Genomic DNA, 545,697 nt, shown 5'->3' on the forward strand with positions numbered 1-545,697 from the left:
ACTTCGCCGAATGGTAGTTGTTACCCAGCAGGGAAGCTTTACTATTAGTTTATATTCATATTCCAGTAGCACCTGCTGTCAGATGCAGCTGAGGGAGGACAGGTGTTCCCTGTCAAGAGCTGCAGGAGGCTGGTGTGTGTGTGTGGAAGGCTGACAGCTGACAACTGGTAAGCTCAGAAAACCTCCGTCAGAGCTGGCACAGACATGTCTACCTAAGCCGGAAATTCCACCTCCCGCGTAGATGTCCCCGTAGACTAAACTCTTCGGGGTGGGGATTGTGTACAGTACCTGACACAACAGAGGCCTGATCTTGGTACTTCAATAATACAAGAAATTCACAATAATAAACCAGGTTTCCATTTGGCTTTATTTATTCTGGCTATTAATAAACTTGTAATCTAGTGGCTGTTCAGAACTGCCGCAAGAGGGGAAAGTTATCAGAAGAGTGAAGCACGCTGCAAAGTAAAAAGCGAAGGGCTCCCATTTCCCTGAGTGACAGTAATTACCTCTCACTGCATCCTGTAGCGCTGAGCGGCACACGCTGGAATCAGCTACCGAGATGCCGCACACCTCAACCGTTTTGCCAATTTGAATATCTTTTCAGAAATAAGCGCAGACTGTTTGCTTTCCCCCTCCCTGCTTCTCCCTCTTCCCTGACGCCTTGAAAGAGTTTTGTTTTAACTAAACAACATTTTACATTTCATGCGGCGCCATCATGTCGCTCTCATTTGTTTTCCCTTTGCCGTGACAGCCTGTGGCATTATTTTGATGAGAAGATTTCGCAGCGTTTTGAAACAACGTTGCTCTCCCCAGTTTCCCATTTTCTCAGGGAATGCTGAAGTTTTGGCAACTTGCCTGTCAGATCTCCAGGGACAGATCCTGACCTTTGTTATGGCCAAAGTAAATCTTGAGTAACTTCACTGGGTGGAATTCACCATTGGCCTGCTCCTTATGTAGTCATTTACACCAAAGCAAAGTGAAGAGAAGGAAGTGTCTACATAGGGAAATTAACCGGCATGGCTATTTCAGAATAACTATTCTTCTATAGCTATTCTAGACTAATCTTCCATATGGATACTCTTAATCTGGAATCGCAACAGTGCTTTAAATTCACACCCTCTCTTATTCCTTTAGAGAAAAGCCCTAAAACACTGCACCCTTCTGATTCGGTAGCATTTTCTCCAGCAACAAGGGGCAATCACTTCTCTCCAGCAACAAGACTTGCCTCCCAGCACACAACAGAAAACCTGTGAATACCATTATTTATCATGTATCCGAGGGGTAGCCATGTTAGTCTGGATCTGTAAAAGCGGCCAAGAGTCCTGTGGCACCTTATAGACTAACAGACGTACTGGAGCATGAGCTTTCGTGGTCCACCCACAAGGCTCATCCTCCAATATGTCTGTTAGTTGCCACAGGACTCTTGGCCGCTATTATTTATCACAACAGCACCTAGAGGCCCCCAAATGAAATTAGGGCCCCATTGTGTTAGGTGTCGTACAAACACATAGCAAGAGACAATCCCCACCCCAGCGGTCTAAAGAAAAGGTCGACGTTGAAGTAAAGGGAGAGAGGGTATGTCTCTACTGTAGACCAAGGTGTGATTCCAGCTTGGGATGACATACCCATATTAGCATGGCTAAAAATAGCCTTGTAGAGGCAGCAGCATGAGGTGCAAACAATCGCCAGTCATGCTGGGTGTCACGATGCCTGGAGCAGTTCACGACTAAGCTTACATTGAGGGGCTCGTTGGCGTAGCTACACTGGCCAGAGGTGTGGTCTTTTCACACCCCTAACTGACGTAGCAAAGCCGATACGGCTTAGAAGTGTCGACCAAGCCTCACCCACGGGGCTCTGCCAGCAGTGAAGGCTGGGAGCTTCTTTGCAGCAGTGCCCTGTCAGCACGGCTGTGCTCCTGGCTATGGGGCACTCCTTAAATGAAGATGCTGTGACTTGACAGCTCAGTAAGTGGCCACCAGCTTTACTGACCCTGCCGGCACTTCAGGGGCCTGATTCTCCATTGCCCTGCACCATGCACATCACCAGTGCACCGAGGCTGTAAAATGCCGGTAGAGTTTTACACCCGCTTTGCGGTCCCTTTGTAAGAGTGACAATAACTGCCCAAGGTGCCAGGCAATAGCAGAGCAGACTCACAGCACTGCTTGTACTCCGAGGGCTCAATTCTCCTCTCCCTTATCCAAGTGTCAAACTTGTGTCACTCCATTGTCTTTGGGGCAATTACTCCTGAACGATACTAGGATGAAGCCCAGAATCAGACCCCTAAAGTCTGTCCCAGCAGGCGCTTGGATCAATATAAAATAAAACCCAGGGCTGAGTTTCCGCTCAGATGGTTGTTTCAAAGTCCCCCGGCCAATACAGCATCCCTCTGATCAGCTCCTGTCAAGCAAACATCCCCACAACAGGGCTGCGTCAATAGGAACTCAATTCTGAGGGCCTTGATAACGCTAAGGAATTTCAATCTTTCTTCTTTTTTGATGGGGGGAAAGGACAGGGGGTGGGATATGGGGAAGGGGATTGAAAATTAATGACGGTGTTTTCTATTCGAAATAGCAAGCCTTTCAAATCCTTCCAAAGGAGCTTAGAGAAGTCCACAGGTAGGACACGCGTTTTAAATTTCCTGGAGTCTCCTAATCATTAGCTGCATCCTGAGGGAATTAAATAACGTCAATCAACATGAATTATTCTTCATGGGAGCATCAGCAGTGCGGGCAATTTTCATTGTAACTTAAGCAGGAAATTGAAATATCAGCATCAGAGTGTGAAATGCGCCATTGCAATGAACTGTTCTTCATAAAGCAAGGGGAGAAATGTAAAGAAGATTACACACTATTAGTCCCAGTAGAATTTTGCTCCTAATCTGCCTTAAATTGAAAAATCATTTGGACGAGCTAGCAGCTTTCCCTTGCTGTAAAATAGAGGGGGTGGTCGCAGCTAGATGAGAAGCAAGGGGATTTGAAATGTGTTGTGACTGGACGGATATCTGAAAACAGTAAACCTCACAATCTGCATCCTTCAGTACTTACCTGGCCACCTGACTGCAGTACCTGAGTATCCCAGAATCATTACTATATTTAGCCTTGCAATACTCGTGGGAAGGAGGGTATCCCATTTATAGATGGGGACCTGAGGCACAGAGAGGCTAAGTGGCTTGCCCAAGGTCCTACAGGAATTCTGCAGCAGAGCAGGGACTGGAACCCAAGGCCCCAGATCAGTGTCCTAACCACTGAACAATCCTTCCTCTTTCATTATCTTCCCTGTCATCAGCCAGGGCTGCATAGAAATGATAGAAATTTAGGTCTAGAAGGGACTTCAAGAGGTCATCTAGTCCATACCTCCGCACTGAGGCAGGATTACATATACCTAGACTGTCCCTGACAGGTTTGTCGAATCTATGCTTTTAAACTTCCAGTGACGGGGATTCCACAACTTCCCTAGGTAACCTATTCCACTACTTAACTATCTGTGTAGTTAGCAAGTGTTTCCTAATATCTAACCTAAATCTCCCTTGTTGCAGATTAAGCTGATTATTTCTTGGCCTACCTCCAGTGGACATGGAGAACAATTGGTCACCATCCTCTTTAGAACAGCCCTTAACATATTTGAAGACTGTTCTCAGGTCCCCCCTCAGCCTTCTTTGTGCTAGACTAAAATGAGGGAAATATAGTGCCCGCTGTTATCAAATTTCTGTTCCCCACTTATAGACTGTGATCAAGTCACCTCTTAACTTTCTCTTTGACAAGCTAAATAGATTGATCTTTATAGTCTATCCCTATAAAGCAGGTTTTCTAATCCATTAATCATTCTCATGGCTCTTCTTTGAACCCTCTCCAATTTATCAACATGCTCCTTGAACTGTGGATACCAGAACTGGACACAGCATTCCTATAGCCAAACACAAAAACAGTATAATCTCTCTACTCCTATTGATATTCTCCTGTTTATACATTCAAGCATCACTTTAGCTCAGGGAGCTCATTTTCAGGTGATTATCCATCACAATTCCCAAGTCACTGCTTCCCAAGATAGAGTCTCCTGCTCTGTAAGTATGGCCAGCATTCTTTGTCCCTAAATGTATGACTTTACATTTGGCTGTATTGAAATCCATATTGTTTGCTTATGCCTGGTTTACCAAGTGATCCAGATCGCTCTGTATTGGTGACCTCTCCTCTTCATTATTTACCACTCCCCCAATTTTTGTGTCATTTGCAGACTTCATCGGTGATGATTTTATATTTTTTTCCAGATCACTGATTAAAAATGCTAAATAGTGTAGGGCCAAGAACCAATCCCTGCGGGACCCCACCAGAAATATATCCACTCAGTGGTGATTCCATTTACAATTACATTTGAGACCCTATCAGTCAATTTTTAATCAGTTGATTTTGTTTAGTCATGTTTTATGCGCTTCAGTCTCGTAATCAAAATGTCATGCAGTACCAAGTCAAAAGCTTTACAGAAGTCTAAGTATATTACATCAATATTATCTTTGTCAACCAAACTTAAAATTTCATCAAAATAGATATCAAGTCAGTTTGACAAGATCTATCTTTCCATAAACCCAGGTTGATTGCCATTAATTATATTACCCTCCTTTAATTCTTTAGTAATCAAGTCCCGTATCAGCCATTCCATTATTTTGCCCAGGATCAGTGTCATGCTGACAGGTCTATAATTACCTGGGCCATCCCACTTACCCTTTTTAAATATTGGCGCAACGTTATCCTTCTTCCAGGTCTCTAGAACTTCTCCAGGTTTCCACGATATATTGAAAATAACATTAACCATCCAGCGAGTGCCTCGGTCAGCTCTTGTAAAACTCTTGCTTGCAAATGATTTGGACTTGCTTATTTAAAAATGTTTAACTTTACTAGCTGCTATTTAACATTGTCCTGAGTTACTCCTAGATAGATTCATAGATACTAAGGTCAGAAGGGACCATTATGATCGTCTGGTCTGACCTCCAGCACAACGCAGGCCACAGAATCTCACCCACCCACTCCTGCGAAAAACCTCACCTTTGTCTGAGCTATTGAAGTCCTCAAATCATGGTTTAAAGACTTCAAGGAGCAGAGAATCCTCCAGCAAGTGATCTGTGCCCCATGCTACAGAGGAAGGCGAAAAACCTCCAGGGCCTCTTCCAATCTGCCCTGGAGGAAAATTCCTTCCCGACCCCAAATATGGCGATCAGCTAAACCCTGAGCATATGGGCAAGATTCACCAGCCAGACACTACTGAAAATTCTTTCCTGGGTAACTCAGATCCCACCCCATCTAACATCCCATCACAGGCCATTAGGCCTATTTACCATGAATATTTAAAGATCAATTAATTACCAAAATCATGTTATCCCATCATACCATCTCCTCCATAAACTTATCGAGTTTAATCTTAAAGCCAGATAGATCTTTTGCCCCCACTGGTTCCCTTGGAAGGCTATTCCAAAACTTCACTCCTCTGATGGTTAGAAATCTTCATCTAATTTCAAGTCTAAACTTCCTGGTGGCTAGTTTATATCCATTTGTTCTTGTGTCCACATTGGTACTGAGCTTAAATAATTCCTCTCCCTCTCCAGTATTTATCCCTCTGATATATTTATAGAGAGCAATCATATGTCCCCTCAACCTTCTTTTAGTTAGGCTAAACAAGCCAAGCTCCTTGAGTCTCCTTTCATAAGACAAGTTTTCCATTCCTCGGATCATCCTAGTAGCCCTTCTCTGTTACTGTTGGAATGGAAAATATTTCATCATCATAATGTAATATGAATACATCATCTTTCTATTTCCCAAATACAGAATAGGAATATTTATTTAACATTTCTGCCTTTTCTGTATTATCAATGACAATTCTACCTTTTCTATCTAGTGATAGACCAGTACCATTGTTAGTAGTCTTTTTGTTCCTACCGTATTTAAAAAACTCCTTATTGTCCTTAAATGTGTTGGTTATAGATTTTGCTGTCTTTTTGCTTCCCTTATCAATTTTATACAATTCCTTGCTTCTAATTTATATTCATTGCTATCAACTTCCCCTTCTTCTTTTCATTTAAAAAAATATTATCATTATTTATAGCTGCTTTCACTTCCCCTCTAAGCCAGCTTGTTTTTCTAACTTGTGTATCCTTCTTTCGTGAGTTTGTCTTTCTGGGCATCTAGTAAAATGTTCTTAAACAATTCATTCACATTTGTCTGTTGTGTGTCCCTGATGAGGCACCTTAGTGAACCAAGATGAAAGACCAACTTCTACCTGAAATGGCCTATGTTATTAAAAATACCACAGCTCCAAATCATCCTCTGCCACCCAAGTGGAAATCGCCACTACCCCTGAGAAATACTAAGGGAAATTCACAGCATCCAGAGATCAACTGGTACATTCTCAGCTTGCGACAATGGAGAAAGGTCGTGAAGTGCAGATCCAGGCCCCAACTCCCCCAAAGCTTAGGGTTGTTTCGATCCAGGCTTTGGGTTCAGGCCCAGGTCTTAGAAATCTTAACCTAGAATGAACTGATACAACCGTGTGGCAAGGAGGCAACCCCAGAACCAGGGGATTTCAGTGCTGGAGTCATCCTGAAATCATTCCCACAGCAGCTCCTTTTGTGACTCATCCCTGACTGCTCTCATCACTAGCTCATCTTTTGGAGTTCTGGTGTCTGTTCTTCTTCCCATCCAAGTTTATTATGATGCAGTTGGCTTTTTGAGGCATCTGTCTTTAGAAGGGCACTTTCCAGAGGGGACTCTTGGAACAGAGACTGCACCTTGTCTGCACAGGGAAAGCAGCATGTGGAATTTGGACAAGGAGGGGAACACGTTTGAGGGGCCAAATCCTCAGCTGGTATAAATAGTGTAGCTCCATTGACTTATCTCCATCAGACATCTTGAACCGTTAGTCATCATTTCCACCAGCGCAAAGTGGGGGGTAAATGCTGCCAAATCAGAATTATAGCATTTATCAACATTGAATTTCATCTGCTATTTTGTTGCCCAGTCATCCAGTTTTATGAAATCCCTTTGTAACTCTTCGCAGTCTGCTTTGGACTTAATTATTTTGAGTAATTTTGTATTGTCTGCAAATGTTGCCACCTCACTGTTTACCCCTTTTTCAAGATCATTGATGAATATGTTGAACAGCACACGTCCCAGTACAGATTCCTGGGGGACACCACTATTTACCTCTCTCCCTTGTGAAAACGGACCATTTATTCCGACCCTTTTTTTCTGTCTTTTAGCCTGTTACTGATCCATGAGAGGACCTTCCCTCTTATCCCAGGACTGCTCATTTTGCTTAAGAGCCTTTGGTGAGGGACTTTGTCAAAGGCTTTCTGAAAGTCCAAGGACACTATTTCCACTGGATCACCCTTGTTCACACGTTTGTTGACCTCCTCAAAGAATTCTAATAGATTGGTGAAACATGATTTCCCTTTACAAAAGCCGTGTTGACTCTTCCATAACAAATCATGTTCGTCTATGTCTCTGATGATTCTTTTACCCATCGATCTAATCTGTCATCGTATTTTTCTACCTGTCAATCATCTAGGCATCTATTCGATGATAATCATCTAAGTATGCCTTAAGAAAAGGAGTACTTGTGGCACTTTAGAGACTAACCAATTTATTTGAGCATAAGCTTTCATGAGCTACAGCTCACTTCATCGGATCTATCTATCCAGTCTGGTGTCTTCCATTGCACCTATTTCTATAGTATCTGAATGCCTTTCTTTCAATTTATCCCAAGTGCAATATGCTGCCAGGAATAAAGAAATGTGACCTCACTGCTTCTGTAAATGAATTGATTTTTGAGCTTTAATTTCACACCAAAGAGTCCCAGATAAACACACGCACACCCCTTTGCACTCCCAGGCACAATGAAGAATGTCACTGAGCTTGGAACTCATGGGGAAAAGATCTCCTTGCAGGGCAGGAGTTTATGTCATACATATGTCAGGAAGGAAAAGGCGAGAGAAAGAAAAGACTCTGGAGGATGATTTTTATACCCTGCATTGAAAAAAGTGACTGAAACCTTGAAAGCTCCCATCAGTTGATGATCTGTTATTGCTGCACAATTCCCACTACCTTTCTGCTTGCAAGGATATGAATGGTTTCAAAGCAAGTGCCAGCATATATGCTATTTACAAAACTTCTGCATATTAGAGACGTTCATTCTTTTGCTCATAACCTCGGCCTTCTTTTCTCAAGACTAAACATGCCCAGTTGTTTTAACCTTTCCTCAGAGGTCATGTTTTCTAAACCTTTTATCATTTTGGTTGATCTCCTCTGGACTCGCTCCAATTTGTCCAACCCCTGCTCAGAGTGGCGTGCCCAGAACTTGACACATGTGACAGTGTGATACACCCACTTTGTACAGGTGTAAATGGCAACACAGTTGCCATGTTGATGTTGATAAATGCAAAGTCATACACATTGGAAAACGTCATCCCAACTGTATATATAAAATGATGGAGTCTAAATTAGCTGTTACCATACAGATCTTGGAGATCTGTGTGGATAGTTCTCTGAAAACATCCACTCAATGTGCAGCGGCAGTCAGAAAAGTGAACAGAATGTTGGGAATCATTAGGAAAGGGGTAGACAATAAGACAGACAATATCATATTGCCTCTATATAAATCCATGGTACGCCCACAACTTGAATACTGCAGGCAGATGTGGTCTCCCCATCTCAAAAAAGATCTACTGGAGTTGGAAAAGGTTCAGAGAAGGGCAACAAAAATGTGCAGGGATACGGAACAGCTGCTGTATGAGGAGAGATTAACAAGACTGGGACTTTTCAGCTTAGAAAAGAGACTGCTAAGACGGGATATGATGGAGGTCTATAAAATCATGACGGGTGTGGAGAAAGTAAATAAGGAAGTGTAATTTATTCCTTCTCATAACACAAGAACTAGGGGTCACCAAATAGGCAGCAGGTTTAAAACAAACAAAAGGAAGTATTTTTTCACACAACTCACAGTCAACTTTTGGAACTCCTTGCCAGAGGATGTGGTGAAGGCCAAGACTATAACAGGGTTCAAAAAAGAACTAGATAAGTTCATGGAGGATATTGGCTATTAGTCAATGGCTATTAGCCAGGATGGCCAGAGATGGTGGCCCTAGCCTCTGTTTGCCAAAAGCTGGGAATGGGAGACAGGGGATGGATCACTTGATGATTCCCTGTTCTGTTCATTCCCTCTGAAGCACCTGGCAATTGCCACTGTTGGAAGACAGGATACTGGGCTAGAAGTACCTTTGATCTGACCCAATATGGCCATTCTTATGTTCTTAGTGTGGAAGGAATTAGAGAGTCAGAACCAGATTTGTATAGGTATTTAGGTGCCTAGAGATGCAGCTATATGCCTAGTGGGATTGTCAAATGTGCCTTTGTTCCAAACTCCTGTTGAGTCCAATAGCTTTTGACAATCCCACTGGGTGCCTATCTCCAGCTCTAAGCACCTTTAAAAATCTGGCCCTTGATCCTGTTGGGTTTCTAGTTAACCGCTGTTTAATTCCAACATCTAATGCACACTTAGGAGAAGGGAAATCATTGTTAAAAACCGAACAACCCGAACAAGCCCTCCAACAAAACCAAGGAAGATCAGACTTCACATTATTGATATTTCAAAACAGAAAAGGTATTTTGTTTTGTTTGGGGGGGGGAACCTTTTTCATTCTTACTTTGTGGTTTGTAAGGAAGCAAAAGAGGCACAAATCCAATTGCTTTAAAGGTTGCAGGTGCCCTTTAAGGGTAAAAGCTCTGATAGAGGGCAATGATACATTCTTCTGGGTATACATGACAACAATCAGCTGATGGTTTCAGTCTCATTCTTAGTGGACAGATGTCCACTTTCCAAAGTATCAGACCCCCACAAGTTCTGATGGGCATCTGAACGGCTCATCTGGCCTGTCCATTCCAGAAGTAGCTTAATGGGAGAACAGGGAAGCAGCTTGCACTGCTGCAGCCATTGCTATCTCTGTTCTGGAGACAGAAAGCTCGGATTGGGTCCTCACACATATTCACCAGTGCAATGAGGCTTGAAAATCCTGCCATGCTGAGCTGGGGCCACAAAGTGCAGAGCGATGGACAGCTCTTTAGTTCTGGGGGCTGATTCCCCACTGACCAACACGAGGTTCTCTTTTTAAAAAATGACCAAAAGATCTTTGGACCCTAACGTTTCAAATCAGGCATGAAAGGCATTGGCTAGCTTGTGATGAGGGACTGTGATTTCCAGCGCTGTGTGGGGGCCACGGAATAAGCAAAGGTCCAACCCTACTTTTATTTTGTTTCTGTCTTTACTGTTAATAACCACGTTAGTGTCAGGATGTAATAAAATACCCAGGGAAGCTTGAGACTCTCTGGTTTAAACCAGTGGGTTTACTCTACCAAAATGCCCAGCGCTAAGACGGTTAAATCTGATCTCAAGCAGCAGAAGATTAATGGAGTAGTCATGCCTAAAGAAATTTGCCTTTAACATTTCTCTGACACAGCGGAGTTGTGGTCATGGAGTCTCTACTCTTCATTAACCTCTATCCTTGGCTTGGATTTCCCAGCGCAGCACAGAGCCTGGAAATGGGTTTGAAATCTCCAGTCAGTGCCTTGGAGTTCGAGCTCAGGGTCATTCTCTGGCTAGAACTGGCTGAGGAAGAGGAGAGGAGATACTCAGGGAGGCATTTGTAGTTTCACTGAAGTCTGATGCAGCATTTAACTCCTGCTGAGGAGGTTACTTTGAGCAGGGATCCTCATCTGACCTTCGCCCATTCTGGTATCTTCCAGCTGATGATTGGCAGCAGAGGAAAGCTCTGGAAAGTCCCTGAAGTATCACAGCAAAGCAAGTTGCTTAGAACTGGAGCACAAACTCTCATAGCAGAGTTTCAACAAAGCTTCTAGGAGTGGCGTTCAGGCTCAGTGGAGCCCACTCAGCTAGAACTCTGCTGGAGAAATTAGCACCAGTTAAATTTGTGTCTCCCTCCCAACTCTATTCTACTCCCAGTCAGTGACATTGCTCCACATTTACACTGGTGCAACTGACGACCAGAATTTAGCCCTGCATCATCTTCTCTCGCTCTTTCTCTCTCTCATCTCCTGTTCCCGACCACCACACATTTGGGCCCTGATTCATCCATCCTTACACAACAAAGCACTTGTAAGGACATGCTTCACTTTGAGCAAGTCCGGTTGGCGTCACTAGAAATGAAGCATGCACTTCAGGGCTTTGCTGCACTGGGATGGACTTAGCACATGCTAGGTTGGGGGCTTCATTTTTTTTCAACATATACATGTGTAATAATTTTCCAGCCAGGCCCTACTGAAAGCTGCAGTGTGAGCCAAGAATGAGAATGTTTTAGTTCCACACAACTGCCGTAAGGGGGACATAGACAGGCTGCACCTCGGGCTGAGAACAGTGTTGTACCTGCCGTTAACCTAACTACAAAGGAGAGAGAAGACATCCCCCAGCTGGGGAGCTGTTTGGAAATGACCCCCGGACCGATGTGCTGAGATATAGGGCCATGCCCCATTGCTGGTGGCTGGAGCTGTGTCATTGTGGGCACAGGGAAAGGAGGAATCTCATCATTCCTTGTTGTTGAGTCACTGAAAAGGGAAGTGTGGGAGAAATGAGGGTCTAGGAGAGCTTTAAAAAGAGGCAGAACTTGGGCTGGCTAATAACTGTGCCCCCCTCTTCCATAAAAGTGTGCAGCCAACATTGATCCCCCCGAACCTTACTTTTAGGGAGCAAAGAGTTTTGCCACAGTGTGGATGCCAGTGGGCATGCAGAAGAGCTACGAAGCCAGGCCCATGACTGCCCCTTAAACACAGGATCCTTGGACCAAGCCCCGGGAGAGTGCTGGTCTGGAGAGATAGTGGAGAAGGATTCTCTGCTGCAAGGTAGGCACAAAGGATGGGGCGGGGAGGGGGAATGCCTTGATTGACACGTGCATTTGCATACGTTTGCATCAAGTTGCTTGTTTACACCCCCATGGGGGAATATTTTCCTGCATAAAGCAGGGGCCTATTTACACACGCCTGGGCCTTTCATTCCAAAGGCTGCTCTTTTTTCTCGTTTCCTCCTTTAGCCACGATTCCTCGAAAAGTTACAGTGTGGGTTTGCTGCCCGTAGGGATGAAACTCTCCTTTTGACAGGCCTCGGGTCCCCACGCCTGGGCCGCACGCCATTGATCTAGTGTGGCCTCGGGCTCTCTGAAAGGAGGGGGCCGGAGAGACACAGACTGGCACATTCATCCTGTAGTGCAGGGGGCTGAGCGGTAAAACGCCGTAACGCAGTTCCTCTCCAGAACAAGTTACAAGCTGTTCTTGTGTCACTTGTTAACGAAGTTAGTCTGAGGGGGTGTGTGCGCAGCATCGCCCACAAACCCCAAGGAGCCATGCTTTAATGAGCGCTTAGATAAGATCTTGGTCCCCAAACGTTTTCAGTGTGGATCGTGTCATAAAAGAGATTGTCTCTCCTATCTGCAGTCACCTCTCCCCTTCCCTGTCACCTGACCCCTCCGCTCACATGCCCCATCACCCGCTCCTACCTCACCTCCCAGCCACAATCATGGAATATCCCTGGCGCTCCTCCATCCACTCATTTCTAGTGGATGGAGGTTAAAAATAACCATGGGATCCCTCACCCCTGAAGGCAGATGGGGCACGTGAAGAGGGTGCCCGAAGGCAGCCACCTCTTGCAATATAATCCCTGGCTCACCTTTTATTCCCCCTCCCCACGAATGAGTTCCTCTAGATCTGCTCTGTCTCCAGCTGCACTTCTCACTATGTTTAAGCCAGCGCTCTCGTAGGCCGCCTGCTCCTGGCAGATAAACCAAGGACCTCAAAGCACCTGGGCCCAAGCTTCTGAACTCCCTGCCACTGGCCAATAGGCTCTCCCTGCACTGCACTGAATTCCTGTATCTACACGTCTCTGGGCAAAATCCCAAAGTCCTCATCCAGGCAAAACTCCCCCTGATTTACAAATCAATAAGTAAATACATAAACTGGGGAAGGACTCCTGGCTTTGTCCCTTAGTGAAAGTCAGGAGGCAAGATGTGCACTGCCCCTGATAAGAATACTTTGCACACTTAGGAATGGATGTCTCCTCTCTTGATGCCCAGCCTTCTGCTCTCACTACTAGACGCCATGGCCCTTAACTATTGCATAACCAATGACAGTGCAGACTGCCCTCCCATGCCCAAAAGCCAGGTGTCCTGCCAAGGCACATGATCAAATAGCTTCAGGGGGTGAGAAGGGTTATGCGAGTCTCCACAGCCCATTCTGTTGAGGCTACCACTTTCTGTGCCAATGAATGGCAGCTCTGACAGCAGTATCTCTGAGAGAAAGTAGAGTCCCATGGTTAGGGACTGGGCTCAGGCTTGGGAAACCTGGGTTTAAGGCCCTGCTGTGCTACAGACTTCCTGCATGACCTTGGGCATGTCACTTAGCCTCTCCGTGCCTCAGTTCCCAAGCTGGGAAATGGGGCTAATAGGCCTGCCCTGGCTCACAGGGGTGTTGTGAGGATAAATACGTTAAAGACTGTGACATGCTCACATACAACAGAAGTGAGGAGGGCACAGACACACAGATGTACTGTGAGGGTGGTTCTGCAGCATGGACAGCTGCGTCACAAGGAACAGGACTGAGTCCCCACCCAACTCATTGCATGTACAAGAAGTCAGAACTACCTAGCTGCCCATCGCCCAGCCCCGTCACTGCTCCTGCAGCTTCTTGCTTGCCTCGACATCAGGGAAGGATTTCAGCAGGTCGCGGATAACCAGAGATTCCCAAGTCTCTAACACCAGAAATCCTGCCTGGTTATAATTAGCCTGCATGAATTATTCACCAGGGCCGGTGCCTCCGTCAGATCTGACAGTGGTAATCATCCTGCCAGCAACATACAGGGTTTGTCTTATTTGTGAAAATGGTTTTGAGAGAGCATTTTTTTAAATAGAAAAAAATTACACACACACGCACACAATAATCTATGTCCACATACCAAGGGCCAAACCCATCTGTGGTGGTACTCCAATCGAGCCAATAGGATTACAGCAGAGTTGAATAAATAGCTATATCTGTTTTCTTTTTCTCTCTCTCATTCTAAAAATACCTTGTAATACTGTCGGGAGCTATTCCTTTGGCTCTGCTCTCAGATATTCCTTCAGCTGATCATAAGGGTCAAATCTCACCCACGTCTGAGGCCCTGCCAATAGTTTTTATGTAAGGCTCGATCAGTCATCTGCTAGGAACCTACCTGGAGTGACAGGTATTCCTCTCCGCACGACAATCCTTTCTCTGCTTTCATTCTTAAATATGGTATGTGTCCAGCCTTTATTAATTTATTACAATAGCTAATGGTGTTTGGGAAGGAATGGGGCAGTGAAATATCTGACACAGCAATTAATGCAGCTTTCACAGCCAGGCCTGGCTCTAGATCATTGCAGACCTGGGATAATTCATTTCCGTTTAAAAAAAAAAACAAAAAAACCCAGCACAACCTGGGCCAAAATTCTTTACATTTATGCCATTGTAATTCCAGAGTCAATCAAGTAACTTTGGTGGAGTCACTCCAGATTTACACAGGATTTGTAATCTGGTTCCATCAGCACATGCAAGAGGGTAGTATTTTTGGCAGGGTTAATGAATTTTAGGCACCTAACGCTCTTAGACACCTTTGAAAATCCCAGCCTCCACTTATGCTTGTAGGGCCAAATTCAGAACGGGTGTTGAGCCCTCCGCAACGATCTTCGTTCATTGTGGTGTAAACTGGGTCTGAATGCAACTTTGCATGTCAGTTTCACCTGCCGCCTTACAGATGTCACCAGGCCCCAAACAAGAGGACACACAGCATCATGCCCAGTTACGCAAGTGGGGTGAGAAATCACCTTCACCTTTCTCGTCTCTCACTGCTGGGTGTTTCCCTTTGCTCGCTGCTGCCCTGAGCCTTGGTCAATTTGATCCCTAGGTTAATGCATCATTACACTATCCAAAAGCTAGATCTGAACAGATAGGATTGAGTACTCAGGTCAGAGACTGAACTCAATGGCAGACCAGCGTGTCATCTGATAAGCAGTGTGGCCTAATGGGCAGAGCACTAAACTGGGGCTCAGAACACCTGAGTTCTTTTCCGAGTGCTACCATTGGCCTGCTAGGTGACTTTCAGCAAGTCACTTCTACTTTCTGTGCCTCAGTTTCCCCAACTATACAATGGGGATACTGACCTCCTTTGTAAAGGGATTTGTGATCTACTGATGGTAAGAACTAGGTATTATTATTATTAGTTTAAAATGGTATCACTCTATTGAAATCCATGGAGCTCCAGTGATTTCCATCTGCTGAAGATCTGGCCTAATGTTTTCGAAAAGGGCCTCTAAATTTGGGTGCCTTCAGATTTGGGTGCCCAGATTTAGACAAGCCAGTGGGTCACTAAACTTTGAGATCTCCAAAATTAGTGGCCACCTTTGAGCAGGTTGGCCTGAGTGAATAGATTATTATTGGAGATCAATTATTTGTCTGCGTTAGGTACCTCAAAGGCACATCTCACCATGATGTCCATGTGCCATATATTGTGAGGAAAATCTACACAGGGCTTCACATACAAAAAGCTAAATCTTGAGCTCTTGACTCAATCCGCACACGGGTGAAGCTCCCATGGTAGCCAATGGGAGTTTTACCTGAGTAGACACAGAGTCAAAACTGAACGAGGACCTCAGGATCGGGCTCATGACTGAAACATGGGGCCAGAATCTCAGCTGGCATAAATCACTGGAGCTCCATGGACTCTGATGGGCCTACACTGATTTACACTAGTTGACCATCTAAGAGCTAAAGTCAGCTCTCAGTTACATGGGGTTACTCCAGATTTACCCTGCTGTAACTGAGAGCGGAATCAGGGTCTAAGATACACAATACAAACAAATGCATGCTGAGACCCAGGAGAGAAAGGGAAGATTGGGGCTTGGTTACTGGGGAAGAGGAAGCAGGAGGTATGCCTGGCTTGTAGGGGAGAAGGAGCTTAAGAGGTAGTGAGTATAGTAGAAAGCACCATGCAGGAAGTGAAGGGATGGCAACTGGGTGGTGAGCAGAGATCAGAGATGCAGGAGAGGACAAGGTGCCATAGAGCCTTGAAGGGGATGGGGAGCCAGTGGGGGAGTATTTATTACTGCGTGGTGGGAGCTGTCAGATATTTACCACGGGGGTTGTTTTCATCCAAGCTCTCAGTCTCCCGTGGCAGTAGCACCCCCAGATCACACGGCGAGCGCTGCTGCTTTGATCATCACAGTGGTTCCCCCCCGCCCCTTCTCGTGCACTGTGGAAAGATGATTGTGTGATGGGAGGGAGAGAGACTTTGATCAGCTCCTGAGAGCTGGGCTCTGGGTGGTTTTCAGTATTCAGAGAGGAGTCCGGGGGGGGGGATCCTCTGGGGAGGAAAGGGAGGGGTGTCTTTAATTAGTTTTTTCAGGAAAAGATTAGCCCAGGGCAACCTCTGGATTAGCATTTATCTCGCTTTCAGACAGCAGGCTGCTGTATGTGGTGGTGGCATGAAGCACATTCTCTAGTGTGCAGAGCAGGGGACTGGGAATCGGGACTCCTGGGTTTTATTCTTGACTGCCACCAACTCACCAGATGGCCTTGGGAAAATCAGTTTTCACCCCTCTCTGCACCACCCCCAAAACTGGGGTAATATTATTTCCCCCCCATTTCTCTGAGATCCCTGGGTAGAAAGTGCTGTAAGTGCCCACTGCTTCTCTAGGGATAGCAGATAGCAGCGCATCCATAATTGTGCGATAGCACCGGGCACATAAGATCTTCCAGTCTCCTTGCTCGTTGAGGGCATTCACCAATTATTCCTGAGCTGGGGGAGGAGAAGTGATATCCTTGGTATTCCCTGCAGCCTTGTGCTCTCTCGCTCTCTCTCCTTGACGGCGGACGCTTGGCGGTGAGGCCCTGCTATGAAAGCAGCAACATCAAATAAAGCATCACCTCGCTCTTAGCAAGCGGCATGCCCAGGCCAGCTCCAGGTAACTGAGCCCCGGGAAGGCAAAGGAATGCCGGTGCTGCGTGCAGACTGTGTTGCCAGTTACCCTCCCTTGCAAGTGGCATTAACATGATGCATCAAAGGAAGGGACCTACGCAGTATAATGCAATGCACTGACAAACAGCAGCAAGGAAAAGCTGTTCTAAGGAGGACATGTCTGCTTCCAAATCCCGTCTGTTCACTGACCCCTGTTAGATGTCTGATGGCACCTGCTAATATGCAACTCAAGCTGACTGCTGCAAGTGGAAGTGACAGCTTCTGGCATCAAGTCACCAGCCCGGAAATTCAGACTGAGTCCTCTGAAATGCTCGCTGAAAAGTAGATAGGCTGGATTCTGCCTCCCCCCGACTCCAGCCCCTATATACTGCTCTGATTGCAATGAGGTGGCAAAGAGATCTTCCTGTGCAGGGGACAGGTCAGGGTGGATGGGGGCGGGAGAAGGCATGCTTGTTGCTCTCAGCACTATGGGGATTCGGGTCTGCATACCACCTGGGGAGGGCCCTTGTCTGCTCTATCTTACATTCAGCGATGGGAGGGAGGGAAGGTTGGTCTTCATGGGCTGTGGGAGGTTAGTGTGGGATGTGAGGGATCAGTAAGGGGTGATGGGTCTGCGTGGGTGGATCAGTAAGGGGCGAGAGGTTGGTGTGGGATGTGGGGGGTCTGTGGGGGATCAGTAAGGGGTCAGTGTGGGATGTGGGGGGGGTCAGTAAGGGGTGAGGGCTTGGTGTGGGATGTGGGGGGTCTGTGGGGGATCAGTAAGGGGTCAGTGTGGGATGTGGGGGGGTCAGTAAGGGGTGAGGGGTTGTTGTGGGACATGGAAGGGTCTGTGTGGGGTCTGTGTAGGACGTTGAAGGGTCAGTAAGGGGTGATGGATCTGCGTGGGTGGGTCAGTAAGGGGCGAGAGGTTGGTGTGGGATGTGGGGGGTCTGTGGGGAATCAGTGAGGGATCTGTGTGGGGCTGTAGGGGCGGGTGTCAACGCGAGGTGCGTGTGTGGAGTCTGCAACGTGGCTTCTCATGGCCAAGTTATAAAGAATGCACAGCACTGCGGGCCTGAGCCTCTCGGCCTCTCTCAGCCAGCACTTAAATGCCAATGCAATAACAAACAAGATGCATTATTTAAAAGCCGCTGTGCTCGACCCTGCAAGGAGCTCTGCAATCGCTGGAATGTCACCGAGAAGGATGTCACTGTTTCAGTGATTGCTGGCGGGTTAACCTCCCTCTCATTGACAGCAAGACCCAAGCGAGAGACAAAGAGCAGCTGAGAAGCGGAGGGGGAGAAACGAGCCCAGAAACCCAGCCGAAAGCTGCCCCCACTGCAGGCCAGGGGAACCAAAGCAGGGAGGGAGATCCAGACACTGCAGGATAAGGGGGTGGGAGCTGGGGGTGGGGAGAAGCATCTCGTAAAGGCACCGCTTCTTAGCCCACCCGGCTGATCTCCTAGCCCATCAAGCCAGGCTTGTCTGTTGTTATTATTGGTGGAGGACACGGCCTTTCAGACACAAGCCCGGTGGGTGTGTCTCTCCCTCTCGGAGTTTCTCGGGCAGACTCACAAGCTGTGACTGTAAAGCCCCATGGAAGAGGGAGGGGGCTGCTGGATCTGGGCCTAGGGCTGTTTGCAGGTATTTTTTGTTTGGCTGCTGGTTGCTGCCACACTGAGTTGCTCCTCAATGAAGCTTCGACAAGGGAGGTCCCCAAACACCACGCCAGCCTGGTGGGAGCCAGCCAGCTGGACCGTGGCTGGGGAAATGAGGGGATGGGCAGTTCCAGAGGACCATGTGGTGTGTGAAATACGTCACATCCCCAAAGAGAGCTGGAGAAATGCACTTTCAAAGCCTATATATTCACAGCTGTCATCCCCCGACTCTTCTTCCGCAGAGAACCAGCTCAGGGAGGGCCCCACGCCACTCCCTCTGCACCACCATGCCCGTATCTGTGTCCAAAGATCCGCTGACCATGGAGTGGGGGACTTTGGCTAGGGCTGCAGCCCTAGCCACACACCTGGAAGTGATCCAGGACATGGGGTGAACAAAAGCCCTGTTCTTTTGCAACATCCCATAGGATTCTTAATTCCCATATTGGGGTCTTATTCAGAAGACAGCCTCATGCATCCCTGCCAGACTGTGGCATCGGCTCCATTCCCCAACCGTAGGTAGGTGATTCTTGTAGGTCTCTGTAGAGATGCAGAGCACCATGGCTGGGGTGAATGCAAGTCTGATTTTATTTCCTGTGTACACAGACTCTTTGTTCTGGGCCCCCTCCTGGCAGCTCTAAACATGCATAACAAACCCCACAATCTCCAGTCCGAGGACCAGCTTGACCCACCCCTTGCTTTTTTTGGCCAACAGGATCACAGCTAGGGGTGCGATGGCTGCACCTTGTCGTCTGTGCCGAGATGAGAAGGACACAGCAGGTGTCGGGACGTGATGGGCTCCTCGTCCGATTGCACACAGGACTCCCTGGTCCTTGAAGTATCAAGTGTGTGGACAGCTCAGCTAACACAGACGTGGCGTCTGGGGCAGACAGGTTGCAGATGGACTGGAGGATCGCCAACGGTCCCTTGCAGGACTGGCAAATCCCGGCCAGTGCTCAGGGAGACCCTATTCAGTAAGACTAGGAGAAGCAAGCTGGGAGCTGAAGAACCAGAGGCTCTCTCTATCACATTGCAGCTGGGACAGCCTGGGCAGGCAGACACATGCTAGCTCTGCTAGTGCACTAAACAGAGCAGTGTGGATACCACAGCATGGGCAGGCCACAGTGTTAGCCACCCAAGCTTGGACCTGGGGAGCGGGGAGGGTTGGTCGGGCTTGTACTTGGAGGGCTAGCCCTTGCCACAACATCCACACTGCTACGTTTAGCTGACTCGCTCGAGCAGAGCTGGCACATATCTGTCCGCCCAGGCTGGGAGACTCGCTCCCAACTGCGTGTGTAGATATGCCTTCTGTGTCCAGCAGCCTCAATAAAGAATCCCCTTTGTATCTGTTCCAGCCAGATCCTGGCTCTTGCCCCTGTAGAGACACTACGACAGGGACCCCTGTCATGATGCTCACTTCTCCCAACAGGTCTAGCCAAAGGCAGCGCGTATACTTCCTCCAGCACATTCATTCTGCCTGTACTCCGGACCTACATATACCCTGAGCTGCTGCAGCTTTCGAGCTATGAAAATCTGCCATCACCTGGAGCGTAATCATTCCTGGCAAAGAACCAGGGTGGCCCACTCCTCCCTGCATTGCTATCACTATGGAACTCAGCATAAAGACAAGTATGCTCAAAGCTTTTAGAGGGTCCCCATAGTGCAGACAGCTGTGAAAGAGCATTCTGGGTAGTGATATGCAAATGAGCCCACCAGGCATCTCACTCAGCTTCAGAATTCTTTGCATCTTGCATTGCCATTACGGGGAGACTTTCAAACCCGGAGCAAGGATCACTGCAGGCCAGCTATGCAAACATGGCATGTCCTGTTTAGACTCATTGTCAGGGCACAGCATGGTACAGTACCACCACTGAGCCGGATATTAACCAACCCCACCACAGGGTGTTCGTGTATCACATTGCAATTCTGGGGCCAGATTCTCAACTGTCGCAAATTGGTGTGACTCTACTGAAGTCGATGAAGCTTCACTGGTTTGCACCATCTAAAGATCTAATCCACAAGTAGAACATTTATGAAGAGGGTATCCCAAGATTTCAGGCCAAATTCTGCTGTGGATTAGATCCCCCACAACCACGGTGAAATCAAAGGAGCTGTACAAGCACAAGACAGAAGTAGTCCCTTGGTGCTTGAGAACCTGGTTCAGATCCACAGTGGTCAAGCTCCAATACCACGTCATGGCCATTTGGAGGCCTCAGTGAAATGACTTAAGTGGATCTTGGTCCACTAGGAAATGGACTGACCACATCATTCGACATTGGTGAGGCCTCATCTGGATACTGTGTCCAGTTTTGGGCCCCGCACTACAAGAAGGATGTGGATAAATTGGAGAGAGTCCAGCGAAGGGCAACAAAAATGATTAGGGGACTGGAACACATAACTTATGAGGAGAGGCTGAGGGAACTGGGATTGTTTAGTCTGCAGAAGAGAAGAATGAGGGGGGATTTGGTAGCTGCTTTCAACTACCTGAGAGGTGGTTCCAAAGAGGATGGTTCTAGACTATTCTCAGTGGTAGAAGAGGAAAGGACAAGGAGTAATGGTCTCAAGTTGCAGTGAGGGAGGTTTAGGTTGGATATTAGGAAAAACTATTTCACTAGGAGGGTGGTGAAACACTGGAATGGGTTACCTAGGGAGGTGGTGGAATCTCCTTCCTTAGAAGTTTTTAAGGTCAGGCTTGACAAAGCCCTGGCTGGGATGATTTAATTGGGGATTGATCCTGCTTTGAGCAGGGGGTTGGACTAGATGACCTCCTGAGGTCCCTTCCAACCCTGATATTCTATGATTCTATGATCATGGTTACTACCACAAGTGGTACCATCAGAAGAGAGACTGAGGAGAATGGGCCATGGAGACTGAACTAGCTTATCTTTACAGGTGGTCCAACCACGGCAGCACTGAAACACAGTGGCAGGGGAGGAAGGGGATGAGTTTCTGCTGTTGTTGCCTGGCCTGTCACTCAGCAAAGATCCAAACAGTGCAGAAAGATCATTAGCCACTAGACCAGGTCAGGAATTTTTCAGCAAAATGCTTTATGCTTCAAAAAAAATGTCAAAACTAAAACTTTCTGATGGAAAGGGTCAGTTCCGGCAAATTTCTCAACTTGAAAAAGTTTTGGAAAAAAACAAGTTCTGTAATTGTCTAAACATCCCATTTTTGAAACAAAAGGTTCCATTTTTTTAGCTGCAACCTGCTTTTTGTTTAGAAATTTACGTTAAATTAGAATGTTACCTTTTAAAATATTCAAAATTAAAACAAAATGTTTTGAAATGATCAAAGTGAAATGTTTCAATTAACCTGAACCAAATTTCTTTCAGATTTTAGGTTTCAGAGTAGCAGCCGTGTTAGTCTGTATTCGCAAAAAGAAAAGGCGTACTTGGGGCACCTTAGAGACTAACAAATTTATTTGAGCATAAGCTTTCATGAGCTACAGCTCACTTCATCGGATGCAGTGAGCTGTAGCTCACGAAAGCTTATGCTCAAATAAATTTGTTAATCTCTAAGATGCCACAAGTACTCCTTTTCTTTTTTCAGATTTTAGGTTCATGAAAATTTGAGATTTCAACTTTATATCCTGATATGAGATGGGGAAAAGTTTCAAAATCTTGACAATTTTCACTGGATGGGACAACCATCTCCCACCCAGCTCTCTTTGCCATGCATAAACCTGTGTTTTTTAAAGCCACATTACAGTGAGTATTACGACCTAGGCCCTGGTGTCACTCTCCTTGTGGTTATCTCGGTCGCGTTAACAACTGTACTTAGCACTAAGATGTGGCTTCCCAAAGGTGGGCTGATTGAGTTTCTCAATGCTGCTGAGGCCGGTGAGTGTCATCCCCATGTTACAGACACTCAGGGAAAGGAATGAAGAGACTGGCTGTAACTTTCAAAAGTTAGGGGTGTTTTGGGATGACGATTTTGGCGTTCCCAATTTACTACATCTGCAAAGGGCCTGATTTTCAGAGGGTGAGAGCACCGCACTTCCAGATCCTTTTGAGATGCCTCAGAGTAGGCACCTGAACTTGGCCCTACCTTGTAAGAACTTTGGAGTAGGGACCATGGCCCTGACCCACAAAGGTATCTAGGCTCTTAACATCCACTGAGACTTTGGCCCATGTGGTCCTATGTATTTGCGCAGGACACAGCACAATAGAACCAACCGGTCCTGATTGGGAGCCTTTCCGCCTCCCTGCAATGCAAATAACGCTGAGTAATAAGGCCACACAGCACATCAGTAATGGAGCTGGCCTAGAGCCAGAAGATCCTGCTCATGCTTTGTCCAGGGAATCAGGCCACCTACTCCCACTACTCCAGGTAGGTGCACAGGCTTTTCTTGCTTGTTTCCGGAGCTTGGACCATCATTTGCCCGTTGCTCATCAGTTTCAGTTACCAAACGTTTCTGGTCTCAGATTTTCAGTCGAATCCCTTGACAAAGCTGAGGGCAATTATTAGACGGTCATTGTTGGGATATGGACACAGGCTTTCCCAAAGCCAGACACCAAGAGCCCGTGTAAACAAAAACCCTGGCTCTCTTTATAAACAACCCTTGGGAAATGTATCTTGCAAATGTTGTTTTGGAAATGAGAAGCATTCAGCTGGAGCCAGCGGTGGCATTTCATCCATCGTGCCCTCATTATATTTCTATCAGGAGTCACTAGCTCTTTGGTTAATTAACTTATTTATTTTTAAATGACCATTATCTTTCTTTCCCAGCACAAAACAATTACCGGTGCTGGATTGCTCTTTTCGGGGTGAGCTGTATGGCATTAAGTGGAACGACGCTTAGCATTTAGACAGCACTTTTCATCTTCAAAGCCCTTGACAGATGTTTAACGAGTCAAAGCGAGGTCCCGACTGGTTGTGCTTGTTAAAGAGGTTGGGGGCACTTTTCACCGGGAGTAGCTGTTAACTCCTGTGTCCTGGTCACATCCAGCTCAAGTTACCACAGTCTGACACCCAACCAGCCTCCTACCCCCACCCCAATCCCTGTGCAGCGTTAGTTGGATGTAGGACTCACGATCAGCAGATGGCACCACTTCAGTGGGCGTGCACATCCAAAGGGTGGAATTAGCACATCTGAGTGGAGATAGGAGGGCTAGCCCTGCAGTGCACTGAGGACAGAAAGCCATCTGCATAAACAGGAACTAGTTTGCTAAGAAGCCCCCATGTTGTCTGGGAAGTTGCTCCAGAATATGAAGTAAAGCAGAGGGCCAGGCTCATGGGCCATTGGAGATCTCTGGAGGAAGCAATGGAGCAGAGCAGCGGCAGGAGCCTGTAGATTGCAAAGCCCTAGGCCTGATCTCACTTGTTCTGGTACAAACAAGGAGTAACCCCAGTGAAGTCTGTGCAGTTGCAACCCGAGTTGAGATCGGAATCAGGCCCCTGGTGAGCAGGGATTGAGGGAGAGTTGCTCATTTCAGCCCTGCATTGTGGAAGAGAGAGGGGCCATAGAAGAACTCCAAAGCTGGGAGTAAGTTTGACAGTAAATGCAAATTTCCCAGCCTCGATCCCAGACAGAGACCGGGAAGGGCAAAGAACTACTGATTTGGTGGAGGCATGGATCTCTCTCTGGGCACTTAGATTAACTGAACATTGCAGGTTCTGTGCTCTGGCTAATGAGAGTTGAGTTATCCCAGATTCAGTTGTTACATAATTGGAACTGTCTTGATTGCAAGCTGGGTTGGGTTTTTTTATTATTTGCTCCAGGGTGAGTTTCGTTAACATTAAATTAAGTACTCAGCATAGTTAGCAGCCACCAAACAGGTGCGCATGCCAGCAAGGGGAGTTGGATTGGTCTTTTGTAATATTGTTTCCTCCCCAGAGGTCATTTGGAAATGTCTCCCGGGCGGCTGGATTTTTTAAAAAGCTGGTACCCATATTGTGCCTTCCCAAATAGTGCCCACACCCCCTGCATTATTATTTATATATGATGGTAGGATCTAGAGGCCCTAGCTGAGATCAGACAAACACTAATGCTGTGCGATACAGTCTTGACAAATTTCCCATTTCAAAAATTTTTTGGAAAAAAATAGTTTCAAAAAAAGTGTCCAAAAAGTCCCACTTGGCCATTTTCAGTATTAAAAATTCCTGATCATCAGTTCAAAGACGTTTTGTTTTGAAATGTATGTTAATTTGAGGTTAAAAAAAAAAAAAAAAAAAAAAAAAGAGTTAAAATATTTTTAAAGGTCAACATCGGAATGATTTGAAATGAAACATTTCAATCAAACCCAGTATTGAATTTATTTAGGTCTGTGAAAGTTTTCAAGATTCTGACTTTTCATCCCCATTCGAGATGGGGAAAATGTTCAAAAATCTTGGGGGGAAAAATTCTCCTGGGATGGGAAAACCCAGGCCTGTTCAGTTCTACCAAAACCTCCCCAAACTTCTGGTGATGACAACAAACTTGGGTGTCACGGCAGACAGATCATGCCTGGTTTTGGGGTGTGTTGAGAATGTTCATCACAGCTCTAATCCAGCTCCTCCCCACCCTGAATTATCCTCACTGTGACTGATTTGAGTGAGCACCCAAGGTTGGCCTCAGAGAACCACAATCTGACCCTGCCTCCTGCTTGTCTCTTGTAGGGGATAGTGGAAAGAGAACCAAAGAGTAAGGCTAGTTTAGTGATTAGGAGCACTGCCCTGGGATTTAGAGAATCAAATACAATCCCTGGCTGTTCCACAGACCTGTGAGATTTTGCCCAAGTTGCTTAGGGTACATCTACACTTCCAATAACGCCACAGCAGCGAGTCTCAGTGAGCCAATTGAGGCAGGCTCATGATCTGCACCTAAAAGTAGCAGTGTAGATATTCCTGCTGGAGCCTGGGCTCTGAAACACAACAAAGGGTCACAGCAGAGCCTCAGTGAGATCAGCTGTGCTGCTATTTTTAGCCCAAGTCAGCTGACCCAACTTTTGAGACTCACTGGTGCAAGGTGGGGTTTGTTTGTTGTTTTTTTAGGCAGCAGAGATGTACCTTTATTCTCTCTGTGCCTCAGTTCTCCATCTGTGAAATGGGGGTAATAGCACTACCCAACTCACAGGGGCATACTGAAGACAAACACATTAACGTTTATGAGGTGGTTAGACACCATGGTGAGAGGGGCCATCGAAGATGAAGGCAGTATTTTTTCCAGGAAGTAGCTTCAGCTGCAAAGGTTTTTGTTTGTGATGAGAGAACAAAGGGTGTGATTGTTTAAGGGTGAGAAATACTCCAAATCGGTGAACTGTATTAACCTTTTGGGTGTGCAAAACTGGTCGGGAAATCCCATGAAAATAAACTGCCACCTCACTAATAATTTCTTTACATTCAAGCTGAATTTGATCTTATGTCTCCTCTACCCTGTGCCATTTGCAGTCGTCAACCCCCATGCAAGGTGAGTGAAGCACTCCACTCAGTCAGGATAGAGGTTTAACCTACTTGGGCGAGGTATAAACAACACCACAAGGTACAAGGCACTCAGCAGTACCAGAACAGTGTAAACACAACAGTGCTCAGCATATTACCAATGCCTTCAAAGAGGCTAGACTAGCTACTGGTAGAAGCGTCTTGATAGACTATTGAGTAGATGAGATATCAGTGGAATAGATTAGAAATGCTCTAGTGTGGATTCAATACTGGCCTAATATAATAGATGAGGGTAAAATTTACAAAGGCACCTACCTGATTTAGGAGACTGTCTCACTGGAAAGTGGATTTGGCACATAGGATCTTAAGTCTCACTGAAAGATGCTTTTGAAAATTTTACCCAGAATCCAGCACTGGAAGAACAGATTAGCTAGAATATCAAATAGATCTAATGGAATGAACAGGTAGCAAGATTTTTAGTTAAAATAGATTAGAACAGCCCTTCTTCTGTACACTGGCTCCTTGGCTTATGGTCCTGGCCAAAACCAGCCCATACAGAGGTGCTGGAAAATAGAAACATTTCCTCAAAGCTCCCAAATCAGGCTGCTTTTGAATTTTGCCTGGCATTCTTATTCCATCCAAACCTTTTGCCAATTTCAAGAGGCAAAAGGAGAGTGGAAAATGCTAGCAATTAGCAGGGACTATGCCTGAGGCCTTTTCTAATCAAGAGGGCTGGGTGTTCAGTGATCAAATGCATGTAGGATTCTGCTCCCCCCACCCCAGGCTCTCAAGGAAGAGAGGGAGCGAGGGAGCATATTAAATCATGCTGCACCAATTTTTTCCCCCTTCTCAAATTATCTGGCATAGCAGCAGCTTGACCGAGCTGACCTTTTAGGAGCGTTGTTTCCAGAAGCGATAATTCCCACAGAGGAAATTACCGTTAAACTTATAACAATTAACTCATCTGCTTTGGTTTACGGTGCTGGATATTATTGTTAATTGATAATGTAATTAAAATCAGTTTGTTTACATATATGTAAGAAGGATTTATTTAAAAAAAGGAAAATAAGGATGGGGATTGCTCAGTTGAGATGGGCCATAAAATGCTCAACTAACTGGAGGGAACGTAGCTCTTGTAAACTCCACCTGTAAATAGTTTAATCACCTTGTTAACACTATTCAGCAATAACTTTCCTGAGTAGTGCCTGCTCAGAAATATTCATGCACTCATGCATCACTTTAATAAACTTATCAACACAGTCATAAGCCATTAATTAAACATTTATTAGTAATTATGCTTTGGTATCATTTAGAGTTTAACTCCCTGTGTCATAACGGAGCGTCTACCCCCAACTGATTCCACTTCGCAGCCAACTTGACACTGATGGAATGGTGCCATCTGCCCCTTGCTGACACACCGCGCTACCAGCCATGCATTCCTCTCCAAAGTTTGACTCCACTCAACAGGTGTAAAATCAGAGAGTATTAATTGGGAATTAATATTTCATCAGGAGGTCTTTGCTTAGCAATGTGCAAATGAGGTGATTGCCGTGAAACTCAGAATTCTAATGGGTCCCATTCACAGTTAACAAGGCAGCTGTGTGTTGTGGGATGGAAGACACTCCGACAAAACCATGGCAGCTCCTCTTTGCAAATGTTACTGGGGTTTCTAGAGGAGAATTAATGGCTAGTGTAGAAGACAATGTTATTAATATGACTATTATTTCTGTTGCAGTAGCTGCTTGTTGCATCAAGCTGTTGTCTTATTATGGGGATTGTGAGATCTTTGGGGTAGCAACTGTCTTTTCGGGGGTGAGGGTGAAAATTCAGAGCCTCATTGCCATGTTCAGAAGTGACTTTGGACCCTGTGTTTCACTGACAGTCAATTAGATTAAAGGCTTTTCAGGCTCAGATGCTTAAAGGTATTTAGGCACCTAATGTCCATTGATTTCAATGGGAGTTAGGAGCTTAAATAGCTTTGTGCATCTGGGCCTCAGTGCCCAAGTCATGTTTGAAAAGTAGGCCCTAATGAAAATTTTACTGTGTGTGTGTGTGTGTGTGCGCGCGCGCACGCACGCAGCACCTAGCAAAATGCAGGCCCCAATCCTGGACTGTGCCATCTAGGCATTACTGCAGTACAAATTATTGTAGCACCTGAGGAGCTCTTGAAGGGATCAGGGCCCCATTGTGCTAGGAGCAAACTGGAGAGGGAATATGATTCCCACTGAAATCAATTAAGGATCTGGCCTTCCAAAGCAGAGGCTGCCCTGGGTGGTACCAGCTGAGCCCTCCCAAAGGGGTCCGATGCCAGCAGGGCTGAGCAGAGAGTATAGTGACCGGGGTTAGGCTTTGGATGTGGATTCAGGTTCCAGCTTGATAGCAATGAAAACTCCCAAGTTCTTTCATGAGAAATTTGGACCCCCACGTGGCAGAAGTTTCACAAAGGTCAGCATTTTGGGGTGCGATTTCCAGTATTTGGGGCCAAAACTTTGCAAGTTTTTGCCTTCACCCAGACCCAGTTGGGAAACAGGTTCCTTCCAGTTCGAGATCCAACCTGCAGTGTGAATGTGCTGTGGCGGCAGGTGGAGATGCAGGGACTCAACTCCCACTTCCCTCCTTCTCTAATGGGAAGGGTTAGAATCTGTAGGGTTTTAGCTCAGCACCAGGTTCTAGGGAGGATTTAGAAAAGGTTAACCCTCGAGCAATCAGACCGGGGTTCTCAAACTTCACTGCACTGTGACCCCTTTTCTGACACGACCCCAGGAAGGGGGACTGAAGCCTGGGGCTTGGGCCTCGAGCTTCAGCCCTGGGCCCTAGCCAGTCTAATGCCAGCCCTGGAGACCCCATTAAAACAGGGTCATGGCCCACTTTGGGGTCCCAACCCACACTTTGAGAACAGCTGGATTAGACAAATGGCATGTAATGAGCAGTCCAGACTTGCCCATGGTCAAGCAGCAGGACCAGGTGTTACTGTGAACAGGGTGAGATGCACCTTGGACCTTTTGCCCTTAGACCCCCTTTGCTGTCCTCACTTCATGTGAATGAGAGCAGCTCAGCTGAATTCAATGGAATTAGACTGAGTTCTCCTACCTCCTTCTCAGGCAACAGGATTTGCTTCCTTCTCCTCTTTTGAGGGAGGAACTCTGAATGGTTCTTGGATGGGATCTCTGGGTTGCAGTCCCCCTCCCCCCAAACCATATTAACACGACAGTTTCCTGCAAGAAACTCAACCTGCAAGGAGCCTGGGACCAGTGGCTGATTAAAGGGATTCAAAACAACTTCTCCAAAACAAACATTGCTTATTCTCCCACAGGTACATAGCAATCAGAGAAGAGGATTAAAACAACTAAAGGCCTATATGCCTGGGTCCAACAATTTCCCTCAAAGCTTGGGCAAGCCTAGGTGCCATAGATCATGTGTTTCAGTCCATCTGCTCTCCACAGAACAGCTCCTGGCAACTTCCTCCCAAGAGAGAGTTTTTAACTGTTTAGTGTTCTTTTGATCTTGGGCACCCAGCCTTGGTAAACCAGCTGCATAACTCCACCTGGCACCAGGAAATATCCTCCCAATTAATGGCCCAACCATTGTTTGCTTTACTGTCTTGAAGCTGTACATCCAGAGATGTTTCAGAGTAACAGCCATATTAGTCTGTATTCGCAAAAAGAAAAGGAGTACTTGTGGCACCTTAGAGACTAACCAATTTATCTGAGCATAAGCTTTCGTGAGCTACAGCTCACTTCATCGGATGGCTTATGCTCAAATAAATTGGTTAGTCTCTAAGGTGCCACAAGTACTCCTTTTCTTTTATCCAGAGATGTCTTATCTCTGGCTAAACACCTCTCAGGGTTGGTCTAGGTTTACTTGGTCCTGCTACAGAGCAGGGGGCTGGACTTTATGAATTCTAGGTCTTTCCAGCCCTACATGTCTATGATGCTAGGGTCACCATCAGGGATGTAACCTGGGATCTCTCACTTTGCTGGAGCAAATGGACTAGTGCCATTGCTTACACAGTCAGGTACTTAGACATGTACCTAACTTTCGGCACTTACGCAGTTCTGCTGGTTTTTCCTACCCGCCCCTCTTGATTTAACTCCAAGTAGTCAGACGGAATATCAAGCAGATAAACGGAGGTACGTATAATATTAATAAAAAATAAAGCTAACTCCCTCATTCTCCACACCAGGTTTCTAATCCAATGCTCTATCCATTGGGCATCACTACTTCTTTATTGACTAGGCAACACAGACGGGGAGCTAGAGATCCAGAGAGAGTCCAAGCATCTGGCCATATCCAGCAACCTTGAGAAAAAAAATCCCCTTTCTATCCACTACAGCCAAGCTCTGGCATGTCTCCACCAGGAGGGACCCTACAAGGAATCCTAAAGTGGCCATGGCTTTGCTACTTATTCATGGTGCTTCGGATGAATTGGCAGGGAGCAGCTTGATGCTGCACTGGGTCGTGTGCTGTTTTATAAATGTTAATCCTTGCTTTGAATTTTCCAGCAGAATGGGTCTGCTCTACCTCTAGGCTGGAAGAAAGTTATTTTCGTTACCCTGGAAACATGGAGACGAAAGCTCCATCATGCATCGGCAAGAAAGAAACAGGAGAGAAATAGACGACAGGGGAAATAAATAATAATAAACTCCATTTCCATTTCAAAAGAGCCACCTTCACCCTTTGAAGCATAGAGAGGCTGTATCAGACGGCCTGATCCTCTCTCCCAGAGATCAGGAGTTGAGGGTGTTTGGTACCTTCCAGGAGATGCTGCGTTCTTCATATGATCAGGCCCACTAGGGCTACTTTGCTTGAGTTTGACAAGAAAGCCAGAGGTGCCAGATAAATGTGAATAGCTCTTTCCTTCCCCACAGCTGTGACTTGTTATAAATATTTAATATCATACCTTGTTTAAATCCAGGGTGCTTCGCACACAGGGCACATCTGTGGGTCAAAGAGGAAATGTCCAAGCTAAAACCAAATCCAACTGGCTGAAAGGCTGCCTTTTTCCTTCTACAGCGTGGGCCACAATCTGTAGTTCAAGGGAGCCCCCACCTTGCCTTTCATAGGCGCCAATGAGAGCTTCTGCCCTTCATGTAAAAAACCTGCCTGCTGGGTCCATCATCAATAAGGAAAGAACCTGGGATCTCTGGCTTTGCAGCCCAGGTATCAAGCACAGGTGCTAATGGACAAACACCTCCTGAGCTGGCAAGGTATTTAGCATGTGCCTAACTTTAATCACATAAATAACCCCCAATGAAGTCACTAGGACTGGTCACATGCTCTGGCAGGTGTTTAGGTACCATGCTGAATCAGGGCTCTTATTAGCTGCCAACGAAAATGAGTGGTTACTCTTTGAATCACTCACAGAGCATGACTTCAGGAGGAAGCAGGGCCCCACAAGAGAAACACTGGGGTTAACCGGCCAGTTCACTAAACCTGCTTTCCCACAGTGCACAGAATCTCCTACCCCACAGAGCTGAGAGTTTCACCCCTAGCATAACTCTGTTGATTTCAGCTATTTCCACTGATTCCGGTGGAATTACACCCAGGAATAGACTTGGCCCTGCTGGGATATGACTGCAGCTTAGAAATGTGGAAGAAAAGCAGCTGGGAAAGGGAAATGCATGCAACTAGTGTGCAATTGCTTAAAAGTCAAGAGGATGTTACTGACACCCTGAAACCTCTGAGCCCTGCCCTCTCTTACATCTTCCAAACCGCAGAGCAAATTCATAGCTTGCAGCTTGGCTCCCTCCTCTTCTCCAGTGCACTGGTTCATATTAATCCACTCTCCCTTCCTGAGGTGGGAAGGACTGGGATCCTATTTTCCTGCTCATCTGTAAAGTGCCTGGCACTATGCAAATAAATACAGTAAGACCTCAGAGTTACAAACACCAGATTTACGAACCGACCGGTCAACCACACACCTCATTTGGAACTGGAAGTACGCAATCAGGCAAAAGCAAATACAGTACAGCACAGTACTATGTTAAACAAACTACTAAAAAAATAAAGGGAAAGTTAAAAAAAAAAAAAAGATTTGAGAAGGTAAGGAAACTGTTTCTGTGCTTGTTTCATTTCAGTTCAGATGGCTAAAAGCAGCCCTTCTGCATAGGAACGTGTCAAAGCTGTGTGAAGTCAAGGTTCAGCTTTAGCCTTTTGAAAGAACCACCCTAACGTTGTGTTCAGAGTTACGGACAGCCTCCATTCCCACAGTGTGCAAAACGCTGAGGTTCTACTGTACACAGCAATAAGGTCTCCTCCGTTCCACACCCAGGGCCATATAGAGCCTGCAGCCTGGGCACAAAACTTCCACTGACACAGGGCCATGTCCCGCTGCTTTCCCCCCTCTCCCCGCTACTACTCCCGCCTATCCATGGCTCTTTTCTCCCTTCTTTTGCTTGGCCTGTCATTGCTCCAAAGAAAGCCCTCCAATCCTTTGAAGAGTTTCGGCTCCCCTCTGAAGCAAGCCCAGGGAAAACACAAGGTTTCACTTCCAGTGAGAAGATAACCACCCTAAGCCAAACAAAAGTTGTTGGTTGTCAATATTCAAGGCTTTCCTATATGCCAAGGCACGTCCCTCGGTCATGGAAGCCAGAAAGCAGCAGCCGACTGGATTTTAACTTGCCACTGCCATCTATGGGGCTATGATTGCTATTAGCCAAGCAGTGCAGGCTCACGAGCCGATTGATCATGGTTGTCGTTATTGTCCACCCATTCCAAAAGGAAGTTTGCAGTACCCGGGGCTGTTTGAGGCTTTAAAACAAACAGCCATTGCTGTGTCGATGTGGCTACGAAGCAGAGAAATGTAAGCAAGAGGCACTGCTTGATGGGATGTTTTGGGTGCATTTCGGGTAAACTGTGTTGGCTTTTGGCTAGCCCTGCCTTCCACAATCTTGTCCGTGCATCTAAATGTTATTACAGCATTAGCGCCTTTGATAAGCCTTTGCCTCACACTTTGTCTAGCTTTTTATGTTTCTCTTCCCCGCTCCCCCCATCCACTTCCCTTTTCCTCTCCTTCTTCACTTATCCTTTCCTAATGCATCTTCTTTTCCCAGGAGCTCCAGGGAAATCTACAGCCTACCGTGGTATGGCGTGGCAGGGAGGATCCAATTCTGATCACCCTTACACCAGTGTAAACCAGGATTCTTTCCATTGGAGACAATGGACTGTGTTAGCCCCTGCAAACCTTGTAGTTCCATTGAAGTTAATGGAGCTGGGCCAATCTGCACCAGCTGAGGATCAGGTCCAACTGAATTACCTAGGGGTAAAATAGGGGGGGGTGGGAGGGGTTGAATAAAAAGTGAATCACATCCTTAGGAGTAGGTTCTGCTTTCTCTTACGCCCATGTAAATCTGGCGTTAGTCCATTGGCACCAGTGAAGTTACTCCAAATTTACACCAGCGTAACAGAGATCAGGATCTGGCCTGTAGTATCCAGCTAGCTAGCTGCACTGTTGTGGTTGTGACCTGCAGTGTTTCAAATCATTGCTGTAGTATTTTTTCAATAAGGGCTCTGAGGCCAGTCTTCTCCCATCCCGTGTCATGGGAACTGTGGCTCACATCTTTTTTGACTTAACCCCTATGTTTTCCAGACAGGCATCAACCCAGTTAACACCCATAAAAAGTAACTTTTTACCTTTTGTCTGTCTCTCTGCTACAGAAGGCGGGGGAGGTAATATCTTTTATTGGACCAAACTTCTCTTGGTGAGAGAGACAAGCTTTGAGCTTTCACAGAGCTCTTCTTCACAGACATGATCGACACCACATGGCACTAATGTGGTCCTCTCGAGCTTAACACTTGTCATCTGCTTTTTCCAGATACCTTTTTCTGGCAGTAGCCTTGTTTAGTGGTCAAAGCAGGAGACTCAGAATCAGGAGGCCAATTTTCTGACTTCGACTCTGCCGGTGACTTGCTGTATGACTTTGGAGAAACTGGTGCCTCAGTTTCCCCCTTTGAAACAGAGTTAATGACATCTGCCTCATAGGAGTGTTTCAGGGATCTGTTAATTAGCATCTGTGATGGGCTTTGAAATGTGTGCTTGAAAGAAGAGCAGCCCAGGGTCACCATTAAGGGAGGAAGCAAGGTCTTCCAGTTAAGACTACTCAGAAGAGGGAGGTTCAATAAGAACATAACAGCCACACTGGGTCAGACCAAAGATCCATGTAGCCCAGTATCCTGTCTTCTGACAGTGGCCAGTGCCAGGTGCCCCAGAGGAAAGGAAGAGAACATGTAATCACCAAATCATCCATCCCCTGTCGCCTATTCCCAGCTTCTGGCAAACAGAGGCTAGGGACACCATCCCTGCCCATCCTGGCTAATAGCCATTGATGGACCTATCCTCCATGAACTTGTCTAGTTCCCAAACTCTGCCCCAGCTACTTTGTGTGGTCTAAGGCAAGTCACTTAGGCTCAGATTTTTAAAAGGTATTTAGGCATTGCGACACTCAGTGATGCATTGCCTAACTGATTTAGGTTCCTAAATCTCATTTTTAAAAGGGATTTGGGCACTTATGAGTCTAAGTCTCCTTAACAGTTGACAACATGTAGGTTCTTAAGTGCCTAAATCACTTTTGAAAATGAGACTTGAGTTCCTAAATCAGTTAGGTGTTGCAATACTGAGCACAGCAAAGCCTAAATAGCTTTACAAATCTGGGCCTTTATGACTCTGTACTTCAGTTTCCTTATCTGGAGTACGTATGCGTGTGTACACAACACCTAGCACAATAGGGCTCTAATCTTGGTCAGGACCTGCACATACTGCTAGAATACTTGTACTAGGAGTCTTTTTTGGTGATGGGGGTGTTTAATTCCTCCATGGAATTACTGTGCTGTTATTTACATCTTCATTAAAACAATTTACAAAGAAACAAAAAGAGAAGAGACTATAATATCTAAACACTGAGCATGTGGCAGAGGTGAAATGTCTTTGGAAGATCTCTGCATTTATAACACTACATATTCACACAATACAACTGCTTTTCACCCACAGATCTCAAAGCCCCTTTACTAGGGAAGGAAAGTATCAAGACCTCTGTTTTAACAGATGGAGAAACTAAGACAAAGTGACTTCCCCAAGGTCACACATCTCAGGTCTCCTGGGTACCTGTCATGAGGCACAGACTCACCAGCAGCGCCTCCTGCTGGTCATCTCCGGGAATTAGCATTCCAGCCTCCAGAGCGCCCTCTTCAGGCCGGTGTCTCGCCTTGCTGCTGGCTCCCATGTCCCTCCCAGGATCCCAGTGCCCCTTTAACTGGGTGCTGCCCCCTGGCAGTACCCCCACAGTTCTGGGTCTCCTCCTCCCAGGGGAACCCTCCACCCACTATCCTTACCTCGCCTCAGTCGTAGGCTCCTGCCAGTCACCGGCTAGCCCCCACGCCCTAGGGCAGACTGCAGTATGAGCCACTCATCACTGGCAAGGTTGGGTTTGGACCTGCTGCCTCTGTCTAACCTTGGGCTGTCCCCTGCAACCCCAGTACCTGTTGGGCCTAATGGTAGGCCACAGACTGGGGCTTTCCTGGCTGGAGCTCCCCAGGCCCTTCCCCAGCCCTGCTCCAATCTTGGTACTCTGCTTAGGTCCCTGCAGCCAGGTCCCACCCTCTCAGAAGCTAACAAGAGAGTGTGCTCTTCTGCTCCCGGCTTCCCTGGCTTTTATAAGGCCTGCTGGGTCTGTTTGGGGCATGGTTCCCTGCTGCAGCTGCTCTGCCAATCAGCCCAGCTCTTCCCCTGCCCCAGCCCTCTCCCAAGGCTACCTTAAACCCCTCTGGGCCCGAGCAGGTGTCCACCCCACTACAGTTCCATTCTACTGCCCTAATCTCTGGATAACATTGCCTCCCCGTAGAAGTGCAATAAAGGGTATCCTCACATGCCCCCGGCGTCCAAATATGTGCACAGCCAGAAACTACTCCAGCAGCACTGGAGGGGCATGTGAACTTGAAAAAACAAACCAACAGCTAAACGGGGATATTGCTTCGGTCACCACTGACTGTTAAACTTACTGCCATGGATGTAAGAGCAGGGGACTAAAGTCTGCTCAGAGACACACGGCTAACCTCCAGAGCAACTCTACTGAATTCAGTGCAATTACTCCAGATTTTCCGGGGTGCGACAGAGTATGACGCGGTCTAGGATACTGCGAGTTTTCCATGCTGCAATAACTCAGGAGGTGGAATTGTTGCCGCTTCCAGAAGAAAAGAGTTGGGGAAGTGGTTGAAGGTAGCAGCCTGAATCAAACAAGAGGCTGTGAGAAGAATCTGATTTTCCTTGCAACTCCCAGTGACACCAGCTGGGGTTTTGGATGCTCGGTGTGTCTGAAAACCAGTCCTTGTGCTGAGCAGAGCTTTTAATCGGCCTTATCAGGAGCCCTGACCTCTAGCCTGCAAAATTCAAGTGGTCCAAGCACTTGCAGGCTTCCCAAAAGCCTTTCAGCACGTCTGCTAATCTCCTTTCTGAATTAGTTCCATTTTCCAGCAATTCTTAAAGAAACCTGTAACTAGTTTTCTTGAGAGGGTGTCCGGAAAGGCCATCTGCCTCTCATGTTGAGAGGAGAGGATCGAGTGGACAATGACATGTCCAAGGGTATGTCTGCACTGCAATCACCGGGTGCGACTGCAGCTCATGTGGACATACCTGAGCTAGCTTTAATCTGCCTAAAACCCTGCATAATCTCGGTTGTCTAGCTCACACTGAAGCAGCTTCACTTTGACCTAGCTCACTGAGGTACGTCTACACAAGCTGCAATCACACCCTGTGACTGCAGTGCAGACATACCCTTAGTGCCCATGCAAGCACTCGGACGGTGGTGATGAGGGGGTGGGGTAGGATTTGGACCTTTTATTTAAGTGCTCGGCTCCGGAGGGGCAAATGGGCATTACAGTGTTGTGAGCAAATGGGTAACCACCCTGCTTCAAACACAGTGGACATACGCTGGGCCACATCCTCAGTTGGTGCAAACCAGTGTCACTCTATTGACTTCAATGGAGCTACACCAGCTGAGGATCTGGTTCCATGTATCTAGTCTCAGCTTTACCCCTTCTTGGAGTTTGGCCTTATGGATAATTCAAATAAGAGTTAGTAGAGCATAAGTTTCAGCCTAAGGTTTCTCCCAAGGTTGGCTGCTCCTAAGGTTCTCCTGCAGGATCTCTCAGACCCGGACCTTAGTTCCACCTGCCCCTGAAAGAGCCACTCCAACCCTTTGTCTAGCAAGATGCTCCTGCCATTATGACTCAGCATTACATTTACCTGCATCTTTATGAAGGCACTTAGCACCTGACAAGAGGAAAACTCACCTGAACGCTTCTGCAGAATCCTAGAACGTGCCACTCTAATTCCAAGATATCTTGAGTGGCTTGTCACAGTCCTGGCCAGGTTAGCACAGCAGGGTTGTATCCTGTCCCAGTTGCCTTACCAGAAGTCAGTGGAGGGGAAGGGGGATGAATCAACACGACTCTGGCATTGTGTGGTGGTAATCAGCAAACTATCAGCTTTACCTGGCTTGTGCAAGTGTCATTGCAGCACTGTCGGAAAGCACTGAAAGGACGGAGAAGTTGACAAGCAGCGTAGGCAGCGTTGTCAGCACAGTGGGAAGCCCACATCAGCCTTTCAGAGATCAAACCACGGAAGACTGGGTAAAATGGACAGGGAAAAGAGATACAGCAAGTAAATTACCCCAAGAAAAACTCTGCATGAGCTGAAGGAACTTCTCAGCACAGCCATGTCAAAACAAACAGCGGAAGCCAGGAAGCCGATTAGAGCAGGCAGCAAGGCCAGGAATAGCAACCAGCTCTGCGAAGTCTGAAGGAACAGAAGGCTGTGGCCCTGACGGATGGCGCCTAAGCAAGGGCAGCTGGAGAAGAGTGAAGGAAAGGGGCTAGATCACCGAGGATGGATGCTTAAAGGTGCATCCATGCGGGAGGGCGTTCATGCATTGCAATGGGACATGGGATCTGGGATAGCTTCATGCAGTGAGACCTGGCCATCTGGATGGGATGCTGGATTGAAAGCGGGGGGGAGCACGCATCAGTGTCCAGAGTGCTTGCAGACAGCCACAGAAATACAGACACTCAGCCATGCTGGAGAATCATAAGCAAAGTCTGAGGAGCAAAAGCACAAATTCATCCATCCAAGTTAGCCTCGGAGAACAGAGAATCCTTTCCAGATGCGGGACAGTGGGTCTTGCTCACATGCTCAGGGCAGAGGGTTGGGGCCTGGGAGGGGGTCAGGGGTGCAGGCTCCAGGTGGCGCTTATCTCAAGCAGCTCCCAGGAAGGAGCCGGCATGTCCCCCTTCTGGCTCCTACGCGAAGGGGCGAACAGGTGGCTCTGCACTCTGCCCCGTGCACAGACGCTGCCCCCGCAACTCCCATTCGCCACAGTTCCCACCAGCGGGAGCTGCGGGGGCAGTGCTTGGGACGGGGGGGAGGGGGGGAGGCAGTGGGCAGAGCCCCCTGGCTGCTTCTACATGCAGGAGCTGGAGGGGAGACATGCTGGCTGCTTCCCAGGAGCCTCACGGCGCAGAAGTTGGCAAGAAGCCTGCCAGCCCCGCCGAGCGGCACCACCAACTAAGCAGTCAATGGCCCGGTCAGCACTGCTGACCGGCGCCACGAGGATCCCTTTTCGACCGGGTGTTCCAGTCGAAAACCGGACACCTGGTCACTCTACACGCTACAGTGTAGTCTCCCAAGGACGGAAATGCTTTAGTCTAACTAAAGCCGTTACACAGAATATAGGGGTATCTGGGTGAAATAAATGTAATGGCCCGTGACATACAGGAGTCAGACTAGAGGATCGAATGATCCCTTGTGGCCTTAAACTGCATGAAGCTACAAAAACAAATACAGTCTCCTCAAGTCTGTATGCAAAGCTCAGGTAAAATAAGCTTTGCGCAGTGGAGGTATAATTCTCACTGCTCAAGAACCCACCATCCAAGCACCTCAGAACCGGAAAGCGATCTCAGGGAAGTGGTCTATAGAAGCCCTGATTTTACACAAGAGGCTGGCAGGGCTGGGTAAATCCATTTGGGGGCAGAGAAGGAGGGAACTAAGTACCTGTAGCTTCAGGGGAGTTTGTACGCTTTAGTCCAGCACCTGCTGTTCGTTCCCTCTCGAGGAAAACCAGTGACCAGCCAGTTTCCACAGAGCACAGTAGGTATCATAAAATAATAAGCTGGCTACAGATCGAGGGACGTGATCGTTCCCCTCTATTCGACATTGGTGAGGCCTCATCTGGAGTACTGTGTCCAGTTTTGGGCCCCACACTACAAGAAGGACGTGGAAAAATTGGAAAACGTCCAGTGGAGGGCAACAAAAATGATTAGGGGACTGGAACACATGACTTATGAGGAGAGACTGAGGGAACTGGGATTGTTTAGTCTGCGGAAGAGAAGAATGAGGGGGGATTTGATAGCTGCTTTCAACTACCTGAAAGGGGGTTCCAAAGAGGATGGATCTAGACTGTTCTCAGTGGTAGCAGATGACAGAACAAGGAGTAATGGTCTCAAGTTGCAGTGGGGGAGGTTTAGGCTGGATATGAGGAAAAACTTTTTCACTAGGCGGGTGGTGAAACACTGGAATGCGTTACCTAGAGAGGAGGTGGAATCTCCTTCCTTAGATATTTTTAAGGTCAGGCTTGACAAAGCCCTGGCTGGGATGATTTAGTTGGGGATTGGTCCTGCTTTGAGCAGGGGGTTGGACTAGATGACCTCCTGAGGTCCCTTCCAACCCTGATATTCTATGATTCTATGCCAGCCTCACCAGCTGTTCCGCCATCTTCCACTTGGAGACCCTTGCAGGGTTTTCTGCTTACCAGCAAGATCTTGCCTCCTTGGGATCTACTTAGTTCATGCAGACACTTTTTGGGGGGGCTGGGGGGTGGGGTAATAGTTTGGAGGCCAGTCCTCCTGAAACATAAAACCCATCAATGCCCCTCTCTCCAAGGGGGCAAAGCTTCAAAGGCTGGGTATCTGCATAACTGGCACTGGGTGATGTTGCATTAATAATTCCAGATGCTACAGGAAACCGGCCCAGCAAGCCAGAAAACACGAAGATAGACACCACACTTACTGATAGAGAAAGGTCCATTAATATTTTCTGCGCCTATGGTGTCTGGCATGTCCCAGGAGAATAAGTCTTTTGACGTTTCCACGCTTCCAAGCTCTCACATCTGTCATAGGAGCCATTTGCTTCGCTGTCTGATCATTGAGGCAGGGAAGGGGATATATATATATATCCATCATGGCCTAGCAGTTGGGTTATATTTGGCAGAGTTTGCTGTGCTGAGAGTTTAAGGTGAGGCTACAAGCCGGCTGCTTGAAAGATGATTGTTGAATCAAAGCCCCGCGCATCAGAAAAACCCTAGCCCTTTATTAGAATAAGAGCTGCTGATAATTAATAATATCTTCCATTCATGCAGGGCCTTCTGTCCCAAAGGATCACGCAAAGCAGTTAGGAGAATATTTACGCCCAGGCTCCTTCGATAACAGTAGCAGGGCAGCAGCTGCAGAAGCAATAGGTGTTTAAGAATAATGTTGGGTTAATCAGAGTTTCCTCCTAGCAGATGCCAGAAGCTTCTGCAAAGCCATGTGAGGGAATCTGAAAAGCAGTTTTGACAGGCTGGCCATCACGTTCATCTGGATTGAAACAGGCTGTTTCCCAGCAGAACGCTGCTCCTTTGACCAAGAAAACAGCAAAAATGGGATTTAGGCTTAAAACAAGACCATCTTTTAATATGGTCCAGCAGTTAAAGCCCCCAGCTGGGAATTAGGAAGTCTGCTTTCACTGGCACACAGCAGGACCCTGGGCAAGTCACTTCCCCACTGTGTGCCTCAGTTTCCCCACTGGGGACAATAATGCTCACCAGTTTATTGTGCACTTGTTTATTGTGCACTGTGGATGAAAGCGCTACACATCATGACTGTAGGCCCATATCCTGCCCCCTGTGAGTGGATAAGGCCCCGAAGGCAACAGAATCAGTATGGTTCCACAGACCTGAAAGGATCACAGAGATCTCACCAGTATGCATGTGGGGCTGTGTTCTGTGGGAACGGGAGGGCAGAGAATCAGGGGAGCGGCCAATGGAAAGCTAGAATCAACACATTACAAGTCAGGCAGGCTTCACTGGCAACCCAAAAGCTTCAAAGTGCTGGAGTATGCCCAGACATTGTGGTGATGGGGGTCTTATAATTGTAGGCAATAAAATAATTGTCAATGAAATGGCTGGGGAGACCACCCGGAAAGGCCCTGGCAATTCGCTGAGGGTCTGGTGGTCACTAATGAAATTAAATTTTGAGTCGCATTATCTTTAAGCCACAGAAACAGCACCTTTCTAACCTTTACTCCCGAGTCTCCGTGGGGCAGCCTGTGAACGGTAGTTCTACACAGCAATAAAGCCACTGAGATTAAGTGTCCCAGCTCCCCTCACCTTGTTTTTATACACCCCACCCTCCTCTTTGGCTTATACACACTGTTCAAAAATAGAACTTAAAGGCCCACTTTATATCTATTTTAAGCTCGCTTCATCTCTATAGCACTGCTTAGCAATTGCATTCGCCAAAGCATTTACCAGTTAAGTCTCTGTGAAGTACGTAGGTATTATGCTCCACGGGGGGAGTGAAGCGACTTGCCTAAGGTCACATGGCAAGTCAGTGGCAGAGTTAGGCCTAGAACTCAGAAGCACCTACACTTGGGCTTAGGCCATTTGCCAGACCTCACTCTAAAACTGTGGCTCGTGGAGAAAGCTATGCTAACTGTACCAATGTAAGAGCCATCAGTGCAGCCTGCCCCCACTGGCCATCCTGTTTTCATTGGCTGTTTTGCCCCGGGTCCCCAGCTGTGCAGCAACACTGCTCAAACTTCGGGGTATCTGGCCCCCACAATTCCCAGTCTAGCTTCCTGAAGCTGTGGTTTGTGGGAGATTACCAATGGCCTTTCAGCCTCCATCCAGCCAACCCTGCAGATTGTCGATAGTTTAAACTCATTGAGCCAAAGCTTGGTCAACAAGAAGTTGCTGGACAGGTCATCATATTCCGCCCAGGAGACAAAGTGCCATTTCTCGAATAAAGACAGGCTCCTTTTAAACCAGTTTCATGTGGCTTTAGCACTGGTGGAAGATGCAAGATTACCAAGCTTGTAGAGGGCCTGATTCGCTATTGCCCCTACAACTTGGGCCTGACTCTCCGTAGCCCTGCACCTCACATCAGGGCAAAGCAATAACGGATGAGAAGAGAAGCATGAGACAGCCATGTCACACTCACATTGCCTTGGTGTCAGTGACTGCCCAGAGGGGTGGAGCAACGGAGAACCCAGCTCTGAAACAGGTGCAGCACGCCACTCCTCCTCCTCCAGCCACTCCTCTGGCCTAAAAGGACCACCTCTATGGAACAAGAGGAGATTTCAGTCTCCAATAGCTCATCAAGCCCCTCTGTCTCTCTACTGCGACTGCCAGCAAGGTTGCCAACTGCACCAATTGTGATGACCTTTAGGGGGGACACCTGGCCACTGGAACTAAGCTGAGAACTGTCAAATTCCCTTCATGCAGACAACCCATAAGGCTATCGGATCGCAAAAAACACTCGGCCCGATTCTCCTTTGCTCTGCAACATGTGCAGTTATTCATACAATACACGGCAGGTTTAAGGCACTACCATTCTGTTCCCTGTGCACTGGTGAATGTGGCTGGACAAGGGGCTTTGGAGAATGAGGCCCACCGAATCAACTGCGGGACTGTTTCCGAGGCCTCACAGCCATCAGGTAACGCTGCGCACGTATGCGTAAAGATCCCTGAAATCCATCATATGACTCAAATGAAATACGCTAAGCAACTTCTCCTGCCTATAAGCACATGCACCATTGCTTTCCTGTCTTCACAATCCGGTGAAACCCTTCCCCTCCATCAGCCCAGAAGCAAGGTACATTCCAGATGGTTCCCCCAGCCTAAAAAACCACACTGCACAGCCGATTAAATTCTGCTTGTTGTAATTAAGCCCGACACAATTAGCTGTCAAGCAGGGCACTCATCTGTTTTATGTTGCAATCTCTTCACCAGGCCAGGCTGCTAGACAAGATTGTCACTTTTCTAAAAGATTTTCATTACTTATCCTGGGCTCCGTGTCAGACTATGAAATATAAAAGTGTGCTCTGTAGCCAGCTCAGGGAAATTCTCATTTAATGTTCCACACAGCATTATGAAAGTAATGTACTCTGAAAATGAATGCATTTTGGAACATTTCGGAAGAAATGTAATTTGTCTGCTAAGTACGAACGGTAAGTTCACGAATTTACTGATTTTTTTTTCAATATGCCTTTCAGAAAGTTGGGGAGATTTTCCTGACCTAAAATGGGAGGAAGAGAAACTGTTTGCTTCTTCTTTTGTTTCCCTCATCAATACTGTGGCTGCATTCTCTGTGTAACAGCCAGCCACTGTCACATAAAAATCCCAACCTGACAGAAAAGAAATATACAGCCTGAAATGGAAAGGACAGAAAATAACTGAGGTCAGCGAGAAAAGAGAAGCTTCCTTCTTTCCGTGCCTTTAAGAATATAGACCAAGAAACCTTTTGCCACTACTCACAGCTAAACAACCGGCATCTATAGACAGAGAGGCCATTACAATTTCCCTGCTTTGGTGGGACAATGAATTGTGCACATTACAAGTGTCAGAGACTAAGAGGGGTCAGATTTAGACAGTTGCTGAGCTTCTCCCTCTCTGAAATTCAGATTTACAGTTGGGGGAAAGAACAAAGGATTCAAGGTCTAAAAAGCCTCTTCTCCTCCCAAAATACATGACAGATTCTGGGGACCCTCTTTATTCTAACCTAGTAGGGAGTGCATCTTTGTCTCCCTCTAATGCCTGGTCCATATAAGAGGATAAGAGCCTACTACTGCTGCTAGCTAAGGGACTTGCTGCTTCAGCTCAAGGACTGTTGTGTTTTCAGCACTGAAGGTCCCGGGCTTCAAACCTCTCTGATGGCTCAAGCAGGAGACTGCTTTACCTGCACAACCAGACTGTTGGGTGGGAGGGTTGGAAATGCATTCAAAATGCTAGCTGGTCTTTCAAATCAGAAGAGAAATGGCTGCTCATTAGTGGTAGGGTAGTAATTTGACCTGACTGGGCATTTAGCTGGGAGAAGAGAGCAAAGTGAAATACATGCAAATTGGGCTAATGCCAAAGGATTGGAAGGGAAGGGAAGGGAACGAAGAAAACAAATGGAGAATTATGATGAGAACTGGGGCCAGAAAAGTCCCAGAGGCGTTGAGTGGACGAGGAGGGCTCATGCTTTATTCTGAAGGGGTGATTTTGACAGTTTAACTGGAACATTGGGGAGTTCAGGTGTGGACCCAATCTTCACAATCTGGGTGTAGCCCAATACTGGGCTGAAGCTCTAGTCTCCCCTCACTTCTACCCCCAAACACGAAGGTGCTTAGTTCACCTTTGGATCCAAATGTAGTCTCCACTAACCCACCTGCAGCTCCCATGGACTTCAAATGGGGTCAGGATGCTCAGCACCCTAGACAATTCGGCCTTGAGTGTTTGCCCTCAACGTGAACTAATGTAACGCAGAAAAAAAAATTGAGCCTTCCGGACAGCCATCATCACCGGTTTCTATTGGCACTAAACAGGATGTGATCTACAATGCCAAGGTGTTTGGGGCGCTGCACGTATAGTGTAGGTGTGACAGCTAGAGAGGAAACCTGGCCCAGTTGGTCAGGCACTGCACTGGGAATCAGGACTCTTCCTAACATGTTCCACCTCATGCCCGACACTGTATAACCACTTTTTGTGGGGGTTTTATGTGTCCACCTCTGTGCCCAAGCCACAAAGGTTGTGGGTTGGTTACAGGCTCACCCACTGAGCTCAAGCTGTAGAGATTTGTGCTTTCAGCTTTGGAGACCCCCCAGTTCATTCCCCAGCGTCAGCCAAGCCGGAGAGGCTATCACAATCGCTCTCTCTGCTCCGGCATGAAGGCCGGATCACGGTGTTGTTTGAGGCCTGAGGCTGCAGCTTGAGTGGCCTAAGAACCAAAGGCAAGCTCAGGTGCCCATCAAGAGGGCTTCGGAGAGATCCCAGGGCAACTGAAACTAGACCACCTGGCGGACACACAAAATCTATTAGCAGGGAAAGCAGCTTTTGTGTTACTTGCCCCTGCAGCACTCAGCACAATGGGGCCCTGCCCTATGACCAGAGTTCCTAGGTACTACCATTGTAATTCTAATAACCAGCCCAGCATGGCTCCCATAGTTGGGTATCTGCAAAGGTTAGTAAAGCAGGGCTGCCCTGAGTGTGAATAGAATATGCTTTCATTAGCATTCAGCAGCGCTGCCATAGCATGAAGGAAAGAAGAAGAAGAGAAAAAAAAACTCCACAGAAGCATGAGACAGAGAGGAAATAAAAGCAGAGCAGGCGAGCCGGAAAATATGTTGTTTCTTAATTGAGCTGGGGAAGAAGAAGGAGTGGTGGTGATCAGAAGCCTGCAGATCTTTGTTTATGAGAGCAGCCTTCCGGCAATCTGTCTCTATCGGACAGAAGCAGTCAAGCTGCCCCCGGTATAGATTCACACAGGGCGGGGCTGACGTGGAGCAGCTGTACACAAAACATATGTGCAATGTCAGGGCTGCTATCCACCACCGCAAATAGTGCACGGGCCTGATGAGAGAGGGGCTGAGAACTTTCCCTACACAGAAGATCGCCTTTTCTCACCTAGGGATGGAATCACCAAGCGGCAGTGGTTAGAGCAGGAAGGATGGGTCTTGTGGCTAATGCACTGCAGTGGGACTCAGGAGATCTGGAGTCATTTGCAGCTCTGCTACAGACTCCCTCCATAACTGTGGGCAAGTTGTTTAAATCGCTCTGTACCTCAGTTTCCCCAGCTCTAAAATGGGGATAATAGCATTTCACTACCTTCCAGGGGCGTGGTGAAGCTGCATCCATAAATACTTGGGAGTTGCTCATGTACTGCAGTGCTGGAAGCCCTGTGGTCCTAGATAAACTGTTCTAAGCCCAGATCTGCTATTGGCTATTTCCAGCCGCAACAGAAGCGGGAAGTGCCATCAATCTCAAGAGGTTCAGGAAAGGATCTGAGCTTTGAAGGTGTTTCGCCAGACTGACCCCCAAACTCTGAAGGTTCTCCCCTCGCTGCTCTCACCTCCCCCTGAGCAACGTGCCTGGTCCATATAAGAGGATAAGAGCCTACTACTGCTGCTAGCTAAGGGACTTGCTGCTTCAGCTGCGAAGTGAGCGATGGGACAAGAGGTATGCACACAGCGGACACCAGGAAACCAAGAGAGTGTTTGCTAACTAGCTAGCTGGCAGCCGTCTGGCAGGGAATCTTTCCTTGACACACCCTCAGAAATTCACAGGTGAAACTTACCCCTGTGTGGAGGGCTATGACTTAAATCCCACTATGGCTTAAACGGGGCATAAGTCAGAGGCATTGTACAGACCCTGTGTGCAGGGATGAATTTCCCCCAAAATGGAGCACCTCTTGATTGTCATAACCTCCATCCATAATAATAGACTCAATGCTTGATCCCTAGCCCATACTGCCCTTCTCCCTGCATGGCTCAGCATCCCGTTAGATCCCCCATCCATCTCCAGACCTGGGCGGCCGATCATCTGGAATGAGACTGACTGCGGGAAGAATCATCTGCTGAGCCTCTTGCAAGCGAGCTCTTGGGTTTGGACTGCGAACAACTCAATCAGTGGAGGAATGGGCAAAGGGCAGACAGCGAGCCCTCTGTGCAGCTTAATAGCTTATTCTTTGTCTGAGATTGGCCCCCGGAGCCAAGCTGGCGCAGCCGTCAGGCTGGTGGATGGTGCTTGAGGGAAGATGTGCCAGCTGAGCCAGGAGACCCGGTTTGCTGCGGCTTGCTGTTTTATTGCAAATAGCTTTGGACATTTCTGGTTTGAGAACTCTGACAAAAGTGCTCCATGCCTCAGATGGCCATGTGGGCTCCAGGCAGCACAGAGTACAAGGGGTCGCTCAGAGTCTGAAGGAACACAGGCCCAGCTTTTTAGGCAGTTTAACCCTTTCCTCCCTTCTTTTGAGGACTCCATTAACATTTGCTTGACAATGGATGACAGGACAAGGAGTATGAGGATGACAGGACAAGGAGTAATGGTCTCAAGTTGCAGTGAGGGAGATTTGGGTTGGATATTAGGAAAAACTTTTTCACTAGGAGGGTGGTGAAACACTGGAATGCGTTACCTAGGGAGGTGGTAGAATCTCCTTCCTTGGAGGTTTTTAAGGTCAGGCTTGACAAAGCCCTGGCTGGGATGATTTAATTGGAGATCGGTCCTGCTTTGAGCAGGGGGATGGACTAGATGACCTCCTGAGGTCCCTTCCAACCCTGATATTCTATGATTCTATGTAGGGGCTGGGATTTCTGCTCTACCTTTCAGTGAATTTTTTTTGTGCTGGGGAGAAGAGTCAGGGTGAGACTCCACAATGATTAAGGACTCTATCCCCAGAATAAATAGAGCACATTTGCCCACAAAGCTGCTCCCCAGCCTGCCCTGACCTCAGAGGTGACTGCCTATTGATGGCAGAGGAATTCAGTCTGTGTTGGCTGGGGAGGGGCTTTGTGGGCAAGTTTGTGCTATTTATTCTGGGGATAGAGTCCTACTGAGGTCACGATCTGCTCTATTTATTCTGGGGATAGTGGCCTATTGAGGTCACGATTCAGCACAGCACTTAAACATGTGTTTAATTTTGGACACCTGCATAAGTCCTGTGGACTTCAGTGGGACTTTGTGCACATGCTTAAAGTGAAGTACATGCTTAGGGGGACATAATGCTCTTCTGGAAGGTGCTCAGATACTACTGGAAAGAGGGTGGTATAAGAACCTGCATAGGACTGCCCTTCTGAATAGGGATGCTTTCCTGGATCGGGGCCTTGATTCTTAGCATCTCTGCTGAATATTGCATTTAGTGCCTGTAGATTTTTTTGAGGTAGTCACCTGTCCACTAGGAAATGGACAGATACGCCCTAAATTCATTTCACGGAGCCCTCCGAAGAGCCATCAGATGGCAATGACTTTTGATCACCAATACCAATGGCTCGGTGGATTGCAACTGATGCTCCAGAAGCTGTAAGAGTGACGTCCCACCAGCCTCAGCCACCAAGCCTTGTCTTTGCAGTTAAACCTACTCTGGAAAAGGTCTATGAAAGTGAGGTGGGGAGGGGAAATATTGGGCTAAACTTTTCTGCAGAAAAATTTCAACTTTTTGAAAAGTTTTCAGCTGAAAATAAAAAGTTTCAGTTTCAAAAAAGAAAAGAAAAGAAAGAAAGAACTTTCCCTAGACAGCAGACAGCTTCCCCTGAAAATGTTTGCGGAGTCAAAAACCCGATTTTCCATCAAAAAAACAGTTTTGACAGAAAATGTTCAACCTGTCCTACCTGAGATGCCTTTTGGAGACTAGGAGTGTAGCGATTCTTGGTCCTATCTCACACAGCATCTACCGCAGGCCCAGATCTCTCTAGCAGCTCTCTTTGGAGCATATTTGTTATTCAGGAGAGGAACCGGAGGAGAAGGAAGAAAGAAGCAGATGTCTTCGGTGGCAGCGAGCATGATTGCTCTTCTCAGGCAGGTACCCCCTACCCTCACTCTGACGTTCTGCAGGAAATATCCCTTGCGATGGAGTAGGCTCATTGACATGAGCCACAGCCATGATCCCGCTAGCCTGCTTGTCTAACTCTACGTAGGGCTTGTGTAAGTGGACAGTTAGTGACTGGCATGCTAGTAGCACTGTAGATTTACAGCCCAGCTTGCCACGCACTAACTAGACATGTGGACCCTGCTAGTGCGCACTAAAAAGGTCTCTAGTTCATTCCGACCTACTCCTGCAGGTCAATGCACACTTGAGGACTTTTAGTGTGCAAAGCAAGGTCCACAAGGCCAGCTAAGTGCACAGCACACTTGTGCACCCGAGATTTACACTCCAGCTTGCCGCGCAATAACTCTCGTTCTAGACAAGCCCTTAGATCGTAAGCTCATTGGGGGCAGAGATCATGTTTTATTATATGCATGCACATAGAACAATGGGGCTCTGGTCCAGGACTGGGGCCCCTCGGTGCTACCCCAATGCAAGTCATCAGGTAGATCCCTAGATTACATGTCCCCTGTGCTCCATTCCTCAGCTGAAGGCCTCCCTGGAGGTTCAGGTCCTGGCCCTTGATCAGCACTCACTGCCAGAGCTTCCTCCACCCCAGCAGCTTCCCCGAGTCTCTCCTGGCTCCACTCTTAACGGCTCACAGACGGAGTGCAGAATTCTTCCCCTTTCTCCCTGCAGCCCCCTTCTCCTCTGGGCTTCCTCCCTTTCTAGTAGGCACCCAGCTCCTCCCCCAGTGGGGACTCATCAGGTGGTGTCCCTTTAAATACTTTGGGAGCCCTCTAAACGCCCTGCCCTGTCTTCTATTACAGAAGCCACCAGCTCCTAACAGAGAAGCCCTGCACATAAATAGCTAGGCCTTGTAGATTGTTAGTAAACAGGGTCATTTGAAGCCCAACTGTGTCCATTTGGTGTCATCATATTCTCACTGTTATGTAGGGATGAAAGACAATTTCTTACCATGGCAGATTGCTACAGCACAAGGATGCAGCAGCCAGAGGACTGGACTGTTCTGACCTTCACAAACTAATATTCTTTAGGCCTAAACCAGAGGTTTCTAGTTGGTTTGTTTTTTTGCTGCACCCCCACGTTCTCTGTGGGAGTCACATGACAGCCCAGGGCCCCCAACTCCTGCCTGTCCAGGGCAGAAAGTGACTCACTGAGGGGAGCAGGCAGTTTACACTGGGGGCAGTGGCAGGACCCGGGTGGCTCCATCTCTGGAGAAGCCCAGGGCAGCATGACGTGGAGTGGACCAGGGCTCCTCACTGTCCCTTCCCTCTGCCCAGAGCCTCTCACACCTGTGAGCTCCAAAGGGTCTAAAATACGAGGAGCTGCGGCTGGCTGGGTGTCTGGGCCAGGGCAGCAGCAGGGAGAATAATCAGGGAGTTCCCAGCAGCCAGGGCAGGACAAGGGGGGAGAACAGCAGGCTGGGGCAGGACGGGGCGGGGCTGTTTTTTCCCCTACCCCCACTGACTGCTCAGAGGGGTCCCCGCAGGCTCTCCTGCCCCGCAGGCTCTCCTGCTGCTGCCCTGCTCTGACCCAGACTCATGGCTTCACCTCGTGCCTCCTGGTAACTTTGTTGCGACCCCCATACACACACACCCCCAGTTTGAAAACCAATGGCTTACGTGGTCAGTGGCCAGTGATTTTGGATGCCTCAACTGGAATCATCTTTAAAAGGTCCTGATTTTAGAGAATGCAGCAAAGTACCCGCTCATCACTTCTGAAACTGTGGTGAAATCCTGACCCAACTGATGTCAGCTGGGGGGGCGAGGGGTTTGCCAGGGGACCTTTACTGCCTGATTCCCCATCTCCCTGACACTGGTGTGAATCGTGAAGCAAAGCCATTCGTGTTACTAGGTGACATTTTGTGTGTGAAATATTTTTTGGTGAAACCCACAGATTTGGCAACAGCAAAACATTTCCCTATTTTACCAGATTTTTTCCTGTTGGGGAAAAAAAAAGACAGTATTCAGAAAAAAATTAAAGTTTGTTTTATTTTCTAGTCAAAGTGATTTGAATTTTTTCAGTTCAAAATACCTTTGTTTTGGAATCTCCTTCAAATTGATTTTTAAAAATGCAAACGTGTTAAAAAAAAACTTCTAAATCTAAATTTTTTTTAACTTTTCAATTTCCAAAAATTTCAACAAAAAAGTCAACCCAAAATCCTTTTTTTAAAATTGCATGTGAACCAAAAAAATCTATTATTCATACTGCTCGCGTATGCCCTGTTTACACCAGTTTTACATCCGTGTATTTTCAATTATTTCAGCTGATCCATATGCTCTGGGCCATACAAGGTGCACTCAGAAGGCCTGTTCATTTAAGTATGCAAACTTTGTCTGACAATTTCAATTTTTTAAAAATCACAATACGGGGAGGTGGAAATATTCATCATAAAAGATCTATGTTATACCTCTCTTTTCGGGGTGGGGAGGGGGGAGGCAACTCTTGAATGTTTTATTTATGGGAATGCTGCAAATTACCGTAATAAATTCCTTTACTAAGCTGTTTCAGCTACTAAAACAATGTTCTTTGTGGGTGAATAACTTTTAATTTGAATGTTCTAGTATTCAGCAAAGTGAGGCAATGGATTAGCAATTGCCTGAATTGTAAATGTCATCTTGGTATAATTAGGGTGATTATTGTTAACCAGTGGAGTTTAGTATTTATCTGTCACCGGGTGAGAGCGTATAACAAAGCCCCAATTAGTTATAAATGGTGGTGGGTGGTGGGAATAGAACATAGCCGCTGAATTGCTATCTTTGTTTTAAATTCATTTGACTGTTTATTTGATTTTAATCGTTCCCCACTAGTGTGATCTCTTCCCAAGAAAAGGGTGCATGCATCAGGTGAAAACATCAGACGCCGGGTGTGCAAGGCTGTGAATTACAGTGTCGGGAAGGTGGGCGTGAGCTGAGGTAGTGGCGGGTTCCCACTCGCGAAGAGAAAAACAGAGATTTCTCATTCTGATGGAATCTTGTTTCCAGTTATAGTGGTTCTCTCTTCTGTTTCCTTTAAAGTCTCAATGTGAGGATGAGAGAGAGCCTGATCAATCTTCTCTGCTATGCTACCAAGGTGACTCACCATCCCCTCTGCTCATGACACCAGCCTGTGTCACCCCTCTGCCCACTTATCCAATCAGTACCTTCATGCTTTCTCCCTCATGTTGGAATTTACTGGCCAAGGAGATGGAAACAAGGGTGAGAGAGAAAGAAGGGCACTTTAAGTTATACTCTCCTGCTGACTACTCTTCTTGGTACACTGCCCCTGGGAATGTAAATTACACCCCCTTAAGTCTCGCCTACACTGAGAATTTTCAGTACTTCTCCCAGTGCTGATCTAGCAGAGTAGCAAAAATGCATCACAAAACCACTGATAGACCCGAGATACATCAATGATATTTTCATCCTGTGGACCGATGAACTATACTCCCTCAGAGTTCCACCACAACGTCAACCAGCCCCACTCATCCATTAAATTCTCTCTAGAACACCCCCACACCACCGTCAGCTTCCTGGAGACCACAGTCATCTCCAACAGTGGAACCCTATGGACACCTATACACAAGAAACCCATGGATCACCACACCTACCTTCACAGATCCAGGAGCTACTCCAAACATACCAAGAAATCGGTTATCTATAGCAAGGCACTCAGAGACCACAGAATATGCTCCAGGATACACACTTAAAACCACCTTCACCAAATAAGGACACTCCAGAGCCTCAGAGCCCGGGTCAATTGACTCAGGCTCGTGGGGCTTGGGCTGCAGGGCTAAACATTTCCATGTAGACATTCAGGCTCAAACCGGAGTCTGGGCTCGGAGATCAATCCTCCTTGCAGGGTTTCACAGCCTGAGCTCCAGCCTGAACCCAAACATCTGCACTGCAATATTTAGCCCCATAGGCCAAGCCCTGCAAGCCTGAGTCAGATGACCTGGGCCAGGCGCAGCTCAGCCGTAGGTCTTTTATTTTAGTGTATCTGTACCCATACAGTCAAATGATCCAGATTCAGGGGTGATGAGCAAATGGGTAGTGTGAGTCTAAGCAGGATATCTAAGTCCATGTACTATTCATGACAAAGGGCTGGAAGAAGGTACAAGTTACACCAATTTATACTCACCTCTGAATTTAGACCTTTTTTAGATCCATGGAGTGTAAATTATGCCAGTTTGAGGCCTTTGCACCACCCACTTCCTAATGCATAACTTCCATTGGCTTGGCAAGAGGGAGGAAGGGATAGCTCAGTGGTTTGAGCATTGGCCTGCTAAACCCAGGGTTCTGAGTTCAATCCTTGAGGGGACCATTTAGGGATCAGAGCAAAAGTTGGAGATTGATCCTGCTTTGAGTGGGGGGTTGGACTAGATGATCTCCTGAGGTCCCTTCCAACCCTGATATTCTATGATTCAGAATTTAGCCCTAAAGGATCTGATCAGAGGAGCACAAGAATTTCCAGACTGAATCAGATCAATAGTCCTTCTAGGCCACCATCCTGCCGCCAACACTAGATGCTTAAGAAGAAGGTGCAAGAATCGCTATTATGGGACAGCCTGCCCATAGGGGAAATTTCTTCCTAACCCCATGCAGTCATTGGTTGGCTTATGCCCTAAAGCAGGAGGGCTAATATTGCTTATAAAAGCTCATCGAGCCTAGTATAACTCTGGCCATTCTTATTACTCACATACATTTCTAATCCTCTCTTTTAATCCTGATAAACTCTTGGCTTGAATAACATCAGTGGGAGTTTTGCCAGAGCAAAGACTGTGAGATCAGATTCTCAGATGTTACCAAAAGATTAAAAAAAGAAGTAGAGGAAGTAGACAGAAAAATGTCCACATTGGTCCAGTGGCAAAAGCAGTCAGAGTAACACTGTAAGTTCAAGGTGAATATTTCTTCTTGGGGCTTTTAAGGATGTTCATAGCTGGAAACTGCTTTTTCCGAGTATCTAAATGACGGATGAATCAAGTGTCCAGGGAAATGTTTCCACATCCAGACACAAATGACAGCTGCAGCACTAAGCGAGGCTGTCAAGGGGTGAGAAACGACTGGGGGAAAAAAAAGTCACAGAGCGGATAAGAAAATAAAAGACTCAGTTAAGCTGCGTCACTCTGGGCTGACCCAGCTCTCACCCAGGAGGGATTAAAGGGGTTCCAGAGGCAGAGTGGACTACACATTTTATTGAGCTTAATTTAAAGAGTTTATAAAGGGTTAATACCTTTTTAATAAATGTTAACAACAAGGTTAATCTGAAGTCCAACCCGTTGCTGTATTATATAGGAATTGGGTAGGATCCCTTTAAATAGTTTGGGAGCTTTCTACTGGGGCTTACTGCCTTCTGTTCCAGAAGCCACCAGAAGGTAACAGAGCAACCGTGTATACATGTAGTCTATAGCAAGCTTGGAATAGCTATTAAGCGTTTAAAAGCCCTTTATAACGGGGTGGCCAAACTTACTGATCCTCCAAGAGGCACATGATAATCTTCAGAAGTTAAAGAGCCGGGCGTGCCTGCTGGGGCTCGGGACTCCAGCCCCACAGGATACCTGAACGCCACCACCCTGCCATGGGGCAGAAGCCCTGAGTGCCCGCCCCCAGTCTGGTAGGCAGAGAATAGGGGGAAGTATTGGGGGGGGCCTCCACAAGACACACTTTAAATCTAAAAGAGCACGTGGCTCGCACGCTGTGGTTTGGCCACCCCTGCTTTATAAGATACTTATAAACGTACCCTCCACGCAACGTGTGTGTTCGCTCTGGGTAAGGGGCAAGCACATTATAGTGGACTGCCAGGTCCGCTGTAGTTAAGATTAAGACCAGCTTTCTGTTTAAATACCAGAATGCGTTTGCTTTTCAGAGCCAGCCTCAGTCCAGACCTTGGCTGTGAACTGGTGGATTCTCACCAGCTCCAGGGAGTTCAGCAATTGATCACTGAAGCCCCATATCTCAGAGCTCCAAGCATCACTACATCATTACCTGCTGGGCTAGGGTAACCTGACCATCCCAGCAGGGCAGGGGAAGGAAACCAGGGTGAATGTAGCAGTTCTCAAAAGGGGCGTATCTGGTTTCAGTTAATTGGATCTACACCCAAAGCCTTTAGTCCCCAAAATTTCCTAGGAAGGCAGCACCAGCCTGTGCCCAACTCTCCCCAAACTCAGTACCATTTTTTCCCCTCCAAAGTGTTCCCCTTGCTTTCTGGAGCTGTTTTCCCCTTGGATCTCCTTCACCTTGCCCTGGAAAGGGCTAGCTCTGTTTTATATAGACCCCAGCCCCTCCCACTCCCAGCTGCCTGTCAGAGGATTGGTTAATTTGAGTCAGCTGCTTGGGGACTTCCCCCACCCATGAGACCGGTCACACAGTCAGGATGGTTTTAAGCCATGGCTTGAACTATGGGAAGTATCTTGGCACAGCCCCTGGTTCCTAAGCGGGGACCGTAGGCACTTTTGATGCAAATCAAAAGGTCACTTCATCTCTTTGGGCCTCAGTTTGCCATCTGTAAAATAGGGATAATAAGTCTCTCTTACTACCACCCTTTTGTTTGTCTTATCTATTTCGATTGTAAGCTCTTCAGGGCAAGGACTATTATATATGTACTGCACTAATGTATATGTACAGCACCTTGCACAAAGGGACCCCAGTGCTGGTTGAGGCCTATAGGCCCTATTACAAAATAATAATAATAATTAGTGTTGCCAACTCTTGTGATTTTATCCCAAATCTCACAGTATTTGGAGAGGGCTTTTAAAGCATCAACTCCTGGAGTCGTGATTGTATCTCAGCTTTCATTTATAAAACGAAAAAAGTAAATTTCTGGCCTTGGTGACAGAAAAAAGCTGAAAACCATGAACCCAACATTTATTATTTTAACAAAAACTCGTGACTTTAAGTCAGTCTCATGAGTTTTGAACACTGAGGGTTAGCCACACAGATCATAATTAGACTGGAAGGACAAGATTTTTATTGGTAAATGTTGGTAAATGTTGATTTCACTGCATGCACAAAACCGATGGAAATATTACCAAAATTTACTGATAGGCAAGATCAGAAAAATGTTGCTTTAGAACTTATTAGAGGTTGATTTAACACTATTTACTCTGTATATTTTGTCATGTGACATTAACAGTTTGTATTTTAACGGTTGTAAAGCTTTAACTTTTTGAATCTCAATGTCTACCATCATTAAATAATTGTTGTCTGACACACACACCCCATCATCTGATGCTCCCTATAATTTCCCACAACTGTGAAAATCCCAGCTGTGATCACTCTGACATGATTTTAAACTTAATTGTGAACATTTTAAATTGACAAAAATTAAAAAAGCTTAAAAATAAACTTCAACATTACCCAACAAATTATAAAAAAAAAAAAAAATCCTGCCAAGCCTAATAATAATAATAATTAATGGCTTGCTGCAGCCAGGAGCTTCTGGGTGATGAGTGGCTGCAGGTGGGGGGATCTCACTGTGGTCTCCTGAATTCTGGTGTTCTCATGGTGCCTGCGTTTAAGGGTGCAGTCTGCACTGCCCCCGCCACTCGTGCCCATCACATGCACGAGCCCAGCACTTTGTTTGCCCTGCTCCTCTAGGCCCACTTTGGGGAGCCCAGTCTGATTAGATTGATGGAAGCCTTGTACCCTCTGGGTGAAATTCATCCTGTTTGGCCCAGGCACTGGCTGGCTGTCCGGCAAAATGGGTAGAACTGGGCTCAGGAGGCTGGAAACCAGAACCAAGGCTTGGCGCTGAAGTCAGAAACCAGGAACCAGAGCCAAGGGTCAGAGACAGAGTCAAGAGCAAGGCAGGATTCATTTGGAACAGGGCTGGAGCAGGATCAAAACAAGGCACGGGCAAGACCATAACGAGGCGGGAGCTGATGCAGGGTAGGAGCAGAAGCAAGTGGGCCAAAGCACTGAGCAGCCAGCGGCCTGCTGCTGAGCTTAAAAGCAGGCCGGCTGGCTCCCCGCAGCCAATCAGGCGGTCCGGCCAATCAGGCAGTCCTTCCACAACCCAGCTGAGCTCTTTAATCTGCCTGGGCTGGCTAGACCTCAGGTGAAGGTGCCCAATCCTGCCAACCCCTGTGCAGGGAGCCAGCACTAGGCCCATGACCATGTCAATCCCACTTAGCCCCGATTTACAGCACAGACTCTTTGGGTATGTCTACACTGGGGCTGGGAGGTGTGTTTCCCAGCTCAGGTAGGCACGTATGTCCTCGCTGCACTCAAGCCAATGCCTCAAAAGAACAGTGTGTCTGGGGTGGCACAGCCAGCCACTCAGGCTAGCAGCCCCGAGCGCAAGCCTGCCAGTTCCCCTGGGTACACATTCAGGCATCTGGCCTGAGCAGCCGCCCCTGCCGCCATGGGCACCCTGCTATTTGTAGGCGCTCGCGGGCCCGTCTACTCCAGCTGGGAATCATCCCTCCCAGCTCAAATGCAGAGGCACCCTTCGTCTGCATCCTCTCTGCGTAAGGACCTACGTTACACCAGGACCCAGTGCAGGGATACCCCGGGAGCAAAGCGCTACGTATCCTCTCCCCAGCGTGCAGAGCCCATCGCAATCTCATCCAAAGAGGGGACTGGAAAGGTGGGTCCTTTTAAGGTCACTGTACATTAAAACGCCCAGCACCGTCGGCAAGATCAGCGAGCAGCACGTGGTCTGTTGCAGTGTATGGTGTTGGCAACTGGAGCTTTGCCAATAAAAATGGGGTTAGACCTGCTCCTGGAGGGGGTGGATACACCTCCAACAAGTCGGCACAGGCACTGCTTCCATTGTAAACTTCATAACGCTTGTAAATGCTGCACAAGCTGCACGTGGATCCCAGTTCTAGCTCAAACAAGCCCATAAATCCAGCGCATTTTTGCAAACACAGCCAAAGCTTTGCATTATTTACATGCATTTGGGGCTTACAAATTTGTAAAGATTTGCCAGTGGAAACACTTATTTTTTCCCCTCCCCCTGTAAATACTCTTCTGCTAACCCTTCCAAGGAAGAAAGCTCTGGACGGGGTAAGAAAAAAAAATCTATAAACATTTTATGGAAATTGTCAAATAGAAACATTTTTATAGAGAAACAGGAAGGCTTTTTTTTTTTTCTCTTCGACATCTATGGAAAGGTCAAGACCGTTTCTAGAAAACTTTCAGTGGTGGAGTTTTTGAAATGTATCCCAATGAACTCAGATCCTTTCACTTTCCATAGAAAACTTTCTAAGGCATTTCTGAATGGAGTGGGGGATGCACGAGGCGCCTTTTCAAAGTTAGAGTCCAGTTGTACTCCTGTTCATGCTGGTGTAAATCCAGTGTTGGCATCTCTTGTGATTTTATCCCACATCTCTTGATGTTTGGTGTTTTTTCTGAATGCTCCATGTGGTTATGTGAGACGTTCACAGTTCTGTAAGTCCAGAGTGTCTTCAGTGGAGTTACTCACCGGAGTAAACTTAGAGCAGCTCGATGAACTTCATTGGAGTTGCTCTAGATTTATACACATGTAAATGGGAACTGAATGCAGTTCTTAAAATATAAAAGTCTGCTCCTGCTCCCATTGAGAGTTGTGCCATTGACTTCAACAGGATCAGGCCCAAAATGAGATACAAGCCAGAGCTTGGAACAGTTCCTGCTCAGTGATACAGGCACAGGCATGTCAGACACCACCTACTAGACCCTGCCTCTCTCCTGGCTGCAGCCAACCCCTGAGAGAAAACAGAAGTTACACTGATGAGCTGAGCAAGAGGGTTGACTCAGCAGCGCTTTTTTAATGCATGATAATCCCTGATCCCAATTTGCTTCAGTTTATTACACATCCCTGTAAATTGGGCTGATAGAAACATCACGGCACCGCGAAAAGCCGGGCCTGCTTCTGATCACACTTACAGCACTGTCATCCCATTGAGGGCCTTACCTTCCAGATTTACAGCTGCGCAAACCAGGCCCAGTGAATTTGAAACTGACCGACGTCACACTGAGCAGCTCCTCTTCCTAGTACCCTGTTCGAGCGAGGAGAAGCTCCTCTCTGCCCTACGCTATGTGTTTCTGTCACCTGCAGTCTCACCTGGCCCCCGTTGTTGTAATAACTAAGCAGCTAACATATATTAATGAATATCACTTCACCACACCCCGGTGACAAAGATAAGGATCAGATCGTCATCCCCTTTTCACATATGGGAAACTGAGGCACAAGACAAACGAAGGCTGATTTACAAAGACACGTTTAGATGCACAATTCCATTAAAACTAATAGGAATCAGGCGGCCTGTGAGGTCACGCAGAGCTGGGAACTGAGCCCCGAGTGCTACTTCAGCATCCTTTCTTCCTCTGCTGGGTCTAATGGCCATGGTGAGGACAAGGCGCATGGGGTAAGTTAACCTGCAGGCAACAAACCCTGGCCCTTTCGGCCATGCCCTTCCGTTATTTCCTTCACAGCTGATCTGAGGAACAGTATCTCTGCAATATTTCAAAGGGGTCACATAACGGGGGGCTTGCCCCTGGTCTGGAGATCCTGGGCTAAGCCAGCCCTGGATGCAAAAGGAGTCACCCAAGAGGAATCAGAGGATGCCGATATAGACGGTGGCAGGAAGCTGCGGGGTTTGGGGGTGGGGGGGGCAGACAGAGGAAGGAAGCCTGAGCCAGAATGCTAGGTGCCTGCTGAGCAGAATAAGGCCTCTGTGGAGGGCAGGAGCTTAGGAAATGGGTATGAACAATGGGGCTACTATGATGGACCTTGCATGTGGGACACTGAGGACCACTTTGAATTAGTTTGGGCTACTGACCCTGTTGCAGGGGAGGGCTGGTGATAACCCTGAGAGAGACTACACCACTCCCAAGGGCCCTTGAAAAGAGGGAGCCGAGGGAGGGCCATGCAGAAAAACCACGGGGCACATGGCGAGCGGCCACCCTGCTACAGGCCAGAATTGGGGCCGCCAGAGACCATCCTGCATTCCCCCTGATGCCTATGGGACTGCTGGTATATGCCTGCTTGCACCGCTGGCCAGAATTTGGCCCCAAAAGAGGAGGTGATACAAATTTTAATGGTGCTCAAATAAATAATAATAATTAATGAGCCAGCATGCTCAGGACCACTGCTTTACATAGCATCTCCCGCAACACAGCGCCGCCAAGGACCATGCTGGTGCATTGGTACAGCATTGATTGGGGGAGTGGTAGGAGGCAGGGGAAGTGAGCCCCCTTGTGAATCCCTCATACTGCCTCCCAGTTGATGGGAAAATGCTGCCTGGATTACAGAAAAGATTGCCTGCCTGTGCATTATTGAAATATGCTTTTCTGAAGCCCAGAGCGCACTACGCCGCTTGCATCTTGAGAAGCCAGACGAAACATTTTTTTTCCTTGTGCTTTGCCACTGCCACTTTGCTTTGATAATTTATTTTTAATAGTCCGGTTACAAATGAGATTGAAAAGGAAGCGCATTGCCCGAATGCTGAGAACATGCATTTCTGAGTCACGTCTCTAGCTTTCCCCTCATGCCTCCTAGGCCTCTAATAAACTACAAAGTAACATTAAGAAAACACTAAAAACTCTTTATCTGTTGAGATTCAGGAATCAGTAGAGTGAGCAGTCAATAATTAATTCTGCATATTTGCCATACATCACTGCAGGCAGGAGACAGGCAAGGGAGGCTGGGAGTTCAAGTGCTCAGAATAAGGATTTCCAGATTCAGGTTGTTAATAAAGGAGGCCAAATAGACACATCTAGTGATACATGTTGGGAGCATTGCTACATTCAAGGTAGGACATAGGGGCAGCCAGAATTAATTCCACATCACTCCCAAACTTCTTTACTCTTTGCTGTCAGTTTCATGCCCCTCAGCTATTCACTGGGGGAGGACATCTAGCCATCTTTCCCAATCCCTATGCTTCAACTATCACATGTTAAAAAAATGCTTTAATGGCCCCTGATTCACTCCATGCTATGCCATCTTACCTCCAGCTATTTCAGTGATGAACGAGCTCCTCGAACTTGGCCGTGTAACAGGCTCAGTGCCTTTGACTCCCAATGATAGTAGTAGAGGATAAAGATGTTCAGAACGGTGTAAGAAGAGCTCAGGATCTACTGAGGGGAGAGATCAGGGTCTGACTCAAAGCCCGTTGCACTTAATGGAATGACTTTCATGGACTGTGGTGGGCTTTGCCCACAGAGCCTTGAAGAAGGCAGTTTTGCCTAGTGGGTAGAGTAATGGACAGGGCCTTGGGAGACCTGGATTCTACTCTCAGCTCTGCTATTGGCCTGCTGGGTGGCCTTAGGCAAGTCACATCCTCTCTCTGTGCCTCAGTTTCCCCATCTGTAAAGTGACCTCCTTTGTAAAGTGCCGTGACAGCTACTGATGAAAAGCACTAGAAAAGAGCTTGATATTATTGAGAGCAAAATGTCGCCACCCCAGAGGTGATGCAGGAAAGGGAGACATACTTCTCCCCTCACAGATGTATAGTCTGGAATTTAGACATGGCATAAGTGAGTGTGAGGTCAGGTGAGAGAGGGGAGTGGAGCAGCTCTTCTGTAATATGTAGGAACATTGAGAACCATTGATCCAAATCCAGGGGCAAATGAGAAAAACCAGTTGTAAACTGGATCCCAATTTGTAGCTGTGGTCTGAATTGATGCAGAAGAACGGCAGGAGGGAGGTTGGGTTTGCAGTTAAGGCAATGACTTGTGACTCAGTAGACAGAGGTTTAGCTCTGCCCTAGATTCCCTGTGTGACAAGTCACTTCAGGGCCAGATTTTGAAGGTGCAGACAGGTGCCTAATGGGATTTTCAAAAGCTCCTGTGCACCTAACTCTCATTGACACCAGTGGGAAATGGGCAACCAAATACCTTGGAGAACTGAGCCCTAACTCCCACAGAAAAGCAATGGGAATTAGGTAGCTGACTGTTATTTATGCCTTTCAAAATCTCCCCCATGGATCCTAAGGCCAGAAGGGACCCATTATGGTCATCCAGTGTGACCTCCTGCACAGCACAAGCTACAGACCATCATCCCACCAAAGAATCTATTATGCACAATCAGCCTGGGGCCCTTTGTCGCACCCCCACCAGCCCGCAATCCTCCCCTCCCCTGCAAGCCAGGTGCGGATCAGAGACCAATCTGACCTAGCAAATCATCAAGCCCACTTCCCCCAAAAGGGGGAGAAATGAATACAAAAATCATGCCGAGGTTAGAAACACCTACCTAGGGCTAACGACAGAGATGGCGCTGGGCTCTGGGATGCTGAGAGGCTCTTGATGAAGGGATGGCACCATCCAGGTAAATGGTGTGGTAAGCCTCAATGGTTTGGGCTATGGATTTATGTATTAGCTTCCTTGTGTAGGTCAGATGTCTTCCCAAGGGGGTTTCTGCTAATCTCCCTCTTAGGATCTCAATTACACACTCAACACAGATTAACAACAACGGCAAAAAAAAACAAAAAAAGATAATAGAACAGTCAGAGCAAAAGGAAACCTCTGAGGAAAACACAGTGCACTTAGACCAGAACAAATAGCAACGGATTCACTGGGAAAGAAAATCAATGCAGCTGATATTTATTACAGTCTTTATGGAGGGAGATGGGACTCCAAACAGAGCCTTTTTAGAGTTCTGGTCCACTTGGGTTTAGTCATAAAAATAATGAGTGTGTGTTCAGCCTTTCATTATGGCTTCATGGCCACTACATTTTAATTAGAGTGAGGGAAAAAAAACCCCACCAGCTAATTCATAATTTAGTATCTGTTCTGCTGCAGGCATCCATTCAATCTTCCAAAAGCAACGGTCCCTTTCATTCAGTTTGGGTAGTCGCTGTTCAAACGGCCTTTTGATGCCACACATGAAGTGAAAACAAACAACCCAGCGAAAGGGGGGTGGGGGTGGAGGAAGACAAACAATGCAATATGTAGAGAATCTAGCACAACATAACATCACGCAACAGGAGGCAAAGCCCAACATTAGTGGCTGTAATTCAACACACGTTGGAGCAGACATCACAAAGGAAGAGCATAGCAACACAGTGTTCGGCGCATTTGGTTCATCAGATCCATCCTGCTTCCATGAGTTGCCAATTCCTGAGTCTTCAAAGGAAAATGAATGCCCTGGCCACACTCACACATACCTACACCTACAAACACACGTAACATGCATATAAATGCACATGCACAGAGATATGCCTCACGTGCATTCAAATACATACATCTGCACACACTTGCATGCATATAAATGCCTATGGCGAGATATACATGCATATGAACACACATATACATGCACGCAGTTCCTTGCACACACATACATGGACATGCATGAAGGCATGCATATGCGCATGCACTAAAGCACCAATGAGCAGCTTCTACCCTGAAGCAGGAGATTTGATGGCCCTTATCTTAGTATGTATCACTGCAAAAGCTATTATGGGTCATAAAATTATCCATTAGCCTGAATCTCCTGGATGCGCTTGTGTCAGGATCTTTGTCCCTGGGGAGATCATCTAGTACAATGCAACTTTATTGTGTAGCGCATCCTCCACGCAACTCAGGTCAGGAGCAGCCATAAGGGGTGGGCAAGAATGAAGGAAAGAAGGAAGATCAAGGAGGCTGAGGGGACAGGGTGGCAATAGGGCATGCTGAATGTCATGGAGCAGAGGCGGCACCTCAGGTCCTCTACTTGGTTAGGTGGGCAAGACAGCATGAAGCCAGGTGATCAGCAAGACAGAATCCAAGTTTTAGGTGGTAAAGGACAGTAGGGTGAAAGAGGAAGAAACAAAGACTTTGCTGGCTTTGTATCATGTTCTGCATGGTTCTGAGAGATGAAGGGTGAATGTGGGATAGATAGATAGATAGATAGATTAGATAGGAAGACGGTGAGTACTGGCAGAGGAGATGCAATTTTGTAAGTGCTCTATATAGGTGAAGGGGCTGTTCCACCAGACATGCGGTACCAGTGTCCCCACTGGCCTCTTCCTCCAATCTGTGTGATTGTGGTTGCTATGATACCCATCTCCCAGTGTGGGTCCATGGCCTTTCCTCATTTATTGCAAGGCTATGCTGAGACATTCCCCAGACTCCTGCTTGATCTGCTGCTAACCAATGTTTCAGTAACCCAACTGAGACACCCAGGAGCGGATTGGGGTGCAATGCCACAAGCACAGACCACAGCAGAGATGCCTCCTTCTGAAAGAGTAGATACCATGGGTTAGGCCCCATAGTGGGTGCAGATTCCTCACTGGTCTCTTCAGCCAGTTGGCAAACTGCTTTTAATGCTGTCCGGCTGGACCCATTTTAAAGATAAGGTAACTGAGGCACAGAGAAATGCAGCCTGAGACCACACAACAAGTCAGCGGTGGAGCAGGAACAGAACCCAGGAAGCCTGCTGCCACAGCCCTCCCTGCTCTATTCACCCTCTTACTTTGCAGCCCCTTTGCAGACATTTCGGAGATCAGTAGCACTGAGGTCTGACTCACGCTGGAGAATTTGAAGTTTGATTTTGGGGTGTTTCCTATTCCAAGTATAGCTCAAAATCAAATTATTTTAGTTAGGGCAGGGAGGGGAAGAAAAACAGAGCATGTAAAGTCAATAGCTCCTGTCTGGCAAAGATAAGCCAGGCAGGGCAAGATATTAATTCTGATTCCATTAGCACACCAAACAAAGAGAGCCATAATTCCACCCTTGTTGAAATCAGAGGAAATTATTCTCACCAACGGTGCATAATTTGGGAGAGACAATTCATTACAACCAGAGAGAAAAAGTAACACCCAGTTATTCAATACAATTTGTAATGAGCCCTGTCTGAAAGAGAGCCTCTGAGCTGGTCACTTGCATCCCCTTTTCAAGTGGAGACACAGAAAGGCTATTTCTAAATTAACGTTAAGCCTAGAAAATATGCTGGGTTTTGCAGAGCCTAATAAAAAATGCAGTGGGCCAATACCTGCCCTTCTCTGGCTCTCTCCTATCGCCACACTGGTGACTGGAAACTGGATAGGCTGCTCCAGTGTAGCTGCATGGTATCGTTGGTCTAAGCTAGCTCATCATCAACGAAGGAGCACAGGAGGGTTAAGTGACTTGCCCAAGGTCACACAGCAAATCTGTGGCAGAGCTGGGAATGGAACTGGGGAGTCCTGGAGAGCAGTTCTCTCTTCTATCTCCCCACAACGTTCTGCAGGGTACAGAGAGGCACAAAACTCTCTAAACATTTGCAAGAGTTTTGCTGATTAAGGTAAATATTTTCCCCCTTTCTAAAGGAGTAGCAGCCACTATGGGACTTTGCTGGCACAGCAATAGCTTCAGCCTCCTCTCCTCAAATTCACAGCCATGCCTGCTCTGTTCTCAGAATGTTTTTTTTGTGACAAGTGGCAGTATGGTCTAGAACAGGGGTCTCAAACATGCGGCCTGCCGCCCACATGCAGCCCGTGGAGTTATTTGCTGCGGCCCACCAAGCTCCCCATGTGCCCCCACCCCGAGTTATTTCCTATGGCTGCCAAGCTCCCCGTGCCCCTCTGCCCCCTCCAAGTTATTTCCTGTGGCCACCAAGTCCCCCTCTCCCACCCTCCTTTTCCCCCCCAGTGTGCCACGTCCTCACTCCTATGCCTACCTCCAAGCGCTTAGCGCTTTCCAGGAGGGAGGGGGAGGAGCAGGAGCCACACGCTCAGGGGAGGAGGCGGGGCAGGGGCGGAGATTTGGGGAAGGGATTGGAATAGGGGCAGGGAGGGGGCGGAGTTGGGGTGGGGACTTTGGGGAAAGGGTGGTTAGAGGCGGGGCAGGGGCGGGGCCAGCGTCAGCGCGGGGTGTGTGTGTCAGTGATGCGGCCCTCGGGCCAACGTATTAGTCCTCATGTGGCCCTCGTGGTGATTTGAGTTTGCGATCCCTGGTCTAGAACCTAGAGCAAGGGTGTGAAAGTCAAATAACCTAGGTTCTGGTCCCAGTTCTGCCAATGAGTTGCTGTGTGGGTCTTTGGGCAAGTCACTACAACTCAGCTACTTCCCCCTTGGTAAGTAACAATACCTACAGGGCTGCTAATTAACCAATTAATCTCAGTTAGATCTGTGCAACTTCACTGGAGTCACAAGAATTGCCACATGGGTCAGAACAACAGTCCACCTAGTCTGACACATACTCTCTGACAGTGGCTGGCACCAGTCAATTGTTGGGGTTAACTGAAAGCAAGCAGGTGAAACAAAGAGAACAAACTGTTATTACGAAATTCTATTTGCTACAAAAATCGGTACATTTCCAAGGGGCCACAGCAACTTTATGGAATCTGTTCCAGTCTCCCGTTTCCCCCTGCCAACCCAATCGCTTTGGGTTACTGGAGGAGACAGAAAGCAGTCACAATGCCAGGCACAAAACAAAGAAGGAGAAACCTCCCAGCTTCAGGGAAGAAAGGGAAACGGGTATCTCAAGCTGTTTCTCCATATGAAATGGAGAAAGCTGCAGCTTTCTGCAACCACCTGGTGCTTAATTGCCACTTAAAATAATTATCTTCAACCTTATCCCTAGGAGGAACAGCTTTTCACACAGAACAGACAGACAGACAGGGAAGGAGGCTGGCAATTGCCTTCTAAACTTCCCGCTGCTGTGAAAAGAAGGGGAAAAGATAAAATCAATCCATGCAACAGGTCAGTTACACATGCTGGGAAGGGACACAAATCTCCATACATGAGGCTAATTTATCAGTGCTTTTGAAGTCTCCATGTCATCGTGATGAATATTTTTAATTTGGTGATTCATAGATTCCAAGGCCAGAAGGGACCACTGTGATCATCTAATCTGCCATAGGCCAGACAACTCCCCCAAAATAATTCCTAGAGCAGATCTTTTAGAAAAACATCCAGTCTGGATAATCAGTTATCTTGAGCTGAGGATCTACCCAGAAGAACATTTCTTATCCCTGCCTAGAAAAATAGGGAAAACATCCTGGCTTTAAGACAGACAAGGGAATGACTCCTGGCCGAGACAAGTGAATGTAGTGTTGGTGAGAAAGGTGCATCCTGTCTACAGCTGCCTCAGAGGAAGGCACAAGAACCCCAGCAGTTTAATGAATTTAGGAGAAGCTTCTCCCTAACCCCAGCGAGTTGTCAGCTTCTACCCTGAAGCATGAGAGTTTAAACTCCTTCTGTACTTCTTATTTCCTATTTCATGATGCTGTGGATCTTACCACCCAGCTCACCTTTCTTTTGAACCTTACCAAGCTCTTGGCCTCAAGGATATATCGATGGCAGCGAATTCCACAGACTTCCTAAAGCTGCCCTTCTTCCAATGTGCTTCACTCCAGTAGTACAGAAGGACCTCACAAAAGTGGTTTCAGGTTTCGGAGCTATCACCCACACTTGCCTACCTATTCTTTCTTATTGCCATATCTATCTAATCTAATCTAGCTATCACCACGTTCTCATCATCACGATACTCAAAACACCTCTTTTCACCAGCACTCAATTCACTTAAATGTAATAATACAGAATATCTTCCATGCTGGTGTGTTCTAGGATTCACAATCAAGAGCTTTTATATAAAAACTGGGCTTTATATTAAAAAATGTAAATTATGATGATTTTCTCAATGAAATACTTTAATTCACGTTACCTGCACATGCTTAGGAAGCCAGAGAAGATAATAAGAAAGCCCTCAATCACAGCATCACTTTAAAAGAGATTCTTTCAAGGGCAGCACTGGGTCACCAAGCCATGGACTCCAGATATTAATATCCCAAATGGACAGGATTGTCAGTTTAGAAGAATCAATTTTTTAGCAAATAACCTGTCACCCAGAGGAACCACTTTCCTGGTCAGATGGTCTCATATCTAATAAGACCGCGATCCATTTTTTGTTTGTTTTTCTCTTCTTCTTCTTGGCCCAGATCCTCAGTGGTGTAAATCAGCATTGCACCACTGAAATCAATAGAGCTACATCTATTTAAACAGCTAAGCATCCAGCCCAGCACTCAGCCTTCGTTACAAACCAGGTTTAAAGCTATTTTTGGCAAAAAGAAGCAAACAAAAGTCTTCTTACTCATTTAAATATCTCACGGCCAACACAGCATTGTGGGAATTATTCAAATAAGCTTTTAGAAGAGTAGAAACAATAGAATTAATACAACAGTTAAACATTTTTTAATGCATCGAGATTGTAAGAACACTGCTGGTTTATAGTTAGGTTAACTGGTTCAGAGCTCATAATCACTGAGCCTGATTCTGACTTCACTTAGGGCCCAATTCTACTAACACTTTGAGCCAGATACCGATCCCCTTATTGACATGAATGGGATTATTTGTTCCTACCTGATTTAAGAGGCATGATGTGGCCTCTAACCATCAAGGTCCAAGGGACTTACTCATGTGAAGTTACTCTATTTGGTGAGGTTTATTTGTCTGAAAGAGCTAATCAGGGTAAATCAGGAGTAAATCCACTGAGGTCAATAAAGTTATTGGAATGTGAGATCAAATAAGGCCTACCAGGTTAGGTTCTGGCACCCTTACTCATATTGAATAGTACCTTAGCCTGGGAATAGCGTCATCAAAACCAAGGGGATCACTCAGGCAGTACTGCTCATGATTCTAGCCAACATAGTTGAAGTCTACCGTTATTGGCTATGCATCTGATTCTGCTTTACATTACTGACAGAATCCCTTGCCCTCTCATTCTCTTGAAAGAAGGGAGCTCAGACTGAAGATTTATCCAACTTCCAATGAACGTTTTTACCCTTCAAACATTCTCCATAACTGCTTTTAATGAGTTTGCTAATTACCAACACTATTTGTGTTTGGCCAGTTTTGACCACCCAGAATCCCCTCCTCTTAGGGTTTAATTTTGTCTTTTTTTTTTAATAATAATAAAAATATATTTTACCAATTATCAGAAGAGCAATGCTAACCCAGATAAAAACCAAATTATAGACCAAGCTGGGTAACCCACATTCATCTTCCAGTGGAAGAGACTAGCACAGTTATGATCTTAATCAGACCTTGTCCTCCAATTACTTTCATCTGTGGATCCCAGTGTGCGATGCAGATGCTAATTAAGCCTCACAGCCTCCCCCTTGAAGTATTCAGATCCCTGTTTGCAGATGGAAGAACTGGGCCACAGAGGGGTGAAGTAACTGACCGCAGGGAATAGGGCAATGGTGTGATAACAGCCCCATTTATGGCTTCCTCCTGAACATCTCTGTCCAGTGGCACAATGATAATATTAATAATAATAATATTAACAATCTATGGCAGGGTTTCTTGCACTTTTCTCTGAAGCAGCTGGTACAGGCCCCTTCTGGTGGCAGGACACTGCACTAGATGAATCCCTGATTTGAAACAGCCTGGCAGTTCCCGTGTTCCTATGGGCTGATCTGTGGTGTGTACAGAGATATGCAGGGCAGAAACTTAAATCTTGGGGAGGCTTGGATCTGAAACCAAGCTGAGCACTTCAGGCTCATCTCTAAAATTCTGAAAACACTAGAGGTAACAGGGCTTATTTGTAGCTGTTTGTTTGGTGAGGTTTATTTGTCTTAAAGGGCTGATCAGCTGTCAGGATGCAGAGGCGCTTGCTTAAATGAAAGAAAGTAAGAAATTGTTCAAATCTATTCAGATTAGGCAGCGTGATTGTGTTTCAGTGGCAGTATACATTCAGCTAACAAATTCTGACCCAGATCCAAGCATACATTTGGAGTAACTCCACTAAAGTGAATGGGCTTGTTCCAGGTTTACTCCACTATAACGAGGAGCAGACTATGGCCATTTACGTTTGGTGTGGAGGATGCATTTATCTCCTATTTTCCATAATTCAGTCAGTCTTCACTGCGTGCTGAAACAGTCTAGGCCAGATTCTGATCTCATTTGCATTAGGTTAACTCCGCTGGATTTACAAAGAATAAAAGAGAACAGAAATTGATCCACTCTAATTGAACATTTTTTCTGGAGGACATTAAGTACCTGGGGTGAAATCCTGACCCCACGAAAGTCAATGGGAGTTTTGCCGTCAACTTCAATAGAGCCAGAATTTCACCCAGATTGCCAAACTGGTCCTTAAACTGAGCACTGAGTTTCCATCCATCAGTAGACTGCGGATAAATAGCAGGGGTACTCTGGGGATGAAGTATTAGTAGTTGCAAAGCTCCTTCAAAACGCTGCTAGGTGCAGTGCTAAAGAAATGCAAAATATTGTTTATAAATCTTTCTTCAGATAACAGATTACTATTACGTCACAGTAGCACCTAGAGAACCCAACAGCGATTGAGGTTCTATTGTGCTGGACGCTGTCTATACAGAGAGTGAGATACCTGCCCTGGCTGGAAAAAGCTTACAACCTTAAAAGGGGGAGAGAGGAAATAGAAGCAGAGAGTGGAAGTCACTTTCCAAAGGTCACACCACAGGTCAGCGACAGAGCCAGGAACAAAATCCAGGTTTTCTGATGCCTAATACAGGACTCTAACCACTAGATCACATTGTCTTCTCATCTCTATATACTGAAATATGGAGAGGCGGGGAAACTACACCGTTGAGGGCAGGGAAACCAAACATTACAGGCCTTAATCCCCTTCCCACCGCGCTGGCTGTGTAAAAAGGTCTTGCAGCCACTTTGCACTACTGGGTGTGTGAGTAAAGTGGCCAGAGTGTAAATGAGAATAAGGCTCTTCCTGCTTATACTCAATTCTTTTAAAAAGTCATTATAATGTCAGAGGGGCCTGGACTTTTAGCTCATGGCGCATGCACAGTTTATAACCCAGATTACCCATGCTCCCTTTCACCTCTTACAAATCATTCTCCCTTGATGCCTTTTCCCCTCTCCTGGGCCCTTGTTCAGTTGTAACTGGAAATGTTAGGAGTGATACACTGATTCTTTGGTGGACAAGGCTGGGTCTGTCTGGGTGGAGAGATTGGGTTATTACTTATAACTAGGTTATCCCCAGCAATGTTTCCAATCAAATGGATTTACTCCTCTCCATTGAAGCTGCTTATTTCTCTGCTGGCGAGGGAAATAAGGCTATTTAGAAGCATTTATGGTAGCTGCAAAAGCCTTTCCAAGCAGTAGTATGAGCTACGTAGCTGTAGCTTCTAGCAGGTCATTGAACCCATCTCATTCATCTTGTTTCACAACCTCTTGCTCCTGTTCTCTGCACTTCTTTACAAGCCACCATTTCAATGGGATGCATACTGGGATTGCTTTCTACCTGAGGCTGACAAGAACTGTACAAGTCCAGCTAACCCTTAAAACACTTGCCTCTGGCTGTCAGCTATAACATATGCATCAAGAAACACAGGTCGGCCAATTTGGGCCCCAAAGGTGGGTTTTGCTGTGAAAACAAGCTGCCTGATTCTCCACAAGCCTCGCCTCATGCACTCATTTACACCAATGCAAAGTGAGTGCAAAATGCTCCTAAATCAGAACCTTGTCACATCACACCCCCACTTGGCTCTGATTTTGAACAGCTGTAAAGGAAGACACAGGGCAATGGGGAAGAGCTGAAGAAATACTTCTTCCACGTCCATTTGGGTTTTTGTTTAATTCCCACGAAGCGGGGTTTGTTGTTTTTTTAAATATCCATTTGCTTATTTATTTAAATATTCCTCTGAATTTCAATATCTGAATTTAAACGTTAGCACCACACATGGGAACACAGCAATGGAAATATGATAATAAAATAAGAAACAATGTTGCAAGAGTACTTTCAAGGCTATCAGGATGGGGGGGTTATTGTGTACAAGAGAACTGTAGATAGATTCATTGAAAACATATCTGTCCATCACCATATCATCCGAGCATCACTCAGGCATTGATGCTGTATGGGGATACTGGCAATTATCCCGTGGCATAGGCCTGCGACTTACAGGACGGAGCCATGAAAAACCGCAGCTATCATCAAATTTTTAGGAAGGTCGCAATCTTGGCCCGTCTATTAAGTTTAGGCACATACACATTATTGAGGCCCATGAGTGCCTAAAGGTGGTCTTAAACAAGACAAGTCATTCTTATGAAATAGAAAGACACATGGGGTTTGGTTCTGTTTAACACTTCATAATGAGCAGCAGTTGAGTGGTGCCCACAGCACAGTGGCAAAGGATGGAATAAATACTTTTTTTTGACTGTGCGTCCCAGAGTTTTTATTCCACCATGCAACTGCATTCCTGCTGGGCCCTACTTCTCCATTTTAGCAGGTAAAAGCAATCTGATACAGATTATACTATTCAGGATATACTGTGAGCCTCACAAAGGAGAGCTGTCACCCAGAAGGACACCTTCCTGGTTTCGGCGTGTCTCGGCCTTGGGTGACTGAATGAACAAGCAGTGCTGCTCAGGATGAACATCGACAGCACATAACGAAGATGAAGGTGGAAATTTGGTCAGCCAACAGAAAAGGGTACCACAGCCTTCCTGAGACAGCCACTCTGAGGTAACATGGCACAGCTGCCCTGAGTGAGACGGCATCTGTGAGGTAACATAACACAGCCCTGTGCGGTAACGTGGCACAGCCACCCTGAGCGAGAGGGCTCCTGTGAGATAACGTGGCACGGCCGTGTGAGGTAACGTGGCACAGCCACCCTGAGCGAGAGAGCTCCTGTGAGGTAATGTGGCACAGCCGTGTGAGATAATGTGGCACAGCCATGTGAGGTAATGTGGCACAGCCACCCTGAGCGAGAGAGCCCCTGTGAGGTAACGTGGCACAGCCGTGTGAGGTAACATGGCACAGCCACCCTGAGCGAGAGAGCCCCTGTGAGGTAACATGGCACAGCCGTGTGAGGTAATGTGGCACAGCCATGTGAGGTAACGTGGCACAGCCCCTGTGAGATAACGTGGCACAGCCACCCTGAGTGAGAGAACTCCTGTGAGGTAATGTGGCACAGTCCTGTGAGGTAACATGGCACAGCCACCCTGAGCGAGAGAGCCCCTGTGAGGTAATGTGGCACAGCCATGTGAGGTAACGTGGCACAGCCGTGTGAGGTAACGTGGCACAGCCACCCTGAGCGACAGAGCCCCTGTGAGGTAACGTGGCACAGCCATGTGAGGTAACGTGGCACAGCCGTGTGAGGTAAAGTGGCACAGCCACCCTGACTGAGAGAGCCCCTGTGAGGTAACGTGGCACAGCCATGTGAGGTAACGTGGCACAGCCGTGTGAGGTAAAGTGGCACAGCCACCCTGACTGAGAGAGCCCCTGTGAGGTAACGTGGCACAGCCATGTGAGGTAACGTGGCAAAGCCACCCTGAGCGAGAGAGCCCCTGTGAGGTAACGTGGCACAGCCCCTGTGAGATAACATGGCACAGCCCCTGTGAGATAATGTGGCACAGCCCCTGTGAGATAACGTGGCACAGCCCTGTGAGGTAACATGGCACAGCCACCCTGAGCGAGAGAGCCCCTGTGAGGTAACGTGGCACAGCCATGTGAGGTAACATGGCACAGCCATGTGAGGTAAAGTGGCACAGCCACCCTGACTGAGAGAGCCCCTGTGAGGTAATGTGGCACAGCCGTGTGAGGTAACGTGGCAAAGCCACCCTGAGCGAGAGAGCCCCTGTGAGGTAACGTGGCACAGCCGTGTGAGGTAAAGTGGCACAGCCATCCTGACTGAGAGAGCGCCTGTGAGGTAACGTGGCACAGCCACCCTGAGTGAGATCCTGTGAACCAGCTAAGATGGCACAGCCACCGTGTTGTACTAAACTGCGCCTGTACGAGAAGCTGGAGTATTCCCAGGGCCATCAATGCAATGTCACTGATTAGAAGGCAGGGTAGAAAATTAAACGAAGCAGATGAATTAAAGCCAGACTCCACAGGCTGCATCTGTTCCTCCATTCCCTTCGGGCACAACATTGATATAGCTTTAAAAAATAAATTTAGTGCTGAGGAAAGCTGCCAAGCTGATGGCCCTGGAGGCTGAAGCCCTGAATGGTTCCCTAACTCGGGTAAAGCAGAGGCACGCAGCGACGATTCCAGCTTCCTATCAGCATGCCTCAGTCTGGACTGCGTCTTCTGGAACAGGCAGCTAGGTGGGACTGTCCTGCCTGGGCTTGTTTTCTCCCATAGAGAGGTTAGGTTGGGGGTTACTGTAGTTCAGAGCTGGAGAGAGTTGAACACAGAAGCAGTGTTCCTGATAATCCAATCTGAAATGTCGCAGCAACAGTCGGACCCCGGAGACAAACAAATCCAACACAAACATCCATGGTGTACAGAGCAGACCGGCAAACACCTACGCCCCATGATGATACCGGCATGGAACGCGGACTGGAGTGTGCACACCCTGCAACTTCCTTGCCCACACCTGTAATTTACAGAGAAAAAGGGGAAGATCCATTTAGGAGTCATTTGAATGATAGGCATCTTCATGATATTAAGACATATAATAATTGCTAGACAAGCTAGTCTGAAGATCCTGGACTATTTCATAGTGGATACAGAGGTACCATGCCATACATGAGACCCATCTTGCCACCTAGGTATGTAGGGGGAACCTAAACATACTTCTATATATCAAAGAATTATCTTATTATCTACCCCTGTATTCATAAACCCTTGATGCCTAAAACAGACAGATTATAAATAGCTGGCTTGGCCAATTCTGTGAGCCGCTTAATGGTTTGATCCCAAGATTTAGCAAGAATCACCAACAGAGCGACTGAAAATGAAATGGTAAGGCAGTGGGGGGAGAATAGTAGCTAGAAGATGCAAGGGGGGATGAATTAGTAGCAGCAGTATTACTCCTACCAGCTTTCCAGCCACCCAACCACTAGAGGGCAATGCAGTCTCAGTCCCCTAACTTTAAAAATCTCGTAACGAGAAATGACAACACAACAAAAATCCAAGAAAGACGCAGATCCGGTACCTTAGCCAGCTATTTCCAAACACAGGTTACTTTGTATTGCACCATGGGATGGGGGAGAAAAGTAGGGGTGTACCTCTAAGAAACTTGACTGGTTTTGTCCCCTTTCCATACTGTACCTTTCAGTGTTTCTGGGTGGGTTTCCACCCCTCCAAGCAATGCGATCCATCATTTGAAGGATGGCACCATGCTGGTTCCTGCTGCTCTGAAGAAAGGCAACAACTGCATTTAGAATAAAAGATTGTCAAGCAGATCACAGATGTCATTCAAAGCCTAACTCAGAGAAAAACAATAATACAGGCAGCTCCCTGCATCACCATAGTTAATTCACTCCTTGTAGATATCCCCCTGAGCTGCAAAAAGGCTCCCTGAGTCTGGCAATGCTGCCAGCTATAGGCGCTAGGTATCTGAGCAGATGCATAGCTAATTCAAGGCAGGTCAGTTTGGCTCCTACAGAGCAAAAGACTGCGATTTAAAAGGCAGGGGAAACAAAAATGTGTCTTCTGGATTTCATCATGTGAATTCCAAATTTCAAAACAACAGTAACTTGAAAGTGGGAGTCTATTTCTGAGTCAAGAAGGTCTCCACATTATTTGCCTTTGGTGGCTCAGACCACAGGCTGCGCTGATGAAGAAATGTTATGTGTTGCTCTCTTTGAGTTAATTATTCCTGGACACTCTGCTGGAACGTTCTGAGCTGATTACAGAAGTGTCTGTGGAGCCTGCGCGTGACGAGGAACTCACCAAGAGCCAGTAATCAGGGCCAAGCGCTCTTCCAGCAGCTTCCCTTCCGCCTTCGTTACTTGCCCCATCTCTTGTTGCCTGGGCTCCGCTGCATGGCGTTATCTAAATAAGAAACAGCGTGTTCCCAGCATGGTGCAGACCCTTGGGGCTCAATCAACAGCACCTTTCACCAACATCGGGGTGGTGGAGCCAGCCCGGCTAGCGTGGGGAGAACTCAGAGGTAATCCTCACTCACAACACACACGCCTCTCTCCACCCAGCCTTCTGTCAACTGCCTAATCCTCCGTGACAAGACCTCAAAGGGGCATGACCCCACTTCTAGCTTCTCAGACCTGCTCCCCATTGCCACCCCGCCCCCAGCAACTAAATGCCCCCACACTAGATGCTTCTCTCTCATCACAAGAGATTTGAAACCTCCTCCCCGCCCTCCAGCTTTTCAGCCATCCTGCAGGTTTCCCTCTGGAAGCCGCCATAACCCACCTCCCTCCCACTCCTCCCCTTCCCTTCCAGTATGTGCACCTGGACAACCCACCTCCCGCACCTGAGAGGAGGAAAGCAGCTTGCCTATGCCAGGGATTGGGCAGGGATAGGCAGCATGAATCCTTCTTAGCAAGACGCCCATTGCACCTCACTCTCACCAGCCACCCCGCTGCTGAATGGTTCCTACTCTCTTGATTATCTGAACTCTCTATTATCTCAATAAAATCCATGTGGTCCCCTGCCCCCTCAGGCTATTTGGATAATCGTGAGTACACTATATACATAAAGACTGCCTTCAACCAAAGGGATGGGGAAGGCAAGCCCCATCCAGGCTATTGACTGGGTAATGGATTTCTGTGGGGCTATTTTTTAAGCATGTGTTATTTATCCAGTAGATGGCACCAGGCTTATTATTAAGGATACCCCGGGTCCGCACACGTGTTAAAGATCCTACTTGGCTTTGTCTGAGCAGAGAGACCCACTGAGTGCTATTGAAGGCTTGGGACTGGGGCTTGCTGGGCAAGGGGGTGGTTCATGGCAGTCAGGAAGGAGGCAGAACCTGCACGGCCTGGCTGACGAGTGACATCTGAGGATGAAATTCACCCCTGGGCAGAGAGCAGCACAAGGTCTAGGCATCAGAGAAGTCATATTCCAGCCCTATGTTGAGGACTGCAGTGGTGCAGGGACCTAGGACTAGCCTTCCGCACAGGAATTTCACCCATCGGCTGTTACCGCAACCTCAAGGCTGTCGTGGTGGTGGAGTATGGGGGCGGGCTATGTGCGTACGTGTGTGCGTGAGTGGTGGAGGAGGGGTGGGTAGGTTGGGTGATGAATCTGTATAACTGTGGACCCACACTCCCTGCCCAGTGTACTACACCCTAAAATCCCCCTCCAGGCTGGCATGCAGAGAGCCCTCCACTTTGGCCCAGAGAGGATACAGCACTATTGAGCTGGCACCATGGGGCAAATCTTGTGCAGTCCTCCTATGTTCAGGTCCCTCCACCCCCCACAGGCCCAATCTTGCCGCTGATTCATGCAAAAAAACCACCAGATGAATTCTCTGAGCGCTCTGTGCACGTGGCCACTGCAGGGTCGGTACCCCCTTGAGTTCAGCTCTGTCGGTTGCATGTGCTGTAGTGTGCCGAATCCCCATTGACGGCTGGGAAAGCTGCATGGGCATATTGAGTGCACAAGATCCAACAGAGTTCTGGACCAAAAGCTGTTGCCACCTGGTGGCTTTTTGGAAATGGTGTGATAGATAGATAGAAGGGGTATATGGGGATAGATAGATTAGATGAGATTAGATAGATCGACGGGGTGGATGGGGATAGATAGATTAGATAGAACAAAGAACTCTAAAAGCAGATCTGTAGTTTGGTTCACATATTAACTATTATTATGATTGCTGCTGTTATTGTACTATGCAGTATAGAAATTCAAAGCATTCCTGCTCTTCAGAGACTGCTGTGGTGCACAGAGGGCACTTCACAGAACGGAGGATTTTGCCTTATTGTATGGTGAAAGCCTTCATATCTGCCCAGTTATCCCAGTGCAGCCTCACGGAAGTCAGGAGGGTGTCACTGAAAAGAGAATGTGGCCTGTTGCAGAGCCAGGAGGGGGGGAAGAGAGGGAGGAGAATGATGAAAAGCTTGATCATCTAGATACTTTATTTTACCAGATTCCACGAGATTCCAGGACTAAGTGGTTTGGGAGGAAATTCCTCCCTTTACAGAGAGACACCACAAGAACTATGCCCCCACTTGAACCTCACTAAACTCCTATTCTGTGAACAGAGAAGCAATGCTGTCCAGTAGTAGGGACACTGACCTGGGAGTCCAGAAACTTGGATTCTCTTCTTGGTTCTGCCACTGAGCTACCGTGAGACTTCGGGCAAATCATTTCCCTTCGCTGGGCTTGTTTCACCTTCCCCCTCCCACTTCCACCCTTGTCTGTGTAGCTGTTTAGGAACAAGGACTGTCTTTTGCCATTTTTCTACCCCTCCTAGCACAAGGAAGCCCTGATCTCAGTTGGTGCTACTATAATCCAATTAGTGAGCATGCTGGCCCTCCATTCAGGAAGATGAATTTTATTTACCCAGCTCTGACCCTTCTGTATGTTTTGCAGGGGAGAGAGGTCATGTTGATTGAACTCCAGAATGGCTTGTTCAAACTTTTGAACACTATGGTCCAAATAAATGCTCAGTATTAGCGGCTGGGCTGAGCCTTTTCTGCCAAGCTGCAGCCTTAAGTGAATGTTTATGGCTACGTTATAAACCCCAGAAAACAGAGGCAGGTAGTGGAAGTGCTGACTCGGCCTTCACTAAATGCCAATGATGTACAAAAGCATTAAAAGGGGGGAGGATGAAAAATAGAGTCATTTTCACGTTTTCACTGTCCCACGAGCCCCTGGTGAAGGACACGCTGCACGCAGTGTCACTATTAATATTTATGGGCATGACACTGACCCACAAACCTTGGCAATCAGAGCAGCTCCACTTTGGGAATTAATATAGCTCTGCTTGGCTGGGGTCTTGGTACAGAGGAGCAGGCAGAGGATGCTGGGATGTGCAGGGAAATCTTAACAAATTAGGGACTGACCTTTGGAGGGCAGGAATCACGCCAACCAGCTCCTCAAATCCTTGGGCCTGCTGACTAGAATTGCTTTCTCTATTACCCTGGCACACCCAGAAACACTAGCCAGACCCCAGCACCGCATTTCCTCTTACCCGATGTTCCTAGGCAGACCCAGCAGCATGTTCTCTACTACCTGATGCTCTCGGGGACCCAAGCCAAAACCAGCGCTGCAGCCTGCGTCACAGGGAAGTTCCCCGGTCCAGCTGCCTAGCGCTATCCTTGTATTCTCGGCTGGTTGGTTTGAGTAATACAGGGCTCTCTCAAGAATGGTTTGCAGACAAGCACCCCAGTAAAACCAGTCCCTGATTGTACACAAAACTTGGCCAAGCACTGAGTCATGAAGGCCACAACCTGACAGATACTGAATAAGAGCCAAGCCCCACACCTAGGACAATAATTACTGTTTATCCACTTGTGTGAACATCACCCACAAATATCCCAGTGGGGAGTATCCCACAAATACATAGAATCATAGACTATTAGGGTTGGAAGAGACCTCAGGAGGTCATCTACTCTAACCCCCTGCTCAAAGCAGGACCAATCCCCAACTAAATCATCCCAGCCAGGGCTTTGTCAAGCCGGGCCTTAAAAACCTCTAAGGATGGAGATTCCACCACCTCCCTAGGGAACCCATTCCAGTGCTTCACCACCCTCCTAGTGAAATAGTATTTTCTAATATCCAACTTAGACCTCCCCAACTGCAACTTGAGACCATTGCTCCTTGTTCTGTCATTTGCGACCACAGAGAACAGCCAAGCTCCATCCTCTTTGGAACCCCGCGTCAAGTGGTTGAAGGCTGCTATCAAATCCCCCCTCACTCTTCTCTTCTGCAGACTAAATAACCCCAGTTCCCTCAGCCTCTCCTCGTAAGTCATGTGCCCCATTCCCCTGATCATTTTCGTTGCCCTCGGCTGGACTCTCTCCAATTTGTCCACATCCCTTCTGTAGTGAGGGGACCAAAACTGGATGCAGTACTCCAGGTGTGGCCTCACCAGTGCCAAATAGAGGGGAATAATCGCTTCCCTCGATCTGCTGGCAATGCTCCTACTAATACAGCCCAATATGCTGTTGGCCTTCTTGGCAACAAGGGCACACTGCTGACTCATATCCAGCTTCTCAGAGTGACCCATGCACCCCTTCTGAAACATACACCCCAAATACCTGGCCATTTACCATTTGTGCCAGGTTGAATCTTATTTGTGGAGGGCATTGGCAGAACCCAATGATCCTTCATGATTGCTAGGAGCTCATGCTTAGGCACCAGGGGCTACAGAGCAGGACTAGAGGACTACCAATTCCTGATGCCCCCAGGAATGTGGGTTTGTAGCAGGTGGGGTAAATAGACACTGATGACCCCCGCACGGTGCTTGCTTTGAAGCTGATCTCCAGGAGCTGGCAAATTTTGATAAAATTCAAGGGAAATAATATTATAAATCCCCCTTTTTAAAAAAACTTCTACAAATTTGAGCCATAATGTGCCTAAAATAAGCACTAAGGCCTACATTTTCAGAAGTGGCCAGTGGTTTTGGATGCCCAGTTAGAGACACCACCTTAAAGGGTGAGATCCTGGCTCCATTGAAGCACTGAATGGCAAAACCTTCACTGACGTCTCTGGTGCCAGGATTTCACCCCTGATTTTCAGAAGGTAGATGGTCAGCCCTTTCTGAAAATCAGGCCTTTTTAAAGATGTCTCAGGCTGGGCACTCCAGTCACTGAGTTATGCAAAATCATTGGACACTTTTGAAAGTTTAGGCTTAAAATTCCAAGAAAAAATAAACATCAGAAATCAAAAAGTTCCCACCACTAGAGAAGAGGCGAGGCAGAGGAATAAGGATACTGATCCAGATTAACCTGAGTGGTCTGGGTGTGAAGCTGAATCAACTCTTGGAGGCAGGTTGGACAATGCTGAAATCTCATGAGTTTGCCTTGGCTCGGGCAGGAAATGGCTGAAATCTTGTGAGATCAGTGTTCTCATGAGATTTCAGGGGCCTCTGAAGTAGCAAACAGGCCCATTCCGGATTGATCTCCAACCAGGTACCAAAACCTTAAGGGCAGGTGTGGCTCTGTGAATTTGAATCTCACCTACTCACACACAGTTCAGTGGGGTTTGGATTCAAGGATCTGAGCTGGAGACAATGTGATTCAGCTCCATTTTGTACAGCACCTTCTCTATTGTGTGCCAAAATGCTTCACAGAATTTAGCAGAGCTGATGGTGATGGGCCAGATTCCAAAAAGATGGTGTAGTGGGGTGGTGTAAATTACACCTCCGTGTGTTCACCAGACGCCCTGAGCGATCCTGGTGGAGGAAAGGTCTCTTTTCCACTGTGGTTCTCTGCTTTAACTCCTACTAGAACATAAGAGCTGCCCTAGTGAGAGCACTGCATCTAAAGCACCCAGCATGGTTGTGTCTAATCTCATTGTGCTTCCTGGCCGGTCCCGCTTACATCTCAGTGCTGGCCCTTCATGGTCTATGTCTAGCCCCATAACACACTGGGAAGGTGTGTGGGGCTGCATCAACCATGCGTCATTGCAGGCTTGGCACCCTGCTGACTGCTGAGCACCTGAGACAGACGGTGGCAGCCCAAACCTGGCCCGCAGAGATAGCTAGTAAATAGGGAAGGAAGGAGCAAGTTACTACAAGGTAGAATCAAAGAACATAAGAACAGCGCTACTGGGTCAGACCAAGGGTCCATCTAGCCCAGTGTCCTGTCTGCCTACAGTGGCCAGTGCCAGGTGCCCCAGAGGGAATGAACAGAACAAGGAATCATCACGTGATCCATCCCCTGTCACTTATTCCCAGCTTCTGGCAAACAGAGGCTAGGGCAGGGGTGGGCAAACATCTGGGTGGGGAAATTGCATGCAGGGCCATGAATGTCGGGCTGGGGCAGTGGGTTGGTGTGCGGGAGGGAGTGCGGGAGGTCGGGGCCAGTGTGCAGGAAGGGGCTCAGGGCAAGGGGTTGGGGTGCAGGAGGGGTGCGGGGTGTACGAGGGGGCTCAGGGCAGGGGCTTGGAGTGCGGGAGGGATGCGGCAGGGGGCTCAAGGCAGTGAGTTGGGGTGTGGGAGAGGGTGTGGGAGGGGGCACAGTGTGCAGGAGGGGGCTCAGGGCAGGGGGTTGGGATGTGGGGTGCAGGAGGGGTTCTGGGTGCAGGCTCCAGCCCGGTCCAGCAGTGTGCGGTGGGCTCAGGCAGGCTCCCTGGCTGCCCTGGCCATGTGCCATGCCATGCCGCTCCCGGAAGCAGCCGGCACCACGTCCCTGCAGCCCCTGGGGGAGGGGGGGAGCAGAGGGCTCCGCGTGCTGCGCTCGCCTGCGGGTACCTCCCCTGAAGCTCCCATTGGCTGCGGTTCCCCGTTCCCAGCCAATGGGAGCTACAGGGGGCCGTGCCTGCAGGCGAGGTTAGCGCGGAGCCCTCTGCTCCGCCCCTCCCCAGGGGCCACAGGGACGTGGTGCTGGCTGCTTCCGGGAGCGGCACGGGGCCCGCAGCAATCCTGCGGCAATCCCGCAGGCCAGATCCAGCCCGGAGGCCGTAGTTTGCCCACCCGGGGCTAGGGACCCCATTCCTGTCCATCCTGGCTAATAGCCATTGATGGACCTATCCTCCATGAATTTATCTAGTCCTTTTTTGAACCCTGTTATGGTCTTGGCCTTCACAACATCCTCTGGCAAGGAGTTCCACAGGTTGACTGTGCGTTGTGTGAAGAAATACTTCCTTTTGTTTGTTTTAAACTTGCTACCTATTAATTTCATTTGGTTCTTGTGTTATGAGAAGTAGTAAACAACACTTCCTTATCTACTTTCTCCACACCAGTCATGATTTTATAGACCTCAATCATATCTCCCCTGAGCCGTCTCTTTTCCAAGCTGAAAAGTCCCCGTCTTATTAATCTCTCCTCAAACGGAAGCCGTTCTATACCCCTAATCATTTTTGTTGCTTTTTTCTGAACCTTTTCCAATTCCAATATATCTGTTTTGAGATAGGGCGCAGTATTCAAGATGTGGGCGCACCATGGATTTATATAGAGGCAACATGATATTTTCTGTCCTATTATCTATCCCTTTCTTAATGATTCCCAGCATTCTGTTCACTTTTGTGATGGCCGCTGCCCATTGAGTGGATGTTTTCCACTCAAGCTGGAAGGAGATGCAGCATTTCCTTGCTCTGCAAAACTCCCTTAGCCCAGCACATTTTAATAGGATTCAAGAGGGTCTGTCTTTGCTCTCCTCTATTTAGAAGTTGACCCAGTGGTCAGGAATGGCAGAACCTGCTGGGGACAGGGATTGGTTGGATCAAGAACAATTTTTTTCCTTCCTTCCCTCCCCCCATCCCCTGCTTTAAGCACAGAGCATGGGATTTTCAAAGAAGACTAAGGGAATTAGGCACCGATACGCCCACTGAAAGTCAGTGGAAGCTGAGTACCTGTAGGCCCTTTGCAAATCCCAGAGTTCCAACCACGAATCAGTTGAACATCCCCTTTCTCCCCCATCCCCCAATTCATCTCCCTGGAACAGTGATGATCTCCCCCCATACCTCTTGTGGCTGACGAGAAGCAGGACGGAGCCATTCTGGATTTTGGCCTCCTTGACAGTCTCCTCCTCCCCAAGCTGCCTGGCGTTGTAGTAAAAAGTCTTCTTCCAGGATGTGATGCCCTCTCGCACCAGGTGAGCCCGCAGGTCCATCACCTTGTCTGTGGGCTTGACAGTGAGGGGCATCAGCAGGTCCTCATCGGCCAGGTGCACCTTGATGTGGTACCTCTTCCAGCGGGAAAGGCTCCTTCGCAGGGTCTCCATCCTCTTGGGCCTGGCAGGCTGGCCAGCGCGGCACTGAGGGGCATCCAGGTGTGTTGGTGAAGGCAGAGACGTGGCGCCGAATGAGCTTCCTGCAGTGAACACCCTACACCTCTTGCCAAACCTGTTCCTCCCAGCTGCTACACTGTGTGCTTCACATTCCAGGGAAGAGCTCATCTCAGGGACTGGCTTCCACAGACACATCCCCTTGCTGGCTGGGGAATACGTGTAGGAGTCATTTCCCGCCCTGCAAATGCCATAAGAATTATAATTATATTTGCAAAGCGCAAAGGCTCCCAAAGCACTCCAAAGACTGATATTTAGAGACCATGGATGGGTGGGTGCATTAAAGAGCTGGAGAGCTTCAATAAGATCCCTTCCACTAGTACTAAAATGCAGCTGCCTCTGAGGTGGAACCCAGCAACTGGTTAACAGTCACATTGCACCACACCATGGCAGTTTAAATCAGGAAAAGAGAAACACTCCCTCCAATGGAGACTAGATAGGCAGAGTGTGTAATTAGACATGCGGAAATTTGGGCAGGACTTCAAAGCTAATCAATACCTCCTCCCGGGTGAAAAGTGCAACGGAATCTATAACAACCGCAATGTTCTTTGTTTTACATCTCAGCTGAGACACTGTACATTGAATAAACGACATTCACCAGGTGCACAGGCTGTGTGTCATCCCCTGCTCCTAAGGCCACCGTGTAGACTCACCAGGCTAGTTAATCAGCACTACTTCCTCTTCCTGGAGGATGTTCCATCTGAGTAATGATCTCCCTAAGTCCTCTTAGCACGGGAGGAACGACAGCATCACAAGGCTGCAGAAAAAAATGCGCACGAGCACTGCAACCAGCCTAGAGACCTAAACCAGAGAAGGGGGGAAATTTGCTGCCAAAACTTTTTTTTTTCCTTGGGCAGAAAAATGCACATTTGGTGACATCAAAACATTTGGCAAATTCGTGTGAGCTTCACCAGATGCTCAAATACATTTGTTAGTCTCTAAGGTGCCACAAATTCCTGTTCTCTTCACCAGATTGTTTCCAGTTAAAAAAAAAAAATACTGAAAAAAAAATCCAAACAAATGGAAACATTTCGATATTTTCAGTTCAAAATGACTTACCGAATTACTGGCAAATTGAAAAATCCATTATTCATACAGCTCTAATCTAAATACCAGTGGTAACAAACTGTCCCCTTCTAAATCTAAATATACCACTGTGACAGAAGACGTCATCAGCTATAGGAGTCATTTATAATTGACTGATCATCAGGGCAGTTGGTGGCAGATGTGGAAGAGAATACTTTAGAGCAAAGATCAGCTAGATGAGGAAGTCGTGTTTTTTCAAAAAGATCACGTCAAGATCTTATCTTGTACACAATTTCCTGCAGCCATATTACGTGAATTAATTCCCCGTGGCCATTCTTTTGTACCCGGAATAGTGTCTTTTGACCAAAGTACTGCAAGCCATTTGTCTTCAAAGACTTTGCTTTATTATACACCGCCAAATTCTGAAAGGAGTTTGGCTCCCGGTTATACTTCTAAATGAACTGGCCAGATTTTCAGATATGGTGAGCATCCAGCAGCTCCCATTGAGAACAATGGAGAATCCCAACCCGCTCCCCGCCCCCCCCCCAGCCCGTTAAGAACAATGGAGAATCACCGCCACCATCCCCACTGAAGACAATGGAAGTTGCTGGGTGCTGAGCACTTTTGCAAATCTGGCCAATATAATTCAGGGATTATGGTTTGATGGGAGCCAGGACGCCTGGGTCCTATTGACAGCTGTGCTACTGACTCACTGTGTATGTGTGGGTGAGTCACAGCAAGCTCTGTGCCTCAGCTTCCCCTTTTGTAAAAATGGGGTAACGAAAACCTACCTGGGAGGTGGGTGGCTATTATGAGCCCCTCAGATCAAATACTAACGCACTTTTCACTGCAGTAGCATCTTCCACTGGAGGGTTTCAAAGTGTTTACAAACATCATAAGCTCGGCAACTGCTCCAAAGGCAGGTCCTCAGGTAAAGTCAGCATAAGAGCACCATGTTACAAAAGGGGAAACTGAGGCACAGAGTGGTGAAAGCCAGCTTTTCTAATTTGGGTGCCTAAAGCTAGGCCGCTAACATCTCATCTTGGCACCAGAACTAGGGGTCCAGAAGTCAATAGGAGCTGCTGGTGCTCAGCCGCTCTGAAAATAAAACCCCTGACTTAACAGCCAAAATATGGATCTAGGGGGTAAAATTCCCCCCCCCCCCGAGCAGAGGGCCTGGTGCATCGCCTCTGTAATGGGTGAATTCCACTCCCAGGGCCAAGTTCATCCTTGGTGTAAAGCCATACACTTAGCTTGAGTCAGGACTGATCCGTTTCCCACTGATGTCAAAGGACAGCCTCTCATTGACACGGATCAGAGCTGAATCACTCCCTATACACCACCAAGTCTGTACATGCGGCCAGCACTACTTGCCCAGGGGGTGCCAGGGGAAGCACAAAGCACTCTCATTTCAAAGGAGCCCGTCTGCTGTCAGCCCCTTCAGCTGATTCATTCTTCTAGCCTACGTGGCAGCCTGACAACTGACAAATACCTTTCAGACAGCTCCTGTTTATTTTTAGAGCTGCTCTTTCCGATCGGTCCTCGTATGTGTATCATTAAATAGAGAGGGAAAGATCGCAGCAGAAGGAAAACACTCAGATCTAGCTGCTGGGGTTTATTTATTTTCACCTGCAAGAAGTTTGCAAACTTCTTCAGCCTCTTCCACCAGCCCCTGCTATAGAGGGTTTAATTTGGGGGAAAGGGCCAACATCCCAGCCTGTGGAAGCAGAGTGTGTGGCAGAGAAGGTGGGTGATGAAATATTTAAGCTCGGCAGCCCACACTGGGCCATGTGAATGTCTAATGCCAGTTCCAATTAATTTTGAATTTTTCATTAAGCCATTATTAAAAGCAGAAGGACAGCAGAAATAAGGGGAATTGACTTGGGCAGTATATTAAGTACCTTAGTTTTGCCTGAGGATGTTTTATTATCTGTCTAAGGTAATTATTTCACAAGCTCCTGGTGGTTTGTGGGCTAAACAGAGGCACAGGATAAAGTTCTATGCTCTTCCCTCAAAGTTATTTTAATCTTCCTCCTCCGCTCATCCTGCTCGGGTCATGTGTCCAGCCTGTCATATCTGTCTGGAGGACAAGGCAGGGAGTCAGAGTTCTGTGCCTGTGTGATAATACATAACCCCAGCGTTATTTACAAATCAAATCAAACCTTATTGACCTAAACTTTTTCCCATATCAAAGGCAAATAGAAGACGCACAAAATTCCAGAGGAACACACATTAGGAAAACAAGAAAAGCAATTTAAAAGCAGGTGGGCTATGAAATGCAATATATTTTTTAAATGAAACAAAACATCAATATTTTTAAAAGTCAGGCAAGTCTCCTTGCTCCTGAAAGGGACTCATGCTCCTCTGTCATCATTTACAAAATGCCTAAAAAGAAAAATTCCCCTGTGATTTGCAACTTCAATCACTGTAAAGAGTTCGGCCCAGTTCTTCTATAAAGGAATGGACAAAGTACGCTCAGCAATTAAATGTATTTCGGGCCATATCCATAGAATGGGGAAGCCAGCAGCAAAACACTTGAATATCAGTAAAACTGGAGCATATGACTGGTTAAAAAGCAAATGGCCATATTCTCTGCTTTGTTATGGTGGTGTAAATCCAGAGTAACTCCATCAGCTTCAGTGGAATTATGCCAGATTTACACCCGTGTAACATAAAAGCAGCATTTAGCCACACCAAGTCACTTACCTTGTCATCATTTAGAGTGAAATTCACCCCTATGCAGAGGGCAAGCGCAAGGACCATTAATATCCCACTCAGACCCGTAGGGCTCGCTACGGTTTAAGTGGGTCTTAAAGGGTGGCTAAACCTGGTGCTGGATCCTTACATCAGTGTGAAATTCACCCTCAGAAATTATACAAGAACCTAGGAGTCATTGTCCAGCAAGGCAAGGATAACTCTGTCATCAGTGCCCAGAAAAACAAGAAGCTGCAAGATATCCCAGTGATGCAACACTCTGCATAGAAGCAGTGATGGAGGAGGGAGAGGAATCCCTACCTGACCCATGAAGAGATCAGCCCTGAAGCATGAGATCGTAAGCATACCTATGATGAGATATACAGGAATACCATGTATATAAATATCACACTGGATGACAAGACCTTGGGACAAATGCAACCTCAGGCAGCTTAAATGAAAGCAGGGCCTGGCCCCTCTGATAGCAGAATTGGTCCCATTGTACAAAATAATGCAATAATGAATGCATGTAACTGAAAGCAAAAATTATGTCCGTATCACATAAATCAGTGGCATAAACACTCATATACAAGTAACAAAAGGGTATAGGTAACTCTATAGTAAAAGGTTTCAGAGTGGTAGTTAGTCTGTATCAGCAAAAAGATCGAGGATTCCTTTTGGCACCTTAGAGACTAACAAATTTATTTGGGCATAAGCTTTCGTGGGCTAAAACCCACTTCATCAGATGCATGCAGTGGAAAATACAGTAGGAAGATATATATACACAGAGAACATGAAAAAATGGGTGTTACCATACCAACTCTAACGAGACTGATCAATTAAGGTGGGCTATCATCAGCGAGAGAAAAAAAACTTTTGTATTGATAATCAGGATGGCCCATTTCCAACAGTTGACAAGAAGGTGTGAGTAACAGTAGGGGAAAAATTAGCAGGGGGAAATAATTTTTACTTTGTGTAATGACCCATCCACTCCCAGTCTTTATTCAAGCCTAATTTAATGGTGTCCAGTTTGCAAATTAATTCCAATTCAGCAGTCTCTCGTTGGAGTCTGTTTCTGAAGTGTTTTTGTTGGAGTATTGAGACTTTTAGGTCTGTAATTGAGTGACGAGGGAGGTTGAAGTGTTCTCCGACTGGTTTTTTAATGTTATAATTCTTGATGTCTGATTTGTGTCCATTTATTCTTTTACGTAGAGACTGTCCAGTTTGACCAATGTACATGGCAGAGTGGCATTGCTGGCACATGATGGCATATATCACATTGATGGATGTGCAGGTGAACGAGCCTCTGATAGTGTGGCTGATGTGATTAGGTCCTATGATGGTATCCCCTGAATAGATGTGTGGACACGGTTGGCAACAGGCTTTGTTGCAAGGATAGGTTCCTGGGTTAGTGTTTTTGTTGTGTGGCGTGTGGTTGCTGGTGAGTATTTGCTTCAGGTTGGGGGGCTGTCTGTAAGCAAGGACTGGCCTGTCTCCCAAGATCTGTGAGAGTGAGGGATCGTCCTTCAGGATAGGTTGTAGATTCTTGATGATGCGCTGGAGAGGTTTTAGTTGGGGGCTGAAGGTGATGGCTAGTGGCGTTCTGTTACTTTCTTTGTTGGGCCTGTGCTGTAGTAGGTGACTTCTGGGTATTCTTCAGGCTCTATCAATCTGTTTCTTCACTTCAGCAGGTGGGTATTGTAGTTGTAAGAACGCTTGATAGAGATCTTGTAGGTGTTTGTCTCCAAGGGATTGGAGCAAATGCAGTTGTATCTTAGAGCTTGGCTGTAGACAATGGATCGTGTGGTGTGGTCTGGATGGAAGCTGGAGGCATGTAGGTAGGAATAGCGGTCAGGTTTCTGGTATAGGGTGGCGTTTATGTGACCATCGCTTATTAGCACCATAGTGTCCAGGAAGTGGATCTCTTGTGTGGACTGGTCCAGGCTGAGGTTGATGGTGGGATGGAAATTGTTGAAATCATGGTGGAATTCCTCAAGGGCTTCTTTTCCATGGGTCCAGACAATGAAGTTGTCATCAATGTAGCGCAAGTAGAGTAGGGACCTTAGGGGATGAGAGCTGCGGAAGCATTGTTCTAAGTCAGCCATAAAAATGTTGGCATACTGTGGGGCCCTGCGGGTTCCCATAGCAGTGCCGCTGATGTGAAGAACGTTGTACTTCTACAGAGCTTTTACATATGAACATATAAACGTGCTTAACAAAGGCAGCCGAGAGAAATGCTGTAGCCTGTGTGCATGACAGGCCAGGCTGACCCATCATTGTGGTCTCTTCTGGTCTTAGAATCTGTAAAATTATTAATCCCACTCTTCAACCCCATCCTTCAGGGGTCATGGGGAGGATAGGGTTGCCTGCATTGCCCTCAGTGGGCTCATCACACTTGGAGCTCTGCATTAAGACAATATGTATAATGAAATGTCATGCTTCAGGGCTTCAGCCAGTCACCCGTAGGGGTCAGGAAGGAATATTTTTCCACCCCAAAGCATCAGAGATTGGCCACATCTGGAAATGGGACATAGGACGGGCTGGACACATGCTCTGGAGGTGGTACAAAGAATCCCCTTTCTTAGATGCTTGGGCTGGTGGGTCTTGCTCACATGCTCAGGGTCTAAGTGATCACCAGATTTGCGGTCAGGAGAGAATTTCCCACCAGGTTAGATTGGCAGGGGCCATGGGAGGATTTCACCTTCATCTACAGCATGGGGAGTGGACCGCCTGCTGGGATCATTTAGGTATATCCAACCTAACCAATTCTCAGCCATTGCAAGGGCCTCAGGCCATGGTGGCACCGTGGTCTCTCCTGATCTTTGCCTGTGGTACACTACAGGGTAATCTCCTGAAGACCAAAATATTTCAGTCTAACTAAAGTAATTGAGCTCAATATAGGGGATGTGTGTGAAATGTAATGGCCTGTGGTATACAGAAGGTCAGACTAGCTGACTTAATGCTCCCTTCTGTCCTTAAACTCTGTGAAATGGGTCATAGGTCCTATCTGGCGAACAGCTAACAGAGATTTTACTTTAGCTCAATGGGTGGGGACTGTGCTTTGGGGCAGGAAGTTCTGAATGGAGCATAATGACAAATAGGAAATCAGGGGATTTATTGACTTTAACAGGGTTCAAAAAAGAACTAGATATGTTCATGGAGGATAGGGCCATCGATGGCTATTAGCCAGGATGGGCAGGGATGGCGTCCCTAGCCTCTGTTTGCCAGGAGCTGGGAATGGGTGACAGGGGATGGATCACTTGGTGATTACCTGTTCTGTTCATTCTCTTTGGGGCACCTGGCATTGGCCCCTGTCAGTAGACAGGACACTGGGCTAGAAGGACCATTGGTCTGACTCAGTATGGCCGTTCTCATGTTTTTATAAGTATGAGCCACATTTTACATAGGGGAAACTGAGGCACGGATCAGTGAAAGTAACTGGCCTGAAGTCACTGGCAGAGTGAGGCATAGGGTCCAAGTAGCCTATTTGCTTCTCTTGCCAGAGCAGTAGATTCAGTTCCGTAACATGTACAATGACAATGTTCAATTGTTAGCCTAAAAGAGAATAAGCATTGTCCTTATAACCACTGCATTTTTACTGCACACCTCCAAGCCAGGGTTAATGCTGCAGCTTATTAATTATTATCACTTTGTACATTTATATCGTCATCTACTCTTTGATTCCCTGCCATCAGCTCAGCAGTGACGGCATAACAGGGCAGGGAAAGAAGAGGAGCAGGGGAACAAATATAATAGCAATAATAATCCCTAGCCTTTATCCAGTGCTTTTTTCCTCAGTAGATCTCAAAGCATTTTACAAAGGAGGTCAGGATCATTATCCCCATAATAGATGGGCACAATTCTTAGCTTTTCAGAAGCTGTGATCACAATTCGCCACCTGCCAGGCTGTTTTCCAGCTGCCGTTTTCTTATTCTAGTACGACGTAAGAGCCAAGATGTTGCTGCGGAGGGCAATGAGCTTTCTTGCTTTTTGGACAGAGACCCACATCTGGGAAAGTCCAGCAAAATCATACAACTTTTCCAACAGAGCCACTTTGTCCATCATTGGGGAGGCTTGTCTGATTCCCAGAGCTTTGTAATCTCATGTCTTGCAGTCAATAAAGCTGAACGGTACGGATTTTACCCAGTGTTTGCTGCATGTGAGTTCATGGCTGGGAGCAGGCAGACAGCAGGGGATGAAGATTCCCTTATTTGCGATTCGATTGCCCTTATCTTGCTCTGCATAACTACAAATGTTATTATCGACCCCAAAATTCTCCAGCCCTTCTTTAAATCAGGTCCCAGCATTTGATTTGCTGACCTGCGCCTCCAGTCAATGCCATAGCCAACAGCACTCCATGGGAAGATGCTCTTCCCTTTATTTCATCTAAAATGTAACCTGCCAGCTAGTTCATCAAATGCCCCAATCTCCTGTGCTATGGGACAGCATAAATAATCATTATGTGTGTTACAGTAGCAACCAGAGACCCCCCAGCTAGGATCAGAGCCAGATTGTGCCAGGGGGTTTACACACAAACAGGAAGGTGCCTGCCCCAAACAGTTTACAAACTCAGTGACAGACCTTGTTTTGTACAGTGTAATACTCTCCTGGGACAGGGATCTGTTCATTTATTAAATAAGCAGTCCCACTGTGTATTAGGGTTCCATTTATAAATATAAAGGACTAATAAATTATGAATATTTTAATTAATGGTTAATCAACTGGATAGATTGTTAGAGCCCAACGGAGTTAATAAACTGCTGATAAGCATGGCTTATAGCCATCTATAATGTCTTCTACACATGTGCTTAAACCATGAAAAATGTCAAGCTTTCAGAATTTTGCTCCATCCCAAATCAGGGTGAAAAGCCAAAATCTTGAAATTTTTCATGAACCAAAAATCCAGAAAATTTTTTTTACGTCAATTGAAATGTTTCATTTCAATAAATTTGAAACATTTTGTTCAGATCTAAAATATTCTTATTAAAAAACACTAATGGAAAATAACACACATTTCTAAATGAAATTGTGAGCTGAAAAATAGAAACATTTCATTCCAAAAATGTCAAAACAGGACAGTTTCAATTTTTTTTTTTTTAAAAACAAAAAACATTCATCAGAACCAACATGCTCCCATGCAAAGTTTTGATCTGGCAAATTGGCATTTTCTGATGAAAAATGTTTTGTTGAAAAATTCCCAACCTACTCTATTTCTAACCAACTAGAACATACACCGCTCATGTATGTAACATGCTTATAATTGCTATTAATCACTTCTTAAAACTTTATAAATCATTAATAAATGGAACCTGAATATAAAGTGGAACCGAATAATCTCCTGTGGGAATAGGTGGATTTCCCATTGCTTAGACATTTCAGACCCAGAAAGGTAAGAATACGAGGAAATATACCACACAGATCGACACGATGTGCTCATTGTAACTTCTATGAGAGAAGCAGATAACTATGGAAGGATAAAGGCTAAAAGTCCCTAGTTATGCTATAACACTGCCAAGCTAGTATGGATTTGTAGAATGCTTGTGCCCTAGGGCCACATCACCTTACTCTACTTTACTAATCCACAGTGCGCCATCCTTGACCAGTGCATATGGAAAGCTCCCCTTTGCCCTGCTCCAAACAGGCAAGCGATCAAGAGCTCTCCATCCCCATCAAAAAAATATAGCACTCACAAAAAAGGGGCCTGATGGCTGATCTCATTCACCCTGGTGCTGATCAGAACTAGTTTTGCAGAAGCTAGTGGAGTTACAACCAAGGTGAACCCCAGTATGAGATCAGAATCAGGCTCTGAAAGTCCTCACAACTTCCTTGGCCCGCTGCCTGGCATCAATATTGCATTGACGGGAGTTTGGGGAAATTGCATGGTGTGGGATTGAATTTAAAACTAACCGCAGCAAAGGCATGCACACACACACACACTCTCTCTCTCAGCTCCAGCTTTGAAAGAGCAAACCATCCTGGTTTCTGTGCGCAGAGGACACCTGCAGGTTTACAGAGCAAGAGTTAGAGGTTACTTGGTGGAATTTTCTGGTGTAGGGGGGAAAAAAGAAACAACAACCCGCATGTTAAATGATCTAGTCAAGTGCAGACAGCAGGAAAGCTGAAAAATGGATCGGGGGAAAGTATTTTCCTGTGGTTATTTGTTGCCGCGGTTCTTTATAACTCCCCGGATGGGAGATTCATGAGCCTGAGACAGAACCCTCACGCTCTCTGGCTCAGCCGGTGGCAGCGACATGACTCACAGGCTGCCAAGCGTGGGGGCAGCTGGAAAACAAGCGAAATTGCAAAACGTCTTGCAGAAACGCCAGAAATAGAGATAAACGGCTCATCGCTGGAGAGTCTTGAAAATAACCTCCATGCCTGGAAGTAACCCCAGGCGGGGAAGAAAGCGGCTCCCTCACCCCAGGGCCAGGAGAGTTTCTAGCATCCTGGGGTAGAAGGTTAAGGCAGTGCATTTCATCCGCAGGCAAAGCAGATTCACAGATGCGTTGGTCTTAAAAGGTGAAGTGGGTAGAAATAAAGCATTTGAGGCTCTTCCAGCTATTCCAATAGCCGCAAAATGGTAACCCAACAATCCTGCGGCACAGGGAGGCGGCGGATTTGTTGATCTGTGCTGCCATCCGGTGGCCGGAAAGGAGCCAAGCAGACGTGCAGCCAATCCCAGAAATTAAGAGCTGCAGCAGGTTCATGTATTCTAACCAGGGAAAGCTCGCTCCCTATAGTACTTCTCCTGGTGTTTTAAGACCTGATCCAAAGCCCATTGGAGTTAATGGAAACAGTCCTGTTGCCAGAAAGGAAGGATTTGAGCATTTGACTGGGAATTGGGAGAATTGGGTTCAATCCCCATACACCGTGCCTCCCCGCCCCCTTTTCCTGCATGATGCATCCTTTCGGACCCTACATACTTTTGAGGGCCTGGGCCTTCGTCTCTCTGTGTGTCTGTCCCCTACCTGTAGAGTGCCCGAGTAGCTCTTCCCTAAGAGTGTGAAGTAGTCAGAGGGTGGGTCCCTACGCTGCAATGAAAGACCCACAGCTGGCCCTGGGTCAGCCAACTCTGGCTCGCAGGGCTTAAGCTGTGGGGCTATAAAATTGCAGTGTAGACATTCAGGCTTGGGCTGGAGACTGGGGTCTGAGACCTCCCCCCTTCTGTTCCCCCCGCCCCAGAACCCAGGTTCCAGTTTGAGCCCAAACATCTACGCTGCAAATTTATAGCCCTGCAGCCCAAACCCTCCGAACGGGAATAGGCTGATCTGAGCCAGCCCCAGTGGTGCTGCAGTATACAACTGCGCTTTTATCACAGGGCAGACCTACACACAGAGTATGGGAATAGAGGCCCTGTAAGTACCATAGATTGATAGGAACAGAGACAGCTAGCTGGTCTAAAGCCCCAGGGAACTTCCCTTGGGAGGTTTTACCCCGCAGACTAGATGAGCTGGCTGTCGAGAGGTTTCCTCTGATATTCAACCTAATTTCATCCCATTCCTCCTTGGCGGATTTCCCCTCCCCATGTCGCAGCCCCAAGAAACCGTATCCCTTCTTGCTGTAAGCACAATAGGCAGCAGTCTGGTCATATCATTTGGAGCCACTGAGAATCTCATTATTTATATTGCAAGTAGTGCCCAGCGACCTCAACCAAGATCACATCCCAGTTGTACAGGGGATGTACAGACACCTAGGAGGAGATTACCCTTGGTGCCAAAGATTTCACAGTCTGAAGGTATAAGACAGCAAATGGAAGGATTGTTACAGAAGGTGATGTTGAAGCACAGAGATTAAATGACCCACCCAAGATCAGACAGGGAGTCTGTGGCAGAGCCAGGAATTGAACCCTGACTCCTGAGACCCAGTCCCTCAACCCCAAACTAATCTTTCCTCTCTGAGCCAAAGCAATGGGCTAAATTCTCTGCACTTTACACCACCTCCTGCTAAATTAAATCATTCCAGGGACTCCAGCAGCGGAAAGCCCAGTGGGGAGGGGGGGGGGAAAGAGACTGCAATAGTAACAGGGCTGCCACAACCTCCTATAGGCAGGGCTGACTACTAGAGGTTGCCTGACCAGGGTATCACATTCCTTAGAGGCCTCATTTAGCAGGAGTCCAGTAAAGTCCCCAATGGAAACCCCAGTTAAATCTCAAGGGAGGATGGTGGTGGAAACACCACATGCCCTTGCCATAAAGGTATGTGTCCCCGTCTTACTTATGATGTAAGCAGCATCACTGATGCAGAGGATGGAACCAGCCCAGTGAGGATAAGGACAGCCAAAGTCCTAGATAAATAAGCTGATTGAGTCACTCCTGGCAAGCCTTTCCTCTCTACATACAGCAATGCCTGCACTATTAGCCAGGAGCATCGGTATGTGTGTGGGATGGGATTCGCTTCGCTCTGAAGCATCAGATGTTGGCACTCGGAGACTAGTTGCCTGACCAGATGGTCCTCTCAGAAGATAAGACCGTGGGATTGACCACGTCATGCCCTTTGAAACATCAGCACGGTGGCCCAAAGGGTCAGGATCTCAGGGCCCTATTCAGAGGTGCTGAGATATTTCTGCTGGCTCACCAGGCGAATCCCATTAGCTCCAGCGCAGGAGTATATATAATAAATGGCTTGAACCAGGCACAGCAAGAGAGGAGGTCTAGCAGGGAGAAACTAGGGACAAGCCAAGCCTGGATTTTAGAGGATGAAGGTTTTATGCTTTTGTTGTTTTTAACGGAACCCGACGGAAGCTCAGGACTAGGAGAGTTTGATGCTGGGATGTGTGAGCATACATGAGAAAGAGAGAGAGTCTTTGAGATCTACTGATGAGCTGCACCATATACAACTAGCTGTTCTCATACTCGGGGAATTCTTGTCTTTGTCTCCCTCTAATGGCTAGTACAGATAAAATATTTTTGATTGCTGCTGCCTCATTATTAGACTGTCTTTTAGCTGGCGCAACAGAAGCTCATTCAGCTCTGAAGGTCTTGGGTTCAAATCTGTTTACTCCACTGGGGTCAGTTACACGGATTCATGCTATTTTGGGAGCAGGTTTGAGTGCTCAGCTACTCGTGGGCTGATTTTCAAGTGTGTTGAACACCATGGCCCGAGTTTCCAACCAGTTCAGCACCTTTGAAAACCAGGCCTTTGCAGCGTTCGCACTGTGAAACGGTTCTCAGGAGACTGAAGACTGGGATTTGTTAGGTCAGGAAGAGACAACACACCAGACCATGAATGAAAGAGTCATACAATTAAAATTCTCCAATTCCACTGATTGCAAGCCAGAGAACATATATATTTGTGAACAAACGCTACATATAGTGAGTTCAGGAAATAGCAGGACACACCCATCCATCCAAAACCTTAGAAGCATGGAAATAAGGGGAAAGCATGGGCGGCATTTGAGCCGGCTAGCCACACAGCCCTGCCCCTTCAGACCGAGGCCCTGCGCCTACCGCCCCCCGTCGTCTACCAGAGTTCTGAGGCCCCCATCCCATAGCCAGAGGAATCCCGGCCGAACCATCCCAGGCCGCTGGCACCAGGTCACCCGCGAACCCCAGTGCTGGCCCCAGCACCAGGTCACTGGCGGGCCCCAGCTGCTTGCTGGCTTCTGACTGGAGCTGGGCCCCCACTGGCTTCAGGGGAGAGAAAGGAGCATGAGGCGGTGCCAGGACCTGGCCTATTATACTGCCGCCCATAGGGGAAAAGGTTTATGCATTCCTTTCCACCTTCATATTTCTTACAATACTGTGGAGAACAAACTCCAGTGCTTCATTTCCATCTTCAACAGGTACCCAAAAGCAATACTTACCCCAGTGTCATCCCACTCACACTCTGATGCCCAGCGTTGGGACCTGCTATGCTTTTTATCACCGATATCCACAGATCAGCACATCTGACTGTCACACATTCCATGCGCTGGGGCAGTTACTCTGCCTTAATACTGCTAAGGTTTTGTGTTAGAGGGCAAGCGATGAAGCTGGTCATGGAATGTGCGTATCGTTTTTGTGTATCTGTTGCCATTATAGCGAAAAAGTTACCAAACAAACACTCCTGATGCCAAAGTGATGCTTTAGGACTGAGTGTATGAGAAGCAGCAATATGATCAAAGGAGAGCATCCCAGAGTGCGTTAGATTTCTTGTGACTACAATGGCGGCTGTGCTTGTGTGCAGTCAGCAAGGGAACAAACGCCTTCGGGTAGAGAGCATTGTGCACCATCTTCCAGATGAAATGAAACAGATGCCCTGCCTGCTCGTGGTTAAAGGCATTAGGGTATTTCTGTAAGCGCAGGAGTTATTCTTTACTTCACCTAAAGAAGCTGTAGTGTACTGTACCAATACATCGCACTCTCACAATACTATACACAATGCAAACAATTCCTTGTGCTTTCAGAGGAATGGTTACTTTGCAGTGGAGATTTAAGTAAATGACTTAACAGGGTTCAAAAAAGAACTAGATAAGTTCATGGAGGATAGGTCCATCAGAGGCAGGATGGGCAGGGATTGTGTCTGTTTGCCAGAAGCTGGGAATGGGCGACAGAGGATGGATCACTTGATTGCCTGTTCTGTTCATTCCCTCTGGGGCACCTGGCGTTGGCCACTGTCCAAAGACAGGATACTGGGCTAGCTGGACCTTTGGGCTGACCCAGTATGGCTGCTCTTATGTTCTTAAAATTCACATTTTTTTATACTTCTCTTGTGATACAGAATGGCCAAAGACCATGAAAACAAAGAAGAGCGTTAGCTGTAAACTAATTTTATTATTATGAAAAATGGAATGTTTCATTAACAGAAACTTAAGTGGTGTTTGAACAAGAACACATTTATTACAAAAAACAAACAAATGAGTTCACATAGTTTTCTATTACAATATGGCAGCAGATTTTTAATTACATAAATTCAAGGTGACCCTGGGTAATAGAATTCACCACTGTAGCCATCTTACATTCAGAGAAAGTTAAAAATTTCAGTAGCGGTGCGTGAAGCGGGGATCACTGGGTCTATTTGCTCTGTCCTGGTTTGCAAATGCTCCTGGCACTCCACTAGCCTGCACTATCTGGCTCTGGGTTCCACTTTGCATGAAGCCTCCACGCCTAGGAACAAAGTCAAGCTTTTTAAAATGTGTGTTTTAATCTTCATTGCAAATTTGTAACATTGCTGTGATTTTGTAGTATTTACATTTTTTTAATGATTTTTATTCTTGAAATAAAATGCACCAGATAAAATCACGGAAACATTACTCAACTGATTCAGTTACAACATGCAGAGGGAAAGGAAGTAAAGGAAAAGGACCAAAAATCTTTGACTAAGCTTCTTACCCAGATACTGCTCCTCGATTCATCACATGGGCTGGTGTGGACTGAGCAGGGATGACTCTATCAGCACCTACAATAAAGTGGAAAGCGTTTAAATAAAAATAAAGCATTTTTAAAAAGCAACACCTTATTCCCAGAATTTTGCTTGCTTGGTAATGCTTTTAAAGCTCAGTATGAGTTTTAACTACCACTACAAGGTCAACAGCAGTAATGCCTAGAAAAACCACAATCACACTGTTAAGCAGCAAGTATACCTTGCCATCTCTCATGATCCCGTCCCATCACTCCATCTGCACTGCCCTGCCATGAACGATCTTGATGCCCCTCTAACTTTCGACCATGATCTCCCCAGTCACGTCCATCTCTTAAAAAACAAAACAAAACAAAAAAAAATGAAAGAAAATCTTCTAGGTGTGTCCATTATCACTTTGATAGCTAATGGTGAAGCCAAACACAATACCCCATACGTAAACTTATTAAAATCATTTACCAAGCTATATCTATGCAAATCCTACATTTACCGTGGATACAATCAAATTAGGAAGATTGTTCAACAAGTTTCTAACATAGAAAACAATTTTCTTAATTGATCTACAGACAATCAGTTAATATCACAACATACTGCAACACTCAATACTTAACATGGAGCTACTAATGGAGTAATATCACTTCAGGCAAGTGTAGGCGTATATTTAATATACAGAACAATAATGCAAAGTCTGGATGGTTTTTTTTTTAAAAAAAAACATCCGGGATTTCAGATTAGTCCCATCTCAGGTTTTCCACCAAGATTCTAGCTTGCTTTCTATTAATACATACAATCTCAAATCCATACCACCAGCCCTAAATTAGCCCCTTTTCAGAGAATTTCTGGAGCGTGAATGAAAGAACTGGATCTTATCCCGAGAAGAGGAAGCCCTTACAAGAGAACCATGATTCCACTGGCAGAGCAGCTTGCACAGCAGCTCTTTACTCACTAGAGAGCTCCATTCTCTTGATGCACAAGGGAGCTACATATAAAATTCACTGCACACCCAGGAGAGAACAGACCCTCAATGAAACTATCTGGAGAGAGGATTTACACTTGTAAAACTGATTCCCACTATGACCCTTCAGAGAGTTCATTTGACGTTTCGAAGAGCATGAGCATTGGTGAATGACTGTCCTCATTTACACATACTAACCGGGACTGTGGAGGTATCGTTCTCCCTTCGCTCATTCTTCTGTCAGACCCATAGCCAGCCCAACTGTCCCGTGAGTCCCGCGAGTGACGTTCTGGTCCTCCATGGCGCTCATCTGGATAATGCTGAAAGACGAAAGACACATAGGAATGCTGTAATCTAACTCTCAAATTGGTAAACGCTGGTCAACAGAATTTAACCAGTGCCACAACCTATCAAGTCACTAGGGCATTTTTGACAGCAAGATTCCATACAGCCCCTCTATGACCATCTACTTGTGTGAGCTCTTGGAGCAATATTTTCTCCTTTAAATAACTTTCAAAACTCTTCACTGGTTCCCTTACTACTCTAAGGCTCATTCTGTGTACTAATTAATATTTTGGTGGAATGCAATTTTACTCCAATCCCTTTAACCATTTGTCTTTGCTTCAGTTCTTTCTCCCAGGTTCAAATAACTTTACATGAACTATTCTCAGTTCAACTCTTCCACTTTGGTAAAGTGTCAACAGAATTCTTAGTTTTCCAAAGTACCAATCCAGCCCCTACCTCAATGTTTTTAAAGAGGTAATATTTGTTGCATGGTTACATTTGCCCCTCTGTATTATGGCACCTTTGCATTTTCTATAGACCATTTTGCTATATTGAAGACAATGGGTTCTTTGCTGTTCATGGATAGAGTGCCAGAATAACTACCTTACACATGTTACATTTACTGATAATGCATCTGACACCAATAACCAGAACACACTTTCTTTTCACCACCTAGCCCCAAAAAGAGAATCCATATGGTAACTTCAAATCATTTAGATGTGTTTTTTTCCTAATCTATGACAACTACTGTAGTTAGCAACTGATTTATGCATTGCATATTCAGTGTGGGAAATCAGTTGTTTAATAAACAGCTGTTGCGTTTCATGCCAGTGGCGGCTGCATTTAAGAGCCCTGTGCACCCAGGGATCCTTCCAAATGAAAGGCACTATCTAAATGCACATGTTTATGACGCAAGTGTTTCCACTTAACCCACCTGCCCATCTCGATCTGCCACTGCCCTTGAAACTTCTCTCCTGGGGTGAAAAAAAGAGCAATTCAGTAACAATGGATAGATCTTCCAGTTAAATTATACTGGGGTTTTGAAGAAGTAATCTACATTGAATGCTGGTATTTGTTACACTGTAAAGTGTGGAAATAGGAATACTTATTTTATTAGAAATATAGTTTTAGGATTAGAGAAACTGGTTTACCAAAAGCAAACACATACCAGGGCACTAAAATTATGTGTGCCAGTGCAACACAAGTGGCAGTATCACTGAAATGTGACAAAGCACCTGAGGCAATAGCTCTGTATCAGATCTGACAGGAAGGAAGGGTTGGGACCACGAAATTGGGTACACAATAAACATCACATAAACACAAAGAGCTGGAGAAATAACGAAAGTGGCACAGAACTAACATACACAAGCTTGCAAATAGCAGATACACATATAGCCATAAGAACACACAAGTTCTAATCCCTACTTTTTTTGCACTATTTTACAAGCAAATAGTAAACCTGATACAATACTAGGTATTTTCTTAATTTCAGCGAATACAGGAGGAAAAAAAAAAAAACACATCACTAACCTATCCACAGAATGATCTTGGTATCGGCCACGATCCCTGTGATCAAAATCATGGAAGCGATCTTGGCGGGTAAAATCAGAATGGTATCTATCATCCATCGCCATGCGCTTTGCCTCTGGCCAGTAGGAGTCATCTCGCCTATAAGAAAGTGCACGTTTAATACAATGTGAAGCAATAATTTTTCCATCTTGGTCTTTCTAAACCAAAGTCTCACTTAACGCAACCTGTGGTAAGCTGAACATTCAATAGTTATATTTTTGATATGATAATTAAAATCCCTGACGTGCCAAACTGACTTCTCATTTCAATTTCAGAAAAGAAGTTAATTGCATCAATACTGCACACACCCTAATCTCAGCATATGTTGAAATGAGAGTAGAAAGACTATTTAATCCTTCTGACATTTGTGTTTTATGATTCAAGTCCACAATTTCTACAACCCCTTGTGTATCTTCCCTGGAAAGAGTAGTTTCTGTAGGAGTCATAATTGAGTGCTGTCATGTAGTATTACGTACATCGCAGCACAGCTTCCAATTGGCTATTTTTTATTTCTGCAGTAAAACTGGTGACTGTAGGTGACCAAGTAAGGCAAAAAGGGTAGGTGACTGAGGGCAAAATTCACCCTGGTGTAACCCCCCAGGAGCACTTCACCAGAATTAAACCAGGGTTGAATTTGTCCCCAAATGACAACATTTCAGGTATATCATCAAAAAAATAGGTATGAATCAGCTTTCAGAACATGTTAAATTCAGGCAACTCACTGATATTCCTCTATCAGCCTGCAGCCCTCCCAGACAGACAGACACTGCAAAGGTGAACTGATATCTAGCAGACAAGACACATTTGAGAGCACTATCATCATTTGTAAAACTGTGTGCAGCTGGATTGTCAAATATCAATATTGTTCAGGATACCTGGTTAAGAATTAATTTGGAATTATCGTACACTATTGCATTGACTCATGCTCTAAAATCTTAAGAGTTCAAAAGTCACGAGCAATATAATTTAAACTCACTGGGCACTCAGCTAGCTATGTGAACTGAAGTTTATTGTGAATATTTGCCTCAGAAACAGACAGAGTCAAGGTGAAAAGCTGGCAAGGCACAAGTGATTAAAATGCTTCTTGCCTTATATGTAAATCAAGATTTCAAGGACCTCACAGAAATCATCAAATTAGCCCAATACCATGATTTTTCTTACAGGTGAGAAGCAATAGCGGGGACTCAGCTGCTCGTGTGTGGTGGGGGCAGGGAGGGTCTGGCAGCAAGAAGGGCCAGCACTGACAACGCACAACAATTAGGAGCCCCAGCTCAGCCTGCCACATTGCTCCCCCAGCGGGTCCCGGGAGATACCACAGCACGGGCTGGCAAGGAGCTCAGAATGGGATCATCCACTTGGAGCATGGGTGGGAGGGGATCCTGCCCTGGCAGAGGGGAGTGGAATGTGGGATGGATCCTGGTCTCACCCTGATCCAGGGCTCCTCACACACTTTCAGCTCCTTGCCAGCTGGAGCTGCAGTATCTCCCCCAGGCCTGTGGGGGGCCACTATGGGATGGGGCTCCTGATTGCCCCTCTCTCCCCACCCGCCAGGACGCAGCAGCAGACAGCCTGGGCCAGAGGTGGGCATGAAGAAAGCCAGGCCCCAAACCTTATTAGGCCAGGCTGCATAGAGCCATCGGCTGAGACACACCTACCCCAACCACCACCCACCCTACTCCCCAGGATCCAACTGACCTATTATCTCCGAACCCAGGATTGGAATCAGCCTGTTAACCCCCTGGAGTAGCTGCAGCCTTAGCAGGGAAGTGGAAACAGGGATGCCTGCTTCTGCCTCCCTGCTGCTGGAAAAATTGCAGCACTTTAGGGGGGATTTGGCAGCCATGCGTATCCACTGAAATTCAAATACTTACCCGTGAGACTACTATGAATTTATTTGTTAAAAAACACAATTTCTTTAGGTCCTTACCTAGAAAGGAGCATCTTTAATGCCAATGAGGAAGATACTCCCACCATTCTACAGGTCGAGGTAGATAAAAGGCTGCTTCAAAGAGCAGGGAGAGAAAAGAGTTCCTTCTCCTCAAGAATCATAGATGTAACCTTAATTCATGTAGCTGCACTTAACACCCCATGATAATGGATTCCTCATTTGCTGTGGCTGTTTGACTGCGTTGTTTTGTAATCTACTTTGGATGTGCATTTACTGCTTTTTGAGTTTATTAATACACATCTGTGTGTTTTGCTGATTGTGCTTATTTAAAAACATCAAATTAACTAGAAAAAAACAAACAGAGCTAGAAACAGGGGTGGAGCTCAGAAGTTTAGCATCTGTTCTAAGAAGAGTTCTTACTAATTGCATAAAAAAAATCTCAGATTACAGCCTTAAACTTCCTGCTATAAACACATTCTAAAATTTGGAATTTCACTGCAGTCACTTACCTTGCATCAGTGTCGTAAGGTCTTCTAATTGCCGATCGCCGTTCTTGCTCATAGCGCAGTTGTTCTTGCTGACGACGCAGCTCTTCTCTTTCTCGCTGTATGCGATCTTGTTCCTTCCTCCTTTCTTGCTCGATGTGCATCCTCTCTCTCTCCAGCCTCTCCCTCTCCAAACGCTCTCTGTCAAGCCGTTGCCTTTGAAATTCAAGTCGGTCGCGCTCTCTCTGAAGCCTCTGTCTTTCATCCCGTTCATGAATGGCTTGAATACGCTGCTCTCGCTCTCGTCGTTCTCGTTCTCTGAAAAGGGGAAGTAGAGATTTGTTGGTTTTAAAGGGTACACTACACCTTTAAGTGACGTATTTTTTGAAGGCTTCCTAGATCTTTTCCCACATTTCTCCCACAGCTGACTTTGTTATTTTCTACTAAACAAACATCACAGTCACTTGAAATAGTTTTTAAAAAAGCAACAATATACACACACAATGAGAATACAGGCAAGAATTTAGTAGTGATAACACCCCTTCCTTAGGGAGCAGTTTTGAAAATGCTTTCCTGTAAGGTGAAGAGTTCTATGTCCCTCTTTACATTCTTCTGGAAGAAAAGGTAGCAGGCATGCAACTCCCCGACAGAAGGGAGAGAATAATTTTACTCTCCCTTCAGGGTGAAAGTTCAATACAAGCAAAGTTAAAACCAAGGTATTTTAGCAAAGCTAAATGCAAAATTTGAAAATACCTAAGTGTTACTGAATAACAAGAAAAGATTCTGCTTCTGTTCAAAAGATTTACTGCAGGTTCCATTAAAGCTCATGGAATAAATAGCACTAGAAAAATATAAACCCAGACCAATGGACAAAGATACAGGAGACTAAACTTTGAAGTTGAATACAACAGTGCATGAGGTGACAGCTCCAACACTAAATTGTCATTTTCATAACAGACTGTGTCAACAGAACAGTATCATCACAGGATAATGATCTCTTGCTACTACATAAATGCAGAGATTTTCAAAGCAGGGTAAATGATCCTGTAACATGTTCTATGACAATTCGTCCCTTGCATAGCAGTAAGGATAAAAAGTCATATAAAAACATTCCAGTTTTGCCCCGTTAGCAAGGAAGGAATACACTTAATTTCTATTACACCAAATGATTCATGTTGGTGCACTAGGGACAGTTCACTGCATTCTAAATATTGAATACACAATATAGTACCCACTACGCCTAAGTAAATTTGTTAAACTGTACACTAAACCACTATGAATCACAAACCCATAAAAAGTCATCATTTCTGCAGACAATCTGCAATCAGAACAAGGAGCCAAATCTGAATGGTTTGAATTAATAGTTCAATCAGGTTGAATCATCATATTTTACTCCTGGGGGAAGCCTGTGCCACTGCACATGTGCAGAAACATGCTCCCTGCAGATTCTCTTTGCTTCCCACAGAAAAATGGTTTCTGTGGGGAAGCAAAGAGAAGCTGCACCAGTGCTCACTCACCCTTCCCTGGCAGCGCAGGCGCATCTGTTCAGGCAGATCAACCCCCAGAAACCTCCCCTGGCCGCAGGAAGCTCTGCACAGGGATGGGGGATGGGTGTCTGGATGCAGGAGGAGGTGAGGCTCGGTGGGGTGGGGGTTCCGGGTGGGGGGGTTGGATATATTGGGGATGGGTTGACAGGGAGAGAAGCTCTCCATGCAATGACCCCTTCCCCCACGTCCTGGCCCAAATGCTGCTCAGCCACAGGGGGAGGGATCACTGTATGGGGAGCTTAGTGGGGGGTCCAGGTACTGTGAGGATCTGGATGCAAAGGAGTTCGCTGGGTGGTTCTGGGTGCAGGGGGAATGGGACTCTGCAGGGGAGTCCAGGTGAAGGTGGTTATAGGTCAGCATGGGGGTGGTCGGGGGGGGCTCAGTGGAGGATCTGGGTGCTGGGGGAGTCGGGCTTGGTGGGGTGGGAGGTCAGGGTGCAGCTGGCTGGAGCTCAGTGGGGTGGGAGTCTGGGCGTGGGGGCTCCCGATGCTCAGTTTAGCGATGACACTAAGCTCACCGGCGTCTCTCCGTTTCTCTGATTTCTCGTTCTCTCTGCCTCTGTCGCTCACGCTCTCGCTGTTCTTTGATTTTATCAAATGATAAAATATCTTGTTTCTCCTTGCTCTCTGACTTGCGATCCTGGCTCTTAGTATTCTGCATTTAATCAAAGTAATACATGAACCAGAATAAAAGTGTTTGGATTACATTTCAAGAGACCAGATAAGATAAATGCCCACAAACACGACCACTATTATCCCCCCTTCCTTACCAGAGGGACAAATAATTATAGGCACTCCGCAGGTGAACTAGAAGGAAGAGAGTTGTAGGCAGCACCAATAATTTGGCTACAATTTTTGGGGAGTGAGTCTGCTACCTAGTTTTGTCTCTGGGGCAACAAAAACCATACCATTTTAAAGGTGTAGTGACACCCACTGCTCCTGACTCTACACATCTGGGGCAGCGTGATGTCTTAATGGCCTTGTTCCATTAAATATGTGCAATTCTGCCTATAATAGCAGTGAAGAAAGCTGTAGCATAGACAGGGCATAATCATTTACCAATATAGTGTCATATGACTTGCCAAATCCCCTTATTTACAAAGAACCACCACAGTTTTCAAAATGCAAGTCAAATACTCTGCAGAGGTACAGGGAAAGTTGGTTGAAATCTATTTTCAGAGATAAGTTTTCTACTGAAATTGTACTTACTCTCTCTTTTGATGTGGTAGAGGTTTTCACACTAATAACTGGTTCTCCTTTGGATTTATCCATTATTACTGTTCTTTCAATTCCCCGACTTCCTAAATGAACCAAAAAAACCAAAGATTGTGTAATGAATATAACAAACTGTGGCAAGTGCAATCTTTTATATCTTAGATTTTTTTTTAATAAATATTACAACCACAGAACTATGTTCATCTTTTTTTTTTTTTTTTTTTTTTTTTTTTTGAAGTGAGAGGCTGGAGGTTAAATTTTTTTAACCTGAATATGAGATTTACATAAAAAGAAAATGGAGTATTAGTAAAATTAGGGCTTCAGAATGCTTGCCTTCGTTAACTTTGGGAAACAAGAAAAATAATGGGAGATTACAGAAAGACGACTGCTGTTATCTGAAGGGGACAAAAAAATTCAAAATAGTGAATTTAAGTCCACTTTTGCACCTTAAAATGCATTTTTTTTCACACAATGTAGGACACAAAACTAAGTTTCCCATTCAAAAGACAGACCATGAACTGCACCAGATTCTATACATATCAGCAAAACTTTAGACTAAATTTACTTCCTCCTTATAACCAGAGGCAAGAGTTTCACAGAGAATAAAAAAAGATACAAAAATCATACATTTTTATTCTTTCCACAAATTTTGCAGTTTTATAAATCTAAACCCATTATGCCCTAAATCAAATAGCTGCTGCTCTGTTGAGAGTCTGACAGAGAAACAGCATAATGCTGTATGAATTAGCTTCAACCATTCTTCTTAATGGAGTGTTAAACTTGCTGAAATACCATCTGTTGCTGAATATAATAAATATTCTAAATTGCAATAATTTAAGTAGAATAATAAAGACTTCTTTAAATTAGCTGTGTCTTCATAATTAAAATGTATTTTATACTGCATGTGAGGTTTTTTACAATATAAAAACACACTTTGTTCAGAATAGAAAAATCCTTTGGGGGGAGGAAAAAAAACAGCTAAAAGCATTTATCTACAATGTAATAAAATTTCAAGTATTTTGAAGGACACTAAATTGCCACAAATATTTAGATTATAGGTCTAAATTCCAAAGAGTCAACAGTTCTCAAACAGTTCCCTATTTGTACTCTTTTTTAAAACACAGAGTATTGAATATTATGAAAACTTCTCCAGCACAGAGGAAGAATTCTCCATGTTTTATCACTTTCCCCACAGATTTCACTGGATACGGCATGACAATCTAATCTAATCTATCTATCTATATATATGTCTGGAAAGTCTATCTTTTGTCACTTAGTTGTCCATACAAACCATGTCTGTAATATAGTTCTCTATTTAGAAAGCAGTTTACATTACCTGATTTGCTAGTCCTAGAGCGATTGGAGGATGTAGTTTTCTGTTCATCTTTCTCTTTTCCTTCTTTTTCATCTCTCTCTGTTTTCTTAGTATCATCTTTTTTATCTGTCTTCTCGTCCTTTTTAATACTGACAGACCTACAAATAAACTGAGCTTTAATAGAACAGTACATAGGAACACAGTTATCTACACAATTCCACTTCTTTTGGATTTCTACATGAGCCACAAGACATCCAAAAACTGAAATTTCGTAAGCTCTTCCAATTTGCCAAATCCTGAATGCAACATATACTTGCACACATTTTCCTTAATTTAGCTGACTGAATATGAAAGCTAGAAAGATCCAAAGAAATTAGAAAGAACAGTAGGTGATCCTTTTGAATATTAACAGTCTTCCAAATTGTTAATTCCATCCATAATGAATCTTCACATATAGCTCACTCTTTGCCATTTAAAAACAAACATCCATACAGAGTGAACTAGAGTAGGATAAAAGCTTTTGCAAATATGTTCTGCCGTAAAAAACTGCTCAAGTAATACTCAAATAAGTAATCAGGACTTTGGCAAGTAAATTAAATATAGAGGGTAGCATCTAAGGGCATGTCTTCACTAGCAACATTGGTGGTAAAAAAAAAAACCAAAACCACCTCCACGAGGGGAATAGCTCCCAGCGCTAGTGTACTGTCTACACTGGCACTTTACAGTGCTGAAACTTGCAGCGCTCAGGGGTTTTTTTTTTTCCACACTCCTGAGCGAGAAAGCTGCAGCGCTGTAAACTGCCAGTGTAGACAAACCCTAAGAATACTGTGAAATGGAATGCCACTCAAATAAGCGGTTCAGGCTATCATGCCCCAGGGAAAATAAATATTAGCAGACATCTCATGACCCATTCTAGCAGCCCTTTTAGAAATTGGGATTAGTCTTTCAAGGAAGCTACCTAAGTAACAGGAAGATTTGAAAATTTAGGATGCTGACTCCATTCCATTAACATTACAGGAAGACCCTTTAATACCTCATTTATGAGGACAACATATATGAAACAATTATGATGATCACGGTGTCTATGCTGGTTTACATAAAAATGAACTGGATCAGGAGATACCACTATAAGGCCCAAAGCAATATGACCAGATCCCAAGCTACAAATAACTGGACTAAGCTAATATGGAAGGAAAAGCCACACTATGCAGTGCTTTACTGCATTGAGGATTCTTGGTCACCTTATTTGTCTCACACATTCAGTGTACTAGCATCCCAGAAGACACTACTTATCTCTTTCTAGTATCCTTGAAAGGCATGAATAATTCCGAAAGGAAACAATCGTGATATTGAACGTATCAGCTCCAGATGTTAGTTACTGCAAATAATACTGAACTGTCACATCCCAGAAGTACAGGATTTATCAAGGCTAGTCAGGCCTAAGAAAGGGAACGATCATTACATGGATCAGGAGTCTGACATGACGCCCCCTGAAGACCTAAGGTACTGAAGTAAAGTTTGCAGCACTTTAAAATAGAAAGCAGATCTAGGATTTGGAAACAGAAGTATGAATTGCAATTTAAGTAAGGCCAAGTGTATGCTAGAAACTTCTGCTAATATAGTGTCAATTAGTGGTGTGATTTTTATGATATTTTTATACTGGCAAAAGCCCTAGTGCAGACATAGTCGTACCAGCAAGAGAGCCTTTGCAAGTATAGCTTCTTTCATTTGAGGAACTGGTATAAGCTATACTGGCAAAAGCATATTTCTGATAAAAGCTGCATCTACACTAGGAGGATATAACACTCTAGTTACACCAGCAAACCTTTTCCAATGTAGATTAGACATGAGAGACCTTTTCTGACTCTAAAGAGGTATCAGCCTTGGATCTTACAAGACTAACTTGATGCACACAAATTAAAAGTTAACTGTATCTATCGCTAAGAGCGAATTGTATAACTAAGTCAGAAATGAGTGCACCAGGGCAACAAGACAGCTTTGAGGCCGTAAAAGCAAATGGAGAGTACTGAACTGAATCAGGTACACAAGTTTGCATAAAGGGGAATCTATGAACTTTCAAAGAAAGAAAGAAAGAAACTACAGGTTATATAACCTCTTGGTATTTCCACTTCATGGACTCTCAATGTCACAAATACAGGATCCATGAACCAAGATGTGCAGTGCAATAAAAATGCTTATTCTTCCTTGATATCAATCAATCCTTCAGGTGCAGCATGAACCAACAAAACATGTTTGGGTACTTTATAAACAGTTATATCAATAAAACTAAATTCTGTTCAACTATTATTTGTCTTTCACGGTTACATTTCACAGTTTTGTTTTGTTTTTTAAACCAACTTTACTTTTCAGACTTGGAATCTGTAGAATGGTGCCTGTCTCTCTCCTTCCTCGCTTCACTTTCTTTTTTGTCTGAAGGTTTTTTCCCGGCTGGTTCATTTTTTGCCTGGAATAGTATTTGCCAAAAATATAATCAATTACAAGTCTGAGATCATTAATGCATGCATTCTTATATTTCCATTATGGTATCCATCTTGGAAAATTACCACTTACTTTTTCTACAGAGATCATTTTCCCATGTAACTCTGTTCTGTGGAGGTGACCAATACATTTGGTGGCTTCCTCAGATGTTGACATTGTAACAAAACCGTAACAGCGAGCCCCAGGACTGCGAGCATTAGTCACCACTTTTGCACCAACCACCTTTAAGAAATGTTATTTTTTATTATTGTTTTTGCAACATCTTCAACCATAGTCTCAGACCAAGACTCATAGACTTTAAGGTCAGAAGGGACCATCATGGTCATCCAGTCTGACCTCCTGCACATTGCAGGCCACAGAACCTCACCCACCCACTCCAGTGATAGACCCCAAACCTCTGGCTGAGTTACTGAAGTCCTCAAAATCATGATTTAAAGATTTCAAGTTACAGAGAATCCACCATTTACTGCTTCTTTGATACAATGTACTTGGTATACAGAATAAAATACCAGCTATGCCACGTGTAACAGGAACGTTGGTTTTGCACCATTCCATTGGAACGCCATTTTCATTATTTATTATTTGTATTATCGTAACGTCTAGAAGCCACACGCATGGGCCAGGATCCCAAATGTGCCAGATGCTGTACAAACAGAACAAAAAGACAGCCCCTGCCCCGAAGAGCTTACAGCACTTCAAAGAAACCACCTGACTTCAGTTGTCCAGATTTTGATACTGGCATCAAGGTTACATTTTGGAACCGAGGTGTACCCAATCTGGCCACGAGTATTCTAAATATATTGTGCTGAGAAGCACCTATCGAAGTGAAGTATAAATACTAATAGTATTTCCCTACATGCAATGGCAGTGCCAACATTACTGAAAAGACCAGAGTTTAAAATTCTAGAGCAGATTCTAGTACTGCTGAAATAAGCAATCTTATACTGGAGCTTCCATCCTGACAGTATCAAAATTAATACCAAAAACTTAGACAGTGCTACTATAGTAGTATGCACAAAACCACTAATTCAGTTTATGTAGTGTGACGTGATAACTGCAAAATTACATCCTCTCTGCGGCACTGAGCAATACCAGTGCACTGCCTTATTAACATCACCATCAGTATGACATGGTTAATATACTTCACTTAAATGATATAAAAAAATGAGAGGAATAAATCTCCACATGAGCATAACCAATTTCTTTATTTAATCCCGTAACACAATGCAGCATTTACATATTTCTCAAAATACATTTGCAGTAGTACGATTTTCGCTGGAACATTTATAAGCATGTTCAACAACACAAAGATGACCTTTTCTGAAGAGATAAATGACACAAGGAATTACTGAGTCAGAAAAACCTCACTGACTTCACACTGGGTCTAAACTGAAGTTAGGTCAACCAACTATGTCACTCAGGGGTGTAAAAAATTCGTACCTCTGAGTGATATACTTAAGGAAATCTAAGTCCCAGCGTAGATCCATGGAAGAATTCTTCCATTGAGCTAGCTACTGCATCTCAGGAAAGTGGATTAACTACAGCAACTGGAGAATCCCTCCTGTTGGTGTAGTAAGTGTCTACACTGGTGCACTACAGCAGTGCAGCTGCAGTGTTTAAGTGTAGACATAGCCTCAGACTGCCTCTCACGTAGCAGTGGATCCAAGAAGTCCACCAGCTGACCTTTCAGAGCATCCCAGTTAATTTTTTTTTCTATAAATGGGAAAAGCCATTTGAGGAGTGGAGGCAGAAGTGGCTACCAACTGTTCCAGATTCCACTTCCTTGCTGACACTAAAAAGCACCAGGAGGAACCATACTGTCACTGACCTGGTTTCTCATAGTAGCAACTATGGAAGGGTCACCGCTAAGCCAGTACTGTGTGATAGAGAGCATTAGATTCCAGTGGGATAACCAGGCGGCAAAGAAGTGACTATGATGGGGAAGGTGCCAGATCCTGGCTCTGCCACTCCTGTATTCGAACAGGCATGCCACCTCTCATGGACACCCTCTGCAGAGGGGTCAATCTGGGTAACCATTGCATTACTTTACCGGATATTTCTGAGAACTTCTTGATAGCGGACTGTACTCTCGGGGGGATTTTCAAAGGCATAAAAGGCAGCCAAGAGCCCAGCTCCCTTTGCCTCTGACTTTGGAAATCTGACCCTCAATAATTGACAATTCTATGTTCTATTAGCTTAGCCTGTTCAGCCATACAGCCAGTTCACTCCCATTTTCCTCTTAAGGTTTTACACAAGTAGGCAGAAGACAAAATTTATTTCAACATGATGCTCATTATTACATAAACAATAGCAAGATTTTAAGTCACCACTTAATTTTTATAAGTTGTTTAAATAAAAAAATTGCATTTAATTTAAAAGCACTATATAAAAAACACATACCTTTCCATATTTGCTGAAAAGGTTCTTCAAGTCTGTTGCTCTGGTAGAGGAGGAAAGTCCACTAACCCACAAATTTCTACCAGAACTGCTACTTGTACGACCTAATTAAAAAATAAATCACTACTGTATCAGAAAAATGTCGCAGTGAAAAGCAACTGTCCTAGAAACTCCATTTCCTTCAGACCATTTTGAGCTTAAAAATGTTGAGCACTTTTAAATACATGAAGTTTAACTTTGGCAGTTTCAAAACACACTATTTTTTGACATAACTATTAGTATGACATGGTAATGTCAAGGCCCCTAGCCTTTGTTTGCCAGAAGCTGGGAATGGGTGACAGAGGATGAATCACTTGATTGCCTGTTCTGTTCATTCCCTCTGGGGCACCTGGCATTGACCACTGTCGGAAGACAAGAGACTGGGCTAGACGGACCTTTGGTCTGATCCAGTATGACTGTTCTTATGACATGCAGAATAATGAAAGTGTAAGAAATTTTCATCTACTGAAAGCCTGATTCTACCGGACAATGGAGAATACTACTGGAGACTTGAATGCTTTTGAAGAGTGCCACAAAAGTTATAAGTCTAATCATGAAGTATTAGATAAAATTTCTGCAAACCTTGCCTTTGTTTTAACCAATAAGCAAGAAGTTTTTATATAGAATGACATTAAATCAAAATGGATAGTACCACGAAACATACCACCTTATGCTAGTAACTTTAAATGGAATCAATGTTCACCACGCACTAAAAGCTCACCTCAGTGACTACAGAGCGTAAGGACTCACTGCAATGACAATCTTGATTAGAAATGATCAGAACCTACATTAGAAGTAGGAAGCAACTTTTTACAGCCAAGATTATATTTTTGAAGATGCACCCCAGTCCTATCAACACACCTGCACTTAACTTTACTACTGCGAGTAGTCCCATTGACTTCAATAGGACTGCACTGTAGTGAAATTAAGCATATGGCTAAGTGTTTGCAGAATCAAGCTAAAAAATGCAATTGGAATGTGTCCTTCAATTACTCCCTTGGATCTTTGATGGATGTGGAAGAATAAGATTTAGTATTTTAACATTTTTCCAAATCAGTCTCAATTTTACAACGTACCTTTCTCATCTTTTGAGACCGGCTTTGTCTCTGCATCCTCAACAAAGCTAAAGACAAAAAACAGTGTTATTCAACCAGGAAAAAGTGAAAATAACTCTTAATTATGTGTGCTAGAATTCAATACCTACCAGAAAATTAGTTGTGAAATAAAAGACACCTTTGCAAACTTTTTCAAATCTGATATGTGGGAAGTCAGATGTTTAAACAGACAATTAATTCTGTTTGCCAGAAGATAAAAATTAGGAAGAATTTAAGAAAACAACCTTTGAAGGTTGAGGAAAGGAAGGAAATCAAACCATCAGTTAAAAATTGCACAAGAAGAAATAAAAGATTCTTTAGGAATAGACTACAATTTCATCAGTCTTGCTGGCCAATTGAAGGAAACAGCTTATTTGCATCACTTAATGACCAATGAAAAAGATAGCATCTGGTCTAAAACTGAGAAAAAACAAACCTCTTTTTCTGATCACCGCCCTCATTGGTAGAGGACTCTTTAGTAGCAGATGATTCTTCAGAAATAGCTTTGTCTTCTGTTTTCTTGGCATCTTCTTTACTATCTTTGGTTTCAAGACCTGCATCTTTATCCGCTGTTTCCCCACTAGAGGCTTCCAGACCTTCTGATGGTTTGCTACTCTGATCACTTATTACTAAAGATTCAGAGTCCATTTTCTCTTCATCTATTGTCTGTTCACTTGTCTCCCCTTTTGCTACAACTAAATGCTTTGCTTCCTTCCTTGAAAGATCTTGTGCTGACTTGCTGTCCAAATCTAAAGCATCTTCCTCCGACTGACTGGCAGCAAGAGCGTCCTCTTCCTCTGCTAGCTTTTTGCCTGCCACGGCGTTACTTGCTTCTTGTGCATATGGCTGCTCCGCTTCGGAAATTTCTTCTTTAAGTGGTTCAGATTTACAAGTTTCCCCCAAAATCTCGAGTATTTTCTCATTTTCTACGGATTTAACAGGAATAGAATGGCACAAGATTTAATCACCAGGGAAATAAAGCAATCACAAATGTGGAACTGGCATGGCTGCCACACTAACACCAAGAGAAGTTCTAAGCTACACAGAGATTGGAAAACCCTAATGTACACAATATTAAAGTTCTAAACTGTCTGCAGTCTAACAAACTATTATATTAAAGCCTGAAAGCTACATGGAAGAAAAATGCCCAATAAACTTAAACACAAAACCTTCTGTCTCATCCTTGACAGTCTTCTTCAAGTTGAGTTCTAGTTCTTCCTAAGTTAGCTTCCAAAGTCCAAGATGCTTAACTGACTGCATCAATTCTTTGACAGTTCAATTCCCAAATTCCTGTGAAATTCTTTTAGAAGAACAGTCCAATATGAAAACCGGAACATCTTCTGATGGTGCATGAGTACGTTTGCAGTCCAGAAAAGTGAACAGTATCTGTATGAAATTTCCATGAAGAAACTCTGTCTTCCTTCTTCTGAAATCCAGGCACTTTTTAATTTTAGTTCCCTACTATAGTATTACACTACCTGTACTTCTCCACTCAAAATTACAGAGTTAATGTACCGTGTGATATCACAAGATCTGTTTTACGTGCAGAACCTTTTTAAGGCTTAGGTTAATTACCATGCTTACTTAAAGAGGTTTTAAAGCAACCATTTCACCACACTGAATGTATTTCTCAAACAACAGAGATGACACTGTCACAGATCTGGTGATATGACTGGGTTTCCAATCTCTATGATCCTTGAATGATCTGGGCTGTGCACCATTAGAATAATGCACACTATAGTAATGCAGTTAAATAAAACAAATAAGTGTACAAGAGGAATCGGTGCAAGAGCAAAACCATTTCAAAGCCTAGCTTTTTATTTTCTTTCCCCCCAAAACAGTACCTGGCTCCAAAGGTAGTTCTTCAATTTCCTGTAGGAAAAAAAAATATATAGTTTACAAAACACTATCCTATGTAAAGATGCTGAGCTTGTCTAAAATTATTTACAAAAGAGAATACGGGGAAAAATTACTGTAAGTTTTATTAACTCTTATAAACCTTGAAAAGGTTAGATTTTAAAACAACTTCCTTACAACAATCATTTTTAGAGTAAGATTTTTAAGGTAAATACCTTATAATTTCTACTGATGAAATATAAAAAAATCTAAGACTCACCACAGTAAGTTGATCTAAGTACGTCGACTTCAGCTATGTTATTCACATAGCTGAAATTGCGTAACTTAGATCGATCCCCCCCCCCCCCCCCCCCCCCCCCCATGTAGACCAGGGCTAAGTGTTTTTGTGGGTATTCAAAGCATATTACAGTACTAAGGCCATGTCCCATCATATAAAGGATGGAAAAAAATCACAACAGTGCTATTAAATCAGCTGAAGTATATACTGTACTGTTCACTCTAGTGCCTTTAAAATACAGGCAAACAAATCAGCAGATAACAGTTTTATAAATACATGTGCCTATGTGAGAGAGACCATTTTCCCAACGCTATGTAACTACTACAAATTTGATTTGCCGAAGTACAAGTCACCTACAACTCCTGTTGAAGTCAACGGGAGCTGTGGATCCTCCAGACATCTGAAAACCAGGCCCTATGTTTCAGTTAATTTATATCACACCCAATCATGGTAACAATGAACATTATAAACATGAGTGTATACAAAAGTCTAATGGTATATGAAATATAGCCAAGTATATGACAGTTATATTTTGACAGTAAATTATTTTGGAACAAAGCATAAAAAAGGCCCAATCACCAGATCTTCCAATCACCAGACAAATTCAACATAGGGAAAGGTATATAATTTTGTTACTATGCATAATATAACTTAGAATTTGTTTTTGTGATTCACTGTTTTCTGAAGACAAGAATTAGGTATTTGTATTTTCCCCCCAGAAACTAAGGGTTTTTTTTAGCTCTTTATACAGCATGTGTCATTACTGACATTAAATTTAAGATTAAAAAAGTATTTACCTTCACTACAGTTAAATCAGAAGAAGAAACATCTAAACTGTTTCCAATGTCCTCACTTTCTGCCTAAAAGAATAAATAGGAAAAATATGTCACTGTATACAGAAGATTCATCACATCTTTATTGATAATGAAACCTGAATGAAAAATTGTGAGGTTGGCAAAATATTTTATCTGATTTTTTTCAGATAACTGCTATTAAGCAATTATTTGCTAGCATTCAACAGAGCAACAAAGAAAGTGAAAAATGGTTACGGATGACTGCATTTAAAAAAAAAAAAAGACAGACAGACAGACAGGCAATGAGCTCTCTCTTTGTCTCCAGGCTCTGCTTGCCTACTTTAAAAGTCTGAGCTTTTTTTAAAAAATAAAAACTTTCAATCTTAACAGAAAATCCTATATGGCATTTTTATTTGCCTTTCAATCACAGCTACAAAACAAAGCAAGAAAATCAACTTCTAAACAACAAGTTGATCTATTTAAATAGTGCTTAGAAAATCTCAGACTTCATTAGTTTTACCTTAATAATATAATCAAATCTGAATTATTTACTACTTCCTTAGTTATTCCTGCTGTTTCTAAAGTGAACCAAAAGCAGCAATCTGGATCCCCATAACCCAAGTTGGAGACAATGCATGTCAGAGGTAACATCTGTACTCCCTATCTGAGGCTGGACAATAATAATTATCTTTCATTGCCCCACTGTACGTTTCAAGTGAGTTTTAACTTGTAAATTCATGAGAAAGATTATCATCAACCATTAATGGACAAAGCTGAAGTGGCAGTCTATTACCAGACGATAAGCACAGAAAGCCAGCATGAAAACATTCCAAAAGTCAGAATGGAAGCCCCTAAGCTAACAAGAAATTTGAAATACACTGAATTATTCCAGAAGCAACATACTGTACAATTATGAAGTCCCTCAACTAAAGCATTTGGATCCCTCACTGCCCTCCAGAACAAAGGAAAACATGAGAAAATGGGAATGTAAACTGAAGGCAAAATAGAGAATTCAAAGATTCAATAAAAATGATGCTTTCTAGACTACTACTACTGTGGGTAGCAATATGATGCATGCAAACAAAACCTAAATATGTTTTAAAATCAAAAATGCTATTTCCACAAAACAGAAAAAAATCAATGGCCATAAAAATTTAGATCCCCAAATTATTTCTGCTATTGTTTAGATAATGATGCACTAATTAATTTGAAAAAAAAAAAATTCTGATTCCACACATGTAAGAGATCCATACCATCACTACTGGTATTTCTCTTGATTCTTCTTTAATTTCTGAAAACTGTGGAGATGCCTCCAAGTTACCTACAGCATATTCTGTAGGCTGATCTGGAAGTTCTTTCATTTCTGCATCAGCATTTTCTTTACTATCAGACAGTGAGTCAAGAATATTATCAGCACTGTAATCCTCTCCGCAATCTACAGCACTGCCATTATCTATTTCAGCTTCATCTAACACACTAATATCCATCATGTCAATATCCTGCAAGTTATCCAAACTTGCTTCAATATCCTCCTGTAAAAAGAAAAAAAGTATATATAATAGTCATTGTGACTTGAATGCAGCACTATTATTCTTCACCTCAAATGTGGTTCACGTACCTGCCCATCTCCAGAATCCTCCTCCAGTCCATTATCTTCAACTCCCTCTTCTTCTAGTCTACGCCCTAGTAACATTATGATTATTAGAATGATGAATTCACACACTGCTAATTTTCAGATGTTTCTTCCTAGAATAGGTATTAAATCCACTTTCTTACAGAAAAGTAACATACTTTGCCTTATTTTCAACAGTCCTATAACTCTGAACATCACATTTCTTTCTGTAAGTTACAATAGAAGTTCTGAATGTTCAACAACAGGTAAGTTGTAAAAGACTAAGCTAAAGGTATCTTTAGGCCGACTATGCATGACTGTAGTTCTTAAGTATCTCAAAGACCATTAATTTTCTCTTTTCAAAAGCTTATTATAATGATCTGTCTAAAAGTCTTACTACATCAGGAATTCATTCAGCAGCTTGATCCATAACATCCATAAATAACACTCATTACTGAAACAACACACTTCAATTCTAGCACAGATCAACAGGGAACACATGAAAACAGACAATTTCTCACACATTTACAAGTGTATTTTCCTCAAAGAATACAAGCACAGTAGAACAAGAAAGGGAGAGAGGTTTTAGAAACAGCCCTTCTACAATGAGAAACACAGCTTGAACATTTTCATTCTATTAACATGCTAACATGTTGCAATCATGTTTTAGGTATTTTCTGGGAAGGGAAAAATTACCCAAAATAATTTACAAGTGAATTTAATCCACCCAATGTTAAGAGTGACTATCAACACTGGTCTGAGCCAGGCATAGTATTGTTAGGTGAGCATTTGTGCATCACCAACAACTCCACATCTAACACACTTCAAAGCTTTTAACTATTTTATATTAGGCATTTAAATGGAAGTTTTTTAAAACCCCTGTTGTATACAATTCTAGTACTAAAACAGATTCTTTCTTTAGTTTGTTAGTTATGCAGCAGTAACACACCACCACCCCCCATTTCAGAAGTAGAGAAATTTCTTTCATACACAGCATAAAATGACTCCAGACCATTAGAAATCTAATGATTTGTTTTTGTTCAAGTGAAACCTGGTATTCTGTAATTATAAATACTATCTGAAGGAAGCTTTCTAGGTAAATAGGAAATTAAAGGTAACCCTAACAGCCCTTTAACTACAGCAATGCAAATGCATCAGTTATAAACTCTAGAGGTTTTAAAACTATAAGAAACTCTCAACCTGGGATATGAAACTTTAACCTGAAGTACTAAATTCATGTCTTCACATGTAGCACAACTATTAAATGACTTTCCCTTCTGCCTTGCAGCCCAGTATATACTGAATTAAGTTTCATCTGGAATCAATTTATTTATATTTAAAAGGGTGTTTGAGTCTTCAATGTGCTATTTGTTGAAAAAGCTTTAGAAACTCCCTTTGTGATTTCACCTTCCATCACACAAACAGCTATTCTATATTTGTCATGTAGCTAGTTACCATCTCCATATATCAACAGGAATGTGAAAAATACTTGAAAAGCATATATTAACTTCCTGTTGCAGACTAACTTAGGGGAGCTCATGTATATTGATTAAATTTATCACAGCAAATGAGTAACGCATTTTAATTTTAACATTTTGGTTACAAGCTGAAATAAATTAACACCCTAACCTTTCACCTCTGGAGGCTGGGTCTCAAATTCTGAGTTTGGTCATAAGTGTAAATTAATTTGGTTGTTTCACCCTGTTCCTCATTTGTCCACAACCTGACAGGGCTAGCAACCACACCTCAAAATGGTTCAATGCCAAACTAGCCTCCTGCAAAGACGACGCATGATAAATATTCACTACGTTGGCAGTAGAAGTCAATCCTTTCTAAGCTGGTCTTTCAGGAAATTCTGATTAGCAATCCAACAAACTTTGTTTGGGAGTATTCCCAGTTATGCACGGCCCTGTGATTAATATTTAACAAAATGTGCAATTCACTAATGAGGGACTTGGTATCATACTGAAACTCACATAAGTAGGGAAAAAGAAAAGGAGTATTTGTGGCACCTTAGAGAATAACAAAGAGTGTCAGTAACACAAGAGGTTGATGGTAAGATTGAGCTGCACTGCCTAAACCATACATTTTATATTACAGTGCTCCTGTTTGTGCTATATCTGACTCAACCAAATATTATTAATCACAAATTCTGAAGCTCTATAAATTCACTCTCACTGCCAAAATTAAGACACTTTTCAGAGTGAAAGCAGGGAAAGAAAAGAAAAAAAAGGGAAGCTAGATTCTACTTTGTAGGTGCAAGATCCAAAAAAAATCCTCTCTCAACTCCCTTGTACCTTTGCTGCTTCTCTTTGGTGTTTTCTTGATGATTATCTCTGACACCATTGGAATTTCATCAGGATTGCCCCCTTCATCCTCAATAGCCTATTGGAAAAAAGATATAAAGCCACTCTTTATTTACAGAGCACTCTTGGTCACGAAACACACCACAGAAAAAAATGCTGTCAATAGCATGTTTAATGTTTAATAAACATTACAAGTAGGACCAAATGAAAGTGAAATATCAAAAATTCCCAGGGCACTGGTGAAGAGCAACATGTGTGGGGTGCTTTCTATAATGCACCCCAGCCCCTTTCCCTTGCGGCCCCCCGCACCGGTGATCAGATGAATTACAGTGTCTCCGTTTCAAGGAAGTGGAGAATGGCAGCCATGGACGGCTATGGTCAGTGGTAGCATGACCAGACAGCAAGCGTGAAAAACAGGGGCAGAGGATGTGCGGGTAACAGATCCCTATATAAGAAAAAGCCCCAAATACCAGGACATCTGGTCACCCTTGTCAGTGGCGCCACAACACTCCCACTACGGCACAGCCACCTGCGGCGCACCCTGCTCCCGCCGTCCAGCCTCGAGCTGTTTAAGGTCTGCACTACGCACTGCACTCACATCCTCTGACTGGAACAGGGGACCCGCGGCCCAAGCCTGCAGGTGCCATGCGCACGAAAGTGTGTGTGTGTGTGTGTGCGGGGGGGGTTCCTGCGTATGGTTACTAGAGGGGCCGGTGCGGGGCTCCCCCACTGTCCAGGGACGGGGCTCGAGACCACACCGGCCTGGGCGAAGGAGGGGGGAGCACGTGACCTGCACCGAACGCTCCACGGCTCGCGCCGGGCCCGGCGGAGTCACGTGACGCCGCTCGCTCCCCACTTGGCGCCATTTTCTCAGCAGCGTCCCCCCGCCCCCCAAGCCCGGGAAAGCCTCAGCGCCCCTCCCCCCGCGGTCCCCCGCCTCACCTTCCGGAGCCGCTCCATCAGGACGCTCTTGTTGCCGCCGCTGTCCAGGTTGCGGCGCTTGAGCTCGGCCCTCAGGTCGATGACCCGCAGCTCGCTCAGCCGCCGGGTCTCGGGCTCCGAGCCGGGGGGAGCCGCCCCGCCCAGGAGCGCGGACTCCCCCAGCCCGGCCGCTGACTGACTCTCCGCCATGACACCGCTGCTCCGGCTCTCACGTGCGCGGGACTCGGCAGGGCAAAGCAGCAAAAGCCCGCGATCCTAGCACAAAATGGTGGCAACGAAGGCGAGAGAGAGAGACACGCACAGGGGCTGCGGCGCAGGCGCACTGAGGCGAGACTATAGGGCACGAGGGCTGCGCGCAAGCGCCGTAGCCTTGATGCGTGAAACGGGTCTGAACCTGGCGCATGCGCCCGAGCCGCTTCAGGGCCGCAGTCACCCGCATGCGCAGTCAGCAGGCACGGTGACGGCCTGTCCGTGCTACAACGGAGAGCAGCCCTTCTTTCTGGAAGCTCGTGCGCCTGCGCATACCCCTTCCCCCCTCCTTACTGCGCCTGCGCGCCGCACCCTCTCCTCCCCCCCCCCGCCGGGGCGTTTCGGCCTCGCCACCATTTTGTGCTGGCGATCGCGGCTCTTGCTGCTTTGCCCCGCCGAGTCCCGCGCGCGCGAGAGCCGGAGCAGCGGCGTCATGGCGGAGAGTCAGTCAGCGGCCGGGCTGGGGGAGTCCGCGCCCCTGGGCGGGGCGGCTCCCTCCGGCTCGGAGCCCGAGACCCGGCGGCTGAGCGAGCTGCGGGTCATCGACCTGAGGGCCGAGCTCAAGCGCCGCAACCTGGACAGCGGCGGCAACAAGAGCGTCCTGATGGAGCGGCTCCGCAAGGTGCGGGGCGAGGCTGGGGTGGGGGAGGGGCGAACGGGGGACGCTCCGCCTGGCTCCTTTGTCCCCGGGCTGAGGCGCCTTGGACGCATGCGCGTCCCGGGCGCGGCGGAGCCCTGTGCCCGGGCGGGAAAATGGCGCTACCCGGAGCCCGGTGCGAGCTCTCAGCTCCTCCCCAGGTCCCTCGCGCCGCTCCTAGGACCACTGACTGCCCCAGCACAGCCCCCTGGTGCGAATACCTTTCTCTGGGGCCTCTAGCGCCCCCCCCCCCCCCACAATGCTCCTACCCCCTTCTCTGGGGCCTCTAGCGCCCCCCCCCCACAATGCTCCTACCCCCTTCTCTGGGGCCTCTAGCGCCCCCCCCCCACACAATCCTCCTATCCCATTCTCTGGGGCCTCTAGCGCCCCCCCCCACACAATCCTCCTATCCCATTCTCTGGGGCCTCTAGCGCCCCCCCCCCCACAATCCTCCTACCCCCTTTTCTGGGGCCTCTAGCGCCCCCCCCCCACAATCCTCCTACCCCCTTCTCTGGGGCCTCTAGCGCCCCCCCCCCCCCACAATCCTCCTACCCCCTTCTCTGGGGCCTCTAGCGCCCCCCCCCCCACAATCCTCCTACCCCCTTCTCTGGGGCCTCTAGCGCCCCCCCCCCCCCACAATGCTCCTACCCCATTATCTGGGGCCTCTAGCGCCCCCCCCCCCACAATGCTCCTACCCCCTTCTCTGGGGCCTCTAGCACCCCCCCCCCAATCCTCCTGCCCCCTTCTCTGGGGCCTCTAGCGCCCGCCCCCCCCCCCAATCCTCCTGCCCCCTTCTCTGGGGCCTCTAGCGCCCGCCCTCCCCCCCCCAATCCTCCTGCCCCCTTCTCTGGGGCCTCTAGCGCCCGCCCCCCCCCCCCAATCCTCCTACCCCCTTCTCTGGGGCCTCTAGCGCCCGCCCCCCCCCCCCCAATCCTCCTACCCCCTTCTCTGGGGCCTCTGGCGCCCCCCCTCCCCCCCCAATGCTCCTACTCCGTTCTCTGGGGCCTCTAGCGCCCCCCCTCCCCCCCCAATGCTCCTACTCCGTTCTCTGGGGCCTCTAGCGCCCCCCCTCCCCCCCCCCAATGCTCCTACTCCGTTCTCTGGGGCCTCTAGCGCCCCCCACCACCACCTCCTAGCCCCTTCTCTGGGGCTTCTAGCTCTCCCTCCTTTCCTCCTCCCCCCCCCCCCCCAGCACATGCCCTTCATTGAACCCCTTGGGACCATTGTGCTGCTGCTGTCCCTCTACCCCTTCACTGAGCTCCCACGAGGCTGTGGGTGAGGAAACGTTGTTACGAATTTGTATTCCAATGGTACCTGCTTTAGGTTCTGTCCAAACCCATAAAGAGCTGGTCCCTGCCCCCAAAAAATTTACACTAAGTAACCTGCCAAGCCTTTAGATATGATGCTGTTATGTACAGAAAGGATGTCCTGATGCTGATTGTATTCTGATTTTTCTGGGAAATTGTGAGCAATGCACCTTGATATAGCTCCTTCTCACTCCGAGCTGTTTACTGATGGCCGATATCTGACTCCCCTACATGTGAGATGGTATTGTGGAAATGGGCTCTTGAAAACTCACCAAAACAAAAATTACTTTCTCTGTTTCCAATAGGCCATTGAGGAAGAAGGGGGAGACCCTGATGAAATGCCAGTGGCTTCAGAAGTTAGCAATAAAAGAACACCAAAGAGAACGAGCAAAGGTACAAAACAGTTGACACTCCTGGTTCACAGTGTTGCTTATCTTTCTTTTGTTAGTTTTCTCTAAGATTACTTGTCTTGTAATTTTCTATTTTTCATTCCAGTTTCTGTTAATGTGCCCCTGAAATCATGCTATCAACAACTTATTACATGTTTAAGCTTAGAACTGTTTCCTTGACCAGGGAAGACTATTTAAAATTGTATTATGAAGTTCAAATATACCTTATGTTAGTATACCTTCAACCATAAAGTGGACGTGGTCTTAAATTGCAAGTGTATTTTTGGTACTCATGGCAGTGAATACAGGATTGTGCCAGGCATAGGAGAGACAGCTGCTCTGAAAGCCCCCTTAGCAGAGTTTGTGTGTTAGAAAGAAATCCCTCCTTTTCTGAAAGGAGTTAGTTTATTTATGAGTAAACTATGTGGTTGCAAAACCTCAAAAATTGGCTTGGGGCATGCATTTTCTGAAATTGCTTGTAGCTCATTTTTATAATTTGACTAGATTTCAAGTTGTTGTTTTTGAGTTTTATATTGGGCTACTTGCCTGTATATCCATTATGGTAGCACCTGAGAACCAGAAAGTGAAATTGACTATTTAACATTTATATCATCATAAGTTTGTCTAGTCACAGACACATGATCCATGTCCTGAATACCTTAAAATCAAAGGTTTCAGAGTAGCAGCCGTGTTAGTCTGTATTCACAAAAAGAACAGGAGGACTTGTTGCACCTTAGAGATTAACAAATTTATTTGAGCATAAGCTTTCGTGAGCTACAGCTCACTTCATGGATGCATTCAGTGGAAAATATAATGGGGAGATTTATATACATAGAGAACATGAAACAATGGGTGTTACTATACACACTGTAAGGAGAGCGATCACTTAAGGGGAGCAATTACCCGCAGGGGGTGGGGGGGGGGGCATTTTGTAGTGATAATGAAGGTGGGCCATTTCCAGCAGTTGACAAGAACATGTAAGGAATGGGGGGGCGGGGGGGGAATAAACATGGGGAGATAGTTTTACTTTGTGTAATGAGCCATCCACTACCAGTCTCTATTCAAGCCTAAGTTAATTGTATCCAGTTTGCAAATTAATTCCAATTCAGCACTCTCTCGCTGGAGTCTGTTTTTGAAGTTTTTTTGTTGAAGAATTACAACTTTTAGGTCTGTAATCAAGTGACCAAAGAGATTGAAGTGTTCTCCAACTTGTTTTTGAATGTTATAATTCTTGACATCTGATTTGTGTCCATTTATTCTTTTACATAGAGACTGTCCAGTTTGACCAATGTACATGGCAGAGGGGCATTGCTGGCACATGATGGCATATATCACCTTGGTAGATGTGCAGGTTAACGAGCCTCTGATAGTGTGGCTGATGTGATTAGGCCCTATGATGGTGTCCCCTGAATAGATGTGTGGACACAGTTGGCAACGGGCTTTGTTGCAAGGATAGGTTCCTGGGTTAGTGGTTCTGTTGTGTGGTTGCTGGTGAGTATTTGCTTCAGGTTGGAGGGCTGTCTGTAAGCAAGGACTGGCCTGTCTCCCAAGATCTATGAGAGTGATGGGTCGTCCTTCAGGATAGGTTGTAGATCCTTGATGATGCATTGCAGAGGTTTTAGTTGGGGGCTGAAGGTGACGGCTAGTGGCGTTCTGTTATTATCTTTGTTGGGCCTGTCCTGTAGTAGGTGACTTCTGGGTACTCTTCTGGCTCTGTCAATCTGTTTCTTCACTTCAGCAGGTGGGTATTGTAGTTATAAGAATGCTTGATAGAGATCTTGTAGGCGTTTGTCTCTGTCTGAGGGGTTGGAGCAAATGCGGTTGTATCGTAGAGCTTTGCTGTAGACAGTGGATCGTGTGGTGTGGTCTGGATGAAAGCTGGAGGCATGTAGGTAGGAATAGCAGTCAGTAGGTTTCCGGTATAGGGTGTTTATGTGACCATCGCTTATTAGCACCGTAGTGTCCAGGAAGTGGATCTCTTGTGTGGACTGGTCCAGGCTGAGGTTGATGGTGGGATGGAAATTGTAGAAATCATGGTGAAATTCCTCAAGTGCTTCTTTTCCATGGGTCCAGACGATGATGTCATCAATGTAGCGCAAGTAGAGATGGGGCATTAGGGGAAGAGAGCTGAGGAAGCGTTGTTCTAAGTCAGCCATAAAAATGTTGGCATACTGTGGGGCCCTGCGGGTACCCATAGCAGTGCCACTGATTTGAAGGTATACATTGTCCCCAAATGTGAAATAGTTATGGGTGAGGACAAAGTCACAAAGTTCAGTCACCAGGTTAGCCGTGACATTATCGGGGATAGTGTTCCTGACGGCTTGTAGTCCATCTTTGTGTGGAACGTTGGTGTAGAGGGCTTCTACATCCATAGTGGCCAGGATGGTGTTTTCAGGAAGATCACCGATGGATTGTAGTTTCCTCAGGAAGTCAGTGGTGTCTCGAAGATAGCTGGGAGTGCTGGTAGCGTAGGGCCTGAGGAGGGAGTCTACATAGCCAGACAATCCTGCTGTCAGGGGGCCAATGCCTGAGATGATGGGGCGCCCAGGATTTCCAGGTTTATGGATCTTGGGTAGCGGATAGAATACCCCAGGTCGGGGTTCCAGGGGTGTGTCTGTGCAGATTTGTTCTTGTGCTGTTTCGGGGAGTTTCTTGAGCAAATGGTATAGTTTCTTTTGGTAATGCTCAGTGGGATCAGAGGGTAATGGCTTGTAGAAAGTGGTGTTGGAGAGCTACCCAGCAGCCTCTTGTTCATATTCCGACCTAGTCATGACAACAGCACCTCCTTTGTCAGCCTTTTTGATTATGATGTCAGAGTTGTTTCTGAGGCTGTGGATGGCATTGTGTTCTGCACGGCTGAGGTTATGGGGCAAGTGATGCTGCTTTTCCACAATTTCAGCCCGTGCACATCGGCGGAAGCACTCTGTGTAGAAGTCTAGTCTGTTGTTTCGACCTTCAGGAGGAGTCCACCCAGAATCCTTCTTTTTGTAGTCTTGGTAGGAAGGTCTCGGTGGGTTAGTATGTTGTTCAGAGGTGTGTTGGAAATATTCCTTGAGTCGGAGACGTCGAAAATAGGATTCTAGGTCACCACAGAACTGTATCATGTTCGTGGGGGTGGAGGGGGGAAGGAGAGGCCCCGAAATAGGCCAGGTTGTTCTGCTGGGCTAAGAGTATAGTTGGATAGATTAACAATATTGCTGGGTGGGTTAAGGGAACCACTGTTGTGGCCCCTTGTGGCATGTAGTAGTTTAGATTAGTGTCCTTTTTCTTTTGTAGAGAAGCAAAGTGTGTGTTGTAAATGGCTTGTCTAGTTTTAGTAAAGTCCAGCCACGAGGAAGTTTGTGTGGAAGGTTGTTTTTTTATGAGAGTATCCAGTTTTTGAGAGCTCATTCTTAATCTTTCTTCAACAAAAAAAAAACTTCAAAAACAGACTCCAATGAGAGACTGCTGAATTGGAATTAATTGACAAACTGGATACAATTAACTTAGGCTTGAATAGAGACTGGGAGTGGATGGGTCATTATACAAAGTAAAACTATTTCCCCATATTTATTCCCCACCCCCACCCCCCACTGTTCCTCAGACGTTCTTGTCAACTGCTGGAAATGGCCCACCTTGATTCTCACTACAAAAGGTCCCTCCGTGTGTTGTTCCCCCCCTCCCCCCCTCCCCGCCTCTCCTGCTGGTAATAGCTCACCTTAAGTGATCAATCTCGTTACAGTGTGTATGGTAACACCCATTGTTTCATGTTCTCTATGTATATAAATCTCCCCACTGTATTTTTCACTGAATGCATCTGACTAAATGAGCTGTAGCTCACGAAAGCTTATGCTCAAATAAATTTGTTAGTCTCTAAGGTGCCACAAGTCCTCCTTTTCTTTTTTTCTTAAAATCAAAGTCCTTGATCCTGCAAAGTGATGATATGGACCTGCTTGCAATATTGGGAGCTAAATTATAAACTAATAATTGACTAATCTATTTTTGAGATGAGCAGAACATAAATGGAGAAAGCGAAATATTATGATTCTGTTTATTGTAATTTCTAAGATGGCTTTTTTAAAATTTTATTTTTATAGTGTCCTTTTATTGAGGTGTATAGGGGTAAGAGAATGATGTAGGGAAATCTAAATAGTCACCTGGGGTATGACTACACTGGAGCCGCTAAAGCGGCATTGCTGTGGTGCTGCAGCAGCAGCACATAGTGTAGATACTTCCTACGTCAGTGGAAGGGGTTTTTTCTGTTGATGACAATCCACCTCTCCGAGAGATGGTTGCTAGGTTAACCTGGCCACGTCTACACTGGGGGTTAGGTCAACCTAACTACAGAGTTCAGGGTGTGAAATCTTTCACATCCCCAAGTGACATAGATAGGTCAACCTAAATTTTAGGTGTAGAACAGGCACTAGAAACACTACACTTGTTCAAGTTGATGCCATTTAATGATATTGTCGTGGTAAATACAGCCCAGATTATCTGCAGCTCCAGAATCGGGGTCTTCATGATTAATTTTTGGAACAAACTCAAGGTTGAATAGCTAATTTAGCAAAGAGTGTGTATTCTGAAACAGATATTGCTCTTAATCCTTTGAATAATGCTGTTTTCAGGGCGAAAACCAGAAGAAGGCATTGAAGACAATGGACTGGAGGAAAACTCTAGAGATGAACAGGTATGTGAAACCATGATGAAGATTAAATAGTGTTGCTTTCAAGTCACAATGAAGATACAGCTATTCTTTTCTTTTTACAGGAGGATATTGAAGCAAGTTTGGATAATTTGCAGGATATTGACATGATGGATATTAGCGTATTAGATGAAGCTGAAATAGATAATGGCAGTGCTGTAGACTGTGGAGATGATTACAATGCCGATAATATTCTTGACTCATTGTCTGATAGTAAAGACAATATTGATGCAGAAATGAAAGAACTTCCAGATCAACTTACAGAAAACGAGGTAGGTAACTGGAGATACAATTTTTCATATATTTAATTTCTGAAAATTGTAGATGATATGCATCACTTAAATGTCAGGAATCAATATTTATTTATTGCCTGTTAGTGTTCCACTTAATGGAAATAATTTGGAGGTTGAACTTTTTTCATTTCGTCCACACCATCTATGTAAATAATGTCCTTGTTAAAAATATTTAGGTTTTAAGTCTTTGTGTATTCTATTTTGCCCTAATTCTACATTTGCATTCTTTTAAATTATACCTTCGTATGTCTGAGAGCCTTGTGAGAGACCCACATATGCATTATTGTACAATATATTTTCACTGGGCTGACACAAAATTTTAACTAATTTGCTCACTTCAGGGCTCCCCCAATGTTACTTTCCTCTATTTTGGGAATGCCAATTTTGTACTAACTTTATTACTCTTACATTTTAAGTTCTTCCATTGCAGCACTGGCCCCTTAATCTGGAAGGCAAAACTTGGTATTCTGCAAGTTAAAACTGCTCTAAATCATATAGCAGCGCTTTGAGGGATGCGTCTTATTGTTCATTTCTCAGCAGGGTCCAAGTATGTTAGTTGTAGGACATGCTTTGTCTCCAAAAACCCAGAGTATGAGTCTTGTGTTAACCAATTCAGATTACTTTTTTCCCTTTAGAAACAGGAGAAGCAAGGCAATGAGACATACTAATGTTAAAAGCTATCAAACAAGTTAACGAATTTTCTCTTCAGATCAGGAGCTTTAAATGTGCAAGACCATTGTAAACTGATGTTTTATTGCTGATGAATAATTTCATTAAATTATTAGAATAATTTTCCTGACATTTTTCAGCATTCTTGGGTAGCATTTTGAGGTTTGGGAGCAAAAGTTCCTCTGATTATTGGTAAATATTTATACAAATGCTATCTCCCTGGGAAAGTCAGATAAAGTAGTGTTGTTTCTCCTGCCTTCCAATATTTTATTTAGGTTTTTATCTGTAAAGCTGTAGTTAATTTTTTGTAAGGAGTGAAATATTTTCCATTCAATCTTTCAGGAAGACTGTGAGGAAATTGGAAACAACTTAGATGCTGCCTCATCTGATTTAAATATCATGAAGGTAAATTGAAATTTTAGCTCTACTGCGGGTTATTTTCAGTACTACATAGAAAATTGACAATCTCTCAACATAATAAAACTGAACTCACCTCTTTTACTCTAATTGGAGTTCATATTATGATTTAGTATAGATGTTGTAATACTTAATAAAGTCATAATGACAGGGCAGTGCCTGCTTATTTTGGAGTCTGGACACTATCTTTACTCATATCTATAAACTGATTGAGCACATCTGCCGGTTTTGGCTGCCCACTTTGAGAAATCATCATCATCCTCTACTATTTGAGTTGTAAATAAAAGTGGTTTTAGTTTGGAAAGCTTAACTTCCTTTTGTGTGGGCACCAATAAAACTTAAATACCCCCTGCTTATACATATTTTGATGAACTTTCTTTTAGAGAGGAAACAAAAATACCGCATTAATGCTAACATTACATAATCTGATTTTCAGTTCACTTCATTTCCTTTTTCATCATTGTGAATTACAGTGGTTAGTACAAGTGTGCAATATGTTTTCTCCATATTTATTATTTTCGGCATAGTAGACATAAATGTTCTTTCTAACGCCTTTAGTATTCTGAGGCTTTTACCCACAAAAGTGTTAGTGTAGACAAATTTTTGTCGGTTGGGGTGTGAAAACAAAACAAAACACACCTTTCTGACCAACAAAAGTTTCACTGACAAAAGCGCTGGTGTGGACAGCACTGTGGACAGCGGGAGATGTTCTCCTGCCAAAATGACTGCCACTGCTCGTTAGGAATGGTTTAATTATGCCAGCAGGAGAGCTCTCTCTCGCTGGCATAGAGCAGCTACAGGGGAGACCTTACAACAGCACACCTGTGCCACTGTCAACAGGTCCGTAGTGTAGACATAGCCTGAGTTAGCTAGAAAGACACATAACAAATGTAGGTGAACTCAGGTAGTCTTGATTTATTTTGTGGTTTTGTTTAAGTAAATTTTCATTATTTATATAAACATTCGTTTGAAATGGTTCTAGATGAGCCAGTTTTAAATACAGTAGCTTCAAATAGTCTAAATTCTATTTTCGTAATTTAGACTCAGTTTATTAGGTTTATAAAAGTGTTTGCAAATGTTTTATTTTTATTTATTTATTTATTTATTTTACAGAAAATCGAGGAATCACCCTTGGAGCCAGGTACTATTAAAGAACAATGTAATCCCATCTTTTCAACTAACCCTTTTTAAAACACTAGTTGTTTTAACAAAAAATGCAATGTTATAGTTTGCATTATTCCTATGGTGGACAATCCAGATCATGCAAGGGTCATAGAGATTGGAAACCCAATCATATCCCCAGATCTGTGAACTAATGTCTGTCATTTAAATATTTTCACTGACATAAAGTGGTTATTTAAAAGCCTCCTAAACTACATAAATGGATCTAGAAAAGTTAATTTCAGTTTAAAAGCTAAAGATTCTACATGTAAAACAGATCTTGTGATATCACAGAGTATCTTAATTCTTTAACTAGTAGAGCAGAAAAGGCAGTATAAAGCCATTGTAGGGACCTAAAATTTAAAAATTAGTAACTGGATACAGAAGAAAGAAGACAGTTTCTTCATGGAAATTCCATACAGATTCTATTCACTTTCTGGACTGAAAATATACTCATGCACCATCAGAAGATGTCCCAGTTTTCATGTTGGAGTGTCTGCTAAAAGAATTTCACAGAAATTAGAAAATTGAACTTTCAGTGCATTGATACATTCAGTTAAGCATCTTGGATTGTGGAAGTTAAATTGAGAAGAACCAGAACTGAACAATTTCATGAAGAATGTCAAGGATCAGCCAGAAGGTTTTTGTTAAATCTGTGGGGGCATTTTCTTCCCTATAACGTTTGGGCTTAATATAATTTGTTAGGCTGCAAATAGTTTAGAACTTTAATATTGTGTACATTAGGGTTTTCCAATCTCTGTGTAGCTTAGAACTTCTCTTGGTGTTAGTGTGGCAGCCATGCCAGTTCCACATTTGTGATTGCTTTATTTCCCTGGTGATTAAATCTTGTGCCATTCTATTCCTGTTAAATCCGTAGAAAATGAGAAAATACTCGAGATTTTGGGGGAAACTTGTAAATCTGAACCACTTAAAGAAGAAATTTCCGAAGCGGAGCAGCCATATGCACAAGAAGCAAGTAACGCCGTGGCAGGCAAAAAGCTAGCAGAGGAAGAGGACGCTCTTGCTGCCAGTCAGTCGGAGGAAGATGCTTTAGATTTGGACAGCAAGTCAGCACAAGATCTTTCAAGGAAGGAAGCAAAGCATTTAGTTGTAGCAAAAGGGGAGACAAGTGAACAGACAATAGATGAAGAGAAAATGGACTCTGAATCTTTAGTAGTAGAAAACATAAGTGATCAGAGTAGCAAACCATCAGAAGGTCTGGAAGCCTCTAGTGGGGAAACAGCGGATAAAGATGCAGGTCCTGAAACCAAAGATAGTAAAGAAGATGCCAAGAAAACAGAAGACAAAGCTATTTCTGAAGAATCATCTGCTACTAAAGAGTCCTCTACCAATGAGGGCGGTGATCAGAAAAAGAGGTTTGTTTTTTCTCAGTTTTAGACCAGATGCTATCTTTTTTTATTGGTCATTAAGTGATGCAAATAAGCTGTTTCCTTCAATTGGCCAGCAAGACTGATGAAATTGTAGTCTATTCCTAAAGAATCTTTTTATTTCTTCTTGTGCAATTTTTAACTGATGGTTTGATTTCCTTCCTTTCCTCAACCTTCAAAGGTTGTTTTATTAAATTCTTATTTTTATCTTCTGCCAGACATAAGTTTAAGAATCTGACTTTCCTTATTTCATGTCAGATTTCTTAATACAAGTTTGCAAAGGTGTCTTTTGTTTCTCAACTAGTTTCTGGTAGGTATTTTAATACCATAATTTAGAGTTAATTTTCCTTTTTGCTTCCTCATTGATTAATGTTAATTTTTGTCTTTAGCCCTGAGGAGGACAGAGCTACAAAGACAGTCTCAAAAGATGAGAAAGGTATGTTGTAAAGGAAAATAATCTGCATCCTAGGACTCATTTGGTAAAACTTGTGTAATTTCTTTTGCTTTTTTGCAGAGTAGGTTATTGTAAATGATTTGAAAAGAATTGAAATCAGTGGCAATGATTGCAAGATTTAATTAAGGCTTTCTATCTGCATTATGTAACCATTGTTTCAAAAATACTTAGTGTGTACCATGGAAAGCTTATTGTTCTAATCATTTTCTATGGATATTAGGTGACTATATCCTACAAATTGTAACAGTGACTTCAAAGAAAACCTTTAATACATGGCAGATACGTCCTTCAGACCAATGAAGGTGCTTATGGACATCTCATTGAGTGAAGAGCCTTTCATAATTCTACTCAGTTTAAATATATGAAACAAATTTATCATATATAATCTTCTGTTTTGCTAAAATAAGGATTCTAATAATTGCCTATAAATCTAAATTAAAATAGCTGTACACTTCTGTGACAATCTTCAAAGGCAGTTTCCCTTAGTCACATTATTTTGTTTCTTCATGGAATCTGTCTTTGTGTATCCCACTTATGGGACATGTACATACCATATGCAAGTGAGATCATAATCTTTCACCCAGGAGTGTCAGCTGGGCCCCATTGCCTGTGCATGTCCTTATATCTGTCTCTTCTCCCCATTCAAGGGTATGTAGGGCAGTGCAGATCCAATTGCCTCCCCGTTCGCTCTGACCACTCCAGCAGTAGAACAGAACTTGGCAGCGTCTGCCTGCTGACACCCTTTCATCAAATCAATTTTGTGTGTATATTAGTAATTGCTATAAGTATTTTAAGGACACTTTTCTGCCCTTTTGGCCGTGTCTTATTCGTTTTCTTTGCATTTTCTTCTTCCTGACTTCTACTTGGCACCTCTTCACCTAGTGGCTGAGCCTAAACACTGACATCGAGCCAAATGGACTTATTTCATTAACAGATAGATGCTCTTAATTCATTAATCTGTTTTTATGAAGGCCACATTCTGGACCATATGCTGATCTTTTTCCACCAGAACTCATCACTCTAGATATTTCTACCTTCTTGAACAATTCATATAGGGAGTGTTGGGTTTGGAAAGATGTTCCTCTGACTCCAAAAAGGAACTTTGACTCCCAGAGATTCCACCTCTTCAGTGCCTTAGGTCCCTCACCAAAAAAGTAAAGTAAGCTGTCATGGGATAAGAGGGCACAGTCCTCTCATGGATTGGTAACTGATTAAAAGATAGGAAACAAAGGATAGGAATAAATGGTCAGTTTTCAGAATGGGGAAGGGTAAATAGTGGTGTCCCCCAGGGCTCTGTACTGGGACCAGTCCTATTCAACATATTCATAAATGATCAGGGAAAAGGGGGTAAACAGTAAGGTGACAAAATTTTCAGATGATGCAAAACTACTCAAGATAGTCCCAAGCAGACTGCGAAGAGCTACAGAAAGATCTCACAAAACTGGATGAATGGGCAACAAAATGACAGATGAAATTCAATGTTAAGAAATGCAAAGTAATGCATATTGGAAAAACGTAATCCCAACTATACATATAAAATCATGGGGTCTAAATTAGCTGTTACTACTAAGGAAAGAAATCTCGGAGTCATTCTGGATAGTTCTCTGAAAACATCCACTCAGTGTGCAGCAGCAGTCAAAAAAGTGAACAGAATGTTGGGAATCATTAGGAAGAGGATAGGTAATAAGACAGAAAATATCATATTGCCTCAGTGTAAATCCATGGTACGCCCACATGTTGAATACTGCGTGCAAATGTGGTCACCCCATTTCAAAAAAGATGTATTGGAATTGGAAAAGGTTCAGAAATGGGCAACAAAAACTATTAAGGGTATGAAACGGCTTCCATGTGAGGAGAGATTAATAAGACACGGACTTTTCAGCTTGGAAAAGAGGCAACTAAGGGGGGATTTGATAGATGTCTATAAAATCATGACTGGTATGGAGAAAGTAAATAAGGAAGTGTTATTTACTCCTCATAACAAAGGAACTAGGGGTCACCAAATGGAATTAATAGGCAGCAGGTTTAAAACAAACAAAAGGAAGTATTTTTTCACACAACACACAGTCAGCCTGTGGAACTCCTTGCCAGAGGATGTGTGAAGACCAAGTCTATGACTGGATTCAAAAAAGAACTAGATAAGTTCATGGAGGATATGTCCATCAATCACTATTAGCCAGGATGGGCAGGGATGATGTCCCTAACCTCTGTTTGCCAGAAGCTGGGAATGGGCGACAGGATGGATCACTTGATTACCTGTTCTGTTCATTGCCTCTGGGGGATCTGGCATTGGCCACTGTCGGAAGACAGGATGCTGGGCTAGATGGACCTTTGGTCTGACCCAGTATGGCCGTTCTTATGCCTTTGTAAGTAGGGACTGTGCACTAAGTCTCCTTACCAGTATTGAGACAGGGTCAGCAAACCCTTTGTTCAGCCTCTGGCTCCTCCAAATTGAGGTTGGCCAACCCAGTCCATAGCATTTTTATAGGGGCTTTTCTAGATTCCAATACAGCAAAGGAATATCTTCCTCAAGACAGGTTTGAGGCTATCGTGTTCCTCATCTTCATCCTCAGGGAAACCCTGCAAGAACAGCAAGAATCAAACTGTTAAGTTACATGGCCTTGTGCACTCATGTGACACTTCTTGCAAGTCTTCACCTTCAAGGCTGGCTGAAGTCTTCTTTACCAACCCACCAAATACAAACATTTGCCTTGTGTTTCCAAATCCTATAGTATTTCCCTGGACTGATGGACCTATCCCTAGTTGAGCTGCAAAGAAGAGATACCATTCTACACCTCTCTTCCCACAGCAACAAAGATTACAAGTGTCTCCATAGCAGGTTTCTGGTCCATTTAAACCACCTGCAAATGCAAGGCATGTTGTTCTGGAAAGAGTCCTTACTCCATATCAATTTGCTGCTCTTGAAAAGAACCACAGTAAAGCAACACCTTGGTAAAGTAATATTTTATATCAATAGGCAGGAGGGTGCCAACTCATCCTTTCTTTATCAGGAGACAATCAAGCTGTGGCGTTAGCGCCATCTTTACAGGATAACTAACGGGAACAAACAATTGGCATAATTGCCTCAACATTCAGTACTCAGCCAACCACTAGTAGTTGCTGAAGAACTCCATCCTCAAGCCTCTATTCTGCAAATAGAGCCCTTCCGTAATAAACCTGTTTGCCAACAAGAACATCAAATACTTTTCCTTTTTCTTCAGAGCAATTACCATCCCAGGATCCTTCCAGGATTCTTGCCTCTGAAACTTTGAGACCCAAGGTCTGGTGGAAGGACCCAGGACATCCAGAAACGTGTCATTAATAGACATGCTCAGTAGCTGCTTCTGAAGCTGCGGGAGTAGCATTCATTTAGGGCGAGCAGTTGTTCAGGTCCCACACGTTCACCAGTTGAGAGCTGTGCCAATCACAGTTTAGGTGAGGGAGGAGGTGGAGGTTAAAAAGGGGTTTTGTCCAAAAGAGAACAGAGCAGAGGTAAAGGTTTGTAAATTCTTACCTGACTTAGCTGGGTTTGTTGGAGAAAATATGGTACCCTACATAGTGAGTGCTTCATAGAAATGTTGATTCCAGTGCCTCTACCACTTTGGTTATAGACTTCAGATTTCTGTTTCACCAACAACTGAGACCAGGAACTATTAATCCAGGGGCTGGAATCCTCCTAGCTGTAAGGATCCCCAGATTTTTGTTTGTTGACAAAGCTCTGATGAGTTTGGCAAAATCTCTATTCTTTTCCATTCTTCTCAAGCTCTGAAGAATCCAGGTGATGCTATACATATTAGGGCCACACTATAAAGGCTGAAAAATCCTCTGAAATCGGATCAGTGCGGTTTTGTTTATACGTGCGTGCTAAAGTATAGAAGTGCAAATGTTACGTTGAAACCTTAACATTAAATATATATAACAGCAACAAAATGGGACAGTCTGTAAATCTACCGATATTTCTATTACATTCTAAAAGATGTTTAAAAATATTCATAAGTATTCCAAATACTATTTACAATATTTTTGTGTCTTAAATCTTTGTTTATTTAGAAATTGTATAGTACTCTCTTTGAAGCTGACTAGGAACAGTTAACAGCTACATTCAGAGTTTTACATACAGTAGCCATGAGGTTTAACTGCATAATGCATAAAGAGAGAACTCTGGTTTGTACCTCAGAAAAGTGTTAAACTGAGATGTAGGAAACGGGGGAGTGTAATAGTTATATGTAATATTTCTTCATCTACCCCCCTTCCTGTTACACAAATAGTGCCCAAAATTGGACTTGAGGTTTACACAGTTTTAACTGATTTCTCTTTCTGAGACTATCAGTATCATTCAGTCAAAGAGAATAGAGTGGTAGTATATGTGTGTGCATGTACTGTATTGATTCTGTTGACTAGAATCATGGATACTTGCAGACATTTGGGCCGAATTCCTACAGACCCATTTTCATCAGTGATGTGTCTCATACTGACAGTACAGAAGCAATAAGGTGGGCTGATAGGTGGGCATATGGTCAGGTAACTGATATACAGAGCTTTGAAGGAGAGTGGTTTTAAATGTTTTGTGAATTTCCAGATCTTGCCTCCCTTAATACACAGGGGGGGAGAGTGTGTGAAATGCACAGATTAGTGAAGAAATGGGTTGAGATATCTGTTCACCATAGGATTATGCTATTTATATCCACTAGAACTGCTCACAGATTCCCAGCGCAATGAGCATGGGGATCCTGAACATTCTGATGGAGGATCTGATACTGACAGACAGTTTACACATGTGACTGACAGACAAGAGGGTTAACAGGTAGTCATTCCGTGGAAGCATCTGTTGCTGCTGTAAATCTTTGTCTTGTTTACAAGAGCAGGTTTTGAAATCTACCAGTGAGACAAGGAACGACAGATGTAAAGTTTAAACTGAAATGTTTTTTCGGGCAGTTCACCCAGACTCAGTGGATAGGTTGATTATCCTGCCTGGCAAGCTCAAACCAGAGACTTTATGGAAGGTGATGAAATCTCTAACAAGATAAAGAGAGGTAATATCACTGCAAATGCATTGACCCCAGGAGTGAGGATAATCATACTAGCTGGTATCAAGACAAGTGTTGGAGACGGTTTTTAAGAGTCTAGAAAAGGCATATGGAACTATAGAGAGAGCATCAGAGCTTAAGCCTCAGTTTCTGAAACTGATCAACATACTGGAGAACAGCTGTGTACCTGAGCAGATTACATGCATTAGTCCAAAAAATTCTTGAGGTGGAGTGAAATATGCAGAATTAGACTCTTGTAAACAAGACCAGTTTTAGAAGGTTGTTGGCACAAATCATTGCTAACCACACTGAGGATCACAAGGGTATGAGTCCAGATGGTCGACAGAGAAACATTTCCAGTGCACAGTTCTTGCTGAAAGTGAGAACCTATGGAGAAGGAATGCTGTGATTCGGAAAAAGAGAACATTGTCAAGAGAAGAGAAGGGCTTTAGTAAAGCTAGCCTGCATTTGGTGAAGGAACTGGAAGGAATATCAGAGCAGTTCTAAGAGACTGAAAGAGAAATATCTCCAAACTGAGCAACTGTTGGTTCAATTGCAGATAGCTAGATCAAGATCTGCTCCACCCAGTTAAGGAGAACATTTGACCACTCAGAAGCCTAAGGAAATTGGTAAGCGAGGATTGATAAAAAGAAAAGGAGTACTTGTGGCACCTGAGAGACTAAGAAATTTATTTGAGCATAAGCTTTCGTGAGCTACAGCTCACTGATGCAGTGAGCTGTAGCTCACGAAAGCTTATGCTCAAATAAATTTGTTAGTCTATCAGGTGCCACAAGTACTCCTTTTCTTTTTGCGGATACAGACTAACACGGCTGCTACTCTGAAACCTGTCATAAAAAGACTTGTTTCAATTATGGACAGCAAGGACATTTCATAGGTGGCTGAAAACTCTCCCAATCCCAATTTAATGCATTGACAGCTCATTAGCAGATAATCAGAGCAGAGTAGACCCACACCTGTATAGGGGAGAACAAGGGATTTTGCAAGGCAGAGTTGCCAGCTGGAGGATGTGTGTGCAGAGTACAGCTCAACTGGAACCCAGTAAAGCATTTCAACAGCTAGTAGAACCTGCTTTTCAGGGCTATGCTTATGTGGATGGATCCAAGTGGATCACTCAGTGCATTACAATTTGTTACCAACTAGTAGGTAAGCCCCCTCCGTTGGGCATCAGGGCCCACACAACTAAAGCGAGACAGCCTTTTCAGGGTGCCTAAGAAGTTTTCCTATATCAGATCTGCAAGGCTGCCACTTGGAGCTCAAGCCATACCTTTAACAGCCATTATATGCTGGATTAGGTGATTGAAAATTTTACTTTAGAAATACCGAAAATCTATTTTTTTTCAAGTCACTTAGGTTCCTAGAACACGTAGGCCCATATTTTTAAAGGTATTTAGGTTTTGCGGCACTCGGCAGCACAACTAACTAATTTATGAGCCTAAATCTCATTTTCAAAAGGGATTTAGGCAATTAGGAGTCTAGATTGAATGGTCAAAAATTTCAATCTCTCACGCATGAGGAATATTTGTGCCATAAGTGGGATCCACATGGACAAAACACCTCTAAGAACCACAGTTACCTAAGGTGAGTAACCATTCTATTTAGTGAAGTCTGAGTCTTTGTAAAGTAATGCACTATATTTTTATCATGCATGTCAAAACTTGTAGTTTGTTACAACTGCAAATACGTCGAACTTAAAGGTACTAATCACTTTGAAGAATGTCAATCAGTGAAGGTAAATTTTACACTTTATATTTCAGTTGACCTGTGACTAAAGAATGTGAACTGGAATTGCTTTTTTTAATTATGGTGAAATGAGTTTTCTTTTTGAATTAGGTCGCACTAGTAGCAGTTCTGGTAGAAACTTTTGGGTGAGTGGACTTGCCTCCACGACTAGAGCTACAGACTTGAAGAATCTTTTTAGCAAATATGGGAAGGTACGGTTTTTGATCCTTTTACCCCAAACTAGCTAACAATATTTCTTCTCTTGGTGTTTGCTATTTAAAGTATTTTAATGGAATACCAGTACCACAGATGAAGTACAGGTAATTGGAAGTGTAAATTATCAAAAATATTCTTGTTGCACACAAAAGCAAATAAGATGTACTAATCTAAGCTATTTAAGCTTTTGTATTTTCCCTCACCCGTACAAAAAATATCCTTTCCTCTCCAGATCCTGGTTTGAATTAATTTAGGCTAATGTCTTTGTTATATATATATTTCTACATTTCCTATACTGTAGTGTCACCCTCATGGTCACTCAGCGTAAATTTAATAATATGAAGGGGCTATATTTGAAACTGAATGAAATAATATTGGAATTTAGAGCCTTCTTTCTGGTGTAGTATGTAAGAATGGTGTCTCCAAATGTTCGTAAGTCCAAAGATTTGTTTGGTCTAAAATTGACACTGATACTAAAATTAACACTTGAAAAAAGGTTTTGTATGCTGCTGTTAATGGTGTGCTGAATTAAATCCCATATCCCCTGTTAAGAGGAAAATTGGAAGGGCTGATTTAATAGATGATGGATGCCAAAATTAATAACTTCCCTCGTATTTGAAGGAATATTTAAGTATTTTTCTCAGAGGTTCAGTAGCATACTTTAAAATGACGTTGTCAGATGCTGAGAATGCTTAAATACTGTTCCCACTGCAAGCGGTGGCAATGGCTTTCCGCAAATTTAACTTGAGAAAAAACAAAACTTAACATATTGTGATCTTACATTAAATCAAATGAATTAACTTCAGCACATCTGGGTATTTGTTTGAATTGCATGTGGTTATTGCATTTGATGCCAAGAAAATTAACTGTTTCAAACTACATTATTAAAATGAGGTGTACTCATTTTCTTAGTTTAATCCAAAATTTCATCCAATGATCTGGGAGGAGATGATTCTAGAGAAATGGCACAAATGTGAATCCAAAATACCGGTGACAGCTGTCTTTGTATTTGCCTGAATAATCTGACAGCAGTCACTGTAATTCAAACAAAAGAATCCATATTCTTCTTTGGAATAATAATTATGGACAAAGTTAAATTTACAAGAGGCAAAAGTACACCTGCGGTAAAGTACACGTTAAAAGCATGTTCCACCTTCAGCTGCACTTTAAAATGGGAAGCCTGTATGAATTTCTGATTTATTTCCCCAGTATTAAGTGTGCTGTATAGACTTTATCTGCATAAACAAAGAGCTTTTATGGAAATACTTATCTATACATGCTGTTTCAACGTTTTCTTCCCTGTCTTCTGTAGCATACTTGAAAATTGCATATAAGTAGGCTTTTTAAAATCATATTTTTGGTGAGTGCTTCCCACCTCTCAAACTGAATTTTATTTGAAAAAATTTTTAATTAGTTAATATTTTGTGCGTACAACTACCAGTGACTGAAAAGTTACATTTTTGTTGGGACTCATCGTAGCAGATTGTTGAACTCCATATCAACATGAGTGGAAATTATACTTGCTCTCGACTGTTGTTCCTTTTATTACCTTTCATCAAAATGATGCTGGTGATGCACATTTTACAGGATTTCTTATAAATAGACTTCACATTGTCTGCTTTTCACCAGTTGAACTTTTGCAACATTGCACTTATAATGCTTGGTTCCAAAATGTTGTTTTCGTAGTTGTTTGTCGCTTAAAAACAGATATTCCAGGTATGATAGGCTGCATTAGAGAAGGTAAAAAACATGGTGAATGTGTCCAATGAAGTGAGCTGTAGCTCACAAAAGCTTATGCTCAAATAAATTTGTTAGTTTCTAAGGTGCCACAAGTACTCCTTTTCTTTTTCCGAATACAGACTAACACGGCTGCTACTCTGAAACCTAATATTTTAAGGTTATAAGTGGGCTGTGTATGTGTGTGTTGTGTACTTATATTAGAGTGACACTATAATTGTCCTCCTTAAGGTGGTTGGTGCAAAAGTGGTGACCAATGCTCGCAGTCCTGGTTCTCGCTGCTATGGGTTTGTTACAATGTCTACGGCTGAGGAGGCAACAAAATGTATTACACACCTTCATAAAACAGAGTTACATGGGAAAATAATTTCTGTAGAAAAAGTAAGTGATCATTCTCAAGAAAAGATAGAATAACCTGTCTAAGAATTCCTATATTACTGAAATGTTTCACCTGGTGTTTGTCAAATATAATTTCAGGCAAAAAATGAACCTGCTGGGAAAAAACCTACAGAGAAAAAAGAGAGTGAAGTGAAGAAGGAGACAGTTGTCAGTGAGAGGTATCATTCTATAGATCCCATATCTGAAAAATAGTTTGATAGTTTGGGGGTATTTTCTGCTTTGTTTGGAAAAACAAAGCTGTGTTAAGAAGTGAGCAAGTTGACTATATAAAGAGGACTGGAGTGATGCATGCAAAAATAGGAATATGAATGGAAGCAATATTTGTGTTTCATTGTCACATTTTTGGTCAAGTGTATGCAGTCACAAATCAAATCTGTATCTGATTATCTAGGAACTAATAAGGCTTAAGTAGCAAAAAAGAAACCACTGAAAGCACAACTCCCTGATGGAATTTCATTAAAAGGTCTCCACCCTGACTCCCCTGTGTAGACTTCGAAGTATCCTGATTATTGTTGTGGGTGGAGAAATCTCAGAAATTGGTTATTTTCCTTGAATGCTAACTTTCCCTTGTATGTGCTTGGAACCTTACTCCCTATCTCAGTTGTAATTCTCAGTTCCATTTTCCAGTTTAGTTTTTTTTTTTTTTTTTTTTTTTTTGGCTCTCTGATGTTTTATCATAATGACTGTTCTTTCTGATCTTTATTACCAAATATACTATTATAAAAGTTAACAGTGAGTGAAGTGCAGATATTTCAACTGCATGCCTTGTTAGGTGTATATATAAGACCCATGTTTTCTCGGTCATAGGCTTTTTGGTATGTCTAGATCTTCTTATGCCAGGCTGCAATAAAGCCTGCTACACATCAATATCGTAAACCTATAAAGAGCACCACTCTAGAGTTCTGATCCATTCATTAGTCTGTTCCCGTACTAGAGCTTTTTACACACAAGAGATTCTCTCATGGAACAGGGCTACCTAGGGCTACTGTTGGAGATCAGATGTTCAAGATTCTGTTCCCACCATTTGTTCTCATCAGCGCCACACTGCTTTTTCTTTTTGGAATACTTAGAGTAGCCAGAAGGGTTAAGATAACTCCTCTGCTTTAAATGTTTTCTTGAAGTATAACTCTCTTGTCAAATGCTGTTTGATAACTAGTTTTTGGCTTTGTTTAATTTAGCTCTCATCTCTGGAAACTTTTAATTTTATGAGAGGCTCTGCCCACCTACTGTATGGTGTCGATTTTGTTGTGTTCAACAGCCATGGTACAAAAACTCTACTAGGTTTGACGTTGGTTGCCATGTTTTCTCTCAGGAATCTTCTCTGGCATTAGGCACACCATAGTGTGTGTTTTCCTATTGTGTATAGTTCAGTTATCTTGATCTTATGGTAGGCCAAAACTTCTTTGAAGTTGTACAGTAGGTTCTGATCTTTGTCACTTCATGCCAACAGAGGAATTAGCATTTTCAGTATCAGTGCCATTGGACATACTGTGCATTTCTTCCAGAGACTTAAGCCAAAGCCTTATATGTAAAAGGACATTTATTTCAATCTGCTTTTAGCTCAGACTTTCTGCACATTTATATCATTCTTTGTCAATGTGTTGAGTTTTTTCCTTCAGTTTTAAATCAGTTTATTTTCTATAGGTCTGGCAGTGTTAAAAACGATGAGAAGACTGACCAACAAGATGATGCTAAGAAAGCAGAAGGAAAAGATGAAAAAGAAGAGAAGGATAAAGATGAGCTGAAGTCTGGGTCCTCAGATCAACTGAAGACTACAAAATCAGGTAATTTAACTGCTGTTTTGTTATAGAGTATTAGGCATGATTCATGTGGATGCTTACAATTATGTCTTCCCAAACCAAATGATTAAATGTTTTGTAAGATGGAAGGTAGGATAGTACTTTTTAAAAATTGCTGTAGCTGACTACGTTTTGGTCATCATATTAAACAGAGTTACAGTGCATAATTTTGGGTGATGAAATGCTGCTGGTGTTCTGTCAAGACTTTGTGGCACTGATCATTTAAAAAATTGAGGTATTACATGCACGTATGTGAAATAGTCACAGTTACACAACTACCTATGTTCTTATTAGCCTTGATTTCGATCAGGTCCATTTTTAGGGGGGAAGCTTAGAAACAAGCACTGTTTGCTATATATGTTAGGATACTTCAAGTGAATGTCATTAGAAATAGGATGTGTAGTCAAAAAATGTCACACTGGACGTTTACATCACCCTAGTTATGTAGTAAATGCTGGGTAGAATAATGAGAAAACAGGATTTTGTTTTTCTGTTTTGACTTCTCTTATGTCTCCATGCCTGATATATTTGTGAATACGCAGGGTGGGTAATTTAATCAAATATAACTTAGTAGTAAACTAAACAGTAAGTAAAACTTAACCATAACTAGTCAGTAGAAATCTGATGGAAACTGCCAAAATTACAAAACTTATAGATATCTTGTTTACCGATTTGGTTTCTTTTTGTTATAACAATCATTATTGAATGGTTCAGGTTATGCTGACAAGTGCATTTCATATTTAGTATCTATTGGTTTTAGAAATTGAAACAGTTGTATAAAAATGTATTCACTATGTACCTGATCACTTTGATATCAAGTAGCATCTAAAAGTCTTACAAGGGATCTGCCCCTGGTGTTACTCACTTTAAGTAGAAAAGATAAAATAAAAATGTTACTTTACTTTATGGGTACAAATTGCAGAGTATTCAAAAGTCACTTCCGTGAAACAGCATTTTGAAAAGGGGTTAATGTTAAAAATGTTCACATTGCAAGGACTTCTACCATTGAAAGTCAAAGCTCCCATTATATTATGTAATCTCCTTTTGTTGTGGTTTGTGTAGGAAGTAAGGGAGCAGAAAGGATAGTAGTAATGGACAAATCCAAAGGAGAACCTGTTATTAGCGTGAAAACTTCAACTACATCAAAAGAGAGAGTAAGTTTAATTTTTCTGGGTTCAAAATTCCCATTAGTCAAATAGCTTTTAAATGGCTGACATCACAAAACTCCAGCACTACACTCAAGCTAAGACATATTTCTTTTGTGTGTTTTGTCTACACTTATAAAAGGAATAAATATATTTAAAAAAATTCATTCAGAGACTAAGCTCTGACACACCGTTTGTGAAAGGAAGGGATGTTATGAGTATTGTTTGATTGGTTATCATAATTGTGTTCTTATAAATGCACTCCAGTAAGCCTTTATCAACTTTTATATTAACTATAGAGCCTTAAGAGCCAGGACCGCAAATCAGAGAGCAAAGAGCGACAAGGTATTGTGCCATTCGACAAAATCAAAGCACAGCGAAAAATTAGAGAGGCGGAACAACGCCGGTAAGTTCAATGGCAAAGTTGTGTGGAATTTTTTTTCTTTTTAGAACTTTGGTGACTGTCTTCTCACTAAAGCTATTTAAAGGGGACATAGTCCCTTTATCGTTGGTATTTGAAGTTTAGTTTTTTTATTCAGTTAAGCATTGTGTATGTAGATGCCCGCTGTCAGGTCACACATCGGGAGGCCACAAGCCCCAGAAGAGACTGCAGAGCACTGATTGTTGAGGTTATTCATATACCCTCTTTGGATCTGAACATGCAGTGTGAAGTTATATGTGAAAACATAGCTCAAATTGTCCTCTTCTGCCTTTTCTATTTTGTACATAGGTTTAATTAATGTTAAGTATTCTCTGCTGCTTGGCAAGAGAGAGGAAAATCCCCCAAAACAATTCCATCCCACCCAATTCAGTGCTTTCAGGAAAATGCCTGAGGGGAAGAAGGAAGATTGTCTCAGAATCAGGGACAGATTTCCATCCAGACTCATTCCATCGGGCAGCGTGAATCTTAGCTCCCTTTTAGGTGACTCACCTTGTCAGACCATTCAAAGTTTACAAGTAATTTGAAATTTAAAAAAAAGCTGGTTACACATGTATGCAAAGAGTGGGCTTAAATTGCAGCAAAGGTGGTTTAGGTTGGACATTAGGAAAAACTTCCTAACTGTCCGGGTGGTTATGCACTGGAATAAATTGCCAAGGGAGGTTGTGGAATCTCCAACATTAGAGATTTTTAAGAGCAGGTTAGACAAACACCTGTCAAGAATGGTCTAGATAATACCTAGTCCTGCCATGAGTGCAGGGGACTGTACTACATGACCTCTTGAGGGTCCCTTCCAGTCCTATGATTCTATGTATAGAAATATAAATAATGGTTTACCATCCATGCTTTGAGGGACCCTAGTGCAGATGCTTATTTTTTTCTGATACTCCTTTCATAGTGTTCTATAAAAGGATAAAGGTAGTACTGTGTCCACATTCTAAATTCCTTGGCCTTTACTCATCTTAATCAGTGCATCCATTTCCCATCCTTTGCAAAATTTCACAGCTTATCTAGGGAAAGCTAAATCTGGGTAGGGTTAAGAAAAAAAAAAAAAAAACCCTTTCATAAGACTTCAACATGGTTTTTAGTATTTTTTTGGACAAGTCCAGAGAATCTGTATCTGTTCATAGATCTAAATGGATTAGACCCTGTATTCGGTTTTCAGCCCTCTTAACAGTGGACATTCTGAGGTAATTCTTGATGGGAAGAGAGAGGTTACTCACCCACCTGTAAGTGGAGTTCTTAGCCTTTGCAGATTCACACTAACCCACCCTCCTTTCTTGCTTCTTCATAGTCCTTGGATGATATTTTGAGTAATAAGAATGAATTTAGGGCATTTAGGATCATGGTCCCTTGGCCTTGCACCTAATGTTCAGATCTGTGAGGATGTGCGTGCTTCTGCAGAAGTGATATAATTGAACTCCAGTTACAGGTGAGCAGCCATCCTCAGTGCTGAATACCCCGTAGCCTGGTTAGAGGGAACCCCCAACACAAATCTAGGATTATTGCAGTTTCTATTTTTGCTTTATAGTTCATTGTCAGCATTGAAGGGTTAAATCTTTAAGCCTTTTACCTTGTTATTTATATAGCACCCGTGAGCGTCGGGAGAGACAGCAGCATTTGCAAACCATACGGGAACGAGAAGAAAGAGACAGGCTTGAGATAGCTCGAGAGCGCCTACAAATTGAACGAGAGCGCCTTGAGCGAGAGCGGATGGAAAGAGAGCGCCTGGAGAGAGAGCGAATGCACATAGAACATGAAAGGAGACGAGAACAGGATCGCATACAGCGGGAGAGAGAGGAGCTGCGTCGTCAGCACGAGCAACTTCGCTATGAACAGGAACGGCGATCGGCATTGAGAAGACCATATGACATAGATGGGAGGTAAAAACTACAAATACAGTGAGTTAATGATTTCCCGTTTGATGCAAGTAGAAAAGCTAGCAGGCCTTAGATTCTCTCTGGAAGTCCCAAACCACGGAGAGAACTACGTAGGCGGACAGTCATTGATGGGCTTTTGTGTCAAATGCTCCACTAGATTACATGCAAAAATGTGCTTGTCACTATTAAACAGTTCAATCAGTAATCATTCTTAAACACATTAAACTCTTCATAGAGTTACCCATACCAGTTCTCTCTGAATTGAAAAAACTCAGAATATAGTAAATTTCCCTACAGGTGGATTAGAAGATCCATGTAATTGCAAAAAACCTAGTCTGTCTTTCTCCCTGTGTTGCTGATCAGAATCTCGTTTTGACTGGAGTTAAAGCAGTCTGTTTTATAAGCCCTCAGGGAAAAGTTGACTGAGGGATTGTGTGTGGCACGCTGGGATGTAAAGCTACCTTGTGCTAGCCTGCCATGCACTAACTGTCTCTGTGGACCCTGCTGCTGCCCACGAAAAGTTTCGTGGTGTACTGAAGAGGGATAGATCAAAGCGCAGTAGGGAACTTTTAGTGCACAGCATCAGAGTCTACACAGTTAGTGTGTGGCAGGCTAGCACAAGGTAGATTTACATCCCAGCATGCCTGCACTAATAGTTCATATAGACAGGCCTTGTGACAGATGGACAAATTACTGTAGAAAATCTTAAAACAAATGCAGATAGAAGACAATATTTCTTCTCTTGTTTCAGCACATGCACAATAAGGTAAAGATTGATATAGGTTAACTCAAAGCAGTCTTTTTTTGAAACTCAAAGATACCATTTTGGCAGATCAGATTTTAATAATCAAATCTAAATAATTATTGACTGTTCAGATTAACCCACAGAATAGAAATTGAATAATGTATTTCCTTAATTTAGATTCAAAGAAACATGGACCAAACATGGATGGAACTGATTAACAGTGTAATTCATATAATTTTGGTAATTCTGTGTACACGTACTGTAACTCATAACTTGTACTGCCTTCGTTCTGCTGTATTCCTTTCTCATGTGTCACTTTTTTCCTCTTCTGTAAGAAAATATCTTATCCTATCAATTATGCTTACCTTTAAAAAAAGGTAATAACTAAATGAGACTAGATATGAAGAGAACAAAACAGAAAGATGATTCTGTCTGGACTACAATATTGTATTAAATCTGTACTTCTTTGTAGGCGAGATGACTCCTATTGGCCAGAGGCAAAGCGAATGGCGATGGATGACAGATACCATTCTGATTTTAGCCGCCAAGATCGCTTCCATGATTATGACCACAGGGATCGTGGCCGATACCAAGACCATTCTATGGACAGGTTAGTGATTTGTTTTTCTGCATTGCCTAAAATCAGGTAACAGCAGTAGTATATTTAGTATGACATTTTTCTCTATTTGTTTGATAAATGCTGCTTTTTAAAAAAAAAAAAAAAAAAGGGACCTCAGAGCTTGTCTGTTCTTGTTCCATGCTGAAGTTTGTAATTGTCTGTGGGGTTTACTTTTGAAACCTGTGTAACCAGAAGAAACCTTACAAAACAAGGTGTTTGAATGTACTGTGTCATCAACTAAAAGCTTCCAACAGATTTGTTCAAAATGTGGGAAATAGCATTACAAGCAGAACTGATTGCAATAGGACTCATAAAGTCCTTGAAATAGCATTGTGAGCACCCAGTGCTTTTTTCCCATGACTAATTGGTTTCTTTCGTATTTATATATTCCCAGTGTTGCAAGTCAGAAAGTTGCCAAATGTTTTAAAAGCTCAGACTAACATGTAGACAAGATAAGTCTTTATACAGTGAATATTCTATTTACCTTCTTATGTTGGGACTGACTAGGTTTTTAAACTGGCCAGAATGTTTCACGGTTTCCATATGTGCAAGTGAAATTTGATAGTTTGTAAAGATTGAGACTCTGCAATTCCAGCAGAAACCTGTGCTCAGCACCTGTGAAAATACAGCCCTAAATACTTCGTATAAATTAGTTTTATAATGTCATAGCAAGATTCTGATTCGAATTGCTCCTTTTCAGGAGAGAAGGATCAAGAACAGTGATGGGAGATCGCGATGGGCAGGTGAGTTGTAATGTGGATAAGGGCCTAGAGTAGCTTAATTTTTATAAACTGATTTCCTATACTGAGTGTCAGATTAATATATAACGAACTAGTGTAAGAGATGCAGATAAGGAAAGGAAAACCTATGCATTATCAATCTTAATTTCTTTTTTAAATAGGTAAAAATGAAAACACTTGAGTAATCTGATCACTTGTTCTATTTACTGGTACACAAATACATCAGAGGTAATTCCTCTGGCACTATAAACACAACTAGTGAGTGTCTCAGTATGGTAAAAAGAAAAGGAGGACTTGTGGCACCTTAGAGATAGGTGCTACAAGTCCTCCTTTTCTTTTTGCGGATACAGACTAACATGGCTGCTACTCTGAAAGCAGTATGGTAAAGTGTACCAAAAGTGTGCGTAGAAAATGCAAAGACACAACATAGAGGTAAAAGTGAGTAAGGAAGTCATTGGAAGAATTTAATTCCACACAGTAACTTTCAGATTAAACTAGGCCAAAATGGAATTAGCAAAAACGTTTTGAAGTTGTTCAGAGGAAAATTTTTGCTCCAGTGGTGACACTCCTGGATGGGCTTTCTGAAATCTTGTGATCCTAACGTGCTCTCTACTGATGGATAGGTTATTGAATTGGGTAAATTCTATTGATCAGCTCTTACCAAGTTGAGGATCAGGTTACAGCATTCCAATGTGTACCCTTCACCTTTCAGCATTATGGAGATGAGCGCCATGGAGGACCAGATCGTCATTCACGAGACTCACGGGACAGTTGGGGTGGCTATGGGTCTGACAGAAGAATGAGTGAAGGGAGAGGGATACCTCCACAGTCTCGGTTAGTATGGGGAAACGAGGACAGTCTTTCACCAGCACTTGCAATGGTCATGCTTCTTTGAAACTTCAAATGAACTTTTTGAAGGGTGATAGTAGGGAAGCAGTTTTACCAGAGTAAATCCTCTCTCCAGATAGTTTTACTGAGGGTCTCCTCTCTCCTGGCCGTGCAGTGGATTTACACATGTAGTGCCCCTGTGCATCATGGTGCTCTGTAGTAAAGAGTTGCTGTGCTTTGCCTGTATTCACAGTTCTCTTGTAAGGCTTCCTCTTCTAAGGGTCAAATTTGATTGACCCTGGTGCTCCTGAAATTCTTTGAAGAGGGAGTAACTTGTAGCTAGTGGACTGAATTTGAGACTGTTAAATGGAAGAGAAGCCAGAATCTTAATGGAAAACCCAATATGGGACAAGCTTGGAATCCCAGACTGTTCTTGTTTAAGCATCATGCCAGTCTTAGCATGAATTAAAATTTTCCAACTGTATAGTGGGGAGCACTCACAGGTATTCAGTGAAATTACTTTCCTTTTATCACAGTATTAAGATTTAGGGTTTGTTACTTCTGTGTCTATCCACATTTGTCAGTTCCACAGTGGGGTTTTACCTCTGATTTTCTGTTGAAGTGGCAGGGACCAGCCTGGAATTTAGCACCCTTCAGGAAAACAACCCAGTAAAAACGCTTCCAAAGCTGAACATTTTGTTAACTTTAAAATTAGATACTATTTCCTCTGAATAAGCCACTATGCAGAACATGACAACATACATTGTTCTCAGATTGAATTTTGATTAGTGGGTTGGTCAGAGTGGCCAGCCTGGATACTCGGAGAAGAAGTCATTGGGCATCAAATATACCCAGTTGCAGAAATAGAATTAAGGAACTCCTATTTCCTCATTTGTTACGTTAGGTGGATTGTTCAGCAACTTTATTACTGAGATATGGTTAAACCAGCTGAACACTGTAGATTCAGATTTGGTAAGCTTGTATCTTGGTAAAGGTTACCAATATGTTTATGAATGAGATGTTACATTTGGCTTCACTGCGTGCTATGAAACTGGTAAGAAACATACCTAAAGATTTTTCTTTCTTTCTTTCCAGTGACGGACGTGATTGGGGAGATCATGGTCGAAAGTTTGAGGGACATAAAGATCGTTCGTGGCAGGGCAGTGCAGATGGGGGAATGATGGGACGGGATCATGAGAGATGGCAAGGTAAACATAGAGCATTCTTAGCATAAAGAAAGCAAAACTGGAATAGGGGGAATAATGAAGGGAATGTTTGAACATTCTTTTTAATTCTAGGTGGTGGTAGAGGCAGACCAGGCCATGCAGTGCATCGGGGAGGCCTGTCAGGGTAAGCAGCTTTATCAAGGATAATTGGGGTTTGTACCTTTTATTCCTGTTCCCTTCCCTTTGTAACAGTCATTCCTGTGCATGTTTAAATTATTTAGCGGAATCTTTTGAGAGAGAACAAAAGTAATTTGGAGTTATGCAAAGTAAAATAATTCAAGAATGTGTGTGATTTGTCCTTGATATAATATCCGTGAGTAATGAATATTCCCATGATTATATCTGGTGCATCTTACTGAACGAAAATCATACAAGAAATGCAAATGGCACCAGTTGTATCCATTTGATAATCAAAGTTGCAGTGAAAACTTAAACACTTTGAAGATAAATTAGTGTGTGACTCTCTTTGTAGGCGTGGAGGCTTCATGCAGAGTGGCAACCAAGGCCAGATGATGCATGGCGGAGGGATTCAAGGGGAAGGATTTGCAGGCCAGGAGAGAGCAACCAGACCCAATGACCCCCGTTTCAACCGTCGCTACTGAATGTTTTAATTTTTTAATGTGAGATGGCAACAGAGGTGAATTCTCTATTACCCAGGGTTACCATTAACTGTAACTGATGGGTTACCCTACATGTGTAATTTTTTAAGCTGCTGCCACATTATATCGCTCACTACAATGTGAATTCCTTTGTTTTTGTAATGTGTTGTTCATACCCCACTTAAAATGTTTGTCGATGAAGCATTCCATTTTCCATAAATAAAACCAGTTTACAGTTAACTGTCTTCTGTCCCAATGACACTGCAGACGCCAGAGTTAGAATTTGACCAGGATGTTGAGACTGACCAGGAGGTCGCAAAAGAGACTGCAACTTAAAAGGAGGATTCTCTCACCAGCCATTTTAGGAAGAGAGAAACAGGCTAAATGGAGAAGAAAGAGAGAGGAGGGGCAAGGGACACAGAAAAGACATTGACCAAATCCCATAAGGCTCTTGGAGTGATGAGGAAACAGGCAGAGATTTGTGTCTGGTGTTCGTTTTTCCACTAGGTCTCTCGAAGTTCCCTTGTGAATAGTTATACTGGAATTAACTCACTTTTATTCTGGAATCGTGTGTGTCCATACAGGGAACATTGGGAGTGGTGCCCCCAAGCAAGGCAGAGGACCATTATTCTTATGGGTTGGTCTACACTTAAGTTAGCTACGTAGGTCAAAGGAGTGAACAAAACACACCCTGACTGACATAGCTATGATGACCTCACCCCCAGTGTAGATGCAGCTATGTCGATGGACAAAAGTTTCCTCAATAGAAACACACTTTTGTTTAGGGAGATGTTCCTACATCAACAGTAAAACCCCTTCCATGGGGGGTAGGCTGCATCTATGCTATGAGGTTATGGTCGCACATCAACATCAATACAACTATGCCAACATAGTCTCTGTATTGTAGACATATCCTTAGTTCAAAGGATGCTTCTGTGACAGCAGGCACCCAGAGCAGGTCAGAAATCTGAGGAAATCAACCCAGAGCTTAGCAGCTGCTGCAAATTGGAACATGAGAATAATGAAGGGGATTGCAAGCACTGGATTAAAAGCAAGGGAGAGGAACACCTGGACGGGGAGGGAGTTGAGTTTCATAGGATGACTTGGGAGGATTAAAATTTCTTCTAAATTAATACCAATTACCTTCTGTGCCACTAATAATCCCTGACATAACTTGGACAGATGGAAACTTTACCATCTTCGCTTGTTTTCACCCTTCTCCCTCCTTAGATGGCCAGGTCGGACTGGGCCAGTGGGGTTCCAGTGCATCCTGTGCAGTGGTTGCCATCCTAATCACAGTCTCATCCCAGCACAACCCAGGAATTTGCTTACAAGGTGGGGGATGACCCTGTCCCCTTACCTTGGTAACACATCGTGCCCCTGCAATTGGCTGGTTGGCTGAAAGAGAGAATTGGGTGGGTTTAAACATTGGAGGCTACCATATGTACAGCTCAGTTGTACGCTGAGGATGGGTGACTGCTGGGTCCATGTGTAGCCTGGGAGCCCCCACGCTCCTGGGCCCCGTCACTCTCATCTCTCCAGGTCTCCATGAGAGTAGCTGTCTGCAAGGCCCAGGAGCTGGGCTCTGCATGCCGGGTTCACTCCCTGCCCCTTCTGATCTCTGGGGTCGCTCTCAGGCTGCTTCTGCATCCCTCCTGTACTCCGGCACAGACCCAGCAGTATTTGTCTCTCTTGCATACAAAAGCCTCTTCAGCTTACATTTAGAGGCTTTTTTTGTTTTTACGTTTTTGATGGCCAGAAGAGTAACCCGTCTGCTGCAAACACCTAATCACAGGGCGACTGACCAGGGTCCAGTGCACCTGGGACTTGTCAGCTGCCTCCCAGCTGGTCTTAAGGCATCTGGGCCATATAAAGGAGAGAAACTGAAAGGGGCAGAAGAGAGCGGGAGCCATAAGGCAGGGAAGCTTGGGTGTCCTTGTTCCCCCAACACATGGCACACTCCCAAGGCAGTGAAGGGCATGGGAGCCAGACACCGTGAGGATCCGTCATTGCGTGCACTGTAAGTATGAGCTGTAGGACACAGTGCATGGATGTGAGTCACTGCCCAGAATTGGGAATCAGGCATTTGCCCCGGGGGGGCAACTTGCTGTGTGGTCTTGGGACCCTCCGCTCAGCTGGGACCAACCCCCACCTCACCCCACCCCCATTGCCATTTGCTGGCAGAGCCTGTCCAGCCCAACTGTCTCCCCTGGGTCCCTTGCCTCCCCCCTCCTCTCATGTGACTCCTACTCTCCTGCCTTGTCCTCTGTCCCCTGTTTGTGACCCTCTGCACCATCTCCCAGTGCCTTTTATGGAGCCCCCTCACCCCGGTGTATCTTCAGCAGTACTCCCCGCTCCAACCAGCCTGCTTGCTGACCCTTCCCTGTCTCCCTGTCTGTGATGCTTCCTGGGGGTACCCGGGGTTGTGATGCACGTCTCTGCCACCTGCCCTTAGCTGGGGGGAAGTCTTGTCTGGGCACAACAGGGCTCAGCTCCCCGACTCACCAGCCATGGCAACACATGAGCTCCCCTCTGGACCTATGCAGGCCGGGTGCCCTCTACAGGTTGGCAATAGGCACCCTCCAACCACCAAGCCCTCCAAGCATGTCCCTGAGCATCCAGCCCCTGTGCTGCTGGAAACTCGCTGTACAGTATTCGTGGCTTCACTGCGGCCCTTAGCCATGTCTACCGTTTATGTGATGATATACAGAGATTCAAGTGATGGTAAGTAGAAGCATTGGGGGCAAATGATTACATAGAATAAAATCAACGTGCATTCTAGAGGCTAGACTTGCCGGACAATGGTCACCCACAGTCCTTCCAAAGTTTTACAGCCAGGCTTGGCTGTGATCTTCCATTCATGAGACAAATTGTGCTGTCAGCTTGCCTCCTTGGTGAAAGATCCTGGATGCCTGTTTGCACCCCCAGATAGATCAGAACAATATGTTCTTACACCCCCGTTGTTTTTTCCTGTATACTCCTCTCTTGTAGATTTTGCAATCTATTAATCTGGCTCAGTTTGCAAATAGGCCTACAGGGTGAGGGAGAGACAATGACCAGGCAGTGGGATACGCAGCTTTTACCCCTGGCCTGAAAGGAACCTGTCTGAAAGAAGTCACCTCCTGGTTATCTGCCTTAAGAACATAATTTTCAGTATAGACACACAATTCCTTGAATATTAGCGGTACATACATTTCACAATGATTGATGACCAGTGGGCTACTGGCTCTTGGTAGAGCTCTGGATCAGGGAGGTTGTGGAATCCCCGTCATCGGAGGGTTTTGAGAACAGGCTGGACAAGCTAGCCATACCTCCTTTGTAAACCATGTTGTGATTCACTGCTGAAAAGCACGATCAGGAGCTGGGTTTTATTACTGTGTAGCACTTTGGGTGTTGTGTAAGTCCTACAGCTAGATCCTTCTAAACCTGGTAATCGACACAGTTCAGATTCCCTCAGGCAAGTAAGTGGATTTAGGAGTTTATCCCAAACTGGGGAGCGGATCCTGAGCACAATAAAATCAACTTCCTCTAAATTTCAGAGTGGTAGCTGTGTTAGTCTGAATCGGCAGAAAGATCGAGGAGTTCTTGTGGCACCTTAGTTTGCTAGTCTCTGAGGTGTACTCCTCGTTCTTTTTACTCTAAATTGTTTCTGTTGATTGGTTGATTTTATTATTTACACCGTTCACAGTCATAAGTGTTTGCAATCTCAGGTGCATTCCTAGGTGAATTAGATTGTAGAGCAAACCTCCAAACAGGCACTGCCATTTCTAACCCTGTTGTGGGGTTTGCTGCATCTGAAAACAGGAATTAACTTCAAGATGAAAGCTTAGTGTAGATTTTTCTCCGAGGGGTTTCAGAAGACAAGTCGCATTTCTCCCCAATTCCATTAGGTGGCCGTATTAGACCGTATACACACAAGGTAGGTGAGGAAATATTTCTTTACGGGACCCAATGTCTGTTGCTGAAAGAGACGAACTTTCAAGCTACATGGTCATCTTGATCTCACCCACCTTGGCTCTCTAATATCCTGGAACCAACTGGCTAGAACAACACTGCAAACAATGTGTATAGATACGTACATCCCTTTTCAAAATAGCAGCCGTAGTCCATGTAACACTTCGTACCAAATCAGTGACATTTTAAAGGTGCATTTGATAACCTACAAGCCCTTATTCAGCCCAGCGCCTGTAAATGACTAACTGTTCGACAAAACGCAGCCAACTCAGTTGCATCCTGAGAAATCCAGCCTCGTTAGAACTGGCAGCTGTTTTGAACAACTGCAGCAAACATCCCAACACTTAAATCTCTGTATATCCTTTCCCCTGAATCTATCTTTAGGTTTAGGTTAAATATTAGGAAAACTATTTCACTAGGAGGGTGGTGAAACACTGGAATGGGTTACCTAGGGAGGTGGTGGAATCTCCTTCCTTAGAAGTTTTTAAGGTCAGCCTTGACAAAGCCCTGGCTGGGATGATTTAGTTGGGGATTGGTCCTGCTTTGAGCAGGGGGTTGGACTGGATGACCTCCTGACGTCTCTTCCAACCCTGATATTCTATGATTCTATCTTCTCTATTTAGAGTATTAGTACATCGGGACAGGGACTATCTCAAGGGACAGTGCCCGGTACCATGAGGCCCAGTTCTTAGCTGGTCCTCTAGCACTACTTAACAAACATGCTAAGTACATAATCAAACTGTCTTCTTGCCTTATTCTGTGTTGGCCTACGTTTTTCTAGTGATTTGGGGGGATGTCATTTTTCAGAAGCCAAATGTGCGATACCTTGAAAGGGGGCTGATTCTCAAACAGTGAGCAGCATCCACTCTTGGAAAACGGGGGCCCTTTCAGGTGCCCAAATCAATGAATCACTTCTGGAAATATAGACCAAAGGTATTTTACATGTATTTACTACCCAAAAAAACACAGATGAACTGAATGCTGCAGCCGGGTACCACGTGTACGGCTGAGTTACTCTCTACAAACCCAGCTGCAGCCTCGGCAATAGCAGGACAAGTTTCCCAACGGTCTCTAGCTCTTCCCTCTTCTCACGTGAAACCGGCTGAAGTATGTAAAAGCCCCAATGGGAAAATAAAGCAATTCTAACTCCCGTTAAAGGAGACAGACCTAAACTGCTGAATGAAGGCCCAACGCTGAAGGGTTTTTTGAGAATTCAATGCTAGGTTCACTCTTGCTCCCAGTGAAGTCAATGGGAGCAGAGCGGGGGCGGCCGCCTGCCTGTTTTGGAAAAAAATCTCACCCCTAGAATGCAAACTGTTCAGCGCTTCTAAGCAAGTCTGTGCAGGCAGGGTCATGAGCGATGATGCATTTCCCTGTAAACTACGCCCTGGGGTGAAGAATCCCTTCGCTTGACGCGCCTCAAACGGACCGTACCTCTGCCAACGCCATGATTGCTTCTCGGTGCTTTGCTAGTTTGACGCTGTGCAGCCTGGTCATTGCCCAAAGCGGCGGCTCAGGTAGGCTGATTTTTTTGCTCCTTTTTCCCTTGGTTTGATATCTGAGAAGTGCAGCGAGGAGTGACTGCAAATGCTGTTTCCTCACAGCAGAGAGGCTGCCGTGTTCGCAAAGGAACCAAGCCAGGTCCCATCAGGATTGCTTAGTTAGCTCTCATAATGGCTCCTGTGCAAGCAGGGAAGTAGTCTGCCAAAGTTATGGCGCATGAGTGCAATCCGGCCTTGGTGTAAATGCGGAGTAGCCTCTGCAGCCCATGATGTAAGATTAATGTGAAAGTAGCACAAGAGGAGAATTGAGCTCAACATTCCTAACGGTTCATGAGACTGACTTCTGAGGCCAGTCCTAGAGATTTTCAGTGAACCCTTTGTAGATAATGAAAAAAGCACCTGATCTGAAACATAGTGGGCCTGACCCGGAGCTTGTGAAACCTGGTGTAGCCCTAGTGAAGTCACCAGCTGAGGTCCTGCCTCCTGGCATTCCATGTTAACCACCGAGCTTTCCACTCACTTCTGGTAGCTTGATCCTGGTGTGACTTGGGTGGGAGTTGCTGGTGTTAATGCTTAATTCCCACTGGTTTCAACAGGAGTTAGGGGCCTAAATACCTTTGGGGATCTGAGCCTCAGGATCAGACCTCTCCGGAGGTGAAAGGAAACAGAGCACGTTTGATGTGAGAATCCGTAAGAGCCAATAAAGAGCTGGTTTCCCTACAAGACAATTGTCACAGAGCCCTTTTTCACCAGCTGGGCTGAAGGAGAGAGCAGTAAATATTTCAGGACAAATAGCTCTTAGTAGCAAATGTTATGGAGGGAAAAATAATAATAAGGCGACAACCAAGTTAACTTCTTGTAGGCATGCTGGAAACTTGGACCACTTGGTCCAGACTATTCACCTAAGCTCCTGACCGGATAAGTAGGGGCGGAACCCACAGTCAGGGCCCTGAGTGTTAAGACTGAACTGGGATTCTCCATTGTCTGGCACCCTGTGCTGTCATTCGCACCAGTGCTAAGTGCTTGTAAAATGTTACACGGTGAATGGCTGCATTGGTTTACCGCCAATTGGTTTTTAAACTAGCTCAACCCCCGTGTGGATGCTCTAATTTCAGTTTGCTTTACACCCATACCCAAAATAAGCCCATACAGAGCTTTGCACTGGCTTCGCTAAATCAGTTTCAAATCACACCTCTACTTAAGCCCATGTAACTTGCTCGTGTAGGCAAGGCCAGGACAGTAGTGTTATACACCCATTCTGCGCTGCAGGGGACCAGCCCCTGTGTCCATCTGAAGTCTGCATCCTCCTCCACGTTCCTGGAAAGAAGTGGTTCCTGCTCCCCAGTCTGGGGAGCAGAGCCGCCTCCGGCAGCTCCAAAACAAGCAGCATGGGGGCTGAAGGGGGGAAGGATGGTGCAGTGATTTATGACTCAGGAGACCTGATTCAATTCCCTGCTTCGGCACAAACTCTCTGTGACCTTGGGCAAGTCCAAGGGATTTAGGTGCCTAACTTCGACTGATTTCAATGGGACTTAGATGCCTAAATCCCTTTGAGAAGCTAGGCCTTGGTCTGTCGGTGCCTCAGTTTCCCCATTGGTAACCGGGGACAATAGCATTTCCCTAGCCCACAGGGGAGTTGTGAGGATAAATACATTAAAGACGGTGAGGTGCTCAGCCATGGGGGCCATGTCAGGACCGTAGCTGGCTAGAGACTCTCTCCCACTCCCAGCCTGTCTAGACCCCTGCATGGAGCAGGCAGGGTGGGGCTTCTGCGCCTGAGGGGGTCTGATAACTCCAAACAGCTCTTTTCAACAACGGCAAAAATCAGTCCCATTTTTAACACTAGCTCCGGGTTTCTTTTAATTTTATAAACCGAGGTTTGTCCTGCCACATGGAAAACAGTGGATTTAAATTTTCCTGATCTGGTTTTCTTTAAACCAACTGAAATAAGAACGTTGCCCCCCCTCACACTTTTGCCCCCCCATCTTTACTTATTTAGTAGCTAGAGCTACTGCCAGTTCCTGTGTGTGCTGGGGTACCCATGTCCGTCCACGTACTGGGGTCTTCGAGGAGAGAGAGTAGTGGAGGGAAAGGGGAGAATTGCATTCAGGGACCACGCACCTGAGCTGAACCTTTGTGCGAGGTCACTGCAGCCTTTGTGCAGGCAAAACTGTTTTGCTTCTGCAGGGACTGCAGTCGCGAGCCCTTTGCGGAGAGCCAGCAAGTCAGGTTTATCCAAGACCAGCAGATTTTTGTTGAGGGAGCAGGGCTCGGAGAGGGCTTATTAAGTGGGTTATTTAAGTCTCACCCACCTCTAACACTGTACGCGACGAGGTCACCCTTAAGTCTCACGAGCACTGCTGTTGTTACAAATGGGGAAACCGAGGCAACGAAGTCTCACACGGAAGCTCTGGCAGAGTCAGGAATGGACCACAAGCCTCTTAAGGTTTGTCTACACGGCACAAGGGAGCGTGGCTTGTAGCCCAGGAAGCTGGACACGTGCTAGCTGGCTGAAAATAGCCGTGTGGATGTCATGGCAGAGGCAGCTGCACACAGGCTAGCCAGCCCAGCTCAGACTCAGGGTGTCAGGCAGGCGTCGACTTGGGCAGCTAGCCTGAGCGTCTACCCGTGCTGCCATGTCCACGTGGCTATTTTTAGCATGCTAGTTTGAACGGAGCTAGCACAAGTCAGTCTACCCAGGCTGGGAGGTTTGCTCCCAGCTGCAGTGCAGACACCCCCCGAGTTCCCAGCCTTGTGCTTTAACCACCAGACCATTTCTTCCTCTTCAAGTAATAGAGCAAATGCAAACCTACTCATTTCAAAACCTGCATTCATTTTTTATGTCTTTTCCCGCCCTTGTTAGTCAATAGCGTTGAGTATTTAAGGTCGTTCGTAAAGTACCGGGAGAAAGTGGCTTATGACAGAGCGGCTTTAGAATCGATGCATCAGAGGGCAAAAAGAGCCACCGAAGAGCATGAAAAAATCATTCAGCTAGAATTTCAAGCCTATCAGAGGTACGTGGGTGACGGGTTCCCCCCGGGGTGCCACCTGAAACTGAGCCCCCCTGACCCACCAGCCTGAGCTCCCTCTTACACTGTGCTGCTGTGACAAGCTGCTGGACCCACTCCCGGTCTTACACTTCCACCAGCATTCACACAGGCAGGGACACACCCTGCTGCAGTTACATGCAGGCTCTCTGACCAGCCACGCACCCCTGGCTGGAGTATAAACCCAAAATTTTACTGTCTTGCACTGCCCAGGGAACTGCACAGCATAAGCTCATAGAGGTCTCCCCTCCCTCAATGTGGGGAGGAAATGCAACAGCTCCAGCCCCTTGAGCTAAGATTCCCACGCCCTTCACTCCAAACGAACTGGTTTAGATTAAAACAAAGAATAAGTTTATTAATTACAAAAAGATAGATTTTAAGTGATAGCAAACAGATCAAAGCAGATTGCCTAGTAAATAAACAAAAACGCAAACTAAGCCTAAAATCCTAGAAAGATAGGGTATGAATTAGCAAATTCTCACCCTGGCTGATGATACAAGCAGGCTTGCAGATTCTTAAGGGACAAGCTGCATTTGCTTTGCAGCTTGGGATCTCCACTCACTTTCCAAGTCCACTTCTTTTGGAGCTCCTCTTAGGTGTTTGGTTGTGGGGGAGTAAAGGCCGATGATGTCACTCCCTGCCTTATATAGCTTTAGCATGTGACAGGAACCCTTTGTTCCAAACTTGGTTGCCAGACCAGTTTGTGGAAAAATACTGACATCCTAGAATGGAGTTCAGAGTCATGTGGTCTGGTCACAGGCCCTTGAAGAGTTATAGCTGCCATTACTTACAGGCTGGCCGAAACATTCACAGGAACGTGAAGCTATTCCATAGCCCATTGTCTTTGCTGATGACATTAGCACTGGCTGACTTCTTCACTGTTGTACCTGAAAGGCTGGCTGTGGGTATTTTCCAGAGTTAAGCCCATCTGAAATGCAGATCCATAGTCATAACTTCAGATACAAAAATGATACACGCATACAAGTAGGATAATCATATTCAGCAAATCATAGCTTTTCCAATGACACCCGACGCGACCCATCTTGTACAAAACGCATCACAACTATGCCAGAATCATATCCTATAATATTACTAGGATGAATATGGGATGTAGTGTCACAACGTTATTCTATGTCTTTGTGGACAGTGCATGCATATGGGTAAAATCCTACTTGGCTTAAAGTTACTGCAGTTTGCAGCCCAATAATAATCGGAAATCAGGGTGATCTGTACCGTAGGGACCTTCACTTTTGTTGCAGGAACTGAGCGAATACGTTTGCCTATTCTGCTTTGTTTCCGAGTGTATGCATAGTGTTATTAGTACTGATCATTTGTACTGTAGTAACGCCTGGGAGCTCCAGTCACCGACCAGGACCCCTGAAGTCCTGTGACTCCCTCTTCACCTTTTCGCTTGCCTTCCAGGACGTTCAAGCTGAGGTTAAGCAGGGACACGAGTGCTTTCGCCAGAGACTTTGAGGTGACCGGGAAGGCCACCTCAGAGCCTGCAGATGTGTCTTTCATTTACTCTGGTGTCTTGCAAGGTAAAAATTAGACACAGCCCTGCAGAATGAAATTCTGCGATCGGATAGTCAGAGCACGGCATGCAGCCTGATCCTCTGACCTGGAGGAGAGGGGAGCTCCGTCTCCAGGGTCCCTTCTATTTCAGGTCTTCCCGCTAGCTGGGCTGGTGGTTTTGTGCTGTGGGCACCTACCTGCTGGCACACGGACTGAACCCCCATCAGACTCGTTCCACAGACACTAATGCAGCTCCCATCCTTACTGACTGCGATTTGGGCATCTGGTTTGATTATGCCAGGCACTGCCAATATTCCCAGGAGCCAGCCTGCAAACTAGCAGGATAGCCGGGGGGGGCTGAGTTCAGTCTGGTGCGCCCTGGAACGTTGGGATTAACAGTGGCTGGGAAAGTTGCAGGGAGGCTGGAGGACAGGGAGCCTGTTGATTTGATCCCCTGTGGCCATCGTAGCAGGCAACGAGCGATGCTGGAGCCTGAACGCTGTGGCAAGCTCAGAGTGCTAGAATTGGCAGGGGCAGAGGGTTACATGCCCTCCCTGCTGCAACAGCCGCGGCAATAGGCTCCGGAATAATGTTGCATTTTGCACCACACCTTGGTGATGAGCTATACCCGGAATCCAGGGGTCAGTCCCATCCCAGATATGAGCAGATGATCAGTAGTTATTAACCCCAGGCAGGCCCTTCAGTTACTGGGGAGAACCAGGTCAAGCCTTCCTTCTCGTTGTCTATGTCCGGGTGCCTGAAAAACAGATGAGCCTGGATCTTTCTGCCACGGTGCCATCATCCATGGCCTTTTTGAAGGGTTTATCAGAACCAAGAACGGCACCTACTACGTGGAGGCTCCCGGCGCATCTGTCAGCAATGCGACGTCTCCAGGCCATGCTCTCATCCACCATGAAAGCGACATTGGTGAGTCCTGGACTGGGCTTTGGCATGACTGAGCCTAGTAAAACTATTCTTGGCACTTCAGTCTCCCCTGCCCTCTTGGCCTGTTCCCTTTGCACTTCAATAACAACGCCTTTCCCCTCTTGACCTCGAAGGATTTCGTAAACACTGAATACAGTAATTAAGACTTGTAAATCCCCTTTCAACGGTACATTATGATGTTCCATTTTGCACATGCGAAAACTGAAGCACAGTGAAATGAACTGACACACCTACGGTCATCCAGCTAGTCAGTGGCAGAGCTGGGAATGAACCCAGGAGTCCTTACTACAATCTACCCTTGCGTTAGCCACTGGCCTTCACTGTCCTCCCAGAGCTGGGAATAGGAGTCCTGATGCACAATCCCCCTCCACAAGCAATCTCAATATTGCCCATGGGTGTTTGGAAGTGATGTCGCTCATTTTGCATATCGCCAACTTGTGATATTTCTTTGAGTAACATCTGAATTTCTGCTCTAGATTATTCCATTTTAGAAGATCCAGACTCTGCTTCTTTGACTAGGAGAACGCATCAGGTCTTGCAGAATTTCCAGCAAGAGCTAAAGCTAAAGGTGAAGTGAAATTGAAGAGAAGCATCTTAAGCGGAAATAATTTCAAACAATGATTGTGCTGCAAAAAAAAAAAAAAGACTGCCTAGGGGCATTGATTGCTTTGAATTCAGTGAATACAATGTCTGTGTAGAATGTGACATGATGGAATTCTAAGGCCTTAGCTTTTCAGAGGCATGGGGCTCTCTTTCCTAGCTAACTGGTATGGTCTGTAGGTTCCCAGCGAGAAAGAGACAAGAGGCTAATTACATGGCAAAGAGTGCGGGGTCAAGCTCAGAACTTCCTCTGCATCTGGGAGAAGAGTTGGTTGGTTTTTAAAAAAAAAAAATGAAACATTTCCCCAAGTTTTGGGGTGAATTTTTGAAATTCGCAATTTTGTCCGAAATTTGAAATAAAAAAAATTTTTTCTGCAAGCTGGAGACATAAAGTGTGTGTGTTGCGGGGGGACTGCAAACATGTCCTCACTGGGTTTTCCCTGCTTCTCCTCACCCCAATTCAAAAGTTCATTGAAATTTCAAAACATGAAATAGCTTTATTTGGGACAGTTAGGATGGAGGGGTGGGGTGGGGAGAGGCAGTTGTTCGAGCCCATATTCAGTTTAGTCCAGGCAAACAAAATCCCTGAGTCTTGAGACAAATTATAACTCCAAAACCCTGGGCCAAGCTTCATGATTTTCATTTCATGGTTTCATAGAGTTTTAGCTCCAAAGGGATCATTAGATACATCTAGTCTGGCCTCCTGTATATCACCTGCCATTACATTTCACTCAGATACCCCTATACTGAGCCCAGTAACCTTAGTTAGATCAAAGCACCCCAGTCCTCAGGGGACTAAACTATTGTTTACCACAGGCAAAGAGCAAGAGAGACTGAGGTGCACCGTTGCCTAACGCCCCTGCAATGGCAGGGAATTGTTTAGGTGGGAATATGTCCAGATGATCCCAGCAAGTGACCTATGCCCCATGCTGAAGAGGGAGGCGAAAGCCTAGAAACACACTTCATTGTGGTTTGCCAGTCAGCCGCTCAACAATCTCTGGCTTCCATCGGACCCCAGCCAAAATGTGGGTGGCTTTCAGCTGAACTTGGCTTTGAAGTTTTGGGTTGGTCTGGAAGGCGGGTCTCAGGATGGGAACCCAGATGAAGTGAACTGGAATGCAAAGGTTAACGTGAGTCCTAGGAAGGAATTTCCCCTGTGAGCAAACTATGGCAGGCTAGTCCATAAACATCCACTCGCGTCTGCACTTTCCTCTGGACCAGCTAGTTCTGGCCACTCTCAGAGGCAGGATGCTGAACTAGATGGACCAATGGTCTGATCCACTCAGTCAGTGCCATGGGCTTTGATTTAGCAAAGCATCACTGTTCGGCAGAGCATTAAGCACACACTTGACTTTATACACCCGCATCAATCCCCTTGGCTTTGCTGAATCAGGGCCTATGTTCCTAAATGAAGTTGCTTCTGTTTTGTTCAACTTTAACTGAGGATCTTTCTATGCACTTCTTAACCCTTGCTGAAAAGGGAGAAACCTTGGAGAGGCGGAGAAGGAGTCTGGATTACTCTAGGACGTCCTGCCTGCTGTACCTTCAAGCTGACTACTTGTTCTACCAAAGATTTGGCACCATTGAAGCAGTGATTGCTCAGGTAAGAAATTGGGTGTTTTTAATTAATTAATTAATATTTATTCATTTTCATTGTGTAATCCAGAAAGAAAATTTGACAAATATCATGCTACTAAAATGCTTGTCTTGCTGTATAAAACGTCACCATTGTAATGATGTTACAGTGTTTAAATGGCACCTTCGCCTCCCATCCATTCACCCACCACTGAAATGCAACCGCCTCTGATGGAGGAACTTGGCAGCTGTTTGACAGTACATAGCCAACACTGTGAAAGGGGTTAGGCCATGTCTGCGTTACAGTGGCACAGCTTCCTACATCAACAGAAGGGGTTTTCCCATTGATGTAGGTAATCCACCTCTCCAAGAGATGGAAGAATTCTTCTGTCAACCTAGCCATGTTTACGGCAGAGGTTAGTTCAACCTAACTACAGTGCTCAGAGACTGAATTTTTTCACAGCCCTGAGCCCTCTAGCTAGGTTGATCCAATTTTTAAGTGTGGACCAGGTCTTGGAGATGTGAGCTCTACAATTGAAACTACAAAACAGCATCAACTTATGCTTGAGAGGTTTTTTTTGGATTTGGACTCAGAAGATCTGCGGTCAATTCCTGTCTCTTTTATCACTTCCTGGATGACGTAGGGCAAGTCACTTAATCTCTCCGGGTCCCAGTTCCCCACCTGTAAAATGAGGATAATAATAATTCCTTTGTCTCCCTTGCCCATGTAGATTACAAGCGCTGTGTCCTGCATCTAGCACAATAGGCCCTGATCATGGATGGGGCCTTTAGGGACAACTGCCCTAGAAATAAGAAGATATTTTAGGTATATTATTGTCAGGGGAACTGCCCTGTGGGGCTTGCTGTAGCATTTTCCTAAAGCGATGTCCATTCGATTGTGGATTAACCTTCTGTAAAGCTGAATCCTTTCTTTTCCCATCAGAGCAAGAACAATAAGACCTGCTACCTGCATTTTTCTTTATGCTTTCCATCAGTTCACACGTGAGGAGAATAAAAATAATCCTTCCCTCTCATCGAGTGCCTTTTATCAGCAGATCTGAAAGTGCATCACAAAGGGCGTCAGTATCATGAGCTTCATTTTACAGAGGGGGAAACCGAGGCACAGATCGTTGACGTGACCTGCCTGAGGTCATCCAGCAGGCCCATAGCAGAGTCAGGAATAAAACCCAGATCTTCTGAGTCCCGCTCCAGTCACAAAAAGCGTTGGGGTTTTTTGGTCATATGAACATTTGTCTCCCCTGCAGATTGCTAGCTACATAAAAGCCGTGAATGCAATTTACGAAGGCGCAAATTTTGACGGTATCAGGCACATCGACTTCAAAGTGAAAACCCTGGACGTAAGTCAGCTGGGCGCTTGGGGCTGGGTTTGTCTCAAAACTAAAATGCCAGCGCAGATGGATTTCAGATTGAAATTTCTAGCGGGCAGGGTGGAGGTGAATGAAAACTGGCATGACACAAGGTGATTTGAAGGGGCCTGGATGGGTCAGGGGTCCTTCATGCTCAGGGTGCGCAGTCAAATCTAATTTATGGTGGTAGCAACTGCAGGTTTCATTGGGCGGCCTCTGTGAAATGTGACTCGGAACAATCTCCCCTGCTCTGCGTTGCAGGCAGTAACCGCCTGGCTGGCTTGTGCTGTGTCCATTCTGCAGATAATCCAGGAGAACGATCCTTCTGGTTCTATGGAGTCACCTTTCATCGGCCCAGAAATGCTGCTGATGCTGCACTCCAAGTCCAACTGGAATAGCTATTGTCTCTCCTACCTCCTCACTGACAGGGATTACAGCGGAGTTCTTGGGATTGCTTTTAATGGACAAGCTGGTCAGAAGGAGCTTTTCGGTTATTTGTATAATGTTTTGTCCAATGATAAGTGGGATCATTGTTATTATTGGTGTCACTAGGTGGCACTGTTACACATAGTCTTAAGTGTTCTTTTCCTTAGCCTGTGCTCAGGGTGCAGTGGTTACAGAAATGTGGCGGTGGTTGGTTTGGTGATGTGGATTCACGTGGGGGAGCTGTTCCAAATAGCAAGAGAGTTTCCGCTCTGTGTGTCTCTAACTAGAGTTGATTACTGGGGACGAGTTGCTTGGGGCATTGGAGTTTGGGCAGTGAGTTCTGACAGAGGCATTGCCTGCATGTGGTTTGTGACCACCTCTGTTGAAGGACAGGTGTTATAAACCAGCAGCACTTGGAACGCGCACGCTCTCTGCATCACTGATAGGAAACTGAAACCCGCTACTGCTGTTAATATTCATGTAGTACCTAAAGCCCCCAACCATGAACAGGGCCCTACTGCGCTAGGTCAACAGTCTGAGACTTTGTCTTTTACACCATCCCACAGGCCCAGACCTGTAGCTGGTCCAAGCGCAGAACACCTGCTTGAAATTAGCAGGAGTTCTGCATTCTGAGCAGCTTCCAGACCCAGGTGCCTTGCTCCCTGCTTTCCCGGCTTGCGTCACCAAGACCGTTTAGTTTTCCTTTCTGTTTCAGGTGACTTGGGGGGAATATGTTCCAAGCACAGGAAATTCCGGGACAAGGAGGTGTCTCTGAACACTGGCTTGATCACGGTGCAGAAATATGGCCAATATTTGCCTCCTAGGATTCTCCATATCACTCTGGCCCACGAACTTGGCCACAGCCTGGGAGCTCCGGTGAGTACAGCGGTTGCATTGCAGAGTGGGCGTGACATTGAAAAGCAAACGGAGGTGTTGGCCTGGAAGCCTCCCCTTTTGACAAACCGCCAAACCAGATGCTTGGCGGAGAAAACTGCAATAATACGTTGCGTTTCCCAGGGATCTCAAAGCACTTTACAAACACAGGTCAGCACCATCACCCCCTTTCTACAGGCAGGAAAACTGAGGTACAGGGCAGATGCAAGCTCACACAGGGAATTTGGCATAGAACCCAGGTCTGGAGGGACCCTATGGCAATAGCTTAGCCACTGGCCCACGTTCATTTCCCACAGGGCTGTTCCAAAGCCCAGTAAAGTCACTGGGTATCTTTCCATTGACTTGGGATCAGGCCCTAAACGGGGATACACTTTAGTTGTGGAAATGTGTCTGAAACAAACCCTGGGTTCTGAGCATCCCCGAACCTTGCAGCCTGGGCTTGTTGCCTAGTTTTTTCAAACTCTTGCTTCGAGGAAGCTGGGTGCAACAGCCAAGCTGCCAAATGACCAGCGTTCAAAACCTTTAGCCTGCCTCCAGGAAGGTGCGTGGCTGATACTCCACTCATGAATGGATAGGTTTGTATTGCTAATCTATGGCTGTTGAAGTAGCTTATTGGCTTGTCTGACAAAGTCCAGGGCTCTGTACTAGTTCATTATGATTTGTAATGTGAAAGAACCGTGGAGGTTGCATTGATGGATTTGCCGGGTTACTAGCTTGTGTCTCAGTTTGGCAATGCCACTGTAGTGAGGGGTGAGTTTACCTTCCTGGTCTAAGCTATGCTTGTGTGGACGCACTGAGAGTAACTGATTCCGAGGGGATGGCCTCGGGTTTACAATAACTAGATCCCCTGAACCAGAGGACTCGGATTCCATGAGACCGACACTGTGACTTGGTGTGCTGTGATGAGCTGCTCTTCCAGGTGAGACGCTAAAACCCTAGCTCTTGCCTGCACGGGGTAAGCGTTACAGAACCCATGGCGCTTTTTGCATTAGCTGGGGCTGGAATGCAGGATCTTCCTCAGGCCTTTGTCCTCCCTCAGGACCCTCATTGATCCCTGAGATGCTGGAAAAGTTGACTGAAGAGAGCAAATATCAGCGATGGCAGCAGGTGGATGATGAAACTGGCTGGTGTTGGGCTGCTGTGTTCTGCCCCAGAGATGGCTGCATTTGGTTGCGTGAACCATTCCTGTGCCATCGCTTTATTAGTATTGTTGTTCATTACACACTGTATTATGAATAATATACTGTTAATATGCAAGATAATTATATTAACGACAACGCAGTGTTGCTACAGGGCCCAATTGAGATCAGAGACTGATTGTGTTAGGTGCTGTATATACCCTTAGTAGGAGACAGTCTCTGCTCTGAAGAGCCTACTGTCTAAGAATTTGTGTCTCAGGGTTTTATCCTGCTGTCTAAGCACCTTCCACGTCAAATCAATAAAAATAGCGAAGTCCCTAGCAGACTTTGCAGTGGCACTTCTCCCTTTTTGGGGTCAGAACTCTGCTTGGGAAAGGGGCTTGGGGGGTGTTTTCTTGGATTTTATTAAAAATAGACAAGCCAAAGGGTGGGAGGGGAAACTGAGGCACAGAGCGGGGAAGGGACTTGCCAAAGGTCACCCAGCAGGTGAGGGCAGAGCCAGGACTGGAACCCAGGGCTCTTGAAGCCTAGGACACTAGATGACACTGACTCTCTGTATAAAGTCTGTGAAACAATTTGGGATGAAATATGCTATAGCCATGTATTATTATGATTCTATTACATATTAATACCATGAAAGGATTGTACTGTATATGAACATCTAAGGGCCTCTAAGATTCTAACCACGTTTTTATGTTCAGACAATAGAATCGGCGTGATCTCTCTTCCCGTATTCAAAGAGTCTGATCTTCTGTTTCAGCATGATGAAAGTAAAGAATGCGCCCGTTTCAGCTTCGACACCACGCATGGGAACTACCTGATGTTCAGCTACGCCACAGACGGCTGGCAATACAACAATGACAAATTCTCCCCGTGCAGCCGTGAATACATCGGGAACATCCTAAGAGCCAAGAAGGACAGGTGCTTCGTTGGTAAGACCCGGTAGCTGTGTTTGAATTGTTTAAATTCTGCCCTGCATGCATTGCAAATAATTTACTGGTTCTTTGCTCAGGGCTGAGAGAGCTCTTAATCTGGGAAGGAATTTATAATAAAGGGGTAGGTTTTCCTTCACCAGCGTTGGAGGCAAGTCTCACAGATGGCAAGATATTTGCAAAAACGAGAATTATTTATCCTGGTGAGGCAGCTGGATAACTCAACTATGGGGTAATGATTCATGACTAGAATAGAATAGAATATTACGGTGATTAGACAGATGTGCGTGTATGGGAGGGAGGGAAGAAGAGATAGATGTGTAAAGGGACAGATAGATGGATTCAGAGAGGCCTTGACTGGGGTATTTAAAATTTGGAAGGGTCCAACGAAGACTCTTCAGTTTCTCTTTTTAGCAGTACTGTATTACAGGAATAAGGGGTTATTCAATGAAACTGACAGCTGGTAAACTTGCAAAGACTCCATCAAACACACTGTCAACCGTAGAGGGATCCACTGCAGCCAGACTTTATAAAAGGGCTGAGTAATTTTAGGACCAAGGACAAAACATGCTCAAAATAAAGGTCAAGCAAAGCTCACACATCAGGGCACAAGCAGATGGGACACAGGGGCCAGCTAAGAATTTCTGCTCTTCCCCTGCCCTTCCATAATACACATCATTGTAAAAAACAACTTTAAGGCATCATTGGATATTGTCACCAAGCATCAGGGGTTTGCCACTGCTAGACCTGCTGGTCCAATGATCTGACCTGGTAGGGCTGCATCTCGAGAGAGCCATCATCACCATGGTGTCCCTTCCTCAACTCTTTCCCCGTTTGTCTCCTCCCCTGGCAGAAACTGACCGCCCCATCTGTGGGAATCAAATTGTAGATCCAGGGGAGGAGTGCGACGTGGGCAACGATGACTCTGACCCTTGCTGCTATGCTGCCCAGGAGCCAGAGGGCATCCGGTGTAGGCTGAAGCCAGGAGTGCAGTGCAGGTAGGTGTCTACAGCAGGGGCTCTCCACCTTTCCAGATGTCTGTCCCCCTTTCAGGAATCTGATTTGTCTCGCGTACCCCCAAGTTCCACCTCACTTCAAAACAACTTGCTGACCAAATCAGCCATAAAAATACAAAAGTGTCACAGCACTCTAGTACTGAACAATGGCTGACTTTCTTATTTTTACCACATAATTGTAAAATAAATCAAGTGGACTATGAATATTGTACTTACATTTCAGTGTATAGTACATCGAGCAGTATAAACAAGTCGTTGTCTGTATGAAATTTTAGTTTGTGCTGACTTTGCTAGTGCTTTTTATGTAGCCTGTTGTAAAACTAGGCAAATAGCTAGATGAGCTGATGTACCCCCTGGAACACGTCTGTGTACCTCTAGGGGTATATGTACCCCTGGTTGAGAACCACTGATCTACAGTGTCTGATCAATGGTTCTTTCCCCTTCCATGCAGACTCTGCAGGGGGCACTTGTTTTACAGTCATTCCAAAATCCCGCACATGGCAGTTTGCTGGAGATGCCAAAAGTCACTTAAAAGGTGCATTTTGAGGGCATGTTCTTGCCCTCCCTGGGCACTGCAGGGAGTGAGCTTTGTTAATTACAAAAAGCATCCAAGAGGCCCCCACGTAATAAAGCTCGTGGAACATGGCACCATGAATCTGACCCCATGTTGGGATCTGACCCTGTGATTCCATGGTGTCTAGGCATTTTCAGACTTGATGCTTAAATCACAGAACCATCCTCTCCTGGGAGAGCTCAGGTGGCTTCATGAACATCTAGGAAATGGCAGCTCCTGCCTGAAAGAGCTTCCAGCCTACAAGGCACTGCAGGTGGAGATGAACAAGCCAGACAGGGCAGGGAGGCAGAGTAACAATCATAGGATGTGTTTAATTCCTGCCCAATCAAAGCCCCTTGGGTTTGTTCCAAGAAGGCTGCCCCCTCCCCAGCCCTTTACAGTCTCTGTACCTTCCCTGAGTCAATACTGGGGGAAAGGCTGGCTGGCTGTGGGTACAGTTACACTACCAGTCTTCGCTTCTTCTCCCATTTAATTCTGGAGGCCACTGCCTTCCATTTCTACAGCACCATCATCCAGAGATCTCAGAGCACCTTATAAACATTTGTTATTTAATCCCTGTCCCTCCGTGTATTAGACCCATTTGACAGAGGCAGAGACAACAGCCCAGCTCCTCAAATTTAGGCACCTAACTCCCTTTGAAATCAATTTAGGTTCCTAAATCCCTTGGAAGGTCTGGGTTGAAGTGACTTGATAGCGAGTCAGTTGCAGAATTGGGTAGAGAATCCAAGAGCCCCAACTGCCTCTCCCCTGCTCTAACCACCAGTCTCCACTCGTCTTGCAGAGCTGGGAACAGAACCCAGCAGTCCTGGCTCCCAGGGCCCCAAGCTCAAACCCCCAGACAAATACCACCTCTGCTAACCAAACCCACCTAAAAAGGAATTGGAAGGGTCTCGTGCACTGGCCAGAGCAAGGAGCAGCATGGGAGCTGGCCTAGCGCTGTTATGATTCAGGTCGTAGCTTGCTGCTAAGTAACATTGTTGGGTACTTACATATGTTTACGTGTACTATTTCTTGCTCTTCCAGCTCAAGCCAGGGCCTGTGCTGCAGCCATGAATGTGTCTATAAACTCCAAGGGGAGCTCTGCCACGAGGAGACGGATTGCACCTTTGAGAGCACCTGCTCTGGACGAACAGCTGAATGCACCGCTCCCCCTCCCAAAGCCAATTACACTCCGTGCAGCATGGGGACACGGATCTGCGTAAATGGGGTTAGTCCTCAGAGCTAACCAAAGCACCCACAGGGGCCTGATGCAGTTGGAGAAACTAAGAGCTGGAAAAGACCCAGAACAATAGCTGGGCAATAACCATGGTTTGTGCATGATTGACAAGCCTGGAGGCTGCAGTCCTTTCATCATCCACAGGGCCGGTCCAGCACAGGCAGCAGGAATTTTGGCTTTCCCCGCGTTAGGCACAATTAACCCATGGAACTCAATGCCACTAGAGATCTCTCAGGCTGAGCATAGCAGAAGTCACAAAGGGGACTGAACCTTTACATAGCAGGAATTTCCAGAGCTGCAACAAAAGTGTTGGGGGGGGGATTTAAACCATCCTGCATAAGGGCATAAACGAACCCTTTAATGTGGGTGCGGAACCAACATTCCCTGTGAGCAGGTTCGCCAGAAGTGCTTGCTCCTGGGTTTCTTGCACCTTCCTCTGAAGTAGCTGGTTCTGGCCCCTGCCACAGGGAAGATACTGGGCTAGATGGACCCAGCGTCTGATCCCGGCCGGCCATTCCTATTCTCACCCCTCATGGTTTGCTCTGCGGCTGCTGAGGCCCTGCTTGTTCTGTGGGTGAACGGAGGAATCCAGTCAACCAGGCACCTTCCACTGGAAATTAGATTCAATTGGACAGGACTTGGGGAAACATTTGTTTCCTGCCTCATTAAATGGAACCAGCATTTGTATGAAAAGCTCAGTCCTTCAGTGAATACATGCTGGCACAAATCCTCAAAGGGGTATTTAGGTGCCTAACTCCTGTTGATTTCAATAGTTAGGTGCCTAAGCAGTACTGAAGGTCTGGGTCCCTCTGCTCCGGACAGATCCCTCACCTTGGGTAACCTCCCTCCCCCCCCATAAATCCCATCGCTTATTCCTTTCCTTGTAGCTCTGCCTCGGATCACTCTGCGTCAAGTACGGCCTGGAGCAATGCGACTGCGTTAGCACGTCCAGGCAGGAGAAATGCCACGTATGCTGCCAGCAGCCAGGTATGCAATCTGTCTGGCTGCCCGAAAAAAGCCCCGGCGTGGCTTTTTCCTAGAGTGAGAGGAGAAGGAGTGGCCTGGGGTCAAGGGAGGACAAGAGCTGGGGGCAAAGTTGTCAGCTCTATGCCATCAGTGGACTTTAAGAGCCAGCAGCTCACGGGAATGTATTAGAGCAGGATGCCCTGACACAGTAACCTTTGCTGGCCGTAGCATGGCCCTATTACCGAGAGGTAAAAAAGCAACCCCAAAGCTTCCTTTTATAACAGGATTAAAGCTCTCCAGGGTGCTCAGTGATCTATTTATATGCATCTTAGACAGCTCCGATGCTCCAGTATACGACAAGCCAGCAGAACAGCACGTGTATCTATGCTGAACCCTAAAGTCGTGCTTTTCAAAACCACTGCTCTAGGCCAAGTGGACACATGTGCCAGTACATCCTCTGCTCTGCTGGAGCATTACTTCAACGGCACGCACATCCCGCTGACCCCAGGCACGCCCTGCAGGGACAGGATGGGCTACTGCGATAAGTTTCACGTCTGTCGGCTCGTGGACGAAGATGGACCCATAGCCAGGGTGAAGAATTCCATCTTGGATTTCATTGAGCTGCAGGATATATCAGACTGGATGAAGGTAAGCAGCTGCATGAGATTTTTTTCCCCCCTCATTTCCTCCCTCCCCCAGAGCGACTAGGGCCCAGATTTTCAGTGGGAGTCCAGCCGCTTTGAGGATCTGGGCCTAGGTCTGTAGATCTACAAGTACTGGGGGAGTGAGCAGTTAACAGAGGGGGCTTGAGATCTGGGCTCACCTGTGACCATGGGCAATTCATCTGCCTCTCCTCTGTTCCACACCTGTTAAATGGAGGTAACAACATCCTCCCTCACAGGAGTGAATAATTGCCTGGAAAGCACTGTGGATGAAATTGTATCACTGTGGAAGGGAGCATGGAGGACATACACTCAGGGCTTGGTTTTCAGAGCTCTCGTTGGTTCCCGCTGGGATGGAAGGTGCTCAGATGGCCCTCGTGATAGGGTTCTGGTCTGGTTTTGTCCCTCAGACGCGCTGGTGGGCTGTGCTCTTGATGATCCTGACTTTGGCAGCTGTGATGGCCGGCACAGTCTTCCTCTTCGGAAGGACGCTTGAAAGCGAAAAAGGCGAGTAACTGCTTTAAGCAACTCCAGCTCAGTCCAGTCCGCTCCTTGCTTTCTCAGGCAGGGTAAGCTCATCATCAGCAAGCACTGTCCCGGAAACGGTCAGGGAAAAATACAGCCTAATGTAGCTGATACCTTCTGTTCAAACGACACCACACTGACAACTGTTGCTGGGCTACACACACAACCCAGCACCATCAGAGGAGCCACGTGTCACCTTGATTTTTAAATGTTCCCAATTAATATTGTTAAAGCTAAGGAGGCAGTCAACCAAACTGAGTTTTCAGGTTTGAGCCTCCAGGTCAGTTACAGACAATATAATTTTGTAGAGGACCCTGGATAATACTCTGAATGATAGAATCAAACTTCATTTAAAAGAAGAAGTAGTAGTTAAGCAAATGTGCACAATTACCATTTATGCAGGTACTACAATTATACTTACTTTCAAAGATGGAATGGTGCATCAGTCCACTAACAGAATGAAGCACGGCCTTATAACCCTGTAACCTACTGGTACCCTTTTGGTGTTAACTGGAGCTCTCTCCAATTTACCAAAGCCACTCCTTTTTCTAACCCATTATAAGACTAATTAACATTAAAACCTACCGATTACCATATCTACATTTCCAACACCTCTTTACATTACATGAGTGAAATCAACATCTGCACCAACGTCTTTCCCATACTCTCAGTACAGACAGCATTTTCATAAAACAGCCACAATTCTCAAAAACACTCATTAAAAAACCCTGCTAAAACCAGCTTTAACCACAACATAACCCTGGCTTATGTCCTTGCTAACTTCAATTTTCTCATCTTACTAGCTACAACTTCTCTCTCACTTTTGCTCTCGCCAACTCAATTTCCCATACTCCTCTGTATTAGCCTAATTGAGGCCAAAGTCTAATTTCTACTTATTTCTTAACCTAATACATCCAGTAGGCTACACATGGAAGCTACCACTGTGCTTATATCTGCTAGGGGGTGAAGAGCCCTTAACTTGCACCCAGGTGAAAATTTCAGGGGGGACCATTATGAGATCCAGCTGTTAATGAGCTGAATTCCCATTAGCCCACTCTCTTGCATCCTTCCCCTCATATCAGTGGTGACCTCAGATCTGCATAGTTGCAAGCGGCAACATTTTGCCCCTTGTCAGAACGCAGCCAAGAAACCGACCACACTTGCCCGTTCAGCTACGCCACAGACAGAATGGGAGAGAGCCTCTGCCACTACCAGGAACTGTCACATCCTCTCCAGGCCGGGTGAATGGCTACCTGGCTTTGGGCTCCTATGCCATCATTGGAGCCTGCCAAATCTGACCATGCCTGGGGCATCTGGGACAGCCCCTGGGGCAGATATGATGCTGCGGAAGATGCTGCACATACAGGATGGCTGCTCTTTCATGCTGGGCTCCCCAGAGGTCTTCCCTAGCTGAACATTGCAGACTCCGAGGCCACTGACTGGCTCTTAAGGCCATGCAGCTGCTTTCCCTCCCTCCACCAGACCTTGCCTTGCCCACATACAATAGTCTTCTCTCTCATGTGTGCTCCCTATACACACCCCTTCTGCCCACTGCTCCCATAACACAACTCCTGCCCCCACCCCACTAATGGACCAGCTTCTCCCTGCTCAGCCTCTTACCCATATAGCTATGGTCCAGTGTCACGTGCTCCTAAGGTACTGCACCATAGATCTTTGTACGTTCATCTCCATTGCCTTTGCACTCATGAACTGATAGATCTTAAGGCTAGAAGGGACCATCATGATTGTCTAGTCTGACCTCCTGCCCATCACAGGCCACAGAACCTCACCCATCTATTCCTGTAATAGGCCCATAACCTCCAACTGAGTTACTGAAGTCCTCAAATCTTGATTTAAAGACTTCAAGTTACAGAGAGTCCACTGGTTACTCTAGCTCAAACCCGCAAGTGATACATGAGAGGGCTAAACACCAGGGAAGGAGAGGAGTTATTTAAGTTAAGGGCTAATGTTGGCACAAGAACAAATGGATGTAAATTGGCCATCAAGTTTAGGCGAAGGTTTCTAACCATCAGAGGAATGAAGTTCTGGAACAGCCTTCCAAGGGGAATAGTGGGGACAAAAAAATCTAACTTGTTTCAAGACTGAGCTTAAAGACATTTAGAGAGAGGATAGTATGAGGTCTCCTACAATGGCACGTTGCCCATTTGCAACAGCTGTTAGCAAATATTTCCAACAGCCAGAGACTGGACACTATATGGGGAGGACTCTGAGCTACTACAGAGAATTGTTTCCAAGGTATCTTGCTGGTAGGTCTCATGCACGTGCTCAGGATCTGACTGCCATATTTGGGGTCAGGAAGGAATTTTCCTCAAGTCAGACTGGCAGGCAGAGACCTAGGTGATTCTAACACATTTCACTTTGCCACTCCCTTGAGCACAGAATACTGCAGAGAATCTGTTAAGAGGACACAGATCAAAGCCTCTAGGAGTTCCTCAAATATCAAGTAATCCAGGGCCTTAATGAAAGTTCCATGCTGGTTTTAACCTGTTTATGTAGTTGTTCACAGGTCTGGGATAGCTCAGCTGTCCAGACATTTACAGTTGTTCCTTTGCAAGATTTCTGTGCACAGAGGCTTCATGGTATGGATTCCATTCTCTATGCAACCCTTAATATAAGAATGCAAACATAGGGTCAGACCAATGGTTCATCTAGCCCAGCATCCTGTCTTCTGACAAGGGCCAGAAAAGCCACCACATAAGATGCTCCTCCAAATCAGAAGCAAACTGAGCCTCTGCATCTGGGTAAACCCACAAGTAGAGAGGGGCTCAGACAAGAACTCTAGCTCCAAACATTTTGTCATTGGTAGGGTTCAGAATCCAGATACAAATCCAAATTTTCACCACTGTTTGCTTTTGGTCATAGGCCATGCATCCACAGGGGGAATTAGAGATGCAGCTGTTAGTTCATCCATGGTATTACCACCTGGTTACCTAACAATAGGCAAGCGGCTCTACAAGAATCATTGATGATGGTTGTTGCATTTTTATCTTTTACTTAGAAGAGAAAAGCATGAAGTGCACGGTCAAGAAGAACTCACTCAGCCAGCAACCTGAGAAAAGGCAAACATTAATATACTGGGAACACGAGGAGCTCTACATTGAAACGACGCACCAGGAGTATGAGACCATAATATAGCAGATGCACATCATCCTGATTCAAGTCTGCTCTTGGAGGGCATCACCATCCAGAACACATGAGCAACACATTGGAGCAGCTTTTTCAAAAAAAGCTCAGCTCCCATTTAAGCACCTAAAACAAGTGACCAGATTTTTCGAACAGGCTCAGCATCCAGCAGCCGCTGCTGAAAATCCAGCTACTCCCAGTCAGGACTTCTGGGTTCTACCTCCCGCTACTAGAACAATAGGTGCTTTATGCATAAAGGTATTCCTTGTTCTGCCACTGACTTGCTGAGGTACCTTTGCCAAGTCCCTTCACCTGCCTGTGACTCTTCTTCCTGCCTGCTTCAAAGGTACGGGGAGAGATAATGTCTGTAAAGCACTTAGAGATCAGCTATTAGAAGAAATGGAGGAGAGAAGAGAAAAACTTATCTGCTACTGCTTTTACTGGGCCAAATAAATCATTTTGTGTATCACGTTCTCAAATAAGGAATTTCACGTTAAATATATATTTTTTGAAGTCTGACACTTTTCACGTAGGATATCTAATTTTCCCCCATTGCTAAAGAAGAGTCTGATTTGGCCATCCTATAGGAGTAATACCACTGAATCCCATTGATTTTGAGGCCATAAGAGACCATCTATGATCAATAGATTCAGTGCTGCAAGCTCAAAATTATTCAGTACTGGGGGGACATGGCCTGGGATAATGTGTCAAAAACCCCTCGTCACTCCCACAGTTTAACATTCTTAGGGCAGTAAGGGGTAAAAGCCCCCTTCCTCTCCATTTGATAGAGTTCTACAGTAATTTGCAGAATCTGTTCTTGGGCCAGAGCTTTTCCTACTGTGAGTGGCTGGTTAATTGTCCTAGGATTTTTGTTTGTTTGTTTAGTTACATAGCACTGAAATAGTTGGCACTCACTTTCTAGATGGATGAAGTTTCTTAAGGGTCTATTTAGATTGTAAGCTCTTTACGGAAGGTGTATGTGTGTGTACAGCACCAGCATAGTGGGGCCCTGATCTCCTTTGTGGCCTGTAGGCCGTACTGTAATAAAACCCAACAATGACTGCAAAGCCTGCATGCTAACACCAACCCACGTGCAAAGGGAAATTCCAGAGTCTTTTATTGGAGCCTTTGCATGGCTGCGCTGCCCTCTAGTGGTGCGTACTACATCTCATCCCTGAGACTGTAGCATGGAGGAAACAGCAAAGGCTGGAGAGAGAGAGAGAGTTCATTTGATGAGGTCCTTCATGTACTTCCAGCCATCATGGGTGTATTCACGGACCTTGGTGGGAGCCACAGATAGAGCAGACACAGTGGCCTGAACTCCTGCAAGAAAAGTAGCACAGAGATGTCCTGAGAAGAGCATTAACATAAAGCTGAATTTGCTACTGTTATTCATGATAGATCACACAGATCTCCCCATTTAATAGGTGAGATCTATCCTTATGAAAGGAGGATTCAGACAAACCTAGGTATCATTCTTGTCTCATCTGGCATCACCACGTCAAACCAGGTCTGAAGGATGGTTTTGTGGTTAAAACAGCACCGGGACATGGGGGATCTGGGTTCTTTTCCTGGTCCTCCACAGACTCCCTCTGTGTAACTTTAGGCAAGTCACTTATTCTCAGTGGGCCTTAGAAATTTGCTAAGTGTTTGCAGAGTGCTTTGAAATGCTCAGATAAAAACTGCTAGAGAAGGACAAAATATTATCTTAAGGTGGTACAGGAATAAAGGGAAATGTCTTCCCTTTTCACACTAGCCTAGTAGGGCAAAGGTTGAGTTCAACTGTACTCAGTATCCTTATACAACAAGCCAGTTGGGTTTATAAACTCTTCAATCCTTCAAAAGAGATGGGACTTCTCAGGAGTAAAAGTCATCATAGTGTCTCTTTATATTGCTACCTCCATGATCGTGGTCAGTTTTGCTGTCTTAAATTACCTGCTGCAAAGGTAATAATAATCAAAGTCCCTAGTTCTTACATAGCACTTTCCATCAGTAGATCTCAAAGTGCTTTTTTTACAAAGGAAATCAGCATCATTATCCTCATTTCACAGATGGGGAAACTGAGGCACAGACAGGCAGCAACTTGGCCATGGGCACCCAGTAGGCCAGTGGCAAAGTCAGGAATTAGGACCCAGGTGTTCCAATCCATTGCTTCATTCACTAGGCCACACTGCCTCCCTTCCTTCAATCTAATGGGCCAGCATTCTAGGATAAGTTGTATCACTGATCATAGACCCATTCTATAGCTTAGGCAGTGAAGGGTCAAGTCTTACCTGTGTTCCAGGATTCAGAGACAGAAAAGTCAAATTTTGGAGCGGATGGAAGCTAAAAAATAAAAGAAAGAAACGGGGGGGGGGGGGGGGGGGGGAGGAGGAGGAGGAAATCAGAAGTGTTTGTGGACACTAGCTACATACAAAATGGCTAAACAATGGCTTAGAGGGAATAATGAAAAACAGAAGCTATCACAGACTCCCTGGGTCACCTTGGGCAAATCACTTCAGCTCTGATTCAGTTGACCCAGCTGTTAAATTGGGTCAAAGAGTAACATTTTCAAAAGCAGCTTTGGTGCCTAAGTCACTAAGGTGACTCTGAATTGCTCACAATCTAAGGACACAGATTAGGTGAGGGGAAAAAAACAAAACCCGAACAAAAACAGCAGGCAATTTATACACAACTTGATTAACTATAAGCACCATGGCAGAAATGGGTCTTTAAAAGGGAGGATCGATGCATTAGTGTTTGTAAAGTGTTTAGAGATCCTCAGAGGAAAGATGGCTCAGAAATACCAGCTATATAAAAAAAAAATCTAGATGACATTTTCATTTTCTCATCCTTTGCAAATTATCCCTTTCATGTCCCACCTCAGATAAGTTCTCGCTCTCCCAACAAGTTAAAAATCTATTCTCAATCCATTCCCCTTGAATTAAAAAAATAAGTATGGGGGAGACGTCTGGCTCCATTGAAGTCAATTACAAAACTCCCGTTAACGTCTATGGAGCCAGGATTTTTCCCCAGCACTTTCCCTTCCTCCCTCTCACCAAGCCAATTTGCTAACCAGTCTTATCTGCACAGTTCTTACCTCCCAGCCTGTGTAATCTGTCCATTCCTGTATAGCTGGAGGCAGTGCTGCTCGAGCCTTTTTGAGGGCCTCTGCTCCTTGACTGCCATTTCCCAGAAGCCCCTGATCATATGCCACGTACATGGCACCTCCAGCCAGGCTGCCTTTGACGAAGAACCTGAGAGGGAACGAGAAGCAACAGAAACCCAGTTTGCATGCAGAGCTTTTCAACCAGCAGATCCCGATCCCCAGAGGGGATCACAAAAGGCAATCAGGGGTAGGAGGACATAGTCACAAGGCATTAACATTTTATTACAATCTAAAGCAAAGAAAATCTAGCTCTCCCATCCCCACTACTCTCACTGGTCAAGATCAAGTATTCTTTGTCAACCTCTTAAAGCCACACACAAATACATTATATAGGCTTATTGTTGCTACTTTTCTTAAAAAAAAATTCTCATAATAAATGTAAGGGGAGTCATGAAAATATTTGACTTAAAAAAACACTGCCAACCATTTCAAGAACTAGCTGTGGGTAAGAAATCCATATTTAATGAGGTTTCCTATTGCATCTCACGAATAAGCGCTCAGATTACCTGGTAGAAATGTGTCCCTCTAATGCAGTGAATTACATTGCAATTAGCATCTCACTCCAACCCGTTCTGAATTTGTTGTGTGTTTAAGACTCATACTGAGTGTTGGGTGTGCAAGGAACACAAGTCTGGACAACTACTGGTAATCCTCCAAAGGGGGAATGGAGATATTTGGCTTGGGCCCTATTTGCTTCTTTATGATGGATAAGAGAGGCCTGTGGTATTTATTTTTCCTCAGTCAAAAGAGAGAAAGGAAGGAGTTATGCTTTGTTTTTTACCATTAAACACTCAGGTCCTGTCTAATCTACAAGACTCTATAGTAACTAGAGATCATGTCATATGATGACATCACAAGAGCAGAGGGTGTGAAAACTACAGCAACTGAGAGGGCAAGGGATTTATAGTCAGATTGTTTCAAATGCTGTATTTGTTGGCTGATCTTTAACGGCAATGCTTAGCTAACAAGGTGGAGAAAGGAATTCTCTGTTAAAGATTCAACACACCTGGCACCACCCCCACTTCAGCCAATTCCACCCCTTCCCTGCAAGGTGTGAGCTCAGAACACACCCCATCCCAGGCCCATAGTTGGGCTCCCAGCACAAAGCCGGAGGGGGGCTGGGGGGTGCCCAGCTTGTTTTAGGTTTTTTAAAAAAACATTTCTGGCCCCCGTTACCCATGGTAAGAAAGCAGATGGTTACGGGGAAGGGAACCTGAGGGCGGTGGAGCCGGGAACTTGGGGAGAGGCACAGGGAGGGGAGCGTGTGAAGCGGCACTTGGGGGAGAGGGAGGGGAGGCTGAAGGGGGTCAGGTGGAGCAGGCAGCTGGGGGAGGGGTTTGGGGGAAGGCTGAAGGGGCAGCTGGGGGGGTAGCCTGGGGGGATGCTGAAGGGGGCGGTTGGGGGGGGGGGCCCAGGGGTGGTGAGGGGGCAATTGGGGGAGGTGATAGGGGCAGGTTGGGGGGGAGAGGACCAGGGCGGTGAGGGGCAGTTGGGGGAGGCTGAAGGGTGCGGTTGGGGGTGGGGGCAGGGGCGGTGAGGGGTAGTTGGGGGCGGGGGAGGCTGAAGGGGACATGGGGCGCTGAGGGGCAGTTGGGGGGGAAGCTGAAGGGGGCGGGGGGGAGCTGAAGGGGGCAGTGGGGGCAGTTGGGGGAAGACTGAAGGGGGCGGGGAGGGCAGGGGCAGTTGAGGGGGGGAAGCTGATGGGGGTGAGGGCGAAGGAGGCTGAAGGAGGAGGTGGGGGGCAGGAGCGCTGAGGGGCAGTTGGGGAGGCTGAAGGGGGCTGTGGGGGGGGCAGGGACGGTGAGGGGCAGTTGGGGAGGCTGAAGGGGGCTGTGGGGGGGCAGGGACGGTGAGGGGCAGTTGGGGGAGGCTGAAGGGGGCTGTGGGGGGGCAGGGACGGTGAGGGGCAGTTGGGGGAGGCTGAAGGGGGCTGTGGGGGGGGCAGGGGCGGTGAGGGGCAGTTGGGGGAGGCTGAAGGGGGCTGTGGGGGGGCAGGGGCAGTGGGGGGGGGAACCTGAAGGGGCGGGGGGGGTGAGGGGCAGTTGGGGGAGGCTGAAGGGGGCGGTGAGGGGCAGTTGGGGGGGCGGCTGAAGGGGACCGAGGGGGGCGCCCAAGGAGCCCACATTGGCGGGGGCACTGCGGAGCCCGAGGCGCGGTCCGTCCCGCCCGCCTCACCTGACGACGGGGAAGACCCGCGAGGAAGCCATGACGGGTGCCCAAGGGCAGCAGCGAGCGCCCGCCCGGCCGATCCGCGCCGCAAAGGCTTTCGGGCGTTGTAGTCTCGGCTTCCGGCCGGTCACGTGGCCAGCGCCGGCGGGCGGTGACCATTGTTACCCGCACAGACCACCGCCCCCGCCCCGCCCCCGCCGGCTAACCCACGTGACCCTGGGCGCCCACACACTTCCGCCTCGGTAGCTGTCATGGTGGCCAGGCCAGGTGCAGGCGAGGGCGGAGCCAGACACGTGACCTCCCCCGCCCGGGGGACGTTCCCTGCCTCTTCGGGTCACCCCTCTGCAGCCAGGTAGGTCGGCGGGTGGCGTGGGCCGGGCCGCCCAGCCCAGCCGGGGGTCCTGGGTCTAGCGAGGGGGTGGGAGCGGGGAGGGTGCAGGATGGAGAAAAGCACCTGCCCCGGGCAGCGAGCGAAGCGAATCGGATGCAGGGCGACGCTGCCGCTCTGCTCAGCCACCCCGCACTAATCCCGGTCCTCCCGCTCCCCGCAACGAGCCGCAGCACCTCCCGGGCCCGGCAAACCCAGCCCCTGGTTCCCTCCCGCCGCCTGCCCTCCGCTGTCCTCCCCGCCGCCTGCAAGAAACACCCCTAAGCCATCGCACGTACAGTGAAATAAAGCGGCCCGCGGGCTCTTTAAACATGTACCTCGCCCCTTCGCCACCGTTCCCGCTCCCTGCAATAAGCAGCCTTCTCGCTGCTACCCCCGTCGGCGCTAGGCGCACCCCGCCAGCAGCCCGGTGCCAAATCTTGCGGCGTGCCCTGAACATGCATCTTGCTGTCAGCCCAGTAGACCCCCCGACACATGCAATAAAATTCCATTCGCTGATTTCCACGCGGTGTTGCAACACGTACTAAAATCACGTTTCACCGGGCCGCACCGTGGCTAGACACGCGCATTGCGCCCTTAGCGACTCAGTTCCGCGGCACGCGTTAAAAATGCCTTTGACTGTTGCTGACCTCATCCTGCTACCTGTCAATATAGTGCATCTCTCCATTATCTCACAATAAGGCACCAAGATATAAAATGTATCAATCTCGGTGACATCCCATCACCTCTGCAACCTGCAGTTAAATGCAGCCCTGCAACAAGTAATGAAATCCGTCTAGCCATGACCTATTGCAGGATAATCTGCAATAAAAATCTTTGCAGCTATTATTACTGTATTCGTTTTATTATTTACAAGCATACTGTAGAGTCAGATATGGTGTTTTCTCCTGTTTACTGTTTAGGGCCCCAATCCTGCAATGGGCTTTCTGTGAGCCTGGATCCTTACCCCTGTGGGGTTTCCCACTGGAGTGCTGCAGAAATCAGTGGGGGGAAATAACTTGGGTTCAGCTTGTCACGGAGTACGTGGGGCCTTGTGTATAAGCCCTGATCTTGTTTGCCCTTGAAGTCATTGGCAAAAGTCCCATTAACTTCAATAGGAACATGAACAGATGCTATGGCCCTAATCCTGCAATTAGATCCTTGTGAGCAGACATGTCTCAATGTGCAGCCCCCTTCATTTCAGTTGGGCTTTATGTGAATGAAGGAGTCCATCCCCACAGATCTAATTGCAGGATTGGGTCACAGTTTCTGTGAAAGCAAATTTAGCTGAAGTTAGACTCTCTGACCACCATTCTCCTGGAACCTTGCTGGAAATGGGATATTTATCTCATGGGGCTGCCGGAGCGCAGAACTCTGCCAGTAGGAATTTATTGTTATATTTGGGAAGATTTAAATGTATAGCTACCAAGCCTCAAAATTAAGGTAATACAGACAACTTTAAAACCACCCTTCTATATGTGAATTCTTTATTCTGGTTGTTATCCTGGCCTTATCAAAAATGTATCAAAGGTCCCAGGGGAACAAGAGAGGCACAGAGTATTAGCCGGATTTATCCAGTCTGTAAATGAATTAGACCGTGGAAAGCCAAGCGGCTTGCACTGCGTCCAAGGGGAGACTCAGCCTTGCAGTGTTGGGATCAGGGTCCTACAGGGCAGCTTGAATTTACACCACGGGAATTCGGGTGGAAGCTGCTCCTTCGATCAGCTGGGCCCTACTCCAACCATCAACTGCAGCTATTTTGCTACCAGGCCTCCCCAACCTATTATTAGCTGCCAGGGGGGGATTTCCCTTGCCAGTTCACACACTTGCCATTACGCTGTTCACACAGGCCAGCTTGTTACACACGGGGCAGAGGTTGACGGCGCTTGGGACACTGCACTCACTTTAAATGACTATCGCTGAAAGAGGATACAGGAGACAAAAACATTTTTCACTGCCTTTTTTCCATTGATTGACTTTGTGGCATTTGACAGCACTTTGCATGTAGCCTTTCCCCCCTGTCATTTGTTTGGGTCTTTCACACACCAACGGGAAAGCCAACCAATTTTTAAATATAGGAAAGTGTGGTTGCAAAGCCCTGGAAATTGGCAGCATGTCTTAGAGATAGGTGTAACCTCTGAAACAATTGTTAACTCTTTTAAAAAATGATCTTGTGTTGACTGTCTCTTTAAGTGTTAAGGGGAGTGGCTAGTGATGCAAAAACTATGTAAGTGGAAGAGAGAGGAGAGAGAGATCAGAAGAACTGGAGGAGTGTTTCTGGCAAGTGATGCCCAGTTTGGTAAGTGGATGATACTAGTATTCAGTATATTTCAGTGCTGGGTTAGGTCTTTAGTTTTCCTTTTTCAGATCATATCCTTAAAGGAGGAGTAAAGAAGTAAAATTCCCCCCCACTTCTTGTCCAACACTGAAAGCTTGTATGTCATGTTAAGTGTGCCTAATACACTGAGATCCTTTGGGATGGAAAGCGGCATATAAATTGTCGATATTTTTACTGGGGTTTGGAATCAGTTTTAAATGTTACATTTTAGGGGCAGGGTGAGCTTAATTATGTTTATGATGCTGAAAAAATGTCTAATTTATTTTGCATTTCAGAATTGATATATTTTGAGGTTTGTGGGAGTTTGTAGCACCGCATGTTGCATAACGTATGTGTCGGGCATTTAGAATCTAAGGGAAAGTTAGATTTTCAGTTCATGGCTAAAGCTGGGAGTTGGTGCTGATTCTTAAAAAGAAAAGGAGGACTTGTGGCACCTTAGAGACTAACAAATTTATTTGAGCATAAGCTTTCGTGAGCTACAGCATCCAATGAAGTGAGCTGTAGCTCACGAAAGCTTATGCTCAAATAAATTTGTTAGTCTCTAAGGTGCCACAAGTCCTCCTTTTCTTTTTGCGAATACAGACTAACACGGCTGTTACTCTGAAACCTGTCATGATGAGAGTATAACGCCTTTCCTGTCCATATCACTGACAAATCACAGTGAAAGCAAGTTAACAGCGTCTGATGGCTGTGTGGTGTCCTGCATGTTATGAGTTTGGTAGGTCTGTCCATTTCTCTGTGGATAAGTGTCTACATGACAAAGACCATCAACAATCTCATCAGAGAGGCCAACGACTGAAAGAGCTAAGGAAGCCATAGCCCTTTTCTCTAGAGGAGCACCTCCGAGTTCTGGGTTGAAGTATGATGTATTGGCAAAAGTGGAAGATCAGATACTACTAAAGTGCTTAGGTAGATCAGTGAGCACAATGTAAAGACCAAGAAAGGGAGGGAGGGATGGGCGGATAGATAGCAACCCTTTAAGCTATTTGGGAAGGTGAAGGATGGTTGTGTAGCTAACGCACAGGACTGAAAGTCAGAATTCCTGAGTTCTGTTGCCAGCTCTGACCTTCCTCTCTCCATGCATCAGGGGGCTCCGAGGCCAAATTCATTAATGTTTAGAAGTTGCTATGTAGGGTAGTGTACTACAGGCCTGATTCTGATCTGTCTCCACATTTGCCAGGGTGCAACTCCAGTGACTTTAGAGGAATTCCTTCCTATTTACACTGGATTATGCAAGCTCAGAATCAGGCCCCGTGTAACCCCAAAAACATAACATAATTGCAGTCAGCTATTTTATGTGTCCAGCCACTGCTGGCTGCAAGCCAAATACCACCTACCTAGAAATAAGCTTGAGGATTTCAAAAGGCAAGGATAAAGAGCTGCATGTTCTGTAGTTTGGTTTTTGCTAATCAGAATAGAAGGAACGTTTAGACAGGTTACCTTGGTTTTAAGTGCCCCAACATACACGTTTTATTGTTGTTATCACTCGAAATGCTTTAATGATTAAAAAAAAAAAAAAGTCATTTGCTAAAATTAAAAAGATGAGTAACTCAGTAGGGGTTACTCTAGTAACCCACTAAAAGTTACGTGCTTTGTTTAAGATAGCTATAAAAAATTAATTAAAAGTAAATACCTCAGAGCAGTCCGAGGGAGCCTTTTTTCGGGCAAGAAGCTGACACCCCAAACTCCGCAGCGGGAAGGCAACTGGCCATCGACGACCTGCTGTCACTTCCTCTAAACCATGTCAGACTTTGGAAATTATGTCTTGGAATGCTCTAAATCTGTTGCTATAACATAAATGTGTGTGTGCGAAGTCGTTTTAAGTAAAAGCATTCTGATTTGTATCAATCATGTATCAGACAGAAAAACGGTGTCCCCATTGATTTATTCCTGACCCCGTCTGGAAAAAAACCAGCTAAATAACAACTGCTTTGTGTTCTGAAACCCTGAATAACAGATTGGCAAGCCAGTTGCCAGGAGTTGTGGTGAGGAAGGGCATGATTGATATAAACAGTTTGTTTGTTTATTTGCATACGCAAGGCACTATCATTAGATTGGCCAATTTGTAGAATGCATCTGATTTGTCAAAGATTTCTTTGTCCATAGTCCTCTAATTCCAGTGCAACTGCGTCAAACACCATATTCCAGAGCAGAGTCAGCTCCTTTGAGGAGAACCTTCTAGGAGGGATTGCCATGTAACAGCAGAGCAGATTACAAATTCTGGCCAGTTACGAAAGGTAGCATCTAAACAGGTGAGTCTTAAGGCTTGAATTTCAAATAACTCTGGGATCTAATATGGGGAAGAAGATCCAGGGTCCAGGAGTGGAAGCTAATCAAAAGATCAAGCCCAGTATGGCAAGGCACTCTCAGCAATGCCTCCAAGCCAGAGTGAAGGGGACAGCTGGAATATAGGAGGGCAAAGGAGGTTGGTTTGGGAGGATCTCATATAGACACTGCTTCTGATCTCGCGTCTACATGTATAATTCCATTAACTTCAGTGGAGTTGCTCCTGGTTTACACCAGTGCAACAGAGGAGAATCAGGCCCTGATGAGCAGCCAGTGCCTGTTCAGATAATGCCGTCAGATCTGGAGGTGCAGGAAGGTCTGTGCAAGTGACACCCCCCCGATCCCACTTGGGACAAGCTAAAATGCTACGGGGATGTTCGTTGCTCAAGTTGCCTGGGACTGACTGAGAACTCCAAGGTGGCAATCGCTGGGCACTCCGAACACTTCCCTCTTTCATTTTGGCTTTCACCAGGACACATCACAGACTGCCCCCTTCCCCCATGCCTCCAGCTACTATGATTGGACCACCCCCCTCCAGCTGCCATTGCCCTGGAGTTTGGGGCAGGGAGGAAAGTTGCCCGCTCTGAGCCTTCTGTAAATCAGCTCTGCTCCGTTGATTTTCAGGGCCGATTTACACTAGCTGGGGCTCTGGCACTGATTCTGGAGCCTGGAGTTCGGGGACCCAATCAAATGGTTCTAGTGGGGGAGGCTTGGGCCTGCCTTGGGAGCAGCCATTGCACTACACCTCTGCTTCTTTTCCTGTTAGCTTTTAACCACAACAGGACTTTGCTTCTTGCTTTGTTATTTATTGTCCTGCATCTGGTTACGAGGGGCCTTATCAAAAATGTATCAAAGGTCCCAGGGGAACAAGAGAGGCACAGAGTGTTAGCCGGATTTATCCAGTCTGTAAATGAATTAGACCGTGGAAAGCCAAGCCACTTGCACTGCGTCCAAGGGGAGACTCAGCCTTGCAGTGTTGGGATCAGGGTCCTACAGGGCAGCTTGAATTTACACCACAGGAATTCGGGTGGAAGCTGCTCTTTTGATCAGCTGGGCCCTACCCCAACCATCAACTGCAGCTATTTTGCTACCAGGCCTCCCCAACCTATTATTAGCTGCCAGGGGGGACTTCACTTGCCAGTTCACACACTTGCCATTACGCTGTTCACACAGGCCAGCTTGTTACACACGGGGCAGAGGTTGACAGCGCTTGGGACACTGCACTCACCCTTGAGGCTCTCTTCGTTCATTCCCCCAAGGCTTCGGGGAGGATGATCCCACCTGGGAAAGCGCTTTGTGCTGCTGGGATTATAGCCGGGCTCCTGGCTTTCTTTTGGAGAGACACCTTTAACCCAGGTAGGCGAAGAGAGGAAACAGCCAGAGCTTGGAAAGAGGCTTCCAGCGGTGCTGGAACAAATTGTATAGTGTGTGTGTGTGTGTGTGTGTGTAGGGGGGGTGTGTGGTTTGAGAGCTATTGAACCAAACTGTAACGCTTTTCTGTGATGGAAACCGCTTCCCACAGCACCCCTAATTCCAGCACCTATGGAGGGTGAATGGAGGAGGGGGAGTGTTCCCAAACTGTGGTCTGTGGAATGCTTGCCTGTGGTCTAGAGAGACCACAGGTAGCTGCCTCTCCTTGTTTCCACCTGCAGAGAAGATCTGGGAATGAGCGACCGGGGATGGATTGCTTCATGATTCCCTGTTCTGTTCATTCCCTCTGGGGCACCTGGCGTTGGCCACTGTCCGAAGACAGGATACTGGGCTAGCTGGACCTTTGGGCTGACCCAGTATGGCCATTCTTATGTCTGTGAAAGCAGCTGGGATCAAGAAAGAGCCAACCAGCTGCATTTATTAGGGGCCATTTCTATATGCGAGGTAGAGGACAGGCAGTATAGTCTAGTGGATAGTACACTGAACTGTGACTCAGGAAACCTGGGTTCTGTTCCCTTCTCTGCCACTGACCAGCAGTGTGACCTTGGGTATGTCACTTTCCTTGTCTAGCTCCGTTCCCTCACTCCCATTTTTTGTCTGTTTAGATCATAATCTCTCCCAGTGCCTCATTTCTCCACCTGTAAAATGGGCAAGCCCCTTCGTTTTCAGTGTGAACCCGTTTTTACTGAAAAAATCCCAGGTTTTACAAAAAGTAGTATTCCTTTTTTTCCGATTTTCACCCTACTTTTGTATCATTCAGATATATAAAAATAACTGGTTTTATTAGGGAAATGCAATACATTGCATGAGATCTGTGTATTACGATAATACATTAGTCTGTGTGTATACGCAAAGCTGCCTGTTGAAATAAGGCTCTGTATTAGTCTAGAAGATACACACAATAAACAAACAGGCCCGCACGCAAGCTCTGCAGTGCGTGCGCATCTGAATGTACTGATGAATCTCACACCCGCCACGTACACATTTCAAGCCGTTAGCAGATAACGGTTTAAAGATTTGACACACTACCATGGGAAGAAAATGAAAATCTATAACAGAATACGTTTCAGAACACAAGGAAGTATTCAAAAGTTTAAAAAAAACAAAACCGGGAAAAGGACGAAGTTGAGTGTTTGTGCTGCAAAAGATGTATCCCAATTATTAAATGTAAACGGGGCCGGCTCTAGGGTTTTTCCTGCCCCAGGCAAAGAATTTGCCGCCCCAAGCTCAGAGAGCGCAACTGTCCAAGCGAAAGAAAAGGGTGGCCGGAAAGCCGCCCCTGGAATTGTGCCGCCCTAAGCACATGCTTGCCTTGCTGGTGCCTAGAGCCAGTCCTGAATGTAAATATTTATAGGCTAGCAGTTCTAAGTCTACAACAGTAAACTCATCGTTCTAATGAAAAGTTTGATTTGGGGATTAGCGATCTATTGTTTTTGTAAACTCAGAGATGTGTTTTTAGTTCTGTGTTAGTTCTGCAGCAAACCACGTTGAATTCCATTCATCAAAGCATTAATCTACTGACTGTTTTTCCCCCGTCTTTCCGTCCACCAAAATAAACCCGGATATTCACCCAGAAAAGATTATTACTAGTTTTTTCCACCAGTTTTCACCCGTTTTTGTTGTTGTAGAAATAAACACCAGCCAATTCCCGGGAAAATAAAAACCGAAAACAAAGAGCCCTAAAAATAGGTAATAACAGGGCTTCCTGTTTATTTAGACTGTGAGCTCTTTGGGGCAGGGACTGTCCTCACTACGTGTACGTACAGTGCCTAGCGCAGCAGAGCTGTGATCTCAGTCGCTGTTATACGAATAATAAGGAAAGAGATATTACAGTTGCCAGCAGGAGTGACCCGCTCCCATCAGGGGTAGGGGAACGGAGAGCAGATGTGCAAGACAGCTGCAAATGTTCAGTAAGTGGTCACAGACCAACTGGTGACATCTCTGCACAGAGTGGGGTAAGGTAGCTGGTGGCACAGCCATCTCTATTAAATGCTCCTTAGACCCTATGATGAGGATGTCCAGGTGAATAAAGACCGCTTTAATATAAGTCTTACTGGGGCAGATGGGGCTCTTCAGATGTGTTAGGCAGCTCACCGAAGAGAAGGGAAACTCTGATTTCAAACCCAAGGCATCAGGCATGGACAGCCAGCATGTAAAAGCTTGTCAATAGACATGCTCATGGGAACTGATAGCCACGTTAAGTGTACCCCAGAGAGCTATGGCGTTCCCTGCAAGCAGCACATTACAGCCTTCCTTGCCTGTTGTAACAGGGCAAGGAGCAAGTGAGTAAGCTGAAATCTGCACGTTGGAAAGTAGGAACACTGACTGGGAGAAGTTTGGAGCTATGTGTGGTCTTAAAGGGGAGAAGAATAAATGTGACGTGTACAAGAGACCAACTGGAAGGGTTGTAAAGCCAAGATGCTGGTGGAGGGTTACAAAATCCTCAGGGAGTTCAACATCCTAAAACAGTATTGGAGTAGTTCTGGGTGAAACCATGCAGAAGTATGTGATAGAGGTTACCAGAAAGTCGGACTGACTGATAAGGGTCAGACTGTTCAGGGAAGAGGTAACGAGCCATATAATACGGGGTATTTACTAAAGTTAGGAGTGGATCAAAGAGTAAAAGAGGAATTTTTCGATGAGTTGTTGTTGTCCTTTTTTGGAAACATACCATCCAACGAGAAGATAATTATCAGAGCAGATCTAAATGCACATGTTGGAACTGGAAAGACTGGATATGAAAATCCATGGAGGGCACAGAACTGGAACCAGAAACTCCAAGAGGACACGATCCTACAGACTTGTCTTGCGCTGGGCTTGATTATCGTAAACACATGCTTTCAGAAGAGGGAAAACCACCTTGTAACTTATGCCAGTGAAGGATACAAGTCCCAAATTGATTTCCTTGTAATGAGAAGAAGGAACAGATCATGAATAATCAATTGGAAGGTAATACCCAGCAAGCGCATTGTGAGACAGCACAGACTTCCCCTTATGGACTTCAGAATGCGACAGAATGCGGAAATATCTGAATGCCTGGGCTCCAAAAAGGCCTAAGTGGTGGAAACTTAAAGATGGAGGTGAAAAAACCTTCAAACAAGGAGAAAGGCATAGACTTACTGACTGGTTCAAACTAACATCAGCTCTGCTGGAAACGGCACATGAAGTCCTAGGAGTGACGAAACCAGTGGCAGATAGGATAAGAAGAGAGACTTGGTGGTGCAATCCTCAAGTTCAATAATCCATTGAGGAAAAAAATAAGAGCACCTTCAAAAAAGGGCAGGCCAATAGCTTGAGCAGTGATAAGATGGCATCTTTTGAGGCAAAAAAGGAGGCTAAAAAGTGTTGCGGCAGCTTAAAGTATGGTCTGTGACGAGCTATATAACTGACAAGGAGGACATGAGGGAGGGAAGACCATCTGTAGACTCACCAAGGCAAGAGAGAAGATGATGAGGGATGTGAACAAGTTTGCTTACATTAGAAATGAATGTGGTATATTGCTAATGAGTGGGGAATCAACCAAGAAAGTTTGGAGTGATTATTTTTCAAGAGTGATGAATGAGAAATTAAGGACACGTAAACCGAACTGGGATGTGATAAATTACATAGAATCATAGAGTTGTAGGACTGGAAGGGACCTCGAGAGGTCTTCCAGTCCAGTCCCCTGCACTCAAGGCAGGACTAGAAGGCATAAACGAAGAAGAAGTTGAAGAGGCGCTTAGGAAGATGAAAAAGGAGAAAGCATCTGGCCCAAATGAAGTATCAGTGGATGCGGTGAAGTCCTTGAGAAGGGAAGGCATCAAGTATTTTACAAGTTTGTTCCATGGTATTCTTAAGAAAGAGAAAATGCCAGATGAGTGGCATAAAAGCTTTGTGGTGCCTACTTTTAAACACAAAGGAGCTCTTCCATGGTGTGTTAATGAACTCCCAATTAAGCTGATGTCACAAGCTATGGAAGTAGTGTGGGAAAAGATTATTGAAAAGTGCCTGCGTGGGATGGTCGATATCTGGAATAGTCTCTTGCCATACTTCCTATCTTTCCTACGCAGTGGGATAGTTTCCAATCTTGAGCGCTCCCTGCATCAGTAATTGTAATTCCTTTCATTCTTCTTTCACTAACACTTTTTTCTTGTGCTCTCTCCCTCTCCCCACCCCCCAAGACAGCGTCTCTGGTGCCCGAGTTCTCCTGACAGGAGCCAGCACTGGGATTGGAGAGCAGATGGCATATCACTACTCCAGGTTTGGTGCGGAAATAGTTCTGACTGCCAGGAGGGGAACACTGCTGCAGAAAGTAAGAGCCTCCTCACACAGGAGAAGGCAGAATGGGGGGGAAGATGTGGCCGTTAAAAATATTAGGATGTAGAGCTGGTCAGAAATTTTCCACCAAAACTGTCTTTTGACAGAAAACGGAGGGAGGGGGAGGGTTGACTAAATGATTTTTTACATGAAATGTGTCTGCTTTCTGTAGAAAAATGTTGATTTTCTGTCTTTGCTGAAAAACACTCCCAAACCAAAATCGTTCAGTTCTGAAATGCTGCTGCAGTGCTTTTTGGGAGCTGTAGTTTGGGTGCCTTGTGCTCCCATTCTTGTCTATGGGCCAAAATCTCCAGCCGGACTTCATCTCCCACGATGCAGTGCCACCATATGACTGCCGTGATGCACCACCTCCCCTCACCAAAGCGGGGATGCTGTGGTGCATCATTGGAGATGTAGTCCAAGAGGGAACCCAACCTGTCGAGGAGACATGGGAGCACGTGACTCGGGACTACAACTCCCATGAGGCACTGGAGCAGCATTTCGGAATTGAAATATTTCCATTCTCAAGCAAAATATTTCACTGAAAACTCAAAATTTTCTTTGAGGAGATAAAAAAAAAAAAACATTTTCCAACCAGCTCAAACAAGTTAGAAATACAAACTCATCCATCCCTGGAGTACAGAAATCATGTGAGAACAGGCCCAATGTAAGGTTCTGAGCTGATGGGAAGGGATGGGACTCTGGGAAGGGGAATGTAAGGACATTGCACTAGGACTGGGCTCACCTAAGCCTGTTTCAGTGTCTTGTTTGGGCGTCGTTCACATTTGGGCATATCACACAGCTCTGGCAGTGCAAAGGGGCCTTGTAATATGAGTACTCCAGGCCCCTTTGCAATGTCATAGCCTTTGGCTTGTCTGCATTTGAGAGTTATTTCAGATTAAGGTAGGTCATGAATTTAAAGCACAATTCTGGAATCGTTTTTCATGTGGCCACTGTTATTCTGGGTTAAGGTCGGGTGTTAATTTAAAGTGTTATAATTATTCCTGGGTTAATGTCCTCATGTAGATAAGTCCTTTAAGGTAAATGAGAATCGCTCCCTTTTGGGTTGGATGGAAGTAAATGTGGGTGTAAAGTGTGTGACTTTGTTCATAGTTGGCTCTTCTTGACCATGGCATGAAAACAGTGAGGGGAATGAAGTAGCAGCCCCTTGTCTCTCCCCACCAAAGGAAAGTAGACTTAGATCCGTCTGTTGTTGTTATTCCCCTAGGTGATGGAGAAATGTCTGCAGCTGGGAGCAAAGCAAGTCTTTTACATCCAGGCCGATATGTCTTCCCCTCAAGCCCCGGAAAAGGTGGTGCAGTTTGCTTTGCAAAAATTGGGTGTGTATTGGGCTGTCTGAAGAAAAGCGACTGATGCTGGGGGGGGATCCCAGGTGTCCATGTGAAAGTCAGCCTGAGACTATAACAATTCCAGGTCCCCCAGGGCTGGAGGAGAATATGGTTGCAGCTGTCTCATTTTGAATGGCCTGGTGGGAAAGGTTCCCTAATAATACCGAATTCCTGGGTCTGATTCTCATTCACACCAAGGCTCCTTTGCACCTCTCCGCTCACATAAAGCGCCCTCGAAGTGGGTGTACGTTCATATCCATTGCACCTTGCCAGAGCAGCGTTAAGGGGCCTTGCCTCAAACGAAAGTCAAGCCCTCTGTCTTTCAGGGGCGTTAGCTGATTAACCCTCACGACGCCTCTCTGAGGAAGGGATGGAGGGAGGGCAGTATTGTTCTCATTTGACAGGGAAAACTGAGGCACGGCACAGTTCAGGTCACTGCTTCAAATTCAGACCTAGTTACTATGGTGGCTGGTACTATATAAATACCAGCAAGATTAAATCAGACAGATCTAGCCTAGCTGGAGACTGTTGTTCCCATGTAGGCTGTAATGAGCTCTCAGTCCAGTTCTTAATGGACACGTGTCCACATCGCAGACAGCACCATCCCAGCTGGTCTCAGGTGCTCCTTCTCATTGGTAGCCTCCGCCAGGAGGCCAAGGACTCTGTGGGCTATGGAGGTTGAACCTTTGGGAGTGGGCTCCTCTGGATCGAGGTGGAATCCAATAGGTGGGACAATGCGGGCAGACTTTCCCTGGGCCGGGGGCAAGCCGGGCTGCAGAAGGCAGGAGCAGGCTTCAGCAGAGGTCTTTGTCCTCCAGGGATGCCAAGGCTGGAAAAGAAGGATGGCCCAGTGATTAGGGTTTTAGCCGAGGACTTTGGCTTCAATTCCCTGCTCTGCCGCAGCTTTCCTAGGTCACCTTGGGCAACTCACTTCATCTCTCTGTGGCTCAGTTCCCCATAATACCCTGCCCTGCTTCACAGGGAGTGGTGAGGGTAACTACATTAGAAAGATTTCAGGGTGCTCAGACTCTGCTGTTATGGGGGTCATGTAAGTACCTTAGATAGGCCCTCATGTGATTCTGTCTCTCTCTCTGGATCATGCCTGGCCCAGTTGCTCTCAGGCTGCGTCACACCCAGCACTGGTAACCCAATTAAGGGCAGTCAGAACTGGGAGCCACAGTCCTGGGAAGGTCTCTATTCACCCAGCTCCCTCTGTACATCCTGCCTCGATCCTGGTAACACAGCAGGAAATTCAGAGATGCGTGGGAAAGCCGAGCTGCAAGATTCCTCAGGTCACAAGCTGCCAAACAGGGCTTCCCTTGCTGTGCAACTCCCTTGAAGGGTTTCCTTTCATTTACTACAAGCATGGTGGGTGGCTTTTCCTTTCCTGCGCTGGCTCTGCTATTGATCGGTTTAAGCCGTGTTGCCTTGGTTGGAGCCAGGCGAGTGGGAGTCAGGACTCCTGGGTTCCGCTCCTGGCTCCAAGGGTGACCTGGGTTCATTCTCTTTTGGCCTGACGTGTCTTTATGTAGCCCCCATCGCTGTTGTGGCTGAGTGCCTCAGTGTCCCCACCTCAGCCCCTGATGGATGGATGTGTGAGGAGGGTACCTTGTGTGTCTGTTCCAGCCTGGTAGTGGTTGAAGTCTCAGCAGTGCCTTTGATTGATAGGGGGGTGCAAACTGGGTCGAGCCAACTCCAGCTGCCTAGCGCCCAAGGGGCAGCTGTCTTTGCTGTGTGTGTGTGTCCCAGGGGATACTCAACAATGCCTGCAACTGCCCTCTTCTTTTGAAATGGAGACGCAGCTTGCAGGGACTACACTTCCCACCAGGCAATGCTTCACCTGGAGCCAAGTGGCACTGCCGAGAGACACCCATTGCCATCTCTTTAGGTGCTGCCTGGGGGGTCCCGAGGAGTTGCCTTGACTGGGCACATCCTGGGCTTCCGCTGGTGGACTCTTCCCAGCAGCCCAAAGGAAAGAGCTAGCTGGTTTTCTTCCTCCTTTATGCTGCGTCTCTTGACCCACGGAAGGCCCCGTACCTGACCCCCAGCCTGTTCTGCTGTTTGTAGGGGGACTGGATCACCTGGTGCTGAACCACATCGGCGGGACCCCTTTCCGGATGTGGGACGGAGACGTGGAGCACACCCGCTGGCTCATGCAGGTGGGTTTCTGCAGCAGAGAGAGAGAGACGCCGGGCAAATGCAGACCGGGGGCAACGCCACCGACGTTGGCTCTAAACAAGGGTGAAATGAAAAGGTCCGTAATGCTTTGCTGCTGATGGAGAAGCCCGCCGAGATGTGAGGGAGGTGGATGTAGGTAGCTGATCTAGTTAGGTCATTGCCATTCAGCCTCCTGTTTATCCAGCTCTCTGTCTGTCTGATTTCTAGGGCACCAATCAGTGTAGTAGCTAGTGAGGGTGTGTAACTTGGCAGTGGCTTCTAGGACGCTACTTACAGATGCAGGGTTTTCTGTTGAATCACTCCAGTGAGTAGCCAGCTACTGTTCTATAGATATATGGGCCTATGCCATGGTAACGGACTGATGTATATGCTAATAAGCTTGAATTAAAAGGCCTAGTAGGAGAAGGGCACCCCAACATTAGTAGGGTGAGGAAATACCGATAAGGAAAAGGGGCTCAAACACCTACTGAATGTGCATTAGGCATTAGCGTAACCTCTGATTAAAAGGTGGCACTCAGCCCATGCACTCCAGAGAGATTTCCTGGAACGTGCCAGGCCAAGCACCACTCGTGGGTCATCTTACCTACTACAGGGTTCCCTGCAAAGGATGGTGTGAGTATGCAAGTTCTGGCTGCTTGTATTATCTAGATGTACTTTGCTATGTTGTAGAGTTTGTGATAGTGCTGATGGTGCTAATAAAACTATTGCAAATTCAAAAGGTCTTCCCTAAGTCTGCGTGTCTCTCTCACATACGCCAGGGCCCTCGCTCTGAAATTCATTGTAATACTGTGACGGATCTAGAGGCAAGCAAACACTGCCAAACCATGGAATGTTAAATTGGGAAATCTAAATAATACCTAACCAATAGATCAGGCAACTGATGTCAGGTTTTAGGACCCTCAAATGCTGAGCTGTTTTACTGACTCATCTGAGAGGCCAGATCAGGTGAGTCCTACTAGCTCCATTCCAGGATATGAAAGGGCTTGAGCCTCTTCTCAGAAGAAGAAGTAGGGGCCAGGGGTAGAGAGATCCTGGAGGGAAAAAACCAGTCAAGCTCAGGAGAAAACTTAGTCTGATGTTTATTCTTTGTTAATTAAGTTCACAATAAAGGTAAACCCAGGAAGGCGGTAACTTTGGACCAAAGCCAGGGTGTTAGGATCTGGGTGGGGAATGCCACTGTCTAACAGGCTGAAAACCAGAGAACAGCTGGCTGCTTCTTGGAATTCTTGGGTAAATGTGTAGCAATAGCCTTAACTCTGGCCCCTCCTCGTTAATCTGAAATCTTAAAGTGCCCCAAAATGTAGTGTTCCCATTATCCTATAAGTCCAGACCCCCAGATAGGTGCAACCTTTCCCTGGATGCTTTATGTAGCAAATCAAGCACCTGGCCCCTTTCATTTCATGACCTCTATCCTGGGTGGGTGACCCAATCCCCAGCCCTCCCACTGAACAGATGTTTCGTTTTGGCCTTGGCTGCCATGTTCCCATTCCTTTCACATCTCATCTCCTTTCATTCCAGGTGAATTTCCTGAGTTACGTGGCCTTGGCATCTGCAGCTCTTCCCATCCTGGCTGAGAGTAAAGGATCTCTGATTGTGGTTTCTTCCCTCACAGGTCAGTGCTTGAAACCTGCACAGAGCTATGGCTGATAAAGACGGCAGCCCCCCCCCCCCCCCCCCCCCCCATGCAATGCCTCAGCTTGATCCTGCATGAGTTTCTAAGCCCTGCCTGCCGCAGTCTTCAGAACTGCAGTGTGAATGGGACTCTGGCCCTTGGCAGGGCGTCTCTGGATCACATCATTTCATGTTCCTATAGGGCTTCCCACCTTCAGAGCACTTCCCACGGCATATACCCACTGCGGTGGCCAAGCGTATGGGAGGGCAGCAGCCAAACCACCACACGAGATATTTTGGCCAAGAGTGTGAACTGATTGCTACAGGCAGGGGGCAGCCCGAACAGCAAGGAATCTTTTCCCCCCACGTGCATGACGATTGTCCTGGTGCATTATGGGATTGGATGTTTCCGTCTTCTGATGCATCCACTGCTGGAATGAGGAAACTTGTCTAGCTGGAGCAATGGTCTGATGCAATGTAGCAAATCCTCTGTTCCTATGTGCTCCTTCCAGGGGGTTCTCTCCCAGCTGTGCCCTCACCCTCTGTCTTGTTCTGCCAGCCGTTTCACTTGGTTTCCTCTCCTCATGTTTTCCTTTCTAGGAAAAATCTCAACTCCCTTCACAACCTCTTACTCTGCCACCAAGTTTGCTCTGGATGGATTCTTTAGCTCCCTGCGCCACGAGCTCGCTATGCAGAAGCAAGACGTATGCATCACACTGTGCATCTTGGGGCTGATCGACACTGAAATGGCTTTGGAGAAGACAAGGTGTGTGTGTGTGTGCAGAAGAATGTGTGTGCGAGAGTGTGCGCCTGCATGCAGGCGTTCACATGGGTGCAAGAGAACGTATGGCGCGAGAATGCATCGGTGTGTATTCCTGCGTGTGCGTACATGAGTGTGAGTGTAGCGTGCCCACGTCTGTGTATGCACTAGTGCGTGCAGGGATGAGAGTGGAAGGGTGTGCGTGCATGTGCGTCCGGATACACGCATCTGGGTGCATTTGTGCATGCGTGTGAGTGTGCACGGCCCTGTGGAGCTGGTTTGCATCTTTCACTCCTGAGATGTCAGTTCGCACAGAGCAGGCCAGCGCGGTGACAGGGTGGGGGTTTGTATGACCGGGTGACTGTTCCCTTCCAGGGGCAAGGTGTACATGAGCGCCTATCCAGCCGCTGAAGCCGCGCTGGCCATCATCAAAGGTGGAGCCACCAGGGCACGGGAGGTGTTCTACCCCTGGTGGCTGGAGCTGCTGTGCTGCCTGCGGGATTGGTTCCCCAACCAAAGGGATGTCGTTATACAGAGCTTCTATAACTACACCAGCGCCTGAGTGATGCAGAACCGCCATTCCCTTCGCCCTGCAAGTACAGGCGCAAGGCCCTCGGCTCCTGCTGAGGTCAAGGTCAGCCACTGGCTTCAGTGCGAGCAGCATTTGGACCTGGAACAAGAAATGTCCGGAAATCCTTGGCTAAGGGTCCAGTAGCAACCTTAGTTCTGACCCTTCCTCTGTCCCCATCAACCTTAACTCTGACCCCTCCTCTGTCTCCATCAACTTTGGCTCTGACCCCTCCTTTGTCCCCATGAACCTTAACTCTGACCCCTCCTCCATCCGTATCAATGTCTGACCCTTCCTTCTTCCCCATCAACCTTAACTCTGACCCCTACTCTGTCCCCATCAACCGTAACTCTTTACCTGTTCTGCTCCCTGTCTATATTCCATGCATGCTCCAAAGACCTCGCACTGTCGTCTGATTGACGCTACCTCAGCGTCTCATGCCCCTTGCCGCGTTGACTCCAGCCTCTGCAGCCTCATCCATCCATTCATATGGGCTGGAGTCTCCCCTCTGCCCCAGCCCACGATCTCCCAGGGCTAGGGATAAAGACTTCTCAGATGCAGGATAGAAACCATCCTCCCAGCTGGGAAACCTACCTGTCACCCCCACCTCAATGACACCCCCCCCCCCCCCAGCTGCTATGGAATCCAGTGGATTTTGTGGGTGCTCCGCCCTTCTGAAAATCAGGCTATTTTAAGACCTGTGCAAAGCTAATTTGAATGAACGAGCGAGGCAGCTTGGCCACCGCAAGGTGGCAGTAGTTCGCAGCGATTAGCAGCGCAGAACCCGAGCTGTGGACAAGGTCAGTTCGGTGGCTTTCTCCAGGGCACGGGGCCAAATACCATTCAGTTAAGCTCAGGGAATTCACGTAGTGCTTCTAGTCTGGCAGCGTAACGGTAGCAGTGAACTGGGCCACAGCGGGGTCTCGCACTCAGACTAGTGCTGGGCCTGGTGCTTATAACTCAGGTAACTGACAATGCCCAAGTAACTGTCGTACAAGGTTGTTCCCGTGTGAGCCGAGTTGTGTTAGATTCGTTCGTGCGCTGCCTGGAGGGGGAGGGACGGCGAACAGCTGCGGGGTGGTCTTTGAAAGAGATGGGTGAGACGGAGAAAGTAAAAACAGAGCAGGGACGAAATCCTGCCTCAGTGGAATTTTGCTGGCTGCCAGGGGACCAGGGATTTAAGAAGGAAGGGTCTGTTTGAGTGTGGGTAGCTACTTGGGAGCAGAGACAGTAGTCAAATCAGAGAAATGTAGGGCTGGAAGGGACCTCAAGAGGTCACCTTGTCCAGCCCCCAGTGCTGAGGCAGGATTAAATATACCAGTCCCCAAAAGTTTACAGTCTAAACAGACCAGAGGCAGATTATTATCACCCTGTTGAATTGAGTCCCAGAGAGAGGTGGACTGACTCGCCCAAGGTCCTACAGGGACTCTGGCACAGCTGGGAATCAACCCCCAGGTCCTAGGCCTTTAATCACAAGGCCACCCTGCTGCCCTACCAACAGAGCTGTTCACAATCAAGATGAAGGCAGAGAAAATAAAGCAGAGTTGGGCAAAAAGCCCCCGAGCGTTGTGTTTCCTGCAGGCGTGCCGAGCCCGGCCGTCCGGCTTCCAGATCCGTCAGAAACGTCCAACCTCAGCCCCACGCCAGCTATGCAATAACAGCAGTCGGCCCCTGCTTGGCTTTCCAAAAGCAGCATCGTTTCCGGTCTAGGCTGCGGGCTGTGGATGTCTTAGCGCTCCCGGGTCCAGAGTGGCTCTATTATTCAATTCCGGATGTTGGGGAGCCGTCTTTCCACGCGTGAGCAGTGGGGCTGGTGGAGGCTGAGGGTACGAGCAGGAACTGCAGACGACTCTTAGGGATCCAGCCCAGAGTTCTGCTTCCTCCCTTGTGCAGCTGGACACAGTGTCATTCCAGCAGCACCTCGCAGGCTGGAGAATGCCCTTTAAGGACGTGTGGAGGGGATTTGGAAGTGGCTCCGGGGGCAGGCCAAGCTGTTCGGGATGGAAAGAATGTCTCTGCCCTTAGTCACTAACCTTTTACACTGGAAACAACAGGGAATGTGCACGGTGGCTCGCCGCCACTGGGCAAACCCGCTGCAGTGGGCATTTGTTAAGCAGCCTGTTGTTTGCTTGTGTGTATTTTAGCCCTGTGTGCGGGGAGTCTCTTCAGACACTCTAGGCACCCTGAGCATGACACTGCAATCCTGGGGGGGGGGTGGGATTGCAGCACACGTAGATGTACTCCCAAGCTAATGTTTATCTGGCGAACGTGGGTACCAAGAGCAGGGAAGCCACGGCAGCACAGACTAGCCACCCGCACGCGTACTCAGGGTCCCAGGAGAGCTTGTACAGCCTATGCTGAAGCCAGTGCTGTTGTTATTTGAGCTGGCTGGGTCGGAACTAGCTCACATATGGCTACCTGAGATTCAGTCACACTTCTGACTGCAGTGTAGACATAGCCTAAATTACAGCAGCCTCTGGGCTGCTCTAACTTACAGTGAGGCTGACAGATCCCTGCACCTGCACTGTCATCTGCATGTATAGCTCCTTTTACCAGGGCGCTTCAGAGCCCTTCACAAAGCTGGGTCAGTACCATTATCTCCAGCCTATGGGTGGGGAAGCCGAGGCAGCAGCTGCTTGGCGAGTCAGCCACAGAGTTACAGAAGCAGAAACGGCTCCAGCCCTAAAGGGAGCATGGCCCAGGACGGATGGGTCTGGGGGAGTAGACCCCAAAGGTTTGGCTTGTTGCAATACACACGGTCGGGTCCCCAGCCCTGCAGATTTGGGGGTGGAGGCTCCCAATTCACTAGTCCCAGCCACTTCCCTCCGCTGCCACTCTTATCCCTCGCCACACCAATGAAGTGCATTAAAACTGATTGTTTCTATCGGATGTGCCGGACCCGATTCTGCTCCCAGTCATGTTGGTGTACATCCAGATCCATTCCCTTGGCCTCAGTGGATTTACTCTAGCATAACAGAGATCAGGATCTGTCTCGGGGGTTTTCAGAGATGTCCATTTGCTGGGGAATTGTGTTGCTGACCTGGTTTTGCAGGGGAGCAATGTGACTTTAAACAGCTGCTGTCCTATCCCAGTGCCTAACTTTCTTGCTTGGTTCCCTGGTGATGGGGAGGGGGAAGAGGGCTCATTTCACACCCCTCCCCCAAACCCTAAATTCCTCCATGAAATTCTCTTGGATGGAACCAGTCATTGCCTGCTGATGCCCCCCATCCCACCCCCAGCTCCTGAGTGGAAAGCCAGCTCCCTGCTCTTCCCTGCAACCTGCCTCCAAAGAACAGACTCTAGCATCTTGTGCTCAGAAGGAAAGTTTTCACCGGGCCCTGCAAGGAGGCAGTCTGCCTTGGGAGGGGGGAGTAAAGAGAGAAGCAAATTGACAAAGGCTAAGAAGTGACCCATGAACGCTCTCCCAGCAAGGCCCAACAAACTTTTCAAACAAGGGCTGGTTTTTCCGAAGGCAGGAGAAAAGCCTACAAAGTGCCAATTAACAGTGAATCTCTTCCCCCTCCCCCCTGCCCCACCGCCTCCCCATCACCTCCCTTGCAGGGCCTTGACAGCTCTGGTGTCTGGGTTAATACCAAAGGGCTTTGCAGGGGGAATTAGAATTCTCCTCCCTGTCTCTCTTTGTTTCAGGGGGCGCGTTTCCAGTTCACTGGGCGTTCAAAGGCTAATCGAACGGGACTTTCCCAATGGTGCGGTGGCAGTACAATAAGCGCTGTCGAAATTATACAGTGATCGGGAGCGGGGCTTTTGGGCGGTGGGGGGCTTGGCGAGCCAGAGGGGGAGGGCACTCTGAAACCAACCCCTCCCCCACCCTCCCCGTACCAGTGCCTGCTCCAGATATCAAAAGCGAATTTCTTGCCAAAGAGGGGAAAGGAGAAAGTGTGAACAGGAGGGACAATTCGCAGGGGGTTGGGGGAATGACCCCTTCCCCCCCCCCCAATAGGTTGCATCTGCAACCACTGGGGGGGTTCCTGGCAGCATGGGGCTGGGCAGCGCCAGGATCTCCAAGGTTCCAGGTTTGAGGGGGGTTGTCAGAGAGCTGGGTCTGCTGGCCTCCAAAATATTCCAGGAGTTTGTTTAATTCACCGAGCAGGCATCAGCCTCAGGCCTTCCCCTCTCACACCTCGTCGGCGCAGACTTTAGCTTCCCAGATGGCTACGCTTTGGGAGGAGACACTGGATTCGTTTCCCTACCTCCCCTCCTTCTTTTAAAAGCCACCCTGTAAATGCCCCCTCCGTAAACAAAGCGCCTGCTCCTGCTCCCGTCTAACTCAGTGGGAGTTTTGCCGTTGGCTGCAATGAGAATGGGATCAGGCCCCAAAATGTTAGGGTTCAGTCCCTTGCCCAGTGAAGTCTACAGGTGTCTTCAACGAGCACTGGCTTGGTCCTTTGCGTGGGGTGTTCCCCATGTGGACCACAAACCATTCACAGGTGTCTAGCATTAGATCCCCCTGGTCACTGGGTGTCAGCGAGGTCAGAATCAGGGCTGAAACTCTGGGCCCATTCAGATCGATGATAAAATTCCCATTGACTTAAGTAGGATCTGGATTTTACCTCGGGGCCTGGCTGGCCATGCAGGCCAATGCAGCTGGCTGGCGTGTGGGTCCCAAGGCAGCAGTGGGGGTGGCAATGGACCTTTGATGCATGTGCCATCTTGGGGCAAATTTTCAAATGTGCCGGTTCAGATTTGCCAGCTCGCCCATCTGTACCAGCAACAACCCGCACGTGCTGGGCACAGATGAGGGGTGGGGAAACTTGGTGCTCTCACTAATTTTAACCTTTTTCTAAAAGGCTCACTTAAAAATGTGTCCCTTAAGATTTGTTGTTGTTGTTGTTCTCAATTGTTTCCTGATGTAGAATTTTTTGCTCCTGGCGTAATCCAGGTAGCTGGTTTCCCTGTGGAAGAGGAATGAGATTTTAGGCTCGTGCAATCTCCGGTAACTTTCCTATCTGTGTTTTCTTGTGTTGCTTAAATCAAAAATCAAGGTTATTAGATTTGGGGACCCATCCTGCTAAATCACAGCCATGTTTTCCGGTATGATAATCCAGATAGGCTATTCCTGGCCTGTTGCTGGGCCATGTTGAACAGCTGCTGCATTCCAGAGTTGGGAGAGGTGATGGCTGGGGAGTTTTGCCATTGATTTCAGTGGGTGCAGGATCTGGGCCACAGTTGGTGAAGTGCTTTGGGATCCTTCGAGATGCAAAGCACCAAGTCAGGCGTGGTCGTCTAGAGTGGGAGTTAGCTACCAGTGCAAACCCCTAGGTGCAAGCCCATGGCAATGACATTGAATGGGTCAGGGGGAATAGTTTTATCTGGGGAGTCAGTTGCCAGCTGGAGGCTCTAAATCCGAAGAAGTCACACATTGGATTGGTTTTGTGTCGGTGGCATTTCGGCGTCTTTCAGAGGCCTCTGTTTGGGTGGCGGGGATGTCTGTGTGACAAGGATGATATGGGTGTTGAACGGCGTAATGATGAACTGTCATATGGAGCAGAAACATGGCCATAAAAAACAGCCGGGGAGAGGAAATGAAACAGTTTTCCATGTCAAAAGTTACGGCGTATTCATAGCATCGGTTGGCTTGATTTTGTCACAAAGGAGGAAACACTTAGACAATCCAGGTGCATTGCAGTCTTGCAGCAGTTGGGAACTAGATGACTGCAGCGAGGGGGCGGGGAGGGAGGGTCATGTCCCAACTGCAGAAGAAAGTACGCTTTTACAGAAGGTTTATAGTGCAGAGGTCAAAGAGAGCAGAACATGAGGCCCACCTCGAACAACGTTTGAAGATGTAATGTGGAAGGATTTAAGGAACCTAAATCCTCCCATAATGACTCTTGCTGAAGAATGAAGGCTTGCAAGGGGCTGTTCAAAATGGAACGCCATTGCACGCACCGCTCTGGCGACATCCTAGCCATGTGACTCATCTGCCCCTTGCTGCAAACCCCCCTAGTGTAAACACAATTCACACCCGTGCAGCATGATTTGCACCAGTGCAACTTGGCGGGTGGGGTGTAACCAGCACAGATGCAAATCATGCTCAGTGGGTAGAAATTGTGTCTTTGAGGAGCATGTTGCACCGTGCGTCTAAAATCCCCGTGTGAGTATGTGTCTCTGCACACACAACTGGTCTGAGAGGGAGTGAGGGGCCCAGGGTTTAGAGATTATCTTGCTGGTCCTTAACGTGAAGAGGGACACGCCAAAGATCCCCCACTGTGGCGTTCCAAACCTTTGGACTGATCAGCCGGATTCCTGCAGCCTCCTTTCATAGCCAGGGCTCCTGGTGGCTGCAGACAAAGCACCAGAGGGTGAAACTAGGGGCCCTGCAGCCCAGTTCCTGCCACTCAGCTGACCGGGGTGAGTGAATGACTTATTATTCCTCTCCTGCCATTCACAAGGTGCCTCCCTCTGAAGCTCCCGACGTTTCAATGCACCTGCCACAAAAGGGCGTTTTCTCCACTACAGGGATCAAATGCTGGGGACACAGAGGCATGTGAAATGCCTCGTTTCCCTCCAGAGCGTGGGGTTCCCCCCCCCCCCCGACCATCCTCTCCTTTTACTTAGAAAGAAAGGAAGAAAAAAAAGTTTTGCTGGGATTCTGTGGTGCTCCTGGGATCACTTCAGCATGTGGCCAAAGGGGGTTGCATGGATTAGAAATCACAAGGGGAAAGGGAAGGAAAATGGGGCTTTGGGGGAAAATGATTATCATTGTTGTGTTTATTTCTAGCACCCAGAGGATTGTGCTGGGCGTTGGATACAAATATGTATTACGTTAGAAGGTCTCTGTCCCAAGGAGCTTACATCAAACAGACGAGACCGGGGGAAAGGGAGGTATGCACCCATAGAGTGATCAGTGATGGTTAGTAAGTGTTATGTTAGTTTCACGATTATTGTGGAGGGTATTTCATTTTTTCTTTGCTTTATACATATGCACCAGGCTCACATATGTACAAATGCACCCTCTGTTGCTCCTTTTCCCTCCCTCCCGATACACACACACACAACCATATACATACTTGCACAATCATACATTTACACTCACACATACACACACCAGACACATAAGCACCACTAACAAACTTATGTAACACACACCACATTAGTCACATGGTTACTTGCACATACCACCCGTACAGCACACACACACATAACATAGATGCACCACACCACACATTCTCATATGGTCCCAGACACACGCTGACAGCTACATAATCTCACTCACGAATAACCACGTTAGCAGTTTAAGGGGTGAGGAGGAAAGTGGGAGAGGGGTAGTTAATAGGAAAGACAAGCAAGGAAAGGCAGAGCTGTTTGAAAAATGAAATTTTCCTTTCATGGGAAATCTCAGCATCTCAGATTAATTTCTGTTTCATGTTGGAGCAAAAAATTGAACATGAAAAAACTTTTTGCGAAATGAAAAAAATCCCCCAAAGTTCCCAGTGGGGAACGTCAGACCAGGGAAATTCTGTGTTTTTCCATGGGAATGAAATTATTTTGACACATTGAAACAAAATATTTTCTTTTGAAGCCACATTTGAGAAATGAAAATTTTCCTTTCAAATTGATGTTTCGATCAAAACAAGATTTGTCCATTTCGATTCTCCTGAGCCTAAAATTGAAACATTCCATCACTGTTTCCCCACAGAAAATTTCAGTGAAACCACTGGAGTTTTTCAGCTGAAAAATCTGGACTACCTCTAACTGTGGGGAGGAGGGTTAGGCGGTACAAGGGAGGAAAGTGGAGGTCGGTTAGCTAGGGAAGGAGAAGTTCTGATTTAAGCATCCCCAAGGGGCTGTTTGATCCTTGAAACAACCTCACTTCATATTGTCTCTTTTATCTTAAACTGGGTGGCTGGACGCTAGACACCTAGGCTGGGAGCTCAGAATCATGAGACTGATGGGATAGAAACCAGTGTGATGATCCGATGGTCTCTTCGGGACTTAAAATCTACGGAACGATGCAAAGCACCCAGGTGATTTAGGAGCACACACCATTGGAAATCAGTGGGCCTGTGCTCCTAAATTACTTGGGCACCTTGGAAAATCTCACCCCTAGACATTACGGTGAGGGGCCTGTTAGAAACACAGACAGAGGAAGGTGCAGCGTCACTAAGGCCTGGTTTACACACAGGTTTTGTATCGTAATGCCAATGTGGATTAGTGCTGTGATTTTTTTTTTACTGATCTAGTTCTACCACTACAGCCCCTAGTGTGAACACAATTATACCAGTATAAAGATGCCTGATAGCAGTGTAGTTATTTGCCTTCTGTTAGCAAGATAGCGATACGGGTATAAAGCACTGTTACACCGGGATAACTGCAGCCACGCTAGCTTTAGTCACCTTTCATTCGTCTCCACCTGCTCTCTGGGACTGCACAGCTGAGCTCTCAAAATCACCCCCTACGTCCAGATGCCACTGCAGCCTGGAGAGGCATGTACCGTAGGGGCTGAAGAGATCTGTTCCCTGCCTGTGCTCCATTGGTCCTCGCCTGCTTGGACTGCAGCCCCATGTTGACTCCCGGCTTTTGTTCAGAACTCACACCTCGACAACCAGCACTTGGTGTGTGAAGAAGGTGAAAAGTTCAAGCCAAGATCCCTGTAAAGAGACAAGTTTGGTCCCTCTAATTATCCACGAAGCAGGGGCCTTGGCGCTCCGGACGGGTTCAAGTTTGGTGCACACTTGTTCGGTGACGGAGCCTCGCTTGGCTTCACACTGGCTGATTAAATGTCTCTAATTGTCAGTTCCCATTATCCCAGAGCTCTGCTGTCTGCCGGGCTTAATTGTCTGCCCCTTGGCACCCCTGTCCTGTGGAGCTTGGTTCCTTTTGCGGGCAAATGCTGCCCTAAATTAGGGTTCACACACCCAGACAGACATTCTCCACACACATAGACATTCACTACACCTACAACACACACACACACACACTCCGATTCACTATAAATATTCACACAAACACACAGCACATAAACTAATGCACACACACACACTGCACACTCTAATACCTAACATAATAGCTCACATACATGCATGCACACACTGGCATGTGCAAATACATACACAACACACATTCTCACACTCATATGCACACACACCACCCATATACATATGCACACAGAATACACACACACTCTACAACAGGGGTGGGCAAACTACAGCCCTCCAGCCAGTTTAAACCAGCCCTCAAGCTCCTGCCGGGGAGTGGGATTGGAGGCTGCTTCACGTGTGCTTGCCAAGGCTCCCGGAAGCAGCAGCATGTCCCCCCTTCGGCTCCTACGCTTAGGGGCAGCCAGGGGGCTGTGTGCACTGCCCCGTCCCCAAGTGCCGCCCCCACAGCTCACATTGGCGGGGAACTGCAGCTAATGGGAGCTGCAGGGGCGGTGCCTGTGGAAGGGGCAGCATGCAGAGCCGCCCGGCCGCACCTCTGCATAGGAGCCAGAGGGGGGACATGCTGCTGCTTCCAGGAGCTGCTTCAGATAAGCGCCACCTGGAGCCTGCAACCCTGACCCCCTCCTGTGCCCCAACACCCTGCCTCAGCCCTGATCCCTCTCCCGCATCCCAACCCCCTGCCCCAGCCTGGAGCCCCCTCCCGCACCCTGAACTCCTCATTTCTGGCCCCACCCCAGAGCCCGCACCCCAGCCAGAGCCCTCACCCCCCTGTGCCCCAACCCCAATTTCGTGAGCATTCATGGCCCACCCTACAATTTTCATATGACGATGTGGCCCTCGGGCCAAAAAGTTTGCCCATCCCTGCGCTACAAGCTCAATCACACCTACCACACAGCTTCACAACCACACAAATACAGTCACATGCACACAATCACTTCCACACACCTCACCCTCACATATGCACAAGCAAACACACAATCACACACTCTCATATACACACGTCTGAGGTTCCCATGTTTACACTCATACAAACAGTCTCAAATATGCAGTCACATACTCACACTTCATAGGGCAGCTCTTCGAGTGTATTGTGAAGAGAAGGATGGGGCTAGGGATTAAAGGGATGTTAACTTCCCATACTCCAAGCCACAGCGCTGGCCCTAGGTAGGAATATTGAGGAGTCTCTTCCTAGCCCCATTCTTTTGAGGGGGGCCCCCCCATCCCAAAATGAGACAAAACCATCAGGTTTATCCAACCTGCTTCCTCAAAATATTCAGCTAGAATGAAGCCCAGATCTGAACCATCCTGGTTTAAATTTGCAAATAGAGCAGGTCAAAATGCCGGGGGAGGGCAAAAAAGGTTTTGGGGTTTTGACTAAACTATGGCTTTTTGGATATACAAAATTTTTCACTGACAATTTTCCTATCATTCGAAATGTGTGCTTTTTTTGTACAAGGGGGAGGAAACCTCAAATTCCCCTAAAAATGAACCCCCCCAATATTATTTCCACAAAAAATCACAAGTTCTTTTTTCATTTCTTTCCCATTTTTCCCCCCAATGCCATTTTCCCCTCACCAGCCCTATTTGCAAAGAAGCAAAGTCATGTTGCCTGCCCGTCTCTCCATTCTTTAAGGTCGAGTAGCTCTGCCCACTTTGAAACCTCATCCAACTTGCTGTGGCCCCGGGCTGGCCGGATGTGAGTGCCCCCGGTGGGGGGCCACAGGGGCAGTGAGTGGGGTAATTCATGGTGCGCTTTGGGTTAAGCACGTTCTCTTTTGGGATCAGCTCTGTTCTGCTCAGTTCTGATCGGCTACCTAAGTCAGGCCGTGACGTTTCTGTCTCCCTGATTGGAGGATTCAGAAGCCCATGCCAGGAAAACTCAGCTTGCAGGAAGCACAAGGGAGTGTGAGCACAGATGAAGTGACAGCATGACAAAATCCAGTTGAATAGCCATGGAAAATTACAGGTATTATTCAGCCAGCTGTTGTGAAGTGTGCCAAGAAGGTCTTGCGGTTACAACACTCAGCTGGGCTCCAAGGTACCTGGTTTCAATTCCCAGCTTTGCTGCAGGCTTCCTTTGTGTCCTTGAGCAAGTCACTTAAACTGGCTTTGCCTCAGTTTCCCCCGCTGTAAAATGGGTGTGGCAATTTTGACCTACGTCACGGAGATGTTGTGCAGGTAGACCTGTCTGTGTTTGTGAGGTGCTCAAATATGATGGTGATGGGTGCCAGATAAGCAGCTAGATGGGGGGGGGCTGCCCCTGTGAGGCCGAGGAGAGATGGGCCCCTGCGTGTTCTTTAGAGTGGGCCCTGCCAATTAGGGGTGATTGATTTTGATGGGGCGCTGCTGTGTGTTTGCAGCAGATGCTGATGGTATCAACACCATGAGAGCAGACAAATTGATCCGGAGAGAACATCTCATTCATCCTTGAAACAAGCTCTCCTTCCCTGAAGCGCTCCCAGCCCCCTCTCAATAGCCTCTTTGTTATTCCCAAACCCGCGCCCCCGGCGTCCAGATACTGAGGCAACTAGAGACGCACAAGGTACAAGAGAAACCTTCCCCAGCTGCTTTTCATTTGCAGGCCCAGTGCAGGAGAGCAGCCTGCGGGAGCCCAGAGGCAGCAGCAAATGGTTCGGATCCTCCGTCCCCCTCAGCAGATGTGTCTCACTGCCCCAAGGGGGCCGTAGCTGGGATTGTTTCACTTTTCCAGCAGCAATTCCAGCTTGTAGCGGTCAGCACTAGGGTACAATGGGGTGCAAATGTGTGTGTGTCGGAGGGGAGTCATTCTTAGTAATAATAATGAGGAGTCCTTGTGGCACCTTAGAGACTAACGGGAGCGGGATCATCAGCCTTAGCATGGACCAATGCCGTGTTCAGCCCAGCAACAGAGGGGAACCACCCCCACCCGCACCCTTTGCCTCTCCGTCTGGCAAAGGGTTGAGGCAGCCCCTTGGCATTCAGTCCCATTCGAGGGCTTCAGGCACCTCCCACCCCCACACGAGGTGCTCAGCTGCACAGGCTGGGGCTGGAGTCGCGCCAGAGAGGCCCAGATTTTCATCCTGCCGCTGTGTAAACCCCACCGAGGCACTTCCCCCGCTGCACTAGAATGGCCCGACTTTGCGTGGAGATGCATTAAAAAGATGGACGGCCCCGTTTCCCAGGAGACTGGAGACAGCTCAATTGTTTTGCCCTGAGATAACCCCGGTGTCTGCCTCTGTCAGTCCAAGATCCCCCAGCCTTTCTGTGATGGTGTGAACTCAAGGGTCATCTGGGGCCTGGCTTTTCCCTTCCCGCTTCAGCATTGCCCCGGGTCCGTGGACACTGAGGAAAGGAATAGGGGTGGGGTTGAGCTGGCTAATAGGGTTGGGGTGCAGAATCCTTCTGAGCTAAATCACCAGCCCAGATCCAGCCCAGTGATACAGAGGGGTTATCGTCTGTCTGGTGCCCGTGGGTCCATGCCACAGTAAACGCCACCAAAGATGGCCTCTCTGCAGAGACTCCCAACAAGTGCCAAGGCCTGAATGGTCCATGTATGCTTAACGCTCCTCTCGCAGGTGATCAACCAAAACCAGAAGGGAGTCTGAGTAGATCTAAAGGGAGTCTGTGGCCTACACCTCCTACCGAGCCCTTCAGTGCGTGTGTGCACCAGGAAAGCCATGATAGCCAGGACACTTACGAACGTCTACCTCACACCCTCCAACTACACATCACCTCTGAATCTGGTTTACCAGGCTAAATCCTCAGTGGGTGTAAGCTGGCATAGCTCCACTGATTTGTACGACGCTGTGCTGATTGACACCAGATGAGGAGCGGGTGCCCGGAGTCAGAGCGCCCAAGCGAGTGTAACTCAATTGCCAAGGGGCCAGAGAAGAGGAGCACAGCAAGGAAAGATGCTAGCAATAGCCCCTCCACCCCCACCCCTGCCCAGCCTTCTTCAACTTTGGTGCTCCTGCCTCTTTGGCATGTAAATTACACCATGGTGGCCAGGTGCCAGCAGATCTAAAACAGCCCGTGTCAGTGTCAAGGGGGCTTAGTTGCACCTTCAAAGGAACCTGGGCACTACCAGACTGGATCAGACCCTTGGTCCATCCAGCCCAGTATCTCCAGCTCCAGATGCTTCAGAGGCATATGCGAGAACCCCTGCAGTAGGATAATCTCCCCCCACCCCCAGGCATGAAGGTCCCCATTGCCTGCCCCTCTCTTCCTCTCCCACTTGGCCCGCTGGATTGCCAGATGGGACAGTCCCTGGGATTTTTCTTTCCATGGCTGCTCACCTCAATGGAGGATTTCCCACCCCACCCCCTTTTGTGTGTGTGTGTGTGTGTGTGTGTGAGAGAGAGAGAGAGAGAGAGAGCAGTGCTGAGTGACAGGCAGCTTGTTTCCACACCTGTTGCCGCTCCACAAAATAGGGTCAGACCACATCCCCGTCTCCAGGGTGAAAGGGCCTCTTAGTGTGAGCGGTTCGGCAGCGTCTCCCAGGGGCATCCTTCCCATGTCATCTGCTGCCCACTGGGTTAGGATGGAAATCCCACAGTCAGCCCCTCCCCCACCTGCCCTCCAAAAAATCAACAGGGTGCTTTGAGCCAGTCCCTTTTCCAAGTCCTGGGACAGAGACAGCAAGGAAGAGCTGCCACGAACAAGGGACCAGAATCGAGGGCGGCGTCAGAAACAAGCGAGGAATAACTCAGAGAGGCTTGTAGCTCAGAGGCTAAATCCAGCTCAGTCCCTTCCTCCCACCCCACACCTCGGGCCCTAACCCAGACCCACGACCTAAACCCGAACTCAACCCCTCGGCCGTCTCTGGGGCACCCCTGCAGCAGCCCCGGAGGCAGGAGATGGTGGATGAGCCACTGGGCCAACAGGGCCTGTGCCCAGGGGCCCCAGCCAACTGGGGGCCCTCAGAAAAATGGGCACCCCAGTGCCCTTCCCTGCTCTGCCCACCCGGCGCTCCTGCCCCTGCTCCCTGGCAGGAGCGCCGGGTGGGCAGAACGGGGGCAAGCCTCCGCGCCCTGACCCCATTTCCCTGGCAGGAGCGGCCGGGGCAGGGGGGACTGCAGGCGGAAGGGGTGGGCTAGGGGGGCTCTAGCGCAGTGCCCCACAAAACCCTAATCCACCTCTGCATATCAGGATGGGGGCAGAGCAAAGGAGAGGCAAGGCGGGCGTGTCCCACAAGGACTTTTGGAGCAGGCGCTCAAGTAAGGGGTCTGCTTTAGCCTGTGAGAAGGGCTGGCAGCTGCTGAGCGGGGAAGAGGCAAGGTGCCCTCTCTCTGCTCCTGCACCGGCACAGGGGTGAAGTGCCCCTGGGAGGGTAGCTGGTGCTGCCGGGATGCCCGCAATGTACAGGGCTCCCGTTACTTTCTGGACCTTGTATGACATTCCAGGGCTTTGATTCCAGAGCTCCGGGGCAGCAATGCCCCTGAGAGCAGGGGCTGGGCACCCCATCAGTGAGTAGCAGCTCTGCTTCCCGTCCCCACCCACCAGCTGAGCCCTTCCCCTGCCTGCTGGCTGGAGGGTGAGCTGGGCAGGGTGGCTGTGAAGTGAGCGATGGTGCCTGCCAGCAGGGAAAGGAAACGGTGCACAGCAGAGTGGAGACTTACTGAGCTCCCCACCACCCCAGCGGCCTCCATCCATCCTCTCCGCTCCCAGCTGCTCTCGCTTCCTGCCTTAACCTCCCTGTGATTCCCTCACCTTGTGCCTGCTGTCTGCACACACCTGCCCCCGGCCTCTCAGCCTGCCCCCACCCCTCAAGCGGGATGGAGGTGTCTCTAGCCAGCTGCCGGCTGGATAAGGGGAGAGCTCTGTGGGGACGAGTGAGCACAAACACGGGGGAACTTTTGACCATGCGCCTCGCTTCTCAGAGTTGTGAACCTGCCTGCCAGACAGGATGCCGGGCAGTAGTACCTACTCAAAGCCTGAGCCAGGTTATGCCCAGGTAAACCCAGAGCGACTTCACTGAAATCCATGCAGTTTGCCACAGTGGGGCTGAGACTCTGGCCCTCCATCTATGGGGGTTGCAGAAAACCAGTGCTTGGAACGGCTGGGGCTTGCAGTGTCCACACGTAACACCCATCCATCCCAGGCATTTGGCACGTGTTGGTCGTCCCAGCTGGGTGCGAGGGCTGGGATGAGTTTAACTCAGCGCCCAATGGTCTCATCCCCTTGCGGATGGGATGCAGCAAGCATTGCAGAGCTGCGTTAGTTCATCTCGTCCTCTGAACCCCATCCCAGAAGGCAATGCTTCCCCTTTGGAAATTACCCCAAAGCCACTGCTCCCCAGCAACAATGCCGGGCATCATGGGAGAGATGCTTCAGGCGTCCCAGAAGGCCCGGATGTCATTGCATGGATGGGCCGGTCAGGAAGAATGTTGGCACGTGGTTGCCTTAACCACTACAAGAACGAATGTGGCAACTGCCTGTATCATGGGTTTTATGGTTCTGCAACAGCTCCTAGGCCGGGGAGTAAATCCTTCCCCTCTTCCACAGGAGCAGCAGGATTTGGGGGGCTTGCACGGGCTGAAACTCTGCCCAGAGGAGATATTGGGTGGGGCTGAAGAACCATTGCTTAGAGCCATGCACAGAGAGAGGGAGGTTAAAGCCAGCAAGCCTGATGCTAGACGAGCATCTCTGCAGCCTTGGGAACAGGATTCCCCCTCCCCGGTCCATGAAGAGGCACCCCTCCCCATCTTCCTCTCTGCCCAATGACGGGCTCAATGAACTCGACCCTAAGGGGATCTAGCTGCTTCCCTATTGCCTTCCACTTTGTGTGAAACGCTGCTCCCTTTGCACTGGTGTAAATGGCAACACGAGGGGAATCAAGTGGATTTAGCCATAAGTGTAGACGGGATCAGAAAAGGAATACGCCAGACAAGCTGGTAACACTCGTGAACCAGGGGAGCTAGGGAGAAGTGGGGAAGGGGGAGGAGAGAGCTCCATTTCCAGCAGCGGCTGTTATGGTTTTGCTCCCTGGTGCAAGAAAGCCACCGTTTCCAAGATCGTACAAAAGAGGCATAAAAAGCCTCATTTATCCTGCACACATTCCACCCACGAGGAATTTCTTCCCTGTAATATTTTGCAGGCCCCCTTCTTCCTGCCTCTGGCCCCTCATAAATAACCCATTTTCTCCAGAACGGCGCTGGGGGGGAGGGGGGATGGGAAGTTGCTGAGTCTGTGCGAAAGGTGAACCAGCTGTAGTGGCTGGGCCGGGGCCGGGCTTGGAGACACCGGCCAAACTCCGGCAGCTGTGCAATGAAAGGGGAAATTGTACTGCTGCCATACGGCTCTGAGATGTTCTCTTCCTCGAAGGTGGGGGGAGAAGTTCAGACATTCAGAAATAGCTTGGGAAAATCAATCGGGTAATTGACGGCATCGGGGCCAGATCCTCAGCTAAAGGAGCACAGGTCCACTTGGGCGCTGTGCTGCGTTACATCACTGAGGAGCTGGACCCGATAATTTAACAGCAGCTCTGGGGTGTGTGTGTGTGTGTGTGCGTGTGTGTGTGTGTGCATATGTTCATACCCCGAGCATCCCCTCCAACACCCACCCCCAAGCACCCAATTTCCTGGGGACTTCCTTGGAGCTCCAAGTCTATGGATAGTTCGGCAGTTCTGTTTCCCCCTCTCTGTATTTCCCAGCTCTGTGGCTGGTAGTGCCCACCAACTGAGCAGTAGAGCAGCATGCTCTTTTAAAAAGCCATGAGATCAGTCCCTATAATAATATTGGTTTGTATTATTCATATGGCCTCAGCATCTAGCAGCCCCAGTCATGAGTCAGGACCCCAGGGTGGTAGGCGCTGTATGAGCAGAGAACAAAAAGATGTTTCCTGCCCCCAGAGAGCTTATTACTTTAAATATACTAGCGGGGCACAAGCAGGGACACCTGAAGTTAAGGTCGCCTGGCACATTCCATTATAAGACTTTGTTTTCAGTCACTTATAACTTTGGCAAACTTGAACCGGTCAAGCTAAAATTTTCCATGCCTGAGGTGTCTGCCTCAGGCTGAAATATTTTGGAGAGTTTCAGCTAAAACGGTTCAGCCACCTCGAAAAATGAAGTAAGGAAAAATATGACGTTTTGCCCATGTTAAAATCAAAATTCTTACAACCATTTTGTTGAGAAAGTCCAGCGCCCCCAGGCTTTGGAGCAAGGAATTGAAATTTGGCAGCGGGGGTGGGGGTTATCTTTATGCCAGGGAGATGCCTTTTGCTTTCCTCATGAAATGCACCCAAATTTGGCCAAGTTAGAAGTCTCTAAAAGTCTCAGTTTGCACATGCTCTGTAGAGACTCGTTAGAGTTTTGCAGCTGCATTCTCTGAAGAGCCTGTCTGCACTGAGCACGCTCCGTCCCTTCACACCTCCTACGCGTGATCAGATGGCATGCACCATCCTCACAGTATCACTGAGCCTGCTGCAGCCTTGGGGGCGGAGGGGCTTGAGCAGGACATTCTCTGCAATTACTGCTCTCAACTGCTGGAGACCCGGAAGCCAGTTTTGCTTCTGGACACTGGAACAGAGACTCTGGGAGACCATCCCCTGGTGGCCCGGAGGAGGGGAAGGAGGAAACAGCCTGACTCAAAGGCAGAGGGGTGAGGAATGGAAAAGCGATGCAGGATGGTGGGTGGAAGAGGGTTGGGAGCCGGAGCCAGGAGAAGGGACAGATATAAGAGCAGAGGGGGAACTTAAAACAGGGGATACGAACAAAGGATGGAGGAGGATAAGACCAGGAGAGGAAAATGGTAGGAAATGGAAACAGGGGCTGGAGCCAGAGGCTGGGAATTGGGATGGGCAAAAGCCAGAGAGGCACAGAGGATCTGTAACCAGTAGACATGCTCCCCCTGCCCCTGCCCCGAACTGGCCCCCTTATTCCTGAGTCTCAGTGTTCCTCTATTGTCTAGCAAACAGCTGTGAAACCCACTTACTCTGTTGGCTCAAGCGTCAGAGGTCTGTGCTGTGGATAAAGAGCTCACCCTGCTGATGACCTATGTAGGGGGTCAGTATGGTCCTATGTGATGGTTCCCCCTGCCCAATTTTTAAGGTTTTAAAAAACTTGGGAAATTACCCTGTGCCCTGACTGAGGCAGGGGTCTTGTGGGTGGGTGGGTGGGGGGGAAAGTATGTGATCTTGTAAGTAATGATTGTTTTAATGCAGGTGCACAAAGAAGCCAAATTAAGGTTGCATGGACGGCCATAATTCTGAGTTCTTGACTTTTCAACCTTAACGTTCTTTTCACATAGTGGTTTTAAAGTGTAAATATTAAAAGCCCCAGCCGAGATCAGGACCCTGTTGTACTTGGCGCTGTACAGACATAATAAGAGACAGTCTCTGCCCTGAAGAGAATCACAAGACAGAAAGCAGAGGAGAAAGGAAGGATTGTTATCCCCGTTTTATAGATGGGGAAACGGAGGCCCAGCAAAATATAGGGCTTCTTGGGGCTGCTCTAACTTATGCTCTGCTTCCCAGGGCCCCTGGGAAGCAGAGAATAGCCACCGTGCAGGGCATCCTGTCCAGGCCCCTGATTTGCTCCCTATTCTGTGGGCTGGGAACAAGGCTGCTCCAGAGCCTAACAATACCTCTGCATGACCCAGAGAAGTCCCATGTGGTGGGCATCTCGGGGAGTGTTTCCCCTCCACTTCAAGGCCCCTTTGCAGTCAGAGTGGAACGAGGCCCTCGTTGTTGGGCAGGGGCTCTCTCTCTAGCGTGTAAGTTCTCCGCCGTACAAGCCCTGCCCCGGTCGCATGATCCACCCGCAGCGCCTGACTCAGGGATAGCCCCGACCCGCATGGAAGCAGCAGGAATCTGCCTGGGGAAGATATGGCGTCTCCAGCTTTCCTCGCTGTTCACTCAAGCCCCTTGTTCCTTCCTCCTCCCGTCCCTGGGTGGTGAGGGGAGGCAGCTGGATGGAGGCTCGGGGTGGAGCGGTTGAGATGGGGATTTGGCTTTGCTTTGACAAGCAGGGTTACATTGGAGGCAGCGCTGTTGGTGACAACACAGGGGCCTTGTGGAAGGGCGGTGGTGGGGTCCGTGGCAGCTCTGTAACCCTATCCTTCTGCCCAAGCGAGGCTGACCCTCCTGGGGCCAAGGGTTAAAAGAACGAACTGAAAGCCACGCGGGAATCAATGCCTGTGACCAAACATCTGAGGAGAAAAGGCCCATCGTTCTGAGTGCGGTTTCGAGGGGGGATGGACGGGGCTGAGGGTTTGGTGGGGGTGGAAGTCGGGCAGAGCAATATTCGTCCTATTATCCTCTACTTCGGGGCCCCACTGAGACCAGTACCCTGGCTTGGATCCTGCGTGGGTAGGATCCTGGGGCAGTTGCAGGGTAGGAGAACAGCTGGGGAATCATCTCTGGGTTGGTTTCTAGACAAAGTTTGGGTGTGACCAGGTAGACGCCAGGCCTTCAGGAAACAAGGGGTGAATCTCACTCAGCTCCTCTCTCCCTGCTGCTGGACACAGATGTTTAGGGGAGAGGGGCTAATTAGGTTAGGTGGAGCTCACTTTTTGTGGCCCACTCAATCCCAGGCCCCTTTGCTGAGGTGCCAGCATGGGGTGTCGTCAGTGCCAGGTATGGGCATTTGAGCTCTGGGATCTAGACCGAGACTCGTCAACTCATGTCATGGAAACCGCCAGATGGGCTCACTCAGATCTGGGTTCAATTACTGGCTCTGGCCTTAGTCTCTTAGGGCCTGGTCCGGTGCCTCCCAAAGTCAATGAGAATCTTTCCATTGACTTCAGTGGGCATTGCTTCAGGCCCTTAATTTCTCTGTGCCTCCATTCCTCCTCGGTTAAATAGGGATAATAATACTTCCTTTCTCCCACAGTTGGTTGTCTGGTCTATTGAAACTATAAAATCTTCAGGGGACGGGCTATGGAACATACAGCACCCGGCACAATAGAGCTGTCTCTAGACCCCCTGGTAATACACGGAACGATACTCAGTTGCTATCACCTTGAGGTGGATTTGAACTAGCAGAATCCGGTGAAAGGCTCCGTTTTGCCAGTTCCCCCAAGCTGTGCAGCCCAGCCGCTGCAAGTGTGAAAGCTTTCCCTGCGAACAGTTCAGTGGCGTTAATTCCATCCATCACCAACAGCCCCCATCAAAGCACGTGGTACGATCACGAGCCAAAAAGCCAGGCTCCTTTGTTCCAAGGGAGGGGGGAAGCGGGATGGACATCAGGTTCCCCGGAGGTTTTATTCGTAGCGTTGAAACCAGACTCCAGCGGAGGCGATTTTGTTCTCCAGATGTCTGAGTTTATTCACACACCCCGGCATGCACTCCTCTCTCTTCCCCGGCCTCCTGCCTGGTGGAGAGACAGGTCTTTCAAAACACGCTAGTTCTGCTGTGCTTTATTTTATTTTATTTTTTTCTGTTCCGTTTCAAGCGAGACCTGGCAGGGCGACAGTAACAAGAACTAAGAAACTCAAGGTGGGGAGAGAGCGGAGCCAAGACAATGATTTAAAGGCCTGTGGTTTCAGGCTGCCGCGGTATCTGGCTTTGCACACGTCTCCATCCCGGCTAACTGTGAGGCCTATCCCGCCTGGGTTTTTTATGTTTTCCTTTCCCCCCCACAACCGATTTCAATAATTACAGACTCCAAGGGCAGCCACCAATTTGCTAATTTGGGTTAATCGCCGCTCCAGTGATGAGGTAGCCGGTTCGCTCTCGACCGCCGTCCCTTGAGACCCGCGGGGCGGAGGTGTGACCGACTGACTCGCAGTGAGGCCTCCGCACGGGGCCGCAGCTTCACGGTCCCCTCCGCCGTTGGCGGGGCGTGGAGAACGGGAGGGGAAAGGTCAGCCGACGGGGACAGAGGCACTTGCAGTTCAGGGCTTTATGAGGAAACCATCTGCACAGCTGCGAGTTAAGAATTCCTGAGGCCTCACTTCCTGTGCAGAAATACCAGGCCGCCTGTAATAGCCTTTGCTCGTTAATGCTTTGTGATGTCAGGGCTTTGTGGTTTCTCTTTTTAAACGCTAACAGGTGGGGACGTCTGGGTTTTTGTTGCTAGCTTTTTTGGGCTCCAGGTTCCCAATCTGCTTGTCTCCGTTGCCTTTAGAGGGTTCAGCTTCTCTGTCCTTTCCCCTCTGGGAGGCCCAAGGACACCTTGGTTAAAATACAGCTCTTCCCTTGGGTCAAGCATTCTGGGCAGCTGTGCAACCAAGGAAGACGTGTTCTCCCCCTGTTGCTTTCCCTCGTCCCTTCTCCCCCGCTTTCCCTCTCCCCTCCCGCCTTCTCCATGCTTTGGCCACCTGCAGGAAGGCAGCAGCTGCCACACACATGCACCCCCTCTTCCTTCGCTGCATTCCCCGGTTTACTGCCTCCGGCTGAATTCCTCAGGAGCTGCAAAAGGTTCTTCTTGGCCTCCAGGAGGGAAGGAAGGACCTATAGGGCGAAGAGGGGTTCCAAGCTGGACTTCCTATTCACAGGCTGCAATTGATTTGCAAAGTAGATTAATCATTTATATGAATATCCACTTGTTAACCCCTCTCCCCCCACTGATAGGCAGCCACCTCTGGAGTGAAGCATGGCAGTAGCTTAGTGCAGGAAGTAAAGAGTAAATGTATCCAGCTGGAGCCACAAGGCGGACTTTGGCTAGACAGAATGTAATTGCTCGTGTTGGAATTTGGCCAGCGTGCCCGGGGCTAATCCCCCAGCCACAATGACAATTGCTGCTGGCTCTTTACTGACCCCAAGTGACCAGAGGCTTGGCTTGATGTCTCTTTTGAAAGATGGCACCTCCATCTGCACGGTGTCCTCTCCCCACGGGCTGGGGGCATTGATTCATCAGACTTGCCATCAGCACTTCTTGTAGCGCTTAGGAGCTCTCTGGAGATCTCCATTCAAGCTCCAGTGTGACCCACCCATCCTTGTGAAAAAGGGCAGCCTATTCACGGGGGACAGAATGGCCACTGGGAACTGGATGGTGTTGTCAAAACCACTGGAAAGAGGAGTGCAGGGGGTGGGGGAAAGAATTAGAAGTTAGAAAGTTTCTGAAATTCGTGGCCCTGCTTCTCAGTGGGTGTCATGCAGCCTCGGTCTGCTGAATTCAACGGAGCAATGTCATGTTTCCCCTGCTGAAGATCTGGCCCAGAGAGATGTTTCTCCTACATGAAGAAACAGTGAGCATAGACAGCAGTTCATGATAACCATGCTTTTTCACCCGTTGCCCCTTCTTGCTGTTCAGCCTGCAGCTCACCCTCCCACCCCAAGTCAGACCTGCCATTATGTGCCACGTGATCACACAGAGAGCAAGTAGACAAAAAGAGAATGGGAGGCTTGGTGGAATCTCAATAAATCTGGCCAGTCCGCATAAAGAATGCTGTCCTCTGGCAATTAAACACTGTATCCTGTGGGGTACATGGCGCAGGCTTCTTATGCTCATGAGACAAGTAGTCGGAGAAGGAGCTTGGCGATGTTGTGTTTGGAGTATCCATCTGTTTGTCTCCATATATACCCTTCTATCTAAGTGTGTAGCTAGCTAGCGAATCTACCAAGCTGATCTCCAGGGGTACCCTATGAGGATTTTTATCTGCCGTGTCCGAGCTGACGGTAGCTGCCGCAGGGGGAGAGGAGATTGCTGAGCTAGCTGGGTCCTTTACCACTAAGATCTATACTTACGTCATCATAGCTAAATCACTGCGGGATGCCAACACTGCAGTGTCCCAGGCAACAGGCAACAGCTTGGCACTGCCACACATACTCGCAACTCCTACTCGCAACTCTGGGGATAGGATCAGGGATGAGGGAAAGCGAATGGTGCCCCATGTCCCCCGTGAGCAGCAGGGCTTGAGAAGGAGATGACTTTTGCCCCTACCCTCAAACACATGCCCTGCAGCAATTTAGGGCACCTGTAGATAACAAGGCCAGTTCTGATCTCAGCGGTGGGTGGAGGCCCTCAATTGTGCTAAGCGGGTCAGCTGGTGAATGCAGAGACTGGAGTAGGAGCGCTGCCTGCCATCCATCTTGCTGGGCGTCTCTCCCCATCTTCCTTCCCACCCTGCCGGTAGCTGGGTGGCATCGTTCCACCTCGAATGGAAGTTTCCTTCTTGGTTGGTTGTTGTGGATCCCATCCTGTGCAGAGTCAGGTGGAAAATCCCCTGTCGTCTGGTTTTACAGCCGGGAGGGGGAGGAAAACAACCTGGGGTTCGAGGAGGGAAGGCGCTTGATATTCCCGCACATTGGGATTAGCAGCTCACTGGGGCACAGGGGTGTGGGACTGGGTAGAGAGCGTGGGTGGGGGGGGAAATGTCCTCTTGGGCTCAGTCTCCTTTCACAGTTGAGACCTGGAAAATAGCAGAGGGGAAACCTCATAAACAGGCAGGCCCTGCGGCCTGCTCTGTCTTTTTGTGTAACTGGCCTTTTGCCTTGTGTGCAAGGGGGACTGGGGTGGGTGAGAAGGCTGCTTGATGGAGGTGGAAAAGCATGGGTCAGACCTGGTCCCTCAACACCATGATGCCAGCTTTTCCTCTGCATTTCAGCTGCTTCCATTGTAGGCGGCCTAACTTGTGACCCTGGGGGCTTGGGGAAGTGGCTGCCTCTATTTTATGGGGGGCCCATTTTCAGGCCCCGGAGAGGGCCTGATGTTGAGAGGTGCTGAGCACCCACAGCTCCAGGTTTAGTTAATGGTTGTCGGAGTACGTGGCGCCTCTGAAAATCAGGCCTCTGGTGTTTAAGTCAGGTGGCCCCAGGTGGTCATTATGAGGGAAATATGGCCTTCGGTACTAAGCTGAGGTATACTATGTTGTATGGATACAGGCTTTCCCCAGGACTGTAACCCCCAGGCCTGGTGGTAGTATTATTTGTTAAGCACAGATGTCAAGACCCTCAATGCCGGTGGTCAGTAAGGTTTGTACTGAATATTTGAGTACCTAAAGGGCCCCTAAAATTACGATGATCTCCTGCTGGGACAGAACGTCTGTGCAGGAAACCAGCTGAGGAGCTGCCGCAAAGGCCTTACAGAGATCGTTACAAAAATGAGCATGATCATTTGTGTGCAGGATGAAAGACAGAGTGGTGTGGACGGAGAAGTGAAGGGCCAGCATGGGGATTGGACACAGGCAGATCTATCAGAAGGTGCTGCAGGGAAAGGGACCTCTACCACCTGAGCTAAAGAAGCCACTCCTGGAGCTGGCAGGAGTAGTAGGCTGTTATCCTCAGTGTGTACCAGCCATTAGAGAGGGATGCTATCCACACTTTATCAATGAGTTACACAGATATTGTGCTCACTGCTGCACATGACTCAAAATGGATGGTCTCTGCCCCACATTGCTCACAGTCTAGGGCTTGAATGACGAGGAGAGTGACGGTTTGGAGGATGCGGAAGGATCTCCCTGCATAGAACCAAAATGTTGTCTGGTAAAAGGCCTGGAGAAGGGAGTAGGAGCAGGAAGTGAACAAGGCAGTGGAGCTGGCATGTTGGAGGGTTCAGGTTAGGGAGAACGTGATGCGAGATGAAGTCCAAGGGGTAAGCTGGAGAGGGTCTATGTAGGGGCTTTAAGACACTAATGACCAAAAGCACAATGAGGCAGAACTTGGTTGACTCCTGTGCCTTCCGCGCCCCATTCTTGACTTCAGTGCCCCTTGCTGACGGTGACAGATTGGTCTATTTCCCTCTCTCTGTCCACTTTTCTGCAGCACGTCCTTGTAGATGGGAGAGACTCACACCTATCCTGTCTGTCTGATCACCATGCTGGCCCAGCACAGGAAATAATCAGAGGTTTCCTCCTTTATCTCTCTCCCTCCTTCACTCCTCCATCCTGGCCCCTCTCTCTCTTTCATCCAGCACACACATCCATGCTCATTTGTGTAGCAATCTCTGTGAGGTCTTTGCTGCTGCTTCTCAGCTGGTTTCCTGCATAGATGTTCAGTCCCAGCTGAATTTTAGGGAGCCCTTAGGTGCTCAGAGACTAGTGGGATGAGCGCGTTATAAATGCGTGGATAGATGGGTACTTTGGAACTCCACTTCAAGCAGAGGAATTCCAGGCGGGGCTCGGTTTGTCTGAGTTTGGCTGTTAAAGCAAAGCTTGTTTAAAAAACTAGGCAGAGATTAATGAAAGGCTTTTCATCTGCGAAACAAAAGGGTCCCCAGGCAAGCCTGAGTCTAAAATGGTGTCAACAAGATGAGAACAGAGGCCTGGACAAGTCTGCAAGGGCCATGCATGGATGTAATGCCCTGCTTGTCCCTTTACAGTTCAGCTTAGGATGTAACGAGGTGCACCAAGAGAGAAGCTGCCATCATACAGGGTTGTTCCCTGTTAGGAAGAGAAGGACCAAACATGGCTCTGTGGTGAAGGGAGGTTAGAGACAGGTAATAAAGGATGGGTGAGTTACATAGAGAAAAGGGGGGTGCGATCCACAAAGATGGGCTGAGAATTGTGATCGCTGTTTTACACAGGGGGAAACTAACTTAGCCAAAGCCAGAGGACTAGAATCCAGCTCTCATGATGCTGCTCTAACCACCAGACCGCACTGGCTTCCTCGATAGAGTCTCACTTTCCGGCCCTCCCCTCCTGTAAGGTAAGGGGGCAGGTCACAGTCCCTACCTGGGTTCTGCATCGGCCAGGCGTGCCCCGATCCTCCTGCTGTCCCCAGGGTTTCCAGTAATCGCAGCAGACCTAAGGCAACCCTCCAGCTCCCAGTGCCTTCCGTTAACCCTTTTAGGCAAGGGCACGACTTCCCTTCGCACCCCACAGACAATAATCCAGGTCTTTGGGTAACAGAGACCATCCTCTCGCTACAGAGACGCCTGAGGACAAGGGACCGAAATCAGCCCTGGCGTGAGCAGGCACAGCACCAGGACTAAAATTGGCCTGAGGAGTTAAAACTATTCCCTAAAATGCTGATGGAGTGAGAGAAAGAACGTGAGACCAGCCGCTCTGGAGAAGACGAATGGTCCGTCCATCAGTCCCAGCCCGGACACAGGACAATAGCGCAGCATCGCTCCCCCCAAAGCCTTCCTGTATGGGGTCTTCCTGCCTGGCCATCATCTCCCACCTCAGCCTGTGCCGAATGAAGATGTGAACTCAACATCTCTTTGCAGGGAGAGTGCGGAGATCGGATCCCCTGACGCTGCTTCTTTGTATCCACCCAGCGGGAGACAAAGGGGTCTTGGCAAGCGCTTTGATTCACAGCAGCGAATGCAATGTAGGGTGGAGGTAAATCTGATCCTTCAGTGGTCCCTGTATGGCGTGGCCTGACGGGAGAAACTTGCCCCAAAATCAATCCTCAGAAAAGGCACAGAGGCCTCCTTTGCCAAGGATAATCCCTGGTGGCCGATACGCCTCCTTCTGGCCCCTTTGTGTCAGCCTGGCTGGTGTAAAGGAGCTGCAGGGCAATGGTGAACCAGAACAGGCAAGTCAGTGCAATGGAGTCCAAAGTAACATAGAACTACGAAGGGCAGGGTAATAGCCCATCTTCCCATTGACTTCAGCGGGAGTTGCACCTGAGTGACAACTGAGTAAGGACTTCAGGATTTGGCCCAATATGCACAGTCGTCACTTAGCCAACCACTAAAATGCAGTCACCTCTGGGATGGAACATGGCAGCTGTTTAACAGTTCACAATAACACTTTAGGCTAAGGAGTGAAGGAGAAGGCGGGCGGATTTTAGACGGTGGAATGTAATTATGCGACCCGGAATCTGGCAGGGTTAACACCTGGGCTTGCCTGAAGTGCCATGAGATCTTGAATGACCACAAGTGCTCAGGGTTTCAATTTTACGTCTCACCCAAAAGACAGCTGGGTTGAGGTCAGCTCGTGGGAGGGTCTGTGTGCAAGTCAGAACTGCAGGGTTTCTGGGAGGTTCAGATCCAGAGCATCTCTGAGGGAGCTGGGGAAGGTAGTCATCCAGTGGCTGGGGATTTACAGTGACTAACACAAAACAGGTGTTTGAGGTGAGGAAGGGAGTGGTGTGGGCTAGTGTAGAGGTTCTCAACCTCTTTCTTTCTGAGGCCCCCCCCAATATGCTACAAAAACTCCACAGCCCACTTGTACCACAGCAACTGTCTTTCTGTATATAAAAGCCAGTGCCAGTGTGAGGAGGCAGCAAGCAGGGCCATTGCCCCGGGCCCCACGCCACAGGGGGTCCTGCAAAGCTAAATTGCTCAGGCTTCAGCTTCAGCCCTGGGTGGCGAGGCTCAGGGCCCCAGTCTTCAGCCCCATGCAGTGGGGCCTTGGCTTTCTGCCCTGGGCCCCAGCAAGTCTAATGCCTGCCCTGCTTGGTGGACCCCCTGAAACCTGCTTGTGGCCCCCCCAGGGGGTCCCAGACCCCTGGATGAGAACTACTGGGCTAGTGGACTGAGACCAGACCTGGGAGCCAGGAGCTCCTGAATTCTAATCCCTGCTGCTCTTCCACTGACTTATTTAAGGCTTTGGGCAACTCACTCATCCTCCTTCACCATCTGTAACACGGGAATGACGCGGATACTGTAACAAACTGGCTACCTGATATGTCAGGGCACCTCTGCCCAATCCTGGTTGGGATCAGAGCCGTTCAGCTCTGTCATAGGCCCCATGCCACTAACAGAGATTCTCCTTTGCCTCAAGGCCTGTGGTTTTCGAAGGGCAGGAATTGAGTTCTCCCTCTGGTCGTGCCATGAGGTTGTGTGTGGCCACAGTGTGCAACATAGCAACAGATGGGAAATTCGAGGGGGCCCTGAATGTTACAGTGCTGCGTACCACACATGAGTTTGTTAGAATTAATTAATTCGTTCGTTGGCTAAATTCTGCTCGTACTTACTCAGGTGTAAATCTGGAGCAACTATACCTGCAGTTGCTCCAGATTTTCATGAGTATGAATGAGAGCAGAGCTGGCTCCAGGCTTTGTCAAGTGTCCAGAAAGATCACATGCGATTTGGCCTAGTGGGTACTGGGGTTCTCCTCCTGGCTCTGACACACTGTGTGACCTCGAGCAAGGCTCTGACCTCTGTGTCTTCTCCCACCCTTTGTCTTTCTTTTCGACTTAGATTGTAATCTCTTTGGGGCCAGGGCTGTCTCTCTGGGTTTCTAAAGCATACAGCACAATGGGGCCCTGATCTTGGTTGGGGATTTTATGGTAATACAAGTAATAATCATGAATTGCTTGCTAGCTCCCGCAGGTCCATGCATTGATTTAAACTGGATTAACCCATGAACTATCCTGGTACAGACGTTCTCTGTCCCACCCTGTCTTAGAGAGAGGAAGCTTCCAATTTAGCGTCAAGTTGCCTCCTTGCCTGTCCGCCCTTACCCATCTCCTACCCTCCAACTCCCCTAATGTTACCATCCCAAATGTTTAAAGAGAGTTTATAAAAACAGGAGCCCTTTGTTGTCAGCAGGGCAGCCCCCAACCTAAAGCCATCTGAAGTGAAAATCAATCCAAGCTTTGGGAGCTGGGGTGGGTGGGTTGGCTCTGGGATCCAGCTAAGGTGCAGGGCCTCCTTTGCCTGCAAAGCTGATGGGCCAGGGGATCAGCCTGACTTCACAAGAACAAAGAGCAGCTTTAGGGGGCTTTATCTGCCAAGCTCCCCTTGTGGAGCTTTGGAAAACTTGTCTGGATTTAAAGAAACGTGTAGTTTTTGAAGAGGGAGGTCCTGTAGTGGAGCAGTGCAGGCTGTTCTCTATGTCTGCGTGTCTGTATACGTTTACACATGTCTGGACGGGTGGGCATGTACATCTGCTCATGTGTGCACACACATGTAGGTTTGTGGGTACAGTATATGTTTACTGGTGTTTGTACATGCAAATCTGACTGTGCAAGTGGGTTTGCATGTGTGTTTATATGCAGGTTTGCTGTGTGTGTGTGTGTGTGGCGGGGGGGTTGCATGGGTGTATGTGCAGGTTTGCCTGTATATATGGGTGTGCATGCCCATGTATCTGCATGCCCATGTTTGCATGTGTGTAAGTGCATGCAGGTATTTAGCAGCTTCCTCTGTACACATCGCACAGTTTTACATGGGCAGGTTTGACTGCATACACCTGCATATACAAACACACCATATTCTACCTGTATGCTCATGATTTATAGCAGGTTTCCTAACAACTTGGAGTGGAAACAGAGTGGGTGATCCTAGAGACCAGATTTCTAATTGGCCGCTGTCTCTGAAATGAAAGCTCCCTTCATTCCCACCTTAAACATAATGCCTTCAAATGTGGCTTTTTTCTTCCTTTCAGCAATACAGAGAAATGGAAACTCTCCAGACAACCCCACCACGAAGTGAAACGCAGCACAAAGGGGGACCCTAGCGCAGGGAGTGGGTTTTCCCCCTGCCTAGCCTTGGAATCGGCAGTGAGTCCACTGTGCAGCACTGCAAAATATAATCGGAATCATCCAGCCGCTTCACTACTGCTCCAATGCAGGGAGTTCCTGTAATCACTCCTGGAGGTGACAGAAAGGTCATAGTGAGATCTGAAGCTGTAGGCAAAGGGGAAAGAATTATATTCGCCTGGATCCTGTTCGTGATTTGTTGCTGGCAATAGCTTTTTGGGCGGGAGGCAGGGAACAGGATGAGGGAGGTTTGGAATCCATTCTTTTTTAAAAGAAGAACGGTAATAACACTGACCGTCTGCCGCACCTGTCCCTTGTAAATCTCACAGGACTTTTACAAACAGAAATGAATCAGGCTTGATGGCGGCTTCCACAAAATGGGGAAACTGAAGCACAGAATGGTTAAGTGCCTCATCAAGTCAGGCAGAGTCCGGAAGAGAACCCAGAAGTCCTGACTCCCAGTTTGGCGATCACTGGGCCATATGGGACCTATTAAGGATGGGGTGGCCATGTGGGACCGGTTAAAATAATTCTAAGGGTAAGTGGAACATGGCCTTGGGGCTTGTGTTTTGTAGGGTGCCACTCGGATGGGCTAAAGCCTTCTGAGGGGGTTGTGGGGAGGGAGGGAGGGAGAGAAAGCCCCTGTAAGGGGTCATGGGGGAATAGGCCCCCTGTACGTGGAGGTATCCGTCCCTCACCCCACAGATAAAATACTATAATACATGCCATGTGGTGCCACCTGGTGAACTCCTAAGGCAAATATTTGCCCCATCCCCAAGTGTATCCCTTTCCCCCTCCCCCCCGGCTTCATCAGACCTGGCTTGCAGCAGCTGCCCCCTCCCCATTGCCCTCGATAGCAGCTCCCTGTGTCTTGAAGGACAGCGCTGTGAAACAAGACCGCCAAGGTGGAATCGGATTGGCTGGATGGTAATGAATATGCAGACCAGCTGGGCCTAGGTACTGTCCCATTGGTGAAAGGCTAATGGTTATGCAGATTAGCTTGGTCTGGCTCTTTCCCTATTTGCTGGAGCTTCACGTTTGGAGCTGCCCTCTTGGTTGGAGGCAATTGACTATACGAATTGGGGGGCTGAGCTTTCGGGCCCATTGGTGGCAGGATAATGAATATGCAGATTAGCCTGGTCTGGCTGCCTCCCCATTGGCTGCAGCCTTATTAAGATGCAGATCGCCGGTCTCCCTCTGCGGCTCCCCTGGCGGCGCTGGGGTGCGGGAGGCGGCCGGACCCCGCAGTCTCTCCCCGGCCGGCGGACGGGGCAGCTCTGCTCGGAGCTGGAGGCTCCCGGGCCGATGGCTGGATGGTTATGGGGCCAGGCAGCCTCCCCCCGGCGGCTGTGGAGCGGCTCCGGGGGCCGCGGCGGCGGCCTCTGCTCAGCATGGTGCTGCTGGTGTCCGTGTGCCTGGCCCCGCCGGCCGCAGGTAGCGGGGGAGCCGGGCCGGGGAGCGGGGCTGGATCGGGGCCAGGGGGAGGGGAGCCGAGCCGAGCCGAGGATACTGGGGGGACCCGGGCTGGAGAAGCTGGGGAGCGGCACCGGGGCTGGGGGATGCTGGACTGGGGCAGGTGGGAAGGGGGACCCGGGCTGGGGATGGTGCGGGGAGCTGGACTGGGGATGCTGGGGGACCCGGCCTGGGGAGGGGGCAGCCAGACCGGGGATGCTGCGGGGCGGTGGGGGGCTGGCTTGGGGGTGCTGGGGGGCGGGGGGAGCTGGATTGGGGCAGGTGGAGGGAGGGAAAGCGGGACCCGGGCAGGGGATGCTGGGGGGTAGGGGGAGCTGGACTGGGGATGCTGGGGGACCCGGCCTGGGGAGGGGGCAGCCAGACTGGGGATGCTGTGGGGTGGTGGGGGGCTGGCTTGGGGATGCTGAGGGGGAGCTGGACTGGGGCAGGTGGAGGGAGGGAAAGCAGGACCTGGGCAGGGGATGCTGGGGGGTGGGGGGAGCTGGACTGAGGGGAGCTGGGTTGGGGGGAATGGGGGAGATGGACCAGGGATGCTGGTTGTGGGGCTGGACTGGAGATGCTGGGAGCTGGACTGGAGCAGGTGGAGGAGAGAAAGGGGGAGCCGGACTGGGGATGCTGGAGGGAAGGGGGGAGCTGGACTGGGGCAGTGAGGGGAAGGGGCTGGGTAACTGGAGGGGAGCTGAGCTAGGAAGGAGGGGGTCGGAACTGGAATGGAAACTCAGGGGAGGGGCTGGGGAGAGTCAGCTGATGGAGGTGGGCTGAGGGTGTTCCTGGGAACTGGGGGTGCTCATGCCTTGGGTCAGGGGGTACCCAGGCAGGTGTCTCACTTGAGGGGCTGCAGGGAGCACCCGAACACATGCCTTGGCTGAGGGGCCCCCATGGGGGAAAGGGAGAGCCCAGAGCACATGCCTGGTGGGAGAGGTGCCTCTTTTGGGGACCCTGCTGTCTGGGAGCTGGGATCTCTTCCGGGCCCCCCTTGGTGGTGGAACATGGTTGGAAGGGGGAGGGCGGTCTCAAAACACATGCCTTATTGGGGGACAGTATGGGGGGGCTTCAGGGTGTGCCTGAGTTGGGGACCCCTCTGTGGGGTGTGCTGAGGAGAAGCCTGGATGCTCAGCTTAGTTGGGGGGCGTGTTGTGGGGGTGGATGAGCCTTTTCTGGGAGGTTTGTTTTTCTATGAGGCGCGAACGTGCAGCTCCTGCCAAAGCAAACAAGGCGGCTGCCTGGAGCACAGAGGCGCCTTTCTGCTGCCGGCGGGCCAGCCAGGGACAGCGGCCCAAGGAGGGCTGGGTCAGCTCCCTCTCCATCCCCTGGGCTGGGGACCCCCTTCCCTGGCAGGGGCTGCACAGCGCTGTCCTCGCCACTGCCTGCTTCTCCGGACCCCAAGGCACTAACCAATAAAACCTCCTGGGGCTTGAAGGTCCAACTGGGAGGCCAGGACTTTCCCAGCCCTCCCTGCTTCTGGGCCCAATTCTGTTGCCCATGGGCATGTGGGCACTGCCATTCCTGGTGGGCAGAGGAATGATCCGCCTGATAGCTCCTGCTGTCGCAGGGGATTTCTGCTAACTAAACATGAAATACAGCCCAGTAGGTAGAGGGTTTGCACAAGACGTTCTTGCACCCTGTGTGAAGAATAATGATGCAGAAAGAGGGCTGGGGCTTCATTTGAGCCCTCCACCCTGCAGTGAATTTACCCCACAAAGGGGCTGTGTATGTGTAAGATGTACTAACTTTGTTCTTTGCAAAGCATTAAGATGTGGCTTAAACCTAAAGTGAGAGGGGGAAACAGAGGTCATTGTATCTTTGTGGTTCTATCTAAGAACTTGTAGTTTTAATAGACGTCAGCTGTTTCACCCGTTGCTGTACCATGAATGAAGCGTCTCTCTGTAGTATTGGCTTTTAAGCAAAAAACAGCACAATATGCTGAGCAGAGTCTTTAAAATACAATTAATTGTGCTTGCGCGAAGCCGTCAAAGTGCAAACGAGGCTGACTTAGGTGGGGAATGCAGTGGATGACGCACGTTCGCTCCTAGCAGACTTCGCATGTGGCTCAGAGCCCTTAGGAAGGTGGATAATTATTCCTATTTTACAGATGGAGGCAAAGGTCAAAAATATCAAATGTGCACTAATTTTGGGTGCATCAGTTCTTGGGTGCCCCAGTGGAGATGCCTAGGGCCTGACGTCTGAGGTGCTGAGCACCCAGTGCTGTTACTGAGTTCGTTGGAAGTTATGGGTGCTCAGCATTTCGGAAAGTCAGGCTCCAATTGGGCTTCTAAAATGAGTGGGTGACTTTAAAAACTTCAGCCTGAGTGATTCCTTCCCCCCCCGAGCAGACAAGATGGTGGCAGAATTGGGAACAGAACTCAGGAATCTGAACTCCCATATTCCGTCCGCAGTTCTTGATTCTAATTGCCGAGAAGCCTATAGAAACGAACTTTTCCCTGAGAGTATAGAAAGTATAGCTATAGAAAGTAACTTTTCTTCTTTTCTCTGAGTTGGAGGGAGAGCTGTTTTGTGCCTTAATGTAAAACTTAGCTAAATCTGTGACAGCAGTGTGTTCACACACGGCTGTGAGATGCTTCCAGGGAGGTGGATATTGTGTGTTTAAGATCTGCAGCTAATCAGTACAGATTTGCATGCTGGGTCTAAAATTGCTGCATTGCTGATATCTGCCTCCAGGGAGGATACTGGATGAATTTAATAACTCACATTTTGTCCTTTAACATTTGAGTGCTGATTCAGGGTAGCAAACAGCGTAGCATTGTGTGTATAAGAACACAACACACACACAGTGCAGTGATATTTCTGAATATATGTAGGAAGAATAACAGTAGTCTAGCCGCCTTGCAGATCGTTACAGGCTTGACGAAATGTGGCTGGATATAAACCAGCCTTTCAAAATTCTGTTCACTTGAGGCGTGGCACTTTATTTTGAATAGCAAGTAAATCCTGATTTATTTTCTTTCTCTTCATAATGGCAAAAGCAGGCAGTCAATCTTGTGACTTGGCTGGTAAATTTCAGTGATAGTTTTGCCACTTTTGTGTAGTATGTATATGAAAAGTGAATGCAAGTCATTGCATTGCCTGATGCTGTCTTATGTATGTTTGTAGTATGTTTTTTGCTCTGTCCCACCTTGGGGGGGGGGGGAGGTTATTTAATAAAAAACATAAGAAAATGCTGGTGACACTTAACTCTTGACTTAGTACTTGTCTGTCTCAGGAGTATTGTGATGGCCGAGGTTGGTAAAGTGCTTTGGAGATGGCGCGCTGTCTTAAGTGCAAAGCAATACAGGCGTTGATGGGTCACAAGAGCCCGTAGGTAGCATCTATATCTCCGTAAAGCTGTGAGAAGAGTTTGGCTTCTGTGTTTTCTCTACCTACAGGACTTCTGTTTTAAGCCCCTGGACAGGAGCTTTCATTGCAGTGTCGGGAGGAGGGAAAGATCCGTCTTTATATGACTTGTGCTTAGGGCAGACCCTAGGTCTCTAGTTGCTAGTTAGTGGGTGGGTCGTTGACACCCATCAGCTGTTTGCTGTTGATCAGAATGACCTTTTCTCCTTGCAGTGCGTTGCCAGCAGTGCCGAATCCAGCGCTGTAATGCAGACTACGTGGCTTCCACATCTCCTAACCAGGCCTTGCCAGAGGAGACGCCGCTGGACGTGGATTATTGCATTGCCTTGCGGGCGTATTCGGTGTGCACCAGAAAGACAGCCAAATCCTGCCGGGGAGACCTGGTGTATCACTCGGCCGTCTTCCGGATCAAGGAACTCTTTACGCAGTACAACTGCTCCAGCGACGGGCCGACTTCCTCAGCGAACGCCCCCGGCACACCGGACCCTCTGGTTTCAGAGCTCTGCAGCTATGAGAGCAGATCTGGCGTTCAGAAGAAATTTGCCCACTGTGGATTATTTGGGGATCCTCATTTAAGGACCTTTAAAGATGAGTTTCAGACGTGTAAAGTGGAGGGAGCTTGGCCGCTAATAGACAATCAGTACCTGTCAGTCCAGGTCACCAACGTCCCAGTTGTTCTGGGATCCAGTGCCACTGCCACCAGCAAGGTAATCAGACCACTTTTTTAACAAACAAACAAACAAACAAACCACCCCCCCAACTCCCCACCCTTCTACTTTAGCTTCTGTTAGGAGGGACTGAGCTGCTGTGATCATCTGCTACCCCCTTGTGGTCATCAGAGGGAGTGAATTTCAGAGTGTGTACTTGGGAAACAGCCTCTCCTAGATGGGGGCTTAGAATTGGGTTTGTTCTATACCTTTCTCGCAGGTCTGTCATGTTACCATGGTCTTCCGTAATTACAGGACTGCATTAAAGGTTCAGATGGTGTCCTCGGGCCCCGTGGGATGTTGAGGGCCTGCCTCCATAGCAGAGCTGTGCAAACCTTCCGTGTGTAAGCGCCCCAAACCTGCTGAGTTTTGCGACAAACTCAGGACTGGTTCCCAAACCTTCAGGCAAGCCTGGCTTCACTTCAGGGTTTTAAGTGACGGATGGGAAAAGTGAATCTGATTCCAACTGAGTTTTGTTTTGAGATCTCTAGAGCTGGACAAAGTGTAGGGAGGAGAGGCAGCGCGTCTGAACTCCTGCCAGCCTGAGCTAAGGAATTGGGTGGCTTTGTGTAGCCCCAAACCCTCTGTACAGTTGAGGTCTTGAGGGTGAAAAGCTTTTCTTCCAGCCTGGTCGGAGGTGGGTGGCTTTGGCAATACTCCGAGTGGAAGATTAAAAATCGTTGTTTAAAAACCCCTCGTCCTACATCCTTCTCCCCGCCTACAGAAAGACAGTCAAGGACCTACTGGATGGCAGAGGAACTGTGATTTGTGACAGATGTTGCTCGTGTTTCTTAGTGTACCCCGGGCAGGTGTTCAGATGCTGCACTGGTGAGCACAGTAGCAGAACTGGACTAGAATAAAACCCCTGTCAGGACCCTCTTTCGGGTCATGCTGTAGAGCAAGACTCGGTTCTCAGCTCGGGCCCTGACTTGGGGTGTGAATGTGGGCTAGTTAATCTGAGACACCCCTTCTGTGAAGCTCTTTGAGATCCCCAGAGCAGAGATGGGCTCAGGGCAAAGTATGATTCACTCCAGTGTCCCAGCTAACATCCCTTCTTGATCAAAACTGGCTTTCATCTCCAGCGCTGTGTGTGACTGCTGCGATTGTCTAGCTGCTTCGACAACAGTTTCTGCTCGTTGCTCTGGGATAGCGTAGCTTCAGTATGAAAATCCCAACAACCACATTCTTCTGTCTGGCTTCTGGAAGTGTTAACTCGTGCATGTGGGTAGCATTGGCCTGACAACATGGCACACCGCAGGTTCCCTCTTTGATCTGATGGAAGGGCACAGCACCAACATTAGCCATGCAAGCATCTTTCCCTGGCCGTGCAGGCTTCTCTGCCTTGCTGCATGATCTAAAGCACGAGCACCAGGGGCTGTGGCCATGGCTCATACCGGGGTGTGGGAAGCGGCGGGTTTTGTGATGGACAAATCCGCTTTCTAGGAATAAAGCCATTCACTTGGGTCATGTTCCCTGCACACGTCTGATGGTAACGACCTAAACTCTGCTCCCCAGTTTGGGATTAGACCCATGGTCTAAGCCAGGGGTTCTCGACCTTTTTCTGTCTGAGGCCCCCCCCCCCCCCCAACATGTGATTAAATACTCCACGGCCCACCTGTGCCGCAGCTGGTTTTCTGCATATAAAAAGCCAGGGCCGGCATTAAGGGGCAGCAAGCAGGGCAGTGGCCCGTGGCTCCATGCCACAGGGCGTCTGATGAAGCTAAGTTGCTCAGGCTTCTGCTTCAGCCCATGGCAGGGCTCAGGGCCCCGGGCTTCAGCCTTGGGCGGCAGGGCTTTGGCTTTCTGTCCTGGGCCCCAGCGACTCTAACTCTCTCCCTGCTTGGCGGACCCCCTGGAACCTGCTCACGGTCCCCTCGGGACCCCGAACATCTGGTTGAGAACCACTGGCCTAAAGGCTCCATACCCCGTCTCCCATCCCCCGAGGCCCTGCGCCATTCTACCCCTTCCTGCATTAGTGTGTCAGGAGTCGGTAGCTTTATGCAGGAAGGGTCGCCTTTTGCACAGACTAGACCAGCAGCCTAGGAATTGTGCTCCTCTGCGTCTGTGGGCTTCTTAGCTTTCTGGCCTCTCCAGCTCCCTTTGCTCTGCGCTTGCAGTTTAACTGGAGGCCGTTATCCGCCCCCTCTGTGGTGTTCTCTGTTTGGTCGGTGACCAGCTGTTTTCAGTAGCACTCGCCGGGTTGAGCAGAGTGAAGCGTTCGAGAGGGTTGTATCTTTGGAAGTGCAATAGCTGTCACTAGCCAGCCGGGGAACGAGATGGTCCGGGCAGAGCTCAAGACACAGCTGGGGAGCTCTCCTGGCTCCCAGCCCCTTGATCAGTCTGCTAGGCCGCGCTACCTCTCGGGGTCTCCTGTCTGACAGGAAAACAAGCTGTTTGATCCTGCCTGTGCACCATTTCCCCCCTCCGTTGGCCATACAGAGCAAACCAAGAGCTTCTCTCCCCTGTTCACGTGCCTTCGGTCCCACCGTAGAACTCCCTGACTCCTGGACACGGAGACACTCGCAGTGGCTGTCTGTGTGATACCACCTCCTTGTTCAGTCCCTCGTGCCCACTTCCCTCACTTTCCTTCCCTTCTTTCAGGGCATTGGCTTTTCTTGGCCACTGCTGCTTTATAGTTCTCCTGGGTGCTTTACCTCTACCGACCCCGGGTTGGTTTCTCCCTCCCTTTCAGCCGATCTTCTCCTGTTTGTGTTCCCTTCCAGCCCCATCCTGCTTTCCTGTTGCTGCTGCGGCCCACGGCCACTGCTGCTACTTCTCTGGCGCTCATTAAATGCGAACTCTGCAGATGCTTCCGCCTTCTGTTTGTCCCACTCTGCTCTGCCTCCCCCTCATCCTCCGTCCTGACCTCCCTTTGGGTCTCCTGCTGCCGGGGTGACGTGTGTTTTGGTCTCAGGAAGGCGTCTGCTACCCAGCTGAGCATGAGAGCCTGGGGCCTCTGTTCTGTTTTGCAGCTCCCACCTCTCACCTGGGCACCACCTCAGCTGCTTCTCCACCCGCCTCATTGCAGGGGCTCCTGCCAGTGCCGCAACATTGAAGAGTTGGTGTCGGGCACCCGCTCAGAGGGGCAACCCTCCTGTTTCTTCCTGGGTCTTCTCCAGTTGAGGGAAGCTGGGAGGTGTTTTTTTTTCTTTCCATTTTTTTCCCCCCTTCTGTGCTTCAGCTTCTTGGTGGTTGATTTAGACTCTGGGCCGTCCGCCTAGCGTTCTGGGTCCAGCTTTAACAGGCAGAGCACCTTGCGTGGACCCTGATACGTTCGGTCTCCTTGTGGCTACCACAACGAAGAAAGGATGGGTCTTAATCGTCGAGGTTAATGCTCACCCAGCAGCCGAGCGGGGGAGCGTCGGAGACAATCGCTCGGGTGTTGTAGGACAGGAGGGGAGGTCAGGGCATGCTCCATAGCAAATGCTGTTGGAGACGGGCAGCTAGATAGGTGGTCAGGCTCGGGGAAGGCTGTGGTGCTCGGGGGCCTCACTGAGGACTGCGTCTTTCCAACCCACCTTCCCTTCAGTCTTGAGTCTCCATCTTCCCTGCTACGTCTGCAGGGCGTGGCTCCCAGGAACAGGCACTTCGGGGCAGTAGCAAGGAGGTGAGGGGGGAAAATAAACCAGTTACAGGGCAGGGCTTAATTACAGTCACCATCTTTGTATGTCAGCTGCTCAGTTCTTCATGGTGCTGGTAGGGCTTTCCGTTCCTTAAGGACTGATTTCCCTTTGTGGATGACCGAGGCCCCCAGCTACCTCCCCCACCCATGATCTCCTAGACTGCTTATTTCTGCCCTCCTGTGTGTCGACATCCCCTCCTCTGCTGATTGTTTCAGCTGCACAGCTGGTAATGGGTGAATGAACGGACACCAAAGAAGCCCCCCACCCCCCACAAAGGGAGAGAGAAAATGCTGCTTGGAGTAACAGGAAGGAAGGATTCTCTCTAGTTTAGTTGGTCAAAGGCCCTGGAAACCATGAGCCGGGGATGGGTCTAGAACCAGGAGGAAGAATGGCTTGTGGTAGATTGTAAGCGCCTTGGGACAGGACTGTAAGAATGGCCATAATGGGTCAGACCAAAGGTCCATCCAGCCCAGTATCCTGTCTTCCGGCAGTGGCCAATGCCAGCTGCCCCAGAGGGAATGAACAGAACAGGACTGGCAGTTTGTTCTGTTTGTGCAGCGCCTAGCACAGAAGGGTCCTGGCCCATGGCTGGCATTCCTAGGTGTTACGGAGACACAAATAATAAGAGGTGGGGGCAGCAGCTTGGCACACCCCAGCTTGAGAACGACTAGCGTAGACTGGAGTTTGATAACAGTGTGCCGTGCTGAAGCCTTTAGGGCACTTGTTGTCCTTACCTGCCTTCCCCATGTGTAAGCCCCTTCGTTTTCAGTTTAAAGCGATTTTTATCCGGGCTTTACAGAAAGTATTCTTTTTTTTTTTTTCTGATTTTCACCCTACTTTTGTATCTTTTAAATATAAAAAAATAACTGGTTTTATTAGGAACATACAATACATTGCATGAGATATCTGTATTACGATAATACATTAGTCTGTGTGTATACGCAAAGCTGCCTGTTGAAATGAGGCTCTGTATTAGTCTGGAAGATACACACAATAAACAGGCCCGCACGCAAGCTCTGAAGTGCGTGCGCATCTGAATGTACTGATGAATCTCACACCCGCCATGTACACATTTCAAGCTGTTAGCAGATAACGGTTTAAAGATTTGACACACGAAAATGAAAATCTGTCTCAGAATACATTTCAGAACACAAGGAAGTATTCAAAAGTTAAAAAAAAACAAAAACGGGAAAAGAATGAAGTTGAGTGTATGCGCTGCAAATGGTGTGGCCCAGTTATTAAATGTAAATATTTATAGGCTAATAGTACACGTCTGGTCTACACTACAAACTTAGGTTGACATAAGCCGCATTAAATGGATCTAATAATGTACGTGTCTACACTACCGAGTCCCTTCCGCCCACCTAAGTGGCCTGTAAAGTCGACTTCTGTACTCCACCTCCATGAGAGGCGTAGTGCTTGATTTGACATCCACATGTCGACATGGGGATAGTGTAGACAAGGCATTGTGTAATTCAAATGAATTGGCATCCAGGAGGTGTCCCACAGTGCTCCGCTGTGACCACTCTGGAGAGCACTTTCAACTCCACTGCACGTTACACAGGAAACAGTCACTCCCCTGTTAAAGCCCCGGGAACTTTTGAATGTTAACTTCCTGTTTGATCAGTGTGGAGAGCTCGCCAGCCCAGCTGATCATGGAGACTCAAGGCCCCAAAAACACTCCAGCATGGAGCACACAGGAGGTGGTGGATCTTATCGCTGTGTGGGGAGAAGAGTCCACGGAGGCAGAGCTCCGATCCAGCAGAAGAAACGCTGACATCTATGCCAAGATCACGCGGGAGAAGGGCTACACCAGGGACAGGCAGCAGTGCCACGTGAAAATAAAGGACCTTCGGCAAGCATGCCAGAAGACAAGGGAGGTGAACAGCCGTTCTGGTTCTGCCCCACAGACATGCCACTTTTATGAGGAGCTGTATGCGATTCTCGGCAACGACCCCATCACTACCCCAAAACGCCCCGTGGAGACCTCCTGGGCGACCTCAAGCAACAACGAGGAGGACATTGTTGATGAGGAGGAGGAGAATGTGAGGCAGGCAAGCAGAGGATCCTTTCTCCCCAACAGCCAAGAATTGTTTTTAACCCTGGAGCCCAACCCTACACAGGACCAGTTGGCGGTGGAGTGTGATGCCGGGAAAGGCATCTCTGGTGAGACCACATTTCCAATCAAACTGTAGGGGTTACATGCTATTATATTTTATGTTTAATCTGAACAAAAACGTAAGTGTAATGGGTATCAGTGGCCACTCCAGCTACGCAGAGGGTGCTCCCTGAAACAGACTGTCTATGTGCATGGGGATGGCCCGGGAATCCTCCATGGAGATCTCCAGGAAGCTTTCATAGAAGTGCCCTGCAATCCTTTGCAGAAGGTTTCTAGGAAGGGCTGCCTTTTTTTGTTCACCACAGTAGGACACTTTTCCGCGCCACTCAAGTATTCATTCTGATGGCATCATTGCAGCACAGAGCATTGCAGCATACGGACCAGGTCTGTACCCAGACTTTTGCAGTATCTGCTCCCTTGCTGCCTCTGTTACCCTCAGGAGAGTGATATTGCATAGGGTCACCTATGGGAAACAAGGGAAGCTTTCAATGCTAGCCCTTAAACCGCAAATAATTTAGGAAGTAATCCACACCGTTTGGTAAAATATGGGTCACACCACCACACTTTCCCAAACGTGCCGTGGTTGTGATTGGAAGGGATCACTGTGTATCACAAGCAGAATTGGGGCGGAAAAAGGAAGGGGGTAGGGGTGGCAGCTTCTTGTTTGTCTCCCTTCCCCCCTCAACCGGGTGCTGCTTTTGTAAAAAAACCAAACTATTTGGGGGGGCTTTACCCTGGTGCCTGTCCTCAAGCACCGTCCAGGTTGCTAGGGGAAAGGGGGCTTTTCTCAAGTTCCAACCTGTGATTCCAAGGATATCTTCACAAAAGCAGTAGCACAAAGCCTCTCGCCCATGCCTCGTGGTCTTACTCACCCTAGCTGGAGCAGCGAACCGACACTTGCAATAGCCAGTGGTTGCGATTACGTTGTGGCTTGCAGTGAAGTGCATTGAGGGGTGGTTTTTTATTTAAAAACAAAACCAAAAAAGTTTACCTTGCACCAGAAACTATGTAAGCACCGTCAATGCTACCCTTGTGCTTTGCAGCAGAAACCTAGTCCGTCGGCACATCCTCCACACCGGGACAGAGACTTTCCCAGATTAGAAGGCGGAAAAAAACTCAGGAGGACATGTTCAATGCGTTAACGCGCGCCTCTGAGAGTGAGAAGACGGCACTTAGAGCATGGAGGGTTGCACTGTCCAAGAACCTGGAGCTGGACAGGGAGGACAGGAGAGGATGCAGGAAGAGATGCTGCGGATTATGAATGAGCAGTCAGACATGTTGAGGCGTCTGGTTGAGGTTCATGAAAGGCAGCTGGATGCAAGAGTCCCGCTGCAGCCAATGCTGAACCTGCTGCCATCGTCACCCAGATCTACATCCTCCTCCCCCAAAAGTCCTATTAGGGGTGTGTGTGTGGGGGGGGGAGAACGGGACGGGGTGTGTTCTGTATCCCTTGCACTCAACACCAGAGGGTACAAGGACCAGAAGGTGCCCATTCCTACATCTTTAATTGTTATTGCAGTGCATCTGTAAGCAAGCTTTCCTTGTTTCTCCCCCCACAGTGTTATCAGCCCTTTTGCCCCCAGGTTATCTTACTTTTCTTTGCTGTCTCTGTGTACTTGTGTGCATAATAAAACTTAACAGATGGAGGAGAAAAGGCTCTTTATTCATTCAACACATGGTGGTTGGTGAGGGTGGAGTTTACAGGGGAGAAAATGCAAGGAAGGGGACAGCTTGGTAGGGAACAACACAGATAAGTGTCACATTACTGTGGCTCATTGCTGAAACTGGTTTTCAAAGCCTCATGGAGACACAGAGCCCCTCAATGTGTTCTTATTGCCCTGGTTTCTGGCTGTTCAAAATTGGCTGCCAGGTGATCTGTCTCAACCCCCCAACCCCAGCGGAAACTTTTCTCCCTTTGTTTCACAGATATTGTGGAGCACACAGCAGACAGCAATAACAATGGGGATACTGCTTTCATTGAGGTCTAACCTAGTAAGCAAACAGCACCAGCGACCTTTTAAACGTCCAAAGGTACATTCCACCACCATTCTGCACTTGCTCAGCCTATGGTCGAACTGGTCCTTACTGCTGTTCAGGCTGCTGGTGTACAGCTTTGTGAGCCATGGAAGCAAGGAGCAGGCTGGGTCTCCCAGGATCACGCTTGGCATTTCAACATCACCAATGATTATTTTTCAGTCTGGAAAGAAAGTCCCTGCTTGCAGCTTTCTGAACAGACCTGTGTTCCCATGTTGATGTCGGTGAAACAGCCCCTGTGATCCACGAGCGTTTTTTAGTTTATGTACTCTTTGGCAAGGTGGTCTGGTGCCAAGATAGGGATATGCATTCTATTGCCCCACCGCAGTTAGGGAACCCCATCGAGACAAAACCATTCGCTATGTCCTGCACGTTGCCCAGAATCACTACCCTTCTTAGAAGAAGTCTGTTAATGGCCCTGCAAACTTGGATCACAACAGATCCCATGTTAGATTTACTCACTCCAAATTGGTTCCCCACTGACTGGAAGCTTGCAAGGCCAGACTGCTACCCCAGAGCTATCGCCACTCGCTTCTCCGCTGTCAGAGCAGCTTTTATTTTACTATTGCTGCACTTCAGGGCTGGGGAACGCTCTTCACCCAGTTCCTGGAAAGTGGCCTTACGCATTCAGAAGTTCTGCAGCCAGTGCTCGTCATCCCATAGCTGCATAACGATGCAGTCCCACCAGTCAGTGCTCGTTTCCCAGGCCCAGAAACGGTGCTCAACTGTGTCAAGGTGATGCATGACTGTCACCAGCAACTGTGAATTGCTTTGCTCTGTGTCTTCCAGCAGGGTGGCATCACATTGTGCCGTGTGGCGGCTCTTGTATCGGCTGTGTAAATCCTGCAGGATAAGGCGCGAGGTGTTTGTAATGCTCAGAACAACGGAGTACAGCTGAGCGGGGTCCATGTTTATAGTGCTGTGGCGTCCACGCAGCTAACCCAGGCTTATGAAAAAGGCTTGATTGTTTGCCATTGATTTCAGGGAGGGAGGGAGGTAAGTGCATCACGGGAGGTTAACGCCATGTTCCCCTAACCACCCATGCCAATGTTTTGGTCCCATAAGGCATTGCAAGCCCAACCCAAAATTCCCCTTGGCTACGTGCCCTGAGGGATAGCTACCCACAGTGCACTGCTCCGTGCGTTGATGCAAGCCCTGTTAGTGAGGATGCACTCCGCCGACACAATGAGCATGGTGTGGACAAGCAAGATCGACTTGCTTCAATCGGAGGCTTAATGTCGACTTCCATAAAGTCAACTTAACTTTGTAGTGTAGACATGGCCTAAGTCTACTGCAGTAAACTATTTATTCAAATGAAAAGTTTTAGTTGGGGGTTAGAGAAATAGTTTTCTTAAACACAGAGGTGGCAAACCACATTGATGAACAGAATTCAAAGCCTTAATCTAAAATAAACCCCAATATTTACCCAGAAAAAATTATTAATATTTTTTGCCCCGATTTTCAGCTGTTTTATAATAAACACTGATCCATTCCCGAGAAAAATTAAATAAAATAAAAACGGAAAATGAAGGGCCCTACCCATGTGCTAGACCTTGTTCAGAGATGAAGGCAAATATCTTGTCCTGTAGCAGGTATCCGGCTGGCACCTGGCTTCCCTTGCCGCCAGACAAGGGCACAGTGCTGATGGCCTCTTGTTGCCTAAGTTTAAACCTGTTCTGGAGCCTTGAAACAACTGCTGTCCCTAGTGAGTTCAGGACTGGCCTCACTGGACACTGACGGTCTCTAACCATAAAAGAGGCACAGCAGAGTCTGGGAAGCTTCCCTTCCCTACACCTCAACGTTGGCTGGGATAGCCCAGCTCAGGTCAGCCTCCGCCCGCACTTAGCCCTTCTGCTGAGTGAGCCGTTGTGAACACTCTAGGTCGTGTGGACATCTGCCGGCCCAGAGACTCGCCAGGTTGACATCCCGCCGGTCACCAAAAGTGACGTCGGCTCTGACGGCAGACGAGGTCGGAGTTAGAAGCGACGATGAACTTTGTGATTTATTAGCACTCGCTGTGCTCGGTAGAACCCTGTCCTGGCAGCTGGATGTGCCAGCGGAGGGTTGTGGTGCCCGGAGGAGAGCTGCAGCTATGAACGGGTCTTTAAGGTTGTGTGCGGAAATAAGTAGTTCTGGGCCCAGTGGCCTCAGCAATCCGGCTGCCAGGTTTGAAACGACTTGAGTCAAGGTGTCTCGAGCTGAATAGATATTCTGGGGGCCCTGGGTTCCTCACGATCCACCCCTATGGCTTTTGGAGCACAGTGGGGGAGGCAAGCTTCAGCTCTAGTGGAATGTGTCGCTGGGAAGTAGAGAACAGATGGCTTAGGGCAGAGGTCCCCAAAGTGTGGGGCGCCGCACAGCTGGGGACCAGGCCAGGCCCCATGGGGGGCAGAAAGGGAGTGCCACCCAGGTCCACTCCTGGCCCCGGCCCCAGCTGCTGGCTCCTGCTGCCAGCCCCGTGCCCAGTGTCCCCCCCAATAGCGCTGCACCCAGGGCTCTGCTCCCAGCCTCGGCCCCCTTACCCCTGTCCATGTACCCCCTTCCCAGAGCCGTCACCGTGCTCCTGGCCCCGGCTCCCTGATCCTCGTCGGGTGGGAGGCACTGGGGTGGGGGAGAGGGAGGAGCTGATTGGTGGGGGCTGGGCACCCACTATGTTTTTCCCGTGGGTGCTCCAGCCCCGGAGCACCCATGGAGTCAGTGCCTGTGCCCGAAGCCTTATTGTGAGCTGCCACATCGCCCGGTGCCTTTCCCTAGTGGACACAGCTGCAGTGGGAGGTGGGGACCGGGCTGCGTTTTCACCAGGCTGATCTCATTGCTTTCCGTCTCCTCTGCAGATCACGCTGATCTTTAAGAGTTACCAGGGCTGCACGGAGCAGAAGGTTTATCAGGCGACCACAGAGGACCTGCCGCTGGCGTTCAGTGATGGCACAAGAACCGGAGGGTGGCAGGAGGGAGCCAGCAGCCTGCGCATCCTGGAGAAGCCGGACGCCGGCCAGGTGGAAATCCAGGCCAGCTACATTGGCAGCACCGTCATCATCCGCCAAGTGGGCCGCTACCTCACCTTCGCCATCCGTGTGCCAGAGGAGACCCTGAACCTCTCGGAGGAGAGCGCCGGCCTCCAGCTCTGTCTGCACGGCTGCCCGAAGAACGAGCTGATCCAGGAGCACAGGCTGAGCCTGGCGAGCTCTAGCCCGCTCTGGCCCAGCTCCCGACGGGCCTACACGGTGGAGATGGCCACCGAGCAGTGTCGCCACATCCTGCAGGTGGAGGACGTGTATTTCCAGTCCTGCGTCTTTGACCTGCTCACCACGGGGGACCCCGAGTTCTCCATGGCTGCTTACGGGGCCTTGGAAGACTTGAAGGCGCTGTACCCCAGCAGACTCAAGCTGCATACTGTGTCCAAGACTATTAACATGGCCACTGGTGCTCCGGGGCCTGGGCAGCCCGCTGCCTCGTTAGTCTGGTGCGGTCTTGCCTTCCTAAAGCTGCTCTGGTGCTGCTAATGAGTGTGGATCTTTTGCCAATATTGGGCCCCAATATAGGAAGAGAGAAGCCCCTGGCACCTCCCAGCCTTGGAGCAGAGTGGAGGGTCCAAATTCTCCTCCCACCAAGCCGGCCTGCTTGGTCCAGCTGACTCCCACTCTCCGTTGCTAACTGAAGGCGAAGTGCGGCTTGCTCAGATATTCTGGTCTCCACTGAAGCCCATAAGCCACAGCTGCCCCCCTGCCTTGTGAGCAAGAGTTGGGGACCAGCATTGGCTCTTGCTTTGCCAGGGCTGCTGCTTAGGAGGTTGGCCAGACTCTCAACTGGCCAGCTCCGAGGGAAATGCTGCCCCCATCCATAGCACCTGCTTACCGACCCCTTCTCCGTCACTGATGTGCGAGCAGAAGGCCCCTCATTCCTTCCCCACCCCGTCCTCCAGTCAGAACCTCCTCCAGCTTTCCCTACTGCTGGCCCTTCGAGGGATTTCTCTGCCATCTCATGGCTGCCGTGCTCCTAGGTTGACCCCATGCTGACTTGGTGTTCTTACCAAGCGCTCTGCTTCCCTGTGCCATGATGAGCAAATTGGGCGGGGAGAGGGATACTTTACACGGCTGGGGCTGTTACTGGGAGTGGCCCCTTGTTTCCTCTGCACTCCAAATCCAGAGCGATGGCTGTAGAAACAAAGCAAACTAAGAAGCCCTCTCTGCAGGTAGCCACGTGCCTCAGGAAACTACGCCCTGAAACCTGGCTGCTTTCCAGTGCCCCCGAGGAAAGCTGCCGGTTGGGGTAGGAAGGGGCAGGGGGAACTCTCGCGCTGTTCCTCCCGCAGAACTGTCTAGCCTGTGAAATGGTCACGATGGCTCATGCCCGTAGCCTGCTGTAGAGGCTCCACCCCAGACACACGCCCCGTGGCTTCAGCTAGCCCAAGCCCAGATAGAGCCCTTTGCGGATTTGGGAGCTGCTGACCCTAAAGAAGCAGCTTCTCTTATTATCACTGCTAAGATGTGTAGATTTGTGATCTCCAGCCTGTAAATGTCTGTACAACTGGTGTTCCTCCACGCGGCTGTTGTTTGTGGACTTCATAAACCTCCCCCCAACCAGCTGTTAATAGCATTTTAACCTCGATTGTCATTAAACCGCTGTTTTTTAAAGGGTCAGTGGTCTCTTGCCTGTATGCAGGGAAGGAGTCAAATGGCCTGAGCCTGCAGCCTGATTCCCGATGTGCTCAGGTACAAGGGCTGCTGGTCCTGCAATATAAAGGCATAGATGTAACGCCCTCTGCCACAAATGGCATAAGAAGAAAGGTGGAGTGAGAACTTCCCTTCTCAGCAGGAAGCAGCCTCCACGCTTGGAGCCTGGTCATTCATCGGAGGCCTTCACCAGCCCCTAGCCCAGTTTTCCCCTCTGCCGCCATGTCACTCTGTACCCTGCAGCGTGATCTAGGCCAGGCTAAGCAGGTGCCCGGGCTCAAGCTGCATTTTTGCGACATGCCTGCAGTAGCTCTGCACAAGCGGGTGGACCAAAAAGAGCAGCGGTGGCGAGAGGGGCTGCCCGCCCTGTGTCCGTACCTATGGTCTCTGGCAGGATCCGATGGGGGGGTGGCTCAGTCCCCCTGCCACTGCACTGGCCTCTCCTTTGCTACCCCACCTCCAGCCGAGGGTAGCAAAATGTTTTGCTAGGTGAGCTGGTCTTGGAATGAATGCTGCAGCAGGCAGCGTGTTGCTTGCACGTTCTTGCCTCCCCTTGCAGCCCCTTTTCCTCTGTCCTAGGCCGGTGGCTGCAGCCCTAGAGCTGTGCCCGTGGTGCTGGGTGAGGACATCTTGCCCAAGCCAGTGGGTGGAGTATGGTACCAGGCTGCATGGTAGGGCTCCAGTCTCCCCTCTCCCTCCCTCCCTTTTCACCGTGCGTCTATTCATCTGCTCGCTGTCAACGGCGAAACCGCCCAGGCCTAGAACATGCAAGAGCACGGCTGGGGCTTGACCCGGACAGTACGGGACAAGCGTCCAGCCACTCTCGGCAATAATTCTTTGCCTAAGGACCTCCAAAGTGCTTCATACGCAATCCTCAGTCTCCCCTATGAGTCCGTGACGGTTGCAGTAAAGAAAGGCATGTAGATGTGAGATAACTGACCGATGCAAGCAGTGGTGGATTAGCCACTGGGCCAACAGGGCCAGGGGCCCTGGGCAATTGGGGGGCCCTGGGAAAACCGGCACCCTTATGCCTCGACCCTGCTCCCCCCTCCCATCTGGCTCTCCTGCTGGGGAGCAGGGTCAGGGCACGGGGGCTTGCCCCTCTCCGCCCACCCACCTGGTGCTCCTGCCCCAACCATGCACCCCGGCAGGAGTGCCGAGTCGGGGGGGGGGGGACAGGGCAAGCCCCTACGCCCTGACCCCATTTCCCTGGCAAGAGCATGGCGGGGGGTGGGGGTGGGAATGGGACTGTAGACAGAAGGGGTAGGGAGGGAGTCCCCCTTGCTCTGGCCCAGGGCCCCACAAAACTGTAATAATCCTTTGAGTGCAACACACGGCGACTGGAAAAATGGTCTCCATACTGTTGCTCTTGCTGTTTAAATATAAACTAGAACAATAAGCGCACGTAGGAAGCCTTGGCCAGGGGCACCATGACTTTGAGGGGAAAACATTAAAAGCTAGCCTTATAGAGCCCGTATTTTCCCATCATCCTTTGCTTTCCTTGCACACCTTTCATTTGAGTATCTCAAAGCACTTTATAAACAAGGCCTGCCTGGAAACTAAATGTCAACTCCATTTTCAGAAGGGGAAATTGAAACAAACATGCAACACACCGGGCTGAGCTAATAGCGAACACAGGATCCTGCTGCCCTGGTCTGACCACAGGCCCGCTTACCTTACGCTACAGATCAGAGGAGGGTTGAAATTGCTTTTTTCCTCTCTCTCTCTCTCTCTCTCTTGCCATGCTCAGATATTCTGGTCTAAGTTAATAGATGGGCCATCTTCGCGTTTGAGTCCTAAAGGGCTGGTCCATTTTATGTACAGAACTGCTCTGGGAAATAATCACAGTTAAAAATAAAACAGCCTTACTTTGTAACTAACAAATTAAATGAGTGAGAGAAGACAGTGGCTTAAAGAACAGCCCATTAGCCTTTTAGCTGATGTAGCTTATTGTGTCGGTCACTGAGCCTGGCCCGATTCTGCTTCACTGGGGCATGTGTGATGCGGCTGGGTTTCAGAGGCAGTTCAGGTCCTTTTCTCCATGTCCCCAGCTCTGAAACACAAATGCTGCCACTCCCTGTCCTCCAGCATTCACCAGGGCTGGGGGCACCAATACATTGACAGGTGCCAGGGCAGCACGCAGATATTATGGGGATGGTGCCATCGAACATCCTAGAGAGCTACTGCCCTTTAGGGATGCCTGTTTATAAGGAAATTTGCTGGCATACAGCCCAAGTTGGACCCTACTTTCTGTTCGTTTCCAATTCTCCAGGTCTTGCTGAATAGAGAGGGACCTTAAGTACATGCTTGACTGTAGCCGGGTGCTTAAGGGTAAAGTGCCGCTGCAGCTGGCTGACGTAATACCCAGCTTGGGGCGACATGCGCTAGCTTTGATCAAGTGAGTGTGCTAAAAACAGCAGAGTGGCCCCGGTGGCTTGGGCTAGCAGCTCAAGTATGAGCCTGTTTGAGGTCCTAGGTAGGTGCTTTGGTGGCTTGCCCACATCACAACACTCCTGCTGCCATGGCCATGCTGCTATCTTTAGTGCACTAGCTCAATTAAAGCTAACGTGGGTACATCCACCTGAGCTGAGGGAATCACATCTCCCGGCTGCAGTGCAGATGTACCCCAACTGATTTGCTGCATAGGGATTGACTTAAGCCTGTATTTAAATGCTTTATTAATCTGGTGCCATCCTGACTGTCGTCAAACCATTTGGACACAACCAACAGCCAAAAACCAGTTACTTAACAAGTAAAACTTTTATTAAATAAATTTCAGATTCTTTCGACCAGAGCGAGGAGTTTGACATTAAGACATAGCTTGAATCTCACCTGCAACACCGGATCGGTCACATTGGTAACTGTGAGGGAAGAAACTGATCTTAGACACTTAGTTCAAACCAGCTCAACCTAAAATTTCCAAAGTCCTTTTTTTTTTTTTTTCCGTTTTGTTGTTTGTTGGTAATTTTTTTTTGTTCAAAATTTGATTAAAGTTCAAACTTCATGAAATCACTTGTAGCAGAAATAAAGAACATCGTACAAATCACGTACATAATAGATGTTAAGTATAAAAATGGTATTTACAATCAGTAAACATGGACGATAGAAACGCACAAGCTTTCAACACTTCATCCTTTCTCTCATGTGCTCTCAGAATCAGACAGCGCGGGTTGGTGAAGAGCCACAAACGTACCTTCTTAAAGAGCATGGGGAACATCGGCACATGGGAATCTGGAGAATGACGACAGATTATAAAGGTCCCAAGAGAAACTTAGTCCTCAGAGCTCTCCTCTAAAACTGCTACATCGGTCTTTCCCCACCAACCCTCTGCTGATGTTGTTTAAACACACGCAGACACACACAAACACACGCAGACACGCACAGGAATGTTCTTCGCACATTATCAAACTCTGGAATAGTTGTTCAGAAGTTGTTTTTTTCTTTTGCTTAAACTTATTTTGGTAGAACCTTAAAGGGACTGTTTCAAGTTGTTAAATGGATGCTGCTTGTCCGTACGATCCCTACTTTAGGGGAGCTCCAATTAACCAAACTCGGACCTGGGTTCTGTGCTTAAGTGTATCTATATCTATATCTATATCTATCTATATATGCTGCATACTGTATAATTTGTCCTTGGATGGTGGGGGGGGAATGCTGAAAAAAACAAAACAACCTCTTTTACAATGTTATCCTCCGTGCATTTGCTCTGAAAAGCCTTGCGGAGGGGCTAAGAGGTCATCAAGTGGAGTAAACATCATCGCCAATGGAATGTTTGGTTTGGAAATGCTAACGCTTGATAAAAAGCTCTATGTTCTAGCCGGAACGTGGAGGCCATTTCAGGCTTCCATCTCTCTGCTGTAGGATTACAGCGCTCGCCTTTGATAGGTTGGGAAAATTCCCTGTTGCCATGGAGAACGATGAAAGTCAAGGGTTCTTTGCTGAGCACGGGGAAGGTCTGCTGTTGCCGGGGATGAAGGGTAAAGGTAGCTTATTTCCCATTCCAGGAGTGCTCAAGACGGGCTTCAGAGCCAAATTCCAGTGGCCTGGTCTGCAGAAGCCCTCTAAGGAGTAAGACTGAGAGCTCTCAATATCCTTAACCAAGCTGGTGCTAAGGTTGATGGGTGAGTGAATCTTGAGTTGGCCTTGCCCCATTCCTGGAGGTATATAGTTCGCTCTCTCCTCACCGCTTGCTAATACCAAGTGGAGAGAGGATCTCCCCGTGGCCACATCCTCGGACAGTGTCCAGGCCCTTGTGCAGTCCCCGCAGAGGAGGCGCTGTCCCAGCAGTAACCCTAACCCCTCTGGAGGTGAGGAGGAGGGAGTCTCTGAATGGAAAAGTTTGGTCCTGTGATTTACGTTAAAAAAAAATAGAGACTGTATATATATATATATATTATATATATATTTATATTTATATATGAAAGGGTGAAAGCCAAAATCCCGTGAGTTGCTGTGGCGACCTAGAGACGCAACAATTGTGTTTTCTTGGTCCACGGCACTCCACGCCTATCCCGAGCAGAAGGCAGCCTGGTCCCCAGGAGTGTCTACTTCTCTGGCCCCTTCCTCCCCCAGTAATGGTGGTGGTGGCAGCAGCTGGGCCGATGTCAAGCCTTCCAAAGTGTCTCTTCTCTTCGGAGCGTCACGTTTTCGGGGTAGGGGGCGGGGTGGGACGGAAAGGGGCGGTGTCAAAAGAGTTCTTAAATTTACTGGCCTCTCCTGAAATCAGTTTGAAGCAGAAATTCTTCTTCCTCTGGACGGTTCCTTTGCCTGCATGAAAAGAGGGTGGGAGGTTAGGAGGCGCTAGGTTAACACCAAGGCTTCTTGTTGCCCTTGCTCAAATGTATCCTTCTTCTCCATTGGAGGAACGTGACCCCATGTTATTAGGGGTCAGCTGCAGATCTCCCCACCCCTCCAGCCTTCCCTCAGCTCAGCGGTCTGAAGGCACTGAACCCAACACCACTGGATCCCTGTGAAGGGACAGCTTCATTAGCTGAAAGGCTGTACCGGACTCATAAGCCTTAAGACATGGTCTAGACCCACACTGAGGGAGTACGGCTGACGCCAGGCTGAGAACCGGTTTGGCTGCCAGCGTAGACAGGGCTCCATTGCCTTCAGTCCTGTGGCAGCACGAAGTGCCCGGAACACGCTCTGTGATGGGGGTTAAACCGATCGCCCCAACCTAGTAGACACATATGACTCGAGTGTTGGAGAGGGACAGACCCGCATGGTGCAGTAACACTAGCGCAAGCGGACGCCTCTGTGCTGGCAGCCGAAGCAATTACCAAACCCAGTATGAGAGGACGGCCAGGCGTGAGTGGTGGCTGACGTCCATCATCCGCTAATCATGTCCCTGCTGAAGCTGCGGAGTCCCTCGAGTTCCTACTGCAGCGTCCCAGGGGAGAAGGGTTTCTCACATGGGAACAGCTGCAAAAACCAGCATTCGCTGGGTCCCTGATGCCAAGCAAACTCCACAGTGCTCCAAACCCTCCCACCGGGGCCCTAGCTAGCAAAACTCCTCCATCTTAGGGTAGCCAAAAGAGAAAAACAAGCTGTCACCACAGACGTTCAAACCACGTCCAAACTAAACAGCAGAAATGGTGCTTCACCCCAGCTCCCTGTTCCTAACCCAGTGTATTGCCCCACAGAAAGCAGAGATGGATGATTTAGTTGGGGATTGGTCCTGCTTTGAGCAGGGGGTTGGACTAGATGACCTCCTGAGGTCCCTTCCAACCCTGATATTCTATGATTCTGTGAAGCTCTTTGTCTTGCTGGCTGTATTAGGACATAAGAACCCTTGGTCCCGTCTACTCCACACAGCTGGATTGTTCCCTCCAGTCAATGCTTCAGGCCATTTTTAAATGACCCAAGTGTTGTGGCTTCCACCACTTACCTGGGGAGACTGTGCCATAGTCTAAGCCCACGTCACGCGCACCACCTGAAAACAATGTCTCGGGGTTCATACCTAGCTCTACGGCAGGGCAGTCAGGATGAACTGGGGCTGCCGAGCAACTGAGAGCTGGTTCACATGCTTCTGGCACCGATCTCTCAGCAGCAGAATCACGGGGCCGCGGCGGAGGTGGACCTGGGTGGAGGAGCAGGAGCTGGGAGGTCTGATGCTTTACCTGTGCGGCAGCACTGTCTCCTGGCTTCGCACGCTGTCAGTAGGGGTGGCTGGCGTCCTTGGGCCGTTTTAATTGAACCTTCAACCTCTTCATTCCGACCTGGAAGCCGTTCATGGCCTGGATGGCAGTCTGGGCACTGGACGGGTTGTCGAAGCTCACAAAACCTGCAGGACAAAGACCGGGGGGACGGAGAGTGTCGCAGTTTCCCACGGATCTAATGCCCCCACGTCTGACCAGGACTGGTGGGGTGCGCTGGCCCAAATCCATCCACCCTAGGGTAGCCAGGCCAGTGGAAAACATCCCCCTTCCAGCTGCACCTGGCCGAAAGGCTGCATCCCGGGCTACTAGATTTAGGCTCTGCCACAGTGATCGGCACCTTTGCGCGCTCCAGGCCTGACTGTTGAAATTCAGGCTATCTAGGAATGAGGCCGCATGCCTTGAAAAAAGGCTTCAGCTGGGGAAAAAGGCAGCAGCCTGCCTGGTGCGCACCCCGGGTTCCACTCTGCACGGGCTCCCCATTGACTACAGAGTCCAGGTCCAGGTCTCTGCCCTGCTAGTCCATAGGCTCAGCCTCTGCTGGCCGAGAGAAACCTCACGCCTGGCAGCCATGATCCCCGAGTTCCACGGACGCTGCTGAGCAGAAGCAGGATGCTGGTGAGGGCAGCAGACCCAACGGGCGCAGGAGCTGGGCCTAGACGGTGACATCTGCCCCCAGCAGAGAGGAGAGACCCCCAGATGTCACCGTACGCCGAGCCACAGTCAGGGCAAGTCCCAGCCTCCCCGCCATAAATTCTGCGCACGCACAGCAGCAGACCGCCCCCCCGGCCCCGGCCAGTTCACACTCACACACAAACACCGAGCACACACACACCGATAAACATAGCGACCGAAACAAGCCCCTATAAACTAACCGTGCCCTGTCTCCTCTAGGCTGGTGTGCTGACATATTGCTGGCGGGGGGGAGGAGGGCATGTAAGTACCTACACTGATAGCATGGACACACACACACACACACACACACACACACACATTGACTCCTTATAGATACACACCTACACTCCCATATCACCTTGCATATACACAGACACATCCACAAGTCCATACACATATATCCCTTGGTGTGTACACACACACACACAGCCAGTCTATACACAGCCCCAGTCCGCATTGGCGTGCACGCATGCACACACGCACGTTGCTGAGCTACTCTCTCACACTTCCGCTGTGGCCTCCACTCCACCCAGAGCCAGGGGCAGAGACTTCGGGTGCCCCAAATGCCTCTAGATCACCACTTGCCGGGCCCCAGGGGAGTTCATCCCCTTCCCACCTCGTGCTCCAGGTGACTGCTGGCTCACCCAGCCTTGCCCCGCTCCGCCCCCCCCAGCGCACCCTGCGGCTGCAGGAAAGGGGCTTGCTCACCAAAGCACTTGCTCTGGTTGGTGGCTCGGTCCATGAACACCTTGGAGGAGATAATGTTGCCAAAGGGCAGGAACATTTGCATCAGCTCGTTGTCTCCAAACTCCTGAGGAAGGTGGTAGATGAAGAGGTTGCAGCCTTCCGGACCTGCAGTCAGGGACGGGGGGGAAGACGGGACACACAAGTGTGCACAGCCCCCGAGGAAAAGGGGAAAGAAATGGGCTCAGCTCAGAGAACAGCTTTGTAAGAGAACCTCTGATAGGCCACCTCCCCCTCCCAAACATCCCTACAGCTCGGTTCTCACTGTCTGCTAAGCTCTGGATCAGAGGGGTGGGCGGGGGCGGGGGGGCGCTCAGAGGGCTGCCCCCACGGCCACAGTTTGAGAACTACTTATCCCAGCAGGGCCCTGGGAACAACATATGACTGCAGGATTGTGTAGAGCAACTTTAGGTATCACAGCCCCTGGTCTGTACAGTCCCCTTCAGTGATGTGCCAGGGCCTGGGCACTGATGGGTTTGTTCCATTTGCATGAACTTAGCACTGGTGGAAGCCGCTGGGTTGAGAGCCCTGGGGACTCATCGTCGTGGTCTGGGCCTTGGATTTGAAGTCCCAGCTGAAAGATGACCACATGGTAAACCTCAAAGATTGCGCTGTATACACCCGGGGAAGGGCTGAGCTGGCACTGCCAACTCAGCCACTGGTCCCAGGCAGCCTACAGATTACAAACCTGCTGATTAAAGCCGTGAGCCAGGCCCTCGATGGAGCCTGCTGCACTGAGCAGGGATGGCCAAGGGAATCCACCAACGCTCCTCCCAGAACAGCCAGGAGGAGCCGCTGTAGAGCGATGCCGGGGCTCTCCCCCCATGCTGGGCCAGCTATGCATACCAGTCTCAGGCATCAGACCTTGGCACGGCAGGGCAGAGCACTAACTGTGCAGCCAGTGCGGGGTGATAACGATATCCTCATCCCTTTCGGGTCACATGATTGCAAGTGACAGGATGAGAAACAAATCCCCAGGCTGGGGGCCCGGAAAGTCCAAGAAGTGCAGAGACTGCTTTGGGAGTCTTCTTTGGGGGTGTTTGATGACCGATGGAGTGCAAAGGGTTAAACTCCTCTTCCCTCTGTCTCCCCACTCATCAAGGACCTGATCCAGGCTTCCTGCTGACTTCCACAGGCTGTGGATCAGGCCCTGTGTGACTGGGGACGACCCCAGAAGGGGGCTTGTGCAATTGATGTGGTTTGGTGGCACCAACGTTGCCAGCTTTGAAGCCAAGCCATGGCTCATGTGCTGGGCTTCTCCAGAGCACTGTGTGGTGCCTGCTCACCCTCCACGGGGGAGATCAGAGCCCACAAGGCTCAGCTCCCCCAAGGGAATCTCACGAGCATCAGAGCATCAGCCCCCAGACCGGAGCTTCCCGTTGTCCCAAGTCCTCACCTTCTCGCTGCTGCTGCTGCAGGATGGGATGTGGCTGGGGGATGGTCTGGGCTATCGGGGTGATGGTCGTGGTCGGATACATGGCTGTAGTCAACGAGATGTAACAAACCAGTTATCCAACAGAACTGAACACAAGAGAAGTCTAGGGGAGGGCCGTGAAAGGGGACAGGTACCTGCATACTGCTGAACCCCGGTAAAGGCTGGGTGCAAGGTCTCTGCCACCGAGGGGCTCTGAGCTGGAGCGAGGGAGAGAAAGAGAAAGGAATGAAAAGGGAATCCTGGGAGAGCTACATATGCGCTCCCTGACTCTGCCGCAAGCCCAAGGGACCCAGAGCTGCTGCCAGGAGCTATGAGAAACTCCTTGTTTGGGAAGCCAGGGAAGGTTACTAGTTCTGGCTCCCCGAGGTCTCTGGCTTGTGACGTGTGGCTAAGCCCGGACACAGAGAGGGTGAGAGAGAGACCTAGAACAAGCAGGGATGGGTAGCGGGAGGAGAGAGAACACATAACGGAACAAGAGCCACAGCATTTCACTGGGGAGATGGTGGAGTTGATCGGATCATCTGGCCGTACGAGCCAGGAAGATGGCAATCAAAGGTCCTCCCCTTCCGCCGTACCTGGGTAGGGCACAAGGCCGTTGGCGTAAACCGTCTCCAAGGTGGGGTGGCTACTTGGGAAAGGCACCACCCCAGTGAACCCGTTTGTGATTGGCGCTACCAGCCCTGGAACTGCAGCTGTGCCCAGCAGAGGAGGTGAGTGTAACCCTGAGGGAAAAGGCAAACAAATCCCACATTAGCTTGGCCTCCACAACCCACCAATGACTCTGCACAGCGATTCATTATCCTCTTCTGGCTGGCACTGCTGCAAAGAAGCTCACAGCCCTAGAACCACTGGACCAGGAGAGACCTTGAGAGGTCTCTCAGTCCCCTGCTGGAGCCTCAGCTGGACTAGACAGGGCAGTGCCATGGGGAATAGGTACACAATGCCACAGGCCTAAATAGCATTGGTAGGGCACTGCTGTAAAGAAGCTCGCAGCCCTGGAGCTCTGCAAGCCAGGGATAGTCTACTGCTCTGTTGCCTAGCCCAATGGGGCACTCTTCTTGGTTGTTACCTAAACACCACGTGGGTAAATAATAATAACAGTAACTCTGCTCTACTCAGAGCTGAGGGTGATGGGCACCTACCTGAGGTTGGGGCAATAGGGGTGGCTGGTAGCCCGTTTAGACTGACCGCGCCGATCTGTTGGATATGGCATGGGGAAAAGGTGACGCCTGGACTCAGGTAGCTGCCATGAGACGTGGAGAGAACCGTCGTCTGCTGCTGCATCAGCTGTGAAATGAAGCAAAGAGACGTCCTTTCAGCCTTGGTGCCAGGGTCCGTCTAGTAAGTTACTCAGCCCCGGGCTCCAGGGCCAGACCCCGACCCGTTCATACAGCGCCCACATGCTAACCCCACCCCAGCTACTAACTCAGCCACAGGATCTGATAGGCAGGTTTCATCTCCCACCAGCCACGAGGGGGCGCCAGATTCCAACAATCCACCCCAAATTCTCCAGCTCAGAGGGCTGCTAAGGGCGGGAGCAGCCTGGCTGGCGAGGCCCTCCCTTGCGATGGGGCGAGGAGCAGCAAAGGGAGCACTGGCCATCCTTGCACCCCGGACACTCACCTGGGCGACGGCTCCTGCAGGGACAGCTCCAGGCCAGCAAGGCACCACAAACACAACCTCGCAGCCAAACCCCTCTGAGCTTCAGCCCCAAATTGGCACCAGTGGATTTGTTCGTGGGTCTGATTCAACAGAGGAAGGAGCCGATTCCCTGCAGCTGGGCTGGGACGCGGCCGGACAAGCTCCTGGGAAGAGCCGCTCCCAAGAGGTTTATGTCGATGTCTGACCCAAACCCTGGCCTCAACTGAGCTCCCAAACGCCAGTCTCAGCCAGACCCAGCTCATAACAACCCCCCCACCACCACCCCAGCCCATCTCTCTAGTACTGTAACAAATCCACGGCCTCCTGGGCCGTTTCTGGGCTGCACACCATGACCCCTCATGGCAGCAGCAAGGCTAGAACTTGAGGATCCTCCTGTTCTGAAAACATGGGTCCCTAGAGTTTGAGCTAAAGGAGAATCACTGTTAGCAGTATGGGGTCAATGACACACAGTTGAAAAGCTCTGATTCTGTTCCACAAAGGGCAGCGGTACCGCATACATATTCGCCAGCTCATTACAAGAGAAGCCCAAAGGCACTTCGATGCGTCGTGGCGACAGAACTGCCTCCACCCCATGCTCCTCCTCCCAATCTTGTCTTCATCTACTAATGAAGGGAGACCTTATAAATGAACCAGACAAGTTAGATATGCTAAAGGACTAGTAAGGCATTTCCTCCTAGCCCTCTCCCACCAGTGGACCAGTGCAAGACTGCTCTCTAGGAAGTATTCCTTAGTGTAGGGTCCAGTATGGTTTTCAATAGCTCAAAGGATGGGAATTCCACTAGGCAGCTCTGTATGATCGCTCCCCTCACACCCTGCCCATTGCCAGGAGCTGGCTGTTACACATTGGTATTTTTCTCAGACACATGCAATCCCTTTTAGACTCCACACTAACACCACACAGTACTCGCTGGGGCTAAGATCACATCACAGACTTTGCCATACAAAATCAGAGCAATTTTGCCTCCAGAAGCAGCCTCCACCTGGTGCCTCAGAGGAAGGCAAACCGCCTTGCCCCGATAATGCACCTGGCTAACTAGGCAGTGATGCACATTGGGGGAGGGGAGAGGGAGGAAGGGAAAATTCTTCCTGACCCCAGCGGCCTAGAACCAGCATCCGTTGATGCTCTGAAGCATGAGATTTGATTACGTAGATCTTAGCGCAAACAGCTGCAAAAGTTATTAATGACCACCAAATTATCCAGCCCCTTTATAACCCTGTGATAGCATCGGACACCATCGTTTCGCACAGGCAAGAATGACAGTGAGTAAGTTGTGTGACATTTGCAGGGAGGAAGACCTTTGTGTGATGATCCAAGGTGCCCAGGCTGGGTGCTAATGAGCCAGAGAGAACCCCAAGGTCTGTCTGTGTCCAGAAGCCTCAATAGAGAATCCCCTTATATGCACTCCCCTCCTGTCTCTTCTCAACTCTAATGGATACTGCATCAACTTAACTCACCCCTTAATAAGACTGAGCATATACAGGGCCTTTGCAACCAGTGTGGCCCAGAGATCAGCAAACACAGGGGACCGAAGCTGTGAGTTCTAGAGTCAAGGGGCTGGTAGCTTCTAGACAGATAAATCTAGCTTGGGCACTTCATCCGATCACTGCTGTTGAGTCAAAACAGGAGTTGGCTAAGTTGTGGCGTTAATGTCTCTTTATAGTGGCACGAGCAAGGCATGCTGGAGCAGTATTCAGCTCAGCAGGGCAGCAGCGGGATGGGTGGGAGAATCATGGAGTCACAGACATGTTGGGCTGGAAGGGACCTCGAGGGTCATCTAACCCAGCCCCTGTGCTCAGGTTGGACCAAGTAAACCTAGCTTTGTAGCTCCCATGAGATCTACGGGGGGTGGAAGGGGAATCAAGAAAGTGTTTTGGCTTCTGGGCAGAAAATTCCCTTCCCTGAAGGTGCCTGCACCCCGCAGTGGGAGTCACACCACCCGTGTCGCTTATCTGTGCAGGGCGCAATATTAGTGGGAAAGAGGGTGTAGTTTGGCTGCCAGACCCTCCCACCCCAAAGGGAATGCCACAGGTGAGGAGAGCGAACTCCTGCACCATGGCTACCACCCCAGGACCTCTGCGCAGAGCCCGCGACATGCTAATGGAAAGACCACCGAGCCGCTGTCTGGAACGCCACATGGACACTCCCTGGAAGAAGCTGCTTGTCTGCGTATGAGTCTGGGTTGTCACTATCCCACACGTGTGGTTCTTCCAGTGGCTCCCACTTCTAAGCAAAGCAGGGATAAGCCTTGTGGTTACTGGACTGGGAGACCTCCTAGGCCAGGCAAGTCAGGGTTGGGAGTGTCGTGGCTATCTCAGTAGGTAGAACAAGAGAGGGTATCAAACCAATACCCTAGGTTGGTGCTACGTGGCGCTGCTGTCCTTGGGAGGCGATGTTAAGCCAAAGTCTTAACCACTCATGCTCCTTACGCAGGGTCACAGCTGTTTTCCTTCTCTGCCCTGTGTAGGGGATTACCACCCCCATTGTTCTAACCCGTCTAATCGCTTCGGCCCAGAGACCCAGCGAGTCACAAGCTGGCAAAAGACTGCCAGCGTATTATGGAGAAACAGATCAAAAGAGGTTCCCTTGGGATCATGCAGTGCCCCCATCACTTGCCGCACTGATACATTCTAATAACGGCGTCCACTTGGCCAGGGGGCAGCCGCAACTGCCAAGTCTTCCGCGTCAGGGCTGCCCTGGAAAAACCTGTAGCCATTCCAGAGATCAGCCGAGCTCTAACTCAGCACAAGCCCTGCCACTTGAGGCTGCCCACTGGATTAACGTTCGGAATACTTCCTGCTAGCAAATCCCTCCCCGCTACCACCCCTTCCGCATACGATGCGGGGTGCTTCAAAGGGTGACCACTGCAGAGACTCGCGACACCCTGATGTAGTGAGGGCGAGAACAGGCCAGGATCCAAACCTCCAGAGAGAGGAGAAGCCAAAGATCAGGACAAGCCTAAGGTCCAAGGCAAGCAACAATCCAAGATTAAAGGCCCAGGGCTGGGCCACAGTCAAAGAGAAGAGAAAGGGGAAGGATGAGTGTAAAGCCAAAGGGAAGGAAAGCAGGCCAAGCCAAGAGTCAAGGAGGAAAAGGCCAGGAATGAAGTCAAGGAGAAGGAGTGGGAGGCAGGGCCAGTCAAGAGTGAAAGAGAAGATGAAGGCCAAGACTAAAGTCAAAGACCTCTCACACCATGACCTCCCTCCACCCCCACCCCTGCCTGCCCCACAACCTAACACACAAACCAGAAACTAGCATGGACAAAAGCCCCACTGCGCCAATGCTGGCCCCCTTGGCTAGGATCTTGTTACAGCTAAACTAGAACAAGGGTGGCCAGTAGTTGGATGGGGGAACTTGAAGCAAACCCTGGGGTGCTGGAGAAGGCGATGCTGGTAGCTCAGGACAAGGCACTGTCCCGTCCACGTCCTTACTGAACCTGTGTCCCAGCAGCAGGGTGCTGGTGAGAGGAGGAGGAGTCGTCATTTGAATGGCACGTAACACCAAGGTCGTTATAGGTCCTGCAATCGTTTTCCATGAGAATAGTCCATGAGCCAATCCTGGCCAAGGCCCAGCTCACTCACGTGCTGGCTCCCTGAACTCCCCACTGCAGTTCCAGTTTGACACGGATGGTGTTCTTCCTCGCATCCTGCCCCGCCTCCTTGGGTGCCCCATTCAACGGCTGCCGTATTCCCGGGCACAGGTGGCTGCATTTGGGGGAGGGTGAGGAGCGAGTCCCACGCGGGTACAGTTTGGATCCTTTGACATGAGATCCACGTAAACGACTGACATCAATTGGGGTTAGGTCTAGGCAGCTTTTCCTCCCTCCAAACTCAGACAATGTTCTTCCCTCGTGTGCATGGCAGGGAGGGGTCCATGGGACAAAGGAGACTGAATGAAGGTTGCACCTAAGTCCAAAGTGAAAGGGGCACCCGTGGGTACAAACTCTCTCACTCCGCTCCCAAGTGGGCAGTCAGAAGGATGACCCTACCCTGGGATTCAGGACGCCTGGGTTAAATTTTTTGCTCCAGCTTAGCCTTGAGCAAGTCACGGAGGGGACATCTACACTGCAGTAGAAGTCCTGTGGCAGAGGGTCAGCTGACTCAGGCTCATGGGACTCGGGCTGCAGGGCAGGGTGGACATTTGGGCTTGGATTTGAAACCCCACGAGGGGCTGGGTTCCAGAGCCCAGGCTCCAACCTAAGACCAAACATCTGCACTGCAATTTGTAGTCCGGCAGCCCAAACTCCACAAGCCCCAGTCAATCGTGCCGGGCTCTGAGACGTGGCGCAGTGGGATTTTTATGACAGTGGAGACATATGTAGTCTCTCTGGGCCTTTCTACCTTACATGAGGTGGTCAGCTGACCTGAAGATGAAAATAACCAACCAGAGTTGGATGCTTCACAGGAAGGTAGGATTTGCATCATCAGATGGGACCATTGGTCCCTCAGGCTTCGAATCCTGCCTCTGAGAATGGCCCAGATCCCACTGAAAATAACAGTACCGCCATCACACAGCTCTCGGACAACAGCCTTTTGCTCTGGTAGCCCTGGTCTGCAGCCAAAGGACCTGAGACCCCGTACAGTATTAGGTCTTGAGTCTGAAAACATCCACTCAGTGTGCAGTGGCAATCACAAAAGCGAACAGAATGCTGGGAATCATTAAGAAAGATATAGATAGTAGGACAAAAAATATCATGTTGCCTCTATATAAATCAATGGTACACCCACATCTTGAATTCTGCGTGCAGATGTGGTCGTCCCATCTCAAAAAAGAGGTATTGGAATTGGAAAAGGTTCAGAAAAAGACAACAAAAATGATTAGGGGTATAGAACGGCTTCTGTATAAGGAGAGATTAATAAGACAGGGACTTTTCAGCTTGGAAAAGAGACGGCTAAGGGGAGATATGATTGAGGTCTATAAAATCATGACTGGTGTAGAGAAAGTAGATAAGGAAGTGTTGTTTACTACTTCTCATAACACAAGAACTAGGGGTCACTAAATGAAATTAATAGGCAGCAGGTTTAAAACAAACAAAAGGAAGTATTTCTTCACACAATGCACAGTCAACCTGTGGAACTCCTTGTCAGAGGATGTTGTGAAGGCCAAGACCATAACAGGGTTCAAAAAAGAACTAGATAAGTTCATGGAGGATAGGTCCATCAATGGCTATTAGCCAGGATGGGCAGGAATGGTGTCCCTAGCCTCTGTTTGCCAGAAGCTGGGAATGAGCGACAGGGGATGGATCACTTGATGATTTATCTGCTCTGTTCATTCCCTCTGGGGCACCTGGCACTGGCCACTGTTGGAAGACAGGATACTGGGCTAGATTGACCCTTAGTCTGACCCCATAGGGCTGTTCTTATGTTCTTATGAGTCTATCCCAGGCACAACCAGCAAGGAGAGAAATATAGCAGAGCCAGGTATGTGCTCCTCAATCTGAGGACTCTCCTAGCCACGTTAGGCCACGTGATCACGCCAGCAAAGAGAGCAACACTCCAGATCCAACTGTGTTGGACTAGATGCTAGGATTTTCCTGAGCACTGCAGCAAAAGCTAAGAGAGAAACCAGCGAGGACCCGGATTGCTAGGACTCACAATGCACTGTGGCACAATCATTCCCAAGGGCTAAGAGAGCAATACACCCAACCCAGGGACACTACCGGATACTAGAGAAATACATCACAACTCAAAGACTGCATATCCAGGGGACAAGTCCCAGGCATCCAAACAGCCCACAAACCTAGGGAACGTCTACACTGCAATCCCGGGGTGTGATTGCAGCTTGAGCTGACTTCTCCAGGATAAGATTTAATCTAGCTAGGCTGGGTCCCGGAGCAGTGAAGCGACAGCACGCCCGTCAGCACGGGGTAGCCTGGGACTGCAGCATAGACAGACCCTACGAGAGAACTACACCAGGCCACACTTGAACTGTCTCTCAGGACTCCCAGACACTTCAACCGGTCCACTAGCTCGAGCAGGCACTGTACCGAAGCCATACGTCTCAGCTCAGAAATGAGACCAGATCTCTCCCGGGGGCCCGTCGGCCAACCAGTCACACCCACTAGGAGAAAAGCACCAGGGCCGGATTGCGTGTGTCTCTCAGGCCCTGCACGACAGGCTGAGAAGGGAACCCAGGAGACCACAGCTGACCGCTCCGGGAGCTGGTTGGTCTCCGCCAGCCCTGGTCTCCGTCGTGTCACGCCACGGCGATAGGGCCCCGCGATACTCACAGCCTGCGCGTACGCGCTGTATGGGCTGAATGGCAAGGTGAGAGACGGAGTGAAAATCCCCAGCTGCCCCACCATTTGCTGCATCCGACGTAGAGTCCTCTCCTTATCGGTGTCAGCAAACTTCACGACTAGACTGGAGGAGGCACCCTAGGCACAGAGAGAGGAGACAGAGAGAGAGACGGAGAGAGAGAGAGAGAGAGAAGAGCACAGCAGTGAGGGCATCGGGCGGCGTTGGCGGGAGAGGCAGGACAGAGCGGAAGAGAGGAGGAGTGTCAGCAGAGCAGCAAATGTCAGAGTGAAAGGCTCAGGCTGAGATCTGAACCCAAGAGCTAGGGGGAGCCCTGCCCAGACACACAAGCTGGTGGACACAGCTACAGACACGCACACAAGAAAACACAGTGGCTGCAGCAGGGGTGTACAAGGGCGCCCAGCTGCAGGTGCAGCGCTGAGCATCCGGCTGTCCTCACACCCACACGACACACGGCCGCAGGCGCTGGCAGTGAGGTGACAGGAAGGCACCGGTACGGCACTGACGTACAGGGCACATACACACAACTGTGTGTGCAGGCAAATAAGTGACACATGCATCCTAGAATAGCAATGCAAAGTCTCACAGCACCCGGGGTGACACGGAGAGAGAATGCACAACTTTACGGCAGCCATCGCTCCGGCACTCAGGACAGATGTTGCTTCCCACTCCCAAGCATGTACAAAGCATGTACACCCATGCACACCACACCCCAGAATACTCACAGTCACACCCACTCTGGACACAATCGCACGCTCCTTTCTACACCCCTCCCCCCACCCCCGGGTGACGGAAAGGCAGACAACAGGGCAAGCACACCGCCATATGTATAGGTAGGTAGATACAGATGTACTCTGTCCCTGGGCACCCCTAATCACACCGACCCCAAACCAATCACAGATACACAATTGCAAACTCTAACATCCGGGTAACGAGGCGGCACATCAGGTCACACACAGCCACATGCCTATGGGAGCCCAAATAGACACACACGCCCTGCCCTGTCTGCTCACAGTCAGACCTACCGCGGCAAACACGCACCACGACCGCCACCCCTGCCTAAGATAGTCAGGATGACGGGATGCACTGGGCACACACAACCGAACGTGTAGGCAGAGCGGTAACACACACTCCCATGCAGTCCCAGCCACACAGGACACAACACACGCATGTGCTTGTTGCTCTGCTGAGCGGTGATGGGGGTTCCCAGCCACAGATGGATGGGGAGCGGTCACTTGAACAGAGATGGGGAGCAGGGGGCGTGACGGGTACCTTGGACTCATACTCACAGGCATCGTCTGGCTGCCGTGCAGTGCGTGGATTGCTGCTTGAGCCTCTGTGTGAGACGAGAACTTTACAAAGGCACAGCCTGGAGAGGGACAGAGAGCAAGGGAGACTGCAGGTGAGAGCAAACCCGCGAGGGAGGCCGGGAGCCAGGCGCCACCTGCGTACTGGGGAGCGGGCCCGAGGCTGGATCCGAACCGTCCCAGAGTCTGAGATCCGGATCCTGCTGCTCAGGCTGATCCCTACAAAGCATTCCAGGGCCAGGGCCAGGGCCAGGAGGACAGATGGAAGCAGGCAGGATGGCTTGGCAGGTGCTCCAGCTGATTCAGGCAGACAGCTGGGCACATCAATGTCTGCCGACTCGCCTCAAGCCATGTTCCCCCTCTCCAAAGCAGGCCTCTCCTCTTGCCTGCCACCCTCCGTCTTTGGCGGGGAAGCAGCCCTGACGTACAGACCCGCCCAGCGCAGGGGTTGAGTTGGGCACACCCCGGCGCGCAGACAGCAGGGCAGAGTCCTACCTGTGGAGCAGGTAGGAGACAGACAGAGGAGGCTCGCACCTTTACTGTTGCCATCAGGTCCCCGGAGCACGGTACATTCGTCAATGACCCCAAATGGTTCAAAGAGCCGGAGCACGTCATCCTCAGACTGCTGCTTATTTAACATCCCCACAAACAGCTTCCTGTCCCCTAGGGGCAAACACAGAAACATCAACCTTCTGTGAGTCTCGCGGCTCCGAGGACAAGGACACGGGGCATCCGGCCTTGGGCATGTTACACACGGGCAGGTAAGTTACTTTCCTTGGGCCACAATTCATCCCGGACATCAATCCAATGAGGTTCCTGTTACACCAAGCAGGGATCCAGCCCCCTAAGGGTTAATAACTCTTTGCGTTTCCTTAGCTCCTTCCACCGGAGGATCTCAAAGCACACTGAGGATGTTAAAGAGTGAAACCTCACAGGCCCACCCCCTGCAAGGTGGGTATTATCCTCCCCACATGACAGGTGAGGAAACATGATTTGCCCAGCGGGTCTATGGCAGAGGTAGGGAATGGAACCCAGGAGCCCTGACTTTTAGTTTCCTGGCTCTCACGATGAGGGAGGGACTAGCTGTAGCTCCCAGCCCACACAGACTTTAACCACTAGACCCCTCTCCTGCATCTTGAGACAGAAAAAGAACCCAGGTGTCCTGGCTCCCAGTCTCCCGCACTCTAGAAATGTTGCCAAAGGGTTGGCACTCATGCCAGGAAGATGTGGGGTGAGGTGGGCAGAGGGAGTACGAAGATCCCCTCCCCTCCCTCCCTCCCACTGTCCACAGGACATGGCTTGAGAGCTTAGCACACTCTGGCCCAGGGCGGATGAAAGGCACATGGCTACATTCACGTTAGGCAGCGAGTCGCTTTAGATTATTTAATTGTAAGGGAAAAGCTCAATTCAAGGTTACTCTGGGAGAGTGTATGTGGACGTGGGGGGAGCAGAAGTGATGACAACAATGGGGTGCCTTCTTCCTGCTCCCACCCCGCCCTACTCCCTTCTCCATCACCCCCCACAAAACGGCCCCCGATCCGGCCTGAAGTCCAGGTGCCAATGTTAACGTCTTACAGCCGGGTGTCATTAGGCCGGCGAGAAACATGGCCTCTGGTTGCGTTGGCAGCGTGGAGCTCTGGTCTCTGGATCACACCAGCTGGTTACTTACAGGGCCTGACCCCAGAGATGATCCTGACCCCCATCCCGCAGAGGGGTCGTGTCACCGAAACGGCTAAATACGGCCCCTGGAACGTGCATAGGAGAAACGCCCCGCAGGGAATGACTGTGTCAGGATGAGGTTTAGGAGGAGCAGCAAGGGAGGGTTCCTTATTGTTAGTGACAGGATCAGAGGGGCTGGCTTCAAACCAAACCAATTGAATGTGATGTGTGTCAGGGAAAATAGCAAGGAGGCTGCTATCTGCTTGAGAGTGCAGTGACCTGAAAAACAACAGGTCTGCAAGCTACAATAGCACAGGGGGGCAGGGGTGGGGGAGGCTTTCATGCTGTGGGCAGCACCCACCGGCTTAGAAAGTGGCTCCCCATCTATGTAACCCAGTGCTCTGTTCCCCCCCCACCACACACACATGCGCACACATGGGGACACGTGAGGGGAGGGCCCACACGTGCCGGCACACACTTACACAAGAGCGCATTGGGAGACACATGCGCACACCCATAAATAATGGACGTGACCACACACAGGCTCATGCATGCCCGGCAACATGCGTCGCACGGTGACTCCGCGGATGCTCTCAGAGCCACGTTTCCAGAGAGAGAGACGTGCAGACAGATACGCACTCCTGCCGTACGGGCAGCGTGCGGAGACAGACCTACAGCTGCGGGCACACACATGCATTCACTCACACAAACACACAGGTCTCATTCAACGTCAAGGTATTTTCATGGGACAAGCTGCCCTCTGATCAACTTGATTGAAAGGGTTAAAAGTCACGGATCTGGCTCTTGATTTGCAACAGGGTGGATGACCAGAGAAGACAGCCCCATTTTTTTTAAGACAAAGGTTCCTGACTAATGCTGTTTCCAACGCTCCAGCTTCTTAGATCTGCACAGAGTTTTAAACATTTCCATTTGCTTGTCACCGTTTTACCCTCCTCTCTGCCCTTGGACAATGAAAATAAATGGGACAGTTTCACTTTGGAGTGGCTAGTCAAGTTCATCTTATTGTGAGTATTTACTATTTGTATCACGGCAATGCCTAACAACCCTAGTCCAGAATCAGGACCCCATGGTGCAAGGTGCTGTACAGCCAACGAAGAAGGAAGACAGCCTCTGCCCCAGACAGCTCACAAGCTAGGTGCTAGTCAGGAAGCAACAGGTGGACAAAACAAACAAGTGGGGTGTTGAGGATGAGGTAATAAAATGAACAGAGTTTAACAAACAATGGAAATGTTCAGGGTCTCATGCACATGTACTAACGCTGCAGTGTCAGGGTTGCAAACACTGCAGGGCATATCTTCTTTAAAAACACATCCGTGCTGGATCGACCGGGGGAAAATATCAGGGAAATATTTCTATTGATCTGAGACAGTGTAAAAAGTCTGGTATTTTAACAAACACCTAAACTTTGAGACAAAATTGACCTGCTGGAATCCCTTTCAATACATTCCTCAGACACCCAGTACAGTAGACCACTAACCAGGCCCAATTCCTGCCCACCAAGCTATGCTTCGTGCCCAGAGATGGTCAGAATGGGATGGGGCAGCAACTGGGGAGGAGATTTATATTTTTGTTTAAAATGTGTTAGGTTCATAGATTCCCAGGCCAGAAGGGACCATTGTGATCATCTAGTCTGACACCCCCCGTCCCCCCTCCCCGTATAACACATCCCCCAATACTTCCTCTTTGAACGAGAGCAGATCTTCCAGAAAAACATCCAATTGTGATTTAAAAATTGCCAGCGATGGAGAATTTGGTTGGGATTTGCTTTTGCAAGATGATTGGCCGTTTGGATCTGAATCTAATTTTATCCAAAGTGGGATTCTGTTTGTCCAGGGAGGGGGGAATGAATGGGGAAGGGGAGTGAGGATTTCAGATAAACTGTTCCCTTTTTGGCCTGTCCCATATTTTAATACAAATGCCTGTTGGTTGCAATTGTCCCAGCAAGAATGATCCTGGGCAAAGCGATATTCCTTTGGAACCATGAGGCACTAACTAGCATTGGACATGTGTCAAAAGGGAACACCATCAACTTGAAAGCGGTCAGTTTTAAAAATCAATTGCAAGTCGTTTCAGGTACTCCACCAGCCCCCTGAGCCCCCTGGATATTTCGTTATGTTTTCACTATCACAATTTCCTGTTTTTTTTTTTAAATAAATGTTCCTTTTTCTCTTGTCACTGCAGGAAAGTCCCACACAAACAACACCGAATGTTTCCCACTCTCTCAATTTTATCACACGTCTTGCAATATTTGCTGGGGGCATTTCTGAAATCTCCAGCTCTGGGAGTCCTGTGATTATGTGTGAATCTTGCTTTCATTTTTTTTTAATGTAAGCTTCTATCCCTCCTAGTTGTGACATAAAGCTTGAAAACATGAACCCTTAAAGACCCAAACATCAGAAAGCAAATAAAACAATCTCAACTTTTTTTTTTTTTTTGGAGCCTAACTTATGAATGCTGGGAATTGGCAATATTGCAACAGGGGAAACTGACAAAGGACAATACATGGGAAATTTTACAGTCATTTTCACTCAGTGCTGTCCAATACGCAAACTTGGGGGAGGAGAGAGAAATAAATATTTTCCCCCTTTAATCCTTTTCTGTTAACAATGGTAGGTTAACAATGTGGAAGACTTTTATTTTGATGCCGTCGCTTTAATTAAAAATATTTTAATGATTAAAGCAAACCTCTCACTCCCCCTTGTTGCCCAACGCCCAGCCCCAAAGTCACAGCTAATGTTCTTGATTGCATTTTCCTGGTAAAAGCTGCAGCTCTTCCCCCAAACTCCTCACCTGGCTCCTAGTCCCTTCCTATTATGGGGGCGTCAGCAAGCACTTTGAAGCTGAGCATCAGTGGCTGAGCCTGCACCACCCACAGTTCTACAGCTGGCCAAGCCACCAGGAGCCCCTGGCATCTTGCAGTGGTTAGAACAGCCCCCTGGATCTGAAGCATAGAGGCTGCTGCATTATTGCCCTGGCCTGTGGAGCTATTGCAAGCCAAGCTGCAGGTCCCCCTCTTTCTCTCTGTCTCAGCCACATAAGGCCCCCCCCCCCACTTTCTCTACCTTCTTTCCAGCTCTTCTTTTTCACCCTCTGATCAGCAATTTCGCAGGCTGTCCAGCAACCACGAAAATTGTCTCTTATCCCCGACTGTTGGAGTTTGAGTTCCCATGGAAACCCATTCTCGGGCAGGCCGCCGTTCAGGCAGGTTGGGGAAGGGAGGGCACGAGGAGGGGCCTAGCGCGGAGTGGATTTCTGATGGAGCGATGATGAGGAACACTGGAGGGTTTTAAGGCTGAATGGTTCAGCCATTAGAGGGAGAAACAGCAGGGGATGCTGCTCCTGTTTAAAACCCAGTGGAATTAGGTCATCTGGCCAAACAGCTGTTGGCGGGGGTGGGGGGGAAGAAGAGCAAGGATGGCTGTGGGAGAGGGAGGCGACCCCCTTGTGCAGCCCGTTACGGATGGGATGGTTCCCACGATAAATCTCACTGGGAACGCAGGGAGCTTCCTCATCACTAATACAGTGCTAATGGGCTCGGGTGAGCAATCACTATCAGCTCAGAGCAGCAGAGCGTTCGGTGGCTCATGGGAAATCAAACCGGCCCCTTCCGCTGGGCTGGGAGCGGAGGCGGGTGGGGAAGGGGCTGGGAAGTGAAAACCCACGATCCCTGCCTTGCAAAGGACCAGGCGATGGCAGTCGCCAAAGAGGGACCAGGGTGCCCCCTCTCATTCAGGGCCCTCCTCTCAGCTCCTTGCCCCCAGCAGCGGTGGGATTCAGGGGACAGGCCTAATCCCAGGTATCCCCCGCAGGCCATGGGGGGTGGCAGTCTCTGAGCCACGTGAAGCGGAGAACACGGCGTTCCTTCCCCAGCTCCATCCGGGTGGCTAATTCACTGCAATGATGGTTTTAAAGCTGCCCCCGGCCTGGCTTTTGTCCTTTTCTTCTTCATCATCATCATCATTATTATTATTTTCTAAAATCCCTCAAACTCATGTAAATTGCTGATTATTTCTCCCCTGCTCCAGCCTCCCTGTCTCGGTCTCATTAGCATTTCCCTTCTCCTCTGACACTCTTTCCCTTTACGGTTTCTTTCCTCTTCCTCTTGCTCCTTGCTTTCTTCTTCTCACTCTTCTCATTTTATTCCTTCCCTTTTTCATTTATTTTTTCCTGGTCCTGCAATTTATTCTCTCTTCTCCCCTTCTAGCTCTGCTCTAGCTCGTCCTTCGCTCCCAATCTTTCTCGTCTCTCCCTAGACAGCGTTCCTTTCCAACTCCCCCAGACAGATTATCAGCAGCTTGATTTCACCCAGCTCAATTTCTCACCCAGCCCCCTTTAGCCCCTCCCCAGCCACGCCATTCTGTACAGGTTTTTATGCCGCCCTCATCACCACCGCGGCATTGGAGCACCTTCCAGCAGTGCATTAAGCACCATGACTCACATCTGTCACATGTGGTTTGTTCTCTCTCTCTCATCCTCTCCCCAGGGGGAGAACTGGGTGTGCAGAGGATGGCTTGCTTTGGGGGTGGGGGCGGGGGCCGGGGGTTGTTTTGAAATGCACAGGGTGCTGCTGAATGTCAGAGCAGGCAGGTCAGAGAGGCATGGGGTGCTGGCCACGTGGAGTGCAAGGTGGGGAGGTTTATGATGGGCCCTAATTCCTGGGGAATTCATGCCACAGCTTTGGACTGCTTCCCAAGGAAGCCCTGCCTCCTGCCCCGACGACGAGCTTCCCCCCTGCACTAGCCCTGCCAGGCTATCTTGCAATTCTGGAAAAGTGCCTTTCCTTTCTCAAGCTCCAAGTAACTGCCTGGAAGATGTGTTCTGTAGAGGTTTAATAACATCATCTTTGCAGTAACTCCCATCCGAATACACTGATCTAACCCAAACAAATCACTCGGCGTGGGACGGATGGGTGGCCAGGAGTGAATTCAGTTCCACCAGTGGACAAAAGGTGTCCTCAGTTAACCTGGAGGGCTTGGGTATGCTCTGCAGCACAGAAGGATCCTAGGGCATTGGATGTGCCATATCCAATCACACCGCTAGTCAATCAACCCCAGCGTCCTGCTTTCTGTCATGGCGAGAGTAGGGGAAAGATTCCTCTCCCAGTCAGACTGCACCTAACCAGTTATGTAATGTTCTGGGGGCATGGCTGTATGTTTAACAGTGCACATATGCTCAGTATGTCACTCATGGCTGCGGCCTGTTGGAGTCAGGAATATAACGATAACACTTAGCACTTCTTCAAGCACTTTTTATCTACAACCCCTCGGTCAGAGAGGTAAGTATTGTAATCTCCCATTTTTTTAACAGCTGGGGAAACTGAGGTACAGAGTGATTTATTAAAGGGGCAGTGTCAGGACAACATGGGCTAAAAAAGCAGAACACCCTCAGAAACATTTTGAAATGTTTTTTTTAAACTTCCAGGGGGAAACTTTTTTTAAAAAAAAAATAACAACATCCCCCCTCCCCCCGTTGTGTCAGAGGCTCAGACACTATCAATATTGGGAGAGCACCAAAGAAACTGACTAAGACAAAAGTAAAATGGACAAGCCCAGAGGTGCCAGACCCTTTGTGCAGGAAGGGCTGAATGCCAGAGATGGTGGTTCAGGCTCTCGGCAGACTCAGGCAGGAAGCACTGCGTCAGGTTATACCCGGTCCACACTGGGAAGGGTAGCTGCGCAATCACAAAGACTAGAAACTTTTTTTTTTCCCCATGAAAACCGGGATTCTGCAGAATCTGAAAATGTCCTGAGAGTCACCCATATTCACCAGACGGGCCAAGCATCTGACACCCCTGGACTAGTTCGTTTGCAGAAAGTGAGTGAAAGGCTAAAAGTCTTAAATAATGAAAACCTCATTAGATTTGAATTAGTTCCCCCTCCCCCGCTTTAATAATCTACGGTGTTCAAAGAAACAAACATAAAATATAACCTGAGATTTGCACTTTAAGTGACTGGTCTAAAGCCACTGAAGAGCTGGGATTAATTAGAGTGTAAGTGCTGTTTGGGGTAGGAATCAGTTTGTGGTGTTTGTAGCAGTGCACAACAGGGTCTTAGTTCATGACTGGGGTTCCTAGGTGCTATCATAATACACCTATCAGTAACTCAGAAGTTCCTAGCTCTAGTCTAGAACTCGCACCGTTTACACCACACCTCTGAATGGAGGATTCATGCACACATCTGTATCAGATGTATGCAGGGAGCTCTCAGTGCCCAAGGATGGCTGGAAACCTGGGACAAAGGCCCAAACTGCTAGTCACAAGGAAAATAAACAGCTGGGGAAGATTCAGAGCATAGAGCTCCCTGTTTTGCAGGCCCCCGGTTCTGCACTGGTGATGTCACTAGTTTACAAGAGACAATGTGAGATAACCCCAGGCTTGCATGGGATGTGGGAAGTTACGGCTGAGTCGAAAATATGCAGTCCGAGGGCACCAGGCTAGTGGGAGGCAGAATATACCGAAACATGGTGCCTGCCACAATTCAGCCATGAAAAGGCCAATCCCTGGAATCCCATGGGGCAAGTCGGCTTTGGTGTGACCCCAGGAAAGGTTTTCTGGGGTTTCTTTCCAACCGATGGTAATAAATGGAACGAGACTGCCTGGCCCACAGTCCGTGTTGCCGCAGATCTTTGCCTCTCCAAGGGGCAGCGTTTCTCCATCACTGTGTAAGATCGCTCTATCCCGATCTGCAGACCTTGTTGTGTCTTCTCCAAGAACGGGGTTCCCTCAGAAGACCTGGTGCTCTGATCGCCAGTTCCTAGCTGGGATGAATCCAAGAGTGTGGCCCGGTGGAAAAGGGTCTGAGGTGCAGCTTTAACTCTGCCAACTGGCTGGATCCATGTTGCCCCAGATTTGCACAAGGAGCAAGCTGTGAGGATGTCAAGTGGCGCCCACCCCTGGGGTGTTAACATGGTTAGAAACCACAGAGGTGAGATGCAGCCTTGGAACGAGAAAGAACAAGCTGGGGTCCAACAATGACCACAGGAGATGCCCCAGCATGGTGCTTGGGGATGCTCTGTTGCTGGGAGACACCCTGTTTAGAATGAGAATCAAAGCTAATGTCCAGATCGCTTGGGGTCATTAACGATCCCCTGGCGTTCTTCACAAGCTCAGGGCTCTTAGCCCCAATATCACGGCCAAATCCGTGTAGCAGAATCTACATCCTGCCTCCCTAGATTTCCCCCGCCATTTCAGTTAGATACAATATTCATCTCCCTGCCCTACACTGCAGCCTGGCTCTTAAACTAAGTGCTAAGTTCCAGAGGTGGCTGCATTTCAGTGGTGAGTGAAGCGATCCCAGGACATCATCATAAGGCTTTGAGCTCCTTGCTATGGAAATGCAAGATATTATCCCTACCCTGCAGCTGAGAGAGAAGCAGCCCAGTTCCCTGTTTCAGTTCTGGTTCCCCAGCCTTCATCCTCCTCTCCATCAAGGTCTCTTGCAGGAGGCCAGGCATATCTGGGGGTTGCTGTTTCAGTCCTTTTGCTGAGGGATGGAGTTTCTCTGGTCCCTGTGTCCATGAGGACAACAGACAGTACCCTTTGAACCCAGTTCCTGCTGTATCCATATGATGCATGATCACTGGAGAAGCAACCTCAATGGGACTGTGCCCAGGTGGGAGGCTGGAGTCTGACACCAAGTGTGAGGTGGCTGGGATTTCATTCTAAGAGCATTAGCTTTGTTTAAAAGGCCAGGGCCACGGTAGGTTACGACAAGCTGCAGTGACTTTTTGCAGAGGGTTTGCATTTATATCGGGGAGCTGCTTAGTATTCCCGCCCCTCCCCCGCCCCCCACTCCCTGCAGACTTGGTAGTAAACTCCTTTGCTTGAAACCTGACAGGGAAACAATGAAGTCCATCTCCTCCTGCCGTCTGCACGAAAGGAGCTGGGAGCATCTCAGACAGATGGGAGCTCTGCTGCCCCTGGGCTGATGGGAACTTGCTCCCGACTCCTCATTTATTCCTGCACTGTCATTCCCAGACAGGAAGCAAGATTTGCAACGTAAATACAGGGAGGAAGAGGAAAGGAGGGGACATTTCTCCGCCTCCCTTGCAAGCCCATTGGCATTAACGGCTAAAACTCAGGGCAGAGTGGACTGTTGGACTCAGGGAACACCCCAGACAAATGTGAGACTCAGAAGGGATGAGAGCCTCCCTGGTGGGGCTGGGGGGTGGTAATAAAGGAAAACATCAAGAAAGGAAGTAGTGCTGTGCTGGAAAAGGGGAAGAAAAAGGTGGCTTTATACCAACGCTGTGCCCTCTAGGTTGTGGGCTGCCCCAGGCACTGGTGTGGAATACAGCCAGGGGTCAGTATGGAACTCCTAAATGAAAGCAGGACTTTGGATTAAATGGCCATAGTCTTGTAGGATGGATCTAAGTGGAACCTAAATGAGAATCACTATTCTTCTCCCATGCCACATGCACACACTTCATTGCAAACTCCCTATTACCTCTTAGACCTTGATAGCAAATTCTCCTTGTCCCAGCGAAAAGCTGCAGGCTAGTTCTAGGCCTCCATCAGCTCCCCCCCAGAAGTGGCTGTGTTTCTGTGGTGTCATGTGAATATCATTTGTAGATTTACTGGAGAAAATTTGAAACAAAATTCAGAGACCTAGAAAATCGAGACTTATGCTTTCCGGCTTTGAATTTCCAAAAATGGTTCAAATTTTCAACAATAATAAAAAAAAAAGAACAGGAAAAAAATGCTAGTGAATTTCTTTTTCAGGTTTCATCTTGGAAAAACTGAAGCCTTTTGGAATGGAAATAGGTCCCACACCCAAAAAACGGATTTTGTTTCCAATGCAAAACAACTTCCAGCAGTTTTGAAATGCAAAATCCTTTGGGCTGAAAATCAATTTGCATTTAAAAATGTGAAATCTTTGCATTTTTCTTAAAATACGAAAAATGGCCATTTTGGCACCAATATCATGGGGGGGGGGGAATCCTCCTCTGTTTCAGAGCTGTGAAATGGAAATAAACTTTTTTTAAAAATACACAAATTAAATAAACATTTTTTAACTCCTTTCTCCCTTCTCTAACAGGGACAAAGATGCTTTGGGATGGAAGTTGCTATAGAAATGTTAGATAATATTAATATTTAATAAAACAGTCACTAGAATATTTTTTAAAGTAATAAAGATATTGCTGTAGGGAAGGCAAAAATAATTAAGCACCCGATTGTGATACTCTGACTCCATTTGAATAGTGCTTTCGCCATGAGCACTGGCCCACCAAAGTCAGTGGTTCTACTTGTGAAGTAATAGGCTATGGGTTGTAACAGGATCATATCTGGTCCTGCACACAGAAAGAAATGTCTTCTGCAAACACCACTGACAGCTCTGAACTCAATTAAATGGTCTAAGAAGCAGCACGTCTCCTTTTGCTCCCCAAGGAGCAAAGTGGGGACATTAATTATTATTATTATTTTGACCAGCCACTACAGCGTACTTAGTGCTTTTACAAACATAGACAGATTCACGGTCCCTGCCCAGAGGAAGTTATGGTCCAGCACAGATGCAACAAGCTGAGGCACAGATAGGCCCTGATCCTGCACTCGGATCCATCCAGGTGGATTCCTGCACTGATGGGGCCCTGCATGGGGGGGCAGCAGTAAGTCTCAGATTGCACCATCGGGGCCTTAATTAGGCACGGCAGGATTCGATTTTCGATCGGTAAATGTCAGCGATCATTGTCAGCTTCTCTCCCTACTCATGTGTTGCGGTACTTGGCAGAGATCCCTGGGCAGCTTGAGAGGAAGAGCTGGCTGAATATTAACTCCACCCTTTCCAACACACCAGCAAACAGCTCTCTAGCTGCCTAAATCCATGTGTGCTCAGTAGCGAAGGTACATGGTTCTAGGCAGTGCAGCCTAGAAGAAACAATCTTTTTCCTTCTCTCAGGAGGAATTTCCATCACTGATAAGGGACATTTACAGAGCAGGGAAGTTTTTTGTTTTTGTTTTTAATATGGCTTGAGGGCTTAATAAATGGGTATGAGTTTATCTTTCTCTATATTTGTGCATGTGTATGGATGGACTTGTGAACGTAGCTATGTGAATGCACTCATGCCTACCAGTGGTGTATGTGGATGTTTTGATGTATCCCTGTAGTGTCTGTTTGGGTGTCCATAAGCATGTGTATCTGAGTATTGCTATATATTAACTGTGTACCAGAATTTGTGTGTGGTGTCTGTGAGCATCTACACATGTTTACTAGTGTGTATTAGTGTGTAGCAAAGACTTCCATAGCCAAAACCAATGGGAGTTAGGCACCTAAAGCCCTTTGAAGATCTGGGCCTAAGTGACTTAGGTCACTTATCCCACACCTTGCTTCCTACAGGCTTAGATTTTCAGAGCGGCCTAAGGGAGTTAGATGCCTGATTCCCATTGAAATTTGGAAATCTAACTCCCTTAGGCTCATCTGAAAATCCCAGCCTCCAAGTTGGAATAAATGACTATTAATAGCGGACTTTTTAATTTTGATTTCCTGCTGATGCGAACATTGAAATGAACTCAGAAAAAATACTTGGAAATAATCCTTGAAAACAAAAATCAACTCCTTTCAATCCCAGACACAGTACATGCAATGTTCTATTCTAAAGGGGAAAACAGCCCCACCCAAATTCCACCAGGCCTACTAAATTTCTTGATAAGGCAGCACAAGCAAATGAAGAGAAGAAAGGATAGATGCAGGAGTGTAGCAGGAAGAAGAAATGCACGATTAAGGCAGGGAAAGGCAACAAAAAGGATGTGTTCATTTGCGACACCAGGGGGTTACACTTGCTCCATCTGAAGAATGGCATCTGACAGGGGCGTGATCTCCAGTGTAAATTAACGCAGCTCGCCGCATATTCCAGCTCATAACCGCTTAGCATATGTTACTGCTGTCATGTTAATGCTCGCTAGGCCAAGGGGCTGACCTGCATCGCTGAGGAGAGCTGTGCAAATAGCTCTCGGCCGTACCGAAAAACCCCTGTTCCATTTCATTTCTGAGGGTTTTTTACTTTTTAAAAAAAATAAAAGTAAAACCAATTTCTAAATAAAAAATCATTGTGAATGGAAAAATTGAAATGTTTTGATTTTTTAAGCTTTTATACTTCGATTTTTTTTTTTTTTTGGACTGAACAATTTGGCGAATTTGACTCAAATTCGCAAAGTGGTTTGGTCAACGCAAATCTGCATTTTTCATTGAAAAAAAGGTTCTGATGAAAAAATTGGCCAGGTGCTATGCCTGAGCCTCCCCCAAACGCCCCATCATGCTTCCTGTTCCTCCAGGATCCTCCTGCTAGGCCCCAGGGCTGATGCTCTGCACAGTTCCCAAGTGTAGCACGTGTAGCCTCAGCCTGGGGCCCAGCAGAGAAGCGGTGAGCTTGGCTGAGCTTTGCAGTGGCATACTTGGACATGGAATGTTTCACCATAACCAGGAGCTCCCAACAGTAGCCTCTTTGTTCTATCCACAACCCAAACCCAGGCCCACAATCACCCGCAGGTGCACAGCAAGGGCAGGCCCGAAACACTGGGTCTCTCTGCCTAGCAAGAGTGGGCCAGGAGGGCACCTCACAACAGACCAGCTGCCAGCAAAACGACAAGGAGGAATAACAAGGAGAGATGACAACTACCTCCACGGCTCTCGCTGTCCGCCGGCTTCACCTGGATTGGACGGGCCATCTGCAACGAGAGAGAAAGACAGGGAATGAGACATCGCTGCCCGCCCGCCAGTCACATGGTGGCGCCAGCAGCACCAGGGAATTCAGCAGCACTGCCCGAGGGTGGAGAGATGCAGCTAGGAATATTACCTCCTCCCCTTAGTGATGCTCTCGGACCTGCTCAGCGGAATAAGCCCTTGGGCACCCATTGCCCAAGTACTCTCCCATTAGGAGCCCCTCTTCCCGCTCTGCCAGTAAATGCCTGTCATGTCAGTGTGGAGGGGTGTCCTGGGGATGTGGAGATGGCATGACTGCAAGCCAAGACCCATGACATGATTGCAAGCCAGGACCTGCAGAAAGGAGCCAAAGCAGCTTCTTTCAGATCTTCTGGGAGGAATGCAGCCCCCACCCCTTCCTATCCTGGCAGTGCAGAGAACACACCTCCTTTAAATACATACAGTCTGTGCCAAGGAACCCTGCATCTTCCAGGCAGCGGATTGCTGGCTGAGAAAGACTCAGGCCCCTGAAGCAAACACTTCATCATTTCAGAATCTAATACCCAGGGGACAGTGTGGTCCAGTGGTTGAAGAACAAGCCTGGGGACCTGTGAGCTATTCCTAACTCTGCCACTGACTCAGCATGGCCTTGGGCAAGTCACTTAATTGTGTTTCCATTTCTCTCTCTTACTGTAAAATGTGGGGAAATAAGACGTTCGAACCAGACAGGGGCGGTGTTTCATTAATGCTCCTTCAGGGAATAGAGATCCTTGAGAGAAAGCTCTGGAGCAGGATGATTATGAACTTCTTTTAAAGACGGTAGCGACACCTCAAAGCATCATCTGCACAGGAGAGGAGGTGGTTACCTAGTGTCACAAACCCCTCCAGCTCCAAATGGCGTTTGGGCTCTGCACTCATCTCGCTAATGCTGATCTAACATGGAATGACCCCCACCCCACCCCCAAAGTCAACAGGATGAGAGGACAATTAGGTTATTATGGGCACCAGGGTGGAAATTTTCAAAGCACCTAAGTGACTAGGGAGTCCGAGTCCCTTTTTTAAAAGCACTTCTTGTGCTTGGGAGTCTGCGCCTCACTGAAAGCGAATTCACAAGCAATATAACTTCTCCTCCTTCAAGGAGCCCCAAATCGGAGTCCAATGGCTTCTGGTGTTGGGATCTCTTGCGCAAGAGGTTCATTTCCATAACTACGTGAGAAAAATTCAGCCGCCCCAGTCCTCACTCAGGAAAAGCTCCCATTGACTTGAGTCGGTAACGTTTTTTTGCCTGAGCAAGACCCGCTCACATCCTAGAGGATCGGGTCCTCAACTAAGTTCGGTGGTTTAAGGCACAAGCATGATGAGAAACGTAGAATGAAGTCTAGTGATAAAAAGTTATGAACTGAAGTCTATAAAGTAGATGCGCGAGACTCCCCCCACTCACACCCCCCCTTTGCTGAGAGATTCCAGCTCCAAGTGACTGACTGATGGCGTCCTTCGTGATTCCCAAGAATTCAGTGTTCTGGTGCTTCTGCTCCTGGGTCACATTTCCAGCTGTGTCAATGTCCCGGATGTAATTGCAGAAGACGTCCCTTACCTGGGCAGAGAAATGGAGCGCCTGGCTGCAGGATTGTGTCCAGTCATCCAGCATGCATGCACAAATCTGATCTGTATGCACAAAGGCTGCACGCATTTATGCAGGCGAACCTGCTGGGGCCAGTAGTGGAAAACACTGTTCCTAGCCAGCACCCCTGAGGTTAGTGGTTTCAGCTAGACACGTGCACCTCTCTTTCCGGCACCTGGTCAAATCGGGGAATGAAGAGTCTGCCTCTGACCAAAGGGGTGATGATTTGGAGATGGAGACCACACAGAGGGGAGCTATTGGGCCCTTTCTCCAGGAATGGGGATTCGACCTGCTGACTGATGGAGAGACAGATGCACAGACTTGTGTTGCCTCCTCCATACCATGCGCCAGCTCCCAATGCTTCAGCACGCCAACTTGGAACAGTGCTTTTCCCTCCGCAGGCAGCACTACCATCAAACCCCAAACGCCCCCTGTGCCAGCTGACCGGCAGTCCCATGTGGCATCCCAGGACTTTGTTGGCTGGTCTTTGCACTAAACCAGTGACTGGGCACCAAACCCAACCCACCCTTCAGAGGCTGCTTCTTTCCCAAGACCCCGTTCGCCATCTGCCTCATGCTGCTTTGTCGTTCCAAGGAGACTTTAGCGCAAAGCTCCTTCCCTTAGCTTGGCCTGTGATTCGCTCATCCCCTTATTGCGATGGATTGATTGTATTGATTTATGGAGCGCCTCTGGCCATAGCCAGCCTGCTAGGTGCAAGCCCCAACGCTGCCTCCCGGGTGTCTCTTGGGTGTCTGTTCGGGTAGGCGCGGATGTAAGCGGGATTCCCAGAGTAGGACTCTCATCCAGACAGTCCCCCCATACACCCCACAGAGACCTGAGCAAGGCAGTGGCTGCTGCTTGCCCGTCCACATCAATAATCCGTGCAGCGTGGGAGGTGGCGTGGGAAGCTGTGTGCCGTCCCGGTGCATGGTCGGGCAGCACAGTCCAGATGTGCACTCAGGAACAGGCTCAGGGGGAGGGGCAACAGCTGTACTAGTCACACACACACACACCCCTCCCGCCCCCGCTGCAGCCTCAAGAACCAGCTTTATTTCTCGCCAGGAAGAAAACCTGGGATTAAGATAAACAGATGGGGAGGGAGATGCAGGGACTGGACTCTGAGCTCAGCCCCACCAGTGCAAATCCAGCATGGCGGGGAGGCTTCATTGAAGCGCGTGGCTTTACGCCTGCATATGGGAGAATCCAGAATCTTTAACGGCAGCAGTGGGAGGGGGAAGGGAGGAGCGGGAGAGGTTCAGGAACAACCCCAAGGGGAATTCAGCACCTGAGAACATCCTGCTCCCCCCCCTCCCCACCCGCCCATCCCCCCACAGGCCTGTCACTCCAGCTCGTGGCACCTTGGGTAAAGGAGTTGTCGTCATGGAAACGGTTATTCACCACATGGAACCTGACATTTGTGGTTGCCATGGTAACCAGCTCTTAGGGGCATTCCCTCCGCTTTGCACAAAAGAGACATTTTGATATGATCTTCAGAGAGGGGGCTGGCAGGAGGGAGAAGGGGGAGAGTCCCCCCTCCCCGCCATTGCGCCCAGTGACTCTCTGGGCTCTGCCAGTGGGACGCGACCCTCGCGGGATCGGCAGGATAAACTGGCGTCTCTCTAAACAGGTCCCTTTTTATTGCAATGCCACCGAGGCCCCAGCTGCTCCGTGTGGGAGCCCCAGTGGGGCAGAGCTTGGCCAGGCCCCTCTCCAGAACCAGCGCCTGGTGGGAACTGCAGAGCTGTGGCAAACAAAGCCCTCTGAGCCCATCGCTCGCTAAAGACGCCTGTAATAGGGGAATGGGGTGAGATGTACTAAGGCCTGCGAGTAAGCCCTGGGGTGCATCCAGAGCCGGTTTCAATGGAGTTGCACCAGGATAACTAAGAGCAGCATCTGGCTCTGGGATTGTGACCAAGATGGCCTGGGGGGCTCCCTAAGCCGCGCTGCAGACCCCAGCTCGCTCTTATCCTGCCCTCTAAGCCACACTGAGGTCTCTCCTCTGCTCTCGCTCATCCCTGGGAAGCTGACCCAAGCACTCCTCAGACTCACTCACAGTGGCTCGGGGCTGCAACCAGAACCAGCCTGACCACAAGATGACGAGGTTCTGGCCAGGCTGAGCGTCCCCATGTAGCTCACAATCCCTAGCGAGTTCTAACAAGCCCCATTTCCCGCTTCCACTCCCTCCAGCTGATCTGTTGTCAGCCAAGCCTGGCTCCATGGCAGAGCCGTGAAGGGGCGGCTTGGCTCGTTCTCACCTGCTCAGGGAGACGTGGGTAGAGACGAAGAAGGCGAGATACAGAAACCTCTCAAAGCAGCGAAAGGCATTTATGTTTGGAGAAGAAATTCAGACTCCTCTGCTTAACGTTTGCAGCGAGAGGTCTCCACCACCGGCCCAGCCATGGAGGAGGCATCATGCTTATCACATTTTCTGGCAATGGCAGCACAGATCTAAGGAGGCGACATGACCTTAATTCCAGCACCACCACGGCTATAATGGCAAACAAACCAAAAAAGGCCCCACAAGCAGAGACCTAAACGCACAAATGCCAGGAAATTCTATAGCAGCTTTATCTTGGCCCAGGTGTGTGATCAGGCTGCATAGCCCAGAGACCCTCCACAAGGAAGGGTGACCAGAACAATGAGCGATCTAGAATAAGTGACTTACTCTTCATACAGGGTCTCAAGTCCCAGCACCTTACGCTGACAGGTGAGCATTTGCTTCTCCCATTTTCCAGAGGGACTGAGAGAGGCATGAGGAGGGGAAGTGACTTGTCCAGGGTCACCCAGTGAGTCAGTGGCAGAGCTGGAGATACAACCAAAATCTCGTGCTCCTCATGCCTGGCTTTAGCTGCCCTGTCACACTGCATTAGACATGATGTGTCATATACATCCACACACGTACAGACCAACGGGCACCTCTATGTACATCTATGTTCACGGTGCCCAAATGAACACAGAGACCCACCATGAACACATGCAGTCCAGACACATGCATGCGCACACACACAAACATACAGAGCCAGGCACCCCTGCACAGACGTGTGTATTATGCACACACATGCCCTTACACAGGCATGCATGTGTCTTCCACACACAGACGTGTGAATCCTCTGAAGCATCTGACCACTGGTCTGGCCCAGGATGGCCGTTCTTATCTCCCACATGCACGGACATATGCATGCATGTACCGGACCCACCCAACCAGACACATGCATGCACTACACACACCCACACCCATGTGGCTCAGAGGGTTTTTGCTAGTGATTTAAGAGGCTGAGCCTGCTTTGCAGACTGAGCTTGATTTTCCTCATTAAATTATTTAGATGAGCATTAAAAATTAACCTATTTATTCATTTCTGAAGAATATCACATTAACATTTAGCACACGCTGCTGGGCCAGCAAGGGCCACGCTCCCCCGCCCCTCACCGCCGGTGCCTTGCAGCGCTTCCTACCTGCCGCTAATGATAGGCAGCGTTGTCAGCTCTGTGACCCACCGGGCAGGGGACCAATGGCCTTGCAAAGCGGTCCCAGCGACATGGTGGTGGTGTGGCCAGACACACCAGCAAGGGAACATCACCTGGTTAAGCAATCCCTCCCTCTCTCTATCACACCACCCCCCCCCCCGACACACCCACTGAGTGTGTCTCTCCCCCTTACCCTCCTCTCTCTCTTACACACACTCTCTGTGTGTGTGTCCGTCCCCTCACCCTACCTCTCACATACACACACCAATCTGTGCATGCATATCTTGCTTTCTTTCCCCCACCTTCTTTCTCACACTGTCTCTCTCTCCAGCACTACCCCCTTCTCTGTCACATGCACACATACCAATCTATCTGTGCGTGTGTGTGTCTCTCTCACACACATACACACAGAGTGCCTAAGCATTTCTCTCCCCTGGGCTCCCACCGGGCAGCGCCCAGCTGGCCTGGCTAGGATTGAGGGGTGCACTGACCGCAGGTGCATTAGCAGGCTATTTGCATTCGGACGTTAGAAAGCTCGTCCTTCAGAATTCATGCCGATCCCCAAGTGGTCAGGAGCTGCCTTGTGGGAGGAGCAGAAGGACAGCCCAGAGCAGCCAATTCCTTTCCCAGCGAGGGAGACAGTAAGAGGCCTTTACGATGCGATTCTGTATAAATTACAATATAAATTGCATCCCACTCCATGCTCCTGTGGGCTTGGAACATGAAGCCCAGTTGGGAGAGGGATTTGGTGGCTACTCCAGCTCCTTTACTGTGACATTCCTGCTCCTGTTTTCTGATGCAATTGCTGGGAGTGAGGATGCCTGGGATGAAATTCTGCCGCATGAAGGCAGTGGGAGTTTTCCTATAGATTTCAATGGGGCCAGGATTTCACCCCTGGAGTCCCCCTACCTGCTGCCCGTCCAAGGGCCAAATCCTGAGCCAAACCAGGCAAAACTCCTGTTGAAGTCAATGGGACTAAGGAGCACAAATCAATGGGAGGTTTCCTAGTGAGCAAGGAGTGAGTAAAGCCTCTGGGCTTTGATTCCAGCTGATTACAATTTGCTCCACAAAATGCACCATTTTCCCCAGAGCATTCCTGGGGATGAGCAGCCCCCACATGGCCACACTGATGCACAGAGCAAGCGGCCACCCCAGTGACCCAACAGCCCAGCCCCCATCCCGCAGCCATCTCCTCCAGGAGAGGGAGAGACCATCCCCTCCTGCTTCCCGGGATGTTAGGCTGCGATGCTCAGCAAACCATGTGCTGCAGAGAGGGCAAGAGCCCCAAGGGAGGAGCCGGACTCGCTCTCTATTAATTAAGTGTAAGTGATGTAGAATAGCCCCTCAGGTGCAACACAGGGTAACCTAGTGGCGTTAAGTGGTCAGAGGCAGAGACCATGAAACAAACACAGTGTGTGCTGGCTCCGTAGGGCCCTCACTAGAAACGGGGCACTCAGGCACTTGCCAGGATCAGGGCATGAATCTTCAGCATTGACTCATTGGTTCACTGCTGGCCAGTTTAGAACTCCCTGCCTCCTGGATCACAGCCACTAAACATCCATTCAGAGCACCAGGGTCCGGAACCTGACTGGCACGTTCAGCTCCTATATCTGGGCAGGTGATGATGGATCAATGCCCTGGAACATGAAGGGTGAACAGTGGCAGAGTATGTATCTTTCTGCATGTCCCCACATGCTACTCTATCAACGGGGCTCAGTCCTGACCTGGCGGATGAAAGGGGAGAAAGGGAAGTTTAGTCTTCATTGATCTTTTTAGTCCTTGGTGGTTTCCGTTGAGAGCATCAGTAAGGTTGGCCATTAAAGATGGTACTAACCGAACGCTGCTCTGGCACCGTCCAGCTGAGTATCTCAAAGCACTTTAAGAATGTTAAAGAATTTGCTCTCCCAACTCTCCTCCTCAGTCACACAGGAAGTCTGTAGCAGAACCAGGAAAAGAACCCAGGGGTCCTGATTCCATGGCTCCTGCTGTAACTGCTAGACTCAACCTTTGTGGAATAGACTGTCCTTTGAGAACCGGACTGAGAATCCCCAACTCATTTCACACGAGCCCCTTCTGAAGGCCATCGTTTCAAGCAGAGCAGGACCAGTGTCTTCCTTTTCCTGGCCCAGCCGGCTGCGAGTGACAGGCAGGTGGAGAGGGAAGCTGTCCCCGTGCCTCGGGAAGACGAGCACTGGGTGATGACAGACAGCAGTGTGCAGACATCCAGGCCGAGTGAAGGACAACGACATACAAGATCAGTCGCTTCGCCTCCTCGGGTGCTCTGCAGCTTCTTACTTTTTCCTTAACGCAATCAGTCACCCCCGTCTTCACTCCTGTTCCTGCTACTCCGCCAGCAAGGCGAGCTCCTTATCACTGTGACTGGGAAAGTCTTTGGCTCTCCCTGATATCCCTATGGAAGTGACAGCGCCATTACTGTGCATTATCATCAGATAACCAACAGGGGAGTCCATCCCATCGCAGCAATTACGAGCCTCTTCGCACAGCAGGCTCTTGGGCAGACACATCTTGAAGTGGGCTGTTTGATGGGATGAGGCACTGGCCATTCTGCCCTCACTTGACCCTCTCCTTTAGCATGCCTGAGGGCAGCACAGCTGAGACCACGGACATCAAATGAGCTCCCCAATCATTCTGGTCATTCCCTGCCCCTTACGATTGGTCTTGTTGGAGGTGAGGGTCTGAAAGGTGGTAAGAGGAGTGCGCCAACTCTCCTGGAGTCCTTTCCACATGCTGCAAAAGAAATCTAAATCACATTTCCCAAAAGAAATCTAACTCACGGAAAGAAAAATCCAGGACCAGATCCAGTTGACATGGGTGTTGAAGTAACGCCACTGACTTCAGCAGGAGTCAGTCTGGATTTACGCTGGGCTAAATAAGAGTGGAAGCTGGCCCATAACCTCTCGTCCAAGCCTGCACTGACGTAACTAAACACACTGAAAGCTTTTCTAGAGCAGATTCATTGATTTGAAGGCCAAAAGGGTCCATTGTGACCCTCTAACCTGACCTCCTGCATAGCACAAGCCAGAGAACGTCATCCACTGATCTCAGCATCAAGCCCAGAACTTCTGCTTGAGCTATAGCCTCTCTTTCACAAAGACATCCCATCTTGATTCAAAGACTTCAGTTAATGGAGAAGCCAATCCATCCCTAGGTGAGGTGTACCAGTGGTCAATTATCCTTTCTGTTACAAACGTGCACCTTATTTCTAGTCTCAATTTACAGTCACCCCCTGACTTACGCAATCGTTCTGTTCCGGAAAGCCTTGCATAACTCGAATTTTGCTTAAGTCGGAAACGTATGCCCGTACGTTACACAAAAATTTCCACAACTCGAAAATCCTATTTCTGGCTTATGGAACTTTTTCCATAAGTGCGAATTTGCATAAGTCGGGTCTTGCGTAACCCGGGGAGCGTCTGTGTCTAGCTTCAGCAGAGTTCCCAAGACCCTGCCCTTCAGGGTTTTTGTTTTGCTTTTGTGGTTGGGATTTTATTATTATTCTACATGCATATCTACAGCACCCATTGCCGTGACATCCCTTAGACCACCTCCACCCAATCTTACTTGAGTGGCACCTCTGTCTCTCCTGCTCTCTGCCTGTGGAAAGGTCTTCTGAGGAAATGCTCTGGTTTAAGTCCCTGGGCTTAATATAGGGGCATTTGGGTGAAATTTCATGACCTGTGATACACAGGAGGCCAGACTAGATGATCTAATGGTCCCAGCCTCTGTGCTGGGCTCCTGGCCACTTGTTGCCCCCTCTCCTATTTGACTGGCCACGCTCTAACCCACAGGTCTAGATCGCTGCTCAGAGCAAAATGAAATACGTCCGGCAGGACAGGAGGAAGAGCAGGTGAACTGCATTCATAAAACACTGCGGTGCAGTCACCCCGTTACTCCCAACACATAAGAGCAACGAGGCGGAAGGGAGGGGCTTGGGCGCATAGCTAAGCGTGTTGGTAACACAATGAGAATGGTGCGATCTCCATCTCTGCCCTACCCTATGCATTGTAAGGGAGCAGGCATGCAAGGGACCTGAGACTCACTACTGCTCTGTATATCACATACACTTACTGCTCAGCCTCACTTGAGCCGGTGCACCGGAGCCCCACCATCTAGTGAGCCCAGCTTCACACCACTCCAGGATCTGGAAGATCATTATCACCAGGCTTCTAAAAGCTCTCATCTCATGACTGGGAGCTGCCCACAATGCCAAGTAGGCTAAGGCATCTACAGCTAGATGGGCAGCGGCAGGCAACTCCAGCTCAAGTCTTCACCGGCCGCTGGTACAGATGCACCAAGAAAGTTTGTCCATCCCCCCTGACCAGGATCCCAGGCTCCCCTAGGCCTGGGGAGACACACCCCACTCGGGTAACTCACCCCAAGTATTTTCAGGTGGTCTTTTACTCCATGCCCTTCTGGTCTTGACAGCTTAGTAAGGGGAACCAAACTACCCCTTCACCCCAACTGAGGTTCTGGGGGGCAGCAGCCCGGCCATTCCCCCATCTCCTATTTTTCGGGGTATCACTAGGTCACCTCCGCTCAAATCCAGGATACTGCCCCCATTTAGCAGAAAAGAACAAAAAAGAGTTCTCGTGCCAACTTCGTCTGAAACCCAAGATATTCCATGTTGCTGCACAAGGATGGATTGGGTGTGGCGATGAGAAACCACAGTACCTGTGCTGTTCAAATGTATTAAACTCACCCAATCCTACTGGTAACGAATAAAGTTGTCTGAGCCTGTTGGGGGACATCAGGCAAGGGATCTTCCCTAGTGGGGAATATGAACATCACAGCAGCCTCCTGTATGAAGTTTTCCTCTGTACTCTTACCAACAGCATCCTTTCCTCCTCTCACCCACTCCTAGTCCTCCCCTCTTGGATGCGTTCCATTTGCATAAGAAGGGTCATCACCCTCTCTGGTCTTACTGGTACCCAAGAGGGGGCGGGGCATTCCTCTAGATGTGTTCGGGGCAGTCCTGCCAATGATGCATAATGGGAGAACCCTGATACTTCCCTCTTGGCGAACTCCATCATCCACCACCTGCCCCATTTTCTCTCTGACCCTTGCAAAAGAATTAGCCGATCAGATACATTGATTCCCTCCTTCCTGGAAGGAGCCTGGATGACAGCAGGGCTAGGAACTGACTGGACAGGACCCAGCTCTCCACTGCTCCTCTAGCCTATTCAGCATCACTGCCAAGTGTCGAGATGCCCTTGGACATTCCACCCGCAGCCCCTGGAGTGATGCTGAAGGTCCTGAGACCTCAGAGATGGGCCCAAGGGCCTGAGAAATTCCCCAGAAGCTTTAGTCTCAGGCCAAGAGGCTGAGATCAGGCAGGAATGGTTAGAGGATTTTTACTAAGGCTGGGAGAGGAGTGGGACCCATAGCATCCCCCTCCAGAACAACATCATTCAGACCTGTGAAGCAAAACTTGGCTCCTGTTTATAGGTATCTGCTGTTCTCCAAAGAGTTCAAACCCGAATGGCTGCGGGACACGGCAGCACCTGTTACGCAGTCACCCCTCCCCCACTGCAGCTTAATTACAGTGATTTGGGAGAGATGGGTCCCTGCTAATTTAATGTTCTTTTGTTGTCAAGAAACAGGAGGCCGGTGGTTCTGTGCTTCAGAACTAGGCTGTGATGGGGACCTCTCCACCCAGGCCCCTGCGTACAGGCCTTAATTAACTCCCAGTTCCCATGGCAACCACTAACGGTGCCGCTCACTTCCTGACAGCCAGGCTGCTGCAGCTCCTCTTTCCGAATGATGCAAATAGAGAGAGATAGAAAACCCTCCTACAACAACAACGCACACATGGAAAAACCAGGCCTGGCTGGAAATCCTCAGCAGAGCAATGATGAGGGGCCAGGGTTTGAGTGGGGAAATTTGCAGTGGGCTGAGCACGTGTGAAGGCTGGTGTGTTCCCGCACATACGTGTGTATACGTGAGGCTGGGGAGGGCCCACATCTGTGCATGCCTGGAGAATGCGTGTACTCATGTCCGTGTATTTGGGGAGAGCATACGTGCCATTGCATTTGGGAGCGTGGGCGTGTTTGGGAAGAAGTGTGTGTACGTGTGGGGGTGGGTGTCTTCGTTCACACACGTGGGTGTGAGCCTGCTCAGAGAATGATACCTCCAGCTGAGCAATGTGCCTACACTCGGCCATGGGCACGGCATACTTGCTTGTGCATTTCCGCTTGGGGAGGGCACACACTGGCGCGCAGGAAGAGAGCGCAGCCATGCCCTTTTAGGCAGCATGTGGAAGCTGGTGTCGACCTTCAGTCTTATTAGCTCTCCAATTCCCAATGTGCGTCCTGGCAGCCCATTCTCCCAATGCCCGTTCTATGCAGGCTTCTGCTGCATCTTTCAGTTAAGCCCCTCTATTCCCCTACACTCCCCTTGGGCCAGATTCACCAGTGGAATAAGCCGATGGGATTCCCACTGAAGTGACTCTGAATTGCAGTCCCTTCGTAGCCAGGGCTGAATCTGGCCTATGTCTTCATGCTGTGGCACTGTTTCACTGGGCCAGCCCTGGAGTGTTCCCTGCATTGCTATGTTCTGGTGCTTGCGTATCTGTGATTAGCCCCCACTCTGGTGGACTCGGGGCTGGTGAAATGTACAGCAGGCTGAGGATTTCTACCTAAAAACTCCACAAAGAGGGGACAGCACAGGCGGTGGCCATGCAAGCTTCCCTCACCCTGCACTGATGCCGGGCCCAAACTATGACCTGCTGTGACTGCCTCCGGAATGGAAGATTGGAGTCCAGCCTTCATCTCCATTCAATCTTCAGGCCCTAAACCTCGCTCCTGGAAGTCTCCCCAGCAGGCACTGTCAGTTGCAGCATCCTGGATGAATACAGCTGGCTTGGTAGGTCATGCATGGAGAGGCAGCTCTGGAGATCTTGGCCGAGGCCAGATTCACCCCAGCGTTAGAGGTGAAAGTCTGGCGACCCCATGATTAGCTCCTTTCAAGCCAGCCAGTCCCCCATATCTCTGTTAACCCCGGTGCATTGCCTTCCTCCTGGGCGGGCCTGAGTCAGCTCTGCTTCGCACCAGCACAAGATCAGGAGCAAGAGGCAAACCAGATGCTGTGTCCTTACGGTCTAGTGCCGCTGCATCTCTGCGTTAATCCTTGTGCACCATCCACAGGAGCCAGTTCTGCTGCATCTCAACCCCTGGTGCATTCCCAGCATCTCTCTGCTCTAGTGTGGCTGCTTCCCTGTAATTTTCCGTTCTCGTGTCCCTGCGTTCCCAGGCTCTCACCACGTCCATGCGTTGCCCCCCAATCTAACAGCATCTCAATACCCCCACTGCTGATCTTCAACCTGCCCCTATTCCCAGCTTGGATCAATACCAATTTCTGCCACTTATTTGCCTACCTTTCAGCAAGCCCTTCTTTGTTCTGCATAGATATAAAACTGTAACTGTACCTTGCCAGAAGAATCACACTTTTTTTCCCCCCTTCCCCCCTTCTTCTTCAGGAGCAATTTTATGCAATTTGCAACTGTCTGGCTGCAAATGAAAAGCGACACAAAGCGTTTCTCCGAAATATTGAAAAGCTGGCTGCTTTTCCCTCAAATTTCACTTAGCGAGAAGCTTTAACTTTGGCGCGTGTGATCACTGCATGTCATTAATAACCTCTTCGGTTCCTTTCAGACGTCTGTAAGTGAAGGCACAATCACGAATCAAAGGCATGGGTTATTGAGATATAATATCTCTTCAACCAGCCAAGGATAAGTGCACTGGGGAGCAAAGAGAGGGCAATGGACACTGCACCTACATACTGATTGGCACCCTGTGAGTACAATAGATTAAGTAGAAGGCCAAGGACCTGGTGCTCTGCTGTTTAGAACCAAAGATCCTGCCTCCATCCAGACTTCCTAGAGATACATTTCTGAGCAACTTGTAACCCTCACAGCATGATCTTGGGAAAGGAGTTTAGCTACTATCAATTTCTTTCTCCGGATGATCCGCTCCCACCGGGGTTGGGGCAGAGTCCCCAGGGCTCATGGGACTTGCCTTATGGAAAAGATTCCATCTTGACTCAGAGGTTCCCCAGTCAGTATGCAGGAACGAGGACTGGGGAATTCTAAGTGGGAGGTTTGCAGAGCAGCTGTGGAATCCAGAGGCCAACTCCACATCTTGAATAACGGGCAGAGTTTTGGAGTGCCCTACAGCTCTGTGCCTGGCATAGATGGATGCCTTATGGGACATCCGCCTTGGCTACTAAGCCAAGGAACATGGAACATTATAGGTCAGAAGCTGTAGTGCCTGTGGGGCGTTGGGGCCAGGATGAGCTGTTTAGATCTCTTGGTATTTGTGATGCTCCACTCACTCGAGATCCCAAACACAATCAAAGAGGGCCCACTTAGCCCATCCTGGTATTATTTGAACTTACTCTTCCTATCTGAGCTAGCCTGCCCAATGCCGTTCCCTGAGTACCAAGTGTTGCTTTGAATTCCACATAGTCGAGCCCTATGATGCCTTAAAAATAAACCCAGATCCTCCAAAACCTTCCACTAGCTGGAAGATGGACCTCTCTCTACATTCAGTGCCATGCCACCAGGATCTTGACTGGTTGAATCGTGTTCCACTTGTTTAGGAAGAACTAAGCACGTATTTGTTTAATGACAGATTTCAGAGTAGCAGCCATGTTAGTCTGTATCCGCAAAAAGAACAGGAGTACTTGTGGCACTTTAGAGACTAACAAATTTATTAGAGCATAAACTTTCGTGGGCTACAGCCCACTTCATCGGATGTATAGAATGGAACATATAGTAATTAATATATATATATATATATATATATATACACATACACATACATACACATACACACACACACACACACACACACACATACATACAGATAAGGTGGAAGTTACCATATATCTGTATGTGTGTGTATATATCTCTATATATCTCTCTCTCTATATATATATATATATATCTCTCTCTCTATATCTCTCTCTCTCTCTCTATCTATATATCTTACGGTAGGTTCCATTCTATGCATCCGATGAAGTGGGCTGTAGCCCATGAAAGCTTATGCTTTAATAAATTGGTTAGTCTCTAAGGTGCCACAAGTACTCCTGTATTTGTTTAAGGTGATCTAGTCTCACCTGGCTAAAGGAGTTTGAAATCATCTCTGGTTGATTTGAGATTTCAAGAGCCTAAGAGGAAAATTGAGAACCTGGTACCAAGGGTGACTAGATGTGACTCTATGGCACAGAATTGCAAAAACTGTACAGCAGTGAGAGATGAGACTGGCTTCTAGATACTACAGAAGGCTCTGGAAAGCCATCTTGGTTGGGATTCTCAAATCATAAGGGTCTTTGAGATATTGCCAGTTTGGATCATGGCCATGCCAGGGGGGACAGTTTTGAACTTTTTCCATGTAGAATGAGCTAAAATCATTCCTGGTGCAATAAAGTTGACCAGCAGGGTGTTATACCAGGGTGAAATTTAGGCTGTCACAGTGCATGGTATTTCCCGGGAGCATCTAATACAGCATCTCTCTGAAATGGTACATGTGAAAGGTTCAACTATGGGGATGAAGAAAACATTTTTATGTTGGAAATAACAGAATATTTTGCCCTTGTATAACACTTTTCTTCTAAGGATCTCAAAGCACTTTTCCTTGCAAGCCAGGCAAGTATTATTACCCCCCGCACTACAGTGGCTCCAATCCTTCCTCTCCAACGGTGCTCAGAGAGAGGCAACAGGTAGTCAAAAGCCCCTATTCTGTGGCGTCCCACTGGGATTCATACTATCCCCTCTTCTCTTCAATATCACCACTGGAAGAGCTAGTGAGATGCACGCACTCAACTACCAACAATATGCAGATGAGATTCTACTCTTGATCTCATTCTGAGCTGATGCAAACACCATGACTAATGTGTCAGAATGTCGACTGGAAATTAGCTGTTGGATGGAGAACAGCTGGCTCAAGCAGAACCCAGCCAAAACCAAAGTGATACCATTCAGAAAAGCAAAAGAACTGGCCGAGATGTTGAACTCGTCTACACCTAAAACTTAGGCTGACCTAGCTACGTTGCTCAGGAGTGTGAAAAATTCACCCCCCTCAGAGAGTTAAGCTGACCTAAGCCCTGGCGTAGACACTGCTAGGTTGACAGGAGAACTCTCCCCGCCTCTTGGAGGGGTGGACTAACGACAGCACTGGAAAAACCCCGTTCGTTGCTGTAGCAAGTGTCTACACTACAGTGCGACAGCAGCACAGCTGCAGCCCCGTAACTGTGCCGCTGTAGCATCTGTACTGGAGACAGCCCGTTGTCTCCATTTTCCAATGAACGCACATCGCCCCCATTCATCAAAGTGGGGTGAAAATCTCGAGGTCCCATTTGACTCCTCACTAAGCTTGGATGACCAGGCAGCACCAGTAGCTAAAAATGCCTTCTTTCCCCTCCAGCTCGCTAGGGATCTCCACCCCTTCTTCCCAGACCAGGATCTGGCCACAGGGATCCACGCACTGGTCACCTCCAGGCTGGATTACTGTGAATCACTGGATCTGAAACGGAATGTACAGATGATGCCCAGGCTCCGGCTGGTACAGAATGTGGCTGCCGGCCTTCTCCATGGCTTAGTGCTGGCCTGAGGACGTCAGACCCATGCTCCAGGCCCTCCACTGGCTCCCAGTCAGCTCCTGAATCCAGTTTAAGGCTTTGGGTTTAATTTTCAAAGCAATTCATTGATCAAGTCTCGGCTACATTAAAGACTGCATTTTGATCATGAACCACTGCGACAGCTGCACCCCTCTGGGACAATGCAGACCACAGAGCTCAGATCAGTGCTCGCGAGAGCATTCAGTCGAGGGGGATCCAGCTATGGAATAAACCCCCAGAGGAGACCACGTGAACCCACAGGCTGACCATCTTTAAGGAATGCTGCAAAGCCTTCCTCTTCAACTTGCCACCATACAAATGACACTCAGAACACTGGCTTCCCCCACCTTCTGTCCCCAACTAGTCACACAGAAAAAATCAAAAACCTTACTGCAAGCAGAGTTGTGACCCCAAAAGGAAAGGACTGCCAGAGATTCCAGGAAGTCCTCTGTGGACTTTGCTATTGATTTTACATGGAAGCTGCTCAGATACTACAGTGATGGCCAGCAGAATAAACCCCCAATAGACAGATTTTACATATGGATAAGATGAGATACCATGGGCTGGATTCCCATTTACACCAGAAATGCCTTACACTGCCAGAGCTGTGCAAAGGGGCTTTAGTGTAAGTCAGAATAAAGCCCAGAGGGGGTTAAGTGGCTTGACCAAGGGCACAGAGCCAACCAGCAACAGAGCTTGGAATAGAACTCAGGAGTCCTGGTTTCCAGTTCACCAATCTAGCCACACCGCACTCCAGAGAGCTACAAGAAAACAAATCAAGGCCATTCCTCTTTGATTCCAACCTTATAGCCCTAGCTCAGGCTGAGAAATCCACAGATTATTACTCATGATTCTTAACAGTCAAGATCTATCATTGTTCCCTGTGTTGAGAGAGCCAATCAGGGGGCCAATTTGTGACAGCTGTGGTGAGACGTGGACAGCTGTCCTCAGGGAGGTGGATGGAAACCAACTAAATGCATTTTAGGCAGGCTACTAAACAGCCACCAGACAACAAAAAAATTCAACCACAACATGGACTATATTAGAACCATGGACCAGGAGGTGAAAGGTTCCATATTCTGTCCTCAGCTACCTCTCCCTTTTCATTCTGAAGCTGAAGCCCTTTGACTCTGGATTTTGGCTAAGGTTAGAGGAACCCTGCATTGATGCCAGTTCATCCCAGCGTTAACCCTGAAGCCCAGTGATGACATTGTAATTGTTAACCATTTTGATATTGATCAGTTTAGGGACAGCCAGCAAGTGTGCATTTCCCACAATCCCTAGCAGCTACCTATGCCTCCCAAGTACCAAAAGATTGAAATATCCTCACATCCAGATGCCAACAACCTTCAGCTTCTCTGACAAAGCAGTTTTGCTTTGTCAATTCCAAAATAAAATCCGCAGTTCTGTCAAAACACGGGGATAGTATCAAATAAGTTGCACTTACTTTCACAGTAAACAACACAGGGGCTACCGCTCATCCTGTTCTTTTTAGCTTTAATTCACTAGGAATCTCCATTTTGAGTGTAAAGAAAGCTGAAACAGAATCCAGAGGTCTTGCTGCCAGAGCTAAGCTCAGACATTGAGCCTTGATTATACTGTATGGTGCTGCAGCTACTGTACTGATGAAGTTCTTGTCCACTGCATGTTGAGTTACCGCACTAAACCATGACCTGTATAATTTCTATACTGGTATAATGCTCCCTCACTCTCTAGATCCCATGCTGGTCTAATGCTTGTGGAAGGTTATTATGCCTTATCCTGAAATGCTAACTTATCCCCCGAAGAAAATTAAGTCAAATAATATTTAAGAATGTATTTCTCTTCGGCTCTCATCTGTGCCCTAAAATAACCTGGAACACCCACAGCCAATAACAGCAATGACAGCTTCCAAAAAAGACTCCATTAAGCTGTAATTAAGCCATGTGAGCTTTCCTGCCTATTGCAAACACAGATCCATGCAGAAAGCGAACAGTAAAAACTATGGGTGGCTCTAGGGGCTGGGAGAGGTGAGGGGAGCTTTTTGGTCCTGCAGGAGTTAAAGGGGAAATGTTATGGTTAAGAATTCCTAACCCCTCTCCAGAGATCCCTGGTTTACATTAATTATCCTGCTGCCTTAAGCACTCAGGGTCTCTGATGAGCTTCTGTCTATAAGTACCCGAGTCCTCCGCCTACTCACCTACAAAGGAATCTTTTCAGCGCACTTGTTCAAACCCCAGAGCAGGAAGAAAACAAGGCCCGCCTAGCCAGGGTTCTTCTACCATCAGAAAATGGGGATGGCAAATCTTTTTAAAAACCCCAATAGCATCACCTTGCAACAGAGAGTGGCAATCTGTGCATGAATATGGGTGAGCTGAGGGCTGATCCCCCCACACCTCAGAGCGTATCCATGTTGAACAATCTCTCCAGTCTCTCCATAGAGGTTTCATACTGACCATAGACAGCAGAAAAGGCACAGAGTATGGAGGGCTACCTACAGGAGTCCAGAATTCCCAGTCTCACCTGTTCAGTGGATTTCTCTTCTGAACTGTGGGATGGGTCTGTGTATAAGCAGGGACATGTTTCCTCCACTGTCTAGTCAGCCTCGGTAATTGAACTCAGCGTCATGTCAGGCTCTACACCGCGACCCTGAACAACCGGGCCAGTCGCTCTGGCAGAGGAAACGTACGAGGAGCTGTAGCTGATGTGCAAATGAGCCTTGGGGATTTGGGAAAAGGGTCCAGCATCACATGCCGTATCTTATCTCCTTCCCCACCTGACTCCTCCTCACAGGCTGCCCATATAAAGAAAGTACCAACTTCCTGTGCTACATCTTCCACCCTGTAACATGACCATTTCCTGGTGATGTGGGTAAGCAGCATTAGACCCTGTTTTACAGATGGGGAAACCGAGGCACAGAGTAGCGAAGCGACTTGCTTGAGGTCATACAATAGGTCTCTAGTAGGGTCAGGAATCCAACCCAGAGGGTTTGCCTCCCAGCTCCCTGTTGTAACCACCAGATCAAGCTCTTCTTTGAGAGAGAGAAAAAGGAATCAAAGCCAATGCTCCCTCCAGTTCGCAGCCCAGCTCAAGCCAAGAAACCCACAGACCATAATTCATCAACCACCGGGACTTACCCCTGGCAAAGTCTTCTGTTCGTGTAGCGCAGTCTGGGCTTTGATGGCAGAATCTCTGGCACAGTATGTGAGAAATGCACAACCTGCGGTGGAGACAGCAAATGCCAAATTAGACACACAATTGCCTACATGTAACAACATGAAATCCCCCACCCCAAATATCCACAATAACAACATGTTCCATGGGTTCATGGACTATGTGCCTTACCATCCCCCCACCCAGCACCCTGCTCTAACTTTCCTGCACTGAGTTCAGAGAGGAGGTGTCAAGCATGGTGCAGGCAGCCCTGGTAGGCCCAAGTTTTTATTTAACTTCTTTATTAATTACCTGCAAGAAGAGTGAAGACTTGTTAATTAAAGGTGCAGATATTACTAAATTGAGAGGTGTCACAAAACACCAGGAACGAAACTAGATAAATAATATAAAGGGGCAGAGTGGCCTGGGCCAGATTTTTAAAGCTATTTAACTCAGTGTTGCAATCCCTAACTGATTTAGGAACTCAAGTCTCATTTTTAAAAGGGATTTGGCTAAATCCCTTTTGAAAATGAGACAGGCTCCTAAATCTGTTTGGCATGCCTAAATACCTTTAAAAATCTGGGCCTTCATCCAAAGCCCATTGGAGTCAAGAGAAAGGCTCTATGGGCTTTGGATCAGATGGGTTAACATCGCAGGCAGGAGAAACACAAGCTGACACAGCCAGTGGAAGAAATAACCTGAAACACAGATATTCAATGGGAGGGTGAGGCTTGGATCAGCAATTCCAAAAAATACCTAAGGGGTCAGAGCAGGCAGCAGTTTAGAGACCAGCGTGCCATGGTGTATGGGAGTGGAATGCGATTTTAGGCTGTCTGTGCAGAAGTACCTTGTCCTGGAGCAGGAAGGGAATATATGGCAGCAATGAGACGACGTAGCAAGAGCAGTCCTGGCTTTCGGTACCATATACACATCTGTGTACTCTACACACTGATGGAAATTCAGAGAAAAGCAAGCACTACAATTCTTGCAGGGATTGATTTATGAAGAAAGATTAAAAGGGCCAAATAAGGATCCGAGCCTGAAGTCCTTACTCCAGATTTGACCCAGCGTCTTTGGCTAAAATCATGACGAAAGGGGGAGAGAGGCTAGCCACCTACACTTAGTAAAAAAGTGTCACGCCCCAGGAGAGAGAGGAATTGTTTTAGGGTGCTCTGAGATGGCAATGCTCAGAAAAACGGGATGAAGCTGAGCACAGGAAAAATTTGGCTGGTTATCAAGAAACGTTTCCTATCAGAGAGATTTATTAGACTGTGGAATAATCTCCCCAGGGAAGAGCTGGAAGCCCTGTCACTTGAGTCATTTCAGACAAAGCTGGGCAAAGGACTGAAGAATAGACTCCAATACAGGAATGCATATCCCCCCACCCACCCCAGTCCCATTGGCATTTAATTTTTGTCCTAAACGAAGGCAGAATTCATTCCTGTGTTAGTTAGGGCTCTCAGATTGCTACAAAATGTCTTCAGGGTTAACCTGCAGCGCCAGTCAGTATCACAGATCTCCACTCACATGGCTTTGGCCTAGATAAGAGGCCTGATCTTGCAATCCAATCTCAACAAGCTTCTATACACCCCAGCGTTGATCTATTCTCCCATGCTTTGCCCAGCCTAGTCGGAAATGATTCAAATTCAGGTGAGTAAGAGCTGCAGGACTGTGTCTTCTGGCAGCCACCCCAGAGTCCCACATTGACTCAGATGATTTTTCTACCATGTGGAAGCAAACTTCGCAGGACAATCCCCACTCTTGAGTGTCTTTATCCCACATATGGCAACAAGAGTAAGCTGCCCTCCTTGCATTCTGCATCCAATAAATTGCCTCTGCTAAACAAATTATACCTGGCTCCGTAGCACTTGCTAGAAAAACAGCACATGAATATTAAACATATCTGACAGGTAATTAAGACTCCTTGCCCAGCCTTTGAATTGAGGCTGCATTGTGCCAGGCTTGGTCTCAAGATTACCAACTAATTTAACTAAGGGACATAGGACTGGGAAAAACACACACACACACACACACTCACTCTCTCTCTCTCTCGCTTCCTATGCCAAATACAGTATCTGGCGGGATCCTTAGTGAAAACACAGGCTGACAAGTATCCCAAGGTTTTTGAATCCACTCATTCCCCTGACAGCTGTAATGTGGACCAAAGGTGAAATACTCAAAAGTGTCTGAGTGACTTAGGCATTAAGTCCCATTTTTAAAAGTAACTTAGACACTTGGGAGCCTAAATTCTACATATGTAGGCTCCTAAGCACCTAAATCACATGGACTTAGATTGCTAAAGTCATTTAGATGCTTTTGAAACCCTCCCCCCAAGTTTATGGGTGAAGGCCTGTTCAACCTGCGTGTTCAAAGAGACCCTGCGTCCGCTTGTGTCTGACGGTATTATAATTATCTGTATTGCTGTAGCAACCTGTGGCCCCAACTGAGTTTGGGCTCCCATTGAGCAGGTGCTCTACACACATATAGCGAGGAGATTATCCCTTCCTCTAAGTGTTTACAATCGAGCAAGACAAGACAAAGGGTGGGAGGGAAACCAGAGGGGAAGTGACTTGCTCAAGGTCACCCAGCAGATTGGTGGGAGGATTGGGAACTGAACCTACCCCTCCTGACTCCCAGTTCAGTGCCCCTACCCCCATCGGACTAGTAGGAAGCTCTGGAGACAGAGGCAGAGCGAGAATTATGGAAAGTGCCAGCAGCTGTAAAACTAGATTTTCCAAGTGCATTTTAAAGGCCTAACTCCTGATCCCAGTGAAGTCAATAGGGAACTAACTGCTATAAGTCGAGGATTTGGGCCTCGGTGCCCAGTTTAGCAGTGATAACACACAGAATTCCATGCGCAAAGCCAGAAACTTATTTCTAGGGGCACAACTGCAGCACTGGATGCAGCTAAAATACGGGATTTGCAAAGCCCAGTTGCACATCCTAATCCTAATCCTGAGAAGTGGCGAGCACCCACAACTCCCATTGACTTCAGATTCGGGTTCTTACATCTCCCGCATTGCACATGTGCCCTACAGCCGGCTATTTATTCTATCTTAAACATTTCAGGGATCTGTGTATGGAATTAGCACTAGTGATAGGTGTCTGGAGACTGAAGCCCTCTTTCTCCACAGAATGGGTGCAGTATGGGCAGGGACCACATGAGTCTTCCACAAACTAGCCAGTCACCATGCCCCAACCCCAAGCTAGAGGTGCCTTGGAGAAAAGGAAGTATAATCACCATGGCCCAACTTCTGTGGTGGTTTTTGCAGCATGAGTATTTGTTCAATGAGAACTGGACTGAGATCAAATTCATTTCACATAAACCCCCGAACAGCAATCATATGGTGCGTAGCAATTTCCAGCATCTGCCGGCTGGGGCTGGATTTGAACTGCCAACCAAGCGGCAAAAGACTCAGCAGTCTGTTGCCAACTCCCTGAGCAATCCTCATCCAACGATTTCACGGACACACTGGTGCATCTGCAGCTGCATGCTGGCCAACACCCAATCTGATTATGAACATATATGCCCCCTTATACTCATGTTGTGGGGCAAATAGCATTGACCTCCTCTTCCACCACACGATAGCCCTATTAGCTAGATCCATAGATCTCAAAGTGCTTTCATAAAGGAAAGCTGGTATCATTATTTACAGAGTGGGAAACTGAGGCACCAAGCGGGGAAGTGATTTGGCCAAGCTTATCAATGGATGTGGTATAGAACCCAGGTCTCCTGCATCCATGTCTAGTGCCCTCTCTCCTGGACAGTGCTGCCTTCAAAGCTAACTGGACTTTCTAAGCAAAACACTTTGTTCAAATTAGCACTGAAACTAACCTCTTGTTATACTTAAAATGTCTATTGATCTGGAACATTTTCATAGAGTCTTAGATTCCAGGGCCAGAAGGGAACAATAAGATCATCTAGTGTGACCTCCTTGAGACCTTCCCCAAAATGGTTCCTACAGCAGATCCTTCAGAAAAACATCCCATCTTGATTGAAAAATTGCCCGCCACCATGACTCTGGGTAAATTGTTCCAATGGTTAATTAGCTACCCTGCTAAAATTTTAACCAACCTGTCACAGCAGGATGGAGGTGTTGGATAGACTATTGTTATGCATTCTTCTTCCCCCGCCTCCTCTAATTCCAAATAGACATTAGATTTTGTTGCTTGCCTCTTAAAGTACCCAGTTCTCTGAACCAGTATTAAAAAACCTTTCCCCCTCTACCTCTGTTTGTAAATATGAAAATACCAGCTGTTCATCTCTCCCTCCACCACCCACAAATCACAGGAGTTCAGTGGAATTTATATAGGCAGATTTGGTCACCTTTTTATATTTATTTGAACTGCAACATATAGATCAATCTCTCTCCAAAAATAAGCTCTCTGTTATCTGAATAAGTATGTGTGAGCGGATCAGACACAGATAAGGGGTTTCTGTTATAACTGTGTGTTGGATGTGCAAATCACATTGTTGGACAATGTTTCTCTGCAGCGATGACTTAATTTGCTTCCTTTCCTTCCCCTCCCCTCCCCTCCCCTCCCGACCACTCCCCCACACCCATGCACTTTTTAAACTAAAGGTGCTGCACCAACCCTTTCTCCCTCTCATCTCTAGACAGAACCAGCCCCCAGACTCTGGCTAAGTTCAAAGCCTACTTCAGGATCTGCAGCCCAAACTTTGCCGGCTCAGGCCTGGTGACTATTTTAAACTTAGGATAAAGGAGATTTTAAAAAGCAGCAATGAAAACATTTTCTAAACATGTTTGCAATCCAATCAGCCCCTTGGTAATTTGATTTGTAGGAAATGGCAAGTGAGGCACTGCAAGCAGAGGACTGAAGGTACTGAGGTCACTGGGAGTTTTGCCAAGGGCTTCAGTGGGAGCAGGATTAAGCCCAGATACCAAGGTGAGAGGTGCTTTATACATGTGTATTATAATACTAAATAGTGAATGTTCCTACACAGATGGTCACATCCCGCCAGGGCTGCCCACTTATTGTTGCTGCCTACTCACAGCTGGAACAGATTTGGGGCTGCCTGTTGTAACCATTTACGTGCTCTTGTGCTCCAAAGTGGGGGGGGGGGGGCACCAGCTCAGCAGCATCCTTTTCAAAAGCCTATCCTTACCATACCTTCCACACCCAGGGCCTCTAGGAGTCCCTGATCATTTTGCCCCAACCTGTGGAGGCAGGATTGACTCCTGAGGTTCAGGAGCTAACTCTACTTCGGTTGCACCTAAGTCCTGGTCAGGAACACCGAGGGGGATCTTGCCAGGATGTTATATTCCTTGCTGCTCAATTATGTAAATATTAGGGGAACGAGAATCGCCCCTTGTCCCTAGAGAGACATTGCCTATTGCAAACCGATTCTTGAGCTACACCTTCAATGCCATCCCCAGTAAAACTCCAGCTGCGCTGTATCCCTCTGTTTGGTCTCAGAGTTCGGGAGAGTCTTGGGAACGCAACAAAGCCTTAGGAAAACAGACATCTGGAACAGGGAAGTTCCTCTGCCCAAGTCAGGGATCCCAGTTTCCTTGTGGAAGGCAGGAGTCTCTGGCTCCTAAAACTTCAGTCTGAGACGACCACCTTGGATTTGAGGAGGGAACCACCCCCCGTCCCTGGACCCACTAAAAAACCAGAGTTGGAGGTGATGTGTAAAGCTGTATCAGTGGGGGTGAGTCTAAGTCTAAGCCAATTGATGTTAGGTTTTCTCGGATAACATTTCCTACCATTGCTAAGGCCAATACCTCCACTCCCCCTCCCCCACCCACCCCCCATCAAGGGTAGGGCTCACGCGGCTGAAGGCGGTTTTAACAGTGTGTCAGCTAACCGTGCTCAGCCGTGGGCCACAGGATGTGGTGCTAAAAATGCTGTTGGCCATGGAAGCCGTTGCTGTACATGGTTTCTACGTTTTTCTCCCATTCTGCTACCACTAGCTGAAACACTGGAGGATCTGCCAGTAAGTGGCCTCATGTAGACTAGGCCGCAGTGGGAAAAAGAGACATTACACTGCCTTAGACTCACCTCCGAATTTGACCTGGAGATTGTATAGGTAAGCCGCTGATTTTCCTAAATTAACCTTCAAACCAGACAGCTTGTCCAAACCCCTTCCACTCTTTGGTTCAGGGCTAGCTTGTGGGTGTAATAAATAGAACAGCACTTCCTGTGTGGAACGCGGCACTCTCTGTATTTGCCCTTAGCACCACCCACCAGCTATAACAGCAACCACCAGCGGCTCAAATACCCAGAGCAAGTGAGGAGTGGAGAGACCAAGAAACCCTGCCCCTAGGATGCAGGAACTACTCTGGTCTTGCTGCTAGTTGTTATGAAGGCCCTAGGAAAAGAATCCAGCAATGCTCCCCGTTCCCGCCCCCGGTAGCCAAATGCTCTCAGAGCATCCAACAGGAAATCCCAGTCCAGGCTCTCAGCGCCCACTGAGATGAACAGAGATGGTACATCGCTGGGTGGTGCTAATGCTGAAATGTTAAGGAGTCCACTAGATGCTACTGTAGGAGTGCTTATTAATAAGGGTACTGGACCCGGCTGCCCTACAGCACCCACTGTCTAAGATCCTCAAAGCACGTTACAAACGTTCGTTAGTTAAACCTCACAGCAAGAGAAGGGGAGAAAACGTCACCAGCCAGTGAGACGCAGCAGCTGTTGGACAGCCCGCAGCAGTACACAGAAGTTTGGGGCAGCAGGTGAGGAATGGGGCATCGGACTGAAACAGCGGGGTGGGGGCTGCGCAGACAGGACATTGGAATGCGGCCAGCACAGAGAGGTTACCTGCCTGGCGTTTATAAAGCGTGGCATGGGATCTTTAATGATGACACGTGGTCAGAATCTCAACTGTAGACAGAGGCTCAGTACTGATAGAGGGGAACAGTGGCCCAGACTGTGTGACACCATCAACACTTCCTGTAGTGCTGAGGTCTGCCAGGGACGGCTGCATCCCAACTCGATCTAACCTTGTCTAGCTTGCGAGCTCTGTCTGGATCACAGCAAAGGATGGCTGGCTCCTCCCGCACTGGCTACTGGAATGACGATCCCCGGCTACATCCTAACTGCTACTGCTGTCACCGATAGCCTAATGCCTGTATTAATAAAGGCTAATGGTATGTGTGAGAGTCAGATCTCCAGATCTTTGGTTTGCTCAAGGAAAGAGAGTATTCATGTCTCCATTGCTGCATAATCAATCCCACTGATTTCTTTAAAGCTCTTAAGCATGTAAACCTGGCATAAGGGGTCAGGTTTATTAGAGTAGCCCGCTCCTACCAACACACGGAACATGAGCTGAGAACACAGCGGTGGGAGGGGCTGGTAGGCAGGGTGTTGCTGCCTCCTCTGCCCATGGCCAAACCATGGCACCGTCTGCCTGTTCACACTCCCAGGTTTAGACTGTTCCTCTGCCATCTCCTCCCTGGGGTCCGGTTCAGTATCTCATGCTTCACAGCCTCTCTCCTTCCCCTCCCATAGACTCTTTCATGAAATCCACCCAGGAAAGCACGCAGCAGATGCTCTCACAGAAACCTCCGTGAGCCCAGTTCTGGAATTTAAGGCCAACGATTTTCATCGGACTCCCCCTCCTCGTTCACCTCCCCCAGCGTATGTGAAAACACTTCCCTGCTCTTCCCATGGAAATAGCAGCTCGATGACAAATATTGCCATTAATATGCAAATATATCTGCCATCATTAACATAAATAGAAAAACTGCATCATGAATATATAAGGCGGAACTGGAGCAATATCAACTACCGAATAGGTTGCTGAGGCATTAATATTTAGCCACTAACATGAATATATAACCATTTCATAATTGCATTGACTTTAAGGCACTAATTCTTATACAGGAATGAAAGACCCTCCTAGACCAGTGAATTTGTCAGTTCTCAACAGTAAAGGAAGGTGAGGAGTGTGCTGAATATGAGCCCACGAGAAAGGTAAGGTGCCCTACTGCTATAAGGATGGGTGATGGCCCAGGCCTTCCACTGATTGCAAGCTATGAAATCTTGGGCACCTAGCCTCCTGCCCCTACCTTTCTTTGCAGCTGCAGTTCCTGCTGGGCCCAATCCTATGAGATTCTGACTGTCCTCAATTCCCACTGAAGTTGATGGGGGTGGAGGTTCAGCAATTTGAGGGATAGCCCTGTTATTATTTGGGGAGGTGAATGACCCAACTTAAGCCATGTGAAGTCCACTCACATCCCACGCTTATGGTGACCTTATAAGCAAATGTATCAATAATAACAGAAAAATGAGTGACAGTGAAACCTTATACAAGGAAATCAACCAAAACTTTCTATTTGTATAAAACAGGGAAGGAGGAAGAACTAGAAGCCCTGGAAACAACCACAATGATAACCTGAACTTTCAAATGTCTTTCCCTGGAAAGAAGAATCGAGAGCTAAACAACATCCCGGCAACGCCTGCATCCTCTCAAAAATGTCAAAGCCAGGGGGATTTTTTTTTTTGGCTACTCAAATCCTGTGTTTAGCAGCAAGTTAATGTCACAAGGCTTTGGCTAATACCAGCGCTGCCCCCCTCTAATTTCCATATCTGAGTGGCAGATCCCTGGAATCTGCCTTCTGCCTTTAGCCTGACCTCAGCCTACAAACACAGACTATATTTAACATGTCGATTGTAATGAAATGTGCGTTTGAGTCGTGCCCCCACCCCATCCACCTCCTCGCTGTGTTTTAAAGGCAGGTTGCTGTCAGATGGTAACAGGTTTGTTCAGAGACACCCGCGCGCGCGCACACAGACATATGACAGTTTTATTCTGAAATCCTGATTGAAGACAGAAACACTCCCTGGGCTAAAGTCAGCCATCGCAGCTCCTATTGGCTTCAATGGGAGATGATTCCCCCTTTACACTGGAGCTGAATTTGGCCCTTTGTTTGGACAGATACTTGTCTTCTGTTAATAACACTTCCTTTTGTCACCCTTTCCTCTATAGGGCTTGCAACAATCAGATGTCCCTGAAGGAATGTTGGCACTTGCAGCTATAGGGTGTTTTGCTCTTCAGAGCTACACCGTAAACTCTAAACCAGCTGCATCAGAACCGATCTGGGCTCCCCTTCCCTCCAATGAAAACCCCCATATGATTACACCACAAACCTGTGTCAGGTCTTTCAACAAACAGGCTCTTTGATTTCTCTACCATCCCTTTAGTTGTGGTGATCCAAGTATTCTAAACTTGGAAACATCTACCCAGGGCCAGGCTTAGGGTGGACATGAATTCAAGCCACAGACCTGATACTCTGAAAACAACAAGCTTTTAAAACATCCGATTTAAAAAATAATAATAATTACAGCCTAAACATGCTTTCCAAAACTTGTTGGCATCCTAAAGCTTCTAGGATAATCAGAAGCTCAGGATGGCCTTTCATCCACTCTAGATACTGCTATGAAGAATAGATTTGCAGTTTATAATCTTTGTGGTGCAGATTTTAAAACTGCAGCATTATAGCCTGGTAGGAGGTTCAGTCCCATAGTCTAGGGACTGCTGATCTTCCCCTTTGGAGACCTGTTTCCACATCTGCTCTAGGCCTTAACTGCAATGAGTTTTTGTGATCTCAGCCTAGTCTGTCCTGTACATCTGTCCACATAAAAAATCCCAGCCATGCCATTTGTCATGATTGCTTGTCACCAGGCCTGGTAGCAAAACACAGAGGGTGCTGCATATCAGGACTGAAGGGACTGGCACAGCTATAAAGAGGATGGGGGGCTAGGAGAGCAGAGGATGCTGCAGGTTAGAACCAAGGGGCATTGGATTATTTATGTGACACAGCTTTTCCTTGCTACCCTCAGTCAGGGGAGCCTGGGACTAGAATAAGGGTTTGGTGGGCTGGGGCTGAGGTGGATGGGCAGAGCAGGGGGACAAGGGGAGCCCTGGGTACCTCCCACACAACCACCACTTGGCTGTCCCCAGCACTATCATTCCTTCATTTCCAATTCCCTAAATCAAATTCCCACTAATCCGGAAAGGGGAAGTGGGGTGAGAATCCAACTTCTCCATTTACCTATTGTAAGAAAATGACTGTGTATATCATTCATGTACACTGAAATATCATTGTCTAGGAAAGCCCCACACATGAGCAATCAGAAGGCTATAATTGCAGACATAAGTTTGACAATAAACAGTTTTACTGGTATCTATTGAATGTACTCAGACAGAATTCCCATTATACGCATGGCGCTGTACAGTAAATGTCTATAACCGTCTATGTATAAAGAGAGTCATTTTTAGCACTATATAAATATTGCCTAGCTAGATAACATGATTTCAAAGCTATAATGTGGCTGCTATTTTCTATAAGTTTTAAGATTATGAGGGGTCTTCCACACACCCTCCTCCTTCCTCTTGTTATACTACTATATTCTACAGTAGTGGACCAAAAAACTACAGCTCACAGAAATGTTACTGCAGCATCTTGGATCAATAATATTGAGGGGGGGATTGGAATGAGGTTCATCTACGAAATCATCCAATGGTGCACCCTAAATTAACTTGAGTATAAAGGGGGAGGGGGATATTCCTCTTCTTTCGGAGGAGATCTTTGGCCAGAATAGGACCTGGGAAAAGGAGCAAGATAAACAAGGAAAGGCATCGGGCCCAGAAGGCATTTGAAGAAGTATTAACGAGATGTCACAGATTTCTCCAGACCCCATTTCTTTGTGGCTCCAACCTTGCCTAGAGCAGAGAGGGAGAGTCTGATAGTCTTAGCCTGGCAGCAAGAGGAGGGTCGAAGCCACCAGGGCCCCTTTGTGAACATTACAAATGTAATTCTGTTAGGGAGGATTAAAAGTTCCCGGGCGGCTCCTGTCAAAAGCCTAAATGAATGAAAGGAACCGGCTGAAATCTGCCACTGCCCCAGAAAGGAGAGGAGATGGGGAGTGGAAAGGGGCTGGGGACGCAGGGGGGAAGAGGGGGCTCTAGGAGTTGGGGGGGGGGCAGAGGGAGACAGGCGAGAGGCGGGTAGGCAGGAGAAGCTGGGGGAGGCTGGAAGGAGGGAGGGTAGAAAAGAGAAGGGAGACATGAGGCAGGAGGAAAGGAGGATGCTGCGGGGGGGGGGGGTGGGGGGGGGGGGGGCTCACCCTTGTGCATGCCGGTGTAGCGGTCCTTGAGCACGGTGAGCTCGTAGATCTTGCCGAACTGCTCGAAGAGGGGCTTGAGGTCCTTCTCCTCCAGGTTGCGGGGGATCTGCCCCACGAACAGCTTGATGGCATCCAGGTCCTTCATGCTGTCCGGCTGCGCGGGGGGGTCCGAGCTGCTGCTGCTGCTGCTCATGGGGGAGGCTCTGGGCTGCAGGAGCTGCTGCTGCCTCCTCGCCTCGCCCTCGGTGAGTCTGGCCATTCCCCGCGCCCGGCGCAGGATGCCGACGGAAGGAGCGGACGGGGGAGGAAAGAGCTCTCAGCTGGAAAGGGCTCCGCCGCCAGCGGCGGCAGCATCAGGACCACAAAGAGCCGCTCCACAGGGACACCTGCCGGGCGCGGAGCGGAGCTGCAGCCTCTGGGAGGCATGCCCCCGTCCCTGGGGAGGCCAAGCCTGCCTGGGGCTGCAAACCAGGCAGGGACCATGCCCCAGGGGCGGCCAGTGCTGCTAGCCTGCAAACCCTGCAGTCAGCGCACGCTGTGGAGGGAGGGAGGCAGGGCCCATGCCCCAGCCAAGGGGGGGTGGGGAGAGGGGCAAGGCTGCCTGGGAGAACCAGGCTGCCAACCATGCAATCCCTGCAACCTATGGGATGGGGATGACGGAAGATGACTGCATCTTCACTCCCCCAGACTGAGAAGCATTGCACCCCCAGGGAGAATAAAACCTGCTCCCACTTCCTAGGAGAGAAGAACTGGCACAATGCCTCTTAGGACCCAAACACTCCATCCAGTCTCCCGGGTAGGGAACAATACTGAAGATTGGGGGAGTTGGGGGGCCAAGTCCTGCCCCTCACAAACTGGGGAGACGAACTCATGGTATAGCAGCAAGGAACAGAGATCTGTAAAGCGCAGTCCATTTCATGCCATTCTAGAGAAAGACGGATGGCTAGTGCTGGGAAAGAGGTCTAGGAAAACCCAGGTACACTGGGCAGAACAGAGATGCCCGAACCTTATACTGACTGGAGGAAGGGCACAATCCAGAACAGGCTGGAGAGTTGCATAGCCAGTCTAGAATTTTTCAGACTGGAGGAGGCAGATGCAGTCCAGGAAGAGGATGGAGTCCAGACGCACCCTGGAAAATCAGATAGGCTAGGGACAGTGAAGGGGGGGAAAGATCTAGTACTATGCTGAGGAGGAGCACAGTCCAGAATCATGCTGACTGGATGGGAAAGAGAGTCCAGAACCTTTCAGCCTGGGAAGGGAATCCTGTCAGAATCATCTCAGCCTGGCCAGAGAGACAAAATCTAGAACAGTGCCATGCCGACTGCACTGAAACCATCCAGGCCTATTCAGACTGGAAAGAGGAACCATGTACTTCAGGGATGGGCCCAGCCCACAACTCTGCAAAATACTGGAGAACAATTTACAACACAACACAATTCAGACTGGATTGAAGCCCCACAAGCCAGACCCATGCAAATGGGAAAAGAGGACCACCTTACGTAATCTAGACACCTGCAGCTTGGGTAAGAGGGACACAGAAAAGCAGGCAACCTGGCACAAAACATATTCAGCTGCCTCCTCCTGGACAAGTGGGAAACCTAAAGATTTTTTTTTTGTCCGTGGAAAGCAAGTATATGTTGAAAATGGAGAGCTTAATTTTCAGAGGCACCAAGCCCCAGACAGAGCCAGTTGGGAGTTGAGAGTGCTCAGCCCCAATGAAAAATCAAGCCCACAGTTCTTAGATTGTGAGAGGGGCTGCTGTGTCTGGTGTTTCTAAGGTTCCTAGAACCACAGTGTCTATGCTCCAGCTGTTGGTGACATAGCAGACACCAGCGTCTTCTACAAAATAAAGGTCCAATCACAATTTGTATAGGAGCTGTGAGATAAAGACAGAGGAGAGAAATATCTTCCTACTGAATCCCTATCTGAAATTGATTGTTCATACCCTCCCCACCGCCACTGTAGCCCCAGTCTGTAGGTGGAGCGGTAAGTCAGGCTAGAAGGTTTATTTACCAAGTCCCTGCCCAAAGGAGGAAGCAGGCGGTAATAAAGTGGAATCATGCCCTGTGACACAGAGCAGCTTCGGTGTGTTATGTTCAGGCTGAAGGGGGCTGGAAGCCAACTTGCTCTGTGCAATATGGGATATAGTTTCCCTGGGGACGGGATATAGTTTCCCTGGGGACATTTGATTCTCTTTATAGCATTGGTCTGCCCCTGCTAGGCCCTGACCAGACTGAACAGTTGAAGCTGGTAGCACTAACCATGTTTAAATGCAGTTTCACTAGCAAGATGGGTTCCCCTGACCAATGTGAACAGGGATTTTTTAAAAATATAACTGCGTTATCAGACTCAGATGGTAGACTACCTAAAGGATACAGATCTACCTTCAGCCTGGCAAATGTATCTGCTAGCCCTAGTGTGCAGCCCAGCACACATCCTCAGTCCCCGGGGGACCTGGCCTGGTGTGCTTCCCCATTACCTGTGGATACAGCCCCGTTACCGCAGGACAGCACCCATATGCATTGCTTCTGCGGCACTGCATGGCTCATATCTCCATACCCATGCGTTCCAGCCTGGCATTCTTCCATAGCATTGCAGAAGATAAATTGCTTATCTACCCTAGGGTTGGGAAGGAGGGAGGGAGCCTGATTGTTTTACACACAAATGGAATGATTTGCAGAGGTGCTGAGCTCCCATTGACTTCAGCAGGGGCTGGAGGTGCTGAAAATATCAGTCGAAAAGGCTTGGCAGAAGGAGTGTGAGGCTGGCACCAAAAAACCCTGCTTTGTGGCTCTCTTAGCAGCTTTTTGTCACCTTCCAGGACTCTCACCTGAATCCTGCAGATAAACCGAAGCAACAAGTTGAAGAGGGGAGGAGGGGAGCACATTATCCAACATGTAGCAAATGCAACACATCTTCACACTAGGAAACGCAGCAGCTTGCTCAGCAGCCCCCGGTCCCATGTACGTACACACACACACAAACACACACACCTGCCCACTCATCCTGAGATACCCTCCCCAAGTGCAGGCAGGATCAAACACTGCCAACACTTTCAAGTCTGATTTAACGCAGAAAGCAAGAGGCACAGGCCCCCACCCCTGTTGTGGCCTAGCCTCAGGGCTGATTCAGTGCTGTCAAACCTGCTGCGGCAGGAGGTGCCACCCCACCAGGTAGAGGGTGAAATGCTAATGTGATGTGCAGTACCCAGGAAGACACAGTATGGGCTGAGAGCATGGTGAGGATCATTACTTGAGTCACCTGTTATTTCAACGTTGGCCGGAACACACTACAGATTGCCCTCTCCGCATGCTTAACAGGAAACCTCCATCTACTATTCCGCTAGCTCCCAGCACAGACACATGCTGCAGGTCTGAACGTTTTCCTTTCAGCCCTGGCTGCCCCTCGCCACATGAATCTCCTATCTCCTGGGTTGGCAGGTGTGAGAACCTTGCATAATAACTGGGGAGTTTGCAGCTTATATATTATCAAATGGAGCCAGGCAGTACTACCATACTTAACCTGACCAGAGTCCATGGGCCATCTCTCAATGATGTTTAGTAACAGAGCAGCAATCAGGACAGTCTCCATAAAGGCACTTTGACTTCAGAAGTCAACATCATCCTTAAAAATTGGAGTAAAAATGAAAAGCAACACCCTGCACACACATCATCCACTTCTCTTCAGTCCTTTGTTGCATAGGCCACCAGAGATCTGCCATCACAAGCCTTGCCACTAATCCAAGCAGTGGTATCCACAGGAAGACTGTACCCAGTGTCTTTTGGGGTCACTCTGCCCAAAGATGGAAATATTTACAATCATCCCTGACCGCAGAGTAAGACGGGAATGAGAATAGTGCAGGTAAATAATAAAATATAGCAGCTGTCAATTAGTGCCCTGAAACAGTTCACAGAATAAGGTACAGAATTATATACCAAAGCAACAGGATTAAAGAAGAAATAATAAAAGATAACAGTTGTGAAGTTTCTAGGAGTATCAGAGGGAGACAGGAAATTAGTAGGCATCTACAAAAAGAGACAAGATATGGTTGGTTTTCAAATGAATTTGGAAAATCAACAAGACAAGGAGATTCAGAAGACTCGTATAGGTGCCAGGAGTTTCATACCAGACAGCGGCAAGGTTGCAGAGAGACACAGAAAAGGAGGCTAACAAACACATGTGGATGATTGTGCGCTGAGGAGGACAGAGCAGATCCCAAAAGGAAAGACAGCCCTTTAAAAAGTTGTTAAAGGAAAGGAAACCCCGCACAGTGCAGGTGAAAAGTTTCACAGCTAACAGAGGGACATGTGCAGATGATTGAAACCCCGATTTGATCCCAAGTTCTTTTCAGCATGTGCCAGCAACGTGAGGGTAAGAAAGCATCCAGTTACTTTGATTTACAGGTGAACTTAAGCCAATAGATCTGGAGGCCCTATCCTGTGCCATTAAAGTCATTGAGACTTTGGAGATCAGGTTCTAGATTTGTAAGATGCACTTTACATTAGAAAATCCTACAAACATCCCCCCTATCTTTCAGGACAGACAAACAGGCCATCTTCCCTCATCCACCAGTTCGCAAGGAAAGAGGAGGTAGGAAGAAAGTATGTACTCCTGGCAGAAGACATCCAAGCAGGGTTGTTGTATCTCAGTAAAATACCAGCTCATTCACACAAAACAACTGTATCTATTCCAGAGCAAAGGTACTGCAGGGAAATTGATCAAGAACTGCCAAGCTGATAGCTTAGAAAACATCTTTGTGGAGGAGAGAATAGGAAATACAAATATGCTTATATCTTGGCTTATTTACCAAAGGTCTACTGGTTTCAGAGTGGTAGCATGTTAGTCTGTATCAGCAAAAAGAACGAGTACTTGTGGCACCTTAGAGACTAACAAATTTATCTGGCATAAGCTTTCGTGGCCCATGAAAGCTTATGCCCAAATAAATTTGTTAGTCTCTAAAGTGCCAGAAGTACTCCTCGTTCTTTTTTCAAAGGTCTACTGTTTATTTATTTCTGGTCTCTATTATTTATTCTGACCAATTTTAAATGGGCTTTTAAATATTTTTATCTATGCCACAAACCAAAAACAAGCCAGTTTTAAATCCTGTGAGGTTATAAGCATAAATTGTATTTTTACAGTGGGTGGATTGGAAACAAACATCCATCAATAACTCCCGGGCATCTTTCTGACCAGAAGCAGCTGTTCCTTGAGGATTTTTAAAAAATCCAAACGTTGTTACATTATAAACTAAAAGTACTGGGCTGTTCATGGACTTCAGTAATTCACCACTTTTTTAGCGCTCCTTTCAGTTTTGGATTGAGGAAAAAGCCAGCCAACAAAAACCAAAACAATCTCAAATCCATCACACACCCCTCCAAAAAAGATAAACCTTGCATGCTTTCAGAACTGTGAATTTTAGTGCTCTTCAGCATTTCTTTTGCTAACAAAGTTTAGTTTGGGGCCATTTTACTGAGTTAAATTTTAAGCCCTACTTATCTGGTTTTGCTTATTTCCTCTCTCTGACCACAATAAAATTCCTACAGGAAGTACAGGGAGGAAGGATGGTCTTTTGGTCAAGACACATTTTGAAGCAGCAAGAGAGCTGGGTTCTGTTCCTAACTGCTACTACTTTGCTGTATGACACTTGTGCCTTGGCTCTACTGCTCTAACCTATAGACAACACTGATGCCTGTATTCATATACAGGAAGCGTCTCCCAAATTCTTGCCTCCCACAGGTCCTTGTTTGGAAGACAGTCAACCAACACCTCCAATTAGCGTCTTTCTGCACTGCCCCAAATACAGGATCACTCTGGGGCAGGATGCCCCAGGGCCACTAACTTTTGCTGAGAGCTACATCAGCCATCTGAGCAGGCCAGTGTTAGGGAGGTAGAAAAATGGCTTAAAGTCACCTTGACCCTACCCCAACCTGGACTCTGACTTTTGTGCAGCACCTTCTAAGGGACACAGCAAAGCATCAGCATACTGCCCATTTAGACGGTAAGATCCTTGAGGCAAAGAGCACACCATTTTGTCACGTACCTAGCACACGGTGGGTGCCATATAATGAAACTTCTGCAAGTGCTGCACCCACCCGCCTCCACCCGCACTTTCCTATTCATCTCCCTATCCAATTCAACTGCCGTGACTACTCTCAGAATCACCCAGACTCACTCCAGCTGCTAGTCATTTTTTTCTCCTAGACACTCACTTCCCTGCTCTACTCTGAGCACTCTCGGTTCCCTTCCCATCATTCTCTCGGCAATTTTCTTTTCCTGCTCCTCCTCCATCTTTTCTTTTACCTTTGGCTGCTGACTGAAGAGTGGTTTATGACATCATGTACAGTATTAGCAACAGCTGCAGAAGTCAGATTGCAGCATAAGACATGGTGGCTGTTGAATATGCTGTAAATTGAGTCTGGTACCAAGGTGCATTCTCTTGATTGCTAGAACACAAAAGTGTTGAGCGGGGCTAATATCTGGCCGGAAGAAGGATGGTCCAGTAGGTAGGAGGCTAGTTTAGGCTTTGAGAGAGCCAGGTTCAATTCCCTGCTCTACCAGAGCCTTCCTGCGTGGCCTGGGGCAGTCACTTAGACCCAGGTCAGTGTCTAGAACCATGTCTCCCACTGAACTCATGGAAGTTAGCAGCTTCAGTACATTTGACCCTTGTTCCCCATCTGTAAAATACAGATAGTATTTCACAGGGGGGTTGTGAGGATAAATATATTCAAGAGTGGGAGGTGCTCAGATACTATGGCAACCAGGGCTAGATAAGTACCTGAAATAGAATGTGAGCACTAGATGCTCAGAGGCTTTGCTTGTCCCCCTGTTGATTAACAGTATTCAAGTTTGTTTAGCCTTAAATAATGGAGATACTCAGGATACCCGTTCAGTGTTGGGCCCAGGTAGTTTTACTGTGATTTTCCTCCACAAGAGGAAGGAAGGTTCTCCCTTCTTAGGCTTTTAATTTCCCTCTTTAGTAATTTGTACGCTTATTAAGTAATTACTGCCCCTCTGACAGAATATATGATCTAGTTGAGGGCCTCCTGTGGCCTGCACGATTTATTATATTCTGCCAAGACAGGTATCTCATCAATTCTATAGAGCAAAAAAGTTGTTGGTTTTTTTGTTTAAAAGAAAGAGAGCTTACACTCTAATGCAGGGCCACTGCTCAACCACTTATTTTCCCTGTGGACGGAAATCCGACACCAGTACACAAAACAGGGAGGACAAAACAGGGAGTTAAGTTACCACCAACAGGGAAGACTACACTTTTTTTCTGTTGTAATGCAAACAAATTTATTGGGCATATTCATCCTCTACATGCTATTTTCCCTGCTGAAGTGCTGCAACCCTCTTCTTCAAGGGGGGGCGGGGAGGGAGAGACAGGAAGAGCTCCATACACAAAAGCTACTTGAAATAGCCAGAATGCTGTATGCAGTTTCCAGAGCCTAGATGAGGTGGAAGAGTGGCAAGTAGGTAGCTGGACTAAACTCCTTACTAAATATTCAGCCAAGTGGAAGATCGCAACAGATGTGGAGCAGCTAGACAGCTCTGCATGATAGTCAATAGCCATTTAGCTCAGGAAATGCCAGTTAGAAGTCAGACTCTTACATGCAGCAGATCACTGATAGGATCACTCACTATACAAAGATTTAGGGACAGGCAGGGGCTGAAGATGCTAAAGGCTCTTTTAGCAAAACTGAATCTAGGTTCATGAATTTGTTCCACATTATATTTTAAAACCTTAAAGCAATCTCTAGCCCCTTGAGCATTATCACAATCTAAAAACAAATGAACCTTTCCCTTGGATGGAATCAAATGCAGAATAGCAATTAAGAAAAAAAAAAAGGAAAAATACAGGATTTTAAATAAACAACATCTTAGAATTTCTTGACTGCAGCATCAATGTCTGGAATGATCTCCTTCAAGTGGTTCCACTGTTCGGCAGATAGGGCAATCCCTGGAAACAGCAAAGGAGAAGGATTACAGAGACATGCCTGCAGAGCCAGGCATAGCATAATCAGCAAGTTCCACAGCCAAGGTGGCTCCATAAGGGCAGTTATAGAAGGGAAATTTATGATCTGAATCAGATCCCAGAACAGAAACTGAGGCAGCCTTTTAAGCAAAGCGTCTCCATGTTAACACTCTAGCAAATATGAAATGTGTGCTTCTGTGGTCCTCCTCTAGTACTACAGAAATATGGAAAGCTTTAATGCTCCTGTGAGACGGTATCCCACATTTTACAGATGGGGAAAAGGAAGTAAAGAGGAGGAAACTGCTAAATGGCCCAAGGTCATAGCAAAGCTGTAAATAGACCCTAGGAGCCCTCACTCCCAGTCCAGCAATTAGAGTACCATCCTTTGTGTTGGCCAAATGGGTAATGCAAACTCCCATCCCAGCAACTGTAATTTCAATTACAAAATCTACCGCTAACATTCACTATGATGGCTTAAACTTGGAGGAATTGGCTTCTTTTTAGCTCCTTAGGCAGGAGCTAAATAACCACCCGCAGAGAAAAAGCCAACTTGATGTAACTGGCCTTTTCCATGGAAAAGAAACATGGTAATGGGCATGCCTACTTGGTTCCACCCAGATGCTGTCTACTTGTTTCCTGAGCAAAACCAAAAGTAACATGTCCTGACACTTAGTCACAAATTTTATTAAGTTTTAGACAAACATCAGTGGCTAGAGACACTACATCAAAAAAGAAGAGACCACATTCATATGAACATTCCTCTACAGACCCAAGTTCTAAGTAGCAGATGAACAGATCTTCTGTCTTGTATTCTGGGCAAGTTTCCTACATGTGCCAAAAGAGTTTAATTCCCCTCCCCTAGACTGGCACAGAAAGGTTTCAGGGATCTGTTCCTGCCTTTCATTACAGGATAAGCTGTTTGCTTTAAGTGACTTATGTACAGTGGTAACTTCTTTGAAGGAAATTAATTTCTGGAGGGTAAACCATGCTTAGTGTTCGAGGGGCAAATCAAGCTGAAAGAAATTCATCTGCACAGACACAAAATCAATAATGAGAACTGAACGGTTCCTGGGAAATTTCATGTAACTGAATCTCTGCTGAATACCCCAACACATAGGGCAGAAGAGGAGAATAACTTACAGACGTGGCCTGGGAACTTAGAGTCAAGTGAGTCAACTAAGCAAATCACTGTCAGCCGGAAAGTTGCAACGTAAAGGGCCATGAATGAACATTAACTCAGTAGTGGGAGAGAAGTTCTGGAGTGAATGATGCCCCTGTTCCACAGCAGCCTTTAAATTACTTGCTGTGCTGTTTTCCTCTTTCCTTTGTGTCATATAAAAATTACGTCAGATCATGTTATTCCAAGGACCGCATGGCTCTTTAATAAAGGGCCACCCAAACTCTGTTCCACTGAGGGTCACACTGGGCAACTTGCCAGGAGCCTCAGATATGCACCTTATGCGGCACATTGCAGTCATCCTGGCTTTAATATGGAGGTATAGCCTGGAGGGATTATAGAATTCCAGTTTCCGTTCAGATTGAGATGGAATATCATATTCTGGGATCCTGCAGTCCCTGCTGACTGCACTTCCACTGTTAAAAGATTAGGGTGAATGCACGTTACACTTTACAACCCCAGAGTTCTAACAGGCCCATGTGCCAATGTATGCTGCTTCAATATATATTTAGTTTTGTCTGTCAATAGCCAGACACTGGATAGCAATGTGCGAGGTACAATTTTCTACTTTCCTTTGGCCTGTCTTATAAACAGCACCTCTGTGGGTGTAAAATAAGAGAAATATTTGGAGGGGAGAAAAAGGGAGCAGGAAGCGTGAAGTTTGGTCAAATTAAGGTACTACATCCCTGCATAGCCAGCATAAGGCTCCACTATCAGAATAACCCCATCTTCGATCATGTTCCATCTCCTGCCTTTTATCTGATATTGAGTTTACCTACTGTTCATGTCCTTCCTCAGTTGAAGTCCCCCTTCAGAAATGGGCAGGGAGCCAAGCTTCATAGACTAAGGTCACTGTGCTGGTTGCTCTTTCATTAATAGCCCATCATGGGGCTGCGCAGCTCACTTCCCAGCATCAAATGGCAGTGGGAATACTGGAGACTTTCAGAAGTTGCTGAAGTCAGTTATTTAAGAATAATGTAAAGTTTCCAACTCCTGGATACAAGACTGCCCTAGACTCATTCATGATTTTAATTGTATTGGAAATGAGATGGATATGATGCATTACTGCCACCTAGTGGAGATGTCTGGTTACCTTTTCTCCCAGGTTTAGTGTCCCCCTCCTTATCTATGTAGAATTCTCGGATATCCACAAGGACTTTCCCCTTAAAGCAGGACACTCGGACATAGCGCATCTTCCCAATCTGCAAAGATATTAAACCAAGGTTAAAGAAAGGTCTGGATTTGAGTTGAGGAACGCTGCAACCAGCTTCATATACATGAATATCGTCCATATTACTTCATCTCATTACTTAAAACTCCACTGGGTCGACACAAATTGTATTTAACTGGAGAGAGAAAGGACACACCTATGCAAGAAACCAGGAAAGAATTCCGATTTGGCTAGAAAATTAACAAATAGAAATTTGTGTGTGCATGTGGCGGGGGGATTTGAAGGAAGTGACAGAGGTAGATTTGTTTGTAATACCTGATCCTCTCCCCTCCCACCAATACCTGGAACATGCCCTCCTCTTCACTGTCTTGCCCTTGACTTTTTGTTGCCACCTTGGAAGTTTTGGCCTCAGTTTTTGGCCTTTTCTCCGGCTTGGACGGCATCTCCTTTTTTCTTTTCTGTAAAGAAGAGGTCACAATTGGACAGTTCCCCCTTCCCCTTGTGATTAGTCTAGTTCTCAAGTCTATGGGACTTCTAGATAGTTCAAATGATGGGACTTACACACATTTCATCAGATGGGATCTGATAAGTCACTCACAGCCTCTTCAGCAAGACATGCTAACTGCAATAATACTAACATGGCACTCTACTGTTAACTACACTAGCAACCAGCAGTGCTTGGGCTAAATGTGTCTGCAACCGCTTAAAACTAGACTGCAGCCAGTAAAGTGGGACAAAACTATGAATAATTACACTAAAAACTACACTAAAGGAACATTCAGGCTGTAAAGTCAAGCCCTCAAAAGTCAGGAAGTGCTAGAATTAAAGTTGTTTGCGCAACCGTCACTCACTGCATTATGATACAGCCTTTACATGGCTCTACAAGGCTGAAAGCCATCCAGATCCGGAAAGCAAGGATGGAAACTGCTCTCCCTTCACCTGCTGTGACTTTTCAAGTAACATTAGAAAACCCCCAAAGCCTCTTCTGCTTGGCATGGATACAAAAAAATGATCCACTTGTTGTAAGCATAGGGTTTGCCTCAGTGCCAACGAGCACCCTAACTTGCACAGTGGTATGACATGGGAAGGACACTTAGCTGCTGACTTTCACCCTAGAGCTCACTCATGACAATGATGTCCACTAAGTGAGTACCCTGGAATTCAGGTTATTATTTGCATGCCCTCAGGATTAACTAAAGCACCTAGAACATTGCTCCTTTTTTTCCACTGGAGGGGTGTATGTATAGGAGGGGAATACCCGATACGTGGAAGCAAAGTCAGACTCATTCCCCAACTACTGTATACCGATACCTTTTCATTCTCAGCATCAGATCCACTGTCTGAAGTGGTTGTTTCCACAAGCTCCTTGGACTTGGGCATTCTGGAAGACAAACACCAAAGAAGAAACACTGAACCCTTCACTTGCAATCCCACACAACACTTATAGCAAAATAACTCCCTCCTCACACTACAGATCTTTAGCTGCTAGCACAGGTAGCTCGCTCCTCCCTCTGATGGCAGAGTCACTAGGCTTCACTTCATGTGGAGTAAATGACACAGAGTCATAACAATGCTCCAGTTCCAGTAATCTAAATGGGCAATTCAGTCTTCACCAGTTGTCTCGGAACGATGATTAAATCAGATGTCGTGTTGTAAAGCCACATAACATGGAAGATGGGCAAGAAAAAGAGGGATAAGAAAATACAACACTCCTTAGATCTCCCCAACATTTCAGCATCTCTCAAATATTTCTAAAAAAAACCACAAGGAGTCCTTGTGGCACCTTAGAGACTAACAAATTTATTTGGGCATAAGCTTTCATGGGCTAGAACCCACTTCATCGGATGCATGGAGTGAAAATACAGGAGCAGGTATAAATACATGAAAGGATGGGCGGTTGCTTTACCAAGTGTGAGGTCAGTCTAACGAGTTAAATCAATTAACAGCAGGATACCAAGGGAGGAAAAATAACTTTTGAAGGAAGGTGCCCATCAGTGCACCACTCACCTACTCTGAGACGCAGAGTAAGAACTCTGCGGTCATCACAGAGTGCAAGGAATAATTCCAGGGATTTTTGCCCAGGCTCCTTACCACAAGGAGGACTGAACTGAGGCTAGCTGGGGTGAAAGAAACTTTGGTGGCCCTGTGCTAATGGACACCCATTACAGAACTAGACAGAAGGAAATGGAGAGAGGAGAGAAAACGAGGGAGAAGGGTTGGAAAACTCCAAGTGCTGTGTACAAGCCCAGGGGAACTGGCAGTCTGAAATCCCCATACCCAAATCAGATCCAATAAGTATGAGGATGAGCAGGGTGGTTTCATTGGGAGGGGGATATTAAAGCAGGTCCCCAAAGCTGCTCTTTGAGGGGGTGAACACTGTCTCCAAAGCTGTGAGCAGCAGTGACCAGATGGTCGCTTCAGCGTACAAGGTGGATGGGACAAGCATGGGAGCACCCCCAGAAAGGAGAGAGGCAGCAGGAGGAGAAGGTGGGGACTGAAAACTCTGCTGCCCTTCAGCAAGCCTTGCCCATCCTCCCAAAGGGAGCGAGCAGCATAGAAGGACGGAGGCTGGGATCCCAAAAGGCCAGGGGTCCCCAGAAGGGACCATGTTAGCATTGGGAGGAGGTCCCTGTATGAGGGATAGGGCACACAGCCCCTTCCTACACAACGCCTAGCGATCCCCAGGAGCCTGGGGCATGACAGGCAGCAACTCAGCCTCGAGGGATTGGGGGCCAGGGGAGGAATATTGGGGGGGCTGAGGCAGAAGAGACAGGGGACACAGTGGGAGCACTGAGGGAGGTGGGCAGACATGGAGGGGTCCAGGGCAGGGGAGCTGGGGGAACTTTTGAGGGAGATCAGGGGAGTTGGGGTGCTGTTGGGGGGGGGGTCAGAGGCAGGAGACCCAAGGGGAGGGGGCTGTTGGGGAGGGTCAGAGTCAGGAGGGCCGAGGCCATGGTGGGGGGGTCAGAGGCCCGAGGGGCTGTTGGGGGGAGGGGGGTTCAGAGGCAGGAGGGCCCAGGCATCTGGGGGAGATAGGGCTGTGGGGGGGGGTCAGAGGCAAGAGGGCCAAGGCCATGGGGGAGGGTCAGAGGCACGAGGGGCTGTTGGGAGGGGGTCAGAAGCACGAGGGGCTGTTGGGAGGGGGTCAGAAGCACGAGGGGCTGTTGGGAGGGGGTCAGAAGCACGAGGGCCGGGAGGTTGTTGGGGGGGATCTGGGGCAGATATGGAGACGGGGACTGTTGAGGGGAGTCAGAGGCACGAGGGGTTGCTGGGGAGGGGTCTGGGGGAGATAGGGGCTGTTGGGGGGGGGGGGTCAGAGGCACAAGGGGCTGTTGGGGGTGGTCAGAGGCATGAGGGCTGAGGCCGTGGGGGGGGTGTCTGGGGAAGATAGGGACTGTTGGGGGGGGGGGGGTCAGAGGCACGAGGGGCTGTTGGGGGGGGGGGGTCAGAGGCATGAGGGCCAAGGCCATGGGGGAGGGTCAGAGGCACGAGGGGCTGGGGGGGGGTGTCTGGGGGAGACAGGGACTGTTGGGGGGGGTCAGAGGCACGAGGGGCTGGGGGGGTGTCTGGGGGAGACAGGGACTGTTGGGGGGGGTCAGAGGCAGGAGGGGCTGTTGGGGTGGTCAGAGGCACGAGGGGCCGTTGCGGGGGGGGTCAGAGGCATGAGGGCCGTGGAGGGGGGTCAGAGGCACGAGGGGCTGTTGGGAGGGGGTCTGGGGGAAATGGGGCTGTGGGGGGGGGTCAGAGGCACGAGGGCCGTGGGGGGGGTCCAGAGGCACAAGGGGCTGTTGGGGGGCGTCTGGGGGAGATAGGGGCTGGGAGGGGGGGGGGTCAGAGGCGCGAGCCCCCCCCGTACCTGGCGGGGAACGGCGCGAGCGAGACTCTCCGACTCCGAGCGCTGGGCCCCGCCCACGGAGCTCGCGACTCCCTCCTAGCGCCGGCTCCTGCCAATCACCGCGCCCCGCGAGCCAATCGCTGGGCCCGATTCCACCAAACCAGTCCCGCCCACAACCGAGCCAACCGCTGGGACGTCGGTCAGATCCCCCCCCCCGTGCTCCCCCCCCACAGCTGGGCAGGGGGTGGGCATGAGCTGGTAGAAGCAGGAAAAGCTCGGACTCCTGGGTTCCTCCCCTTCCCTGGGAGGGGCACCTGCCCAAAGGATCAGAGCAGCGGACCCAGGACTCCTGGGTTCCATTTCCAGCGAGGGAGGAACCCCCGGGTGGGCTACAGCATCCCTGGGACCCATTTCTCCTTCCAGTCGAGGGGCAGAGTCGGGGGATTAGGGACCAGGGCTCCTGGCCAGCCTGACTGGAGGGGACGGCTGACGCGGGGGTGAATCTCCTGGGTGGCCTGCAGCCCCGGGGTCAGCGCCGCCCTGCAGCCATGCTAGGTAGGGCCCTACCAAATTCACCGTCCATTCTGGTCAATTCCACGATCGTGCGATTTAAAGAATGGTAAATTTCATGATTTCGGCTATTTAAATCTGAAATTTCATGGTGGTGTAATTGTAGGGGTCCTGACCCAAAAAGGAGTTGTGGGGCAGGGGTCATCAGGTTATTGTGTGGGTGTGTGTGGGGGGGGGGTTTGCGGCATTCAGAGCTGGGCGCCCCGCTCACATCCACTGCTCTACAGCCAGCCAGATCTGAAGGCAGCGCAGAGGCAAGGGTGGCAGTACTGCAACCCTCCTAAAATAACTTTGTGACCCTCCTGCAACTCCCTTTTGGGTCAGGACCCCCAGTTAGAGAAATGCTGGTGTCCGCTGTGAAATCTGTATAGTACAGGGTAAAAGCACACAAAAGACCAGATTTCACATGGGGACACCAGATTTCACGATCTGTGACGCGTTTTTCATGGCCGTGAATTTGATAGGGCCCTAATGATAGATAAATCCAGTAGGGTAAAGCTGTAGGGTGAGGCCTTCAAAACCAAGGACCTCCACTCCACATGGACATCAAAGCTCCCATGGTATTTTTCATGAGGAAGAGCTTGTCTACACGGAGAGTTATTCCAGAATAGCTGTTCCTGATTAACTCCTTGTGTGGATGCCTTTATTCTGGAATAAGAATGTTTTATGACAAATTAGCTTTGTGGATTTGGAATAAGGTGCTCCTTTTCACACCCTATTTTAACCCAAATTAATTTCCTTGTATAGACAAGCATCTGTAATCCCCACTCTGATTTGTGCAGTGTTTGTCCATGTGACAGCTGGCTGTCACCCCAGAAGGGGTTGCATTTCAGGAACGCTGTATGTAAACAACATATAGCTATTTGGTATTGCAGGGCTGCTGTGGTGGTCCCAGGATATTAGAGAGACAAGGTGGGTGAGGTAGTATCTTTTATTGGACCAACCTCTGTTGGTGAAAGAGATGAGCTTTCAAGTTTGTAAACTCAAAAGCTTGTGTCTTTCACCAACAGAAGGTGGTCCAATAAAATATTACTTCACCCACCTTCTCTCTCAAATATTTGGTGTGTAAGACACTATAGCAATGGAAGATGTTACAACACCCCAGGTGACCAAAGTCTATAACCACCAGGGAGGTTATATATTTAAGACTTATAAAAAATATTTGGCTTAACAAAGATTGCTCTGAAAGTTCCACACTGAACATTTTTGGCTTATGTAGCTGCAGTGTTCAGTGCCAATGTTAAAATCAGGTAGGTAGAAATCTGCAAATATCCACTGGCACCAGTGGTAAAAGTTTGTGGGTTGAAAAATTGTCTCAAACACAGGTGATAAGCATTCCTGTTTGTGGCACATTCTCTACAACTGGAAGTGTACATTGTGGCCCCAATCCAAAAGAAACTAGGGTTGGCAGACTATACAGACACCCTTTGGGTCCCACCATTGTAATATCTGCTAGTTATATAGCACTTTGGAGACATCCAATTATAAGCTTCTCAGGGCAAGGACAGTCTGATTCTCTCTGGACTGTGCCTGTGACATTATGGGTGCTAGGGGAATATAAATAATAATCTCATGTAGAGAATTTCCCAAGAAGGTTTTAACATCCCTGTTTTACAAAGGGGGAAACGGAGGCATTCACACACTTACATGACTTGCCCAAAACTAGAGAATAAGAAAGTGGCAGAACTGGAAACACAACTCAGGGAGTTCCTAACCTGACAGACCAGGCATCATCAGGACAATTAAGACACTTTTGCTCAGTCTTTCTATGCAAAACCAGTACCCACTAACCCCCAGTTTATACTGGGCCCAGTAAACCAGTTTATACTGATCTTCAGCAAATGATGCACAGCTCATCTTACTAGAGCAGCATATTGCTGGCGGTGGGTGTTTATGTGTGTGTCTCCTTACAGTGGAAGCCCAGGGAGGGCCATGCTGTAAAATATTTTTTGTACTCGGTACCCAGATGCATGACCAATGGGCCTCAGGAGGAAGGAGAATTAACCGCAGGGACTGCACTGCTTCTACTCCAGCTGCATGGTCTCCGTTTCTCCATTATATTAAAAAGTAAACTGGTGGTTAAAGACATCTAGCACTCCTACAGTGCCCAAAACACACAAGCTCACTAAAGTCAATAGAAAGACTCACATTGACTTCAACGAACCCCAGAAGCCTTATTGCCATGTAAACTCAGAGGCTTGCTGCTATAGCAGAGTTAAAGTCCTCAGCTCATATACACACTACAGCAGCAGAAACGGAAAGTTGCAGCTGCTCCTCTTTGTAGCCTTTTGGCAAAAAGTTTCATATGCTGAGTGCACTGGTCTGCTATGCATTTTGGTTACAGCCACCTCCTGCTCTTTGGTTGTTTCACCATACCAGACATTAACACAGGCAACAGGCTCACCCCTTAGGCACACAAAGAGTAAACAGACATGTCTACTGATAATGATTTTATTTTTCTTTTCCAGAACATTTTCTCTCCATAATGCACGTCCCCTAATTAAATGCATTGAGTGATTCCGGAAAGAGACACAAAAAACCCAACAAGTCTCTGCAGTAAATTAAAAAACATCTCTGGCAGTGAAAATAAAAATTCACCATTTGTGCCTATGTGTATTGATTGTACTCCTTCCTCCAATGGAGAATGGCCAGAACTGAGTGGTACCTGCCAAACAACAACAGATGCACAAGTCTAGAAGAACCGTTATCATGAAAACGGGCGCACACAAAAAATGCAGGATTAGTGTTACCGTGGAACAGCTCTGTAGCCTAGCATTGGTAGCACAGGAATAGTCTGATGAACTAGAGCTAGTGCTCTGCACTTGCAGAGAAGCAGGCCGGTGGCCTAGCACCTTTTCCATTTATGTGCAAAGAAATCCAGACTTGGTTTTGCAGGTTATTGGGGGCTAAGAATGTTAGTGTGCCTCTAATCATGCCTCGACAGGAAGAGAGCAATGCCTCCCGTGGCTCACTGACAGCTGCTCCAGGACAGCCAAGATGAGGTGGTGGAAGGTTATGTTGGTTACTCCTGAACTGGCAAATTGGTAGATACAGATTAAGCGTTAATAGATGTAGGATGTTAGAAAAATCAGGGTGTTGCTCAGGGTTTTCACAAGCAGGGACAGGATCTTCAACTACTGAATTATACGGGGCAGACAACATGCAGCTTTGGGTTGGAGGCTGGAAGACCCATGTCCAACGGGTGAGAGGCTTACTTATGAGAGGAAGCTGAGAGGCTTACTTTTAAAAGCAACCGGCAAAGCCACAACAGAAAGTTAAGCACTCAAAATACATTGTGACTAGCCCCAGGACTCAGATAGAACGGCATTAAGATTTAACTAACCCCTTTAAGCATTCTTTTTGGCCTTTCAGATAATGTGCTGGATCTGCTAGATGGAAGAAGTCTTTATGCAATTGCTGACACGGCCAGTAGTTGGGTTATCCTAGATGAATGAGTTCTGGGGGCTTCATTTAGGAAGCCAGAAAAGCCAGTGAATTGCACAAAGCCTAAAAAATAATTATAGCAGTGAGCCAAGTAAGTTGAGGCAACCATCAAGACTTTAATTTAAACCTCATTTTTACATGCTCAAAAGATAAATTCAGCTGAAATTATCCATTCTTCATCACAGTACAGATGAGACAGTTTTGGAATTTATAAGCAAAAATGTATCCAGATGCTTTTGTGTTATGGGTAGCTGAAAAAAAGCATGCACTGCTCATTTTAAGCCAATTTGGTTTGGTGCGTGTTATGGGTTTTCTGTTTGTTTTTTGTTGGTGGTTTGTTTGGGTTGTTTTGCTCACCCCCTCCCCCTAAAAAGTAGCAGAAATCTACAATTTAAAATGTTCATATTGGCTCATCCTCAATGAGTAGAACCCCCTTTCAATTTGCACCTAAATATAACTAAGCTCAGTGTTTGAAAAGTCCTTTTTGCACGTGCAGAGTATTAAGTTTGGTAACACTAGAAGGTACAAGCATAGGATTAAGTATTGGAGGTAGTTTGTATGTGGCAGGTTTTCAAGATAGCCAGCTTTTCAGCACAGTAAACTCTCTTGCCTGGCCAAATTCTGCCATCCTTAAATCAAGCAAAACTCTTACTGAATTCAAGGGGAGTTTGCTTAAAGGGATTAGTTCAATCTTAATGCATTGCTGTCTGAGTTTCAATTCAAGATTGCAAAATTTGGCCCATTATATGTAAACTTTTTCTACCGCAATTATTATACACCAGACTCCACAGGACAGAGCTGCGGTGATAACTTCTAGAGTTTCTTCCCTTCTTGCAGAGATTATAAACTCAAAAACAGTGTGGGGATTACTAATTCTACTGGCAAAAACCAATCACTATTGTTCAAGGAATCTATCCTCCTCAAACCTAATCACTCTGGACTGATTTTCTTGTGTGCAAAATAGGGAAGTTAAAATAAAAACATTCTTAAATGTAGTAACACAGGCTGCACGGGAGCAAGTTACGTGTGTATAGCCTCCCCAGCAGTCTGTGTGAGCAGAGAGACTGAAAAATGGTGGCAATAGACAAAGCCTGTTTGGAAAGCGTAAGTAAGTGCTGTTTCATAGCCTTAAGATAGCAGGGAAAGTTGAGAAGGATGCTAGCAGCATTGTCCCATAGTTGCATTTTAGCTAAGGCATAATCTTGTCCCACCTGCATGAACTTGGTTACCCATTTTAATTATTACTTCTGCCAGGCAAACCAAAAGCAGAGACAGGGCACATGGGTAGGCTAAGGGTGAGCCATGGCCCATGCCCTGCAGATATACCTGAGAGATCACAGTGGTCCCTTCCGGCCTTGGAATCTATTACATTCAGACAAACGGTGGCTGGATTTCTTCCTGTATGGTATTTTATGGTTGGGAAGATTAAGCAGATACTGTGAAATCTGAAACTGCCTGGTGCAGCATCATCACTTTTCGTTGTTACAAAACAACGCAAGGGACGGCACACGGATTGGTTGGAAGTTTCCAGTTTGACTTTGCAAGGGGAACCCAGCAAAACTGACAACTCCCAGCAATAAGACATTTTAATTTCAGGGACCTGCAATAGTGGGATGAGAGTACAAGACTGCATTCATACACTGAAAGATTTCAAGGCCAGATGGGACCACCGCGATCACCTAACCTGAGCTTCTGTATACAGCCGGAGAACGTCCCCAAAATAATTAATAGAGCAGATCTTTAGACAAACATCCCATCTTGATTTTAAAGTGGTCATGGGAAATCCACCACAACCCTTGGTAAATTGTTCCAGTGGTTCATTACCCTCTCTGTTAAATGTTTATACCTGATTTAAATAGATCAAAAAGTGGCAGCCACTTTCTGCTTCAGCTGTGAGGAGGCTGTAATTCTGCTATCGCACATTGAGGAATATATGAATGCTTTGGTATCAGCAGGAACACTGTGATCAGCAATGCAATGCCCCTAGCTGCAATAATTACCATGAGCTGAACTTACTTTCTATAGTGACAGGATAGGGCTAGGCATGCCTAAATGAGATCACAGGGTAAATTGCTTTGACTCTGGAGAGAACAGGTCATTGTTCCACCAATGCCTTTGAATATGCATTGTAACCTTGTGGCCCTACCCTCCTTGGTTTAAGATAACTGCCACTATGTTATTTCACATTATCAGGAACTTCTGGTATTGATTTCCCACCATGTAAAGAGCTGTAAACAGTTGGTTTAATACTACAACCTTGAAGGGATCAGAGCTGCAATCAATTGTTCACGCTGGCGGAGATGTTTGTTACTCTCAGGCTTCAGCAGACGCTGGAACAACTTGTATAGGCGGGCTGCTGAGCGCCATTGAACCAAACTGTAAACCCTGAATATGATGGAAACCACTTCAAGCTGCGGCACCCCCGTACCCCTAATTCCAGCACCTATGAGCTTCAGTCTCTTCTTGTCTTGAAGATGCCAGAATGGGCTTTTCATTGCGTATGCGAGTACACTGGCTCTGTTCGTTTCTGCCCACTATTAGTAAATATTACTTATATTAAAGTGAATTAAAGCAGGATTGCTCATAACTTACTTCCTATTAGCTGTTCTAAATGGAGTAACGGTGTCCCAGCAAGCCTGGTTCAGTAATGAGCTGGGATGAAGGAAAGGAGACATTCCTTGGGGTGTAGAGCACTAGCAAGTTGCAACACAGTTATAAGCCTCTGAAACATCTTCGTATGCACATGATCAGTAAGGGTTTACAATCTTAGGAGCATCTACCTGTCAGACTATCTGTAATGGGCATGCTCCATCCTAAGGCTGAGCAGGACTCTCCGTGCAATTGCTCCTCCCAGCTGCTGCATGCAGGGCATAAAATGTTACAAGGCATAAAAGCTAATGGCAGTCAAATTTTTCCTCCAACTATTCCAAAGCAAGAAGGAAACAGGCTTCAAATCCATTAGGAAGGGCTTGTCCAGAGGTGATGCTAAAACCACCAAACGCACAGTGGAACCTATTTTAAGGAAGCACCCAAGAGCTAGCAAAAGGCACGTCTCTCGAGGGCCTGATTTTCAGAAGCACTGGGCACCTATGATACCAATCGAATGTCACTGGGAGCTGCAGTAACTCAGCAAGTGCTTCTGCTAATCAGGCCCGTTAGAGTGAGCCACTGTGGATTCGAAAGCTTGGCAATAGCGTGAAGAGCCTTGGGCAAGGTGCATTTTCTCTTGCTTTTTAAAAAAAAGATGGTTGAAAAATCAGGGTTTCAATCCCTATCCAAAGGACAATACTACTAAGGGCATCTGGCTACAATCCACCACTTTTTCCTAGCTAATCCATGTTCAGTGAATAATGCAAATGAGGACACTCAGCTAATGTTTTTCTTGCTTACAGGAAGGTGGATAGTTCAACTCCAAGCCACAAAAGATCGAAATTCAGCCTCAAATGGAAAGCGGTGTTTTAAATAAAGAGAGTCATCTTAGCTTGTAGAAGTACTAGATCTATGCATGGAAGTACAGTAACTACAGAAAGTATTTTAAATGTTAGATTGCTGTTGCCTGCAGGAGATTTGGGTCTTTAAAGTGCCATCTACAGATGCCATTAACTTACAACTTTTGGGAAAGGTCTTGAGAGGTTTCCATGTAGGAACATGGTGGTTACCACACTGCTGCACCTACTCTGCTAAGCAGCCTGGGGAATCATCAGAAAATGGTTGCAAGACACAGTGTTCCACTTACCTGAGGCTGTGAAATTCAGAGGGGTTTAAAATGGAGAGAGAGCATACTTTGGCATTTGTCTGTCTAGACTGGAAAATTCCCAGGCCTCTGCACATGCATTAACAACAGCTTTGGGCAACAGTGTAATTTCCCCATCGTTATGTATTAGCAAACAGAAGAAGTAAGATCTTGCTTGAGAAAAAAAGTACTGGAGAACAGGTGAGCTCCAGCTGTAACACGTGCTCTTAGCTACAATCTGAAAACAGTAATGTTTAATGACATTTTCATAAAACCTTCTTAAAAATCACCACTAACATCCCACCTCCCTCCAAACATACCACAGGGTGCATGTAAAGGAAGCAACAACAGAGCCTTGGCAAGTTACCAATACTATTAGGCTAGGACCAGTGTTTTATAAAGAATAGTGATGAGAAATGCTAAACAAGACCCTGAGATGAACAAGACTAAAATCTGCCCAACTGCAAGTGGAAAGAGAAAGGAATGGAAGCGAATGGATTACTGACCGGAGATCATGACAGGAACTAAGTCGCTCCTGCTTATATTATTAATCTAACCATCAAAGTGTTTAAATATACAGAATGGCTTGAGACCTGATCCGGCAGCAACTATAAACTTAGGAACCCCTTAAAAAAAAAAAAAAAAAGAACACCACACACCTGCACACATCAGTGAGAGTTAAGCACAGAGTGGCAACAGCATCAAACTGAGGGATATCAACCTCAGAGGAACCTGGGCACAGCGGAATGCAGCCTCCAGCTGAGGGAGCAAAACATGCTATGGAAGGAATCCTACTGTGGCAACCAGTTAATGATCCTTTCTCATTTCCCAATCAGATTAACAGTCAAGATCGTTTACAGTGCACTTCCAAAAGGAGAACCGGTTATTGCACTGTCCAAAGAAAATGCAATAAGCGGTTTGCTGAAGACACTGCTTGCTGAGAAGGAAGAGGTGCAGTATGAAACGCGCTAATAATTATCTTTTAATTTACATGTGCACATTTTTTAAAAAACGAGTGCTCTGAGTCCAGTTGGCTGGGCCGAGCTGTCCATCCCCTTGCCCTGTGGATTCAGCCTCCAAGCTGGCTGTATGGCACATGCCTGTGAAACCAGGTTCAGCACCTTCACACTTACAGAAACTTCTTGTTCGGAGGGAACTTTGCATCAGCCATTCAGTGTTTAAACAATCTGCACGGATTGACTGAGTCTCTGCGCATCTCCCTCGCCACAAAATGAAGGAAAATGGACAAGTTGGGGGGAGACCCAAAAACAGTGCACAAGAGTTGAAAGTTCTGTTAATCTCTGCTTTCCTCCAGGATGGTTAGAGGAGAGAGGGAGAAATGGCAGGAGCCAGTGGAAGGCAGAAGCTCCTGCTGGGCTCACGGGTGGCTCAGTGCTGCTCGATGGGTTGGTGATTTGCCACTTCACTGCTGCTTGGATTTAAGGGATAATCTCTGTACCGTCTTGTAAAGGAGACCAAAGTGCTAGAAAAGGGAGGGGGGAAAAGAGTAGTGAGTCCATGACAGTGCTAGCAAACTGGCAATGTGTGATCTTCTCTGCTCACAGGGAAGAAGGAGCTCATTAGGAGGCTGGAGGCAGTGCTAGCATATAAATGCAATATCTGAGTCAGGGCTGAGTTCACACTCATAACCCTGCCCTAAGGAGAACTCTGCCTCCTTCTGGATAGATCTGCTCAGGGCTTGGCAAACTAGGCTCAGTTGTTACAGTACAGCAAGTGAAGCCAGGGTTATGAGGAAAGAACAATGAATTACTTACAGAAACACTCACTGGGCCTGCCCGCAGTACCATCATCAACTCCTGTTTTCATGGAGAATTGCCAGGAGTATTTGCTGTTGATCTGCAATCAGTACTTTTGGAACCTGCTCCAATTGAAATGGATGGCAAAACTCCCACTGACTTCAGTGCACATGATCTGGCCCACTGATAGTAACATTTGGCTTGTAGTGATTTGGGGATTGCAAAACAACAGGTAAAACCACAGATTAAGGCCAACCGCTAATCCTTTAACACTGGTCTTATTTTTTGCTGTTTTAGAAATCATTGAAAAACCCACGTGAGTCCTATTTTCTTTTAAATGACCTCTGCAGATATTCAACAAACCCTGGTTACAAACCCTAACCTTAGCAGCAGCCTCCAAATGACCCCTCATCAATCTAGCTAACTAATAAGAAATAAATGGGTGGACAGGACCATTTGAATTATACAACAGTATTCTGTGCTTTTCTTTCTATTTAATATTATTGTTAATATATAAAAGACATTCATCAAATGGTGGGCATTTCCTGAAGCATCTAACTTAAAAAAAGAAATAAAAGAAAAAGCTTGTTATGAAACAAGAGGACTGGGTACAGACTGTGACCCAACATGGTTACCTTTTATTGAGCATTTAACCCAAGATCAGGAGCCAGACTCTCAATGGTCTCTGTGACACAGCACCACATATTCTTCATGGTGATATTATACGATTATGGCATAATTATGATGTATTTTATGCAAGATAGGTCATGTGAGATATTGGAAAGGTTATGATTTACTGAATATGATTATCTTATTTGCATGCACGTATCATTTTTGTATCTGAAGCTAGGAATACTGACTATATATCAGTATTACAAATGTGTTTACACCTGGGGAATGCCCACTAGACAAGATGCTTTCATTCTGAAAACCTGAGTGGGGAAGGGCCATTAGCGAAAACAACAGGCCTTAGAAGAAGCTTATCTCCCACCTGGGAGCCTTCCTGAGGATGCTGCAGACAGACTCCGACTCATGGCTGCTGTGACCCTACAGGGACATTTGACCAGGTCACCTGGTGCTGAACTCCATCTTGGGGCATCAGTGTTTTTCCACTGACTGGTGTAGGAACCAAGCTTTGAAACAAAGGGTTCCTGCCATATGCAAAAACTATTTAAGGCAGGGAAGTGATATCATCTTGGTTCTTCACTGACTCCTCACCCAAAGAGACCCCTGGAAACACCTGAGGAACAAAGACTGCACTGGGGGGGTGGGGGGTGCTGGACCCACTAAAGGGATTTTTAGCCTGTGAATTGAACACCTGGGGATTCCAAGCTATAAACAAGTGCAGCTTGCCCCTTAAGAATCTGCAGCCTGCTAGTATCATCACTTAGGGTGAGGATTTGCTATTCATATTGGATCTACGTAGTATGTTAAGCTCAGTTTGCATGTTTCGTTTATATGCTAGGTAATCTGCTTCGATGTGTTTGCTATGCCTTATAATCACTTAAAATCTGACTTTTGTAGTTAAAAAACTTGTTTTGCTTTGTCTAAAACCCGTGTGCGGGAGTCATAACTCGGGGCAGAAAGCTGTTGTATATTCCTCTCCACATTGCGGGAGGGGGCTGAATTATGAGCCTGATAACACTGTGAAGACACCCATGGAGGTGAAAACACCAGCACCAGAAGAGTTAATGGGTCTCAAAAATCATGGGTCCTCTCTCATCCAGAGAAGAGTCTCTCTCTCTCACACTCTGAATTTGACCTGAATGCCAGTAGAGCATACCTGGCTCATACATTCTTATAGTTTAAAGAGGAAGTGAAGGAATAGAAGGATCGCTCCTTTTTTTCCTCACCTGGACTGCAACATAGGCAACTCCGAGGTAGACTGCTATACAGAGAGCCAGGAGCAGGTCAAAGATTGCTGGCTTCACCCTGAAATGGACCAACAAAGGGTGAGGTCACCAAAGGAGTTACAACCCTAGAGAAAGATGAAATACCCAACCCCTGCCTTAATATATACCTGTATGCGTTCATCACCTGCTTCAACTGGTCATAGAAAACAAACTCAGGGTCCCTGTGGAAAGAATGAGCTCTTCAGATGGTGCAACATTTCTGGGCGCTGGTTCCAGAGGAAATAAAAACAGCCCCAGAACTCACTCGTCTCCTGTCCCCCTTGTCACACAAGCAATCAACCAGTGACAGGTAAGCTTGACAGCCTCACATACCCCTTTAAGCCAGTTTACAGCTCTCAGCAGGTACCCGGATAAACTAGTACTCATCTCCTATCCCAACCAGAGAGGAAACCTTGGAAAGCTGAACCCCATTCCCGGGGTGGGGCAAAATGCTGTTTATTTACACACAAGAACAAGACCATTTGTCCTCCATTTCCATACAAATTTTTAGCTGTCTCAAAGAGCCAGTGCCCTGGAGACACCTCACTGGGCTCACAAGCATCTTCATCCCAAGCAGCTAAATCAGGATGAGAGACTGCCTTTGTTTTAAAAGCAGGCAATGCTCTCCTGGTGCCAGAAGACTGCTGCTCCTCTCTCACTGCCTTCAGACAGGGTACCGCAGTATTTAACAAGGAGGACTTCTGGAGAAGGAGGGGGCTGAACAGTGAAAAAACAAGCCCTCCCTCTTCTCACTGATGAAGATACGACTTGTAATTATGCCCACTGGAATTCTTGGGAGTTCCTTAAAGAAGGCAGAATGTCCTGTTAAGAGTGTAAAAAACATGTGACCAGACTGTACAGGTGCAGCAGGAAATGGGGGGTACAGGCACCTCACACGCTGAGGAGAACACCTGAGAAGCTGTTACTCTTGGAGGCAGGAACGCAATAAGGGGGAAGTCAGTTTAAGCATGTCAGGAGCACACCACATTTTCTCCCTGCCCCATTTACCTGCCTCACTTACCGTTTATCTGCCTTCACATGATGCTGCTTGACATCCTTCAGATAGCGGCTCATGTAATATTCTAAGGTGTTGAGGAAGGTGCTGTCTTTATCTACAAGCTGGGCCGCTCTGGGCTGACTGGTCAGCCAGTCCATCACAGACTCCAGCTGCTCCTGCTGAATCTGCTGCAGAAAGAGGACGCCAGAGAGAGAAGACAAACTTATGCTGCTGATCAAAGGTCTCCAGAGCCCTCTCCCCCCAGGCTACATCTATGCCCCCCTGCTCCCTTACCATCTGCTCTGTGAAGATCTGCAGGTCAGCAGGCGCTCCCTGTGAAGAGAGAAAAGGGATGCAGTTGCAAAAGCAGGCATGGTGGTGTAGGAGAACCGAAAAACCTGGACAACGGGCAGCGGGTGCATGTGGGGGACAGTCTTACCTTCTCAGTTAGGTTGTAGATGACCCGAGTCAATGCCTCAGCAATGATCCTGGTGTTACGGGTTAGAGTCTTAGAGTCAACTCGTGACCTACAAGAGAAGGGAGGTGTAAATCTGGCTATGGTAACAGTTTTCTCTCAGGAAAGCTCTTTTCACTGCATAGAACTATGGTGAAACTTCATCCATAAAGGAGGAAGAAGAGGTTGCCCAATCAAGACACAGTTATAGACCCAACACTCCCAGGTCTTGGTCTTGATTTCTCAGTGTTCCTGATGTGGTGTTAACCACTTGAAAAAGTTAAGACACCGGAACAATCATGTTTGTAAGTGTCTCTAGCCCACATGTCCATTCAACAACTGATCTGCTGGCGCCTTCCCCTCAGAGCCACTGACCTCATGTCCATGATGCTGTTGCGCGGGCCGTCCCGGTGGCTCTCCAGGTGGGAAATGGTGAATGCAGGCAGGCGGCGGATTGCAAAGCGTTCATGCTCCCATGCCAGCATGTCCTCAGCCAGGTTTATCTTCTTGTGCACCATGGAGAATTTCACTTCCGGAAACTGGCTCGCGACCACCTGTGGGAGAAGCCAAGCAGCCCAGGAAAAGGGTGACCCGGAGGTCATGGAACAGATCCCATCACTTTAGAACACATTCCCCATCCTTCCTTCTCAAAACCCAGGCTGGAGTTCTAGTGTTATAGATGGTTACACCTTCCCTCCCCCGGGCCTATTCCAACAAGGGTATGTTTCTGCCAACGTCCTTCAGGAAGGGCTGGTTAAGGCAGATGCACCCGGAAAATATGTAGCAACCCTGAAAACCTGGCTTACAATATTAAAGCAACATTCTACAGTCCCCAAGCTGCCAAGGCAGCCATCTGCGGCAGGAGCTGGCTAGTCAGTTGGTACAAGCAAGAAGCTCTAAAAGGAGCCATTGTTTTAAGGAAAGGGGGATTCCCAAATGATAGATAACTCCTTGCACCAAATCAAGGCCACCAGAAATGAGGCTTGGATGATATCAGGGCTTCCTCCCCTCATCACTTTTAGCCACGTTAATTTCACACCCTCTATCCTTTATAGAAGCAGAAGAGCTCCCCATAGCAACTCACACCCAAATGCCCATCCATGAGCACATGCACGACCCACCCTCCCCAACGAAGTTGACGTTTTTCGTTACCATTTCCAGCTCCCTCAGAAAAGCATGCTGCAGGGTCCCCTCCTTAGGAGGTTTTGAGACGTGGAGGTGAAGACTGTTCCCTCTGCCCAGGGTGTCAAGGCACAGAACAAATGCCACATTATCCTGCAGCAAACTGGAATCTGAAACAGACGCATCCAAACCCATGAAACTCCACCCCACGCTTTCGGGGCTAGACACATGTGCAGGACATATGGAGAGGAGATCTCCCAGCATGGTCAGATATGACAGATGCACAGTAAGGAGGCCAGTATGCACCCTATAACTCCTCTTACAACAGCTGCAATACAAATAGCATGGAAGACACTTTACAATATATACCTTATTATAGTGGGTCAGTATGGATTCAGCTGATATTAAAAGCCCATCCAACCAAACAGAACATGCACACAGGCAATAATGGATATCTTCCACCTGAGGATCTCAAAGTGCCTTACCCACATATTAATCCCCATAATCCTGTAGGGATAGATCAGTAACATTATCTTGATTTTAGAGGGGAAAACGGAAGCAGAGAAGTTAAGTGACCCATCCAACGTCACACAGCAAGTCAGTGACAGTCAGGAAGAGAATGATCTCCCAATCCCAAGTCATGCTCTAAACACTAGTCTGGGATTCCTTTGTGCATACTCACAGAAGATAACAGTTTCTCTCTGGAATGTACATTTGCTGGAGGAGTTCACTGTAGGTCCTAGTCCTGACGCACATACTTCTCATGTCCCTGACATGTTCCTCAACCAAACAGCCCCAAGACAATCACATTCTCTCCAGAGAGCACAGAACACATACAGTGATCTAATCTTTGGCCTGCAAATGGCATCACAGCCACTCAAGTTAGTTTACCACCCCACTCCCTATCCTAACTTATCACAGCACAGACAGTGGATGTTTTCATGGCTGAAGTTGCTCCACCCAGCTAAGCTTGCAGTACACTGTTCCCATCCTAGGTGTCTGTCTCACCTGTGTGATCCAAGTTGTCTTCTAACCACCTCTTGGTTCCTTGATAGTTAAATTTACCACCTCCAGATGCAAAGAACAACAGATTATACCTGCCCACCAAGAAACAGGGAAAATATAGTTAGCAGAATTGACTCCTTGGCTGTGGCGGCAGCATGCCCAGGCTTAGGAGAAGTAAAGAAGGACAGAGCATAGAATCCAAGTTGAACTCTGCCCAAAGACTAACTTTTGCTCGTTACTATGAGCTGTGTCCCTCAGTAAAATCATGAGCGCTTTTCCTTTATATACCATATGCACTTGACTGCAACATCTACACAGGAATATGACAGAATCCACATACTAACAGAAGGCAAGGAAATGCCTGCTGGAACACACAGTTCTTACTGAATATTTGGCACTTCTGTACTTTACATTTCCAAGGCACTCTACACACATTAACCAATCCCTTCTCCCAATCGGCTTGTATCTCTAGCCTCACTTTGCTGATGGGGAAATCCAGACACACAAGTTAAGGAACTTGCCATGGGCCATGCAGTAAGACAGTGGCAGAGCAGGGATCAGAGCACAAGAATTCCTGGCTCTTATCCTACCCTCAGGTCCACTAGATCATGCAGCCTCTGCCTTGCACAAAGCATAAACTGATAAGCCACTCCAAGGAGAAGAAAGGAAAAAGCATGATAATTCATGAACAGCAGATGTGTAGGAAAAAAGATGAAATTTTAGTTTTATTTCATAACAGAGCTTGTGACAACAGCACACAGGCAGCCTGGTTTCACCCTGCCAGCCCTGTCACTGTGCTAAGGGACTTTGCACGTATAACACTTCACAGGTGCAGGATTGTTCACGAGTCCCTCTTACAGCCAAAACCCCTTCCACGTGCCCACTCCCGCCCATGCTCTCCAGTGGAGAGAGCAGCTTCTTACCCAGCATGGGTACGTTTGTAGGTGTAGAGTCGAGAAAAGAGCCTGGCTAGCTCCAATAGCCCAGAGATGCCACTGCCGTTGGAGTCTGCACCATGAGACAGCCACTGCAGGAAGAGAACGGGAGATGTAAAGACAAGCCTACATGACAGCGCTCGCCCACCCCACAGAGAACAACTTCCGTTGCAACACACTGACTTTACAGGCTCCTGTGGAAAGCACCCCGCTAGCAAGAGGGTGGAGAAGAGACAGGGATACAGGTCCCAGGAAGTAACCCATTAACAGAAACAGAGAGCTGCGGGAAAAAATAATACTTACTGGGGCCACGCCGAAAGAATCATAATGGGCAACTATTACAATGGTGGGCAGATCCTCTCCTCCCAGACCAGTCAGCCTCCCCTAGGGATGGAACACACAGGAGCATTACCTAGCATCCCCTCCTGCATCACCCTATTGCCTGGAGTACAGGGGCACAACAGACCACTCCTAACCATCACCCAGTCAATTTCTAACAGCCCCAGTGCTGAATCATACTCCCACTGACTTCCAGTATTGAGCCCTTAACCTGCTTTCTGGCTTCTGAATCCAGAAAGGTAGAAAAGCTGCCTCTACAACGTGGCTGAAAAATCTCTGATTTCCTCTGAAGAGGCTTTAACTTCCAGTCTTTAGCAACGCACCACTCAGTGAATTCCTGGGCTTTCCTATAAACATTAGCAGCCCAGATCCCAGTTCTGATCCATCTAGAACTCACCTCCAGGCTGGTTATGAGCCAGTCACTGATAGCTTTGCTCTGAGCCCCACTCGTAACCATCTGGAAGCCGTTGGCAGTCGCCGTGTGCAGCAGAACTAGAAAAAAAGAAATATACTGGGGGGAAAAAATCTTATCCCTTTAATTCCCTTGATAGCTGATTCACAAAGAGTCTAGCTTTGTCAAATAAGCCCATAACTTCTCTGGCTCACTGTTTAAATTTCCACATCTAGTGACAAAGCATTTTAATTCTGTACAAAAATCTGAATACTTTGAACTTCTACAGAAACTTTCACCCGAGGATCCAAAAGATGTTACAAACTACTAAGCCCAATACTCTTGACAGATAGGTAAATATTAAAGCCATTTACAGTGGAGTAAACTGAGGCACTAAGTTTTTAAGTTACTTACCCAAAGACAGTGATTAGTGGCCGAGCCAGGAATAGGGCCAAAGAGTTGTGAGACTCAGTAACCCGCTATAACCACTTAGAAAAAATAACTTTCCACCAAATTTTACTGAATTTGGCCCCTAGGCTGTTGCAAATGAGATGAAACAGAAATAAGGATTTCTATGGAACTATATTCCTAAATCATGTCACTCCAAGTAAAATAATAACTTAGCCCTTATATAGCCTGTTCGTCCACAGATCATTATCTCCAATTTGAAGATGGGGAAAGTGAGGCAAGGAAAGATTAAGTGATCTGCCCAAGTGACACATTAGGTGAGCTGGGAACAAAACTCAGGACTCCTGGGGTCTACCGCCCTAGCCACTAGATCACACTGCATCTCCAGAATTTTGTGGAAACCTTTGCCTACCATTCTTAGACACACCTGACTGAGGAACATTATTATGGCTAGTTTTCTTCCTTTTAAACCCCCCTTTTGCTGCAACTCACCTTCAGCAGCTGAAGCCGAACCCTGTGATGTAGAAGCAACCCGTGTTTGTTCATAGATGGAGAGCAGCTCTTCATCCTCTACTGCAAAATAGACCGGCACAATGGTTTCCATGGCCAGCATTTCTGGCTCTATCTCCATGAATTGCTGAGAATTTAGAAGGAGAGGGGCACACTTAGGCTCCATTGAACTTGCAAGGAGGCAGGCATACTAATGGCCAAAGCAGAGGGGCATAAATCAAAGTTTTAAACTTAACCTTGACAGAGTAAAAACCCCATTAAACCACAACTGGGAGTTTCAGTCACTATATTGTACCTGAATCTTTGCTCCCTTTCTCCAATAACATCATCTCTCTGTCTGGAGCGATATTTACCCTGACAACATCCTGCGGCACTGCTGACATGGCCTTGGGCAAGATGATCACCACGGCCCCAGCTGACTGGCGGAGAGCCTTCTGGTACTGCTCATACGAGAAATCCACTAGCCGCATCATCACGCAGCGGCGGCTCAACACGTCCGCCTCTACAGTGCGGGCCTCTGTGTTTAACACTGCATTCCTGGTGCCTGCAGGGAAGGAGAGGACAAGACCATCGGCTAGATCTCATCAATACCAGCATCCCGTTCCCAGAACACTCTCCATGCTAAACAGCCTTGACTATTTCCACAGTCACCAGCAGAGACAGGTATTTGTAATCACTTAAGTTATTCCTTTCTCCCTTCCCATTCCTTTTGAACACCCTCAGTTTTCCCCCCTTTCCCCTGTGGGATACACTAATCATCTGCCCCTGGGTTCCTAAGCCCACGATGGGCACGTTAGAGGCAGTCACTGTGCACTCATCTACATCGGTTACAACCACATTTGTGGAACCATATTCTGACATGCTCACCTGACCCCATTACTGATATAGTACAGTCAAACCCACACAGCACAACGATATATGAGATCTGTTTGCTACTCTGCATCTACCACCTATGTCTGTATCAGTGCTTTCTGGGAAAATCTGGGCAGCAGGTTGTTCAGGCAGCTGCATCCTCTGGCTTTGCGAATAGCTTCCCTGAGAGCACAGGCATCAAGCTGAACTGAAATGCTAATAGACAGCCGTCTGAAATAATATATGAAAAGGTGTTGGTTATACATGAATAACTTATTCAAAATATAAAATCAGAAATTTGAAATTGTGGAAAATTGATAAGCAAAACAAAGGGACACAAGGAGAAATATATGGCCGGCAGAGTTAAGGACAAAACGGAGTTCTTTAACTGTAGTAGGAACAAAAAGAATCCTGACAGTGGCGTTGGTCCATTACTAGATGGAATTGATAGAATTATCAATAAAAATACAGGAAGGCAGAAGTGTTCAATAAATATTTCTGTTCTGTATTTGGGGAAAAACATAATCCAGTCTCATCATATGGAAATGACAACACTTTCCATTCCACTAGTATCTCTGCAGGATGTTAAACAGAAGCTACTAAAGTGAGACATTTTTAAAGCAGCAGGTCCAGATAAACTGCATCCAAAAGTTTTTTAAAAAGCTGTCTGAGGAGCTTGTGGGGCCATTAATGTTGATTTTCAATAAGTCTCGATGCACTGGGGAAGTTCAAGAAAACTGGAAGAAAGCTAATGTGCCAATTTTTAAAAAGGGTAAATGAGATGACCCAGGAAATTATAGGCCTGTCAGCCTGACTTTGATCCCAGACAAAGATAATGGAGCGGCTAATATGGGACTTGATTAATGAAGAATTAAAGGAGGATAATATAATTAATGCAAATCAACATAGGTTTAGGAAAACAGATCCTGTCAAACTGACCTGATATCTTTTCTTGATGTGATTACAAGTTTGATTGACAGTGTTTTTATTGACAAAGATAACAGTGTTGATATAATATATCTAGACCTCTCTAAGGCATTTGACTTGGTACCACATTACATTTTGATTAAAAAACTAGAACGATATAAAATTAACGTGACACACATTAAATGGATTAAAAACTGGCTAACAAATAGGTTTCAAAATTAATTGTAAACAGGGAATCGCCATCAAGTGGGTGTGTTTCCAGTGGGGTCCAACAGGGACCATTTCTTGTCCCTATGCTATTTAACATTTTTATCAGTGGCCTGGAAGAAAAAAAAAAATCATCACTGATAAAATTTACAAACGACACAAAAATTGGAGAAGTGGTAAATAACAAAGAGGACAGGTAACTGATTCAAAGCTATCTGGATCACCTGGTACACTGGGTGCAAGCAAACAATGGGTTTTAGTATGGGTAAATGTATACATCTAAGAACAAAGAATGTAGGCCATACTTATAGGATGGGAGAATGTATTTTTAAGTCAGTCAACATGCTTGAACATGGCAGTACCCCAATTCACATTAGTCTTGCCTGCATGGATCGCGAAGGTCAGGGCTAGCCCGGCTTACATGGTTACTTGTTTACAGAGGAAAGGCCAAACCTCTTTACAATGTAAGCACAGGGTTTTTTGTTTTTTACTGTTTAGGCCCCAATGACAGCAGCACATCCAGGAACCGCATTACACCTTTACACAACAGTGTTTAAACATGGTCTTTGTTAGCAGAGTTCTGCCACAGTTTCCCTGAGCAGCGGGAACACGAATTTTCATTCTTCCCGAGAGCTGCACTTCGTGCCCCACTGCATGAAGGTACGCAGTGTAGTGTGTAATGCAGCCTCAGTCCCGCAATCAGATCCACAGAGTTTACGGTCAGAAGGATCATCTAGTTTGGGCTTCCATATAACACAAGTTATAGAATTTCTCTAGTTACCCCTCCTTGAGCCCAACTAGTACAGACCTCTGCCCCTACACAGACACAGGGATCTACACCAGTGGATCAGATTGCATGATCAGAGGGGCCTATATCTATAATATACCTCCCAGACAAACATCTGCCCACACTCATCGGGAAAACCATGCAACAATCCCAAGAGCAATGACTGTTTACAGGGTTGTAACTAGCATATTCTGTTCCCAGCATGGACCTCAATTTAGATGCTGCTGCAGAGTGAGCTCAACATTGTTTTCTGTTGATACTACAAGAAAGAGCTCCTTTTTATAATTTCTCAGAAAAATTAAATATGTATATCGTTATTCATAATCTGAAGGACTCTATTTTAATAGAATTAGAAACAAATCAAACTCTGTTCTTAACTTGCTTCAGGCTCCATCTTTTAAAAAACCTAATTGATCCCATTGGAAAGGAATTTGAGAGTTTGGAACAACAAAAAACTTTTGCCCCAAAGAACATCTGGCCTCAGAACACACACAGAATGGGAACATTAGCTACCCAAAGCGTTTAGCAAGGGATAAAGAGAATACACAATTCACTTAGCTAACCAGAAAAAGAAACAGCATTAAAAGTTAATCGCAAGCATCTAAAAAATCAATATGCTGCTTTTCTAAGAGTCCAAGAACTTGGAATCAGAGAGAGCTGTTGTGAACACTTGACTGGATTTAATATTCTTATAGCTGAAGTCAAGGCCAACTGAAATTTGTGCACAGTGCCTCCTACTAAACCTGCCAGTGAAGACTACTGCAGTCTGAAGAGATCTAGCTCAGTATCTCCATGAGAGAATACAGCTACGAGCTCATGAAGTTCTCAAGAATGGAGGTTTGAACATTGTCAATGATTAAACTCTGGTTCAGAAATAACCACAAGGATCCAGTCCATTCATATATCTCATAGGCCAATATCAGACCAGGGGTATAATTTACAAGGCACACAGATCTAGCCAACACTAGTTCACTTTTAGTGCCGTTTAATCTTATGGAATTTCAGAAAGATCTAGAGATTCAATCCCCAAAGTTCTAGGACATGAATCTAGGGCTGGATCAGGGATACCTAAGTATTTCTGGAGGTCAACAAATGGCTGAAGTTTTAGACCACAATGACAAAAAATTGTAAGATCCACACAGGAGCAGAATATAAACCCTAATTTGGCTAGGAACAGAGCCCTTAGAAACCATACTTGGTTCCCTGTTAATCAGCATATGAGAAGGGAAAAGGTTATAACATTTAAGAAATTCATGCCGGATATTATATTTCTGACTCAAGACAAGATGTTGAGCAACCAATAAGAACGTAAAGTTCAAGAACATCAGGACTGAGAGAAAGATGAGGGAAATGTAATGTGAAGAAAGGGCTGGGGAATAGATTGGAGAAGGGACTAGAACTTTCAGACCAGGGAGCAGTGAGGCATATGTCGGGAGGAAGGAAAAAAGTGAAAACGGAATAGCTCAGGAAGGAGGAAAGTTGACCTTTGAACAGAAAGGAGAGGAAAAGTCAAAGGCATATATGAACAGAACAATTTAGATGCCAAATTCTCCAACATCAGAGACTGCAACTCTACTGAAGCCAGACCAGGGCTGGATTTAGCCCTAGGAGTGGGAGAAGAACTTTGTAATCACAGAACGGAGCTAACTGCAATGCTGACGTGTTGTGCAAGAAGCACCCTGGTGCAGCATTACAGGAAACTTCAGCTGTGGCCATGCAGCCTGCGCTCCCTTTCTCGGTGACCTCCGGAGATGCCCTTAACCCTTCTCCCGGCTTCTGTGAAAGCAGTTATAAATCTGGGCGAAAAGTAAAAACCTCACTGGGAACCAGATGCTAAATCTAAGCTGGGTTCCTCAGCTAAATAAAGTTAGCAGCACAGACAGGACATCAGCTGATGTCCGACAGCGATTAAAGCCCGTGGGTGGTGGATGCAGGGAAGAGAGAAGCCCCCACACTTTTTTTTTTTTGTGCTCACTGGAGAGGATATTGCCAAACAAGGGGTTTCCTGTCTGGGCCACAGCCACTAGAACGCAAAGCCATGTCCAGAAGCTGGTGCTTGAAGTACTGCCCCGTTCTCTGACAGAGCCCTCTATGCCCAGGGACGCTTGTTCGTTTCATTAGGCCAACGCAGTCAACTGAAAAGGTGACTGAGCTCCAGGTGCAGCAAGGCTGCCATGGGATGAGACCTGGCTCTGGATCCCCAGCCTGGGGAGCGGCAGGATGTGCCAAGGCAGATACCATGGTGACAGGTCAGGTGGGCCTCGGGGCACGGCTAGGACAGACAGATCAGGGGGCAGTGAGGAGGCGGGGAAGGGCTCCAGGGAGCCGCAGGCTAGGGTGCCCTGACAAGGAGCACGCAGGCCGTGGGGGTGCAGGCCACAGCACTGTCTCCGAGATGTAGGTCCGGGCCAGTGTCGCCCAGCACCCGGTGGGGTGTCGCCCGACCCAGGCCCTGCACCCACCGGCCCGGTGCAGGGAGCAGAGCTGGGTCCGGCCCCTGGCGGGGAGCGCAGGCCACCCCACTTGCACAACCTGGACAGGCCCGGGGATGGGAGACGCCAGCCCCCAGTCAGTCTGGCGGGGGGCCAGGGCGCCTCGGAGATCAGTGGGGTGGACGGAGGCCGGGCCAGATTCACCCTAGGGCGGGCTGGGGGTGCAGAGAACCCTGCAAGCCGGGCCCCGTGGGGGGGGAACGGAACTGACGCTCACTCACCATAGGGCCGCCCCGAGGCTGGGGGAGGGGGCGCGAAGCCGGGCCAGGCCCGGGGGAAAGGGGGCGAAGCCGGGCCAGGCCCGGGGGAAAGGGGGCGAAGCCGGGCCAGGCCCGGGGGAAAGGGGGCGAAGCCGGGCCAGGCCCGGGGGAAAGGGGGCGAAGCCGGGCCAGGCCCGGGGGAAAGGGGGCGAAGCCGGGCCAGGCCCGGGGGGAAAGGGGGCGAAGCCGGGCCAGGCCCGGGGGAAAGGGGGCGAAGCCGGGCCAGGCCCGGGGGAAAGGGGGCGAAGCCGGGCCGGGCCAGGCCAGGCCAGGCCCGGCGCTCGCTCGCTCGCTCACTCACTCACCGTAGGGCCGCCCCGGGGCTGCGGGAGGGGAAGGGGGTTAAGCCAGGCCGGGCCCCGCGGTTATGGGGGGGAGCCAGGCCGGGCCCGGGAGGGGGAAGCCAGGCCCGGCCCGGGGCTCACCCACCCACCCACCGTCGGGCTGCCCCGGGACTGGGGGGGGGGGGGGGGAAGCCAGGCCAGGCCCAGCCCAGCCCGGCCCGGGGCTCACCCACCCACCCAGCCACCCACTCACCGTCGGGCTGCCCCGGGGCTGTGGTGGGGAGGGGAAGCCAGGCCCAGCCCGGCCCGGGGCTCACCCAGCCACCCACCCAGCCAGCCACCCACTCACCGTAGGGCCGCCCCGGGGCTGCGGGAAGGGAAGGGGGTTAAGCCAGGCCGGGCCCCGCGGTAATGGGGGGGGGGGGGGAGGGAAGGGGAGGGGGAGAAACCAGGCCGGGCCTGGGAGGGGGAAGCCAGGCCAGGCCCAGCCCGGCCCGGGGCTCACCCAGCCACCCACTCACCGTAGGGCTGCCCGCCCAGCTCGTACTGCTGCATGCGATAGACCGTGAACTCGTGGGCGGCCTCGGCGGCGGGCGGCGGCCCCAGCAGCAGCAGCACGGCCGGCACGAAGAGCAGGAAGCTGAGCGGCAGGCACGAGGCCTTCAGCACCGACTCCAGCACCTCGCCCGCCTCCTCCAGCATCGCCCCGGCTGCCTCGCACCCGGCCACCCGCCGCAGCCTGCAGGCACCGCTCGGACAGCCCGGCACGGGGCGGGGGGGGCCTCGCCCGCAAGCGCTCACGGGAGATGGAGTCCTGCCAGGGGGCGGGGCCCGGATGGGGGGGCTAGAGGCCTCGCCCCGGGGGCTGCTGGGAGGTGTAGTCCTCTGGAGGCGCGTTCGTTGCCAGGGCTGCTGGGAGTTGTAGTTGAAATAAGAACAGGAGTACTTGGGGCACCTTTAGGGACCAACAAATTCGGAGGCCCAAGTCCTCCTGTCCTTTGTGCGGCTGCTACTCTGAAACCTGTAGTTGAAATACTTCCCTCATGGATTCGCAAAAAGAAAAGGAGGACTTGTGGCACCTTAGAGACTAACCAATTTATTTGAGCATGAGCTTTCGTGAGCTACAGCTCACTTCATCGGATGCATACTGTGGAAACTGCAGAAGACATTATATACACAGAGACCATGAAACAATACCTCCTCCCACCCCACTCTCCTGCTGGTAATAGCTTACCTAAAGTGATCATCAAGATGGGCCATTTCCAGCACAAATCCAGGTTTTCTCACCCTCTGCCCCCCCACAGACAAACTCACTCTCTTGCTGGTAATAGCCCATCCAAAGTGACCACTCTCTTCACAATGTGTATGATAATCAAGGTGGGCCATTTCCTGCAGGAATCCAGGTTCTCTCACCTCCTCACCCCCCTCCAAAAACCACAAACACAAACTCACTCTCCTGCTATTTTCTGAAGGGACAAGCTACCATAACGCCAAAAGAACAGGAGGACGTGTGGCACCTGAGAGACTAACACATTTATTCGAAAGCTTATGCTCAAATACATTTGTTAGTCTCTCAGGTGCCACAAGTCCTCCTGTTCTTTTTGCGAATACAGACTAACACGGCTGCTGCTCTGAAACCTGCCATAACGTCGCAATCCCTGAGGGACAATCTCCACTCGTTGCTATGTTTGCTTTCCAACAACCAACTCTCTGCATCACTTTTCATGAGTGATGTACCCGAAAACTTGGATGCTCATATCCAAACTGTATTCTTAAATGTATTCACCTAAATTTGAGTTATTGCTGATTATGCACTATATGCATCTTATGATTTTAAAAATGAACTTTGTATTTGTGGATAATCTAAGCACTCTACCCAGATGTACAGACACTCATTTCTTAACCTGTCTGCTTCTTAATTTTTTAACATTAGCTTTAATAAAATATTTATAGAGAGCTGCAAAGGCTGCTGGGAGTTGTAGTATTTCCAGGATCTGTTGCAAGGGCCGCTGAGTCCTCTCACACCCTTCTCTGTTTAATGTTCTTCTCTAGTTTCTATGCACTCAAAGTTCTCCCCCACCCACTGGCTCAGCTGGTTAAGCCACCATCAGTTCATAGCCAACAGCACAGGAGAGTGTGATGTGGTCAGCATCCCATCCGTCCCCCTTTGGCTGCCCTAACCCAATGGATCGGGTACCCATTTCACGGCGGGGTGGACTGAGGTGGCCTTTCAGTATGAGATTGTTAAACTCACAACCTTCAGGTGCATAGTCAAGTGCCTCAACCACTCAGTCACCCCGCCTCAGTTGCATGACACGCACAATGCACCAGCTTGCCAATAGGGAGGGTGGCCACTCACACATTCCAGTATCTCCAGGAACAGCCTCGCCCTGACCCCACCTCATTGTTCTGATCTCACACACAGGGTGTGTATGAGGTCACGCCACACCGATGGGGTGCCCTTTTGAAGACAGCCCTTCTGGAATGACCTGGCATGGATGGCATGTGCAAGGTCACACCAGCGGAGGGATGCTCTTCACTATGGCGTCCCCCATTTGACACCGGACAAAACCACAGCCAGTTTTGGCTGAGTATCAGACAGGGGACAAACAGCAGAACTGTCCACTTTCAAACCGGACAAATGGCCTGTCTATCTCTAGGCCTCACCTCTGTTTCACAGAGACCAGCTCCAGGGCCAAGGCTGAATCATTAGTCCGCATGGACCAGTTAGTGGCAGCTTACAATGAGGACCAGTTAGTGGAGGTGTGTTTTTATCAATGGAAGCACCAGTCCATCACACTAGTACCCACTAAATACTCATTTCACACAAGTGGCAAACAGCCATCAGATGGCAGGGATTGTCCATTTACAAGCTGGGCCGGTTTTGACCAGTGACCCAACAGGGAAGGGCTCTGTCTCCCAGTCCCCCGAGTCATCCCATCCCCTGTTTGGGCAGCTGTGCCTATGATAATTTGTGGAGGTTATACACGGTGAAACCCATGAAAGAAAACGCTCAGTAAACTGCCACCTGTCTAAAGAGTAGTTCCAAAACACACTAAGGATCATTCTGCCACCCCCCTTTAAACTAATGATCAGATAGCGATGGGTACTAAATACAAAACCCTGCAACAGAGAGAGATTTAACTGGCCAATTTTATTTAAACAGCTGATTTTTGTCAGTCCGTTGAGTAGTCACTCAAATCAGATTTTGCTGTAGTTTCTTTCTGGGGATCCCAGCTGCTAATGTAATCTGATTAAAAAAACAAAACAGATCACCAGTTACTAATTCTTAGCCTAGGTGAAAGTCAACTGTAGTTTGTCTGAGTCAAAAACTCAAGACTTGACCCCTTTAATGAATTTAGTCTCCCAACATCCCTGTGAGAGGTCCCCATTTTAAAGAGGGGGAATCTAAAACAGCAATAGGTGACAAGATAATCTGGGTTTGTAAGGGGTCCAAGGTATATAGAGCAGCAGGAGACCACTTCTCATGCACCAGCCATACAATGGGTATGATAAAGCCCTCGGGGTCAACTCAGCCAGCCACAGTACTGACTAGCCCAACAATCCGGCTGCTGTAATTGTGCCTCCTGTGGGTATCTCGTGTTGTGGAGCTTGATCCATCCAAGCGGCAGAGGTGACCTCTGTGCACTGAGACGGGAAGAAAGAAAACAGCTTTATTTATTTATTGGTCACTTTCTCGTGTGCATTTGCAGCTGGAGGAATAAGTCACACTTTATAAATAGTTAATGGAGGATTAATAGCAGCTTTCATAAATGGTTAATCAACTGTTATAGATTGTTATAGAGTCCAATAGGTTACTTACAAGCACAGTTTAGAACCATCTTTAACACCTTCTGCTGATGGGCTTATTATCTAGAATACATATGACTGGCACATGCTTGTAACAGCTATTGATCATTTCATAGTCCTTTATCTATGGAACCCTAATAGAAAGTATGACTGAGAAAGGGTGCCAAATCCAGGGAAGACTTCCCACACACACTGCCTGCCTGCTCCAGTCCTGATCTGGAGGGACCCTCCAAACTCTCATGTAAGTGGGGAGCTCAGTTTCAATGACCCATTGGTAGTGTGACCTAGTGGATAGGGCAGCAGATTGGGATTGAGGAGATCTGGATTCTATTCCTGACTCTGCTTCCACCCTAAGCTTGGACAAGTTGCTTTCCCTCTCAGTGCCTTACTTTCCCCACCTGTGAAATGGGGATAATGGGATTGGCCTTTGTAAAGTGCTTTGGGGTCTATGGCAAAAAGAGGTAACTGTTATTATCACACATTGGCTACTCTGCCTATAATACCACCAAAGAGGCCAACAGTGATGAGGGTCTTTGTGCCTGTCCACTAGGAAATGGGTGAGAGCCACCCAGGGCATCGAAACAGACCCACACTCGGTCTTCACAGAGTGGTTGCTGTTTTGTTATTTTTCCGGTTAATAAAATGGATGAGCAATGAATGGTTTCATCGCTGTGTAATGTGGTACAAGTTCATTGCCATGCCTTGAGTCCATGGCTGTGACTACACTGTGTGCCCCAACCACTAAGAACATACCAGTGACACCACGGATGGAACTCCAAAGCCCCCTTCTGCAAAAGACGGCCCTTCACCTGAGCAAATAGAAAATCTCCCTCAGCTGTAGCAGTGTAGAGCCTATGAAACACAGGTAGGCAGTTCTGATTCTACCCTGTAGAGGGCAGTGGTGTATCAGACAGACAGAGAGAGTCTGTATTATTATTGAGGCCCCCTCTGTTTGCATTGCAGGGCTCCCACTTACAGATCCTTTTGAAGTGAAGCTGAGAGTTCCGTTCTCACGGCCCTGATCCAGATCCAGAGCTGTTCCTGAGACACCCTGTCATACAAACATGGCCAGCCTTGGCGCTCACACAGTTTTCACCTGCTGGCTTTGCCAGTGATTCAAAATGACACCACTTACCATGGCACAGAAAAGAACTCAGAGCATCAGACAACCAACAGTAACCAGACCTTCCCCTCTCGCTTCTGGGGCACAGACCCCCCCAGCACCAGCCCACTACTGGGTGGGATTAGAACTGCCCAACTGCATGCCATGTGCCCTAGACTGCTAAGGGCTAAATGGAGATTCTCTCCTTTACTGCAAGCTGGGGAGGGGGAATGTCAGTTGGAAAAAGAGAATCTGAGCTCTATTCCTGCCCAGGTGTGTGTGCGAAGAAGATTTCCACCTATCAGAGGAGGGAGGCTTTGGCATAGCCTTCCAGTAGGGTAGTGGGGGCAAACAACCTGTGTAGTTTAAAAGTGGAGCTTGTTACGTTTTTGAACTGGATTATAGGAAGGGGTTGCCTGCAATAGCTGGGACTGGGCTCAGTGACCCTCCCAATCCTTTGTCCTCTGAAAGAGCAGACTGAGTGTGGCTATGCAGCTGGGGGGCCACCAGCCTTGCAGGTGCCCAGGCCCCAGAACCACCACTCCACAGAGCTTTAGAACCAGAAGAGAGTTTAGGGAGCTTCCAGAGGGACTATATGAGGCCTGGTCTCCATTAGAAAATTACGTTGGCTTAACTACGTCGCTCAGAGGTGTGAAAAATGCACAGCCCTGAGAGAAACAGCTCTGCCAACCTAACCCGCAATGGAGACAGCTCTAGGTTGATGGAATAAGTCTTCCACCGACCGAGCTACGGCCTCCTGGAGAGGTGGATTACCTACACTGATGGGAGAACCTCTCACATCAGCCTAAGTAGTGTCTACACTGAAGTGCTCCAGCTGCACAGATACAGCATTTCAAGTGTAGACAAGCTCTTAGAGAACTGGTCCGACATCAACCAGCTGAAACTCAAGAAAGCCAAGTAAAAAGTGCTTCACTTGAGAAGGGGAAAAAAATCAAATGCACACCTATGAAATGGGAAATAACTGTCCAGGTGGACCTGCTGCTGAAAAGGATCTGGGGGTTACGGTGGATCGCAAAAAGCAGATGAGTCAACAATGTGATGTGGTTATGAAAAGGGCTGCATATAAGACACGAGGGGGAGTTGTCCCATTCTGGACACCGCATTTTAAGAAAGATGTGGACAAATTGGAGAGTGTCCAGAGGAGAGCAACGAAAGTGATCAAAGGTTTAGAAAACCCGACCTATAAGTAGGGTGACCATCCATCCCGTTTTTAAAGGGACAGTCCCATTGTTTGGGACTTTTTCTTATATACACCCCACCCCCTGTCCCGTTTTTTCACAGTTGCTATCTGGTCACCCTACCTATAAGGAAAGGTTAAAAGTGGGCACGTTTAGTCTTGAGAAAAGAAGAATGAGAGGGCAGCTGCTAACAGTCTTCAGATGTTAAAGGTTGTTAGAAGGCCGGTGATCAATTATTCTCCATGTCTGAAGGTAGGACAAGAAATAATGGGCTTAATCTGATTCTGCAGCAAGGGAGATTTAGGTTAGATCTTAGGAAAAGCTTTCTAGCTCTATTTTAGGGTAGTTAAGCTCTGGAGCAGGGCGGTTGTGGAATCCCCGTCATGGGAGGTTTTTAAGAGCAGGTTGGACAAACACCTGTCAGGGACGGTCTAGGTTTACTTGGTCCTGCCTCAGCAGAGGGGACTGGGGGTGATGACTTCTCACGGTCCCTTCCAGCCCGACAGTTCGATGATTCTATACCAAACCCACAAGGGGGCACCAAAGGCCACTGAGCCTCAAAGTTGAAAATTTAGGCTCTCCGACATGCTGAGGAATTTGATGTACGGCGGTTCCTCTCCTGCCCTTACAATCCACATGGTGTGTTTGACTCCTCAGCCAAAGGCCAGATCTGAGCAGCACCTCAAGGGAGGTGGGGTGGGAACAGCAGTGCTGCCAGGTTGGCGTCCCACCCTTCGACGTTTCAGGTGCTGGTTTTTCAAAGCGAAACTCACGAAGCCATCATGTGGTTTGCACGGGAAGCCATAAAACCACCCCAGATTTCCCCGAATGATCCCTGGGCTTTGGTGACTCTTTCCAGAGCTCCAAGTTTGCAACAGAAGCCAGAACCAGGTGAGTTTTAGGTGGTTTGGCTGGGAACATTGTGTTAGCTCAGGACCAGACCCAAGGCCTTTCCCAGCTCAATTAGCAATAGGATAATCCCTCGTCCTTCTATAACCCAGGGCACTGGAGGATTTGTCCCATGAGAGGCCATCTCGTCTAATGCTTAGTGAGAGGCTGTCAGGAGTCCTGGGTTCCAGCCCTGTTCTGCCACTGATTCTCTGTGTGACCTTAAATTTAGCGCCTCTCTCTCTGCCTCGGTTTCTCTGTAGAATGGGGTTTAATACTTCCCTGCAGCACAGGGGGCTTGTGAGGCTTAACTAATGCTTCAGATGAAAGACATTAGGGAAAGGTAGGGTAGGGTAGCTCCTTCATGTTCTGCATCGGGGATGCTTCATAGATGATGTGACGATGTGACGCAGCAGGGAGGGGGGCGTGTTGACCTGGGAATGTGCCCTGGGGATGGGAGACCTGAGAGCCTGTAACCTGAGCCGGGGGGGGGGAGGGGGAGGTAACACCTCTGCCCAGGAATGTGAACAGAGGCTGCAGGAGAGGGTTGCTGTGGGGGGGTTTAGTGTCAGTTTGGGGCTGGGTGGAGGAACACAGGGAACCCCAGGGCTGGGGTCTAAGCTCCCTGCTCCCCCAGAAGGACTTGACTGAGGGGTCCAGGGTGTACCCACAAGCTCTGTTTTGGACTGTGTTCCTGTTGTCCAATAAACCTTCTGTTTTACTGGCTGGCTGAGAGTCTCAGTGAATCCCAGGAAGAGGGGTGCAGGGCCTGGACTCCCCCACACTCCGTGACAGATACATGAATGTGTTATTGCAGGAGGGATTATTCTTTGCACCACAGTAGCACCTCTGGAGTCCAGTGGAGATCAGGGTCCCCTTAGAATCATAGAATCATGGAATATTAGAGATGGAAGGGACCTCAGGAGGTCATCTAGTCCAACCCCCTGCTCAAAGCAGGACCAATCCCCAACTAAATCATCCCAGCCAGGGCTTTGTCAAGCCTGACCTTAAAAACTTCTAAGGAAGGAGATTCCACCACCTCCCTAGGTAACGCATTCCAGTGTTTCACCACCCTCCTAGTGAAAAAGTTTTTCCTAATATCCAACCTAAACCTCCCCCACTGCAACTTGAGACCATTACCCCTCCTTGAGCCTGTGCAGACACATAAGAAGGAATGGTGTCAGCCCAAAACAGCTTGCAGCCGAAATAGAGAAGGCAAACAAAGGGTGGGAGAAAGGAAGAGTCTGATCCCCATTTTACAGATGGGAAACTGAGACCCAGAGAGAGTCAGGAGTGTGTTTTCCAAAGGGCCCAGCACTGGCCTGAATTAGATTGATGCGAAGTATATCTGAAGATAGCCCGTAGGGGCCTCAATTTTCAGATGGGCTCAGCTCTCCTTTAGGCACCAAAATAAGTGACCAAATTTTCAAAAGCAAGCTGAGCACCAAACTCTTTGAAAAACTGCCCATGGACATCACAGGGGGAGCCTGGAGATGGTAGTGGAGGGGGGTTGAAAACCCAGTCCCTCCTGAGGGCACTTGAAAATCTGCCCAGGAACTCTTTGGAAATGCCCCCCCCCCCTTGGTGACTTGCCCAAGGTGACACGGGAAGTCAGTGGCACTTTTCACCAGCACCGAGTTCACTTCCCCCTACTACGTCAGAACCTCTCCTGTGGGATGTGCTGTTCAACTGATGGGAGGAGAACAGAAGAAGGTGTTGCCAAATGAGTGACTTTCTTGTAAAAAAGTTTATTGCAGAAGAAGTGGACTTACAAAACCCCTGCCCCTCTTTCGTTAGAGGCTGCTCAGGCCAGCTGGAGTCTCTTGAGAGCAGCCCTCAGAGCAGTGTATCAAGTCACACGCAAGGAGGAGACCCTGCTTTTCATGCTGCAGGAACTTGTCCTTCTTTGGCAGTGGGGATGCTCTCAGCCTCTACGGTCGAGCAAGGTTAGCTGGTTCCTCTTTCATTTGCAACAGGGAATGGAAAGTAAGAAAGACAGGTCTCCCCTGAAGAAATGCATCCCCCCCACCCCCCGCACGTTGCTTCTCATGGTAGCTACAAGAAGGCACGGTCCCACCTTGCTTTGCTGGAGCAATGCAGAACAGAGCTCTCTGCCCACTAGTACCACACCAGAGACTTGCTTTCCTACCCCAGAACCCTCTCTCCCATCAGCACCACCGACACCACCATGCTCATCTGCCAACAGGGGGGCAACACCCCCTGTGGTGTCCTTCAGCATGTCCGCTTGGCATGATGGACCCCTGCTGCAAGCAGCCAGAGTGTGGGAGGGGGCTCCGGGCTGGGGTGGGGGAGTGGCGTGCAGAGGCGGGGTGAGGGCTCCAGCTTGGGGTGCGGACTCTGGGGTGGGGCTGGGGATGAGGGGGTTGGGGGTGCAGAAGGGTGCTCTAGGCTGGGACCGAGGGGTTCAGAGGGCAGGAGGGGGATCAGGGCTGGGGCTGGGGTTTGGAGCATGGGGAGGGGCTCAGGGGTGCCGGCTCCAGGCAAGGTTTATCTCAAGTGGCTCCCGGAAGCAGCGGCATGTCCCCCCTCTGGCTCCTACATGGAGGCGCGGCCAGGCAACTCTGCGCCCTGCCCCATCCGTAGGCGCTGCCCTGCAGCTCTCATTGAAGCGCCGGAGGGGGGCCATGTTGAGGCTTCCAGGAGCTACGTGGAGCAGCCCCCGACCCTGCTCCCCAGCTGGAGCACCAGAGCGGGAGGAGCCCCAGATCCCGCTCCCCAGCAGGAGCTCAAGAGCTGGCTTAAAATGACTGGTGGGCCGGATCCGGCCTGCGGGCCGTAGTTTGCCCACCCCTGCCCTGGAGCCTCCATTTCCCCTCTGTAGGTTGGGGACTGGCCTTCATTACCTGAGCAAATCTTGTTCTGCTTCTTTCAGGCAAATTCCCATTGACTTCAGGGGAGGCAGAGGGTTGAGTAAAGTCCTCAGGATTGGGCCCATAAATGCCTCTCTCTTTTGCCCTACACAATGTATCGCAACGTTTGGGGCACAGATTCTCACAGACACACACACACACACACACACACACACACACACACACACAGTCCCTTGGTGCAATGGTGCGGCGAACTCTGCTCCAGGCCATTGCACCGAGTCTTGTAAGTTGCCTGTTGCAAAACCCTGTTTGCAAAAGGTTCCTGGAAAGACGCAGCGTGGCACTCGCTGTCATTTCCATTCCAGGTTGGAGAGGAAGGGGAAATGGAGCCACATCCCTAAAGGCCCAACCCAAAGCCCCTGGAACTCCCGAGGAGTAAGTGCCCTGCTCGTCCGTTGCAGCTCACACATCCGCAATTCAGCACCCTAAGCCAGCTCCTCCGCTGTGACCAGGGCTAGTCCTTTGCCTAGCTGAGTATAGCTGGGTATAGCTGAGCGGGTGCCAGGCTGGCCGGTGTGCTGGAAGAGCGCCCGACCTCGCTAAAGGGGCACGCCCCGAGCTGGACTTTTCAAGTGACAGCTGCACCCACCCCCTGGATCGGTGCCAGGGCTGTCACTGGTCTCCCATCCAGCGTGGTGGGCAGCCCATCCAGCCTGGAACGCCGTCCGGCCCCTAATTGCAGATGCACCATATGCCGTGGGACAGAGGTGCTGCAGGCCTGTAAGTCACTGCTGCCAAGACTGTGACACATGCACCGTATGCCCTGGCACAGCCCCAGGCCCACAGGCATGGAATCAGGCCAGCAGTTGCAGCTATGCCCCCGCCAGGGGTGGTTAACCCCATCACACTCGCAGATTCACTGGCTGCTCTCCATGAATCTGAGGGCTGCACCTACACGGCTGATCCATTTCATTCAACCGCCCTGCCAGGCGCCCGGGCTCTCACTGCGGGGCTGCATCGGCCTGGCGAGACAGATGGGAAATCGCTGGATGGCTTCGCTCCCCAGCGATCGAACGCCCCCGGTTCATCAGCTGCATCGCAGGGAGGGAGAGTCACTGCTCGCCACAATCTGTGAGCAAGCAAGCTGCCCTCAGCCCTGGGTGCACCAGAGCCTGGAGCAGTGCCCAGCCCATAACTGTGGGCACAGCCTACACCTAGACGCAGTGTCCAGCCCATAACTACATGCACAGTCCAGACACACTGAAACTATAGCCCAGCTGGTTCTTGCTGACAGCCTTAGGCTGTGCGGAGCCCAAGTCTTAGGGGTGTCATACTCCTTCCGGCACCGGATCCACCGACATCTAGTTCTCTGCAGTCATCTCCTTTATGCCCCCCCCCGCCCTGAAAGCAAGTGCCCAGTGTCAGGGACCAGGATATGGGCGGCCATGCCTAGTGGTTAGATCAGCTGGAGTCAGAGGCCAGAGGCCAGGGGCCAGAACCAAGGATCACAGCTGGAGTCAGAGCCCAGGATCGGAACCAGAGTCAGAAGTCGGGAATCAGAGCCGAGGGTCAGAACCAGGTTATCTGGAGTGAGGGCAGCAGGTCAGAAGCCGTGGCAAATGCTTTGAGCAGCCAGCATAATTTCTGCTGCTGCTTCTGGGCTTAAGAGCAAGCCTGCCAGCTGCTTCAGCCAGTCAGGTGGGGTGGTCACGCAGCCCAGCTGTTCCCATGAGGAACCTGAGCAGGAGCAGCTGCCGGGCCTTATTCCTGACACCCAGTCCCGGCCAAGAGGGCACGTCCCCATGGGCAGGCCCCGTCCTGGAGCCTGCCGCTGTCCCCTCAGTTACTGGTAAGGTTGCTCATCATGCTGGAGTTGCTGGAGAGAGGTTCCCTAGACCGGCCCCGGGGTTTGAGCGCCACGGAGCAGCGGAAGCTCTCGCGAGTCCGCAGGGAGCTCTCGGTCGAGGATCCCGAGTTGATATCGGCCATGAGCAAGCAGTCCCCGGGACCGCGGAGCCCGAGGCGGATGCAGCAGCAGCAGACGAAGCACAGCACGGCCCGGCGCACCTCCAGGCTGCGGAAGGAGTAGATGAGGGGGTTGATGGCTGAGTTGAGCAACGCCAGGGCCAGGGCCCAGTCCATGCCCTTCAGGAGCTTGCAGGTCTGGGACTCGCAGAAGACGTCGAGGAGCAGCAAGGCGAAGAGCGGGCTCCAGCAGAGAATGAAGGCCCCCAGGATCATCAGGACGGTCTTGAGCAGCCGCAGGGACCTCTTGCGGCTGTGGCGGGTGATGACCTGCTGGGAGCTGGCCCGGACCAGGTGGTAGATGGAGGCGTAGAGGCCGATGATGCCCAGAAGGATCATACTGAACATGACCACGCAGAAGAGGATGTAGTTCTTGGAGTAGAGGGGCAGCAGGGTGGAGCAGCTGCGGAAGTCACACAGGCAATTCCAGCCCAGCAAAGGCAGCATCCCAATGAGGATGGCCAAGGCCCAGCAGGACACGATGAGACTACGCAGGCGTTTGGTCTTGCTGGCCTCGTTCTCGGCAATGGGTCTCACCATGGTGCTGTAGCGCTCGATGGCCGTCACCAGCAGGCTGAAGGTGGAGGCGGCCAGGGCGATGAAGAGGACGCCCTCCCGGAGGAACCACAGCTCAGGCGTCAGCTGGAAGGTTCTGCTGCCCGACAGGCAGATGTTGCAGATATAGGCCACCCCGGCCAGCAGGTCGCTCACCGTGATGCTGGCAATGCAGGAGTAGACCCACCGGCGGACATGCAGGCCCCTCACGATGGCCATCAGCACCAGCAGGTTCTCCACCACGATGAGGCAGCTAATGGTGATGAAGGCCACCTTGAGGAGGCCCATCCTGTCCTCCTGGGGCCGCCGGCTGCCCAGCTTCCCCGTGTAATTATAGTGCTGCAGGATGAGGTTGATGTTCTGCCTGGCTGCCAGCTGCAGACAGGAGTCCACGCTGTACAGCAGGCTAACCCTGGCCTCGGGACTGACAGTTAGGAGAGGAGGGAAAGAGGGATCTACTGAACGGCTTAGCCCTGGAGCAGGCATCTTCTGAGGAACCGGCAAGCCCTGAGGAAGGGCAAAGCCCAGAGCTAGAGAAGGCATGAAAACAGGACAGGAGCTGGCCCCGCGTCCAGCCGATGGAGCAGGGGTCAGAGCCGGCGCCCCCGTCTGGCAGCCCGGGATTCTGCAAGAGAGTAAACGTGAGATGTTTTGAAATGCTCAGAGTTGTATGGGCATGATAGTGAAGGCTTCCTGTTGTTCAGGAGGGTTTCCTGTTGTGAGTGAAAGCGTCACCACTGCCCAGTTCAGCTGAAATCGTTTCTCAGCAGTGAGGGCTGAGCTACTGTCCGCCGGTTCATTGGTAAATGGGAACACGTGCGGATGGAACATGAATGTAGCAATAGCCCGGCTTTTCTGCTTCCACAGCTGGCTTGATGGTGACTCTAGCTAACCTGGTTGGATGGTGTCGCTCCGGGCTGAGTGAAAGCTCCTTAGCCGAGGGGGCAAGGGGGCAGTGCCATTCAAGGCCTCTACTTTGGGATCTCAGCGTTTCTGTTAAAGTGTTCCCAACGCCTGGCCTTGCACGGAGAGCTTGTTCCCTAATCTCCAGCCTCCCTCGGCCACCAGTGCCCAGACACCCTCCTTGCATCCATCAAGGAGAAGCCCTCCAGTCTCCGTATGGTCTCAGATACATTAGCTCATTTCTGGGGGTGCTTGGCGCAACCTGCTTCTTTGTGCACAGACACGTAGAGGGGCAGTGGGGTGACCAGATGTCCCGATTTTGTAGGGACAGTCCCAATATTTGGGTCTTTTTCTTATATGGGCTTCTATTACCCCCCACCCCCCTCCCGATTTTTCACATTTGCTGTCTGGGCATCCTAAGGTGCAGAACCCTTTCAAGGTGCACTAGCCGTGGGTACCTGCAGGTCTAAGGCGAGGATGGAGCCCAGAGTCTGCTGGAAAACCTTGCATTAATACTGAGCACTGACATTGCTTCTGCCATCTGAGGCTCTGAAAGCACCTTACAAAGATAAGTCACATCACTCCCATTTCACAGGCAGGGAAACTGAGGAACAGAAAGGGGCTGTGGCTTGCCCGAGGACCCACAGGGAGCCAGGAATAGAACCCAGGAGTCCTGGCCACATTGCAATGCTGGTATTAATGCGTGACCCGCTGTTGAAACCAAGGAAGGTCTGGATCGGGAACAACCCCTCACCACCCACTGCCCCCATGAAGCTCTGGCTGGACTCACCTTGCAGACAGGGGCTGGAGGCTCTGCTGCCGAGCCTGGATGCGAGGCTGGCTCTCAGCAGGAGGTCCTGGCAGAGGTGGCAGTGAGGGCTGCTCGTGCAGGGTGCGTGGCACTTGTACCTAGCAGAAGAGAAAGAAAAGGGGAAGTTGCAACACGCCGAGAACTAACCACATTTTTAGCAGGATGGACCCACCCAGTGCAGCTGAGAGGTGGGTGGAGGAAGCGCAAAACAATTGAGGGCATCTTCGAGTTCAGCGGCAGGCCTCCCTGCTCTCCCCTGATGCTCATGGTCCCGGAGCTCTTCGCGACGGGCCGGGGGCGGGGTTAGCTGCTCTGCAGGCTACAGGCATTTCCCCACGGACAGCAAGGGCCGCTCTTGCCAGCAAGCCACGGACCAAGGTGCAAAGGCTGTTGGCGGAGACGCACCCACGGCGGGAGACATCCTGGGCACAAGAGGAGAATACAAAGCTCCCCATGCTGCAGGGATGGCAATGGCTTTTGCAGGGTCCAGTGCAAAGTTACAGGCCCTGTCCGGTTCTCTGCACTCCCTTCTCCCTGCCCTTGGGCACCTGCATCGCCCTCCTGCCTCCCTGCAGACCTCCCATTCCCACCCCACCCTCACGATGCATCTCCCCCACCCACACCACACCCTCTCGCCAGTCCCTATATGGACAAGACAGCCAGGAGGTGGAGCTGAGCCCAAGCATGGGGCAGGGCAGTTAGGGAGTTCACCCCATGCCGTACTAGAGCTGGATTCGGATAGGGCCGTGGGGCGGGGCAGCTCCGGTGTCTGCATGGCCCAGGGAAGATCGAGGTTCTCGGCATGGGCTGAAAGGCAGAAGTGTCCCGGTACCAGCAGGGGGGTCTCTCCCCGTGTCAGGGGAGTTCTGCCAGAGTAATGCCTGCGGGATCAGGCCTGTCACAAGCAGTAAGAGGCATGGGGGGATCTGCCATGAGCTAGAAGAGACCCAGGACCCAGGTCCCATGACTGAAAAGGGGATTCTTTGAGGAGGCCGCTGGCCACAAATAAGAAGATTGATCATGGGCTGAGAATCATGCAGTGCCCAAGCACCTTGCTCAATCACGCCCAGCTGGGGCACTCGCCGGCTTGCAGTCAACCCACCCAGTGGCAGAGCGGTCCCAGTGCTGAGAGCCGCAGAATCCCGCTGGCACCAGCAGGTGGGCAGGAGAATGGAGATGGCCTGGGGCGGAGCTGCAGGCCACGCGCTGAAAGGACAGGGGCCACCTTCTGCCCCCGGCAGGTACCGCTGGCCACTGCGAAATCGCAGCCCTCCCGTAAGGCAGAGAGGCATATCTCACCCGGCTTTGTGCTCTTCCCAGACTGACTCTGCTGGCACCTTTCCTGCCAAGGCCCTGAGCCTGCAAGCAGGCCCAGGAAACCCTCCCACGCCGCGCCGTTCCAACATGAGATGCCCGACGGGAGAGGAGTCCCAAGCATTACAAGGGGGCGTGGAAGGGGCTGTCCCATCAGGGACCCATTCGCTCCTGCTGGGGCTTTCTGCAGGCAAACGGGCTAAACTCAGCTAGGTCCTTCTCTCGCTGCGTGCTCAATGCAGGTTGATTTGCATCTCATTGTTCTCAGTCACTGACTCACAGCTGTGCCACCTGGCCCCCTGCACCTCTGAGAAGGGAAACCCCCTCATGTCAAGGCCAACCCGGGGCTCCTGTGTTCCCACTTAGTTGCTTCTGCCTCACGCAAGCCACGCTGGTGCTGTGCAACGCGTCAGCCACGGCGTGGAAACTTGCAAGGAATTCCCGCTCTTGGCACTAGGAGCTGCTGTTTCCACCTTCCTCCCCGAGCAAGGAGCGGCTGATGAGACAACTGAGAATAAAACCTCACCAAGGAAACGGTGTTGTAAAAATGTATAGATTTAAAAATTGGGGGGTGGGAAGGGCGGTAGTAAAGATGCTCGTGAAAAGTGCTGGATTGGATCTGTCTACAGTTGACAGATACGTTATCGATCTGTCACTCAATCATCAACATTACATGGATTATAATCTGGCTCCTGACAGATCCCAGAAAGTAGTCGTAAAGGGGAACCATTGTGGAACAGGTCGATTTCTAGTGGGATCCCACAGGGACCAGTTCTTGGCCCTCTGCTATTTAATATTTTTGTCAATGACCTGGCAGAAAACATACAATCCTTGCTGATCCAGTTTATCGCTGTTGCAGAGATTGGGGGAGTGGGAAATAATGAAGTGAGATCACCGACACAGACAATCTGAATCGCCCTGTAAGCAGGGGCGCAGGCGAACTACGCATGTTTTGATATGGCCAAATATAAGATCATACACTTAGGAACAAAGACCATCACCCACACTTACAGGATGGGGGACTCTGTCCTGGGAAGCAGTGACTTGAAAAGATGTGAGAGTCACGGTGGCTACTCAGCTGAACATGAGCACCCAGTGCGATCCAGTGGCCAAAAGGGCTAATGCAAACCTTGGGTGCATAAACAAGGGAATATCACGTCTTTGTAGAGAGGTTATTACCTTAGTATTTGGCACCGGTGTGATCATTGCTGGAATACCATGTCCAGTTATAGTGTCCAGAAGTCAAGACAGATGTTGATCAACGGAAGATGGTGCACCAAAGATCCAGGAGAATGATTAAAGAACTGGAACCCATACCTCGTATCAGGAGATCAATCTATTTAGTTATCAGAGAAGTTTAAGGGGTGACTTGCGCCGTCTATAAATACCTACATGTGAACCAGAAGTTTCATAATAGTGGACTCTTCAGTCTAGCCTGCGAAGGTCTAACAAGATCCAGCAGCTAGAAACAGAAGGTAGAAAAGTTCAGACAAGAAATAAGGTGCCAGTTTTTACTAGTGCGGGTAATTAACCTTTGGAAGAACTTGCCAAGGGCTGTGATGGATTCTCCATCACTGGGCATTTTAAAATCATGGCTGGATGTTTTTCTAAAAGATCAGCCCTAGTTCAGCCACACCCACAGCTGTTGCACTTGAAACACTAGTAAATTCAGGAAAGTCCTATGGCCTGGGTTGTGCTGGAGGTCAGACTAGATGATCCCTTCTGATCTGGAAAAAAAAAAATCTATAGATCTGTGAACGTACAAATCTACCTATCTGTCCATCATCAGCAGACATATTCCACTATCTGGCTGGGTCTTTACAAAGTTGCTCCTCACTGTGGCATCTGCCTCTCCAGGAGAACGGAGCCCTCCATCTACCCACAGGGGCAGGGCAAGTCAGTGGGCACCAGTCCGGGTTTCTGAACGTACAGTCTTTGTCCCCGTGTGAGGTGGCTGACAACTTAGTTCCAGTTATGATGGTCTGCCTGAATGGAGCTCCTGGGCAGGCCCACTGATGTGGGGGACAAAGAGGGCAATTGCTCAGAGGCCCGGGCAATTTAAAGGGGCCTGGGGGCCCCCAGCCACCACTGCTGGCAGTGCAGCGGGGCTAAAGCAGGCTTCCTGCCTGCCCTCGCTCCGCGCCGCTCCCGGAAGTGGCTGACACATCCCTGTGGCCCCTGGGGGGACAGGGAATCTCCATGCGCTGCCCCCGCCCCAAGCGCTGACTCCGCAGTTCCCATTGGCCGGGAACTGCAGCCAATGGGAGCTGCGGGGGTGGTGCCTGCAGGCAGCGGTGCACAGAGACCTCCTGGGTCCCCTGCCTAGGAGCCGCTGCCAGAGGGGTGTGCCGGTCGCTTTCAGGAGCTGCCCGAGGTAAGTGCCGACCTCCTGACCCCCTCATTCACCCCAACCCCCTGCCCCAGCCTAGAGCCCGCACCCAAACTCCCTCCCATAGCCTGACCCCTCACCCCCTCCCGCACCCTAACTCCCTCCCAGAGCCTGCACCCCACACCCCTACCACACCCAAACTCCCTCCCAGAGCCCGACCCCTCACCCCCTCCTGCACCCTAACTCCCTCCCAGAGCCTGCACCCCACACCCCTACCACACCCAAACTCCCTCCCAGAGCCCGACCCCTCACCCCCTCCCGCACCCAAACTCCCTCCCATAGCCTGACCCCTCACCCCCTCCCGCACCCAAACTCCCTCCCAGAGCCCGACCCCTCAACCCTTCCCGCACCCAAACTCCCTCCCAGAGCCTGCACCCCACACCCCAACCCCCTGCCCCAGCCTGGTGAAAGTGAGTGAGGGTGGGGGAGAGCAAGCGACGGGGGGGGGCGGGGGGGATGGAGTGAGCAGGGGCCAGGGCCTTGGAGAAGGGGTGGGGCACCATCAGCGCCGGCGCCTCACCGCCCAAATGGCAGGTGGACCGCGTCTGCGCAGGCGCGGCTTGTGCATGCGTGGGGGCCCATTGACCATTCTGCCCTGGGGCCCGGAATTGCTGTAGGCGGGCCTGCCCCTGGGGAGCCGTGTGGCCTAGTAATTAGGACAATGGGCTACGAGTCAGGAGACCAGCATTCTATTCCCATCTCTGACCTGCTGGGTGACCTTGGGCGTGTCATTTCCCCCGCTCTGTGCCTCAGTTTCCCCTCCACGCTTTGTCTGCTTTGACGGTAAGCTCTCTGGGTCAGGGACAGCCTCTTGCTATGTGTATGTACAGCACCACACACAATAGAGCCAGGGGCTTAAGGCATTATTGTAATACAAATTAAAATGATAACCGTAGTCCCTTGGCTATGGGACAATCGAAAGGCCTTAGGGGTCTGCTTTTGAAAAAACAGCCGCAGCCTGGCCTCTCTTTTTCCTGGTGCTGTTTTGTGTCTGCTAATAATTGTGTCTGATCCACCGTGACTTGATTTTTACTTCAAAATGTCTCCACCCTCAGGGCCAGATTCTGCTGTCAGTCACCCCCCGGAAACCAGATTTCCCCGTGCATCCCCAGCAGCACAATCTGCCTCCCAGTAAGCCAGGTCATTTATTGAACGTGGCTGGGGTTTTCAAGGGGAATTCGGGGTCCAGGCCCCACTGAAATTCAACAGGAGTTGGGCCTCTAGTCAGTCTCCTTTGAGAATCCCAGTCTGAGCTCCCACCTGGATTCACACAGCAATCCACGCCGCTTCAGGTGGCCAGCACAGCTCACGTTTGGCTTCACGTGATGGAGAAACTCTGCTCTTCCGAGAAGCAATAAATCCACCGGCCCAACTGTGAGCCGTATGGAATCGACACATGCAGTGATGGGCGACGGTCACAAGCAGCTGTTAGCATCTCCAGAGCTCGGCCTGGGTGGGAGCCAAGTTTTCGTCCTCATCACTCGGTGATGCTCCGAGTCCGTGTCTCTGCAAACACAGCCTGAGTGTTATCTCAGGGCTCCTCCTTATCATGCCGTTTCAGTTCTTGTCCTTTCCTCTCAAGCCAATCTCACAATCTGCTTTTGATGCCTCGATAACTGGGCATCTGCTCACAGGAGCCAGGGGCAAGTCTCAGACTCGTTCAGGCTCTCAAGCTGCAACATGTGCGTGCAGACATAAGTCACACGAACCTTTGGTCAAGTTTTACCTGCCATCTGCGTCTTTGCCTGCATTCTCCCTTGAGACCTGTCCATCCTCGTTCCAGTCAGGGCATGTTTCATAGAAAAATCCCGCTGGCACCAAGCTTTGGAAAGGCCTTTGTATTGCTCGCTCCACAAAAAGACCTGGGTATGTAACCCTTCCTCTCCCAGGATGGGTCTTCAGCCACCTCTAGCCACTGCTCCGTAGAGGAGTCTGATACTGCTGACAACAAAGGCAACTTACCCTTTAGCTCAAGTGGTTGTGGCCCCTGCTTTGCATGCAGGAGGTCCCCGGTTCCAATCCCCCTAATCGCCCAAGCAGCATTGGGTGGATGTGCATTAGTCATTTATATCTTGAGATATCAGTAGGGGTCAAGAAATCACTGCGTAGGTCTCAACCCAGCAAGGCACGCACCCGCCGGGAGGAGGGGAACAGGAAATGGGGAGTTTGCATGAGATGGCAGCGCGTGCTGGTCAGCGGTTAGGCAGGAGGAGATGGGAGATGCAGCAGGGGCAGGCCAGCTCTGATAGTTTCCTGGCTTCCGACTTTCGTTGGTCTGAAGCTATAAAACCAGCCCCGGGGCAGCAGGAGGCTCCCAGCCTGGAAGAGGACCCAAGGAGCTGTGAATTCAGAGATGGAGCAGCCCCAATGTCTCCTGCTCCTGCTCTCCCTGCTGTCCTACCCCTCAGCCCGTGCTGGTGAGTAGAGGAAGCCATGGGCTGCAGAGGCGGTGAGTTGTATGGGCCCGTGGTACCTGCGCTCCAGCAAATTCAGGGCCCGGGAGGGGGCCCGGCTCCACCAATGTTTGGGGCTGGGTCTCTCCCCCAACCCCGGAGCATCCCTGCCTGCGCCCTGGGCAGCGGGCGGCCACCCTGGAGCTCCCCATTGCGCTTCCTCGCCTGCCACCGCCGCGGCCGGTTACAAGGGAGCGGCGCCGGGGGCAGGCTGAGGCGGCTGCTGGGCCGGAGATGGGGAGGAGGTGCATGGCAAACCCCCTCCCCTACCCCGGGCAGGCGACTCTGAGTCAACTCCAAGGGCGGGGGGGCACAGATGGAGCAGCACGCAGGGCAACCTGGCCGCACCTCTGCGTAGGAGCCAGAGGGGGGACATGACGCCTCTTCCAGGAGCTGCTTGAGGTAAGCACTGCCCAGGGTCTACACCCTTGACCCCCTCCCACTCCCCAACCCCCAGCCCCGATCCCCTTCCCACCCTCCAAACCCCTTGGTCCCAGCCCAGAGACCCTCCTGTACCCCCAACCCCATCCCAGAGCCCGCACCCCAAGCTGGAGCTCCCCCACACACCTCCAACCCCCTGCCCTAGCCCCCTCCTGCACCCTGAACTCATTTCGAGCCCAACCCCGGAGCTCACACCCCCAGCCAGAGCCCTCACCCCCTCCCACACCCCAACCCCCAATTTTGTGAGCATTCATGGCCCGCCATACAATTTCCATACCCAGATGTGGCCCTCGGGGGTTTGCCCACCCCTGCTTTACACTGCAATTTTTAGCCCTGCACCTGAGCCAGCTGCCCCAGGCCCCAAGTGCCATGGGTGTTTTATTGCATTATGGACATACTCTTAGGGTTTGTAGGTTACATCTGCTGCAGAGGGCCTCTGGTATTTAGATCCACCTCTCTGGGCTTTGTCCTTGTGTGACAGCCGCCCTCTCGACTACCACAGCAGGGACTGAACCAGAGCAAACCTCACGGGCTGCTGTAACTAGAGCTGCAGTTCTGTAGCGAGGGAAGGGTGAGCAGACACCCAGTGTGAAAAACCGGGACTGGGGGTGGGGGGTAATAGGAGCCTATATAAGAAAAAGCCCCCAAAATCGGGCCTGTCCCTATAAAATTGGGACATCTGGTCAGGCTAAGTGAGGGCAGCATTATTCACGCCCTCTGTGGATTGGCACAGAGGTGACCAGGTGGCACGGTCATCAGTGGGTTACGGGTTTGGGCTCCGCAGACTCAAACGCCGATGGACCTGTTGTGGCCGCACAGGCGTGACATCATGACGCAATCCCAGGACAGCCCGGTCCCAGGGGATGAGCACGGGCCATCTAGGGAAGTAGCTGGCCAAGGAAAGTGACGCTGCCCAGTCTCCGTCCCTGGGCTGGCATCACACAACCCAAGGATGTGGGTGTTCCAACATCAGAAGGTGACGGTCAGGACGTGTCTAGCTTTGGGGCTCAACCTCCAACCTGGTATCACCCCCATTTCTACATCCTGCCCCCAGGCAGATTGCTGATGAGCAAGCACCTGGAAAAACAAAACCCCAAAACCTTCCTGTTCATCTCCTGCAGGGTCTAACATGTTGTCTCCCATAACAGCTAAGCCACAAAGCCAAACTGAATAAATACGTCCAGGTGATCCCCCTGCCGAAGAGCAGCAGCGACATCCCTGCGGATACCAAGTGCATCGTGTCGGGATGGGGCTACATTGACAAAGAGGTAGCAATGGACAAGCTCTTCGAGACCAACGCCACTGTCCTGAGCCGGAGGAAATGTCTCCTATCCTACCCAGAGCTCAGCGACGGCATGGTCTGTGCGGCCAGCGACCACAAGCGCACTGACGTCAACTACGTACGTCTCTCCATCCCTTCCCGTCCTCCCCAGCCATGCTGCCCTGAGGTCAGCGGGTGGGAAGGGACATCCCCAGCCACCTTAATGGCCCACTTCACTCATGAGCCACAGAGGCACCAAAGGGGCACTCAGAAACATTGTCCTCGTTTTATTTCTGTGCCCCCTGCAGCCAGAGGAGCTGGCTCTTCCCTGCCCCAGCAGAGCTTCCCCGCCCTTGCGCACGCCCCTGAAAGATATTCCCTAGTAGACACAAGACCAGAGCCGTTGAGCCAGTCCCCTGGGGTCACACGGTGGTGGAGCCAGGATTGGAACTAGCCATGAGTGGCTCTATATCCTGCGTTCGTGCCCGCTAGCCCACAATGCGCTTTCTCAGTGCCTATGTTCTACTTAACCCTATTTCCCCGTGTCTTTCTCAGGGGGACTCCAGTGGCCCTTTGGTCTGCAAGGGGCGGCCCAGGGGATTGTCTCCTACGGTTTCCAGTTCCCTCCCTCGGTGTACACTCGCATCGCCCACTACCTGCCCTGGATTCGAAAGACCATGGGGCAGTGACCAGAGAGGAAGACGCTATAGCTTCTCCAGCATCTGCATTTCCTTATGCTGTAGTCACTGGATTTTCTCTCCCCGGGGTGTTACAGGGAACTATAGGGATAACCATGCCCACCGACTCCTCCTTTTGGACTGCCCTTTCCTCTACATTTAAATATCACCATTAGTGGATCAGAACTTTTCTCCCGCCTCTCCCCGCAGGAAGAACACACAGGGCTTAATCCTGAGCCCCTCGCCAAGTTTGCATGCGGGCAAACCCCCCAGGTTAGCCTGGGTGAGGAGGGAGTGAAAACACGGCAAGGAACTCAGCTTTGGCCCAAATGGATTGGAACAAAGCTTTCCTCAGCCAAGCAGCCCCCTCCTGGTTCAGAACACACACGAATCCCACCGTGCCGGGGAGCGTTTCAAAGCACAGGGATTTTGACGGGGCTCAGACACCCAATTCAAAGGCTTTTTGTCGGGAAATGCTGACTCATCAAAACCCAAACGGCCTGTGGCTCAGGGCTGGCTTTGAGGACGCTCCCGATAGAAAATATTAGGGGTTGGTTTTTTTTCTGGATTGCGGAGACTGGCTATTTTGACATTTTCTAGATGGATCATTTTGGATTTGGAGTTGAGGCCACTTTTCATTTTGAAATTTGAATTAACAGCAAGGCAAGGCAAAGCAAGGCAAAGCAAGGCACCTTTTTTTTTTAAAGGGTTGAAATCAAAAATGAAATGTTTTGAAATTAACCAAACTGCTTCCATTGACCAGATCTGATTTTTTTTATTGCAGATTATCAGTTTGAAAAAATCCGCAAGAGTCCCACTGCTCATCCCAATTTGAGACGGGCCTTTCCTCCCCCCCAGACCTTGAAAATTCTGGTGGGACGGGACACCATTTCCTTCCCCATTCTGTTTTTCCTCCCCCTCACTGCCCCATTCCTTCTATGTCCCTGCAGTGCTAGAGTGTAACAAGCATGACAATAAACGAGCTCCTGCATTTTGTAAAGTCTCCTGCCTTATTTTGAAGTTTGTTTCTGCTCATTGTTGTAAAAGGGATACCTGCTTACTGTATTTTTTACTCCATGCATCTGATGAAGTGGGTTCTAGCCCACGAAAGCATCTAAGATGCCCCAAGGACTCCTCGTTGTTTTTGCTGATACAGACGAACGCAGCTACCACTCTGAAACCAGTAAGAAAAGAGAGTACACTGGGTCTCATGTATAGCCAGAGGGCTCGGAGCAGCCAAACCCTGATCCCCTCCCATTGCCACCCCATGCACCTACTGCCAGGTACGCATTTATTAGCCTTCCCCACGCTACATTCCCTGACCATCCTGGGACCTGCAGCAGCCCTGAAAGGGGATTCTACACACACTGTCCAGAACACAAGGACTCCCAGAGCTCAGCACAATAGGGCTGAGTTTCAACACCCCACCTGTGGAGACTCCAGCCTGAGACGCACACAACCTGCTCTCTCTCCCCTTCCCTTTTGTGTTCCTCTCCACCCCCAGCTCTTTGCCTCCTGTCGCCTCTCCCTCTTGCAGCTTGTCCCCGGATTCTGAGACCAGCTACGCCATACCAGCCCGGCGGCAAGATGAGCTGGCCCATCCAGCTCTGCCCAGCTGGAGAAAGACCAGCCAGGGAGAGGGATCAGACCAGCCAGGTGACACCGAGCCAGAGCCCAGAGAAGAGCCGCCCTGAGAGACTCAGAACCGTCTGGGACTGAGCAGCCAGCCCGGATCTTCAGAATGGCCACAAAGGCTGCGTTTTCCCCCACTTTTACGCCCCCGCCGCTTCGCCCCCTTGCATCTGTTTATCCAAAGCAGGGAGAGTGACTGTCCATCACATCAACCCTTTCCTCCCCCCACACCCTCCCAAGAAAGGTTGTCTGACAAAAATAAGAGACACTAACCAACATCCTCTCTTGGAAAAGGGGACTCTGGTAGGGTTTGGCTAAGTTAGGTCTGTACAATCGCTCTGTTTCCCTTCCAAAAAGGGCTTTATGTCTCGGGCCGCTTCTTTTTCTTTTATGCAGCCTGCTCAAGACATTTGCAAACTTTGGCATGAATTGTGCTGCCACGGAGCTAAGCAGGCCGAAGTCTCTGACCTCCAGACTTGTTTAACTCTTTACTATTGTACAGTGACAGGGTCACGTTAACATTCTGGAGGCTCTAGGCCCCCTTGTTCCATCAAACTTAACACAACAGGCCCCAACTCTTAATACACTGAGCTAGAGTCTCAGCCAGTGGAAATGGCCACAACCCCACAGAGCTGATTTGCACCAGCAGAGGATCTGTCTTGTTCTCACTGCCCTGGCAGGACATGATTTTTAACTGTTGGTGACAAACTGATCAACACAGAAGAATCGGCTCTAACAGCAGGAAGTGGGCCGGGAGGGCTTGGTGTAAACACAGTCCTGAGATGAATACAAGGTGAAGGTAGCACTTCCTGCCCCCCAACGGAAGGGCTGTGCCTGCAGCCGAAAAACCCCACAGAGTTGTTTGTGTCTTTTGATGAGGCACACCTCTCTGTGGTTAGAGTTTCTCCTCCCAACTGAAGCAGAAGATGCTTACTGTTCTAATAGGTAAGACACTGGTCTAGGGTCCAGGCGCTCTGGGTTTTATCCCTGGCTCAGGCATGCACCTGCTGCGTGGCCTTGGTCAAGTCACTTCACCTTGCTCCGTGCCTCAGTTTCCCCTCCCACCCTTTGTCTATTCAGACTGTAAATTGGTTGGGGCAGGGCATCTCTCTCACTGCAAGTTCAGACAGCACCCAGCACAATATGGTCCTCTAGATGCTATTAACGGTGATTTTTCCACTCTCCACTTCACCAGAGAGATTTGGCAACCCCCTTAGTACATGAGACCATTGTCTGCTCAGAGCACAGATCTTAAGGTTAACGACTCGGCCTTGTCCCTGGCCCAGTAGGTACCTGCTGCAGCTGCTGGTGGGTTCCACATCCACCCAGAGGCATTCCCCACTCCAACAATTCCCTAACAAGAAGTTCATGGCATCCACCAGAATCCAGACATTGTGAACAGAGAGATTCCCGCCCCAATTGTCACAAGAGCGGAGCAGGCAGGGGGCTGTGGGTCAGGAGGGCTGAGGTGCATTACCACAGCCATGTGTGTGGGGAGCCCAGGAGCAGAGTCAGAGGACAGAGGTGCAGTTTCTTGACTTTAGCAAAGCTTTTGACACGGTCTCCCACAGTATTCTTGTCAGCAAGTTAAAGAAGTATGGGCTGGATGAATGCACTATAAGGTGGGTAGAAAGTTGGCTAGATTGTCGGGCTCAACGGGTAGTGATCAATGGCTCCATGTCTAGTTGGCAGCCGGTGTCAAGTGGAGTGCCCCAGGGGTCGGTCCTGGGGCCGGTTTTGTTTAATATCTTCATAAATGATCTGGAGGATGGTGTGGATTGCACTCTCAGCAAATTTGCGGATGATACTAAACTGGGAGGAGTGGTAGATACGCTGGAGGACAGGGATAGGATACAGAAGGACCTAGACAAATTGGAGGATTGGGCCAAAAGAAACCTGATGCGGTTCAATAAGGATAAGTGCAGGGTCCTGCACTTAGGACGGAAGAACCCAATGCACAGCTACAGACTAGGGACCGAATGGCTAGGCAGCAGTTCTGCGGAAAAGGACCTAGGGGTTACAGTGGACGAGAAGCTGGATATGAGTCAGCAGTGTGCCCTTGTTGCCAAGAAGGCCAATGGCATTTTGGGATGTATAAGTAGGGGCATAGCGAGCAGATCGAGGGACGTGATCGTTCCCCTCTATTCGACATTGGTGAGGCCTCATCTGGAGTACTGTATCCAGTTTTGGGCCCCACACTACAAGAAGGACGTGGATAAATTGGAGAGAGTCCAGCGAAGGGCAACAAAAATGATTAGGGGTCTGGAACACATGACTTATGAGGAGAGGCTGAGGGAACTGGGATTGTTTAGTCTGCAGAAGAGAAGAATGAGGGGGGATTTGATAGCTGCTTTCAACTACCTGAGAGGTGGTTCCAAAGAGGATGGTTCTAGACTGTTCTCAGTGGTAGAAGAGGACAGGACAAGGAGTAATGGTCTCAAGTTGCAGTGGGGGAGGTTTAGGTTGGATATTAGGAAAAACTTTTTCACTAGGAGGGTGGTGAAACACTGGAATGCGTTACCTAGGGAGGTGGTAGAATCTCCTTCCTTGGAAGTTTTTAAGGTCAGGCTTGACAAAGCCCTGGCTGGGATGATTTGATTGGGGATTGGTCCTGCTTTGAGCAGGGGGTTGGACTGGATGACCTCCTGAGGTCCCTTCCAACCCTGACATTCTGTGATTCTATGATTCTATGACCGGTGTGGGGCGGGATCGGGGTGTGCCGGCCCAGGACTGGGCTAGCAGACGTTGCTGTAGCGAAGGATTGACACTTAACTGAGCTTCCCGTTTGGATTTCCATGGTCACCCATAGGGCTGTGCAGTACCCTGACCGTTTACTGCCTCGTGAGCACCTCCCCTTGGCCAGAAGCCACTCTACAGCACTCTGCCTCGATGGCCATCCCACCTCTTCAGGGCCCCTCTAAGAACCCTCCAGGCCCCAGCCCCAGTCTCTCCCCTCCACAAACCCACGCAGCCTGGACCCCAGGTCAGCTGAGCCCAGCCCCCTCCTCCCTGACAGCCTGTCTGTCTGCTTCCCAGTACCTTCTGTCTGAAGTTTGGCCTTCGCCACAGAGCCTTTCCCATCTTTCCCCTGCTTCCTGGGCACAATCGCTCCCCGGCCTGGAGAGCGTTCTCCCAGCACTGTCGCCATTCCCGCCAGGCTCAATCATGCTCCTTCAACGACCGCCCCGCTTCCTGCTGCCTCACCCACCTTAAAACAGACTCTTCCTCCCAGTCCCTACAGATGGGCTCTGCCAGCCGCCCTCCAGTTCCTGAGTCTCTGATCTTCCTCCCACATCAAATCCCCGCATCCCCTACCTGCTGCTCCGCCTCTGTCCGTTCCCTGATTTGGGGGGAAACTCTCCAAGTCTGAAGCCCACACCCTGCCTAAATCCAGCCCTGGCAACGTGTGTGTTCCCTTAGGGATCTAGGCTTACGAACAGGATGGGTCAGACCCAGCAACCTCCACTTCTGCTGTGAAACCACCAGCCACTGACCGCTGTGGTTATGAGTAGCAATCAGGGGCAGCCGTTAGCAATCCCCGTGGCAAGCGGGCGATCCGCACACGTGGAGGAACCGCGCTGAGTGGCCAGCGCTTTGCAGCAGGCTGAGTTCTTATCTCCAAAATGCAGCCGGAGTTTTATCTAAGGGCTCTCCTTGTATCTCTATTGTGGGTCAGATACGGCCTCTCGGCACAAACCTCACTCTCAGTCCCTTCTCTTGAAGCTGCTCTACTCTCCCTAAATAGTTAGTCATCGGAACAGGGACCTGAACGTGGGTCTGCCCTGTTTTAATGGCGGGCTGGAACCACTAGGCTATAGAGTCATCTGTGCTCTTTTTCCCTGGCCCAACAGAACAGCTTCAACCAGTGAGATTGAGCCAACCTGTAGTCCAGTGGCTAGGACAGGCTCCTACAACATGGAAGACCCCACATCAGACAGAGAGAAGAATTGAACCAGGGTCTCCCTCAGCCCCGGTGAGCTCCCTACCTGCTGGGCTAAAGGCTATAAAAAGGCAGTGCCCTCCCCACTAGGATATTTGGTCAAAATGCCCAAAATCCAAACAAACCATTTTGCGTCTGCACAAAACGCTCTGTTTCAGCCTGACATGGCATTTCTCCAACTTTGCGATTCACTGAAAAATTTGTTTTCGGTTCAACCCAAAACAAAAACTTTTATGTTATTTTTCAGAGTTGCCAGCGAACCAAAAAATCCATTATTCCCTCAGTGCTAGCCAAGACCCGTCTCAGGATCAGGATGACAAAGGCCTAACGGTGTCACAGTGGGTCCCAGGAGATGGTGAGAATAGCAGCCATGAGGGTTTCATTTGCTCTTTACGTTCTCCTGTCTCCCAGCCAGCCAGCTCTCTCTGTCTCCAAAGTTCTTTTTTAAAGGACCCCAGAAGGGAGTGAGGGGTGGAATAACCAATCTCCTCGTTATTTTGTCCACCATTTAGGCCTAATTTCCAACACACCAATTGTGGTTCGTTGATTGGTCCCACATACCTCTTGTTCCCCAGCCACGGTCTTAGCCCAGTCCTTCAGTTAGACCAGTCGGCCTTTTTGTTTGGTCTAACTTAGTCTTTCTGTCACCTTCTCCCATCAACTCTTGCGACCGGGGATTGGAACACTTTATAACCTTCTCCCAACTTTCCCAGGCCGGCTCCCAATCGGCGTGGGTCTGCTCGGCCTCAATTATTACAACACTCCCCAGCCCCAACTCACGCCACAGCCAGACCCTCCCAGGCCCTTGCCTCAGGACACAGCTGTGTTCTTGAAATGCCAAACAGAAGCAGTTCCTCTGACCACCCAGAGTTACAGCTCCTACAAGCTTCTGCCATGGCCTCTCAGTGCTGAAAGAAGGATGCTCCATGAGCTCCTCTCCCACCTATAACTCTCTGAGCCCTTCATAGAAAGCCCCTGACCCCCCTTCTCAGCAGGGTCTGATAATGGAAGAAGGCTGGCTGGCTCCAGGCATTGAAAGGGGCAGACCAGCCTGTTGGAGGGCCCTATATAATGGCTGGACCATGTGCACAGACACAGCAGTGTGTATAGTTCCTTATACTTTCCAATTGACTTACATTCCCTGCCAGGCCAGGAGATAGAAGACAGGAAAGAAAGGTGCCAATTTCCTACATCATCTGCTACCCTGGAGACCTGTGCTGCTTTCCTGATGTTGCCTCTGCTCTGTGTGTGTGCCCCCCTTAGGGGTGTTGTATGAAGCTACAGGGATAAAACAAGGCCCCTAATTCCTCCCCAGGGCAGGGCACTAACAGGCTCTCCGCTCTTAAATATCATCATTAGAGGAAGAGGCTCTTCTCCCTGGGGACAAACACACCCTCGTGTGAGCAGAGATTAGGGGGGGCATCATTAGCCTGCCAAGAGATATGCAAAATGTGCTCTTTAAAGATTTAAATCCCCTGAGTTAAGAGTCCCCTGACTGGTCCCCTGGAGGACATGAGGGTCTCTAGCAGGGGGGTTCAGGATTCTGTCTGTACCTGTGGATGTGAGAATGGCCACACTGGGTCACACCAGTGGCCCAGGTAGCCCAGGATTCTGTCTCCGAGAGTGGCCACCGCCAGAGGCTTCGGAGGGAATGAGCAGGACAGGGCAATTACTGAGTTAGCCATCCCCAGTCATCCAGTCCCAGTTTCTGGCAATCAGAGGTTTAGTGACCCCCCAGAGCGTAGGGTTGCCTCCCTGACCATCTTGGCAAGGGGTCTCAAAACCGAGTCCCAGAGCCACACGCTCAGCTGATGTCAAATGCAGCTATGGCCCCACTGACCCCCCACAGAGAATACGGCACAAAACTGAACCAGGGATAATTCCAGAGACCCTTCCCTCAAAGGGTCTGACACTGAACCTAGAGCAGAGCTCTAGGCAAGTGGGCTCTTTAGACAACTTCCCTGTCTGCTAAGACTTGAGGTCCTCTTCTTACCTAGGGTCTGAGCCAGCTCCTGTTGGGATCTATGGTTATGGGCTGAATCAAGCCCCTGCAGACCAGGCACTGAGCAAGCAGCGCCAGCTAACCGTCCTCCTGCTGAAGGTGTTTGCAGTGGGAAGGAGGTAACACAGCCTCTTCTGGTAGCTCCTGCTTCGGATTGCTGCTCTTGTTGGGCAGATGCCTGGGATGGACTCAGCGGCGTCCGGGGTGGAGCGCAGAGGGGAGAAGCATCTTCTCTTCCTCTATGTCCCACTGACGCCATCAACCTCAGGACATTAAGGCCAAGATTTCCAAGGAAGATTAATGACTTTGGGAGCCCAGTTGGAAGGGTCTGATTTTCACAGACTGCCGAGCAGTCACCTGCTGAAAATCGGGCCCCTTCACGGCGTCTCCACGGAAACTCTCGGCCTAAGCGATGCCTTAAGTCTCTTCTCTTCCAATACCGCGCTTGTGACGATAGCATCCGAGCCAAGCGGTGCACGGGCTTTATGTGGGCTCTCCGCAGAGAGAGAAGTATCCCTCCCCCCCCCCCGCCCCCGACGAAATGGCAAAGGCCTGTGTGGTTTTCGGTTACAGACTGGGCAGCCGTTAGCACCTTCTGCCCAGTGGAAAAATGTATGACAGCAGAAAGGACACTCTCAGGCGGCTGGTGTTCTTGACGGTTATCTCCAGGAAGGCACAGAACCCGTCACGACTGAAAGGAAATACAGATCCTCTCCCACACCACCCGCCACCTTCTCGTGCTCTTCACATGAACGGTTACGGCTATTGCTGGCTCCAGCCGTCACGCGAGGTCCGTGACACGAACAGATGGTTCTCAGAGGGAGAGGAGAGGAGCGGGGTTTCCCACGACGCAGGACTTTGCAGTGGTGCAGGCCACATCGTTTATTAACAGCCTGCACCAGAGGGTTCATAATGAGATGGCCACACCAGGTGTTGCCACAGAACGAGTGAGATTAACCCAGAGTAAGGGGGAGCATGAGGAATTCCTTCAGGACTTGGCTACCTGACGGGAGATGAAACTCAACAAAGACACATGCAAGGGAACAATTTAAACTACTCAGTCATAGGGCTTAATAAAATAATAATAATAATGCCACCTCCTAGCTCTTGTCTAGCATATCCCAGCCATAAATCCCCAAGCGCTTGACAAAGGAGGTGAATATTATTATCCCCATTGTACAGATGGGGAAACTGAGGCACAGAGCAAGGCTGTGATTTGCCCAAAGTCACCCAGCCAGGTCAGTGGCAGAGCCACGAACAGAACCAGGGTCTCCTGGGTCCCAGACCAGTGCTGCATCCACTGCAAGTTCCAAATGGGTTACAACAGTGACGACCACCCTCTTGGTCAACGCGTTAGGTTTGAACTCGGCACCTACAGTGCTAAACACACAAGCTGCTACAGCGTGAGCTGAAGACCCCACATGCAGCAAATGGGGGCTGATGGGGCATGAAACTCACGCTTAACCCCACGTCTCTGCCCATATCCAGCCCATTTTTAATCCCCTGCTCCTGGGAATAGAGGACACGGCCGGCCCAGCGCTTGGGAACGACTCCTGCTCACTGCAGAGGGCTGGTCCCAATGCGTAGCCTTTACTTTCATCCACATGTAATCTCCGCTGACACCAGCACTGCATCATCCCAGGGCGACCTTGGGGAAGTAACGTCCGCTTCCCAGGCCTCAGTTTCTCCATCTGTAAGATGGGGATAACGGTACTGGCCTGCCTTTTTAAGTGCCTTGATCTGTGCACGTGAGACGTGCTATAGCCATAGGATAGGAATGGTACAGAAGGACCGAGGCCTCTCCACTCCGATCTAACCAGCCTACTGGGGCCTGTTCTACAGAGCACATTTCCATCTGTCCATTGCTAGCCCCGGAAGATCCCCTGCTGGCTGGGTGACAGCCACCCTCTTCTCCAGCACACCACAGACCTCCGGAGCTAAAAGCACCTGCTGCCGTAGCTTGAGCTAGGAAGCCAAGGCTCCGCCATGGATCGGGCACCACATGACACCTATAACACACTCACCGGGGAGGTTACACCTGCACCCAATCACTGGGCACTTTGCAGACGTTGTCTTCCTTGTCTCACGCTGTGTAGGCCCCATGCTTTCCATGCCCCACAGGAAAACCCCATGCCCAGTGTTGATCTATGGGGGGGCATTTATCATGAGCACAGTGCATGCTGGAGCATCAGCTCTGAGATCCTGGGGAAGGTGCTTTATGGAGCCAGGTTTGTGTTTGTTTTAAGCAGGGCCCGTTAACACAACGACTGCTCTCTCCTGACTGGCTGCCCCACTGGGAACAGGAGATGCATTGTCCTGCACCCCCCCAGAAGTGGTCAACTTGGTGATCGGGCCAGCTTCCGAGCATCTGAAGCAAGTGACCAGAGGCCAGTGGAGAGGAGATAGCAGATAGACGCACAAGGATCTGATTGTGCCCAGATCATTTAGATCAGCCCAGCACATGCGGTTTCCTGGTTTACGAGTTTCATTGGTCTGAGGCTATAAAACCAGCCATGGGACAGCAGGAGGCTCAGATTGGCGCCCAGCCTGGAAGAGGACCCGAGGAACTGTGAACTCAGAGATGGAGCGGCCCCCATGTCTCCTGCTCCTGCTTTCCCTGTCCTACCCCTTGGCCCATGCTGGTGAGTAGAGGAAGCCATGGGCTAGGGTGACTATCCAGGGTCTATGCACAAGGTGAGGAAGGAGCCATCCCCTCACCTCCTGATCAGGAGTCCGCGTGTCTTTCAGGTGCTTTGCGGAATCAGATTGTTGGGGGGCATGAAGCCAAGCCCCACTCCAGACCCTACATGGCAGCCCTGAAGGTTTCGGGTGATTTTGGCTGCGGGGGATTTCTGGTGGCCCCGGATTGGGTGATGACCGCCGCTCACTGCATGGGGTAGGTACCGTCGCCGGGTTTGTCCTTCTCACGCTGGTTGACAGAATAAATTTTAAAGCAGGATTCGTCTGCAGTCTGTGTGAAGCCAGATGTCTCTGCATCCTTGCCCCCATTGCTCGGGGAGGGGAGAGGGGCTGTGCCAGGGAAAGTGACCCACGCTGTCTCCTGCCCATTTCAGGGATATCACCGTGATCCTGGGAGCTCACGATATCCATAAGCCAGAGGCGTCTCAGCAGGTGCTGGGGGTTGAGACTTACTACAACCACCCTGAATACAATGACATCTTGATAGCTAATGACATCCTGCTGCTAAAGGTAAGTGACTTGTCTGCAGCGGGGGGAGGTCCCCCTGACAGCTGCTTCGGGGGAGCGGGGGGGCTGAGGGGCTAAGTGCGGATGGCTGAGAACAGAGAGAGACTTTTACGTCTTGTGCTGTGGGGAGAAGTCAAAGCTCACTTTGCAAACTGGGCTTTATTATTTTGAGATGGTCCAGCCAGAGAAAGGAAACCGTGGGCAGATCCTGCAACCTCAACTTTCCTGGAGTTCCTTGGGGGTCAGGAGCACTCAGCCCCGCTCAGAATAGATCACCCAGTGTCAGCCTCACTGTCCCACATCCCCTGCAAGCTGCATGTTCTCCAGTATTGCCTCCCTCCTGTCCCCTAGGCTGCTTAGTGTAGGTGCTCAGGGCCTGATGCTGTAGGTTGCTGAGCACTGGCTCTGAGGATGCTCAGTTTCTTCCATCACCTGGCCAGGTGGGGCCACTGGACATCTTCTCCCTGAGCCATTCTCACCCCTTCCTCCAGATTCCATTGACTACTGCTTGGGGCTTAATACCCCTCCTCTTCCTCCCACCCAGCTGACAGCGAAGGCCAAGCTGAATAAATATGTCCAGGTCATCCCTCTGCCCAAGACCAGCAGCGACGTCCCCACCGACACCAAGTGCAGCATAGCGGGATGGGGCTACATTGACAAAGAGAGGGTCACCAACAGGCTCTTTGAGACCAACGTCACCATCTACAGCCGCAGGAAATGCCTCAGCATCTACCCCAACCTCAACGATGGCATGCTATGTGCCGGCAGCTTCCACCACCTCAAGGACTCCAGCCAGGTCAGTACTGGAAACACCGGCAATCGGGTGGAAGTGTAGGCACCAGGACCTCAGCTCCTGGGCTGGGACTGCCAGGCAAGCTACTTAGGTTCCACTCTAAGAGGAAAAAGAAAAGGAGGACTTGTGGCACCTTAGAGACTAACCAATTTATTTGAGCATAAGCTTCCGTGAGCTACAGCTCACTTCATCGGTTGCATACTGATGAAGTGAGCTGTAGCTCACGAAAGCTTATGCTCAAATAAATTGGTTAGTCTCTAAGGTGCCACAAGTACTCCTTTTCTTTTTGCGAATACAGACTAACACGGCTGTTACTCTGCACTCTAAGAGGAGGGACTTTCATGGATGCAAATCTCCTGCCAGCTCATGTGTCTCCCGTAAGGGTTTCCCCCATGTGGTTTCTTGCTAGGGTGATCAGCTGTCCCGATTTTACAAGGACAGTCCCGATTTTTGGATAGCTCTCGTATATAGGCTCCTATTACCCCCCACCCCCGTCCCGATTTTTCACATTTGCTGTCTGGTCACCCTATTTCTTGCTACCAGGCTGACACAAGCCCTGCATTCAGCTCCTGGAGGAGGGCTTGCTGCTGAGCCCGGAGATCTGTGGAAGCACATGGCCCGGCACCGACGGGTTCCTTCGTGAGTCCCATCTACAGGAAAGCTGGGCAAAATTTTTCAACCCCCATTTTTATTTTTATTTTATTTTTTGGCAAAAACATGCAGATTTAGGTCAACCGAAACATTGCACAAAGTTGTGTTAAATTCACACAATGGTTTCGGTGAAAAAAAACAACTCCCTCCCTGCCCCCCCAAATTTCTGAACAAAATTGAAACACCTTTTCAAAACAGAACGTTTTGATTTTTCGATTCGAAACACCTCGCCCTTCAGAAATTCCTCTCCGTTTTTCCTTGAAAAAGCTCGACACCCCAAGGAAATGGTTCATTTCGCCAAGCCCCTTTTCCCCCGTGCTGCTGTTTGGAACTGGCGCGAGCTGAAAACGCCATCATTCGCCCAGATCGCTTTGGGCAGTGCCGGCGGGTACGTCTCTGCCGCGGTCACAGGGGGGCGATCGCCGCCAGGTGTACACGTAGACGAGCTGGCTTTAATTTAGCTGACTCGGGTACCACAGCCGTGAAGCCGCGGCAGGGCGGGCTAGCCCTGGGAGCGCTGACCCAGGGTTCTGGATGGGTTTGGACACCCTACACTGGTGCAGCTGCAATGCTCCAGTAATCCTTACTTGGGAACATCATTCATGAGCCGCAGTCGTACCCAGTGATTGCAGTACCTGTGACATGGGGCTACCACTTTGGGTTTGCACAGAACAGCCAACTCAATGGGTTGACCCCTGGGATTAAGTTGGCCCTGTGTCTGGAGGGCCTCTGAAGTCTCTCCTCTTCTCTGTTTGGCAGGGGGATTCCGGGGGGCCTCTGATCTGCAACGGGGTGGCACAGGGAATTGTTTCCTTTGGCTACAGCTTCCCTCCTGCCGTCTACACCCGCATTGCCAACTACCTTCCGTGGATCAGGAAGATCATAGGCTAGAGGACCGGAGAGGGAGATGCTCCAGCTTCTCCTCCAGCATCTTCTGCCTTGGAGAGCCGTGCTGCTTTCCCTTATACTGCATCCACTGGCTTTTTCTCCCTTCCTGGTGTTGTATGAAACCGTAGGGGACAAGACTCTCTCTAGGTGCCTCTATGGCCTTGTTACTGTAGCTCTGAAGGCCTGCAGGCCCAGCAGGTCCCTTGTCACCTGGGTTCTGTTGGCTCAGGAGAGGAATGTCAAGTTTTCAGCCCCCTGAGTGAATATTCTCTTGACTGGTCCCCTGAAGAAGCAGAGGCTTAATACGAGCCAGGGGCTTTGCTGTTCTGAGGGTCTTCAGGATTCCTTCTGTCCCAGTTGACTTAAATAGGGCACAGCTGCCCAGTCTCCGGCATGTGCCTAGACCATCAGAGCAGAGCCAGGGATAATTCTAGAGCAGGGGGCACTGAAGAGGGTTGAAATCGGCCCAAGGAGGTGGTTTTGGACCACCTGGAGGGGAAGGCTCTGACCTGTGCTCGCTCCCTCCTGGGCGTTCCCTGGTTTGTTTCCCTGGTTCAGTCCCAGGCTGAGGTTGGGCTTCACTTGGGTTTACAGAGGAGTTTCTCTCCCTGGCAATTTCAGCTGGTGCCACATTGTCAGAGCTGAAGCGGAGAGAAATCCAGAGGCTGGAAAGGGTCCAGCAAAAGCATGCAGCAGCAGGCGTCTGAATCCTGGCCAGTCCCCAACTCCCCAACGCTATGTTCTCACACCCCCTTCACCCCGGTCACTGCTCCATTCCTCCTCTGTCGCTCGCTGCGATGCTGGGCATGTAACAAGCCTGAAAAAATAAACACCAATCTGCATTTCACAGCGTCTCATTCTCCAACTTCACAACGTCCCTTTTCAGTGGGTTTCTGATCATTCTCCAGATAAACACAAAGGGCCAAATTCTGCTCCCAGTTGCAATGGGGTAGGCCCTTTGATTTCAGTGGGTTGCATGGGTGTAAATGAACACCTCAGCCCAAAGGAGAACAGCCCTCTTTCCACTTCCCAGGCCACAGGCGGAAGTGCCCCAGGAGAACTGAAAAAGACCCATGTGGTTTTCTGTTTTCCGGACTATGCAGCCTTTAATATCTCCTGTCTAGAGGGAACTTTGCAAGTGGGAAGGGCACGGTCTGTAGGTGTTCCTGGTCCTTATTGCTGGGAATGTGTAACCCACCTGATTATGTGATATATGCCATCATGTGCCAGCAATGCTCCTCTGCCATGTACATTGGCCAAACCAGACAGTCTCTATGCAAAAGAATAAATGGACACAAATCTGACATCAGGAATTATAACATTCAAAAACCAGTAGGAGAACACTTCAATCTCCCTGGTCACTCGATAACAGACCGAAAAGTGGCAATTTTTCAACAAAAAAACTTCAAAAACAGACTCCAACGTGAAACTGAAGAACTGGAATTAATTTGCAAACTGGACACCATCAAATTAGTCCTGAATAAAGACTGGGAGTGGTTGGGTCATTACAAAACCTAATTTTGCCCATACTAATTTCCCCCTACTGTTACTCACACCTTCTTGTCAACTGTTTGAAATGGGCCACTCTCATTACCACTACAAAAGTGATTTTTCCTCCCTTAGTATCCTACTGTTAATTGAATTGTCTCGTTAGACTGACCTCCCACTTGGTAAGGCAACTCCCATCTTTTCATGTGCTGTGATTTCATGTGCTGCTACTATATTTCCCACTCCACGCATCTGATGAAGTGGGTTTTAGCCCACGAAAGCTTATACCCAAATAAATTTGTTAGTTTCTAAGGTGCCACAAGGACTCCACATTGTTTTTGCTGATACAGACTAACACGGCTACCACTCTGAAACCTGCCGCCTGATTAGCTTTGCCGTTCAGTTTAGATACAGACCCTCTCACATACTGCCCGCTGCCTCCTTGTGGCCCTGGGTTTGTCACTGATCGCTGCTAGAAAAAGCTCGAGAGGAGGAAAACTCCCACTGCCGGAGCAGAGTTAGGCCAGTGCTGAGCAGGTCCAGCTTTACCAACTTGCATGATTTCATTGCATATCATGACGTCTTGGTGTTTTCCTTTCTCAGCTTCCATTTTGTAAAAAAATTTCTAGCCCAGCGCTAACCATGGGGGATAGGAAGAAGCTTCACTGGGGTAATTTATCTAATAACTGGGTTTCTTACGCTTTATTCTGAAGCAGCTGGTTCTAGCCACAGTTAGAGACAAGACAGTGGCCTAGGAACTTGGGGTATGATCTGGACCCCGTTACCCACCCCCACCCCCATCTGAGCCCCTCACTATCTACCACATGGTCAGTTAGAGGCACTCATGTGCCACAGAGTGAAACTCATCCCTTTCTAACTGGGTTTAAAGCTGTCAGTCAAACATAGGAGTGACGAGAAGGCACATGGCTTCTGATAACAGTCTAAACGGCAGATTTCAGAGGGGTAGCCGTGTTAGTCTGTATCAGCAAAAACAATGAGACACCATGGAAAAATCAACATGTAGACATGACAACTTTATCACAACCATAGCTGATAACTTTATCTCCAAACCCCAAGATTTAAGACTCTCAGGCTCCACCCCCAAGTCACCCATCCTCCGTCACAATCATCAGCAAAATCCACAGCTGGTGTAGATCAGCCTAGGTCCCTTGGCTTCAGTAAAGCTAAGCAGACTTATACCAGCTGGGGATTTAGCTCCCTCTGTCTCCAGAACCCTAATGGAAGTAGGTTGATAAAGGAGGGAGATTTGGTAAAGAAAGCTTTGAAGGGGAGCAGGGAAAGTTGCTTTTAAGATTTTAAAACCCCCCTGCACAGATGCCGCGTGGATAGTTTGAGGTGCTATACAAATTTAGTGGGGAACAATGCTTAAGGATGGTCTTTCTGTTTTTTTCATGTAAGACAAACAAGTTACGCTGACAAACAACAGCCAACCATTCAGAAACGATGAGCCAGGCTCCAAAAAATATTCACAAGATTGAATTAAAAATCCAGGTGTTTGCATTTGCTGGATCAGGGAGGAATCATTTCGGGTCAACTTGAACGATTTTTTAAGAATTTTTCTCAAAAAAAAATTGGGTCAAACAAAACGTTTTGATGTTGAGAGGTGTTTTCAGGTGTTTGCATATTGTGATAAAATTGAAATAAAACTCTAACAGTCATTTTGACCTCCCCCCAAATCGAAAAAACATGTTTTGACATTTTTGAACTGAAGAACACTTTGACTTTTTTGGGGCTTCTGTTGGCCAAAACAATTCACTGAAATGGGCACACATTCGCAAAAATCTTTCAGTGTCACCAAATCAATCTTGTTTGGGGGAAAAAGAAAACACAAAACCAAACCAATCTGAAACCTTCTGTCTGAAACATTCTACTGTAGAGCATCATCCTTCAAAGGCTTGTAACTCGTCTCTGCCCTCCCTTACTTCCTTCACATTAGGAGCACAGCGCACCCACAAAGTGGTCCCACTTTGATTAAAGAGCTGGGAGTGGCAGGGAGATTCTCTCCGGTGGGAGATCACCAGGCCAAGGCCAGGTGTTGGAGGAAGGATTTGCCTTTTCATCTGGTTTTATCTGAAAACACTTTATAGTGCTTAACTCCAGAATTATTAAAGTATTTATAACTATTGATTCATAGTTCCTAAGGCCAGAAGGGACCACTGTGATCATCTAGTCGGATCTCCTGTATGGCACAGACCCAAGAACTGCCCCAAAATAATCCCTAGAGCAGATCTGTTTGAAGCAGATTTAAAAGTTGTCTGTGAAGGAGAATCCACTCCCACCCTGACACTAGGTAAATTGTTCCAGTGGCTAATTGCTCTCACTGTGAAAAAATTATTCCTTATTTCCAGTCTGAATGTGTCTAGCTTCACCTTCCTGCCACTGGATTGTGTTGGACCTCTCCCTGCTAGACTGAAGAGCCCATGATTAAATATTTGTTCCCTGTGTAGGCACTGATAAACTGTGATCCAGTCACCCCTTATCCTTCCCTTGGTTGAGCAAAATAGATGGAGCTCCTTGAGTCTTTCACTATCAGGCATGTTTTCCAATCCTTTAATCATTCTTGTGGCTCTTCTCTGAACCCTCTCCAATGTATCAACACCCTTCTTCAATTATGGGCACAAGAACCGAATACAAGATTCCAGCAGCGGTCGCACCAGTGCCAAATTCAGAGGTAAAATAACCCCTATCCTCCTACTCGAGAATCCCCTGTCTATGCATCCTACGGTTGCATTAGCCCTTCTGGACACAGACTGACTGGGAGCTCATGTTCAGCTGATTATCCGCACACCCCAACGTTGTCTTTTGCAGAGTCGTTGCTTTCCAGGCTAGAGCTCCCCCCTCCTGTAAGTATGGCCGACAGTCTTTGCTCCCAGGTGGACACATTTAGCCATATTAAAAACCACATTGGTTGCTTGCACCCAGTTTACCAGCCAACCTAGATCACCCTGAATCAGCCACCTGTCCCTCCTGGTCCTTTACAACTCCCCCAATTTTTGTGCCGTCTGCAAACGTGATCAGTGATCGTATTATGCTGGCTTCCAGGTCACTGATGTTAAATAGCACAGGGCCAAGAACCAATCCCTGCGGGACTCCAGTGGAAACAGACCCCGCTCGATGACACATCCAGCACAGGTTAATTACAGCAGCATAGCGCTTTGCCTCTTGTAGTGTGCAAGGGTTTTACAAATGCTAATTAACCCTCAGATGAATACCCTTAACTCTCATTTTGCAGCCAGGGAAACTGAGGCACGGAGGGGCTGTGATGTGTCCAAAGCCACACAGTGAGTCAGCAGCAGAGTCAGGAATAAAACCCAGGCGTCCTGATGCCCAAACTCCCAGACGCAGGCCCGATTCCCAAGTGCATTAAGGACCCGTTAGTTACTCTGCAGTGTAAGGGGAACATGTGCTCACTTTAAGGCCCTTTGCAATCAGCTCACAGATGTTCATTATCTATAAATCCCTAGGCTGGTTAATAGGTTTCCTTTGGTTTATGGCTGCAGCAGTTTTTCTAGGCAGCTAGCGGGTGGGTGTCAGGACCAGCTGCCACACGGTTACAGAGCAGGCCAGAAAAGGAAAAGCAATTGCGGATTGATTTGCTTTTGCCAATTTCAGGAACCTGACAGTCACCTTAGGAGCTCACAATATCCACAAGCAAGAGGACTGCTAGCAAACGTTTGTGGTTCAAAGCTATCACCCGCACCCCGACTACGAAGAATGCCCTCGAGCCAATGACATCCTTTTGCTGAAGGTAACAGATTTGTTGGGCTAATATTCACTTCCAGGTTCATACCTCTGGGCACCATGTGAGGATTGGCGCTTGGCCGTGGTCAGGGGTAATTTATGCCAGAAGGGAGCTGAAGACACAATGTGCAGAGCTGGTTCTGCCCTTTCCCCAGAGTTTGGATCGGGGTGCCAGTTTAGGTCCATCATCTGGGCTCTGCTGTTGGGATGGAGGGCACAGACCCCCGCCCTGTAGAGCATGACTTGGATGACGATTTGTATTGTGGTAGTACCTACCGGCCCAAGACACAGACCCCCAACCCAGTTGCGCTAGGCCCTGTACAATAACAGAACAAAAAGATGGGCCCTGGCCCAAAGAGCTTAGTCCAAGACAAGAGACAGATGAACAGGGGAGGACAAGAAAACAAAGGAGACGGTATTTAATCGGTCAGCATGCTGGGCAGCTGTATTGTCAAGGTTTGTGTAAGCATCATGCCAAAGGAGAGTTTGAGGAGGTGTTGGAAAGGGAGCGATGAGGTGGCTTTGGGGAGGCTTATGGCGTACTCCTCCCATGCGAGATGGGCAGCAGGGGAAAAAGCACAAAGGGGCTTATCTGAGAGCATAACAAATGGGCAATGGAGGCTGGTCTCATGGGTGGTCGGAGGCGGGAGTCAAGCTCTTGATTGCGCGAGAGAGGATAGGGCGCTGGGTGGGAACAGGCCAGGAGGGGCCTGGAAAGTAGTTTGGTTTGATGCGACGGAGAAGGGAGAAGCAGGAGAGGCAGTCTGGCCTTCGGCTCTCTTAGAAACATGCAGTGACAGAGCCTTTGGTGGACGATATTTAAAACCCTTAACACATTTCTGGATCTCCCCCACCTCCACCCCCACAGCTGAAGGGGAAAGCCAGACTAAATAAATAGGTCAATGTCATTCGCCTGCCCAAGGCCAACAGAGATGTCGCCCCACGGAGCCAGTGCAGCGTAGCTGGATGGGGCCATATCGACCATGGAAAAACCACCGACAAGCTCTTTGAGACGGACATCACCATCCGGCCAGCAAAGGAATGCCGCTCTTTGAACCCCGGGAAAACTAATCATATAATCTGCACAGGGAGCAAACACTGGGTCAAGGACTGCAGCCAGGTCAGTAGCAGCCGCGTCTAGGGGCGGACGGCATGGGAGGCAGGCCAGAGGGCTACAAAGAGGTACATGGTAGCAGCCTAACCTTGGTAGCAGCAGATCTGTAAATTATCTGAGTTACTATTGCTAGTTTAAAACAACATTCTGGCCAGGACAGGTGTCTGTTCCTTTGTCTTGGTTATTTTGTCTCTCCTACCAACTTCTGTTCTCCTCTGTCTCTCTGTAACCTCTTCTTCTGTAGGTCCCTCTCCATTTCTTCCTGGCCCTACCTAGCCCATTATTCCCCATTTTGCAGTTAATTTCTACTTCCTAAGTGAAGTCCTTTGTCTTTATTACATCTAATTGTGTTGACTTCAACCAGTTCTCCAATTTATCAAGATTATTTTGAATTCTAATGTTCTCCAGAGTGTTGGAAGCCCTCCCAGCTTGATGTCATCTGCAAATTTTATAAACATCCGCTCCACTCCAAGTCATTAATGAAACGCTTGACTAGTGACAGATCCCACTAGATACATCCTCCCAGTTTGACTGCAAACCATTGATCACTACTCTCTGAATAGGTTTCAGAGTAACAGCTGTGTTAGTCTGTATTTGCAAAAAGAAAAGGAGTACTTGTGGCACCTTAGAGACTAACCAATTTATTTGAGCATCAGCTTTCGTGAGCTACAGCTCACTTCGTCAGATGCATACTGTGGAAAATACAGAAGATGTTTGTTTTTATACACACAAATCATGAAAAAATGGGTGTTTATCACTACAAAAGGTTTTCTCTCCCCCCACCCCACTCTCCTGCTAGTAATAGCTTATGTAAAGTGATCACTCTCCTTACAATGTGTACGATAATCAAGGTGGGCCATTTCCAGCACAAATCCAGGTTTTCTCCGCACCCCCCCCCCCAAACAAACCCACTCTCCTGTCTATCCCCCAGTTGTGCACCCACCTTTTAGTAATTTCATCTAGACTACATTTCCCTAGTTTGCTTATAAGAACGTCACGTGGGACTGTGTCAAAAGACTTACTAAAATTAAGATTTCTCCTCTACTGCTTCCCTCCATCCACTAGGCCAGTAACTTCATCAAAGAAGGAACTTTGACTGGTTTGACATGATGTCTTCTTTACAAATTCACGGGGGCTAATACTTATAATGCTTACAAACTAATTGTTTAAAAGTTTGTTCTAGTATCAAAGTTAGGCTGACTGGTCTATAATTCCCCAGGTCCTCTTTGTTCCCCTTTTTGAAGAGAGGTACTATGTTTGCTCTTCTCCAGTCCTCTGGGACCTCACCCACCCTCCATAAGTTTTTGAAGATAATTGCTTCAACTAGTTCCTTAAGAACCCAATCATGAATTTTGTCAGGCCCTGCTAACTTTAATACATCTAATGTATCTAAATATTTCTTAACCTGGCTTTCCCCTTTTCTGGCTTGTGTTCCTTCCCCCTTGTTAATATTAATTGTGTTAAGTATCTGGCCACAATTAACCTTTTTTATGTAGACTGAACTAAAGTAGGCATTATACCCCTGCACCTTCTTGATGATGTCTGTCTTTAGCTCTCCTTCCTTACTAAGCAGTGGGCCTGCACTTACTTTCATCTTTCTCTTGCTCCTAATATATTTATAGAACCTCTTCTTATTGCCTTTTATGACTCTTGCCCCATCTGTAACTCATTCTGAGCCTTAACCTTTCTGATTTTATCCCTACAAGCTTGTGCTGTTTTTTTATTCTCATGCTGATTCCATCCGTGGCATCAATATTGGGAGTGCTAATGTAGACATGGTTGCCCACGGCCATCAGCATTCTTAACCCCATGGGCCTGATTCTCCCTTGTCCTGCACCTGCTGTCTAAGGTACTTTGGCTCTCATGACTATGGTATCCGAGTGCCTCGCACTCTTTGTGTTTATTCTCAACCCCTGGGAAGATGGCGGCAGTGCTATTATCCCCATTGTATGGAAGGGGAACTGAGCAGAGAGAGGTTAAAAGTCTTGCCCAAGGTCACGCAGATGGAGCAAGGACTTGAAGCCAGGTCTCTCAGTTGCTAGGCCAGTGACTGAGCCAGCCCTCCTGCCTGCCACCACTTTACTCCAACTTTGGGCTGGTGTCAATGACACCACAAGGTGCAGGGCATGGGAGACAATAGGGCCCCCCTCCCCCCCTCGTAAGCCAGCTCTGAGCAGATCTATATGACAAAGGTTAAACAAACGGCATTGGCCTGTCTACACTCGTGCTCCCAGTGGGACAGCTGCATTGGTAGTTGCAGTATATGTGGAGGGTGGGGAATATTAGCATAGAGGACCAGACCAGTGGGTATAAGGGAGTTTATGCCGTCATGCACGTTTCTGAATTTGGGCTGATGTTCCCAATTCTGGAAGGAGTTCGTGTCCCGCCCCAGTGAGCCAGGATTGACGCCGACACTCATGCATAGCCCCTGCTCTGATCGCGGCTTCATTCCTTCCTCGTTCCTGCATTGCCGGATCGTCACGAGCATGAAAAATAAACTCTCCCCTGTATTTCAGAGAGTCCCTCTCTGCTGCGAGTCTTATTGCCTGGGGCTTTCCGGACATCGCTCTGAGAACGTGAGACTGGGAAAAGCTGAGGGGTTATTTCCAGAACCGTGAATCACTCGGGGGTCTCCTTTACAGCTAGAAAGTTTGGGGCTTAGTCTACACTGCCAGCATCTGTAAGTGGGCTAGGAGCATGAAAAGAATGACACTGCCAATGGGCAGTGAGGCTGGCACAATGGTGTAGATGTAACTGTGCCAACAGCCGAAGGCTTCTGGTGCCAGAGCTAATGTGGTTCAAAGAGGCGGAGGCAGAAAGGTTCTTCGCCAGCATAACACAGCATCTACAATAGGGGGCTCTGCCAGGTTAGCTAGACCGGCAAAGCAGGGACAGTGTAGACAAGCCCTGGCACAGGGAAACCCTAATCCTCTCCCTCCTTCCCCCACAATCTGTCTCTCCTCCTGTTCCCCAAACCCATGCAGAACTTAGGCTTCTCGCGTCAGGGATTTGGTTTTTATCTCCGGGTCTCATTCAGCAGCGAGGACATAGGTGATGCTGAAAAAATAGTAACCTGACCTCTTCCGGCAGAAGCCAGGCGTGAAGGGTAAGAGACTGCGTCTTCCCCTAGGAACTTACGTAAGGAATGTTACAGATGTCGGGGGGAGGCACAGAGGGGCTGGTCCAATGTGAAAGGGGGAGAATGTGACAGAACTGGAAATTGAACCCAGTTCGAATGCCAGTCCAGGGCTCTCCCCACAAGATCAGCCTTCTTCTGGGTCTGAGACACGCCCCCTCCCATTCAGACAGCATTCGGGATCACACACTTGGGGTGAAACCCTTTCCCTATTGAATTCAAAGGGAGTTTTGTTATTGACGTCTGGAGCCCTGCAAATCTGCGGACATCCGCGGCCCATTTGTGCAGATTGGATGCAGATAAAAATTTGGTGTCCGCTCAGGGCTCTATTGATATCAGTGGAGCCAGGATGCCCTTATAAGCTTTTTCTGTCCTCAAAACACCGCTCGTTGCATCAATGATTCGGTGCCTCACTTATTACCTGACCAATGATGATCCAGGCCCCAGCTCGTCTCCAGGCCAGGCTGACAGTGTAGAACTCGGAGCAAGGGCAGCTCTGTTGACAAAGAAGTGTCCCCGCCCAGTTAGCTACATATCCCTGATAAAAGAAGCCGGGGTTTCCCCACTCGCAAGTGCAAACAGACACCACCACAGAAAACTGCACCCGGGTTCATATGCACCTTCGCTGAAGGCTCTTCCAAACTGGCTTCTCATTTTGGGTGCCCGGGTTAGGACATGTTGGGCCTGGTTTTCAAGCAGGCTGGTCACTCAACTCTCGGGGTAGCAGCAGCTGCTCAGCCCCAGGGGTCCCCACAGATGGCCAGTCCCCAAATCCAAGGACCAAAAGTCAGTGGGGCTCTTTGTGGAAATGACAGCCACGTGAATCAACAGCACCCGCACTTTTAACTCCAAGTCGGAAAAGCAATGGAAAGGCATTTTCCAGCTGTCCCTGTTACCCAGTATACGGTCTCCCAGGTGTCCCCATTAAAGGGACTGGAAAAATCTAGTAAACACATGACATGAAATCAATTCCTGACTGCCTGTGTAAGAGGTGCAAGGCTGTAGTTAAGTTCCAAAACTAGAGGGGGAGGCATATGCCCAGGGATCAAACCCTCCCATCCCAAGTTATTTTAGCACTTGGGAACTTTGATTGGGAATCCCTAGCTCTTATCTAGCATTTTGCAACAGAAGATTTGAAAGCACTTTACAAAGGAGGGATGCACCATTATCCCCATTGTACAGACAGGGAAATTGAGGCATGGGGAGGTGCCATAATTTGCCCAGGTTCACCCAGCACGCCAGAGGCAGAACCAGAAACAGAACTCTGGTTTCTTTAATCCCAGTTCAGTATTTATCCACTAGGCCACACAGCCTCTTTTCAATCACAGATCACTTCACTGCACTTAGTCGGGGCACTAAGAAACAACCAGAATAAATTTATCTCAACATGATCCACCAACTAGCTGCTTCATAGATTTTAAGACCAGAACAAACTATAATAAGATCATTTAGTCTGATCTCACCACCATAGAGTTTCACCCAGTTACCCCTGTACTGCGCCAGACATATGTTGGACTAAAGAATAACTTCTAGGAAAGCATCCAGTCTTGATCTGTAGACATCCAGGGATGGAGAATCCACCACTGCCCTGGGGAGTTTGGTTTGATGGTTAAATGCCCTCACCAGTAAAGGTAAGCCACCACATTGTTAACTACAGTCATCAATTGCCAAATGCTCCATATGTCCCCATCATTTTGCAAATGGGGAAACTGAGGCCCAGACAACATGATGTATGAACTAGACAGGGGTTCTCAAACCGGGGGTCATGTCCCCTCCAGGGGTCATGAGGTTATTACGTGGCGGGGTCACGAGCTGTCCACCTCCACCCCCAAACCCCGCTTTGCCTCCAGCATTTACAATAGTGTTTAATATTTTAAAATGTGGTTTTAATGTATAAAGGGGGGGTCACACTCAGAGGCTTGCTGTCTGAACGGGGTCACCAATACAAATCTTTGAGAACCGCTGAACTAGGAGGCTCTTTAAGGAGGTGCTGTAGTGTGGTTTGCAGATACCAGAAGGAAGAGAACTGCAGACAAACATAAGAGAATTGATGGGGGGGTTAACATAATTTCCCCCTACCCCCATGAAGATTGTTTCATAAATTGGCCTTCACAACAGTCCCTATTCAGTTCACCCCTCCGCTCTGGCTGAATGCCCATGCGCAGAGGCTCACGCTGGGTCTCCTGTCTGGGGAGATGGTTTTGCGGACGGTGGGACCGGACGCCTGCCCCAGCTCCCTCTGGAGAAGTTCCCACTCCTTCTCCAGGAGGTGGTTGTCCTCCCGCCAGAAGAGAGACTCGCTCACGTCGCCACTCATGCCTTCCTCTGAGCATCAGAACACGAGGTGCCGTTCACCACGATGCCTTGGTAGGCTAGAGACTCCTGGGAGCAAGAGAGATTCCACACACACACACGGCAGCTCCCTGGCAGAGTCCAACCGGGCAGCCGTGGCTTCTCTTCTCCCGCTGAGCGGGAGTTGCTACCTATTTCCCCTGCAGGAAAGCAGAGGAGGCCAACGACTGAATGAGCCACGGTGGTCTAACTCCCCTCTCATCCTTATAGGTGACCCCGTAAGTCAGAGGGGCAGGACTTTGGCTGGGCAGTGCTGGGGAAGGCTACCCCGGGGCTGTGGATAAACAGGGAAGTTTGGTCTCCGGGACTCTCAATCCAGCACCTATTCCTAGGGTCAAATCCCCATGAAAAAACCCCTGACAATAAAAACAAAGCTGGGCCCAGCGTCCCGGCAAGAAGCAGCCCCTCCACCAGCACGAAGGGATGGAGAAAATAGCCCTTGAAGAAGCCACAAGCCATCATAGGAGCCAATCCCCCGTCAGTGCTGGGCTTTGGGCCCATCTCCCACAGAAAGGGGTAAAACTGACCCCTAGAGAAAGCCCGAGAGGATGCTCTGCAGGCAGCTCGGCAGGGATTCTGGCAGGATGCCATGAGAAAGGCGGCTCCACAGACCTCTGAGCCGAGGCAGAACCAAGGGAGACCGTTCCCCACACGCGCTCCCAGCCCCAGGCCTGCGCCCGTCCAAACTCAGCATCAGGGGAACGTTCCAAGTGTGCTTTACGAGCAGCAGCCGCCAACGTCCGTTGTCCCGACCCCCAGCTGGTTCGTCCCCTTGTGACCTGGCAACGCCAAGCACCGTGATGTCGCTGCCGGGCATGAACCCGGCCTGAGCCCTTCCCATCACAGCAGGTTGATGTCGTCCAAATAGCCAACCAAGACCACATCCCTGACGTCCTTGAAGACCTTGCGGATGTTCTGCGTATCCGTGGCGCAGGTGTAGTGGCGGTAGAGGCATCTGGATTTGGAGGCCAACTTGGAGGGTCTCTGGCCTGTGTCATGGTGGACAGCTGAGCATCGCTTGTACGTGTCCACGTACATCTCCAGAATGAACTTCTTCGCCGCCTCCGCATCCCTCTTGGGTCCTGACGTAGAACAAGAACAGACCTCAGCAGGGCTTTGCCACTGAAAGCCCAGGCTGGCTCCGTCACACGGGGCAGAACGGGAAGTCACGGTAGTGGCGATCACGGCATTCTCTGTATGAGTGACTGTGGATGGGGCAGTCCCCATTTGGTCTATGGCAACAAAACCTTGATTATTCATTTTAAGCCAGTGCCGGGCAACCCCAGTCAAAGAGCAGCATCCCATTGTGCTAGCTGCTGAGCCAATAAATAGCAAAGACAACAGCCTGTGCCCCAGAGAGCCTACAGAGCTGTCCCCGATTGGGAACCCTCCCCACACATGCAGAGTTAGTGAGAGAGGTTTACGTGTTACCAGCCGGAGCCTGGGCTATTTTGGACCAGAGTAAGGGCAGAAGATACACGCAGGGTCGTTCCCCCCCACCCTGCCCCGTTTCTCTGCATGCCAATAAAGCAAGTAACCCAGTAACAAAGCAGCGGTGGATGGAATTATGGTCTCTGCGATGGCTTGAGTGCGGGAGGACCACTGGGGAGAAGTTCACTTGTGGCTCTTTCTGTAACAGACAGTGGGGGGTATCTGCTCCAGAGCTGCTCTCTGCGAGCACGTGCTCTGCTTCTGGAGAGCCCCCAAGTGTCGGTCTTCAGGCGGCAGGGTCTGACACGGCACCTCGAGGCGGGAGTTACCTGGGAAGCTGGGGAAGTAAGCAGCCAGGTCCGAGTGGGTGATCTTGTCCTCCAGGAGGTCAGTTTTGTTTAAGAAGAGGATCACGGAGGCGCTCTGGAACCAGGGCAGCTCCAGGATGGTTCTGAACAGGGCCAGGCTCTCCCTCATCCGATTCTGCACCCGGGGGTGGGAGAAACAGATGACACCCATCAGCCCTCTCCTCAGCCCCCTTTGCTCCCAGAATGCCCTGTGTGAGGACTCAGGCAAGGAACACAGTAGCCCAGAGGCAGGGAAGGAGGCAGTCCCTTGAGCCAGACATCTGAGTAGAGAACGGAGCCCCTCCAGACATGTTTGCTAGTGAGATATATACCCCCAGGTCTTGTGGCAGGGAAGGTTACTGGTTTAATCGCCCCCCACCCCGGCACATCTCCTTAGGACTCCTTACCTCCTTGCTATTCTCCTCCAGGCACTGGTCGTACTCGCTGAGGGAAGCCAGGTAAATCAGGGCAATAACGTTTTCGAAACAGTGTATCCACTTCTTGCGCTCCGACTTCTGCCCACCCACATCCACGATCCTACAGGGAGCCGGGAGGACAGGGGCGTTAGCTGGCACCTGTCACACTGCTGGGGTGGAACTGCCTCAGAGAGGCACTGACTCCTAGTATGTATGCAGCATTTACAGGACTCCCTTTGCCCCAGAAGGCGTGTCAAAGCTGGGTGTAGCAACAGCGACAAGCAGCCAGCTCTGGGGTGGAGGATAGCAACTCCACAGCACACAGCAACACCAGGGGTGGGATTCCCCTGCCTGAAGCTGGAGTGGGTAGGAGGCATGACTGTGAGGAAGGCAGACTAGAGATACATCCCGGGCTCTTGGTCCTGGGCTATCAGGTTCTGTTACCACCCAGCTCGATTGGAACCAGGAGCTCCTAACCTAGCTGCTTACATGACGCCTCACTTGCACACAGAGGACGTGGCCTGGATTGGATCCGTGCTGGAACAGCAGCAAAGACAGGGCAGGGAACCCCATGCAGGTCTGACTGCTTTGCAGCAGCTTCACCTTAAGATCATCTTCTGCATCGAGAAGCAGTATTCACTGATGCCGGTCGTCGGCATGCGGCTCCTCAGGACGTCCTGCGCTGTGGGGACGTAACAGTCGTCCGCGATACGCTCCAGGCTGGACAGAAAGCTGCAAAACAGCCAGGAAACGAGGAGGAAGTCAGTCCCTTGGGCATCTCATCTGAGAGGACCTCAAAGCACTCTACAGGACACTCAGCCCTACAGTAAGGCAGCGATCGTGTCCCCATTTCCGCAGATGGGAGGGGAAGCAAAGACAGACGTGGAGAGAGGCAGGGCAGGGAAGAGAACGCCCGAGTCCTGACTCCCAGCCCTGTGCTCGAACCACACAACCATTACCCCTTCCTATTAAGGCGTAACAGTCTGGGCAGAGCTTGTGGCAGCCTGGAGCCATTTATCACTGATGGGCAAAACCCAGAGAACGTCAGTTCAGAGAGGCACCCTAACATTTCAGGTGCTTTGGTCAAGGAGTTAGGCTGGAAGACACCTGGGAGGATCCGGCATCTGGGTGGACTCAGGAGACTTATGATTCATTGCTACTTCAGGCCGTGGACCAAGCACAAAACCAAAAACGAGTGTGTTTAAATATCTAAAGAAAAATTTAAAATACATTAACATAGAATAGGGTTTATTGAGTGTATTACCACAGCATCCAGAGCGCCCAGCAGACACGAAGACCCGGCTGCGCAAGGTGCTGTACATACACAACGTAAGAGGCAGCCTCTGCCCTGAATATCTTACAGGCTAAAATAGACAGGATAGGTGGAAGAGGAGACAGACACAGAGAGGAGCAGTAACTTGCTCAAGGTCATAGAGCAGGTCAGGCTGAGAATAACCCAGGTCTCCTGACTCCCAGCCCAGTGCCCTACGCAGCAGGTCACACCGCCTCTCCCACAAAACCCCTTTTCGTCCCAGAAACCTCGACCGCAAGGCAAATTGAAACCCTGGGAAAGCTGTTTGATGTGTCACCCAGTGGGAGCAGCAGTGGTCTCACATGCTCGTTACAGCCTGCAGGGGTGACTCACTACAGGGCTGAGTCCAGTAAGTGATACTCCCGCCGTCTCTCGTAGCAGGTCCGGATCCCCGCGTCCCTCCATAGGCTTTCAATGGCGTTTGCGTACGGCCTGTTCAAGGCCGCCACCTTCGAAGCATCTACCCCCGTGACCAGCTTGGCGTTTTCCTAGAAGCAGGAGAAATGGGGGGGTGGGGAGGGGGGAAAGTTACATAAAGGGGGAGCAGCTGCTTTCTTGGAAACTTCCCGAAAAAACTTCTCTCCCCTCTCTGCAAGGACAAATCAGAACAGCGCAGGCCTGGGGGTTATATTAACAAAGGGAGTACAGCCTAGTGCACTGACCAGGAGACAAGGGGCCAGGACTCCTGGGTTCTAGTCAGGGCCCTGCCTCTGATTCGCTGTCTAGCCCTAGCCATGTAACCTAGGGCTCAGTTTTCCATCCACACGCACAGCCCGCATTACGGTAGGATCTGAGCATCTCCCGGTCCTTAATGCATTTATCCTCACCGGTCCCCTGGGGAGGGAAGGCAGTGCTAGTATTCCCATTTCACAGAGGAGAAACTGAGGCACGGGGCAGCCAAGTGACCTGCTCCGGCTCGCGCAGGAAGTCAGTAAGCAGAAAAATTCCTTTCTAGTCTCCTCAGCCTTGGGGGAGCATGCGTCTCTCTTCCCTGGACAAGGAGCCATTGCTCCTGCCATGGAGCGAAGAGGGGCCGCTCGCTCAACCTCCAGCTCTTGACAGAACCACTCTGGAATACGCTGGCCTGTTGTGACACCTCCCTTTGCTTTGCACCAACTGCCCTTGGCTCTCCTGTGCGGACTGGCCGGGCTCCTCCCTGGACAAAAAACAGGGGGGTGTCGCTGCATTCTACTAGGCTCCAGCCTTCCAGGTAGGTGGGGCTCAGATCCTCAGCTGCTGTCAATCAGCACCACTCCATTATCTGCAACGGCGCTATGTCGATCTACACCCAGGGAGCGCGTCTGGCTCGGGGCATCCCGCTGCTTCCAATCCCCATCCAGCAGCTGACTGGCAGGGGTCTCCCTGTCTGGGCCGCCCTCCGTACTTACCATGTTCTCTGGCCGGGCGTAAGGGATCTGCAGAGTCTCCATGGCTCCGATCATGGCCTGCATGGAGGCAAAGACGTTCTGATACACCAGCTTGGCAAAGTCTTTGCGATCCTCTTCTGAATAGCCCGCCCCGTGGATTATCCGCAGCTGTTTGATGAACGTGCTCTTCCCGCTTTCCCCAGTGCCTGTTGGCCTCAGACAGGAGAGAGACCTTAGACTTCCTCGGGGAGATGGGGTCATGAACCTGGTGGGGAACCTGGTGGGGAACCTGAGGTCACCCACAATCAAGAGTCAAGGGGCAAGTACTTCATAGCCACTCCCTGGCCCCACAGACAGACTGTTTGACCATGCTGAGTCTGGGAGGTTGCAACAGGAAATGGTCTGCGACATAGAATATCAAGGTTGGAAGGGACCTCAGGAGGTCATCTAGTCCAATCCCCTGCTCAAAGCAGGACCAATCCCCAATTTTTGCCCCAGATCCCGAAATGGCCCCCTCAAGGATTGAACTCACAACTCTGGGTTGAGCAGGCTAATGCTCACACCACCGAGCTATCCCTCCCCCTGGGATATGCCTCCATCAAGGAGGGGGAGAGGGAGATCACATGTCCTCCCCTCCTCCCCCCAATTTTAACTATCCTATTGCTGTCTCTCCATGAGGCTGCAGGAGAAGTGCATTTCCTGTCAGGTGAGCCTCTCAATTCTTTTCCACGTGGAAAAGCCACAGCAGAGAGGACACAGGTTGAAGGGGTTCTGAAGCCTGAGTTCTCCTACCAGCCCTGGAGATGCCTGGAGACTTCAGATTCTGGGACTCTCGGGCCAATTCTTCCTTTCGCCGGCACTAAAGAGCGCACCACCTGGGAATGCCAGCTGGCTCTGTCCCATTAATAAGGGATCTGAGACCAAGGCTTGTATATCCAGCCCTTGGTTCCATAGGCTGGAAGGGGCCTCCTGGCCACCAGTCCAGTCCCCTGCTAATCCCAGGTCACCCCATCACAGAATCTCATTCAGAGACCCATCAAGCTCTGTCTTGAAGCTAGTTAGGTTGTTTGCCCCCACTACTCCCCTCGGGAGGTTGTTCCAGAACCTTCCTCCCCCGATGGTTAGAAACCTTCTTCTCATCGCCAGCCTAAGTTGATTCATGGCCAGTTTACCTCATTTGTCCTTTTGCTAATATTCTCCTTTAGCTGAAATATCTCCCTGGCTTTTACACACACCCGCCGACGACGTATTTAGGGAGAGCAATCATATCCCCACTCAGCCTTTGTTTTGCTGGTTAAACGAGCCAAGCTCTCATCTCCTCTCATAAGACAGGGCATCCAGTCTCCTGACCATCCTGGTAGCCCTTCTCTGAACCTGTTCCAGTTTGAACTCCTCCTTCGTGAGCAGCAGGGACTGGTGGACGCCATACGCTCCTCTTGGAGCAAGCCTGGTATTCATCCGCAACAAGACGGCAAAAGCAGTTTCTCCAATGCAGGCCGGATGAGGGTTGGAAAGTAGGAGTGAAGGAAACCTTTGGACAACAGAGATTTGGGGGAGACCCGCCGTCCTTCCTCCCCTTTGGCTACAATGCATAAATCTCTCATTATGGCTCCCCTCCCCCAAACTGTCATCCTGTGTAAACAAAGCTGCGTGGGCCACAGAGTAACTCACCTAGTAGAAGTAGCTTCAGCTCCATCCTGTCTCGCTTTTTCTGGTCTCTCAGTATTTTGTTGATTTCTTTATCTAACACAACAGCAGCTTTATCTTCTTCCGACAGGAAATAAGGGCACTTCTGACAACAGCAGAAACACCAAGCCATGGTGTGGGAATGATCTGATCCCGATGGGGAAAGCAGAGAGAAATGCCACACTTTATAGCACAGAGAAGTAACGCTGCCTCCCAATATAGAGGAGACACATCTCTACACCTCTTCCCCCTCCACTCCCCCCGAAGAAAACCATAATGTTCGACAGCTCTGCAAAAGTTAGCTGCAGAGTGGCCGGTTTCTGGTGACAAAGGGAAAGCAGAACATCTCGTCGTGGCAGGTGTTTCAAATTTCATCAGAAAAACAAACCCAACCAGAAAGGACGGGGTCGGGGGGGGTGGAATCTCTGTTCCAAGAAGTGTTCAAATGATCTTGATTTAAAATTCCCCCAGGATGAGGATTAAAATATCCTTCTCAAACCGAAATTCAGCCTCTCTGAAACATGCCTTGGCTCGTCGGTCCTTAGACAAATCCAGTTTCCAAGACAGAGATATTTAGTTGCCTCTTGCTTAAACCATAAGGGAGCTCTCTGTGTCAGGAACAGCGATGCATAAGAAACCCTCCCATTCTGAGAAACTCACCACCTACCCCACCCTCCTTCTCAGGCCTGGGCAACAGGTCTGGACTAACCCAGAGAAGTACTGAAACTCCCACACCCTGCTCACATAAGACAGCTGGGGGGCGGGGGGGGGGGGGAAATCCCCTATGCGCAAACAGCTCTCTCCTTCCCCATTGTACATCACAGATCCTCCTGCCCAAGGAGGGGAGCGGAACGGAATCTCAGATATCTAAAGCGTTGAGTTCTTCAGATGACAGGCCACCCCGCCCATGTGGTGAGCATTCTCTTTTGCACTGTGACAACCGCCTTTCAATTTCTACCACATGTTCCATCCCCACTCATTGGCGGATAGAGCACAAACATTTTGCAGAAAGATCATTCTTTGCATTGCACAGCACCTTGCACCGAAGGCTCTCAGAGTGCTGCTGAAACATCAGCAAATTAAGCCTCTCAACTGCCCTGTTTGAAGTGGTTGAGGTTAAGTGACTTGCCCATAAATCTCACAGGAAGTCCACGGCAGAACCAGCAACAGAACTAGGAATCCAGTCACTGTCCCTCACTCTAGGCACTTAGGGCTAATTGTGTTACCCTTACACATGCTGAGAACTATCGGACTCTGCAAGTATCCCTAACAGAATCAATGGGACTAGGGACAGAGTAAGGTACCACTTGATTTGAGTAAGAATGGTAACAGCAGCCCATAAAACAGCCATCCCTTGGCTTCTACTAGCGAGAGCCCATGAAATCACTAGTGATGATTCATGCATGCCTGTGGAGGGCCAGGCTAGTTTGGGTTCTATTTGTTCACAATGGAAGTGAAACACACTCGGTGGGGAATTAAATGAGAAGAGAGTCAAGAAACTGTTAAAAACTTGAAACGAAAAAAATACAAAATGCAAGCATCTTGAAGTTACAAGTTCAGATTATACGTGGGAACTTCCTGCCTGTAAACAGGACTGCTTTGACTGGTCTGCCTTCTACATAACCCCAAGACAAGCACGGGCAGTCAGAGGGAGAGCTTTCAATCCCCCCTTGCACACCAGTGAGGTTCTTCAACACTGAACCAGAGAAGTGAGAAGGGGATTAAGTCTGCATTAACCAATGAGAGTGAACATTCAGCGCTGATAGTTTGCAGGAGGTTTGTAACTGGGGACACCTGCCCGCTTGGAATCGACAAGCTCAGTTTGGGTTTTATTTTTCCAGGCGCTCGTCTAAGCATCCTGGATTTGCTGAGAACCGGAAAGAAGATTCATTACAAAAGCCTGTCCTATTTCCAATGCCAGTGGAAATAATTTTTTTTTTTTTTTAAAGGAAGAAATCAGACCCATATTGGGACCCTCCGTTGAAGGACTTGTCATGGGATCGCCAGGCCAAAATTTTGGCAAAGATTCAAACAAGCATCCACAGAAGGAGTGTTTCTCTTATTCAGCCCCTATCACAATTAAAACTCCTCTTTACTCTGCACTGCATCAGTCTATAACTGACAGTTGCAGTGATTTGTGAGAAAAACCAGCTGCCCAGAAGGAAAGGATTAAAGTTTCGGCCTTCAGGGATGCCAGAAATCTGACAGGATGTCTGGACTGCTGATGCACCAAGCATGATTCATGCCCAAGCAACGAGGATGGGCCGGAGGCAGTCAGGCAGGTGAGGAAACAAGGGTATGGCTACAAGACGGTGCTACACTGCCAAGTGGAGGCTTCCTGCAAGGCTGCAAACCCTTCCATCAATGTAAGAGGTGGTGGCTGGGTCAGTGGAAAAATTTGTCTGTTAAGGTAGCTGTGGCTGGGGAGGGGACACAGGTCAGGGGGTGTTAGGTTGATCTAAGTACATTGCACAGGGTGCAAAAAATTTTCACAGCTAGGTTGTGATGTATCTAGGTCGACCTGAATTGTAGGTATAGGGCAGAGTAAGAGGAGTCTCTATAGAAACAAAAGGATGACCATAAGAACTGTCTCTCTCTTATCCATTTGGTTTCATAGCTTGTTAATTCTTGAATTTTACCACACTAGTGTTCTGTCAGCATATAGAGAGAGGAGACCGTCAAGTTTACAACAGGGAAAATCCGGCACAAGTAGATTGTTATGAAACACTAGAATTGTCGAAGGACAGTTACAGAAAAGGGGCCAGATTTACAAAGATGGAGAAAAAGACCACCAGGTGCTAAGGGAGTTGGGTGTCTAAAAACCTTTGTAAATCAGACCCACAGCTGCAACCCGCTTCCCTTCTAAAGCCTCATTTTAACACCTCTCTGTTATTTTGGGTGTGGAACATTGATTTGAGCTGAAAGGTGCCAGATATCAAGGGGAAAAAAAAAACACAACATTCTCCTCTGTCTTCAGAGTTAAAGTTTCAAAGAGTATTTGTCAATTGACTTTTTCAAGTTACAAGGTAGTGATAGGTTTCAGAGTAACAGCCGTGTTAGTCTGTATTCGCAAAAAGAAAAGGAGGACTTGTGGCACCTTAGAGACTAACCAATTTATTTGAGCATGAGCTTTCGTGAGCTACAGCTCACTTCATCGGATGCATACTGTGGAAATTGCAGAAGACATTATGTACACAGACACCATGAAACAATACCTCCTCCCACCCCACTCTCCTGCTGGTAATAGCTTCCGATCTGAAATTTTACTTTTGTCTACTGTTCATCTCCCCGTCACGTAAGAACAGCCTTTACGATCCTTATTATGTGTGTCGTAGTGACGATTAGGAGCCCCAGCCAGGGACCAGGACCCCACGGTACGAGGCACTGTATGCATGCCCAATGGAAATGTAGTCCCTGCCTCAAGACATTTACCATCTAAAGTAATTTCAAGTTTTTCACATGTTTCAAACTCCTTAGAGAGCCTTGGGAGCTAGCCTGATGGGCGGAAAATAGGCTGTAATCAAAGTGATTAGTGGTTTTTGTCGAAGACAGTGCTGGGCCCAATCCTGCTTTCACCAACTTCAACAAGGATATTTTTTTGAAATTGGCTTCAATGGGAGCAGGATTGGGCTGGAGAGTTTGTGAGCACCTGCTGCCCTCTTTTGGCCAGTAGCAGCTTCTGTTCTTCCAAACAGTCTTTCTAAAACAGACACTTCAATTAGTATACATGTGTCTGAAGTGCTTTCCTAATGGAAGACTGAATTAGCAACTTACTAGGCAGAGTAAGGGAGCTGCTCATTTGAGACAGGCACTCCTATTTGTTAGTTTCTTTAAAACCTTCAATCTCAGTTTTTAACAGAACTGCAAAGCAAAAACTGAGCTAAACCCAGATTTCTAAACAGGCTGTTAAGAGGTATTATTCAGAAAAGACCAGTAAGCCAGCTCAGATAGATTGGAAACTCTTGGGTAACAACTGCCTTTTTGTTTTCTGTTTACATGGCACCTAGTACAATTAGGTCTTAGTCTATAATGGGGGCTCCTAAGTGTTACCACAATACCAATAATTTCTAGCCAGGCTGTTTGTAAGTTGCAACTTGTTCCGCTGAAAACTTCCATCTCCTCCTGTATCTCTTAACCTCAGTGAGGCTCCTCATGTGAGGTAACAGGACCGTTTACACGGAGAGAGGTTTCCAGGATTAGGTCACAGCCTTGTGTTATTTTCTTCCTTGGAAATTCACTTGGTGCTGAAGATGGTATATGTAGCATGAACTGTTTGAAGGTAGCAAATGCATGAGGGACAGTACAGGTCTCCCTGAGACAGCGGCTATTTGCAGGTGTAAACTCTTCAGGGCAAGGAATGTGACTTCCTTCTAACTGTGGTAGATAACTTAAGTGAAGCGGTGCCAAAAGGGATTTTCATAGAAGAAAAGTTAAACAATTTTTAAAAAGTTATGGTTAGTGGGGTATTGAGCACAGAAGTTCTCCCCACCACAGACCCCCTCCATTTTCATTTTTATTTTGCAGTTCTGTTAAGAAGGGTTCCCCAGGCTTTCCTAAAATACAGTGAAATGGCCCTTCCAAAATAACGCACAGAAGGGGAGGGAGGGTTGGAACACTAGATTTCATAGTTTTACACCTTTGCTTCTATTAATAGTAGTAATTAGGGCTGCCAAGTGATTAAAAAATTGATTATGATTATTGTACTGTTAAACAATAATAGAATACCATTTGGATGTTTTCTACATTTTCAAATATATTGATTTCAATTACAACAAAGAACAGTGTACAGTACACACTTCATTTTTATTATAAATATTTGTGCTGTAAAAACAAAAACAGTATTTTTCAATTCACCACATACAAGTACTGTAGCGCAATCTCTTTATGATGAAAGTTGAACTTACAAATGTAGAATTATGTACAAAAAACTGCATTCAAAAATGTAAAACCTTAGAGCCTACAAGTCCACTCAGTCCTACTTCTTGTTCAGCCAATCGCTCAGACAAACAAGTCAGTTTACATTTGCAGGAGATAACGCTGCCCACTTCTCATTTACAATGCCATCTGAAAGTGAGAACAGGCGTTCGCATGGCACTGTTTTAGCCGGCGTCGCAAGATATTTACATGCCAGATGCACTAAAGATTCATATGTCCCTTCATGCTTCAACCACTATTCCAGAGAACATGGGTCTATGCTGATAAGGGGTTCTGCTCAATAACAATCCAAAGCATAGCGGACTGACACATGTTAATTTTCATTATCCACCAGCGGATGCCACCAGCAGAAGGTTGATTTTCTTTTTTGATGGTTCGGATTCTGTAGTTTCCACATCAGAGTGTTGCTCTTTTACGACTTCTGAAAGCATGCTCCACACCCCGTCCCTCTCAGATTTTGGAAGGCACTTCAGATTCTTAAACTTTGGGTCGAGTGCTGTAGCTATCTTTAGAAATCTCACATTGGTACCTTCTTTGTGTTTTGTCAAATCTGCAGTGAAAGTGTTCTTAAAACGAACATGGGCTGGTCATCATCTGAGACTGCTGTAACATGAAATATATCGCAGAATGCGGATAAAACAGAGCAGGAGACATATTATTCTTCCCCAAGGAGTTCAGTCAAAATTTAATGATTTTTTTTTTTAAATGAGCATCATTAGCATGGAAGCATGAAGGGGCATACAACTGTTTAGTATATCTGGCATGTGAATACCTGGCAATGCCAGCTACAGAAGTGCCATGTGAATGCCTGTTCTCACTTTCAAGAGACATTATAAATAAGAAGCCGGAAGCATTATCTCCCGTAAATGTAAACAAACTTGTTTCTCTTAGCGATTGGCTGAACAAGAAGTAGGACTGAGTGGACATGTAGGCTCTAAAGTTTTACATTGTTTTGTTTTTGAGTGCAGTTATGTAACAAAAAAAAATCTAAATTTGTAAAGTTGCACTTTCATGATAGAGAGATTGGACTATGGTACTTGTATGAGGTGAATTGAAAAATACTATTTCTTTTATCATTTTTACAGTGCAAATATTTGTAGTAAAAATATAAAGTAAGCATTCATTATATGCTTTGTATTCTGTGTTGTAACTGAAATCAATCTATTTGAAAATGTAGAAAAACATCCAAAATATTTAATAAATCTCAGTTGGTATTCTGTTATTTAACAGTGCGATTAAAACTGCGATTAATCACGATTAATTTCTTTTTAGTTAATTGCATGAGTTTACTGCAATTAAATCAACAGCGCAAGTGGTAATGTCATCGTGGCACCCAGGAGTTGCACTCAACGACCAGGATCCCATCGCACTAGGCACTGTACAAAGAGAACAGTCGCTGCCCCAAAGGGCACTTTTGTCTAACTCTGATAATTGGAAGAAATATTCCATAACCATGTTTTAAAGGCCTGTCTCTGCCTGTGACCAATTGCCTTAAGTGCAAGAGATCGGTACGGGTCTTCAAAAGCCTGCCGTTCCAAGTGCTCATGATCTGATCGTGATGCATCATTCTTGATATCAGGAATTCAGGGTGATGCTGTAGCTGCCCGAGTGCTACTAGTGACATCATCTGGTGGGCACAGAGGAAATGCACTCAATAGCCTTGGCCAATACATCTCCCAAGAGCAAGTAGCAAGAAATCAGTCCACCATGTTTGGTTTATATTTAGTGGATTCTCATCCAGCTGCAAAAAGGCAGCGCATGACCCAGACAGGGAACTCTGGGAAATGCATTTCACTCAACATGCATAGAACATTTAGTGCTAAACACACCAGACAAGAACATAAAGGTGGCAAGACAATTGTTGTATGTTTAGCCCATGAACACTCTTCCTCAGTTAATAAGCAGCCATGAAATTACAGATCCTAGCACACAACACTCCATGTTTATATGAGCAACCAGTTCACAATGGAGCAGTGCATGCCAGGCCTCGTAGTCTGAGAGCTTCACCTGTACAATTCTTCTGTCAACGAACGTGGTCTATACTGGGGATTAGGTTGGCATGACTACATCTCTCGGGGGGTGTGTGGATTTTTCACACCCCTGACAGATGTAGCTAAACCGATGTAAGGTTTCAGTGGAGACCAGCCCTTACTCAAGATTACGAAAATCCAGGAATACAGGTAACTCCCTCTTTCCCGCAGAGAAAATGTGCTACAGAAGGTCAGAACATTCAAGAGGCTCCTTCACCCATAAGAGGCAGCTCCCACCTGCTGGAGAAGTTACTTAGCCAGCTGGAGGTGGGAGGTGAAGGAGAGTAGCAAACAAACACCACATCACCAGAACCGGTTTTAGGAACAAAATTTATTCCAATTTCAAACAGAGAATTTATTTCAGGAGAAAGATATGAAAATCAATTTCCATCAGGTATTTCTGTAATAAGGGTCAGTGCCCAGGAGCCAGAGTAGAACTGTTCCAAGAAATGGTCACACTCCTAGACTGGAAAAGAGAGTCTGGAGCCTGAATGGACCCTGGCACTGGGCAGCTTATTCAGAAACTCCTTTCCCCTCCCCTCCCCCCTTCCCTCCCCCCCCACCCCAACACGCACAACAATACATGCATTTCAAATGACAAGGTTTAAAAACAGCATTTTATATAGTATCTTTTTAAATAGGATGTTTAAATTGTTTAAATCAGGATCCTATAATATACAAGTATAACCAAATAATTTCCACCACATTGGCACTTGTAAAGAGTCTCTGGCACTACTAAAGAAGGGGCATTGGCACAAACCATACTTTTAAAACTGGGTGCTGCATTACAGACTTTACCTCTGCTGGACTCTAACAACCTGGGTTTGTATAGTACAATACGATGGTCAGCACACTCCGAAAGCACATTTTAAAAAAATTACCAAGTAATAAAACACGTGGGAAAAAAAAACCCCATAGCTGAAGGAAATGCCAACATCACTAGGAAGCAACAACAGCAGACCAAAGAATCCGATTCCAGGAGAAAGGGAAACAGGCAGAAGGGCTGGAACAGGGAGGGGCAGTTGCTCACCATATGATTGATCCTTATGGAATGATGCAAGGAAATGGGCCGCCAATGGAAGGAAAATCAGGACGATCTTCTCCCCACCTCCTTACCCCATGGGTCTCTCCACTGTAAAGTTTAGGATGACTTGGAGCAGGCCTATTTCTTCAGGACAAAAGAAAGTGCACTATGAATTGAGCTTGGCCAAGAGGCTGTTTCCTCAGCCTAAGATTCGGGATTCTTACACATGAATTTCAACAGACTTCTGTCTTGAGCTTCAATCCCCTGCTCATTACCAGCCCTATCACCGAAGAGGATGAAATCGGCAAGTTTGGTTTTTGATTTGGCACTTTTACTACAGCAGGCATCTGTTGTGGGGTCTGCCCCCAGAGATGCAGAGCAGAGGCTGGTTCTGCAAGAATGCTTCACGATCTAAGATGAAGGCAGACAGGACATCTCTCACCACGCAGGGCTGGCTAATCCCACTGCCTTCTCTTCTATGCTACAACCCACAGACACCTTTGGATTTTGTGCACAACTCTGACCTGTTCCTTCTCTAGGTCAGATGAGATTTCAGAAACAAGTTGTGGAACAGCCCTGACATGTGATATCCCCACCCAATTACCCTCAATCCCAACTGGTGACCAGGCCAATAGCTACGCCAAACAATGGACCAGGAAGGTAAACAGCATGTGTTCCAATCTTTACTAAAGCCCAAAATCCTTCCAGAAATCACAGATAGACAAATTCACTCTGTTCCACACAACGAATGACACAAGATCCTTCCTTCTGTGCCAGGTCAACATCTCTTCGCTTGGCAGGTAGAGGGACGATACCCACACAGATTCAAGTGGGAAGTGCCACCATCATTAACCTTGGAAAGGAACCTCTGGGACATTTGTTCCAAGAATCTGAATCTCTTAGCGCCAGGTCCACTGACAGCAATTGGATGCAGTGCAAACCACTCACAAGATCAGGGAAGCAGGAGGACTGGCACACTGTATGTTCCAGAAGAATGGCATTTAGAATAGACCCAAGACAATTATAAAATCCTCTTCATAGAACACTTGACAAAAAGGATCATTTTGGCATAAAGAAAGACAAAAACACAGTAAAATTGGTGCAAAGCTGCCTGGCATACAAGAGAATCCCTCCCTTGTTTCTCCTAAACATTAGGCAGGATCAGGAATGTAGTGATTCTACGAGCAGCTGCTGCCCTACTCTCAGCCAGACCCGGGTTCTCTACTTGTTGGTCCCAAGGCTATTATTCCAACACCAGCTCTCTGATAGGGCCAGGCATCTCCTCCAAGAGCTTTCTTTCTTCTGTAGTGCTCTGTGAAATACAGCAGTCTTCCCTCTCCTGTTCTGGAAAACACGAGGGAGCCCTAAAACAGAACGACTGCAAAGTAATGTGAACTCCAGATTTAGTGTTACACGTCAAAGGCATCTGGGGCAGTTTGATCTCATTACATTTTGTGCAAAACACCGATGTAGTGCTCAGTCTACAAATGAGAACCGTGCAGTTGGGAGATTAGGGCCTTTGTTAGCCTTAAGCAACCAACAGCAGTCTACACGCAACCGAAGCCATGTCTGGTTTATCCAGATAATTTGGACCCAATGCTACTCGTTGGAATTGTAATAGAACCATTAGTGTTGCCCGTATTTCACATATGTCCAGAGGTGGGACAGATGCCACTGCTTCTTTCTCACTGCTTGCTTTGCCATTGCAGTCTTCCTCTAGGCAGATACAGGAGGCACCAGAGCTTTGGTTTGCTCACTCACCTGAGGTTCTGGAAGCCTATAAAACGAGATAGACGGGCTTGAAGTTCTCAGCTGACTGGAATTCAATATGGCACCTAGAATCCATTTGGAATAAACACCTGTATCAACAAACCCAGCTGCCTTCCCCTGTACTAGCCTGCTGTCCATCCCACCGCAGAAGTCTCACTTCAGCAACACACTCTAAAAGTGACTGCTGTACTCTCAATTATCAGGCACCCTGCACCTCTGGAGCAAATATCTGTGCAAGTGCTCCAAAGAGAATCCATGCTTCTCTAAAGAAAAACCACGGCAGCATCTGTCTCAGGGAGAGCACGGACAGGAAAAAACAGTAATAGAACTCCCCAAACCCCTTCTAAAACTTTTCACAATCTTTTCAAGCAGTAAGAATCCTCCTCACACCCCAGAGTCCATGTCACCCAACTCTGGTCCTTTCTAGGCAATCTGCGAGCCAGGCAGGAATGAAGCACTCTTACAAATGCACACAGCTGGCACAAAACGTGATGAGGGTTTCCTTGCTGTTCACAGCATGCAAGAGAACCAGAGGTGTGGCATGTGACCCCTCAGGTCTTCAATCCAGCAAAATTTGGTGTTTAAATGCCACAAAATTACTCGGTGAGCTTCTGATCTTCACGGCATAGAGAAGTCGCTCTCTTGGTGCCGTACACTCCACTCGGAGTGAAAGTTTCTTTCCATACATTGAGCCTACTTTTAAAAATAATAATACAGCCAGGCACTTCTCCCCAGGCTCAGCAGCTACTGCTCCAAGAGCTCCCATCATTTAAAGTCCATGAACAAAATACAGCAATATGTAGCAAACCATGTATAGAACATCAATAATTTAAAAAAAAAAAAAATAATCACAGTCTCCATACCTTTTATAATGGATACGAAAAATAGTAACCCAGACTAAACCGTACAAAGAATGGGAAAGTGATGGCTTTTTTGTTGTTGTGGGTTTTTTTGCTATAGATGGAGAGCAATCGTTCCTCCCCAACATTTCATCACAGTGAACCATGGGGCGTGTCCTTGGGGAGGGCAGAGTGGGAACAAAAAGCAAGCAGGATTAACAATTACACCAGAGGCACCCTATGGCACAAGGCAAAGGGACCAGTAGCATTCCACACTCCCACAGTCCAGTGAATTTACAATCTTGGCTGGAAAAGTTATAGATCTCTATATATATACCACGGGAATGAAGAGGAAAATAAAAGCGGCTAAGCGACAAAGTAAAGCCCAAGATGAGGCTGCCTGGGCTGTAGGCAAAAATTAAGAGGTGAACAAGGTGCCGAAGAGTGAGGTGTATCCCCCCCGTTAACTGTGAAATAAAAGCAATTTGTTAAAAATATGAAATCAACTACTCTGTGGACAGAGACATGAGACTCCAGGATAACACTGAGCAAATTCGCCACTCCACAGATCAGACAATTTGCAATCATTACATCATTAAAAATTAAGATTTTTTTCCTGTAATTTTTAAATTTTTCTTTTTTTGTCTTTTCTTCACAAGGAGGCCTCCACGGGGGCGAGGGGCAGAGCAGGTCAGACCAGGTTGTACTCCTTCAGGTTGAGCTGTAGGATGGTGTCCTTGACGGCAGCAAAGACAAAACGGATGTTTTCCGTGTCTGTGGCACATGTGAAGTGAGAGTAGATGATTTTGTCGCTGTCTGGGTTTAAATCCACAAACATCTTGAGGATGAACTCCCGGGCTGCCTGAGCATCCCTCTGCGGGCCTGCAGCAAACAAAGGCAACAGTAAACAGCACTGTGTACAGTCCATTACCTGGTTTGAAACCCCAGAATTGCTAGTTTGCTTTCTCTCTCTCCCCCTCACCCGAAGGGTAGGAGGTTATGTGACCAAAGGGGAGAAGAAAAAATTTAGCCCCCTCGGTCAAGGAATCTGGAACATCTTATGCCTAATACTAACTGGTCAAAACTTAGTAGGTGCTTTTTAAGCTTCAGAATACCAAGCTCCAACAAGCTCCGACTCTGTGCTCTATGAAACACAGAATTTGACACAATCTCCCAGAAGAACAGGCCATCTGGACCAGCATCCTGAAATGGCATGTAAATGAATCTCACCCTCCTGTAATATACCTAGTCAACTGTAAAATAATGCAGACCTTGGAGTGTAGATTTCTTCCTGACCCCATAGCAATCACCTCGTGCCCTGAAGCTCAAAATCTAGTTCCCATTATTTCTGCATGCCGAACAAAATCAGATTTGAATTAAGAAACACCCCTAAGACAACCAACTGTAGCGTTTCCAATCTGACCAGCCAGTTTATAGAGCTACCAACTGCAGCTGCAGTCAGTATTCACTTTATGTCACTAGCAGCTCCTTAGACAGACACCTGGTGTTGCTCTATCGTCTATTTGAAGTGCTTGGTATTCACATATTGTTTCCATAGCATGGACCACACCTTGAGAGAGTATCATCGACCACCTCCCATTCGCAATCACACAGCATCCTTTGGCAGCTACAGCAATTGTTTATATGGAAAAGTAATATTTGGAAAGCATTTCACGTACTTTTCTGCTACCTTCTACTGTGATTTAGCAGCTGAAGATAAGCCAGCACCATGTGACCAATGAATTCACCATGGACCACCAACGATCTCCAGACTAGCGTGAGAACCTCGAAGACAGTGGCTCTCAAACTTTTGTACCGGTGACCCCTTTCACGTAGCAAGCCTCTGAGTGTGACCCCCCCCCCTTATAAATTAAAAACTTTTATATATTTAACACCATCATAAATGCTGGAGGCAAAGTGGGGTTTAAGGTGGAGACTGACAGCTCACGACCCCCGCCATGTAATAACCTCGTGACCCCCCCGAGGGGTCCTGACGCCCAGTTTGAGAACCCCTGCTCTACATTTACCACAAGTAAAGACTTCAGAGATGTCTGTACTTTCTGACACCAGGGGGCAGGAGACTCCAGGGCTGGAAAGAAGACTAATTAGGACCTGTTTAGTTACAAGCCCATAACGAGGCAAGCAGCTTGCTTGGAAGACGGAACAGATAGAAATTTCTTTGGGGGAAAGGGGATTCTCCAACGGCCGCCAGTGAACTATGGCCAAAAAAAAAAAAAAAAAAAAACCACAAACAAAAAAGGTGGCTCTCCCTTTATCCTGACAGCAGTTTTCAGCTGCCTCCAAGGGCTAAGAGTTGGGAGGAGAGGGCTTAGAAAAAAAAGCTTGTCTGACCTTATTCTCCTGTCTCCCATATACCTTCAATCCCATACAGATTTGGTATCATCCAATTTAGCGGGAGACTGATCTGCAGATCAGAGATTACAGAAAACACTGTTTATGCTGAAGAGCTTAACCCCAAATGGGAGCTTCCCTACATCATCCAAAATTGAGAATAGCAGACTGACAGGGATTTTACCCTGCCTGAAGCTTTTCAACACCAACATCAAAAAAGACTTGGATGATTTGACCCGTCCATAAATTAGCCTATGTGAAGGGGCTACACCCTGTTCTGGCAGAAGAAGGGGTTTGATGGTCTAATTGGTGTTTTCCATCTCTCCTACCACTAAATTCTTGCATGTCTAGAAGTAAGTTGTACACCTGTATGTATATTTCATGTATGGAAATTAATACTCTGAAATCAAAATAATCCTAGCTCAACTGAGATCCATGCACAGATCTACGGGAAGCAGTGTTTCTGGTGACACTTGGTGGAAACTTTAATTGTTGATCTATGAAAAGTTTGCAGCTGTTTTTTCAGTCAGAATCCACAAGTTACATGAAGATCAAGATATTCAAATTTACTCGCCACTTTTGTTCTTTATGAAAAGTATTTCTACCCAATGAAAGGCCTGTCTCCTCCCAACGCCACTCGATCCTACAACAAATTCAGCGCTGAATCTGTAACATACTCATTTTTATAGCATCATGATTTCACTGTAAATCAAACAGAAGAAAGTAGCAAACAGAAGCCCACTCACATATGAATTAAATACCTAATTAAAAATCTCACAGGTGAAGTATTTTTGTTGTTGGTTTCTTCCCCCTCCCCTTATTTAAAAGGTTCATTCTAGTTTGAAAGCCTCTTTAAAAATCACTTACCATCAAACTCTGGGAAATAGTCAACAAGGTGTGAGTACAGGATCTTGTCTTCCAACAAATCTTTCTTGTTGAGGAAGAGGATAACAGAAGAATTCTGAAACCATGGGTAGGTGATAATGGTCCGAAAAAGGGCTTTACTTTCTTCCATCCGGTTCTGATGCAAAAAATAAACCACATCAACACACCAAAAACCCTCATTTGTGAAAACCTGGCCATCTCTAATCCTAGACACATGAACTCATCCACATCACCCCAGATATCTCAGATGTCCTGTGTTGAACACCTTTGTCCCATTTCAGTTTTGGTCCAGAGGAGTGTGTACGTAAGAAACAAGTGCAACATCTGTGACTGACTTGAATTTAATTTGGCTGGTTTTAATTACTTGCCAATGTGCTATCTTATTTGCCCAAGTCATTTTATGCTTTTCATTACCATGTGATAGATCTGGGATCAACTTCTGGTGATGAAGATTTGTTCCCAACAAAGGTATGTGTTGGTTCATGAGAAGGAGTGCCTGCTGCTGCTTAACAGACGCTCTTCCAGCTGTTCAAGGCACTATAATGATGTAGGCAAAGAGATTAGCCATTATTTGGCAAGATGGTTGCAATGATACAAGGTATCTAGGGTGGGAAATTTAAGATGGGAGAGAAAAAAAGGAACATGTGCAAGAGCTTGAGGGCTTTTCATCAGGGACGCAGAGAACCTAAGATGTGGGACACCCACTGACATGAGAATATTTCTGTAGAATTTGAGTGCACTGTACATTTCAAAACTATCTTGTACCCTGTTTCCAGAAGTGTCATGACCCATTTAGCCCCAGGTTCTCTCTTTGTAGTGGGAAAAGCTGAAGGCCAAAAACAACAGTTACTACTAATTCAAGTTCCAGTTCTCTTGGCACCAAGCAGTTCAGTACCAACCTCCAAGAAAATCAGAACGACCCTCCCCACTTTCCCCTCATCATTAGGGCCTACTCCTGCTCAGGCTTACCTCATTATCAGACTCCACTAGAACTTGGTCATATTCACTAAGGGCTACTAAAAACATGATGGAGGTCACATTTTCAAAGCAATGGATCCACTTCCTTCGTTCTGACCTCTGACCCCCAACATCCACCATTCTAAGGAAGAGAAAGACATACAATCTATCAAAGCAATAGGCTGTCAAGGATCAATAAGAGCTTCTTCGCCTGCACCCAAAGCACTAGGATATGAACGAGAGAAACAACTTTCTCCCCCCAAAGTGAAGCAGGCATCGTGATACAGTAACATGTCCTCTACGAGCAGTTGTGCTCAGACAGCGTAACAGGAAGTTCTCGGAATGCTAATTCCACGGCCACCTCCACGTTTGACCCATTTCTTTTTCTTGGGAGACTGACCGCAAATACAAGCATCCTCATTCCTGTTTGCATCCTGGCCTCGTTCACCAAGCAGAGCTTCTGGAACCAGGCTCATCCATCACCCTGAACTATGGAGACTGAAAAGAAACTATGGCAAATCCACTCGAATCCTGTTCTACCAAATGCCAAAGCTATTTACATTTTGATATTAAGGCTTTATATTAAAACTTCTGATTGTGAGAGAAAGCTTGAGGTTAAGGACTTCCTTTGGCTATTGGGCTTTCCCCAGGACATTATGCTGAATGGAGTTATGCTAATCCACAGGCAAAGCATGAAACCGAGTCAACCACACATTCACACCATATGCCTAAGAAAAACCATCAGGATACTGGGTCCGTAATTTGAACCACTATATTTCACCTGCATCTCACTTCTATTGCATCTTTTATAAACGGATCTCCAAAAAAAATTATAAAACAAAGCCACCTAAATCCAGTCCAGTGCCTATATCTCAGTGGAGCGTTATTCCCATTTCACAGACGGGGAATACAAATCAGAGGTGGTGACTTGCGGTGCAGCAAAGCTAAGAACTGAACCCCAAGTCCAGGTTTCTAGTCCCTTTTTCTACCACATGTTCACTCTTCCCCCTCCTAGAACATTACATGTTATGACAGCATGGACCAGATAAGTATTTAGATAGAATAAAGGAGAATGCCTGTTACAAAGTAGTAAATATGTTATCATGCCTCTCTATGTACTGTTTACTTGGAGATCGTATAAAGGCACAGTTAAACCTACAGATACACATATGATGCAGAAGTGAGTCAAATCCTGATGGCACAAGCTATTCATAGGAGAGCACCTTCGGAACACACACTGGAGAATACACAAAGGAATCAGTACAGAGAAAGCAGGATCTCTCATTAGAGTTAAAGACATGTGGATCAAAGAACCTAAACACTGCATGAAGACAGAAGAACTTCTTGCCAGGAGTTATGTTTCAAACCAGTGTTGCCAGAAGAGGGCTTAGTTTTTCTTTTGGTGGATTAAGCTACCAACAGTTTGTCCAATGGGCTGGTGAGCTGTTATGTACTCATCAGATGCCAGCATGTTGCTCCTCCTGTGATGTGTTAACAATTCCAGCTGTACATCCACCTCAGGCTCTCTAGATAGAATCAGCAAGTATAGTTCCAAACTATGCCATTTAACCAACACCCTCCTCAATTCCCAGAAGCTATTGGTTTCAACTCCTCTCACTCAGATGCCCTTAATCAACTTAAAAATCACAATAAATCCCTCCCTCCCCCCATTTCCCAAACGCACTCTAAATTCCTCCCTACCTAAGAACTTGGATACTCTTGATCAGTAGTTTAAAAAGCCAAGAGTAGTCCTCCCCCAGTTCAGTCCCACTTGAGAGAACAGTTATAGCATGGGCTACAGTGTCAGTACCTGAAGATAATATTCTCTAGGTCGAAGGGGTATTCTATTATTCCGGTTGTAGGAACTCTAACCCGTAGCACATCTTGCTGGGTTGGTAGATATCCTGGGGTTGCGATTCGATCCACGTCACTAAGATAGCTGTGAGAGGCATATGAAGGGGGGAAAAAAAAGCGCCTTAGACTATAGGTCACACTCATGGGGGTTTCAACACATTATAGCCATATGTTCCTCTCTCCCCCACACATGTTAAGGAGACCAAAAGAAATCTGACTGCTCGCAGCATCAATAGGATCATTTAAAATGGGATAGGACCAAGTACTGGAAGACATACTTCAGGGAACAACCTTTCACTGAATCCCAAGGAGACCTAATAGGTTTCTCCACATGTAAATTTCATGACTGTCTCCTATCAATTGACAGCAATTCCCCAGAATCCCTTCTGATGTAGTAACTGCCATGTGTCAAACCTCACACCCTTCAGGATATAAAAAAAAAAAAAAAAAAATCCGTATGACCCAACACAATGCCATCTTCCATAGTCTCTATGCACTCAGATATTCTGCAACAGCTCCAAATGTCAAATCCTGATCCCCCTCAACCATAGCTCTGTAAGGCTAAGTCAACAGGGGAAAGTGGCATTTCTGCTGTGTAGGAACCAGGAACAGGGTACAGAGATGGTCTGGGTGGGCACTGCATAGCCATCTGTGCATCCTGGGACAGAGGTGTGAACAGCTCCATTTATCACCCAACAGAAATCGTGGGAAGTGGCTGGTGGTGTTACAAGAGTGTATGGATCTTCCAGACATTCCAGTACTTAAAAAACAAAAAAACAAAAAAAAAACAAACAAAAAAAAAACTTATCCCATCCCATCTCCCGCCAGAGCTCTTTGTGTCGAACAACTGAAGCCACAAAAACCAGAATCAAAAAAGCAAGTTTTTTGGCAACAGTTATTTGGAACCAGAGTTACTGAAAAGGCAGGGAGGCATGTGCTTACAGTTCAAACTCAGAAGCATACACCCACATTTCCTAGACTACCCCACCAGACTAAATCATTAGCAGATAGATATACCTATATCATGGGGTGAAGTAATAGGAAGAAAGAGGATAGTCTAGAAAAACGAAAAGACAGCAGGGCCAGTTTGCAGCGTGATAACCATATTCAGGCATCTGTAGACATCAGCTAAGTTTTAGGAAGCTTTTGTTTAGCCAACATGGCCCTGATATCCAGCAGTGCGCCAGAGTGCTTATGTACTTACTACTTAGCTGAGTCGGAGAGCTGATATTCTCGCCTCCTGTCATAACACTCTTGGATTCCAGGGTCAGTCCACAAGGTTTTAATTGCACTTACATATGGCTGCTCAAAGGTTGAGACTTTTTCTACGTCTACTTCCCGAATCAGCAGTGCATTGGTCTGAGGATAGAAGGTGAAAGACAAGTGAGCATACATTAAACCTAGATCCTCTTGCAAGGGCTCCAGGAATGCTATATCTTGGATGCTGGTCAAGCTGCTTACATCAGCTGCAACAGGACAGTAATTGGCAGACTAGACATCTAAAAATTATCTGTTCAATTTGTACTTGGATATCCAACAGAAGATCTAAGTACAAATTGAAAAAGGAAAAACAACTATTTTATACTCTCAGTAGCAGCCACATCTGTAAAAGCTCCTGGAAGCATCATGTGATCCTTAACAGAAATTATTTAAACAGAAATGGCAACAGATTCTCTGAACTTAACTTACCAAGCTGTGCTAGAGCATAAGTCACCTACTGTTTAGAAAATACCAAAACCCAAGCACAGATCTCAGAGTGTGGAGTCCCAGACTGCCTGACTGGGGAGTGCAGTCAGTTTTATTACCAGAACATGGCTGTCTCGTGTTTCATTTTAAGGCTTTAATTGATTTTAGCCTATATTTTTAAGAGTGTGGGAGACCTTACTGCAGTCCGCTATAATCAAGGCCTCTTCTTTCATGGAGGAGGAAAAAGATAATCAGAACAAAACTGACACCACAAAGTGCAGCAGGACTGAAATCATCACTGCCGCATGTTATATTAATATAACTACTACACACCAATACTGCAATTCCTAAGGGTTTTCTGGATGCAATGAGAAGCAATGTCTGTTCACCCACACTATACTTTTCTTCAGAGAGAGAATTTAATCTAGTTTGCTTTTCTATGTACATTAAGCATTAGTGGAAGGTGACAGATTATAGCCCCAGAGTCCTTTAACCACACCCCAGAGAAAACACGGGTAATGCAAGCATCCTCATACCATGCCCATGCTTCAGCATGGACCCAGACAGACTCTCTCTAAAGGCCAAAGGGGAGTTCAGCCTTCAAGAACCATTCAATCCCTGGCCTCTCTGTTGAGAATGCTAATAAGAGGGCCAGGTAGAGGCAGCTGTGATGTGGATACCTGGTCATTAAGAACTCATCTGAGCCCTTCGACTTTTTCCATTTACTACTCAGTAGTGATATCTTCAAGTCTAGACTGACTTGGGCCTCAATTTGGACCAATGATCTAGAGAAGAAAGGTGCCACATCCTATTACTAATCTCCTCGGGCCTCCCAGTCCCTATGTGGCTATTAAAAAAGTTAAAATACAGCAACATACAATAAGCCTGGTATAACCTTCACACAGTTTCATTTTGAAAAATAAATCCACTAAGTGTTGTGACAGCAGAGCACGTGAACATCTAAGTTCTTGACACTCACACACTTAAAGGCATCTGCATTCATACACCTTAAAGCCAGCTGAACTAATTTAAACCATATTTAGCCCAAAAGTTTACAAAATCTTGTAAACCAAGCTTCATCCCAGAATAAATTTTTGAGTTGAGTTACAAATCCTTAAAGAAAGGTTAATAAAAGGAAAATTGACAGATCTCCATCTGCCGCTGTTAGTAGGTGTCACTCTAATCGTGCAATCTTCTGCGCTCTCAGCAGCTCCCTTATGCACCTTCTGGCGCTCTGTAATGACACTGGTCGCGCAGAGGAAGGCCCGGCACAATCAAAATGCTTTGGTCTTTCTGAGGTGGGTGCAGATCAGTTCCCACCCCTCGAAATTTTTATGTGGGACAACACACACGTCTAGCCAAATGAAAACTGTTATACTCCTTGTTGACACCCTATTAATAAAGGCACAGAGCGGCATAGTACCACAGAAGCAGTGAAGGATACAACTGCCATACGGGGCCAACTACCAGGAAGTTTGAACAGGTAGCGGATATAGTACAAAAGGCAGCACGAATACAGGGCACAAACCTACAGCCGTGCCCTAAAAAAAAACCCTCAGACAAACATGAACTGGTGAAGCAAATCCACCAAGCGACGAAACAATGGCTTGATGGAGCTCTGTACTTTGGCTCACCTTATTCTGTTCGTACTTGTATAGGATCTTCAGGGTCTCCATGGCCCTGATCATGGACTGCATGGCAGTGAAGATGTTTTGGTACACCAGCTTGGTGAAGCCCCTTTTGTCCTCTTCAGAGTAGCCTGAGCCATGAATTATCCTCATCTGTTTGATAAATGTGCTCTTCCCGCTTTCCCCAGTGCCTGCAAATGAAGAAATGAAAGGGAAAGTCAACAGAGATCACAAATGAGATGCGGTACAGAGGGAGTGAAGCTATTATTGCATCCTACTCCACTGCACCTATTAATGGACCCAAGTGGATCTACTCCATTGATTATTACTTCTCCAGTTCCTTTTTGGAAGTCTATATAGTGGCCCTGGTGGGCCCATCCGATGTCAACCATAAGCCTAACTGAGCATGATAGAAAGAGCACTTGTTCTTTTTGACAGGCTAAAAGCAATTCTGGTACACACTCCAAATCTTACATTACAGACACTCCCACACATCCTGCCTCAAAAAGCCCTGTCCGTCCGGCACACCTGACCTATTCCCATACAATCCAGCTTGATGCTATAATCACAGCTCCAGCTAAACTCCCTGATATATTCCTAAATCAGTACATTATACAAACTGGGATGCCAATGGGTGTGGGGGAAGGCTGTTAGATCATGAACGCTCCAGTAGAATTCTCATTATTTTAGTACAATCACTCTTTCCCAACCCAATCTAGACGCCTCCTTACTACATATGAACTCAATATATTAGAAAGAGCAGCTCTGAAAGGAAGAAGGGATCAAAAAACTACCTTCACCATACATTTTTCTTCTCAGTGGCCTGAAACCACTGTCTGATAGTGAAATATTTAACAAAAACAATCACCACCACCACCACGTGAAGTGGTAATCCTTTCTGGATTATTTTAAGAAGTTTGGATGAGAAACAACTTGTGAAGGGGACAAGGAAAGGAAATCTCAAATCTCTACTGCCAAGCAGAGTTAAACACACATACAGAGACCAGCAGGCCAAACAGCAGGAATAAAGAGTCCAGACCCCCTTGAGATGCAGCAAGATCAGAACCAACAATCTCTATCCCTGCTGAAATGGACAAAGTCATCCTTTATCAGTTAGGGGCTAAGTAAGAGGGACACAACTGGTATCAAGCAGATAGGTGGCTTATGTTAATTTTGGCAAGAGGACTCCTAAAGTTTTAGGAAAAGTTACTCTTTTGCCTAAAAGCTTTTACCGACTACTGTTCCAAGTAACACTGAAGTTTACTTTAACCCACAGATTTGAGAGTCTTCCTTGTTTCTTCTGTTTGTTACACTGTGGCATTCAACAGTACTTGGCCTAGTCAGTCTCCCCCATTTGTGTGAGTCTCTTGCACAGAAACAGTGAAGACTCTGTGGTAGGTGCAATACCTTAAACTATAAACTTTAAAATCAGCTAGATGGCAAGTGAGTGTTGCTTCAACACTGCCAAGCGCTAACCGCTAACATCTCCAATAAAAGAAAAGGGATGGCAAGAATGTGCTCCGAATGCAAAAAGGCAGTGCTGCAAGTGCTGCTTGGGCAAAGTACAATGCAGACCACACACCACTCATCACATGGTACAAGCCTCCCTCACGACACTGGTTTAATACCGGTTTGGGAAGGCAAGGTATAGTTGCACTGGTTGGATGTTTTCGTACATCCCCAACTCTTACCAAGCCTGCTTTCTGTACATGCAGTCAGGTGGGCAGATCAACATTCCTGCCATTAGGGGCTTAGGAAGATGGAAGCTACATCAGGTGACAGTCCAATGATGAAAATAAAAAGCAGGAAAGGGACAACGTGAAAACTTTCTTATCTTGCAGGGTAAGTGTGAGGGAGAAAGGGTGGGCAAAGAAAGGCTTCACGCAGCCCTGCCACAATCAAGACCCAACTAGCGTTGGGGGATAATGGGTTTTCTCTAGTGCCCTCTTCTGTATGTATTCATTTATATGGCTACCGATCAGCTATAAGGATCGACCATATATGCCTTCCACAGACCGTCCCCCCATTGCCACCTTACGCAGTCTGCAGCTAATTCCTTCACAGAGCAATAGCTCAACTGTACATTGTCCATTCTCCAGAAATATGTTCATTCATTCTACAGAATGCTCTTGTGGAAGTTTCCCCAGATTTGCAGTTGATGTGCATTTAACTAAAAGCTGCCTCAATATGGAGCTTTGCTGATTATATTGGCCCGTGTATTACAGACTACCAGGATAATGAACCCAGGCGCATGCTCATCTTGAGAAATATTAGGAAGGAGACAAATCCTTCAACTCTCCAGATTCAGGGACACAATCTATGGAAAATGCCTGGCTTCAGCAACGTGAACAATCAGATCTCCAACTAGAAATCAGGGGGGTTCTACGTATTAAGACAGAGGCTAATTTATCACAAATGCACATAATTACTCCTTATGAGTAGATTCTGAAGTTCCTATGTCTATACTGCAGAGCAATAAACAAATACCCAAGCAGAAAAAAAAACCAAAACCAAACACCAAACCAGAAAGAGCAAGAAAAGACTAAAGAGCCTAGCAGAATTTTTAATGTCTCAGTTTACTGATCATTAAAATAAACGTTAAGGAGTCCGGTAGCCACCTTAAAGACTAACAGATTTATTTGAGTATAAGCTTTTGTGAGTAAAAAAACCCACTTCAGATGCATCAATAAATAAAACAAATGTTGTTACTGCCACTAACTAGCTATCTTGGTCTCCTCTAAAAAGTTATACCACAAAGAAAAAAAAATCAGAAAGTGAAATCTTTTGCGGTTGAGTACACTGTGGTGAGAACACTTCCTCGTGCTTTTACCACAGTAACCAACAAAGAGTTGAGGCGCCTCAAAGCACTTTGATGATGCAACTGTAATACAAACTTCAGCACCAGATCACTAACTTAGGTTCACTTATTCTAGCACACAAGAGATCAAATGCACAACCCCTGACCTTCCATTTTTAAATACGTGCCTCCTGCTTGGCTTCGGTCCCTCAACAATATACACACCATCACTGTGATGGGACCCTGAAACCACCAGTGTGGATAGTCTCCTGTCTTCATAAAGACACAATAACCTTCTTTATATGACAATGTTGAGATAAGGCAATAATCTGAGCTCACCATTCCTTCAGTCAACCCATAAAAGCCACATAGTTTATAATAAGTGTTGCTGATGACAAATGCATTTGAAAACGAACTCGTGTTGGGTCAATGGCACCCACTGCTTACTTTCATATTATACTGGGACCCAAGTAACTTTACACAAGAAACATAATCTCATTTTCTTCATTAAAAAAATTAACGTATGCCCAGTATCGGTGGGCAGTAACTGAAGCACTGAAATAGCACTATTTATTAGCAGCCCAACTCATAACAGCACTTCTATTTTTCACTCAGTATTTCTGGTTCAAGCTTCAATATAAACCAACTGTCACCACACTGGACAGCGAAGCAGTGTGGAAGAAATTACCTCTGCTTACCCTACATTCTTATTGATACTCTACTGTTTATATGATTTCTCTTAAAATATATCCTGCCCTCCCCAAAATTCTTAACCAAGAAAATGCCTCTCTCTAACTAATATGACCTGCATTTATGCTACACCATACACACCAAAGGATTCTGAACCACATACAGGAAATTAACTTTACCCACCGCTAGAACTACCCCCTTTACGGGCTAACATGACTGCTGTTTAAAAGTGCACAATACTATGTAACAGTTTAGGAGAGGCAGTGAAGAGCACCATATCCTACTGAAAGTGAAAATGGAATATAAGGAAGCAGAATGCAGTTATTAGGGCTAACACTGTTATTCTTAGGCCTTGTCTAAACTATGGATGTCTCCCCCCAAATCTTAACTAGTTTTTTTAAAAGTTTAGCTGAACTGATTTTAAAAACAGGTTGGAGCCAGTTGTAGACCAGGGTCCAGGCAGCTCGAGGTTTTGTTTTTTTTAAATTTTTAATTAATCAGTTTTCAAACTAGTTGAGTCAAAGAATGGTTCAGACCTCCTGGAGCTTACTCTAACCATGGTACAACCAGTTTTAAAACTGGTTCACATTAACGGTTTTTAAAGCCAATTAGATTTAGGGGAAGGAAAGTTCCCTAATATAGACTCAGCCTTAAGAAAATTGACAAGTGATCAGAAACCTGGTTTTACATTTCACCTGGACAGCAGCACCTCCAACATGCTTTTAACATGCTGCTGGGATACTGTATTATTAATGGCTAGGAAGAAAGTACATCATTTACTCAATCAGTAACACCACTATGCATCAACCTAGATATGCCTATTCAGTCATTCCTGGCCAGACCCAGCCTCACTTAGCTTGTGAAAGCTGATGCAGACATACCCACATGTGGATTTGGAATTGGACCACCTTACATCTTCAAACAACCCTGACTGGCATGCCAGTTCAGTACACATATCAAATTAACAGCCTTATTTAATCAGACCTGCTTCCCATTTTGATTTGAAATCACAGATACAATAGATGAACGAGGCCCATGACAGAATGTATAAAAGAGCAGCAATAACAGTGTTTTCATAGGCCTCATGGGTTAAGAGTAGCTTATGGGCTACCTGCATCCCAGCATCACATCTCCTGCTAACATTAAAGTCCGTAATCTATTATTTTTTGAAAACTTATGATGGCAACTCTCCGAAAACTATGTAGAAGAACTGATTCCCTATCCACAAGGAACCTCAGAAGTACTATGATACACCTTAGTATGCTGATGGAGATATGAACACAGACAACATTTTGTTTACATACTTAAATGACACTCTCACCCCACCAGTGTGGTATCTGAACAGGTATGTCCTTATCCTAGTACAGTGGAGCCCCACTCCTAGAGCAACTCCTGACTACTTTCCTTTCCTGGGCTAATCCTGCTCCATTCTTATTACTCCACTTGACTTCAAATTTACTGTGCCTTATCTTTATTTCTCCCAGCTCTCCCTCCAGGTTGGTTTAGAGATCTCTGTGCCCTACTAGAGGAGAGAATGGGAGGGAAAGAATGGTACCCAGGGACCTGGGGGGCTATAGCTGGATAAGTTCCCCGCATTTAACAACGGAGGGAGAAGACCATAGACACCACCAGACTAGGTGGAGATGATTCCTTCATGAAGAGATGTTAATGAAAGACTCAGAAGTCTGCCAACAATATATAATTACATCAGTTTTAGTAATGAAAATTCACAAACAAATAAGGCAGTAGGTCCAGCTCCCCTATAAAAGAGTTCTCCAAAAGGATTTTTTTAAGACTAAAAGTAATTTCAATTTTGAAGTTTCTGCTTATGTCAAAAGCAATTTTAACACAAAATCCACTATGAAAGAAAACAAATAAACCAGTCAGCCCCCAGCTTCAATATTAAAATTACTCCAAATCTGGAATGAATAAGGAAGATTGTTTAGAAGTTACCATGCCCTTCTTTTTAAATTTCCCATATTGTTTTTCCTCACAAGTTATTTTCTGGACAACGGCAAAGTGCCTGACAGTTGTCAGCTCTTATAAGTACAAAAAGGTGTGCGGAGTTGGGGGTCTGACCAGCATAGATGTGCCTCCAGAGCGTCACTAGAGGTTAACATGTGGGTTCTAAGATGGGGGAAGGAAGGATGGCTACTATGAGTAGATAGTATCGTGCCTAGCACAATAGGACCCCATTCTTTGTTGGGCCACAGGCACTAGTGTAATAAACACGATTATTGTCAACAACAAACACATGTAGAGCTTAAAAGGGACATAGTTTTTAACCATGTGATTGGTGCAAAGAGTCCCTATTTTACCATATGCAGAGGAGGGCCCATATAGCCGCAAGGGATGCACTCACAGCAATAATCATTGGGGAATAAGGCAACTGATGCAGGGAAGTGAAAGCCACATTCAGCGTGGGAATGATGGGACGAAGGGGCAGGAGATCCAGGGGATGGGGGGCAGGGGAGAGAAAAGAATGGGATCCAGAGCAGGGCGGGTGCTAGGGTCGGAGGGCAGGGGAAGAAGAGGAGGGGATCCAAGCAGGGCAGGTGCTCTGGGGGAGAACAAAAGGCGTCCCAGAGCAGAGCAGGTGCTCTGGGGACCAGGGAGGGTGCTGGGGGGGAGGAGCAGGGCACCCAGAAAAGGAAGAGATCTAGGGCAGGGTGGGCGAGGGGGGGATCCAGAGCGGGATGGGGGATCCAGAGCGGGATGGGGGAGAGATCCAGGGCGGGGGGGGGGCACAGAAAGGATCCGGGGGGGAAGGGAGGGATCCAGGGCGGGGGAGGGGGGCACGGAAAGGATCCGGGGCGGGAAGGAGGGATCCAGGGCGGGGGAGGGGGGCCGGTAAGGATCCGGGGCGTGGGGGGGCCCGGCGCGGGGCGGCGGCCGCGGGGGGGGGGGGGGGGGGGCTCCTCACCCAGCAGCAGCAGCTTGAGCTCCCGGCGCGCGTCGCGCTTGTCCCTCCGCAGCTGCTTCTCGATCTCGGCGTTGATGCGCTTCGACTCCTTCACCTCGTCGCTCAGGCAACAGGCCATCATGGACTCCAGAGTCATGGCTCCGCCGCCGCCGCCGGGACCCCCGGCCCGGCCTCCTCAGCCCGGGACCCCCCCCGCGCGGCCCGGCCCGGCCTCCTCCGCCCGGGACCCGGCCTCGCCCCCGAGCCCGGGACCCCTCCGGCCAGGCCTAGCACCGCTCCCACCCCTCGGCGCACTCCCCTCCGCCCGGCTGCGCCGCCCGCTCCCTCCTTCCCCCTCAGCCCCGCCGAGCGAGCGACAAGCGCGCACAGCCTACCCCGCTGCCTCTGAAAACAAGGCCTGACTGACTGCGGCCGCTACCAATGGGAAGCGCTTCTTAGCCGGGAGGGGCGGGGCTAGTAACGGCCCGGGGGCGGGGCCCGCAGAGGGAGCAGGGTGCAAGTTTGGTTGGCCGGGCAGGAAGGGAGGGGTGGGGGGAGCTGGACGCGCGTTCGGGAGCCGGGGCGTGGGGCCGCTGGGAATTGTGGGATGGTGGAGGACTGTGGGAAAGGGGGAGGCTAGGTGAGGGAATGAGTGGGAGGAGGCTGAGTCGTTCGGGGGTGCTGGCCAAGCTGGGCTGTGGGGTGGAGCAGGGCAAAGGGGGCAGAGAAGGTGGGGGCTTCCACCAGCTGGGACACATGGGGGGGGAGCTGGGACTTGCTTCCACCAGCTGGGGCACATGGGGGGGGAGTTGGGACTTGCTTCCACCAGCTGGATTATAGGGGCGGGGGGGGAGCTGGGACTTGCTTCCACCAGCTGGATTATAGGGGGGGGGGGAGTTGGGACTTGCTTCCACCAGCTGGATTATAGGGGCGGGGGGGGAGCTGGGACTTGCTTCCACCAGCTGGATTACAGGGGCGGGGGGGAGCTGGGACTTGCTTCCACCAGCTGGATTATAGGGGCGGGGGGGGAGCTGGGACTTGCTTCCACCAGCTGGATTATAGGGGCGGGGGGGAGCTGGGACTTGCTTCCACCAGCTGGATTATAGGGGCGGGGGGGAGCTGGGATTTGCTTCCACCAGCTGGATTATAGGGGCGGGGGGGAGCTGGGATTTGCTTCCACCAGCTGGATTATAGGGGCGGGGGGGAGCTGGGACTTGCTTCCACCAGCTGGATTATAGGGGCGGGGGGGGAGCTGGGACTTGCTTCCACCAACTGGATTATAGGGGTGGGAGGGGAGCTGGGACTTGCTTCCACCAACTGGGGCGTGGGGCGGGGGGAAGCAGGAGGGATGGCTAAGCGCCTAGCCCAGAGGTACCATCAGACCCTTGTGGGAAGGAAAGGTTTAATGTAGACTGACACATAGGGGGAAGCGCTTCTTGCAGTAGCCAAGGAAAATGAGGGAGCTGTGTGGGAGCAGTGCTGACCCCGGCCAGGCCGAGGGAACTCCTATGGAAAGGCCGCATGGCTTTCCCCACGGGAGGGAAGAAATAGCAGCAGTTAGCAGGACGGCGAGGCCTCACGCCTTTAGATTCCCGTGTGGCAGATGCGTTTGTAGGCTGACTTCAGAGCCTGCTGTTCCTGCGAGAGAGGCGTTTGTTGGGTGTGTTTCAGAGACCTGCTTCAGTCCATCCCAGTCGATGGTCCCAGGCTGACAGACCTAAGAAATATGGCTTGTCATGGAGGGATGGGAGTTGGGTGGCGAATGCGTGCCTAAAGGCAGGGAGGGTTGTGGAGACTTCCTTGGCTCTGGTAGAGTGATCCACCCACTCCTTGGCTAACCCTCCCCACCGGAGATAAAATGTGTCATGGTAGCACCTGAGGTTTACCTGCTGCTTCACATAAAGATAAGTGATTTACAATGTAATTACATACAGGTGCATAAAAACCTAGATATATAGATCCTCCTACAATACTGTAGTTCATTCCTCCTCCATAAATTATTCAACTCAAGTGGGTGGGGCGGGGGTCAGTTACATATTTGGGGCATATGAAAAAAGACTGCAGTGGCATTACCATAAGCAGGCACGAGACTTGGGGAATACCGTTCCCCAGACTATCTCATTGAATGTAGAGACTGTCATCCGTCAGAAGGAGAGAGGGTCACTGCTACCCATTCCATTTTCCTTCCTTCCCTCCCTGCAAGATTGTCCCAATTTTAATGGAGGATGCCTTGTCCTGCAAGTCTTGTTTGGAAGATGTTAATAAGTCGCTAAGGGTACGTCTACGCTGGAACAAAAACAAGCCCCCGGCAGTGAGTCTCAGAGTCCAGGTCTACAGACTCTGGCTCGTGCTGTGGCACTAAAAATAGCTGTATGGATGTTCCCACTTGGGCTCCGAAACCCGGTGGGGTGATGGGCCTCAGAGCCAGGGTGGGAACATCTACACGGCTTTTTTTAGTGCCTTAACAGAAGCCCTGCAAGCCCAAGTCTGTAGACCTGGGCTCAGCGACTCACTGCTGCGAGGTTTTTTGGTTATCATTATTATTATTAATTCTTTTTACAATACAGATGTACCCCTCTGTAACTCTTGGGACTGATGTTACAAAGTTGGACCATGGTCGGGGCATTGTCGTTGCATCATGATGTGCCAGCATGCGACAAACTTTATGAGGGTGAGAGATGCATGAGCTTGTCTCATTGCACAAACTTGCACAAGTGGCAGACAGAGGTTAAGGGAGAGATTTGAGCTATGTCCTGCTTGTGATTACAGATCCTTCTGTCTGCTATCCCCACTTGATCTCAGGGCAGCATCCAATTCAGACAGTCACTGCACTTTTGGAGTGCCCCAGCCAAGGAAGCAGTGCCTCCAGCGTGCTTCCTTCAGGGGTTGATATCTCCCCCCCCCGCCCCCATGCCCTCTTCTTCCTGTTAAAGAGCCCTTACAGCTTTGTCCTTGGTACTTTTCTCGGTCCCACAGAGGCATCTCATAGGTAGCTTTCAACCTTGAACGTCACTCCTGTGCTAGTGACCCCCAACTCTACTGCTCCTCTTTATCAATCTCTGATCCCTCTCTGCCAGTCTTGATTGTCACCTTATGACTAGGTCATGTTACTGATAAATGCATCTGAAACGGTAGTGCGTGTTTCTGGTTAAAAGTCATCTTGATTCCACATCTCTGATTTCGCTGTTGCTCTTCTGAACCTTGACTTCCCCACCCTCCCAGGGCTAGAAATCTTGGAGCTCTCCTAGATCTTGGGCTCTAATTGCCTTCCCTTCTAAGTCTCCCTATTTTCCCATCGTGGTTTTCTCAAGACCTTCCTGTCTAGTCTGATCTCTTCTCTGTTCTTGACCTCCTCTTTGTCTCTTCCTGGCAGGGGACTCTTCGCACGAGTCACGCTTTTAGTACTGCTCCGTCATTCTTTAACATGCTGTCCTTTCCTTCCAAGCCACTTCCTTTCTTTTCCACCTCACCTTGAAATCTTCCTTTTCTCTTTCACTCATACAATGCGCCCCAGGGTGATAGATACTGTGATACTCTCTGGGCACTAGCTCCCACCTACCACACATATTAATTAGGAACGAGAGAGACCAGGACCTGACAAGATCCACACACACTGTTAAAAGCTACACTCTCCTGTTGTAAGTAGGGTTGGGCATTTATTCCACTTCATCTGGAACCCACAAGCCCCATTGATTTGCATAAATACTTTAATAAGAGGGCTATTCCTGCTTAATCCTATTTTCCTCTCCCCATAACTAATAAATTAGACAGTTCAAACCTGTCACGCATCCCATGTGTTGAGGCAGAAATAGATACCCACTCATCTTTTCGGGGGTGGGCGTTCCTTGCTCTGTTTTTCTTCCTCTGCCTTCATTCCTCCAGGCGTCTTTTGGTCGCTTCTGTTGCTCCTTCTGTAGTCATTTCTTTGCCTTACTTTCATTTCTCTTCTCCTGAACTTTATCCAGCTTCCTATTCATTTTTCTTTCCTGCCCATTCTTTGCTTCTTTCCTCCAAGATGGGTTGTGCTGGTTTTTTGTTCCCCCCCCCCCCCCCCAGATGCTGATCGTCTAATTGTCCTTCCCCTACTTGCTTACATTCAGAGTGCTGTTCCCAGGGTAAAATCCTGCTCCTGTCACTCTCTGGTGTAACCAGGCGCAATAAATACCCTTTTCCAATCGTTGCTCCCACAAAGGGTCCGATTCTGGTATCTTCCCGCTGCTGATTATCATTCCCTTAACTGCCTAGTTCTAGCCATTACTACCCGAGGGCCTAGCCTCCAACATCTTCCTAGCTCTGAAATCTGTCCAATTCCCACGGCCAAGCCCCAAACTGCCTAGCTCCAGTTGTTACCCCCTAGTGACCGATTGTTACTCTCCAGTCCTAGCTGTCACTTCTATAAATGCCCAGTTCCAACTGTTGTTAGTCCCTCGTTCAAACCGTCATTCCCATGACGGGCTGGTTCCATTGTGCACCTCATTCCAACCGTTCCTCCAATATCTGTCCCATTCTGATTACCATGACTCGGCTTCCAACGGCCGTTCCCGTAACTCCCCGTTTCCGACGGTCCCTCGTTGGTCCTGGCAGCCACAGCCTTTCTTGGCACATCCACACTGCAGCTGGGACTGAACCATTCAGCCCAGCAGACAGACTCATGCTAGCGCCGCTCAAGCCACCACGGTAAAAGTGGCCACGTGGATGTTCCGCCATTAGCCGTTGCTCTGGTCGCAGTGTGCCGGGCAGGCTTGGACCTGGGTGGCTTACCCAAGGCCACAGTGCCCACGCTATTGTTTTTAGCATGCTGGCCAGCATGAGGCTCGCTCCCGTCTGCAGTGTAGACATTCCCTCTGTCCCCGGCATTCCCTCTTCCCCGCTCATAGGGAGATCATCTCAAACCTCCTCGGGCCAGAGAGGCGAAGAATGCGCCTTGGTCTACATTTAAAAATTAGGTGGACATAATTCTGTTGGTCATGGGGGTGAAAAATCCCCCCCACCTCCCCTTGACTGACATGGCTGCGCCAACCTACCCCCCCCCCCAGTGTAGACGCAGCTATGTCAGTGGAAGAATGCTTCCGTCGCTATAGCAACCGTCGTTAGGAGAGGTGCTGTTCCTACAGAAAGGGAAAACTGCCATTTTGGAAAATGGAAGAACGGCTGTGTCTATGCAATGCAGCTCTGCCGCCATAGCTACGGTGCTAGAGTCTCTGTTGTGTGCTGTGGGCTGAGTTAAGGTGAAAGCAGTGTCTGGTGCACAGTTCTGGTTTTGCAGCCAGGAGCACTTCCACGGGGCAGAAATGCCCTGGGACTCCCTGGTCACAGGCAGGGGGTGGCTAAAAGGTTCGGGAGCTGGCTTTTGACCTGTGCACTTCACCGGCCTGTTGGGAGTCAATGCAGAGGTCACTGCGTGGCCTTAGCGTGGGCTGAAGGTGTAACAAGGAGGCAGAAAGGTCCAAGTTCTACTCCTGCCTCCCTCTGTGACCTTGGCCAAGTCACTTAATCTCATTACATTCTCCCCCTGCTATAAAATTGGGGACAGGGGAAATATTTTTTTCTCCCAGGGGTGTTGGGAGACTTGGCTATGTAGTTAATGTTTCTACATTGCTTTGAAGTTGTGAAGTGCAATGTAAGTTCTAAGACTGATTAAAATTATTATTATCTCCTATGCGCAGGTCTGAAATCCGAAGTTCAGGAGATAGCGAACACAAAAGGAACTTCCACCACCCCAACCCTGGTAAGAAAAGGGGGGGGGGAATCAAATTTACCCTTGTCCTATGTCCTCTTGGGGCTGTTTGCTTGTCTCTCCTGATAGGCATCTGCTTCAATGGTTCCTGCTCGACTGCAAACTGTTAAAACAATAGAAGCACACATTCTTCAAGCAATTATATTCCTCCCACTTTCTCTTTTGCTTTCGCTGTCCTAATGCAGCATGGTCTTGTCAATAAGGCACTGAACAAGGAGCCTGAAGACCCGGACTTTGTTCCCTGATCTGCTGGCTGACCTTGAGCAAGTCAGTGCCCCCCTCTGTGCCTCAGTTTCCCCTCTCACCCTTGGTCTGTCTAGTCTGGTTTGATTGTAAGCTGTTTTGGGATATGGTACAACACCTAGCACTATGGCACCCCAATCTGGGGCATCTAAGCAATATAATACAAATAACAATAGTGCTGCTGTCTTTTAATTTATTTGTCTTCTCTGTTTTCTATGTCCCGCTCACCTCATCCTCTACGACTACTTTCTAGCCCTTCCTGCTTCACTTTCCTCTCTTCACTCTAGAATTTATCTTCCTTCTGGCTTCTTTTCTAATCATCTTCCCAGACTCTTTAATTTATCTGACTCTCTCTCTCTCCCATCTCAAGGTCCTGTCTTGCCCCTGTTGGCCCTAACGGCCACTTTCAGCAAGAGCTACCAACCATGCACCTCCTTCACTTCAGCCTTTCTGCCTCCTGCTGGATGCTCTCTAAAAATACCACCTTCTGTTTGCCAACTCCGTTAGCCCAAGCAGTGGGGCCCCCTCAAAGCTGTTCTGATTGGCCCACGTGTGATTTCCCAGCATTTTGTTTGTGGGGTGACTCTTTCTCAAGTGCGCGGTGTGAAAGGCACCCCCTGCAAATACATGGGAATGTGCTGCTCATACACATGATCTCGAACGTGCGGGCAAATTCAGAGCAATAGCAGTTGTCATCACAGCCCATATCCTTAGTAGCTAATTAGCATGGAGGCCCCGCACAGCATCTGCCTTCCCTCACAGAAAGTGAATGCCCATGCCCCGAAAGACGGCCAGTGATTTGCAGTTGCCAAGCCCTTGTAAGAGATCCTCGCTCACACTTTCACTGGGACCATCAAGATGTTGACATGCCTTTCTGGCTAACTGGGCAGTCTGGCTACTGTCACCTTTCTCAACCCTCCTCCATTTTTGAGCCTTGCTTTGTGTGTCCGAGCAGTTGAGATTTGTAGTCCTGGCTCTGAAGAGCTACTGGGTCTCTTGCTCCTTTGTGGGAGGAACCGAGCTTATTTTTGGCCTCTCAGAAAACAATAAATAACACCATGTTTTAGAAATTTGCTGTTTGTATCTTGTTGCAGCTGTCTGCCTGAGACTGGCATGGAGAACGTCTCACCGTTTAAAGCTAAAGTCAGACTTTCAATGCATTACAGCTGCTTTCAACTGGACTGGAAACATTTTTCTCCTTAAATAGGGAGTGAATGTGATCTAGTGGTTCGGGCACAGAAATCCTAATTCCGCAAACCACTTAATCACGGCTTAAATCAGTGGAATTTAAGCATGTTCTTAAAGTTAAGCAGCAGCTTAAGTGGTCTGTTGAATCAGGGCAGGGCTGGGAGTCAGGACTCCTGGGTTCTATCCATAGCTTGATCACTGACTTGTAGCTTGGGCAAATACGTCCCTGAGCCATTGTAAAATGAGCACATCAAAGCTATGCCTTATGCGTAACTTGCTTTGAGATCTACAGCTGAAAAATGCTCTATAACTGAGGAATGCTTGATATCTTTTTTAAAACTATCTTTTAAACAACACATCTGTTCAGTAAAATGGAAGAGCCAGTTGAAATTATAATCCCGTCTAGCTATTTTGAACTACAGTGTGTGTTTTCACTCCTCAGTGTCTAACCAGGAACTGGAGCTGAGGTAGAATATAATTATCCGAGTTCAGATGCAGCCAGGATGCCAGAGTTAACTCTTCCCAAAAAGCACCATGGGATCATTAAAAGCCACAAGTAGCCCGGACCTCCATTTAACGTCTTGTCTGATAAGCAGAAGCACCCTTTTGGCTAGATGTGACGGGGAAACCGACTGAAAGTTGGAAAGGAGACCACAAGGAATACTCAGAAAGGCCAGAACGAGCAGGAAAGGAGAGGGAGGGAGGAGGGAATAAGGAATAAAAGGAGAGTTGGCCTGCAAAGTGAGAGAGGGAGGGGGAATAGAAAATAGAGACAGCTGGTATGTTATGATCACAAAGCTCTTGCCAGGAGCAACCTATCAGGGGAAAATTCAGCCTTCTGGCAGAACTACAGCAGCGAACTTGAATGTCTGTTTTAAGTGTCTTCGTTTAAGTGAAATCCCTTCTTCCAGACAGCCTAGAAAAGAACCCTATGCTCACTGTTTTACAGCAGTGCCTGAAGGTCCCGTTCAAGACCGGGATCGCTCTGTACAAACACGGAATAAGAGACCGTCTCTGCCCTGAAGCGCTTACAATCTAAGTAGACAAAGGGTGGGGAAGAGGCACAGACTGTACATTTACAGTGGAAAAAAGCTCCAAAACAACCCTGCCACAGAGAGTCTCAGAGCCTGGGTCTGCAGACTTGGGCTTGCAGGGCTAAAAATAGCCGTGTGGATGTTCCTGTTTGGGGTGGGAGCTTGGGCTCTGAAACTTGGGGAGTAGGGTGGTGAGGATGAGACTTGCTGCCATGTAGATGTACCCAGACAGGGGAAGGGACTTGCTTGAAGTCCGTCATCCGGTCAGCGGCAGAGTTGGGACTTGAACAAGGTCTCCTGACTCTCAGTCCAGCACCCTCCTGCCTCTGGCCGGCCCCTGGTCTCCAAGGCACCCAGGTAACACTGCTGGCTAATAGTGATCAGGTGGAGCATTGTGGGGACGCGGGAGGGCGCTTTAGGTGCCACTCAGCCAGTCCTTGAATGCAGGCTGAAGGAAGGGGGGGCCATTTGGGTGAAGCAGTGCTCTTGGGGGTGGGCTGGTAGAGGGTGGATAATAAACGGGGGGGTGGGGGCTAGGAAAGCAAAGCGGGGTCGTGTTCTGGACCCTGTATCAAAGGCTGCTAAGGGCTTGTTGGAGCTGAAGGAGAGGGAGAGGAAAGGCAGGTCCAGGGCTTGGGGCTCCCCATAGAGAATTCTTCTGTTTCCCTCAGCTCCCTGCTCTGCCTCTGAGGTTGCTGGTCCCTCTTGCTGCGCTGGCTGGTTTTCAGCAGAGGGCAGTGTTGCAGTGCGTCTGGCTGACACCGAGCGCCGGCTCCTCGGGTCCATCACAGGGAGAAACTCGTTCTAGGAAGGGAAATAAAATGGCCTTTCTGCTGCCCCAGCCTCTTGTCTCACAAGGCTGCTGACCTGCTGTTCTTCCAGCTGGCGCACACCCACCAAGCCTCCCAGGCAGATCAGTATCCTTAGCCCTGCATCCAGAGGATAAACTGAGGCACCAAGAGATGGAAGTCAGTGGCAGGGCTGAGAGCTAGCTGGGAAGAGAACCCAGGTGTCCTGAGTTCTCTGATCACTAGGCAATGCTCTCTGCATCTTGTGCCTTGTCCTGCTGGGGCTATCAGCGGTGGGAGGTGGGATGCTGCGAATTGTTAGCTGATGTGACTATTAGCCAGACATGGCTCATGGGAGCCTCAGGTGCAAAAGTGGCAGCTTGATTCCAGCACTGTGTTGCTGCTAAAAATACAAGTCGGCTTAGAGCAGGGCTTAAAAAAAGAAGTAAGGCATATGGGGAGCCAGGCTATCCTCCAGGGCCCCATGGCAAAGGCTGCAGAGGGTTTGAGAGTGAACAGGGAACTACTGCCTGGTTTAGCCTCATTTCTGCACTCTACCTCCCTTCTGAGGGGACGTGGACATCCTGTCTGGGACCCCAGGGCCTGCTCCCTTCAGGGTCCGGAGCTGTCACTGGACTGAGGGGATGTGGACACCCTGTCTGGGACCCCAGGGCCTGGTCCCTTCAGGGTATGTAGCTGTCACAGAGCTAACAAGAAACTGGCCCCTCTTTGCATGGTAGATTTTATCCTGCGGTTTTTCCATAACTACCCACTTCATGGTTCTTGCGCCTTCTTCTGAAGTAGCTGGTGCTAGCCACTGCCAGAGACCAGATACTGGGCGAGAGGGACCTTGGGTCTGATCCAGTCTGGCCGTTCCTAAGGGCCAGATCCTCAAAGGTGTTTTGATTTCAGTGAGAGTCGCCTAAATACCTTTGAGGATCTAGGCCTAAGTTCCTGTGGTTCGCTGGCCATTCTTGGGGGATGTCTCCTCACATCATGACTGGATTCAGAGTAGCAGCCGTGTTAATCTGTATCCGCAAAAAGAACAGGAGTCCTTGTGGCACCTTAGAGACTAACAAATTTATTTGAGCATAAGCTTTCGTGGGCTAAAGCTCATTTAATCGGATGCATGCAGTGGAAGATACAGTAGGACGATTTTATATACACAGAGAACATGAAACAATGGGTGTTACCATGCAAACCGTAACGAGAGTGATCAATTAAGCTGAGCTATTACCAGCAGGAGAGAGACCTGACTGGAGATGCACGTCTCTGGAGGGCAGAGAGCAACGTCAGGATAATCCCAGTGTTACGCTTGGGCCCAGGGAACTGCATTGGCCTGCACCCTTTGCAACGTGCAACGACAGGGAAGACGGGCTGGTGACACGACTTCGAACTCTAAGACCAAAGGTTGTCAGCCTTTGCCAGCAAAATCCCTGCAGCGACATGCCGTTGGGCCCCTGTTACGGGGCTGCCCAGGACACGTACCTCTGGCTGTGCCCTCAGGCCCCTGCCGCTGTCATCAGCCTAATCACTGATTAGGCTGTGACTGACTCACCTGGCAGCAGGGAGCCGGGACAGCGCATAAAAAGCGCACGGCGCGGCTCTCAGAGGTAAGATACCTTTTGAATTCCGCACAGCAGCTGAGCTGCTTGCTGCGCTTTGTGCCAGGATGCAAGGGTGTCATTCTAGGGGCAAATCTCTCTTCTCCTTGATCCAGGCACCACGCTGCTCGCCCATTTCCATTTAAAATAACACGTTTTGAAAAGCCCCTCCCGAGTGTTTCTGATGCTTCAGCCCCAGCTTTTTTGCAGCTCCTGGGTCTGAGCATCTCCGTCACGCCAAGTCTTCCAGGGGAATCATTATAAACGCTACCGTGGGCTGTGATCAGGCCTTAACCAGAGAGCAGGAAGAGACAGGGCTTGGGATCAATGGAAACAGCCTCCGGCGTAGAGCCATGCTGAGACATTTCAGCAGCCTCAGGGACGTCCTTTCATCCCACCCGTAGCACAGCTGAAACGCGAGGCCCACGGAGGGACGTTAATGCAAAGTGGATGTTGACAGCCTGAAAGCTGCTCCTGCCCCATCCCAAGCTGAGTTCCCTCAACCCAGCTACAGACATGGAATATTTCCGTATAAGCCAAAGACAGTCTTTCAGGTCTCTAGAGCAGAAGGTACAAACCCGAATTGCATGATGGAGAGGGGAAACCAGGGGGCTGAAAAAGCAATGGAAAAATGAAATCCTGTATTTGTGGGAATGTGTTTGAAAGGAGACATCTTTTAAAAAACTCATACTTGTTTATGGAAAATGCGGACAACTGCTTCAAAAGTTTTTGTCGGGTTGATGTTGCTTTTGGAAGGGGTAGGGTGGTGGTTGTTTTTTGGGAGCTTTTTTGCAAAAAAAAAACTTCCACCAACGTCAATGATGTTTTTTGTGGGAAACTTTCATTCTTGAGAAAAGTTGATTTATTAATTCATTTTTACCCAAACCACCTCATTCAGAAAATTTCAGGCAGCCGTCGAGGGAAGATGTGTTCTCTCGCTAGCGGTTACAGCAGAGGCCGCTTGAGGTCAAGTAGAGGAGTCAAGTTCAAAGTCTCAGTCCTTATCTTCAGTGGCCTGGACTCAGGGTATCTAAAAGAGCCTTAGAGTTCTGGGCTGAAGATCTTGGTTGATAGCTCCACTCAGGCATCATGGGACTTTCCGGAATAAGGATAAAGCTCGTCTGAGCAGGCCCAAAGCTTTCTCAGGGGCCAGCCTGAGCCAGTGCAACCAGGTCCCCACCTTCCGAGTGCGAAGCAGCCCTGAGAGGCGAAATAATTTGCCCAACGCAACACAGCGAGTCAGTGGCAGATCTGGGAGCAGAATCCAGGGATCCCGGTGCCCTGCATGGGGGATAATTTGATGGCTCGGTGCCTGGTGCATTCCAGGGCTCCACTGTGGCCCCTTTGATCTGGATTGACCTTCCCTGCCAGCCGTTCACTTCTCTCCTCTGTCGCCTCCACTGTCCTGCCCTTTTCCCTGCCATTCTGCCTCCTCTCTGAGCTGTTTTTCTCTCCCATCCTCGGCCAGCATTCTGTGCATTTCTGTGGGCTCAGGAGGCACCATTCCCGACACGGTGTTCTATACCAAGGGGGACTATATATAGGCGACAATTACAGCTTTCAAAGGGCATGTGTTGCGTTCGAGTTCAACCCTCAGCCCTTCCTGAGCAGCCGTTTATAGCAGCAGACTAAAGAGCCGTCAATTTCAAATGCATGCACCAATCAATTTGCAGCAATATTTAGCGCACACAGGCAGGCAAGCATTTTTCCGGTCCCTCGCGGCCGTGCGAGCATTGACACACAGGCAGAGGTAACTGCCGCAGCCATAGAAATTAAAGCCTTGTGCCACCTTGCAGGGTTTGCTACCAGATGGCAGGGCGGGTAGGGGCCCGAGCATCCGGACTCCTGTTTCTACTCCCAACTCCGCCACTGAGCGCTTGGCCACACGCACAAGTTGTGCCGAATGGGACAGGATTGTGGAGCATAAATACCTTCAAGGGGAGAAAATTCAGGGACTAAAGGATTTATTAATCTATCAGAGAAAAGCAGAAGAACCAATGGCCAGAAATTGGGCTCAGTACTTGGAGAAATTCCATGACTTGTGTCATCCAGGAAGTCAGACGAGATGATGTAATGGTCCCTTCCGGCCTTAAATCTGTGAATGAATAAACTATACTGGGATAGTTAAAGTGATGCAACCCTCCTCGCATGGGCCGCAGTCATACCAGCATAAAGGAGCCGTATGCTAGTATAGCTATTCCTTTATGGGAAAGGGCATCAGCTATATTGGTCTAGGACACCTTTATAACTGATATCGTTCCACCAGCACAAAAACTGTGTGTAGACCAGGCCTAACTGACTGTGTAATGGTGGGCAGGCCACCTCCCTGCTCTGTGCCTCAGTTTCCCCATCTGTAAAATAAACGCCACCCAGCAGCATCATGGGGCTTAATTAATATTTGCAAAGAGCTTGAAATCTCAGCTCTGGAGGCACAAAGTATCTGTATTGTTACGATGCAGCGTTACTGTAGGTGCCAAACGACAATAAATGTTTTGCAATCATTTTTTTAAAGGTTTCTCAGTTATTGCATCGTAGCAAAATGTAACAAGAAGGCTCCAGCTCTCTGAAAATAGAGGCAAGTATGCAGATCAAATACACTGAGACAGATAGAATGCGACATCAATTGTTGGATTAAAATTTTAAACCCTACGCTTTGTGTCTGTTTTTGCAAAAAGAAAAGGAGTACTTGTGGCACCTTAGAGACTAACCAATTTATTTGAGCATGAGCTTTCGAAAGCTCATGCTCAAATAAATTGGTTAGTCTCTAAGGTGCCACAAGTACTCCTTTTCTTTTTGCGAATACAGACTAACACGGCTGTTACTCTGAAACTTGTCTGTTTTTGGAGTATTATAAATAACAGTCTTACATTTATGTTGTTTCTTTCATCCCTGAGGATCCCAAAGCACATAATTAGACTGCACTCACATGGCATGCAGATTTCAAAATAAAGGAATTTACACTAGGATTGGAAATAAAAATCTCAAGGCACAATCAATCCATCCTCATGCTTCAAGGCTTAAGAGGAGCATTAGCTGAGGGCAGGAAGAAATGTTCGTTCCTCCTTGATGGATAGTACTGCTAAACTAACCAGGTGCTGTGAGAGGATTGTGGACTTAATGCTTTGCTTTTCACCTATGGATCTCGGAGAACTTTGTAAACATTAGCCTCACAGCCATCCTGAATGGTAGGTCTCATTAGTTCTCTAGTTCCACCCATAAGCTCCATGCAGGAGATACTCGGTGAAATCCTCTGGCCTGTGTAATAGAGGAATTCAGGCTGGCTGCTCATAATGGTCCTGCTGACAATCTGTGAGTCATAACCCCATTTTACAGATGGAGCAATGGAAGCACAGACAGGGGAAATGACTTGCCCAAGGTCATTCCTCCCTCCGATGGCTCCTTATTCTCTATCATGTCAGAAATAAGCTTGTGTCTTCACTGTCAAGGCTCTTTTTGGCCAATCCCCACCCTACCAGTTATTGCTCATTCAGCAAGGCCGACTCCTGCCTCTGCTCAGCCCGGGATGTCAACCTCCATTCCCCACCCCCACCCCCCCGGCCCCTTGTGACATTGTGACATCGCCCTCCAGTGTTCTCCCACACTGCGATCAGCAGGGGAGCTCCTGTAAACACATGCCAGACTAACCCCTTATCCTCTTGCAAATCCCTCCTTAAAGCTCTCCTTTACCATGGGGGTTACTAAAGCTGTAACAATGGGGAGGGTACTGGCATGTCTTCTCATTTCCTTTGTGCTCCTCCATCTGTCTGTATCCACCTGCTGTCTCTCCTCTTATGCTGAGACTGTAAGCTGTTTGGGGCAGGGCCCATATTTTTGTTCAGTGTTTGTACAGGACCTCGCACTGATCCCTGCCTCAGGCTCTCAGGCGCCACACTACAAATCCTAAATGAGCAGCAGACCTGGGAATGGAACCCAGGAGTCCTGCCTCCTCCTTCACTCATTATGAGAGCACGCTGCCTCCCCCCCGCCGAGTTGATTCCAAGATCAGACCTGTCTGGATTGTCTCTGTTTAATGTGCAGAGCGGTTTAAGTGGCTGCTTCTGGGAATTAATCATGGCAGGCAGCATATCTGCGGTCAAAGGTTCCAACTGATTGAGCCTTCCCACCGGTCTTATCTCTTGAGCCTCTCTCTATTTCCTGGGAAGCCCCTCAAAGATGCTACTGATGTCTAGGGAAGGGGCTTTGTTTGGGGCCCGCTGGCTGGGCTACGCATGGGCAGCCGCAGGGAAACCTCTGCCTCTTTTTTGTCTGGTTCATCAGGGTGTCTGGGCTGTAAAATCTCTCTGGGCTTTCTGCTAGGAGTGAAAAATGTTCCTTGCACCTTAGCCGGTAACAAGGTGATAATTACCCTCTAATCAGTCTGCAGAGCAAACACTGTACAGTGCAAAGCAGAGTGGGAAGGGAAATGCTGACACAAAGACTAATGGGTCCCAATTATTCCAAGTCAGTGATAAAGGGAAAGCGGGAAAGCAGGAAAGGAAAGGAAAGAAAAGGGGGGGAGAGAGGGGCTGATCTGCAGAGAGGGCCTGTGCCAGCTGTGAACAGCTCTCTGCTGAAGGCTCTTTCCTGCTGATCTTATACCTTGTGTTCCCAGGTGAAGGCTGCACATCCCCCGCATGCTGTGCAATTTCTAATTTCCTTTGTGAGAGGACAGAAGGCGGGGGGGGGGGAGGAGATCAGGTTGTTTGTTTCTATTGCAACCAACAAGGTGTTTTGTTTATAACAAAATGCTAATAATGCCCAGTGCCTCTAGCAGCGTCCTCCTCCTCCTCCTGCAGATCTGAGAGTATTTTACTAATGAGTCATTAATTAAGCTTTGCCACAGGGCTGTACAATAGGAAAGCACTGTGATGAACTGGCTAGTGTGCGTGTGGCACCGCTGCCCTCCACTGGACGGTATTAAAACTGATCCGCTGTGTGCCATGAGGCCTGTACTGCTAATAGCTAGTGGAGATCTTCTTTTAGCTCCAGAGGTAGGGATGGGTGATTTTGGAGCAAGGTGATCTAAATCCTGTTTCCATAAGGTTGTGACTGGCTATGGAATACAGAACAGTGACAGTAAGTTAAATGTTTGAGGGGCTCAGTTACTATGGTAATTGGGCATATAGATACCGAAGATGGATGGATGGACACATGCGCAGTCCTGAGTAGCCATGGGTTTGTTACAGGATTATCCATCCCACTTTACCAGTGGGGAAACTGAGGCACCGAGCACCCGCTTTGAAGATGTGTGGAGCTCCTGCAACTCCTGTTGGTTTCTGGGGGAATTGCCAGGACTCAGCACTTCCCCAGGCCCAAATTTTCAAAATCTTACCATTTGGGAATGCCTTAGCCTTTGCATGTCCCATCTGAGATGCTGATTGATTGGCAGGGTCACTCCACCTGAAATCGGGGCACAGAGGGCCGTGCAGGTGCTCAGCCTGTCCAAAATGTAGGCCCAAGGTATCACAGGTTGGGAACCCCAGATCTGAGTCGCTCCGAATTATTAGCCACTCTTCAAAATTTGGGCCAAAGTGACTTCCCGCTGGGCATGCAGCGAGTCAGCTGTAGAGCGGGGCAACAGAACCCCATAGTCTTGCACTCTCTCCCAGATCACACTTTGCTCTGGATTTTGTAAGGAACTCAAGCCCCAGGAAAAAAATTCTGAACCTTTGGAGTGATCCTGGCCTGGTCTGGTGCAAACCTGGGCCCAATTTTGTACCAATATCATGCACAATTAGTGACTTTGCTCAGCATTGTCACAAAGTGCCATCAAGGGGCACAGTCCTCTCTCCCCCATTGACCCCAAGGAAATGCTCACATGGAGAACAGTGAAGAAAACCACAGAGGCCTGCTGCACACCCCCGGCCACTCCTGATTGCTACGTCCCTGCACTAACCATTAGACATACATCCTTCCGTTGCCCCATACTGGGCAGATCCTCAGCTTGAAGTCAATGAAGCTACACTGATTTACAACAGCTAAGAATCTGGCCCCTTGTATCTAACTGCTGGGATTGTTAGGGTTAGGATGCTACATAAATCCAGCAGGTGAACTGTAGGTAAGGGGCAAAGCAAACCAACCAGGGTACGTATTGTGAACTGTACATACAGTAGTGCAAACAGCAGCTGCTTTCTGGCTCGCTCTGTTCTGATCTGAGAAGACACTGCCTCCCAATGGACGCAGCAGAAACTACAGTTTGAAATGGCCCAGCTGCGTGGTGGTGGAACATGTGACGTTTCAACTTGTGTGTGGATACAGCCTCCTAATCCTGTTGCTTGTGCATGAGCTAGACGAGTGCCAAAAAATAGAGAGAGAGAGAGAATGGCTTTGCATTTACTCTCTGGCCTGGAATGTGTCCGGATTGCTTCTCAAGGCATTTTTTAATGCTCTCTGTTATTGTAATCAGTTCCCTTCGGTGGCGTCTTAGTGGGGTGTGTGTGTGTGTGAGAGAGAGAGAAGGAGCACAGGAATTGCCACACACTGCACCAGATCAACAATTCATCTTAGTCTCTGACAGCAGCCAGGTTCAGATGCTTTAGAGAAAGGTGTAAGAAACTAGATAATAGACAATATTGGACTAAGCTATTTCTAGGGAAAGTTTCTTCCGAACCCCTGGCCGTTCGGTGGGTTTGTGCATGGAAGATCGCTTGCAGAGAGAGTGTGGGTATACATGCATGTGTGTGTGACTGCTAACAGAGCGTGGCTGTGTGTATATGATTGCTCACAGAGTGTACACAAGTGCATAATCACCAAGTGTGGCATTGTGAGTGCATGCGTGTATGCATGTGCACACACGTGTGTTAGATCACTAACAGAAGTGTTCCACAGCAGTCGAATGACACCTAGGATTCTGCTTTCCAGCGTCATTTCTCAAAAAGCCTCCATTTTGGAATGATATTTTCCTGGCTTGATTTGAAAACAAACCCAGAGGCTGTAACCCAATTACAGTGCCAAAGGAGGAACCCCTCCATCTCATAAGCTGCAGCGAGATGGTCCCATCACAGCTCATGCTCCAGGACAGCCTAACACAGGGCCCCTTGTCTCTCTTCTTCTCCTCAGCCCTCGCCTGGGCTGCTGCTGCTGCAGAGAATTCGCCTTTTGTGACAATCCTCTCCCCTCCTCCTCCAGCAAACGTGAAGCACTTAAAAGGCTCTCCAGATCCATCCCTTGCTGTCAAGGACACTTCCCTGTGGCCCCTTAACAAGGGATGAAACCAGCCTATTCTGCTGCATTGTGTCCCAGCAGCTGTAGGTTCTGAACCTCCCCGCTCTAATTATTACCATAGACATCCCCACTGAATCCCAGGAATACAGTGGCTGGGAGGCATGTGCAGAAGAGGGCTGGCTGGATGCTTGAGCAAAAGGAAAATCTGGGCCCTGCGAGTGTGTACTGTGCGCTTGCACGCACACTCTTGCACGTACACAAACAGACAGGTGCACTTCGGTGTGCACATCCACAGATTCTCCCCGCCCGCCAGCTTATGTGCAGTCTTTATGCCAGGGGCAAAGAGTTGCCGCTCTAATTTTGCCGTCTCTTTTACACAGTTGGCTTGGGCATAAATGCCCATGGTGCAGGGCAGTGGAGCATTTGGCCCTGGTTGTGTATGTCTATCCAATATACACCCCACCACACACACACACTGGAAACATGCCCCGACCTGTCTGCTGTTTACAAACGCGCACGCGGAAAGATACATGTGCACACAGACAGAGAACAAATGCACAATAGCTACATACCGCATGTGTGTATGTCAAAGAGCGTGTGCATGGATCTATACTCCCGTACTGTATATGTGCGCAGACGGGTCGCACAGCGTAACCACGCCCATGCCAGTACACCCAGGCACAGAGACAGAAGTAACAACGTAAACACATGTGCATTATACAACATGTAGAGATGCCCACGAATATGCTCCAGAAATAACCCATCGCAATCCATGCAGCGCACACCAGAGCCTGCCAAGAAGGATCCCGTGTGAGCAGGATTTCCTGCTATGTGCGTAGGCAGAGGGGAGCAATGAATGGCCGTGTCTTGTGGCCTAGCACAGGGTTTCCCAAATGGGTCAAGGGAAGGTTCTGGATGGGTCTCGGCCTCAGGAGAGCTGGGGGGAAGGGTTGGAGAGTAAGCCTACCCCACGCTCGCCCCCACAGCAGCAGCTCCTGTCTCGGGTGGGACTGGGCCAGGCTCCCTGCTCTGCGCGTTGTGACCTGGTGCACAGGGGTGGCCGGGCCAAACCTGAGTGGTGCTATGGACCCATGCGCTCGGTCACAAGGCCCAGAGCAGGTTGCTGACTCCAGCCCCGTGAGACAGGAGTTGCCCTTGTGGGTTGAGTGCAGGGTGGGGTTGCCCTTTCTGTGTCCTCCCCTCGGCACCAGGCCGGGATGAGGGTTGCAGTGCCAGGGCGGAGGGTGCTGATCCACATGTTTGGTGCCCCCCCCCAGCACAGCAGGGAGGAGGTGGCAGTGGAGGACGCTGGTCTACAATTCCCCCACACACACACCCCGAATTTGGACCATGGGTGGGCTGTAAAACGAAGACCAACTGCGGTTGGTGGGTCCCCTTAGCAGAAGGTTTGGGAACTACTGGCCTAGCAGATAGGGCCCTGCCCGGGCAGCGGGTAGCATAGGCCAGGGAAGTCTGTGCCTCCCCAAACAGCCTGGCATGGCCCCCCCCATGCCTGCTTCCAGTCCCCTTCCCGGCGCTCTTCCACGGCCGAGAGGTGTGTGTGCTCTGGGCTCCGGTGAGGGGGGGGGTGTGTGCGAGGAAGGGGACAAGCGGGGCCTCAGGCAGAGGAAGAGGGGCTGGGGGCTGGCCTCCCCCAGCAGCTCATTCACCCACCGCCCCTGGGGCCTTGGGCTGCACGGCAGGAGCCTGGCGGGGTTCTGCTCTTGTCTTTCTTTCTCGGTGCCTCTGATCCCCTCCCTGCCTCTTGTGAGCTCTCCGGGATAAGGACCCTCTCGCCCTGTGTGTCTGGTCAGCGCCCAGCCCGGCGGGACCCTGCTGGCCCTTCCGGGCACTCCTGTACTCCGGATGGAGAAAGGCTGCCAAGGCCGACACCTCCCCCGTGGGGGCGCATACCAGTGCCAAATGCCCTGCCTCGATTGGAAAACCCTCTTGGCTGCAAGGCCTGCACCCTGAACAGCATGACAGCCCCAGCTCCTGAAAGGCGGGACGCAGTAACAGGACTAGCCTGCTGGTGTGGCAAGGAGCACAGACGCATCTGCTCACGTGGAGCGGGCTCCTGCAGGCTGCGCTGTCCCTCTTCGCCCGCTGCTGACTGGGTGAACCAACGGGCAGGGGCTGCGAGACCCTGGGGCTGGTCTGCAGTCCGGCTTCAGTCCCAGATGGCCCCATTCAGCCAGGTGGACCCGGCCAGGGGTGGGCAGGAAAGGAAACAAGTGTCACTTTGAGCCAGAACGTGAACTGCACTCTGTACCGGGTGGGGGAGCAGCCTCGTTGCCATGCTGAGCAAACAGGGTGCAGCTCTCATTTAAAATGCTGGTTTGAGCAGGGCTGAGGAGTCAGGACTCCTGAGTGCCATTGCCAATTCTGGGAGGGAAGTGTGGGCTATTGGTTAGAGCAGGGGCCGTGGCAACAGCATACCTAGGTTTTATTCCCAGCTCTGGGAGAGGATTGGGGTCTAGTGGGCAGCGCAGAGGTGTGGGAATCAGGACTCCTGGGTTCCATTCCTGGCTTTTCCGCCAACTCACTGTGTTACCAAGTTGCTTTGTGTCTCTGTTTCCCATCCCCTAAAGGGCCTGATAACACTTACCTGCCTCCTAGGGAGGTTCTGAGGGGGAGGATTGATTAGCTCATGTTTACAAAGCACTTGGGAGAGTTAATGGGCCTCATAAATACCGAACACCTCCTTAAAAACGCCCCTATGCTGTGATTATTATCTGGGTTACACTAGTGCCTGGCAGCTCCAGCTGAGATTGCGCTAAGCAATGTACAAACTGAGAGAGAGAGAGAGAGAGAGTCCCTGCCCCAAGGAGCTTCCAATCTAACTAGACAAGACAAAGGGGTACAGAACTACAAAGAGGGGAAAGTGTCACACTGTCAGCCAGCAACAGGACGCAGGGTAGAATGCAGATCTCCTGGGGCAGTCCTCTATGTACTAGGCCACGCTGCCTTTCCTAAGTGGAGTGCATCCAAATCACTTCCAGCTGGCACTGTCTGGGCTGGCAGGCAGCTGCGGCTGTGGAGACAATCTGTGTCTACGCACCCGTCTGTATATTGGTACCTTGTCCTCTCTGTGCTCCATTAGTCCGTTCACCTGCTGCCTAGTGTCTAAATCCCAGATTGTGAGCGCTCTGGGGCAGGTAGCGGTTTTGTGTTGTTTATTCATACTCCTACTAGTATAATGGGAGCCTTGATGCCGTTGTGAGCTACGTAGGCCCTCCCCCTCAAAGGTATTTAGGCACCTAACTCTCATTGAAATCAAAGGGAGTTAGGTGCTCAAAAGCCTTGGAGATCGTAGGCTCTACTTTATTATTTCATTGTTGTTGTAACCACGGCATCAAATCCGCGGAGGATGCTCTTGTGAACTTCTTCGCGTATTGATGCTTTTGGTATTGTGAACATGGTGCCCAGATACCAGGGGGATGGGTTCAGTAAAAGTGATTGGAGAGACTGGTGGCTAGCTAGACAGACAGAGATAGATTTAAAACGGGCTGTCCCCTATTGGTAAAGGTGCCATACAAAAGGCTTTCAGCCTTCGCAGTTTGTAACAGTCCATTCAACAATCAAGACAAATAAACTTACATTTCTAAAGCACCTTTCACCCCAAAGTATTTTACCAACTTTGCAAACACATGAAGCCCTGCCCTCGTCCCTAGCACGCAGCCACTTCTGGGGTGAAACGCAGTGGCTGCGCAACCGCGCACAGCAACACTGGGAAGCAGTTTGGGCCAGGAAACGACAACGAACGTCATGCCTGCAGAGGGAACTTCGTGGGAAGCCCATCCCTACTTCTCTCTTTGAGTAGATTTGCATCCTGCTGAGCGCTCATTTGTGGGGGGGCAATGCTGGGGAAAGATTGTGGCTGGGGGGAGGGGAAGAAATCCAGCCTGTGTGTGCGAGTGAGAGAGAGACAATAGACAGGCTGCTTATAGATCAGTACTCGGCCTGACAAGCCTCTGCTACCCTTACTGCGGATTCCGTTATCCCATCTGGAGAAGGCTTAATATAAAAAGCCAATCATCCCAGCGAAGGTGGCAGAGTTGCCTCTCATTCAAAGCGATCCAGCCTTCTTGGCCTCTCTGTAAGGGGAGGGAGCAGGTGATTTCACTGGAAGGGGCCAGCTGAGATGGAATCCTAATGGGACGGCACCACAGCGCAATAGACAGCGAAGACACCCATCCCTTCCCTAGCCCCATCTGCCCCAGGCTCTCACACTGCCTTGCACGCTTGGGCAGATTGGACCTCACAACAGCCCCAGGATCTGTTATACGGAGGCTGGAGTGAGGCACAAAGAGGTTAAAGCCCAGATCCTGGAAGGTGTTGATTTCAGACGGATCCAGGCGTCTCGGTGCCTTTGAGGCTCTGGGCCTAAGTGACTTGACCAAAGGCTCCCAATGAATCAGTGGCACCACTAGGCCTAGAACTCCTGTGACCTGGCCTCTTCTACAGTAGAAGTAAATAGCGTCATCTTGTTGTTAATAGTTATATGACAGCACCTGGAGACCCTGAGTGGAGTTGGGGCCCCGCCGTGTTAGGTGCTGTACATCTAAACAACGAGAGACAGCCCCTGCCCTGAAGTGCTAACAGTCTAAACAGATCAAAAGGGTTATTTATCCCCATTGTACAGGTGGGAAACGGAAGCACAGAGAAGAGAAGTGACTTGGCCAGGGTCACCCAGGGAGTCTGTGGCAGAGGCAGGAACAAACCAGGCCCTTGCCTGAGCCAGGCGTTTGCTGCAGTGCAAGGCGAACAGAGGGTGGAGTGCTAGAATGAGGGGATCATGGTGGTAGGATTTAGCTACAGCTGTGCTGATCCTGCATGTTCGTCCAAGGCCTGGTATATTTGGTAGAAATGGGGAGGGTAGTTTTTGAGCATCCCCTCACCTCCTGCAGGGCAGCAGGGCCAGAGGGTGGCACCTTACATTCAGCAGGGCAACGGTGCTGACCTGGGAGAGTTACCCCAGCAACAATGTAGGGTCATTGGCGCTGGGGGGTGGGGGCTGAGACCTCTCCCGCCCAAAGGAGGAGCACAGGGCTGGGATTGGGAACCAGTGCAGTGCCAACAGCTTGCACAGGCATGAGGGGGTTAACGGGAGGACTGGTGTGCAGTGTGGCCATGACCAGGCGTAACTCAGGCCCCCCAAAATCATGCGATTGGCTTACAAAGCATGAGATTTTTAAAAAATAGAATCAATGTGGGGTTCTTGGTCGTTGTCCTTACAGGGCACTCGGGGCACATTTCCAAGCTTTTCTCCCCTATCGCCAGGGCTAGGAATGTTTCTTTTTTTTTAAGAAAAGCGGAGATTCTCACCTAGTCATGCGATTCCAGGCGCTGGGGCTTTCAGCGACACCACAAGAGCTGGTGAGACAGGGCTGGACTTGTCTCTGGCTCCTCTGGGGGTCACTAGAAATCGCCAGGCAGAGCCCTGCCAAATGCGTAACCCGAGGAGGAAATGCAAACCAGCTCCTGCGTTTTGAGAGTTGCCGCAGCTACCCCCACACCAGGGCACAGTCAGGCAGCCCCAGGCAGGTGAAAATGCGGCTCTGGTGATGCTGTGAGGGGGCTGCCTCCATATTGCATTCATTCCCCGCTGCGCTTGCCTGTAAGCTCAGCGCAGCCGGGCTGGCTGGCTCGTCCATCTGTGCATCGGCTCTAGAACCCCTCCAGCCATGGGCTCAAATCCCGCTGGTGCTGATTCTGCCCTGGCCCAGGGAAATAAAGCCAGCTCCATGCAGTTTGCTCCGTGCTGCTTTTTCCAACAAGACCTTCAAACCCCACGCACGGCGTGGACGTCCATTGGCACTTTTAGGGCAAGCAGATCTGGCCTGGTGACTTCGCCCCAAATCTTGCCCCCCTCCCCCGTGGCCCCCTTTGCGTCGTGAGCTGCCTGTCGAGCACCTCCCCAGAAGCAGCTGCATTACGGCGGTGCTTGCGTGTATGTAATGAGTGAAGCCCAGTCGGGGATGAGCGGTGCTGCATTATGGTGACTTACGGGATGTGGAAACCGAGAGGGCAAGCGCCCAGCTCCAGGCCAGGGAGTCAGAGCTGGGGTTAGAATCAAGCAGTTCTGAGTCACAGCGTCCTGCCCTGACCCGCTGGGGGATGCCGCTGTTGTGAATTAGGAAGCCTCTGAGATAGAAACTTCCGTCAGGGGTGATTGTGGGTGGCCGATGGCAAACTTGTGTCAGTTCCCGAATACCCTCCTGGGTGGGTGGGGGCAGCCAGGTAGGGGGCATGCGACTCTGGCAAGGTTGGACGGGGAGGGGCATTCTGAGGGTACGTCAAATATACTGTCAGCGTGCGGTGTGATGGCAGCTCCTGGAGACGTACCAGAGCGGTGACGCTGCATCCGCATGTGCTGTGACTACCCAGCCGGGCTTGTACAGTTCGCAGAGCTCCGGCCTCCCTGCTTCGGTACCCGACTTGGCTCGATTAAAGCTAGCGCCGGTAAGTCCAGCCACGCCGCACCTGCAGTATGGACTTAACCTCAGGTAGCCGGGAGCCTGCCCTGAGACTGAGCACGTGTTCTGAGGCCCAGAAGGAGGGGCATTATGAACGAGTCTGTTTGCTGAACCCTAGCACTGGAGAAGGGATGGGGGGAGGTTGAGGGACCACCCTGCTTTCCAGAACCCGGGGAGGAAGGGACGGGGCGAATGCCACCCTCTGAATCCAGGCTGTAAATGTGTCACCCCCATCCGGGCTGTGAGTATAAACGAATCAAACTCATCCCAGCCCCATCCTGCTAAATCGATCCCTTTGCACCAAGAGTTGCCCCGACCCCCCTGGGGCGAAGTCCGCTGCCCGTGATAGAAAATCACTGACCTCCAGGAGCCAAAGATTAGATCAGCAGGGAAAGAAAGAAAGAAAGAAAGAAATGTTCCTGGGAGATTGAAGCAAGCCACCGGAATTTAACCCCTGCAGCTTCAAAGCACTTTGAACCATGCGGTGCCCCATTAAAGCCCACAGGAAACTTTGCACGAGCCGTTTTCTGCTGTGTGAGAACGACCAAGGTCAGGGTGTACCAGCCAAAGCGGCTGGTGTCTGGAAGCCCCCAGCAGCAGCAGCTCTGTGGAGCCTGGTGCCTGGACTGGAGTCCAGCTGCAGAGCTTTGGGGGAGTTGTAAGCTTCCCTCCAGGCTCTCGCGGCTGGTTGAAGATGCGTTGGGAAAGCTGAGTGGGTGGGAGAGGAGACGGGTGCTGGCCTGTGAAATATCCGCTGGAGTCGGTGTGGTACAGGGCGGGCTGCTGGGACCACAATGGGGATTTACAACCAGCTGGTGAGGTAAGTCAGTAAAGAGAAGGCAGAGTTGGTTGGGGGCAGCAATGGATTAGGGACCCTTTCAAAGCCAGATCAGTGCTTCGAATCCAGGGCAGGGACTGGCAGCTGATGGTTGCTTGGTGGCCGACCCAAAATGAATTTGAAGGGCCTCAGCATGGTTCCCAATGGGCAAGAGCCCACACCACACAAACCGCCAGCAGAGAGGCCCAGGACTGAATGGGCTACAGAGACTGGCCTTGGTCAGTGCTTAATATGTGCCACGGCTTGCCAAGGCTGAGCCCTGGCACCTCTAGGCTTGGCAGTTCAGAGCCCCAGCACCTCTAGGCTTGGCAGTTCAGAGCCCTGGCACCTCTGGGCTTGGCAGTTCAGAGCCCTGGCACCTCTTGGCTTGGCAGTTCAGAGCCCCGGCACCTCTGGGCCTGGCAGTTCAGAGCCCCGGCACCTCTGGGCCTGGCAGTTCAGAGCCCCGGCACCTCTGGGCCTGGCAGTTCAGAGCCCCGGCACCTCTGGGCCTGGCAGTTCAGAGCCCCGGCACCTCTAGGCTTGGCAGTTCAGAGCCCTGGCACCTCTGGGCTTGGCAGTTCAGAGCCCTGGCACTTCTGGGCCTGGCAGTTCAGAGTCCTGGCACCTCTGGGCTTGGCAGTTCAGAGCCCCGGCACCTCTGGGCCTGGCAGTTCAGAGCCCTGGCACCTCTGGGCTTGCTACGTCAGTTAATGAAGTTAAAAAAAAAAATTGCTGGAGCCCTGGCAGCTCTTTCATTACAAATTAAACGCTGGCCCTGGTCACCCCTAGCAGAGCTCTCTCCCGCTCAGGGGTGAGACACATCGGAAGGCAGAGTGTGTGCAGAGAGCCAGCATTTCTCTACCTAACCCCCTTCCCTGCCTTTTCATTTCAGTTCAAGGTAATGAAGAGGGGCGCTCACGTTCTTGAGGATTTCCAAGCTAACAAAGATCTTGCAGAGACCGTGTGACATTCACTTTGCAACCAACACTTCCGAGAAGAACGGCTCGTTATAGCCTGTCTCCGCGAGCCAGCACCCGAGTGGGATATAATATCTGAATAATTTACAAAGGCTCTTCATTAAACAGATTTATTTTTGGCAGCTTTGTTAGAATGTTCCTTTTAGGAGCAAAGAGGGAGATGCGCTGGCCTCCCTGCCACGTCTCTTCATCTGGGGCTGGACTGGGAACGGGACACGGCCCTGGGAGGTCACTGGGATAAATACAACGCAGGGCCACTTGGACAACACACTTTGATGGCTTGTGCAAAATGAACATTCCAAAGGGTGTGTCTACCCTGCGCTCGCAGGTTGTGACGGCCGCTCGTGTAAATGCACCCAAACTAGCTTTAATCTAGACTAAAGCTAGCTCGAGTCTGTCTATACATTCTGCAGTGGCACCTTGCAATTGCAGTGTAAACGCTCCCTAAAAGATCTGCTGTAGTTCTGACCCCAAGATGCAGGGATCATTTGTGTGACGCTCGCTGGCCTGTGCTAGGTAGGAGGCCGAAGTAGATGGTCATAATTCTCCTTTCTGGCCTTCCAGTCAGCAAGTTTGGTCATTCTCAGTCTAGTTCCTAATGGGTAGGATTCTAGATCCCAAAACCACCATGTGTGGTGCTAATTGTGATTGGCACTGGCAGTAATTGTGTATGTCTAGTGCCTAGCACAATGGGACCCTATTCCTCTATTGGGGCTTCTCAGCACTATCGTAAAATATAATAACAATCCATTAATAAATCCCTTGTTGGTTCTCCCAGAGGAGAGGCCAAGGATTATGGCAGGAAAGCCCTTAAGCATGTGCTTAAAGCCCCCTGCCTGTTCCTGAATGAGAACCTGAATAAGCCACGGAGACCTGCTTTCCTGCAAATGGTCCACTGCATGTGAGGATCAAGGCTTGTTAGCTGGCAGATGTGCAAGAAATGCAGGCTGGCGTTGCCCATGGCACTGGTAAACAGAGAACTTCCCTCTCCAGAACTGCCCGCCCAGCCTTTAAAGCCAATATTATAATTCACCCTTCCTTAAATACATGCACCTTGGCCTGCTTGTAACCCAGCTAATTAAAGGGTCATCCAGCTCAAGGCAGTTGTGTCCTCCTGAATTTAGCCTTGCCAAGATTACACCATAAAGTATTGCATTTCCTGGCGAAAGCAAGAAAAGCCCCCAGCCCTACAGATAATATTTTGTAACAAACATAAAAGCCAGCCAAATAACGTTTCATTTCCCATTTGAACCGAGCCACAGAAAGCTGCTGCAAATAAATAGCCTGAAACATAGAGTGAGGGAATGAAACCAGTGGGCTCAGGTTATACTGGAGTCAAAGACACAACATTACTTTGATCAGTCAAGCTTAAAGAGCCAACTTAAACCCGCAACAGCCGGGAAATCCAGCGAAGGTTACAACTCTCTCCTTAACCCATGCTTGCCTGCAGGGGCTGCATCTCATAAGCTATTGAAGAGTCAGGCTTGGTAGTCACAGAGGGCAGTTTTCACCTTTACTCTCTGCATGTTCTAGGTCAGATCCACCTCAGCTGGTACAAAGTGGCGTAGTTGCCCTGAAGTCAATGGGAATCTTTGCAGTGACTTCGGGGGGGGGGGGGGTTGGAATAGTTCCTTAGCATTATCTTTTTTTGTGATTTCATCTTTTTACTGTTATTTTTAACGTAGTATGTAAACCAAAAGTGAAATCTTGGTCATGTTGAAGCTGATGGCAAAACGCCCATTGATTTCAATGAGGCCAGGATATCAGCCCAGATGTTAACCACATTTATCTGCTTGTTTTAGGTTTTTACTTAGCAACAATTACTGTCCTGCCTAAGCACCCTATCTCGTGCAGGCAAGACACCATTAAGAGTTAAACAATTAAAACAGACACAAAAAAGCCACTTACAAGTGAACAAGAATACACGGGAAAAGGGATGAAATAAAGAAAATCAAAAGAATAAAGGGTGCTAGATAGCTCGATTAGATAGATATTCATCTCAGAGGATACCAAAGCATTTCACAGCTAATCCTCACATAGGTTCACTGAAATGCAGCCACCCTTGGGGTAGAGAGTTCAACCAATAAAAAACATAACCAGGGATACAGAGGGCTACACACAGCTCTTTTAGAAAATGATGGAGGAGCTTCTGCATAAAACAACCATAGTTCTTAAGGTTTCATTTCAAAGACACTTCTCCACACACACACAATGTCCCACGTGGAAAGAAAAATCTAGACAGCAGCCTCCCTGCACACACACCTAGTACCTCTCCCACCCCCAAAATAATGATGCCAGTAAGCAGGGATGGAAGGAGCTCCCCTATGGAAGGAGGAACAAAATGGGGCCCCAGCTTGGTGCAGTCAGATGGCTTTTCTCTGTGCATAACAGTAGATGGCGCTGATGCAAATAGTAACATATCCGGAGTATTGACCAATGTGTGATCCCCGCCAGTGATGATGGTATGAAAAAGTCTTTCACAGGTATGAAAAAATGCGGGCAGAGCCTGTTCCAAGCTGTACCCGTGTGGCCTTGAGCAAGTCACTTAGCCTCTCTTTGCCTCAGTTCCCCCATCTACAATGGGGATATTCGCAAAAAGAAAAGGAGTACTTGTGGCACCTTAGAGACTAACCAATTTATTTGAGCATAAGCTTTCGTGAGCTACAGCTCACTTCATCGGATGCATACTGTGGAGCGTACAGAAGATCTTTTTATACATACAAACCATGAAAAAATGGGTGTTTACCACTACAAAAGGTTTTCTCTCCCCCCACCCCACTCTCCTGCTGGTAATAGCTTATCTAAAGCGATCACTCTCCTTACAATGTGTATGATAATCAAGTTGGGCCATTTCCAGCACAAACCTGGATTTGTGCTGGATTTGAGAAAAGTGACCAGTCCCTTTGAGGGGAAATGGGGCCTGACCTTCCTGTGCCATAATTAGCTGCCTCCCAGCCTGAGGGGGCTGGGACTAATCAGGTCAGGTGATAGCCTGATGATCACCTGGCTTCATAAAAAGGACTGAGCAAAGCGGGGAGGCTGGAATTCAGCTACAGGGAGTGGGCTGGGCTCAGCTGAGTTGCTCTGGAAGGCGCTGAAGTTGCTCCTGCAGGAAGCAGAACCTCCAGGGAGTGCTAGACTACAAAGGGAACGCCAGGAAAACCAGCGTGGGAGTTGATGCTCTGGAATAAAGCAGGGCAAGACTTAAAGGTGCCTCATACAGTGCTGAGAGCTGAGCCCAGATGGTGGGCGAAAGAGAAGTCCCAAGAGGGGTGGAAGAAGCTTCCGTTTGGACTCATTACTCTGGAAGAAGGGGTTAACTGTGTTTAATGACTTGGGCTGAGTCACCTCACTGACCTGTGTGGGGAAGGGAGGGGACCCGCCTCAGAGAAGGAAACTGAGGCAGGGTGTGCTTGCAGCTCCATGGCTGACGGAAAGGGGAGGTGATGGGGAGGGTCGTGCCCTCTGACAGAGCCCTTCTGAAAGTGAAAAAAGGAGTGGCTTACACTGAAATTAAATCCACATAGAGGCTTTGCTGCCCCTGGAAGAGGATCACTGTTAGGGCTTGTGCGGCTGGTCATTCTCTACCTGTGCTACAGATTATAATAATTAAAAAAACAACAAAAAGCAAAGCAAAGAGGACATTAAGGTCAAGAGCTGTCAGTCTGGTGCTTTTCACCACCCTAAATCCACAAGAAAAAATTAAATAAAAAATCAGGTCCACTTTATTTAAAAAATTCACGGCCTGACTTATTAGTAAGTATGAATAATTAAGGCTCAGATTTAATCATGGGTATTTTTAGTAACAGTCATGGACAGGTCACGGGCAGTAAACAAAAATTCACGGCTCGTGACTTGTCCATGCACTATATACCCCTGACTAAATCTTCGGTGCTCTGCAGGGGGCGCCCGGGGGCACCGCTGGTGCTCTGGGGCAGGGGGCGGCCCGGGACTGCCGCTGGTACTGGGCAGGGAGAGGCCAGTGCACAGCCCAAGACGGCTGCTGTTGCTGGGGAGTGTGTGGGTGGGTGGGGACACGGTGGCCCGAGACTGCCCCAGCAGTGGCCGGTGTGGCTGGCCTGGGGGCTGCCTGAGCTACTTGGGCAGCCCCCGGGCCAGTGTCACTGGCAGCTGCAGAAGTCACGGCGGTCCCGGAAAGTCATGGGACTTGCAGCCTTCTTAATTATGATTTAACATTGATATTGTAGTACCTAGAGGCCAAGCAGGTTGGGTCCCCCATTGCACTAGGTGACAGACTGTGCCCCAAAGAGGTTCACCTCCTCAATCCAATACAGTGCTAGAAGCCCCCGCTAAACTGTCCCTTGCTACTTGTACATAACTCCACACCAGCTCTCTGTGGTCTGTTGGTTAAGTGGTAAGGACGGAAAGGTAGCTCTCCTGCATTCAAGGCCTAGCTCTGCTCCTGATTCATTTTAGGCAACATATGGATTTTAAGGCCAGATGGGACCATTAGATCATATAGTCTGACCTGTATAACTCAGGCCTTAGAATTTCATCCAGTTACTCCTGTGTCGAGCCTGAGTTGGTTGTGAAGGCTAGGACTATAACAGGGTTTAAAAGAGAACTGGACAGTTTCATGGAGGTTAAGTCCATTAATGGCTATTAGCCAGGATGCGTAAAGAATGGTGTCGCTAGCCTCTGTTTGCCAGAGGGTGGAGATGGCTGGCAGGAGAGAGATCACTTGATCATTACCGGTTAGGTTCACTCCCTCTGGGGCACCTGGCACTGGCCACTGTTGGCAGACAGGATACTGGGCTGGATGGACCTTTGGTCTGACCCAGTATGACCATTCTTATGAGCCCAAACGCTGTGTGCCTCAGTTTTTCCATCTGTGAAATGGGGATAATGATACCACACACTGGGGCGGGGGAGGGGGGATTGGGAGGCTTTGCGGGTTTGGAAAGAACTTTGTAATCCTTGGATGAAAGGTGCTACAGAGATGCAAAGACTCACAGTACTATTAATAATCCTTGACATGAAGCTGTCATACTGTTCATTAATATGGATAGGCCTAAGGGAATAGAAGCTACAGCACAACACACAGTAGCTGTCACAATAACTCAGGCATTTACATTGTTCTCTTTAAAAATAAATACCACAACTGCCTGGTCCATGTTGCTGGAGCCATGACGTCTAGCATTCTATTTTTAATCGGAAAATGCATTGATTTGCAAGACACATGCATAAAACAGTGCATGAAATTGACAGAAATTTCTCCCCCCCATACACACTTTGTATCTTATATATTATTATTATTATTCATGTGCATTCCTGTATCAAGGAAGGATGCAAAGGACCCAATCCTGCAGGCACTTATGCACATGCTTAACTTTATACACATTCGTAGTTCCCATTGGGTGTAATCTTGGTTCCAATAAGGTAAATGGCAAAACTCTCATTGACTTCAAAGGGACCAGAATTTCATGCACTGAATTCAGTGGGACCACTGACATGCACAAAGTTAAGCACACCTGTAACTGTTTGCAGCATTGGAGACAAAATTTACATATAGATCAGAATTTCCCTATTGTTTTGTATCTGGAGGTTTTGGTCCAGTCAGACTGTAGCCAGCTGCAAAGTTTGGCTGAGGAAGCCAAAGCAGGAGAAAGAACAGGAGTACTTGTGGCACCTTAGAGACTAACAAATTTATTAGAGCATAAGCTGTAGCTCACGAAAGCTTATGCTCTAATAAAGTGGTTAGTCTTTAAGGTGCCACAAGTACTCCTTTTCCTTTTACGGATACAGACTAACACGGTTGCTACTTTGAAACCTGTCAAAGTAGGAGAGAGTTCACTCTGGCCCCAACCCACCCATCTATTTAATAATAAATCCACAGTAATGCGGGTGTCATGGTTGTCACTACGCAGCATATCAAGGGCACTCACAAAGACAGATCAATGATAGGGAGAGGATTCAAATCCTCCTGCCCTAAAAGCTCAGGCTGGCTAGAGTTAAAGGAGAATCTCCATTTAGTTGCTTGCAGTATAGGAGCAGTGACACACAGATGGCAAATGTAACTTTGTCTCAGAGGGCAGTATGTACATATATATATATATATATATACACACACACACAAGAATATAGTCCAAGTTGACACTTGAGCTGTGTGAAACTTGGCCATTTCTATTCACGATCTTCGATTCATAGGGTCTGGTTCTCATTCACACTAAGGCCCCTTGTCATATTGCCGGAGCAGCAAATTACATTTTCACTCACTTTACATGTAAAAGGGCATTAATGTAAAGGAGAATCACACAAGCCTCACCCAGCAATTCCTGCATCTAGCCCAGCAGCTTGTGGTTGAAGTTGAGCGTATCTTTTAGGAGACGTCCAGCTTTGATTATAGACCCAAAGCATTGTGTGGTGCATTGCATTATTCTAACAGTGGGATGTATGGATTCTTTGAAATTGCAAGGACTTCTTACAATTGTGTTCTTTGCTGATTGCATTGACTTTACTGCTGACCCATTGGACTCTACATGACGATGGCTTGACCTGTGGTCCTTAAACTGATATATCAAAGAGAATTGCCAAAATGAGCCACTAGCGAACTGTAAGCTAGTTTGGTATCTGTGTATCTGGAACCCCACAATGTGCAAACTCTGTGACCTGGAGACTAGAGCACTGGCCTGGAACTCAGAAGATGGGGCTTCTATTTCTGGTTCTGCTGCTGGGTGACCCTGGGCAAGTCACCTCACCTTGCCATGCCTCAGTTTCCCCATCTGTAAAACAAGGGCTAGTGATATAATCTCCTTTGTCAAGCCCTTTGAGATCTACTTGTGGAAAGTACTATATAAAAACTAGGCTTATTATTACTCGATGTGATGTGCAACAGCTCAGTTAAAAGAAAAATAACTGAGTGGTTACACAGGACTTCTGCAGCTGTTCTCATGGGGTAGCTCTCATGTTTGATGGCCTTATTCAAATTTATGCAAATCCTTAACCTGCTTGGTTTGACTGTGGTGACCATACGAGTAACCTAAGCAGCTGGAATGTGTGTTCACTCAGTTGCATCTAATTTTATTGCCTGGCCAAGTTCAGTTTTTACTTTATTGCTCAGTGGCAGTGCTAACTGGACTTTATATAGAACATGTCCTGAAGAAGAGCTCTGTGTAAGCTCAGAAGCTTAGCTCTCTCTCTTTCATCTACAGAAACTGGTCCACTAAAAGATATTACCTCCCCCACATTGTCTCTTTACATAGAACAGGTATTTGGGGCAGTAAATCAATATGATGCATTGAAGCATCGAAGCCTCTCAAATACCTTGCCAGACACTCCCAGAATCTCTCTTGCATCTTGTTCGGGTTAGGCACCCATTTAAATATATGCATTTGCAAACTGCTCTTCAGTGCAAACACATTGAGTCCTTCTCAGTCCAATGTTTCAAACTGTACGGAATGGAATCTGTCCTTATGCTGATATACCAGGATAGCTTAGACCTGGGGGCTCATTATGTGTTTGCTTTATTTTAACATTGGGTGGTCACTAATATTTTTGTTTCTGCCAAGTGCGATTAAGTGGCACTCAACTCCCGCATCTACTCTGGAATTCATTCACTTTTTGTTCATTTATTTCCAGCATCACGAACCAACCTGTTGTATCAGCTTGCTTGGTAAGGGATCCATCAAAGCTCATCGTCAGCGCTGTCTGTCCATGAATGTATTTTGTTTTTATATGTCTTTTCGGGTTGTGCTGAAAGCAACACCCTGTGCAAAACGGTTGCCTTTCTTGTGTGTCTGAGACTGCATCCCTCGGGCTGCACACCTTCCTGTCATCTTGTGATCGCTTCCACATTCACTGCAAACAATAAATCTCTGCTGTTTACTTACCTTTGTATTCTGTCTGTACGCATTTTTGATTTGACATTTGACTTCAGGTCTTTCACTGCTTTTTAACACGGTGAGAAAAGAGTTTTCACCAGCCTTGAAAATATCCAGCCCTTTGCAAAGTCAAATCCAATTCTCATAATAACCTTGCTTTGACCTATGTATCTCGCAGTTATGTCATTTAGTCTCTAATTAGTAGACAGTATATCTATTAACTGTTCCAATTCACATGGCTTAGCTTTAATACACAGGCCTGTAACATAATGATCCACGGTCTCATCTGGCACCAGAGGAAAACGTACTTTTCCCAACTGACCTTCTTGCATGGATCCCAGTGTTCCAAGAATTTTCGAATGGCTGCGTGTTGCCATTTGCCATTCCCTTTGTGCTACCACGTGCTTGTACCATAGCTCGCCAATATTCACGGCCTGGCCCAGGTACAAGCGTGGGGAACTCCACCCTCTCAGATTTCTCCGCCATGCCACTTGCTTCCAGGACAATTTGGAAGTGCTGCAAACGGTATCCCTGCTCCAGATCTCTCCCTGGTTTCCTTCTAATCTGCAGGATGTGGGTAGCTTCATTTGAGGCAAAGATTCCCTTAGTCACCATGTAATAAAGACAGGTTTCAGAGTAGCAGCCCTGTTAGTCTGTATCCACAAAAAGAACAGGAGGACTTGTGGCACCTTAGAGACTAACAAATGTATTAGAGCATAAGCTTTCGTGAGGTAAATCCCATGAAGTGAGCAGTAGCTCACGAAAGCTTATGCTCTAATACATTTGTTAGTCTCTAAGGTGCCACAAGTCCTCCTGTTCTTTTTATGTAATAAAGATGTGACACAGGGGAGTTGTGGGGCAGGGTTACAAAAGGTTATATCCCCCTCACCTGGCAGGCGTAGCATCCACTCGCTCCCATGGCTACTGTTACAGCCCATTGGGAATTCCAGGTCTGAAAATTCCTAGCTTTAGACTCCACGTCAGATTTTAGCTCTGGAGTTACTCATAGCCAGGACATAAACCAAGGCCCCTGCAGACACATTACAATAGCTCAGCTGTTACGGTTCTTCCGTCCGTAGGCCAAGTCCCGCAGCAGCGTGGGCGCAGACCCAATGCTGACGCTGCATTCAGCGAGTACCGCACGGCTAGAAGTGCCACCCGGTCGCGGGCATGACACCAAACGGTGGCCCCTGCTGCCTGCATGTAGGTGGAAATGAAAGATCCCGGGGCACTTCCTGACTCATAGACTTTAAGGGCAGAAGGGATCATCATGACAGTCTAGTCTGACCTACTGCACAACGCAGGCCACAGAATCTCACCCACCCACTCCTGTAATAAACCCCTAACCTATGTCTGAGCTACCGAAGTCCTCAAGTCATGGTTTAAAGACTTCAAGGTGCAGAGAATCCTCCAGCAAGTGACCCGTGCCCCATGCTGCAGAGGAAGGCGAAAAACCCCCAGGGCCTCTTCCAATCTGCCCTGGAGGAAAATTCCTTCCCGACCCCAAATATGGTGATCAGCTGAACCCTGAGCACGTGGGCAAGACTCACCAGCCAGACACCCAGGAAAGGATAACTGACTCCATAACAGAGATTGTAATAGCCAAGGGGGTGAGACGGTCACGTCTAAGGCCTGCTGCATGGCTAGGTTTAATTGGCTGGGTTCAGTCTGAAGAAACCCAATTCGATGAACTGCACGGAAACGGTCAGTGCCTTTGCGGACTCTCAGGTAACTTCTCCAGCTCCCAGATTGCAGGGCAGGGAAGGAGACATTTTAAAGGGGAGTTGCATTCAGCACAGCACAGGAGGAGAGACCCGGCCTGGGAAGAAAACACAGTCTAGTGACGGAGAGGATGATGATGGTGATTGATTTGTATTCCAGTAGGGCCTAGAGGCCCAAACCCCATTGTGCTGGGCTGTGTGGCCAAACAGGGAACAAAAAGAGGATCCCTGCCCCGAGGATCTTACAGCCTGCATTAAACAGAGTCCTGGGGGAGGAAGATGCATTCGAGGTCAACCTGAGCGGGGAGCTTCACTGAAGGCAGCCCAGGGAAGGGAGGTGAAGGCAAAGTGACCCAGGGTGGAGGCGCTGCTCCCCAGCCTGGGGAGAGGGGCGGGAGTGGATTATGCCGGGCACAGGAGAGGCTGTCACGACCACCCAAAGGGCGGCCTTCCCATCCCTCCTGGGGGGAGGAAGACGCAGGAGGGCAGGGAGCTGTGCTGAAGGGCAGCCCGGGCAAGGGAGGCGAAGGCAAAGTGACCCAGGGTGGAGGCTGCTCCCCAGCCTGGGGAGAGGGGCGGGAGTGGATTATGCTGGGCACAGGAGAGGCTGTCACGACCACCCAAAGGGCGGCCTCCCCATCCCTCCTGGGGGGAGGAAGACGCAGGAGGGCAGGGAGCTGCGCTGAAGGGCAGCCCGGGCAAGGGAGGTGAAGGCAAAGTGACCCAGGGGGGAGGCGCTGCTCCCCAGCCTGGGGAGAAGGGCAGGAGTGGATTATGCCGGGCACAGGAGAGGCTGTCACGACCACCCAAAGGGCGGCCTCCCCATCCCTCCTGGGGGGAGGAAGACGCAGGAGGGCAGGGAGCTGCACTGAAGGGCAGCCCGGGCAAGGGAGGCGAAGGCAAAGTGACCCAGGGGGGAGGCGCTGCTCCCCAGCCTGGGGAGAGGGGCGGGAGTGGATTATGCCGGGCACAGGAGAGGCTGTCACGACCACCCAAAGGGCGGCCTCCCCATCCCTCCTGGGGGGAGGAAGACGCAGGAGGGCAGGGAGCTGCACTGAAGGGCAGCCCAGGGAAGGGAGGCGAAGGCAAAGTGACCCAGGGGGGAGGCGCTGCTCCCCAGCCTGGGGAGGGGGGCGGGAGTGGATTATGCTGGGCACAGGAGAGGCTGTCACGACCACCCAAAGGGCGGCCTTCTCATCCCTCCTGGGGGGAGGAAGACGCAGGAGGGCAGGGAGCTGCGCTGAAGGGCAGCCCAGGGAAGGGAGGCGAAGGCAAAGTGACCCAGGGTGGAGGCGCTGCTCCCAGCCTGGGGAGAGGGGCAGGAGTGGATTGCACCGGGGGCTCAGGGGAGGCTGTCACGACCACCCAAAGGGTGGCCTCCCCATCCCTCCTGGGGGGAGGAAGACGCAGGAGGGCAGGGAGCTGCGCTGAAGGGCAGCCCGGGCAAGGGAGGCGAAGGCAAAGTGACCCAGGGTGGAGGCGCTGCTCCCAGCCTGGGGAGAGGGGCAGGAGTGGATTGCACCGGGGGCTCAGGGGAGGCTGTCACGACCACCCAAAGGGCGGCCTCCCCATCCCTCCTGGGGGGAGGAAGACGCAGGAGGGCAGGGAGCTGCGCTGAAGGGCAGCCCAGGGAAGGGAGGCGAAGGCAAAGTGACCCAGTGGGGAGGCGCTGCTCCCCAGCCTGGGGAGAGGGGCGGGAGTGGATTGCACCGGGGGCTCAGGGGAGGCTGTCACGACCACCCAAAGGGCGGCCTCCCCATCCCTCCTGGGGGGAGGAAGACGCAGGAGGGCAGGGAGCTGCACTGAAGGGCAGCCCGGGCAAGGGAGGCGAAGGCAAAGTGACCCAGTGGGGAGGCGCTGCTCCCCAGCCTGGGGAGAGGGGCGGGAGTGGATTGCACCGGGGGCTCAGGGGAGGCTGTCACGACCACCCAAAGGGCGGCCTCCCCATCCCTCCTGGGGGGAGGAAGACGCAGGAGGGCAGGGAGCTGCACTGAAGGGCAGCCCAGGGAAGGGAGGCGAAGGCAAAGTGACCCAGGGTAGAGGCGCTGCTCCCCAGCCTGGGGAGAGGGGCGGGAGTGGATTGCACCGGGGGCCCAGGGCAGGCTGTCACCGCCAGCCCCGGCGCTGGCGGAGGGAGGGGAGCGGAGGGCCCGGGCCCCGGCTCAGGCCGCGTCGGGGGCGGGCGCGGGGGCGGTGCGTGGCGTGCGAGGCCGGGCCGAGGGAGCGCAGCCGGGCGAGCTGCGGCAGCGAGTCGGCTCCAGGGGAGGCTGCCTGCGCGGCGCGCACCCCCCCCTCTCCGCGCCGGGCTCCGGGCAGGGCGGGCGATGCAGCAGGCGAGGGAACAGCAGCAGCAGGTGGTGCTGATCAGCCGCAGGACAGGAGCCCGCAGCCGCCATTAAACAATAGCAGCCGCCGCCGCCGCCGAGGGAAGCTGCAGCCCCGGGCCGGGGCCGCGCAGCGCAGCGGGGGGGAGGCGGCCAGGGCTGGGGCGCTGCGCAGAGGGGGGACAAAGGCGCAGCGCGGGAGGCGGCGGCGGCGGGTGGCCCAGTGCCCGGGAGGCGGCGGCGGCGGCGGGTCCCGGCCCAGGCAGCAGCAGCCGGAGCCGAGCCTGACATGATGTTTCCGCAAAGCCGGCACTCGGTGAGGGGGGGGGCGCGCGGGAGTGGGGGGGCTGGGGGCACCCGAGGGTGCGTGGGGGGCGCACCCGAATGAGCGTGCGGGGGCGGGGGACTGCGTGGGGTGGGGGGGGGTTCACTGCAGTGGAATGTGGGGGAGGGGCTGGGCGCCCCGGAGTGTGCGGGGGGGAGGAATGCGTGGGGGGCGCTGGGCGCCCGGGAGTGCGCGGGGGGGGGCGGGGAATGCGTAGGGTGGGGGCTGGGCGCCCCGGAGTGCGCGGGGGGGGGCGGGGAATGCGTAGGGTGGGGGGCTGGGCGCCCTGGAGTGTGCGGGGGGGGCGGGGAATGCGTGGGGTGGGGGGCTGGGCGCCCCGGAGTGTGCGGGGGGGGCGGGGAATGCGTGGGGTGGGGGGCTGGGCGCCCCGGAGTGTGCGGGGGGGGGGGCGGGGAATGCGTGGGGTGGGGGGCTGGGCGCCCCGGAGTGTGCGGGGGGGGGGCGGGGAATGCGTGGGGTGGGGGGCTGGGCGCCCCGGAGTGTGCGTGGGGGGGGGCGGGGAATGCGTGGGGTGGGGGGCTGGGCGCCCCGGAGTGTGCGGGGGGGGGCGGGGAATGCGTGGGGTGGGGGGCTGGGCGCCCCGGAGTGTGCGTGTGGGGGGGTGGGGAATGCGTGGCGTGGGGGGCTGGGCGCCCCGGAGTGTGCGTGGGGTTGGCGGGGAATGCGTGGGGTGGGGGGCTGGGCGCACCGGAGTGTGCGTGGGGGGGGGCGGGGAGTGCGCTGGGCGCACCGGAGTGTGCGTGGGGGGGGGGGGGCTGGGCGCAGCGGAGTGCACATGGGGGCAGGGGAATGCGTGGGGGGGGCTGGCCACACTGGAGTGTGCATGGGGGGAATGCGTGGAGGAGCTGGGTGCACTGGTGCAGGGGGGATGCCTGGGAGACTCGGAGCACAGGAGTGTGTGTGTGGGGCGGGGGGCTCTGATGTAAATGCAGGGGGCCGCGGTGGGTAAGGGGATGCGTAGGAGTGGGAGAGCCTGGAGGCGAAGCTGGTGCTGGGGATATGTGCTTAGGGGCTGAGCCGGGAGGCTCGTGGCTGAGAGGCCCTGGCGGAGGTGGGGTGTAGGGAGGGGGCTTAGGAAGTGAGAGGGTGGGGGTGGCATGGGGGGGGGTCAGCAGGGCACTGCGGGGAAGTGGGTGGCTGGTGGTACCCTTGACCCAGGAAGTGCAGTTGGGAGAAGCTGCCACTGCCTCCTTATGCTTGAAGGGCCTAGCCCCTGGCAGCAGGGAAAGGGGCTGTTGCTGTGAGGAGGGGGTGTTTTGGCATATTTTGGGGTGCAGTGGGGTAATTGGATGGGGTGGTGGGGCAAGCTGGGAGGGATATGGAGGTGCCAGGTAGGACAAGTTGGGGGGTCGAATGCTGGGGGTACGGGCTGTGGTCTGCTGTGGGGTTGCACGCTTGGGGGTTCTACTTGGAATATGGGGGTGCTGGATGCAGCAGTGTAGGGGTTGGGTGCTGGTTGGGGCAAGCTGGTGGAAGGGGTGCTAGATTTTGGGGTGCTGGTTGAGACAAGTTGGGGGTTCAGTGCTAGATGGGGCAGGCTGGTGGGATGCAGGAGCTGGGGGTACTAGATGTGTTTGGGGGGATGGTGGCTGGGACAGGGTGGTGGGAGGGGTGCAGAGGGTATTTGGGGGGTGTGTGGTGTGTCGGGGTGTGTGTGTCAATCAGCACATTTACCTGAGTAGCTTTTTTCCTTTCCGTAAAGCTGGTTGCTTTGCTCCCTCTGTTTTTTGTTTTTTTTTTTGGGGGGGGGGGGGAGGAAATGTGCTCACTGGAATATTTCTCTTCTCCTCCCCCCTTACTGCAGTGGGGGCTTGAGCCCATGATTATCCTGACAGAAAAGAATACATGTTTGTTCTTCCTCTACTTTTTAATACCCACGTCTATTTAGAGCCATGTAGGAGTGTTGCCTTAAAACAAACTAGGCTGGAAGTTCGGGGGTGGGGGAGGAGGGTGTCATAAACCCACCTCCACCCTTGTCAATTCTCCTTATAAAATTCTGTGTCGGATTTCTCGAGTGGGGTGTTTCCTGGTTGAAGAGGCGCCCTGGTTCCTGTTATTAAAGGAGGCGTTGTGGCAAAGGCCCTGGGAATGGTGATCAGCGAGGTGAAAGTGGGGCTTAGCGGTTAGGATGCTAGCTTGTTTGTGCCTCAGTTTCCCATCTGTAAAATGGAGATGATGAGCCCTGCTCTCCCTCAGAGGGGTGCTGTGGAGATAAATGCATTAAAGATTGGGAGGCGGTGAGATATCTGGTCCTCTGCTAAGTGCTGTAGACAGCAGGGCAGTGCCAGGGCTACGTGACGTTGGGCAAGTCATGTCATCTTTCTGGGCCTGCATTCCATATCTGAGAGATGGGGGTAATAGGTGTCTCCCAGGGGTGGGGTGCGGCTTAATTCATAGACTCATAGAATATCGGGGTTGGAAGGGACCTCAGGAGGTCATCCACTCCAACCCCCTGCTCAAAGCAGGACAAATCCCCATCTAAATCATCCCAGCCAGGGCTTTGTCCAGCCTATGAATTAATTCCAGCTCCTTGGAGCAAAAGTGCTCAGGAAGTGTTCTTGCAGTCATTGCTAGGGGCCTGGAAGCAGGGGGTGACTGCCCAGTGCTGACCCTCATCCGTGGGGCGTGGGGGCAGCTGTGCTGGAGGGGGAAGGGCTCGTCAGGGCATTGCTTTCCCTCCCGCCACATTGCTCTGTTCTGTGTCGTTAAAGGGCTCGTCTCACCTGCCACAGCAGCTGAAGTTCACAACCTCCGATTCCTGTGACCGGATTAAGGACGAATTCCAGCTCCTGCAGGCTCAGTATCACAGGTGAGCCTGAGTGCCCTGCGGCTAGCCGCAGCCTGGCGGGCGACAGTGTCCTCCAGCCCTTCTGCGCCCGGTCCGGCTCTCGGTGCCTAAGGACTGCTGGGAGCCAGCGGGGATGTTTTCCAGTGCCCAGGCCAAAGTGCGGTGTTGTCTTGGTGACACCGCTCCTCCCGGCGAGCCGTAGCGGCTGCTCTCCTAATACGTGACGCTCTTGCTATCTAGCCAGAGATGGCGGTGATAAATGATGCTTTCGCAGGTGGGTCCCCAGGGCCTGTCACTCGTTCTCTTCTGGTGTGACGCTTTAAAAATTAAAAAAGGGCTCTCCAGGCCGGGAAGGATTATCCAGAGGCTGATTTGCTCGATAGCTACGTGGTGATAGACGGTTGGAAGAACCAGAGCAGTTTCTCGCAGCCTTCCCCCTAGTATAGCACTGCAGTTGCCAGGGAAATAGAACTGATCCTAACAGGTGATCCCAGAGGGAGGAGAAAGAGACCCGAGCAATGTGCTTTGGAGGAGGACTTCCTTCCCAGTGGCCAGACTTGAAATGTAATTGAGCGCATTAGAGGAAGGATTGGCCATGGCTAAAATGGCAGCAGGTTGTGGAAAAAGAATAATCATGCAGTGTTATAACCCTGTAGATAATGAAAGCTGAATGCTTTAAAATTTTCCCTTGAGCAGCAGTGCTGTTGGTTTGTCCTTTGCTCAGCTATGACGAGGACGATGGACTAGCCAGTTGCACTCTGGTTGGGAGTTTCTAATCAGTTTTGCCTTCTGGCTCCCATGCACTAGCCCGTGGTGGCAATGTTTCGGTTGCCACCGCTGCAGAGGAATATTTAAATCAAAGAATTTCAAATTTTTCAAAGAAACGTTTCTAAGGATCTTAAGATTTGGCTTTTATTGTAACAACACCTAAAATGTGTGGGCTAAATCAACCTGATGGTATCCTCTTTAATTATCGAATCCGCCATTAGGATCTGTCCATTGTGTGCCCTTATGGATATGACTTTTCGTGGCTGTTAGCTTGTACCTCTAGCATGGCTATGACTTTCCCACGTGCCTTGCATCCCAGTCAGGCTTCTGCTGAACAATAGGAGTGCAAGTTCATGCCAAAAGTATTACAACAGAAGTCTGTGGTGGGCAGAAGTCGCTATTCCGAAATGACTGATTTCCCAGAACACCTCTGCCTTTAGAAGTGCCATATATGGTGTATGCAAGTGCCAGAAATACAGCTGCAGTAGACTGTAGGTCTTTCAGTGGGAGACATTTGCGAGACCTAATCTGCTGGGAAGAAATAGGTTCTGGGCAGGTAAAGGTAAAGCTGTTCCTCGTTTGAAATACAAAACCATGGCACATGCTGAAATTCTAGCCGTGGAAATCACCTGCTTTATTAAATTTAAATACATTAAATAATAGAAGATGCTAGTTTGGCTTTGTTTTTTGAGTGTCTGCATTATCAGGAAACTAGTCAGGTAATTGTTACTTTCCCATAATGCACCCAGAATCTTTTGGGAGAGTGTGTGTAATCCTGTCCCGACAGCCCATGTGATAATTCCTGGAAACAGATCCATGCTTCAATCCTTCCTGACACCTGTGACTTGACTCACCTAAGTAAGGGCTGCAGGAGTGGATCCAAGGAGTGTAAGCCCTTCTCATCACTGGGCAGTCTAATGCTGTTAGAGTATCTCTTTAATTATTTGTAGACACAACGTAAAGACAGTCTGTATCCCAAAGAGCTTACAATCTTCTTTATAACCTCTCGATTGCTGTCGTGTTCGGGGGGGCCCATTGCGCTAGGTGCTGTACAAACATACAGGAAACAACTATTCACGAGCTGAGACTTGTAGCTCCCCCAAAGCCATTGTGATCTCTAGCCATGCTCTCTGAGCCGCTGTCTGTTTTCGCTCTTTCAGCTTGAAGTTGGAATGTGACAAGCTGGCCAGCGAGAAATCAGAGATGCAACGTCACTATGTCATGGTAAGGCTCCGCTCCAGTAGCGGAGGGCGTGGGGCGGAGGCGAGGGGCGTACCCAGTGGGACGCGGTTAAACAGAACTCTCGCTCTCAGATCTGCCCAATACACGACTCCCCTCCGCTCACCCCAATCAAAGTAACTGGAACGCGGCTTATCCACTTGGTGGGTGACCAGCAGATGTCACCATCTTCCTGCCTCTATTGTGTTGCCACGTGAGGGTGGGGTCCCCGGCGAGGTGGGAGGGGAAATTTAGGGCAGATGTGTTAGAAGAATGGTTGAGAACCGCTAAACTACAAATACAGACTTGATGGGCCCCAAAGAGAGGAGAAGTTAGAAAGCTGGATTTGTAAGGAAATAAGTCGGATTATTATGGGGCCAGCAGAGAGTAGGCTGCCATTGTGCCGGGCGCTGTACAGATAGTCCGTGTCCCAGACAGCTTAGCGAACAAAATAGACAAGACAACAGAGTAAGGGAAACGCGCATGTCACATGCCATTTTCCAGCAGGGAGCCGAACATGGTCTCCAGGCACTCAGATACCACAGCGAGAAAGGTCATTAAAAACTGACCCAGAGGTATTTTGGGGGAGACCTGAAGGTTCTCAGGGCAGTGTTGGCAGGGGCATCATGAGACACGGCAGGGAGTTGCCAGTCCTGGGAAAGGGATGTTCGTGTTCTGTAAACAACAGGCAGGAGAACTAGGTGCCAGCCGGCCACTGGAGAAGCAGAGGTGTTACGTGCTAAGGAAGATGGAAGTGGAGTGAAATCAAAGGAGGGCTGGGGAAACCCCCAGCTGACAGGCTGGTGGGAGGAAGCACGGCCAAGCAGTTCCCGCTCAGACCTGGGCATCAAGATCCAAGGGTTTGATTCCTGGCTCTGCTACTGACCTCTCAGTGCGTCAGTAAAATGGGATGTCGCTTCCCATCCCAACCTGATAGGAAGTAGTGAGGCTTTGACTTGCTAGTGGTGGTGAAGGGCTGGAAGGCAGGGGCAAGACAGTGTTATCCTCAGCTCGGTGTATTGGAAACTAGCAACGTTTGAAACTGCTGTAAAAGTGGGTTTTGTGATGCAAACGCCAGACAACGCTGACTTGTAACACAGCTGCTGGGCGTAACTTAGACCCCAGGCTTCATCCTTCGTTACCTTGTACAGTCATCTACGCCAACACAGAGTGGGTGTGAAACGCTGCCACGTCAGAGCGGTGGGTGTTGGAGTGAAGGTGCAAGGACAGCAGAGACTCAGGCAGGGAACTGGCTGCTTGATGCACGCTTTGACATTTTCATTCGTCAGGGAAACACTGTTCTGCTGTTCTTCTCCCAGACGTGGTCAAAACTCAGCCCGCGGTAGCGCCATCTTTGGACAGGGGGTTGCCGTCGTGTATAATTAAACACACACCTTTAACTCCCGGCCACAGGTGGGGTGGGGCTGGAAGGACAGAGTCTGCAGCTGGTGATGAGGCTTGGGCTAACATGCTCGGCTCAAGGACTTGATGGAAGTTCTTAGCGCTGTCCATAAAGATGAACCAGAGCCAGGCAGACAGCTGCTGCACCTGCCCTGGAATGGAGAGACAAGAGGCAGGAATGAATGCAGAATTTCTTCTGGGAGGAGTTATGGATTTAAAAGCAGAAATGAAAAGGGCAGTCCCACTCTGTGTACACCCCCCTGCCTCAGTCCCAGGCCTTGGTTGCTACATGAACAGGGGAAGTTGGCTGATAGGGGTGCTAGAGCTGTTTTTTGGACAGGGATGGGGAAGTTTTGACAGCCCCAGCTCTCACTGATACGTGGTTTGAACCAGAGGTGGCGGAGGATAGGGGCTTGGGACAATGTGGAAGGATGAAATTCTTTTCATGAGCTAGTGAGTACCAGCAATTCTCACCTTCTGCATTGGTGAGGCTGGGAGGGAGAGAATTCCTGCCATTTATTAGGTAGCGCCTGGGAGCCCCAATCTGGGACCGGAACCCCGTTGTGCCAGGTGCTGTACAGGCACAGAACAAAAAACCAGTCCCTGCCTCCCAAAAGCTGCCCACCTAAGTAAATCATTCAGTTTAATCCCACGTGCCCCCTGCCGACAGCTGTTGCCCTCTGTCCCTCGTAGCCAGTAGCCCGTTAGCGGGGAGCGAACTGAAGGGTTTTATTTCTGAATTTGTTGGCTGCTGTGGCCATGAAACTTTGAATCGCAATTAGCGAGGGCCCCTGTTCCCTGGTCGGCTTTAAAAATGAAGAGAAGAAAATCCTCGCACGGGAGCGTTGACGTTAATCGGAATGAAGCAATAAGCGGATCCAAACGGCGCTACCCAGTGAACACGAGAACACCCCAGAGATGCAGCGCTGGCCTCGTTGAAGTAGACAGAAGCTTTTTCCTTTGATACCAGTGGAACCAGGATTTCACCCCAAGTTCGCAGAAAAGGATGTGAAACCCTCATGCTCCAGGGCATAAGTCAGCCTCTGATGGGGAGATTAATTCCCCTCCTGACCCGTACTCCTGGAACTACTTACTGCAGGGTTTCTTTCACCTTCCTCTGACACTATGTTCATAGAATATCAGGGTTGGAAGGGACCTCAGGAGGTCATCTAGTCCAACCCCCTGCTCAAAGCAGGACCAATCCCCAATATTTGCCCCAGATCCCAAACGGCCCCCTCAAGGATTGAACTCACAACCCTGGGTTTAGCAGGCCAATGCTCACAGCACTGAGCTATCCCCCCTCCCCCAGCCCATTCAGTGACTCCAATCCGGCTCCTTTGCAACTTCGTTATAAAAGCTTTGATTGTTTGTGACGCTCGTTGCACGTGGAGTCTTGAGTTGTTGCTATTTCTCTTTCTTCTCCCCCCTGCAGTATTACGAGATGTCCTACGGGCTCAATATCGAAATGCACAAACAGGTGAGACAAGCTTCTCTCTGGGCGCTTTCTGCAGCTGGTGGGGTGGGAGAAGGTTGGACTTTCTAAGAAGTTAGTTACTTTCCTCACTGAACCTCTCTGACCTTCCCCACCCCGCCTCTGCTGGCTTAATTTCATTTTGGGAGTCATCGAAAAGCCATGAAGCTTCTCTAGGCTGTAAGATTTGAGCTGCTTTCGTGATGGATTCATTTCCTTGGGCTCCCCTGCACAGAGGCACGCTTGCCTTGTTGCTTGCCGGTCATTATATTTCCATGGCAGATGGCCATGGATCGGGGGCTAGAGTCCAGTTGGAGAGGGGAGACTGGGGGTGGGACGGGACACTCCATGCTCTGCGTGTCCTGTCAGATGTTCGGCTCCAGTGGAGGAGGGGCAGGACCAGAATGAGGTGGGCATCTCCAGGGGTTTGGGGAGGCACAGTGGCCCATAGACAGGCACCGATCAGAGGTAGGGCCCCCGAAGGGTGTGATTCCAGACTGAGCAGCCTCCCCTCCGGAGAGCTGTTGGAATGCTCAGTACGACACAGAGCCGGGCCTAGTTCATAACCCCCTGAAATCTTGTTTGGACTTGCTGATCTCCTTCGCAGCTGCTGCTTCCTCCCTGTCACGTGTTCTGCTGAAAAGGCAGGGGAAGCAGGAAGAATCTTTTAAAGAGTCTTTGAAAACAATTAGCCTGTGATTCACGAGGACTTGTGCTGTATGGGTTTTTTTGGTTTTTGGTTTTGTTTTTTTAACTGTTCCCAGGCCGTAGAAAATTCTTGTGGTCCGCTGTTGTATAACAGCCCCAGGGACGGGCAAGCTGCTGGCGGACAGGGAGTCTCTTTGATGGGGAGAATCTGGGAGGCTGCAGATTTTATGCACTTCTTAAATCTCTCTTTGGCGTGGGGGCTGGTAAAATTCGGTCTCTTCTGTGGGCCTCTGGGTAACTTCAAACCCCTGCTGCTGACCCAGGCCCCAGCACCAATCCAAAATTAAATGTTTCTAGTTAAAGGGCAGCCCCTGCTCTGGATGGAAGATGCTGCAGAATTTGGCAGGCCCGAGTAGGGGACATGAAGCACAATTTGTAGACCCCAGCTGTTTTCAGTGCTTTCTGGAGGCCTGATTTTCAAAAAGCAATGAGCCCCCACTCCTAAGGAAATACCCGGCCCCTTCTGTTGTCTCACATTGGGCACTCAAAAAATCACCAGTCCCTATACACATGGATTTCCTCATTCCATGGCTGTTTAAATAAAACCGAAAACTGGGTTCTGTCTGCACCTTGTTTCTAGTCTGAATTTGTCTAGCGTCAACTTCCAGCCACTGGACCTTGTCAGACCTCTGTCTGCTAGTGTGAAGAGCCCTCGGTTTTTATCAAACGTCTCTTTCCCGTGCAAGTGCTTCGGCTGTGATCAAGTCACCCCTTAACCTTCTCTTTGATAAGTTCCTTGAGTCTGTCACTACCAGGCATGTTTCCAAATCCTTTAATCTCTCTCCTGGCTCTTCTCTGAATCCTCTCTAGCTTTTCATGTTAGGTCCCCAACCTGCTTCATGGCTTCTGTAAAGCCCATTAGGTGCATGTCTGCAACATCAACCTGGCCCCGTATTCCTCTCCCTTCAGTTGGAATCTGTCCTTTATTTTTTAATATATTTTTTTTTATGAACAGCTTTGCTCATTCCCCAGGAGAAGAGTGTTAAAAAAACGTTTAGAGTCTCTTTAGTAAACCCCATGGGAACCAGCTGACACTGTTGTTTTATCTGATCTCTGCTATGGTTTTTTTCTTTTTGCCCTTATTAAGTATCGGCCTTTGTCTCTCCCTGGGCCTATTGGTTGTTATTAACCAAGTCTCCCACTTGCTAGCTCAGCTGCTGGGAGAACGTTCCTGGTGCAAACTCTCAAGATTTATAGAATTTTAAAAAAAGAATAATTTGGGGGGGGGGGCGGTGAGATGATTCCAAGGAGACCTACAACTGATTTCACCACCGCCTCTCCCTCTTGGAAGTGAGAGCAACAGTGAAACAAATGTCTGTCTGAATCTGAGTATTGTACATAATTCAGCACTTCCCAGTCTGGTTTCTAATAAATTTCCTTCCTATAGGCCCCTGCTTTCTTTATTAAATGCATATTTGAGTCCCTGAGAGGGAAGGGAGAATATTGAAAACTCACTCGGTGGGATCAGCAGGATTTCGTTTTGCAAGGGTCTGGAGTGGATTTATTTTTTTTCTAAATGAGTCTGGGTGGCTCCTGCTAGGAGGCAGGGAGGTTGGGGATTGGGGGGCTGCTCAGATGGACAGATCTTGATCAGGGCAGATAATCTGCAGGGAGTGTACCAATTTCTTCTGATCTTTTTTGTTTTTTGTTTTTAATTCCAGGCTGAAATTGTCAAGCGGTTAAATGGGATTTGCGCTCAAGTCTTGCCCTACCTGTCTCAAGAGGTAACCTTTTTACACTGTGAATCGCGGGCAGTGGGGACTTTAAAAACACTGCTTAGAAGAGCCTGATCCTGCCAGTTGCCAAGTGCCTTCAGGTCCCTCTTGAGTTCAGTGGGCATTGTGGGGCCACCCCACCGATTTGGGCAGATGGGGTCAGATAATTTCAAGCGCTCAGCCCTCCTGATCAAGCCCAGGTTGTTTCCAAAGAGCTCTGCACCTGATGCACCAAATCTGGAAGATGTGATCACTTGCTTTAATGCCTCCATTGGAGCTCACTAGGGCTGTCAAGCAATTAGAAAAATTAACCGTGCAATTAAACAATAATAGAATACCATTTTATTTAAATATTTTTGGATGTTTTCTACATTTTCAAATGTATTGATTTCAGTGACAATACAGAATACAAAGTGTACAGTGCTCACTTTATATTTATTTTTGATTGCAAGTATTTGCACTGTAAAAAAACAAAAGAAATAGTATTTTTCAATTCCTCTAATACGGATACTGTAGTGCAATCTCTTTCTCATGAAAGTTGAACTTACAAATGAACAACTATATACACAAAAAACTGCATTCAGAAATAAACAATGTAAGATTTTAGAGCCTGCAAGTTCACTCAGTCCTACTTCTTGTTCAGCCAATCGCTCAGCCAAACAAGTTTGTTTACATTTTCAGAAGATAACGCTGCCTGCTTTTTGTTTACAATGTCACTTGAAAGTGAGAATGGGCGTTCTCATGACACTATTGTAGCTGGCGTCGCAAGATATTTACGTGCCAGATGTGCTAAAGAATCATATGTCCCTTCATCCTTCAGCAACCATCCAGGGGACATGCGTTCATGCTGATGCCGGGTTCTGCTCGATAACAGTCCAAAGCATAGCGGATTGACACATGTTCATTTTCATTATCTGAGTCAGATGCCACCAGCAGAAGGTGGATTTTTCTTTTTCGGTGGCTCGGGTTCTGTAGTTTCCACATTGGAGTGTTGATCTTTTAAGACTTCTGAAAGCATGCTCCACACCCCGTCCCTCTCAGATTCTGGAAGGCACTTCAGATTCTTAAACCTTGGGTCAAGTGTGGTAGCGATTTTTAGAAATCTCACATTGGTACCTTCTTTGCGTTTTGTCAAATCTGCAGTGGAAGTGTTCTTAAAACGAACATGGGCTGGGTCATCATTCGAGACTGCTGTAACATGAAGTAGATGGCAGAATGCGGGTAAAACAGAGCAGGGGACACGCAATTCTCCCCCAAGGAGTTCAGTCACAAATTTAATTACCGCATTATTTTTTTTAACAAGTGTCATCAGCATAGAAGCATGTCCTCTGGAATGGTGGCCGAAGCACGGAAGGGGCATACGAATGTTTAGCACATCTGGCAAGTAAATACCTTGCAATGCCAGCTACAAAAGTGCCATGCGAATGCCTGTTCTTACTTTGTGGTGACGTAAATAAGAAGCGGGCAGCATTATCTCCCGTAAATGTAAACAAACTTGTTTGTCGGAGCGATTGGCTGAACAAGAAGTAGGACTGAGTGGACTTGTAGGCTCTGAAGTTTTATGTTTTGTTTGAATGCAGTTATGTAACACAAAAAATCTATATTTGCAAGTTGCACTTTCATGATGGAGATTGCACTACGGTACTTGTATGAGGTGAACTGAAAAATACAAATATTTGCACTGTAAAAATGTTAAACAAAAAATAGTAATAAAAATAATATACATTTTGATTTCAATTACAACGCAAAATACAATATATATGAAAATGTAGAAAAACGTCCACAATATTTAATAAATTTCAATTGGTTTTCTATTGTTTACCAGTGCGATTAAACCTGTGATTAATCGCGATTCATTTTTTTGAGTTAATCGCATGAGTTAACTGCAACAGCCCTAGAGCTGACCCTTCTGAAACTCTGGCCTGAAACATTTAAAGTAGCCCTTGAGTGTTCTTCCCCTTTCTACATGTTATGGCTAAAATATCCTGTGCTTTGTGGAGCATCCGCAGACAAAGATGGCATCTGTTCTCGCTCCATGAATTTCCCAAGATTAGAGTCATCGGCTGTTTCTATGAACTATGGTTGGGGCATGCAGGCAGCTTATTAGAAGGACAGAGTGTGTATTTAAAAAAAAAAAAAACCTCCATGTGGCTGTTCCTTAATATCTTAGTTCCTTTGCTTCAGTAATTAATGTACTTGCTGCCTCTCTCTCTCTTTTTTTTTTTTTTAAAAAGAGACTGATTAATTGGAGAGGGAGGAGGGCATTGGGGGAGAACCTGACACCTCAATTTGATTTTGACTTGGCCATCTTGGCGTGTTTACCTTTGCAGTACAAGTCTCCTTAAACGATGTGACGTGCAATGGAATTGTGGTTGGAATTAGCCATAGGGGTGGGGGGCTACTTTGTTCTCCATTGGGGGAGAATTTAAGGAACTTGCAGGTCAGAGCCCTTTAACAGCTTAGCCACAGCTAAACACTCTGTCTTACTGCAGGGCTCTCACCCTGCCCCTATGCCAAACTTGAAGAATCTACTTGCTGGAGATAATATTCAGAGACTTTTTCCGATTGCTACCCCATGGACCAATTACCATAGTGCCTTTTCTGAACATAGCTGCTGCTGTTCCTGTTCTGAATTTTTCTAGCATTGGTGCCGGCCTTCCCAGTGGCTCTCGAAGTTGCCTGCCATCAGAATTTGTGCCCAGGTCACGTTCCAGGGCAGAGAGCATTTGATCTCTGGAGCAAATACGTGGGTGCTTAAACTAACCAGTGTTTCTTCCTTGCTGCTTTTCATGGGGGCTGTGAGGCCTCCAAGCAGCCTGGAGTTCGCTGCATGGTCCAACTAAAGGGTAAAACTCGCCCTGGTGCTGCAGAGGGACCAGAGTCCAGTTGGAGCAAATCCTGACACTTCTTTGGTGGTGCAGAGGCCTTTCTTGCATTGGAAATGGGATTTGGGGGTGGGGTGGGGTGCATGGGCCCCCAGGTGGCAGAGTCCAGCTGTACTGGGGATCCAGGGTGGATAAAAATCCATCATTTCTTTAATCAAAGAAACTGGGTTTTTTTTATTTAAATAGATTTAAAATTTAAATTTGACATTGTGACAAAAGTGTTAAGGCCTAAATTTACTATAGTCTGTTAAAATAATTTAAATCGTATTAAGCAGTACATATTTGCACCTGAAGTCTTAAAGTCAAACCACTGAACTGGTAGCAGGCACCAGCGAAGTACCTTTAACCAGCATTTGTTGAAGTGCTAACTCAGCTTTTGACCGCCGTAGCCTCTTTTGCAGGTGCAGGGGGAACGTTTTCTTCATTTTAGTTTATTCAACTTATTCAGTTTGGTGACAAGCTCGTTCAAAATTGAGAAAGCAATTGGGAGTTGGAAAAAGCAGGAATGTTGGCCTTCACAACATCCCCTGGCAATGAGTTCCACAGGTTGACTGTGCGTTGTGTGAAGAAATACTTCCTTATCTTAATTTTAAGTCTGCTGCCTATTAGCTTAATTGGTTGCCCCAGCTCTTGTTGTGTGAAAGGAAAAATACACGTTACTTTCTCCGCACCATTCATAATTTTATAGACCTCTATCATATTTCCCCTTCGTCATTTTCCAATCTATGTATAAAAAGGAGGTATGAAAGGATGAGATCTGCTAGTTCTAATATCTTGAAGGACACTGTGACCAGAAACAATCAATTCAGTTCACTAACTACAGGTAATACTTCATTTGTTTAATAAATCAGTTAGTTTTAAATGCAAAACGTGTTTTGATTAAACTTAATTTTTTCTCTCATATCCTGCCCATTTAATGTAGTTTTATTTAACTAATAATTTTTAAAACATTGTTGAGCTTTTTTAATTTTGTATTTCCACCCAAGTGGAAGAGCTTGACACACCACAATTAAAAAATTAATCATCTAGTAAATAAGAAATGAGTCATTCACCATCTTCTAACAGAATTGCTTAAATAAATGTGAAGAGATACAGTATATCTTCCTGGTTGGCAAAAAGAAGCACCTAATTTAGGCTAAAGGGTATATTTAGTTGCAAATCAATTTGTTACCAACCGATGAGAATCCACCTTTCTTTAGGAAAATAACAAGAAAATACAGATGCAAAACAAGATTAAAATGGATTATTATAATCAAGGGCGCTGCTTGCTGATCTAAATCATGATTAAAATTGGTGATTTTTAAATTGTTTTGGTTTAAATCGATCTACCCTACCGAGCCATGTGCTGGTACGGGAGTTTGAGGTTGGGGCAGTGGAGACAACTGAGAAGGGATGTAATAGAAGTCTATAAAATCGTGAATGGGGAAGTGTTGTCTACCCCTTCACATAACAACACAAGAACCAGGGGCAACCAATGAAACTAACTAGGCAGCAGATGTAAAATTAAGATAAGGAAGTATTTCTTCACACAACACATAGTTAACCTGTGGAACTCATTACCAGGGGATGTTGTGAAGGCCAAAAGAATAACTTGGTTCAGAAAGGAACTAGATGAGTTCATGGAGGATGGGTCCCTCAATCCCGAGATGGTCATGGACACAACTCCATGATCTGGGTGTCCTTAAACCTCCAGCTGCCAGAAGCTGGGACTGGATGGCTCACTCGATAATTGCTCTATCCTGTTAGTTCCCTCTGAGGCACCTGGCACCGGCCACTGTTGGAAGAGAGGCTACTGGGCTAGATGGACCATTGATCTGACCCAATGTGGCCATTTTTATGACTAGTCCAAAGCATCCTCTGGCACCATGTGTGGTGGGAAGGTGAGGGAGTGGAGAGCCCCATGCCCCTAACTGTGCTCATCAGAAGATGTCCCCCAAGGCCATAAACAGGACTGAAACAATATACAGGCCTTTGAGGGAGTGCCCTGCATTGGCTGTGAAATATAACCCAGGAGTCCCCTGGCCTAGGCATAACTCTGTTGGAAAAGTCTGGGCTGGTGGCTGTGTTATGGAGAGGAATGCCCTGCGGTGAAGGCCCTGGAGTGGGATCCAGGAACTCATGGTTCTGTTCTCGGATCTGCTACAGACTTCTTGAGCTTTACCTCCCTGTGCCTCGGTTCCCCGTTGGTGAAGAGGGGAGGGGATAGCACCGGCCTGTTTAGCTCGTGAGCTCCTAGGAACAGAGATTCTCTCACATCTATCACCCTAAGGCCCCGGTTTGAGCTGGGACGTGTAGGTGTCCCTGTAGGGTGAATAATAGCCATAATAATGACTGGGTTTGTAGCTCTGTAGGGGAAGCCAATGCTAAAGCGCTCAGGCTTGGGGAAGCTTCCCGTTCCTTCCGCTCCTCCGTTTCCTCCAGGGACGGCATCTGTACTGGAATGGAGAACCTGGAACTTGCTCACCAAGAAGCAGGAAACTTGCAGCTTCCTGACCCAGTGCAAGCCTGTGCCCCATGTGCTGTGGCAGCATTTTGCCCTTTGATTCCCTTTCCGTAGTGTGGGGCTGATCCTTGATGTTGGGTGATCCTTTGATTTTTAACTCTTTGTGTTGGGTTTATGCCATTTAACTGGCCTCTCTTTCTCCGGAGTCTGTAGGGGGCTGGACAATAGATCAGGGCTTGGTGTGTGGCTGCTGGATCTGTTTGTGTTGAGATGGGCTGGCGGGGGTAGGGGTGGAAATTGCCGTATTGCAAAATGGTGCGTGCGTTCGTTGGAAATGCAGCTGAGGTGACTGGGGATGGCGAGGGGAGCTGTTTTGGGGCATGGCGGGGGAGGGGAAGGCAGCCCACTGATCGGAAACTTCTCTCCATGGGGCCTCGCATGCATGTTGTGATTGGGAAGCGTGCCAGGCTGATAACCCAAAAGCCGCCTGTCATCCATGCTGCGCGGGCAGTGGCCATGTGGCCTCCCTTTGCCCCTCTACTGCTCCCAGCTTTGCCAGTCTCTCTCCCCCTTGATCTGGAGGGACTGTTACATCTAGGGCTGGAGGCTAGCCTGCTCTCTCTGCGCCCCAGCCATTGAAGGTGCCAGTTAGCCCCCCCTTGTCCCACTGGGGGCTCTCTGGTTTGCCCACTCCCCTGCTGTGTATCTCCCCTGGGCAATTCGTCTGGTGCAGCAGGCGGGGAGGGGTGGCACACAAGAGTGGGCAGCCGTGGCATGTAGGAAGAGGACTGAACAGACTCTCACAGTCAGGGTGTGAGTCATCCAGGTGCGGCAGAAGGGGGGAAATCTTGCCCTGCCGGTGATATCTGTTCTGCAGGTGAAGGCCAGACATTGCCAGGGCTGGTGAGGGGGCAGCTTTCCCGGGTTCAGAATTCACATGTGCAGCCACAGGTAAATCCAGAGAGGGGCAGGGGCTTCAGGTCGGGAACACGCAGAAGGTGCTCAGCTCCTGCAAGCAAAATCTCTTGGCTTGCTACCCCCAGCGGCGTATGTCCATGGGGCCGGATCCTGCAGTGCATGCTCGGGGGAACATCTCTCCTGCCATTCATACGCAGGGAGCATTGCAGGATCAGGCCCTTTTACAGTCTCCCTCCTCACCTGAGCCTCTCCTAGGACAGGAATTAACCCAGGTCGGGATGTGTTTAACCTGCCTGGCAGTGCAACCTGCTGGGAGAACCGAGGGGTCACTGGCCTGGGCTAGACCCAGCCGTGTTGAGTAACGCACAGCGATTTTAAACGACTCAAAAGCTGTCTTGTTTCCCCCCCCTCTCCTTTCCACCCCCCCAGCACCAACAGCAGGTCCTGGGAGCCATTGAACGAGCCAAGCAAGTGACCGCACCGGAGCTGAATTCCATCATCCGTGTACGTGATGCGCGGTTAGGAGCGGCCGTGGGGAGGGGGGAGAGCATGAACGCCAGGCTCAGATCCCTTTGGCTAAACCCGGGGCAGGAACCAAGTGACGCCAGCCTAAATTCTTTAAATCAGACAGGCCCTGGCATGCCACAGGGTGGGGCCAGAGCGGAGAGGGTTTGTAGCTCTTCCGCCCGGGAACTGGTGGGGCTCTGAGCCCTGTCCCCTTGGCCTTTGCCCCCCTCCCCACCCAACTGACGCAGGCTGTTGGCACGTCGTTGTTGCCAGCAACTGCCTCCGATGCCCCCCAAGCACCACTCACCATATCCTACGCTGACCCGTGCACACATGTGCCCTCTGCAGAGCATTTAACCTCGCTTAAGCCGGCTGGTTGCAGCTCTGCCCTGGCCAGGCTGGGTTGTAGAAATTGCATCAGGCTGGCCTGGCCCAGCCAGAGCATGTGATAAGAGCCCGACTGGGCTGCGTTGGGCCAGGCCATGTTCTGCGCTCACTCAGCCATCAGCAGCCGAGCTGCGTTCGAGTACCGGTGATGTGAGCGTCTAGACAGGGCTGCGGGGGTCCGTCTAGCTCAGCTCCATCCGTGCAGCGCAGGAACAGGGCTAGAGCCTGGCCGCAGCCCACTGGCCTTGCTCCCGCACAGGGTCAAAGCATAAGGCCGGGCTCGCGCGGCAGGTTTGGCTCCAAGCACCCCCGGGGCCCGGAACATGGCTGAGCCTAAAGCTGTAGCCTGGTCTGGACAGGGCTCAGTCATGAGTGTAACTCGTGGGGGAGGGGAGGGTTACAGGTCCTCCTCTGTGCCTGATCCACAGAGGGGGGCGAGTCTGTTACAGGGCCCTACAGAGCCCAGACTCTTCAGCTCAAGCTGGAGCGGCCTACGCTTTTAGTGCTGGAGGTCGCTGGTTCAGTCCCAGCTGTTGGCCAAGATGGCATTTTGAGATGAAGCCTTTTGCAGCTGGGGTACCCAGAGGCAGCGGCTTCCCCAGCGGAGAGGGACCCTTAGCGGGAGTGGGGCTGCCCGCTTCCCAAACGACACATGACCCTCTCCCGTTGTCTGTCTGTCCATCATTCTCTACAGCAGCAGCTTCAGGCTCACCAGCTCTCGCAGCTCCAGGCTCTGGCTCTCCCCCTGACTCCGCTGCCCGTGGGCCTCCAGCCCCCTTCCCTCCCGGCTGTCAGCGCCGGCACTGGGCTCCTCTCGCTCTCCGCCCTGGGCTCCCAAGCTCACCTCTCCAAGGAGGACAAGAACGGTCACGACGGGGACACCCACCAAGATGACGACGGGGAGAAGTCGGATTAAAGTGAGGGGTTGGCGGGGGGGGGAGAGGGGTTCAGTAAAAGATGCAGTATCACTCTGGTCAACGCTCCGCAGAACTGCAGTAGTCTGTAGGGTGGCAGCCCACCAGGCACGCAACCCATGCGGTGCCCCCCCTCCCCCATGCCCAGGATGAGGGGGGATGGGGGGGGGGCAGGAATCCGAGCCTCCATCTCCCTTGAGAACGGAGTAGAAATGAGGCAGCAATAAACACCACAGCTACGAACGCGGGGCTGTTAAATTCCACTCTCCGCCAGCCCCCCAGATCCCTCGCCGGCCTGGGCTCGGGCCGAGCGCTGCTCTTGGCCCGCAGCAGGTTAATCTGACCCCGTGCTGGGCAGACGGGCCCAGCTGTGTCTGGACTCTGGCTACTGCATGCAAGCCCAGTGGGACCATTCTGCCTCTTTTCTCCCCCTGCCGCCCCCCTCTCCTCCCCCCGCCGCCCCTCCCCGGTGCGTATTTAAAGATACAGACCCGTTCTCCATCCCAGTCCTCCCTGCCCCTCCACGCCCCCACCTCTGTAGGTTTCGATTGCGTCTCGCTGGGTCTGGACCGGTTCTCTCTCGGCACCCCACCTGCACTAGTGCCAGCTCTGCACCTTGCTGCCCTGCATGTATCCCTCTTTAACCCGTCCTGGGGGCACAGTACTAGTCCAGTGCCCCCAGGCGCCAGGTGTTTCTCTTCGCGCTGCTTCTCCACTTCTAGCTGGAGCCCCCCCCCCCCGCCCGCTGGCCCTCCTCAGCCTTGGACCTGGCTGTCTATGATGGTGGGAGGAAGGCAGGGGAGAAATCAGACCAGATTAGAACCTCCCCCCCCCCCCCCCACTTCCCTGCCCCCCCACCGTTTGAAAAAGGATACTGCAGCTTTCTCTGTTTCTATTTCAGTGCCCTAGCGTGTCTTTCTTTTAAAAACAAAAACAAAAAAAAAACCACAAAATGGAGTTTAAAAAAAAAAAAAAAGAATCTCGTGTTTGTATATAGTCCTTTAGAGAGAAATCTTGTTTTGCTTTTTGTGTTTAATCACTCGACCTATACTAAGAGGAACTGAAGATGCTGTATTGAGGATGTTACTAGCTGTGCCTTTCAAATAAAGAAATAAGAAGGTTGGTTAACCCCGCGAGTCAGCTGCTGCTCTCTGGGCCCTTGGTAAAGAGAAGGGGAGAGGGTGGGTTCTGTTCTACCCCCTGGGGCAGAAGCACAGGACCTGGGTTCTTTGCCTGGCTGGTTGTGTGGCCTTGAACGGCCCTGCTCCGTGCCTCAGTTTCCCCATCTGTAAAAGGGGGGGTGGGTCTTCCTATTATGGCTGAGTCAACTGAGATCACTGCCCTGCTGGGTCTGTACAGCGCCCAGCACCTAGTGAGAGGCAGGGCCTGTCCCAGAGAGCTTAGACTTACATAGACCAGAGAGGGAGGATGGGAGGGGGAAACAAGGCACAGAGAGAGGAGGTGACTCCCCCCGCAGGTCAGCAGCAGAGCTGGCAATAAAACCCGGACTCCTGCTCAGTGCTGTATTCACTGGACGGTGCTGCCTTTGCCGGGTGCTCTGAGCGGTGGGCGAAGAACACGCCCAAGGCCCCGATCCCGCGCGCACTGCATCATTCGGTGAGCGCTCGGTGTACATGAGTGCATGCTCCAGCGGCCGTAGGAGTCAGGTGCGCTTTGAGCATGAGGAAGGGTTTTCCCCAGAGCCCACCTGCTCCATTACCGTGTCCTCAACAGGGGCTTCTGCTGGGAGTCTCTGAGGTTGGGGAAGCCTTGCCTCAATTCTGCACCTGGCCACGTGTGCTCTGCCTGACCCCCCCCGCCTCCCCCCAAAATCAGGGCTACAGCTGAAGTTGGCCTTCCAGTGGCAGTGAGATTTCCTTGTCTCTCTGAGTCTCTGTGCCGTTGTGGTTTTCAGAGGGGGTAGGGAGCCTGAATCCCACTGATTTTGGGGGGTTTAACTCCTGTGACAATCTTCCCTGCCTGTGCACATGAAACCGAGTGAAGGGTTGATGGCGGTGCCTAGAGTAAAAGGCCGTGCAAGGATTTGCTGTCCAGGCCCCAGCACCTTTCATGTGCTGGCACGCTTGGTTCGGCCCGGAGCTGCGCTGGGTGTTCTCTGCTCTCCCTGCTTCAGGAAAACCTCCCTTCCCTGCTCTGCGCTCCCACTCACCAGGGTGCAGTAGCTGCCATCTGGCTTCATACAGCCATCAGCCCACGGGCCTTTCGCTGGCATCGTGCAGAGCTCTGCAATTGCACCACGTTGTCAGCGTTAACCCTGCGCCCCGAGCTGCTGCTCCACTTTGGGAGAGGCTGCTGCTGCTGTTAATGCTTTGGGTGGAACAAAACGACCCTGACATAGGAATAGGCCGGTGGCTTCCTGCAGGCGCAAGCCGAAGAGAAGTTAAAGGGGGAGGAGCAGGTGACTTTCTGGGGAAACGCAGCTGATGCCAGGGTTGGCCAAGAGCAAGTTCTGTGGTGGGTTTTCTTGGCGGCTGGATGTTACAGCGCAGGGCCACTGGACGTGGCTGGTGCAAATGATCTGTGCTGGCCTGCCGCTGTTTATAATATGACCTCTACAGATTACACACGACTAGTCCCTTCCGTGAAATGCTGCAGGCCTGATCTCTCCCCTCGACCCCCAAGAGGTGCTGAGCATCAGCTGCTCTCCTGTTGCTCGTCACCTCTGGACAATCCAGGCCCCTCGCTGCCCTGGGGCTGGGATCACACGGATGGACTTGGCTGTAGCTGTCCTCTGGCTTCGATAACCTCATTCTGCTCTTGGGATCTCTTAGACCAGCTGGAGTGGGGAGAGTGCTGCTGTCCGGTGGCACAGTCCTGCTCCTGTTCAAGTCAATAGGGGAAAGCTGCCAGGCCTTGCAGCAGTGCCGGCCCAGGCCCTGGTAAAGCTGGGGGCTGAGTCGGGGAGCGCGAGCCACTGGGCCTGCAAACTGATCGCATTTAGCGAAGATCATCCCCCTTTAAGAAGATAGGATTTGCCTTGCCAAATGGGACCAGAGGTTCATCGAGTGCATTATCCTGCCTTGGGCTGCTTCAGAGAATGGTGTGTGCAAGTGATGGAGGGGCGGAGACCATAATTCACTTGGTAAATTGTGCAAGAGGGTACATAATAAGCCTGGGTCCCTGCCCTCCCCTTGGATTTTGTTAGGGTTGGCCTGAAAACACAAGGTAGGTTTATAAGAGACCAGTTTGTGTGACTGCTGCTCTAAAGGATGTTGAGCGCTTAAAAATCCCACTACTGCCAGAAACAGTTTTTTCAGTAACCTCAAGCTTCTCTGTCAGCGATTTGGGAGGGAGGGCAGCTTCGTTTTTTCATTTACAGGTAGCTTGTGCATTCAACAACAGTTTGCATCTAGAGCATTTCATCATTTCCCATGGGGTGTGTGACCGTCATGCGTGGGTGTGGGGTGCTTTCACACGCCAACAGGGGAGAGAAAAAAGGTTTTAAAATCTAGGGAAGTGGGTTTGTCAAATTGCTGTAACTGGTGGCTGTCGAACCTGAGGCTGCTCTTGTCAGTTTCAGAAATGGGGTTTAGATGTCAGGTTCTCGATGTCCCTTTAACGACTGCCTTGCAGGACCTTATACTCCCTCTGTGGGCAGAGCTCCCTGCACCGTGGGGGCAGCGTATGGCCCTGTATAATGCTCACTTGGTCCAGGGTCAGTTAACTGCATGCTGCTATTTTTTGTGGGCTCCTTTTTTTTTAGTCCTTTGGAGCTTTTTTGTTTTGTTTTATGTCACTAGAAAGAGCAGAAGGGGGATCACAGAACAGCTCAGGGTCCCCAGGAACTCCTGGGTTTTAATCCCAGCTCTGACACAGTCTCTCTTTGTGGCCTTGGTTGGGCCACTTAACTGGTCAGCATATATAAAATGGGGATAATACTTGCTTCTCTGGCTGGAGGATGGATTAATTTAGGTGTTTGTAAACTCTTTGGGAGATGAGGCGTGCTATATATGTGTTGTAATGAATGGCGAGTGTGTACAATCAGAGAATCGGAACTGCTCCACTGTGTGTCCTAGGCCCTATACTGCTAATGGAGATTCTCCTTTAGCTCAAGTGACTGGGGCATCTGAGTTCTGTTCCATCTGGCTGTGGTGTATGGCACAGGGACATCCATCCTCAGTAGCCAGGTGTCTGTTATAGCATTAATACCGGGGAATAAAAAGGGAGGTAGGTGCCATTCCCAGACACTAGTGGGTATAGCCCTGAAACTGAACTGCAGAAACAGAGGGGATTCCTGCTCTCTGGGGAATCTAATCTCTAATCCAGCAAATCCAGCAAAAATCAACAACTCCACCAATACAACGAAGCGTTTTCGAGCTGGAACTGCCAGCTGCTGCAGCACTGGCTGGATCAGCCCTGGTGCATGGAGGCCTTCACCCGCTGGGGGCCTGTTTGCTGCCCATGTGCATTAGATAGGAGCCACCAGCTGGGCACAGCTTTGGGACTGATGTGAAATGAGTTTTGAAGGGTCTCAGTCTGGCTCCCAGGGGACAGTCAAAGCACGTCCCAAAAAAATCCTCATGCAGAGTGTGCCTGCTTAGTCCTGTGGTCAGCAGCCTGAGTCAAAAAGCCAGGGGCTCTGTGGGCCATGGAGGCAAACCTGGGTCAGGTTCTGTTAAGCAGCGGCTCCAGCTGTATCTAGTCCAACAGCTGCTCCGTGGTCTTTGCTACATCCAGGAATCGAGGTTTATAATGCGAGAGGCCAACTTGGCGGCTTCAGTTACAGCCACACTTGCTAAAGCAGTTCCTCTAGAAATAGCTGTGGGGACCTAGCTGGCTTTGGGGCTGGCTCGCGCCAGGCAGAGTCTTTCACCGCTAGGTCGCGGGTTCAAATCTAGCCTGCGGGCAGGCGCGACCGGGTGTCGTCACCTACCAATGGCTGATGGTGAAGCCAGTTTGGCGTGTTTGCGACCCGGGTCCTTAGAGTGGGGGGTGGACAGGTGGCTCCATTACAAAACTCACTGGCATGGGAATGAATTTGCAGCCTCAGCAGGTCACTCAAGGGTTGAATGAACAACAAGACAGCCTTTACTGTGAGCTGCGGGATCCTGACAGCTATGGGGGAAGGCATGTGGTGATATGCTGTATATAGAGTGTCGGTCTCCAGGGGCCCCAGGCCCTAAGCCACCTTAAAATGTAAACAGAGAGCCATCTCTCTCTCAAATCGCCTGGCTCTCTGGGCAGATGCTGGGCTCATCTTGCATTTTTCTTCTTTTCTGAGCGTGATTTCTATAGGAGCCTATTGATTTCATGCCTCGGGCTTTCCCACCAGGGCATATGACTTCCCCGGCTGGTGAGCTAGCAAAGCGCCGTGGGTCTCTCTGGTGTTTCTCTCTCTCTCTCTAGTCGTTTTTTGATCACTCAAAGGACGTTCGTCTTGGTGGCTTCTGAAGGCGGCTGGGTTTTCTAATGCGTTTCTCAAAAAAAAAAAAAATTCACCCTAAAATCTCCCCTTTTGCTAGCTGAAACCAAGGAGATGTGTCACTCTGGTTCCAAATGAGCTTGTCCCTCTCGGCCTGTTCTCTCCTCAGTACAAGCTCCTCTCCGGCCCTAGTGCAAGAGGCAAACGGCTGGATTTTTCCAGAGCCCTGTTAGTGTGATTTAAGACTAGCTCTTGGATTCAAGGCAGCTCTGCTTTCTGAGCAGGAGGTTAAAGCGCGAGACGCTTGTTAATGTCGAAAGAGGAACCCAGGCAGACAGGTTGATAAACAGCCCCTGGCACCAGGATCTTTAAATCCTGCAGAAACGTAGCTCTTAAAGGGGACCCCCCCGTGGTGTTTGCCTCGCTGGGCTGTCTGGCTCCCAGCACCTTGCCTTTGGCTGGGTGTGTCTCACCTGGGATTTATTTGGCATGTCTGTAGTGCCTTTAAACCCAAAGGGCCTCTCAACCATACTCCATAGCAGCAGTGAAATGCAGCCATCTCTGGGGTAGAATGTGGGAGGAGGGGAAATGTTGGCGGGAGACACCTAGGTTGATCCCTGCTCTTATGAAGAGCTCCCTGGGGAACTCTGACATCTAGGCAACACTAACCAGTGCTCAGTTTATCTATCATAGGAGGACAAAAGTCTGAGCTGACCCAGTCAGGACTGGAACTTGTCGTTTCGGGGAATCCAAGTATTTTAAAACTGCTGCTTAGAGCCTGCTGGCTTTAGCGCCAGCTGTGTTTGAGAAGGGAAATGAAGCCAGGTGTGTACAGAATGTAGCCAGTGCCTTGTTGCTCTAGTCGGTGTTTCTGATCCTAGTTAGGGGAAGGGAGGCAGTGCTGAGAATAGGACCCAGGAGTCTTGGCTCCAGTCTAGTCTAGGAGCCAGTGCTGTGAACATAGACAAAGCCAGTTTTATTGGGTGGGCACTCAGAATTGCAAAGCAGAAACTTACCCAAGCTTAGGTGAAAAATACAGAGGCAAATTTTCCTTTGAAATGCTACAGTGAAGATCTGAAACTCCAGAGCTGTAGCTTGCAGGTAAATTTCTCCTCAGTGAAGAGAAGAAAAAAAATAATTTAACTCCTTCCCACCCGCCGCTTCCTGCAGATGCTGCTGTCGTGGGAGGCAGTGTGTCCAGCATTCAGGGCACGGGGCTGGGAGTCAGAACACCTGGGTTCTCTTCCGCTGACCTGCTGGGTGATCTTGGGCAAGTCACTTCCCCTCTGGGTTTCTAATTCCCCTCCCATCCTTTGTCTGTCTTGTCTATGTAGATGGGAAGCTCTTCAGGGCAAGGACTGTGTTTTGCCATGTGCCCAGCACAGTGGGGCCTTGCTCTCAGCTGGGGCCTCTACAAACTCCTGTCATACCCATAACAAATGCAGGCCCTGCTTCTCCAGGGGCCTCTTCTCAGAGCTGGCTTTGCTGCCCCCGGCTTTCCGACAAAGATCATACAGCAAGAGGTAAGAGTTTTAGCGGAGCTGGTGCTGGGGATGTTCACCGCTGGGATGGAGTTCAGGGTCTTGGAATAACCCACAGTCCTGTGTTGTTTGTGTAGGGCTCATCCTATTGGTGGAACATGCTTAATTGCTCCCCAGAATGGGCAGAGCACAGGGCTTGGGGCCAGGAACTCCACAGTAGTTAATATCTGTATGGCCATAGTCCCAGGGGCCTTAGCTGAGAGCAGGGCCCCATTGTGCTAGGCACTGTATGTACATTGCAAGAGACAATCCCTGTCCCAAAGAGCTCACAAGCTAAATAGACACAACAGACCCAAGATGGGAGGAGAAACAGGAACACCAGAGTGGAGAGGTGTCTTGCCCGAGGTCACCTGCTAGGTCAGTGACGGAGCCAGGAAAAGAAGCTGGTGTCCTGGTTCCCAGACCAGTGCCTTCCCATGGGACACACTGCCTCTTGGTACAGCAGAATCTGCAAGAGAGAGGTGGGCGTAGAACCCAAGTCTTTGCTCAGCCTAGTGCCCTACCCACTGGACGGCGCTGCCTGTTATCCTGGCTCTAACACTGACTCGACTCCTGCTTGCAGCCTTGGGCGAATCAACTAAACTCGGCTACCTCAGTTTCCCCAGCTCTGCGGCAGGGATAAAAGCACCTCCCTGCCTCATTAGGGGATTAACATGTGCAAGACAGAAGCAGCTGGTATTTATTTGTTATAGGAGGCAGCCTTGCCTAGTGGATAGAGCACTGGCCTGGGATTCAGGAGACCTGGCTTCTATTCCTGGTTCTGCCAGGGCATGATAGGTGGCCTAGTGCAAGTCATGTTCCCCTCTCTGTGCCTCAGTTTCCCTATCTGTAAAATGGGGATGATGATACTGGCTTCCTTTGTAAAGTGCTTTGAGGTTTATGGGTGGAAAGTGACATAGAAGCTGTGCTTATTTTGTGCTAGGGCTGAGCAGTTCAGAGCCCCGGCCCCTCTAGGCTCGGCAGTTCAGAGCCCCAGCACCTTTGGGCCTGACAGTTCAGAGCCCTGGCACCTCTGGGCTTGCCACGTCAGTTATGAAAGTAAAAAATTGCTTGAGCCCTGGCACCTCTTTCATTACAAATTAAGCCGAGCATATAAGTGCTACGAGGTGGCAAGGGTTGGGTCCGGTGGGTTTCGTCACCATCTTCCCTACTGCTGCCTCCCTTTCTAATGACTGAGCCAGCGAGATCCCTGTCACCTCTGCTGCAGCAGCTCCCCTGGGTGCCTGGGCTGGGGGGGGCCACAGCTTTGCTTTCCACTGCCTTGAAACGGTGCCATAAGCCACAGACCGGGAGTGCTTTGTAACGGCGGGAGCTGGCTGGGGGGAACGGTTCCTCCTTCCCAATTCATCACTAATGCAGGAGCCGCCAGCCCCTCACGGCTGCGGCGAACACGAGATAAAAGCTAAAAGAGGCATCAATAATTAAAAACCACTCAGGAGCCGGTAAGTGCATCCAGGAGCAGATCGAAGGGAATGCCGGCGGAGAGGCTCTGGCAGCTGCTGTGTTCCTTTAAGGACTCCTGGCTTTTTGCCTCCTGCCCCTGCCCCCCACCCCTGCGGTGATGTGGTGACAAGGTGTCCTGGAAGTGTAACAGCTTGGTGGCTGGGCCCCGCCTGTCTCCTCTGTAACGAGGCCGCGAGCTCCTTGCCCAGCATGGCAGGAGCTGAGAATTTAGCTTCCTGGAGGTAAACAGCCTCCCGGGGCCTATTAACAGCAGCGGCTGGCCTGCTAGAGCAGCCCAGGGCCCTCGGCATGGCCACAGCCACAAATCTGAGCGCTGGGGGAGGCGGGAGCATGTGGCGTTAGAGACCGGGAAGAGGTTCCGCGATCGAGCTTCTTTTCCCAGGCCTGCCGCTGATCACTTTAATGGGAGGCAGCGAAGTCCAATGGATGACTGGACTAGCCCTCAGGAGACCTGGGTTCTAGTGCCGGCTCTGCCACTGACCTGCTGGGAGAGCTTGGGCAAGTCACGTCACCGCCCCGTGCCTCAGTTTCCCTGCCTGTCCTGCGGTTGTCTTGTCAGGGCCGGCTCTAGGTTTTTTGCCGCCCCAGGCAAAAAGTTTGCCCCCTCGAGCTCCAAGAGAGCAACTGCCCAAGCGAAAAAGAAAAAGGGGGGCCGGAAAGCCGCCCCTGGAACTGTGCCTCCCCAAGCACGCGCTTGCCTTGCTGGTGCCTGGAGCCGGTCCTGTGTCTTGCGTACGCTCAGAGCGGGGCTGTGTCCGTCAGATCTTGTTGGAGGTCTCTAAGGGCTCGCACAGTCAGTGTTGGCTGATTGCCACGGGGGGAGGGCTGTGTGGGGCCCTTCCTGGGTTAGAGGGGAGTGCATGTTTCAACAGCCCTGGAGACAGATTGTTAGCAGATTGGGGGCAGCGGGAGCGCCTGTCTACTGGTATAACACAAGACTAGGGGTCACCCAATGAAATGAATAGGCAGCAGGTTTAAAACAAACAAAAGGAAGTATTTCTTCGCACAGTGCAGGGTCAACCTGTGGAACTCCTTGCCAGAGGATGTTGTGAAGGCCAAGACTATAATAGCGTTCAAAAAGAACTAGATAAGTTCACGGAGGATAGGTCCATCAATGGCTATTAGCCAGGATGGGCAGGGATGGTGTCCCTAGCCTCTGTTTGCCAGGAGCTGGGAATGGGCGACAGGAAATGGATCACTTGATGATTCCCTGTTCTGTTCATTCTCTCTGGGGCAACTGGCATTGGCCACTGTCCGAAGACAGGATACTGGGCTAGATGGACCTTTGGTCTGACCCACTATGGCTGCTCTTATGTTCTTATGGTGTGTCTCCACTCTGCAAGGAGCAAGAAGGGAACCTGTCTCCATGGGGCGTTGTGTCCTTGGCCTCTCTGCTGAGGCTGCCCACAGAGAGGTAAATGAGTGCCAGGAGAGCTGTGCCATGTGGATAGCCAGCTGGTGGGCTGAGACCCTCCAAACTCATCTCACACAGCCCTAGAACCAAGTCAGATGGTAGCAAACTTCAGCCGCTGCCAGCCTGGGTGGAATTCGAGCCAGTGACTTGGAGGCGAAAGGCTCTGTTGGCCTTTGTCAGCCGTATGGAGAGTGTGCAGGTACGGTCAGAGAGACCATCTGCAGCAGGCAGCTGCATCCCAGCAGCCGTCCAGGTGAGACATCTGCCCCAGGCAAAGGCCGCGGTTCCCGAGACCTTGGTGCTGTGCTTACGGACAGGCCAGACCCGCCTGTAGAATGAGGTGTGCCTTTATATCCCAATGGGACCTGAATGCAACAGGGCCAGTAGGGGAGCAGGGTTTGGGGAGACTCTACAGGTGTCCTGCCGCCTCTACTTGCATGGAGCACAATGCTCCAAGCGCCCTGGGAGGTTTGAGTCTGGCCATTGGATCCCTGGATCTGCTAAACACCGCCTGCGGTGTCTCCATGGTGGGCAGGGAGAGAGGGGTTTGCAGCACTCGGGGAGGATGCTGCAGCCACCGGACGGCGCCTCCAGCCCCACACCTGCAGCCCCTTCCCCTCCCCTCCACCCCCGCCTGCTCTCATTTCCTCAGCTTCCCCTGGGCACCAGTGGCTCTGCAGCAGGCCCTGGAGAGGTCATGCAGGGGTAAAAACCCCGAAGGAGCACGCTGGGCTCTAGGATCAGCATCGAGGGGGTGCTTTGCACCCAAGTCGCCTGCAGGATCTGTTGTTTTGGGGTGAGACCCCCAGGTGCTGGAGAGAAAAGCTTGTGTCCAAAATCATAAAAATGTATTTAGATCCTGAAAAATTATGTATGGAGGCCCCAACTGAGATCAACGCCCTATTGTCTTGGGCATCGCAGATAGACAGAGCCTGCCTCATAGACTTTACAGTCTAAATAGGCACGGGTGGGAGGGGAAACTGAGGCACAGAGAGGGCAAGTGACTTGCATAAGAACACCCAGTAGGTCAGTGGCAGAGCTGGGAATAGAACCCAGGTCTCCTGGGTCCCGATTCACTGCACTAGCCACTGCCTTTCAATAGCTGCTGGCCCCTTTGCTACCGAACTGCTGCAAGCGAGCCAGCGACCAGCCCCCATGCGAGCGCGATCTCGGTTCAGCCTGGCTGCCAGGAAGTACCGTGTCTCCACTCCCACATGCTTCTAAGCGAACAGGGCACTGAGCCGTAGCCAACAATCGCTTACCCTGCCGGTGCCTGATCTGAGACCGCCGGACGCGCGAGAAGGTTACGCAGGGAGCCGATTTGGAGTTGAATAGAGCGGAGCCCGTGGCCTGTAATCGAAGTGAGTGCATGGTGGGTACCATACATCTAATCTTCTGTCCCCACCAGATCTTCTGTGCTCAGGAATCTCCTGCTGACCCCCAAACTGCAAAGCAACGGAGACTCCGGAGAAGATCGTTGTAAATCTGATTTCACAGACTGAGCAGAATTTTTCATTCCCTAATGTGGGGGGTGTTTACTGGTATTTTAACCATAACCCCTTCAGCCCCAGGATTGCCTCCCAGCTCCAAAATCACCAGCAGTTTTGCCTCGTACTTTGAGGGAGGATTTTTCCACCAATTGTTTCCCTATAAGTTATTTTTCTAAATTAATTTTTCACTAGTGCGAATAACTGCGGGTATATCTGCTGACACTTCACGACCTCAATCCGCCCAATTTGCTATTGAATGCACCTGCAAAATTGCATGCACAATTAATTTGCAAGCTCAAAATCAAGGCCCTTAAGATCTTGTGTTATTTATCACGTGTGGCTTTTTGCAAATGATTGTGTTTGTAGTCTCTTGGAAAGGTTGAGGGGCAGCCAGTACACAGCCCTGGGTTCTGTTCCCAACTTGGCACTGACCAGCTGGGTTATGTCCCCTCTCTGGCCTCAGTTTCCCCTCCCACCATAGGTCTGTCTTGTCTATATAGATTGGGAGCTCTTTGGGACAAGGACTGGGTCTCCCTGAATATTTGTACAGCACCTAACACAATGGGGCCCTGATCTTGGTCGAAGCCTCCACGTGCTTATGCAGAATAATAATGGGTGTTTGCTCCACTTGAGTTACAATGAAAATCGGTTTGTGCAGCTGAGGTTGAACTCCCAGCCATATTTTGGATGGCAACCAGAGTAACTTCCACTGACAGATGCCCAAAGACCTGTCAATGGGAGACCCCTTGTGTGTGGACGTGAGGCCGTTCCCACCAGCATAGGGACAGTCCCAGCAGCAGAAATTTTCCCAGGTGGGCAAGGCCGAAGAAGAGAAGGTAGGTCCCTGCTGCAAGAAGCATACCCTCATTTCACATCGGGATTTGCCCAGATTTCAGCCCTTGGCTGCCAGCCGGTTTCAAGCAGGGGAGCGAGAACTCTGTGCAAAGAGCAGCTTTGCAGGTCTGCGCAAGGGGTCGGGGCCAGCCGCTGGGGCTGTGTGGCGCAGGAGGTCTGAGATGGAGAAAGGAAAGGAAGAAGGATGATGGATTCAGGGAGGGTGAGAAGACAGAAACTGGGGAGGGTGAGTGTGTGTACGGCAGGGGGTTCTAGTGCACCCTTTGTTCTCATCTTAAATCGGATCCGGTGTGAGAGGAGCTGGGAACTGGGACTCCAGGGGAGAGCCCGGGTGTATGCGCGGGTCATTTCTATTTGTATTACAGCTGCCCCTAGAGACACCAGTTGAGATCAAGCCCCTGGTGTGCCAGGTGCTGCACAGACACACGAGACAGCCCCTCCCCCCAAGAGCCTGCAGCCTAAACAGATGGGATGGGCAGAGGGTTGGGAGAGGAGACAGCAGCCCAGTGAGGGGAAGTGACTTGCCCAGGGTCTTCTAGCAGGTCAGTGGCGGAGGTGGGTGCAAAGCACAGGTCTCCTGCTTCCCAGCTCCATACCTTATCCACTCAATGTTAACAAGGGGCAGCCCTTACTGGATCGGAATGGAGAGGGCATCCAGCATCACCATGCTGCCTCCATGGCGGGGTGGGGAGGGGCAGCCCGTCGGGTCTCTCCAGCTGGCATGAGCAAATGGGGTTCGTGGTAGCTGACAGCAAAAGCTCCTGCTGTCCAACGCTGTCACTGAGCCGCTGGCAAGGCACAGAGGGAATCCTGCCAGCGCCTGCCCAGCTTGGCACAGGCCCTGGCTCTCTGGCGGAGGCTCTCTGGAGGAGGCTTGCAGGGGGGGCTTGGCTTGACTTTTGGCTCCCAGCAAAGGCGGTCTCCTCTTGTTTTCAAAATGAGCTGCAATAAGGAAGGCTGGGTTTGGGGTTGGGGGGTCTATAGAGAGGAAGCCCCAAGAGGGTGCCCTAATTTAAATTGCCCGTCACAGCTGGAGACCCTAGCAGATTGGGACCCCATTGTGCTAGGCGCTGTCCATATGCATAGAGACAATCCCTTCCCCAAAGAATTTATACCCTAAACAGAGAAAGAGTAGGAGGATTTTTTACAAATGGGGAAACTGAGGCACAGAGAGGGGAAAAGACTTGCCCATGGTTATGCAGAGAGTCAGCGGCAGAGCCAGGAATTGAGGCCAGATCTTCTGAGCCCTAGCCCAGGACCTTAACCCCCAGACCACCCTTCCTCCTACTGTGGGGGGTGCAGGGGAGCCAAGACCAAGCGTTCCCCAGAATCTCATCTCCTGACCCAACTGTTTGAGAGCCAGCTAGGGTCCGGTCAGATTTCGAAAGCAGCAAACAAATCGTGTTGAAACAGGCAGGCTGGGCTGGGGATCCCGCCCTCCAGGGTCACCAGAGCTGGGGAGCAGAAAGGGTTGAACCTGGCTAGCCGGCAGATAGGGGCTCACCTGGCTGACTCTTCAGCTGAGACGATGCGCAGGTACATTTGGGAGGTGCTGCAGCAACCGTTCCCCACCCGGCAACGTTCATGGTGGCTGTTTGGTGGGGGCCACATTTCTTAAACTAACCCGGTTTTGTTTGGGTCGGACTCAAAGGGCAAACCCCAGCTCAGGAATGCCCTAGGACAGGCAGGGTGGTGGATCCAGCCTGTTATAAAGAGAAGGGCTGTCTTCAACACACACCGCTGGATCCTGGCTTTGATTTCAAACACCCCCATTACACTGACATCGGTCGGTCTCATTGCTGACTGACAAACAGACATAGCTACTTGTGGAAGGCCACACTGCTAATGGACAGACAACTGGACTGGGACTCAGGACACCTGGCTGCTATTCCTGGCTCTGCCACTGACCTGCTGGGTGACCTTGGGCAAGTCACTTCCCCGCCCCATGCCTCAGTTTCCCCATCTGTAAAACAGAGATAATGATAATGACGTCCGGTGCAAAGCGCTCCCATATCTACCGATGTTAAGCATTGAGTGGTTGTTATGGCCTAGTTCCAGTGCACACGGGCCCAAATTACTCTCCGGGCTCTGAACTAACCTGCTACAAGGGATGAACCAATCACTGAGTCAGGGTTCTGAAGACTTTTCCTCCTCACCCTGGTTATACCATAACTGCCTATTTCAGGGTTACTTGTGACTTCTTCTGAAGCATCTTGTACCAGCCAAAGTTGGAGACAGAATAGTGGCTAGAGCCGGGTTAAAAAATGCTTTGGGTTGGTTAGTTTGGTTTTAGAAAACCAGGGAAAAAAAAATTGTTTTCGTTTTTGTCAAAATGTCCCCCTGGTTTTACCACAAAAATCCAAAATTGAAACATTTTCACCTTTCCAAATGTGAAAACAACCCTTCCCGCATTTCAGATTTTTGGGTTAAAAAAAATTCAGTTTATAAAAAATGAAAAAAGTTGAAAACAATCGGTTTGTGTTTTATATATATATATATATAGTTTTTGGTCAAAACCTGAAATTTTCCTCTGGAATATTTTTTTCCAACAAAACGCCATTTTCTGTTGAAATTACTCAACACAAACATTTCTGCCAGCTCTACCAGGGAGCTCTGCTTGGGAGGAGCAACAGCGTTCTCCCTCTTATGCCCGGGGCAGTTAATTGTAGCTTATTGCTTGAGGTCCGTGCTGCCTTCGCTCCTGGGAAATGTCCGAGGGGGATTTTTTAATGAAGAAAAGGAAAAGCAGCAAGAGGAAGGAGTTTGCTGGGCAGGGAGGCAGGTTGGAGCCTCATTTAAGCATTTAACTGCTGCAGGGAAAGCCGCTGTTTTGCACTGGAGGGATGTACCTGGAGGTGAAGTGGGGGAAAATACCAGCTGCTTTTTAGTAAGAGAGATTAATTCAACACAGTGTGTGAGCTGAAGAGCTCCAATGTGCCTTCGCTGGTCTGATAGCCTCCATCGTAGGTTCAATCAACCACTTATGCCACGGATGCGTTCTCGTGCCACCAGGCAGCCCCTGTAGTCTGGACAGGATGCAATTACCTAGCGATTTTTCAGGCAGCCGATTAACCCGACAGAAATGGGCCAGCTGGGCGTGCAGGGAGAGGAGCTCCACGAGAGAGACAGAGAGAGAGAGAGAGAGAGAGGGAGGCAGACTCTTCATCAAGCAAGTGTGAAAGGGCTTGGCCTCTCCTCTGCTAGGATCTGCCCCATGTTGTTGTAGAAGAAAGAGCAGGGCCCATGTGCTAGGCTGCACGGACACATAGTCCGACACAGTCCCTGCCCTAAAGCGCTGCCCATCTAAATCAACAAGACTGACCCAGGGTGGGAGAAAGAAAGGATTATTCTCCCTATTTTACATATGGGGAAACTGAGGCACGGCAAGATTACGGGGCCGGATTTTGAAAAGATCTCGGCACCTATTTAGGCACCAGAATAATGGGGCAGCTTTTAATAAACCCAGCGTACCGAGCGCTATTCAGTGACTTGTCCACGGTCACCTACGGCCTCCAGGGCAGAGCTGGCAATCCAACCCAGATCTTCTGAATCCCAGCCCCGTGCCCTCACCACCAAGCCCCCCTCCCTCTGTTCTTGTTCTGTGTACACACATGCCAGGCTTGTCCCACCGGTGGGAGCTCCCGGCACAGACGTGGCCTCAGGGGGTGACCTCACCACCGTCTAGCCCTGCTCTGAGCAGGGGCGGGCGCCCGTCTACACTAACGCTCTGACTGTTGCAGCTGCTCCAGCAGTAGCAACTGCAGGTGATTTTAGGGCTGGGGGTTTGGAGGAGTCTTAGTCTGTATGTTTGTTATCTCTGCCTCCTCCAGTAGCCTCCATCCTGCGGCAAGTAAATAACATAATTAATAAAAGATTAGGAAGAAATGTGGCACATTAAATATTTAACCTGTGTGCGGAGGGCCAGGGACAGCTGGCTCCTGCAATATTTAAGGGTTGGCTCTTCCCCATCCCCTCCCTCCAAAAGTGGGGACTCTCCAGAAGTGTAGGCCAGCGCGGGAGGCAGCGCGGGCAGGGATGGATGAACCCTTCCAAGCACGGGGGTGCCCTGTGGGGGCACATGGGGCTGGTGGGTGAGATACAGGCATTGGTGAGAGAGAAACAACCCAGGCCTGTTGCAGCTGGGAACTCAGCCATTCTCTACAGCCAGGATCCCTCTCTTCCTTTGTGGCTGGCAGCAAAGCCCCTCTCCACACCGGGAACCTCAGCTCCTGTGTGCCTGGGAAAGAATCAGCCCTTTTCCAGAACCAGGAGCTGTCACCTCCCACCTTGGTTTTGAAGGGGGGGCACCTGTGGCAGCCAGCTTGTCCCTCCTGGGTGCATAGCCACTCAGCCGGTGCCTTCGGCTGGGAATATCTGCCCTCTCCAGGCCTGGGAACTACATGCCCTCATCATAGCTGAGGCTGGCCACTTATCTTTTCTGGGACCTCTGCTCTCTGTGGCTAACAACTTCCCTTCACGGTACAGCCACGCACCTACAGCAGGGCGCGGTTGTGCCCTGGCCAGAGCAATGGATTGGGTGCTTCCAGCTCTAACGTTAAGGCGCTCTCATTAGGAGAGGAATTGTCTAGTGGGCAGAGGCACGGGCTGGGAGCCAAGATGCCGGGGTTCTAGTCCCAGCTCTAGGAAAAGCTGGGCCTAGAGAGGGGACTAGGAGCCAGAACTCCTGGGTTCTAGGCCCAGCTCTGGGAGGGAAGCAGTATCTAGTGGTTAGAGCATGGGGATTCTTGGGTTCTGTTCTGCGCTCTGCCCCTCGCTCACTGCTGTGCCTCTTAGGAAAATCTCTTTGCCTCGGTTTCCCCTCATGTGACACAGTGAGAGTAATCCTTCCCTGCCTCCCAGGGGCGCTGCAACGCTTAGCTGATTTGAGTGCTCCTCTGCCGAAGGGTTTTAAGGAACAGCAAAGTTTTGTTATTCCAGGAGCTGAGACTGGGGAGGGGAGGGAGGGGCAGGGTTTTGACAGCCCTATGCATTTCAGGATCATGCCTGCTCCTGAGCCCTGAACAGAGGTTTAATTGGACGGCAATCCCCAAGAAATCAGCGGTCGGTTAGCAGAGGCAATAAAAGGTTTGTTGCATATTAGCCTGATGCCAAGCCAAGTTTGGTTAATACCCTGAAATCCTGGGAATTTACGGTGGTCAGGAGCGGTTGGTGGGGCGGTATTGACGCTACGGCCCATGCACTCGCTGGCTTACAGTAGCCACTTTCCTAATTGCAGCTTTTATGTTTACAGCAAAACATGCAGAATGGATGAAATCATCCCTTGGAATCTTTTTGGCAAAAATCCTAGCACTTTGGGGTTTGTTTTTTTGGTTTTGTCTAGGTCCCTCCCCCCCAAGTCTCTCTCCTTGGGGGGGAAAAAAATGGCCTGCTGAAATCCAGTGAATAACCACACATAGCATCTTCCATCTGTCAATCTCTCAGGGGGGCTATAGCATTATCCTTTTTTCACAGCTGGGGAAACTGAGGCACGGGGACTCACCAAAGGGGATATAGCAAATTGGTGGCACAGCCCAGAATAGGACACAGGAGTCCTGGTTCCTGAACTTATGATCTATCCACTGGTTCTTTCTGGCTTGATGGGTGAGATGAATCAGTCCCTGTGACTCGGTGGTTCTCAATCTTTTCCGTGCTGGGATCCCCTTTCTGTCTTGACTGGGACTCAGGTGACCTGGGTTCTATGCCCAACTCTGCCACTGACCTGCTGGGTGACCTTGGGCAAGTCACTTTCCTGCTCTCTGCCTCAGTTTCCCCATTTGCAAAATGGGGATAATGATGCTCACTCCCTTTTGTAAAGCATGTTGAGACATCCCGATGAAAAGCCTAGTATAAAAGCTAGCTACATTATCTAATCCAGGTTTTAGCAATATGGGAAGGGCAAGGTAGTGATCACCCCCTGGCACCTGGTCATAACTGCCAGCATGGGAACCCCAGCTGCGTGTCCTTCCATCTTTGGTCTCTCTGATGAGGCTGACAACAAGGGAGCTAACAAGGGCTGACAGTGATGGTGGGCTTTTCCCCACTAGAAATTGGTCTGAGAACCATCTTATTATATATAAGCAAACCATCCAGCAGCCTGGACAACCATGCTCCACCGCTACAGACAGCCACACAAAAGCAGCCACTTCTGGGGTGGTGCGTGGCCGCTGGCCCACAGCACGCCACACAATACTGGGAGGAAAGTATCAGAGGGGGTCGCCATGTTAGTCTGTATCTACAAAAACAACGAGGAGTCCGGTGGCACCTTGAAGACTAACAGATTTATTTGGGCATAAGTTTTGTGGGTAAAAAACCCACTTCTTCAGATGCCTCTGCCTTCAGATGCATCTGAAGAAGTGGGTTTTTTACCCATGAAGCTTATGCCCAAATAAATCTGTTCGTGTTTAAGGTGCCACCGGACTCCTCGTTGTTTTTACTGGGAGGAAAGGACATTTGTTTTTTGGGCTGGGGGGCTGTTCCCAGCAACTTGAGGATCTTAAACATCCCTGCAGATGGGACAAGACCTCAGCTTGTAAGGTGGGCTGCAGAGCGGAACTCGGGGCTGCGTTGACCCAGCTGCGGGTTGGAATTTTTAGGGTTCCCAGGGGCTGGATGCTCAGATCGCTCCCCAGAAAGGGGGCTCTGTCTTTGGGGAAGTTTGAGGGGAAGAGCCAAAGATCCGCTGGGTTTTTACGCAGCTTGTTTTCACTTTCGCAGGTGGGAGAGCCTAGCTCTTTTTCCTTCTTGCGCTGCTGCGGGCTAAGCCTAGTGGAGAGGGAGCTGGGATATATGTGTGCGTGTGTCTGCAGAGGCCCTATGGTGATGGAAGGTGCTGTGCTTAATGTTAAAGGGATGTGCTCCTCTCTGGAAAGCCTGATTCATGGCCAGCAGGAAAGCCTTGCTCAGTTAGATCAATGTGCTGTAATTATACCATCCAGCCACTTCGGGTGGGGATGCTGAGGAGGGAGCAGGGCCCACGTTACTTTGATTGACAGGCAGAGGATAGAGTCGCAGGAGCTTGTGGGCAATGTAGTTTGCAGCAGCCCGGGGTTGGAAGATCAGGGGGTTTATGTGTTTGCCAAGAGGGGGCGGGGGCGGAGCAGCGGGCTCGGGCACAGAGCAAAGACAGCCCTGGCCCCAAAGAACTGCCAGTCGGGGGCCAGGCAGGGAGGAGGACCCTGGCAATAAATCATAAGCCCTAGCTCTTATCAGCTGCAGATCTCCCATCGCTTTCCAAAGGGGCTCGGGCTCCTTCTCCCCCTTTTACAGCTGGGCAAACTGAGGTGTGACCCAGCAGCTCGCAGTCTGTCGCCAAAAGGACACAGGCCCTGTGGGCCTAGTTTGGAGGACAATGTGGGGGTTGCCCTGCCCTGAAATGCAAGCCTAGGGCAAGTGTGGAATTTGCTCCTCCACACATGGCCCCATTGGCTTGGCTGGAGCACGCCAGCCCCCAGGCCGTGCAACCTGCGACCTCCAACAAAAACTAACTCTGGGAGCTGCCCCAGCTGCAGCTGCGCCTTGGCAAGGCAGGCGCCGGAGGGGGTGGGGCAGAGAGGACTACAAGTCCCAGCCTGCCCCGGGGCGGTTCCCTCCCCCACCCCCCCAGCTCCCTCCTGTTTATCCCCCCGCGTCCCTCGCTCCTGATTAGCCTCCGAAGCCTTTGACATCAGAGACCCATGTGGGAACGGGCGGGGCCGATTGGCTGGCGCTCGCAGCCAATGGAAGCAGGGCCCCAGTAGCCGAGGCTGCAGAGCTGGTTAAGGTGGACCCAGGGGCTGGTTTTCTCACCAGCATGAAGGCTTGGGTGTAATAATAATAATTAATAATTAATAATGATCCTGCGTGGAGGGGGGGGCCCTTTTGGAGGATCCTGCTTCGGGAAGGAGGAGGCATCCATGGCCTGGCTTTTCGGGCGCCTGGAACGCCACGCTGCCTCCCTGCCTCGTAATCCGCCGTTGTCATTTAGGGGGACTCTCTCCTGTTGGGGTCACACACGTACACCCACAGACGTGTGGAGAAATTGCTCCTCACCGCTGTGCCAGCAGGAGGCGCTGGAGGGGATGCTGGCTGAATGGCCGTTCACAGCTGGCCCAGGCTCAGTCCCTGCCAGCAGGAGGCCCGGTAGGGAAGGGTGCAGGAGAGGTGGGTGTGGGGAGCTCCCAAGTCCCCCCTGGGTCAGGTGTAGCTTCCCTCAGTAAGAACCATGCCACCAAACCCTCCAGGGAGCCAGGCCAGTCTGCTCCCAGCAGGAGGCGCTGGAAGGAGCGGTGCAGATGGCACAGCTGTGGGGGTGGCTAACAGCCTGTGCCGTCCTACCGCGAAAACCAGCTCCGAATTTTTTCCCTTTCTCTCCAAGGAAACCCGGCCCAGGGAACGGCCCCCCCTGGCTGCAGCATGGCTTGGATCACTGGGTCATATGGAGGCTCTAAAACCCCGAGTATATTTTACGATTATATATTTATGATGCCTTTATGGCTGTGCAAACAGCACGTGCTATTTCCAGTGCCCAGTGTCCAGCCATGGACTAGCAAGATGCTGCTCATAACGCCGGCAGGCAGCTCTGCTGACCAAAGGGCCAGGAAGAATGAAACCGGGCTAATGGAGGCAGCGCAGGCTTCCAGAGGGCAAAGCTCATTAAGGTTGGCTTCGTTTAAGTCGGGGCGGGGGGGGGGCTTACACCCAGGCCCCTTCAGATCTGGGCCCACCTGTCTGAGGCACTGGCAGTGGGGCAGCATGGATCTCTGTGGGAGTGGAAGATCCCAGAGGCCAGTGGGGTGGGGGCCCTGTATGGAGGAGAGGTCTGGGGGCAGAGGAGGGGGAAGAGACTGTTGGGGCAAAGAGGAGGGACAAGGGGGGTGGGCTGGGAGAGGTGGGTGTGTCTGGGGCGTGAGGGAGGGACAGTCAGTGAGTGGGGGGCTGCACAGGAGTGGGGGGATATTGGGGGGGGGGGTCCCATCATTCTGGTTGAGGCAGCCCAGCCCCACACTTAAAGGGGGCCCACGCAGGGATATAGCAGAGCAAGTGACACGAAAGGCCAACGAGGAGGCCACCCCCGCCTGAATCCGGGGCCCTGTCCTCAAAGGCCAAGCGAGCAGGAGACTGAGCGGGCCAGTCGGCTAGCAACCCATCCTCCCCCAGCCCAGCAGGATGTGGGGGAGCCGCTCGGGAAGTGGGAGCAGCTGCTTCCCTCCGTTCAGTTTGCCTTCCCACCACGGTGGGCGTGTGGTGGGGGGAATCTCTCTCCCAGGCCTTGCCACCCTCTGACACCTCTTGTGGGTGGGAAGCGTCTCTGGCATGGCTCCCAGAGCCAGCGGGCAAAGCCCCCGGTGCCATCTCCTACCGAGAAAGGACCACCTTAAGGATCCGGTTCGACAGAGTCCCCTGCTCTCCCTTTGCCTTGCCAGGAGGCAGTTTTCATTCTAGCCAGGGACCGCTATTGAAATCCGGCCAGATTTTCTACTGACCTTCTGTTCCTGCCTTTTTTTTTTTTTTTTTTTTGGTGCTTTAAGACAGATTATATTTCCCCCCAGGCCCCGTGTCCGATGGGGGGGCCGAGGCGACCTGGCCAAGCACGACCCGCTGGGGAGGAATTCTCTCTCCCCTTTCGCCCGACGGAAATGTTCTTCGCCCCGGCTGAGCTGTACCCACAACAATAAATAATTGTATTTAAAAAAAAAAAAAAAAAGCCCATCGGAGGAAGATTCCAATATCCGTCCGTCCGTCCCTCCCGGAGACAGGATTCCTTCGCCCTCTTGTTCTCCTGGTTACCAGCAGCTGTTGGAGAAGTTAAAGAAGAAGCCAGGGTGGGGAGGTTAAAGAGGGTGTTCTCCCTCCTCCGGTGGGCATCAAGTTTGGGCAAGTCCCCCAGGATGTACCCACAAGGACGGCACCCTGTAAGTACCATCCTGGGCTCCGGGTGTGCCGGACGGGCTGGGAGTGAGGAGACGGGTTGAATTTAGGAATGGGGGGGCGGGGGGCGGTCCCTGGGCCATGAGCTAAGGGAGAGGAGAGGACTGGGGTTGGAAGGTGGGTCAGGGCAGTGCGTTGGCGATGGGGTGGGCTGGGCTGGCCACAGCGTTGTTGTTACTGATCCATTCTAGACTCCACTTCAGTCTGGGCAGCCCTTCAAGTTCTCGATTTTGGAAATCTGCGACCGGATTAAGGAAGAATTCCAGTTCCTGCAGGCTCAGTATCACAGGTGAGGGGCAGGGCGTTTGGGGAGGGGCAGGCAGGTGTGGGGGAGGGGGTCGGGGGAAGGGACAGTCCTGGGGTCGGGTGAGTGACGCAGATAGACAAGCGTCTAGGATCACAGGGAAAAGAGGGATGGGGTTGAGAGAGTGGTGCCTAGGATCCCAGGTACCGGGAGCAGGAGTTCGAGGCTGGGCTGGGCACACACAGATCAGAGGGGGAGTTCCGAGGGGTCTTCGGGTCACAGATCAGGGAGAGGGAGCTGGGGGGTGAGTGGGACACAGGCCGTTCAGGGGATACAAGGAGCCGGAGGGATGTCAGGAGACAGCCGAGCTGTGCTCAGGGTCACAGGCAAAGTGGGAGGAGGCAGGTTTATTTTCTCAATCCAGAGCAAGGTCTCGCTGGACTCGGTGTTACAGGTGCGTAGCACAGGGGGACAGCGATGGGAGAGGAGCTCAGGGGAGTGGGGCTGGGCAGGTGAGGGGCCAGATTTATACCCCTTCCAAGCCAGGCTCCAAGACGCTGACTAGCTGGTGGAACCCTGCTAGGGCCATGCGTGGCATGGAGCGTTGGCACCCGACTCCTGCTGCAGGGGTGGTCCCTTCCCCTGTAGCGGGGATGGGTGGGAGGTGTGCAGGGTGGCTCCTGCAGCCAGCTCCCCTGGGGGCGGAGGTGGATCCGGGCAGGGTTGCAAATGAAAACGGTTTCCCCTTGCAGCCTGAAGCTGGAATGTGAGAAGCTGGCGAGCGAGAAGACTGAGATGCAGAGACATTATGTCATGGTAAGAGACCCTCCACCTGCCCCTGTGAACCAGCAGGGGCCTCTTGACCCCCCCACGCCCCCCCATATACACACACACCAGGGGCCCCATAATCATCCTACTGGGGCAGGTCAACAAGCCATTCAGCCTGAGAGCTGGCCTCCAAGGACTGCCACTTCTAGCTGGATGATGTTGCACTGAACTGCCTATGGGTGCTCTCCCAGAGGGGGGATGGAGGCGGGGAAGGGCACTGGTTAGGAAGGAGTTAACATCTATTCCTAGCAACGGTTGGTTCCTGCCGCGCCGTCTGCTGCCATTGCCATGATGCTGTTAGATGTTGGGAACGATGCCATTTTTGCATTTGGCCTCTTAACTATTAATGTCCAGCCCTTCCAGGTAGAGAGGGGGTGGCTAGAAGCAAAAACCCAGCCTAAACCGAACCCCGGGGCTGTTTCATAAAACCCCTTCCAGAGTAGTGCCGGAGGATGGACTCTGACGGGGGCCTCTGGAAACGGCCATTGTGGGGTTAATCAGAATTGCTACTTACCACTGCCCATAATTCCAGCAAATTATAGGCCTCCGGCTGGATTCATCTCCAAGCAAATCAGCCTGGTGGGGTTAGGGCTGAGGTTGGAAACGGGATAGGGACACAGGAATTGCCATGGTGAATTAAACCCAGGGTCTGATTTTAGCCCAATATCTTGTCTCTGACATTATCGGCTGCTTCAGAGGAAGGTGCAAGAAACCCCTCAGTAGGCAGTTATGGGACAAGCTGCCTCCAGGGAAAACTTCTTTCTAACCCCAATAGCTAGGGGTTGTGCATGCCCTGAAGCATGAGGGTGTATTTCTCTTCCAGAACACTCATTGATTCTTTAATCTTTACTGTTGTCGCTCTGGCTGTCCTTGTTCATACAAATGTCTGATCCCTGTCCAAATCCTGCCAAGTTCTCAGCCTCAGTGACTTCTTGTGGCAAGGAGTTTCGCAGGCTAAACGGAGCTTTGTCTGGAGGAAAAAAATCATTTCCTGTGATCAGTTTTGAATTTTCCACCTTTCTGTTTCATTGACTGCTCCTTCGTCCTGGTATTATGACAACAGGGTGAATCAAAGATCCTGTGCGACCTTCTTTAAACCCTAATATACCTTCTCCAGGTCACCATCCTGAACTTGTGCTAAGTTGTGACTGAAAAATCATTTCCATTCGTCTGTTTCTGGTGATACGAGTTTGGTGGGTCTCAGTCCAGTCCCTGGTGAACAAGTGCCCCTCCCACCATCACAAAAGCCCATTGGTGCTCATTGCCAGAGGGCGTATTATCCAATGGTTAGAGCTGGAGCCGGAGAAGTCAGCCCCTTAATCTCTGGGTGGGCCAGCGCTCAGTGGTGATCAGCTGTGGCAGGCCCATCAGAGTTGGCCTGGATTAGACTGGGCTATGGAGACTGAACTATCCTCCAGGGACAATGCTGAGGAAGCTTGCCCTGCTACTGTCCAGGTGACTACACACAGGCCTTCAATCTCCAGGGCTGGTGAACCATCTCCCTGTCCTTGTTTTCATCCTCCTTGCTTAGCTGAATCCTGGTCCTGTGGCCCCGCTCTCATCCGAGGGGCCAGGCCTTCTGTGGGCTCTTCCCACCTTCCCAGAGCTGAAAGAGGCCAGCCCCTATCACCATGCGCTAAAGCCGGATAGAACTAGAGCTCCCTGATCTGTCCCTCAGTCAATAAATCTGGGCCTGACCCTGGGAAAAGCAAAACCCATCTCTGTAATTGACTACTGATGGAGTTACACCAGGGCCAGTTTGGCAGGGGGGGAGCCATGTGGAGTAGCTACCAAGACCTGCTGGTAACTGCTTCGTTATCTGGTGGCGAATGGCGTGTCCTCTTCTAACCAGCTGTGTTCTGATTTGCTTTCAGTACTATGAAATGTCCTATGGGCTGAACATTGAAATGCACAAGCAGGTGAGTGAGGACGGCTCTTGATTAGCTGCTGGGAATCGGGGGAAGGATATAGGAGGAACCCCCCACTGTGGGTGCTCAGCGTCTCTGGAAACTGTTTCCCACCCCAACCCCGGTTATCTCCGGTGCAGACCATTCTGTGTCTTCGTCTGGGGCTGGATCTGAACACGGAGCTTCCGGCTTAAACCCAGGGCTGGGAGAATTTGCTTAATCCCATGGGAATGCGGCCTGGTGATTGGAAATTGAGGTTCACGTGGGGGCTGGACCTCCGGTCTGCTCAGGGACTTGAATTCAATAGGCAGCCAGGTGACGAGACCAGTGCAAGGCATTTCTGAGGCCCCATTAGCCAGCCAGCCACATACCTGATTCAGCGTGTAAGCTCATGCCAGAGCCTGGACTCACTCACTGGTGGCCTGTATGTAAACTTGGAAGAGTTCCATTTGTATTGGTAAGTGTCGGTAAACGTCAATTTCACCGCGCACACACAAACCAGGGGAAATTTTTCCATCAGTGATCATCTAAATTTATAGATGGGCAAAGCATGAACAATTCTGCCGGAGAACTTTTGATTTAAGGCTATTTCCTGTGTGGATTTTGACATGTGATGTTAACAGTTTGTGTTTTAACTGTTCTAAAGCTTTAACTTTCTGGATCTCAACATCTACTGTCATTAAATAATTGTTGTCTGATGCTCCCTCCCCCTCCCGAATTTCCTGCAACTGTGAAAATTTAAATTGATAAAAACGGGGAGGGGGGGGAATGCTTAAAACTCCTACTTTTGTGAAAATTTAAATGGATAACAATTGAAAAATGCACATGGCAGAACCTCTGGGTGGTGTTATGATTTATGTTTAGTACAGTAGCACCTCGGGACCAATGGAGGATGGAGCCGTGTTGGGCCAGGTGCTGTACAAACCCGGTGTAAGATACTGTCCTTACCCTGAAGTGCTTGCAATCTAAAGAGATAAGACAGACCCAGGGGAAGGGATCGAAGACCTAAGCAGAATGATCGATGTGATGGCTGCAAATAGCATGGTAGAGCCATGATTTTTCTTTCGTTTAATCATGTTTGGGTGGGTTTAGTTAGGAGGGGATCAGCTAAAATGGAAGGACAAGGGGAAGAGGGAGGCTGAGAAGGAGAAAGGTGTGAGGGGCAGGTGTGGAACCAGGCTTAAGCGTAGGCTGTACGCTGGTGGTTATCTGTGGTTAGGTAAAGAACCTAGAGATTGGCTGGTAGGTCGGTGCTTGCTGCCTTTGGGTCTCAGCCAGTTTTGGGGGGGGCTCAGGGTCAGATTTGTTAAGGTGCTTCGGCATCTAAAGACGCAGCGCCATTGATTTCAAGGCGTTTCTGAAAATCCCACTAGGTGCCTGTTTTCATCTGTAGGCACCAAAAGACCTTTAAAAATCTGGCCGGCGGTCCCCTAATTAGGCCCCAGCACAGTGGGCATTAGCACCCGCTGCGCTCTTAGGCGGATGGTTTATCTGGCACCTCCGTTACGGAGAAAGCTGCGGGTGAGCAGCAGGGAGCTGGCGGAGCTGGAGAGAAGGCCCACAGGAACTGAAAATCAAATGGATCTTTTTTCTTTTTTTTTTCTTCCCTTCCCAAAGACGCTGGAGTGTTTTTCACCATCCCAGTCTCCTTTTGTTCCAGCTGTAATTTGCTTTCCTCTTCAGATTTATCAATCTAGTCATCGCAGGGCTCTCTGCCAGGGAAATTAGTTTGGAACGGTGCCTGACAAAGTGGCAAGTCGACTGCCATATTTCTCCAGCTGGCTCAGCCCTCCAAGTTTGCTCCTTTTGTTAGCAGGGTGGTGCGTGAGAGTCACTTTCATTCTCAGCTTCCTAATTTACTCCAAACTCTGATGGGATCCCGAGATTCAGCAGGAGCCCCGGGAGCTGAACGAGAACATACCATATTTGTTTGTTGTACAAGGCAACGAAGATGCAGTGTTGTGGAAAGGAGTGTTGCCAAGTGGTTAGAACAAAGGAGCCTGGGAACAAGGACTCTTGGGTTCTAATCCCAATTCTGGGAATGCATGTGGGAGTGGGTCTCCGGACTCCTGGGTTCTACTCCCAGCTCTGAATGTGTGCGTGGTCTAGTGTTAAGAGCAGAAGACTGGGTCTGCGGACTCCTGGGTTCTAGTCTTTAGCTGCAGGTGGAAGTACGCTCGAGTGGTTAGGGTAGGGAGCGGGAGTCAGGACTAGAGCTGCAGGTGAGGGGTAGTGCTGCTTTAATTTCTATTGGACTGAATTAATCCCGTTGGTTTCTGGTTACTGCCTCTCAGACGCTCTGTCACCGGCGGGTGTCAGGAGGGAAGGCTGGGCGGCGTTACCTGTGCTGTGTGCCCCCCCGGGCTGTGACTGGGAATTGCCAGGGCTGTGTTACTTTAGGGGGCCTGGCAGATTTCCTTTGTTCTTCGCTGGGCTTTTTATTAGCGCTCTCAATCTCTCTGCACCTCTCTCAGGGAGTCCTAGAAAACTGAGATGGAAAAATATAGCAGACCAGCTCATCTGCGTCCCCAGGCGAGTGCCAAGGTGGATTTGCTGTGTGAGGCATGTGGTTTAAATGTTATCAAGCTCTGAGGCTTTTACTGCTTCCCTTGGGAAACTGTTCTCTTGCAGGAGGCAGCGTATCCAAGTGGGTAGGACACAAGGCTGGGAGACGGGAGACCTGGGTTCTACCCCTTTCCCTGCTACTGACTCCCTCTGAGACTGTGGGCAAGTAACTGCCCCTCACGGTGCCTCAGTTTCCCCCTCTGTAAAATTGAGATGACTTTGGTGTCCTCTCTTCGTAAAGTGCTCTGAGATCAGTACATGGAAAAGCCAGCTGAGGGGCTAAGTGTGATCATGCATCTAAATAAATACCAGGGCACAAATTATGCCGAGGCAGCCCACCAGCTCAGGCAGTTTAGAAAGACCCCATGGGTGGGGGTGACGGATCAAGCCCCATGCAGGGAGTGGGGCCGATTTTTATATCCATAGCTACAGCCCTGTAAGGAAGAGCCGCAGATCCCCCAAGCAGCCTGCCAGAAAGGGCTCAGGGAGGCAATTAGTGTCGGGTGGATGAACTGCTTTTGCCTTATTTTGAACCCACTCGAACTCACTGTGGGTTGGAAAGTTTGACTCCAGCTTGAATGCTATTGGTATCACGTTCCACTTGGCAGGGAAGGGAGAGAAACATCCTTCAGAGGAGCCAGTCCTCTCTAGGGCGGTCCCTCTGCTCCAGCCATGGGCCAGCTAAGTTTCGGGGCTCTTCTGTGCCCGGCGCTGGCACAGCCTGTCCTTTGGCTGTGAAGAGTTTTTCTGTTGACTCGGCCATGAAAGAAAAGACAGGTGTTAGGTGAGCGGGAAGAGCCTTGTGGGTAAGGTGCCGGCCCGGGGCTCAGGAGATCAGGGTTAAATCCTGTCTTGTAAGGTCTCTCTCTGTCTGTTTCTCCATCTGTGCACCAGAGATCGTAATGCTCTCCTCCTCCGAGGGGTGTCATGAACTCCGTGTGTCTGGGCGGTGGTGCTAGGGGGCAGACGAGAGGCCCCCCCCAGGAACAGTTCTGAATGAATACCGACTCCTTTCGCAAACCCCAGAAAACAGGGGCTGGCCAAGCACCCAGCCCTTGTTCCGATGGACCAAAGGCACAGGCTGCAGGCGGGGTCTGTGCCCGGCAGGACTGGGGGAGCCCGTGAAATCCAGTGAGGTGGGGCAGTGCATGTAATACCCCGGGGACATGCCCTGCAAGGACCCCACCAGGACTCTGGAGCAGTGGTCCCTAAAGAATCCATCCTGGTCTTTCCACCGAGCCCCGCTGCAGGCTGGGACGGGAGTTTGGGAGTTTAGCCCACGCTATCAATGCAGCTCCTAGCCCTGTGCCTTCCTATGGAGCCTGGGCGGAGGGGGCTTCATTTAAAGAGCCCCCATTCTTCTAAGCAGTGCCAGCATCTGGCATGACTGAGCTGCCTTTCCCCCTTTCAGGCTGAGATCGTGAAGAGGCTGAGCGCCATCTGTGCCCAGATCATACCGTTCCTGACGCAGGAGGTAAGAGGGTGTGCACCGGGCTGCTTGGGGGGTGGGTGGAGTGGTGGAGCCGTGGAGGAGGAGGACACTAGGTTGCACTAGGAGGTGCTAGGGGAGGAGGGACCCAAGCTTGCACTGGGATGAATAGTGCTTTGTAAGAGCGAGATCCCAGGAGGGTGAGCGCCTCTTGGGGTGTTGCCCCTGGGAGGGGGGCAGCTCTGCACGGCACCCAGCCCGCCTCGTCCACCGTTGTCTTCTCCATGGGGCGTGATATCCTGCCCGGCCAGGCTCCTGACCCGCCGTGCCTTCCTTTCCCAGCACCAGCAGCAGGTGCTGCAAGCAGTGGAGCGGGCCAAGCAGGTGACTATGGGGGAACTGAACAGCATCATTGGGGTGAGTAGCCCCGCGATGGGGGAGGGGAAGGGAGTTCTGCTCAGGGAGTTTGGAGCTGGGATGCCCCTGGCAGGGTAACCCCAGACCACAGCTCCGGGCTGCCCCCAGCCAGCCGGATGGATGCCCCCCTGTGACCTCACCTTGTGTCTTCCTCCTTTGCAGCCATGTGATGAGCAAGCCAGACAGTGTTCCCCCCACCCCCCCACGGTGTTGCACTGGCAGCAAAAGGCAGGAAAGCAGGGAGAGGGTGTGGGGGACATCTCGGCCTCAAGGCAGCATTGGACAGGCCTGGGTGGAGACCAGGAGCCTTTTGACAACCATGGCCAAAGTCCCATTGACCTAGGAGCTGCTCCGGGCCCTGGGCAGGTCTCAAGGAGAGCTGCTGAAATCGCGCAGGGAGCCTTGGGGGTCATCCTGCAGCAGAGAGCCTGATCACCCCCCCCCCCCCACCTCTGAGCGAGTGTCCCTGTTTGTGCTCAGCCCTGGGCTCATGGCTGCAGCTGGGCAAAGGGTCTTGGAACTGCTTCGGGGCAGGTAGCAGGGCTGGAGGGGTTGGGTGGAGGAAGGGGGCAGGGCTGAAACAGGGGGCAAGGGGGTCTCCTAGCAATACCCCGCAGCCTCGGCTCTTTCTCCTTCAGCAGCAGCAGCTCCAGCACCTCTCCCACCATGCGCCTCCCATCCCGCTCACCCCGCACCCCTCCGGCATGCAGCCTTCCAGCCTGGCCAGCGCCTCGGGACTCCTGGCCCTGTCGGGGGCACTGGTGGCCCAGTCTCAGCTTGCCGCAAAGGAGGAGAGGGGGGCTCAGGATGCCGAGAATAACAGAGGTAAGGGACTTGTATGGTGCGGGGGGGTGGGGAGGGACAAGGGGCAATTAACCCTTTGAAGCCTGAAAGAGTGGGTGTTTCCCATGTGCTGAGGCAGCGTCCTTGGTGCCTGGGAGTTTGGCTCCCATCAGAACGAACAGTGCCCGGCCGCTGGAGAGTTTCCTGGTGCTTCTCCGCTCATATTCTATGGATCCTGCAGCTGCCATTTCTATCGCTCGGGAATACTGGTTAGCTAAGGAGACGCCCGTTCCTCCTGGGGGCAGAGCCAGGCTGGCTAGGAGTGGAGAGGAAGTGATTGGTCCTTAAGGAGCGCTGCCATTTGGTGCCAGCCAACAGCCCCCCTCCCCGCCCCGGCAAACCACAGCGGTGAGAGCAGACATCGCCCCACTTTGCCCTTTACCCAGGGCTCACTGGTGTGCGGCAGCTGCTGGCTCCGGCCGGGAAAGCGCCGGGCGTGGCGAGTGACGGATAAAGCTAATTAAGTCTCTGGAACCTCACGAGGTTGGGGCTATTTTTGACGGCGGGAACCGCCACAGCGCAGCGTGGAAGCCTGAAGGCACACACGTGTGCAGGGACGTGTGCCTGGTTGTCTCCGTGTGCAACACTGCGTGTGCGTGCACAGGACGTGCGTGTCTTTATCTGTGTGCCCCATGCATGCAGGGGGGTGTGTGTGTGTGTGCGCGCCACCATACATGTGTGTATTTGTGCGCACACATGAGTGTGCACGTGTGAATGCACACGCAAAGGCGCGTGTGATGGGCTCCACTGGGCAATAAGCAGAGCTGCTGCTGTTTCTTTGACGCTTTGCTCCGCACGCCTCCCCGGAACGCTCCTTCAGCTACTGTGGACCATCACAGTCTCTAGCTCTGTAGTGCTTCTTATCCATAGATCTCAAAGCACTTTGCAACAGGGGTCTCACTCTCCCCATTTTACATATGGGGAAACTGAGGCATTGGGTAGTGAAGTGCATTGCCCAGAGTCAGAAGAGCCAGAAATAAAACCCAGGGCTCCTGGGTGGCACACCGGTGCTCTATCCACTAGGCCATGCTGCCTTCCAGTAGGGGCAGTCTTCAGAGTAACAGCCGTCTTAGTCTGTATTCGCAAAAAGAAAAGGAGTACTTGTGGCACCTTAGAGACTAACCAATTTATCTGAGCATAAGCTTTCGTGAGCTACAGCTCACTTCATCGGATGCATACTGTGGAAAATACAGAAGACGTTTTTATACGCACAAACCATGAAAAAATGGGTGATTATCACTACAAAAGGTGTTCTCTCCCCCCACCCTACTCTCCTGCTGGTAATAGCTTATGTAAAGTGATCACTCTCCTTACAATGTGTATGATAATCAAGGTGGGCCATTTCCAGCACAAATCCAGGTTTTCTCCAGGGCAGTGTATGTTAAACATAGGTTGTGGTTAAGAGGAGTGTGTTCTGAGCACCCAGGGTACTAGCAATGTTGTTGTGATTTATTTAAAGGAAACAAAAAAGGAGGACTCAATCATTTGTTTTGTTTCTTTACACACAGGGGTCCCAATGTAATGTTAGCAACCCAAACACAAGCGCACTAGCCTGGTTTATGAGACGCCAGAAGCAAAACTGACCAGTCTAAGATCCCTGCTAAATTGCAAACAAAACCTAGATTGCAAACTCTTTTTTGTCTTTTCAATAAGCGTTACATTGCTTCGGACGGTTCCCTGATGGAGAACTCTCAGGTGCAACGGTTATATAAATAAGAACAAAAATGGTGAAAGGGAAACTACGGTTTTAGCATTATTAAAAGCAAAACTAGATCATTTTAAGTGGCATGAGTGGCACCAGCAATCGGGGTGTGTGTGTGTGTGTACACCCCTGGCCCCTCCGCACATGTAGCTGCATGCTTTAAATTTTGACAGTGTCTCTTTAAGAGTCCCCCCACCCCCCAAAGAAAAGACAACAGTTGGAAGAGGAGAAAAGCTGGCTTTTACTCTTTCTTGCTTAACCCTTTGAGAACCAGACAGGTAGGCCATTGGATGCTTTAAGAGGAAGTCTGTCCTGTGCACTGCTGGGCTAGACGCAGGAGACAGTAGGTGTCCTCCTATGGGCTGTGTTGTGATGGATTAGATGGTCCCTTTCGCCCTTAACAACCCGTGCGATGCTACATACATCTAAGGGGTAATCCTAGTATCTCTGGGGTGAATTATTCAAGACTGGTATTATTAAATCCATCCTGCATTATGAGATTGTAACCCCCCCACCCCTTTGTGCTGACCAGTGAGCCCTGGAGCGGTTAAATATGTTCACATTCCCCCATCGCTTGATTTCTGTCTGCTTCATCCCTGAGCATCTGTCCACCTGCCAGAGAAGATTGGGACTCTGCTGGGAGAACCCATTTATCTTCTCCAAATGCTGATGTGATCATTACCAGCCAGGATCTTCCGGGAGCAGGGAGCCCTGTACAGACAACCTCATGCTGAAATTTGCAGTCAGACCCCCGGTGATCTCGGCTCATTTGAGGAGATGGTGTTTGTGTTGCATGCATTGCATGAAAAAGAGGCCTGGTCAAAGCCTTTGAAGAGGGGAAGCACACACAGGGCTTGTGGGTATGGGGATGCACCTGGCTTTTTTCTAGAATTGTGTCCAGCATCAGTTAGCCTGTCTCCCTTTGGCCAAGGTGTAGTGTGTCTACCTGCTGCACCCAATGTCCATTTCCTTCCGCCCCCAATCTGAGGATCTTCAAACTTTGGGGAAGTTCAGACCCTCCCCTTGTAGCTTACATGGTCTGACGCTAACAGTCGCGCTGATAGGGGAGGAAGGATGGTCTAGAGCAGTGGTTCTCAACCGGCGGTTCGCATATCCCTGGGGGGACGCACAGGTCTTCCCGGGGGCAGTCACTTAGTTTTACAACAGGCTATGTAAAAAGCAGTAGCGAAGTCAGGACAAACTAAAATTGCATACGGACAATGGCTTGGTTATGCTGCTCGATGTACTATGCGTGGAAATGTACGTACAATATTTATATTCCGGTTGATTTATTTTATACTCATATGGTCGAAAGGAGAAAGTCAGCCACTGTTCAGTATTCGTGTACTGTGACACTTTTGTACTTTCATGGCTGATTTTGTTTGAAGTGAGGTGGAACTTGGGGGGACAGGCCGCGAGACAAAGCAGACTCCGGAAAGGGGCAGGGCCGGTGCAAGGATATTTTGTGCCCGAGGCAAAACTTCCACTTTGCGCCTCCGCCCCCCTCCTCTCTCTCCCCCGCCCCCCACCACTCACAACCTCCGAAAACTAGTAAACCTAGCATTATAAACAGCCTGTCAGAACAGGTAACGGCTGTTGTAATGTTTCTTTTTTACCTTTAAGGCGTTTCAGTTGTTTGCCATTTTCTCTGGTGGTGTCCCATTCAAAGTCTTCCTCTTGTGCAAAGCTGAACAATTGAGCCCTGCGTTGCATCACCAGCCAGGTTAGGCCGGGTGACAAATCCCCCCTGCCCCAAAAGGCCATTGTCCCCTGGTGACTAATTTCTACTCCAAGTCTGTAAAGCAGACTTTTAAGGTAAATACATTATTCCTTCAATATTACCCATGCACACATCTCACAAAGATTCTCACTCTTGACAAGTTACCAGCCTTGTGTAGATCCCTTCCACGTTCCTCTTTGTGGGTAAGTGCTCTGTAAGACACATGTGGGGTGAAGTGAGTTTGTCAGGCCTGCGGTGACAGCTGTTTGTGAAGATCAGGGGGCCCTTTGCCAAGGGGTGCTGGTGTCACAGTGAGCTTGGGGTGGCTGACAGTATGGGGCAGGGCACTGAGGCTGGTGCGGCGGGTAACACTCACTGTTCCTGCTGCTCTTGGCCGGCAGGTGCCGGGCCCCAGCCGAGCCCAGCCCCTTGCGTCTCCTCTGCGGCAACGCCCCCGGCCCGCGTCCTCCCAGGTGGTTACACCGGCCCTGGAAAGGGGCACAGTAATCTGGAAAGGTGGAGAGCCGCTGGGCTCGGGGAGAGGGAGCCAAAGAAGCACCCTGATAGAAAGGAGCAAATCCAGGCTACATGGAGATTTTGCACAGTTCCCGTATCGGTCACCAGTACAAGCAACATCAGCCCTGCAGCCCGGGCCAAGAATCAGGGGTTCACGTTGTCCTCCACCAGAGAAAATTTACTATTGTTTTACACGGACTGTTGCTCTTTATGGTACGAGCTGTGGCATCACAGCCCGCAGGCTTTGGGGTTCTCTGAATTCCTGCTTGGGGGCTGTGCGTCAGACTCAACGGGTGTGTCTCAGACACTCTTACCTGTGATTATGTGGGGTGACCGGCCCTAGTCCTCCCTCCAGGGTAACCCTTGATGCTGGAATGAAGCCCAGTGGGTGGAAAGATCTAGTTCTAGTCCCAAATGATCTGGACCATCCCTTCACTAGTGCAAGGAAGTGATTGTGCCCCCATAGCCGGCTTGCCAGGAATGGCTCTGTCCAGCCTTTGCTGGCTGATAGCCCTGATTAGTCTGGGGACGTACAACCCACATCAGACCTCTCTGGTTTGGGCTTGGCCACATGACATCAGAACTAAACGAATCTCTTTGTTCTCCCTTTGTGTTTTCCCAATCTGGGGCTCTCTACGCACCTGTGTCTTCCTGCTGGACGGAGCCCAGAGCGCACGCCAAGCCGGGTAAGCTATGCAACGGGGGCCTGGAGATCACCTGTCTGGACGAGGGTGGAAATTAGCACAGAGGAAGGTGTTGGACCTGAAACAATGAGCGAGGGCACGTACTGAAATGACACAGTCTTGCTGCTGTGGCGGGTGGTGGGCACGTCTTATCCCTTCCCGGCCTGCAATGATCGGGAGGCCAGCTCGGCTGTGCACAGGGCTGGAAGCTGAGTTTGAATCCCATCTCCCAACCTGACTCTGGGCAAAGAGGCCTCTGGCTTTGGGTGCCCAGTGGGGCACTGGAAAGCAGAAGCTAGCCACAGTGCAAGGTACTCTGGCCAGGCCATAGGAGGGAGCAGGTTTGGTGCAGGGCCCTTACACTGGCTATGCCCCCTGCGTGGCAGGTGGATTCCTGGGGGGCCACCCTTTGGGGCCCCAGAGCAGCAGGGAGAATGAAGGGCCGAGGGGTCACTCTGTTGGTGGGACAAGCTCAGCCAGACTCCATCTTCTGATGCCTCCCGGAAGAGCCGCGAGTGGCCTCTTTTCTCCAAGCGCTGCGCCCGGCTCCCTTCTCTTGTGGTTGCACTGGGATTCCCAGGAATGTTTTGTTGCCTGACCTTTTCAAAGCAAACAGCCCCGAGATAGCATTGCTGAAGCCCTGGCATTGAAAACAAAGGGCAGGAGTCTAACGATTCACCGCTGGAAGAGAACCAGCAGGAGAGAAAGGGGGGCTGTTTCTGCAGCGCTCGGGATCCACATTTAATTTGCTTCTGTCGACAGATTATTTCCAGGGGCTGTGGGTGGAGTTGTATCAAAGACAGAGAGCCCCGTTTGGAGCTGGTGTCAATTGGCATCACTCCGTTGACTTCAGGGGAGCTACTGCTACCTACACCAGCTGGGGATCTGACTCCAGTGGGATTCTCCCCTGCCCTGGAGGGCGGACCCCATGGACTTCAGTGGAGATAGGCTGATTGACAGCAGCTGGGGATTGGGCCCCACTGCCTTCAATGGAGCTATGTCAGTTTACACCGTCCGGAGATCCAGACCCATTGACGTAAATGTAGCTACCGCTGTTTGCACCCGCTGAGGATCTGGCCCAGAACTGGAATTTGCACCAAGGAAGCAAAGATCATTGACGCATTCCCCAAAGAGCTTTGCTTTTCCCTCTCGGGGGTGAGGAGGGACTGGCTGTCTCGGGGAGAGGTGCACAGCGTGGGAGGCTTTTGTCTCTATGGCTCGCACTCGGATCCAGCCTGTCTGGTGGCCTTGCAGAGTGGGGAGTGAGCCATGGGACCATGCTGGTAGAGAAGGATGATGGCCTTGTAATGAAGACATGGCCCAAGGAGCTAAGATTACTAGTTTGTGCCACTGACCTGATGCGCAGCCTCGGCTGGGTCACTTCCCTGCTCGGTGCCTCAGTTTCCCCCAGCTGTCAGACGGGGACAGTGATCCTCACAGGGCAGGTCTGGCAGCTCAATTCTCTGTGATCTCCAGAAGGAAAGGTCTAGGGAAGTGCCTAGGGTGACTTGTCCCAGGAATGACTTGCCTTCTTGGGGCGAAGGGCTGGGCTTGCAAAGGCTCCTCAGGCTGGGTGTTCTTTGGAAGAGCGGAGCCGGCTGTGTCGATGCTGAGCGCTTAGCAAACTCGGCCCTTGGCTGGGGACCGAGTGGACCATAGAGGCTGAATTCCCCTCCCGTTCCTATCCCCAGGGTGAGAGCCCGCTGGCAGGAGAAGCTTGCCGGAGGGCTGCCCTGGGCTGTGGACGGAGGAATTGGGTCTCCCACCAGATCCCTTCCCCTCCTCTACAAACCAGCCTCGCTCAGAGCTGGCCTGATGAAAGGGAGCCCCAACCTGTTAGGGGCGCAGAACCGGCCTCACCCTTGTTTGTGGGTCCGTACAAAGTGTCCGGCACTTCCCCTGAGCTGGGAGCAGACACAGACACACACCTCTCAAAGTTCAGAGCTGCAGTGACCGTAAAGTACACACCGTAATAAACATGGGCGGGTGCCTGCAGGTTGCAGTGTGTAAAACGGGGTGCATCCATTGCACCCTTGTGTCCACTGAGGGGGTTTCTGGGAATTGGTGGGCCTCCCCTCCCCCAGGGCCGTGCAGTCCGCTCGAGCCAGCCCCAGAGGAAACAGGCATATCCTATCGATCCTGACATCAGAAAGTGTATCTCCTACTGTCCTCTTCACCCTACTTAAAAGCGCTACAAAAAGCACACAGGAAACCCAGTCACCCACCCCTAAAATGCAGCCACCTCTGGGGTGGAGCGTGGTGGCCATTTAACAGCACCACACAGCAGCTCGGAATGGGAAGCGAAGGGTAACGGATCCAGGTGAAATCTGCTAGGAGCTCTGAGCAGAGTTGGGGGCGGGGGAGGGAATCAGTGATCCAGTCTGAGCTGGTAGTGTGCAAGATAAAGGAGTTCCTTGCTGGTGGATAAAATAACCCCCTCGCTTTGAGAGGGGTGCTCCTGTTGGGGGTGTGGGGGGGCAGTTTAATGATGGAGGCGCTCAGCCTGACTTGGCCCATTTGCCCGCTCGCTGAGGCAAGTGTCTGAAGGTCGAGCGCTGCTCCCAAAATATCCTCTTACGTCCTTTCCGAGGAGAGAGCGTTTCCCGCTGAACAAGCAGGAGTGTCCCCTCGGGGCCCCCCTCTCCCCCAGGCAATCCTACCCCCTGCCAAAACCCTGGGAGGAGACTCTAGAGGGTACACCCTCCCAGCCCCCCGCCCCACCCACGCTGACTCCTGAGCCCCTGCCCTGACCCCGGGGTGAGTGCGCTCTAAACACCCACGGGAAGACCTGCCCCCACTCAAGACAATGGGGCCCTAGAGAGAGCTCTTCTGCCCCGCTCTGGCAGCGATCAACTGCGAGGGCTGTGCCTCCCGCTCCCTGGACTGCCTTACTCCAGCCTTGCCTGCTGATACACCACTGTCACCTGCGTCAGCAGGCTGAGCCCGGGGTCCAGGGGATGCGCCAGGGTAGGGGTGGCCTGGTTGTTGCATTTCTCCACACCACAGGCTGGGCCCAGCCACGCATGGGTTTGTGCGTGGCCCTCGAGGACTCCAGTGAAAGCAGCTCCCTTGCATCTGTGCCTGGCATCAAACCCCCACTTAGCGCGTCCCTAGCTCTAGCCAGCCAAGGGTCACGGAGAGGGAAACTGAGGCACGGGGCAGGGAAATGAATTGCCCAAGATCTAGCCAGGAATACGACCCACGTGTCATGAGCCCCCAGTTCTAGGCTTGAACCACTCCTCCTGCCTTTAGAGCGCTCTCTCCATGTGTGTGTGCTCTGAGCGAAAGCCCAGAGAACTGGTCTCTCACCTGAGCCGTGTCCACCTGTGAAATCCAGGTGACTTGACAGGAGCCTGGTGGGAGGAGGGGGAAGAGGAGGGGTGTTCTGATCGCCACAGTAGGGCCAAAAAGACCCTATTTAAATGTATTCCAGATTCCTGCTACTCAGGCATTTGTCCTGGTGCAACAGGAGGCTAGGGAATGCTTCCGGGCAGAGGCAGCTAGCGCCGACAGGGTCTGGTGGTGCCTTTGTGCTAAGTTGCTTTGTGGTTCAGCGTTTGTGGTCTGTAGCGGACGGTGGAGGCCGGGCAAGGAAGGGTTAAAGATCTCACTGTGCTCCTCAAACTGGCGAGTTATTTGCATCGATCCACCATGAAGGACGGTCTTGTAATTCCTCCGAGGATGAGAAATGGCGTGGGCTGGACCGGTGATGTGCTAGGCAGCCAGCGTGAGGCACGGGAAGAAAGAACAGTGGTTACCCTGCCACAGCAGGTGGATTGATCCAAAAGGGGTCGATTCCAGATCCTTAGAACTTTTTGGGGGCACACACGATCTGTGTTCATACAGCACCTTGCACCGTGGGGTCCTGGGCCATGACTGGGGCTCCCAGGCATTACTGTAGTACATAACTGGGGTGGACTGGGGGAAATTCTGCCTGACCATAGCCATGGATCAGCTTGTGCCCTGAAGCCTGAGGATTGATGGTCATTTTCATCTTGGCACATTGTCACCGGAGAGGCCAGACAAGTGTCTAATCCTTGGAAACTGTTTGCGTTCTCCTGCAGCAGGGAGTCCGGTGCATTAACTGTCAGTGGGGCGAACAGGTCGCTTCCTCTGGTCCACTCTGAGTTTGCTAGGGGGTGATCTTTGCTCCGAACAAATGCCAATTCATGGAGAGGAGGGGGAGGGGAGGGAATGACCAATCTTAGGCCAAAACTTTTCCAGCCTGGCCACTGATTTGGTTTTCAGATCTAGGTGCCCAACCTGAGCCACCCCAGGGCCTTATTTTCATAGATCCTGGGCACTACAACTCAATGGGAACTGCGAGTGCCCAGCAGCCGGGCACTTCAGGCCCCAGGATGTGTCTGGGGGAGCACCCCAAAGCCCAAGCACCCTGACATCAGTGCCCACTTTGAAACCCATGCAGACCAGTATCCTCTCAGCCTAATCGGGTAGATTAGGGGCCCTGTAACACCAGTGTCCATCCAGTGTCACTCCAGATACTACACCAGCTCAGCATCTGGCCAGAGCAGGTGTGTGGGGGTGGGGGAAGGAGAGAGCTGACTGTTGGAAACCGAAAAGCCTGGTGGCGGGGGATAAAGGGATTTAAGACACCCACGTAGGTTTTGTTACAATCAGATCTACACCAGGCCAGTGCCAGTGGGGTGGGGGGAAGGGACGTAGTAGCTGATCTTCATACCCCGCATCCCTTGTTCCAGCGGGGAGGAGGTTAAGGCGGGGAAATGCAGAGTAAACAGTAGACTGCTGATGGGGATTTTCCATTCCTGTCATGCCTCATTATCTCCCAAAGGGGCAGAACTTCTTTCAAGTCCAGGGACTAAGGGAGGCTGCTGTTATTCCACTGTTGTTTTAATTTAGCCAGTATACAAATATCTCTGTTAGGGCTGGTCTGCAAAGAGACCACAGCGCTTCCTCCAGTGTGTGTGTCAGGGGGGCGCTTCTGCTCCCAGCTACCCCCCCCTTTCCTTCTGGAAAATGTTTATTTAAATAGGTCATTTACGAGGCCCACCTGCCGCGCAAAGATCTGTTTGCATGTGCCAGCTCCCAGCGGCTGGTATCTCTCCTTGAACTGACCCCCGCCTCCCCCCCCCCCCCCGCCCCATCCAGATGCACTGGCGGTGCCTGACTGTGGAAAGGCATGTGGCCTTGTTGGGCTGGGTGGATTTTTTTTTATTTCTCCCTCTTCCTTCAGTGCAAGCACAAAAATCCTGCCAGCCCAGCTGTGGAGTGATTTACTGAAGAAGTAACATGCTGGCAGTTGCACAATGTTCGTGCCCAAAGGTGGCTGAGCCCGGGAGAGGAGAGATGTTTGTTTTTTTAAAAGGAAGGCGTGTGGGGAGCAGGCAGATCTCAATCTGGACGGTCGCATGGGCTCCGGGCCAGCGCTGGATGATTCTTGGCCATGGGAGCTAAGGGCAGAATGTGAAACTGACAAAACTCAGCAGCTGTTTGGTGCCTTTTCAGGGAGATCTTTAAGTGCTTTATAAACATTCAGTGAATTAAGCCTCATGGTCTTTCCCCCCACTCCTTGGGAGGCGAGTAAGGATCATTATCCTGATTGTGTAGATGGGGAAACTGAGGTGCAGAAAAGCCCCTGCTCTAACCCGCTAGACCCCACTCCCTCCCCAGAGGCAGGACTCCGGGATTCTATTCCTAATACTCACTGGCTGCTCTAACCACTAGGATAAAACCTGCCTCTGCCTTTTAACGTTTGGGGTGTGATTTTGCACAGTGCCAATCTGAGAACTTGTGGGTGCGTCCAGGTAGGAGCAGGGTCCCAGGGTGTTAAAAAGGCAGCTGGAGGGCGGGGGGAGCTGAGGGCCCTGAGTTGACCTCCCCTTTACAACCTGCTGCCAAGAGAGCGGATACGATGGGGGTCTAGTGCCAAGCGACTCCCACTCCCCCGACCCCCCGACTAGCGAGGGAGATCGGGTGAGCTGCAGCATTTACGAGACCCAAAGTCTCCACCCTGGCCTTTGAAGGGGTTCAGATGCCAGAGGCCCATGATGTTAATTCCCCACCCCGAAAAGAGCGAGGCCACACATGCTGAAGGCCAGCCGCAAAGCTGGCGCGTGCATGCCGAGCCCCGGTCCCCTTGGCCTCTGGGGAGGAAGCTGTGGGAAATGGCTTGGCAACTTCTGGGACTCTCCGCTCTTGCTGTGCATTAACTCTGGTCTCCTCTCGCTTCCCCTGGGCAGAGCATTTCTGCCTCCCCTCCGGAGAGCCTGCAGGGCGAGGAGCGGCCGGGCGGCACAGGGCTCAAGCGGAAACGGGAGGAGAAGGACCTGCCAGGACATTATGTGAGTGCAGTCATGGAGTCTGGCGGGCGACACCTGGATCCCAGCCCCTGGGAGGATGGGTCGCATATTGCTGGGGGGGAGGGCGCTTATGGAGGTGGCAGAGGGCACTCGGGTGTTTGAAGGTCTGGGTTTACCATGCAGTGATGTAAAAGGCAGATCCCGCTCCTCTGGGGCGTTTCAGAAGAATGCGTTAGACAAACTCCTGTCTGGGAGGGTCTTAGGTTTACTTGGTCGTGCTTCAGTGCAGGGGGCTGGACCTGATGACGACTCGAGGTCTCTTGCAGCCCTGCAGTTCTATGATTCAGTCGCAAACTCCAGCGGACCAATGTTCCACCGCACCAGGCCGGGGGGGCTGCCCATGTGTGAAGCTTGAGGCCTCCCTGAACCCCCAAAGGGCTATCAGAGAACCCCGGGGGGGGGGGCTTTTCAGCCTGGCAGTCGTCACCAGACTCTCCCATTAGGGGCTCATGTAGAAAGGTCGCATGGTTCAGTGCATAATGCTCTGGGCTGGGACTCAGGGGATCTCAGTTCTGTTCCTGCCTCTGCTGGGTGACCTTGGGGACGAGCAGCTGGGTGCCTCATTGGGAGTCGTTCCAGAAGCATCTGGGGCAGGAACGGAGCGGGCCTGATTCTGATCTTGTTTACAGGGTGTAAATTGGCTTCAATGCCATTAAAGTCAATGAGCCACATTCTCTGCTGGGGTGACCTGCACCCTGGGGGAGCTCTAGTCCCTTATGGAGCCTTTGGAGGCAAGGCAGGGGGCCTTGGGCGGTGTCCAGAACAGAACCCCAGAGGGGGTCTGCTCCAGCCTCTCTCATTAGGGGTCACATAGGCAGGTGGCATGTTCACTGGATTGGGGCTCAGGAGACCCGCATTCTTTTCCCAGCTCTGCCACTGACCTTGAATAGGTCACAGCGCCTCCCTGTGCCTCAGTTTCCCCTTCTGACCTTTTCCTCTCTTGTCTAGTCAGACTGCAGTCTTGCTGTCTCTTATTAGTTGTACGTACAGCACCTAGCGCAATGGAGCCCTGATCTCAGTTGAGCGCGTTCGGCTCTGTTCCAATACCGCTAACAATTATACACCTGCCCAGCCTGTTGTTGTTTTTAATGTTGCCCAGATGCTATGGGATTTTTCTTCCAGATTCTGCAGGAGCTTTGGGGGAGAAATCTGGGGGCTGACAATGATCATTTCAAAAAATAAAATTCAGTCCAGATCCTATGGAGATAGGAAATGACGACTCTGAAGAGCTTTTTAACTAAAAGGGACCTTTCAACGTTGCTTATTAGCTTTAAAGTGCTGCAGAAAAATATTTGGGAAAATACCTTAAAAAAGAATTCCACAGGGAGACCTTAAATCCAAGGAGTTTCTGGGTCTCCGCTCATCTGACACAGCCTTTGCTTGTGTGGGGTCTGATCCAAAGCCCACTGAAGTCACCACTCACTTCCTTGGGCTTTGGGTCAGGGAGACAAGCCAAGAGAGTGGATAGATAATAATAATCCTTAGGATTTATCTAGCGTTTTCCAGCCATTGTCTTAAAACACTTTACAAAGGACATCAGCATCAGTCTGCCCATTTCCCAGATGGGAAAATTGAGGCACAAAGAGGCGACGTAACTTGCCCATCCAGCAGGCCAATGGCAGAGCTAGGGATAGACCCCAGGTCTTCCGAGTCACAATCCAGTGCTTGAGCCACTAGGCAGCACTGCCTCGAAGATCTGTCCTGTGTCGGCATTTTGCTGTTTTAATGGTTCCTTGCTCTGTTTCTCCCCTCAGCAGGACAGCGACGGGGACAAGAGTGATTATAACCTAGTAGTGGATGAGGTGAGTGAGAAGGTTTTAATTCGATCTCTTAAGGCCTTGTCTAGACACACAATTCGTAGTACTTTAGCTGTACTGTTTCAGCAGCAACCTTGGGTGGATGCAGTTCTCTCAGTGCGAAGGTAATTGCTGCGCAGAAAGGGGAATGAATTCTGCTGGGGTAAGGCACTTCTAGCAGCTGTAAGATAAAACCATATCTGGAAACGTCTCTCCCCGAACTGAAATAATGACACTGGTCTGAAATCTGTGGATAAACCAGGCCTAAGATGGTAACTGAAGGCTACTCTGTTAGACAGAGTTACCACCTCTGGCGGTTTTATCACAAGCCTTGTGATATGTGGTGGTTTTTGGGAAGCCCCAGTTCTGGAAGTCACGTGTCTGTATCAGAAACTCAAGTTTTCTTTTTAAAAAAAACCAACAAGTCAGTTTCTAGCCTTCCTGACGGTGGAGAGAAGCTGGGAAATGTGACCTCGGAAAGGCAAATAGAAAGAACCCCAGAGCTGTTATTTTAAAAGAAAAAACCGCCCTGGTCAGCTAGGTCCATGGGTCGGCAAGCTGGAGGCGCCTGTCCCTGAGTGGAGACTCGACTGATTTGCAAACAGTCGTTTTGTCTGTCCGGTTGATTATATTATAGCAAATCAGCGGGCGTCCCCCAGTTCTTCCCAGTCGCTACCCATCTGCCCGATGCAGCCAATTGGAAACCACCCAAAGCATTAAAAGAGAGAGAGAGAATTAATATGGCTTGCAAAATTCCCAGGGCATTCAAAAGCAGAGCCAATTTCCCCCTGTCCTCCTAGGCTACGTCTGCAAAAGCAGGTCTGGACCCCACTCCACCAGCTGTGTGACCCTGGAGCGTCTCCATCCGGCTCAGCGGATGGCCTCAGGGCACCAGGGTCTGGCACGGGGAGAGCCCACTCTGCTGCTGGCCGTGATGGCCCTGTGCTGTGGACACACAGTGGGCCCCGGTTCCCTCCTCTCTGAAGGCGCCGTCTGCTTTTCTCTTCCCTGCTGCAGGACCCGCCCTCTGAGCCCAGCAGCCCTGCCCACGCACCCAGCACTAAGGTCCCGCCCGCCCGCAGGGACATGCCCGAAAGCCCAGCCTCCCTGGCCTCCAGCCGGAGCACAACGCCCCTCAAACTGAAGGACCAGAGCCTGGTAAGGAGATGGGCTGGCGAGCTGGAGAGAGGCCATGGGATGGGGGGGATCGGCACCTAACTCTGTATCCCAGAGCGTCTCTCCCTGCTGCAGCACATGGGGTGCGGAGGGGGAGTCTGAAGCTCCTCGCCGGTGGATCTGCGAGTGGCATGGATTCTCTGTTCCTGCTTAGAGGGCATGTCACAGGCAATCCAGGCTGGAGGCTGCACCGGGGGCTGCCCCTGCTGGAGCTCTGGATTTATAGTCGATGCTGCCCCCTGCAATCCCCTCCCATGTGCTTTTCCCCCATCACACGCAATTACTCGGGCTTCCCGTCTGGTCCTTAACCCCTCAAGCACTTAATGAGAGAGCGTCTTGCCACTCTCTCTCCCCGCCATCCTATTGCTTCCTGCCCGCCCCACATCTTCCCCTGGCTCCCCCGTCCCTGCCCGACATGAGGAAAGAACCCTGCCCCCTCCAGAGGTGAAGAATTGCATTGCACTTCCCCCGCCCCACCCCCAGCATCAGCCCCTTGCATGGTGCTCCCTATCCTGATGCAACCCACGTCCCCCATTCCTGGTTCCAAGCCCTGGGGGGGTCATAGATTGGCAATAGGGTAAGAGGGATCGTGCCAGGTGGAGAGGTGGCAGTGGGAGCTGGGGAGGGGGGAGGGCACAACAGACCAGGGGTTATTCCTCCTAACAATCCTCTTCTGCCGGGATCCCTCCCTCCTTCTCCAGCACTGAGGGCCAACTGGAAGCCTAGGAAAAAACCTGGTCCCCAAAGGGTTAACCCTCCAGGCCACACGACACTGGAGTCAGATCCGGGGTCTCTCTGTCCCCTGGAGGTTCTCCGGCGCTCTAAGGGTTAACAGCAGTCAAGCGAGACAGGACGGTTTGGGGTGCAGGATGCCTGGGTTCTATTCCCAGCTCTGTACTGACTCGCTGCACGTCCTTGGACCAATCAGTTCCCCGCCCCGGGCCTCGCCTCATCCCATCTGCACAGCGTGTCTACGGTGCCGTGGGAGCACGAGGAGGCCCGAATTAACGAGCGTGCATCAGATGCTTGGAGATCCTTGGCGTGCTGATTAATTAATTAATACCGAAGCACTGCCATCTTTAGCTGGTCTCCCGTGCTGCCCGGCAAGGGGCGCGTGCCTTCGGAAGGGAGGTTAATACGCTGGTAACGGGAGCCTGGCTCTGCGGGTATTTTCCATCCGGCTGCCTGCAGAATTCCCCTGGGCGCCTCCTCGCGCTGGGCAATCTATCGATTTGCCCAGCATCAACCTGATTCTCAGATTGAAACATCAGCGGGAGGGAAGCATGGGGAGGGAGGGTATTGATTGCGCGGTCATTCCCAGCCCAGCCATCAAGTGAGGGAGCCGAGAGGCACTTATAAGATTCAGCAGGAGCAATCTGTCGGCAGCAGGGGTTTGGGAGCCCTCATTAGGGCTGCTGGCGCTTGCTGGTATTTCTCCCCGGGACAGTCTGGTTAGAGCAGACGAAATGCCCTAAGTGATGTGAGATTTGCGGGCTCTGCTTGGATTTCTACCGGTCTGCACAAAACCCCCAGGCGAGCAAAAATGCACCAGGGGTTATTGGACACCACTTCAGTGAAACAGTGGGGCGGCTGGTCGATGGGCCTGATCCTGCAAAGGGGCTGGTGCACACAGTCCTGGGGCGGGGGCTGCAGACTCTCTGTGCAAGTATTAACTGGAAGGGCGTGTTCTCTAGGGGGTCAGAGCAGGGGGCTGGGAGTCAAGACTCTTGTGCTGTCTTCCCAGCTCTGGAAAGGAGTGGGGTCCAGTCCCAGTGGTTGAAGTAGCAAGAGCCAGGACTCCTAGGCTCTGTACCAAACCCGGCCATGGAATCTCTCCGTGAGTTTGGGTAAATTAAGGCGCTGCCCTGTGCCTCAGTTTCCCCATCGGGGTGTGTGAGGTTTCATGAATGTGCAGGTAGCGCTCTGGGGGGCCTTGGCTGGCAGGCTGTAGAGCAGGGCAGGGTAACATCTCCTTTCCATTGCAGAATGATGCCTCAGCCAACACTCCCACCTCCAAGTCCTCCAGCTCCTCTCCTCCACGGGACTCCCTAACGCCTGGCCCTGGGCCAAGCTCGGCCTCCCATCTCCGGCAACTCTCCTCCAAGCCGCCTGCCACGGACACCATCAGTGAGTCTCTCTAAGGCATCCGCGTCCTTCTGAGAAACTGCCTGGCCTTGTAACACAGCACGTGTGTGTGTGCAGGGGGGCTCTGTGCATGTCAGCTGGTGCAGTTACCAATGTACAGGGCTCTGGGTCAGTGGTGGATTTCCACCCATATCACAGCCAATTTTATGGAAGCGCTTCTGCTGCGCTAATATGGCCTGTCGGTCAATTACACCAACAGGTTCAATGCATCAAGAGAGCCTGCTGTGCAATGCAAGGCTCTCCTTACTTCTCAGGTGTGGGTCCATAGTATAGTTTGTGTCAACCCGTGGAACTCACTGCTGCAGGAATTCAGAGTGACAAATACTGTGTCTGGATTTTGGAAAGGGTTCTGCATTGTTTCCGACTAATAATATTTCTGGTTATACATGTGAAAACAAGGGGGATCAATACGCATGCTTCAAGACATTAGCTGGCGGGCTCAGGAAGGAACTGGCAGAGGAAGGATGGTCTTGTGGGTACGGCACTGGACAGGGACTCGGGAGATCTGGATTCAGTTCCCGGCTCTGCCACAGACTCCCTGGGTGGCCCTGAGCAAGTCATTTAGGCCCAGATTATCAAAGGCACCTAACTCCCATTGATTCAGGTGTCTCAATACCTTTTGAGGATCTAGGCTTTACTCTCTCTGCACCTCAATACCCCATCTGTTAAAAAGAGACCATTGGCTTTTCGTCTCTTTCGATGTGTCTACACGGTGCCTAGTTACAAAGGGTCCCTGGTATTGGGGGCGGTGGGTTATTTTGATACAATTATTTGATCCTCATGTATTTTCCTCCCCACCACGGTGCATACTGCTCTGTAGTCCAGGTGCCTTTGGAGAGTTTTCATCTCCTTCTGACACATCAGATACTGGCCACTCCCAGAGACCAGGGCCCGGTGCTGGATTTGTCTCTGGGTGCCGTGTGTTTGTGTGTGTACCCTGAGGCTACGTCTACACTGCAGCTGAAAGGTGTCACTCCCAGCTTGGGTTCGATATACACGTACGAGCTCTGCTTAAGCGAGGGCCTAAAATGACAATGTAGCCGCAGCAGCTCGGGCTAGCTGCCCGAGTGAAACCCCATCAGAGTTGATCGGTACGTACTAGGTGGCGAGCCCGAGCCGCTGCGGCTACATTGTTATTTTAGGAACCAGGAAAGAGAGACAGAAGCAGATGGAAAACAAGCAAACTCTTACACTGGACACTCTTGGTCCTGTGCTAGGAGACAGGACGGAAGCTCCTGATCTCCATTCTCTGGACCATTCAGTGTTTTCGAGACTCTATCCTGTGCCCTCTGTTCGTCTCCTCTCGCAGGTGATGCTCCCAGTCCGTTCAATCTCTCTTCCTAGGAGAGTTTTTCCAGGTCCTCCGTCATGTGTGGCTCTGGGCCCCCTCTGGTACTGTGCACAGTAGCCAGAAGAAGCCGCACCATTGCTGTATTACTCCCTTGAGTAAGCAGTGCAGGATTGGGCCCTGCACTGTTATTTGTTGTTTGTTTCACGGTTGCGCCTAGAGGCCCCGACTGAGATCAGGGCCCCATTGAGCTGGGCGCCCTACAGCCAGCAAGAGACAAGGTCCCTGCCCCGAAGATCCAGCTGCATAAGTGGGGCTCACTTGAAAGTCCTCAGGGGTGTGGTTTAATGTTAAAGGTACAGGGCCGTAGGGTGCCTTGGATCAGCTCTGCCACTGCCTATCTGGGTGATGCTGGGCAAGTTATTTTACCGCTTGGTGCCTCAGTATCCCCATCTGTAAACCAGGAGCATTACCGACTTCACAGGGGTTGCTGTGAACTGGTGTTTGGAGAGTGCTTTTGCAACCCTCCCGTGAGAGGAGCCGTAGAGCGTCATGGAGATTTCTGCTAATAGAAATGTGTCCAGGCTGACAGCCGGGTAGTGGGGAAAAGTGTGGATCAAGACTGGCGGTTTTCAAAGTGGAAATAGAGCAAGACTTTGAGAAATGAAGCCCTTGTCTGTGCTAGAAAATTATTCTGACCAGGGGATGGAAATCGATCTTGATAAACGAGGAGAACTTCTGAGATAAATGCACCCGGATCAGCTTAGAACTCTCTTGCATTGATTTAGCTTAATTCAGTATGAGCCCAGTTTAAAGGGTTTTCAGAGCCTCAGCATGTCTAGGGCCGCTGGCTTGGGGCTCAGGAGACCTGAGTTCTCTTCCTGGCTCTGCCACTGATCCCTTGGGCAAGTCCCATCGCCGCTTTGTGCCTCAGTTTCCCCTTTGTCTGCCTTGTCTAAGACATTTGAGGCAGCAGCTGCTTCTCACTATGTCTCTGTATAACACTTAACAGGACCCTGATCTCAGCTGGGGCTTCATGGTGCTACTGTGGTACAAATATTAACTACTCACAAGTTCCTGGCTTCTGGCTGTGGGTGGTCAGGCATTTAGATCCATTGGTCCCAGGTTCAATCCCCGCTGGCCAGGACCCACCCTGAGGCGTTACGCTGCCATAATGCAGGTAACAAGCACCCAGGGGTGCTGCTCAGCGGCTGCGTCTCTTCTCTCGAACCCCCAGCTCTGCGCAGCCCCCTGAGCGTGCCCAGCACCTACGCGTCTTCATTCGGGATGGTGCCCCACGCCACCATCAACGGCGAGCTCTCTGCCCCCAGCACCTACGTGAGCATCCACCTCTCTCCGCAAGTCAGCGGCACGGTGATGTACGGACGGTCCCCTCTGGTGAGTCGCAGACCGGCCGGGGCAGAGGCCAGCTCAGCTCCAGCCGCCTCCTGCAAAGGCCCTTCTCCACCCCCACCACAGAATCCCGTGCATGCGTGGGATGGAGAGTAGCGGGGATGAACTCAACAGGGGGCAGCTCAGTGCAGGGCACGGGCCAGTTGAATACAGCCAGTTAGGTGCCCGGCTCCCAGTGGGAGCTGGGGGGGTGAGTTTGTAATGGCCCTTTGTCTCTTTGAAGCTCTTCCCCCCTTGGAACATGGCCGGGGCGGTGCCCTTTGCAGCCAAGCCCTGGTCCCATCAGAGTTTTGCTTCCAGGAGCAGGAATTGGCCCTTGGCTGGTCAGCCGCTGCCCCCTCCCATATATTCTTGGAGGAAACAGGCTGCAGAGATAGCCAGAGAGGTTGTTCCAAGCCAGTCTTAGCGCAGGGTGGCCGGACCCTGCTCGTCTGTAGGCCCAGCCCCTGCGGCCCCTCCCCACCACGCCGATTGGTGGACCAGGCTCCCTTTTGCTTTTGCAGGTGGCTTTTGAATCTCACCCTCACCTGAGGGCATCCACCATCTCCTCCTCTCTGCCAGCCATCCCCGGGGGGAAACCGTAAGTGCAGCCAAATCTGTGCAGAGGGGCTGGGGGCGGAGGGAGGAAATCGTGGAAACGCCCCAGGGGGAGGTGGTGGGATGCAGGTCATCACCAAGCCAGGCTCCCACTGGCCCATGGCAGCATTCCGCACAGGAGTTCCCGCATGGAGGCGGTAATAAACAGGCCAAGGCCGTGCTGCAGCCGGGAGGAAGGATGGTCCAATGGTTAGGGCTCTGCTGTAAGACTCCGGCGCCCTGGGTTCAATTCCGTGCTCTGTCCCTGACTGAGTCGCTTCATTGTTCTGTGACTCAGTTTCCCCATCTGGACGCTGGAGTTTACAGCCCTGCCTCTTGGGGCAGGGAGGGGGCTGTGAGGACCAATACAGTAAGGCTGGGAGGGGCTCAGCTACTACATTAATGGGGCTGGGTACCTACCTACCTGGAGAGACCCCTCCTTGTCTAGTGTGTGACCCCCACCCTCCCTGGCAGGGGAAATCTGCAGCCGGAGGCTACGGGACAAAAGTGGGTGACAGATGCCCAGACACGGAGCGTAACGCCCAGGAGGGCTGCATCCCTTTAAGGCCTGCCAGCACTTACCTGCTTCTCCCCCTCCTCCAGCGCCTACTCCTTCCACGTGAGCGCCGACGGGCAGATGCAGCCGGTCCCCTTCCCTCCCGACGCCCTTATCGGCACCGGCATCCCCCGGCACGCCCGCCAGCTCCACACCCTGACCCACGGCGAGGTGGTCTGCGCCGTCACCATCAGCAACTCCACCCAGCACGTCTACACGGGGGGCAAGGGCTGCGTGAAGGTGTGGGACGTGGGGCAGCCTGGGACCAAGACGCCCGTGGCGCAGCTGGACTGCCTGGTAAGGGGAAGGGGCCTGGGGACAAACGAGCAGGGGGAAGGTGGCTTCTGTTGGATCCAGCGCAATTCCTTGCTACCCTTGAGGGCCAGATCCCTGGCTGGGGAAAATCGCCATTGCTGGGGTGACTTCAGCTGAGGATCTGGCCCTGTGTGCTGCAGCAGCCGAAGATGCCAGGTTCTGTATCGCAGGCGAGACGCACTGGAAATTGTCACTTGGTTTGTTGGAGTGGCCCCCCTTGGCTGGTAGACTGGACCATAGAGTTTGGACTCAGGATACCGGAGTTCAGGGGCCTGTCTTTGCAGCTGTGTTCCCACTGTGGGCTGGGCTCTGCACTGGTTAGGCCAATGCTCTGTGTGTGTGAGAGATGCCCTGCCTCAGTTTCCCCTGTTGAGCTGGCAAAGGAACCGTGCCCAGGCAGTGGTGGGAAACGATCTCTGCCAGGGTCATTTTAAAAGCGGAGCGGGGCTGCGTGCGTCGGCTGGGGCCGTTCCAGGCCAGCTTCCCCGGCGCGTCTGGAGCATCGGCGGGACTGGAATTGCTCCGTCGCTAGAAAACCCTCGTCAAAAGGAAAAGCGATTAATAATTGAGCTGCCCCCCCCCCGGGGGCTCTGCTCATTAGCATGCCAGAGATCCCGGCGCTCCTGCCCTTACTGGAAGGTGCTGCGGAGCCGACAAGCGTGGCAGGACGGCTCATCACTGCAAAACAGGCGGGGCGGGGGGCACTCGCTCCCCTCCCATCTCTGACCAACAGGGCTCCGATTTTTGTCCCTCATGCCCCCCCCCACACACACACACAGAGCTCCCGACTAACTGTCCCAAGTGCGGCGGGTCTGGGACTGAAGCAGCCGCAGCTTGGGGTCACTTCAGCCAGGCTGGATGCTGCGGTGCTGGGCGTGCTTGAAGGGGGCTGGCTAGGTTTGGCTGGCTGTGGTACGTGCTGAGAGCTCCCTGCGCTTTGCACTGCTGTTAAGAGCCTGTGGGGCGCTCTCTGTCTCCCCCATGCCGCAGAAACCCCGACCGCCCATGGGATGGCGGGTAAAACAGGCCAGTCTCTGTCACTGGGCACTAACACCCTCAGGCACATGGGACAGTGGATGGGCTTGTGCGTAACATGTTGGCTGGGGCTTCGGGAGATCCGGGTTTAATTCCTGGCTCTGCCACTGACTCCCTGTGTGACCTCGGGTGAGTCATTTAATTGCCCTGTGTTCCTACTTGTGAACCCCTGGGGCCAGAGCCCAGCCTTTCGGGGGTGTGTGTGTGGGTGTGGCACCTAGCACCGTGGGGCCCTTGGCAATGGGCAGGACACTAGGTCAGGTTGCGGGAGAAGCAGAGGTGGGGAACTGGGCTGCTTTGGAGAAAGGTAGAAATTGCTTCAAGGCCTGGAGGGCTTTAGAGCCCGGCTGCTGAGCCCTGCAGGGTGAACTCCATTGACCTCCACTGAGTCCCTGGCACAGGTGCCCCCTCCCTGCAGGACAGGTGGCTCTGAGAGGCTGTAGGCTGAAATCAGGGGAGACAATCCACTGACCCTTAAGGGGCGTTGGATCAGGGACCCCCCGCCCCCCAGAGTGACTGGCTTTAAGGCTGCTCCTCCCTCTCCCTTCCCCAGAACCGTGACAACTACATCCGCTCCTGCAAGCTCCTCCCGGACGGGCGCAGCCTCATCGTGGGGGGCGAGGCCAGCACCTTGTCCATCTGGGACCTGGCCGCGCCCACCCCCCGCATCAAGGCGGAGCTGACCTCCTCGGCGCCCGCCTGCTACGCCCTGGCCATCAGCCCCGACGCCAAGGTCTGCTTCTCCTGCTGCAGCGATGGCAACATCGTGGTGTGGGACCTGCAGAATCAGACGATGGTCAGGTGAGCCCCTCTCCACGCCCCCGTAGCTCGCAGGGCCTTCCCTGTATGGCCCCGCCGGGTCAAGTGCATGCGGCTGGGATCAGCCGGGTGACCTCTGCCTCTCGTTGCCGGTTGGCGACGGTCACACTTAGGGGTGCATGGACTGCTGGGGTGGGACCTGCTGAACCAGACTCTGGTCAGGTGAGGCCCGGGGTTTGCCTGCCGCCGGCTAGGCATCCCTTCCCAGGGCGCGGGGCGGTGCGGCTGGCTGGCGCTGGAGCGGGGCGGAGCTGCCTGGCCGCAGGACCCGATCCTGCAGCAGGCGACGGGGCCTGACGGCCGCGCTCTCCCCTCCAGACAGTTTCAGGGCCACACGGACGGCGCCAGCTGCATCGATATCTCCAACTACGGCACCAAGCTGTGGACGGGGGGGCTGGATAACACGGTGCGGTGCTGGGACCTGCGGGAGGGGCGCCAGCTTCAGCAGCACGACTTCAGCTCCCAGGTAGGGGGCGCCGCAGAGCCCGAGCGGGTGGGGGCGGTCGCCGCGCAGCGCTCTCCCCTCTCCCGCAGAGCCAGCCGGGCAGGGACCCGTTTCCTCTGACTCTGCCTTCTCCCCAGATCTTCTCGCTGGGCTACTGTCCCTCGGGGGAGTGGCTGGCCGTCGGCATGGAGAGCAGCAACGTGGAGATCCTGCACGTGGCCAAGCCGGAGAAGTACCAGCTCCATCTCCACGAGAGCTGCGTCCTCTCCCTCAAATTCGCCTCCTGCGGTAGGTGTGTGTGCAAATGCAGATGCGGGCTCAGGCTGGGCGAGGGGTTGCATGGCTGGGCAGGGACTGGGACTCGGGAATTGGCATCTGTTCCTGGCTCTGCCGCTGTCCTGCTGGGTGACCTTGGGCCTCGCTCTGTGCCTCAGTTTCCCCTCCCGCCCGCAGTCCGTGAAGATGATTAGCTCTTTGGGGCAGGGGCCGTTCCCCTTCGTGTCTGTGTGGCCCTGGCACAATGGGGACCCAACCTTGGTCGTGGGCTGGAGTTGCTAATGTCACACAAATTTCATCTGAGCGTGACGGCAGAGCTCCGCAATGGGGTTTATGTGGCCAGCCCCGGAACATGGAACGGAGCTGGGCAGAGCTTGGAAGGCTGCGTGGGTGGGACTCCATGTTTACAGGCAGGCTGAAAATTGATCCAGCCCGGGCTGCGCTTTGGATGTCCCCGGTGCATCGTCCTCTGCTCCCAGGGCAGGTGATTGCTTGTGGGATGCTGTTGAGATCCCCCCGCGCCTATGGGCAGTGTCTCCCCTTTTGCTGAATCTCTTGTCCATGTACGCGACAGCCCCCCGCTGACCCACTGGACTCTCCCGCTGCAGGTAAATGGTTCGTGAGCACAGGGAAGGACAACCTGCTGAACGCCTGGAGGACGCCCTATGGAGCCAGCATCTTCCAGGTGCGGAAGGGCGCCCTGCCGGGAGGCACATTCTGCTTAAATCCCTCGCCTCCGGCAATGCTGAGAGTGGGAGCAATTGCCCAGCCCATCAGTGGCTGCCCCAAAGCCAGGCTCACCCAGAATGGACCAGAGTCTGACCTCCTGCACAAGGCAGAACAGAGTGTCCTGAATTAATTCCTGATTGACCCAGAGCATCAGTTCAATCAGTGGGAGGCTTTCTCTTGGTTTTAATGGCCTTTAGCACCAGCCTTCCCTGCCCTAGCGGAGATCAGGGAGTGCTGAGAGAAAGAAAGTTGGGCTCTGATTTTAACTCACCTGAGAACAAGGCCTCGGCCAGTCTTTGCCACTGGTCTCCCTGGCCCTGCTCTCAGCCCCCACCTCGTTATCCCACTATCGGGGCCGCCCAGGGGGCAGGTGCCCTCTCCTAACCTCCCCTCTTTTCTCTCTCTCTCTCAGTCCAAAGAGTCCTCGTCGGTGCTCAGCTGTGACATCTCGATCAACGACAAGTTCATCGTCACAGGCTCCGGCGACAAGAAAGCCACCGTCTACGAAGTGGTGTACTGAAGCGTGCGTGGCGGGGGGGGGCGCTCCTCCCCCCTCTGCCGGCAAAGGCCGGCAACACTGCCTTGGAGCTGCCGGGACCGAGCTGTACCGGGACCAAAACCAGCGCTACCCAGGGCAGCCTTTCCAACCGACCGCCGGGGCCTCAGAACGCGACGTGCGCCGGGAGCGGCCCCCCCCCACCGCTTCAGCTGCGGAGCCTCGCACGGTCGTTCCCGGCTCGGAGGTGGGCCTTGTCTGAGTGCGACGCTCCCTCCACACGCAGACGGGTGCAGGCGGATGGAGACACGAGACGCCTCGCTTCCTTTCGGCATCTTCCACGCTTCCTCCCCGGGGCAGATGTGGGGGAGTTAGGAGTCGCCGGGATCTGACCGGCGCGGGGGGTGGGCTGGAGAGGCAGGGCCCGATGGGCTTCCCAGCTAGGGGACGAGCAATGGCCGGATCCCAAGGCCCGGAGGGGAGTTGCTACTCGTGCAAGTGATGCTGTTATCACTCAGTGAGCGAAGGGGCTGGGGCCTGGCACTTCTCCCACATTATTGCTACTGATTCAATGATGCCAATTTTCTGTTGAGAAAACAGCTGTAATTTCTCCTCGGTAAATAAATGTATTTAACAGGCCGTAGTTTCAAGCCCTGCGTAATGAAACGTGTGGATTTTCCGCGTGGCGGGGGACAAGCACGGGGCCCGGATTACAGCCAGGGCCCCCATGAAACACCCCTGCTGCTTCGGTGACTTGGTGAAAAAGGAGCTGGGGTCCTCCCTGGAGATGCTGGTGACAGCTGGGTCCTCTCCTGGGGGGAGGGTTGGGGCTAAGGTGCGGGGCTGGACCTTGGGCAAGCTGGGTGAGTATCCCAGCTCTGCTACTGCCTCTCCGGGTGACCTTGGGCAAGTCACTTCCTCTCGTGAGGCCTCAGACCCTCACCTGTAAAATGGGGATAATCCTTCCTGGCGCCCAGGCTTTTGGGGGTTCACTGTGAGCTCTTCAATGCAGGGCCCCCCCCCTCCGAGAATGCGCAGTGCCTCGGGTTGCCAGGCCTCAATCTCCCGCTTGCTATTGAAAGGACTCCAGTAGATTTTAACAGGCCAGAAGTCTGGTCGGCAGGGGCGGTGCAGCGGGGCTAAGGCAGGCTCCCTACCTGCCCTGGCTCCGCACAGCTCCCTGAAGCAGTGGCATGTCCCTGCAGCTCCTAGGCGCAGGCAGGGGAGCCAGGGGGTGTCTCGGCACACCGACTCCGAAGCGCCCGTTGGCCGGGAACTGTGCCCAATGGGAGCTGCAGGGATGGTGCCTGCAGGCAAGGGCAGTGCGCAAAGCCACCTGGCTGCCCCTGCCTGCGCCTAGAAGCCGCAGGGGCATGGCGCTGCTTCTGGGAGCCATCGGAAATAAGTGCCTCCCGAAGCCTGCACCCCCTCCACAACCCCCTGCCCCAACCCTGAGCCCCCTCCTGCACCCATACTCCCTCCCAGAGCCTGCACCCCCCCAACCCCCTGCATCCAAACTCCCTCCCATAGCCTGCACCCCAACCCATTGCCCCAGCCCTGAGCCCCCTCGCACACCCAAACTCCCTTCCAGAGCCTGCAGCCCCCCAACCCATTGCCCCAGCCCTGAGCCCCCTCCCACACCCAAACTCCCTCCCAGAGCCTGCACCCCCCCAACTCATTGCCGCAGCCCTGAGCCCCCTCCCACACCCAAACTCCCTCCCAGAGCCTGCAGCCCCCCCTGCCCCAGCCCTGAGCCGCCCCCGCCCCTGCACGCCCTCCTGCATCCCAACCCCCCGCCCCAGACCAGTGAAAGTGAGTGAGGGTGGGAGAGTGTGAGCAAGGGGGGAGGGAGGGGGGGGAATGTAGTGAGAAGGGGCAGGGGCGGGGCCTTGGGCCAGGGGGCAGGGCAAGTGTGTTTGGTTTTGTGTGATTAGCCAGTTGGCAACCCTAGCAATGCCTAGCACCACCGTAGAGCCCAATCTGAGAGGCGGGAGATGCTAATTAGGCTAATAGGTGGAAAATGGTACAGCTGCCTAATTAAAGCAGGCGTAGGCCCCATGTCTGGGGGGCAGGGAGATGAGGGGGGGGTCTGTCCTTCCAGGGAGTGATGCTAAGGCGCAGCAGGGGCTGCACAGGTCCCGGCGACAGGCTGGCGAAATAAGCAGGGGCTCAAGGGCTGCCCGGAGCCTCGGCTGCGCCAGCTGGAGCCATGGCAGGGGCGTCAGCTGCAGCGTGCGTGGCAGCTGGGCGCAGTGATGCCCTGTGGCCGAGGGCCTGAGACGGCCGTACACGGGAGAACCAGGCCCCTGCCAGGGCTTAGGAGCAGTAGCGCGGCTTAGAGGCTGCCCCGTCCGGGTAGGGCTTCAGCATTTGTTTTCCTGCTGCAGGGGAACAAACACCAGCCCCAGCTGCGGGAGAGGCCGGTTCAAGGCCTTGCTCGGCCTGATGCAGAATCTTTTCCAGCCGAGCTCACTGCAAATCAGGGCGAGGAGGGAATTCAGCGTTGGGTCGGCCCAGCTCAGGTGCAGTGCCTGCGGCCGCAACCCCACGGCCCTCCTGCCAGCGGCCTGGAACCAAGGATTGCTTCAACGTTGCCAGAACAGCACCTTTTAGTGCCAAGGGGCAGCTCAGCACCTGACCGTGCCCGGGCTTTTGAGCCCCAGCTGACACGGGAACAGGTCCAGGGAAGGCTGCTGCAGCCCCAGCTGAAGTTGGAGCTCGAATACCAGGAAAAAGGCTATGAGGCAAACCTACCCGAGTTCAGACTCCCCCCTCCGTGCCTTCCCACCCCTGCCCCTTTCACCAGCTTCCTTGCCAGGACACAACCCTCATCACCATGGCCCCTTGCCAAGCAGAATAAAGGCTGGAGCAGCCGAGCCCAAGGCCAGCCAGCCTGAGTCACTAGCAGCTTGAGCCCAGCAGCAGCCCCTGCCCATTGAAGAGGAAAAGCAGGTTTCGAGACAGCTGAATAGAGGGCGGATCCAGTCTGGGGCTGAGCTGCCACCCACCTCGCCTTCCAACTGCCTGGCCAGCCCTTGCCAACTCAGCACGCCCTTGCTTAGCGTCGAAGCTCATCCTGAAAGAGCAGCCCCCTTCCTGCGCTGGGACGCACCGCGGCCATGACGGGCCTGGGCGTGGGGGGAGCGGAGTAGTTCGGTAAAGGAGAGTTTCGCTCCCGCGCTCAGCTAGAACCTGGGCTTTTACTGTCACCCCTGAGATGGGGCAACGCTCCCTTGCACCGGCCGAGAGGGTGAAGGGCTGGACGGCTGCAGAGGCCGGCCCCTGGGCTGTAGATCATTGCAGTGGGGCTTGCAGTATCTCAGCGCGCGTGGTGGTATCATGTGGATACTGTGTTCACCACCCCCACCTGCTGCTTCTGTAGATCTGAGCAACTTCTACTCTGTCTCTCCCCTTCCTGGGGGGGGAGGGACGCAGCGCCGGGCCTCACCTCGAAGACACCCAAGGAAGCCCAAGCACCGCTGTAACCCTCCCCTTCCTTCTCCCAGCCCTGGCCTGAGGGCAAGGGGAGGCTGGTGCTGGCCCAGCAGAGGAAGCAAAGCATGTAGGAAAACACACAGCAGGGTGTGGACAAGACCGATGCCCACGCGCTGTAGACAGCGCTCTGGCATTAATACCGAGCTCTTTGCACGAGGAGCTCTCACGACATTTTACAAAGGTCCCCCCCAGCCCCATTTTACAGGTGGGGGCTAAAACCCAGCAGCGCTCAGGGCCGGGGCAGTGCTGTAACCGCTCGCCCACGCTGCCTTCCTTCTCTTCAAACGCTCTCCAGGAGGGAGACGCAACTCGCCCTTGGGCCCCGCTCTCCCCACAGCTGCAGAAGGTCCCTCGCTTAGAGACGGGGCAGGAGTAAGGACTTCAGAGGGAAGGATGAGCCTCAACGCCCAGCTCTTGTAATTGCAGTCCACCGCTGATCCTACAACGGCCATCCAAGCTTTCCCGTCTATGCCAAAGGGGAGCGCGCAGGCCGGGGGCGGGAAGCCAGTCCTGGAGCCCGTTGACAAATCCCTGCCCCCTCCAAAACAAAAAAAGGGCCATTTTGTTTTACTCTGTTTCCTGGAACCGTAGACCCTGGCTGAGCATTTCATGAGGAAGGTGGTGCAGGTTCAGGCTGGAATTTCTAGGCAGAGCCATGGCTCCAGCCCGCACCCGAGCCGTGGGAGTAAAGATGAGGTTTCAAAACCCCACTCTGCACCCTTCAGCGCAGGGACGAGATGCTGGAGCTCCCAGGTGGTTGCCCCGACCCCCAGGCTAGTGGCCGTTCTGCACAAAAGTTCCAGAGGTCGGGGTCCCCCCCTCCCCCAAAACAGAACAAAAATCTTCAAAACCTCCACTGCTTATCCCCCACAACCCAGCAAAACAGAAGAGCTGTTTTCTGGCCAGGGTGAGCTAGTGTTTCCAGCCCCAGCAGGGGAGAGAGCCAGCCATCAGTCCAGGCAGCCAGCAGTTTGCACAGACGCACACCTGCAGGAGGGGGAAGGCAGGCAGGCAGTGTAAGTAGGGCAGCAATTAGAAACCCCCACCACTTCCTGAAGCAGAGAGACACCTCCCCCCCCCCCCAACACACACACACACACACGCAGAGGAAGTGACAGAGGGGGGAGGGAGATGCTTTTGCTGAGGCAGCTGAAGGGTTGGGCCTAAGGAGGGTACATCAGTTCTCTCCCTGAGATACACACGCAGGCTGCATGCACTTGGCAGAGACCCCGGCCTGGAGGCAGCATCAGATGCCAGCTGGAAGGGTAGATTGATGCATCACTGCAGAGAGACCTGTAGTGTTCCCAGCAGATCCACCTTGGCAGAGGGAGCATGTGGGGTTCACAGGATAGGGCCCAGTTCTGTAGCTATACCTCCCCTTCCCCCCCAGAGGCACATGCAGGTGGGGGAAGCAGGCTGTGCCCCTCGGTTCTTCTTGCAGGGAGCTGAAAAGAGGAGCAAGGGAATTACAAGAGAGCTGCTCCCATCCCCCTAGATTTGCTATTCGCGCCACCGCTCAGAGCATCGGGAGCTCGGGACCCCAGCCAGGCTGAAACACTGACCCTAGAAGCAGGCCCGCAGCTGCCCGCTCCTGCCCTGCGCCAGCTAGGCCAAAGCAGTAACTCCCGTAGCAGCCGCCCACAGGAGAGGCCCCGGGGACATTGGCACCAGCCCCTGGTGCTCGCACATCTTTCTTCAGAAGAGACTGGAAAACCTGAAGCAGGGCAGAGACGCCTTCCAGCTGGAAGGCACCGTGTTCCCTATGCCCCCAAACCAGGGGATTTGCCTCTGCCCAGGGCCACTGAGAGACCTAGAGCCAGCCACTGAAGCCACAACCTGCTGGGACCACCCCGGGAGCTCTCAACTCCAGGTGGAAGACTAACCCTCCCAGCCCCCTTACAGGCACGGGGACACGTACTTCACTGCACCAGGGCAAAGGGTGGGGGGGGGAGAATTCTAGCAAATCCAAGCCGTTCACAGCCACCCCATGACTGAGTAAGTCTCCGCCCAAGCTGCAGAGTGATGGAGAATGAAGCCCATGCAGGAAAAAATGACCCCGAAATCGCTTAACCCTCAACCTCTTGCTGGGCACCGCTATTATCCCTGTTTCAACCCAGGGGGGAGCTGTCCCAATACCCCCCCCCCATCCCAAAGACACTAGGACCTGCAGGGGGGTGACACAGGAGCTGTTCTATTTTGCCAGCCCTCAAGATTGCACCGTGGGCTGCTGTTCTCTAGGGACTCCGGGGCTCACCGCTCTCGCGGGGGATTCTTCGGGTGTTTTTTTATTAAATACAACCGAGAAGCCAGACAGCCAGGGGTGGAGTGGCCGCCTCCTTCCCAGCTCAGCCTGGAGCTTTAAAAAGAAAACAAAAAAACAAAACAAAAACAGTGTACAACAGTTTAAAAAAACAAAAAAACAATCCCCCAGTGTTCAGATTAAAAACCCAAAAGAATGAGTGCGCCCAGGAAGTTAGATCTGGGCAGATGCTGTCCCTTCGGGCCGAGAGCGATTTCCTCACTGGCCGGGGGCGCCGGCTGGAACTCCAAGGGTCCCCCACTTTGCTCTTCTCTCCAGCTTCGATTCCCACCCCCCTTCCCTTCCAGGGGTTCTTTGGAAAGTCACTGCTGTGGATGTTTGTCCACAGGGCAGAGGGGGCGGGCTGGGACGGACGTGCAGCCGGCTCCCCCACGTCCAGCCGCCTTTCAGTAAATAACCTCGTAAACCGTGGCCTTCTTATCTCCCGAGCCGGTGACGATAAACTGGTCGTCGGTGGAGATGTCGCAGCTCAGGACCGAGGAGGATTCCTTCGACTGCAAGGAAGAGCGGGGAGAGGAGACATCGCAAACCAGCTCATATATAAGGCCCTGGAGTGGTGCAGTGATTTATACCAGCTGGCCTTGAACTACTTAGCAAGGCCTCCAGGGAGACACTAGGCTGCGCTAGTTTAGAGAGCCGATTGCTTGAGGATAACGGATTAAGACAAATTTACTACTGGGCTAAAAACCAGGCTCCTGCTGAGACGGCCTCTCCCGCCACTGCCCCTGGTTTAACCCCTTGCCGGGACAAGCAACCCCCTTTGCTCACCTGGAAGATGCTGGCTCCATAGGGCGTCCTCCAGGCATTCAGCAGATTGTCCTTCCCTGTGCTCACGAACCATTTACCTGCGGCAGAGTGTCGGAGCGTGACCAGGACGGAGGGAGAGGGGGCAAGCCTAGCTCAAGCCAAGCGTGTGGCCCCACCCCCAGATGAGTCACAGGATAGCCCCAGCAAAAAGAAGCAAGTGGGGGAATGTCTCCCCACCCCCTGCACGAAACCAGAGGCATGCACCAAAATTACACCCCAAAGCCAAATGAAGCGGAGGAAAAGGGATGGCTCTGACTCAGGCAGAGCCATTGGTGGATTGATGCCAGTGGGAGGTGAGGCGGCAGGCGAGGCACTCTCATGCTTCAGGGAGTACTAGGCTCACTGCAAAGGGTCAGGAAGGAAGGCCCCTCTGCTTCCTCCGACTCCCACTGCGGAGCGGCCTAGGCGCATGGTGCAGAAGGGGCTGTCCACCTTCCCCTAGGAGCACAGACATGGGACTCTGAGCAGAGGGGTTATGGGGCTGGGGCAGGACAGCTCCCTCCCACTGTAGGCGGGACAGAGGCAGGACACAGGCCTTCGCAGGAAACCCTGGTACGAAGGGCTTCACAGCGCCGCTCGGCCCAGCCAGCGGGTTAGAAGTGATGGCGCCTCCTTACCGCAGGAGGCGAATTTGAGGGAGAGGACACAGCTCTCGTGGAGGTGGAGCTGGTACTTGTCCGGCTTGGCCACGTGCAGGATCTCCACGTTGCTGCTCTCCATGCCGACGGCCAGCCACTCCCCCGAGGGACAGTAGCCCAGCGAGAAGATCTGGGGGAGAAGGCAGAGTCAGAGGAAACGAGTCCCTGCCCGGCTGGCTCTGCGGGAGAGGGGAGAGCGCCGTGCGGCGGCCGCCCCCACCCGCTCGGGCTCTGCGGCGCCCCCTACCTGGGAGCTGAAGTCGTGCTGCTGAAGCTGGCGCCCCTCCCGCAGGTCCCAGCACCGCACCGTGTTATCCAGCCCCCCCGTCCACAGCTTGGTGCCGTCGTTGGAGATATCGATGCAGCTGGCGCCGTCCGTGTGGCCCTGGAACTGCCTGGAGGGGAGAGCGCGGCCGTCAGGCCCCGTCGCCTGCTGCAGGATCGGGTCCTGCGGCCAGGCAGCTCCTCCCCGCTCCAGCGCCAGCCAGCCGCACAGCCCCGCGCCCTGGGAAGGGATGCCTAGCTGGCAGCAGGCAAACCCCGGGCCTCACCTGACCAGAGTCTGGTTCTGCAGGTCCCACCCCAGCAGTCCA

The 545,697-nt window shown here is 49.3% G+C and overlaps 18 protein-coding genes, 2 long non-coding RNA genes and 1 pseudogene across 56 annotated transcripts in view; 10 read left to right on the forward strand and 11 right to left on the reverse strand.

Annotated features, from left to right (window-relative positions):
• Positions 1-71,049: 71,049 nt before the first annotated feature.
• On the reverse strand, positions 71,050-75,203 carry LOC114022444. 2 transcript variants are annotated; one of them, XM_037885927.2, is made up of 3 exons: positions 75,101-75,203; positions 74,477-74,562; positions 71,050-73,799 (listed from the first exon to the last, which is right to left on the reverse strand). In XM_037885927.2, exon 3 carries the CDS (start codon positions 72,937-72,939, stop codon positions 71,755-71,757), a length of 1,185 nt encoding a protein of 394 aa, XP_037741855.2. In that variant the 5' UTR covers positions 72,940-73,799; positions 74,477-74,562; positions 75,101-75,203; the 3' UTR covers positions 71,050-71,754. The 2 variants fall into 2 exon arrangements, with proteins under 2 accessions (XP_037741855.2, XP_037741856.1); XM_037885928.2 differs by having other exon boundaries at positions 74,477-74,557; positions 75,101-75,181.
• Positions 74,985-84,593, reverse strand: LOC122463840 (ubiquitin domain-containing protein TINCR-like). The gene is made up of 2 exons (XM_043536087.1): positions 82,742-84,593; positions 74,985-75,202 (listed from the first exon to the last, which is right to left on the reverse strand). Exons 1-2 carry the CDS (start codon positions 83,200-83,202, stop codon positions 75,199-75,201), a joined length of 465 nt encoding a protein of 154 aa, XP_043392022.1. The 5' UTR covers positions 83,203-84,593; the 3' UTR covers positions 74,985-75,198.
• A 6,315-nt stretch (positions 84,594-90,908) lies between these two features.
• On the reverse strand, positions 90,909-121,542 carry LOC102946965 (scaffold attachment factor B2). Of its 5 annotated transcripts, none has more exons than XM_037885608.2 (21): positions 121,197-121,542; positions 120,246-120,333; positions 117,955-118,019; positions 117,662-117,868; positions 116,340-116,402; positions 115,253-115,280; positions 113,845-114,334; positions 113,391-113,437; positions 112,279-112,379; positions 109,951-110,100; positions 109,743-109,843; positions 107,401-107,537; positions 106,059-106,150; positions 105,368-105,504; positions 103,328-103,621; positions 100,892-101,029; positions 100,296-100,335; positions 99,275-99,396; positions 98,345-98,454; positions 98,094-98,160; positions 97,516-97,868 (listed from the first exon to the last, which is right to left on the reverse strand). In XM_037885608.2, exons 1-21 carry the CDS (start codon positions 121,383-121,385, stop codon positions 97,742-97,744), a joined length of 2,793 nt encoding a protein of 930 aa, XP_037741536.1. In that variant the 5' UTR covers positions 121,386-121,542; the 3' UTR covers positions 97,516-97,741. The 5 variants fall into 5 exon arrangements, 4 of the variants coding, with proteins under 4 accessions (XP_043391987.1, XP_037741536.1, XP_037741535.1 ...); XM_037885607.2 differs by having other exon boundaries at positions 117,590-117,868; positions 121,197-121,537; XM_043536052.1 differs by lacking the exons at positions 97,516-97,868; positions 98,094-98,160 and adding an exon at positions 90,909-91,159 and having other exon boundaries at positions 98,402-98,454; positions 117,590-117,868; positions 121,197-121,537.
• Positions 121,462-152,220, forward strand: LOC102946738 (scaffold attachment factor B1). 4 transcript variants are annotated; one of them, XM_037885604.2, is made up of 21 exons: positions 121,462-122,067; positions 123,695-123,782; positions 128,383-128,444; positions 128,525-128,731; positions 129,764-129,826; positions 130,952-130,979; positions 131,877-132,375; positions 132,777-132,823; positions 139,720-139,820; positions 141,793-141,942; positions 142,039-142,118; positions 143,605-143,744; positions 144,822-144,913; positions 145,204-145,310; positions 146,933-147,226; positions 148,441-148,578; positions 149,288-149,330; positions 150,040-150,161; positions 151,251-151,363; positions 151,454-151,505; positions 151,854-152,220. In XM_037885604.2, exons 1-21 carry the CDS (start codon positions 121,462-121,464, stop codon positions 151,981-151,983), a joined length of 3,162 nt encoding a protein of 1,053 aa, XP_037741532.2. In that variant the 3' UTR covers positions 151,984-152,220. The 4 variants fall into 4 exon arrangements, with proteins under 4 accessions (XP_037741532.2, XP_037741533.2, XP_043391986.1 ...); XM_037885605.2 differs by having other exon boundaries at positions 151,454-151,533; positions 151,854-151,995; XM_043536051.1 differs by lacking the exons at positions 149,288-149,330; positions 150,040-150,161; positions 151,251-151,363; positions 151,454-151,505; positions 151,854-152,220 and adding an exon at positions 148,146-148,208 and having other exon boundaries at positions 148,441-148,579.
• Positions 152,221-156,967: 4,747 nt separating this feature from the next.
• LOC102936468 (disintegrin and metalloproteinase domain-containing protein 10) lies at positions 156,968-178,679 on the forward strand. Its single transcript, XM_037885436.2, has 16 exons — positions 156,968-157,451; positions 160,300-160,450; positions 161,906-162,024; positions 162,767-162,925; positions 163,420-163,511; positions 165,024-165,146; positions 166,384-166,476; positions 166,789-166,957; positions 167,627-167,787; positions 169,705-169,876; positions 170,730-170,874; positions 172,490-172,673; positions 173,570-173,669; positions 174,076-174,296; positions 174,721-174,817; positions 177,855-178,679. Exons 1-16 carry the CDS (start codon positions 157,382-157,384, stop codon positions 177,989-177,991), a joined length of 2,193 nt encoding a protein of 730 aa, XP_037741364.1. The 5' UTR covers positions 156,968-157,381; the 3' UTR covers positions 177,992-178,679.
• A 400-nt stretch (positions 178,680-179,079) lies between these two features.
• Positions 179,080-183,459, reverse strand: MICOS13 (mitochondrial contact site and cristae organizing system subunit 13). Its single transcript, XM_037885440.2, has 4 exons — positions 183,303-183,459; positions 181,059-181,215; positions 180,253-180,304; positions 179,080-179,302 (listed from the first exon to the last, which is right to left on the reverse strand). Exons 1-4 carry the CDS (start codon positions 183,332-183,334, stop codon positions 179,205-179,207), a joined length of 339 nt encoding a protein of 112 aa, XP_037741368.1. The 5' UTR covers positions 183,335-183,459; the 3' UTR covers positions 179,080-179,204.
• Positions 183,460-183,463: 4 nt separating this feature from the next.
• Positions 183,464-202,035, forward strand: HSD11B1L (hydroxysteroid 11-beta dehydrogenase 1 like). 8 transcript variants are annotated; one of them, XM_037885438.2, is made up of 11 exons: positions 183,514-183,648; positions 185,857-185,962; positions 186,584-186,719; positions 188,108-188,253; positions 189,461-189,643; positions 193,879-194,009; positions 195,243-195,354; positions 197,431-197,522; positions 199,060-199,153; positions 199,753-199,918; positions 200,288-202,035. In XM_037885438.2, exons 5-11 carry the CDS (start codon positions 189,559-189,561, stop codon positions 200,472-200,474), a joined length of 867 nt encoding a protein of 288 aa, XP_037741366.1. In that variant the 5' UTR covers positions 183,514-183,648; positions 185,857-185,962; positions 186,584-186,719; positions 188,108-188,253; positions 189,461-189,558; the 3' UTR covers positions 200,475-202,035. The 8 variants fall into 8 exon arrangements, with proteins under 8 accessions (XP_037741365.1, XP_037741366.1, XP_043391703.1 ...); XM_037885437.2 differs by lacking the exon at positions 186,584-186,719 and having other exon boundaries at positions 183,464-183,648; XM_043535768.1 differs by lacking the exon at positions 186,584-186,719 and having other exon boundaries at positions 188,092-188,253.
• A 28,757-nt stretch (positions 202,036-230,792) lies between these two features.
• On the forward strand, positions 230,793-247,560 carry LOC102935787 (repulsive guidance molecule A). The gene is made up of 3 exons (XM_037885993.2): positions 230,793-231,047; positions 234,651-235,144; positions 245,755-247,560. Exons 1-3 carry the CDS (start codon positions 230,927-230,929, stop codon positions 246,421-246,423), a joined length of 1,284 nt encoding a protein of 427 aa, XP_037741921.1. The 5' UTR covers positions 230,793-230,926; the 3' UTR covers positions 246,424-247,560.
• A 3,474-nt stretch (positions 247,561-251,034) lies between these two features.
• On the reverse strand, positions 251,035-309,570 carry CELF5 (CUGBP Elav-like family member 5). 3 transcript variants are annotated; one of them, XM_037885939.2, is made up of 13 exons: positions 309,090-309,553; positions 297,977-298,059; positions 279,120-279,168; positions 266,364-266,492; positions 265,812-265,891; positions 264,495-264,641; positions 257,748-257,892; positions 257,181-257,327; positions 256,740-256,802; positions 256,567-256,650; positions 255,135-255,278; positions 253,716-253,879; positions 251,035-252,360 (listed from the first exon to the last, which is right to left on the reverse strand). In XM_037885939.2, the coding sequence occupies exons 1-12, from the start codon at positions 309,346-309,348 to the stop codon at positions 253,752-253,754; spliced, it is 1,458 nt and encodes a 485-aa protein (XP_037741867.1). In that variant the 5' UTR covers positions 309,349-309,553; the 3' UTR covers positions 251,035-252,360; positions 253,716-253,751. The 3 variants fall into 3 exon arrangements, with proteins under 3 accessions (XP_037741867.1, XP_037741866.1, XP_043391716.1); XM_037885938.2 differs by having other exon boundaries at positions 279,117-279,168; XM_043535781.1 differs by lacking the exon at positions 264,495-264,641 and having other exon boundaries at positions 279,117-279,168; positions 309,090-309,570.
• On the forward strand, positions 302,526-308,427 carry LOC122463812. 2 transcript variants are annotated; one of them, XR_006287431.1, is made up of 4 exons: positions 302,616-302,900; positions 303,432-303,666; positions 305,844-305,933; positions 306,309-308,427. It is a non-coding gene; the product is annotated as an uncharacterized LOC122463812 (long non-coding RNA). The 2 variants fall into 2 exon arrangements; XR_006287432.1 differs by lacking the exon at positions 303,432-303,666 and having other exon boundaries at positions 302,526-302,900.
• Positions 309,571-316,215: 6,645 nt separating the features above from the next.
• Positions 316,216-323,399, reverse strand: LOC102946281 (activated RNA polymerase II transcriptional coactivator p15). Of its 2 annotated transcripts, XM_037885702.2 has the most exons (6): positions 323,269-323,314; positions 321,420-321,582; positions 320,724-320,793; positions 319,754-319,870; positions 319,335-319,443; positions 316,216-317,049 (listed from the first exon to the last, which is right to left on the reverse strand). In XM_037885702.2, exons 3-6 carry the CDS (start codon positions 320,790-320,792, stop codon positions 316,970-316,972), a joined length of 375 nt encoding a protein of 124 aa, XP_037741630.1. In that variant the 5' UTR covers position 320,793; positions 321,420-321,582; positions 323,269-323,314; the 3' UTR covers positions 316,216-316,969. The 2 variants fall into 2 exon arrangements, with proteins under 2 accessions (XP_037741630.1, XP_037741629.1); XM_037885701.2 differs by lacking the exon at positions 321,420-321,582 and having other exon boundaries at positions 323,269-323,399.
• A 2,855-nt stretch (positions 323,400-326,254) lies between these two features.
• Positions 326,255-347,509, reverse strand: NCLN (nicalin). 2 transcript variants are annotated; one of them, XM_037885544.2, is made up of 15 exons: positions 347,135-347,509; positions 341,158-341,348; positions 340,787-340,931; positions 339,893-339,987; positions 339,460-339,540; positions 339,145-339,248; positions 338,225-338,313; positions 337,247-337,386; positions 336,470-336,648; positions 336,080-336,167; positions 335,935-335,973; positions 335,665-335,828; positions 334,772-334,825; positions 334,605-334,683; positions 326,255-332,477 (listed from the first exon to the last, which is right to left on the reverse strand). In XM_037885544.2, exons 1-15 carry the CDS (start codon positions 347,313-347,315, stop codon positions 332,418-332,420), a joined length of 1,689 nt encoding a protein of 562 aa, XP_037741472.1. In that variant the 5' UTR covers positions 347,316-347,509; the 3' UTR covers positions 326,255-332,417. The 2 variants fall into 2 exon arrangements, with proteins under 2 accessions (XP_037741472.1, XP_037741473.1); XM_037885545.2 differs by having other exon boundaries at positions 335,665-335,825; positions 347,135-347,425.
• A 7,831-nt stretch (positions 347,510-355,340) lies between these two features.
• Positions 355,341-362,241, reverse strand: S1PR4 (sphingosine-1-phosphate receptor 4). Its single transcript, XM_037885926.2, has 3 exons — positions 362,037-362,241; positions 360,717-360,835; positions 355,341-359,648 (listed from the first exon to the last, which is right to left on the reverse strand). The coding sequence occupies exon 3, from the start codon at positions 359,564-359,566 to the stop codon at positions 358,283-358,285; it is 1,284 nt and encodes a 427-aa protein (XP_037741854.1). The 5' UTR covers positions 359,567-359,648; positions 360,717-360,835; positions 362,037-362,241; the 3' UTR covers positions 355,341-358,282.
• Positions 362,242-366,617: 4,376 nt separating this feature from the next.
• Positions 366,618-370,249, forward strand: LOC122463850 (annotated as a pseudogene).
• A 9,113-nt stretch (positions 370,250-379,362) lies between these two features.
• LOC102935119 (mast cell protease 1A) lies at positions 379,363-383,696 on the forward strand. 2 transcript variants are annotated; one of them, XM_037886002.1, is made up of 5 exons: positions 379,363-379,488; positions 379,595-379,742; positions 379,921-380,056; positions 380,598-380,849; positions 382,257-383,696. In XM_037886002.1, exons 1-5 carry the CDS (start codon positions 379,428-379,430, stop codon positions 382,386-382,388), a joined length of 729 nt encoding a protein of 242 aa, XP_037741930.1. In that variant the 5' UTR covers positions 379,363-379,427; the 3' UTR covers positions 382,389-383,696. The 2 variants fall into 2 exon arrangements, with proteins under 2 accessions (XP_037741930.1, XP_037741931.1); XM_037886003.2 differs by lacking the exon at positions 382,257-383,696 and adding an exon at positions 381,765-382,154.
• Positions 383,697-393,749: 10,053 nt separating this feature from the next.
• GNA15 (G protein subunit alpha 15) lies at positions 393,750-401,658 on the reverse strand. Of its 3 annotated transcripts, none has more exons than XM_037885820.2 (8): positions 401,541-401,658; positions 400,782-400,943; positions 399,132-399,316; positions 398,077-398,231; positions 397,035-397,163; positions 396,423-396,552; positions 395,998-396,151; positions 393,750-395,319 (listed from the first exon to the last, which is right to left on the reverse strand). In XM_037885820.2, exons 2-8 carry the CDS (start codon positions 400,927-400,929, stop codon positions 395,078-395,080), a joined length of 1,143 nt encoding a protein of 380 aa, XP_037741748.1. In that variant the 5' UTR covers positions 400,930-400,943; positions 401,541-401,658; the 3' UTR covers positions 393,750-395,077. The 3 variants fall into 3 exon arrangements, with proteins under 3 accessions (XP_037741748.1, XP_037741747.1, XP_037741749.1); XM_037885819.2 differs by lacking the exon at positions 401,541-401,658 and adding an exon at positions 401,322-401,524; XM_037885821.2 differs by lacking the exon at positions 401,541-401,658 and having other exon boundaries at positions 399,132-400,641; positions 400,782-400,923.
• Positions 401,659-402,202: 544 nt separating this feature from the next.
• LOC122463814 lies at positions 402,203-453,238 on the forward strand. Its single transcript, XR_006287435.1, has 3 exons — positions 402,203-403,078; positions 432,812-432,873; positions 453,095-453,238. It is a non-coding gene; the product is annotated as an uncharacterized LOC122463814 (long non-coding RNA).
• On the reverse strand, positions 408,078-427,378 carry GNA11 (G protein subunit alpha 11). 2 transcript variants are annotated; one of them, XM_043535803.1, is made up of 8 exons: positions 427,350-427,367; positions 427,167-427,315; positions 420,763-420,947; positions 418,647-418,801; positions 417,399-417,527; positions 415,601-415,730; positions 414,614-414,767; positions 408,078-412,276 (listed from the first exon to the last, which is right to left on the reverse strand). In XM_043535803.1, exons 2-8 carry the CDS (start codon positions 427,300-427,302, stop codon positions 412,086-412,088), a joined length of 1,080 nt encoding a protein of 359 aa, XP_043391738.1. In that variant the 5' UTR covers positions 427,303-427,315; positions 427,350-427,367; the 3' UTR covers positions 408,078-412,085. The 2 variants fall into 2 exon arrangements, with proteins under 2 accessions (XP_043391738.1, XP_037741546.1); XM_037885618.2 differs by having other exon boundaries at positions 427,167-427,378.
• Positions 453,239-464,950: 11,712 nt separating the features above from the next.
• Positions 464,951-484,662, forward strand: TLE5 (TLE family member 5, transcriptional modulator). Of its 2 annotated transcripts, none has more exons than XM_037885591.2 (7): positions 464,951-465,381; positions 468,123-468,220; positions 470,128-470,191; positions 473,019-473,063; positions 475,427-475,489; positions 482,156-482,230; positions 483,318-484,662. In XM_037885591.2, exons 1-7 carry the CDS (start codon positions 465,355-465,357, stop codon positions 483,534-483,536), a joined length of 591 nt encoding a protein of 196 aa, XP_037741519.1. In that variant the 5' UTR covers positions 464,951-465,354; the 3' UTR covers positions 483,537-484,662. The 2 variants fall into 2 exon arrangements, with proteins under 2 accessions (XP_037741519.1, XP_037741517.1); XM_037885589.2 differs by having other exon boundaries at positions 464,954-465,381; positions 483,315-484,662.
• Positions 484,663-504,094: 19,432 nt separating this feature from the next.
• On the forward strand, positions 504,095-538,483 carry TLE2 (TLE family member 2, transcriptional corepressor). 9 transcript variants are annotated; one of them, XM_043535816.1, is made up of 21 exons: positions 504,095-504,317; positions 505,209-505,571; positions 505,779-505,876; positions 506,584-506,647; positions 508,534-508,578; positions 512,543-512,605; positions 512,903-512,977; positions 513,616-513,802; positions 518,428-518,444; positions 524,660-524,761; positions 526,534-526,581; positions 527,593-527,733; positions 529,737-529,878; positions 532,422-532,582; positions 533,101-533,177; positions 533,777-534,026; positions 535,633-535,880; positions 536,217-536,364; positions 536,481-536,631; positions 537,228-537,304; positions 537,761-538,483. In XM_043535816.1, exons 2-21 carry the CDS (start codon positions 505,548-505,550, stop codon positions 537,866-537,868), a joined length of 2,226 nt encoding a protein of 741 aa, XP_043391751.1. In that variant the 5' UTR covers positions 504,095-504,317; positions 505,209-505,547; the 3' UTR covers positions 537,869-538,483. The 9 variants fall into 9 exon arrangements, with proteins under 9 accessions (XP_043391751.1, XP_037741512.1, XP_037741514.1 ...); XM_037885584.2 differs by lacking the exon at positions 504,095-504,317 and having other exon boundaries at positions 504,890-505,571; XM_037885586.2 differs by lacking the exon at positions 504,095-504,317 and having other exon boundaries at positions 504,890-505,571; positions 513,619-513,802.
• Positions 538,484-543,726: 5,243 nt separating this feature from the next.
• LOC102934223 (transducin-like enhancer protein 1) overlaps positions 543,727-545,697 on the reverse strand; it is a 25,939-nt gene continuing 23,968 nt past the window's right edge. For all 4 annotated transcript variants that reach the window (XM_037885680.2, XM_037885679.2, XM_043535884.1 and 1 more), the window contains 4 exons: positions 545,352-545,499; positions 545,084-545,234; positions 544,428-544,504; positions 543,727-544,153 (listed from right to left, as the gene is read on the reverse strand). In XM_037885680.2, the coding sequence (XP_037741608.1) occupies positions 544,046-544,153; positions 544,428-544,504; positions 545,084-545,234; positions 545,352-545,499 (484 nt within the window). In that variant the 3' untranslated portion in view covers positions 543,727-544,045. The remainder of the gene's footprint in view (positions 544,154-544,427; positions 544,505-545,083; positions 545,235-545,351; positions 545,500-545,697) is intronic.

This window comes from Chelonia mydas, chromosome 25 (genome assembly GCF_015237465.2).
Source record: "Chelonia mydas isolate rCheMyd1 chromosome 25, rCheMyd1.pri.v2, whole genome shotgun sequence".
Taxonomy (NCBI): domain Eukaryota; kingdom Metazoa; phylum Chordata; order Testudines; family Cheloniidae; genus Chelonia; species Chelonia mydas.

Bases quoted from the DNA above. Each gene is read 5' to 3' on its own strand.
- GNA15 (XM_037885820.2), bottom strand. From the start codon at position 400,929: ATGGCTTGGTGTTTCTGCTGTTGTCAGAAGTGCCCTTATTTCCTGTCG. The intron at 399,317-400,781 runs GTGAGTTACTCT...TGAGGCCAACAG, and splicing joins GCTGAAGCTACTTCTACTAG to GCACTGGGGAAAGCGGGAAG. The intron at 396,152-396,422 runs GTAAGGAGTCCT...CCCCGGGTGCAG, and splicing joins TGGAGGAGAATAGCAAGGAG to AATCGGATGAGGGAGAGCCT.
- HSD11B1L (XM_037885437.2), top strand. From the start codon at position 189,559: ATGATCCCACCTGGGAAAGCGCTTTGTGCTGCTGGGATTATAGCCGGG. The intron at 197,523-199,059 runs GTGGGTTTCTGC...CTTTCATTCCAG, and splicing joins ACACCCGCTGGCTCATGCAG to GTGAATTTCCTGAGTTACGT. The intron at 199,919-200,287 runs GTGTGTGTGTGT...GTTCCCTTCCAG, and splicing joins ATGGCTTTGGAGAAGACAAG to GGGCAAGGTGTACATGAGCG.
- LOC102946281 (XM_037885701.2), bottom strand. From the start codon at position 320,792: ATGCCCAAGTCCAAGGAGCTTGTGGAAACAACCACTTCAGACAGTGGA. The intron at 319,871-320,723 runs GTATCGGTATAC...TCTTCTTTACAG, and splicing joins CTGATGCTGAGAATGAAAAG to AAAAGAAAAAAGGAGATGCC. The intron at 317,050-319,334 runs GTAACCAGACAT...TGCTGTTTCCAG, and splicing joins CACTAAACCTGGGAGAAAAG to GGATTGCCCTATCTGCCGAA.
- LOC114022444 (XM_037885928.2), bottom strand. From the start codon at position 73,351: ATGTTGTGCCCGAAGGGAATGGAGGAACAGATGCAGCCTGTGGAGTCT.
- S1PR4 (XM_037885926.2), bottom strand. From the start codon at position 359,566: ATGCCTTCTCTAGCTCTGGGCTTTGCCCTTCCTCAGGGCTTGCCGGTT.
- TLE5 (XM_037885589.2), top strand. From the start codon at position 465,355: ATGATGTTTCCGCAAAGCCGGCACTCG. The intron at 465,382-468,122 runs GTGAGGGGGGGG...GTGTCGTTAAAG, and splicing joins TTCCGCAAAGCCGGCACTCG to GGCTCGTCTCACCTGCCACA. The intron at 470,192-473,018 runs GTAAGGCTCCGC...TCCCCCCTGCAG, and splicing joins TGCAACGTCACTATGTCATG to TATTACGAGATGTCCTACGG.
- LOC102935119 (XM_037886002.1), top strand. From the start codon at position 379,428: ATGGAGCGGCCCCCATGTCTCCTGCTCCTGCTTTCCCTGTCCTACCCC. The intron at 380,057-380,597 runs GTAAGTGACTTG...CCTCCCACCCAG, and splicing joins ATGACATCCTGCTGCTAAAG to CTGACAGCGAAGGCCAAGCT. The intron at 380,850-382,256 runs GTCAGTACTGGA...TCTGTTTGGCAG, and splicing joins ACCTCAAGGACTCCAGCCAG to GGGGATTCCGGGGGGCCTCT.
- MICOS13 (XM_037885440.2), bottom strand. From the start codon at position 183,334: ATGGCTTCCTCGCGGGTCTTCCCCGTCGTCAG. The intron at 181,216-183,302 runs GTGAGGCGGGCG...GTTCCCTCTCAG, and splicing joins CGGGTCTTCCCCGTCGTCAG to GTTCTTCGTCAAAGGCAGCC. The intron at 180,305-181,058 runs GTAAGAACTGTG...TTTATTTTTTAG, and splicing joins CAGATTACACAGGCTGGGAG to CTTCCATCCGCTCCAAAATT.
- TLE2 (XM_043535816.1), top strand. From the start codon at position 505,548: ATGTACCCACAAGGACGGCACCCT. The intron at 529,879-532,421 runs GTGAGTCTCTCT...TCGAACCCCCAG, and splicing joins GCCTGCCACGGACACCATCA to CTCTGCGCAGCCCCCTGAGC. The intron at 535,881-536,216 runs GTGAGCCCCTCT...TCTCCCCTCCAG, and splicing joins CAGAATCAGACGATGGTCAG to ACAGTTTCAGGGCCACACGG.
- CELF5 (XM_037885938.2), bottom strand. From the start codon at position 309,348: ATGGCCAGACTCACCGAGGGCGAGGCGAGGAGGCAGCAGCAGCTCCTG. The intron at 298,060-309,089 runs GTGAGCCCCCCC...TCTCCACCGCAG, and splicing joins CTACACCGGCATGCACAAGG to GTTGTGCATTTCTCACATAC. The intron at 257,328-257,747 runs GTAGGTGCCCAT...CTTTTCCCTCAG, and splicing joins CCCTATTGCCCCAACCTCAG to GGTTACACTCACCTCCTCTG.
- NCLN (XM_037885544.2), bottom strand. From the start codon at position 347,315: ATGCTGGAGGAGGCGGGCGAGGTGCTGGAGTCGGTGCTGAAGGCCTCG. The intron at 341,349-347,134 runs GTGAGTGGGTGG...CCTTCCCTGCAG, and splicing joins GCTGGGCGGGCAGCCCTACG to GCACCAGGAATGCAGTGTTA. The intron at 334,684-334,771 runs GTATATATTAAG...GGTCCATTTCAG, and splicing joins CAGGTGATGAACGCATACAG to GGTGAAGCCAGCAATCTTTG.
- LOC102946738 (XM_037885604.2), top strand. From the start codon at position 121,462: ATGGTGGCAACGAAGGCGAGAGAGAGAGACACGCACAGGGGCTGCGGC. The intron at 122,068-123,694 runs GTGCGGGGCGAG...TGTTTCCAATAG, and splicing joins TGATGGAGCGGCTCCGCAAG to GCCATTGAGGAAGAAGGGGG. The intron at 142,119-143,604 runs GTATCATTCTAT...TATTTTCTATAG, and splicing joins GAGACAGTTGTCAGTGAGAG to GTCTGGCAGTGTTAAAAACG.
- LOC102946965 (XM_037885607.2), bottom strand. From the start codon at position 121,385: ATGGCGGAGAGTCAGTCAGCGGCCGGGCTGGGGGAGTCCGCGCTCCTG. The intron at 103,622-105,367 runs GTGAGCTTAGTG...TCCCCTTTTCAG, and splicing joins AGAGAAACGGAGAGACGCCG to AGAACGAGAACGACGAGAGC. The intron at 100,336-100,891 runs GTTAGTGATGTG...TTTTCACCCCAG, and splicing joins CAAGATCATTCTGTGGATAG to GAGAGAAGTTTCAAGGGCAG.
- LOC122463840 (XM_043536087.1), bottom strand. From the start codon at position 83,202: ATGTGTCTGTGGAAGCCAGTCCCTGAGATGAGCTCTTCCCTGGAATGT.
- LOC102936468 (XM_037885436.2), top strand. From the start codon at position 157,382: ATGATTGCTTCTCGGTGCTTTGCTAGTTTGACGCTGTGCAGCCTGGTC. The intron at 163,512-165,023 runs GTGAAGTGAAAT...CTTGCTGAAAAG, and splicing joins AGCAAGAGCTAAAGCTAAAG to GGAGAAACCTTGGAGAGGCG. The intron at 169,877-170,729 runs GTAAGACCCGGT...CTCCCCTGGCAG, and splicing joins GAAGGACAGGTGCTTCGTTG to AAACTGACCGCCCCATCTGT.
- LOC102935787 (XM_037885993.2), top strand. From the start codon at position 230,927: ATGGTTATGGGGCCAGGCAGCCTCCCCCCGGCGGCTGTGGAGCGGCTC. The intron at 231,048-234,650 runs GTAGCGGGGGAG...TTCTCCTTGCAG, and splicing joins CCTGGCCCCGCCGGCCGCAG to TGCGTTGCCAGCAGTGCCGA. The intron at 235,145-245,754 runs GTAATCAGACCA...TCTCCTCTGCAG, and splicing joins GTGCCACTGCCACCAGCAAG to ATCACGCTGATCTTTAAGAG.
- GNA11 (XM_037885618.2), bottom strand. From the start codon at position 427,302: ATGACTCTGGAGTCCATGATGGCCTGTTGCCTGAGCGACGAGGTGAAG. The intron at 418,802-420,762 runs GTGAGCCAAAGT...TTCTATCCTCAG, and splicing joins ACAAGTACGAACAGAATAAG to ACCAATGCACTGCTGATTCG. The intron at 412,277-414,613 runs GTAAGTGATTTT...TGTTTGCTGCAG, and splicing joins CTATTTCCCAGAGTTTGATG to GCCCGCAGAGGGATGCTCAG.